The sequence below is a fragment of the Salvia miltiorrhiza genome, chromosome 8 (assembly GCF_028751815.1).
Source record: "Salvia miltiorrhiza cultivar Shanhuang (shh) chromosome 8, IMPLAD_Smil_shh, whole genome shotgun sequence".
NCBI lineage: Eukaryota > Viridiplantae > Streptophyta > Magnoliopsida > Lamiales > Lamiaceae > Salvia > Salvia miltiorrhiza.
Window position 1 is genome coordinate 1,589,315 of NC_080394.1, and position 514,934 is coordinate 2,104,248.

At 36.4% G+C, this 514,934-nt stretch overlaps 61 protein-coding genes and 6 long non-coding RNA genes across 111 annotated transcripts; 23 read left to right on the forward strand and 44 right to left on the reverse strand.

Annotated features, from left to right (window-relative positions):
- Positions 1-1,610: 1,610 nt before the first annotated feature.
- Positions 1,611-5,053, reverse strand: LOC130999820 (putative disease resistance protein RGA3). The gene has a single exon (XM_057925482.1). The coding sequence runs from the start codon at positions 4,682-4,684 to the stop codon at positions 2,252-2,254; it is 2,433 nt and encodes an 810-aa protein (XP_057781465.1). The 5' UTR covers positions 4,685-5,053; the 3' UTR covers positions 1,611-2,251.
- Positions 5,054-5,083: 30 nt separating this feature from the next.
- Positions 5,084-5,631, reverse strand: LOC130997034 (uncharacterized). The gene is made up of 2 exons (XM_057922313.1): positions 5,141-5,631; positions 5,084-5,087 (listed from the first exon to the last, which is right to left on the reverse strand). The coding sequence occupies exons 1-2, from the start codon at positions 5,629-5,631 to the stop codon at positions 5,084-5,086; spliced, it is 495 nt and encodes a 164-aa protein (XP_057778296.1).
- A 5,905-nt stretch (positions 5,632-11,536) lies between these two features.
- LOC130997035 (putative disease resistance protein RGA3) lies at positions 11,537-76,947 on the reverse strand. The gene is made up of 4 exons (XM_057922314.1): positions 76,315-76,947; positions 19,670-19,706; positions 15,233-15,276; positions 11,537-14,578 (listed from the first exon to the last, which is right to left on the reverse strand). The coding sequence occupies exon 4, from the start codon at positions 14,561-14,563 to the stop codon at positions 11,537-11,539; it is 3,027 nt and encodes a 1,008-aa protein (XP_057778297.1). The 5' UTR covers positions 14,564-14,578; positions 15,233-15,276; positions 19,670-19,706; positions 76,315-76,947.
- Positions 23,874-28,540, reverse strand: LOC130997036 (uncharacterized). The gene is made up of 3 exons (XM_057922315.1): positions 28,532-28,540; positions 24,523-24,871; positions 23,874-23,983 (listed from the first exon to the last, which is right to left on the reverse strand). The coding sequence occupies exons 1-3, from the start codon at positions 28,538-28,540 to the stop codon at positions 23,946-23,948; spliced, it is 396 nt and encodes a 131-aa protein (XP_057778298.1). The 3' UTR covers positions 23,874-23,945.
- Positions 25,027-35,024, reverse strand: LOC130999831 (uncharacterized). Of its 8 annotated transcripts, none has more exons than XR_009093592.1 (6): positions 34,171-34,996; positions 32,004-32,068; positions 30,772-31,308; positions 28,120-30,244; positions 25,954-26,018; positions 25,027-25,258 (listed from the first exon to the last, which is right to left on the reverse strand). XR_009093592.1 is itself a non-coding variant. In XM_057925505.1 (4 exons), exon 4 carries the CDS (start codon positions 30,241-30,243, stop codon positions 29,179-29,181), a length of 1,065 nt encoding a protein of 354 aa, XP_057781488.1. In that variant the 5' UTR covers position 30,244; positions 30,772-31,308; positions 32,004-32,068; positions 34,171-34,996; the 3' UTR covers positions 26,826-29,178. The 8 variants fall into 8 exon arrangements, 1 of the variants encoding a protein (XP_057781488.1); XR_009093594.1 differs by lacking the exon at positions 34,171-34,996 and adding an exon at positions 33,953-34,164; XR_009093593.1 differs by lacking the exon at positions 34,171-34,996 and adding an exon at positions 33,880-34,164.
- Positions 37,571-47,774, reverse strand: LOC130999808 (putative disease resistance protein RGA3). 4 transcript variants are annotated; one of them, XM_057925458.1, is made up of 4 exons: positions 47,534-47,770; positions 39,094-42,468; positions 38,414-38,500; positions 37,571-37,824 (listed from the first exon to the last, which is right to left on the reverse strand). In XM_057925458.1, the coding sequence occupies exons 2-3, from the start codon at positions 42,449-42,451 to the stop codon at positions 38,496-38,498; spliced, it is 3,363 nt and encodes a 1,120-aa protein (XP_057781441.1). In that variant the 5' UTR covers positions 42,452-42,468; positions 47,534-47,770; the 3' UTR covers positions 37,571-37,824; positions 38,414-38,495. The 4 variants fall into 4 exon arrangements, with proteins under 4 accessions (XP_057781441.1, XP_057781440.1, XP_057781439.1 ...); XM_057925457.1 differs by lacking the exons at positions 37,571-37,824; positions 38,414-38,500 and having other exon boundaries at positions 38,937-42,461; positions 47,534-47,774; XM_057925456.1 differs by lacking the exons at positions 37,571-37,824; positions 38,414-38,500 and having other exon boundaries at positions 38,937-42,468; positions 47,534-47,774.
- LOC130997037 (uncharacterized) lies at positions 37,571-109,516 on the reverse strand. The gene is made up of 11 exons (XM_057922316.1): positions 109,336-109,516; positions 109,111-109,176; positions 88,108-88,194; positions 87,322-87,486; positions 76,958-77,864; positions 76,088-76,153; positions 58,015-61,265; positions 55,813-56,418; positions 50,207-53,375; positions 49,641-49,727; positions 37,571-37,853 (listed from the first exon to the last, which is right to left on the reverse strand). The coding sequence occupies exons 7-9, from the start codon at positions 61,248-61,250 to the stop codon at positions 50,315-50,317; spliced, it is 6,903 nt and encodes a 2,300-aa protein (XP_057778299.1). The 5' UTR covers positions 61,251-61,265; positions 76,088-76,153; positions 76,958-77,864; positions 87,322-87,486; positions 88,108-88,194; positions 109,111-109,176; positions 109,336-109,516; the 3' UTR covers positions 37,571-37,853; positions 49,641-49,727; positions 50,207-50,314.
- On the forward strand, positions 62,722-65,793 carry LOC130997038 (long-chain-alcohol oxidase FAO1-like). Its single transcript, XM_057922318.1, has 2 exons — positions 62,722-62,733; positions 63,800-65,793. Exons 1-2 carry the CDS (start codon positions 62,722-62,724, stop codon positions 65,651-65,653), a joined length of 1,866 nt encoding a protein of 621 aa, XP_057778301.1. The 3' UTR covers positions 65,654-65,793.
- On the reverse strand, positions 67,826-70,783 carry LOC130997039 (putative disease resistance RPP13-like protein 1). The gene has a single exon (XM_057922319.1). The coding sequence runs from the start codon at positions 70,781-70,783 to the stop codon at positions 67,826-67,828; it is 2,958 nt and encodes a 985-aa protein (XP_057778302.1).
- On the reverse strand, positions 78,340-85,979 carry LOC130999815 (putative disease resistance protein RGA3). 3 transcript variants are annotated; one of them, XM_057925475.1, is made up of 7 exons: positions 85,267-85,979; positions 85,042-85,107; positions 84,430-84,465; positions 80,229-83,209; positions 79,707-79,843; positions 78,999-79,219; positions 78,340-78,720 (listed from the first exon to the last, which is right to left on the reverse strand). In XM_057925475.1, exon 4 carries the CDS (start codon positions 83,188-83,190, stop codon positions 80,263-80,265), a length of 2,928 nt encoding a protein of 975 aa, XP_057781458.1. In that variant the 5' UTR covers positions 83,191-83,209; positions 84,430-84,465; positions 85,042-85,107; positions 85,267-85,979; the 3' UTR covers positions 78,340-78,720; positions 78,999-79,219; positions 79,707-79,843; positions 80,229-80,262. The 3 variants fall into 3 exon arrangements, with proteins under 3 accessions (XP_057781458.1, XP_057781460.1, XP_057781459.1); XM_057925477.1 differs by lacking the exon at positions 84,430-84,465 and having other exon boundaries at positions 85,042-85,078; XM_057925476.1 differs by lacking the exon at positions 84,430-84,465.
- LOC130999813 (putative disease resistance protein RGA3) lies at positions 88,846-110,538 on the reverse strand. Its single transcript, XM_057925468.1, has 2 exons — positions 110,433-110,538; positions 88,846-92,010 (listed from the first exon to the last, which is right to left on the reverse strand). Exon 2 carries the CDS (start codon positions 91,989-91,991, stop codon positions 88,896-88,898), a length of 3,096 nt encoding a protein of 1,031 aa, XP_057781451.1. The 5' UTR covers positions 91,992-92,010; positions 110,433-110,538; the 3' UTR covers positions 88,846-88,895.
- On the reverse strand, positions 98,896-102,081 carry LOC130997040 (putative disease resistance protein RGA4). Its single transcript, XM_057922320.1, has one exon. The coding sequence runs from the start codon at positions 102,079-102,081 to the stop codon at positions 98,896-98,898; it is 3,186 nt and encodes a 1,061-aa protein (XP_057778303.1).
- LOC130997041 (putative disease resistance protein RGA3) lies at positions 106,380-108,500 on the reverse strand. Its single transcript, XM_057922321.1, has one exon. The coding sequence runs from the start codon at positions 108,498-108,500 to the stop codon at positions 106,380-106,382; it is 2,121 nt and encodes a 706-aa protein (XP_057778304.1).
- Positions 110,539-115,974: 5,436 nt separating the features above from the next.
- Positions 115,975-130,197, reverse strand: LOC130999809 (putative disease resistance protein RGA4). Its single transcript, XM_057925460.1, has 3 exons — positions 130,058-130,197; positions 125,823-129,148; positions 115,975-116,235 (listed from the first exon to the last, which is right to left on the reverse strand). Exon 2 carries the CDS (start codon positions 129,131-129,133, stop codon positions 125,825-125,827), a length of 3,309 nt encoding a protein of 1,102 aa, XP_057781443.1. The 5' UTR covers positions 129,134-129,148; positions 130,058-130,197; the 3' UTR covers positions 115,975-116,235; positions 125,823-125,824.
- On the reverse strand, positions 117,734-124,234 carry LOC130997042 (putative disease resistance protein RGA3). Its single transcript, XM_057922322.1, has 4 exons — positions 122,526-124,234; positions 122,301-122,366; positions 117,877-120,876; positions 117,734-117,765 (listed from the first exon to the last, which is right to left on the reverse strand). Exons 3-4 carry the CDS (start codon positions 120,866-120,868, stop codon positions 117,734-117,736), a joined length of 3,024 nt encoding a protein of 1,007 aa, XP_057778305.1. The 5' UTR covers positions 120,869-120,876; positions 122,301-122,366; positions 122,526-124,234.
- A 5,257-nt stretch (positions 130,198-135,454) lies between the features above and the next one.
- Positions 135,455-137,449, reverse strand: LOC130997043 (putative disease resistance RPP13-like protein 1). The gene has a single exon (XM_057922323.1). It carries the CDS (start codon positions 137,447-137,449, stop codon positions 135,455-135,457), a length of 1,995 nt encoding a protein of 664 aa, XP_057778306.1.
- Positions 137,450-137,618: 169 nt separating this feature from the next.
- On the reverse strand, positions 137,619-138,191 carry LOC130997044 (putative disease resistance protein RGA4). The gene has a single exon (XM_057922324.1). The coding sequence runs from the start codon at positions 138,189-138,191 to the stop codon at positions 137,619-137,621; it is 573 nt and encodes a 190-aa protein (XP_057778307.1).
- Positions 138,192-139,243: 1,052 nt separating this feature from the next.
- Positions 139,244-170,871, reverse strand: LOC130999825 (tubulin gamma-1 chain). Of its 6 annotated transcripts, none has more exons than XM_057925492.1 (12): positions 170,472-170,871; positions 169,827-170,027; positions 169,350-169,461; positions 168,645-169,045; positions 168,200-168,253; positions 168,029-168,133; positions 167,802-167,876; positions 167,677-167,721; positions 167,459-167,587; positions 167,034-167,138; positions 166,862-166,946; positions 139,244-139,417 (listed from the first exon to the last, which is right to left on the reverse strand). In XM_057925492.1, exons 1-11 carry the CDS (start codon positions 170,598-170,600, stop codon positions 166,878-166,880), a joined length of 1,425 nt encoding a protein of 474 aa, XP_057781475.1. In that variant the 5' UTR covers positions 170,601-170,871; the 3' UTR covers positions 139,244-139,417; positions 166,862-166,877. The 6 variants fall into 6 exon arrangements, with proteins under 6 accessions (XP_057781475.1, XP_057781476.1, XP_057781474.1 ...); XM_057925493.1 differs by lacking the exon at positions 139,244-139,417 and adding an exon at positions 166,281-166,509; XM_057925491.1 differs by lacking the exon at positions 139,244-139,417 and adding an exon at positions 166,281-166,527.
- Positions 144,912-147,881, reverse strand: LOC130997045 (putative disease resistance protein RGA3). Its single transcript, XM_057922325.1, has one exon. It carries the CDS (start codon positions 147,813-147,815, stop codon positions 144,912-144,914), a length of 2,904 nt encoding a protein of 967 aa, XP_057778308.1. The 5' UTR covers positions 147,816-147,881.
- On the reverse strand, positions 158,962-165,389 carry LOC130999818 (putative disease resistance protein RGA3). 2 transcript variants are annotated; one of them, XM_057925480.1, is made up of 5 exons: positions 162,860-165,389; positions 161,437-161,566; positions 160,087-160,139; positions 159,327-159,491; positions 158,962-159,215 (listed from the first exon to the last, which is right to left on the reverse strand). In XM_057925480.1, exons 1-2 carry the CDS (start codon positions 165,284-165,286, stop codon positions 161,492-161,494), a joined length of 2,502 nt encoding a protein of 833 aa, XP_057781463.1. In that variant the 5' UTR covers positions 165,287-165,389; the 3' UTR covers positions 158,962-159,215; positions 159,327-159,491; positions 160,087-160,139; positions 161,437-161,491. The 2 variants fall into 2 exon arrangements, with proteins under 2 accessions (XP_057781463.1, XP_057781462.1); XM_057925479.1 differs by having other exon boundaries at positions 159,151-159,491; positions 161,446-161,566.
- A 486-nt stretch (positions 170,872-171,357) lies between the features above and the next one.
- On the reverse strand, positions 171,358-175,041 carry LOC130999848 (protein farnesyltransferase/geranylgeranyltransferase type-1 subunit alpha). Its single transcript, XM_057925522.1, has 5 exons — positions 174,657-175,041; positions 173,447-173,556; positions 172,757-172,877; positions 172,560-172,655; positions 171,358-171,968 (listed from the first exon to the last, which is right to left on the reverse strand). Exons 1-5 carry the CDS (start codon positions 174,897-174,899, stop codon positions 171,540-171,542), a joined length of 999 nt encoding a protein of 332 aa, XP_057781505.1. The 5' UTR covers positions 174,900-175,041; the 3' UTR covers positions 171,358-171,539.
- Positions 175,042-175,845: 804 nt separating this feature from the next.
- LOC130999846 (protein NPGR2-like) lies at positions 175,846-181,352 on the reverse strand. Of its 4 annotated transcripts, none has more exons than XM_057925516.1 (6): positions 180,971-181,352; positions 179,656-179,962; positions 179,313-179,565; positions 177,593-178,809; positions 176,886-177,036; positions 175,846-176,332 (listed from the first exon to the last, which is right to left on the reverse strand). In XM_057925516.1, exons 2-6 carry the CDS (start codon positions 179,908-179,910, stop codon positions 176,022-176,024), a joined length of 2,187 nt encoding a protein of 728 aa, XP_057781499.1. In that variant the 5' UTR covers positions 179,911-179,962; positions 180,971-181,352; the 3' UTR covers positions 175,846-176,021. The 4 variants fall into 4 exon arrangements, with proteins under 4 accessions (XP_057781499.1, XP_057781502.1, XP_057781498.1 ...); XM_057925519.1 differs by lacking the exon at positions 180,971-181,352 and adding an exon at positions 180,767-180,924; XM_057925515.1 differs by lacking the exon at positions 180,971-181,352 and adding an exon at positions 180,751-180,891.
- LOC130999849 (uncharacterized) lies at positions 180,883-181,502 on the forward strand. The gene is made up of 2 exons (XR_009093605.1): positions 180,883-181,009; positions 181,163-181,502. It is a non-coding gene; the product is annotated as an uncharacterized LOC130999849 (long non-coding RNA).
- A 659-nt stretch (positions 181,503-182,161) lies between these two features.
- Positions 182,162-186,907, reverse strand: LOC130999847 (casein kinase 1-like protein 10). 2 transcript variants are annotated; one of them, XM_057925520.1, is made up of 14 exons: positions 186,162-186,907; positions 186,036-186,076; positions 185,491-185,560; positions 185,259-185,407; positions 185,080-185,175; positions 184,726-184,796; positions 184,355-184,416; positions 184,162-184,225; positions 183,991-184,075; positions 183,780-183,906; positions 183,373-183,446; positions 183,222-183,282; positions 182,875-182,990; positions 182,162-182,779 (listed from the first exon to the last, which is right to left on the reverse strand). In XM_057925520.1, the coding sequence occupies exons 1-14, from the start codon at positions 186,235-186,237 to the stop codon at positions 182,528-182,530; spliced, it is 1,344 nt and encodes a 447-aa protein (XP_057781503.1). In that variant the 5' UTR covers positions 186,238-186,907; the 3' UTR covers positions 182,162-182,527. The 2 variants fall into 2 exon arrangements, with proteins under 2 accessions (XP_057781503.1, XP_057781504.1); XM_057925521.1 differs by lacking the exon at positions 186,162-186,907 and having other exon boundaries at positions 185,259-185,421; positions 186,036-186,082.
- A 1,318-nt stretch (positions 186,908-188,225) lies between these two features.
- On the reverse strand, positions 188,226-194,203 carry LOC130999850 (uncharacterized). Its single transcript, XM_057925523.1, has 15 exons — positions 193,902-194,203; positions 193,214-193,325; positions 192,831-193,096; positions 192,423-192,597; positions 191,911-191,994; positions 191,570-191,811; positions 191,268-191,487; positions 191,035-191,114; positions 190,855-190,939; positions 190,521-190,652; positions 190,325-190,438; positions 190,204-190,251; positions 189,710-189,794; positions 188,886-188,942; positions 188,226-188,709 (listed from the first exon to the last, which is right to left on the reverse strand). The coding sequence occupies exons 3-15, from the start codon at positions 193,049-193,051 to the stop codon at positions 188,612-188,614; spliced, it is 1,641 nt and encodes a 546-aa protein (XP_057781506.1). The 5' UTR covers positions 193,052-193,096; positions 193,214-193,325; positions 193,902-194,203; the 3' UTR covers positions 188,226-188,611.
- Positions 194,204-195,521: 1,318 nt separating this feature from the next.
- Positions 195,522-196,684, forward strand: LOC130999851 (uncharacterized protein At2g29880-like). Its single transcript, XM_057925524.1, has 2 exons — positions 195,522-195,879; positions 195,964-196,684. Exons 1-2 carry the CDS (start codon positions 195,532-195,534, stop codon positions 196,585-196,587), a joined length of 972 nt encoding a protein of 323 aa, XP_057781507.1. The 5' UTR covers positions 195,522-195,531; the 3' UTR covers positions 196,588-196,684.
- Positions 196,685-196,770: 86 nt separating this feature from the next.
- On the forward strand, positions 196,771-198,151 carry LOC130997046 (uncharacterized). The gene is made up of 2 exons (XM_057922326.1): positions 196,771-197,343; positions 197,417-198,151. The coding sequence occupies exons 1-2, from the start codon at positions 196,771-196,773 to the stop codon at positions 198,149-198,151; spliced, it is 1,308 nt and encodes a 435-aa protein (XP_057778309.1).
- Positions 198,152-201,402: 3,251 nt separating this feature from the next.
- On the reverse strand, positions 201,403-207,429 carry LOC130999853 (uncharacterized). 4 transcript variants are annotated; one of them, XM_057925526.1, is made up of 10 exons: positions 207,122-207,429; positions 205,277-206,886; positions 205,044-205,181; positions 204,117-204,188; positions 203,350-203,391; positions 203,172-203,261; positions 202,865-202,969; positions 202,671-202,763; positions 202,506-202,585; positions 201,403-202,419 (listed from the first exon to the last, which is right to left on the reverse strand). In XM_057925526.1, the coding sequence occupies exons 2-10, from the start codon at positions 206,864-206,866 to the stop codon at positions 201,645-201,647; spliced, it is 2,985 nt and encodes a 994-aa protein (XP_057781509.1). In that variant the 5' UTR covers positions 206,867-206,886; positions 207,122-207,429; the 3' UTR covers positions 201,403-201,644. The 4 variants fall into 4 exon arrangements, with proteins under 4 accessions (XP_057781509.1, XP_057781508.1, XP_057781511.1 ...); XM_057925525.1 differs by having other exon boundaries at positions 202,859-202,969; XM_057925528.1 differs by having other exon boundaries at positions 202,865-202,942; positions 207,122-207,380.
- A 1,407-nt stretch (positions 207,430-208,836) lies between these two features.
- On the forward strand, positions 208,837-213,533 carry LOC130999856 (putative inactive disease susceptibility protein LOV1). Its single transcript, XM_057925535.1, has 4 exons — positions 208,837-210,010; positions 210,599-210,781; positions 211,195-213,015; positions 213,119-213,533. The coding sequence occupies exons 1-4, from the start codon at positions 208,978-208,980 to the stop codon at positions 213,187-213,189; spliced, it is 3,108 nt and encodes a 1,035-aa protein (XP_057781518.1). The 5' UTR covers positions 208,837-208,977; the 3' UTR covers positions 213,190-213,533.
- A 588-nt stretch (positions 213,534-214,121) lies between these two features.
- LOC130999859 (cyanate hydratase) lies at positions 214,122-216,267 on the forward strand. Its single transcript, XM_057925539.1, has 4 exons — positions 214,122-214,531; positions 214,801-214,872; positions 215,553-215,661; positions 215,874-216,267. The coding sequence occupies exons 1-4, from the start codon at positions 214,257-214,259 to the stop codon at positions 215,940-215,942; spliced, it is 525 nt and encodes a 174-aa protein (XP_057781522.1). The 5' UTR covers positions 214,122-214,256; the 3' UTR covers positions 215,943-216,267.
- A 319-nt stretch (positions 216,268-216,586) lies between these two features.
- LOC130999857 (protein unc-13 homolog) lies at positions 216,587-223,080 on the reverse strand. The gene is made up of 5 exons (XM_057925536.1): positions 222,360-223,080; positions 220,744-221,616; positions 219,485-219,934; positions 218,531-218,717; positions 216,587-217,859 (listed from the first exon to the last, which is right to left on the reverse strand). The coding sequence occupies exons 1-5, from the start codon at positions 222,831-222,833 to the stop codon at positions 216,862-216,864; spliced, it is 2,982 nt and encodes a 993-aa protein (XP_057781519.1). The 5' UTR covers positions 222,834-223,080; the 3' UTR covers positions 216,587-216,861.
- A 1,171-nt stretch (positions 223,081-224,251) lies between these two features.
- Positions 224,252-226,096, forward strand: LOC130999858 (uncharacterized). The gene is made up of 3 exons (XM_057925537.1): positions 224,252-224,373; positions 224,491-224,537; positions 225,240-226,096. Exons 1-3 carry the CDS (start codon positions 224,290-224,292, stop codon positions 225,844-225,846), a joined length of 738 nt encoding a protein of 245 aa, XP_057781520.1. The 5' UTR covers positions 224,252-224,289; the 3' UTR covers positions 225,847-226,096.
- A 2,114-nt stretch (positions 226,097-228,210) lies between these two features.
- On the forward strand, positions 228,211-232,909 carry LOC130999855 (putative disease resistance protein RGA3). Of its 4 annotated transcripts, none has more exons than XM_057925532.1 (3): positions 228,211-231,764; positions 232,097-232,189; positions 232,595-232,909. In XM_057925532.1, the coding sequence occupies exons 1-2, from the start codon at positions 228,377-228,379 to the stop codon at positions 232,102-232,104; spliced, it is 3,396 nt and encodes a 1,131-aa protein (XP_057781515.1). In that variant the 5' UTR covers positions 228,211-228,376; the 3' UTR covers positions 232,105-232,189; positions 232,595-232,909. The 4 variants fall into 4 exon arrangements, with proteins under 4 accessions (XP_057781515.1, XP_057781514.1, XP_057781516.1 ...); XM_057925531.1 differs by having other exon boundaries at positions 232,598-232,909; XM_057925533.1 differs by having other exon boundaries at positions 228,212-231,764; positions 232,037-232,189.
- A 1,171-nt stretch (positions 232,910-234,080) lies between these two features.
- On the reverse strand, positions 234,081-236,462 carry LOC130999860 (uncharacterized). The gene is made up of 4 exons (XR_009093606.1): positions 236,188-236,462; positions 235,021-235,216; positions 234,803-234,938; positions 234,081-234,162 (listed from the first exon to the last, which is right to left on the reverse strand). It is a non-coding gene; the product is annotated as an uncharacterized LOC130999860 (long non-coding RNA).
- A 1,314-nt stretch (positions 236,463-237,776) lies between these two features.
- LOC130999854 (putative disease resistance protein RGA3) lies at positions 237,777-242,594 on the forward strand. The gene is made up of 2 exons (XM_057925530.1): positions 237,777-241,588; positions 242,275-242,594. Exons 1-2 carry the CDS (start codon positions 237,862-237,864, stop codon positions 242,280-242,282), a joined length of 3,735 nt encoding a protein of 1,244 aa, XP_057781513.1. The 5' UTR covers positions 237,777-237,861; the 3' UTR covers positions 242,283-242,594.
- Positions 242,595-245,028: 2,434 nt separating this feature from the next.
- On the forward strand, positions 245,029-245,889 carry LOC130997047 (putative disease resistance protein RGA4). Its single transcript, XM_057922327.1, has one exon. The coding sequence runs from the start codon at positions 245,029-245,031 to the stop codon at positions 245,887-245,889; it is 861 nt and encodes a 286-aa protein (XP_057778310.1).
- A 4,859-nt stretch (positions 245,890-250,748) lies between these two features.
- On the forward strand, positions 250,749-252,743 carry LOC130997049 (putative disease resistance RPP13-like protein 1). Its single transcript, XM_057922328.1, has one exon. It carries the CDS (start codon positions 250,749-250,751, stop codon positions 252,741-252,743), a length of 1,995 nt encoding a protein of 664 aa, XP_057778311.1.
- A 7,342-nt stretch (positions 252,744-260,085) lies between these two features.
- LOC130999861 (uncharacterized) lies at positions 260,086-261,154 on the forward strand. Its single transcript, XR_009093607.1, has 2 exons — positions 260,086-260,712; positions 260,872-261,154. It is a non-coding gene; the product is annotated as an uncharacterized LOC130999861 (long non-coding RNA).
- A 2,432-nt stretch (positions 261,155-263,586) lies between these two features.
- LOC130997050 (putative disease resistance protein RGA4) lies at positions 263,587-266,643 on the forward strand. The gene has a single exon (XM_057922329.1). It carries the CDS (start codon positions 263,587-263,589, stop codon positions 266,641-266,643), a length of 3,057 nt encoding a protein of 1,018 aa, XP_057778312.1.
- A 2,306-nt stretch (positions 266,644-268,949) lies between these two features.
- LOC130999862 (F-box protein SKIP16-like) lies at positions 268,950-272,200 on the reverse strand. The gene is made up of 5 exons (XM_057925540.1): positions 272,185-272,200; positions 270,863-271,585; positions 270,489-270,707; positions 270,192-270,298; positions 268,950-269,288 (listed from the first exon to the last, which is right to left on the reverse strand). The coding sequence occupies exons 2-5, from the start codon at positions 271,550-271,552 to the stop codon at positions 269,210-269,212; spliced, it is 1,095 nt and encodes a 364-aa protein (XP_057781523.1). The 5' UTR covers positions 271,553-271,585; positions 272,185-272,200; the 3' UTR covers positions 268,950-269,209.
- A 130-nt stretch (positions 272,201-272,330) lies between these two features.
- On the forward strand, positions 272,331-274,461 carry LOC130997051 (pheromone-processing carboxypeptidase KEX1-like). The gene is made up of 3 exons (XM_057922330.1): positions 272,331-272,368; positions 273,856-274,030; positions 274,075-274,461. The coding sequence occupies exons 1-3, from the start codon at positions 272,331-272,333 to the stop codon at positions 274,459-274,461; spliced, it is 600 nt and encodes a 199-aa protein (XP_057778313.1).
- A 5,494-nt stretch (positions 274,462-279,955) lies between these two features.
- LOC130999863 (putative disease resistance protein RGA3) lies at positions 279,956-286,409 on the forward strand. Of its 3 annotated transcripts, XM_057925542.1 has the most exons (4): positions 279,956-280,536; positions 280,696-280,761; positions 281,349-281,384; positions 283,113-286,409. In XM_057925542.1, exon 4 carries the CDS (start codon positions 283,132-283,134, stop codon positions 286,318-286,320), a length of 3,189 nt encoding a protein of 1,062 aa, XP_057781525.1. In that variant the 5' UTR covers positions 279,956-280,536; positions 280,696-280,761; positions 281,349-281,384; positions 283,113-283,131; the 3' UTR covers positions 286,321-286,409. The 3 variants fall into 3 exon arrangements, with proteins under 3 accessions (XP_057781525.1, XP_057781524.1, XP_057781526.1); XM_057925541.1 differs by lacking the exon at positions 281,349-281,384; XM_057925543.1 differs by lacking the exon at positions 281,349-281,384 and having other exon boundaries at positions 280,725-280,761.
- Positions 286,410-287,837: 1,428 nt separating this feature from the next.
- LOC130999865 (uncharacterized) lies at positions 287,838-289,509 on the reverse strand. Its single transcript, XR_009093608.1, has 3 exons — positions 289,408-289,509; positions 289,111-289,217; positions 287,838-288,185 (listed from the first exon to the last, which is right to left on the reverse strand). It is a non-coding gene; the product is annotated as an uncharacterized LOC130999865 (long non-coding RNA).
- A 4,415-nt stretch (positions 289,510-293,924) lies between these two features.
- LOC130999864 (putative disease resistance protein RGA3) lies at positions 293,925-300,224 on the forward strand. 3 transcript variants are annotated; one of them, XM_057925546.1, is made up of 3 exons: positions 293,925-294,362; positions 294,457-294,522; positions 297,163-300,224. In XM_057925546.1, exon 3 carries the CDS (start codon positions 297,178-297,180, stop codon positions 300,100-300,102), a length of 2,925 nt encoding a protein of 974 aa, XP_057781529.1. In that variant the 5' UTR covers positions 293,925-294,362; positions 294,457-294,522; positions 297,163-297,177; the 3' UTR covers positions 300,103-300,224. The 3 variants fall into 3 exon arrangements, with proteins under 3 accessions (XP_057781529.1, XP_057781527.1, XP_057781530.1); XM_057925544.1 differs by having other exon boundaries at positions 297,170-300,224; XM_057925547.1 differs by having other exon boundaries at positions 294,486-294,522; positions 297,170-300,224.
- A 1,767-nt stretch (positions 300,225-301,991) lies between these two features.
- On the reverse strand, positions 301,992-305,631 carry LOC130999867 (F-box protein SKIP16-like). The gene is made up of 5 exons (XM_057925549.1): positions 305,215-305,631; positions 303,910-304,632; positions 303,536-303,754; positions 303,239-303,345; positions 301,992-302,330 (listed from the first exon to the last, which is right to left on the reverse strand). Exons 1-5 carry the CDS (start codon positions 305,416-305,418, stop codon positions 302,252-302,254), a joined length of 1,332 nt encoding a protein of 443 aa, XP_057781532.1. The 5' UTR covers positions 305,419-305,631; the 3' UTR covers positions 301,992-302,251.
- A 1,198-nt stretch (positions 305,632-306,829) lies between these two features.
- LOC130999866 (flowering time control protein FPA) lies at positions 306,830-316,448 on the reverse strand. The gene is made up of 6 exons (XM_057925548.1): positions 315,933-316,448; positions 313,564-313,809; positions 313,214-313,327; positions 312,069-312,961; positions 310,201-311,517; positions 306,830-307,051 (listed from the first exon to the last, which is right to left on the reverse strand). Exons 1-5 carry the CDS (start codon positions 316,221-316,223, stop codon positions 310,218-310,220), a joined length of 2,844 nt encoding a protein of 947 aa, XP_057781531.1. The 5' UTR covers positions 316,224-316,448; the 3' UTR covers positions 306,830-307,051; positions 310,201-310,217.
- Positions 316,449-317,186: 738 nt separating this feature from the next.
- LOC130999868 (3beta-hydroxysteroid-dehydrogenase/decarboxylase) lies at positions 317,187-322,627 on the reverse strand. Its single transcript, XM_057925550.1, has 12 exons — positions 322,227-322,627; positions 321,535-321,624; positions 321,309-321,442; positions 321,056-321,226; positions 320,671-320,787; positions 320,505-320,584; positions 320,003-320,192; positions 318,843-318,960; positions 318,194-318,368; positions 317,937-318,093; positions 317,687-317,753; positions 317,187-317,596 (listed from the first exon to the last, which is right to left on the reverse strand). The coding sequence occupies exons 1-12, from the start codon at positions 322,474-322,476 to the stop codon at positions 317,400-317,402; spliced, it is 1,746 nt and encodes a 581-aa protein (XP_057781533.1). The 5' UTR covers positions 322,477-322,627; the 3' UTR covers positions 317,187-317,399.
- Positions 322,628-325,223: 2,596 nt separating this feature from the next.
- Positions 325,224-330,524, reverse strand: LOC130999872 (uncharacterized). Of its 2 annotated transcripts, none has more exons than XM_057925554.1 (5): positions 330,478-330,524; positions 329,270-329,362; positions 327,683-327,796; positions 325,973-326,115; positions 325,224-325,668 (listed from the first exon to the last, which is right to left on the reverse strand). In XM_057925554.1, the coding sequence occupies exons 2-4, from the start codon at positions 329,282-329,284 to the stop codon at positions 325,984-325,986; spliced, it is 261 nt and encodes an 86-aa protein (XP_057781537.1). In that variant the 5' UTR covers positions 329,285-329,362; positions 330,478-330,524; the 3' UTR covers positions 325,224-325,668; positions 325,973-325,983. The 2 variants fall into 2 exon arrangements, with proteins under 2 accessions (XP_057781537.1, XP_057781538.1); XM_057925555.1 differs by lacking the exon at positions 325,224-325,668 and adding an exon at positions 325,726-325,884.
- On the reverse strand, positions 328,223-329,260 carry LOC130999873 (uncharacterized). The gene is made up of 2 exons (XR_009093609.1): positions 328,843-329,260; positions 328,223-328,739 (listed from the first exon to the last, which is right to left on the reverse strand). It is a non-coding gene; the product is annotated as an uncharacterized LOC130999873 (long non-coding RNA).
- Positions 330,525-332,151: 1,627 nt separating the features above from the next.
- LOC130999870 (probable hydroxyacylglutathione hydrolase 2, chloroplastic) lies at positions 332,152-337,651 on the reverse strand. Of its 2 annotated transcripts, none has more exons than XM_057925553.1 (8): positions 336,166-337,651; positions 335,214-335,390; positions 334,809-335,012; positions 334,182-334,305; positions 333,692-333,792; positions 333,293-333,367; positions 332,932-333,030; positions 332,152-332,653 (listed from the first exon to the last, which is right to left on the reverse strand). In XM_057925553.1, exons 1-8 carry the CDS (start codon positions 336,229-336,231, stop codon positions 332,507-332,509), a joined length of 993 nt encoding a protein of 330 aa, XP_057781536.1. In that variant the 5' UTR covers positions 336,232-337,651; the 3' UTR covers positions 332,152-332,506. The 2 variants fall into 2 exon arrangements, with proteins under 2 accessions (XP_057781536.1, XP_057781535.1); XM_057925552.1 differs by having other exon boundaries at positions 335,214-335,393.
- Positions 337,652-338,906: 1,255 nt separating this feature from the next.
- LOC130999869 (calreticulin-3) lies at positions 338,907-343,985 on the reverse strand. Its single transcript, XM_057925551.1, has 14 exons — positions 343,729-343,985; positions 343,277-343,384; positions 342,384-342,576; positions 341,711-341,969; positions 341,431-341,487; positions 341,293-341,340; positions 340,960-341,046; positions 340,815-340,872; positions 340,599-340,666; positions 340,207-340,299; positions 340,069-340,125; positions 339,866-339,934; positions 339,197-339,229; positions 338,907-339,077 (listed from the first exon to the last, which is right to left on the reverse strand). The coding sequence occupies exons 1-14, from the start codon at positions 343,826-343,828 to the stop codon at positions 339,066-339,068; spliced, it is 1,242 nt and encodes a 413-aa protein (XP_057781534.1). The 5' UTR covers positions 343,829-343,985; the 3' UTR covers positions 338,907-339,065.
- A 2,838-nt stretch (positions 343,986-346,823) lies between these two features.
- LOC130999874 (transcription termination factor MTERF6, chloroplastic/mitochondrial-like) lies at positions 346,824-349,175 on the forward strand. 4 transcript variants are annotated; one of them, XM_057925556.1, is made up of 2 exons: positions 346,824-346,985; positions 347,949-349,175. In XM_057925556.1, exon 2 carries the CDS (start codon positions 347,971-347,973, stop codon positions 348,946-348,948), a length of 978 nt encoding a protein of 325 aa, XP_057781539.1. In that variant the 5' UTR covers positions 346,824-346,985; positions 347,949-347,970; the 3' UTR covers positions 348,949-349,175. The 4 variants fall into 4 exon arrangements, with proteins under 4 accessions (XP_057781539.1, XP_057781542.1, XP_057781540.1 ...); XM_057925559.1 differs by having other exon boundaries at positions 346,836-346,985; positions 347,967-349,175; XM_057925557.1 differs by having other exon boundaries at positions 346,855-346,985; positions 347,912-349,175.
- Positions 349,176-353,686: 4,511 nt separating this feature from the next.
- On the forward strand, positions 353,687-357,326 carry LOC130999876 (probable transcription factor PosF21). Of its 4 annotated transcripts, none has more exons than XM_057925563.1 (5): positions 353,687-353,976; positions 354,296-355,133; positions 355,711-355,843; positions 356,154-356,238; positions 356,707-357,326. In XM_057925563.1, the coding sequence occupies exons 2-5, from the start codon at positions 354,454-354,456 to the stop codon at positions 357,075-357,077; spliced, it is 1,269 nt and encodes a 422-aa protein (XP_057781546.1). In that variant the 5' UTR covers positions 353,687-353,976; positions 354,296-354,453; the 3' UTR covers positions 357,078-357,326. The 4 variants fall into 4 exon arrangements, with proteins under 4 accessions (XP_057781546.1, XP_057781547.1, XP_057781544.1 ...); XM_057925564.1 differs by having other exon boundaries at positions 354,429-355,133; XM_057925561.1 differs by having other exon boundaries at positions 353,732-353,976; positions 356,151-356,238.
- Positions 357,327-358,077: 751 nt separating this feature from the next.
- LOC130999875 (electron transfer flavoprotein-ubiquinone oxidoreductase, mitochondrial) lies at positions 358,078-363,865 on the reverse strand. The gene is made up of 18 exons (XM_057925560.1): positions 363,396-363,865; positions 362,992-363,068; positions 362,732-362,838; positions 362,407-362,488; positions 362,225-362,333; positions 362,020-362,066; positions 361,842-361,916; positions 361,369-361,485; positions 360,957-361,025; positions 360,710-360,802; positions 360,381-360,483; positions 360,112-360,236; positions 359,664-359,713; positions 359,483-359,549; positions 358,986-359,065; positions 358,750-358,878; positions 358,601-358,667; positions 358,078-358,378 (listed from the first exon to the last, which is right to left on the reverse strand). Exons 1-18 carry the CDS (start codon positions 363,799-363,801, stop codon positions 358,295-358,297), a joined length of 1,887 nt encoding a protein of 628 aa, XP_057781543.1. The 5' UTR covers positions 363,802-363,865; the 3' UTR covers positions 358,078-358,294.
- Positions 363,866-364,827: 962 nt separating this feature from the next.
- Positions 364,828-367,118, reverse strand: LOC130999878 (protein STRICTOSIDINE SYNTHASE-LIKE 13). Its single transcript, XM_057925565.1, has 4 exons — positions 366,560-367,118; positions 365,998-366,282; positions 365,722-365,889; positions 364,828-365,386 (listed from the first exon to the last, which is right to left on the reverse strand). Exons 1-4 carry the CDS (start codon positions 366,931-366,933, stop codon positions 364,984-364,986), a joined length of 1,230 nt encoding a protein of 409 aa, XP_057781548.1. The 5' UTR covers positions 366,934-367,118; the 3' UTR covers positions 364,828-364,983.
- A 5,195-nt stretch (positions 367,119-372,313) lies between these two features.
- Positions 372,314-377,162, reverse strand: LOC130999879 (disease resistance protein RGA2-like). Its single transcript, XM_057925566.1, has 2 exons — positions 373,421-377,162; positions 372,314-372,535 (listed from the first exon to the last, which is right to left on the reverse strand). The coding sequence occupies exons 1-2, from the start codon at positions 375,669-375,671 to the stop codon at positions 372,477-372,479; spliced, it is 2,310 nt and encodes a 769-aa protein (XP_057781549.1). The 5' UTR covers positions 375,672-377,162; the 3' UTR covers positions 372,314-372,476.
- LOC130997052 (putative disease resistance protein RGA3) lies at positions 375,683-377,014 on the reverse strand. The gene has a single exon (XM_057922331.1). The coding sequence runs from the start codon at positions 377,012-377,014 to the stop codon at positions 375,683-375,685; it is 1,332 nt and encodes a 443-aa protein (XP_057778314.1).
- Positions 377,163-400,276: 23,114 nt separating the features above from the next.
- On the reverse strand, positions 400,277-403,471 carry LOC130999880 (probable disease resistance protein At1g58602). Of its 2 annotated transcripts, none has more exons than XM_057925567.1 (3): positions 402,065-403,467; positions 401,031-401,347; positions 400,277-400,894 (listed from the first exon to the last, which is right to left on the reverse strand). In XM_057925567.1, exons 1-3 carry the CDS (start codon positions 403,384-403,386, stop codon positions 400,479-400,481), a joined length of 2,055 nt encoding a protein of 684 aa, XP_057781550.1. In that variant the 5' UTR covers positions 403,387-403,467; the 3' UTR covers positions 400,277-400,478. The 2 variants fall into 2 exon arrangements, with proteins under 2 accessions (XP_057781550.1, XP_057781552.1); XM_057925569.1 differs by having other exon boundaries at positions 400,739-400,889; positions 402,065-403,471.
- A 605-nt stretch (positions 403,472-404,076) lies between these two features.
- LOC130999881 (putative disease resistance RPP13-like protein 3) lies at positions 404,077-408,496 on the forward strand. Its single transcript, XM_057925570.1, has 2 exons — positions 404,077-404,643; positions 406,068-408,496. The coding sequence occupies exons 1-2, from the start codon at positions 404,200-404,202 to the stop codon at positions 408,228-408,230; spliced, it is 2,607 nt and encodes an 868-aa protein (XP_057781553.1). The 5' UTR covers positions 404,077-404,199; the 3' UTR covers positions 408,231-408,496.
- Positions 408,497-409,630: 1,134 nt separating this feature from the next.
- On the reverse strand, positions 409,631-412,770 carry LOC130999882 (uncharacterized). 2 transcript variants are annotated; one of them, XM_057925572.1, is made up of 3 exons: positions 412,008-412,770; positions 409,988-411,161; positions 409,631-409,916 (listed from the first exon to the last, which is right to left on the reverse strand). In XM_057925572.1, the coding sequence occupies exons 1-3, from the start codon at positions 412,752-412,754 to the stop codon at positions 409,834-409,836; spliced, it is 2,004 nt and encodes a 667-aa protein (XP_057781555.1). In that variant the 5' UTR covers positions 412,755-412,770; the 3' UTR covers positions 409,631-409,833. The 2 variants fall into 2 exon arrangements, with proteins under 2 accessions (XP_057781555.1, XP_057781554.1); XM_057925571.1 differs by having other exon boundaries at positions 409,631-411,161.
- A 6,921-nt stretch (positions 412,771-419,691) lies between these two features.
- On the reverse strand, positions 419,692-422,905 carry LOC130999883 (probable disease resistance protein At1g58602). 2 transcript variants are annotated; one of them, XM_057925573.1, is made up of 3 exons: positions 421,480-422,905; positions 420,446-420,762; positions 419,692-420,309 (listed from the first exon to the last, which is right to left on the reverse strand). In XM_057925573.1, the coding sequence occupies exons 1-3, from the start codon at positions 422,799-422,801 to the stop codon at positions 419,894-419,896; spliced, it is 2,055 nt and encodes a 684-aa protein (XP_057781556.1). In that variant the 5' UTR covers positions 422,802-422,905; the 3' UTR covers positions 419,692-419,893. The 2 variants fall into 2 exon arrangements, with proteins under 2 accessions (XP_057781556.1, XP_057781557.1); XM_057925574.1 differs by having other exon boundaries at positions 420,151-420,304.
- Positions 422,906-425,834: 2,929 nt separating this feature from the next.
- On the forward strand, positions 425,835-430,227 carry LOC130999884 (putative disease resistance RPP13-like protein 3). The gene is made up of 2 exons (XM_057925575.1): positions 425,835-426,377; positions 427,814-430,227. The coding sequence occupies exons 1-2, from the start codon at positions 425,934-425,936 to the stop codon at positions 429,959-429,961; spliced, it is 2,592 nt and encodes an 863-aa protein (XP_057781558.1). The 5' UTR covers positions 425,835-425,933; the 3' UTR covers positions 429,962-430,227.
- A 15,430-nt stretch (positions 430,228-445,657) lies between these two features.
- On the reverse strand, positions 445,658-448,711 carry LOC130999886 (disease resistance protein RPM1-like). The gene is made up of 2 exons (XM_057925576.1): positions 447,381-448,711; positions 445,658-446,534 (listed from the first exon to the last, which is right to left on the reverse strand). Exons 1-2 carry the CDS (start codon positions 448,652-448,654, stop codon positions 445,886-445,888), a joined length of 1,923 nt encoding a protein of 640 aa, XP_057781559.1. The 5' UTR covers positions 448,655-448,711; the 3' UTR covers positions 445,658-445,885.
- Positions 448,712-449,130: 419 nt separating this feature from the next.
- LOC130999887 (putative late blight resistance protein homolog R1A-10) lies at positions 449,131-453,122 on the forward strand. The gene is made up of 2 exons (XM_057925577.1): positions 449,131-449,589; positions 450,622-453,122. Exons 1-2 carry the CDS (start codon positions 449,134-449,136, stop codon positions 452,872-452,874), a joined length of 2,709 nt encoding a protein of 902 aa, XP_057781560.1. The 5' UTR covers positions 449,131-449,133; the 3' UTR covers positions 452,875-453,122.
- Positions 453,123-453,853: 731 nt separating this feature from the next.
- Positions 453,854-460,002, forward strand: LOC130999888 (putative late blight resistance protein homolog R1A-10). The gene is made up of 2 exons (XM_057925578.1): positions 453,854-454,385; positions 457,604-460,002. The coding sequence occupies exons 1-2, from the start codon at positions 453,996-453,998 to the stop codon at positions 459,827-459,829; spliced, it is 2,616 nt and encodes an 871-aa protein (XP_057781561.1). The 5' UTR covers positions 453,854-453,995; the 3' UTR covers positions 459,830-460,002.
- A 5,545-nt stretch (positions 460,003-465,547) lies between these two features.
- On the forward strand, positions 465,548-472,386 carry LOC130999889 (putative disease resistance protein RGA4). 2 transcript variants are annotated; one of them, XM_057925581.1, is made up of 3 exons: positions 465,548-469,245; positions 471,187-471,634; positions 471,713-472,386. In XM_057925581.1, exons 1-2 carry the CDS (start codon positions 465,642-465,644, stop codon positions 471,237-471,239), a joined length of 3,657 nt encoding a protein of 1,218 aa, XP_057781564.1. In that variant the 5' UTR covers positions 465,548-465,641; the 3' UTR covers positions 471,240-471,634; positions 471,713-472,386. The 2 variants fall into 2 exon arrangements, with proteins under 2 accessions (XP_057781564.1, XP_057781563.1); XM_057925580.1 differs by having other exon boundaries at positions 471,187-471,332; positions 471,928-472,386.
- A 14,609-nt stretch (positions 472,387-486,995) lies between these two features.
- On the reverse strand, positions 486,996-488,519 carry LOC130999890 (uncharacterized). Its single transcript, XR_009093612.1, has 2 exons — positions 488,436-488,519; positions 486,996-487,656 (listed from the first exon to the last, which is right to left on the reverse strand). It is a non-coding gene; the product is annotated as an uncharacterized LOC130999890 (long non-coding RNA).
- Positions 488,520-514,934: the final 26,415 nt, after the last annotated feature.

Genomic DNA, 514,934 nt, shown 5'->3' on the forward strand with positions numbered 1-514,934 from the left:
GTTAACGGTGTTAAGTTGCCGTTAGGGCAGAGGGCCTGATTGTTCGAAATTAAGGACTTCAGGGGTTTAGTTGGCCCAACTTCGACTATAGGGAACTAAACGTGAAAAGGGCCACTATGGTAGGGGCTTATTTGATACTTAACCCTTTTTTAATTTACACATTAATTTTCGCCGGAAACTCTGTCAGCCTCGCCTTGAACCCCCAATTCCCCACCCCCACCCCCACCCTTAACCTAGCCGATGGCCTCCGCCGACGAGCCCGCCTCCGCCGCCGCTCCGGCACAGTTCCTCTTCCTGGAGCGCGGAGTTTTGGCATTTTTATCAATGACGTTTGGGTTGGGGCTCTGGCGATCGACGAAATTATTGAAATTAGGGTTGTTGATGCCGTCCTCGTCCTCATCGATCGGCACGGGAGGCGCGCGGTAGGCGGCGGCGCCATTGACGGCGGCGTTGCCCCAAATTTTGGAGGAGATTTCGAGCTTGTTGAGCTTCTTCTCCAGCTCGGACATGGAGTACTTGAGCTTCGAAGCATCGAGAACGGCCTCGTCGCCGCGCCGGCTCGCCTGTATCAGCTTGTTGGAGAGCTCCGCCACCACGATCTTCCAGTGCTCCTCCCGCGACGACGACGAGGCGGCGGACTCCGACGACTTCGGGCTCCTCTTGAGCGCGAGAGAGGCTAGAACCTCTCCCTATTGCTAGGCCTGCACTTATTGCACGACACGCCGCTCGCCTCCTCCTTTTCCTGCCGCTTCTTCGTCGTCTTGCTGCTCCGCCGGCTCTTCTCGGAATTCAGCGGCGTCGGAAAGTGCGTGTAATCGCTGTCTCTCTTCTCCGTGTAGTCGCTCGTCGGAGTTGCTCTGAAACTCATCCTCCCCTGAGAGATTTCCTCCTCCTCGTTCCCCTCTTCTATCTGCCAAAACAAAATCAAAAAATCGATTCCCCTGTTTCCGGCGGAGGAAACCACCGCTCCGCCCAAATTAAAAATAAAAATAAAAATGAGACGGACGGCGTTTATCAGCCGTTCGGGCTAGGGGCCCAATTATTCAATTTTTTGGACTATAGGGGTTTAGTTGGCCCAACTTCGACTATAGGGAGCCCAACGTGAAAAGGGCCACTATGATAGGGGCTTATTTGATACTTAACCCATTAAAAAATAAAAAGTTAACGGTGTTAAGTTGCCGTTAGGGCAGATGGCCTGATTGTTCGAAATTAAGGACTTCAGGGGTTTAGTTGGCCCAACTTCGACTATAGGGAGCTAAACGTGAAAAGGGCCACTATGGTAGGGGCTTATTTGATACTTAACCCTTGGATTATTAAAAAGATATTTCACTTGAATTCGAATTAAAGATCACTCTCCTATCATAATTTATTCATAAAACAAAATTAATTTATTCAACCCAGCCCAACATGAGATGAGATTAACAAACATTGCATACGTCTTGTTTTTTTGTTTCTTTTTGGTTTATTTTGTTTTGCTTTCCTAATTCGCATTTGCAACCTTAGAGCTAGTAAAAACTACAACTTTTTATAAGTAGGTTAATTAAAATTAACATAAAATAGGTTGAGCAAGTCATGATGGAGAAAATGGATATTCACTTATTCCTTCTTCACTGGATCGCTTCCTTCACCTCCTAATTCTTTGGAGGCACCTCAAACACAATGTTTGCTTCTTTCACTTTATTCTGTATCAATACGAAAAAGAATTATTTAATGGAAAAAAAAGCTAAGATGATAAGTCGCTGTAAAAATATAGTAAACAAACTCAGAATAATTTATCCCCTATTGTTTAAGCAACAAACTAAGGGATGAGATCAATTGTCCCACAATTTTATATACTATATATGTCTCATACTTATATCTATTAGTTTAATAATATTTTTTATAAAAATAAAATTATAATACTATGAATTATTCTTAATATTTATTTCAAAAAAAATAATTTTATATAAAATTATATACCATAATTTTGAAATTTTCAACCTATTATTAACTAATGAAAGAGAAATTAAATGATTAAAAATAATTATACACCCTAATTAGATGGAATGAAGCCCAATTAATAATAACAAAATTAAACTAAAGCATTCATTGTTGAAATTAGAGAAAAATATATAAAATTATAAATAAATCTCAATCCCCAAATTAATAGCAACTGAATTAGAAACTCCATAGAATAAGATAGTAGATTTTACAGGGCTACTTCAGATAATTAGAAGAAAAAAATTCAAATAAAATACACATACAACTGTTTCTAGAAAAGATATTGATACTCAACGTCACCGTATTTGGAGCCATCAATGTAGATGCTGGGGATATGGGAAAGCTTGGGCCATTCAGAATCAGTTGCCTCACTTTCAATCACTAATTCCGGGCAATCTTCAATAAATAGTACTTTTAATGTTGTGAGGCGCCGCATTGCATCCATGGATGGTAGACGCCTTAGCCTTTTGCAGTTATCTAAATTCAATTCCTTTAGAGATGAGAGGTTCCCCAACCATTCAGGTAACTCTTCCATTCCAAAATCCTCTAAGGATAACTCATAAAGAGATGTAAGATGTTGAACTGATTCCGGCATACATTCCCAACTTTCCATTCCCTTCAAATATAACTTATGAAGAGAGTGGCAGCATCCTTGCAATATGGCATCCACAGTCTCCAAACTTAACTTAGGAACGCCTTCAATATGCACAAATGCTAGACGAGGGAATTTAGGGAGGGATGTGATTGTGAAGCTTCTTCCTTCTGATTCTTCTTCTCCCCACCTATCTGATATTTCTCTCAAATTCCGGCAGTCCTCTATATACAACTTCGAGAGAGTCTCGCTGTTACTCAATAACCAATCAGCTGGCAGACATTCTACACCGATCTCCTCAATCCTCAATTCTTCAAGGCATGACGAGACATGACTTGGAACACTCGTCAATTGCTTACACCACATAATTTGCAAATGTTGGAGGCGAGGAAATAGCTTCACTTCACTTCCATCCGAAATTTCTATTTCTGCCCACTCTGCCAGCTTAGGCATAAAATACAATTCCAACCTCTCGAGAGCTGGAAAAACAATGCGCGTGTCCTTGTTCACAGTTCCATAGAGTGATGAATTTATACACTTCAAATTGATCAACCATCTCAACTCAAGGGACTTGAGATTGGGCAAGTGTCCCAACATTGGGATCTCTTCACATTCATTGCAGTTCCAGAGTGTTAACGACATCAACTTGTTAAGTAGCACCCAAGAGCCTTGAGGCGCATCTCGAACTGACATCTTCTCAGTCCATAATGGAAATCTTTTGCCTTTGTAATTGTAAATCTCTAACTCCCTCAGATCTGAGTGAGGTTGAAGGCCTTCCAATACATCCTCATCATATGTTCCACCTTCTCTTCTGCCATATCTATCCCATTCCAAACGCAACTTCAATAGTTCTGACTTTTTGAATAAATTCGCTTTCCAAGCCTCTTCCTTGTCATGAACCGTTTTGAGATTGAGAATCCGTAACTCTCCTTTAAGATTATTCAAACTTCCAAGCTCTTCAATCTTGCAGCCATTCTGGTCGCCCACTGGAAAGTGCGTTAGCGTTTGGAGAGAAGTTAATCTCCCAATTCCCATAGGCAACTCTGTATACTCATTAATATAAAGATGCCTCAAGTTAATCAAGTACTTAATGGTACTTGGCAGTTTTCTCAACCATCTTAACTCTACTCTCAACGTCTGCAAGTGTAAGAATTCACCAATCCAATCCGGCAAAACTTCAATACTTGTCTTTGAAATGTCAAAATCTCTCAAATGTATCAACTTCCGAATCGAACTTGGCAGCTTTTTAACTTCAGAGTGAAGATGTAAAACATGCAAACTTTCCAAGTCTGAGAAGTTGATATCAGAAATATCACCTTTGGATGTCACCAAGTCTGAGAAGTTAATATCAGAAATATCACCTTTGGATGTTACCAAGTCTGAGAAGTTGACAGAAATATCAGCTTTGGATGCTATTAGTAATGTACGCAAAGACTTTGCCATTTCTTTTGGGATACGATTTGATTCGTCTCCACAATAGTTGTCTCCGAGAATTATGTATCGAACTCGGCTGCTACCACCTGTACTGTTAGACGAACTCGAAACAGAACAAGCGAGATCGTGCACAAGATCGTGCATGCCACACTTCTTTACATTTCCATAAATATCTCTCTTTGAAACTTGCAGTAAAGAGTTGTGCAGAAGAAGGTTGATAAATTTTTCGCCCACGGACTCCATGTCATCCCTACCATCAGCTTGAAGAAAACCTTCTGCCATCCACATCTCAATCAGTTCTTGTTTGATGATTTGGTAGCCTTTAGGAAACATCGCACAGTAAGCGAAGCACTTCTTAAGTAATAGCAAAGACAAATTATCGAAGCTCAGTCTCAATATTTTTCTGATATTATCTCCTCCTTCATCGGCTGAAAGCCATTTCTCCTCGACTGAAAGCCATTTTTCCTCAGATTTAATGCGCAGCACTCCCCCAACTACGTTGGCCGCTAATGGCAAACCTTGACACCTTATTGCTATCTTTGTCCCAATTGCCTCAAATTCTGACGGAACATCTTCTTTTCCGAATGTTTTTTCTTTGATTATTGACCAACACTCTTCCTCCGATAAGCCTTTCAACTCATATGTATGAAGTGGATTCACAATTGAAGTAACCGTCATACTTCTGGTGGTAACAACAATTGCATTTCCCTTAACAAAACTAACTCCCAACAAGGAATTGATAAAATCTTCCCATTTGGAAGTATCTTCATTCCATACATCATCAAGTACAAGAAGATACGTTTTATCTTCCAAAGCTTCTTTAAGCTTTGCAAGAATATCTTCCTTGCTCGCATTTTCAACTTGACAAGGAGTTAAGTTCTTGAGAATTGTCTTCAAAAGAGTTATTGCATCAAAATTTCGGGAAACATGCACCCAAATATGTAATCCAAACTGATTCTCATCCTTCAGATGATTGAAAACTTTCCTAGTCAATGTCGTCTTCCCCAATCCCCCATCCCGACAATGGAAATGATGGAAACTGCGCGTTCATCAGTTGTGATGCTATTGGTAAGCATCTCAACTATTTCCGACACAGCATCATCTCTTCCAATAAAAATTGGATCAAGAGTGTACGAATCAGTTTCCAAAGAAGCATCAACCAAAGTGGGCTCATTGGCAATGGCAAGCCTCACTACGAGGCCAAGGTCGGTGGCCTCTTTCTTAATGGACTTCAAATTCTTATTGATTTTCTTGATTCTAACAGCCATATTTCTCGGACGCGCAATAGAATTGACGGATGATGAGAAGCCTGATAATATCTTCGCCTTCATGGGTTTGGTGGCCTTAATTTGTTTGGAGAGAATATGATAGTTGATTTCATCCAAAACATTGTCAGCATCGAACGCCACGTCTTCAAGCTTCTTCAACCAGCTCTTGACAGCAGCATCGCTGGTGATGGCACGCATCTCAGCATTGTGCAAGAATTTCTGGATCATGTCGAGACTTCCAGCTAGCTTTTCTGCATTTTTGCGGAAACCTCGGATTTGAGAGATCTCTTTCATGGGGAGGTCGATGAGTTTTTCAACTAGAACTTTAAGGACCGCGGTAGCAGCTGCTGCTTCCATGCTTTGTGCGCTGATAACTTAAAGAGAGAAAGAGAATTTGAGTGAGAGAGAGAGAGATAAGGAATAGAATTGGATGAGGGATCAAACTCCTTTCATTCTAGATATGGTTTTCCTTTTTCTTTTTATATATTTCAATTCTTGCCGACACTTTTTTTAATACTTTGACTTTGAATAGTCAGCTCGTGAATGATTTGATGTTAATATAAAAAATTGTTGAATATACTGTAGTATTTAGTTAATATTTTAGTGTAGAGAAGAAAATGTTAAATAAAAAATAAAATATTAAATAAAAATATAATGTAAAAATGTTAAATAAAAATATAATGTAAAATGTTAAATAAAAATACAAAAAAAGTCTAAGGATGTTGTAGTCTTTTAAACCTAAAATGATTATATAATTTATCTATTATAAATTAGGGCTATAAAACTTATGTTTTTAATAAAAAAGACTATATGTGATAATTCCCACACAAAAAAATGTGCATAAATATATGAGAAAAACTCAAAGTATCAAATCTCATAAGAGCAAATCTAAACTTTCACTACTTGTTTCAAAGTGTGTTGAATTATTCCCCACACTGCTGCTGGCACACACAATTGAATAGAGTAATATATCACGCGAAGAAAATGATTGATTTCCATAGGCAAACATGATAATTAGTACAAAAGGAAACACCAAAAAACAGAAGAAAAAAAATCTCAAATTTCACTGCACACAAACAACAAGCAGAATCGAAATTCAACTTCACCTTCCCTATTGCGCTTTAAGGACTGCTGCTTCCTTGCTTTGTGGTAGCTGATAACTTAGAGAGAGAAACAGAGAAATTTAGTGAGAGAGAGAGAGGATTAAGAAGCAGAATTGGATGAGTGATGCAAGCTATGGTTTTCCTTTTTCATTTTTTATATTTCAAACTTTGACTTTGTCAAATAAATTCCCCCTCATTATTTCTCAACTACTCCGGAGACGAAAAGTCAAAATTATAGGGCAGCAACTCTGACCATTTCTCAACCGACGACGAAAACTCAATAATAAGGCATAATGAAATGTTCAAAGTAAGTTCTCTCAAAAAAAAAAAAAAAATGTTCAAAGTAAGGGGCTTTAAACCAATAAGATTTCATTAATGTTCATTTTTTATATTTTAATCTTCGCACACACGTTTTCTAATACTTTGACTTTGACCAGTTAGCTGATGAACGTTTTGGTGGGGGATTTGTAGAAGGGCTTTCGAAGAGTTTCTTCGTTCTTGCTTTGTTCTTTCCTGTTGTTTTCTTTCAACGATGAGTTGTCCTTTTGGACCCTTGTTAGGAAAGGAAAGGATAGTATTAATATAATCCCTCCCATCTATCCTTATAAAAAATGTTCTCTCCGTTCGTCAAGAGTATGTCATTTTGGTTGTGCACGGGATTTAATGAAACAATTATTGATTTTTATATAATGGAGAAAGGGTCATACCGTTATTTGAAATCAATGGTTGAAATTGAATAAGAGTTGAGTATTTTTTTTCTTCTTGTAAATAAGGAGTATTTATAAAGATGAATTATAAGTAAAAGATATGGGACCATGTCTTTAAAAAAAATGACATACTTTTTGCAGACGCTCAAAATGACAATTGTGTTGGCGGATGAAGGAAGTGCTTATTTATAAATGGTACGAATTTTAATAAAATAACTAAATATGTTGTGAATGAAGTAATAGTCTCATAAGATCTCATTTTATTATGAGTGAAAAACTTATCAAAAATAAATTAAATTGGTTTTATAAAAACAGACAAAAATGACAAATTGAATATATTTTATAAGGATGAAGGTAGTAAAAAACTGTAAATATAATATTTAGTTAATATTTTAACAACAAGGTAAACGTATTAAAATATATAAATATTGTATCTTTATAAATTGGTTACGTAGAAATTTATATATACTGACTCTGTATAATGCGTTTTTTTCCAATTAAAAGACAAGAAAATTGTATGTTCTTCCTTTTCACGTTATGCATAATACTTCAAGGTGTGCAAAAAAAGATAAAAAAAACTGGGATTCTCGATGGAATATTCTGTCGACAACATGAACGAAGCCATCGTTAATCTTCTTCTCGACGGATTCTCAACGAAAAACTGGGATCACTAAATAAAGCGTGGGGAAAAAGATTGACGACAAAGAATTACGTCGAGAAACTTGTATTCTCGACGGGAGAATCCCGTCGAGAAATTAACGACACTAAATATCCCATTGTTAATAATTTAAAATCATCACGTCCCTGCACAAAGTGGTTGCTGATGATGGTAGTGTAAGGGCCATCATAGAGTCCCCGATCCTCGGGCCAGGGACGATCGCGGCCCTGTGCCCGTGGGAGTCGGGGGCGGAGGTGAAGAAGAGGTTGACGAGATACTCCCGGACGGCTCACCTGTTCTCGATGATCAGAGACAGGGGAGCCGGGGAGGTCATGAGGCGGGGCCGGATCAAGTACGACGTTTCTGACGATTACGATAGGGAGAACATGAGGGCGGGGCTGCGCCGGGCGCTGAGGATACTGGTGGCGGCCGGGGCGGTCGAGGTGGGCACGCATCAGAGCGACGGGCAGAGGCTGAGGTGCGAGGGGGTCGGGGAGAGGGAGGTGGAGGAGTTTCTCGACACCGTGGTGGCGGGGGAGGGGCCGAGGGCGATGTCGAGGGCGTGGACGACGTATTGCTCGGCGCATCAGATGGGGAGCTGCAGAATGGGGGTGGATGAAGAGGAAGGAGCAGTTGATGAGAATGGGGAGAGTTGGGAGGCGAAGGGGCTGTTTGTGTGTGATGCGAGTGTGCTGCCGGGAGCTGTTGGTGTTAATCCAATGGTCACGATTCAATCAACGGCATATTGTTTGTCTAATAAGATTGCTCAAAGATTGAAGATGGAGAAGATGTGAATCTTCATTCCTTCTTCATCAACACATGCTTGATGATTCAACCATGTTTGTTTATTGTCTTCACCATTTGCCTTCTTTAATAGTTGCACCATGAAAAAATATATATTGAGGGTATACTACCTTCGTCCACGAAGACATTAGTTTATTACTACCTTTGTCCGTCCATGAAAATTGTAATCTTTCTTTTTAAAAAAAATTATTCCTTATATTTTAAATCTCATTCAATTCAATATTTACAAAGAAATCTACCATTTAACACATCAAATTTGGACCTTCTTTTTTCACTTCATACACATAGTCTAACTTTTTATTAAATTTCATACCCTTCAAATCACACTATAATTTTCATGGACATGAGAAGTAGCATGGGGTGTAATTCAAATGGAAATTTCTTTTTGTAAGAATTGTGAAAATTCTTGTATTAATTGCACCAAACTATATTCTAAGCAAATATAGCGAATTACTAAGGATCATGCCTCCAACAATTTTAGCTTTTAAAGTGCAACATTAACGTTGGGAATTCACCTATTTTTTTCTATATCTGCTTCAACAATAAATCAATTTCTAACTTTCCGAGGATACCACTATAATACACATTCCCTTTATATGTCTATATATATTGTTCCCAATTAATTTTATTTGTATTATTACTTATACATTATTTACATATTTTGGTTATATATTCAATTCAAAATTCTATATTTTAATAATCTAATATAATAAAACAAAATGACTTTATAATTATAAATAATAATTAAAATTACATTTCATGGTATAAAATGGAACTAGAAACACACCAAAAATAGGAAAAGAAAAGCAAGAAAGAAAAAGTTCTCCGCCCTGAAAATTCAAATTGTAGTTTTATTACCCCCTCCATGAAAATCGAAGTCTTATTACTACTCTCGTCTGTTTATAAAAACTAGGATAAACATGGAGTTGATAAAGTAAAACAAACATCCTGCCCTGCCAGGTGAGTTCGAACTTGTAAGATTTGTAAAATAAACATGGTGATGCAAATTGAAAACTTTGTTATAATGTTGTATGATATGCTCAACATTCTTTCATCGGTGTGCCTTTTTCCTTTTTATTTGTAAAGAATGTGTAGTTTCCTATATGATATGATTCTCTCTCCTTGTTTGTTGGAATAATGGTGTAATTGCTTTGTACATGAGAAATAATTTGGGAATGAATTCTTTTGGCAAAAGCCCCTTTTTTTTATCCATTGTTGTGTGGATATTTTAGCTCACTCAAAATGAATCGTGTTAGGGGTGTAATCAAGTCAAGCTGAGTTGAGTATTGACATGCTCAAATTTTAGTTAAACAACACTTGAGTATCACAAGTCATTTGTTAGGGTGTGATCAAATCGAGCAGAACTAGTACTGACTTACTCAGAAATTTGAGCTTTTCTTCTCATACATTCCTTTTCCCTTGTTGCTGGGATTCGGTTCAACTTCCACAACTGCTGATTCCTTTGTTTCACTATCTTCATCTTCAACATTATTGATTGAATCATCCTTCTCTTCAGAGTCAACAACTACATTGCCGTCGTCCTTTCACCACGAGCAAGCTCATTTGCACCCTCAAGTTGACGCCGCCTCGCCTCCATGCTCTTCGAAAGCTCCCCTATCTCTGCCATATGGCTTTAGAATCATACTCACTGCAATCAAGGATTAATGTTTGGAGTTAAAACAATAACAGATAGTTCAAGTTTGATGGGGCGTAGCTAACAATAATGAAATAAAATTAAATAGCTTTTGAAGAAAAAAATCATAAAAACAGAAGAATAGACACATGCTTGAGAGATTGACATTTAGTCCTATAGAAAATTATATTAATGGATCTCATATATCTTCATGTCATCTTGAAATTTATTTGATTCTATTAGAAACTCTTTTTCTTAAACAGAATGAGACCTCTATTCAATTAGCCATTCATTTGAGGAAAAAATCATATAACCAGAACCATAAACAGAACAATAGACACATGCCTGAGAGATTTACATTTAGTCCTACAGAAATTATATAATTAATGGATCTCATATATCCTCATGTCATCTTGAAATTTATTTGATTCTATTAGAAAATGTATAACAAAACTCAAAATGGCTCAATAGGAGCTTTATGGTTTTACTCCAGTAGGCCAATCTAAGCTCAAGCTCGGATTCAAGCTCAACACATGTTTCATTCTTGTCTTCTTTAATAATTACACCATGAAAACATATATATTGATACAACTGATACAACCCCCAACACCATTTCATCAAATTCAAGCTAGCATGACTCAACATTCAAAACATAAGAAATAGGCATTCATTCATCAAGAAATAGAAATTTCATTCATTCATTCAAAACACATGAGATGAAATTTACAAACATTGCATACAGCTTGTTTTTTCGTTTTGTTTTTGGTTTGTTTTGTCTTGTTTTCCTAATTCACATTTGCAACCTTACAATGATTAATAAAGTTAATTTGAGTCTTTGAGAATCATATCAATTGTGAAACAAATTGGTATCCAAACATGCATCTCCTTTAACCCTCGACATAATAATCCTAATTCTTTAGAGGCACCTCAAAATCAAACACAACTGTTTGCTTCTTTCACTTTATTCTGTGTCAATATAAAATAGAATTAATTAATGGAAAAAAAAGCTAAGATGATAAGTCGCTGAAAAAATATAAAGAAACTCAAAATAATTTATCTCCTATTGTTTAAGCACCAAACTAAGAGATGAGATCCATTGTCCCACAATTTTATATATGTCATTATGTCTCATTCTTATATCTATTATTTTAATAATATTTTTTATGAAATAAATTATAATACTATGAATTATTGTTAATATTTATTTCAAAAAATTAATTTTTAAAAAAATTATATACCATAATTTTGAATTTTTAACCTATTATTAATTAATAAAAGTGAAATTAAATGATAATTTTTTTTTTTCAAATAAAATACACATACACCTGTTTCTAGCAAAAGATATAGATACTCACCGTCACGGGTCAATGTTTTTGTTGCCAACAATTTGGAGGTGCCGCATTGCATCCACAGTCTCCAAACTTAACTTAGGAACGCCTCGAATAAACAAATATGTGAGACGAGGGAATATAGGGAGGGATGTGATTGTGAAGCTTCTTCCTTCTGATTCTTCTTCTCCCCACCTATCTGATATTTCTCTCAAATTCCGGCACTCACTTATTCTCAACCAATTGAGAGTCTCGCTGTTACTCAATAACCAATCAGCTGGCAGACATTCCACACCGCTTCCATAAATCCACAATTTTTCCAGGCAAGACGAGACATGACTTGGAACACTCTTCAATCGGAAGCAATTATAAATTGTCAAATGTTGGAGGCGAGGAAATAGCTTCACTTCACTTCCATCCGAAATTTCTATTTCTGCCCACTTTGCCAGCTCAGGCATGAAGACCAATTCAAACTTCTCGAGAACTGGAAAAACAATGTGTGTGTCCTTGTTCACCATTCCATAGAATGATGAATTTATACACTTCAATTTCAACAATCCATCCAACCTAAGGGACTTGAGATTGGGCAAGTGCCCTAACATTGGGATCTCTTCACATTCGAAGCACTTAAAGAGTGTTAACGACATTAAGTTGTTAAGTAGCACCCAAGAGCCTCGAGGCGCATCTGGAACTGACATCTTCTGAGTCCATGATGGAAACCTACTGCCTTTGAATTCCCGGATCTCTAACTTCCTCAGACGTGAGTGAGGTTGAAGGCCTTCCAATACATCCTCATCATTTCTTTCACCTTCTCTTCTGTCTTCACCCCAATTCAAACACAAGTTCAATATTTTAGACTTTTTGAATAAATTGGCTTTCCCAGCCTCTTCCTTGTCATGAACCCTTTCCAGATGGCCAATCCATAGCTCTCCTTTAAGATTAATCAAACTTCCGAGCTCTTCAATTTTGCAGCCATTCTTGTCGCCCACTCGAAAGTGGGTTAGCGTTTGGAGAGAAGTTAATCTCCCAATTCCCATAGGCAACTCTACCTTCTCATTAATATAAAGATGCCTCAAGTTAATCAAGTACTTAATCGTACTTGGCACTTTTCTCAAATGTTCTGAGTTTGCTCTCAACGTTTGCAAGTGAAAGAATTCACCAATCCAATCTGGCAAAACTTCAATACTTGTATTCGAAATGTCAAAATCTCTCAAATGTATCAACTTCCGAATCGAACTTGGCAGCTTTTTAACTTCAGACTGAAGATGTAAAACATGCAAACTTTCCAAGTCTGAGAAGTTGATATCAGAAATATCACCTTCGAATAGTAATGTACGCAAAGACTTTGCCATTTCTTTTGGGATACGCCTTGATTCGTCTCGACAATAGTTGTCCCCGAGAATCATGTATCGAACTCGGCTGCTACCACCTGTACTGTTAGAGGAACTTGAAACAGAACAAGCAAGATCGTGCACAAGATCGTGCACAAGATCGTGCATGCCACAACTTTCTACATTTCCGTAATAATCTCTTTCTGAAACTTGCAGTAAAGAGTTGTGCAGAAGCACGTCGATAAATTTTTCGCCCACGGACTCCATGTCATCCCTTCCATCAGCTTGAAGAAAACCTTCTGCCATCCACAACTCAATCAGTTCCTGTTTCCTGATTTTGGAGCCTTTAGGAATAATCGCACAGTACGCAAAGCACTTCTTAATTAATGGCGGAGACAAATTATCAAAGCTCAATCTTAATATTTTTGTCATATTATCTCCACCTTCATTTGGCGAAAGCCATTTCTCCTCGATTGAACGCCATTTTTCCTCAGATTTATTGTGATTGTGCAGCACTCCCCCAACTATATTGGCAGCTAATGGCAAACCTTGACACCTTCTTGCGATCTTTCTCCCAATGGCCTCAAATTCTGACGGAACATCTTTTTTACCGAAGGCTTTTGCTCTGATTATTGACCAACAGTCTTCCTCCGATAAGCCTTTCAACTCATGTATATGCAGTGTATTCACAATTGAAGCCACCTCCATATTTCTGGTACTAACAACAATGGCATTTCCCTTGACACAATCACTAACTCCCAACAAGGAATTCATAAAACCTTCCCATATCAAAACATCTTGATTCCATACATCATCAAGAATAAGAAGATAAGTCTTATCTTTCAAAGCCTTTTGAAGCTCTGAAAGAATGTCTTGCTTACTCTCAATTTCAACTTGATCAGGCTTTGAAAGAATATCCTGTTTACTAGAACTTTCAACTTGATTAGAAGGCAACTGTTTGTTTTGTTGGGAAACCTCTTTGAGAATTTTCTTGAAAAGAATGATTGGATCAAAATATGGAGAAACATGCACCCAAATATGTGACCCAAACCGATTCTCATTCTTCAGACGATGGAAGACTTTCCTAGTCAATGTTGTCTTTCCCAATCCTCCCATCCCGACAATGGCAAGGATTGAAACTGATCCATCATCAGTTGTGATGCTATTGGTAAGCATCCCAACTATTTCTGATGCAATATCATCTCTTCCAATGAAAATAGGATCAAGAGTGAATGAATCAGTTTCAAAAGTAGCAGCATTAACCAAGGTGGGCTCATTTTCAAGCCTCGCTACGAGGCCAAGCTCGGTGGCCTCTTTGTTAATGGATTCCAAATTCTCATTGATTTCTTTGATTCTAAGAGCCATATTTCTTGATTGCGCAATAGAATCGTAGCGTGATGAGCAGCATGATAATACCTTCTCCATCATCGTCATTTCGGTGTGCTCAATTTGTTTGGAGAGAAGATGGTATTTGAGCTCATCCAAAACGTTGGCGGCGTCGAACGCCACGTCTTCAAGCTTCTTCAGCCGGCTCTTGACGGCGTCGCTGGGGATGGTTCGCGCCTCCGCGTCGTTCAATAATTTCTGGATGGTGTCGAGACTCGCAGTTAGCTTTGTTGCATCTTTGTCGAGACTTTGGATTTGAGAGAACTCTTTGTAGCAAAAGCCGAAGATGTATTGAATTGGAGCTAGAAGGACGGAGGCAGCAGTTTTGATCAAATCCATTCCGTGTGCTGATAACTTAGAGAGAGAAAGAGAGAAATTGAGTGAGAGAGGGACAGAGTAAGAGCAAAGGAATAGAATTGGATGAGTGTTCAAGCAGAAGAGTTTACTTCCTTTCATGCATTCAAGATATTGTTTTCTTTTTTCATTTTATATATTTCAATTCAATCTTTGCCGGCACTTTTTTTAAACTATGACTTTGACTAAGTGGTAAACGTATTAAAATATAAAAAGATGATACCTTTAGAAATCGGTTACATAGAAATTTCTATGCATTACCTCTTTGTATAATGCAATTTTTTCCACTTAAAAAGACAAGAAAATTGAACATCCTTCTTGCCACCTCTATTTCCATTTTATCCTTCTAAATAAAATAATACTCCCTCCATCTGTCAAAAGTGGGGCACAATTACTATATCGGGCGTTCGCAAAGAGTGTAACAGTTTTGATGCTTAGGCTGAAAAAAGTAAAAAAAAATATAGGCCTGCAACTGACCATTTCTCAACCATTCCGACAACGAAAACTCAACCATAAGGTTTACAAAACGATAAGGTGATTCATCATTAGCTAGGCTTTAGGAGATAATACAGTCTATGATATGAATACATTATTGTACAAGACAGCTTAATATATATGTGTTGAATTAAGCATCATAAGATAGTATAATTATACCTGCAACTCCTTTATCTTGTCTGATTTTCCAAGAAGATCTGTTTCTGCAACACAATGTATCATACACCTTGTAAACTCTGTTATACGCCAAGGCAATTAATAATTATATAATGTCCTAATTTCCTGACTGTCTTCATGCTATTCATGATTCTAATTGATAATCTTAAAATTAAATTAAAGTAGAAGAAATTAAAATTAGAAAAAAAAACTAAAACAATTTAGTAAAATACGAAATGAACACCAAAAATGCAGAACCCAAGATAAAACAAACAATGTGCAGTAACTTAGCCGGGGCATACTTACAAGCAATTCATCAAACATATAACTGTAGGGTGCATTATCTTTGGTAGTTGTAAATTTATTATGAGAAAAAATGAAAAAAAAAATTATCATTACTTTTTTTTTTTATCTCATATTCTCTAAGGAGGAAAACATGCGGAAATTTGGAACGAGAGAGAGGCATTCTCTATTCTTTTGTTGAGCTTGTCAAGTTTGATAAGATGCATGCTTAAGATGCATAATTCATAAGATGCATGCTTAAGTATTTTTTTAATTAAAAGTATGATTTTTCCAATTCCACCCCTTCAATAGATAATAATAAAACAAAATTAACTCATGAGTCATTTACTTTGCATGATTGAGTCGTTTTATCCTCGATAATAGGATTACTTCAATCCCACCCTTTTAATAGGAGAAGAATCAAATAAAATTAGCTTCAGTGATAAGAAATCAAGCCCCTTGGGATATTCTAAAGTTTCAATCTATCAAAGCAAACAAGGGATTAGCCTTACTATTTTTATGTATTAAAACTAAACATTCAAAGTAAAATCCCCCTTAAAGGATGGAAATAATCAAGGGCTTCGGGATATCCCAAAATTTCAATCTACCATATTAAACAAAAAATTAGTTTTACTATTTTTATCGATCAAAACTAATTCGTCAAAGTAAATGCCCCCATAGAGTAATATTTGAGTGATCAATCCAAGCTTTAAAATGTCATTAAAATCCAATTATTTTGAAAGTATATGTTGACTTAATTAGTAATAGAATTATTAATGTTTGATATCAAATATCTCAAATTGAAACCCACCGTTACGCCGTATTTAAAATCATTTGTTTCTTCTATTAAAAAATCACGAATACAACTAATTCATACGTGCATTAGATTATTTCATGTATTTATTTTTGGGTTACGTATCAATTTCACCCATAACGTGGATGCCCTTATTACGTTTAGCATCCTATAGCCTATAGGTAGGGGTGTATCAACTAGACCCCTGAAGTACATAATTATCTTTAATTTCACCCCTCACCCTAACTGACACTTAATTCCGTTAGTTTTTTAATTTTTTTTTTAACTCCATGCCGGATCGTTCCTCGCCGATTGAACCAGCGTCTGCGACACGCGTTCAATATCCACGAGCTGCAGGCTCTCCTTCCCCACCGCACACGGGATCTCCTCAAGCCTCTCGCAGTTCTCGAGTATCAGATTCTTCAGCTTCGGAAACGGCTCAGCCGCAGCCGCGCTCCATATCTCCAGCTCGGTGCGCTCAATGTGCAGCGTCTCCAGCTGCGGGAAGTCGCCGCCCAGCGCCTCCCACAGCGTCCCCTTGAACGCCATTTCCTTGAGCTTCAGCACCTGCAGGTTGAACAGCCCCCGCAGCGCCGCCATGTGGGCCCACCCCAGGTAGGTGGAGGAGAGCGTCAGCGTCCTCAGGTTCTGCGGGAAGCTGTGAGAGTGCGATGCGCAGCGCAGCGCGTTGTCCGCCGTCGAGGGGAAAACGTCGTGGTGTCAGTTTTTTTTTTTAATTATAGGGTTGCAGCCCTTCTCTGGAGGCGAGGAACGGATGGAGTCGGAGCTGAGGCTGACGAAGGCGCCGCTGCTTAGTGTGAAGCAAACGGATGTGTATTGGAGAGATTTTTTGCCGGAGGCCGCGGACAGGAATCACCCTGCGGCGCACGTGTTTGGCGGAGGCGGAGTGAAGAATGTTGAATATCCGGCGTGTTTGGTGGTGGCGGGAGGGAATGATCCGGCATGGAGTTATAATAATAATAATAAAAAATAAAAAAAAAAACTAACTGAGTTAAGTGTTCGTTAGGGTGTGGGGTGAAATTGAAGACAATTATGTACTTCATGGTCTTAGTTGACACACCCCTATCCATAGGGTGCTAAACGTAATAAAGACCTCCACGTTAGGGGTGAAATTGATACTTAACCCTTTATTTTTTATAAAATTAAATTTCAATTATGCCTTTACTTTTTAAAGCTTTTGTGTTTATTTTGTTATTATTTTTAAGAAGTAAACATGCACTATTAGTAATGTAAGAGGAAAAAAAAAATAGTTGTTTACAGTATTATAATTATTTGCAGTTACATTATTAAAAAAATACTCTCTCCGTCCCATGAATCTTGCGTCACTTCTTTTCGGCACGGGAATTAAGGAATTAAAGATTAATGTTTTAAGTGTGTATGTAATAAAATAGTAGAAAAGTGATTAGGTAAGTGTATAGGTAATAAAGTCGAAAAGTACATAATTAATTAAGATAAGTTTAATTAGAATCCTTTATTTTTTTTCCCTAATTCTTTCTTGCTATACATAGCAATGACTCAAGATTCGTGGGACGATTGAAAAAGGAAATTGACTCAAGATTCGTGGTAGGGAGAGTAATTATTTGCAATTATGGCGTGAGTTTAGTGAATGAAATAAAATCCAGTAATATTCTATTTGAACCCACTGGATTAACATTTTTAACTAATATTATTGCTCAAAAAGATGAGGCCTAAAAAGACCCACTAATTCCCTTAATATTTAATCTCATCGTGGTGGATCATTACATAGAAATTTTAATGGGCTTGAGGCCCATCTCAACTCAGTTTCCACATAAGCCCAACAAGCTAATTGAAGCTTTGAAGAATAGGTTGAAGAATGAGTTCTACTTATAGAAAGAGAAAGAAGACTAAGGAATAGAATTGGATGAAATGAGTGGTGCTAGCTGAAGAGTTTACACTTTACAGCCTTTCATTCTAGACGTGGTTTTCGTTTTCATTTTATACTAGTATATTTCAATCTTTGCCAACACGTTTTTTAATACTCCCTTCGTCCCACCGAAAGTGGTGCGTATTTCTTTTAGGGCTGTTCCACCGAAAGTGGTGCATTTCCTTTTTTGGTAATAATTTAACACTACAAACAATGTGGCTCCACACACATTTACACACCTTTACACTACAATCTTATTCTCCTTAAATCGCGTGCCCAAAAGAAGTGCACCATTTTCGGTGAGATGGAGGGAGTACTTTAGTTAGCTCATTATTGATTTGGTGGGTAGGATTAGTATAAAAAACTGTAAATATAATATTTAGTTAATACTAGGATTAGGTTTAAGAGAGAATCACATCTTTTCGTGAGAACTTGAAATCATGAATAGATATATAAAATACATGAATAAGAGATGATCGGATCTTATATATGTGTTATATTTAATGTTCATGATTTAACTATCTTTTGTTTATATATTTTATTTGTTTGTTCATGGTTCTCAGTTATCATGAAAGATGTGGTAAGCTGTTTTGAGGAGCTTATAAGCTCTGCCAAACACCTTCTGTATAACATAGGGCGTAATTCAAATAAAAATTTCTTATTGTAAAAATTGCGAAAATTCTTGCATCAACTGCATGCACTCATCAACAAATATACTAAATTATTTACAGATTCAGTTCAAAAATTCTCACGATACACTACAAGAATTAAGCACATAGACAACATATATTTACTGTTGTCTATGTGAGAAATGTCTGTTGTTGAGGCCGGTGTTGTCTATTTTGGGGTGCGCATAGACAACAGTTATTATATGTTGTCTATTTAAACATAGACAACAAACGAAGGTAATAGACAACGTAATTAGTAAGTTGTCTATTTAAACATAGACGACCTGGTGGTTATAGACAGCAAATAATATCTGTTGTCTATTTTATGACAAAATTTAAAAAAAAATATACAATATATTTAGATCCCTATTTTATAATACCAATATATATGACAAAATTAAAATACTTAAACATTAAATAACCAAACAATACTCATAAACCATTAATAAAAACTAGATTAATACCATAAAAGTCAAACATTTTGTTTGATATTTCATCAAAATATTTTGAGAAGTTTTTATCTGAACAAACCTCAAAGTATCAAATATTATTCAAGTCGCAATGGTCTCATGCATAAGATCACCAAATCTAAACTTTCACTACTTGTTTTAAAAGTGTGTTGAAGTTTTCCCCACGATTGAATATAGTATATATCACACGAGGAAATGATTGATTTCTATAGGCAAACATGTCAATTAGTACAAAAGGAAACACCAAAAAAAGAGGAAAAAAAGAAAAATCTCAAATTTCACTACACACGATCAACAAGCAGAATCGAAATTCATCCTCACCTTCCCCACTCGGCTTTAACTTCAATAACACAGTTCCCTGTCAAAAACAAAACTCCAGAGACTAAACTGCACATCCACAGGCAATATACAAAAGAATGATTAGAGTTCATTAATGTTATTAATATAGATAATATAGTCTATGATATGAATTCATTATTGCACAAGACAGTTTAATATGTGTTGAATTAAGAATCATAAGATAGTAATTAGCGGCAACTCCTTTACCTTGCTGCTTTTCCAAGAAGATCTGTTTCTGCAAACACTTCCTTAATAAAAGTTTGCAAAATTTGCTATGTGGATGTGTGTGAGAGAGAGAATTGATGAAAACTGAACAAGAGTTCACAAAATTGGCTGTGTGTGTGTGTGTGAGAGAGAGAGAGAGAAAATTGGTGCAAACTGAACAAAAGTTTACTAAATTTTCTGTGTGTGTGTGAGAGAGTGAGAATTGCTGCAAACTTATAACAAGGCTTTACAAAAGTTGCTATGTGTGTGAGATTATGTGTGCGTGAGAGAGAAAGAGAGAGAGAGAGAGAGAGAGAGAGAATTAATTGGTGCAAATTGAACAAGAGTTGACAAAATTTATCTGTAGATCTAACTTCTAAGTCTTTGTTTTTCAATTTTTAAATAGAATTCAATCTCATCGAGGCATCTTTACGCGTGAACATATGGTAGCTTGCATGAACAAGACAATTTTTAAATACTAATATGTTTTCTATCACACGAATTGTTTTATTATCAACAAGGCAGCATATTATCTTGTCTTCTTTCTTCTTCATTCAATAATTCTCCCTCATTATTCTACTGTATGCATTAAACACTTAATCTATGTGAGGGCAACAACTCTGTGTCCATTTCTCAACCACTCCGACGACGAAAACTCAATAATAAGGTTTAAAAAATGATAAGCTGATTCATCATTAGCTGGCATAATGAAATGTTCAAATTAAGGGGCCTTAAGCCGATAAGAGTTCATTAATTTTATTAATAGAGATAATACAGTCTATGATATGAATGCATTATTGTACAAGGCAGTTTATATGTGTTAAGAAATGATATCATCATGGTGGAGAGATAAACACTGAAAATTGTTTCTCTCTTTTGTTATTATTTCTGAAGTATGCAATGGTCTATTTATAATACATTACATATCTTAAAGTCATACCAGGATCCCTATTATTAAGGGATCCTTGGTAAATATTTCTCATGTAAAATAAATGCAGCTTCTCTTTATGACTAATGCAGCTCCTCTTTACGACTAATGCAGCTCTTTATGACTTTTGTTTGTGTTATTTTCAACACTCCCCCTCAAGTTGAGTAACGGGATTCCCGATATTCAACTTGCCAAGAACTTCTGAAAAACTTTTGGAGTTCACAGCTTTGGTTAAGATGTCAGCGAGTTGATCTTCGGATCTGACAAAGGGTAGGGTCACGATCCCTCCTTCGATCTTCTCTTTGATGAAGTGCCTATCAACTTCAACATGTTTGGTTCTATCATGTTGCACCGGATTTTCAGATATGCTGATGGCGGCTTTGTTGTCACAGAACATTTGGCATGTTTTTGTTGGATGAAGACCTAACTCCATTAGCAGCCTTCTCAACCAGAGAATTTCAGTCAGCCCACTCTTGATTCCCCTGAATTCTGCTTCTGCACTTGAGAGTGCCACTACTTTTTGTTTCTTACTCCTCCATGAGACAAGATTTCCTCCGGTGAATGCAAAGTATCCCGCTGTTGATTTCCTGTCCACTGGGTTTCCAGCCCAGTCAGCATCTGTGTAAGCTTGTACCTCGAGGTGTTCAGTCTTCTTGAATAGCACACCATAATCGAAGGTTCCTTTCAAGTATCTTACGATTCTCAGTGCAGCCTCCATGTGATCCATTTGTGGTTGGTGCATGAATTGACTCACAACCCCAACAGCATATGCAATATCCGGTCGAGTATGGGAAAGATAGATGAGTTTCCCTACTAGACGCTGATATTGTCCACGATTGGCTAACTGAGCTCCTTCCACAATCTGTAGCCCATGATTGACAGTCATAGGCGTCTCAGCTGGCTTGCAATCTAGCATTCCAGTTTCTGCAAGAAGATCAAGAGTATACTTCTTCTGATTGATAAAAATCCCTTTCCTTGATCTGAGTACTTCGATCCCGAGGAAGTACTTTAGTCTCCCAAGGTCCTTCATTTCAAATTCTTTGAAAAGATTCGCTTTCAACTTCTGGATTTCTTCTAAGTCATCCCCTGTTATGATCATGTCATCAACGTAAATGACTAAGCAAGAAATAAGATCACCTCGTTTCTTCAAGAATAAGGTGTGGTCTGAATTGCTTTGCTGGTACCCGAATTTCTTCATAGCTGCTGTGAATCTCCCAAACCAGGCTCTGGGAGACTGTTTGAGTCCATATAAGGTTTTCCTCAACCTGCATACTTCACCGCTTTCAAACTCGTCAGAAAAACCTTGGGGAATCTCCATATAAACTTCTCTATCTTCTTCTAGTTCCCCATGTAGAAAAGCATTGGTGACATCGAACTGATGAAGATCCCAATCCTTGTTTGCTGCGATGGAAAGAAGGACTCTGACAGTATTCATCTTGGCAACAGGTGAGAAGGTTTCTTCATAGTCGATTCCATACATCTGTGTGTATCCTTTTGCGACCAATCGAGCTTTGTATCGCTCAATGGATCCATCAGGTTTTCTTTTTATTGTGAAGACCCACCTACATCCCACAGTCTTCTTTCCTTTTGGCAGTCTGCATTTCTCCCATGTATGATTTCTGTTTAAAGCATTTATCTCCTTTTTCATGGCATTTCTCCAGTGTTCACTTTTCAGAGCCTGTTCTGCTGTTTGTGGTATTTCTTCATCATACAGGGCTGCCTCATAAGTTGCAGCTGTTTTGGATATGTTTCCTTTAGCGACATTCCCAATTGCATATCGAGAATTCTTTCCAGACTTTTCCGGAGTATACCTCTTGGGAGGGATACCCCGAGTACTCCTGGGTGGTAGGATATATCCCTTTGTACCTTCATTTGTTATATTCTCCTCCTGATCATTTTCAACATCTTGATTCTCTCCCTGATTTCTTTCAACATCTTGAGACATATGATCAGTGAAACCGTAAATCTCAGTTGTAAGTTCAGGGATTATTACCTCAGATATCAGCGGCGGAGGAGATATTGACTGAGGAGGCGGACTTTGTACAGGAGTGGATGGAGTTTGCTCTGTGGCAAGGTTAACTTTTTCTGTTGGATCTGCTTCCGGGCTATTTGGCATTGGTAACCAACTTAACAAGTCAATCTCTTTCTCACTCTCCCCCTGACTGCTTAAGGTGGTTATTGTAAAAATATTCAGTTTCAAGGAAATCACAATTCATGGTGGTGATGATTTGACGGGTTTTGGAATTATAACACCTATATCCTTTTTGATTAATCCCATATCCTACAAACACACACTTGATTGCACAAGGAGAGAGTTTGGTGCGTTCATGTTTAGGAATATGAACGAAAACAGAGCACCCAAAGACCCGTGGTTGAAGTGTAAGGGCAAGAGGTATGAAGGCCAGGGTAGACAATTTTTGTAATGGGGTTTTAAGTTGAAGAGTCCTAGTAGGGAGACGGTTGACAAGGTAAACCGAGGTTGCCACGGCCTCAGGCCAAAACGAGGAGGGAACATGAGACTCAATCATCATAGAACGAGTCATTTCAAGTAAAATTCGATTTTTTCTTTCGGCAACTCCATTTTGTTCAGGAGTGTGGGGACAAGTAGTTTGATGAATAATCCCTTTTTTGTGACAAAATGTTTTCATGGAATTATTAACAAATTCCCCCCCATTATCAGTTCTAAGGGTTTGAATATTTTTCTGAAACTGAGTTTGAACCATAGTATGAAAATGAGTAAATTTTTCAAAAACTTCAGATTTGTGTTTTAAAAAATATACCCATGTCATCCTAGTGCAATCATCAATAAATAACAGAAAATATTTAAAACCTTGTCCCCCGACCACGGGTGAAGGACCCCAAACGTCAGAATGTACTAAAGAAAAAATAGAGTTCATTTGTGTATCATTTGATTTGAAAGATTGTCTATGACTCTTAGCTAAGATACAAGTCTCACAAGAAAGAGTATCATTTTGGATTAACTTTGGAAATAAAAGTTTAAGGTATCCCGTGGAAGGATGTCCTAACCGACGATGCCAAAGCCAAGCATCCCGGTTTGCAGTTCCGTGAGCCAGCATCACATTGCCTTTTTGAGAAATCTCATCCACATAGTACAGTCCATTTTTCTCAGTACCACGCCCAATAATCTCCCCCGTCCTGATATCCTGAAGAAAACAGAAGTGAGGATGCATCAGCATGGTACAATTGAGTTCTTTAGTAACATGACTAATTGACAACAACTTATGAGATAGGGACGGAACATATAGACAATTGGATAATCGCAAGGTTGGGGAGATTTCTATAGTTCCGGCTCCGACTACTTGAGTTAAGTCACCATTAGCAGTTTGTACATGAGTTCTAAAGGATTTTGATGACTCAAGTATATCTGATTTGTCAAAAGTCATAGTGTCTGTAGCCCCACAATCAAAAATCCAATTTGTTTTTCTACTGACTTGTTTATTTGACACTTGACATGCAGTAGGGGTTATTTTCGAATTTTCAGATAGTTTAGGGTCAAAAATTGAGTTGGGCATAACTGTTGGGCTGTTTTTAATAACATGGGGTTCATTTTGGGATTTCCATAAACTTGAGGGACTAGACTCAAAAGAATGGGGTTTCTTTTGTAATTTACTGAAAATAGGGGACTTAAAATGAGATAAGGTAAAAATGGGAGGGTTTGATGAAAAATCATCAAACCCTATACCTAAATCATGCGCCTCTTGCCTCCCTTTGACCGATTCCCACTCCTTTTCCTCCATTTGACCGATTCCCCACGCCACTTTCTCTCCCTTGGTTCCGCCTTCATGAAAATTCTCGGTTGTTCGGCCATTAACGCCGGCAAAGGCGCCGGTAACAGCCGAATTGTTGTATCTTCGGCCATCTCTGCCATCTACGCTGACGGAGCCGCCGGCAGTCGGGTAACCGGTCGCATTTTCTTCCCCTCCTCTCTCGGAATTCTCGCCACTACCCACTGCTACCGCCGATCCGGCGGTTCCTCGGCCATCACCGCCGGCCGTTGCCTTCCCTTTTGCTTCCCACCTGTCACGACCGGCCTTAATTAAGGATAATTAATCCGGGAAAACCATGACTGGGGAAGGGAAATTAAGAAGCGGGTTTAGAAAGGGGCGCATAAAAGAATACTCAAAGGACTTGAATACGCGTGAAATATTCCTTAAAAAGGAAAAAGGCATAGGTCGCATAAAAAGGGTACTCAAAGAACTTGTATACGCGTTATATTCCTTAAAAGGAAAAAGGCATCATTAGGGGCTTGGCTAAAACATTATCAGAGTTTGCAACGGAAGGCGTAACTGAAATAATCAGTGTTTACAGCGGAAAGCATAACTGTGATACATGTATGAAGACATGTATCCTTTCTGAGCCTACTTTAAGTTCGACAAAAACTCCACTCAGCAACACTTCATCGCCCATCACAGCTCAACCTGCACAATCATAAACATCGAAGGGCTAAGTACAAAAGTACTTAGTGGGCAGTGCCAAGCATATAACATAACATCATTAACAATTTCACAATATCGCATAAGAGGCATGAGTTTCTTTCAAATCCTTTGCTCATTAAACATTTCCATATTCATAAACAGGATGAGCGCATTCTTCATCATTAACAATCATCAACACGCATCGTGTCGTGGAGAAGGCCTTCCCCAACGAACACGGGCATCGCACCGTGAAGGGGAGCCTCCCTCAGCGGTCACGGCATCGTACTATTGAGGGAGGCCTCCCCCAATAGACGCTGTAACACTGGCATACTGGCATACTGGCATCGCGCCGCGAGAGAGGCCTCTCTCAGCGGACACGGGCATCGCGCCGTGAGGAAGGCCCTCCTCAACGGACACGGCATCGTACTGTTGAGGGAGGCCTCCCCCAACAGACGCAAGCATCAAACATAAGCATAAACTTATCAGCGTAAAGCATTCAAGCGTAAATAAGTGTAATCAAGCGTAAATTACATAGGGCGTAAATAGTATAAACAGCATAGCGTAAATCATTTAACGTGCAGCATAATAAAGCTTAACTCATTTAAGCGTAATAAAGCATACCATACTTGAAGATCCAATTTGCATTTTAAAGCATAACACATGCATAGCATTTTATTTACGCGTAAGGAATTGCCCACCTCAATTGTTCTTAAAGCTGGCGTGGAGTCGTTTCTTCTTCGGCTTCACTTTCTGTCGCCCGGACCTTCATTGATGAAGAGTCGATAAGTTCGTGAAGTAATTGTCATAAGACAAAGTCTAATTCTACGTGCCTAGGGTATCTTTTAGTGTTTTAGGGTTCTAGCATCCATAATTCGTTACATCATTACTAGCGTAACCTCAAATAATTAATAGGCTCAAAAGAGAGTAGCCAATTAATTAAATAAACCAGTGGCTTTAAAGAAATAAATGATAATAGTTCGCTTTAAAGTCCGAAGTCCAAAAACATCATTAAAACATGCTCTATTTTTACACTGACTCAACTTCAAAATTTAATCTGTTCTGACTCCGACATCTCCTGGACTCGAGACTCATACCGAAAGAAAGATCTTCGAATCTAGTTTCATATAAAAAAACGTAGAGTCGAAAACTCCAAGTGGTTTGAGAGATATGACGTTTTTACCACGATCTACCATGTTCGGCAGTTTTGAACAATCGAAAACTTGGATTTTTGAAAAATAGTAAACGTTGTCAAACTGGGCTCAACTTTGGTGGATATCTAGCTAACACAATAAGGTTAATACCATAAAAATTTGGAAAGCTAGATCACACAGGAAGCTACTGAAATAAATGACTCTTTCATCTGTTCTCTGAAATTCTCGGTAGTTATGTGCAGTTTAGGTTTTGCATTTTAAAGAAGTATCAAACGAAGTTGGAATGGCTTGAAATTTTACCAGGGTACTCAAGACTCATGTAGGGACTTGCTATAAAGTTTTCAAAGCTATTAGACATCGACAAACCGTCGATCACAGTAGGTCAGTAGGCCTACGAAATTCATATTTATAAGTCCTTAAAAAAATAATTTATATAAATCCAGAAATAAGAGTTTAATCCCAAAAATATTCATTAAAAGTCCATCATAATTTAAATAAAGAACGGACCTCATTTAAAATAAATATTCCCAAACTTGTTACGCACATATACTAAATCTTTCATGAAACATCCTTTAAAATAAACTTTGATACATAGAAAATAATTCAACAACTTGAGCTCTTAAGAGGTTGTTTTGCAACAGACACCAAATCTGCCTCGGATCTCCAAATGAGGCTCCAAAAGACATTCTGGAAACTAGACATTTCAAGGATCATTCTCCAATTTGAATCGAATGAAAAACAATTCAAACGAGCAAGATATGCCCTCTCAAAGATGGGTATTTAACTAGCAAAAATCTGAAAATTTCAGATTTCCAGATTACAACCAAGTCAGTGGGCTTTCTTTAAAAATTCATATCTCCCTTTACAAAACTCCACTGGGAACCCCAAGGGTCAATCTGGAAACTAGGGAGAGATCATAACACTCTCCAGTTGGATTTACTCTAAGAACATTCATGGTTTAGAAGATATGACTATCTAAAGTTCAGTGCACAAAAAGAGTTCAAGTTTGGCAGATTCAGAACATAAATCGGAAAAACCACTTTAGGCTTCACCAAAAATTCTAAAACTGAACAAGTAAGTTCCCAACATGTCAGTGAATATTCAGTAGAAAGATAGGCTTGAGAATCAAAGATTTAAGTCGGTATTTGCCACCTCAAAGTCGTAGGTTTGTAAAATCTACTGGATGGTACAAGGAATAAGAACTAGATTTCAAGAATTTATACCGGTTGTTTCCCTTATTCAAAAATGGTGAGGCCGATGTCAAAAGAAAGATACGGGAGTCTAGAGTGACATATTCAAGTTTCAAAGGTTTTCACCGATTGAAACTTTACTTATGGCCTCCCAAAGATTGTTTACCAAAAATGTATTCCAGATGGGCAGTGATGTTTACAAATTCATAAATAAATCATAAGAGCTTCAAACCTTCTGAAATTTTGCCAAAGTATAGAAAACATATGAAAGATGATACACAATTAATTTGGGAATTTTTGGGAACCTTTTGGATGGCTGGAATCGCCTTGCAAAACACTGTCGGAGCAGTGTGCTTATGGCAGATTCGCTGCCTTACCTCATGCACGGTTTTTCACCCAATAAACTCTACCAAAATAATCATCCAAAATCATAAAACATATCCTCACATAATTTAGCACACATATGTGTAAAAATCCATGGCCATAAAGCATTTTCAGTTGAGAAAAAGCAAAGAAAACTCACCCTCGAAGCACAACCTTCACTCTAACTTTACGCCCTAGTTTTTCCACGCTCTCCCTTGCTTTGCTACTTCTCTTGGGGCATCAAGGGCTTCTATGGAGTGTGATAATGGTGGGAGAATAGTTGTGAGAGTGGAGGAAAGGAGGAGGGACGAAAATGGAGGGAATATGGAGGGGAAGTGAGGCTTTTACTCTTCTTAGTGGGGCTAAAGGTTGTGTGAGGATATGTTTCAGCCAAATGACTTAAGTGGAGGGAGTAGGTGGGTGTGGGAGTGTAGTGGTGGAGTGGAGTTGGTGGAGTGGAGTTGGTGATTGAAGAGCTTTTGCTTTTGCTAATTGATTTGGTTGTCTTCTTGATTGATTATGCTATGTATGAAAGAGGCTTATGATGTTACTCATGTGGTCAACGTATATACATGCTTCATGCTTGAGGTCTAAATTATGCTATGGTATGTTGATAGTGTAGGAGACATTAGGGAGTGGAAAGAATAATGATGATGGTAAAGTAAATAGAATTGAGGTTACTAATAAAAAAAATCATCTAGCTTGATTAATATTAATTAATCAAGTATTTGTAAAACTAATATTGGGTTCTACTAAATAACGACGCTTCGTTATAACTCTCTACGAATTAAATATCTAATTTAACTCGTTCTTATGATTCGGAATTAGATCACGACTTCCAAGTAAATAATAGAAATAATATTTCTATTAATAACTTGACTTTGCTAAGTCAGTTATTAAACTGGATAATAAATTATTGAATGGCTCAATAATCCTCGTCGCGTTTTTCTCATACGTTATAAAAGTATAAAGCTAAAATAATAACTCCGTTTCTGATAAAAAAAAAAATCAGGACCATAAACTGGATTCATTTATAAAAATTGCATTTACTAGTTTTACTCATAATTAAAAGAGCGGGCTACTACATACTACCCTTCTTAACAAAAATTTCGTCCCGAAATTTGCATATCTCTGCTAAAACAGTTCGGGGTATTTTTCCTTCATCTTGTCTTCAAGTTCCCGCGTAGCTTCTCTTGTCTGCGGTGTCTCCATAAGATTTTCACTGATGTGATTGAGACTGATTTCGCAAGTGTCCACGTATTGCTGGCAAGGGGGTGCAGGTGTTCCCAATTACTGAACCTCGTTGTTTGTTGGGGCATTGCGTGGAGTAGTGACCTTTTTGGCCACAATTGTAACAACCGTTAGTTCCAGCTCGACAGATACCCCTATGCATCTTACCACAATTTGGGCAAGGTGAAATTCCTCTCTGACTTTGGCTACCCCCAGTTGACTCGAGGTTAGTTCGTGCCTCGTACCTTGGTTGAATAAATTGTTCGGCCCGTTCCTTTTCTTGCCACACTTTCTTACTAGTCTGATTGATATTGTCTTCGTTGTTGTCCCACTTGCGCTTCCCTTTGAGAGTATGTGAGGCTACTGGTGGATCATTTGGCGTTGAGATCAATGGTGGGGCAGACTTGTCTGACGGCATTGCAGCTTCAATGTCAAGTGCCCTGTTCAGAGACTCCGTGTATGAGAGTCCTCCGTGGCTTGCTAGAGCCATCTTAATTTCGTACCGTAGACCGGCACAAAATTTTTCTGCCATCTTCTCATCTGTGTCCACTTGTTGTGGAGCAAACCTCGACAGGTTGCAGAATTCCTTGTCGTATTCAACCACAGATTTCTTTCCTTGCTTTAACTCGTAGAACTCAGCTTCTTTCTTCTTCCTATAGCTTTTCGGGATATATTTATCATATAATCCCGTCTTAAAATCTTCCCAAGTATAGATTGCCCATTGTTCCGGTGTCAGAATTTTTCGACGTGCTTCCCACCAGAAGTCAGCTGATCCTGTTAGTTGGAAAGAGACGCAAGATAGGCGCTCCTCATCAGTACAACGTAGAAAGTTGAAAATGCGTTCCATTGCACGCACCCAAATCTCAGCTTCAGCCGGTTCACTCGTTCCGTCAAACGTAGGTGGATTTTGCCTTAAAAAGAGTTCTTCGACTCTCCTAGTCGGAGGCGGAGGGGATGGGTTATGTCCTCGAGCATCTTGTGGTTCTTCGGGTACAGCGTTACGGTTTCTGCGATTGTTATTGTTTTTCGCAGGGCGTCCTCTCTTAGGCGGCATTCTGATAGTAAAGATTTGTCAATTAGTACACTCTAGCATAATCTAATACAAGCCTCAAAAGAATTCTTGTAAAGGTCAACTTATTATAACTTGTAAACAAGTCATAACTCCAATGACAGCAGCATCTCAAATCCATAAGTCATATCAATTCTCAAGCATATAATATCACATCAACTAAACTGGATACTTAAGCATAAGTCATGGAGATTTATAGTGGCTATAATATCATCAGCTTAAGAAAATTTTTTTTTCTATACGTATCACTTATCTTGCTTCCTTCACTATAGCCACCAAAAGATACAATCTAATTTTTTTTCTATGTTTGCTTCTATGTTCTGTCGTAGTGGTGATCTCATATCTTAATAGCTCTATGTTCATAGGGATTCATTCCATAGGCATACTTAATCGCGCTTGCGTAAATCATTTCATTCAATAACAACATAACATAGTTATTAACAGTTACTCACTTTGCTATTACGAAAATTTTCACTTTTTGTAAACATTAACTCAAAACTTGGAAGAGCATACCATTCTGCTTCGTTGAGTGTGATACGATGAAGTGCTGAGCTTTGTCGATTGAACTCTAGACACTTTAGTGATCCATTCTAAGTTTGGCTTAAATAAACTCTTAGGCTCAGAGCAAACGATCTGCTCTGATACCACTCTGTCACGACCGGCCTTAATTAAGGATAATTAATCCGGGAAAACCATGACTGGGGAAGGGAAATTAAGAAGCGGGTTTAGAAAGGGGCGCATAAAAGAATACTCAAAGGACTTGAATACGCGTGAAATATTCCTTAAAAAGGAAAAAGGCATAGGTCGCATAAAAAGGGTACTCAAAGAACTTGTATACGCGTTATATTCCTTAAAAGGAAAAAGGCATCATTAGGGGCTTGGCTAAAACATTATCAGAGTTTGCAACGGAAGGCGTAACTGAAATAATCAGTGTTTACAGCGGAAAGCATAACTGTGATACATGTATGAAGACATGTATCCTTTCTGAGCCTACTTTAAGTTCGACAAAAACTCCACTCAGCAACACTTCATCGCCCATCACAGCTCAACCTGCACAATCATAAACATCGAAGGGCTAAGTACAAAAGTACTTAGTGGGCAGTGCCAAGCATATAACATAACATCATTAACAATTTCACAATATCGCATAAGAGGCATGAGTTTCTTTCAAATCCTTTGCTCATTAAACATTTCCATATTCATAAACAGGATGAGCGCATTCTTCATCATTAACAATCATCAACACGCATCGTGTCGTGGAGAAGGCCTTCCCCAACGAACACGGGCATCGCACCGTGAAGGGGAGCCTCCCTCAGCGGTCACGGCATCGTACTATTGAGGGAGGCCTCCCCCAATAGACGCTGTAACACTGGCATACTGGCATACTGGCATCGCGCCGCGAGAGAGGCCTCTCTCAGCGGACACGGGCATCGCGCCGTGAGGAAGGCCCTCCTCAACGGACACGGCATCGTACTGTTGAGGGAGGCCTCCCCCAACAGACGCAAGCATCAAACATAAGCATAAACTTATCAGCGTAAAGCATTCAAGCGTAAATAAGTGTAATCAAGCGTAAATTACATAGGGCGTAAATAGTATAAACAGCATAGCGTAAATCATTTAACGTGCAGCATAATAAAGCTTAACTCATTTAAGCGTAATAAAGCATACCATACTTGAAGATCCAATTTGCATTTTAAAGCATAACACATGCATAGCATTTTATTTACGCGTAAGGAATTGCCCACCTCAATTGTTCTTAAAGCTGGCGTGGAGTCGTTTCTTCTTCGGCTTCACTTTCTGTCGCCCGGACCTTCATTGATGAAGAGTCGATAAGTTCGTGAAGTAATTGTCATAAGACAAAGTCTAATTCTACGTGCCTAGGGTATCTTTTAGTGTTTTAGGGTTCTAGCATCCATAATTCGTTACATCATTACTAGCGTAACCTCAAATAATTAATAGGCTCAAAAGAGAGTAGCCAATTAATTAAATAAACCAGTGGCTTTAAAGAAATAAATGATAATAGTTCGCTTTAAAGTCCGAAGTCCAAAAACATCATTAAAACATGCTCTATTTTTACACTGACTCAACTTCAAAATTTAATCTGTTCTGACTCCGACATCTCCTGGACTCGAGACTCATACCGAAAGAAAGATCTTCGAATCTAGTTTCATATAAAAAAACGTAGAGTCGAAAACTCCAAGTGGTTTGAGAGATATGACGTTTTTACCACGATCTACCATGTTCGGCAGTTTTGAACAATCGAAAACTTGGATTTTTGAAAAATAGTAAACGTTGTCAAACTGGGCTCAACTTTGGTGGATATCTAGCTAACACAATAAGGTTAATACCATAAAAATTTGGAAAGCTAGATCACACAGGAAGCTACTGAAATAAATGACTCTTTCATCTGTTCTCTGAAATTCTCGGTAGTTATGTGCAGTTTAGGTTTTGCATTTTAAAGAAGTATCAAACGAAGTTGGAATGGCTTGAAATTTTACCAGGGTACTCAAGACTCATGTAGGGACTTGCTATAAAGTTTTCAAAGCTATTAGACATCGACAAACCGTCGATCACAGTAGGTCAGTAGGCCTACGAAATTCATATTTATAAGTCCTTAAAAAAAATAATTTATATAAATCCAGAAATAAGAGTTTAATCCCAAAAATATTCATTAAAAGTCCATCATAATTTAAATAAAGAACGGACCTCATTTAAAATAAATATTCCCAAACTTGTTACGCACATATACTAAATCTTTCATGAAACATCCTTTAAAATAAACTTTGATACATAGAAAATAATTCAACAACTTGAGCTCTTAAGAGGTTGTTTTGCAACAGACACCAAATCTGCCTCGGATCTCCAAATGAGGCTCCAAAAGACATTCTGGAAACTAGACATTTCAAGGATCATTCTCCAATTTGAATCGAATGAAAAACAATTCAAACGAGCAAGATATGCCCTCTCAAAGATGGGTATTTAACTAGCAAAAATCTGAAAATTTCAGATTTCCAGATTACAACCAAGTCAGTGGGCTTTCTTTAAAAATTCATATCTCCCTTTACAAAACTCCACTGGGAACCCCAAGGGTCAATCTGGAAACTAGGGAGAGATCATAACACTCTCCAGTTGGATTTACTCTAAGAACATTCATGGTTTAGAAGATATGACTATCTAAAGTTCAGTGCACAAAAAGAGTTCAAGTTTGGCAGATTCAGAACATAAATCGGAAAAACCACTTTAGGCTTCACCAAAAATTCTAAAACTGAACAAGTAAGTTCCCAACATGTCAGTGAATATTCAGTAGAAAGATAGGCTTGAGAATCAAAGATTTAAGTCGGTATTTGCCACCTCAAAGTCGTAGGTTTGTAAAATCTACTGGATGGTACAAGGAATAAGAACTAGATTTCAAGAATTTATACCGGTTGTTTCCCTTATTCAAAAATGGTGAGGCCGATGTCAAAAGAAAGATACGGGAGTCTAGAGTGACATATTCAAGTTTCAAAGGTTTTCACCGATTGAAACTTTACTTATGGCCTCCCAAAGATTGTTTACCAAAAATGTATTCCAGATGGGCAGTGATGTTTACAAATTCATAAATAAATCATAAGAGCTTCAAACCTTCTGAAATTTTGCCAAAGTATAGAAAACATATGAAAGATGATACACAATTAATTTGGGAATTTTTGGGAACCTTTTGGATGGCTGGAATCGCCTTGCAAAACACTGTCGGAGCAGTGTGCTTATGGCAGATTCGCTGCCTTACCTCATGCACGGTTTTTCACCCAATAAACTCTACCAAAATAATCATCCAAAATCATAAAACATATCCTCACATAATTTAGCACACATATGTGTAAAAATCCATGGCCATAAAGCATTTTCAGTTGAGAAAAAGCAAAGAAAACTCACCCTCGAAGCACAACCTTCACTCTAACTTTACGCCCTAGTTTTTCCACGCTCTCCCTTGCTTTGCTACTTCTCTTGGGGCATCAAGGGCTTCTATGGAGTGTGATAATGGTGGGAGAATAGTTGTGAGAGTGGAGGAAAGGAGGAGGGACGAAAATGGAGGGAATATGGAGGGGAAGTGAGGCTTTTACTCTTCTTAGTGGGGCTAAAGGTTGTGTGAGGATATGTTTCAGCCAAATGACTTAAGTGGAGGGAGTAGGTGGGTGTGGGAGTGTAGTGGTGGAGTGGAGTTGGTGGAGTGGAGTTGGTGATTGAAGAGCTTTTGCTTTTGCTAATTGATTTGGTTGTCTTCTTGATTGATTATGCTATGTATGAAAGAGGCTTATGATGTTACTCATGTGGTCAACGTATATACATGCTTCATGCTTGAGGTCTAAATTATGCTATGGTATGTTGATAGTGTAGGAGACATTAGGGAGTGGAAAGAATAATGATGATGGTAAAGTAAATAGAATTGAGGTTACTAATAAAAAAAAATCATCTAGCTTGATTAATATTAATTAATCAAGTATTTGTAAAACTAATATTGGGTTCTACTAAATAACGACGCTTCGTTATAACTCTCTACGAATTAAATATCTAATTTAACTCGTTCTTATGATTCGGAATTAGATCACGACTTCCAAGTAAATAATAGAAATAATATTTCTATTAATAACTTGACTTTGCTAAGTCAGTTATTAAACTGGATAATAAATTATTGAATGGCTCAATAATCCTCGTCGCGTTTTTCTCATACGTTATAAAAGTATAAAGCTAAAATAATAACTCCGTTTCTGATAAAAAAAAAAATCAGGACCATAAACTGGATTCATTTATAAAAATTGCATTTACTAGTTTTACTCATAATTAAAAGAGCGGGCTACTACACCACCATTCGGGATAGCCTATGAGGCGAAAACATCCCTCCTTGGTGTGCCTCGTCAGTCCACAGTGAGTGCAAACAAGCTTGGATTTGTCTTTTGTTTTTGATGATGATATGACGGGACCTCTGCCGCCGGTGGTGCCGGCAGCGTGTGGTGGTCGGCCTTGTGTTCCAGATTGGTAGCGGGAGAAAGCGAGTCCAGCCCCTATTTCTCCCGATGATGAGCCGGTATTTTCGGTGGAGTTGGTTGCCGGTTGTAAGATCTGTAGCCGGGCGGCCTCTCGTCTAACTTTTGAGAACGCCGATTCGGCTGAGGGAATGGGCGTCTCTTTGAGGATGTCTCTTCTAATTGCAGCATATTTGGTATCCAATCCGGAGAGGAATTGGTACAGGCGGCGATTGGCGATAAGTTCCCTATATTTGTTGATTCCTTTCTCACAGCAGCCGAGAGGATTCGGTTCCCTCCGGTCGATGGTGAGCCAAATTCTTTGAAGCTCATTCCAGTAATCCTCCAAAGTAAGTTGACCCTGGTTTACTTTGTTGGCTTTTACTTCTAAGTCGTAGAGCTGAAACGGATCGGCTCCACTCCCGTAAGTCACCGATAGGCTGTCCCATACAGCCTTCGCTGTTTGATGTTGTGCGAAATTAGTAACTAATTTTCCTTCCATGTTTTGTATGAGCCATGAGAAAACTGACAAATCTGATTCTTCCCACTTGTAGTAGTCAGAATCGGTTTCTTGTGGTGGTGGTGGTTGCCAAGTAATATGGCTGGATTTTCCCCTGCTCCCGATGGCTACTTTCATAAGACGAGACCATAAGGGATAATTGTTCCCATCTAGTTTGAATCCCAGAATGACATTTTCTGAATTTCGAACTAGATTTGCAATTTGAAGAGTTAACTCTTCTGAAGAATTTTTGGTTTCTGTAATTGGGATTTCCCCTGACATTCTGTTTGATTTTTTTTTTTCAGGCTAAGAATGAAAAGGATTTGGCTACTGTTTTGGTGAAGAAAAGGTTAGAGAAAAGGTTGGAACAATGATGATATATTTCTGAGTTCCTAAGATCGAATTCTGCTCTGATACCATGTTAAGAAATGATATCATCATGGTGGAGAGATAAACACTGAAAATTGTTTCTCTCTTTTGTTATTATTTCTGAAGTATGCAATGGTCTATTTATAATACATTACATATCTTAAAGTCATACCAGGATCCCTATTATTAAGGGATCCTTGGTAAATATTTCTCATGTAAAATAAATGCAGCTTCTCTTTATGACTAATGCAGCTCCTCTTTACGACTAATGCAGCTCTTTATGACTTTTGTTTGTGTTATTTTCAACAATATGTGTTGAATTAAGCATCATAATTAAGATAGTATAATTACCTGCAACTCCTCTATCTTGTCTGTTTTTATAAGAAGATCTTGTTCAAGCTTGTAACTCATCATCTCCTCAATAAAAAAATAATAATACTAATTATAATAATACTAATAATAATAATATAATAATAATAATAATGATAATCATCTCCTCCGCAGCACCAAGCTACCTTGGAAATTTGGAATGAGAGAGAGGCCTTCTCTATTCTTGGGTTGGGCTTGTCAAGTTTGATTCAGGTAGAGAGAGAAATTGGGCCTCTATTAGGAGTGCAATGGATGTTGAAATGGAGTATATATTTAGAGTTGGGCCAGAATTGGATTGGGCAAGTTAAATTGATAGATTGGAATTTTCTTTGCATAATTGATAAGATGCATGTCCTGAGTGTTTACACTATTATAATTATTTGCAGTTACGGCGTGAGTTTAGTGAATGAAATAAAAACCAGTAATATTCTATTTGGACCCACTAGATTAACATTTTAAACTAATATTATTGCTCGAAAAGATGCGGCCTAAAAAGACCCTCTACTTCCCTTAATATTTAATCCCATTTTGGTGGATCAATACATAGAAATTTTAATGGGCTTGAATCATCAAGCCCATCTCAACTCAGTTTCCACATAAGCCCAACAAGCTAGCTAATTCATGCTTTGAAGAATAGGTTGAAGCCGACCCCAAGTTCTGATCTAGCGTTATGGGCCGCCACAGGTCGTCTGCGGTTGTATGGGCCGCCGTGGAGGAGTTTCTCGACACCGGGGTGGCGGGCGAGGGGCCGAGGGCGATGTCGAGGGCGTGGACGACGTATTGCTCGGCGCATCAGATGGGGAGCTGCAGAATGGGGGTGGATGAAGAGGAAGGTGCAGTTGATGAGCTGTTTGTGTGTGATGCGAGTGTGCTGCCGGGAGCTGTTGGTGTTAATCCAATGGTCACGATTCAATCAACGGCATATTGTTTGTCTAATAAGATTGCTCAAAGATTGAAGATGGAGAAGATGTGAATCTTCATCCTTTTCTTTATCAACACATGCTTCATGATTCAACCATGTTTCTTTCTTGTATTCATCATTTTTCTTCTTTAATACTTGCACCATGAAAACATATATTGATATAACTGATACAACCCCCAACACCATTTCATCAAATTCAAGCTAGCATGCCTCAATATTCAAACATAAGAAATAGGCATTCATTCATCAAGAAATGGAAAAAGCTGGCTACCTCCCTTTTTGCTGGGACTGGATTCAACTTCCACAGCTGCTGAATCCTCTATTTCTCTATCTTCATCTTCAACAATGCTGTCTGAATTTTTGTCATCATCCTTCTCTTCAGACTCAACAACTACATTGTCGTCGTTCTTCCCCACGAGCAAGCTCGTTAGCGCCTCTGAATTTAGATTATTAAAAAGATATTTCACTTGAATTCGAATTAAAAATCACTCTCCTATCATAATTTATTCATAAAACAGAATTAATGTATTCAACCCAGCTCAGCATGAGATGAGATTAACAAACATTGCATACGTCTTGTTTTTTTTGTTTCTTTTGGGTTTATTTTGTTTTGCTTTCCTAATTCGCATTTGTGTAAATTAAAATAGGAAATGGAGCTAAATGATTTGATCTCCTTTGCATAAACTTGGTTGTGAATTCTTACCACTTTTGTGTGTATGGGCATAAATAGTGATGTGAATCCTTAGTTTAGGCACAACTGTTTCTATAGATATAGAAGTGATCTACTCAAAATAATTCCTTATAATGATCAATGAAGTTTGAGTCTTTGAGAATCATATCAATTGTGAAACAAATTGGTATCGAAACATGCATTTTCTTCAACCCTAGACATAATAATCCTATCAAATAAAGTTAAAACAAAGAATATATAGGGAATTACAAAAAAAATTATGAAAAGATGTTGAGCAAGTCATGATGGAGAAAATGGATACTCACTTATTCCTTCTTCACTGGATCGCTTCCTTCACCTCCTAATTCTTTGGAGGCACCTCAAACACAACTGTTTGCTTCTTTCACTTTATTCTGTATCAATACGAAAAAGAATTATTTAATGGAAAAAAAAGTAAGATGATAAGTCGCTGTAAAAATATAGTAAACAAACTCAAAATAATGTATCCCCTATTGTTTAAGCAAAAAACTAAGGGATGAGATCAATTGTCCCACAATTTTATATATGTAACTATGTCTCATACTTATATCTATTAGTTTAATAATATTTTTTATAAAAATAAAATTATAATACTATGAATTATTCTTAATATTTATTTCAACAAAAATTAAATTTTTATAAAATTATATACCATAATTTTGAATTTTTCAACCTATTATTAACTAATGAAAGAGAAATTAAATGATTAAAAATAATTATACACCCTAATTAGATGGAATGAAGCCCAATTAATAATAACAAAATTAAACTAAAGCATTCATTGTTGAAATTAGAGAAAAATATATAAAATTATAAATAAATCTCAATCCCCAAATTAATAGCAACTGAATTAGAAACTCCATAGAATAAGATAGTAGATTTTACAGGGCTACTTCAGATAATTAGAAGAAAAAAATTCAAATAAAATACACATACAACTGTTTCTAGAAAAGATATTGATACTCACCGTCACCGTATTTGGAGCCATCAATGTAGATGCTGGGGATATGGGAAAGCTTGGGCCATTCAGAATCAGTTGCCTCACTTTCAATCACTAATTCCGGGCAATCTTCAATAAATAGTACTTTTAATGTTGTGAGGCACCGCATTGCATCCATGGATGGTAGACGCCTTAGCCTTTTGCAGTTAAATAAATTCAATTCCTTTAGAGATGAGAGGTTCCCCAACCATTCAGGTAACTCTTCCATTCCAAAATCCCTTAAGCATAAGAAATAAAGAGATGTAAGATGTTGAATTGATTCCGGCATGCATTCCCAACTTTCCATTCCCTTCAAATATAACTTATGAAGAGAGTGGCGGCATCCTTGCAATATGGCATCCACAGTCTCCAAACTTAACTTAGGAACGCCTTCAATATGCACAAATGTTAGACGAGGGAATTTAGGGAGGGATGTGATTGTGAAGCTTCTTCCTTCTGATTCTTCTTCTCCCCACCTATCTGATATTTCTCTCAAATTGGGGCAGTCCTCTATATACAACTTCGAGAGAGTCTCGCTGTTACTCAATAACCAATCAGCTGGCAGACATTCTACACCGATCTCCTCAATCCTCAATTCTTCAAGGCATGACGAGACATGACTTGGAACACTCGTCAATTGCTTACACCACATAATTTGCAAATGTTGGAGGCGAGGAAATAGCTTCACTTCACTTCCATCCGAAATTTCTATTTCTGCCCACTCTGCCAGCTTAGGCATAAAATACAATTCCAACCTCTCGAGAGCTGGAAAAACAATGCGCGTGTCCTTGTTCACAGTTCCATAGAGTGATGAATTTATACACTTCAAATTGATCAACCATCTCAACTCAAGGGACTTGAGATTGGGCAAGTGTCCCAACATTGGGATCTCTTCACATTCATTGCAGTTCCAGAGTGTTAACGACATCAACTTGTTAAGTAGCACCCAAGAGCCTTGAGGCGCATCTCGAACTGACATCTTCTCAGTCCATAATGGAAATCTTTTGCCTTTGTAATTGAAAATCTCTAACTCCCTCAGATCTGAATGAGGTTGAAGGCCTTCCAATACATCCTCATCATATGTTCCACCTTCTCTTCTGCCATATCTATCCCATTCCAAACGCAACTTCAATATTTTTGACTTTTTGAATAAATTCGCTTTCCAAGCCTCTTCCTTGTCATGAACCGTTTTGAGATTGAGAATCCGTAACTCTCCTTTAAGATTATTCAAACTTCCAAGCTCTTCAATCTTGCAGCCATTCTGGTCGCCCACTGGAAAGTGCGTTAGCGTTTGGAGAGAAGTTAATCTCCCAATTCCCATAGGCAACTCTACATCCTCAGTAATATAAAGATGCCTCAAGTTAATCAAGTACTTAATGGTACTTGGCAGTTTTCTCAACCATCTTAACTCTACTCTCAACGTCTGCAAGTGTAAGAATTCACCAATCCAATCCGGCAAAACTTCAATACTTGTCTTTGAAATGTCAAAATCTCTCAAATGTATCAACTTCCGAATCGAACTTGGCAGCTTTTTAACTTCAGAGTGAAGATGTAAAACATGCAAACTTTCCAAGTCTGAGAAGTTGATATCAGAAATATCACCTTTGGATGTCACCAAGTCTGAGAAGTTAATATCAGAAATATCACCTTTGGATGTTACCAAGTCTGAGAAGTTGACAGAAATATCAGCTTTGGATGCTATTAGTAATGTACGCAAAGACTTTGCCATTTCTTTTGGGATACGATTTGATTCGTCTCCACAATAGTTGTCTCCGAGAATTATGTATCGAACTCGGCTGCTACCACCTGTACTGTTAGACGAACTCGAAACAGAACAAGCGAGATCGTGCACAAGATCATGCATGCCACACTTCTTTACATTTCCATAAATATCTCTCTTTGAAACTTGCAGTAAAGAGTTGTGCAGAAGAAGGTTGATAAATTTTTCGCCCACGGACTCCATGTCATCCCTACCATCAGCTTGAAGAAAACCTTCTGCCATCCACATCTCAATCAGTTCTTGTTTGATGATTTGGTAGCCTTTAGGAAACATCGCACAGTAAGCGAAGCACTTCTTAAGTAATGGCAAAGACAAATTATCGAAGCTCAGTCTCAATATTTTTCTGATATTATCTCCTCCTTCATCGGCTGAAAGCCATTTCTCCTCGACTGAAAGCCATTTTTCCTCAGATTTAATGCGCAGCACTCCCCCAACTACGTTGGCCGCTAATGGCAAACCTTGACACCTTATTGCTATCTTTCTCCCAATTGCCTCAAATTCTGACGGAACATCTTCTTTTCCGAATGTTTTTTCTTTGATTATTGACCAACACTCTTCCTCCGATAAGCCTTTCAACTCATATGTATGAAGTGGATTCACAATTGAAGTAACCGTCATACTTCTGGTGGTAACAACAATTGCATTTCCCTTAACAAAACTAACTCCCAACAAGGAATTGATAAAATCTTCCCATTTGGAAGTATCTTCATTCCATACATCATCAAGTACAAGAAGATACGTTTTATCTTCCAAAGCTTCTTTAAGCTTTGCAAGAATATCTTCCTTGCTCGCATTTTCAACTTGACAAGGAGTTAAGTTCTTGAGAATTGTCTTCAAAAGAGTTATTGCATCAAAATTTCGGGAAACATGCACCCAAATATGTAATCCAAACTGATTCTCATCCTTCAGATGATTGAAAACTTTCCTAGTCAATGTCGTCTTCCCCAATCCCCCCATCCCGACAATGGAAATGATGGAAACTGCGCGTTCATCAGTTGTGATGGTATTGGTAAGCATCTCAACTATTTCCGACACAGCATCATCTCTTCCAATAAAAATTGGATCAAGAGTGTACGAATCAGTTTCCAAAGAAGCATCAACCAAAGTGGGCTCATTGGCAATGGCAAGCCTCACTACGAGGCCAAGGTCGGTGGCCTCTTTCTTAATGGACTCCAAATTCTCATTGATTTCTTGGATTTTAACAGCCATATTTCTCGGACGCGCAATAGAATTGACGGATGATGAGAAGCCTGATAATATCTTCGCCTTCATGGGTTTGGTGGCCTTAATTTGTTTGGAGAGAATATGATAGTTGATTTCATCCAAAACATTGTCAGCATCGAACGCCACGTCTTCAAGCTTCTTCAACCAGCTCTTGACAGCAGCATCGCTGGTGATGGCACGCATCTCAGCATTGTGCAAGAATTTCTGGATCATGTCGAGACTTCCAGCTAGCTTTTCTGCATTTTTGCGGAAACCTCGGATTTGAGAGATCTCTTTCATGGAGAGGTCGATGAGTTTTTCGACTAGAACTTTAAGGACGGCGGTAGCAGCTGCTGCTTCCATGCTTTGTGCGCTGATAACTTAAAGATAGAAAGAGAGAATTTGAGAGAGAGAGAGAGAGAGAGCTAAGGAATAGAATTGGATGAGTGATCAAACTGAAGAGTATACAGCCTTTCATTCTAGATATGGTTTTCATTTTTCTTTTTATATATTTCAATTCTTGCCGTCACTTTTTTTAATACTTTGACTTTGAATAGTCAGCTCGTGAATGATTTGATGTTAATATAAAAAATTGTTGAATATACTGTAGTATTTAGTTAATACTTTAACAATGTGGTAAACGTATTAAAATATAGAAATATGGTCTCTTTATAAATTGGTTACATAGAAATTTATATACATTAATTAACTCTTTATAATGTGTTTTTTCCAATTAGACTGCGTTTACTTTTATGGATAAATTTATCCATGAAAAAGAATGGATAACAAAAAATTTATGTCTTTCAATGTCTCATTCTTTTAATATTTGACACAATATATGATCCATCTTGAAGTGAAAATAAGGAAGAAAACATAGTGAACTTCTCATTTATGTCAAATGTTGGAAAAGAAAAGAGATATTTAAAGACATAAATTTTTGTTATCCATTATTTTCCATAGATAAATTTATCTATTAAAGTAAACGCAACCTTAAAAGACAAGAATATTGTACATTCTTCCTTTTCCCGTTTTCACATAACACTTCAACGTGTGGAAAAAAAAAATTAAAAAACAATATCTCATTCTTTGGTCATCGTTAATGGCCACAAAATCCTCTCCAATTATAAGCCGAGAGTAGGGAGGAAGATAATTACTACATATTTAGAAGTTGACATTGATGAAATTTTAAAAATAGAGATAAATGGATAAGTTGAAAACAATATCATTTTGATGTTTAAGTTGAAAAAGAAAGTTCAAAAACACAGTTCATGTTCAGGGGCGGAGCCGGGCTTTCATTTCAGGGGGGTCCAATTTTTTTTAAAATAAAAATAAAAATTAAATTTAAAAATAGTAATAAATTAATTAAAAATAAATACTCCCTCCGTCCCGTTATTAATGGCACGTTTTCCTTTTTGGATTGTCCCGTTATTGATGGCACGTTTCCTTTTTTAGAAAAAATAAGGGAGTGTTTAATGTTAATGAAATCCCTAATTAAAAGCCTAATAAATTAAACACGCAATTTCTATCTCTCCCTCTCTCTCTCTCCCACTTCGGTCTCTCCCTCTCGCCGCCTCCACCCTCCCGCCGCTTCCACCCTCCAGCCTCGCCTCCGGCCTCCGCGCTCCCAGCCTCGCCGTCGCCGCTACCTTAGCCCCTCTCTTTACTCGAAGTCCGGCGACTGCATATATCTCATAGCCTCCGTCCCTCTCTTTACTCGAAGTCCGGTGACCTCCGTCCTCTCCCTCGTCCGTCGGCTCTGCTCCAGAATCCGGAGGCGGAGATGACAATAGCGGATCCTCCGCTGGCGGAGAGAGAGACGGAGTCGGAGGCGGAGGCGCCGGCGGAGTGGGAGAGCAGGAAGATCGGGAAGCACCACTCGTCGGACAAGTCGGAGACGTCCTCTCCCTCGCCCGTCTCCACCTCGCCAGAAATTAGGGCTCGTCTATCTCTCGCAGCCTTTCTTCCCATGGTCGCTTTTTGCGAGGTATGTTGAATTTGTGGGATCTGGAGTTTTTGAAGTTTGTTGGCCATGGAAGTTTGAGATTTTGAATATTGTTCGCAGATCTGGGTTTCCTATTGTTTGTGTTGAGTTTGTAGAAGCGGTGGGAGATGGTTTGGATGGTGGAGGGATCTAAGTGGCGGTGGCGGTCGACGGAGGAAAGGTGGGATTTGAGTTTTCGACGGAGGAAGTGTTTGTGCCGCCGGAGTTCTGTAAAGGGGAGGGCTGGTGTGGGCATTTCTGAGTCGGCCACACCCAGTAGAATGCCGGCGAGGCTTGAGTTGAGATCTGACGAGGCGAAGGGGCGGCGGCGGCGGCCTCGCCGGTGTTGATGAAGAGGGGTGTTGATGAAGAAGAAAGTTAAAATTAATTAGTAGTAACATTAAACATGTGGTCCCTACAACTTTTCTCCTAATACAATTCTCCTTAATACCCGTGCCGAAAAGAAACGTGCCGTTACTAACGGGACGGAGGGAGTAATAATCATTAACACAATTATAAATATCTTTTAAATTACAAAAATACATTTCGTTCATACAAAACAACCGAAAATCAAAATGGATAAAACTTGGGATTTTGGAAAATATAATCATATCTATTTCGAATTAACAATTTTAACGTGACTTTTTAAATATGGTGAATTAAATCACCATCTTTTCGCTTTTGCAATTTCGTCTCTTGCAATTTTTTATGATCGTCGGATTGTTGACTTGGAAATTTTGTGGATTAATTATCCACATAGTATTCATGTTACAAAAATAGTTTGCAATAAAATTACTAAATATTGAAATTATGGTACAAATACAGGATACATCCCTTACTTATTTAAAGAATTTTTTAATTAAAACTGAACAACGTCGTTTAGGCCTCACAAAAACTATATGAAGATAAAATCATTTTTTTTATTTTTAATACTAAAATTACGAAAATATACCTCCTATTTTTGAAAATCCCGGGGGGGAGGGGGGGTGACCCCCCTGCCCTACCCCTAGCTCCGTCATGTTAGACTCTGTTGAGATGAATCATCTTTTCGTCATCAAATTTTATATAACAAACTATTTTATGAAAAATGCTAACTATTTAAAAAGTTTTTAAGAGAAAACAAAATTTAGAGACACAAAACACTTATGACCTTTATTTTTATATATAAAAAGTGATCGTTAACCGAACTGTACTTGTACTCAGTAAATTGATAGTACTTCAATAGTTATATATTTATGTTTACAAGGTTTATTCTATTGGTGTTATACTTATAGGTTAAAGTATCATTTTGACTTTAAAGGTGTGAAGAATGTTCATGCATGTTTCAATCCATATACCGATATGAAAATGTAAACACTAAATACAAATTACTGATCCTCACAATCAAATATTTATAGCTTCAAATTAAATTTGTGCCAAAATATATAAAAAAAGTCGAACATGAATGATATTGTTAAATACATTGTGAGTAAATGGTATAAGCTACAAATAAAATTATGAAAATTCTGTGTAAGATTGTGTCAAAAATTATGGTGCATATATTTGGAAGATGTATTAAAAAAAGAAGAGAAATCTTATTATATAGCTCTCTTTCATAAAAACATAAGTTTTATAGCCCTAGTTTATAATAGGGTTAATAGCCGCTAAATACACCAGAAATTTTCATTTTCTGATATTTCCCATGACCCCTAATTTTGGCTGCTAAATACACCAATTTTTAATTTGTCTAATTTTTCCCCCGGCGAGAAGCTCCGGTGAAATTGAAGCTGACGTGGCTCCTATGTGGCAAAATCGGTTCTGATGTGTATTTATGTTAGTATTGTTTTACATTATTTTTTTTTGCTGACTACCCCCACCCACGTGGCTTTCCCCTTCCCCCTTCCCCTAGACCACCCCCCAGACCACCCCTTTTCCCCTTCGACCAGACCACCCCCGTCCTCCTTGAGCGAGAGAGAGAGAGGCGGAGGCTACCTTCCGCCGTTGGACCCTCCCCCTTGCCCCACCTCGGCGCCCCCACTTCCCCCTCCCCAGACCCCTATCAGCCCTTCCCCACCTCCACACACCCGAAATTTCAAGGCAGGGCGGCGGCGAATTTAGGGCTCGTCTCAAGGCGGCGAATTTAGGGCTCAACAACGAAGGTGGCGGCAGATCTTTGCTTCAACTCTAAAATTTCACGCCTTTTCTGGAAAAATTGATGAATGAATTTGGTGTTGTTGAAAAAATTTCATGGCAGGTATGAGCGAGAGAGAGATAGAGGCGGAGGTTCTCTGTATGAACGAGAGAGAGAGAGGCGGATTAAGTGGTGGAGGGCGGCGAAGGGGGAGGTCGCCGGAGGGGGGAGAGAGGCGGAGGTGGAGGTGCAGAGGAGATGAGCGAGAGAGAGAGGCAGAGGCGGAAGCTCAGGCTCGATCTGTTTGAGGCGGAGGAGATGAGCGAGAGAGAGAAGAGGCAGAGGCTCTGGGCCGGCGAAGCTACCGGCCGGAGCTGTGGCGGCGGAACCGAGAGTTGAGAGATAGTTTTGAATGCGGTCGGAGAAAGTGGTGACGTGGTGAGAGAGAGAGGGTGGGGTGTGTGAGAGAGATAGAGTGTGGAGTGTGTGTGACGTGGTGCCGGCTAATACACGCTGGCACTTCCGGCGTCCACGTCAGTTTTAATTTGGGGAAACTTTGAATTTATGGGAAAAATTAGACAAATTATAAATTGGTGTATTTAGCAGCCAAAATTATGGGTCATGAGAAATATCAGAAAATGAAAATTTCTGGTGTATTTAGCGGCTATTAACCCTTTATAATATATAAATTATATAGTCATTTTAAGTTTAAAAGACTATTACACTCTTTGATGTATTTTCATTTACTCGATGATGTATTCGATGGCACTATTGTGTACAACATCGACTACTCGATGGTGCCATGGAGTACACCATCGAGTATGGCGACGGCAACTGGAACGGCGCTGCGACGATGACCCGTCGGAGGCAATTTTAGTGTAGAGAGAGAATATGTAGAGAAGAAAATGTTAAATATAAAAAATAAAATGTTAAATAAAAATACAAAAAAGTCTAAGGATGTTGTAGACTTTTAAGTCTAAAATGATTATATAACTTATATGAGTATCTATTATAAATTAGGGCTATAAAACTTATGTTTTTAATAAAAATGGCTATATGTGATAATTCTCACCAAAGAAAATGTGCATAAATATATGAGAAAAACTCAAAGTATCAAATCTCATAAGAGCAAATCTAAACTTTCACTACTTGTTTCAAAGTGTGTTGAATTATTCCCCACACTGCTGCTGGCACACACAATTGAATAGAGTAATATATCACGCGAAGAAAATGATTGATTTCCATAGGCAAACATGATAATTAGTACAAAAGGAAACACCAAAAAACAGAAGAAAAAAAAAATCTCAAATTTCACTGCACACAAACAACAAGCAGAATCGAAATTCAACTTCACCTTCCCTACTGCGCTTTAAGGACTGCTGCTTCCTTGCTTTGTGGTAGCTGATAACTTAGAGAGAGAAACAGAGAAATTTAGTGAGAGAGAGAGAGGATTAAGGAGCAGAATTGGATGAGTTATGCAAGATATGGTTTTCCTTTTTCATTTTTTATATTTCAAACTTTGACTTTGTCAAATAAATTCCCCCTCATTATTTCTCAACTACTCCGGAGACGAAAAGTCAATAATTATAGGGCAGCAACTCTGACCATTTCTCAACCGACGACGAAAACTCAATAATAAGGTTTGAAAAATGACATACTTTTTGCAAACGCCCAAAATGACAATTGTGTCATATTCTTAACGGATGAAGGAAGTGATTATTTATAAATGGTACGAATTTTAATAAAATAACTAAATATGTTGTGAATGAAGTAATAGTCTCATAAGTCATAAGATCTCATTTTATTATGAGTGGAAAACTTACCAAAAATAAATTAAATTGGTTTTACAAAAATGACAAATTGAATATATTTTATAAGGACGAAAGTAGTAAAAAACTGTAAATATAATATTTAGTTAATATTTTAACAATAAGGTAAACGTATTAAAATATATAAATATGGTATCTTTATAAATTGGTTACGTAGAAATTTATATATACTGACTCTGTATAATGCGTTTTTTTCCAATTAAAAGACAAGAAAATTTTATGTTCTTCCTTTTCAAGTTATGCATAATACTTCAAGGTGTGCAAAAAAAGAAAAAAAACTGGGATTCTCGATGGAATATTCTGTCGACAACATGAACGAAGCCATCGTTAATCTTCTTCTCGACGGATTCTCAACGAAAAACTGGGATCACTAAATAAAGCGTGGGGAAAAAGATTGACGACAAAGAATTACGTGGAGAAACTTGTATTCTCGACGGGAGAATCCCGTCGAGAAATTAGCGACAGTAAATATCCCATTGTTAATAATTTAAAATTATCGACGGATTATCGACAGAAATCTGAATTTTTAATTAAATTTAAAAATTCACGATGGGTTTGCAACGATCGTATATTAAATAAAAATAATCGCTGACTGAAAAATATGAATAACTCTGAAAGATCGTTGTCCTGAACATGTTTCTTTCCCGTATTCTCTGTAAACTATCATGAACCTGTTTTACGATAAATAAAGTCAGTGATACAGATAGAATGTGCATGCAACATTAAAAGAAAATGTTCAAACCAGAGCATGGTTTGTTGAGCATTTAGAATAAATACCTGAGTAGGATCCACTTCTCCTTGAATAATGTTGCTGCATCGTCACGTCCCTGCACAAAGTGGTTGCTGATGATGGTAGTGTAAGAGCCATCATAGAGTCCCCGATCCTCGGGCCAGGGTCGTTCGCGGCCCTGTGCCCGTGGGAGTCGGGGGCGGAGGTGAAGAAGAGGTTGACGAGATACTCCCGGACGGCTCACCTGTTCTCGATGATCAGAGACAGGGGAGCCGGGGAGGTCATGAGGCGGGGCCGGATCAAGTACGATGTTTCTGACGATTACGACAGGGAGAACATAAGGGCGGGGCTGCGCCGGGCGCTGAGGATACTGGTGGCGGCTGGGGCGGTCGAGGTGGGCACGCATCAGAGCGACGGGCAGAGGTTGAGGTGCGAGGGGGTTGGGGAGAGGGAGGTGGAGGAGTTTCTCGACACCGTGGTGGCGGGGGAGGGGCCGAGGGCGATGTCGAGGGCGTGGACGACGTATTGCTCAGCGCATCAGATGGGGAGCTGCAGAATGGGGGTGGATGAAGAGGAAGGAGCAGTTGATGAGAATGGGGAGAGTTGGGAAGCAAAGGGGCTGTTTGTGTGTGATGCGAGTGTGCTGCCGGGAGCTGTTGGTGTTAATCCAATGGTCACGATTCAATCAACGGCATATTGTTTGTCTAATAAGATTGCTCAAAGATTGAAGATGGAGAAGATGTGAATCTTCATTCCTTCTTTATCAACACATGCTTGATGATTCAACCATGTTTCTTTCTTGTATTCATCATTTTTCTTCTTTATACTTGCACCATGAAAACTACAACTTTTTATAAGTAGGTTGAGCAAGTCATGATGGAGAAAATGGATACTCACTTTACTTATTCCTTCTTCACTAGAACGCTTCCTTCACCTCCTAATTCTTTGGAGGCACCTCAAACACAACTGTTTGCTTCTTTCACTTTATTCTGTATCAATACGAAAAAGAATTATTTAATGGAAAAAAAAGCTAAGCTGATAAGTCGCTGTAAAAATATAGTAAACAAACTCAAAATAATTTATCCCCTATTGTTTAAGCAACAAACTAAGGGATGAGATCAATTGTCCCACAATTTTATATATGTAACTATGTCTCATACTTATATCTATTAGTTTAACTAATGAAAGAGAAATTAAATGATTAAAAATAATTATACACCCTAATTAGATGGAATGAAGCCTAATTAATAATCACAAAATTAAACTAAAGCATTCATTGTTGAAATTAGAGAAAAATATATAAAATTATAAATAAATCTCAATCCCCAAATTAATAGCAACTGAATTAGAAACTCCATAGAATAAGATAGTAGATTTTACAGGGCTACTTCAGTTTATGATAATTAGAAGAAAAAAATTCAAATAAAATACACATAAAACTGTTTCTAGAAAAGATATTGATACTCACCGTCACCGTATTTGGAGCCATCAATGTAGATGCTGGGGATATGGGAAAGCTTGGGCCATGCATTCAGAATCAGTTGCCTCACTTTTAATCACTAATTCTGGGCAATCCTTAATATCTAGAAATCTCAATGTTGTGAGGCGCCGCATTGCATCCATGGATGGTAGACGCCGCATTGTGGCCATCAACTTCGAGGCGCCGCATTGCATCCAGAGTCTCCAAACTTAACTTAGGAAGGCGTGCAATTATCAATTCTCTTAGACGAGGGAATATAGGGAGGGATGTGATTGTGAAGCTTCTTCCTTCTGATTCTTCTTCTCCCCACGAACCCCACCACCTATCTGATATTTCTCTCAAATTCGGGCACTCCTCTATTCTCACATAAGAGAGAGTCTCGCTATTACTCAATAACCAATCAGCTGGCAGACATTCCACACCGATCCCACCAATTTCCAAATGTTGAAGGCAGGACGAGACATGACTTGGAACACTCATCAATTGCTCACACATGTAAATTTCCAAATGTTGGAGGCGAGGAAATAGCTTCACTTCACTTCCATCCGAAATTTCTATTTCTGCCCACTCTGCCAGCTTAGGCATGTGTTCCAATGTGAACTTCTCGAGAGCTGGAAAAACAATGCGTGTGTCCTTGTTCACCATTCCGTAGAATGATGAATTTATACACTTCAAATTCCTCAATCCCCACAACCAAAGGGACTTGAGATTGGGCAAGTGCCCCAACATTGGGATCTCTTCACATTTATCGCAGTTCGAGAGTGTTAACGACATCAACTTGTTAAGTAGCACCCAAGAGCCTTGAGGCGCATCTCGAACTGACATCTTCTCAGTCCATAATGGAAATCTTTTGCCTTTGTAATTGTAAATCTCTAACTCCCTCAGATCTGAGTGAGGTTGAAGGCCTTCCAATACATCCTCATCATATGTTCCACCTTCTCTTCTGCCATATCTATCCCATTCCAAACGCAACTTCAATAGTTCTGACTTTTTGAATAAATTCGCTTTCCAAGCCTCTTCCTTGTCATGAACCGTTTTGAGATTGAGAATCCGTAACTCTCCTTTAAGATTATTCAAACTTCCAAGCTCTTCAATCTTGCAGCCATTCTGGTCGCCCACTGGAAAGTGCGTTAGCGTTTGGAGAGAAGTTAATCTCCCAATTCCCATAGGCAAGTACTCTACATTCTCATTAATATAAAGATGCCTCAAGTTAATCAAGTACTTAATGGTACTTGGCAGATTTCTCATCTCATATGAGTCTACTCTCAACGTTTGCAAGTGAAAGAATTCACCAATCCAATCCGGCAAATATCTAATTCTTGTCTTTGAAATGTCAAAATCTCTCAAATGTATCAACTTCCGAATCGAACTTGGCAGCTTTTTAACTTCAGAGTGAAGATGTAAAACACGCAAACTTTCCAAGTCTGAGAAGTTGATATCAGAAATATCACCTTTGGATGCTACCAAGTCTGAGAAGTTGACAGACATATCAGCTTTGGATGCTATTAGTAATGTGCGCAAAGTCTTTGCCATTTCTTTTGGGATACGACTTGATTCGTCTCCACAATAGTCGTCTCCGAGAATTATGTATCGAACTCGGCTGCTACCACCTGTACTGTTAGACGAACTCGAAACAGAACAAGCGAGATCGTGCACAAGATCGTGCATGCCGCAACTTGAAGAACCTCTCCATGAAACTTGCAGTAAAGAGTTGTGTAGAAGAGTGTTGATAAATTTTTCGCCCACGGACTCCATGTCATCCCTACCATCAGCTTGAAGAAAACCTTCTGCCATCCACATCTCAATCAGTTCTTGTTTGATGATTTGGTAGCCTTTAGGAAACATCGCACAGTAAGCGAAGCACTTCTTAAGTAATGGCAAAGACAAATTATCGAAGCTCAGTCTCAATATTTTTCTGATATTATCTCCTCCTTCATCGGCTGAAAGCCATTTCTCCTCGACTGAAAGCCATTTTTCCTCAGATTTAATGCGCAGCACTCCCCCAACTACGTTGGCCGCTAATGGCAAACCTTGACACCTTATTGCTATCTTTCTCCCAATTGCCTCAAATTCTGACGGAAGATCTTCTTTTCCGAATGTTTTTTCTTTGATTATTGACCAACACTCTTCCTCCGATAAGCCTTTCAACTCATATGTATGAAGTGGATTCACAATTGAAGTAACCTTCATACTTCTGGTGGTAACAACAATTGCATTTCCCTTAACAGAACTAACTCCCAACAAGGCATTGATAAAATCTTCCCATTTGGAAGTATCTTCATTCCATACATCATCAAGTACAAGAAGATACGTTTTATCTTTCAAAGCTTCTTTAAGCTTTGCAAGAATATCTTCCTTGCTCGCATTTTCAACTTGACAAGAAGTCAAGTTCTTGAGAATTGTCTTCAAAAGAGTTTTTGCATCAAAATTTCGGGAAACATGCACCCAAATATGTGATCCAAACTGATTCTCATCCTTCAGATGATTGAAAACTTTCCTAGTCAATGTCGTCTTCCCCAATCCCCCCATCCCGACAATGGAAATGATGGAAACTGCGCATTCATCACTTGTGATGCTATTGGTAAGCATCTCAACTATTTCCGACACAGCATCATCTCTTCCAATAAAAATTGGATCAAGAGTGTACGAATCAGTTTCCAAAGAAGCATCAACCAAAGTGGGCTCATTGGCAATGGCAAGCCTCACTACGAGGCCAAGGTCGGTGGCCTCTTTCTTAATGGACTTCAAATTCTTATTGATTTTCTTGATTCTAACAGCCATATTTCTCGGACGCGCAATAGAATTGACGGATGATGAGAAGCCTGATAATATCTTCGCCTTCATGGGTTTGGTGGCCTTAATTTGTTTGGAGAGAATATGATAGTTGATTTCATCCAAAACATTGTCAGCATCGAACGCCACGTCTTCAAGCTTCTTCAACCAGCTCTTGACAGCAGCATCGCTGGTGATGGCACGCATCTCAGCATTGTGCAAGAATTTCTGGATCATGTCGAGACTTCCAGCTAGCTTTTCTGCATTTTTGCGGAAACCTCGGATTTGAGAGATCTCTTTCATGGGGAGGTCGATGAGTTTTTCGACTAGAACTTTAAGGACGGCGGTAGCAGCTGCTGCTTCCATGCTTTGTGCTAGCTGATAACTTAAAGAGAGAAAGAGAGAATTTGAGTGAGAGGGAGAGAGCTAAGGAATAGAATTGGATGATGATCAAACTGAAGAGTACACAGCCTTTCATTCTAGATATGGTTTTCCTTTTTCTTTTTATATATTTCAATTCTTGCCGACACTTTTTTTAATACTTTGACTTTGAATAGTCAGCTCGTGAATGATTTGATGTTAATATAAAAAATTGTTGAATATACTGTAGTATTTAGTTAATATTTTAGTGTAGAGAAGAAAATGTTAAATAAAAAATGTTAAATAAAAAATAAAATATTAAATAAAAATATAATGTAAAATGTTAAATAAAAATACAAAAAAAGTCTAAGGATGTTGTAGTCTTTTAAGCCTAAAATGATTATATAATTTATCTATTATAAATTAGGGCTATAAAACTTATGTTTTTAATAAAAAGGGCTCTATGTGATAATTCCCACACAAAAAAATGTGCATAAATATATGAGAAAAACTCAAAGTATCAAATCTCATAAGAGCAAATCTAAACTTTCACTACTTGTTTCAAAGTGTGTTGAATTATTCCCCACACTGCTGCTGGCACACACAATTGAATAGAGTAATATATCACGCGAAGAAAATGATTGATTTCCATAGGCAAACATGATAATTAGTACAAAAGGAAACACCAAAAAACAGAAGAAAAAAAAATCTCAAATTTCACTGCACACAAACAACAAGCAGAATCGAAATTCAACTTCACCTTCCCTACTGCGCTTTAAGGACTGCTGCTTCCTTGCTTTGTGGTAGCTGATAACTTAGAGAGAGAAACAGAGAAATTTAGTGAGAGAGAGAGAGGATTAAGGAGCAGAATTGGATGAGTGATGCAAGATATGGTTTTCCTTTTTCATTTTTTATATTTCAAACTTTGACTTTGTCAAATAAATTCCCCCTCATTATTTCTCAACTACTCCGGAGACGAAAAGTCAATAATTATAGGGCAGCAACTCTGACCATTTCTCAACCGACGACGAAAACTCAATAATAAGGTTTGAAAAATGACAAGGTGATATTGATTCATCATTAGCTGGCATAATGAAATGTTCAAAGTAAGGGGCTTTAAACCAATAAGATTTCATTAATGTTCATTTTTTATATTTTAATCTTCGCACACACGTTTTCTAAAACTTTGACTTTGACCAGTTAGCTGGTGAACGTTTTGGTGGGGGATTTGTAGAAGGGCTTTCGAAGAGTTTCTTCGTTCTTGCTTTGTTCTTTCCTGTTGTTTTCTTTGAACGATGAGTTGTCCTTTTGGACCCTTATTAGGAAAGGAAAGGGTAGTATTAATATAATCCCTCCCATCTATCCTTATAAAAAATGTTCTCTCCGTTCGTCAAGAGTATGTCATTTTGGTTGTGCACGGGATTTAATGAAACAATTATTGATTTTTATATAATGGAGAAAGGGTCATACCGTTATTTGAAATCAATGGTTGAAATTGAATAAGAGTTGAGTATTTTTTTTCTTCTTGTAAATAAGGAGTATTTATAAAGATGAATTATAAGTAAAAGATATGGGATCATGTCTTTAAAAAAAATGACATACTTTTTACAGACGCTCAAAATGACAATTGTGTTGGCGGATAAAGGAAGTGCTTATTTATAAATGGTACGAATTTTAATAAAATAACTAAATATGTTGTGAATGAAGTAATAGTCTCATAAGATCTCATTTTATTATGAGTGAAAAACTTATCAAAAATAAATTAAATTGGTTTTATAAAAACAGACAAAAATGACAAATTGAATATATTTTATAAGGATGAAGGTAGTAAAAAACTGTAAATATAATATTTAGTTAATATTTTAACAACAAGGTAAACGTATTAAAATATATAAATATTGTATCTTTATAAATTGGTTACGTAGAAATTTATATATACTGACTCTGTATAATGCGTTTTTTTCCAATTAAAAGACAAGAAAATTGTATGTTCTTCCTTTTCACGTTATGCATAATACTTCAAGGTGTGCAAAAAAAGATAAAAAAACTGGGATTCTCGATGGAATATTCTGTCGACAACATGAACGAAGCCATCGTTAATCTTCTTCTCGACGGATTCTCAACGAAAAACTGGGATCACTAAATAAAGCGTGGGGAAAAAGATTGACGACAAAGAATTACGTCGAGAAACTTGTATTCTCCCGTCGAGAAATTAACGACAGTAAATATCCCATTGTTAATAATTTAAAATTATCGACGGATTGTCGAGAGAAATCTGAATTTTTAATTAAATTTAAAAATTTACAGATAATAACTTGATCTGATAACCCAAATTGAAAGGGAAACTATCATGAACCTGTTTTACGATAAATAAAGTCAGTGATACAGATAGAATGTGCATGCAACATTAAAAGAAAATGTTTAAACCAGAGCATGGTTTGTTGAGCATTTAGAATAAATACCTGAGTAGGATCCACTTCTCCTTGAATAATGTTACTGCATCATCACGTCTCTGCACAAAGTGGTTGCTGATGATGGTAGTGTAAGAGCCATCATAGAGTCCCCGATCCTCGGGCCAGGGTCGATCGCGGCCCTGTGCCCGTGGGAGTTGGGGGCGGAGGTGAAGAAGAGGTTGACGAGATACTCCCGGACGGCTCACCTGTTCTCGATGATCAGAGACAGGGGAGCCGGGGAGGTCATGAGGCGGGGCCGGATCAAGTACGATGTTTCTGACGATCACGACAGGGAGAACATGAGGGCGGGGCTGCGCCGGGCGCTGAGGATACTGGTGGCGGCCGGGGCGGTCGAGGTGAGCACGCATCAGAGCGACGGGCAGAGGTTGAGGTGCGAGGGGGTCGGGGAGAGGGAGGTGGAGGAGTTTCTCGACACCGTGGTGGCGGGGGAGGGGCCGAGGGCGATGTCGAGGGAGTGGACGACGTATTGCTCGGCGCATCAGATGGGGAGCTGCAGAATGGGGGTGGATGAAGAGGAAGGAGCAGTTGATGAGAATGGGGAGAGTTGGGAGGCAAAGGGGCTGTTTGTGTGTGATGCGAGTGTGCTGCCGGGAGCTGTTGGTGTTAATCCAATGATCACCATTCAATCAACGGCATATTGCTTGTCTAATAAGATTGCTCAAAGATTGAAGATGAAGAAGATGTGAATCTCCATTCTTTTCTTTATCAACACATGCTTCATGATTCAATCATGTTTTCTTTTTTACTACTTGCACCATGAAAACATATATATTGAGGATATATTACTACCTCCATGAAAATTGAAATCTTATTACTACTTTCGTCTGATTATTAAAAATAGGACATGCAGTTGATAAAGTAAAATGAAACATCCTGCCACATGAGTTAGAACTTACTTGTAAGATTCTAATGTGATGCAACTTTGTTATGTTGTGTGATAAGGGTTTTGACAAATAAAATTACGAATTATTTTGAAATTATAATTTAAACATGATTTTTGAAATGTGACAAATTGAATCGCCAGTCTTTTCACTTTTTGCGATTCCATCTCCCCAAATTTTTTTCGATCATCGCGGTGCTGCATTGGAGCTAACGAATTAGTAAAGACAATGCCGTTTTTATGAGGCCTAAACGAAATCGTTTAGTAGAATTTCAATTAATTTCTTTATCTTTTCAAATTATAAAGGGATGATATCCTATACCTGCACTATAGGTTTCAGTATTCAACAATTCTATTGCAAACGACATCGTAACATGAATATTATATGGGTTAATTAATCCACACAGACTCCAACTCAACAATCCGGGGACCGAAAGAAATTGGGGGGATAAAATTTCAAACTGAGTATTGACATATTCAGAAATTGAGTGTTTCTTCTCATACATTTCTTTTCCCTTATTGCTGGGATTGGGTTCAAATTCCACAGCTGCTGAATCCTCTGTTTCACTATCTTTATCTTCAACATTCAGTTCTAATTAACTCAACATTCAAACACAAGAAATAGGCATTCATTTATCAAGAAGTGGAAAATGGATACTCACTTATTCCTTCTTCACTAGATCGCTTGCTTCACTGAGCACACGACTGACGTCTTCTTTCACCATCCTCATAACCGCTGTATAAATATAGTAAACAAACTAAAAATAATTAATCTCCTTATGTTTAAGCATATTGATATGAATTGAAACATCACACTAAGGGGTGAGATCCATTGTCCCTCAATTTTATGTATGTCACTATATTTCATTCTTATATCTATTATTTTAATACTAATATTTTTTATAAAATAAAATTATAATATTATGAATTATTCTTAATATTTATTTCAAAAAATTAATTTTTTATAAAATTATACACCGTAATTTTGAATTTTTCAACCTATTATTAATTAATAAAAGTAAAATTAAATAATGAAAAATAACTATATACCCTAATTATATGGACTGAAGCCCAATTAATAATCACAAAATTAAATTAAAGTATTCAAAGTTTAAATTAGAGAAAAATATATAAAAATATAAATAATTAGATTTTTTTTTCAAATAAAATACACATGCAACTGTTTCTAGAAAACATATTGATACTGACCGTCACCGTCACGGGTCAAAAGATATTGATAATTAGAATTTTTTTCAAATAAAATACACATACAACTGTTTCTAGCAAAAGATATTGATACTCACCGTCACGGGTTAATGTGTTTGTAGCCATCAATTCGGAGGCGCCGCATTGCATCCACAGTCTCCACACTTAACTTAGGAACACCAAAAATTTGCAATTCTGTTAGACGAGGGAATATAGGGAGGAATGTGATTGTGAAGCTTCTTCCTTCTGATTCTTCTTCTCCCCACCTATCTGATATTTCTCTCAAATTCCGGCACCAACCTATCCACAAACGAGAGAGAGTCTCGCTGTTACTCAATAACCAATCAGCTGGCAGACATTCCACACCGATATCCTCAATCCACAGACGTTTAAGGCATGACGAGACATGACTTGGAACACTCATCAATTGCGGGCAATTCTCAATGTGCAAATGTTGGAGGCGAGGAAATAGCTTCACTTCACTTCCATCCCAAATTTCTAATTCTGCCCACTCTGCCAGCTTAGGCATTGAAGACAATTTGAAGCTCTCGAGAGCTGGAAAAACAATGCGTGTGTCCTTGTTCACCATTCCGTAGAATGATGAATTTATACACTTCAAATTGCTCAATCTTCCCAATACAAGGGACTTGAGATTGGGCAACTGCCCCAAACTTGGAACACTCATCAATTGCGGGCAATCATAAATTAACAAATGTTGGAGGCGAGGAAATAGCTTCACTTCACTTCCATCCGAAATTTCTATTTCTGCCCACTCTGCCAGCTTAGGCATGTGTTCCAATGTGAACTTCTCGAGAGCTGGAAAAACAATGCGTGTGTCCTTGTTCACCATTCCGTAGAATGATGAATTTATACACTTCAAATTGCTCAATCCTCCCAACACAAGGGACTTGAGATTGGGCAACTGCCCCAAACTTGGGATCTCTTCACATTCTTCGCAGTAATGGAGTGATAACGACATTAAGTTGTTAAGTAGCACCCAAGAGCCTTGAGGCGCATCTCGAACTGACATCTTCTCAGTCCATAATGGAAATCTTTTGCCTTTGTATTGCTGGATAGTTAACTCCCTCAGATCTGAGTGAGGCTGGAGGCCTTCCAATACATCCTCATCATTTGTTCCACCTTCTCTTCTCCAATTCCATTTCAAACGCAAGTTCAATATTTTTGACTTTTTGAATAAATTGGCTTTCCCAGCCTCTTCCTTGTCATGAATGCTATCGACATTCAGAATCCGCAACTCTCCTTTAAGATTATTCAAACTTCCCAGCTCTTCAATCTTGCAGCCATTCTCTTTGCCCAGTGGAAAGTACTTTAGCGTTTGGAGAGAAGTTAATCTCCCAATTCCCATAGGCAACTCTACATTCTCATTAATATAAAGATGCCTCAAGTTAATCAAGTACTTAATCGTACTTGGCAGTTTCTCCAAACATCCTGTGTCTACTCTCAACGTCTGCAAGTGAAAGAATTCACCAATCCAATCCGGCAAATATCTAATTCTTGTCTTTGAAATGTCAAAATCTCTCAAATGTATCAACTTCCGAATCGAACTTGGCAGCTTTTTAACTTCAGAGTGAAGATGTAAAACATGTAAACTTTCCAAGTCTGAGAAGTTGATATCAGAAATATCACCTTTGAATAGTAATGTACGCAAAGACTTTGCCATTTCTTTTGGGATACGACTTGATTCGTCTCCACAATAGTTGTCTCCGAGAATCATGTATCGAACTCGGCTGCTACCACCTGTACTGTTAGAGGAACTTGAAACAGAACAAGCCAGATCGTGCACAAGATCGTGCATGCCACAACTTTCTACATTTCCATCATCATCTCTCTCTGAAACTTGCAGTAAAGAGTTGTGCAGAAGAACGTTGATAAATTTTTCGCCCACGGACTCCATCTCATCCCTTTCATCAGCTTGAAGAAAACCTTCTGCCATCCACATCTCAATCAGTTCTTGTTTCTTGATGTAGTAGCCTTTAGGAAACATCGCATACTCAATCAGTTCTTGTTTGATGATTTTGGAGCCTTTAGGAAACATCGCACAGTATGCGAAGCACTTCTTAAGTGATGGCAAAGATAAATTATCGAAGCTCAGTCTCAATATATTTGTGATATTATCTCCTCCTTCATCGGCTGAAAGCCATTTCTCTTCGATTGAACGCCATTTCTCCTCGGATTTATTGCGTAGCACTCCCCCAACTATGTTGGCAGCTAATGGCAAACCTTGACACCTTCTTGCTATCTTTCTCCCAATGGCCTCAAATTCTGATGGAACATCTTTTTTTCCGAAGGCTTTTGCTCTGATTATCGACCAACACTCTTCCTCCGATAAGCCTTTCAACTCATGTATTTGAAGTGTATTCACAATTGAAGCCACCTCCATATTTCTGGTAGTAACAACGATGGCATTTCCCTTGACACAACTAACTCCCAAAAAAGAATTCAGAAAATCTTCCCATTTCAAACCATCTTGGTTCCATACATCATCAAGCACAAGAAGATAAGTTTTATCTTTCAAAGCTTCTTTAAGCTTTGCAAGAATATCTTCCCTGCTCGCAATTTCAACTTGACAAGATGTCAAGTTATTGAGAATTTTCTTGAAAAGAGTTATTGCATCAAAATTTGGGGAAACATGCACCCACAAATGCGATCCAAACCGACTCTCATCCTTGAGACGATTGAAGACTTTCCTAGTCAATGTCGTCTTCCCCAATCCCCCCATCCCCACAATTGGAAGGATGGAAACTGCACGTTCATCAGTTGTGATGCCATTTATAAGCATCTCAACTATTTCCGACTCAACATCATCTCTTCCAATAAAAATTGGATCGAGAGTGAATGAATCAGTTTCAAAAATAGAAGTATTAACCAAGGTGGGCTCATTTTCAAGCTTCGCTACGAGGCCAAGCTCGGTGGCCTCTTTCTTAAAAGACTCCAAATTCTCATTGATTTCTTGGATTTTAACGGCCATTTTTCTTGGACGCGCAATAGAATTGAAGGGTGATGAGAAGCATGATAGTACCTTCGCCTTCATGGATTTGGTGGCCTTAATTTGTTTGGAGAGAATATGATAGTTGAGTTCATCCAAAACATTGTCAGCATCGAACGCCTCGTTTTCAAGTTTCTTCAGCCAGCTCTTGACAGCATCACTGGTGATCTCACGCGTCTCGGCATCCTTCAAGAAATTTTTGATCACGTCGAGACTCCCAGCTAGCTTTGCTGCATCTTTGTCGAGACCTCGGATTTGAGAGATCTCTTTCTTGGAAAGGTCGATGAAGTTTTGAAGTAGAACTTCAACGGCAGCAGCAGCTCCTCCTTCCATTCTTTGTGCTGATAACTTAGAGAGAGAAAGACAGAAATTGAGTGAGAGAGAGAGAGCTAAGGAATTGAATTCGATGAGTGGCGCAAGCTGAAGAGTTTACAGCCTTTAATTCTGATTCTTTCCTTTCACAACACATCTTCTTCTTCACTCCTTCCTATCCCTTTCTTTGGCTTGTTTTTATTCTTTCTTATTCAGAAAGGAAAGAATAATGATGCCAAACGTATAAGATACAAAAGAAAAATAAAATGAAAGCAAATAAATGAATAAATACAATGCAGAAAGATAAATATGAAAACGACACTGTTTGATGATTAAGTGGAAATAAAATTTTAAAAAATCCATCACCGAATTTTGCATTTTATGAAACATACTGAAAATTGATTACATAGAAATTTATATACATTAACTCTTTTCCCCCGTTTCACATAATACTTCAAGGTTTGGGAAGTAAAATTATAAAACAATCTCTCTATATATCTTTGGTCATCGTTAATCACCACAAACACTCCTCTCTAAATAAGCCGATTTAGAAGTTGACATGGGTGAGAATCTAGCGATAGAGATAAATGAAAGACAAAGAAGATCATTGACGTAAAATTTATGTTTATTTGTTAAGTTTCATCTTTACATAATTAATTTAAATAATCCTTTGTAATTAAAGAATAGTAATTTATGTGAATGAATAGTTCTGATAGATACTATTGTTTAAATAATTATTAAAATATAAAACATAAACTATAATATATTTTTATATTTATTATGTACTATATATATATTAAATTACACAATTTGACCTTAAATTAAATATATACAAGAGATATAATACATTAATTAGAAAAATGAATTATCTTTTTGGGACATCCCAAAATAGAATAAATGACTAATTTCATGGGACGAATGGAGTAATAATTAAATAGATAATAATATATTTTACCTATAATTACATCATTAAATTTTGCATGGAGAAATATCTTTGTTAAGGAGCATATTTTAATTGATAGTACTATAATTGTTGACTTTGCCATAGGATGACTTAGCCCTTTCATTAGATTGATTAATGCTAATTAAAATACTAAGTAGCAACAATAATACATCTGATAGGATCATATAATAAGATCAACTTGTGTGGTTAAGTAAAAAAGACGCGTTGCCCCTAATTAAAAAGTAAAAATTATAGTTTTCACACTTTTCTTAACTTAATTACTATGATTATTGTGACTCTCCTAATAAAATTATGCTAGATTAATCATATGATTAATCTAGCATAATTTTATTAGGCGCCGGCCTATTAATATTTTTTTTTCTTCTTTTTATACAATTTCCCATGAGAAGAAATGCACCTATCTAGAAAATGAAAATAAAAAATTGCAGTTAGTATACTTGATCAGATATGTCCCTTTAGTGTAATACATATATTAATTACCTAATTAATTAATTAGTAGTAAACATAGAAAAGACAGATTACCTAACTATGTGCAGTCAGGTCATGTTTACTTGTTTTGGATTTTACATACTCTTAGCTAAGCCAGTAATATTTAACAATACCATACAAAGTGAAATTTTACTGTTTTTTTTTGTAAAGGCTTACTATTTAAGATTTGACGGCTAATATGCTGTGCAATGGATTAATTTGAAAATTAATAGAAATAATTCCCACTTCGAGTTAATTCTTTCCGACACCATTATTAATTAGGAAAGTAAAATTATATAATGTAAATGTGTGTGAACCAAAAAAGAAACCAATAAATCGAATGGCACAACCCAAAAAGAAATATACGGAGTATATAATATAATCAATTTTAATTAATACTCCCTCTGTCTCACGAAGCTTGATCCCTTTCTTTTTGACATGGGTTTTAAGAAACTGATATTTAATTTGTTAATTAAGTGTAAGAGCATCCGCAATGGGCTTACTTGATAGCCTACTTGATAGTGGTTGTGTTATTGAGTAAGTAGTGCTGCATTGGGGTTACTTGATAGCCTACTTGATAATATTAGTTTTGATTTTTATGTTTTTCATTTAAATTTAATTGCTCAAATTTAAATAAAATAATTTACTAATAATTAAAATTGCATTAAAATAAAGATCCTAAAAATTACATTAAAAAACACCTAAAGACATACATTAAAAATTATTTAAATCCTAAAAAATATATTTAAAACTAACACTAAAATATCTAATTTCAAAGAAAAGAAAAAAAAAAAAGAGAAACTCTCGTGCATACTCGAAGGCTCGAGTAAGCCTTCCCTGCAACGCTCTACTCGAGTAGGCGCTCGAGTAGGAGCGTTGCAGATGCTCTAATAGATGAAAAAATGGGATATTAAAGGATTTTTTTTTGTCATATAATAAAAGTGATCAAGTTACCTCAAAAAAGAATATTAATCAAGATTCGCGGGATGTATTGGAGGAGTATTTAACTAACAATCAAAGTTAAAAAAATTAGTAAATCCTAATCAACCCTCTAATCTTTTATTAAATTTTAGAAATTAAATTAAAAACGAATAAACTTTGGAAGCACCCCCAATCAATTTTTCAAAATTTTATTTAGCACCTCTTGTCTTCATTAGAAAATTTCGATCATACCTCTTATTTTTTTGCAAATTTTAAAAAATATTTTGTAGCAATAATATTATATTATAAAGAATTTGAGTCTAACCAGCTAGCTATTATACAGGTAGGTGAAGATTCAAGAAATCCAGTGTGGAAAGCCATAGGTTACGAGGTTGACAAAGATTCGCCGCCGCCGCCGTCGAGTTGTTCTCCTAAAGAGAGGCGGCGGCGGCCTCTAGAGAAGGGAATAGTGGAAATAAGAAACGAGACGGATTCCTCACTCCCCAAATCTCTCGCAGCGAAAGGCCTCAAGGTGTTAGAAACAGACAACAACGTGTGCACGGTGGAATGCGACGTAGTCATCGTGGGCTCGGGCTGCGGCGGCGGCGTCGCCGCCGCAACCCTCGCCGGCCACGGCCTGAAAGTGGTTGTTCTCGAAAAAGGCAACTACTACACAAACAGCGACTACTCCGCCCTCGAGGGGCCGTCGATGAACGAGCTCTACGAGTCGGGAGGGATTCTGGCGAGCTTGGACGGCAACGTGATGCTCATGGCGGGATCCACCGTCGGCGGCGGATCCGCCATCAACTGGTCCGCCGCCATCAAGCCGCCGCCCTCCCTACTCGAGGAGTGGGGCAGGAAACTGCCCCTCTTCTCGAGCGCGGAGTATGCGGAGGCATTGGAGAAAGTGTGTTTTCGACTGGGCGTCACCGACGGATGCGACAGAGAGGGTTTCCAGAATCGGATTCTGCGTACAGGGTGTGACAGACTCGACTTAAAAGCAGAGCGGGTCCCACGGAATTCGTCTAGCGACCATTTCTGTGGGACCTGTTGCTACGGATGTGTCAGAGGAGACAAAAAGGGCACCGACACTACTTGGCTTGTCGACGCCGTCAATGCCGGCGCGGTCGTCGTCTCCGGCTGCGAAGCCGAGAGGTTTCTGGTGACGAGGCGACGCTGCGTTGGAGTGACGGCGAGATCCGCGGCGGAGGAGGTTCGAATGAGGATACAGATTAGGGCTAGGGCTACGATCTCCGCATGCGGCGCGCTTTTAACGCCGCCTCTCTTGATCGTGAGCGGCTTGCGTAACCCTAACATCGGCCGGAACCTCCACCTGCATCCGGTGCTGATGGCGTGGGGGTATTTTCCGGAGGAAGGTTCGGAGATTCCGGGAAAGATCTACGATGGAGGCATCATCACGTCCCTGCACAAAGTGGTTGCTGATGATGGTAGTGTAAGGGCCATCATAGAGTCCCCGATCCTCGGGCCAGGGTCGTTCGCGGCCCTGTGCCCGTGGGAGTCGGGGGCGGAGGTGAAGAAGAGATTGATGAGATACTCCCGGACGGCTCACCTGTTCTCGATGATCAGAGACAGGGGAGCCGGGGAGGTCATGAGGCGGGGCCGGATCAAGTACGACGTTTCCGACGATCACGACAGGGAGAACATGAGGGCGGGGCTGCGCCGGGCGCTGAGGATACTGGTGGCGGCCGGGGCGGTCGAGGTGGGCACGCATCAGAGCGACGGGCAGAGGCTGAGGTGCGAGGGGGTCGGGGAGAGGGAGGTGGAGGAGTTTCTCGACACCGTGGTGGCGGGGGAGGGGCCGAGGGCGATGTCGAGGGCGTGGACGACGTATTGCTCGGCGCATCAGATGGGGAGCTGCAGAATGGGGGTGGATAAAGAGGAAGGAGCAGTTGATGAGAATGGGGAGAGTTGGGAGGCGAAGGGGCTGTTTGTGTGTGATGCGAGTGTGCTGCCGGGAGCTGTTGGTGTTAATCCAATGGTCACGATTCAATCAACGGCATATTGCTTGTCTAATAAGATTGCTCAAAGATTGAAGATGGAGAAGATGTGAATCTTCATTCTTTTCTTTATCAGCACATGCTTCATGATTCAACCATGTTTTCTTTCTTGTATTCATCATTTTTCTTCTTTAATACTTGCACCATGAGAGCATATATATTGAGGATATATTACCTTCTTATTCTAAAAATATATATATATATTACATTCGTCCATGAAAATTGAAGTCTTATTACTACTTCCGTTTGATTATAAAAACTATATATGATAAACATGCAGTTGATAAAGTAAATTAAACCAAACATTCTGCCTGTAAGATTCTAATGATGCAAATTGAAACTTGGTTATGTTATATGACAGGTGTTTTGACAAACAAAATCACAAATTATTTTGAAATTACAATTTAAACGCGACTTTTGAAATGTGGTAAATTAATTAAACCATCATCTTTTCAATTTTTGCAATTTCATTCCCCAATTTTTTTTTCAATCATCGGAGTGCTAAATTAGAGTTTACGTGGATTAAAAAAGATGATATTGTTTTTGTGAGGCCTAAACGAAGTCGTTTAGTAGAATTTCAATTAATTTTTCTTTTCAAATTATGAAAGGATGGTATCCTATATCTGCACTATAATTTTCAATATTCAACAATTTTATTGCAAACAATTTCGTAACATGAATATTGTATGGCGTAATAATCCACGTAATTAAACTCCAATTCAACAATCCGGCGACCGGAAAAAATTGGGGGGATGAAATTGCGAAAATTGAAAAGATGATGATTCAATTTGTCACACTTCAGAAGTCACGTTAAAATTGCAATTTCAAAATAATTCGTGATTTGATTTACCGAAACCCCTATATGATACTAACTGCAACCAAGGATTAATGTTTGGAAGTTAAAACAATAACAGATAGTTCAATTTGATGGGATGTAACTAACAATAATTAATGAAATAAAATTAATAGCTTTTGAAGAAAAAAATCATAAAAACAGAACCATAAACAGAAGATAGACATGCTTGAGAGATTGATATTTAGTCCACAGAAATTATATTAATGAATCTCATCGATACTCATGTAATCTTGAAATTTATTTGATTCTATTAGAAAATGTATAACAAAACTCAAAATGGCTCAATCTAAGCTCAAGCTTGGATTCAACTCAGCTATTCGATTAGCCATTCATTTATGAAGCTTATATGCCCCTCCAAATCCACCTGAAAAGTAGACAATCTTCATCAACACATGTTTCTTTCTTGTCTTCATCATTTGTCTTCTTTAATAATTACACCATCAAAACATATATATTGACACAACTGATTTATTTATAAAACAGAATTTATTCAACCAAGCCCAACATGAGATGAGATTAACAAACATTGCATAGTCTTGCTTTTTCGGTTGTGAATTCACATTTTAGCATTAAGTAATACACTTTGTGTCTATGGGCATAAATAGTGATGTCAATCCTTAGTTTAGATACAACTGTTTCTATAGATATACAAGTGATCTACTCAAAATAATTCCTTACAATGATCAATGAAGTTTGAGCCTTTGAGAATCATATCAATTGTGAAACAAATTGTTATCCAAACATGCATTTTCTTCAACCCTAGACATAATAATCCTATTAACTAAGTTCAAACAAAGAATATATATGGAATCACAAAAAAAAAAAATATATGAAAAGAGGTTGAGCAAGTCATGATGGAGAAAATGGATACTCACTTATTCCTTCTTCACTAGATCGCTTACTTCACTTCCTAATTCTTTAGAGGCACCTCAAAGTCAAACACAATTGTTTGCTTCTTTCACTTTATTCTGTATCAATACAAAAAAGAATTAATTAATGGGGAAAAAAAAAGCTAAGATGATAAGTCACTGTAAAAATATAAAGAAACTCAAAATAATTAATCTCCTATTGTTTAAGCACCAAACTAAGAAATGAGATCCATTGTCCCACAATTTTATGTATGTCATTATGTCCCATTCTTATATCTATTATTTTAATAATATTTTTTATAAAATAAATTATAATACTATGAATTATTGTTAATATTTATTTCAAAAAATTATTTTTTTTATAAAATTATATACCATAATTTTGAATTTTTAATCTATTAAGTATTAATTAATAAAAGTGAAATTAAATGACAGTAATTTTTTTTTTCAAATAAAATACACATACAACTGTTTCTAGCAAAAGATATTGATACTCACCGTCACGGGAAAATGTATTTGAGTCCATCAACTTCGAGGTTCCGCATTGCATACACAACATTGTCTAAACATAACTTAGGAACGTGTAGAATCATCAATTTTGTTAGACGAGGGAATTTAGGGAGGGATGTGATTGTGAAGCTTCTTCCTTGTGATTCTTTTTCTCCGCACCTATCTGATATTTCTCTCAAATTGAGGCAATCACCTATTTCCAAATAAGAGAGAGTCTCGCTGTTACTCAATAACCAATCAGCTGGCAGACATTTCACACCGATACTACTAATCTCCAAATGTTGAAGGCATGACGAGACATGACTTGGAACACTCATCAATTGCTCACACTCACTAATTATCAAATGTTGGAGGCGAGGAAATAGCTTCACTTCACTTCCATCCGAAATTTCTATTTCTGCCCACACTGCCAGCTTAGGCAAGTCTTTCAATTCCAACCTCTCGAGAGCTGGAAAAACAATGCGTGTGTCCTTGTTCACCATTCCGTAGAATGATGAATTTATACACTTCACATTGCTCAATCCTTTCAACTCAAGGGACTTGAGATTGGGCAACTGCCCCAACATTGGGATCTCTTCACATTCATCGCAGTACCAGAGTTCTAACGACATTAACTTGTTAAGTACCACCCAAGAGCCATGAGGCGCATCTCGAACTGCCATCTTTAGAGTCCATGATGGAAATCTTTTTCCACTGAATCTTTCAATCTTTAACTCCCTCAAATCTGAGTGAGGTTGAAGGCCTTCCAATACATCCTCATCATTTCTTTCACCTTCTCTGTTCCAATCTCTGTTCCAATCCCATTCCAAACACAAGTTCAATATTTTTGAGTTTTTGAATAAATTGGCTTTCCCAGCCTCTTCCTTGTCATGAACCCTATCGAGATTGCGAATCTTTAAATCCCCTGAAAGATTATTCAAACTTCCGAGTTCTTCGATTTTGCAGCCATTCTCGTCACCCACTGGAAAGTGGGTTAGCGTTTGGAGACAAGTTAATCTCCCAATTCCCATAGGCAACTCTACCTCCTCATTAATATAAAGATGCCTCAAGTTAATCAAGTACTTAATCGTACTTGGCAGTTTTTTCAAATACTCCGAGTTTGCTCTCAACGTCTGCAAGTGAAAGAATTCACCAATCCAATCCGGCAAATATTCAATCATTGTATCTGAAATGTCAAAATCTCTCAAATGTATCAACTTTTGAATCGAACTTGGCAGCTCTTTAACTATATAGTCATCAAGACGTAAAACATGCAAACTTTCCAAGTCTGAGAAGTTGATATCAGAAATATCAGCTTTGGATGTTATTAGTAATGTACGCAAAGATTTTGCCATTTCTTTTGGGATACGACTTGATTCCTCTCCACAGTTGTTGTCTCCGAGAATCATGTATCGAACTCGGCTGCTACCACCTGTACTGTTAGAGGAATTTGAAACAGAACAAGCGAGATCGTGCACAAGATCATGCATGCCGCAACTTTCTACATTTCCATAACGATCTCTCGTTGAAACTTGCAGTAAAGAGTTGTGCAGAAGGACGTTGATAAATTTTTCGCCCACAGACTCCATGTTATTAGCTTGAAGAAAACCTTCTGCCATCCACATCTCAATCAGTTCCTGTTTCATGATTTCAGAGCCTTTAGGAAACATCGCACAGTATGCGAAGCACTTCTTAAGTGATGGCAAAGACAAATTGTCGAAGCTCAGCCTCAATATATTTGTGATATTATCTCCTCCTTCATCGGCTGAAAGCCATTTCTCCTCGACTGAACGCCATTTTTCCTCAGATTTAATGCTCAGCACTCCCCCAACTACGTTGGCAGCTAATGGCAAACCTTGACATTTTCTTGCAATCTTTTTTCCAATGGCCGCAAATTCTGATGGAACGTTTCCTTCTCCAAAGGTTTTAACTTTGATTATCGACCAACACTCTTCGTCTGATAAGCCTTCCAACTCATGTGTATGAATTGGATTCACAATTGTAGCAACCTTCATACTTCTGGTGGTAACAACAATTGCATTTCCCTTAACAGAACTAACTCCCAACAAGGAATTCATAAACTCTTCCCATTTGGAACGATCTTCATTCCATACATCATCAAGTACAAGAAGATAAGTTTTATCTTTCAAAGCTTGTTGAAGCTTTGAAAGAATATCTTGCTTATTCTCACCTTCAACTTGATCATTCAACTCTTTGAGAATTTTCTTGAAAAGAGTTAATGCATCAAAATTTGGGGAAACATGCACCCAAATATGTGATCCAAACCGAGTCTCATCCTTCATATGATTGAAGACTTTTCTAGTCAATGTCGTCTTCCCCAATCCTCCCATCCCGACAATGGAAATGATGGAAACTGCGCGTTCATCATCAGTTGTGATGCTATTGGTAAGCATCTCAACTATTTTCGACGCAACATCATCTCTTCCAATAAAAATTGGATCAAGAGTGTATGAATCAGTTTCCAATGCAGCAATAACCAAAGTGGGCTCATCGGCAAGCCTCCCTACCAGGCCAAACTCGGTGGCCTCTTTGTTAATGGACTCCAAATTCTCATTGATTTCTTTGATTTTAAGAGCCATATTTCGAGAACGTGAAAGATTCTTGCAGCATGAGAAGCATGAGAGGCGTGAGAAGCATGATGGTACCTTTTCCTCCTCAGGCTCGGCGGGCTTGATTTGTTTGGAGAGAATATGATAGTTGAATTCATCCAAAACATTGTCAGCATCGAAAGCCACGTCTTCAAGATTCTTCAGCCACTCCTTGACAGCTTCGCTGGTGATGTCACGCGTCTCCGCGTCGTTCAAGAATTTCTGGATGGTTTTGAGACTCTTAGTTAGCTTTGCGGCATCTTTTTTGAGATCTCGGATCTGAGAGATCTCTTTCTTGCAGAGGTCGATGAGGTTTTGAACTAGAACTTCAACGGCAGCAGCAGCTCCTCCTCCTTCCATTCTTTAATTGTGATGATAACTTAGAGAAATAGAGAAATTGAGTGAGAGAGAGAGCCAAGGAATAAAATCGGATGAGTGATGATATGGATTTCTTTTTCATTTTTTGTATTTCAATCTTTGTCGAAACTCTTTTTAAAACTTTGACTTTGACTAGCTAGCTCATGAAAGATTTGGTGGGTAGTATTAATATAAGGGCAAATAGCGTTAAAATACCCAAAGTTTCGCCGAATTCGCGAATTTCCCCTGACTTTCAAAACATGGTATTAAAATTCATGAAGTTAATGCCGAGACGTGATTTTCCCCAGTTTTTGATCGGCGTCAAAACTTATGATGACATGGCAGCCGGGAATCCACGTAGGATTAAAATTCCGGCTGCTCAAACGACATAGTTTAGCCTATCACCCTAAAACGACGTAGTTTTATATTGAATTGAAGGATTTAAAGTAAATCAAGTACTAATTTCTTCTTCATTCCAATTTTAGGGTTCATGAGTTAATAGCCATCAATCAAATTCGATGTCTTCGTGGTGGTGGTGGTTCGCTGTGCAGCGGTGGCCGGCGACTGTGGAGCGGCGGCAAGGATGAGAGAGAGAGGCAGAGCCGGAGAGGGAGAGGGAGAGAGAGAGAGAAGAGAGGATCCGTTGCCGCTGTGCGTCGCGGTGGTCGTGGTTCGCTGTGCAGCGGTGGCCGGCGACTGTGAAGCGGCGGCAAGGACGAGAAAGAGAGGGAGAGAAGAGAGGATCCGCTGCCCTCTGTGCGTCGCGGTGGCCACCGCTGCACAGCGAACCACCACCACCGCGATGCACAGCCATGTTATTTTATTTATTGGTTAAACGACGACGTATGGCTCCAGTGGGCTCTTGTTTTATGACTCAACATTAGTCATTCCACGTGTGTGCCACGTCGAAACCATTAGTGGTCGGAAAACGTAATTAGGGGAAAATTAAGCATCGGAACCACGATCAAGAATTTTAATACCATGTTTTGAAAGTCAGGGGAAATTCGCGAATTCGGCGAAACTTTGGGTATTTTAACGCTATTTGCCCTTAATATAAATTAGTTACATAGAAATTTATATACATTAACTCTTTATAATGCGTTTTTTCCAATTAACAGACAAGAAAATTGTACATTCTTTCTTTTCCCGTTTTCACATAACACTTCAAGGTGTGGAAAAAAAAAATTAAAACAATCACCGCAAAATCCTCCTCGCCAAATAAGCCGAGAGTTGGGAGGAAGAAAATTACATATTTAGAAGTTGACATTGATGAAATTTTAAAAATAGAGATAAATGAGAGAGGTTTTTTTTTTTTAAATTACATTTAAGCATCAGAACGATTTCATTTTGATGTTTAAGTTGAAAAAATAATTTCAAAAAAACAGTTCATGTTAGACTCTGATGAGATGAATCATTCGTCATCAAATTTTGTATAGCAAACTATTTCATGAAAAACGCTAAATAGTTAAAGAATTTTTAAGAGAAAACAAAATTTAGAGATACAAAACACTTTTAACCCTTATTTTTATAGGGTTAATAGGAGTTCAAAATTTTTATAGGCCACTAACTTATGACGCTTTGCAAAAGTAGGCCACATTTTTTCGGGCTTGCAAATTTGGGCCATTTATTATTAATTTCGGCGTAAATGAGCCACATTTGGACCCGGTCGGGCTATAATGTGACTCACTTACGCCGAAATTAATAATAAATGACCCAAATTTGAAAGCCCGAAAAAATGTGGCCTAATTTTGCAAAGTGGCCTACAAAAAATATTGAACTCAATTAAATTGGTGGCTAACATTTGATTTTCACTATCCATTTCGCATATTTCGCACCATTAACACATTTGAGAATGTATATATATAATGAGAATAAGTGTAAATAAAAGAAATTTGAGAAAAATTCAAATAGTGAGATTTTAGATTGTTATGTAGAAGAGAAAATTAATATTTTCCTATTATATAGTATAAGATGTATTTTTATAAATATATAAATAATTATTGATATATTGAGGAACATATATATTTTTTTACACGGTGCAATTAGGATATCTTGATGAACATATATATTCCTACAATTTAATTTCGACCCTTCCACGTGTCGTCGAGCAAAGGCAATTATTTGTATATTTTAATGTATTTTTAAAATATTTTTAATTCATTTTTTATTTGTGTTTTTTTAATTATGATTATTTTATGATTTATTTTTACATGTGTATAAATATACCAAATAAAAGAATGAAATAAAATTCTACATCAGCGTTCGGGCTCCGACTATGAAATCACGCACGTCTCATGCGCAAAATAGCTCGATCAGGCCCAAATGTGGCTCATTTACGTCAAAATTAATTATAAATGACCCAAATTTACAAGCCCAAAAATATATGGCCTAATTTTGCAAAGCACTATAAGTTAGTGGCCTACAAAAATTTTGAACTCGGGTTAATAGTGTTTTATGTCCCGAACTTTCAGCATTTTCCATAAAATGTCCCGAACTTTCATTTTCTCCTAAAAAGTCTTAAACTTTCAACTTTTTCCATAAAATGCCCCGTTATACAAAATTTGGTGACAGAAAGATAATTTATCTCGCGCGGATGAAATATTTTGAAAATCTCAAGTGTTGAAATACCATATTATGAACTACTATTGGTGGAAAATGTTGAAAGTTCGGGATGTTTTGTCATCTTTCCATCATCGAATTTTGTATAGGAGGACATTTTATGGAAAAAGTTGAAAGTTCGGGACTTTTTAAGAGAAAATGAAAGTTCGGGACATTTTATAGAAAATGATGAAAGTTCGGGACATAAAACACTATTAACCCATTTTTATATATAAAAAGTGACTGTTAACCGAGTTGTACTTGTACTCATTAAATTTATAACGTTAATAGTTATATAGTACTCCCTCCGTCCCGCTATTCAAGTCCCATTTTCCTTTTTGGGTTGTCCCACCGATAATGTCCCGTTTCCTAAAAAGGAAATAATAAGGGGATGCTTAACATTAATTAAAACACTAATTATTCAACTAATAAACCCTTAATTAATTGATTTCCCCTCTATTCTCTATCTCTCTCTCTATCTCTCTTTCTCTCGTCTCTCTCTTTCTCTCGTCTCTCTCTCTCTGCGCCTGAGATCTCCACCGCCGTCGTCTGCTCGTCGCCGGAGGAAGCCTTCTCCTCCACCTTCACCGCCCTAGCCGTCTTCTCCTCCACTTGCCTTTCCCCTGCTCGTCGTCGGAGGAAGCCGCCCCCGCCGGATCTGTCCTTCTCCCTTCGCCGGATCTGTCCTTCGCCCCCGCCGGATCTGTCAAGGGAGGAAGCCGCCCTTCGCCGGATCTGTCCTTCGCCCTCGCCGGATCTGTCAAGGGAGGAAGCCGCCCTTCGCCTGCCGGATCTGTCCCTTGGCTGAGTGACAGCAATTCTCGTCGCCGCCCTTTTCCTCCCTCTGATCTCCTCCGCCTCTCACCTCTGATCTCCCCTAACCCTCTGCAAAACCATAACCCCGAATTTGGGTTGCAGATTTGGTTGGGGGAAATCGTTTGATTTCTAAGTTCGATTTGGGTGGGGTTGTGGTGCAGGCGGTGGTGTTGTGGTGGTGCAGGCGGTGGTGCTGTGGTGGTGCAGGCGATGTTGTGGCGGTGCTGTGGTGGTGGTGCAGGCGGTGGTGCTATGGTGGTGCAGGCGGTGCTGTGGTGGTGCAGGCGGTGGTGTTGTGGTGGTGCTGTGGTGGTTAATTAAACTAACATTAAGTTTTTTGAAGACACAATTTAACTCTTAATTTTAGTCTCCTTAATCTCCGTGCCGAAAAGAAACGGGACTTGAATAGCGGGACGGAGGGAGTAATATTTATGTTTACAAAGTATCATTTTGAATTTAAAGGTGTGAAGAATATTCATGCATGTCTCAATCCATATACCGCGAATGAAAATGTAAACACTAAACACAAATACCTGATCCTCACCACCAAATATTTATAGCTTGAAAATCTGTACCAAAAGCAATATAAAAAAAAGTCGAACATGAAGGATATTATTGTTAAGTAAATGGTGTAAACTATAAATAAAATTATGAAAATTATGTGTGAGCTAGATAGTGTCAAAAAATATGGCGCATAAACTCTTTAAGAGCTTATTTTGCCAAACACTTTAAAGGAGCTTATAAGCTCCTCATAAAATTTCCTATTGTAAAAATTGCGAAAATTCTTGCATCAACTGCACTCATCAATAAATATACTAAATTATTTACAGATTCAGTGCAAAAATTCTCACGATAAGAAGTTTTTATCTGAACAAACCTCAAAGTATCAAATATTATTCAAGTCGCAATGGTCTCATGCACAGGGCCGGCCCTTCTTCAATTCAAATGGGGCAAAGGCCTAGGGCCCCCAAATTTAAAAATAGTTCTATTAGTAGTATTTTCCTTAAAAAAATTATAAGTTGGTAATACTTATTAATTTTAAATGTATTAAATAAATATTATTTGATATTGATATTAAAGATTTATTTTAAAATTATAAGTGATACAAATGTGTTATACTTATCATAAGAAAATAAAGTTAATTGTAGAAGTTTGAGTTTGTCAAAACATCATATTGTTAATTTAATGTTTCAAATGCATATATTGTTAGTATACCAGTTATTGTAGCGTGAATAGAAATATTTTTTGTAAATTAAAATTGATAAAATCACATTTGCCGATTACTATGTCTGAAGAAAGATATATTAAATGTGCTAACAATTTTGTGCATTGAAAATGGGATATTGAAAACACATTATTTAGGGTAGGTAAACTTGATCTTAAAGATGTTATTGATGATTTAGCTTTTCAAAAGCTAGAAGATCTAAATTATTTAATTATTATTATTTAGTTTATTATACTTAATAATTAATAATAAAGTTAATGCCTAAGGTCTTGGGTACAAGTCCCTTATGGAGCGGCCTTTAAATCTCTTTATTTAATAATGTTTGTTTATAAAATAAGAAAAAAAATAATATATAAAAAAAAAAAACTCAAAATTTTATTTTAATAAGGGCCCATTTTTTCGTTTTCGCCTAGGGCCCCCGGAATGTCAGGGCCGGCCCTGCTCATGCATAAGATCACCAAATCTAAACTTTCACTACTTGTTTTAAAAGTGTGTTGAATTTTTCCCCACGATTGAATATAGTACATATCACACGAGGAAATGATTGATTTCGATAGGCAAACATGTCAATTAGTACAAAAGGAAACACCAAAAAAAAAGGAATATAAGAAAAGTGTAGAGTATGAGAGAATTTGTAGTAGTGAAGCAGAATCGAAATTCATCCTCACCTTCCCTACTCGGCTTTAACTTCAAAAACACAGTTACCTGTCAAAAACAAAACTCCAGAGACTAAGCTGCACATCCACAGACAATATACAAAAGAATGATTAGAGTTCATTAATGTTATTAATATAGATAATATAGTCTATGATATGAATTCATTATTGCACAAGAGAGTTTAATATGTGTTGAATTAAGCATCTTAAGATAGTATAATTAGCTGCAACTCCTTTACCTTGTCTGCTTTTCCAAGAATATCTGTTTCTGCAAACACTTTCTTAATAAGAGTTTGCAAAATTTGCTATGTGGATGTGTGTGAGAGAGAGAACTGATGCAAACTGAACAAGAGTTCACAAAATTGGCTATGTGTGTGTGTGTGTGTGAGAGAGAGAGAGAGAGAATTGGTGCAAACTGAACAAAAGTTTACTAAATTTTCTGTGTGTGTGAGAGAGAGTGAGAATTGCTGCAAACTTAACAAGGCTTTACAAAAGTTGCTATGTGTGTGAGATTATGTGTGCGTGAGAGAGAAAGAGAGAGAGAGAGAGAATTAATTGGTGCAAATTGAACAAGAGTTGACAAAATTTATCTGTAGATCTAACTTCGAAGTCTTTGTTTTTCAATTTTTAAATAGAATTCAATCTCATCGAGGCATCTTTACGCGTGAACATATGGTAGCTTGCATGAACAAGACAATTTATTCATAAACAATATTTGAAATACTAATATGTTTTCTATCACACGAATTGTTTTATTATCAACAAGGCAGCACATTATCTTGTCTTCTTCTTCTTCTTCTTCATTCAATAATTATCCCTCATTATTTCTCAACCACTCCGACAACGAAAACTCAATAATAAGGTTTAAGAAATGATAATTACCTGCAACTCCTCTATCTTGTTTGCTTTTCTAAGAAGATCTGTTTCTGCAAACACATACTTGTTCAAGCTTGTAACTCATCATCTCCTCAAAAAAAAAAAAAATTAATATAATAATAATGATAATCATCTCCTCCGCAGCACCAAGCTATACCTTGGAAATTTTGAATAAGAGAGAGGCCTTCTCTATTCTTGGGTTGGGCTTGTCAAGTTTAATTCAGGTAGAGAGAGAAATTGGGCCTCTATTAGAAGTCCAATGTATGTTGAAATGGAGTATATATATAGAGTGGCCAGAATTGGATTGGGCAAGTTAAATTGATATATTGAAATTTACTTTGCATAATTGATAAGATACATGCCCGAGTGTTTACACTATTATAATTATTTGCAGTTACGGCGTGAGTTTAGTGAATGAAATAAAAACCAGTAATATTCTATTTGGACCCACTAGATTAACATTTTTAACTAATATTATTGCTCGAAAAGATGCGGCCTAAAAAGACCCTCTACTTCCCTTAATATTTAATCCCATTTGGTGGATCAATACATAGAAATTTTAATGGGCTTGAATCATCAAGGCCCATCTCAACTCAGTTTCCACATAAGCCCAACAAGCTAATTCATGCTTTGAAGAATAGGTTGAAGCCAACCCCATGCTCTGATCCAGCGTTATGGGCCGCCCCAGGTCGTCTGCGGTTGTATGGGCAGCCGTGGAGGAGTTTCTCGACACCGTGGTGGCGGGGGAGGGGCCGAGGGCGATGTCGAGGGCGTGGACGACGTATTGCTCAGGCGCATCAGATGGGGAGCCGCAGAATGGGGGTGGATGAAGAGGAAGGTGCAGTTGATGAGAATGGGGAGAGTTGGGAGGCAAAGGGGCTGTTTGTGTGTGATGCGAGTGTGCTGCCGGGAGCTGTTGGTGTTAATCCAATGGTCACGATTCAATCAACGCCATATTGTTTGTCTTATTACTACTTTATTCTGATTATTAAAAATAGGATAAACATGCAGTTGATAAAGTAAAACGAAACATCCTGCCACATGAGTTAGAACTTACTTGTAAGATTCTAATGTGATGCAACTTTGTTATGTTGTATGACAGGGGTTCTGACAAATAAAATTACGAATTATTTTGAAATTATAATTTAAACGTGATTTTTGAAATGTGATAAATTGAATCACCGTCTTTTCAATTTTTGCGATTCCATCTCCCCAAATTTTTTTCGATCATCGCGGTGCTGAATTGGAGCTTACGAATTAGTAAAGACAACGCCATTTTTATGAGGCCGAATTTCAATTAATTTCTTTATCTTTTCAAATTATAAAGGGATGATATCCTATATCTGCACTATAGGTTTCAGTATTCAACAATTCTATTGCAAACGATATCGTAACATGAATATTATATGGGTTAATTAATCCACACAGACTCCAACTCAACAATCCGGCGACCGAAAGAAATTGGGGGATGAAATTTCAAACTGAGTATTGACATATTCAGAAATTGAGTTTTTCTTCTCATACATTTCTTTTCCCTTATTGCTGGGATTGGGTTCAACTTCCACAACTGCTGAATCCTCTATTTCACTATCTTCATCTTCAACATTGCTGTCTGAATTTTTGTCATCATCCTTCACTTCACAGTCAACAACTACACTGTCGTCGTTCTTCCCCACGAGCAAGCTCAGTAGCGCCTCTAGTTGAGGCCGCCTCGCCTCCATGCTCTTCAATGCTCCCCTATCTCTGCCATGGCTTTAGAATCATACTCACTGCAACCAAGGATTAATCTTTGGAGTTAAAACAATAAACAACCTGCAATAAAGCTGGACTCTGGAGTGTTGGATATAATGAAATAAAATTAATAGCTTTTGAAGAAAAAAATCATAAAAACAGAACAATAGACACATGCTTGAGAGATTGACATTTAGTCCTACACAAATTATATTAATGGATCTCATATATCCTCATGTCATCTTGGAATTTATTTGATTCTATTAGAAAATGTTTAACAAAACTCAAAATGGCTCAATAGGAGCTTTACAGTTACCCCCAGTAGGCCAATCTAAGCTCAAGCTTGGATTCAACTTAGCTAAAAATAAGCCTTGTGAGCCAATTGATTGAAGTATAAGCTGAGCTCAAGCTCGACTCGACAATCAGTTGAGACACTCAACTGATTTCGAGATGCGTTCAAATACTAAATCATCGGCTAAGCGGCTGACATCAAATGGAAACTCTTTTTCTTAAACAGAATGAGACCTCCAAATCCACCTGAAAAGTAGACAATCTTCATCAACACATGTTTCTTTCTTGTCTTCATCATTTGTCTTCTTTAATATTTACACCATGAAAACATATATATTGATACAACTGATGCAAACCCCAACACCATTTCATCAAATTCAAGCTAGCATACCTCAACATTCAAACACAAGAAATAGGCATCCATTCATGAAGAAATGGAAAAAGCTGGCTACCTATTTGTCTTACCCTCTTTCCCTTTCTTTGGCTTGTTTTTATTCTTATTATTCTTTCCTTCTCCCTTTTTGTTGGGATTGGATTCAACAATGCTATCTGAATTTTTGTCAGAATCATATCAATTGTGAAACAAATTGGTATCCAAACACGCATCTTCTTCAACCCTAGCTAGACATAATAATCCTATCAACTAAAGTTCAAACAAAGATTATATATGGAAATTACAAAAAAATTATGAAACGAGGTTGAGCAAGTCATGATGGAGAAAATGGATACTCACTTTACTTATTCCTTCTTCACTAGATCGCTTGCTTCACCTCCTAATTCTTTAGAGGCACCTCAAAGTCAAACACAACCATTTCCTCGTTTCACTTTCTTCTGTTTCACTTTTTTCTCTTTGAGTTTCTTCAGAACCAACTGTATCAACACAAAGAAGAATTAATGGAAAGAAGAATTAATAAAATTATACAATACTATGAATTATTGTTAATTTATTTCAAAAAATTTAATTTTTATAAAATTATATAGCATAATTTAAAAAATTTCAACCTATTATTAACTAATAAAGAGAAATTAAATGATAAAAAATAATTATATACCCTAATTAGATGGAATGAATCCTAATTCAGAATTATAAAATCTAACTAAAGCATTTAAAGTTGAAATTAGAGAGAAATATATAAAAATATAAATAAAATTGAAAGTGGAACAACAATCCCCAAACTAAGAAGAGCAAGTGAATTAGAAACTCCATAGAATAAGATAAAAATTAGAATTTCATTTTCAAATAAAATACACATACAACTGTTTCTAGGAAAAGATATTGATACTCAACGTCACGGGTAAATGAATTTGTTGCCATGAATTTGGAGGCGCCACATTGCATCCATAGTCTCCAAACTTAACTTAGGAACGCCTTCAATATGCACAAATGTTAGACGAGGGAATATAGGGAGGGATGTGATTGTGAAGCTTCTTCCTTCTGATTCTTCTTCTCCCCACCTATCTGATATTTCTCTCAAATTCGGGCACTCACTTATAGCCAAAGTAGAGAGAGTCTCGCTGTTACTCAATAACCAATCAGCTGGCAGACATTCCACACCGATCCCTCCAATCTCCAAATGTTGAAGGCATGAGGAGACATGACTTGGAACACTCATCAATTGCTGGCAATCATAAATTTTCAAATGTTGGAGGCGAGGAAATAGCTTGACTTCACTTCCATCCGAAATTTCTATTTCTGCCCACTCTGCCAGGTTAGGCATGGACCACAATTCCAACCTCTCGAGAGATGGAAAAACAATGCGTGTGTCCTTGTTCACCATTCCGTAGAATGAAGAATTTATACACTTCAAATTCCTCCATTCTCTCAACTCAAGGGACTTGAGATTGGGCAACTGCCCCAACATTGGGATCTCTTCACATTCATCGCAGTACCAGAGTTCTAACGACATTAACTTGTTAAGTACCACCCAAGAGCCATGAGGCGCATCTCGAACTGCCATCTTTAGAGTCCATGATGGAAATCTTTTTCCATTGAATCTTTTAATCTTTAAGTCCCTCAAATCTGAGTGAGGTTGAAGGCCTTCCAATACATCCTCATCATTTCTTTCACCTTCTCTGTTCCAACCCCACATCAAACACAAGTTCAATATTTTAGACTTTTTGAATAAATTGGCTTTCCCAGCCTCTTCCTTGTCATGAACCCTTTCCAGATGCAGAATCAGTAACTCTCCTTTAAGATTATTCAAATTTCCGAGCTCTTCAATTTTGCAGCCATTCTCGTCACCCACTGGAAAGTACTTTAGCGTTTGGAGAGAAGTTAAACTCCCAATTCCCATAGGCAACTCTACCCTCGAGTCAATATAAAGATGCCTCAAGTTAATCAAGTACTTAATCGTACTTGGCAGTTTTCTCAAATATTCTGAGTTTGCTCTCAACGTCTGCAAGTGAAAGAATTCACCAATCCAATCCGGAAAAACTTCAATTTCTGTCTTTGAAATGTCAAAATCTCTCAAATGTATCAACTTTTGAATCGAACTTGGCAGCTCTTTAACTTCAGAGTCCAGTAGACTTAAAACATGCAAACTTTCGAAGTCTGAGAAGTTGATATCAGAAATATCACCTTCCGATGTTAGTAGTAATGTACGCAAAGATTTTGCCATTTCTTTTGGGATACGACTTGATTCGTCTTCTTCGAGAGTCTTGTATCGAACTCGGCTGCTATTAGAGGAACTTAAAACAGAACAAGCCAGATCGTGCACAAGATCGTGCATGCCACACTTGTTTACATTTCTGTTAGCATATCTCCATGAAACTTGCAGTAAAGAGTTGTGCAGAAGAACGTTGATAAATTTTTCGTCCACGGACTCCATGTCATCCCTTTCATCAGCTTGAAGAAAACCTTCTGCCATCCACATCTCAATCAATTCTTGTTTCATGATTTGGGAGCCTTTAGGAAACATTGCACAGTATGCGAAGCACTTCTTAAGTGATGGCAAAGACAAATTATCGAAGCTCAGCCTCAATATATTTGTGATATTATCTCCTCCTTCATCGGCAGAAAGCCATTTCTCCTCGACTGAGCGCCATTTTTCCTCAGATTTATTGCGCAGCACTCCCCCAACTACGTTGGCAGCTAATGGCAAACCTTGACATTTTCTTGCAATCTTTTTTCCAATGGCCGCAAATTCTGATGGAACGTTTCCTTCTCCAAAGGTTTTAACTTCGATTATCGACCAACACTCGTCTTCTGATAAGCCTTCCAACTCATGTGTATGAATTGGATTCACAATTGTAGCAACCTTCATACTTCTGGTGGTAACAACAATTGCATTTCCCTTAACAGAACTAACTCCCAACAAGGAATTCATAAACTCTTCCCATTTGGAACGATCTTCATTCCATACATCATCAAGTACAAGAAGATATGTTTTATCTTTCAAAGCTTGTTGAAGCTTTGAAAGAATATCTTGCTTGTTCTCACCTTCAACTTGATCAGTCAACTCTTTGAGAATTTTCTTGAAAAGAGTTAATGCATCAAAATTTGGGGAAACATGCACCCAAATATGTGATCCAAACCGAGTCTCATCCTTCAGATGATTGAAGACTTTTCTAGTCAATGTCGTCTTCCCCAATCCTCCCATCCCGACAATGGAAATGATGGAAACTGCGCGTTCATCATCAGTTGTGATGCTATTGGTAAGCATCTCAACTATTTTCGACGCAACATCATCTCTTCCAATAAAAATTGGATCAAGAGTGTATGAATCAGTTTCCAATGCAGCAATAACCAAAGTGGGCTCATCGGCAAGCCTCCCTACAAGGCCAAGATCGGTGGCCTCCTTGTTAATGGATTCCAAATTCTCATTGATTTCTTTGATTTTAAGAGCCACATTTCGAGAACGTGAAAGATTCTTGCAGCATGAGAAGCATGAGAGGCGTGAGAAGCATGATGGTATCTTTTCCTCCTCAGGCTCGGCAGGCTTGATTTGTTTGGAGAGAATATGATAGTTGAGTTCATCCAAAACATTGTCAGCATCGAAAGCCACGTCTTCAAGATTCTTCAGCCACTCCTTGACAGCTTCGCTGGTGATGTCACGCGTCTCCGCGTCGTTCAAGAATTTCTGGATGGTTTTGAGACTCTTAGTTAGCTTTGCGGCATCTTTTTTGAGATCTCGGATCTGAGAGATCTCTTTCTTGCAGAGGTCGATGAGGTTTTGAACTAGAGTTTGAAGGATGGCGGCAGCAGCTTCCCCTTCCATTCTTTAATTGTGATGATAACTTAGAGAGAGAAATAGAGAAATTGAGTGAGAGAGAGAGCCAAGGAATAAAATCGGATGAGTGATGATATGGATTTCTTTTTCATTTTTTGTATTTCAATCTTTGCCGAAACTCTTTTTAAAACTTTGACTTTGACTAGCTAGCTCATGAAAGATTTTGTGGGTAGTATTAATATAAATTAGTTACATAGAAATTTATATACATTAACTCTTTATAATGCGTTTTTTCCAATTAATAGACAAGAAAATTGTACATTCTTTCTTTTCCCGTTTTCACATAACACTTTAACGTGCATGTGGAAAAGAAAAATTAAAACAATCACCACAAAATCCTCCTCTCCAAATAAGCCGAGAGTTGGGAGGAAGAAAATTACATATTTAGAAGTTGACATTGATGAAATTCTAAAAATAGAGATAAATGAGAGAGATTTTTTTTTTTAATTACATTTAAGCATCAGAACGATTTCATTTTGATGTTTGAGTTGAAAAAATAATTTCAGAAAAACAGTTCATGTTAGACTCTGATGAGATGAATCATTCCTCATCAAATTTTATATAGCAAACTATTTCATGAAAAACGCTAAATAGTTAAAGAATTTTTAAGAGAAAACAAAATTTAGAGATACAAAACACTTATAACCCTTATTTTTATAGGGTTAATAGTGTTTTATGTCCCGAACTTTCAGCATTTTCTATAAAATGTCCCGAACTTTCATTTTCTCCTAAAAAGTCTCAAACTTTCAACTTTTTCCATAAAATGCCCCGTTATACAAAATTTGGTGACAGAAAGATAACTTATTTCGCGCGGATGAAATATTTTGAAAATCTCAATTGTTGAAATACCATATTATGAACTACTATTGGTGGAAAATGTTGAAAGTTCGGGATATTTTGTCATCTTTCCATCATCGAATTTTGTATAGGAGGATATTTTATGGAAAAAGTTTTCGGGACTTTTTAAGAGAAAATGAAAGTTCAAGACATTTTATAAAAAATGATGAAAGTTCGGGGCATAAAACAGTGTTAACTCATTTTTATATATAAAAAGTGACTGTTAACCGAGTTGTACTTGTACTCATTAAATTTATAACGTTAATAGTTATATAGTAAGTAATATTTATGTTTACAAAGTATCATTTTGACTTTAAAGGTGTGAAGAATATTCATGCATGTCTCAATCCATATACCGCGAATGAAAATGTAAACACTAAACACAAATACCTGATCCTCACCACCAAATATTTATAGCTTGAAAATCTGTACCAAAAGCAATATAAAAAAAAGTCGAACATGAAGGATATTATTGTTAAGTAAATGGTGTAAACTATAAATAAAATTATGAAAATTATGTGTGAGCTAGATAGTGTCAAAAAATATGGTGCATAAACTCTTTAAGAGCTTATTTTGTCAAACACTTTAAAGGAGCTTATAAGCTCCTCAAAAAATTCTCTATTGTAAAAATTGCGAAAATTCTTGCATCAACTGCACTCATCAACAAATATACTAAATTATTTACTGATTCAGTGCAAAAATTCTCGCGATAAGAAGTTTTTATCTGAACAAACCTCAAAGTATCAAATATTATTCAAGTCGCAATGGTCTCATGCATAAGATCACCAAATCTAAACTTTCACTACTTGTTTTAAAAGTGTGTTGAATTTTTCCCCACGATTGAATATAGTACATATCTGATATCGCACGAGGAAATGATTGATTTCTATAGGCAAACATGTCAATTAGTACAAAAGGAAACACCAAAAAAAAGAGGAAAAAAAGAAAAATCTCAAATTTCACTACACACGATCAACAAGCAGAATCGAAATTCATCCTCACCTTCGCTGCTCGGCTTTAACTTCAATAACACAGTTCCCTGTCAAAAACAAAACTCCAGAGACTAAACTGCACATCCACAGGCAATATACAAAAGAATGATTAGAGTTCATTAATGTTATTAATATAGATAATATAGTCTATGATATGAATTCATTATTGCACAAGACAGTTTAATATGTGTTGAATTAAGCATCATAAGATAGTAATTAGCTGCAACTCCTTTACCTTGTCTGCTTTTCCAAGAAGATCTGTTTCTGCAAACACTTTCTTAATAAGAGTTCGCAAAATTTGCTATGTGGATGTGTGTGAGAGAGAGAACTGATGCAAACTGAACTAGAGTTTACAAAATTTGATGTGGGTGTGTGTGTGTGTGAAAGAGAGAATTGATGCAAACTGAGCAAGAGCTTACAAAATTTGCTATGTGGATGTGTGTGTGAGAGAGAGAGAATTGAGGCAAACTAAACAAGAGTTCACAAAATTGGCTATGTATGTGTGTGTGTGAGAGAGAGAGAGAATTGGTGCAAACTGAACAAAAGTTTACTAAATTTTCTGTGTTTGTGTGAGAGAGTGAGAATTGCTGCAAACTTAACAAGGCTTTACAAAAGTTGCTATGTGTGTGAGATTATGTGTGCGTGAGAGAGAGAGAGAGAGAGAGAGAGAGAATTAATTGGTGCAAATTGAACAAGAGTTGACAAAATTTATCTGTAGATCTAACTTCTAAGTCTTTGTTTTTCAATTTTTAAATAGAATTCAATCTCATCGAGGCATCTTTACGCGTGAACATATGGTAGCTTGCATGAACAAGACAATTTATTCATAAACAATATTTGAAATACTAATATGTTTTCTATCACACGAATTGTTTTATTATCAACAAGGCAGCATATTATCTTGTCTTCTTCCTTCTTCATTCAATAATTCTCCCTCATTATTCTACTGTATGCATTAAACACTTATTCTATGTGAGGGCAACAACTCTGTGACCATTTCTCAACCACTCCGACGACGAAAACTCAATAATAAGGTTTAAAAAATGATAAGCTGATTCATCATTAGCTGGCATAATGAAATGTTCAAATTAAGGGGCCTTAAGCCGATAAGAGTTCATTAATTTTATTAATAGAGATAATACAGTCTATGATATGAATGCATTATTGTACAAGGCAGTTTATATGTGTTGAATTAAGCATCATAATTAAGATAGTATAATTACCTGCAACTCCTCTATCTTGTCTGTTTTTATAAGAAGATCTTGTTCAAGCTTGTAACTCATCATCTCCTCAATAAAAAAATAATAATAATAATTATAATAATACTAATAATAATAATATAATAATAATAATGATAATCATCTCCTCCGCAGCACCAAGCTACCTTGGAAATTTTGAATGAGAGAGAGGCCTTCTCTATTCTTGGGTTGGGCTTGTCAAGTTTGATTCAGGTAGACAGAGAAATTGGGCCTCTATTAGGAGTGCAATGGATGTTGAAATGGAGTATATATTTAGAGTTGGGCTAGAATTGGACTGGGTAAGTTAAATTGATATATTGGAATTTACTTTGCATAATTGATAAGATGTATTTACACTATTATAATTATTTGCAGTTACGGCGTGAGTTTAGTGAATGAAATAAAAACCAGTAATATTCTATTTGGACCCACTAGATTAACATTTTTAACTAATATTATTGCTCGAAAAGATGCGGCCTAAAAAGACCCTCTACTTCCCTTAATATTTAATCCCATCGTGGTGGATCAATACATAGAAATTTTAATGGGCTTGAATCATCAAGGCCCATCTCAACTCAGTTTCCACGTAAGCCCAACAAGCTAATTCATGCTTTCAAGAATAGGTTGAAGCCCACCCCATGTTCTGATCCAGCGTTATGGGCCGCCACAGGTCGTCTGCGGTTGTATGGGCCGCCGTGGAGGCGATGTTTGTGTGTGATGCGAGTATGCTGCCGGGAGCTGTTGGTGTTAATCCAATGGTCACGATTCAATCAACGGCATATTGTTTGTCTAATAAGATTGCTCAAAGATTGAAGTTGGAGAAGATGTGAATGTCCATTCTTTTCTTTATCAACACATGCTTCATGATTCAACCATGTTGCTTTCTTGTATTCATCATTTTTCTTCTTTAATACTTGCACCATGAAAACATATATATTGATATAACTGATACAAACCCCAACACCATTTCATCAAATTCAAGCTAGCATGCCTCAATATTCAAACATAAGAAATAGGCATTCATTCATCAAGAAATGGAAAAAGCTGGCTACCTCCCTTTTTGCTGGGACTGGATTCAACTTCCACAGCTGCTGAATCCTCTGTTTCTCTATCTTCATCTTCAACAATGCTGTCTGAATTTTTGTCATCATCCTTCTCTTCAGACTCAACAACTACACAGTCGTCGTTCTTCCCCACGAGCAACCTCGTTAGCGCCTCTGAATTTAGATTATTAAAGAGATATTTCACTTGAATTCGAATTAAAGATCACTCTCCTATCATAATTTATTCATATAACAAAATTAATTTATTCAACCCAGCCCAACATGAGATAGATTAACAAACATTAATTGCATACGTCTTGTTTTTTTGTTTCTTTTTTTGGTTTATTTTGTTTTGCTTTCCTAATTCGCATTTGCAACCTTAGAGCTAGTAAACACTACAACTTTTTATAATTAGGTAAATTAAAATTAACATAAAATAGGAAATGGCAAGTGAGCTAAATGATTTGATCTCCTTTGCATAAACTTGGTTGTGAATTCTTACCACTTTTGTGTGTATGGGCATAAATAGTGATGTGAATCCTTAGTTTAGGCACAACTGTTTCTATAGATATAGAAGTGATCTACTCAAAATAATTCCTTATAATGATCAATGAAGTTTGAGTCTTTGAGAATCATATCAATTGTGAAACAAATTGGTATCGAAACATGCATTTTCTTCAACCCTAGACATAATAATCCTATCAAATAAAGTTAAAACAAAGAATATATAGGGAATTACAAAAAAAATTATGAAAAGATGTTGAGCAAGTCATGATGGAGAAAATGGATACTCACTTATTCCTTCTTCACTGGATCGCTTCCTTCACCTCCTAATTCTTTGGAGGCACCTCAAACACAACTGTTTGCTTCTTTCACTTTATTCTGTATCAATACGAAAAAGAATTATTTAATGGAAAAAAAAGTAAGATGATAAGTCGCTGTAAAAATATAGTAAACAAACTCAAAATAATGTATCCCCTATTGTTTAAGCAAAAAACTAAGGGATGAGATCAATTGTCCCACAATTTTATATATGTAACTATGTCTCTTACTTATATCTATTAGTTTAATAATATTTTTTATAAAAATAAAATTATAATACTATGAATTATTCTTAATATTTATTTCAACAAAAATTAAATTTTTATAAAATTATATACCATAATTTTGAATTTTTCAACCTATTATTAACTAATGAAAGAGAAATTAAATGATTAAAAATAATTATACACCCTAATTAGATGGAATGAAGCCCAATTAATAATAACAAAATTAAACTAAAGCATTCATTGTTGAAATTAGAGAAAAATATATAAAATTATAAATAAATCTCAATCCCCAAATTAATAGCAACTGAATTAGAAACTCCATAGAATAAGATAGTAGATTTTACAGGGCTACTTCAGATAATTAGAAGAAAAAAATTCAAATAAAATACACATACAACTGTTTCTAGAAAAGATATTGATACTCACCGTCACCGTATTTGGAGCCATCAATGTAGATGCTGGGGATATGGGAAAGCTTGGGCCATGCATTCAGAATCAGTTGCCTCACTTTTAATCACTAATTCTGGGCAATCCTTAATATCTAGAAATCTCAATGTTGTGAGGCGCCGCATTGCATCCATGGATGGTAGACGCCGCATTGTGGCCATCAACTTCGAGGCGCCGCATTGCATCCAGAGTCTCCAAACTTAACTTAGGAAGGCGTGCAATTATCAATTCTCTTAGACGAGGGAATATAGGGAGGGATGTGATTGTGAAGCTTCTTCCTTCTGATTCTTCTTCTCCCCACGAACCCCACCACCTATCTGATATTTCTCTCAAATTCGGGCACTCCTCTATTCTCACATAAGAGAGAGTCTCGCTATTACTCAATAACCAATCAGCTGGCAGACATTCCACACCGATCCCACCAATTTCCAAATGTTGAAGGCAGGACGAGACATGACTTGGAACACTCATCAATTGCTCACACATGTAAATTTCCAAATGTTGGAGGCGAGGAAATAGCTTCACTTCACTTCCATCCGAAATTTCTATTTCTGCCCACTCTGCCAGCTTAGGCATGTGTTCCAATGTGAACTTCTCGAGAGCTGGAAAAACAATGCGTGTGTCCTTGTTCACCATTCCGTAGAATGATGAATTTATACACTTCAAATTCCTCAATCCCCACAACCAAAGGGACTTGAGATTGGGCAAGTGCCCCAACATTGGGATCTCTTCACATTTATCGCAGTTCGAGAGTGTTAACGACATCAACTTGTTAAGTAGCACCCAAGAGCCTTGAGGCGCATCTCGAACTGACATCTTCTCAGTCCATAATGGAAATCTTTTGCCTTTGTAATTGTAAATCTCTAACTCCCTCAGATCTGAGTGAGGTTGAAGGCCTTCCAATACATCCTCATCATATGTTCCACCTTCTCTTCTGCCATATCTATCCCATTCCAAACGCAACTTCAATAGTTCTGACTTTTTGAATAAATTCGCTTTCCAAGCCTCTTCCTTGTCATGAACCGTTTTGAGATTGAGAATCCGTAACTCTCCTTTAAGATTATTCAAACTTCCAAGCTCTTCAATCTTGCAGCCATTCTCGTCGCCCACTGGAAAGTGCGTTAGCGTTTGGAGAGAAGTTAATCTCCCAATTCCCATAGGCAACTCTGTATACTCATTAATATAAAGATGCCTCAAGTTAATCAAGTACTTAATGGTACTTGGCAGTTTTCTCAACCATCTTAACTCTACTCTCAACGTCTGCAAGTGTAAGAATTCACCAATCCAATCCGGCAAAACTTCAATACTTGTCTTTGAAATGTCAAAATCTCTCAAATGTATCAACTTCCGAATCGAACTTGGCAGCTTTTTAACTTCAGAGTGAAGATGTAAAACATGCAAACTTTCCAAGTCTGAGAAGTTGATATCAGAAATATCACCTTTGGATGTCACCAAGTCTGAGAAGTTAATATCAGAAATATCACCTTTGGATGTTACCAAGTCTGAGAAGTTGACAGAAATATCAGCTTTGGATGCTATTAGTAATGTACGCAAAGACTTTGCCATTTCTTTTGGGATACGATTTGATTCGTCTCCACAATAGTTGTCTCCGAGAATTATGTATCGAACTCGGCTGCTACCACCTGTACTGTTAGACGAACTCGAAACAGAACAAGCGAGATCGTGCACAAGATCGTGCATGCCACACTTCTTTACATTTCCATAAATATCTCTCTTTGAAACTTGCAGTAAAGAGTTGTGCAGAAGAAGGTTGATAAATTTTTCGCCCACGGACTCCATGTCATCCCTACCATCAGCTTGAAGAAAACCTTCTGCCATCCACATCTCAATCAGTTCTTGTTTGATGATTTGGTAGCCTTTAGGAAACATCACACAGTAAGCGAAGCACTTCTTAAGTAATGGCAAAGACAAATTATCGAAGCTCAGTCTCAATATTTTTCTGATGTTATCTCCTCCTTCATCGGCTGAAAGCCATTTCTCCTCGACTGAAAGCCATTTTTCCTCAGATTTAATGCGCAGCACTCCCCCAACTACGTTGGCCGCTAATGGCAAACCTTGACACCTTATTGCTATCTTTCTCCCAATTGCCTCAAATTCTGACGGAACATCTTCTTTTCCGAATGTTTTTTCTTTGATTATTGACCAACACTCTTCCTCCGATAAGCCTTTCAACTCATATGTATGAAGTGGATTCACAATTGAAGTAACCGTCATACTTCTGGTGGTAACAACAATTGCATTTCCCTTAACAAAACTAACTCCCAACAAGGAATTGATAAAATCTTCCCATTTGGAAGTATCTTCATTCCATACATGATCAAGTACAAGAAGATACGTTTTATCTTCCAAAGCTTCTTTAAGCTTTGCAAGAATATCTTCCTTGCTCGCATTTTCAACTTGACAAGGAGTTAAGTTCTTGAGAATTGTCTTCAAAAGAGTTATTGCATCAAAATTTCGGGAAACATGCACCCAAATATGTAATCCAAACTGATTCTCATCCTTCAGATGATTGAAAACTTTCCTAGTCAATGTCGTCTTCCCCAATCCCCCCATCCCGACAATGGAAATGATGGAAACTGCGCGTTCATCAGTTGTGATGCTATTGGTAAGCATCTCAACTATTTCCGACACAGCATCATCTCTTCCAATAAAAATTGGATCAAGAGTGTACGAATCAGTTTCCAAAGAAGCATCAACCAAAGTGGGCTCATTGGCAATGGCAAGCCTCACTACGAGGCCAAGGTCGGTGGCCTCTTTCTTAATGGACTCCAAATTCTCATTGATTTCTTGGATTTTAACAGCCATATTTCTCGGATGCGCAATAGAATTGACGGACGATGAGAAGCCTGTTAATATCTTCGCCTTCATGGGTTTAGTGGCCTTAATTTGTTTGGAGAGAATATGATAGTTGATTTCATCCAAAACATTGTCAGCATCGAACGCCACGTCTTCAAGCTTCTTCAACCAGCTCTTGACAGCAGCATCGGTGGTGATGGCACGCATCTCAGCATCGTTCAAGAAATTTTTGATCATGTCGAGACTTCCAGCTAGCTTTTCTGCATTTTTGCGGAAACCTCGGATTTGAGAGATCTCTTTCATGGGGAGGTCGATGAGTTTTTCAACTAGAACTTTAAGGACGGCGGTAGCAGCTGCTGCTTCCATGCTTTGTGCTAGCTGATAACTTAAAGAGAGAAAGAGAGAATTTGAGTGAGAGAGAGAGATAAGTCAATAATTATAGGGCATCAACTCTGACCATTTCTCAACTACTCCGAGACGAAAAGTCAATAATTATAGGGCATCAACTCTGACCATTTCTCAACCGACGACGAAAACTCAATAATAAGGTTTGAAAAATGACATACTTTTTGCAAACACCCAAAATGACAATTGTGTCATACTCTTAACGGATGAAGGAAGTGATTATTTATAAATTGTACGAATTTTAATAAAATAACTAAATATGTTGTGAATGAAGTAATAGTCTCATAAGATCTCATTTTATTATGAGTGAAAAACTTATCAAAAATAAATTAAATTGGTTTTATAAAGACAGACAAAAATGACAAATTGAATATATTTTATAAGGATGAAGGTAGTAAAAAACTGTAAATATAATATTTAGTTAATATTTTAACAATAAGGTAAACGTATTAAAATATATAAATATGGTATCTTTATAAATTGGTTACGTAGAAATTTATATATACTGACTCTGTATAATGCGTTTTTTTCCAATTAAAAGACAAGAAAATTGTATGTTCTTCCTTTTCACGTTATGCATAATACTTCAAGGTGTGCAAAAAAAGAAAAAAAACTGGGATTCTCGATGGAATATTCTGTCGACAACATGAACGAAGCCATCGTTAATCTTCTTCTCGACGGATTCTCAACGAAAAACTGGGATCACTAAATAAAGCGTGGGGAAAAAGATTGACGACAAAGAATTACGTGGAGAAACTTGTATTCTCGACGGGAGAATCCCGTCGAGAAATTAACGACAGTAAATATCCCATTGTTAATAATTTAAAATTATCGACGGATTGTCGACAGAAAGTGGTTGCTGATGATGGTAGTCTAAGAGCCATCATAGAGTCCCCGATCCTCGGGCCAGGGTCGTTCGCGGCCCTGTGCCCGTGGGAGTCGGGGGCGGAGGTGAAGAAGAGGTTGACGAGATACTCCCGGCCGGCTCACCTGTTCTCGATGATCAGAGACAGGGGAGCCGGGGAGGTCATGAGACGGGGCCGGATCAAGTACGACGTTTCCGACGATCACGACAGGGAGAACATGAGGGCGGGGCTGCGCCGGGCGCTGAGGATACTGGTGGCGGCCGGGGCGGTCGAGGTGGGCACGCATCAGAGCGACGGGCAGAGTCTGAGGTGCGAGGGGGTCGGGCAGAGGGAGGTGGAGGAGTTCCTCGGCCACCACGTGGTGGCCGAGGGCGATGTCGAGGGAGTGGACGACGTATTGCTCGGCGCATCAGATGGGGAGCTGCAGAATGGGGGTGGATGAAGAGGAAGGAGCAGTCGATGAGAATGGGGAGAGTTGGGAGGCAAAGGGGCTGTTTGTGTGTGATGTCAGTGTGCTGCCGGGAGTTGTTGGTGTTAATCCAATGATCACGATTCAATCAATGGCATATTGTTTGTCTAATAAGATTGCTCAAAGATTGAAGATAGAGAAGATGTGAATCTCCATTCTTTTCTTTATCAACACATGCATCATTTTTCTTCTTTATACTTGCACCATGAAAACATATATATTGAGGATATATTACCTTCTTATTCTCAAAAAAAAAAAAAGATATATTGCATTCGTCCATGAAAATTGAAGTCTTATTACTACTTCCGTTTGATTATAAAAACTATGATAAACATGCAGTTGATAAAGTAAATTAAACCAAACATTCTGCCTGTAAGATTCTAATGATGCAAATTGAAACTTGGTTATGTTATATGACAGGTGTTTTGACAAACAAAATCACAAATTATTTTGAAATTACAATTAAAACGCGACTTTTGAAATGTGGTAAATTAATTAAACCATCATCTTTTCAATTTTTGCAATTTCATTCCCCAATTTTTTTTCAATCATCGGAGTTCTAAATTAGAGTTTACGTGGATTGAAAAAGATGATATTGTTTTTGTGAGGCCTAAACGAAGTCGTTTAGTAGAATTTCAATTAATTTTTCTTTTCAAATTATGAAAGGATGGTATCCTATGTCTGCACTATAATTTTCAATATTCAACAATTTTATTGCAAACAATGTCGTAACATGAATATTGTATGGCGTAATAATCCACATAATTAAACTTCAATTCAACAATCCGGCGACCGGAAAAAATTGGGGGGATGAAATTGCGAAAATTGAAAAAATGATGATTCAATTTGTCACACTTCAGAAGTCACGTTAAAATTGCAATTTCAAAATAATTCGTGATTTGATTTGCCAAAACCCCTATATGATACTAACTGCAACCAAGGATTGATTTAATAATTACACCATGAAAACATATATATTGGTACAACTGATTTATTTATAAAACAGAATTTATTCAACCAAGCCCAACATGAGATGAGATTAACAAACATTGCATACGTCTTGCTTTTTCGTTTTGTTTTTGTTTTGTTTTGTCTTGTTTCCTAATTCACATTTGCAACCTTAGAGCTGGTAATTAAACTCTACAACTTGTTAACATGAAATAGGAAATGATTTGATCTCCTTACATAAGCTTGGTTGTGAATTCACATTTTAGCATTATAAGTAATACACTTTTGTGTCTATGGGCATAAATAGTGATGTCAATCCTTAGTTTAGATACAACTGTTTCTATAGATATACAAGTGATCTACTCAAAATAATTCCTTACAATGATCAATAAAGTTTGAGCCTTTGAGAATCATATCAATTGTGAAGCAAATTGTTATCCAAACATGCATTTTCTTCAACCCTAGACATAATAATCCTATTAACTAAGTTCAAACAAAGAATATATATGGAATCACAAAAAAAAAATATATGAAAAGAGGTTGAGCAAGTCATGATGGAGAAAATGGATACTCACTTATTCCTTCTTCACTAGATCGCTTACTTCACTTCCTAATTCTTTAGAGGCACCTCAAAGTCAAACACAATTGTTTGCTTCTTTCACTTTATTCTGTATCAATACAAAAAAGAAAAAAAAAAGCTAAGATGATAAGTCACTGTAAAAATATAAAGAAACTCAAAATAATTAATCTCCTATTGTTTAAGCACCAAACTAAGAAATGAGATCCATTGTTCCACAATTTTATGTATGTCATTATGTTCCATTCTTATATCTATTATTTTAATAATATTTTTTATAAAATAAATTATAATACTATGAATTATTGTTAATATTTATTTCAAAAAATTATTTTTTTTATAAAATTATATACCATAATTTTGAATTTTTAATCTATTAAGTATTAATTAATAAAAGTGAAATTAAATGATAGTAATTTTTTTTTTCAAATAAAATACACATACAACTGTTTCTAGCAAAAGATATAGATACCACTACAACAAAAATGGCCTATAACTACACCCTTTTTATGACACTATTGGAAATATGTCATGATAAATGCTCTGTTACGACAACATGCTTTATATATTGATAAATGATAACACTATTATGACATAAAAAAGTTTGTGTGGAAATAGTTAGTCAATTAAGACATTGCAGCACGTCCCATGAATAATAGTAGGAGTATAAGATATGCACCCTTCATTCTTTTAAATTAATCAACGAAAAATAATGATGAAAAAGAAAAATGTAGTAAAACATATTGAACGAAAGTTCCAAGGCGCGAACTCTCCCACCAAAATTTAGCATCTTAATTTCTTTTCTTTTTTTTTTTTATAGAAAAAACTGCTCATGCTATGCCTCTATTTTCCCAAAACAACGAGTTATAGGTTTTCTTGACTCTTCCATTTCACTACCAACACAATGAAAATTTCCCCAATTTTTTGTGAAATCGATTATCTCCACACCGATAAATTCTGTAATTTCGGCCCCTCCATTACATAACTAGATATAGAAACTAGTGAAAGGGTAAAGGGTTTCTGCTTTGAACAAGGCAAGGGGATCAAAGGGCGGAGTGGTTCAGATCGAAACTCATTCGACGATCAGCGATTCAGTTGCCGACGATGATGAGCAAACGGTAGGCGGTGGAGGTAATCAGTTTTACCGCCGGTGTTGGCTATGAAGGGGCAGAACAACTATAGGTGTTCGACAACTTTAGTCGCAATAGATTCGATTGACTTCGCGTTCGCTACATTCTAAGTGGTATCGATGGAATTATTCATTTTAATTTCATTTTCTCCTGATAATTTTTTTGCTTGTACTCTGCTGATAATCTTTCATGCCATGACGACTAAGATCTAAATAGAATTGAATTATTAATGTATCGTGCATTCGTTTTGTCCTTTTAATTTTTGTAAGTTTCTATATGTTCTTGTTGTGATTATTGTCATACTTTGTATCTATAGCTATGAAAAGATAAATCAGCAATTTTACTTTTCATCAGAGTATATGTTATATTGTTCTGTAGAATTTCTAGGAAGTACTTGTAAGGGTAAGGGGTGATTTAGAACAATTCTCTTATTTTGCTTTTCATCTCTTTGTTGCTAATATGTGGATGCTCTTTTCTGTTATTTGTGATGTAAATGGTACACATATACTTATTCTTAGATGTATTATTGATTTTATGACTTTAGTTTGTCTATATTATTTTGAATATGCAGGAGATGACATGAAAGAAACTATTTAGAGAGCACTCAGAGCAGGCAGACTAAGCAAACTTGAGAATTTTAGAGCACACCAACAGTATTGGCTAGCACAATGCCACACACGGTATTCATTGTGTTATAGGAGATTGCCATTTGCAAAATATGTGTAAGCACCATCATAATTAAATAGATAGTATTTGCTAACCATATAAAGTGCAGCCTCATTTGTTTCAACATAGTCCACAAGAAAATTTTCACCATGACTTAAATTCATTGCATGGTGACACTCTAGATTTTTACTGCTTATTTTATGAATGGTGTGGATCGTGTTGTTTTATGAATGGGAGAGGGATTGCATGTTATCATACTAAATCTTATGGATTTTTGGAGATGATTTGTGTGCATAATCTTGTTGTTTTATTGCAAATGGCTGTAAAATTTGATTGCTTAGCAAATGCCCTGAGATAATATGATTTTTACCGAAAATGATATAATTTCAACGACATGGGGAAAAGGAACCATTGAGCTATAAATGGTCCTAGAGTGGCTTCTTTTGCTATTTCCTAATCTTCTACTGATAGTCTCCAATGAAAGCTGGGCTTTTGTTTGAGTGAGATGTTGTATTGTATTCGGCTGCTGTTTATAATTGTGATTTGTGAATGAGGTCTTCCCTCAGAAAAAATCACACTACATGTAATAATCTGCTAATTCACCTAAGATTGCATAATCATATTGTTTTGACCTGTGTATTCTCTAATTTCATTACTCTGATACTTGTCTTGTGACCTCTTCACATGTTCTTAATTGTAAGTCTGGAATTTCAGCTGATGTTTGTAAAATTTCATCATGTGTATGTGCCGTGATTAGACGTGATAATAGTTTTCTTTATGCTTTGTAGGCCTTGTTCCTTTTGCTTTTCTTTTACTTATTGTTGGGTGCTCTGCTAGAGCTCTTTACCCACTCCCAAGCAGGAGAAATGATAGAAACAGGCAACTATTACAAACATTTCGTGCATATAACATTGCACACCACGGTTCAAATGGAGAAATTCCTGAAGAAACTTATGCCGCCTACATGGTATGATATTCAGTGCTATCCACATATTGCTAACTAACATTTCGGTCTTGCAAAATTTTATTCTCATTACTATGATCATTGGTATTAAATGTGTTACTTGAATGACAGTAGTCATATATCCTTTACAATTCTTGAGTGTTGATTGTTGGACTGGATTTGAAGTAGGCACGTTTCGGTGTACCTCCTTTCTTAATTAATAATCTATGTGCTAAATATACTTTGCAGATAGCTATTAAAGAAACAAGGGATGATTAGGTATATGAACCATCAAAGAATTGTTAAGATACTTCAAGATGTTAGTAGTAGTGTGGAAACTATCAAGGTATGCTTACATATGGTGCAATATTTTATTTTCTTAATAATAGAATGCATCTATCTCTTTATACATTGATCCAATTTCTAACAATAATTGATATTAGTCTTGGTTTTGAAATGTTTTCATATTATTTTTTGTTTTCAGGATGTCAATTATTATTGGTCGATCAAATTCAGGAAAATCGGTCATTTTTAAAGTTGTAGGAAGAAGAAGGTGCTTGTCATATTAACTAAAGACATGGGTTGGAGATTTAATGCATAACTTGAGGTGATCAGCTACTCATGGTTTCAGAAGGAGAGTGCAAGTGTGCAGCATGTCATCACTTTTAGCACTTTACTTATTTTTTCTTTTAAATTTAGATATTCTTATAAATAGTTGTTCGATTAGTGCTACTATAAAAGTCAATGAAGTGGTGTACACCTTGTTTCTAAATTTTGGGATTCATTGATCATTCTTTTTATTGATATATAACTTTTTTTTTGTATTGGATGTGTTTAATTGTTATTATTTTTATATTTCCAATTGTATAGCTCTTCCATAGAAATTGAAATTATATAATGTAAAATATAAATAACTTAAATTTCCGTGAAATGGCCTTTTCAAATTGATGTCATTAATAATATTATATTATATTATATTATATTCAGAAATACAAAAAAATTGTCACAAATGATTCGAATATCTTTTCCAGGCAAATAAAGATGTTGTAATTGATGGGCTATCATGGCATTTATTCAAATGATAATTGACTTTCTGGAACTTATCTCAACACTTGCTCTTGTCATTATAGCTTTTTAAGCTTTAGCTACATTGGAACACACGACATTTAAAATCCATGTCGTCATAAGTTAAATGCAGTTATAGATAATCTATTATAACATGTTTTGATGTCCTTTAAAGTGATTTTTCTTGTAGTGTACTCACCGTCACGGGTTAATGTATTTGCGGCGATCAACTTCGAGGCGCCGCATTGCATCCACAGTCTCCAAACTTAATTTAGGAACGCCTTTGATTATCAAAAGTGTTAGACGAGGGAATTTAGGGAGGGATGTGATTGTGAAGCTTCTTCCTTGTGATTCTTCTTCTCCGCACCTATATGACATTTCTCTCAAATTCGGGCACTCCTCTATTCTCAAATGAGAGAGAGTCTCGCTGTTACTCAATAACCAATCAGCTGGCAGACATTCCACACCGATCCCACTAATTGACAAATGTTGAAGGCATGACGAGACATGACTTGGAACACACTTCAATTGCGGGCAATCATGAATTCCCAAAAATGTTAGACGAGGGAATTTAGGGAGGTATGTGATTGTGAAGCTTCTTCCTTCTGATTCTTCTTCTCCCCACCTATCTGATATTTCTCTCAAATTCGGGCACAAACCTATCGACAAAGAAGAGAGAGTCTCGCTGTTACTCAATAACCAATCAGCTGGCAGACATTCCACACCGATCCCCCAAATGGTCAGATGTTGAAGGCATGACGAGACATGACTTGGAACACTCTTCAATTGCGAGCAATTATAAATTGTCAAATGTTGGAGGCGAGGAAATAGCTTCACTTCACTTCCATCCGAAATTTCTATTTCTGCCCACTCTGCCAGCTTAGGCATATGCCACAATTCGAGCTTTTCTAGAGCTGGAAAAACAAAGCGTGTGTCCTTGTTCAGCATTCGGTAGAATGATGAATTTATACACTTCAAATTGCTCCATCCATTCAACTCAAGGGACTTGAGATTGGGCAAGTGCCCCAACATTGGGATCTCTTCACATTCTCGGCTGTACTTGAGTGATAACGACATTAAGTTGTTAAGTATCACCCAAGAGCCTTGAGGCGCATCTCGAACTGCCATCTTCTCAGTCCATGATGGAAACCTACTGCCACTGAATCCCACAATATGTAACTTCCTCAGATGTGAGTGAGGTTGAAGGCCTTCCAATACATCCTCATCATTTCTTTCACCTTCTCTGTCTTGATCCCATATCAACCACAAGTTCAATATTTTTGACTTTTTGAATAAATTGGCTTTCCCAGCCTCTTCCTTGTCATGAACCCTTTGAAGATGACAAATCCGTAACTCTCCTTTAAGATTATTCAAACTTCCGAGCTCTTCAATTTTGCAGCCATTCTCGTCGCCCACTGGAAAGTACTTTAGCGTTTGGAGAGAAGTTAATCTCCCAATTCCCATAGGCAACTCTACCCACTTAGTAATATAAAGATGCCTCAAGTAAATCAAGTACTTAATCGTACTTGGCAGTTTTCTCAAATATTCTGAGTTTGCTCTCAACGTCTGCAAGTGAAAGAATTCACCAATCCAATCCGGCAAAACTTCAATACTTGTCTTTGAAATGTCAAAATCTCTCAAATGTATCAACTTCCGAATCGAACTTGGCAGCTTTTCAGAGTGAAGATGTAAAACATGCAAACTTTCCAAGTCTGAGAAGTTGACATCAGAAATATCAGCTTTGGATGTTATTAGTAATGTACGCAAAGACTTTGCCATTTCTTTTGGGATACGACTTGATTCGTCTCCACGATTGTGGGCTCTGAGAATCATGTATCGAACTCGGCTGCTACCACCTGTACTGTTAGAGGAATTTGAAACAGAAACAGCGAGATCGTGCACAAGATCGTGCATACCACAACTTTTTACATTTCCTTCATCATCTCTCTCTGAAACTTGCAGTAAAGAGTTGTGCAGAAGAACGTTGATAAATTCTTCGCCCAAGGACTCCATGTCATCCCTGCCATCAGCTTGAAGGAAACCTTCTGCCATCCACATCTCAATCAATTCTTGTTTGATGATTTCAGAGCCTTTAGGAAACATCGCACAGTAAGCAAAGCACTTCTTAAGTAATGGTGGAGACAAATTATCAAAGCTCAATCTTAATATTTTTGTGATATTATCTCCACCTTCATTTGGTGAAAGCCATTTCTCCTCGATTGAACGCCATTTTTCCTCAGATTTATTGTGTAGCACTCCTCCAACTATGTTGGCAGCTAATGGCAAACCTTGACACCTTCTTGCTATCTTTCTCCCAATGGCCTCAAATTCTGATGGAACATCTTTTTTTCCGAAGGCTTTTGCTCTGATTATCGACCAACACTCTTCCTCCGATAAGCCTTTCAACTCATGTATATGAAGTGTATTCACAATTGAAGCCACCTCCATATTTCTGGTAGTAACAACGATGGCATTTCCCTTGACACAACTAACTCCCAAAAAAGAATTCAGAAAATCTTCCCATTTCAAACCATCTTGGTTCCATACATCATCAAGCACAAGAAGATAAGTTTTATCTTTCAAAGCTTCTTTAAGCTTTGCAAGAATATCTTCCCTGCTCGCAATTTCAACTTGACAAGATGTCAAGTTATTGAGAATTTTCTTGAAAAGAGTTATTGCATCAAAATTTGGGGAAACATGCACCCACAAATGCGATCCAAACCGACTCTCATCCTTCAGACGATTGAAGACTTTCCTAGTCAAGGTCGTCTTCCCCAATCCCCCCATCCCGACAATTGGAAGGATGGAAACTGCACGTTCATCAGTTGTGATGCCATTTATAAGCATCTCAACTATTTCCGACTCAACATCATCTCTTCCAATAAAAATTGGATCGAGAGTGAATGAATCAGTTTCAAAAATAGAAGTATTAACCAAGGTGGGCTCATTTTCAAGCTTCGCTACGAGGCCAAGCTCGGTGGCCTCTTTCTTAAAAGACTCCAAATTCTCATTGATTTCTTGGATTTTAACAGCCATTTTTCTTGGACGCGCAATAGAATTGAAGGGTGATGAGAAGCATGATAGTACCTTCGCCTTCATGGAGTTGGTGGCTTTAATTTTTTTGGAGAGAATATGATAGTTGAGTTCATCCAAAACATTGTCAGCATCGAACGCCTCGTTTTCAAGCTTCTTCAGCCAGCTCTTGACAGCATCGCTGGTGATGTCACGCGTCTCGGCATCCTTCAAGAAATTTTTGATCACGTCGAGACTCCCAGCTAGCTTTGCTGCATCTTTGTGGAGACCTCGGATTTGAGAGATCTCTTTCTTGGAAAGGTCGATGAGGTTTTGAACTAGAACTTCAACGGCAGCAGCAGCTCCTCCTTCCATTCTTTGCGCTGATAACTTAGAGAGAGAAAGACAGAAATTGAGTGAGAGAGAGAGAGAGCTAAGGAATTGAATTCGATGAGTGGTGCAAGCTGAAGAGTTTACAGCCTTTAATTCTGATTCTTTCCTTTCACAACACATCTTCTTCTTCATACTCCTTCCTATCCCTTTCTTTGGCTTGTTTTTATTCTTTCTTATTCAGAAAGGAATGAATAATGATGCCAAACGTATAAGATAAAAAAGAAAAATGAAATGAAAGCAAACAAATGAATAAATAAAATGGAGAAAGATAAATATGAAAACGACACTGTTTGATGATTAAGTGGAAATAAAATTTTAAAAAATCCATCATCGAATTTTGCATAATCAGACATTTATAATAGAAATTTATATACATTAACTCTTTTCCCCCGTTTCACATAATACTTCAAGTTTGGGAAGTAAAATTAAAAAACAATCTCTCTATCTTTGGTCATCGTTAATCACCACAAACACTCCTCACTAAATAAGCCGATTTAGAAGTTGACATGGGTGAGAATCTAGCGATAGAGATAAATGAAAGAGAAAGAAGATTGACGTAAAATTTATGTTTATTTGTTAAGTTTCATCTTTACATAATTAATTTAAATAATCCTTTGTAATTAAAGAATAGTAATTTGTGTGAATGAATAGTTCTGATAGATACTATTGTTTAAATAATTATTAAAATATAAACATAAACTATAATATAGTTTTATATTTATTATGTACTATATAATATATTAAATTACACAATTTGACCTTAAATTAAATATATACAAGAGATATAGTAGGTAAATCAAAACATGTAAAACCAGGCTCCTTTATAATATGTATATAAATGACTTATCTCTTGTATTTTAAATCTCATTCATATTCAATATTTACAAAAAAAAAAAATCCAACTATTTAAAAATCAAATTTGGTAGATCTCTTTCACCGCTCAATTTTAATATAAGATCCTTTCTTCATTTTATACACATCTTATGACAATTTGTTAAACCCAATGCTCCCAAACAACAGTACAATTTTCATGGACATAATGACTATAACATAGGTCATAATTCAAATAAAAATTTCTTAGTGTAAGAATTGTGAAAATTCTTGCATCAACTGCACTAAACTCTATCATCAACAAATATAGTGAATTATTTGCAGATTCAGTGCAAAAATCCTCACGATAAGAATTTTTTATCTGAACAAAATGGGTCCTGACCTCAAAATGTATGAGCAAAACTCAAAGTATCAAATATTCAACTTGCGATGGTCTCATAAGAGCAAATCTCATCATCACGTCCCTGCACAAAGTGGTTGCTGATGATGGTAGTCCAAGAGCCATCATAGAGTCCCCGATCCTCGGGCCAGGGTTGTTCGCGGCCCTGTACCCGTGGGAGTCGGGGGCGGAGGTGAAGAAGAGATTGACGAGAAACTCCCGGCCGGCTCACCTGTTCTCGATGATCAGAGACAGGGGAGGTCATGAGGCAGGGCTGTGCCGGGCGCTGAGTTTTTCTTCTCATACATTCCTTTTCCCTTGTTGCTGGGATTGGGTTCAACTTACACAGCGGCTGAATCCTCTGTTTCACTATCTTCATCTTCTACATTGCTGTCTGAAATTTTGTCATCATTCTTCTCTTCAGAGTCGACAACTACACTGTCATCGTTCTTCGCCATGAGCAAGCTTGTTAGCGCTCCAGTTGAGGCCGCCTCGCCTCCATGCTCTTCAAAAGCTCCCCTGTCTCTGCCATGGCTTTAGAATCATACTCACTGCAATCAAGGATTAATGTTTGGAGTTAAACAATAACAGAGAGTTCAAGTTTGATGGTACGTAACTAACAATAATGAAGTAAAATTAATAGCTTTTGAAGAAAAAATCATATAAACTGAACAATAGACACATGTTTTTTTCGAAAAAAGAAACAATAGACACATGCTTGAGAGATTGAAATTTAGTCCTACAGAAATTATATTAATGGATCTCACATGTCCTCATGTCATCTTGAAAATTGAAATTTATTTGATTCTAATAGAAAATCTATAACAAAACTCAAAATGGCTCAATAGGAGCTTTACAGTTACTCCAGTAGGCCAATCTAAGCTCAAACTTGGATTCAACTTAGTTATTCAATTAGCCATTCATTTATTAAGCTTATATGCCCCTGCAAATCCACCTAAAAAGTAGACAATCTTCATCAAAACATGTTTCTTTCTTGTCTTCATCATTTGTCTTCTTTAATAATTACACCATGAAAACATATATATTGATACAACTTATACAACCCCCAACACCATTTCATCAAATTCAAGCTAGCATGCCTCTACATTCAAACACAAGAAATAAGCATTCATTCATCAAGAAATGGAAAAAGTTGTCTACCTCTTTTTCTTACCCCCCTTTCCCTTTCTTCGGCTTTTTCTTTTTTATTCTTATTATTCTTTCCTTCTCCCTTTTTGCTAGGATTGTGTTCAACTTCCACAGCTACTGAATCCTCTGTTTTGTGATGGGCATAAATAGTGATGTGAATCCTTAGTTTAGACAACTGTTTCTATAGATATAGAAGTGATCTACTCAAAATAATTCCTTATAATGATGAATGAAGTTTGAGTCTTTGAGATTCATATCAATTGTGAAACAAATTGGTATCCAAATATGCATCTTCTTCAACCCTCGACATATTAATCCTAACAACTAAAGTTCAAACAAAGAATATATATGGAATTACAAAAAAAAAAAAAATTATGAACAGAGGTTGAGCAAGTCATGATGGAGAAAATGGATACTCACTTATTCCTTCTTCACTAGATCGCTTGCTTTACTTCCTAATTCTTTAGAGGCACCTCAAAGTCAAACACAATTGTTTGCTTCTTTCACTTTATTCTGTATCAATACAAAAAAGAATCAGTGGAAGAAAAGCTAAGATGATGAGTCGTTGTAAAAATATACTTAGTAAACAAACTCAAAATAATTAATCTACTATTGCATGTTTAAGCATATTGAGATAAGTGGAACACCAAACTAAGGCATGATATCCATTGCCCCACAATTTTATGTATGTTACTATATTCCATTATTATATCTATTATTTTACTAATTTTTTTATAAAAAATAAAATTATAATACTATGAATTATTGCTAATATATATTTCAAAAAAATAAATTTTTATAAAATTATATAGCATAATTAAAAAAAATTCAACCTATTATTAACTAATAAAAAATTAAATGATACTCCCTCCGTCCACAAAGTATTGCCCCATTTACTGTTCGGCACAGGTTTTAAGAAAGCTGTTAAAGTGGTTGTGAGTGAAATATAAGGGTAGTTGACTAAAGTGATAAAGTAGTTGACTAAAGTGTTAAAGGTGTTGTATGGTGGGTCCACTAGTAATAAAGTGTAATAAAGTAGAATATAAAAATGAAATAAGTTGTTGTATGGTGGATCCATTAGTGGCAATTGATGGTAAATAAATGAAAGAAAAAAGGGTGTAATGGTACAAAAAGCAGAGTAGGGCATTACTTTGTGGACAAGGAAAAATGGGTAAGTAGGGCAATATTTCGTGGACGGAGGGAGTAAAAAATACTCCCTCCGTCCCACGAATCTTGACACGTTTTCCTTTTTGGGCCGTCCCACGAATCTTGACACGTTTCCTTTTTTGGCAATAATTATTACCTTCTCTCTCCTACTTTATCACCTTTATTACCTTCTCTCTCCTACTTTATCACTTTTGTTACCTTCTCTCTCCTACTTTATCAATTTTATACTTTATTAATTACACACTTAAAACACTAATCTACAACTCCTTAATTCCCGTGCCGAACCCAAACGTGTCAAGACTCGCGGGACGGAGGGAGTACTCCCTTTGTCCCAAACGAAATGTCCTATTTCTTTTCGGCACGGAGATTAAGAAATGTGTATAAAGTAGATAAAGTGGGTTGATAGAAATCATTTAAATATTAAGTATAGAGAGTGTATTGCCAAAAAAGGAAAAAGGACATTTCGTTTGGGACAGCCCAAAAAGGAAAACAGTACATTTCGTTTGGGACGGAGGGAGTACTAATTATACACCCTCATTAGAAGGAATGAATCCTAATTAATAATTTCAAAATTAAACTAAATATAAATAAAATTGCAAGTGGGACATCAAGTGGGGTCGCTGAATCTCAATCCCCAAACTAAGAAGAGCAATTGAATTAGAAACTCCATAGAATAAGATAAAAATTAGAATTTCTTTTTCAAATAAAATACACATACAACTGTTTAGCAAGCAAAAGATATTGATGCTCACCGTCACGGGTCAATGTGTTTGTAGCCATCTATTTGGAGGCGCCGCATTGCATTCACAGTCTCCAAACTTAACTCAGGAACGTCTTCAATTGTCAAAGTTGTTAGACGAGGGAAATTAGGGAGGGATGTGATTGGGAAGCTTCTTCCTTCTGATTCTTCTTCTCCACACCTATCTGATATTTCTCTCAAATTCAGGCAGCCCTCTATTCGCAAATAAGAGAGAGTCTCGCTGTTACTCAATAACCAATCAGCTGGCAGACATTCCACACCGATCTTCCCAATCGTCAGACTTTCAAGGCATGATGACGAGACATGACTTGGAACACTCATCAATTGCTCACACCACTTAATTTCCAAATATCGGAGGCGAGGAAATAGCTTCACTTCACTTCCATCCGAAATTTCTATTTCTGCCCACTCTTCCAGCTTAGGCATGTCTTTCAATTCCAACCTCTCGAGAGCTGGAAAAACAATGCGTGTGTCCTTGTTCACCATTCCGTAGAATGATGAATTTATACACTTCAAATTTCTCAATCCTATCAGCCCAAGGGACTTTAGATTGGGCAAGTGCCCCAACATTGGGATCTCTTCAGATTTTCTGCAGTACCAGAGTCTTAATGACATTAAGTTGTTAAGTAGGACCCAAGAGCCTTGAAGCGCATCTCGAACTGACATCTTCTCAGTCCATAATGGAAATCTTTTGCCTTTGTAATTGAAAATCTTCTCAATCAATTCTTGTTTCATGATTTCAGAGCCTTTAGGAAACATCGCACAGTATGCGAAGCACTTCTTAAGGAATGGCGGAGACAAATTATCAAAGCTCAATCTTAATATTTTTGTGATATTATCTCCGCCTTCTTTTGGTGAAAGCCATTTCTCCTCGATTGAACGCCATTTATCCTCAGATTTATCGTGCAGCACTCCCCCAACTATGTTGGCAGCTAATGGCAAACCTTGACACCTTCTTGCAATCTTTCTCCCAATGGCCTCAAATTCTGATGGAACATCTTTTTTTCCAAAGGCTTTTGCTCTGATTATTGACCAACACTCTTCCTCCGATAAGCCTTTCAACTCATGTATATGAATTGTATTTACAATTGAAGCCACCTCCATATTTCTGGTGGTAACAATGATGGCATTTCCCTTGACACAACCACTAACTCCCAACAAGGAATTCATAAAACCTTCCCATTTTGAAACATCTTGATTCCATACATCATCAAGAATAAGAAGATAAGTCTTATCTTTCAAAGCCTTTTGAAGCTCTGAAAGAATGTCTTGCTTACTCTCAATTTCAACTTGATCAGGCTTTGAAAGAATATCCTGTTTACTAGAACTTTCAACTTGATTAGAAGGCAACTGTTTGTTTTGTTGGGAAACCTCTTTGAGAATTTTCTTGAAAAGAATGATTGGATCAAAATTTGGAGAAACATGCACCCAAATATGTAATCCAAACCGAGTCTCATTCTTTAGACAATTGAAGACTTTCCTAGTCAATGTTGTCTTTCCCAATCCTCCCATCCCGACAATGGCAAGGATTGAAACTGATCCATCATCAGTTGTGATGCTATTGGTAAGCATCCCAACTATTTCTGATGCAATATCATCTCTTCCAATGAAAATAGGATCAAGAGTGAATGAATCAGTTTCAAAAATAGCAGCGTCAACCAAAGTGGGCTCAATGGCAAGCCTTGCTACGAGGCCAAGATCGGTGGCCTCTTTCTTAATGGACTCCAAATTCTCATTGATTTCTTGGATTCTAACAGCCATTTTTCTTGGACGCGCAATGGAATTGAAGGGTGATGAGAAGCGTGATAGTACCTTCGCCTTCATGGGTTTGGAGGCCTTAATTTTTTTGGAGAGAATATGATAGTTGAGCTCATCCAAAACATTGTCAGCATCGAACGCCTCGTTTTCAAGCTTCTTCAGCCAGCACTTGACAGCTTCGTTGGTGATGTTACGCGTCTCGGCATCGTTCAGGAAATTTTTGATCATGTCGAGACTCCCAGCTAGCTTTGCTGCATCTTTGTCGAGACCTCGGATCTGAGAGATCTCTTTCTTGGAGAGGTCGATGAGGTTTTGAACTAGAACTTGAAGGACGTCGGTAGCAGCTCCTCCTTCCATTGTTTTTGCTGATAACTTAGAGAGAGAAAGAGAGAAATTGAGTGAGAGAGATAGCAAAGCAGTAGAATTGGATGAGTGATGCAAGCTCAAGAGTTCAGCCTTTCAATCTAGATATGGTTTTTCTTTTTTCATTTTTTATATTTCAATCTTTGCCGACACTTTTGACTTTGACTAGTTAGCTCATGAAAGATTTTGGTGGATAGTATTCATATACTAAAATATTGTTGAATGTAGTATTTAGTAAATATTCTAACAATGTCTCTTCAAAAAAATATTCTAACAATGTGGTAAACATATAAATACTATCCTAGACAAGTTTCAACAATTAAAGATGCCTTTTGGCTATCAGCCTCCTAAGTTTCAACAATTCGATGGAAATGGTAATCCTAGACAACATGTGGCTCATTTTGTTGAAACATGCAATAACGCTGACACCTATGGAGATCATTTGGTCAAGCAGTTTGTTCGCTCACTCAAGGAAAATGCTTTTGATTTCTATAGGCAAACATGTCAATTAGTACAAAAGGAAACACCAAAAAAAGAGGAAAAAAAGAAAAATCTCAAATTTCACTACACACGATCAACAAGCAGAATCGAAATTCATCTTCACCTTCCCTACTCGGCTTTAACTTCAATAACACAGTTCCCTGTCAAAAACAAAACTCCAGAGACTAAGCTGCACATCCACAGACAATATACAAAAGAATGACTAGAGTTCATTAATGTTATTAATATAGATAATATAGTCTATGATATGAATTCATTATTGCACAAGACAGCTTAATATGTGTTGAATTAAGCATCATAAGATAGTAGTTAGCTGCACCTCCTTTACCTTGTCTGCTTTTCCAAGAAGATCTGTTTCTGCAAACACTTTCTTAATAAGAGTTTGCAAAATTTGCTATGTGGATGTGTGTGAGAGAGAGAACTGATGCAAACTGAACAAGAGTTTGCAAAATTTGATGTGGGTGTGTGTGTGAAAGAGAGAATTGATGCAAACTGAGCAAGAGCTTACAAAATTGAGGCAAACTAAACAAGAGTTCACAAAATTGGCTATGTGAATGTGTGTGTGTGAGAGGGAGAGAATTGATGCAAACTGAACAAGAGTTCACAAAATTTATTCATAAACAATATTTGAAATACTAATATGTTTTCTATCACACGAATTGCTTTATTATCAACAAGGCAGCACATTATCTTGTCTTCTTCTTCTTCTTCATTCAATAATTATCCCTCATTATTTCTCAACCACTCCGACAACGAAAACGACCTTGATGAAATTCTAAAAATAGCTAGAGATAAATTAGAGAGAGAATTTTTTCTTACACTTGAGCATCAAAACGATATCATTTTGATGTTTAAGTTGAAAAAAAAAAGTTCAAAAGAACATTTCATGTTAGACTCTGATGAGATGAATCATCTTTTCGTCACCAAATTTTATATATCGACCTGTTTTATGAAAAATGCTAAATATTTAAAGAATTTTGAAGAGAAAACAAACTTTAGAGACACAAAGCACTTATAACCCTTATTTTTATATATAAAAAGTGACTGTTAACCGAACTGTACTTGTACTCATTAAATTTATAACTTTAATAGTTATATAATTTATGTTTACAAGGTTTATTCTATTGGTGTTACAGGTTAAAGTATCATTTTGACTTTAAAGGTGTGAAGAATATTCATGCATGTCTCAATCCATATATATACGGCCATATGAAAATGTAAACACTAAACACAAATTATTGATCCTCACCAGCAAATATATATAGCTTGAAAATCTGTGCAAAAGCGATATAAAAAAAAGTCGAACATGAAGATATTGAAGATATTGCTAAGTAAATTGTGAGTAAATGGTATAAACTATAAATAAAATAATGAAAATTATGTGTGAACACACAATCAACAAGCAGAATCGAAATTCATCTTCACCTTCCCTACTGCGCTTTAATGACGGTTGCTTCCTTGCTTTGTGTTAGCTGATAACTTAGAGAGAGAAAGAGAGAGAGAGAGGATTAAGGAGCAGAATTGGATGAGTGATGCAAGCTCAAGATCAGTTTATAGCCTTTCATTCATTCAAGATATGGTTTTCCTTTTTCATTTCTTATATTTCAATCTTCGCCCACGCGTTTTTTAATACTTTGACTTTGACGAGTTAGTTGATGAATGTTTTGGTGGGTAGTATGAATATCGTCCGTCTCTCATCCCTCCTTATAAAAAATACTCCAATTATTTATAAATAATACAAATTTTAATAAAATAGCTAAATATGTTGTGGATGAAATAATAGTAGAGGTGTAATCGAACCGAGCCGAACCGAATAATAGTGTATTCAAGCTTGGTTTATTTAATATCAAGTCGAATCTCAAACATTGTTTATTGAATATTTTGTGGCTCGTGAACTTAATCGAGCGTGTACAAACTTTCTAAATTTATATTTATATTCAAAATATTGATTATTTTCTTTGAAAAATAAATTATATTAATTCAAAATAATAAAATTTAACAGACATCTCTCACTACAACAAGAAAAAAAAAAAAAACCCATCATTCTCAACGGAAAATCCCGTCGACAACATGAATGAAGCCGTAGTTAATCTTCTTCTCCACGGACTCTCGACAAAAAACTGAGATCACTAAATAAATTGTGGGGAAAAAGATTGACGATGAAGAATTACGTTGAGAAACTTATCGACGAATTCTCGACGGGCTACGGCCATTGTTAGTACTTTGAAATTAACACATTAACGATGGAACGTCCCGTCGAGAAATTAACGACAGTAAATGTCCCCTTGTTAATAATTTAAAATTATCAATGGATTGTCGACATAAATCTGAATTTTTAATTAAATTTAAAAATTTATGATGGGTTAATCACCACAAAACGATATTATTTTGATGCTTAGGTTGAAAAAAAAATGTTAGACTTCAATGGGATAAATCATCTTTCCATCACCAAAATTTACATAATAAATATTTTATAAAAAATATACTACTTAAGGGATTTTTAAGGATTTTTAAGGGAAAACGAAATTTAGAGACACAAAATGGAAGAAGTTTTTATATGAAGAAAATGGACCGGACCTCAAAATGTTTGAGCAAAACTCAAAATATCAAATATTCAACTCGCAATGATCTCATGAGACCATATTTAAACTCACTTCTTGTTTTAGAGTGTGTTGAATTTTTCCCTTAAAAATCCCTTAAGTACGATTGAAATCCCAATGATTAATGTATGATGTCAAATATCTCATATTGAAATCCACCGTTACGCCGTATTTAAACTAATTCATACTCCCTCCGTCCCAAAGGAAATGTCCTCCTTCTTTTGGGCACGTAGATTAAGAAATGTGTATAAAGTAGATAAAGTGGGTTGGTGGAAATTAATAAAATATTAAGTATAGAGAGAGAGTGTATTGCCAAAAAAGGAAAGTGGACATTTCGTTTGGGACAACCCAAAAAGGAAAGGAGGACATTTCGTTTGGGACGGAGGGAGTACTTGTATTAGATTATTTCATGAATTTCTCTTTTATAAAATTAAATTTCAATTTTGCCTTTACTTTTTAAAGCTTTCGTGTTTATTTTATTATTATTTTTTAGAAGTAAACACGCACTATAGTAATGTAAGAGAACTTTTTTTTAGCTGTTTACACTATTATAATTATTTGCAGTTACGGCATGAGTTTAGTGAATGAAATAAAATCCAATAATATTCATGGGACCCACTAGATTAACATTTTTAACTAATATTATTGCTCGAAAAATGCGGCCTAAAAAGGCCCACTACCCATCGCGGTGGATCAATACATAGAAATTTTAATGGGCTTGAATCATCAAGGCCCATCTCAACTCAGTTTCCAGATAAGCCCAACAAGCCTTCTGTCTGTATTAAAAGAGGAACAACAGATTATTTGAACAAATCAACTCAACAACGCAAAAGCATTCACAACTTCTAATTGACCTTCATCAAGATTCAAGATTCACCAAAATAAAAAAAAAAGTCAGAATCTATGATACATAATGTGTACCCAAAGTAGATAGTGATTTTCTTGGAAAAAGACGATAACTTTGGATACGAACACTTGGTTTCTTCATGTGTCCTTCTGCAATGGGATCCTTGACATCTTCTAAAATTTTTATTAAGAACCAGCAATATATGCACATTAAATTGCAAGAAGAAGGGGGATTTCTAGGCTTTGTCAAAGAATATCTTCCTATTATGAGGCAATGAGGGTAAGCCTGACATTCTCAATATACATAGATATCATTCCCCTGCAAGTAGAGGGCATACATTTCTTTAGGTTAATAGTATTTTTATATCCCGAGCTTTTAGCGTTTTCCATAAAATGTCTCGAACTTTCATTTTTTCCTAGAAAACCCTGAACTTTCAATTTTTTCCACAAAATGTCCCGGTATACAAAATCTAGTGACAAAAAGATGACAAAAATTCCAAAACTTTCAACGTTTTTCAACAATAGTTGTTCCTAATATGGTTTTCTAACAATGACGGTCTTAAAAATATTTCATTCGGCAAGATAAGTCATCTTTTCGTCACCAGATTTTATATAACAGGACATTTTGTGAAAAAAATTGAAAATTCTGGGTTTTTTAGAAGAAAATGAAAGTTCGGGACATTTTATGATAAACGCTGAATTTTCGGGACATAAAACACTATTAACCTCATTTCTTTATTACTAAGGTAATCGACAATTTTCAACGAATTGGTGGTCCTAGGCCTGAAATTTGGACTATTATCACCCACTGAATCTTAATATAACAGCTAGCCAAAGTCAAATAATCTGCTCCCCATTATCCTTGTCGTCGTCGTGGACTGGAGATGGCACATTCATTTCTAAGAAAACAAACACATCAACTTCAATCACAATCACAAAAGCGAAGGTTCGGAGATTCCGGGCAAGATCTACGATGGAGGCATCATCACGTCCCTGCACAAAGTGGTTGCTGATGATGGTAGTGTAAGGGCCATCATAGAGTCCCCGATCCTCGGGCCAGGGTCGTTCGCGGCCCTGTGCCCGTGGGAGTCGGGGGCGGAGGTGAAGAAGAGGTTGACGAGATACTCCCGGACGGCTCACCTGTTCTCGATGATCAGAGACAGGGGAGCCGGGGAGGTCATGAGGCGGGGCCGGATCAAGTACGACGTTTCTGACGATTACGATAGGGAGAACATGAGGGCGGGGCTGTGCCGGGCGCTGAGGATACTGGTGGCGGCCGGGGCGGTCGAGGTGGGCACGCATCAGAGCGACGGGCAGAGGCTGAGGTGCGAGGGGGTCGGGGAGAGGGAGGTGGAGGAGTTTCTCGACACCGTGGTGGCGGGGGAGGGGCCGAGGGCGAGGGCGAGGGAGTGGACGACGTATTGCTCGGCGCATCAGATGGGGAGCTGCAGAATGGGGGTGGATGAAGAGGAAGGAGCAGTTGATGAGAATGGGGAGAGTTGGGAGGCAAAGGGGCTGTTTGTGTGTGATGCGAGTGTGCTGCCGGGAGCTGTTGGTGTTAATCCAATGGTCACCATTCAATCAATGGCATATTGTTTGTCTAATAAGATTGCTCAAACATTGAAGATGGAGAAGATGTGAATCTTCATTCTTTCTTTTATCAACACATGCTTCATGATTCAACCATGTTTCTTTCTTTAATACTTGCACAATGAAAACATATATATTGAGGATATATTACCTTCGTCCATGAAAATTGAAGTCTTATTACTACTTTCGTCTGTTTATAAAAACTAGGATAAACATGCAGTCAGGGGCGGATCCAGGATTTGAAGTTAGGGGGGGTTGAATTTATTGATCTACTACGTCTGAAGACATTTACAAGCCCGCCCCCGGTTTTTTTTTTTTTAGCATTCCGTACACTTCATTTTCATGCATTTTTTTAAGTTTTAACAATCACTTAATATAATAGATAATTATTTGCAATTTAATTAATTCAACATTAAGTAGATTGAAAGCATACAAAGACATACTTTTATGCATTCTTTTAAAAAATTATATTTCATTTTCTAAACAAATAAACTAACTTTCATTGTTAATAATTAGTAATTTTACTTTTAACTTTAGAATGGACTCAAATTCAACATTAAAAATTAAATATGAAAGAAAATTAGGATAAAAATAACATAAATGTAACAAATCAATGTCAAATAATTAATATGGATAGTTGGATATACTATAAATAATGTATTATATTTTTTTCTTCTATTTCTTATTTATATACACATATACATATATATAGATATATAAAATAAAATATATATCTATATTTAAAAAAAAAAAACTCAAAAATTGGGAGCGGGCTTCAGCCCCCCTAGCCCCCCCCCCCCCTCCCGAATTCGCCACTGCAGGCAGTTGATAAAGTAAAACCAAACATAAAGTCGTGTTGTGTGGATATATATTTTAGCTAACTCAAAATAAATCGTGTCAAGGGTGTAATAAAGTCGAGCCGAGCTGAGTATTGACATGCTCAAATTTAATTCATTCATTATAGAATCATGCTCGAATTTTAATTAAACGACAGTGTGATCAAATCGAGTCGAACTTAGGGGGGTGTATTAGTTCAAGACTTTAATAGATTTCTGCAGACTTTTAAAGTCTGGGTGTATTAGTTCAAGACTTTTAAAAGTCTGTGAAAATATTGGTGTATTCGTTCAAGAATTTTAAAAGTCTATATAAATCTGGGTGTATTCGTTCAAGACTTTTAAAAGTCCATGAAAATCTAGGTGTATTTAAAAATCTACGGAATTTATCATTGGACTGATTTCCATGGATTTCATTCAAAAAATACACATGAACAAATCTGAGCTCAGACCATGAGAATTCACAAATCCGATAAAACCCCGCGCTCGCTGGGTGCCAGCGTCCGCGGCCAAGAAGCCAGCGGCCGCTGGACCCCAGCGCCCGTTGCAACGATTCCAGCGATTGCTGGAGCACCACGGCCGCTGCATCAACCAAACAACAGCTCCATTAATTAAACCAACGGCCGCCAAAATGGACTAGAGAATGTATGTAATTGATTGTGATGAGCCGCCAAAATGGACTGGAGAATTTGCATGCGTGTATAGTAAAGATGAGATGGCAGAAAAGTTATCAACACATTTACTGACTTCCCTTTTCCTTCTTAAATAATCATAATAATTTGACGGTAGAACGTAGAGTATAAGAGCAGCGGCCGTTGGACCCTAGCGGTCGCTGGGTCTCCCGCGCTCGCTGGAACCCAGCGGTCGTTGGGTATCCAGCGCTCGTTCAATTCCCGCGCTCGCTGGGTTTGTGGATTTCAAGTCCGAAAATATCACGCCAAATTCTTGTGAATTCATTAAAAATCCGATCAAGAATTCATTCAAAATCATGAAGATTCCGTGAGAATTCTATAGACTTTTAAAATCCACAGACTTTTAAAATCTACATAAATCTTGAACTAATACACCCCCCTTAGTATTGCATACCCACAAATTTGAGTTTTTCTTCTCATACATTCCTTTTCCCTTGTTTTTGGGATTGAGTTCAACTTCCACAGCTGCTGAATCCTTTGTTTCACTATCTTCATCTTCGACATTGTTGTCTGAATTTTTGCATCATCCTTCTCTTCAGAGTCGACAACTACACTGTCGTCGTTCTTCGCCACGAGCAAGCTCGTTAGCGCCTCTAGTTGAGGCCGCCTCGCCTCCATGCTCTTCAGAAGCTCCCCTATCTCTGCCATGGCTTTAGAATCATACTCACTGCAAAGGATTAATGTTTGGAGTTAAAACAATAACAGAGAGTTCAAGTTTGATGGTACGTAACTAACAATAATGAAATAAAATTAATAGCTTTTGAAGAAAAAATCATATAAACAGAACAATAGACACGTGCTTTTTTCAAAAATAAAAAATAAAACAATAGACACATGCTTGAGAGATTGAAATTTAGTCCTACAGAAATTATATTAATGGATCTCACATATCCTCATGTCATCTTGTAAATTGAAATTTATTTGATTCTAAAAAGTAGACAATCTTATATATTCAATTAGCCATTCATTTATTAAGCTTATATGCCCCTGCAAATCCACCTAAAAAGTAGATAGACATGTTTCTTTCTTGTCTTCATCATTTGTCTTCTTCAATATTTACACCATGAAAACATATACATATTGATACAACTGATACAACCCCCAACACCATTTCATCAAATTCAAGCTAGCATGCCTCTACATTTAAACACAAGAAATAAGCATTCATTCATCAAGAAATGGAAAAAGTTGTCTACCTCTTTTTCTTACCCCCGTTTCCCTTTCTTCGGCTTTTTCTTTTTTATTCTTATTATTCTTTCCTTCTCCCTTTTTGCTAGGATTGTGTTCAACTTCCACAGCTACTGAATCCTCTGTTTTGTGATGGGCATAAATAGTGATGTGAATCCTTAGTTTAGACAACTGTTTCTATAGATATAGAAGTGATCTACTCAAAATAATTCCTTATAATGATGAATGAAGTTTGAGTCTTTGAGAATCATAGCAATTGTGAAACAAATTGGTATCCAAATATGCATCTTCTTCAACCCTCGACATATTAATCCTAACAACTAAAGTTCAAACAAAGAATATATATGGAATTACAAAAAAAAAATTATGAACAGAGGTTGAGCAAGTCTTGATGGAGAAAATGGATACTCACTTATTCCTTCTTCACTAGATCGCTTGCTTTACTTCCTAATTCTTTAGAGGCACCTCAAAGTCAAACACAATTGTTTGCTTCTTTCACTTTATTCTGTATCAATGTAAAAAAGAATCAGTGGAAGAAAAGCTAAGTTGATGAGTCGTTGTAAAAATATACTTAGTAAACAAACTCAAAATAATTAATCTACTATTGCATGTTTAAGCATATTGAGATAAAGTGGAACACCAAACTAAGGCATGATATCCATTGCCCCACAATTTTATGTATGTTACTGTATTCCATTCTTATATCTATTATTTTACTAATTGTTTTTATAAAAAATAAAATTATAATACTATGAATTATTGCTAATATATATTTCAAAAAAAATAAATTTTTATAAAATTATATAGCATAATTAAAAAAATTTCAACCTATTATTAACTAATAAAAAATTAAATGATAAAAAATAATTATATACCCTCATTAGTAGGAATGAACCCTAATTAATAATTTCAAAATTAAAGTAAAGCATTCATAGTTGAAATTAGAGAAAAATATAAATAAAATTGCAAGTGGGACATCAAGTGGGGTCGCTGAATCTCAATCCCCAAACTAAGAAGAGCAAGTGAATTAGAAACTCCATAGAATAAAATAAAAATTAGAATTTCATTTTCAAATAAAATACACATACAACTGTTTCTAGGAAAAGATATTGATACTCACCGTTACTGCGTTTGTATCCATGAATTTGGAGGCGCCGCATTGCATCCACAGTCTCCACACTTAACTTAGGAACGCGTGTGATTTCCAAATGTGTAAGACGAGGGAATTTAGGGAGGGATGTGATTGTGAAGCTTCTTCCTTCTGATTCTTCTTCTCCCCACCTATCTGATATTTCTCTCAAATTCCGGCAGAAACTTATCCACAAATAAGAGAGAGTCTCGCTGTTACTCAATAACCAATCAGCTGGCAGACATTCCACACCGATCCTACTAATTGACAAATATTCAAGGCATGATGACGACACATGACTTGGAACACTCTTCAATTGCTCGCAACCATGGATTTTCAAATATCGGAGGCGAGGAAATAGCTTCACTTCACTTCCATCCGAAATTTCTATTTCTGCCCACTCTGCCAGCTTATGCATAAAAAACAATTCGAACCTCTCGAGAGCTGGAAAAACAATACGCGTGTCCTTGTTCACCATTCCGTAGAATGATGAATTTATACACTTCACATTCTCCAATCCCCTCAACTTAAGGGACTTGAGATTGGGCAAGTGTCCCAACATTGGGATCTCTTCACATTCATCGCACCAAGCGAGTTTTAAGGACATTAAGTTGTTAAGTAGCACCCAAGAGCCTTGAGGCGCATCTCGAACTGACATCTTCTCAGTCCATAATGGAAATCTTTTTCCATTAAATCCATAAATCTTTAACACCCTCAGATCTGAGTGAGGCTGGAGGCCTTCCAATACATCCTCATCATTTCTTTCACCTTCTCTAAATAGATCCCAATCCAAACACAACTTCAATATTTTTGACTTTTTGAATAAATTGGCTTTCCCAGCCTCTTCCTTGTCATGAACCCTCTGAAGATGACGAATCTGTAACTCTCGTTTAAGATTAATCAAACTTCCGAGCTCTTCAATTTTGCAGCCATTCTCGTCGCCCACTGGAAAGTGCTTTAGCGTTTGGAGACAAGTTAATCTCCCAATTCCCATAGGCAACTCTACCCTCCAGTCAATATAAAGATGCCTCAAGTTAATCAAGTACTTAATCGTACTTGGCAGTTTTCTCAAATATTCTGAGTTTGCTCTCAACGTCTGCAAGTGAAAGAATTCACCAATCCAATCCGGCAAAACTTCAATACTTGTCTTTGAAATGTCAAAATCTCTCAAATGTATCAACTTCCGAATCGAACTTGGCAGCTTTTTAACTTCAGAGTGAAGATGTAAAACATGTAAACTTTCCAAGTCTGAGAAGTTGATATCAGAAATATCAGCTTTGGATGTTATTAGTAATGTACGCAAAGACTTTGCCATTTCTTTTGGGATACGATTTGATTCGTCTCCGAGAATCATGTATGGAACTCGGCTGCTACCACCTGTACTATTAGAGGAACTTGAAACAGAACAAGCCAGATCGTGCACAAGATCGTGCATGCCACAACTTTCTACATTTCCGTAATAATCTCTTTCTGAAACTTGCAGTAAAGAGTTGTGCAGAAGAACGTTGACAAATTTTTCGCCCACGGACTCCATGTCATCCCTTCCATCAGCTTGAAGAAAACCTTCTGCCATCCACAACTCAATCAGTTCTTGTTTGATGATTTTGGAGCCTTTAGGCAACATCGCACAGTACGCAAAGCACTTCTTAATTAATGGCGGAGACAAATTATCGAAGCTCAATCTTAATATTTTTGTCATATTATCTCCACCTTCATTTGGCGAAAGCCATTTCTCCTCGATTGAACGCCATTTTTCCTCAGACTTATTGTGATTGTGCAGCACTCCCCCAACTATGTTGGCAGCTAATGGCAAACCTTGACACCTTCTTGCGATCTTTCTCCCAATGGCCTCAAATTCTGAAGGAACATCTTCTTTTCCAAAGGCTTTTACTCTAATTATTGACCAACACTCTTCCTCCGATAAGCCTTTCAACTCATGTATATGAAGTGTATTCACAATTGAAGCCACCTCCATATTTCTGGTAGTAACAACAATGGCATTTCCCTTGACACAATCACTAACTCCCAACAAGGAATTCGTAAAACCTTCCCATTTTGAAACATCTTGATTCCATACATCATCAAGAATAAGAAGATAAGTTTTATCTTTCAAAGCCTTTTGAAGCTCTGAAAGAATGTCTTGCTTACTCTCAATTTCAACTTGATCAGGCTTTGAAAGAATATCCTGTTTACTAGAACTTTCAACTTGATTAGAAGGCAACTGTTTGTTTTTTTGGGAAACCTCTTTGAGAATTTTCTTGAAAAGAATGATTGGATCAAAATTTGGAGAAACATGCACCCAAATATGTAATCCAAACCGAGTCTCATTCTTTAGACAATTGAAGACTTTCCTAGTCAATGTTGTCTTTCCCAATCCTCCCATCCCGACAATGGCAAGGATTGAAACTGATCCATCATCAGTTGTGATGCTATTGGTAAGCATCCCAACTATTTCTGATGCAATATCATCTCTTCCAATAAAAATAGGATCAACAGTGAATGAATCAGTTTCAAAAATAGCAGTATTAACCAAGGTGGACTCATTTTCAAGCTTCACTACGAGGCCAAGCTCGGTGGCCTCTTTCTTAATAGACTCCAAATTCTCATTGATTTCTTGGATTTTAACAGCCATTTTTCTTGGACGCGCAATGGAATTGAAGGGTGATGAGAAGCGTGATAGTACCTTCGCCTTCATGGGTTTGGAGGCCATAATTGTTTTTGAGAGAATATGATAGTTGAGTTCATCCAAAACATTGTCAGCATCGAACGCCTCGTTTTCAAGCTTCTTCAGCCAGCTCTTGACAGCATCGCTGGTGATCTCACGCGTCTCGGCATCCTTCAAGAAATTTTTGATCACGTCGAGACTCCCAGCTAGCTTTGCTGCATCTTTGTCGAGACCTCGGATTTGAGAGATCTCTTTCTTGGAGAGGTCGATGAGGTTTTGAACTAGAACTTCAACGGCAGCAGCAGCTCCTCCTTCCATTCTTTGTGCTGATAACTTAGAGAGAGAAAGAAAGAAATTGGGTGAGAAAGAGAAAGAAGACTAAGGAATAGAATTGGATGAAATGAGTGGCGCTAGCTGAAGAGTTTACACTGTACAGCCTTTCATTCTAGACGTGGTTTTCTTTTTCATTTTATACTAGTATATTTCAATCTTTGCCGACACGTTTTTTAATACTCCCTCCGTCTTACTGAAAGTGGTGCGTATTTTTTTTGGGTTGTCCCACCGAAAGTGGTGCATTTCCTTTTTTGGTATTAATTTTACACTACAAACAATGTGGCCCCACACACATTTACACACCTTTACACTACAATCTTATTCTCCTTAAATCACGTGCCCAAAAGAAGTGCACCACTTTCGATGAGACGGAGGGAGTACTTTAGTTAGCTCATTATTGATTTGGTGGGTAGGATTAGTATAAAAAACTGTAAATATAATATTTAGTTAATACTAGGATTAGGTTTAAGAGAGAACCACATCTTTTCGTGAGAACTTGAAATCATGAATAGATATATAAAATACATGAATAAGAGATGATCAGATCTTATATATGTGTTATATTTAATGTTCATGATTTAACTACCTTTTGTTTATATATTTTATTTGTTTGTTCATGGTTCTCAGGAGTTCGAGGATTTTTTAGGACAGTAACTTAGGTTGATTTGGAAATTAGGACAAAAACTTTTGAACTTGTAAAAATAGGACACTAATTAATAAGTGTTGCACCCGCAGGACATTTCTCGGTCAATGATCGGCAGAGAAATGTCTTATTTTTACGACACTTATTAATTAGTGTCATATTTTACTCTAAAAAAAATTAGTGTCCTATTTTTACAAGTCTGAAAGTTTTTGTCCTAATTTCCAAATCAGCATAAGTTACTGTCCTAAAAAATCCTTTGACTCTGGTTCTCAGTTATCATGAAAGATGTGGTTTTTACTTGATCATGAAAGATGTGGTAAGCTGTTTTGAGGAGCTTATAAGCTCAGCCAAACACCTTCTGTATAACATAGGGCGTAATTCAAATAAAAATTTCTTATTGTAAAAATTGCGAAAATTCTTGCATCAACTGCATGCACTCATCAACAAATATACTAAATTATTTACAGATTCAGTGCAAAAATTCTCACAATAAGAAGTTTTTATCTAAACAAACCTCAAAGTATCAAATATTATTCAAGTCGCAATGGTCTCATGCATAAGATCACCAAATCTAAACTTTCACTACTTGTTTTAAAAGTGTGTTGAATTTTTCCCCACGATTGAATATAGTATATATCACTCGAGCAAATGATTGATTTCCATAGGCAAACATGTCAATTAGTACAAAAGGAAACACCAAAAAAAGAGGAAAAAAAGAAAAATCTCAAATTTCACTACACACGATCAACAAGCAGAATCGAAATTCATCCTCACCTTCCCCACTCGGCTTTAACTTCAAAAACACAGTTCCCTGTCAAAAACAAAACTCAAGAGACTAAGCTGCACATCCACAGACAATATACAACAGAATGATTAGAGTTCATTAATGTTATTAATATAGATAATATAGTCTATGATATGAATTCATTATTGCACAAGATAGTTTAATATGTGTTGAATTAAGCATCATAAGATAGTAATTAGCTGCAACTCCTTTACCTTGTCTGCTTTTCCAAGAATATCTGTTTCTGCAAACACTTTCTTAATAAGAGTTTGCAAAATTTGCTATGTGGATGTGTGTGAGAGAGAGAATTGATGCAAACTGAACAAGAGTTCACAAAATTGGCTGTGTGTGTGTGTGTGAGAGAGAGAGAGAGAATTAATTGGTGCAAACTGAAGAAAAGTTTACTAAATTTTCTGTGTGTGTGAGAGAGAGTGAGAATTGCTGCAAACTTAACAAGGCTTTACAAAAGTTGCTATGTGTGTGAGATTATGTGTGCGTGAGAGAGAGAGAGAGAGAGAGAATTAATTGGTGCAAATTGAACAAGAGTTGACAAAATTTATCTGTAGATCTAACTTCTAAGTCTTTGTTTTTCAATTTTTAAATAGAATTCAATCTCATCGAGGCATCTTTACGCGTGAACATATGGTAGCTTGCATGAACAAGACAATTTATTCATAAACAATATTTGAAATACTAATATGTTTTCTATCACACGAATTGTTTTATTATCAACAAGGCAGCATATTATCTTGTCTTCTTCCTTCTTCATTCAATAATTCTCCCTCATTATTCTACTGTATGCATTAAACACTTATTCTATGTGAGGGCAACAACTCTGTGACCATTTCTCAACCACTCCGACGACGAAAACTCAATAATAAGGTTTAAAAAATGATAAGCTGATTCATCATTAGCTGGCATAATGAAATGTTCAAATTAAGGGGCCTTAAGCCGATAAGAGTTCATTAATTTTATTAATAGAGATAATACAGTCTATGATATGAATGCATTATTGTACAAGGCAGTTTATATGTGTTGAATTAAGCATCATAATTAAGATAGTATAATTACCTGCAACTCCTCTATCTTGTCTGTTTTTATAAGAAGATCTTGTTCAAGCTTGTAACTCATCATCTCCTCAATAAAAAAATAATAATAATAATTATAATAATACTAATAATAATAATATAATAATAATAATGATAATCATCTCCTCCGCAGCACCAAGCTACCTTGGAAAATTTGAATGAGAGAGAGGCCTTCTCTATTCTTGGGTTGGGCTTGTCAAGTTTGATTCAGGTAGAGAGAGAAATTGGGCCTCTATTAGGAGTGCAATGTATATTGAAATGGAGTATATATTTAGAGTTGGGCCAGAATTGAATTGGGCAAGTTAAATTGATATATTGGAATTTATTTTGCATAATTGATAAGATGCATGTCCTGAGTGTTTACACTATTATAATTATTTGCAGTTACAGCGTGAGTTTAGTGAATGAAATAAAATCCAGTAATATTCTATTTGGACCCACTAGATTAACATTTTTTAACTAATATCATTGCTCGAAAAGATGCGGCCTAAAAAGACCCTCTACTTCCCTTAATATTTAATCCCATCGTGGTGGATCAATACATAGAAATTTTAATGGGCTTGAATCATCAAGGCCCATTTCAACTCAGTTTCCACATAAGCCCAACAAGCTAATTCATGCTTTGAAGAGTAGGTTGAAGCCAACCCCATGCTCTGATCCAGCGTTATGGGCCGCCACAGGTCGTCTGCGGTTGTATGGGCCGCCGTGGAGGAGTTTCTCGACACCGTGGTGGCGGGCGAGGGGCCGAGGGCGATGTCGAGGGCGTGGACGACGTATTGCTCGGCGCATCAGATGGGGAGCTGCAGAATGGGGGTGGATGAAGAGGAAGGAGCAGTTGATGATTCAACACATGCTTGATGATTCAGAATGGGCAACCGTGTTTCTTTCTTGTATTCATCATTTTTCTTCTTTAATACTTGCACCATGAAAACATATATATTGATATAACTGATACAAACCCCAACACCATTTCATCAAATTCAAGCTAGCATGCCTCAATATTCAAACATAAGAAATAGGCATTCATTCATCAAGAAATGGAAAAAGCTGGCTACCTCCCTTTTTGCTGGGCTGGATTCAACTTCCACAGCTGCTGAATCCTCTGTTTCTCTATCTTCATCTTCAACAATGCTGTCTGAATTTTTGTCATCATCCTTCTCTTCAGACTCAACAACTACACGGTCGTCGTTCTTCCCCACGAGCAAGCTCGTTAGCGTCTCTGAATTTAGAATATATTAAAAAGATATTTCACTTCAATTCGAATTAAAAATCACTCTCCTATCATAATTTATTTATAAAACAGAATTTATTCAACCAAGCCCAACATGAGATGAGATTAACAAACATTGCATACGTCTTGCTTTTTCGTTTCATTTTTGTTTTGTTTTGCTTTCCTAATTCGCATTTGCAACCTTGGAGCTAGTAAACACTACAACTTTTTATAATTAGGTAAATAAAAATTAACATAAAATAGGAAATGGCAAGTGAGCTAAATGATTTGATCTCCTTTGCATAAACTTGGTTGTGAATTCTTACCACTTTTGTGTGTATGGGCATAAATAGTGATGTGAATCCTTAGTTTAGGCACAACTGTTTCTATAGATATAGAAGTGATCTACTCAAAATAATTCCTTATAATGATCAATGAAGTTTGAGTCTTTGAGAATCATATCAATTGTGAAACAAATTGGTATCGAAACATGCATTTTCTTCAACCCTAGACATAATAATCCTATCAATTAAAGTTCAAACAAAAAATATATATGGAATTACAAAAAAAATTACGAAAAGAGGTTGAGCATGTCATGATGGAGAAAATGGATACTCACTTATATATTCCTTCTTCACTAGATCGCTTCCTTCACCTCCTAATTCTTTGGAGGCACCTCAAACACAACTGTTTGCTTCTTTCACTTTATTCTGTATCAATACGAAAAAAGAATTATTTAATGGAAAAAAAAGCTAAGATGATAAGTCGCTGTAAAAATAAAATTATACTTATATCTATTAGTTTAATAATATTTTTTTATAAAAATAAAATTATAATACTATGAATTATTCTTAATATTTATTTCAAAAAAATTAATTTTTTATAAAATTATACCATAATTTTGAATATTTCAACCTATTATTAACTAATGAAAGAGAAATTAAATGATTAAAAATGATTATACACCCTAATTAGATGGAATGAAGCCCAATTAATAATCACAAAATTAAACAAAAGCATTCATTGTTGAAATTAGAGAAAAATATATAAAATTATAAATAAATCTCAATCCCCAAATTAATAGCAACTGAATTAGAAACTCCCTAGAATAAGATAGTAGATTTTGCAGGGCTACTTCGTTTTCTGATAATTAGAAAAAAAAATTCAAATAAAATACACATACAACTGTTTCTAGAAAAGATATTGATACTCACCGTCACCGTATTTTGGAGCCATCAATGTAGATGTAGGGGATATGGGAAACCTTGGGCCATTCAGAATCAGTTGCCTCACTTTTAATCACTAATTCTGGGCAACCCTTAATATCTAGAAATCTCAATGTTGTGAGGCGCCGCATTGCATCCATAGATGGTAGACGCCTTAGCCTTTTGCAGTAACATAAAGATAAGTGCTCTAGAGATGAGAGGTTTGCAAACCATTCAGGTAACTCTTCCATTCCAAAATTATCTAACTTTAACTTAGAAAGAGCGGTGAGATGTTGAATTGATTCCGGCAGCCATTCCCAACTTTCCATCCCCATCAAAGATAAATCATTCAGTGAGTGGCAGCATCCTTGCAATATGCCATCCACAGTCTCCAAACTTAACTTAGGAACGCGGTCGAGTGTCAAATCTTTTAGACGAGGGAATATAGGGAGGGATGTGATTGTGAAGCTTCTTCCTTCTGATTCTTCTTCTCCGCACCTATTTGATATTTCTCTCAATTTCCGGCAGTAACTTATTTCCAAATAAGAGAGAGTCTCGCTGTTACTCAATAACCAATCAGCTGGCAGACATTCCACATCGATCTTATAAATTGACAAATGTTGAAGGCATGACGAGACATGACTTGGAACACTCATCAATTTCTCGCAACCAATAATTCTCAAATGTTGGAGGCGAGGAAATAGCTTCACTTCACTTCCATCCGAAATTTCTATTTCTGCCCACTCTGCCAGCTTAGGCATGCGATACAATTCCAACCTCTCGAGAGCTGGAAAAACAATGCGTGTGTCCTTGTTCACCATTCCGTAGAATGATGAATTTATACACTTCACATTGCTCAATCCTTCCAACCCAAGGGACTTGAGATTGGGCAACTGCCCCAAACTTGGGATCTCTTCACATTCATCGCAGTTCCAGAGTGTTAACGACATCAACTTGTTAAGTAGCACCCAAGAGCCTTGAGGCGCATCTCGAACTGACATCTTCTGACTCCATAATGGAAACCTACTGCCTTTGAATCCATCAATCTTTAACACCCTCAGATCTGAGTGAGGTTGAAGGCCTTCCAATACATCCTCATCATTTGTTCCACCTTCTCTGTTTATATTCCATTTCAAACCCAAGTTCAATATTTTTGACTTTTCGAATAAATTCGCTTTCCCAGCCTCTTCCTTCTCACGAATCCTTTCGAGATTGCGAATCTGTAACTCTCCTTTAAGATTAATCAAACTTCCGAGCTCTTCAATTTTGCAGCCATTCTTGTCGCCCACTGAAAAGTGGGTTAGCGTTTGGAGACAAGTTAATCTCCCAATTCCCATAGGCAACTCTACATCCTTACTAATATAAAGATGCCTTAAGTTAATCAAGTACTTAATCGAACTTGGCAGTTTTCTCAAATAATATTTGTTTGCTCTCAACGTCTGCAAGTGAAAGAATTCACCAATCCAATCCGGCAAAACTTCAATACTTGTCTTTGAAATGTCAAAATCTCTCAAATGTATCAACTTTTTAATCGAACTTGGCAGCTTTTTAACTTTAGAGTGAAGATGTAAAACATGCAAACTTTCCAAGTCTGAGAAGTTGATATCAGAAATATCACCTTTGCATGTTACCAAGTCTGAGAAGTTGACATCAGAAATATCACCTTTGGATGTTATTAGTAATGTACGCAAAGACTTTGCCATTTCTTTTGGGATACGATTTGATTCGTCTCCGAGAATCATGTATAGAACTCGGCTGCTACCACCTGTACTATTAGAGGAACTTGAAACAGAACAAGCCAGATCGTGCACAAGATCGTGCATGCCACAACTTTCTACATTTCCGTAATAATCTCTTTCTGAAACTTGCAGTAAAGAGTTGTGCAGAAGAACGTTGATAAATTTTTTGCCCACGGACTCCATCTCATCCCTTTCATCAGCTTGAAGAAAACCTTCTGCCATCCACATCTCAATCAGTTCCCTTTTCATGATTTTGGAGCCTTTAGGAAACATCGCACAATAAGCAAAGCACTTCTTGAGTAATGGCGGAGACAAATTATCAAAGCTCAATCTTAATATTTTTGTGATATTATCTCCACCTTCATTTGGTGAAAGCCATTTCTCCTCGATTGAACGCCATTTTTCCTCAGATTTATTGTGTAGCAGTCCTCCAACTATGTTGGCAGCTAATGGCAAACCTTGACACCTTCTTGCAATCTTTATCCCAATGGCCTCAAATTCTGATGGAACATCTTTTTTTCCGAAGGCTTTTGCTCTTATTATTGACCAACACTCTTGCTCCGATAAGCCTTTCAACTCATGTATATGAAGTGTATTCACAATTGAAGCCACCTCCATATTTCTGGTACTAACAACAATGGCATTTCCCTTGACACAATCACTAACTCCCAACAAGGAATTCATAAAACCTTCCCATTTTGAAACATCTTGATTCCATAGATCATCAAGAATAAGAAGATAAGTCTTATCTTTCAAAGCCTTTTGAAGCTCTGAAAGAATGTCTTGCTTACTCTCAATTTCAACTTGATTAGAAGGCAACTGTTTGTTTTGTTGGGAAACCTCTTTGAGAATTTTCTTCAAAAGAATGATTGGATCAAAATTTGGAGAAACATGCACCCAAATATGTAATCCAAACCGAGTCTCATCCTTCAGACGATTGAAGACTTTCCTAGTCAATGTTGTCTTTCCCAATCCTCCCATCCCGACAATGGCAAGGATTGAAACTGATCCATCATCAGTTGTGATGCTATTGGTAAGCATCCCAACTATTTCTGATGCAATATCATCTCTTCCAATGAAAATAGGATCAAGAGTGAATGAATCAGTTTCAAAAGTAGCAGCGTCAACCAAAGTGGGCTCAATGGCAAGCCTTGCTACGAGGCCAAGATCGGTGGCCTCTTTCTTAATGGACTCCAAATTCTCATTGATTTCTTGGATTCTAACAGCCATTTTTCTTGGACGCGCAATGGAATTGAAGGGTGATGAGAAGCGTGATAGTACCTTCGCCTTCATGGGTTTGGAGGCCTTAATTTTTTTGGAGAGAATATGATAGTTGAGTTCATCCAAAACATTGTCAGCATCGAACGCCTCGTTTTCAAGCTTCTTCAACCAGCTCTTGACAGCATCGCTGGTGATCTCACGCGTCTCGGCATCCTTCAAGAAATTTTTGACCACGTCGAGACTCCCAGCTAGCTTTGCTGCATCTTTGTCGAGACCTCGGATTTGAGAGATCTCTTTCTTGGAAAGGTCGATGAGGTTTTGAACTAGAACTTCAACGGCAGCAGCAGCTCCTGCTTCCATTCTTTGTGCTGATAACTTAGAGAGAGAAAGAGAGAAATATTTGAGTGAGAGAGATAGCAAAGCAGTAGAATTAATTGGATGAGTGATGAAAGATTTGACGAGTTAGCTCATGAAAGATTTGGTGGGTAGTATTAATATAAAAAAATGTTGAATATTTATAGTATTTAGTTAATATTTTAATAATGTGGTAAAGGTATTAAAATATATATAAAATTCTAAAAATAGAGATTGGGAGGAAGATAATTACATATTTAGAAGTTGATATTGATGAAATTCTAAAAATAGCTAGAGATAAATTGGAGAGAATTTTTCTTACACTTGAGCATCAAAACGATATCATTTTGATGTTTAAGTTGAAAAAAAATAAAAATTCAAAAGAACATTTCATGTTAGACTCTAATGAGATGAATCATCTTTTCGTCACCAAATTTTATATATCGACCTGTTTTATGAAAAATGCTAAATATTTAAAGAATTTTGAAGAGAAAACAAACTTTAGAGACACAAAGCACTTATAACCCTTATTTTTATATATAAAAAGTGTCTGTTAACCGAACTCTACTTGTACTCATTAAATTTAGAACTTTAATAGTTATATAATTTATGTTTACAAGGTTTATTCTATAATCTATTGGTGTTATAGGTTAAAGTATCATTTTGACTTTAAAGGTGTGAAGAATATTCATGCATGTCTCAATCCATATATATACCGCCATATGAAAATGTAAACACTAAACACAAATTATTGATCCTCACCAGCAAATATATATAGCTTGAAAATCTGTGCAAAAGCGTTGTAAAAAGAAGTCGAACAGGAAGGATATTGCTAAGTAAATTGTGAGTAAATGGCATAAACTATAAATAAAATAATGAAAATTATGTGTGAACACGCAATCAACAAGCAGAATCGAAATTCATCTTCACCTTCCCTACTGCGCTTTAATGACGGCTGCTTCCTTGCTTTGTGTTAGCTGATAACTTAGAGAGAGAAAGAGCGAAATTGAGTGAGAGAGAGAGAGAGAGGATTAAGGAACAGAATTGGATGAGTGATGCAAGCTCAAGATCAGTTTATAGCCTTTCATTTCTTATATTTCAATCTTCGCCGACGCGTTTTTTAATACTTTGACTTTGACGAGTTAGTTGATGAATGTTTTGGTGGGTAGTAGGAGTGAGCAAAATCCGGTTAAATCCGAAAATCCGAACCGAACCTAACCGAAATACTAATTCGGTTCGGTTAATTTGGTTTTCGGTTCGGGTTTGGTTTTGAATTTAGAAATTTTCAATTTTTCGGTTCGGTTATGGTTTTTATGAAAAAATATTTGGTTAACCGAAAACCGAACCGAAATAATAATTAATTTAATAATTTATATATATTATTTAAAAATTAAAATGATTATTATTACTACTATATAAAATAGTCAATAATTACTCTAAATCTCGGTCAATTTTAAAAAAAATAAAGTTTTCAATAATTACTCTTAATTCATACTCTTAATCTTTGGTTAATATGTTTTGAAATTTTGGATTATTTAAGGATTTCGAATCTTGTATATTGAATGTTAATTAGTTATTTAAACTTTAAAAAATATATTGTGTATTTATTTCGGTTATTTGGTTTTAACCGAAACCGAACCGAAATATTTCGGTTCGGTTTTGTTCGGTTTTAAGCATGTTCGGTTCGGATTTGGATATTAATTATATAATTCGGTTTTAATTTGGTTTTTGTTATTCGGTTCGGTTCGGTGACCGAATAACCGAATGCTCACCCCTAGTGGGTAGTATATGAATATCGTCCGTCTCTCATCCCTCCTTATAAAAAATACTCCAATTATTTATAAATAATACAAATTTTAATAAAATAGCTAAATATGTTGTGAATGAAATAATACTAGAGGTGTATAATCAAACAGAGCCGAACCGAATAATAGTGTATTCAAGCTTGGTTTGTTTAATATCAAGTCGAATCTCAAACTTTGTTTATTGAATATTTTGTGGCTCGTGAACTTAATCGAGCCTGTACGAACTTTCTAAATTTATATTTATATTCAAAATATTGATTATTTTCTTTGAAAAATAAATTATATTCATTCAAAGTAATAAAATTTAACAGACATCTCTCACTACAACAAGAAAAAAAAAAAACCATCATTCTCAACGGAAAATCCCATCGACAACATGAATGAAGCCGTCGTTAATATCTTCTTCTCCACGGATTCTCGACAAAAAACTAAGATCACTAAATAAATCGTGGGGAAAAAGATTGACGACGAAGAATTACGTTGAGAAACTTATCGACGGATTCTCGACGGGCTACGGCCATTGTTAATACTTTGAAATTAACACATTAACGATGGAACGTTCCGTCGAGAAATTAACGACAATAAATGTCCCCTTGTTAAGAATTTAAAATTATCAATGGATTGTCGACAGAAATCTGAATTTTTAATTAAATTTAAAAATTTATGATGGGTTAATCACCACAAAACGATATTATTTTGATGCTTAGGTTGAAAAAAAAAATGTTAGACTTCAATGGGATAAATCATCTTTCCATCACCAAATTTTACATAATAAATATTTTATAAAAAATATACTCCTACTTAAGGGATTTTTAAGGGAAAACGAAATTTAGAGACACAAAATGGAAGAAGTTTTTATATGAAGAAAATGGACCGGACCTCAAAATGTTTGAGCAAAACTCAAAATATCAAATATTCAACTCGCAATGGTCTCATGAGACCAAATTTAAACTCACTTCTTGTTTTAGAGTGTGTTGAATTTTTCCCTTAAAAATCCCTTAAGTACGATTGAAATCCCAATGATTAATGTATGATGTCAAATATCTCATATTGAAATCCACCGTTACGCCGTATTTAAAATAATTTGTTTCTTCTATTAAAAAAATTCGAATACAACTAATTCATACTTGTATTAGATTATTTCATGAATTTATCTTTAATAAAATTAAATTTCAATTTTGCCTTTACTTTTTAAAGCTTTTGTGTTTATTTTATTATTATTTTTTAGAAGTAAACACACACAATAGTAATGTAAGAGAACTTTTTTTTAGCTGTTTACACTATTATAATTATTTGCAGTTACGGCATGAGTTTAGTGAATGAAATAAAATACAATAATATTCTATTGGGACCCACTAGATTAACATTTTTAACTAATATTATTGCTCGAAAAGATGCGGCCTAAAAAGGCCCACTACCCATCGTGGTGGATCAATACATAGAAATTTTAATGGGCTTAAATCATCAAGGCCCATCTCAACTCAGTTTCCAGATAAGCCCAACAAGCCTTATGTCTGTATTAAAAGAGGAACAACAGATTATTTGAACAAATCAACTCAACAACGCAAAAGCATTCACAACTTCTAATTGACCTTCATCAAGATTCACCAAGTAAAAAAGAAAAGTCAGAATCTATGATACATCATGTGTACCCAAAGTAGATAGTGATTTTCTTGGAAAAAGATGATAACTTTGGATACGAACACTTGGTTTCTTCATGTGTCCTTCTACAATGGGATCCTTGACATCTTCTAAAATTTTTATTAAGAACCAGCAATATATGCACATTAAATTGCAAGAAGAAGGGGGATTTCTAGGCTTTGTCAAAGAATATCTTCCTATTATGAGGCAATGAGGGTAAGCCTGACATTCTCAATATACATAAATATCATTCCCCTGCAAGTAGAGGGCATACATTTCTTTAGGCTAATAGTATTTTTATATCCCGAGCTTTCAGCGTTTTCCATAAAATGTCTCGAACTTTCATTTTTTTCCGAGAAAACCCTGAACTTTCAATTTTTTCCACAAAATGTCCCGGTATACAAAATCTAGTGACAGAAAGATGACAAAAATCCCAAAACTTTCAACGTTTTCCAACAACAGTTGTTCCTAATATGGTTTTCTAACAATGACTGGTCTTAAAAATATTTCATTCGGCAAGATAAGTCATCTTTTCATCACCAGATTTTATATAACAGGACATTTTGTGAAAAAAATTGAAAGTTCTGGGTTTTTTAGAAGAAAATGAAAGTTCGGGACATTTTATGATAAACGCTGAATTTTCGGGACATAAAACACTATTAACCTCATTTCTTTATCACTAAGGTAATCGACAATTTTCAACGAAATGGTGGTCCTAGGCCTGAAATTTGAACTATATCACCCACTGAATCTTAATATAACAGTTAGCCAAAGTCAAATAATCTGCTCCCCATTATCCTTGTCGTCGTCGTGGACTGGAGATGGCACATTCATTTCTAAGAAAACAAACACATCAACTTCAATCACAATCACAAAAGCGAAGGTTCGGAGATTCCGGGCAAGATCTACGATGGAGGCATCATCACGTCCCTGCACAAAGTGGTTGCCGATGATGGTAGTGTACGGGCCATCATAGAGTCCCCGATCCTCGGGCCAGGGTCGTTCGCGACCCTGTGCCCGTGGGAGTCGGGGGCTGAGGTGAAGAAGAGATTGATGAGATACTTCCGGACGGCTCACCTGTTCTCGATGATCAGAGACAGGGGAGCCGGGGAGGTCATGAGGCGGGGCCGGATCAAGTACGACGTTTCTGACGATTTCGATAGGGAGAACATGAGGGCGGGGCTGCGCCGGGCGCTGAGGATACTGGTGGCGGCCGGGGCGGTCGAGGTGGGCACGCATCAGAGCGACGGGCAGAGGCTGAGGTGCGAGGGGGTAGGGGAGAGGGAGGTTGAGGAGTTCCTCGACATGGTGGTGGCGGGGGAGGGACCGAGGGCGATGTCGAGGGCGTGGACGACGTATTGCTCGGCGCATCAGATGTGAATCTTCATTCTTTTCTTTATCAACACATGCTTCATGATTCAACCATGTTTTCTTTCTTTAATACTTGCACCATGAAAACATATATATTGAGGATATATTACCTACGTCCATGAAAATTGAAGTCTTATTACTACTTTCGTCTGATTATTAAAAATAGGATAAACATGCAGTTGATAAAGTAAAACGAAACATCCTGCCACATGAGTTAGAACTTACTTGTAAGATTCTAATGTGATGCAACTTTGTTATGTTGTATGACAGGGGTTTTGACAAATAAAATTACGAATTATTTTGAAATTATAATTTAAACGTGATTTTTGAAATGTGACAAATTGAATCACCGTCTTCTCAATTTTTGCGATTTCATCTCCCCAAATTTTTTTCGATCATCGCGGTGCTGAATTGGAGCTTACAAATTAGTAAAGACAACGCCGTTTTTATGAGGCCTAAACGAAATCGTTTAGTAGAATTTCAATTAATTTCTTTATCTTTTCAAATTATAAAGGGATGATATCCTGTACCTGCACTATAGGTTTCAGTATTCAACAATTCTATTGCAAACGACATCGTAACATGAATATTATATGGGTTAATTAATCCACACAAACTCCAACTCAACAATCCGGCGACCGAAAGAAATTGGGGGATGAAATTTCAAACTGAGTATTGACATATTCAGAAATTGAGTGTTTCTTCTCATACATTTCTTTTCCCTTATTGCTGGGATTGGGTTCAAATTCCACAGCTGCTGAATCCTCTGTTTCACTATCTTTATCTTCAACATTCAGTTCTAACTCAACATTCAAACACAAGAAATAGGCATTCATTTATCAAGAAGTGGAAAATGGATACTCACTTATTCCTTCTTCACTAGATCGCTTGCTTCACTGAGCACACGACTGACGTCTTCTTTCACCATCCTCATAACCGCTGTGTAAATATAGTAAACAAACTAAAAATAATTAATCTCCTTATGTTTAAGCATATTGAGATGAATTGAAACATCACACTAAGGGGTGAGATACATTGTCCCTCAATTTTATGTATGTCACTATATTTCATTTTTATATCTATTATTTTAATACTGATATTTTTTATAAAATAAAATTATAATACTATGAATTATTCTTAATATTTATTTCAAAAAATTAATTTCTTATAAAATTATACACCGTAATTTTGAATTTTTCAACCTATTATTAATTAATAAAAGTAAAATTAAATGATGAAAAATAACTATATACCCTAATTATATGGACTGAAGCCCAATTAATAATCACAAAATTAAATTAAAGTATTCAAAGTTTAAATTAGAGAAAAATATATAAAAATATAAATAATTAGATTTTTTTTTTCAAATAAAATACACATGCAACTGTTTCTAGAAAACATATTGATACTGACCGTCACCGTCACGGGTCAAAAGATATTGATAATTAGAATTTTTTTCAAATAAAATACACATACAACTGTTTCTAGCAAAAGATATAGATACTCACCGTCACGGGTTAATGTCTTTGTATCCATCAATTCGGAGGCGCCGCATTGCATCCACAGTCTCCACACTTAACTTAGGAACATCATAAATTTGCAAAGCTTTTAGACGAGGGAATATAGGGAGGGATGTGATTGTGAAGCTTCTTCCTTCTGATTCTTCTTCTCCCCACCTATCTGATATTTCTCTCAAATTCGGGCACTCCTCTATATACAACTCCAATAGAGTCTCGCTGTTACTCAATAACCAATCAGCTGGCAGACATTCCACACCGATCCCATCAATCCACAGAAATTCAAGGCATGACGAGACATGACTTGGAACACTCATCAATTGTTTACACCACTTGATTTCCAAATGTTGGAGGCGAGGAAATAGCTTCACTTCACTTCCATCCGAAATTTCTATTTCTGCCCACTCTGCCAGCTGAGGAATTCCATGCAATCCGAAGGTCTCGAGAGCTGGAAAAACAATGCGTGTGTCCTTGTTCACCATTCCGTAGAATGATGAATTTATACACTTCAAATTGCTCAATCCTTCCAACTCAAGGGACTTGAGATTGGGCAAGTGCCCCAACATTGGGATCTCTTCACATTCGAAGCAGTATGAGAGTTTTAAGGCAATTAAGTAGTTAAGTAGCACCCAAGAGCCTTGAGGCGCATCTCGAACTGACATCTTCTGAGTCCATAATGGAAACCTACTGCCTTTGAATCCATCAATCTGTAACTCCCTCAGATCTGAGTGAGGCTGGAGGCCTTCCAATACATCCTCATCATTTCTTTCACCTTCTCTAAATCGATCCCATTTCAAACCCAAGTTCAATATTTTTGACTTTTCGAATAAATTCGCTTTCCCAGCCTCTTCCTTGTCATGAACTCTTTCCAGATTCCAAATCTGTAACTCTCCTTTAAGATTAATCAAACTTCCGAGCTCTTCAATTTTGCAGCCATTCTTGTCGCCCACTGGAAAGTACTCTAGCGTTTGGAGAGAAGTTAATCTCCCAATTCCCATAGGCAACTCTACCCACTTGTTAATATAAAGATGCCTCAAGTTAATCAAGTACTTAATCGTACTTGGCAGTTTCTTCAACCATAGTGAGTCCACTCTCAACGTCTGCAAGTGAAAGAATTCACCAATCCAATCCGGCAAAACTTCAATTCTTGTCTTTGAAATGTCTAAATCTCTCAAATGTATCAACTTTTGAATCGAACTTGGCAGCTCTTTAACTTCAGAGTCAAGACGTAAAACATGCAAACTTTCCAAGTCTGAGAAGTTGATATCAGAAATATCACCTTCCGATGTTATTAGTAATGTACGCAAAGACTTTGCCATTTCTTTTGGGATACGACTTGATTCGTCTCCACAATAGTTGTCTTCGAGAAGCATGTATCGAACTCGGCTGCTACCACCTGTACTGTTAGACGAACTTGAAACAGAACAAGCCAGATCGTGCACAAGATCATGCATCCCACAACTTACTACATTTCCATTAAGATCTCTCCTTGAAACTTGCAATAAAGAGTTGTGCAGAAGAACGTTGATAAATTCTTCGCCCACGGACTCCATGTCATCCCTGCCATCAGCTTGAAGGAAACCTTCTGCCATCCACATCTCAATCAATTCTTGTTTGATGATTTCAGAGCCTTTAGGAAACATCGCACAGTAAGCAAAGCACTTCTTAAGTAATGGTGGAGACAAATTATCAAAGCTCAATCTTAATATTTTTGTGATATTATCTCCACCTTCATTTGGTGAAAGCCATTTCTCCTCGATTAAACGCCATTTCTCCTCGGATTTATTGTGTAGCACTCCTCCAACTATGTTGGCAGCTAATGGCAAACCTTGACACCTTCTTGCTATCTTTCTACCAATGGCCTCAAATTCTGATGGAACATCTTTTTTTCCGAAGGCTTTTGCTCTGATTATCGACCAACACTCTTCCTCCGATAAGCCTTTCAACTCATGTATATGAAGTGTATTCACAATTGAAGCCACCTCCATATTTCTGGTAGTAACAACGATGGCATTTCCCTTGACACAACTAACTCCCAAAAAAGAATTCATAAAATCTTCCCATTTCAAACCATCTTGGTTCCATACATCATCAAGCACAAGAAGATAAGTTTTATCTTTCAAAGCTTCTTTAAGCTTCGCAAGAATATCTTCCCTGCTAGCAATTTCCACTTGACAAGATGTCAAGCATCTCAACTATTTTCGACGTAACATCTTCTCTTCCAATAAAAATAGGATCAAGAGTGAATGAATCAGTTTCAAAAATAGCAGTATTAACCAAGGTGGGCTCATTTTCAAGCTTCGCTACGAGGCCAAGCTCGGTGGCCTCTTTCTTAATAGACTCCAAATTCTCATTGATTTCTTGGATTCTAACAGCCATTTTTCTCCGACGCGCAATAGAATTGAAGGATGATGAGAAGCATGATAGTACCTTCGCCTTCATGGGTTCGGCGGGCTTGATTTGTTTGGAGAGAATATGATAGTTGATTTCATCCAAAACATTGTCAGCATCGAACGCCTCGTTTTCAAGCTTCTTCAGCCAGCTCTTGACAGCATCGCTGGTGATCTCACGCGTCTCGGCATCCTTCAAGAAATTTTTGATCACGTCGAGACTCCCAGCTAGCTTTGCTGCATCTTTGTCGAGACCTCGGATTTGAGAGATCTCTTTCTTGGAAAGGTCGATGAGGTTTTGAACTAGAACTTCAACGGCAGCAGCAGCTCCTCCTTCCATTCTTTAATTGTGATGATAACTTAGAGAGAGAAATAGTGAAATTGAGTGAGAGAGATAGCAAAGCAGTAGAAGAATTGGATGAGTGATGCAAGCTCAAGAGTTCAGCCTTTCATTCTAGATATGGTTTTTCTTTTTTCATTTTTTATATTTCAATCTTTGCCGACACTTTTGACTTTGACTAGTTAGCTCATGAAAGATTTGGTGGATAGTATTCATATACTAAAATATTGTTGAATATAGTATTTAGTAAATATTCTAACAATGTGGTAAACATATAAATATGGTATCTTTATAAATTGGTTGCATAGAAATTTATATACATTAACTCTTTATAATGCGTTTTTTCAAATTAAAAGACAAAAAATTATACATTCATCCTTTTCCCGTTTCACATAATACTTCAAGGTGTGTTATATTTGTAAAAAAAAACTCTCTTATCTTTGGTCATTGTTAATCACCACAAGATCCTCCTCTCCAAATAAGGCGAGTGTTGCGAGTAAGATAATTACATATTTAGAAGTTGATATTTATAAGATTCTAGAGATAGAGATAAATGAGTGAATCTTTAATTAATTTTTCTACGTAAGCATCAAAATGATATCATTTTGATAATTAGGTTAAAAATGAAAAATAATAATAATAATAATAATGTTAGACTCTTATGAAATGGATCATCTTTCCGTCACCAACTTTTATATAGCAAAATATTATATGAAAAAAACTTAAAATTATGGTACCCTTTCTGACAATTTATTAAACCAGTGCTCCCAAACAACACTATAATATAGTGAATTATATATATTTTCACTTCATGGGTTTGGTGGCCTTAAAAATTTCTTATTATAAAAATTGTGAAAATTCTTGCATAAACTGCACTGAAATCTACAATCAACAAATATAGTGAATTATATATAGATTCAGTGCAAAAATCCTCACGATAAGAAGTTTTTATCTGAACAATATGAACACCTCAAAATATATGAGCAAAACTCAATGGTTTCATAAGGCCAATTTCACCACTTGTTTTAAATGTAAAGATTGAATAGAGTATATATCACACGAGGAAATGATTGATTTCCATAGGCAAACATGTTAGTTAGTACAAAAGGAAACACCAAAAAAAAGTGAAAAAGAAAATCTCATATTTCACTACACACGATCAACAAGCAGAATCGATATTCATCTTCACCTTCCCTACTCCGCTTTAACTGCAAGAGCACAATTCCCTGTCAAAAACAAAACTCCAGAGACTAAGTTGCACATCCACAGACAATATACAACAGAAATGATAAGAATATCAAAAATCCTAGAACTCGAAAGCTCCAAATGTCGGTAGCTGTGTGACAAATGGGTTTTTTCCTGTTGATGGACTCCAATGGACTTCTTTCATACTGCTTAATACAAACACTAGAATGATGCATGGACTACAAACATAAAAGTCATTCTTAAGCTGTAAAATGGAGCTCTATTTTTGGTCTAAAAGTATCGATTGACACAATGCACAGTTGACTAATATTCCACCCAAAAACTGAATGAAGAACCAGACACTTCTGCAGCAACAAATAAATAAGCAGGATAGTTTTGCATAAGTATATGGATGAGAAATAGGAAACCAACCAGAAAGGTTAGAGAGTCAAACTGTTAGCTTTGGATCCACTGTTCCAGTAGCATTTCCTTCTCCTGACATTAGATGGTCCGGATCCTGCGACCAATAATAGTGACGGTATTAGTTTCGCCGACTCAGAGTACAGAAGACACATACAAATAGATCAGTCAAGCAGATGGTCACCTCCATTCCCCACTTGATGTAATCTGGGGACTCACAAGCCTTGTACTCATCGACAAGACTCTCAATCATATCTCTCGATTCATCAAATTCTGAAAGATCGTTGTCCTGAACATGTATCAACATTCTGGTGTCAGTCAGGCAATGCTGATAATTTAGAACTGTGGGAAACCTAATTAGATGCCCGCCCTCAATCAAAAGAGAGCAGCAGACAAGCATGCTTCTGTTATCCAATGAAATCTATACAAGTCATCAACTGGTTCTGCTTACACAGAGGAGAAAAATCAACATTACACTGACCCTCTGGGAACAATTGTCATGCAACAGATTCTCTTGTCGTGGTGATAAAATAGTCTTATAAATCAACATAAGTTCCAAAAACATGGATTAAATACGACAATCAACACAGAGCAAATGAGGGAGAACTTACAGCAAACATTGGGTGATTCCTGTAATTATCAAGAAAAGCTTGCCTCTGTCTCAGCTTGTCATATTGGCTCAAGCACTTGGAGAATAAGCACTTGGGTGATATATGATTAGGATCCTTCAAATTTCAAATAATGCATGTCGATCTACAACACTAAACAAGTAAAATCTTACACGGTGAGCTGTTTGCACATAAGGAGACTTCCTGGACAGAGCAACCTGTCAAAATAGCAAAATAGCATCAGATAATAACTTGATCTGATAACTCAAATCAAAGGGAAATAAGCTATAAACATACCTGGATGCTAGCAGGGCCCCATTCAATAAAGTTAACAAGTTTTCTTTCCCGTATTCTCTGTAAACTATCACGAATGAAGTTAAAAAAAATGTTCAAAGCAGAGAATGTTTTAGACAACTGTTTCTATAGATATAGAAGTGCTACTCTAAAACAAGTTAACGCCGCCTCTCTTGATCGTGAGCTGCTTGCGTAACCCTAACATCGGCCGGAATCTCCACCTGCATCCGGTGCTGATGGCGTGGGGGTATTTTTTTGGAGGAAGGTTTGGAGATTCCGAGCAAGATCTACGATGGAGGCATCATCACGTCCCTGCACAAAGTGGTTGCTGATGATGGTAGTTATTGAAATAATATCTGACAGTTAGAAAGTTTCAATATCTGATAGTTAGAAAGTTAGATTAGTTAGTCTTGTATAACAGATTAGTTAAGCAGTTATAAGAGTAATTATCGTGTGCATGCAAGTGCATGCAACCATGGATGTATCCTCTTCAATGTATAAATACACGAGTAAAGATCTATGGAAGTTTTGATCTTCCTTTTACAGAATTTGAGAGTGTTAGTGTCTTCCTTCAATCCAGATGTGAAGAGTTGACACTACATGAACTTCAGTTTGTATTGCAGACACATGAAATCCGTATCCACAACCAAGCTATTACTAGTGGAAATATACCTCCTACTGCTTTCAATACTCAACCTACTAATGTCTACTCTGCAAATTATGTCCAGAATCAAAGCTTCCATAGATCTTTACTCATGTATTTATACATTGAAGAGGATACATCCATGGTTGCATGCACTTGCATGCACACGATAATTACTCCTATAACTGCTTAACTAATCTGATAGTTAGAAAGTTTCAATAGTAGTGTAAGGGCCATCATAGAGTCCCCGATCCTCGGGCCAGGGTCGTTCGCGGCCCTGTGCCGGTGGGAGTCGGGGGCGGAGGTGAAGAAGAGGTTGACGAGATACTCCCGGACGGCTCACCTGTTCTCGATGATCAGAGACAGGGGAGCCGGGGAGGTAATGAGGCGGGGCCGGATCAAGTACGACGTTTCTGGCGATTACGACAGGGAGAACATGAGGGCGGGGCTGCGCCGGGCGCTGAGGATACTGGTGGCGGCCGGGGCGGTCGAGGTGGGCACGCATCAGAGCGACGGGCAGAGGTTGAGGTGCGAGGGGGTCGGGGAGAGGGAGGTGGAGGAGTTTCTCGACACCGTGGTGGCGGGGGAGGGGCCGAGGGCGATGTCGAGGGAGTGGACGACGTATTGCTCGGCGCATCAGATGGGGAGCTGCAGAATGGAGGTGGATGAAGAGGAAGGTGCAGTTGATGAGAATGGGGAAAGTTGGGAGGCAAAGGGGCTGTTTGTGTGTGATGCGAGTGTGCTGCCGGGAGCTGTTGGTGTTAATCCAATGATCATGATTCAATCAACGGCATATTGTTTGTCTAATAAGATTGCTCAAACATTGAAGATGGAGAAGATGTGAATCTTCATTCCTTCTTTATCAACACATGCTTGATGATTCAACCATGTTTCGTTCTTCAATACTTGCACAATGAAAACACATATATTGAGAATATATATATTACCTTCGTCCATGAAAATTGAAGTCTTATTACTACTTTCGTCTGATTATTAAAACTAAGATAAACATGCAGTTGATAAAGTAAAACCAAACATCCTGCCCTGCCACATGAGTTAGAACTTACTTGTAAGGTTCTAATGTGATGCAACTTTGTTATGTTATACGACGGGGGTTTTGATAAATAAAATCACGAACTATTTTGAAATTGCAATTTAAACGTGATTTTTGAAATGTGACAAATTGAATTACTGTCTTTTCAATTTTTGCAATTCCATCTCCCCAATTTTTTTTTCAATCATCGCAGTGCTGAATTGGAACTTAAGAATTAGTAAAGACAACGCCGTTTTTATGAGGCCTAAACGAAGTTGTTTCGTAGAATTTCAATTAATTTTTTTATCTTTTCAAATTATAAAGGGATGATATCCTATATCTACACTATCGTTTTCAGTATTCGGCAATTCTATTACAAACAACATCGTAACATGAATATTATATGGGTTAATTAATCCACACAGACTCCAACTCAACAATCCGGCGACCGAAAGAAATTGGGGGATGAAATTTCAATTTGAGTATTGACATATTCAGAAATTGAGTTTTTCTTCTCATACATTTCTTTTCCCTTATTGCTGGGATTGGGTTCAACTTTCCACAACTGCTGAATCCTCTATTTCACTATCTTCATCTTCAACATTGCTGTCTGAATTTTTGTCATCATCCTTCTCTTCACAGTCAGCAACTACACTGTCGTCGTTCTTCCCCACGAGCAAGCTCGTTAGCGCCTCTAGTTGAGGCCGCCTCGCCTCCATGCTCTTCAAATGCTCCCCTATCTTTGCCATGGCTTTAGAATCATACTCACTGCAGCCAATGATTAATCTATGGAGTTAAAACAATAAACAACCTGCAATAAAGCTGGACTCTGGAGTGTTGGATATAATTAATGAAATAAAATTAATAGCTTTTGAAGAAAAAAAATCATAAAAAACAGAACAATAGACACATGCTTGAGAGATTGACATTTAGTCCTACACAAATTATATTAATGGATCTCATATATCCTCATGTCATCTTGAAATTTATTTGATTCTATTAGAAAATGTTTAACAAAACTCAAAATGGCTCAATAGGAGCTTTACAGTTATTACCCCTAGTAGGCCAATCTAAGCTCAAGCTTGGATTCAACTTAGCTGAAAATAAGCCTTGTAAGCCAATTGATTGAAGTATAAGCTGAGCTCAAGCTCGACTCGACAATCAGTTGAGACACTCAACTGATTTCGAGATGCGTTCAAATACTAAATCATCGACTAAGCGGCTGACATCAAATGGAAACTCTTTTATCTTAAACAGAATGAGACTTCCAAATCCACCTGAAAAGTAGACAATCTTCATCAACACATGTTTCTTTCTTGTCTTCATCATTTGTCTTCTTTAATAATTACACCATGAAACCATATATATTGATACAACTGATACAACCCCCAACACCATTTCATCAAATTCAAGCTAGCATACCTCAACATTCAAACACAAGAAATAGGCATTCATTCATCAAGAAATGGAAAAAGCTGGCTACCTATTTGTCTTACCCTCTTTCCCTTTCTTTGGCTTGTTTTTATTCTTATTATTCTTTCCTTCTCCCTTTTTGCTGGGATTGGATTGAACAATGCTATCTGAATTTTTGTCAGAATCATATCAATTGTGAAACAAATTGGTATCCAAACATGCATCTTCTTCAACCCTAGCTAGACATAATAATCCTATTAACTAAAGTTCAAACAAAGATTATATATGGAAATTACAAAAAAATTATGAAACGAGGTTGAGCAAGTCATCATGGAGAAAATGGATACTCACTTTACTTATTCCTTCTTCACTAGATGGCTTGCTTCACCTCCTAATTCTTTAGAGGCACCTCAAAGTTAAACACAACTATTTCCTCGTTTCACTTTCTTCTGTTTCACTTTGTTCCCTTTCACTTTTTTCTCTTTCAGTCTCTTCAGAATCAACTGTATCAACAGCACAAAGAAGAATTAATGGAAAAAAACTGAATTGACGATTTGCTGTAAAAAAGTAGTAAAAAAACTCAAAATAATTAATCTACTATTGCATGTTTAAGCATATTGAGATGAAGTGGAACACCAAACTAAGCCCCACAATTTTATGCATGTCACCATATTCCATTCTTATATCTATTATTTTAATAATACTTTTTATAAAAATAAAATTACACAATACTATGAATTATTGTTAATTTATTTCAAAAAAGTAAATTTTTATAAAATTATATAGCATAATTTAAAAAATTTCAACCTATTATTAACTAATAAAGAGAAATTAAATTATAAAAAATAATTATATACCCTGATTAGATGGAATGAACCCTAATTCAGAATTACAAAATCTAACTAAAGCATTCAAAGTTGAAATTAGAGAAAAATATATAAAAATATAAATAAAATTGAAAGTGGAACAACAATCCCCAAACTAAGAAGAGCAACTGAATTAGAAACTCCATAAAATAAGATAATAGATTTTAGTAGGCTACTTCAATTTCTAATAATTAGAATTTCATTTTCAAATAAAATACACATACAACTGTTTCTAGCAAAAGATATTGATACTCACCGTCACGGGTGAATGAATTTGTGGCCATCAACTTCGAGGCGCCGCATTGCATCCACAGTCTCCAAACTTAACTTAGGAACGTTGTGGATGCTCAAATCTGTTAGACGAGGGAATTTAGGGAGGGATGTGATTGTGAAGCTTCTTCCTTCTGATTCTTCTTCTCTCAAATTCGGGCAGTTAAATATAACCAATTTAGAGAGAGTCTCGCTGTTACTCAATAACCAATCAGCTGGCAGACATTCCACACCGATTCCATCAATCTCCAAATGTTGAAGGCATGACGAGACAAGACTTGGAACACTCTTCAATTGTTCACAAAAAGTAATTTCCAAATGTTGGAGGCGAGGAAATAGCTTCACTTCACTTCCATCTGAAATTTCTATTTCTACCCACTCTGCCAGCTTAGGCATTTTATCCAATATGAGGTCTTCGAGAGCTGGAAAAACAATGCGTGTGTCGTTGTTCACCATTCCGTAGAATGATGAATTTATACACTTCACATTGCTCAATCCTATCAGCTTAAGGGACTTGAGATTGGGCAAGTGCCCCAACATTGGGATCTCTTCACATTCTCCGCACCAAGAGAGTTCTAACGACATTAACTTGTTAAGTAGCAGCCAAGAGCCTTGAGGCGCATCTCGAACTGACATCTTCTCAGTCCATGATGGAAATCTTTTCCCATTGAATCTGTGCATCTTTAACACCTTCAGATCCGAGTGAGGTTGAAGGCCTTCCAATACATCCTCATCATTTCTTTCACCTTCTCTTCTGCCTCTATTCCATGTCAAACACAACTTCAATATTTTTGACTTTTTGAATAAATTGGCTTTTCCAGCCTCTTCCTTGTCATGAACCCTTTCCAGATTCTGAATCTCTAACTCTCCTTTAAGATTAATCAAACTTCCGAGCTCTTCAATTTTGCAGCCATTCTTGTCGCCCACTGGAAAGTACTTCAGCGTTTGGAGAGAAGTTAATCTCCCAATTCCCATAGGCAACTCTACATCCTCATTAATATAAAGATGCCTCAAGTTAATCAAGTACTTAATCGTACTTGGCAGTTTCTCCAAACATCCCGTGTCTACTCTCAACGTCTGCAAGTGAAAGAATTCACCAATCCAATCCGGCAAATATTCAATTTCTGTCTTTGAAATGTCAAAATCTCTCAAATGTATCAACTTCCGAATCGAACTTGGCAGCTCTTTATCTTCAGAGTGAAGATGTAAAACATGCAAACTTTCCAAGTCTGAGAAGTTGATATCAGAAATATCACCTTCCGATGTTATTAGTAATGTACGCAAAGACTTTGCCATTTCTTTTGGGATACGATTTGATTCGTCTCCGAGAATCATGTATCGAACTCGGCTGCTACCACCTGTACTGTTAGAGGAACTTGAAACAGAACAAGCCAGATCGTGCACAAGATCATGCATGCCACACTTTTTTACATTTCCGTCATCATCTCTCTCTGAAACTTGCAATAAAGAGTTGTGCAGAAGAACGTTGATAAATTCTTCGCCCACGGACTCCATGTCATCCCTGCCATCAGCTTGAAGGAAACCTTCTGCCATCCACATCTCAATCAATTCTTGTTTCATGATTTCAGAGCCTTTAGGAAACATCGCACAGTAAGCAAAGCACTTCTTAAGTAATGGTGGAGACAAATTATCAAAGCTCAATCTTAATATTTTTGTGATATTATCTCCACCTTCATTTGGTGAAAGCCATCTCTCCTGGATTAAACGCCATTTTCCCTCAGATTTATTGTGTAGCACTCCTCCAACTATGTTGGCAGCTAATGGCAAACCTTGACACCTTCTTGCTATCTTTCTCCCAATGGCCTCAAATTCTGATGGAACATCTTTTTTTCCGAAGGCTTTTGCTCTGATTATCGACCAGCACTCTTCCTCCGATAAGCCTTTCAACTCATGTATATGAAGTGTATTCACAATTGAAGCCACCTCCATATTTCTGGTAGTAACAACGATGGCATTTCCCTTGACACAACTAACTCCCAAAAAAGAATTCATAAAATCTTGCCATTTCAAACAATCTTGGTTCCATACATCATCAAGCACAAGAAGATAAGTTTTATCTTTCAAAGCTTCTTTAAGCTTTGCAAGAATATCTTCCCTGCTCGCAATTTCAACTTGATAAGATGTCAAGTTATTGAGAATTTTCTTGAAAAGAGTTATTGCATCAAAATTTGGGGAAACATGCACCCACAAATGCGATCCAAACCGACTCTCATCCTTCAGACGATTGAAGACTTTCCTAGTCAATGTCGTCTTCCCCAATCCCCCCATCCCCACAATTGGAAGGATGGAAACTGCACGTTCATCAGTTGTGATGCCATTTATAAGCATCTCAACTATTTTCGACGTAACATCTTCTCTTCCAATGAAAATAGGATCATCAGTGAATGAATCAGTTTCAAAAATAGCAGTATTAACCAAGATGGGCTCATTTTCAAGCCTCGCTACGAGGCCAAGCTCGGTGGCCTCTTTCTTAATAGACTCCAAATTCTCATTGATTTCTTGGATTCTAACAGCCATTTTTCTCCGACGCGCAATAGAATTGAAGGATGATGAGAAGGATGATAGTACCTTCGCCTTCATGGGTTTGGTGGCCTTAATTTTTTTGGAGAGAATATGATAGTTGAGTTCATCCAAAACATTGTCAGCATCGAACGCCTCGTTTTCAAGCTTCTTCAGCCAGCTCTTGACAGCATCGCTGATGATGTCACGCGTCTCGGCATCCTTCAAGAAATTTTTGATCACGTCGAGACTCTCAGCTAGCTTTGCTGCATCTTTGTCGAGACCTCGGATCTGAGAGATCTCTTTCTTGGAGAGGTCGATGAGGTTTTGAACTAGAACTTGAAGGACGTCGGAAGCAGCTCCTCCTTCCATTGTTTGTGCTGATAACTTAGAGAGAGAAAGAGAGAAATTGAGTGAGAGAGATAGCAAAGCAGTAGAATTGGATGAGTCAGAGTGATGCAAGCTCAAGAGTTTACAGCCTTTCATTCTAGATATGGATTTCTTTTTTCAATTTTTATATTTCAATCTTTGCTGACACTTTTTTTTAATACTTTGACTTTGACTAGGTGCCTCAGGAAAGATTTAGTGGGTAGTATTTATATAAAAAATTGCTGAATATAGTATTTTTTTTATTTTTTTTTTTATGAAGAGGAGTAGTATTTAGATATTTGAACAATGTGGTAAACGTATTAAAATATATAAATATAATATCTTTATAAATTAGTTACATAGAAATCATATACATTAACTCTTTATAATGAGTTTTTTCCAATTAAAAGACAAGAAAATTGTACATTCTTTCTTTTCCCGTTTTCACATAACACTTTCACTTGTAGAAAAAAAAATTAAAAAACAATCTCTCTATCTTTGGTCATCATTTTTTTTTTACTTGAGGGAGTTGGGGAGGGGGAGCAATAAGGTTTGAACTCGAGGTCTCACTATTCACACACAGGAGGTCGCACCACTTGGTGTCCTCTTGGAGACATCTTTGGTCATCGTTAAACACCACAAAATCCTCCTCTCCAAATAAGCGGAGAGTTGGGAGGAAGATAATAACATTTAAGCATCAAAACGATATCATTCTGATGAGAGAGAATATTATTATTATTATTATTATTTTATTTTTTTTACATTTAAACATAATAATGATATCATTTTAATGTTTAAGTTAAAATTTTTTTTAAAAAAATAGTTCATGTTAGACTCTGGTGAGATGAATCGTTTTTTCTTCATCAAATTTTATATATCAAAATATTTTATTAAAAACACCAAATATTTTAAAGAATTTTTAAGAGAAAAAAAAAATTAGAGACATAAAACACTTATAACCCTTATTTTTATATATAAAAAGTGATTGTTAACCGAACTGTACTTGTACTCATTAAATTTAGAGTGGATTTTAAAAATAATCATTTTGAAATCGTAAATTTAAAAACCGTCCACTAAGATAAAAACTTAAAAAATTAGCCACACTTACCATTTTACCCTTGCATATAAAAATTAAAACATTACTCCTTTAAAAAATTCGCACATTTCACAATCAGAATTTATTTTGATTGTGAATTCAAATAGTTGTGAATTTGAGTTTTAAAGTTTGAATTCACAACTAAAAATAGTGTTAGTCGTGAATTTGCGTAAATTCACAAATAGAAATATTGTTAGTCGTGAAATTCAAGTTTTAAAGCTTGAATTCACAACTACGAATATTGTTAGTCGTGAATTCAAGCTTTAAAACTCAAACTCACGACTACTTGAATTCACAGATTTAAAACTCGAGATTTAAAACTCGAATTCACAACTAACACTAGTAATTCAGTCGTGAATTCATCAAGCTGGTTATGAATTCTATTTTTAAAACTCGAATTCATAACCAAAATAATTAGTTGTGAATTCGAGTTTCACTAACGATTCAGTTGTGAATTCATCGAGTTGATTGTGAATTCTAATTTTAGTTGTGAATTCAAGAATATTAAGTTGTGAATTCATAAATGTAGTCGTGATTTCAAAAACATTAAGTTGTGAATTCATAGATCTGATCGTAAATTCATAGATGTGATTGTGAATTCAAAAATATTAAGTTGTGAATTCATAGATGTGATCGTGAATTCAAGAACATTAAGTTGTGAATTTATAGATCTGATTGTGAATTAAAGAATATTAAGTTGTGAATTTATAAATCTAGTTGTGAATTTAAAAACATTAAGTCGTGAAATTCATAAATTTGGTTGTGAATTCAAGAACATTAATCAATTATCCAAAATTCCTTTCTCTTTTAATCGATCAAATCTCTCCAATAAAATTCACAAATCATTACTGACAAAAGAAAAAAAAAACAAAAGAAATGGAGAAATCAACGTTAGAGGAATGGAGCAGATTTGCTCCGTCATCGCAACGATTCGTAGTCGGAAGAGACAACGCGAGGGACGACGAAGAATAAGCATACAACCAAAAGTTTGAGGTGAGATATGAAAGGAAACAACAAAGCAAAAAAAAAAAAGGAAGAACAATAATTCGAGAATTTGTTTGAGACTCTTGTAGCCACACAAGCAAAAGTGAAGCATTGCAGGAGATGATGTGTAGAAGACAATTTTCCAATGAAAGAGAGAGTTTGAAGAAAATGTTACGTCATTGTTTATAGATTTTTTTATGAATGCAATTGCCATCGTGACTCTTTGGTGTGAAGAAATATGGAGAGAGAAGAAAATATCTAGAGAGAAGATGGTGGAAAGAGAGAACAGAGTGCTAGTCACGCATTGAGAGAAAGAAAGAGGTGTCTGGCCAATTTTTTAATTTTTATGTTAAGGGTAAATTAGTATTTTTATATAAAAATTGGTTACATTTTAAAGTTTTTATTAGATAAACTAGTTTTTAAATTTAATATAGAATAGATAGTGGCCAATTTCATATATTACCTCTTAAATTTATAACTTTAGTAGAAGTTATATATTTATGTTCAGAAGGTTTATTCTATTGGTGTTATACTTATAGGTTAAAGTATCATTTTGACTTTAAAGGTGTGAAGAATATTCATGCATGTTTCAATCCATATACCGCGATATGAAAATATAAACACTAAATACAAATTACTAATCCTCACCGGCAAATATTTATAGCTTGAAAATCTGTGTCAAAAGCGATATAAAAAAAAGTTGAACATGAAGTATATTATTAAGTAGATTGTGAGTAAATGATGTAAGTTACAAGTAAAATTATGTGAGATAATGTCCAAAAATATGGTGCATAAATTTGGAAGATGTACCAAAAAAAAAGGTGCATAAATATGGGAGGACAGATGATAATGTCCTATTACAAGTCAAACAATGAATTTTCTGAGATAAAACCCTAACTCCAGAAAAACTTAACTATTTAAAGAACAGAACCCTACTACTGGAACGAGGCCCAAGGCCTTATAAACCTAACTACTCCCTCCGTCCATGAAAGAACTTCCTAGGAGGGAGTGACACGGGTTTTAATAAAATGTTGTATAGTGTATTGAGAGTGGAGAAAAAGTTGTAAAGTGTATTGGGAATTGTGAAAAAGTATTAATAATTTATTGTGTTGTTTTAATTAATGTTATTTGAGTGGTGGGAATTGTCTTAAAAGGGGAGTATTTTTTAAGTGGTGGGGTATTGTCCCAAAATAGGAAAAAGTAGGAAGTTCTTTCGTGGACGTCCCGAAATAGAAAAATAGGAAGTTCTTTCGTGGACGAAGGGAGTATTAAATAAAGAATACGCAACAATCCTAAGAAATAAATAAAATTAGCAACTAATAATTAATAAAACCCAATAGGCGACCATCATCTCTATCAACATATGAAATACTATAAAATGAAATGATTATACTCATAAAAAATTATTTAATAAAATAATTTACCTTTACGCGCGGATACACGTCATCTCTGAGTCTGCGTTTACTTTGATAGATAAATTTATCCATGGAAAAAGATGTATAACAAAAATTTATGTCTTAAAATGTTTCCTTTTTTTTTCCAACATTTGACACAAAAGAGATGTTCACAATTTTTTCTTCTTTATTTTCACTTCAAGGATAGATAATGTTATCCATCCATTTTTGAGTGAATAATATTATCTATCATTGAAGTGAAAATAAGGAAGAAAAAATGATGATTATCTCTTTTGTGTCAAATGTTGGAAATGAAATGAGAGATTTCAAGGCATAAATTTATGTTATCCATCATTTTCCATGGATAAATTTATCCATCAAAGTAAACGCAGCCTGATAGTATTTATAAAAAAAAGGCAATTATTTAACACATCAAATATAATAGATCTCTTTCACAACTCAATTTTAATGGGACTCTTTCCCCACTTTATACATATCTGTGACAATCTATTAAACCCATTGCTCACAAACAACACTATAATTTCATGGACATGATGAGTATTTAGAATGTGAGCTATAGGATTTGAACTCTTAACCTTTGGAAAATGGACATAATGAGTATATAACATAGGCATAATCCAAATAAAAATTTGTTATTGTAAGAATTGTGAAAACTCTATCATCAAAATATATGTAGCATACCTCAAAATATACGAGCAAAACTCAAAGTATCAAATCTCATAAGAGCAAAATCTAAACTTTCACTACTTGTTTCAAAATGTGTTGAATTTTTGGCACACACAATTGAATAGAGTAATATATCACACGAGGAAATGATTGATTTCCATAGGCAAACATGCATGTTAATTAATACAAAAGGAAACACCAAAAAAAAGAAGAAAAAAAATCTCAAAATTCACTACACACAATCAACAAGCAGAATCGAAATTCATCTTCACCTTCGCTTCAAGGACGGCCGTAGCAGCTGCTGCTTCCTTGCTTTGTGGTAGCTGATAACTTAGAGAGAGAAACAGTAAAATTCAGTGAGAGAGAGAGAATTGGATGAGTGATGCAAGCTGAAGAGTTTACAGCCTTTAATTCATTCAAAATGTTGTTGTTTTTTTTTTTTTCATTTTTTATATTTCAATCTTTGCCGACACTTTTTTTGTACTATGACTTTGACCAGTTAGGCTGCGTTTACTTTGATGGATAAATTTATCCATAGAAAATGATGGATAACACAAATTTATGCGCTTAAGTATTTCATTCATTTTCCAACTTTTGACACAAAAGAGATGCTCATAATTTTTTCTTCTTTATTTTCACTTTAAGGATGAATAATATTATCACACTAAAAATATAGAGATAATATTATTCATCTTTGAAGTGAAAATAAGGAAAAAAATATGGTGAGCATCTCTTTTGTATCAAATGTTGGAAAATGAAGGAGACATTTAAAGCCATAAATTTATGTTATCCATCATTTTCCATGGATAAATTTATCTATCAAAGTAAATGCAGCCTTAATTGATAAATGTTTTGGTGGGTAGTATCCTTATAAAAAGTAATTATTTATAAATGGTACTAAATTTTAATAAAATAATTAAATATGTTGTGAATGAAATAATAGTTTCTTAGGATCTCATTTTATTGTGAGTGGAAAACTCACCAAAAATAAATTAGATTGATTTTATGAAGAGGAACAAAAATAACAAATTGAATACATTTTATGAGGGCGGAGGGAGTAAAAAAATGTTGAATGTAGTATTTAGTTAATATTTTAACAATGTGGTAAACGTATTAAAATATATAAATATGCTATCTTTATAAATTGGTTACGTAGAAATTTATATACTAACTCTATATAATGCGTTTTTTTCCAATTAAAGACAAGAAAATTGTACATTCTTCCTTTTCACGTTTTACATAATACTACTTCTAGGTGTAAAAATAAAATAAAATTAAATGACACTCTTTCTATCTTTGGTCATTGTTAATCACCACAAAACGATATTATTTTGATGCCTAGGTTGAAAAAACATAAAAAAATAAAATAAAAATATTTTTCGTTAGACTCCGATGCGATGAATCATCTTTCCATCACCAAATTTTACATAATAAATATTTTTTGAAAAATACTAAAAATCAAGGAGTTTTTAAGAGAAAACAGAATTTAGAGACACAAAATGGAAGAAGTTTTTATCTGAACAAAATGGGCCCGGACCTCAAAATGTATGAGCAAGACTCACAGAGTCACAGTAACAAATAATTCTCCCTCATTATTTCTCAACCACTCCGAAAACGAAAACTCAATAATTATAGGCAAGCAACTCTGACGATGAAAACTCAACAATAAGGTTCAAAAAGTGATACGCTGATTCATCATTAGCTAATGAATGTTCAAATTAAGGGGCTTTAAGCCAATAAGAGTTCATTAATTTTATTAGTAGAGATAATACAGACTATGATATGAATACATTAATTATGTGTTGAATTAATTAGCTGCAACTCCTTTTTCTTGTCTGCTTTTCTAAGAAGATCTGTTTCCCAAAACCCATGTCATAAACGCGCACACTTTCATTCATAGAGTAATAAAATTTCCAGCAGATTCCCACAAGATTGATCTTCACTAATGCGAACAAAAAGCTTGCTGAAGATTTCTCTGATTAACTGTTTAATTAGATTTAAAAATCATCTCTACAGTCTACACACATGTTTTTTTTAGGGTACTATGTTTTTGTGTGAGCACGTGCTGTCTTAACCTTCTGAGTTTATTATTTGTTAATTTATACTCAGTTCGTACTTTATCACTTTTATTATCGTCTTTTTCCTATTTTATCACTTTTATACTGTATTATCTACATATTTAAAACACTAATCTACATTTCCTTAATTCTCGTACCAAAACCAAACGTGTCAAGATTCGTGGGATTGAGGGAGTCGATAATAGTGATATGTTTAAATGAAACGAATTGTTTTTATGAACAAGGCAGCAATACCAAAACTATCTTGTCATTAATTAATCAAAATAGTACAAAAGCTAGCGAGTAGCGGCGCATACTCTATAGCAGAACATAAGGACTACTAAAAACTGATTATTTAAGTAAAAAGTAAGAAAAAATGGCACATACTTGTTCAAAAAAAAAAAAAAAATCAATGTGCTTGGAAATTTGGAATGAGAGAGAGGCCTTCTCTATTCTTGAGTTGGACTTGTCAAGTTTGATTCAGGTAGAGAGAGAAATTGGGTCTCTATTAGGAGTGCAATCAATGTATATAGTAAATGGAGTATATATATTAGAGTTTGGCCAGAATTTGATTGGGCAAGTTAAATTGATATATGGATATTACTTTACATAAATGATAAAATATATTATTAAATATTATTTTTATTTAAGAGTATAATTTCTTCAATTCCACCGCTTCAATAGATAAGAATAAAGCAAAATTAACTTAAGAACCGTTTACTTTACATGATTGAGTATTTTTATCCTCGATAATAAGATTACTTCAATCTCACCATTTGAATGCGAGAAGAATCAAGTGAAATTAGCTTCAATGATAAGAAATCAAGGCCCTTGGGTTCGGCGGACTTGATTTGTTTGGAGAGATTATGATAGTTAATTTCATCCAAAACATTGTCGGCGTCGAACGCCACGTCTTCAAGGACGGCGGCAGCAGCTTCTCCTTCCATTCTTTTGTGCTGATAACTTAGAGAGAGAAAGACAGAAATTGAGTGAGAGAGATAGCAAAGCAGTAGAATTGGATGAGTGATGCAAGCTCAAGAATTTACAGCCTTTCATTCTATTTCTAGATATGGATTTCTTTTTCCACTTTTTATATTTCAATCTTTGCCTTGACACTTTTTTTTAATACTTTGACTTTGACTAGTTAGCTCATGAAAGATTTGGTGGGTATATTATTAATATAAAAAATTGTTGAATATAGGAATAGTATTTAGTTAATATTTGAACAATGTGGTAAACGTATTAAAATATATAAATATGGTATCTTTATAAATTAGTTCAATAGAAATTTATATACATTAACTCTTTATAATGCGTTTTTTCCAATTAAAAGACAAGAAAATTGTACATTCTTTCTTTTCCCGTTTTCACATAAGCCGAGAGTTGGGAGGAAGATAATTACATTTAACCATCAAAACGATATCATTTTGATGAGAGAGAATATTATTATTATTATTATTATTATTATTATTATTATTATTATTATTATTATTATATTTTTTTACATTTAAGCATCAAAACGATACCATTTTGATGTTTAAGTTAAATTAGAAAAAAAAAAAAAAAACAGTTCATGTTAGACTCTGATGAGATGAATCGTCTTTTTGTCATCAAATTTTATATAGCAAAATATTTTATGAAAGACTAAATATTTTAAAGATTTTTTAAGAGAAAACAAAATTTAGAGACACAAAACACTTATAACCCTTATTTTTATATATAAAAAGTGATTGTTGACCGAACTGTACTTGTACTCATTAAATTTAGAGTGGATTTTAAAAATAGCCACTTTGGACTAGTAAATTTAAAAATTGTCAACTAAGATAAAAATTTAAAAAATTTGCCACACTTATCATTTTACCCTAGCATATAAAAATTAAAACATTACCCTTTAAAAAATTCGTGCATTTCGCAACTAGTCGAATTCACAACCAGGATTTATTTTGGTTGTGAATTCAAGTAGTGGTGAATTTGAGTTTTAAAATTTCAATTCACAACTAAAACTAGTGTTAGTCGTGAATTCGTGTGAAAATAAAATAAAATTAAAAGACAGTCTCTTTATCTTTGGTCTTTGTTAATCACCACAAAACAATATTATTTTGATGGCTAGGTTGAAAAAACAAAAAATATTTTATGTTAGACTCCGATGCGATGAATCATCTTTCCATCACCAAATAATTTTACGAAAAATACTAAAAATTAAGGGATTTTTAAGAGAAAACGAAATTTAGAGACACAAAATGGAAGAAGTTTTTATCTGAAGAAAATGGGCCCGGACCTCAAAATGCATGAGCAAAACTCAAAGTATCAAACAATTCTCCCTCATTATTTCTCAACCACTCCGAAAACGAAAACTCAATAATTATAGGCAAGCAACTCTGACGATGAAAATTCAACAATAAGGTTTAAAAAGTGATAAGCTGATTCATCATTAGCTGGCATAATTAATGTTCAAATAAAGGGGCTTTATTTAAGCCAATAAGAGTTCATTAATTTTATTAGTAGAGATAATATAGACTATGATATGAATACATTATGTGTTGAATTAAGCATCATAAGATAGTATAATTAGCTGCAACTCCTTTTTCTTGTCTGCTTTTCTAAGAAGATCTGTTTCCCAAAACCCATGTCATAAACGCGCACACATTCATTCATAGAGTAATAAAATTTCCAGCAGATTCCCACAAGATTGATCTTCACTAATTCGAATCAAACGCTCGCTGAAGATTTCTCCGATTAACTGTTTAATTAGATTTAAAAATAATCTCAACAGTCTACGGACATGTTTTTGTGTGAGCACGTGGCCGGTGTCTTAACCTTTTGAGTTGATTATTGTTACTAATTCATACTCCCTCTGTCCACGAAATGAGTTCTCAATTGATGGCGGCACATGTTTTAAGAAATTGATTAAGTGTGTGTTAGTGGATTGTGTGGGTACATTTACCAAAAAAGAAACGAGCACTCATTTGGTGGACAAATCAAAAAGGAAATATGAATACTTATTTCGTGGACGGAAGGGGTAGATAATAGTAATATGTTTGAATGAAACGAATTGTTTTTATGAACAAGGCAGCAATACCAAAACTAAGTCTTGTCATTAATTAATCAAAAATAGTACAAGAGCGACACATACTCTATAGCAGAACATAAGGACTACTAAAAACTGATTATTTAAGTAAAAAATAAGAAAAAATGGCACATACTTGTTCAAAAATATATATATATATATATATATATATATATATATATAGAAGGGATCAATAGAGAAGCTAAATATTCGAGAAAAATAGAGAAGATGAATAAGTCAATAATTGTACTGAATACGCCAACAATTTTACTGAACGGAATAAATGTGCGTGTTTATTGACTTATTCCGCACATTTATTCCGTTCAGTAAAATTGTTGGCATATTCAGTACAATTATTGACTTATTCATCTTCTCTGTTTCTCTCGAATATTTAGCTTCTCTATTGAACCTAACCCTATATATATATATATATATATATATATATATATATATATATATATGTGTGTGTGTGTGTGCGCGCGCGCTTGGAAATTTAGAATGAGAAAGAGAGGCCTTCTCTATTCTTCAGTTGGGCTTGTCAAGTTTGATTCAGGTAGAGAGAGAAATTGGGTCTCTATTAGGAGTTCAATCAATGTGTATTGTCAATGGAGTATACATTAGAGTTGGGCCAGAATTGGATTGGGCAAGTTAAATTTATATATGGACATTTACTTTGCATAAATGATAAAATGCATGATTAAATATTATTTTTATTTAAGAGTATAATTTTTTTTAATTCCACCACTTCAATAGATAAGAATAAAGCAAAATTAACTTAAGAGCCATTTACTTTACATGATTGAATATTTTTTATCATCGATAATAGGATTACTTCGATCCCACCCTTTTAATGGGAGAAGAATCAAATAAAATTAGCTTCAGTGATAAGAAATCAAGGCCCTTGGAATTATAATCAAGGGCATCGGGCATCAGAATATCCCAAAATTTTAATCTACCAATACTAACAAGAGATTAGTCTTACTGTTTTATCGATCAAAGCTAATCCATCAAAGTAAACATCTTCATGGAGTATTATTTGAGTGATCAATCCAAGCTTAATAATATCATTAAAATCCAATTTATTTTGTGCGTATGTATTGGCTTAGTAATAGAATGATTAATGTATGATGTCAAATATCTCAGATTGAAGTCCCCCATTACACCGTATTTAAACATTTGTATCTTCTATTAAAAAATTACGAATACAACTAATTCATACTTGTATTAGATTATTTCATGAATTTATTTTTTATAAAATTAAATTTCAATTATGCCTTTACGTTTTAAAGCTTTTGTGTTTATTTTGTTATTATTTTTTAGAAGTAAACATGCACTATTAGTAATGTAAGAGAAAAAAAAAATAGTTGTTTACACTATTATAATTATTTGCAGTTACGGCGTCAGTTTAGTGAATGAAATAAAAACCAGTAATATTTTATTTGGACCCACTAGATTAACATTTTTAACTAATATTATTGCTTGAAAATATGCAGCCTAAAAAGACCGTCTACTTCCCTTAATATTTAATCCCATCGTGGTGGATCAATACATAAAAATTTTAATGGGCTTGAATCATCAAGGCCCATCTCAACTCAGTTTCCACATAAGCCCAACAAGCTAATTCATGCTTTGAAGAATAGGTTGAAGCCAACCCCATGCTCTGATCCAGCGTTATGGGCCGCCACGGGTCGTCTGTGGTTGTATGGGCCGCCGTGGAGGAGTTTCTCGACACCGTGGTGGCGGGGGAGGGGCCGAGGGCGATGTCGAGGGCGTGGACGACGTATTGCTCGGCGCATCAGATGGGGAGCTGCAGAATGGGGGTGGATGAAGAGGAAGGAGCAGTTGATGAGAATGGGGAGAGTTGGGAAGCAAAGGGGCTGTTTGTGTGTGATGCGAGTGTGCTGCCGGGAGCTGTTGGTGTTAATCCAATGGTCACCATTCAATCAACGGCATATTGTTTGTCTAATAAGATTGCTCAAACATTGAAGATGGAGAAGATGTGATTCTTCATTCTTTTCTTTATCAACACATGCTTCATGTTCCAACCATGTTTCTTTCTTGTATTCATCATTTTTCTTCTTTAATACTTGCACCATGAAAACATATATATTGATATAACTGATACAAACCCCAACACCATTTCATCAAATTCAAGCTAGCATGCCTCCATATTCAAACATAAGAAGTAGGCATTCATTCATTCATCAAGAAATGGAAAAAGCTGGGTACCTCCCTTTTTGCTGGGACTGGATTCAACTTCCACAGCTGCTGAATCCTCTGTTTCTCTATCTTCATCTTCAACAATGCTGTCTGAATTTTTGTCATCATCCTTCTCTTCAGACTCAACAACTACACGGTCGTCGTTCTTCCCCACGAGCAAGCTCGTTAGCGCCTCTGAATTTAGATTATTAAAAATATATTTCACTTGAATTCGAATTAAAAATCACTCTCCTATCATAATTTATTTATAAAACAGAATTTATTCAACCAAGCCCAACATGAGATGAGATTAACAAACATTGCATACGTCTTGTTTTTTTGTTTCTTTTTGGTTTATTTTGTTTTGCTTTCCTAATTCGCATTTGCAACCTTAGAGCTAGTAAACACTACAACTTTTTATAATTAGGTAAATTAAAATTAACATAAAATAGGAAATGGCAAGTGAGCTAAATGATTTGATCTCCTTTGCATAAACTTGGTTGTGAATTCTTACCACTTTTGTGTGTATGGGCATAAATAGTGATGTGAATCCTTAGTTTAGGCACAACTGTTTCTATACTCAAAATAATTCCTTATAATGATCAATGAAGTTCGAGTCTTTGAGAATCATATCAATTGTGAAACAAATTGGTATCGAAACATGCATTTTCTTCAACCCTAGACATAATAATCCTATCAATTAAAGTTCAAACAAAGAATATATAGGGAATTACAAAAAAAATTATGAAAAGAGGTTGAGCAAGTCATGATGGAGAAAATGGATACTCACTTATTCCTTCTTCACTGGATCGCTTCCTTCACCTCCTAATTCTTTGGAGGCACCTCCAGGGCCGGTCCTGACAAAAATAAGGCCCGGGGCGAACTAGAAAAAATGGGCCCTTTATTTATTATAATAAAAATACAATATGACAATTATATATAAATAAATAAATTATTTTTTTATTGTACAAAATGATTTCTTCAAAATTTTTTACTTGCAAAGTCATTTATAATCTCATTTGTTTCTAGCATTTCTAAAACATCTTTTTCAATAGACAAAATTGCTAAACATCTTTCTACTCCCACTAGCCACTGCAATTGAACAGAATTTCTGTTACATAAAAAAAAACTTAATATATTAAAATACTCACTTCCATAATATGTCTATGAAAAATACTCACCCCCTAGTAATAGGGTGGGTATTTTTCATAGACATATTGTGGGGGTGGGTACTTTTAGTGGACTAAAAAAATATAATTTATTAATTTACTAAATAGAATCAACAATCATTCATACAAAATAAATAGTGCAATTAGAAATGAATAGAAAGCTTTTTTTATATATATACAGTTCACATACACATATCAAATATATGGCCTATTATAATAGCCTATGCTAAACGCCTAAGAATCATTAGCCATTTATCTATTACGGAGTATATTTTAAACTTTACCGCAAAGAATCATTCAAATGCAATTAGTGATTTTAATTCTCACATTTAGAATCATTCAGTTTCGAAAATCAAATATTTCAACAGAAAATTAAATTGTACTAAACTGAAAAAGTGGAAATCAAAATTGATGATTGCCTTCAGCCTTCCTTTCAATTTGATCTCAATTTTCCAATACAGATGATCACTCTCTTGATTGTAGAATGTAGATGAAGATTTTCAGTATGTAGATTGCAAGGAATTGATAAAATTGTCGTTTGTAGATTGAAGAATATTATGAATATATAGTTCATTGTTAACGGTAGAAAATATTTGGGAAAAGATTTCTGGGATTAATTTGGGCGGCTGACTGTTTGCAGAAAAGAGGAGAAGATGAAAAGATTAGGGGTGAACGGTACAATCCCATAATTATAACTACTGAATCTGATATGCTAAATAATCTTTAAAGTTGTTTTATTTATTTTAAAAGAGTATTAATAATTATGATATTTTGAGCCCTAATTAATTAAATGAATACAATATTCTTGGGCCCAATTAAAAACATATCAATATACAATTATATTTTTATTTAAATCGGGCCTAAAATATAACATATATATTAAAGGTATATAATTTTTTTGGGGCCCCCAAAAATCATGGGCCCTGGGCGGTCGCCTATGCTCGCCCATGCCCAGGGCCGGCCCTGGGCACCTCAAACACAACTGTTTGCTTCTTTCACTTTATTCTGTATCAATACGAAAAAGAATTATTTAATGGAAAAAAATGTAAGATGATAAGTCGCTGTAAAAATATAGTAAACAAACTCAAAATAATTTATCCTCTATTGTTTAAGCAACGAACTAAGGGATGAGATCAATTGTCCCACAATTTTATATAGTACTATATATGTCTCATACTTATATCTATTAGTTTCATAATATTTTTTATAAAAATAAAATTATAATACTATGAATTATTCTTAATATTTATTTCAAAAAAATTAATTTTTTATAAAATTATATACCATAATTTTGAATTTTTCAACCTATTATTAACTAATGAAAGAGAAATTAAATGATTAAAAATAATTATACACCCTAATTAGATGGAATGAAGCCCAATTAATAATCACAAAATTAAACTAAAGCATTCCAAGTTGAAATTAGAGAAAAATATATAAAAATATAAATAAAATTGAAAGTGGAACATCAATCCCCAAACTAAGAGCAACTGAATTAGAAACTCCATAAAATAAGAATTTTTTTTTTCAAATTCTAATAATTAGAATTTCATTTTCAAATAAAATACACATACAAATACAACTGTTTCTAACAAAAGATATTGATACTCACCGTCACGGGCTAATGTATTTGATTCCATGAATTTGGAGGCGCCGCATTGCATCCAGAGTCTCCACACTTAACTTAGGAACGTTGTCGATTTCCAAATGTGTTAGACGAGGGAATATAGGGAGGGATGTGATTGTGAAGCTTCTTCCTTCTGATTCTTCTTCTCCCCACCTATCTGATATTTCTCTCAAATTCCAACACGAACTTATTCTCAAATAAGAGAGAGTCTCGCAGTTACTCAATAACCAATCAGCTGGCAGACATTCCACACCGATCTTCTCAATCCACAGAAATTCAAGGCATGACGAGACATGACTTGGAACACTCATCAATTGCTCGCACCACATAATTTGCAAATGTTGGAGGCGAGGAAATAGCTTCACTTCACTTCCATCCGAAATTTCTATTTCTGCCCACTCTGCCAGCTTAGGCATCTGATACAAGTGGAAGGTCTCGAGAGCTGGAAAAACAATGCGTGTGTCCTTGTTCACCATTCCGTAGAATGATGAATTTATACACTTCACATTGCTCAATTCTTCCAACTCAAGGGACTTGAGATTGGGCAACTGCCCCAAACTTGGAACACTCATCAATTGCTTGCAGAACTTAATTTCCAAATGTTGGAGGCGAGGAAATAGCTTCACTTCACTTCCATCCGAAATTTCTATTTCTGCCCACTCTGCCAGCTTAAGCATTGAAAACAAGTAGAACCTTTCGAGAGATGGAAAAGCAATGCGTGTGTCCTTGTTCACCATTCCGTAGAATGATGAATTTATACACTTCACATTCTCCAATCCACTCAACACAAGGGACTTGAGATTGGGCAACTGCCCCAACATTGGGATCTCTTCACATTCTTTGCAGTTCCAGAGTGTTAACGACATCAACTTGTTAAGTAGCACCCAAGAGCCTTGAGGCGCATCTCCAACTGACATCTTCATAGTCCATAATGGAAACCTACTGCCTTTGAATCCATCAATCTGTAACACCCTCAGATCTGAGTGAGGCTGGAGGCCTTCCAATACATCCTCATCATTTCTTTCACCTTCTCTAAATAGATTCCATTTCAAAACCAAGTTCAATATTTTTGACTTTTCGAATAAATTCGCTTTCCAAGCCTCTTCCTTGTCATGAACCCTTTCGAGATTGCAAATCCGTAACTCTCCTTTAAGATTATTCAAACTTCCGAGCTCTTCAATTTTGCACCCATTCTCGTCGCCCACTGGAAAGTACTTTAGCGTTTGGAGACAAGTTAATCTCCCAATTCCCATCGGCAACTCTGCACGCTCGTTAATATAAAGATGCCTCAAGTTAATCAAGTACTTAATCGTACTTGGCAGTTTTCTCCTAATTCTGAAATCTGATGAGTCTACTCTCAACGTCTGCAAGTGAAAGAATTCACCAATCCAATTCGGCAAAACTTCAATTCTTGTCTTTGAAATGTCAAAATCTCTCAAATGTATCAACTTCCGAATCGATGGCAGCTTTTTAACTTCAGAGTGAAGCTGTAAAACATGCAAACTTTCCAAGTCTGAGAAGTTGACATCAGAAATATCAGCTTTGGATGTTATTAGTAATGTACGCAAAGACTTTGCCATTTCTTTTGGGATACGACTTGATTCGTCTCCACAATAGTTGTCTCCGAGAATCATGTATCGAACTCGGCTGCTACCACCTGTACTGTTAGAGGATCTTGAGACAGAACAAGCCAGATCGTGCACAAGATCGTGCATACCACAACTTTCTACATTTCCGTCATCATCTCTTTCTGAAACTTGCAGTAAAGAGTTGTGCAGAAGAACGTTGACAAATTTTTCGCCCACGGACTCCATGTCATCCCTTCCATCAGCTTGAAGAAAACCTTCTGCCATCCAAAACTCAATGAGTTCCCTTTCCATGATTTTGGAGCCTTTAGGAAACATCGCACAGTATGCAAAGCACTTCTTAATTAATGGCGGAGACAAATTATCAAAGCTCAATCTTAATATTTTTGTCATATTATCTCCACCTTCATTTGGCGAAAGCCATTTCTCCTCGATTGAACGCCATTTTTCCTCAGACTTATTGTGATTGTGCAGCACTCCCCCAACTATGTTGGCAGCTAATGGCAAACCTTGACACCTTCTTGCGATCTTTCTCCCAATGGCCTCAAATTCTGACGGAACATCTTCTTTTCCAAAGGCTTTTGCTCTGATTATCAACCAACACTCTTCCTCCGATAAGCCTTTCAACTCATGTATATGAAGTGAATTCACAATTGAAGCCACCTCCATATTTCTGGTAGTAACAACGATGGCATTTCCCTTGACACAACTAACTCCCAAAAAAGAATTCATAAAATCTTCCCATTTCAAACCATCTTGGTTCCATACATCATCAAGCACAAGAAGATAAGTTTTATCTTTCAAAGCTTCTTTAAGCTTTGCAAGAATATCTTCCCTGCTCGCAATTTCAACTTGACAAGATGTCAAGTTATTGAGAATTTTCTTGAAAAGAGTTATTGCATCAAAATTTGGGGAAACATGCACCCACAAATGCGATCCAAACCGACTCTCATCCTTCAGACGATTGAAGACTTTCCTAGTCAATGTCGTCTTCCCCAATCCCCCCATCCCCACAATTGGAAGGATGGAAACTGCTTGTTCATCAGTTGTGATGCTATTGGTAAGCATCTCAACTATTTCGGACGCAACATCATCTCTTCCAATAAAAATAGGATCAAGAGTGAATGAATCAGTTTCAAAAGTAGCAGCATTAACCAAGGTGGGCTCATTTTCAAGCCTCGCTACGAGGCCAAGCTCGGTGGCCTCTTTCTTAATAGACTCGAAATTCTCATTGATTTCTTTGATTCTAACAGCCATTTTTCTCGGACGCGCAATAGAATTGAAGGATGATGAGAAGCATGATAGTACCTTCGCCTTCATGGGTTTGGTGGCCTTAATTTTTTTGGAGAGAATATGATAGTTGAGTTCATCCAAAACATTGTCAGCATCGAACGCCTCGTTTTCAAGCTTCTTCAGCCAGCTCTTGACAGCGTCACTGGTGATCTCACGCGTCTCGGCATCCTTCAAGAAATTTTTGATCACGTCGAGACTCCCAGCTAGCTTTGCTGCATCTTTGTCGAGACCTCGGATTTGAGAGATCTCTTTCTTGCAGAGGTCGATGAGGTTTTGAACTAGAACTTCAACGGCAGCAGCAGCTCCTCCTTCCATTCTTTGTGCTGATAACTTAGAGAGAGAAAGAGAGAAATTGAGTGAGAGAGATAGCAAAGCAGTAGAATTGGATGAGTGATGCAAGCTCAAGATTTTACAGCCTTTCATTCTAGATATGGTTTTTCTTTTTTCATTTTTTATATTTCAATCTTTGCCGACACTTTTGACTTTGACTAGTTAGCTCATGAAAGATTTGGTGGGTAGTATTCATATACTTAAATATTGTTGAATGTAGTATTTACTAGTAAATATTCTAACGATGTCTCTTCAAAAAAAAAATTCTAACAATGTGGTAAACATATAAATATGGTATCTTTATAAATTGGTTACATAGAAATTTATATACATTAACTCTTTATAATGCGCTTTTTCAAATTAAAAGAAAAAATTATACATTCATCCTTTTCCCGTTTCACATAATACTTCAAGGTGTGTTAAAAGAAACAGTCTCTCTATCTTTGGTCATTGTTAATCACCACAAGATCCTCCTCTCCAAATAAGGCGAGAGTTGCGAGTAAGATAATTACATATTTAGAAGTTGATATTGATAAGATTCTAGAGATAGAGATAAATGAGTGAATCTTTAATTAATTTTTCTACGTAAGCATCAAAATGATACATTTTGATAATTAGGTTAATAATAATAATAATAATAATAATAATGTTAGACTCCTATAAAATGGATCATCTTTCCGTCACCAACTTTTATATAGCAAAATATTTTATGAAAAAAGCTTAAAATTAACAAACCCTTTCTGACAATTTATTAAACCCAGAGCTCCCAAACAACACTATAATATAGTGAATTATATATATTTTCACTTCATGGGTTTGGTGGCCTTAAAAATTTCTTATTATAAAAATTGTGAAAATTCTTGCATAAACTGCACTGAAATCTATAATCAATAAATATAGTGAATTATATATAGATTCAGTGCAAAAATCCTCACGATAAGAAGTTTTTATCTGAACAATATGAACACCTCAAAATATATGAGCAAAACTCAATGGTTTCATAAGACCAATTTCACGACTTGTTTTAAACGTAAAGATTGAATAGAGTATATATCACACGAGGAAATGATTGATTTCCATAGGCAAGCATGTTAGTTAGTACAAAAGGAAACACCAAAAAAAAAGTGAAAAAGAAAATCTCATATTTCACTACACACGATCAACAAGCAGAATCGATATTCATCTTCACCTTCCCTACTCCGCTTTAACTGCAAGAGCACAATTCCCTGTCAAAAACAAAACTCCAGAGACTAAGTTGCACATCTACAGACAATATACAACAGAATGATAAGAATATCGAAAATCCAGAGAACTCGAAAGCTCCAAATGTCGGTAGCTGTGTGACAAACACTAGAATGATGCATGGACTACAAACATTAAAGTCATTCTTAAGCTGTAAAATGGAGCTCTATTTTTGGTCTAAAAGTATCGATTGACACAATGCACAGTTGACTAATATTCCACCCAAAAACTGAATGAAGAACCAGACACTTCTGCAGCAACAAATAAATAAGCAGGATAGTTTTGCATAAGTATATGCTTGAGAAATAGGAAACCAACCAGAAAGGTTAGAGAATCAAACTGATAGCTTTGGATCCACTGTTCCAGTAGCATTTCCTTCTCCTGACATTAGATGGTCCGGATCCTGCGACCAATAATAGTGACGGTATTAGTTTCGCCGACTCAGAGTACAGAAGACACATACAAATAGATCTGTCAAGCAGATGGTCACCTCCATTCCCCACTTGATGTAATCTGGGGACTCACAAGCCTTGTACTCATCGACAAGACTCTCAATCATATCTCTGGATTCATCAAATTCTGAAAGATCGTTGTCCTGAACATGTATCAACATTCTGGTGTCAGTCAGGCAGTGCTGATAATTTAGAACTGTGGGAAACCTAATTAGAGGCACGCCCTCAATCAAAAGAGAGCAGCAGACGAGCATGCTTCTGTTAACCAATGAAATCTATACTAGTCATCAACTGGTTCTGCTTACACAGGAGAAAAATCAACATTACACTGACCCTCTGGGAACAATTGTCATGCAACAGATTCTCTTGTCGTAGTGATAAAATAGTCTTATAAATCAACATAAGTTCCAAAAACATGGATTAAATACGACAATCAACACAGAGCAAATGAGGGAGAACTTACAGCAAACATTGGGTGATTCCTGTAGTTATCAAGAAAAGCTTGCCTCTTTCTCAGCTTGTCATATTGGCTCAAGCACTTGGAGAATAAGTGGCGGATGCCAGTATGACTGGCTAACATGAGTCCACTCACCTAACAAATACAGAGAAATATATGATTAGGATCCTTCAAATTTCAAATAATGCATGTCTATCTACAACACTAAACAAGTAAAATCTTACACGGTGAGCTGTTTGCACATAAGGAGACTTCCTGGACAGAGCAACCTGTCAAAATAGCAAAATAGCATCAGGTAATAACTTGATCTGATAACCCAAATCAAAAAGGAAATAAGATCTAGATATACCTGGATGCTAGCAGGGCCCCATTCAATAAAGTTAACAAGTTTTCTTTCCCGTATTCTCTGTAAACTATCATGAACCTGGTTTTAACAAAAATAAAGTCAGTATTACAGATAGAACGCACATGCAAGATTAAAAAGAAATGTTCAAACCAGAGCATGGTAGCAACTGCCAAGTAAGAACCAGTACCAAGGAACCCCGTCCAAATTTGTTGAGCATTTAGAATAAATACCTGAGTAGGATCCACTTCTCCTTGAATAATGTTCAAAATTGATATATATTTTGCCTGACTAGCCTCTTTCGTTCGGGCACAAGATGAAACCATGATATTTTTTGTCTGCAAACAAGAATACCATGAGAATTTTTTGAAAGTGCATGAGAAAAATGAAGAAATTTCTCTTGCCTGAAGAAGTCTTCTCATCACATCAAGTACAGTCGTTTTCCTAATTACATTAGCCTGCCAACAGGAGCATCTGCATTAGATTTCTAACTTACACTTTCGAAGAACTACACTTGATCACTAAGCCACAATAAACACAGAACTAGGCTGCCTTTATATTCACAAAATAATACTAATGCATATTGTGAATATACTACTTGAGTACTACTCAGTTAATATCAAAAGTCTTCTTACATACTGGGATTATTTTCCCAATTAGGGCATAGTTGTCAAATACTAATAAATTTCATAAGAAGCTCAATTCCTAACATGTACAACTCTTTCTGTTAAGAATGATAATCTGTGCTCCCAAGTCTCAATCATAACCTTGTTTAGAGCAGAAAATCAAACTATGATCCAGAAACAATAAAAATTAGAGTTCTCAGCACCACAGTTAATGATATCTAACCTGGCGCTCCACAGTAAGAGGTGTATATCCTGTCATTAGAAAGTGGCACCGAGGTGTAGGGATCAAAGAAGCAAGGAGGCCAACCAAGTCATTATTCATATATCCAGGATACCGTAATGTTGTTGTGCTTGCCGACATGACGGTGGAAACTAGAGAATTTGTTTGAGCAAAAGTGGGAGTTGTGATATGAAGCCGCTCTACAGCGATCCTATTAAGTGCAGTGTTGTCAAGAACAACCACACAATCAGCATTCAAGGTCAAACGCTTGAGCGTTAAAAGGGAATTGTATGGCTGTACCACCACATCACTAGTCTCGTTTTGGTTGGGAAATACACTGTAAGTTTGTACAAGTTTTTTGCTGTATCTGTCATTCAATGTCTCCAACAGATATGAACCCATCCCTGCATCAGAGCAAATCAATTTAGTAGGAGCATGCAATTATCAGCAGGGCCTAGCAACTAAATTGACAGACTTATTTGCCACTCTTTACGATGACGAGAAAACTAAGTCCAGGACAATACTCAAGGCCATCTAATGAAAAGGCTATCAAACTAATTCATCAATAGCCTTATTTATTTTAAGCATGAAATAACTACCAGTGACCATGACCATAAGTTTCTGAATCTATACCAACTGAATTCCAAGCATTAATAGAGTGTTGCCACTCATAAAGCAAGACCACCTGCAATTTCACAATGAAGTTACCTGACCCTGTTCCACCAGCAATTGAATGGCATAGCACAAAACCTTCAAGACTGTCACTGCCATCTGCCTCTCTATCAATCATGTCCATCAAATCCTCCTCATATTGCTTGCCCTAATCAAAAGGATCAAAAGCTGCATTCATCAAATGGGTTCATCTAGCAAATGAACTACACAATCGAAGCTAGATGTGTAATTTAACAGATCAAAGCCCAACCAAATCACTCTGTATAGATAATCCTTTCTGACAAATTAAAATTTTAATTTTTGTAAAGATGATACCGAGTGCAATGTGCCAATGCATTGCATGCAAGCGGAATCAGTTAAAACACAGTGGCCTACAGTCAAGATGTAATGATTAAGTATTTAGTTTTGATAGCAAGAAAAATAAAATGGGGCAACCCTACTACTTTCACTAAGAAATCCCACGAACTTGAGTACTGAATCAAGACATTGAGTAGTTAAAGAAGCAGCCCTTACCTGATGGTATCCACTTGCCCAGTTATTCCCAGCACCTCCTCCATGATCAGCAATAAATACATTCTCATGATTGTAGAGATTCCTGTATTCACCATTTTGTATGCCATTAATCACTCTAGGCTCCAAATCCATAAGCAACGCACGTGGTATATAATGCTGGTCATCTGCTTGATAGAAAAACACATCCTTACGATCACCTCCCTGTACCATGTGCATTCAACAAACTATTAAATAGATTACCAAAAAATTACATTAGACAATTTCAAGCACTTTGAACTGAGATAATATTAAACAGTCACATATCTTTTTTGGCATTTTAATGATTGTGCACGCATCAAGTTCATGAATGACCTATGGCCATCAGTCATTGCCGCACAATATCCATGTAATTTCATATTCTCGCACAAATTTTATCTGTAAACACATATACACACCAAAACAGTAACACAACAGTAGGATTAAGTGTGGCATCGGCTTCGATTCTCAGCCAGTAACGATACACTAAAAGAAATCTCCTCACACGGTCAAACACCCAACGAAACAAGCATTAACAACTTCAAAAATCCAAGACCCCAAGAGACAGAAAATTCGGCATTTATGCGAAAACAAAGCTGAGGTACAAACAGAAAAGCAGGGAGTACAAACCTGAGTGGCGAAATCTTCGAGAATGCCGTCTTTGCTGATGCCGTGCTCGAGGCAGAGCTGCTTCCAGAACTCCATCCCGATCTGGTTGCCGCATTGGCCCACCTGCAGCGTGATTATTTCGCGAGGCATTTCTGCTTCTCACTCAGAAATTGAAGCTGCAATCGGAGTAGGGTTTTAGCGAATTTTGACAAGAGTGAAGTGAAGTGAAGTGAAGAAACAGGTGAAAGAAAAATTGGGGGTTTTGGTTTTGGAATTGGATTATGGTGAAATGGCGGGGGAATAAAACACAGGCATTTATGCTTCAAACGCAGAAGTTTTGGCCCAATTTCTCTCTTTTTCTTTTTATTTTTCTTTTTTGTTGGACATTTTAATTCCTCTTGCCCAATAGAAGATCAAAGATATTCTAGAAAAACAATAAAAATGTGAAACCAAAAAAGAAAAAAGAAATTGATTTTTTCCCAATTTCTTTCTCTTCTTTTTTGTTAATGTACTCTATTTTTTTTGTAATACAAATTTATAAAATATTTTATGTTTCATAACATATATTCCCTGCATCCAATTTTTTTTATCACATTGCGAATGGCGCGAGTCTTAATAAAATGTAGATAGAGTTGTTAATGATGCAAGGCTTCCACTTCAAATGTGAATGAAGTAGTGTGGACTCCATTATTATAAATGAAAGTGACAATTTTTTAGTGAACAGACTGAAAAGAAAATTGTGATAAAATTTTCGTGGAGGAAATACTTTCTTTTTCAAATTTTAGCTATGATCATCTTCATTTTTTATTTAACTATAAGTTTTTATGGAGTATTTGTAATGAAGAGAGCATTATAGTGCACACTAGTCGGAGAGGAATCACCTTACCAACTAAGCTGCACTTCGTCGTCTCGAAAAAAGTTTTAAAATTTTTATTTCACTTTAGCAGCATAAAAGGATGAGCAAGTTTCCTATTTTCCTCATGCCAAACTGCAGTAAATCTTGTTAAGATACATGACACAAATAAATTAGGAAGAGGGAAAAAAAAATATTCTACTTAAACAAGCAATCTCTTTCTACTATCAATAGCGTTAATCTTGAGCAGGAACAGTGCTCTTTCGCCACTCCCAGTAACTTGCTCTCATGGGATCGACCAACTTCAAGATACAACACACATTCTCAGCTATGCCAACATCCGACGGATTCGGGTCCGGAGACACAGCATCAACGGCGTCTTTCAACTCTTTGGTCGGTTGATGGCGATGACAAAGAAGGTCGAGAATCATGTTCAAAGCATGAATATAACCTGATTTTCTAGCCAAAACGTCCAAGCAGACTGATGCCACTCGAGGATCGTTGGCCAGAGAGTTACCGTCGTTCTTGTGAAGACCACGGAGGTACCTCCAAGGGCTCTCGTTCTCAGGTTTGGTCAAAATGGCTTCGATTGCATAAGCAACTTCAGAGTCCCTCATAACCTCTAGCCCCCCTAGGAGAGGAGATTTACTTGCAACAAAATATCTCTGCAGAAATAGGATGCAAAATGAGATACTAAATAAACAAATCAAAACCCAATTTTAGAGGTAAGAGAAGCCAGATTTCATTAGTCAAATGGGTAGTTAGAAAATAAATGATCCAGAAAGACACACCAAAACATTTGGAATTGGTCATTACAATCCACAGGGTATAAATTTATCAACCCAATCGGTAAACAAGGGCTAGAATTTGAGGCCTTAATCAGTTGGCTGGATTTTGACTAGGCTATGAACTGAACGATGAGGATCAGTACGGGCTATATTTGTAATAATTATAAATAGGCTAAAAAGTCACCATGTGATGTGATCAAAGTTCTGGCTATTTTTTAAGAATAACCCTTATACGAAAAACCTACCATACTTGCTTTTTCTTTGTATTTATCCATTTCAAAGGCCTAGCTATAGGGTCTACAATTCCTTTCGACATCGCTAATAAACTCTGTAGGTTATCAAGATCAAGATGCAAGTGCGTACAAATATATGGTTATAGAAACCACAAGCTGTGTTCACCACTCGATGCAAATCTGAAGTGAAATATATTTAACAGGATGCAAATGCCAGTAAAATAAATCTTGATACCTGATTCCAAGCAGAATTGTTGAAAATATCATCTTCAATGAGTTCGCTGCAGTACGCAAGCTCATCTTCCCATCCTCCAAGAGCCTGAAGAACCCACTGCATACAATTTTTTTATTATAATTAGCAAATCAGAATCAAAGATGAGTTATATGCATGAGACTCTTTGCTACGTTCAAAGAAACATGAATCCAACCCACCTGCCTATGGGACCAGGCATGATAGTTCTTTGCATCATTACAGAATATTTCCCGGGTAAAATCAAGCTCCTTACTTGCAACCTGTGCCCCGAGCTTCTCAGCAAGCCACCGTCTGTGATGCCTAAGTTCCGCGATTAACAATATCAGCCAACATGAGTAAATCAAGAAACAATTGAAACTCTTCATCAATCAGGATTCAACAGTACCATTATCATTCACAACTCTTTTTTCTATATAAGCCTTTTGTTATAACCCCAGAACAGTCTTGGTGTATCAAGCACAATAACATTGGACGGAAGGTCTTAGCCAGAGAATTTTGAAAAATAATTAAAAAAGGAATTTCAAATTAACTTTTCAAGTAACAAGGCAGGGAATTGACAGCATACAACCAGGCATAGCATGATCACATAGCATGGGCTGCTTGAAGGATTCATTATGAACAATAAATTGGATAGTGGAGGGGTGTCTCTATGCCTACAGAACAGAAAATAGCAAATAACTTTCTCAAGTTATTATTACATCTAGTTTCAGGGAGTCATATAAGCAATATCTCCGCCTAATATAAAATAAGAGAAGCTCGAGAACATCCATCAGTTTGTCATGGAAATTTGACAATAAAAGCATCCATCAAATTATAAAAATCAATTTGACATCCAAGAGAAAGATGAGCAGTAGAATAAAATTGTTTACCAAATCTGATAGTTTTTGCCATTTTCTCTTGTAATCTGGTCAAGAAACTGCAGTTCTTCGTGTAAGTCAGCATTAAGCGCCTCAAGTATCAGACGTCTGAACTGCCAGACCTAGCAAAGTAGAAAAGAAAGCACAAAGTTGTATGGGGCATTCAAGAAACACATTCTAGTCAATGCTAGTCAGCCCACAGTAAATAAAGCATAAAAACTCACTCATCTATGCCCTAATAAGATTTGTGTCTTTTGTGTAATTCAGTGTATAGAATGCAGAATCTTGAACCAAAGAGGAACAACAATAATGAAGGCAGATATCTACTCATCTCACAATTATGCACTACGCATACAGATCAACTCAACTTGGACATTAACAACTAGCAATATGGGAGCCTAGAAGCTGTTTAGCAACTTATAAGCTCTTGAGAAGTGTTTGGCAAAAATAAGTTCCTAAACAACTTATAAGTTGTAAGTAAGCTCCAACACCTTATAAGCTCCTAAAAAAATAAGTTCTTGAGACATTAACAACTAGCAATATGGGAGCCTAGAAGCTGTTTAGCAACTTATAAGCTCTTGAAAAGTGTTTGGCAAAAATAAGTTCCTAAACAACTTATAAGTTGTAAGTAAGCTCCAACACCTTATAAGCTCCTAAAAAAATAAGTTCTTTAATCCCAACTTATCTTTTCATAATCTTATAAGCAACAATCATTTTACAAAAAAACAACTCTACTATGATTTGTTATTTCCATCATATACCCATCCAATTTCATCCTTCTTCAATTTCCACACTCTAACTCGCAATTCTCTCAGTAGCTTATAAGCTCAATTATCCAAACACTTTGACAACATATAAGCTCTTAAACCATTACATCTTATAAGCTCTTGGAGCTTATAAGCTCTCTAAAATAAGCTATACCAAACACCTCTGTCTGCAACATAATACCTTAAGCAGAGCCTTCCTTCCATTTATTTCCGCATTATATAAATGTCCAAAATAATCTAAATAGTGATGTATGCTTACAGATGTTCCACTAAACAAGTTAACAAGTATTAACAGCCATAGGTCAATAAACCCTACACACACTGACAAAGAATATACATAGTATATAAAGCGATTGAATCAGTACTAAACATAGAATCAGTACTTCAATCACATCCTTCCGTTTCCAGTTGCAGTCAATTCGAAACAAAATTAGAATGAGAATAGAGAAAATTACGGTGTAATTGCCTGAGTTAAGAAGAATCGCCTCTTCAGTGAGCTGAAGTGCGCGCGGGGATCGCTCATCGGCTAGGTATACTGCTCTGAAGTAATCCATGGTTTCACTGAACTCATCGGTGTAGGCAATCGGCACCACCGGATTCGGGCCGTCGTCCTGCGGAACAGGCCGGACGTCAGCCCATTCGGGCCGCTCCTTTATAGGAATTCGCTCTTTCTCTTCTTCTTCCGCTTCTCGGTTCATTTTCGATCTGAAATTTCGAGCAATTCACGAGTTGCAGAAGGTAGAAAATGAGAATGTATAAGTGAAGCTGGAGAATATAAATGTGCAGAGAGAGAGAGACGTTGACGTGTGAAATAGATTTCCCAAAGCTATAATTGGGATTGAATTAATTCTTTAATCTGATTTAATTATGTAAATAAAAATCAACCAAGCGAAGAAGTCGAGTATTAAATTCTTAATCGTGAAACTATTTAAATATTAGATTCGATATTCAAATAGAAAATTGGATACATATTATATTAATAATAAGGGTTAACTACACATAAATTATTAAACTTTCCATCAATTTTTATTTTGGACATGATTTTTAAAAAATTTATTAGACTTATTTAACTATTAGTACTTTTTTTCATTTTACATAGTATTTATCTATTTTCTGACCAAATCTTGCGTATAAAATGGTGTTATTTTTATCCAATTATAAAATATGATGTCATCTTCGATTATTAAAAATAGTATTTAAGTATTTGATTCGAAATTAGTCATATTTTGACTTTTCAATTTAAAATTGTCTTATTTGTTTTACTTTGTAGTTGCTTAACTTTATTTCCTTTTTCTTTTAGCTTTATTTATTTTTGCTTTTTCCATAATTTATTTCTATTTTTTTAAATGTAGAATTTATATATAATATAAATATATCTTATATCACTTATTTAGATATTGTTTGTGTATTTATAAATAATCAGCTCTTTAAATATTGTTTAATTTTTATGATGGATAAGATATATAATTAAATATTTTTATCCCTATTATCAGAATATCTCCAATCTCACCATTTCAATAAGATAAATAAAATTAGCTCAAATAATAGAAATTATCAAAAGCTTTGAGACATCCAAAAATTTCAATACATTTAAATAAACAATGAATTAATTTTTTTTTTATTTTTATCTATCATCTATCCATATTAATCCTAAAAAATAAATGCTCCCTTAATAATCACTTTGGATGATATTTTCTCAAGCTACAACCCAAACATACAAGCAATGTTTTCACTTCAAAGGATTATATTATACATGCTTCTTCTTCATACATAACTAACACAAGTTTATCTCCGCTCTATACACATCTCCCAATCATCGATCATCTGAAAGGCTCGATCGGTTCGGATTCTTGGAGCACGGCCGCAGCCTCGAAGCACTCCGCTGCCTCGACGCTGCTGCTCTCGCTCTTGTAGATCAGGCCAAGATTGTACCAGGCCGCATGGCTAGTTCTGTCGAGCCGCAGCGCATCAGTGAGAAAGCTCTTCGCCACGGCCACCGATTGTTGGCCGAGTCGTCTCAGAATGATCGCGGTCGATATCAAGCTAGGGATGTGGTTCGGGTCAATGTCGAGCGCCTTCTCGAAACACCTCAGAGCTTCCTTCTGCATGCCTTTAGCTTCGCAGAGTAAACCTGCAAATGCAACCGAGACGTAGGAAGATCAACCACAAAGGTCGGAGGTTCATCCCAAACACGAGGGACGAGAAAATACCCTTAGAAGTAGGGGCGGATGCAAGCCTCGACATGACTTGTATCACACTCGATGTCACACTTTCAATTTTGTGATTATTAATTAGAATTTATTCCATCCGATTAGGATATATAATTATTTTTATCATTTAGTTTCACTTTTATTAGCTACTAATACGATAATAAATTCATAGTTAGGATACATAATTTTTTTTAAAATAAAATATAATTGTAAGACACTGGATCGCATCACTCACCATCACTAAGTTTCCTATTTTTCAGGAAAGCTCTTATTTTACTACTTTTAATCTATATTGTGTATATTTCGAAACTCAACTCGATCTTTACTTTTACTCGAAAAAAATCTATCAAATTTTTCGATGAAATCTCGCCCGTCCAATTGTAAAATCCTAGCTCCGCCCCTGCCTAGAAGCTTCTAGCTAGGAAATGAGCCACATAGTTGGAAACTCTAGGAACATAGAAAACATGATCTTACCTGCAGAATGTAGTCTCGAGGCGGAATGAGGATTGATCGCTTCGGATTTCGAAAGGCATATCTCGGCATCTCGCCACTGCGATAAGTTGGCGTAGACGTTCGCAAGATCGTGCCACGTCTCCAGTTCTAAACTCGCAACGTTCTGCTTGTCCTGTGAGCATAAATAGTTCAGTTGATAAGACGTTTCTCCTCCAATCTTAAGGGTTCGAGTCACTACAGAGTGGAAACGAAAAATACCCACTTTTATAAAAACATCCAAAAAATACCCCAACTTTAAGTGAAAGAAACGAAAAAAAACCCTTAGACGCGACAAAATTTGCATAGAAATCAGGAACACTCTGACACTGACGGGTTGAAATATATTTTGTCCACTAGCCGGTTGACCGGCTAGTCCATTAGCCGGTCGACGGTCGATTGGATAATGGATTTGTCGGCCAACAAAATAAACATTCCGAGCACTTTGTCGCTGATTTTCACGCAAATTTTGTCACATCCAAGGGCTTTTTTGTCCTTTCGTTTAAATTTGAGTTAATTCTTTTCGACACGTTTTTATGAAAGTGGGTAGTTTTACCTCATAACTTATGACATAAAGTGATTTCCCGTCGAAACTCGACAGATTAAACTAGCTAACACAAGAAATATCATAGGAGCTAACTGCTTGTATATATATAGATATGTATAGCATCAAAATGAAAAGAAACACATACTTGCAAGAGCCTTTGCTGGACTTGGAAGCTCTTCCTCTGCACTTGAAGAACAGCAAGAAGCCTCGTATACGTGTCGACCGCGTCAGTGAAACGGCCCTGCACGATCTGCAGCTTGGCCTTGGTCCGTAGCAGCCCTGCGTGATCCCACTTCCCCGCCTCGTCCAGAGCAGCGTCGAGCATGCTCTCCGCGTCCACGTACCTCTTCTGAGCCGACAAAATCCGAACGAGAAGAATCCAACTCTTTATACTCGCCCCGCCTTCCAGCGCCAGCAACTGCTTCGTGTGATAGAGAGCAGCGTTGAGCTTCCTCTGCTCAGCGTTTTCGAGACTGAGGGAGAAAAGCATGCTCGGATTCGTCCCTCTCGTCATCCTCTGAGCCGTCTCGAGCGCCTCCAGCGCCTCTGACTGCCGTGACAGCCTCTGTGCATCGGACCCTACGCCACCTTTGGATCGGGCGGAGAGGGAGAGGCCTAACAAGTGGTTAGCAACGCTAGCTCTCTCGTTGCATCTGTCAGATGCAACGAGGAGTTTATGGATGTATCCCGTCCCTTCTTCGAGGAAACCGGGGTTCTCTGCACAGATCTTCGAGGCCAGCAGCAGCTCGAATTCGCAGCCACGATTCTCTCGATTGTTCAAGAGATTACGCAACAAGTTTAGCGCGATGGAATCATCGCCTTCCGCGTGGTAACATAGGGCTAAAGAAGTGTACTTTTCTTTCCTCTCGATGCTCCCCGGATGCAGATCCTCGATCTGGCAGGCGAGCGACCTGCACTCGCCTGCTACGGACAAGGCGAAGCCGAGGTGGTATATGATGGACGGGTCCCACCCGATCCTCTTCAGACCGAGCTTCTTGAGGATCAGAAGCAGCAACAGGACAGCTTCTTCAACGTTGTTTCTCGGTATGAAGGAGTCCTCCATCTGTGAACGAAGATTCGGAGAGCTTGCATCGTGGCCGCTGTAAAGAAGAAATACAGCGAAATCCTTCTCTATTCTCGTCCTCGTCTCCACGTCGAGATCCCACTGGTAAAGCAGGGCTCTTCTGTAGGATAAAATCGCCTCTTGTGGGGCGAAGGCGAGCTTCCACAGCTCGGGAAGCAACTCGACAGCCTTGTTTAGTATCTCCAGCAGTTTACAATCGGAGGCGAACTTCTCTGGCAAGCCTTCCGGTATTGCAGATTCGAAGGTGTCTAATATTGCGCTGCACGACTGAGCCGCTTCTGCAAAATCCGAGACACAGATGCAACACGAACGCATGTTTAACTCGACAAGAAATAGAAACATGCTCAGTTCAACACATGAAACACAGAGAATAAGATTGGATGCTATTTAAGATTGCACACAAACACATTCATGTTTGCTTCAACAATACAATATGGGAGTTTATGAAAAAGGCAATTATCAGATTAAATCCTAAACTATCTGTATAGCCTCAAAAATGGCCTAAACATTCAATAATATCAATAAAAGAACAGAACTATTGACTTTGCACCAAAATATTTCAACAAAATGCTTACTTATAACATCTAAATTGTGCAAGAACATCATGAAAAAGCTAGGAAGGAGTATAAGTAAGCATTTTGCAACCAATTTACGATTTAATCTACGAATTGCCCTTTATAAAATCGCGTTTAGGAATGAGAAAACGGATTTATATGCTCGTATACGTGCACAAACATACACACAACTAAAAGAGATAGAGCAAGAAATCTAAGACAAATACCTTTGTACCTTCCAAGAGCCTGCAGTGATTTTGCTTTGAGGAAAATCGCTTCAACGAGCAAACTCACGGCGTGCATAGACATTGGCGGGGTATTGTCGCTTTGAGAATGACGTCTAGGAAGCTCACATCTCCTAACTAGAGTGGTTTTGATCCTAGGAATCACCGCAGCAACGTCTATCCCTTCAAAAACAGTGAGTGCAGCCTCAACGTTTCCCTTTTGGTATTCGAGTCGTCCCAACAAAGCTCTCGCTTCCTACAAGTTAGCAAAATGATAACAATCATGTCCGGATCCGTAAAATTCACTGCCAAATGAGATAACAGAGAGCGAGAACGAATGGCTTACCTCATAATTCAAAAAGCCACTCTCTCGGAGCGATGTTTCTGCCTCTTCTATGTTACTGGTGTCAGCTCTCGTATCAGCATCCCCAGCTCGAGAGGAGAATCCGCTTGCTGAATAGTCCCGAGTTGCCAGGGACTCTGACGAAGCAACGGCTTCATCTACTCGTAGTTGCTTGCTGGAGCACATGCATTTCATCATCTCCCTCAATTTCGAAGACAAGTGGTTCTTTTGTTTGTGAAGCCAATATTTAATGCTCATCCCGTCTCATCACAGTTATCGCGTTCTTGATCACCAATAGATCAAAACATAACTAAGAGAAAAAATCCACAGTATTATTCAACACATTAACTCTCAGAGAAATACATTCTTTATTTCGACAAAACGAAAGGAAAACTGCGAAATGAGAACACTTCACACATGTCTTCATTCAAATTTCCATTAAAAATAGCCAAAAAATTCATCATTTTAAAGCAACAAAGCTCTAACTCTCACACCCTTCATTCTTCACTAAACTTTACAAACCATCTCTAACCAAGAAGGCCGTAAAAGAAGAAATGCACCACTTGCATAATCAAACAACCACTGATAGTAAACTATTTATAGAATGAGAAAACTTCAAACATGGCATTGCTAAAGTTATCATATCATGTCTTCATTCAAATTTCCATTAAAAACAGCCCACAAATTCATCCTTTTAAAGCAACAAAACTCTTACTCTCGCACCCTTCAATCTTCAGTAAACATGCTTGATTAATCAAAACAACCATTGATGATTAACTATTAAAAGAATGAGAAAACTTCAAACATGGCATTGCTGACGTTATCATGTCTTTATCCAAATTTCTCAAGAAAACAGCCAAAATTCATCTTTTCAAACCAACAAAACACTTCACTCTTCACTAAACATGCTTGCATAATGAAAACAACCATTGATGGTTGAAAATTGAAATATAACTCCAAAAGCCCAGTTCTATATTACCTCTCAAAGACAAATTCCAGCTCAGAAACCCCCAAAATGGAACTCAGAAAACCCCAAAACAGCATAAAAGCTACAAGAAAAGCATCCAAGAAGAAAGCATAGTTGAGAAGAGTTTTTACTCAAAGAAAAAATCACCAAACATCCAGGTAGATTTAGCACCAGACAAAACCCACAAAAGAAAGTCAAACAATGCAACTTTTGACAGATAAAAAGGGGTGAAGAGATAGCCATCCCCCATCATATCGTCAGTGTGAACACACAGCAAGCAGTTGAAACACTTATAAAAATGCAGAAATATGCACAGCAAATAATTAAAAAGCAAAGCAAAAAAAATCACACCTTTGGCTTGGTGAAAGGCATGGGCAGAGCCCACAACAGGTAAAACTCCATTGCACCCATTTTCCCTCTCCAGCAATAAAAAAGCTTTCTTGATTTTACAGGTTAGAATTAACCAAGAATCCAAAGCTAAACTACTTATTTTTTTCCTTTTCTTTTTTAAAAATAATTTATTTGGGGACTTTTTTGTTGTAGTGCGTCCAAAAAAAGTGGTTCAAAAGTCAGAGGAGGAAATGTTATAGGTGGGTTTATCTGTAAACATTAAATACTAGCATCAGAGCAAACTGAATCTTCCCTTTCAGGACAGAGGGAGCCTTTAATTCGAAAAGATCGTTTTTATTAATGGTGTTTTGTTTATGGACTAACTGTACGGACACAAACTGTTTGTTTAATTGTCACCTTGCAACTATAAGGAAGACGGAAGAAGGAGCTTCCAGTTCCATGGTTTTAATTTTATTTTATTTTTAGGTGAATTAGATTGTGTTTGGGTTTAAATAACAACTTTTATATTAAGTGTATTCATTTTGTATATTAAGGCTGCTGGTTTAATAGGAATAATACTATATTTATAATATTCTAATATTTTACTTTGATACAACAAATATTGTCCTTTATAAATCAAAATCCCAAAAATATTAGTATATAGATTTTGATGATTCTGTTATTTATACTGTTTGTCCACGAAAAATTGTTACAATTTTCTTTTCGATCCTTTTACGAATAATTTACTACTTTTATTTTAGTAGTAGGATTCACACAATTTCACTCAAATTTAAAATGTGACTCTCACTCCACTCACATTTTATTAAGACTCATGTTGTCGTCCACAATGTGGAAAAAAATTATAGACAAAGAAAGTATAAAAAAAAAAAAAAGACTCACTAAAATCAATTTATTAGGCAATTTTTAAATAGTTTATTGGACAAATTTTGGTTAATATTGAGTTTAAATAAAATAAAATTAAAAAATATAAAAACATGTATATCAAAACGGAAACACCATACTTATTATGGATGAACCAAATAATATAAAAATCACACTTTTCATGATTAAAGGGTGTATTTCGAACTTGAACTTTAATCCCATGATGACTTTTTAACTCGAACTTAAAAATATTACAAATATAGTTTGTACTTATTTTCATTGCTCACTTAATAGTCCGAATTATTATAGGAAAAACTCAAGCTCAAGAGATTGCTTAGAAAACACCTTTCACTACAGTTGGAAGATCTTTGCATCTCATGTTATGCCATGTTTTTGGTTAAGCAGAATAAGAAACTGGTCTTAACACACACACACACACACAGTTGATTTTTTATTTTTTTTCAATGAATCTTAGCCACCAAAAACCCATGAGGTTTGTGTTACATATATGAATAGCTCCCATGGCAAAGATACAATCATCTTCGTGTGTTACATGGCAATATATATATGTATGACTAAACAAGGAAAGAAGGAAGGAGAGATGGGTCGGATTGGGACCTCTGTATCGTATTCCGGCGACCCCCATAGCGCGTTTCCGGTCCCCGGACAAAACTGCGTACAGCTACGGCGTCTCGACTATTTCCTCTTCCCCGTGCCAATCGTTAGCAGCTCGAAGCTTCTAAGGGTTTCATCTCGGACGCCTCTTGCAGCGCCACCGGCACGAGCGAACGAGGAGGTCTTGGGCTCATACTGAGTGGTTGATGGGCGGCCTCCAGTTTTGGTCTGACGATTTTCACGTTCAACTGAGGTGCTGGGCCGGCTGCTCGACGCCACTGCCCTCTTTGCGGCACTGGTCCGTGATAACCGCCCTCTCTCAGAATCAGCTTGCTGAGAGCGAGGGATCAACTTATTAGATCATATTAAGGTTGTAAACGAATCAAATCATCAGTAGAATAATACATAAAAAGGATTTCATGAATTACCACATCTTTAGATGATGGAACATCCTCTGAAGATTTGTGCCTCAAGTGATCACCACCATTTCTCCTAGCAAACGCCTCAACGGCGCCCGAAAGCCTCTCTCGAACTTCTTGTTTCACTACGGAAGCAATTCGGAAATTACTCATGAGCCGAGGTAGAATCGAAGGAGATTCGATTGTAAGTCAAAAACAAAGTTTATGCCCTTTAGCCGTTGCATAAACACTAAACCCTAAACCCTTAAACGGTCAACTTGCAAGTTGCGATTTGAACTCATGTTTTAGACCATCGTGTGATCGAAAGCCTTAAGGCAAAGTAACGAAACATCGGGTGATCAAAAGCCGTTACATACCAGGTGTCTTCTCCACTCTTTCTGAAGATGGTCCTGCATTTGTAGGTGGTTTCCCAGTTGGCTGCAGACAGAAATCATTCAAGATTTCGAGCTACTATTGCTATAAACTAGCTTCTCGCGAAAAAAGGTAAATAGCAAAGCGAGTGCTTACTCGTGTTCGAGAGCTGGATCCGATTTGCGGGTACTTCAATATGGTCCAGTCAAACACATAATCAAACTGATAACCTGCTCCATTAGTGGAGTCATCAACAGAAAATCGTTATAACGGATAAAAACCAATACCCTATGCATAAAGGTGTGTTTGGCTAAGCTTATTTTACAGAGCTTATAAGTTAACAAAATATTTGGATAGTTTTGCTCATAAGCTAGAGAGAATTGTTAGTTAGAGAGAAAAAATTGAAGAAAAATGAAACAGAAAGGGTATTATGATGGAAATAACAAACCGTAAAAGGGTTATTTTTCTAAAATTATTGTTGCTTATAAGATTATAAAGCTCAGCCAAACACACGAAAGATAAAAAAAGAGTACAAAATATGTAAGGATGAATAACCTTTTTACCTTCACGAATAAACAGGTCTCGGAAGAGTCTCTTCAAATACGAATAATCAGGCTTGTCTTCGAATCTTAATGATCGACAATAATGAAAATACGAGAGAAACTCAGATGGGTACGATTTACAAAGCACCTGCGAAAAAAATTACACATGATCAGATAATCCGCGTTTAAGGCAAAAGCAGTGTAGTTAGCGAGGTTTAACAAGCTGCAATACTTCCATCGGTGTAAGCATCTTCTTCTCACTGATTCTGTCGTATTTCTGCTTCTTCGTGCCAGCTTTCAGTCCTTGCCAGGGAAGACTACAGTAAATTTCAACGAAAGAAGTTAGGACTACGTTTGCTTGCTAAAGAAGAATGGTCGAAAATCTAAGAGCGATTCTACTCACCTTCCCCGGAGAAAATACATGAGGACATAGCCAAGAGACTCTAAATCATCCCTTCTGCTTTGTTCTGAATCAAGAGATGAGATACAGAAATTAAGTAGAAGTTTCTTCCTAGTTCCAAAAACGAAAAACAAAAAAAAAAAAAAAAACAAAAAAAAACAAAATAAGTAATAAAGCAGGATGGTATGTAACTCACCAACTCCAAGATGAGTGTTAACACTCGCATAACGAGCTGTACCGGTAAGATTTTTGTTTTCCCTGTAAAACACAGAGAGTGAGGAAGTATTCATCGATCTTTACACAATATTAGCTACATAATCAAATAAACTAGCCATGGCAATCAGGGGTCGTTTGGCACGCAATATGGATAAAGCGGGATGTCTTAATCTTATATATCTGTCATAAGTATATTATATACCTTAATCACCCGTGCCAAACGAGCCCTGAGTATGCCACAAGCAGAATTCAACATCAAATACAAAGCTCTAAACAATTATTCAATATTTTCTAGGAAAGTGCAAGAAAAGTCAAATTCGACGAACAAGAAAATGTTGATGTATTAAACACCTGTATGGTATGTGCCTGTGAGAATTAAGATCTCTGTATTTCTTTGCAAGTCCATAATCAATAATGTACACCTGTTACAAAGATAACCAAACGTCGAGTTAAGCAGGCTCAAGGTATGCAAGATCATCCCATGGCTTCTTCAGCTTTTTTTCTCGAAGAATCTTCTAATTCGGCTGACTAAACTTGAACAATCTCATTCAGCTATCCAAAAATTCGAATGACAATGAAATAACTTTTTTACAGGTGAAAAAAAAAAAGCTTCGTAAAAGCAAATGAGACGACCTCACCACTAAACCTATAAAGTAACTGCGCTCTATTAAGAAGATATAAAGTTTCATTGATTTGCGCCATTACCTGATTCGCTTTGCGTCCCAAGCCCATTAAGAAGTTATCCGGCTTTATATCACGGTGAAGAAAGCCTCTCGAGTGCATGAACTCCACTCTATTAATCTACGAATCAAAAGGAGGCGAGCTGCATAAGAATAGCTGCAAGCCGATAAAACATGTTTTGCAATCGAGTCAATCAAACTCACCAATTGATCAGCAAGCATGAGAACTGTTTTCAGTGAGAACTTCCTATTGCAATAGTTAAACAAATCTTCCAAGCTCGGCCCGAGAAGGTCGATAACCATGGCATTGTACTCACCTTCAACTCCGAACCATCTGAGCTCGGGAACCCCAGCTTCACAAAACAAACTACAGATTAATGAGCTTGCTTTGAAGTTTCCACACCACCAAGTACTAAAACCATGGGAAAAAACTCACTTCCGCCTCGAAGAAGCATATACAACTTCGATTCATAGTAAAGCTGAGGATGTTTAGTCTTAACAGATTCCTGAAAGCAGTTTTTTTGTGTTAATTAATCAAAGGTACATCAAATTTCAAGACTTATGCTAGAGGCCATTTGAGCAAAAACAATCTAAACTGAAATATATGCACAAAGGAAAAAAATAGACTACATGAAGCACATCACTCATCATATTCTAAAGGGTTAATTTCCTATAAATGCACCCAAATTTCGATTTTTAACCAACACTATTTTCTTGGCCAATAAATAAACGAACTTTTAATTTTTTGGAATTCGACTCGAAGTAGAATTTCAGCCACACTTAATCCTCCTAGCTAGTATACAAAATTCATAAAATTAAAAATTCATCTTTTTATTAACCAAGATAATAATATTGGTTAAAAATCCAAATTTGGGTGGATTTATATACAATTAACCCTATTTTAAATTAAAAAAGCCTCTCCTTTCAAATTATTTTCCAGATTTTAATATTATTAGAGATTAAAAAACAAAAATTACTTACCAGCTTCACGGCCACTTCTTCACCAGTTTGTACATGTGTTCCTGAATGAAAAAGTAACAATGTTATAAACTTAGCAAAAATACAAAAAAATTATTCAAGATAAAAAATAAAAATAATAGAAAATACCCAAATAAAGCTCCCCAAAGGATCCCCCACCAATCTTCCTCCCCAGCTTAAACTTTCCTCCAATGACGTGATCCATTCTTGATTTCCCAAATGATTATTTGCAAAAATTGAAACTAACAAATTGGGGTAAAATCAAGATATCTCACGCCGCTATAATCAAAAGAAAAAAATCTCCAATTTCAGATCCATTTCAAACCCATTAAACTAAATGATAAAGGAAACCCAACAAAATTCATCCCAAAAATGCACCCACTAGATAGATTTTCCCCAAAATGTAAGAAAAAAAAAAATCGACAGCAGAAAACACGAAAAAAAAACACTAATGGGGCGAAGATGAATGAGCCGCTGGGGTTAAATCAAGAAATTAACGGGATTAAAAGGGATCAGAAAACCCATGAAAAAAGAGACTCTTTTTCTACATATTCAGATAAAGAAAGTCAACATCTGGGACTATGAAGACGCTGGAAACGGGAAAGGCCAGAAATTCGTTTTGCATGGTGGGGCGAAAAAATTTGATGATGGGAAAATTGTTTTTATTTTTCGAGGCAGCTAAAAAATTGTTGGATGGAAATGGGGTGTGCCGTGTGTAAATTTTGAATTGATATACTATTAAAAGGGGACTCGGAAATGGAAGGTGGGAAATGAGAGAGAGAGAGAGAGGGAGTTGCAGAGGAAATATGGGCATACAGAGGAGCAAAGGGAGAAGGTGAAGTGGCTGAAAATATACGTTCTTCACGTCTTTAATTTTACACAATTAATTAATTAAGTTTAATTTCTCATTCATAATATACTTCACAAATAAATTAAATGAATCTTTCACGCATCAATTTGAAAATGAGTTAATTATGCTTAAATATACAAACCTTTTTCCAATTCGAGTTTTGTACATGAATTCAAAATTCTATCATTTATTCTGATTCTATGCACGATCTGTCATTTAAATTAATATTGGACGTTTGAAATGCTTATATAATTTAAATGGCTCAACGATTTAGCTGGATGTCTACGACACTTCAGTTAGTCATTATGACGTTAATTTACTCCTACTTGCCACAACGGTATTAGCTCATTCAAAAATTGACAATCATGTGAAAAAATAAAATAATTGAAAATTTATGTATTTAAAAGTCTATATTCAATGCCAGAATTGAATGAAAATTCTTGTATCAAAAACTACATGATTGTAATTCATTTAATATCCAAAACATAAAAATCAAATAAATTGATTTTGCAAAAAGCTTCTAGTAAAATTCTTTTTGTTAGAATTAGGAGGAAATTCTATTCTTCACTTAGAATTTAAAGTTCTAATTTCCTTAAAAAAAATTATAGGAGTACTAAAGATTGAGTCATTACATTTAGTTATTATTCTATTTATGAAGTTTGGACCAACCAAATTGATTGTATTAAACAAACGCACAAGCCCGACAAGTGTTTTCCTAACTATACCTATATATTTTTGAGTTAGCTTAAAACGAGTATAAACATCTAAATTTGTAACTTACCAAAATATTTTCACACACAAGGCTAGTTTAGATAGATATCCAACTAATAAGTTTATCTTAATCTATCAATTAGGGAGTAAGTATAGAACCAAAGTATATGAAGTAATTGTCAATTACATGTAAATTTTTAGCGCGAATTTTTATAAAAAATTATTAAGTGTATTAATATAGAAAAAATTCCATATTGGAAGTATTGATAATTTTATTATGGTGAGTATAGTTATAAAAAGTTTCACATTAAAGGTAAAATTGTCCAATTATACGTAATAAACCAAAAAATGAAAATAGTACATAATTTTAAGGGAGAAAAAGAATACGTACAACTGTTCAAAAATTACGTTTCATTTCAATGGCAAACATGTGCTACAATAGCGTGAATACATGGCTTATTAGTAAAATGGTTAAGATCTAAGACTAAATATCTCAAGTTCGAATCCATCGTCACATAATTTTATAAATTTATTTATCCAACCAAAAGTAAAAGTAACGAGTCTAACGTCACGCAATTTTTAAAAAATTATTTAAACTAACCAAAAATAAATAAAAAAATGTGCGACGATGCTTGCAGACTGCAGAACTCAAGTACTGTATTTCAATGTGGAAAATTCAAACTGATAATTCAACACAGAGATCACCATTGTTCCCATTCTCATTTGTTCAACTAAATCGACATTGAAGATAACAAATTACACGATCAACGACAAAGAAAATAGAAATTACAAATATCATCTATGAAAAAAGAGAAAAAAGAGAGACTTATATACAATCAGGGCATAATTTACACAACCTCACATATACATGGGAAAACCTGCCTTCACCGAAACCTTTTAAGCACAAACCAGATGAAAACAGCCCCACAAAAAATTCTAAACATTTGAAACGAATTGTAAACCTCGTTTATAAAAGCTTCACTACGGCCGTCAGATGTTATCGACATTTGGTGAAATATTACGAATCACCTGGTTTCGAGACTTCTATGTTCTCAGGTAGTAAACTTAGAAAGCTTCCCAGTGAAGATTGATTGGATTCTGAATTCGACTCCTCATCTGTCATAGGTGGGGTAATAAGATTATGATGAAATACATATTCTGTCGCGTCTTCTGGTTAGGCGTGTACAAAATACACGAAGGGGGTGTTTACTTTGAGTAAATCATGAATTAGCTTGTATTATTTTTATCTATATATCCTAACAGTAACTGAGAGAGCATGAAAAGAATCATACTGAAGAGGGATTTGACGGTAGGTCGCTTGGGTTTGGTGCTCTTCTTCTTCAGTTCGGCTGACGAAAGAAAGAACAAAACTAGTACATTAGTCTACAATTGTTAATTCCATATTCAAGGAAACCAACACGAGGTAATGGACGTGTAGTGATAATTCACCATAATAACAAGAGTGAAATGGCATACGAATTCTATCATACCAACCCACTCGGTTCTGGAACAATCCTATCGGGATAGGATTGTTTTGCCCAGACCCTGAACCTTCATTTTTCAGGCTAACCCGTCAGGCTGAAAATATAGGACATTATTTGTATTTGTTTGTGTAAAATGCCTATTATTTTCTAGAATAAATAAGTACACAAAAAAAGAGATTAAAATAAAAGATAATGGTCCTCACTTCTAGCTTTTGAAGCTTCAAATTCAACTTCATTTAAATTTGATAAAAAAAAAAAGTAACATAATTTTATTATAAAATTCAACTCCCAAGTAAGAAAAAGGTGATGGACATTTATTTGAGTTAGCTTTCTAATGCCTCTTGAGTCTTGACTGTTCATAAATTGGAGTATTCTAGAAAAAGTTATGAACAAAACACTGAAGGCTGCCACAGGCCAGCCAGATGGGCCAATTGGGCTAGCCGGAAAAGCCCACCAGCCCGATCAAATCAGCCCGAATTCCTTTCGGTTTATAACATTTTTTGCCCTACCCCTCTTTTTCTTTCTAGGTCTATTCGGGTCAACCTTCCTCTTTTAGTAATAACAGCCATGCAGAATATATCACGATAGATGTACATAGTCATTTTGATCAAAGTAATAGAAAAACATCATACCTATACCAGGAACCTCGTGTTCATTCACAATTTCAAAGTTCTTGTAAGTGTAGCCCATGAAGTTTACATCCTTAGATGGCAGCATCTGCATCATGAAAGAGAGTGCGAGCACCACTTAGTAATCAAAGGCTTGAACGGGCTCTAGATTTAAGCGTTTCTTAGAGACAACCATGCGAACAAACTTAGATCCATGTTCCCACCAAAGAGGAGAAATTGCAACATTTTCATGTTAATATTGTTTCTATACCACTGTAAGAAAAATACTAGCTGATAACCAGAAACGCCCCTAATTTCTAAGGTTGTGATAGTCTTATATCTAGAGTAAGTAACACATATAACTTCATAACACCAACTATAGAACATGCCCAAATTGAGTTCTCGATTTCAGTAGCAAAAAGGAGATTCTCAGTGCAAAGAGTTGATGGAGAAAATAAACATTGCAGAAATTCAAATCGAACTGCTAGAAACAGATGTTCCTAATAGCATTCACTAACCTTCCTCCAAGGACCTGATTTTGCACTTGACGGGACTTGATTATCAGACTGCAAAAGACAGTATTACAACACAGAAAAAATAACAAAATCTTAATTACTGCACAAGAAGTGAATAATAAACCTCGTCAAACTTCTCAAAGTTTTGAGTATCCAGTTCACCATTAACTTCCGGAATGAATGCAGCTTTCATTTGATATAACTTGTCCCACTCAATGCCCTTGAACCATCGGTGAGACTGGGAAGACAATGAAGAAGTTAATTTTGATAGTTTGTGATATTATTAAGTCTGATATGAAATTAGACATATCATAAAGCACCTTTATTTCGTCAGCTCCCCTTGTTCCAAGCCTTTTCTCTACATTACACAACAGCTTACATATCAGATCCTTTGCTTCTGGTGATATCTTTGCCTCCTCAGGGAACTTCAGATGAGTTCTCCAGTTCACAATCTACATCGGAAATAAAAAGAGATACCATTGAGGTCAAGACATTGATCAAACAGATAAAACAGTATTCAATTGAAGAATTACATGAGGTATGATGCTGTATGCTCTATGCAGCTAAAAATGGCAGAAATTGGTTTCAGATGTGATATTTCGATTCCACAAAGTAATTAAAAGACAGAATGGCAAGTGCTCAGACATTAGTTACCTTTCTGCATGTTGACATTGGCTCGTCCGAATAAAATGGTGGATATCCGACGAGCATCTCATACATGATAGCACCAAGGGACCACCTACCACATACACATTTTCCAGATAGAATCAACTTGAACTACAAATGTACCTTGTTGCGAGAAGAGAAAAGAACAATATAGATAAGCACACATACCAATCACATTCCATTCCATATCCTTTCTTAAGCAGAACTTCTGGAGCAATATAATCAGGTGTGCCAACAGTTGAATAAGCCTACAGCAAAATACATATGGAGATTCAAGCACAACTGCATGCAGGCCGCATAGTAAGTAACTATTGGTAAAGTGCCATGTTATGAGCGGAAGAAGAAGAGAGGAAGAGGACGCGTTGGGTAGGGAGGAAATCATATCGTGATAGGATTCTTACAAGCATCCTCCTATTCCTCTGCCAGTGTTGTAGTTGCTCTTGTTGAGTGCGCTTTGGTGCTGCAGGGCGGCCATCACTTTGAAGAGTTCCACTGTAGTTATTTCCTGCTGTAAAATCCTTTTCTTGAATATTACTGCAATCTAGAGGCTTACATAATCCAAAATCTGACAGCTTCATGTGCCCATTTCGGTCAAGAAGCAAGTTATCAGGCTTGATATCTCTGCAATTATAAATAAGTAACAATAAGTATCACAATAAGTAGCCATAGAAGTTCACTCAACCATCCAAAAACTACCACAAACCTATGAACATAATTATGCTTGTGAATAGACTCAATTGCAAGAACTGTTTCCCCAACATAAAATCTGGCTTCATCTTCTGTTAATGTGTCTTTGCGCATCAGCAGAGTCATCATATCACCACCAGGCAGATATTCCATTATTAGATATAGATACTCTTCATCTTGGAACGAACAATAAAGCTTGACAATGCAATTGCTGTCAACTTCTGCAAGTAGGTTCCTTTCTGCTTTAACATGTTCCACCTAAACAAACAAACGAATTAGCTATAGAATTATAGAAGTAAGGCTACCAAGCATCTCAGAAAATTGAAAATTGCCCCACTGATTAATGGTGATTACTACCTGACCCCTACGAAGCATTTCTGACTTCTTAAGCTTTTTCATGGCATATACATGGCCAGTTGATTTCTCCCGGCATACTCTAACCTGCATCAAGACATATTTCAAGTTAGCCATCATGCAAATACAAATACTAAAACTATTGCTATCAATAATAGCATCATAGTTGAACATATATGACATCCTATTTCTTCCTATTGAAGAATCTACATAATTGATCAAGTTTGACATGCCAAAACTGGAGGGTGCATTTTCATTCAAGCAGGACTGCAGGAGCGACTTCTGATGACAAAGAATGTATACACTCATACTTCTTTTATGTGACATCTGGAGTAATCAAGCAAAAAACTGTTCCAAGGGGGATCTAAAAACTCAGTCTACAGAGTCTATTTCAAGAGACATATGTCATCCTTGTGAATGAACTAATCAACAAAACATATGATGAAATAAAGATTTCACCAAATTTCATGAACACTTGTACAAAAAGAAGCTCAGAGAGAGAGAGAGAGAGAGACCTCCCCAAATGCACCCTTTCCTATCATTGTTAATGGCTCAAAATCATCAGCACCCATTTTATGTCTTTGAAGGCGCATGTATTCTGTTTCTTTTTTCTCAAGATATTTCAAAAGGTTGTTTTGCTCTTCTTCAGATACCTCAGCATCAGCCAGCTTCCTCTCCAGCACATTACGCCTGCAATACATAAAATTATTAATTAAATGTTAGAATACACCAAAAAGAAGAAAACCCACAACCGTTCACTCTAGTATTCTGTCAATGCCCTAGCAAGAGGAAGCTTGACTGCAGAAAAGGAATTGTGGTTGAACAATAGACAATCAATTCCACAAAGAGGAATGGATGGAAACCAAAAATAATTACAAGATACACCATATAAAGACAGGCTGTAATGAGAAGAAAAATCATACCGCTCCCTCCGTTCCTCCAGGCTCTTCATCTGCTCCTTGTAGTGCTTCTCGATATATTGCTTTGCAGCAGCTACTTTCTGCTTAGTAGCATTTGAAGGAGTTTCATCATTCAATGGTGTTTTTGAACCTTCTTTCCCATATGGTGTGGGTTCCTTCTTGTTTGAAGTCTTATGTTTCTCTTTCGGTCGCAATTTCCCAAACCAACGCTTAGCAGTTTCCATCTACCTTAACCCTCTTTTTGTCAGAATCGAGTACCAGCTACAAATCTACTGCGTCAAATGGTTTTATTTAGTCGACAGCAATTGTCAGAATCGAGTACCAGCTACAAATCCACTGCGTCAAATGGTTTTATTTAGTCGACAGCAATTGTCAGAATCGAGTACCAGCTACAAATTTACTGCGCCAAATGGTTTTATTTAGTCGACAGCAAGCTTCCAAATCATCAGTTATGGAATCAAATCCTCAGAGCATAGACAGAAACCATAACCATTGGCGCTGGATGGAGAAACAAATAAAACATAATCAGTCAAAAAGGTTATCAAAATAATGAATAAAAGGCATATAAAATTCAGCTGATTACAAATCACTCATTTATTAACTAACCCATATTTCTGGAAAACTTTCCTATTTAACATTTAAGCAAAAATCTCCAAAAGTAGAGTGAAATCCAACTAGTAAATGAGCTAAATGAACATAAGAACAACAAAATTGATCCAAAGAAAAAATCAAAAAACAAAAACAATTCAAAAGAGTTGCAAATAGATAATTTCACTCGCCTCAAACAGGAAGAGAAGTAAGAGTTGAATATCTTATTGCGTATCACATAAAAACCGAAAGTGACCAAAGCAACAGCCCCCATTACTCTGCAAACTACCGAAATGGAAAAAGGATCTTCAACAATCCACACAAACAACTAAAATTTCAAAATCTAAATAGTTATATATCACTGAACTAGAACTAGTACTCATCCAGGCAAGTTGAATCACTAGCATCATAATCAAACGCATCAAACCGATCCTACAGCACGATTTCCCCCTAAAATCACCCAGCAACAGAATCACGGACTCGTACCAGCAAAATTCAATCCGGAAAACCGAGCACCGCGTGAATCAGTCGTCAATTGCGGCGAAACAAGCAAGTTGAAATTGGCTCTATGCGGACCACAAATTGCTTGAAAAACTGGCAAAAGGACACCACCAACAGAAAAGTGAAGTTGAAACCCTAACTTTCTAGTTGGTTGAAGAACAAGTATAAGACTGTAATGGAAACTTTAAGCTGTGTGGTGGTGGCATCATTCGCCATTAAAAAGTTCGATTGAGAGAGAGAGAGCTGTATTCTTTCTTTCCCCTTTTCCTTTTTTCCTTTGTTTTAATGCTTTTTAAGACCTCATTTAATTATTTTATTGAGTTGGAAGACGAATTCACATTTGAATAAATAAATTGCTTTTGGGATAAAATCAAGATCCTCTTTTTTTTTAGCAAAAATTAAAATTCTTTTTTATTTCATTATATTTTACTTTTAAGATAAATGAATTTTAATGTTATAATAATGGCTCGTTGTAGAACTATGATAAACTACGATTTTGGGTCTTTTTCTTTTTTTGAAATTACAAGATAATATAATCAATTATGCAACTCGTACGCAGTCGAGAAACGACCTGCGTATAAGATCTCAATATCAAACAATACAACATTGCACGCAAGTAGGAATACAATACCCCTCTAAAATGGAAAAAACATCACCGCATACAGACGAGATTGAACCCAATACCTCTCATCAAAAAGAGTATTTGAGTATCTCAACTTTGTCGCTAGAGCAAGACATCATTTGCCACTACAATTTTTGGTCTCAAGAATACTAAATTGAATTTGTGAGTTTTAATTTTAAAAGATGTAGACTAAGGGGGGTGTATTAGTTGTGGAGTTTAATAGATTTCCACGGATTTTAAAAGTCTGGGTGTATTCGTTCCAGACTTTTAAAAGTCTGCAGAAATCTGGGTGTATTCGTTCCAGACTTTTAAAAGTCCATATAAATCTGGGTGTATTCGTTTCAGACTTTTTAAAATCCATACAAATCTAGGTGTATTCGTTATTCCATTGACTTCAAATCCGGAATGACTTTCATGGATTTCATCCAAAAAATACACACGACGAAATCCGGCCAAGAACCACGAGAATTGAAATCCATGGAATTTTGAGCGTGCGCTGAGTTCCAGCGCCCGCGGCCAAGAAGCCAGCGAGCGCTTGAACTCAGCATACGTTGAGAAGGCCAGCGCTCGCTGGGTTTGAGCATGCGCTGGGTTCCCAGCGGCCGCTGGGTTGCAGCGGTCGTTGGGCCCAGGCAGCCCAGCCCAGCAACGCCTTTAAATACCCCTCTTCGATTTTTTTAGCCTCTCACATTCGGACGCCTACCACCCCTTCAAAACTATCACATTCGGACGCCTACCAACCCTTCAAAAAAGAAGACAAGATCAGGGTTCTACTTTAGCTTTTAGCCAGGTATTTTTTCAATAATTTTATATCTTCATAGTATTTTAATTATGCAATTTTTCTATAGCATGACTATTGTACCTTTATAAATTATTAGCAACTGTATGCTGTGTTTCTATTGCATGTGAGTTGATTTTTGTTTTTTGTTGATGTTTTTTATTTTTTATTTTTATTCATTCATATAGTACTGTTCCGTGTCTAGTAATATTATTATGGGAGACTCTCAACCACAAGAATCCAAAAAAAGGGCAGTGTATGAAGCATGGACACAGGAACAAAGTGATGCCTTGTTACGAATTCTGGCTGAATCTGCAATTAGGGGATGGCGCGATAATAGTGGTATATTTAGCAAAGCAACAGTAGAGGAAAGAATATTGCCTGTTCTGAATGACAAACTTAAGTGCAATAAAAATTATAATCACTACCAAAGTCGTATCAAATGGTTTAAGAGCCGTTGGACTGCGTATTCAAACCTCATGAAGTCTAACTCTGGTTTTGGTTATGACAACGACACCAAAAAATTCACGGCCCCAGATGAAGTATGGGATGCGTATATAGAGGTAAATCTGTTATAAATTATTTTTTAAACACAATTTAATTTAAATAATATAGTTAATTAATAATTTTGTTATTTATGTTTTTAGGCTCACCCAAAAGATGCATACTTACGCACTGGGAGTTTTTCGGACTATGATGAATTGAGACTTGCTGTTGGAAACGGTGTGGCTGTAGGAAGAAACGCAATTGGAGTTGGCAGTGCTACTGATGCTAGGACAATAGGAGTTGATGAAAGTAGAGGTCCAACCATAGAGGAGTTGAATTACGATACTGCTACTGAGGCGTTTGTAGTACTGGGTGAAGATGATCCACCGTTATCCGGCTCCAAATCACATTTGGAGCCCACTGAAGTGCCTGTGGAGTCCACTCAGAGAAGAGCTCCCGCCAAGAGAAGCAGAGGCCAGTTTGAGACAAATTCAGGCCACACTGAAAATAGTCCGCATCAGGAGCTCCTGGTACAAATTAAAAAAGTCACTAGCACAATGGATCGAGTTGAAAGCCTCTTCGTGAAACGAGATACTATGATGGAGAAAAGAGAAAATGAAAAAAGTTTTACAACTTGGGATGCTATTGAAGAAATACCTGATTTGAGTGAAGAGGACCGCTACACAGCATTTGACTTGCTTGTTACAAAGTCACAAAAAGATGGATTTATGAAAATGACTGTTCCTCAACGTAAAAGATGGATAGAATTGAAGACTAGGAAATAGATGATATTTTAGTCATGTTTTTTGAACTATGTTTTATGAGTACATTGTTTTGTTGGTTTTATGTTTTAATACTTTATTTTGTTGATTAATGAATGGTTTTTTATGAGTATTTTTAAAAGGCTATTTTTTGTGAGTCCCTTTTATTCTTATTTCAATTATTGTTTCATTGTTTTAAATGGCAGCATGAATTATGAAGATAAAATTAACATTGCAATTGAAGAAGACATAGATGAAGAACTTGATGATGAAATCGAAACAGAGATGGAGATTGAACTTTCTGTTCATGCTAGGCAACTGATGGAAGCAGCTAAGGTAGTTATCACTCTAGTGGGAAATATTATGACGCATCATCCGACTGCTGACAATGCTCTGATGCGACGACCAAAGACTAGGGAAGGATTCCGTTTTATTACGGGAATGATGGATGGAGATCCGAGCCAATTTCGACAGTTGTATAGAATGTATCCTGACGTCTTCATCAAATTATGCCAGATAATTAGGGAGAAAGCCCATGTGGATGATACACGATACACAACTGTTGAAGAAATGTTGGCAACATTCCTCATCATTGTAGGGCACAACGATCGTTATTGTAACGTTCGTGAAAGGTTTGGTCGTTCGCATTTTGCTGCTAGTCGGAACTTCAACAAAATCTTGAGAGCATTGAACACCATAGCACCAGACATGATGTTTAAGCCGACTGGCGCAATACCCGCTAAAATTCGGGAAAGTACCAGATTTTATCCTTACTTCAAGGTATAATATTTCTGCTCTTGTATTATATTAAATATTTATGATTTTTGTATAACACATTCACCTATTATTTTAGGATTGTATCGGGGCTATAGATGGCACTCATATCCCGGCCACGATAATAGGTAAAGACGTGAGTTGTTATCGTAACCGTCATGGGGTGAATTCGCAAAATGTTTTGGCAGCTTGCAACTTTGATTTGCAATTCATCTATGTGCTTAGTGGATGGGAAGGCTCAGCCCATGATTCCAAAATTTTAAGTGATGCGTTGTCTAGACCGAATGGACTCCACGTGCCTCAAGGTAAATATTTTCTAGTAGATTGTGGATTTGCTAATCGTCGACAGTTTTTGGCTCCATTACGTGGCGTTCGATATCATCTCAAAGATTTCGGTGGTGATGGTCGTAATCCAAGAAATGCAGATGAGTTGTTCAATCTTCGACACGCATCATTGCGAAACGTGATTGAACGCATTTTTGGAATCTTCAAATCACGTTTCACAATTTTCAAAACAGCTCCTCCGTTCCCTTTTCAGACACAAGCAGAGTTAGTTTTGGCTTGTGCTGGATTGCATAACTTTCTCCGAAAGGAGTGTCGTTCTGATGAATTTCCAGTCGATGTTGAAGAAGGAAATGTTGCAGCAGATGTTGAGAACGATGCGGACATTTTGGATTATCTTTCTCAAAGCCAGCTGTCTCAGAGGAATGCAGCTAATGCATGGAGAACAAGTATTGCTAATGCTATGTGGGAAGATAGACACATAACTGAAACCGATCAAGGCACACAGGCGGAGACCGAAGATAATAGTTAGGGAGGTGTTTTGATGGATGTCGTTGAATTGGATCTTTTTTTTTCAATTTGGAGTTTTTATGGATGTTGACGTTATTTTGTTTTTTTTTTAATGGATATTGGTTGATTTTATTGAGCGTGAATTATATAATTAGGGGTGTATTAGTTGGGGATTTGATGAATTCCACGAAATTGAGCATGAATTAGGGGGTATTTGTTTGGGATTTGAGTAAAATCAGAGAATTCGAGCATTCTGCATTAGGGGTCCAGCGGCCGCTGGAAGGCAGAGCTCGCTGGGTTCCCAGCGCTCGCTGGGTTTCCAGCGCTCGCTGGGTTCCCAGCGAGTTCTGCCTTCCAGCGGCCGCTGGACCCCTAATGCAGAATGCTCGAATTGGATGGATTTTAATCAAATCCCAAACAAATACCCCCTAATTCATGCTCAATTCCGTGGAATTCATATTTTTTTGGGTGCTTATGTTAAGAATTTTTGTATATTTTTTTATTTTCAGTTCATCATACATTATATTCATGTAAATTTGTATGATCATACTATAATTCTTTGACATGATCAAAATGTAATGAAAACATGAAAATCATGAATCAAATGCAAACAGAATTCATGAAAACAAACATTAATCATTGTTCAAAAGATAAAATTATCCAAACTCATAAAACAATGTCAACATTAATATAAAAACTCAAAAACGTGGTCTCCAAGAATCCCACTGGCGCTGCAGCTCGGCAATTTGCTGGTCTTGTGCATCAAAGCGAGCATTCATATCATTCCTCATTGATGTCATCGATGAGTCAAAATGAGCTCGGAATGCTCCCATGGATGAATCAAAGTGTGCACGGAATGATGTGAGATCATTCTGAACCTGCTGATGGTAGTCTCTCGGGATTGAACCACCAGCTGCTCGCTCTCCATTCCCCTCGTCTTCTTCCTCTGCATCTTCGGCTTCCTCTTCAGCTTCTTCTTCGTTCTCCTCTTCTTCATCATCACCGGCGGTCCCAGATGGACCGGCACCAGGATCAATGCGGGGACGACGGCCTGCTGCAATCTCGGAGTGTATGTAGTTAACTACACAAGTCCTCTTCTCATGAGGAACCAACGTGTATTGGTCAGAAATCAATTGAGCTGCTCTGAGCTCAGTATAATTAATGTACTCAGCATCCAGCTCATCATGACCATGGATAGGCCCTTCTGTCGCAGCAAGAACTCCATTCTTGTGTGCCAAACCAGTGATAATAGCAGCGAAAGAAGCATGAGCAGTAGGGCGCTTCTTCGCCCGAATCATAGCAGCCCAAATAAACTTTGAGATGCACACTTTTGTGCCATCTAAAGCACACTCCAGCAAAAATACCTCAGTTGCATTAACCTTATTCGCCTGCTCCTTTCCAGACACATTATATGCAAGAAATTTATGAACAATAGCTAATGCCGGATCCTTAATGTACCCACTAGGCATACCCGAACTATCCCAATTATCACAGTCAGTCAATCGATTCCACGCTTGATTAACATTCCATCCCTGAGTTTTATCAGATAATCCACCAATACTGAAACCAAAAACAGCTTTCATTCTAGCCAAACTAATGCGATACTCTCGCTCATACATCCTAGCTTTAATCCATTTCATATCACCAGCCATTTCCACAGTAGTCATGAACTCATAACATAAAGGATCATACCCAGAAAAATCAATATTTTTAGCATATTCTTTCATCCCTAGATTTTGCAAATACAACTCAACTTGCTCCTCAAGATTCAAATCAGTAATCAACTCCCAATCCAAGTAATGCGGAGGAGTAATATAGTTCTCGTTAAATTTCTTATATATTTCTCCTTCTAATTCGCTTTGCAATTCAAATGGACATTCATACCTTTGGCTCAAAGTAAGCTCCCCTCTACCGACGTTTACGTTCTTCGTTCGGACCATTGTAGTGTTGAAGGTGATTTTAGAGGGTAGTGGTATGGAAAAAATGGAGTTGAAGGTGATTTTTTGGGAGGGCGAGTGTTCTGGAGCGGCGCTGGAGAATTAGACTGAAATTAGGGCACCAGCGCTCGCTGGCCCTTTATGTAGCATTTATTTGGTCCCAGCGCTCGCTGGAACCCAGCGCTCGCTGGGTTTCCAGCGCTCGCTGGAACCCAGCGCTCGCTGGGTTTCCAGCGCTCGCTGGATTCCCAGCGCTCGCTGGGTTTCCAGCGGTGCTGGGTTCCAGCGTGCGTTGGCATCCTGGATTTCAATTCAAGAATTATCCCCCAAATTCTTCGAAAATCTGTGAGAATCGGGCTGAAATCCAACCACGAATTCTTCGAAAGTCGTCTGGAATCTATGTGAATTCCATGGAATTTAAAATCCATGGACTTTTTAAAATCCGTGAAAATCCACAACGAATCCATGGACTTTTTAAAATTATGATAGGCTGCAATTTTTGGCTTCGAGAATACTCATTTTTGAATAATTTTTTTTTATGTTCTAATTTTCCATAGTATTTTGTTGAATTTAATTGAAAGTGTGACGCGTTTTCGCGAGAAGAAGTCGTGCGTGCTGTTATTTTCATTTATTACTTCTAGTATTTCCTTTCAATTATTTATTTCCATTCATTAAAATAAGTCATCATGAGTTCATAACACGTCAATTAATCGGCGATAGGAAAATTTGAAAGAATCTAATTGACTACAAATTAAAAAGTTACTACATCTTAATTATTTTTTTTGGAAATGCCTACTACATCTTAATTATAATATTTTAAAATTAAAACAAATTTACGATGATGCCCAGTTTAAATTTTAATTATCTTTAATGCAATATTAACGTGATCTGCTTCGATTGATTTTGCAACAATGTTCTATGTTGGTAAAACTTATGATATGACAATATTACAATTGATTTTTGAATCAGGGAATTATTGATGGAAAATATTCAAAGTTTGCCAAATTTTTAATTTATATAATGATCCATTTTTTTGTAAAAAAATACATGAATTTAAAATTAATTTTGAATCGTTCCACAATCGACAATTTTGCTTAAATCTAATCCGAACAATCCACTACTGAGGGGGTTCAGGGCTGAATATGACAATTTTGCTCAAATTTAGGCAAAATTACCCACTGTGAGACGATGCAGAATCAATCTTAAATTCATATATTTTTTTGACAAAAAATAAGGTCATAATATAACCAAAAAATTGACAATCTTTAACTATTTTCGACAATAACCCCTTAAATAAACTGGCATATGAGAAATTAAATTACACATACAACGATAATGCCCTCAATTTCTGGTAGTAAAAACTACTAGTAAAGGTAAAATGTAGTGTTTTACATGACTCACAATTTCAGGTGTCAACCAATTCTACTTAGCAATGGAAATGGCTATACTGAGTGATGAGCAAAATCAAGAGTTAAGCAGAGCCCCAATGGGACTCAACGCAAAAGCTGCTTCTCACCATCAGTTCTGCACCCTCCTCAACGAGCAACGCCCGTATCGTTTCACGACGTCGGGCTTCTCTCACCTGCGGAACCTCATCTGGTACAAATCGTGGCCAACGTATTCCACGGTCACAACACGACCATCAAATGTTCGTCGGTGTAGACAATGCGCTGCCACACAAGCAGCTTCCGGTCTTCTATATTCAACAATTACAGAGCCCGGCTCAAAGATAAGCCCGAGATCCACAAATACATCGTTTCCATCGCCTTCCCCTGCAGCATCTAATTGCTTTCTGTCCAACTCAACGTTTGCCGATTCGTTTCTCTCTTCTATTTGCAACGCTTCCTTAGAACTCGGTAGTTTTGCATTCTGGTCCTCTGATATCAAGTGTTCGGTAGAAGGCTTGTTTTCAAGTTCATGGTTCATCACAGAAGTCGAACCAGGATTATCGCAATTGCTTATCAGCTCAGCATCTGATTGGCTCGGGGGTTCTTCGAAAGAAGCATCTTCACCATTGAGTGGTAGTTCACAAACTTCATCTCTTGCAACATTCTCGGGTTCAAGTGATCCACTTGACACATCAGATAAACCAGCAATATTATCGCAACCACTTTTTTCTTCCAAAGTCCGACTATTATTCTCAAGTTCATTCGGGGCCTCGAGAGGTTCTGATTTCTCAACCTCTCTAAGCCCAGAAGTACTCTCACTGAGTTGTTCGACTCTATGGCTCCTATTTGCAAAGTCAAAGTCATATGCATCAGTACAAGCACTTGTGTTACTTACCTCATTACATTCCACGGTGTCGAAAGCATCTGTTTTCTTGACAACATTAATAGATCTCACCATACCAAACCTACAGTATCAAGGAAAGGTAAGAAAAGTATTTGAGCAACAACAAAAGGTACACTGAAATCACTAAACCATTTTAGTTATGTCAACCTGGAACACTCCAGTCTTATATCTTCCAATATTTCTTCTAGCTCCGATTCGGGCAATGAAATGAGGTATTCGGGATTGAACTGCAAATTGTAAGGGAATTGGAAATTTGATGTTACTTCATTAGAATGAAAGAAGGAAAACTGAAACGTAAATAAGATACAATACCACATTCTTCAGCTTTAAAACTGTTGTAGGCTTCTTGATAAGTGGCTTTGCATGCTCAGGGATCTCATAAGTTGGCAGTCTTCCAACATTTTCCTAACAAAACAATGGCGACTGAGTGTTTGGGAGAAACTTCTAAGCGAAAATAAAACCTCCGGTCAAATGAGAACAAGTCGAGAGAGATACTATACCCCTACCAAATCAGGTTCCGGAGTAGCAAGTACTGCAGTTAGGACTTGTCCACCCAACATCATACCATTAAGACCAGCGCATGCCTTTGAAGTAACTAAATGATCAACATACTGAGGTAATAAATAATTAGTTTCTCACCACACACAAGAGAGAGAGAGAGAGAGAGAGAGAGATCTGAAAGGACATAAAGAAAGAACTTAAGCTTAAGATGCAGCACGCCCTAGAAAACTGAAAGAGGGCAAACACTGTAAAGACAGGCCTGCTTAGTTTTTCTCTATGCATTGCAACTCTCTTCAACCTTAAAATTTGTACCTCGAGAAATGCACATGGTTCATTTGTATCAGCAATAAACTCAAAGTGGAATGCTTTCACGGGTCCAAAGGCTCTAGCGACCTCCAAAAGCTGAAGAGAGAATTCAAAAATTAGCAAGACACGACATAATAAAGCAAAAAAGAATTATAATGTAAAACTAGATTACATGTTACATTACCATTCTAGAAGTAAAAAGTTTTGATATGCCACCAATAAAGATCTGAAAAGTGAAGCAAAAGCTTGTCAAGAAAAGGGAAATAATCACTGTTAACTAATAGCAGGAAAATAATTAAAAGTAAGACTATAAAATACCACTATTATCAATTTAACACTAAAAAACACTTCCTATTGCCTTTTACAAATAGTATAGATTGATACTGCATAATAACTAATAAGCAAATCAAAAAACAACCTTATCCAGCTATGTCTAGAGAGGAATCCAGAAGACATAGCATCCAAATATGAGTGTCATAGATGAAAGTAAGCTCTGAAATATATCTATGATTAAATGGTTCCTATCTAATGTGATCAACAAAGGATCCAACTCATTCTTGTCAGTAACTAGTTACATCTAAACTTCACGAGATAGTCTCCTTTGTCAAAATAAAAACAAGAATGAATTCCAACACATAAATGAAATATGAGACAAGGAGCAGGGATTCCAGTGCTACCAACTTAGCAGCTCATCTTTACAGTTCAGAGCTTCACCCTGACTCTGTTTTATCACTTAAGAACATGCTTCAGGCTCATGCTAGTGTTTATCTAGTCTCGGTTACAGATCTTTAACGCAAAGCCCAAGCAGCGTTTATAGTAGAACACTTACATTTGATGCCAGAATGAATATTTAACTTATATGAAAAATTATGAACAATACTTGTTGTGCATGAAGCAACATTTCAAAACACCTCCTATAATAGTAGAAAGTTATGAAGTTTCAGAGCATACCTTGTTGGGTGAATCTTCTACAATGTCACTGATTGAATCAACACCACCCACAGATTTGTCAGAAAGACCAGTCTGCATGAAAATAGGAACTGTCTGAAAACCTGCTACATGGAATAATAACGACAATGTACCTCAGAAACTAAGAGAATATGAAATAGAATATACTGTCTCAATGGGCAAGTAGTTTTCTCAGCACAAATACCCTCCTACAAAGCTCAAGAAGATGATGTTTGTGTGCAAGCAAGGAAGTAGCACGAAAAAGAGGAAAATGAAGATTCATACTGATCCAGAACAACTTATACACAGAGAGATGTATGATACCGAGCATATTTCCTGATTTGATGCTTCATCTACAAATGATTCAGAAAAGAAATATATGTATATCCCATGGAAAAAACAGGAAAAATTTGCTAAATCTTATCACTGTATCAGTGACGAAGAACTAAAGCAAAGAAATGAAGTATTACATTGAGAGAAGTCAAAACCTACATTTTTCTTCATATATAGTTCCAAATATCTTAGTAACAGGAACTGCTGTGTTGGGTAGCAGAATTCCTATTTCCATTATTCCGTACCATCCAATTCCAAGCGAACAAATCAATAGATTAAAATAATAGGGTAACTTCTTGTGTGAAAGTAAAATTGATATGACTTAAGGAGGCAAATAAGAAAGGGAAAAGAAGTATGCCAATAAGAGGATAGGAATGGGATGCAAGTAAAGCCAATTACATAAAGTGAAGCAAAATTACTTTCCACCATATCAAGTAATAATATTAAGTTTGTGATCTACTCATCAAAATCAAACATTAGTCATTAAAAAGGAACATCTACCATATCAAAGATCAATGAAGATTCATACAGTTACATTAGCATAGTAAGAACATTGCTCATAGTAAGAACGGAGAACAGCATGGTAATGATTCTTACAGTTACATTAGCATAGTCCTTGGGGCGCCTGAGTTTAAGATTGGAACCAGAAAAGAACATTCCATCTAAAGAAAGAGCAGCAGAAGCATCCTCAGGGGTCAGAAACTCCAAAAGTGCTTGGCTCTTCTCCTTATTTATCTGCAGTTCAAAAAGAGCAAGTGCTTGCTGAATGCTTGGCTAAAGATGCACATGCAGTATAGATGAACAGATCAACAAAACAAATGGACACATACTATACAGCTGATACAGGGATGGGTCCCCTGAACATAGTTAACACCAGATGACAGCAAACGCTTGTTAATGCATTCTATTAAATCTTTCTCAGATGCTGAAACAGGCAAGTTTTCTATGTAAAGCCTCCTCTTAGGTCTTGTCGCTTGAGTTAGCTGAATCGACTCAACAGCATGCAGCTGTGAAGATATGGCATGAAGAGAAATTCCAATAGGCTTCACCACTGTAGGAGCCACGGGAGTTATACTGGGGTACTCCATATTATACAATGGTAATTTGTGGCTCGCAGCATTCAAATTGAAAAGAGTTGATGTAGCCATCACACTCTCTTTTTCAGCAGGTTGTAAATCCCATCCGGCAGCTCTTTTCTCTGGAGAACGACGAGTTGGTGAAGGAGTTTTAGCAGCAGCCTCTGTTTTCCTCTTTCTAGGTGAATAGCCTCCGAGACCACTCGAATTGTTAGTATTACGCCTGTAGTGACTATTAGATCCATTACTGGGTATCCTCTTGTTATCAACATTAGAATGCTCTCTTCCTGATTTGTCTTTTGTAGAATGAGATGGTAGTTCTGCAAGCTCCCTTTTATCTTTCGATGTGTGCTTGTAAGCCTTTGGTGATTGTGAAAGAGATCTTCGACCTCTGTCTTTCTCACGATCTTTGCTCCGTGACCGTCTTCTTTTTGACCTGGATTCTTCAAGATGGGCCCGTGTTGGTTCTGGTCCTTTTCTTACAGAATCATTCCTTTTAACATTATCCCTGCCTCTAGATTTATCTTCTTCGGGATGATGTTTGTGTTTCTTTTCCTTTACAGATTTCTCTCTGACTCTGGCAGTTAAGTTATCTGTTTGCCTCGCATCTCTCACATTTCTTTTCTTATGCTCATTATCAGAATCACTGTCTATCTCAGTTTTCCTCTTTCTGTAAACCTGTCTCTCCTTATTATCTGGTTGTGCTTTTACTATTTCAGATTTGACTCTGCTTCTTTCAGAAACTCTATCCTGTTTATATGATTCACCATCTTTCCTCTTGTCAAGTCCTCTATCCTGTTTATACGGTTCACTATCTTTCCTCTTGTCAAGTCCATTATCAGAATTAACACTTAAGAGGTCATCTTTCCTTCTGCTGGCATGATTTCTTCCCTCAAACTTTTCTTCTGACACTCTATTGCGCCTCGGAATCCTGTCTCCTTTCTCCTTTGACTTGACATCTGGATATAGAGATCGGTCATCATTATCCTGGACCGAATTCTCATTCTTTCTAGAAGCATTAGTATCCGCTTTTCTCCCAGACCTTACCTTCACAGGATCATTTATGGTTGTGCTCTCAACCAGTGGTTTTGAATCGTCACTTATCCGCGGATGACATTCAGGAATATCAGATGCCCTCTCCACGTTGTCTTGTGCTACTTCTTTATCAGCTGCTCCAGAGCTGCTGGATACTACTTGTGCTGCATCTGCCTTGTTTTTCCTTCTAAGCATTATGTCATCATAACTCAGCGGTCTCGTCCTCGCTGAAGTGCCATCCAAGAAATCCTCCAGCGGCATTTCATTAGTATTTCCGAGTATCTCTTTTTGTGAATCAGATCTAACCATCTCGCTCGCACACTTCCAGACTGGTACAATAGCAACATATTCAAGAACGATAATGGAAAAAGAATTAGTTCACTGATTTTCTACACACGGAAGAATTTGAGGTAACGATTAAAACAGGTGTTTATCATCTATTAGCATTACACATATCTTCCAATAAAACAGCTCTGCTCTCATAAATTCATACATATTCAAATAATCTAGCAGCTAACAGAAAATGTAAAGGCAGTGGACAAGTCAGGGTAAACGGAAATTTACCTCAATTAAGTAGCAGGAGGGGTGCAATAGCCCCCTGTCGCGGCGGAAGAAGAGTGCCGCGCGGCCTGCGCCTGCAAATATTTGACAGTGGTTACGGAAAGAAGAAATTGAAGTCGCGGCGGAGGACGGCGGAGCGCAGAAAGGGGGTGGTTTGCGGTGAGTGATTCTTTGTTGTGGAAGAGTGAAGAGAAGAGGAAGACGAGTAATTAAATTTAGGGTTGCAAAGCATTAGTCCAAAAAAAAAAAACGATTTTATTAAGAACCTTGAAAAGAAATTACTACAGTTTGAGCGAAATTATATCTGGTCAGTCACCTTCCAAATTCCAACAAGGGAAAACTCTTGTTTTAATTTTTGGTCATTTTCACCCTTCGAGTTAGGGAGGGTAAACATTGAAAAAATATCTAATTTGTTAAGTTATATATATGTGAAAATATTTATTTTAATATGTATAAAATGCACATTTTTAAGTGGAGAAATAAAAAAAGTTTTTTGAATGTGACAAAATTTATGTGGAAATTGATGACGCTCCGACATTGATCGCTCAAAATGGATTTATCGATCAATAAATTCATTAGCTATTTGATTGGTGACTCGCTAATGGACGAACCAATCAACCTGTTAACTGATTTGCAATTTTGGTCGGGTCATAATGTGCCAAATCAGTTATGCAAAACTTTTAACAATTACGGCCTTGCAACTTTAGGTGGATCATAAGCGTGTCAAACTATTTTCATTAGTTTGTCATCTGGCTAATGAATTTGTCAGTCGACAAGTTCACCTTAAGCAGTTAGTGTCAGAGTGTCACTGATTTTCACGCAAATTTTGTCACGGCTAAAAACTTTTTTGTCGATTAACTTAATTGGTGATACTTTCTATATACATTTATAAAAGTTGATAGTTTCTACATATGCGTTATTAAAAATTTATTGTCAACACTTTATGAAATTTAGATCAAACGGTAAATTGATAGTTGATGTTCTTACTTCTAACGCGATTGAGTATTGATAGCTCATAGTTTGGAGCTTTAAGACAACTCTAGATTAATTCTTCATTTGTGTTTCTGGTTCGTGCTAAGTGATGCTAATATGCAGCATATAGATTAGTTAGATTGTTAAAGAATTATCATTCTATACTTGTGGAATGAACCTCCGAATATTATGAAAGGTCTTCTCATTTATCAATATATTTGTGATTGATAAATTATTACCGCTAAGTTTTCTTAAAAAAGTTGATTATTCCACAAATATTGTTTATTGTATTTTAGAGATAAATTACATACCAATAATTTTGAACATTTATTTTCTAAGTAATAAATTAACTCGTACTCTTAGGATAAATTTGATATGTAATATGAAATAAAATATGATATTAATATCATATCTGATAGAATGCACTAAAATTATATAAAATTAGTAATTGTCATAATTATAATTTGCATTACATGGCATACAGAATTACTCAATTTTATATAACTTTTTTGGATTTTAAATTTATAAAAGACCATATGCTTTATAGTACCAAATAAAATATTAAGGTGGAGTATATTACTTAGAAAAGTTACAACTTAAATTACACATAAATCCATAAAATTTGCAGAAAAAAGTTATGTCCGCGGCAAAGAACACCCTCCCGATTCGGGAATAAATCAAAAAGTTTTTTCCCCAAATGTAATCCAATTTTATTAAATGCTTAAATACATATAACTAACTGTTAAATAATCTAAAAAAAAAAGGAAAGTAAAATATCGTCCCAAAAATTCAACGCGGCTTTGCATCAACTCAAAGTCAGCGCTCACGCAACCACCATTGCCTCAATCCGCAGAAGAGTTTGAATCTCTGCAATCTCCAAAGCAACAATGGCGGAATACGTCGTGTTCTGCGTGATACGCAGCCTGAGCGAGCTGCTGGTCTACGAAGCGAGGCACATCCCGGAGCTCCGCGGCCGAATCGAAGTGATTCAGATGAAGCTCAGGCAGCTGCAATCCATCCTAGAGATCGCCGACGCCAGGCAGGAAGTCGACGAAGGGATTCGCAACTGGATCGCCGAGACAAGAGAAGTCGCCTACGACATCGAAGATCTCCTCCTAGTAGTCCTCTCCTCTTCCTCTCCTTCCTCCTCCACCAGCCGCAGAAAATACAGTCTGTTCAGAGAAGCCACGAGCCTCCACAGTCTGGAGCCGAAAATCCAGCTCATCGAAGCTAAGGTTTCCGCTCTCGAATCAGATTTGCGCGTCAGGAATATTAGGCCGCGCCACAGAGGAAGCCCTAACCCGATCGCGCGGAGACGGCAGCAGCAGAGGAGAACCTACTCGCATTTCGTGGAGGACGATTTGGTAGGGTTAGACGACCACGTCGAGCAATTAGTTTCTCGATTGGTGAACGAGGATTCCGATCAGGTCGTGTCCATCACAGGAATGGGAGGTATAGGCAAAACCACCCTCGCGAAGCGAATTTACCACCACCACGACGTCCGGGAGCATTTCCACGCCTTCGCGTGGGCGTGCGTGTCGCAGCAGGGGCAGCCGGACGACGTGCTGCAGAGGATCCTCAACAAGCTCGAACCGGAGAAGAGGAAGGCAATCAGCAATATGAGGATTGATGATCTCGTTGAGGAGCTTATTCATGTGCAGAGGAGGAAGAGATGCCTCATCGTGCTTGATGATGTTTGGGACATGGACGCCTGGGATGTAGTGTTCAAACCTGTCTTCGGCAACAGGCAAGCGAGCAGGCAAGTGAACATTAAAGTGTTGCTCACGACGCGGAACAAAGAAATCGCGCGTTACATAGATTTGGATGCTCCATGTTATCTGTATGAGCAGAGGCATTTGGATCAAGAGGAGAGCTGGGAACTGCTTAAGAAGAAAGTCTCCCGCAATCTGAGTTTTGCAGGTACACAATTGTCTCAGAAACACCACTGTTTTCATCTACTAATAACTTTTATTGGAAACCACAAATTTAAAGCATCATCCATATCAATTCTACTTATGGGTACCATACCTAGGGCACTAGAATAATAAGACATCCAAATAATGAATTATGTGGAGGTGTTTATTATGTATTGATTTTCTAATTTAAGAACTGACCTATTAAAACGAGACATCCAAATAAGGAAATGTGGATGTGGCCTATTGAATTGAGATGGAGGAAGTATCTATATTTCATGCCTTTTTCCGGCCCTTTTAGTTTTTGGTTGATCGATTTATTTTTGCTTTAGGATTTTAATTTATTTAGGAGATACTCATTCGCGTATTTGGAGTTTTAAATAAATCTCGTATTTTCATTAAAGAACGTTTGTCTTCTATGTATTCATATCATGTCACCCCTTGATCTTACAATGATGTTTAGTAATTTTCACTTATTTCACTCGAGGGAGGTAAAACTAGCAACTCGTACAATGATGCTTCAAATCTTGAGGTATTCCACTTTACAGGAAGTCGAGCTAGTAGTTCTTACAATGATGCATCAAATTCTTTTCAGGTATTTCACTTGATAGAAAGCCTAGCAGCAGCAGGTCTGTAGAAGAGCACGAGTACTCGTCTGGCTTCGAGGACGAGGATGCAATATTATCACGAGCAGAAAGCTTTCACTCGTGCTTCAGTGACGAGGAGGATGAACTCGTGAGTCGGATTCACAGTTTAAGTTCTGAAGATACACTTCAAGGTATGAGAATTTGATGTTACATCTTAAGTTATTGTTACATCACTGTAGTCACTTATGAGTTATGAGAGCCCCATTATTGATTATGTTGTTGCATGATACTATACCTTGTCGATCGCTACACATACAACTACAAGCATGTAAATCGGCAATAATTTGATGTTCATTGGTCTCGTTGTCGTATTTATGAACAGGATGCTTCAACATATAGCAGATAAAACTTAGTTTTTCTTATGTGATTGACCAATTTTATCTTGCTGAAAATCTCTCAATTTTCATGATTAAGTTGCACAGACATTGTTTGTTTGACTCGTTTACAATTGAGCAGCTAAAATTAAGCTCTCAGCATTAGAGATTCATTTCACTTTCTGTATTCATTGATTATGTGTCTTAACTTTGCCTATCATTGTATCAAGATCTCAGAAATCAAATGGACATCGAAAGACTAGGAAAGGAGATGGTTGCACAGTGTGGAGGATTGCCACTAGCAATAGTTGTGCTTGGAGGACTCCTCATGACAAAGTCCACCATAAGCGAGTGGAGAACAGTGCATCAAAATTTCAATTCCTATTTACGGAGAGGAAGAACTTATCGAGAGAATGGAAGAGTTCATGAGGTATTAGCTCTAAGTTACCACGATCTGCCTTATCAGCTCAAACCGTGTTTTCTGCATTTAGGCAACTTCCCGGAGGATTCCAAAATTCCCACCCGGAAGCTGTACCAGTTGTGGTTGGCTGAAGGCTTCATATCACATGAATCTGAGGAAGAGGAATCCATCATGGACGTAGCAGAAAGATTTCTAGGAGAACTCGTGCAAAGGTGCATGGTCCAAGTGAGAGTAGATGAAGCTACTGGTAGGTTCAAGTCTTGTCGACTTCATGACCTTACCCGAGAATTATGCCTTGTCAAGGGTAAGGAGGAAAACTTCCTAAAAAAAATTCCTCTACGGTATGAACCTGAACCACTAAGCACACCCTCCCCATCATCTATAGCACCATCAATCAGTAAAACACGCAGGCTTTCCATTGCTGTTGATTGTGATTTTGACACTTATTTTCCTCCTAGAAAGGAGATGCTTGAGTACAGAAAGGAGAACCTTGAACATGTTAGATCAGCATTGTTCTTTTCCAGGCTCAGCAACCGAAAAAATCTTCAGCTGGCACTGGACTTTGTTTGCAGTGAGCTCAAACTTTTAAGAGTGTTGGATCTCGAAAGGTTCGACTTTGGAGATAAGCTATGTAAGGGTATAGGAGATTTGCTTCACCTCAGGTACCTTAGTTTAAGAGGCTGTCAGCTAAACAAATTGCCATCGTCCATCGGCAATTTGAAGTACTTGCAAACACTTGACCTTAGGGTACCTTTCCTTGTATGCATGACCATCCCCAACGTCATATGGAAGCTGACTCATTTGAAACATCTCTATCTCCCTCCATCACACGAGTGCACCAGCAAACTGCAGCTAAACAGCTTGAGCAAGTTGGAAATCATGAAGAACTTTGATACCAGGGTTTCGGATTATAGAGATCTCACCAAGTTAACTAAGCTTCAGAAACTTGCTGCAATCTTAACTTTGGAAATAGACCATCTGGCAGCACTATTCAATCACCTCAAGATGGATTCTTTGCATATCAGAGAGTCCTCTTTCCGTATCCGCTATGATTTTCAGTCGGATAAAGAGCTGACTGTTTTGAGAGAGCTAGTAGGATCAGCCCATCTTCAGAAACTGGATCTGATTGGCATTATAAACAGGCTACCAGAGCATTGCCATTTTGGTCGAGGCCTCACGAAGTTAACTCTGAGGAGCAGCAAACTGAAGGAAGATCCTATGACTACTCTAGAAAAGCTCCCTAATCTGCATACATTGACACTACGCAAGAACGCATTTGTGGGGAATGCGATGTGCTGTTCTTCTCAGGGTTTCCCTTGTCTCACTATTCTGGAGCTCCAGGGGCTTACTGACTTGGAGATATGGAGAATAGAGGAAGGAGCTATGCCTAACCTTTATTGTTTAAAGATCGATGAATGCATAAAGTTGAGGATGGTTCCGGAAGGAATCAGATTCATCGCTTCACTTAGGGAATTAGTGATTGTCAACATGCTCGATGCCTTCAAGAGCAGGGTTCAAAAGGTGCAGGAGGAAGGGGGAGAGGACACTCATATAGTCGGGCACATTCCATCGATCACCATTGCTGACACAAACAGATCTTACATGAAAAAACTTGAGACTCAGCTATCAGGTACTGTATCTTTTGTCACTTCACCTGTATTATCTAGGCAATTAACGAGTAGGCATGGCGTCGTGTGACAGTGTTCATTCTGACATTTTTCTTTCATTGGCAGGAAAATCCTACTATGGACTTTTCCAAAGTTTTTCTCCATTGCTGGTACCTAAGGATTGGCAGAAGTCATGAAGATCGCACGAGCAGATCACGCTACATCGCTATGCCAGTCCACAGAATGTCACCAAAGGTTCATTCAATATGTTCCAGAATAAGCTGTTATTAACAGAGGATGATCAACTGAGTAGGAACTCAACAGGGTAAGGCAACAATATAAGTTAAATATTTAATTTGAAAAAATTAAAGTTCTTAGATGTTTCAGTGTATAGGACTGTTGTTTGAAGCATTTTCTTGTATAATTTCTTCTCTCCTAAATATTATAGGTAGATTCACTCTCTTTTGTTCATTAATTGTCAAATAAAGGTTGTTTCTTCCCCTTGCAAGTATCCTAATGAACTGCTTTTGATTCTTGTTTATGGAGATTCTATTTCTGATAGCATGGCAAAGAAACAGATTTAGCTGTGAGAGTGAGGTGCCTTTTCATGAGGATTGGATTCTTGTCTATGGTGACTCTATTTCTGATTATTAATCCTCGTAAAAATTACTAAAATATATGCTTCGAAAATCACGATTAGTTTTGAGTTTAGACGTTGGATAAATATTTAAGTCTCATTTTTGAACTTGCACAAATAGTAAAGGGTCAAATTTGTAACAAATCGATAATTCGTTCTTTTAGAGATGCAAGATATATGTATATTACAATTGAATTAATCAAATAACAATCATGCTATTATAAATTAGACTAAATATTCAAATTCGTTTTTTTAGAAATGCAAGATATATGTGTATTATAATTGAATTAATCAAATAACAATCATGTTATTATAAATTAGACTAAATATTCAAACAAATACAACCAAATATTCATACAAATTACAACTCATACGCTGTCGATGAGACTTGAACCAATACTCTTGCAAAAGAGAGTCTTTTGATGTCTTCAAACATTATTGAAATGCTCTAAAGATTTAATCTAATTTGCAATGAGTTACAAAAATTAGAATTTAAAAATTTCAATCATGTCTTTACTTACCTAATAAAGAAGATATTTTAGACGATAAAGTTAAAAGGCTCAAAGACTAAGCTCTCATTATCCAAAAATAACAGTTGCAAACCAGAAAGGTCCAAATAAAGCAACAATGGAAGCCGTGAGCATGAAAGCGAGGATGGTGGCAGAGCTCCAAGCCGTGAAGCGGATATCGGGGAAGACGTACGGGCAGATTGCGGATGAGACCGGCTTGACCAACGTCTACGTGGCTCAGCTCCTCCGCCGCCAAGCTCAGCTCAAGCCCTCCACCGCCCCTCTCCTCCGCGCCGCCCTCCCCGCCCTCACCGAAGACCTCCTCCGCGAAATGATGCAACCGCCCCTCCGCTCCTACGATCCCAACTTAATTCAGGATCCCACCGTTTATAGGTCACTCCTTTTTCACACTTGAAAGATTTTTAGTTTAAATTTTTAGCATCAAATTATTCAATCCACGATCGATCTCGACCTAGTTTGCAGTATAATTATGGAAGGTCCGTTTATCTCTATGAGTCATTAATTGTCCGATTCAGCTTGGATCTCTAGGATATGCTTCCTCTCAATAAAGTGAAAATAGTTGGTGATTCGATTCTAGCTCCTCTGAAATCTGATTGATGTGATCGTTTGTGTGCTTATATTTGTGATTTTCTTGTTTCCAGATTGAATGAAGCAATCATGCATTTCGGAGAGAGCATTAAAGAGATCATCAATGAAGATTTTGGCGACGGCATGTAAGATTTCGCTCGCCCCCAATTTTTATACTCTGTTAGCGTAATTTTTGAACTTCGCTAGATGATTTGTTTAAGATATGGTGTTAATTATCCTTAGCTCTAAATTGAATTGGTTTAAACTTATGCAGTAGGTTAGAATCTAATCAATCTAGTTAGTGATTGTGTTGCAAGTGCAACAATCAAGCAATATATTAGACCTTTTCTTTGTTTGATAAAGACTTGACAAACAATATATCTGCAACGGCATTGGATAAGTGAATTAGAGGAGAATTAGATCGTGTCGAAATATTGAAGCTCGTGGGAAGGGTGTCGAGGCATGAGTTGACATAAAATTACAGAATTTTTATGGAGTAAGCCGTTTACCTTTCGTTCAACCGCTATCATTTTAGGGGAAAAAAAGAATCGATATTGAAAAGTTCTCCATCTTGTTTTGCTCTCAAGAGTGCTGTCAAAACATACTGTGATCACTTGCTTATTCAAATTTGATTATACTTTACACCATGTTGCTTAGTTTAATCTAGTTTTGCTGCGTTCGTGTAATATTTATGATTACACTAGCAAACCAGACACGGGTTGATTTTGGTTCACGAGAGGAGTTCATGTACACATGATGGCTAGTTACAGTAGTTGTTCAATTAGACTGACCAGTTTTTCTTCTATCGCCCTCTTCTGCTGGTTAGCATGTCCGCCATCGACTTCTACTGCTCAGTCGACAAAGTGAAAGGTGTAGATGGAAAGGATCGCGTTGTTTTGACCTTTGACGGGAAGTATCTTCCACACACTGAGCAGGTTAGTAATCAATCTTGCTGCACAACTCGTGCATAACTCGCTATTTGAGTAATTGAATGCCTATTGCTTCGAAACATAACTTGAAGTAGCCACACCACAATATATTTGCAATTTAAATAATCTCTTACTTGAATTGGTAAATCCTAATTTCTTTCATCAATAGGGTTATGAAATATTTTCTATCTTCTTGATATCTCTCTTTCCTTTTTCAGACTACTGAGCATATGGTATCAAGAGTGAAAAAGCAAGAACAACAAGATGGCAAACCAAAGTTATCGTAGTTGTTTTATGTCAATATTCATTCCTACTTATAATCTATGTTGTATTTTGTCGAACTCAAGTCGCGCATCGGAAGGAAACTCGGACACTGGAGGCACCAGCCTCTTGGCCCGTCCCTGCTCCTCCTCACGTAAGGCCTCCTCCTCTCCCTTCCTCTTTCCTCCCAACGCCGCCCCCGCCATATCTGAGCCGCTCAGTCGCGTTTTCTATTTTGTATATTGTGTGTACTCTTTATTTTGCTACTATTTTGTATGTTGTTTATACTCTTTATTTTGCTAAGACTTCAGAATTCTTGACATATAGCTATATTATCAATTTCTTCTGCAACTTGTCAAATCTTGATACAGAATCGATCACCTATCCACCGTGGGCAAGCATAACGTGTCCACCACTGATGTGACAATTTTAATTAGGAAAGAGAATTAATATATATCACATACAAGAATCAACAACCAATGAAATTTTAACAAATGCTAGATAGGCTCACCTGGGGCCTTGCGATAAGGGTGAGCATTCGGTTTTCGATTAGATTTACGGATATTCTATTGAGGCCGAAACCCTAGATTAGTCCAAGATGAGAATTTTAACAAATTTCAGATCAATTAAGTTGCGCTTCGATCTGTAAAATTCTTAAAAATACAAGAGGTGAACAACCTTTAGATCTATCGGTAAGTTATACTCCAAGTTGTACATCGGAAAACGAGAGTGGAATTCTCTTCATACCATATACGCAAATAGTGTTGAGATCCAGTGAGAATTACACATGAATATATAAATTCACAAATCTGACATGAACAGTTCTTCATATATTACATTAATCTGTTCATGTCAGATTCATCGATTTATTCATGTATTCTCATTTCTCATTGGATCCATTCTCTATGCAGATATATATATGTACATTTACAAAAATGAATATTTTCAAAGGGAGCCATTCCTCTTTGCTAGATGGAAAGTTCTCTTGAGAAAGCTATTCGCAGCTCGATCATTCCTATGGCAAAGAACCCTCAATATGGTGTTCGGATCCGTCCTACTCCATTTCCCCGTCGTCGGCGGCATCGGCAGCTTCGCCCCCGCCCCCGCCCCCGTCCCTGCCCCCGTCGTTGCCCCGGCCTCGCACACCAAGATGCTGAAATCCTCCACCAGCTGCTCCGTCGTCTCCCCCATGAGCGCCACCACCCCCTCCACCGCCTCCGCCTCGGCCTCCACCTCCTCCCCCTCACCGAAGAGCCGCTTCAGCCCCTCGAAATCCTCCTCGATCATGGCGTGATCCGCCCTCGCGAAGATCCTCGAGCTGCCCCCGGCCAGCAGCACCATGATGTAGGCCTCGAAGCACGCCGCCATCACGTGCCTCAGCGCCGCCGCCTGCACGTGCTCGGTGACGATGGCGCAGAGGAGGGTGAGGTTCTGCTTCATCACCCTCAGCGCCGCCTTGACTCGGGCGCCCGCCACGTCGGGGCTGTAGAGGCCGCCGTACATGACGGAGCTCGAGTCGAGGAACACGAGGCGGTAGGCCGCCACCTCGGCCACGTGCTGGGACGCGGCCTCGATGGCGGACCGGCTGTGGTCGAAGTAGGAGCCGCCGAGCTGGCGGCGGCTGCCACCGAAGCGGCGGCTCTTCGACGGCGTGACCTTCGGCGAGAGCGAGAGCGTCTTCTCGAGGGAGTGGAGGTGCTTGAGGAGGTAGTGGAGGGTGTTGAGGCGGATGTAGAGGCGCTGCGTGCCGCGGCTCGTCGACGGGCGAGGAGGGTGGTTGTTTCCTTCCTCCGCCGTGCTGGTCTGGCTCGCCGCGGCGGCGGCGGCGTCTTGCTGCTCGGTTCCGACGCTGCACGCGGCTTTCTTCCACAGCTTGATGAACTTGGAATCTTTGCTGCATCGCGTTAGAGGTGGAAGCGTTGGGAGATAACTCTGCTTCGATCCTGAAATATTTTTATCTATAAATACAATTTTTTGCTAGAGTAAAATGATAAAATAGTTATTTTTAGATAGTAAAGATAAGGTGTAATAAACATATTTCTAGTTTTGCACATAAATTTAAAATACTATCCTTAAATAAATAAATTTTCATTTTTTTCTCTTCTGATATCACAAATGATGAACAATTATAATGTCAAGCTACTTCGTTTAGGAAGACTTTCGTTTTAGCTACATAGACAATTCAAACTTTCAACTCAACATTCATTCACTGAAAATGATTGCCGTGTGCATAATAAAAAAAGAAAAGAAAAAAGTTTGATTATTTAGAAACATGATTTAAAGTTCATGTTCAAAACCAAAAATAAGTTCGTGTATTTATTAACATAACAAGATAAAAAATACTAGTCACTTTAACCACAATTACAAAGCTCCTAAAAATTTGATTTTATTTTGTCTCCAATTTATAATCACGGGACTTTTTAGTTATGAATTACCTATATTTTGTTTATAACTCACAATTACGAAATTTTTTTGTCGTGAATTATGGCCAATGTACAGAGCAATACTTTAAGTTAAAAATGTTTTATTTATCTTTACAATATAAAAGTAACTATTTTAATATATTAAGTAATTTTTGCTATATATGATCTATTAAGAAAAAGAAATAATTTACCACATGATGCAACAAATGTGATATACTCTCCCAATAGATGCTCCAAGCCGTCGGTCAGCTCATAGACTAAACTCTCCGATACGTTAATTGGAATTTCGAAGAAATTCTCAATAGTCTCCTTGCAAAATTTGACTATTTCCTCAGCTGAATGAGAATATGGTTCTGATTTTGATTTCGGATTCCATGTCTGCAAAGAGAAACATAAGTGAAGCACAAATTTTCACTTATTTTGCAAATTTTAACACCATTTTTGTAATAGACTGAAAGATCGTACTATAATTGCAAAATAAGTGACACTACGTAACCCTAATAATAAGGGTTATTATTACATTATAGTTCCAACTTCTATTCCGAATTTACAAATATAACACGTGTTATTCATGTTGTTCACTTAATAGTTAGAGTCAAAATTTTCGACCAACTAAAATTGACATGTATTGTCGGAAGCTGATTTGACAACATTGTCATTCTTTTCAAATACACCACCACATTCAGTCATTCAATGTCAAATCAGCTTCCAACTTATACACGTCAACTTCACTTGGCCGAATATTTTGACTTGAGCTATTAAGTGAACAATATAAATAAATACAAAATATATTTGTATAAATTCAGGCTAAACGGTTATCATTGGGATCAAAGTTCTAGCTATTATTCAAGAATATACATATGGTCTGAATTGAGTAAGAATAACTATATTTTGTGAAAAATGAGAATAACAAATAAATTTATAAATACATCAGTATAAGACATGAATAGCCATATTCGTGGATATAACGAATTCGACTATTCATATGTTACAATGATTTATGCATAAATTATATTGATTTATTCATTATTATCATTTATCACAAAACAGAGCCATTCTCACAAGATCTTTCTAAAATATAACCTTAATAATAATAATAATAATAATAATAATAATAAGAAGAAGAAGAAGGTTAGGTAAATTACTTCAGTTTCTTTTGCTCTTTGGAGTTTATCCTTCCCAACCTTGAGCTTCTCCTGCATCCACTGCTTCAACAGCCTGACTATAATGGTGTCGGCTTCGTAAGGAACCATTTCTCTGACAATAGCCTTGCCGCCGTCTTCGCACTCGACGGAATCCTCCACCACCATCTGCACCAGCGCCTTCTCGAGCTTCCCGGCCCTCTGCAGCACCAAGATGGCCTCGCTCATGTGCGCCGCCGCGCCGCCGTTGATATACTGCCGCAGCAGCACCCCGTAGCAAGTGTGCAGCGTCACGGCGGAAACTCCGGCGGCGATGGGGTGCCATTTCTTCATCACGGGGCTGAAAATGGCCTTCTCCTTGGATGCTAGCTGCTCCGTTTCTCTTGCTAGTTTGATCATCATTTCACTCACTCTGTCTCTGTCCATATTCGCCGCATTCTGCTCCTCCACCATCTTCAAAACCGCACACAGCGCACGTTTTATTTCACTCGTATATACAGACAGGGGGCGTTTATTTTACATGATTGATGATATATATGATTGATTATTTTTATTTTCAAGAGTAGAATTTCTCCAATTCCACCATTTTCATGGGATATGAATCAAACAAAACTAGTCTGGTCTTGAAATATCCCAAAGTTTCAATCCATATAAGTAAATAAAGGATTAGTCTTGCAATTTTTATCTATCAATACATGCAAATAGTCTGAAGTGTATAAGATAATAATATCATGAGTACATGATTGAGTTATAGTAAAAACCATTATTTTTTCAAAAACCATGAACCTTGCCCCTTTATGGCGGGATTTCTATTTTTGAACACTATCTCATATATAATTTGGACAATTTTTTCCTTATAACTTACCATTTTTTACATATAGAAAAGATTAGGTGCGAATGCTATCTTTTGTGAGATAGAGCAGTAAAATCTATAACTAAGCTGATTATAATGCACGAACAACTATTCTAAACCTGAGTTCGAATTCCGAAGGGAGTGAAAATGTCACCAATACTATCTGAATATGTTATTCATGCATTACAAATAGTTAATTCACGAATTTGTACTGATTTATTCATTACTCTCATTTTTCACGAAAAATAGCATTATCACTATAACCTAACCATATTTACACGTAATCAACTTTTTCTAATATCAATATTTCAAATAACATTTTTTTTTAAATGTGTGTCGCGATTAATTATACATATTTATGTGGGACGGACGGAATATATAGCAAAGAGAGAGAGAGAGACGAACCTACCTTGGCAAAAGCATTCTTGGAAGAGGAGCGAATGTAGCAATCAACCTTATTCCCAGTTGAATCATAATCCATCTCTCCCTTATCATGATGCGGCGTGATATAGCTCGGCACATCCTCCTCCAAGATCTTCGCCGCCGAGAAAACCAACGGCAGAATGCTCTCCATCAGCCCCACCGATCCCACATCGAAATTCCCATGATAATCCACCAGCCTTATCTCACACCACTTCTTCATCGCCGTCAGCAGCTCCGCCAGCATCCTCATGTAGCCCGCCTCCCTCTCCGCCTTCTTCGCGTCGTTCGCCACCTCCGTCAGCATCGTCAGGCTCGCCGCCAGCAGGTCCCCCTCCGCCTGCCCCGTCGCCACGTACTGCTCGAAGAGCACCCACGTGAACAGCACGTTGTGCGTCGCCTTGTCGATCCCGAGGGTCGACCATGTCTTCTTCATCAGCTCGAGCAGCTCGTCCACCTCGTCGAGGACGAGCGTCTCGTCCCTGATGTCGAAGATGGACTCGAGGAGGGTCTTGTAGATCTCAGCGTTGAGCGGGTAGCCGTCGGCCCAGTGGCACACGTCGTCCGAGCTCCGCCACGCGAGGGACACGACGGAGCTGCACAGGGCCCGCATGGTCTCGGAGTTCTTGCCCGTGTCGATCGGCCTGCCCTCCTCGGCCGAGCGGATGATGGCGCTCAGCTTCTCGGCCGAGGGATCGGATTTGTCGAGTGGGATCGAGGGGAAGAGGAGGAGCCCCGCCTCGAGGACCTTGAGCTGCCGCTTCTGCCACTGGTGGTACTCCTCCGCGTCCGCGAATTCCGACGGCTTCAAGTGCCGGAGCAGCTCCAGCGGAAGGATGATCGTCTCCGCCCGCCTCCCCATCTAGTCAATTATAAATTGAAAGATTGTGACATTATTCTTTTCGTCTCATTAAAATTGGCTCATTTTTTATTTTGAAATGTATGCTTATCACGGTGAGTAGGTGATCGGTTCAACCACTCTATAATAGCCAACAACATATAATAATAGAAAATTATATCTATTTAAATATAAGTAAAGACATAATAGTAAGTTTTTACTTTAATTCCTTACCTAGAAAATTAGACGATAAAATAAAATTTTCATATAAATTCGTGTAACAGTATTATTGTTACACAAATTTTGCATTTACGAAAAATTTGTGTGAACATGTAAAGGCATCACAGTCAAAAATAGCTACTCTATCCGTCCCTGAAAGACTTTATTGTCAAAAATTACAATTTTTCTCACTAATTTTGATATTTCTTTATTTGAAAATGACCCCACAATTTTTCTCACTAATTTACAAAAAGGTATAAGACATAATCTCCATTCAAACACAACTACCACATTTTTTCTTAAAATATGCGCCACTTCCGTTTGTATCACAATTTTTTAAAACTGAGGGAGTATTATATTTTTATATTTTTATTATGTAGATAAAAAAAATTCTATATAAAAAAAGTCATCTATATGTGGGAAAATTGAAACATTAATAATTTATGGATTTACCAAACAATTAACCCTTAAAAATAATTATGAAGGGAATTTACAAGCTATCAACAACATATATACAAAATAAGGTTATATAGTATATGGTAACGTACTTGGCCCACAAGAGTTCTCATGAGAGTTTTCCGCAGCCTATTGTCGCTCTGCTCCGTCACCCACATCTGCTGCCTCATGATCTCCGCCGACGTCATGGGCCGCCTCCTCACCCCCGCCGCCGACGGCGACACCCTCGGGCTCCCCGCCGAGCCCGGCGACGACGGGTTCGACCCGCACGAGTTGCTCCTCCTCGACGTCGACCGCCTCAGCATCTTCAGCCCCAATGCCCTCTTCACCCGGCTCGTCACCGCCATCCCGACCCCGGGCCGCCTCGGCGACCCGGGCCCGTCCCCCGCCTCCTCGTAGCCGTTGTTGTGATACGCGATCGCGCTCCGCCCCCCGAACCCCGGGGAGGCGCGGCACGCCGTGAAGAACACCTCGTACGCCGCCTCCCGGAAGTCGCCGCGGTCGAGGCCGTCGATCTTGCCGAACGGCGAGACCCCGTCGAGCGAGGGGAGAGGGTGGTGGGCCATCGCCGACAAGAGAAAAACGACGTCGTCGGATGTGTGTAATGGGGCGGTGGAGGGTGGTGGAAAAGAAGCTGCTGATGCTCAAATTTTTGTCATCTGAATTTATTTTTTGATTTTATCGTTTCAAGCGAAGCAAGATTGCGTAGACGACAGAGACGAAGGAGAGAGAAAGTGTTGATTTAGTTAGTGCAAAAGAAGAGGAGAGAGAGAGGGGAGGGGGCGAGGGGGAGAGAGAAAGCGAAGAGGATTTTGATGGTTGGTTTTGAGTCATGGCGTTGAGGTACCAACGCGAAGAACACGTTGAGGGAAAGGCTTGGAGCTTTCCAAATCATCTTATAGCTAAGTATACAAAATATGTATTAATTTCTCTTTTAATCCTTGTACTAAAAAACCATGGTCACATTTTTATTGTTACTATTATTGAATAATTATAAAAAGGAGTCATTTTGTTATAGTCAAGATAATACATTCTAGACATGATTATAAAAATATATAGACAAGAAAGAAGAGCCACTATTTGCATTGCATGGGGTATGGCCTTTTAAAAATTTTATTTTGTTCCTCATTTTTCATTAATAATAGGGGTGGATCCTATTAATTACGTGAATTTTGCACAATTCCATTTTGCACATGATAAATTTATGCCTATAATTAAATACACAAATTTTCAATTATTATGATTTTTTATACTGTTAGCGAATTAATATCAGCGTAGTTGACAAATTAATGTCATTATAACTACTTAAAATAACATAGACATATAACTATAATATTTAGCACATTTGCCGTTTAAGCCATATAGACATTTCAGGTGTCCATCTCCGCATTAATTTGAGGGCAATTAATAATCATATGGAAATTCTAACAATTCAAAATTTGTGTATTTGGGATAATTTTAGTTGATTTTAGTTTATGCGCAAAATTAGAATTCGGTGAAAAAATATATATTTAAGCGCAATTATCTTTTTTTAAATCATAAAAACTTATGTTAGACCATCTCACGAGACGGGTAAATATCTGGCTCTCTCACATTTCAATTATACATAATTTTGTTGCTATTCGTAGTTATAAATATATATAATCGAAAATATCAATTTGAATTCAAATCTAAATCCCATGCCCAGATGAAACAACTATAGGAGTATAAAATATGTTCCCTATTTTGATTAGTTGAGATTGATCCATAACTTTCAAGCCAGGACACCAATATAATATTCCTACTTTAATTATTCTAATTCATAAAATTTAATAAGAGAGAGAAGAGAAAGCAGTTGTGTGTCGTATTTATTTTGCTTAGCTCATGTGTACCCACCTATCATTATTACATTATCCCCTTTTTCTCAACGTTATTATTTTCAAAATCCATTGGAGGGACAATCTCACAATGCATAAAAATCAAATTTGTCTCACATTCTCTCCACACACACACACACATTAACACACTCACATTAGATTAGATATGGGATGCTTTCTTGCATGCTTTGGATTCAAAGAGAAGAAGAAGAAGAAACTCTGCAACAAAAACTCCTCTTTTGTGGAACAAGTAAGACACAACAACCTTTGAAATTCTTATTACATTCAAACATCAAACTTCATTTTTTTTTAATGTTAGATTTATAGCTCTTGCATTTATTCTTTCGTATTTAATTTTTGTTAATAGCACAACCAAGGCTACGTGCCTCTTGATTCAGATACATCTCAGCTCAAGTAAGCCATCCTATCTCCATCTTTAAAGATTGAATAAAGGTGTTTTACTAAGCTTATTTAAGAGTTTCGAGCTTATAAGATGTAATTTTTCAGAGTTTATAAGTTGTCAACGTGTTTGAATAATTAAACTTAACTTATTTAAACTTAATTATAAATTAGAGAGAAAGAAAATGAAGAGAAATGAAGAGAGATAAATTAGTGAGTCCTAGTTAGACAAAGAAAATGAAGAGAGATGAAATTATTGAGGTATATAATAGAAATAACAAATTATAATAGGGTTATTTTTGTAAAATGACTATTGTTTATAAAAATTTGAAAAAAAAAAATAGTTGGAGCTTATAAACTAGTGTAGCTTATTTTTATGGCTTATACGTTTATTTTGCTTCTCAAGAGCTTATAAACTCGGTCAAACACACACTACACAAAAAAACTGTTTATTAATGGCGGAAATTAACGAGGGAAAGAAACCCGTCGTTAAAAAAGGCGGGCTTAACAACATATTTAACGACGGAATTTCATGTCGTTAACCTTGTTTGCCACGATAAATTTAACAACGCCCATAATCCGTCGTTAAGAAATTTAACGAAGGAAATATGAGTTTTGACGATGGTTTTTTCTGTCGTTAACGCTGCATTTTTTTGTAGTGACCTCGAAATATACATAGATTCATGGGTTGTGAATTCATGCTTGACATTTCTGTAGGGAGAAGCCATCATCAATATCGAAACTCAAAAAGAAAGTGAGGTTTAACCTAAATGTGAAGGCTTACGAAGCGATTTCACATGAAGTCGCCTCGTATCTTTCAGAGGAAGAAGAAGAAGAAGAAGAAGAAGCGAACAACACCGCAGGTAGCTTGCACTACGAAGAGGACGCAATCGCATCCTACCCCGCAAGCTATAGATACCAAAATTGCAGGTACAGCGATGATGAAGAAGATGAAGATGAATACATAGAACTTGATGAAAGTGAAAACGAACTGGATGAAGATGATGTTAGTAGCATTTATGACGATGATGATGATGTTACCAAGAATATTGAAGTTCAGACAACTGAATCGAGATCGAATCCTCAACGGTACGATTCTTCCGTGCTTACTCCAATTGAGAATTTATCTCAATGGAGGGAAATTAAAGCCAAGGCCAAAACAGAAGATCTGAAGATGCATAAGGAGAATTCAAACATCTCAACCATGGATTCTCATCAGTTTGAATCGAAACTGAGGGTTAATAATGTAATTTCAGTGGATACGAGTTTAGCAAACTGGTTGAGCTCGTTGGAGAAGAATCCACTCATCAATTCAGGCCTATAATTATGAAGCTGCATTTCATCAAACACTTCATGTGCAGTGTTGCAGGAGAGTTTCTATACGTTGCTGCTTGTTTGATTTGAGTTATGGCAGCTCTGTTTTTTTTTTTCTTTCTTTTTTTTTTTATCGGTTTTGGCATAGATTTTTCAGGCTATATATATTTGCTGGTGAGAATCAGTAATTTTTCTTTACATTTCTGTATCTGTATATGAATTGAATATTATATTTACAATATTTATGTTATTCCTACCCACCAAATCATCATTGAGCTAAGAAAAGTGTCGGCAAAGATTGAAATATATAAAATGAAGAAAAAAATCATAGGTAGAATGAAAAGGCTGTATACTCTTCAGCTGTTAGCACTCATCAAAGTAAAAACCTTTGGAGAAGAAAATGTTCCATCAGAATTTGAGACTATTGGAAGAAACATTGCAAGAAGATGTCAAGGTTTCGAGGGTTTTTTAGGACAATAACTTAGATTGATTTGGAAATTAGGACAATAACTTAGATTGATTTGAAAATTAGGACATTAATAAGTGTTGCATCCGCAGGACATTTTTCGGTCGAGAAATGTCCTATTTTTGTGACACTTATTAATTATTGTCCTATTTTACTCTAAAAAAAAATTAATGTCCTATTTTTACAAGTCCGAAAGGTATTGTCCTAATTTTCAAATCAATCTAAGTTATTGTCCTAAAAAATCATCTGACTCGGTTTATCTCTAAGTTGAGATGGGCCTTAATGATTAAAGCCCATTAAGATTTGTATGCATTGATCCACCACCAAAGTCATGGGAGGATGGATATAGGGGCTCCACATTAAGCTCGAAATTAGCTAGTCTAAGATATTAAAAGTTTATAAAAAACAAAAGTTTAACCCAACCAAATTGAAACGAACCAAAATATTTCGATTTGGTTTGATTTGACATGTTAATTCGATTTGGTTTGATTTGAAATCTAAAATATATGTTATCACCGTCCCAATTCAATATGTTACATTTCTTTATTTGGACATCTCATTTTAATAAATCGCTTCCTAAATTGAAAAATTAATACATAATAAATACCTTACGTAACTCATTATGTATATTAAACTAGTATATGTCCATTCGTGCAATGCACGACGGACATTGAAATTTAACAATAAATTTAAATAAATAATAAAAAAAATTCAAAATATAAAAAAATAAAAAATATGTTTTAATAAAATATAATAATTCACATCAATTACTCAATAAAATCCTGAATTTAAAAATGTAAATTTTCAATTTATAAAAAGTGTAATGATAATTATAGTTATTATATAAATTTAAAAATTGTTCGATAATGAAAATTTGCATTATGCATAAATTATTCATCATAATAGTAGTAATTTTATACACAAACATAAATAAAAAGTTATAGATTTTTAATAAAGAGAAAGCAAATAAAATATTTAAAATTTTCATAACTTATTCATTTTAAATTCATTTTTGATGATTTTTATACTATACTGCATATTGATTATTTTTTTCATGATCAAATTTGATGACGTTTAAAAAATAGCTATTCAATATAAAAAAGTAAAAAGAAAAAAAAAGTGAAAATTTTGGTGGAAGAAGAGAGAGAAAAAAAAGGAAAAAAACTCCTCTTTTATATATTATATATATATATAGATGTCATTAGGACTTAAACATAATTTATAATTTTTTTTATATTAATCCAACCCACCAAATCATTCATGGTCTAACTAGTCAAAGTATTAAAAGAAGTGTGGACAAACACTGAAATATATAAAATGAAAAAGGAATGTGAAAGGCTGTAAAGTGTAAAGTGCTTGCACCACTCATCCAATTCTATTCCTTAAACTATGTATTATCAATAATTTCCACTAAAACGCACTAAACCCAATCTTTTAATAAAAGAATAATTTCTCTTTCATCTATATACATAATCCGTAATTTTATGACTTGTATATTTTTTTGATAATTCACTTCAACTTAAATATATTTTCCTTTTCTATTATTTATTATTATATTTTTTAATAATAAAATGTTAAATTAAATGGCATTTTTCCATTTGATAAAGAAGGTTGTTTAGTGGATTGTGTCCATCTCATTTTGACAACCGATTTATCAAACTAAATCATTTCATCTTCTTATTTTATTATTATTAGATTCTTTATCTTACTCTATGATCATTGTCTGAGCTCTTTCTCACTCAATTTCTCTCTTTTTGTTTCTAAGTTATAATCATCACAAAGAATGGTATCGCTGCTTTGTTGATAAAAGGAATTCGTTTAATTTAAACAATTCGTTTCATACAAACATATTATTATTTCAAATATTGTTTATGAATAAACAAATGATGACCAACTCGAGAAAGGCAAGCTACCACTTCCCCTTGCCAAAAAAGATGACTCCATGAGATTACAATCTATTGAAAAAATGAAAAACAAAAACTAGATCTAAAAAGAAACTGTAACTCTGGTTCAGTTTGCTCCATCTCTCTCTCTCTCACAGACATAGAAGAAAGAATCTCTCTAATCAGAAACAATGGAAGGAGAAGCTGCTGCAGCCGTCCTTCAAGTTCTGGTTCAAAACCTCATCGATCATTCAAAGAAAGAGATCTCACTAATCAGAGGTCTCGACAAAGACGCAGCAAAGCTAACTGGGAGTCTCGACACCATCCAGAAATTCCTCAACGACGCTGAGCAGCGCGCCATCCCCGGCGAGGCTGTCAAGAGCTGGCTGAAGAGGCTTGAAGACGTGGCGTTTGATGCTGACAATGTTTTGGATGAACTCAACTATCGTATTCTCTCCAAAGAAATTAATTATAAGGCCACCAAATCCATGAAGGAAAAGGTACTATCATGCTTCTCATCCTTCAGTCATATTGCACGTCCCCGAAATATGGCTCTTAGAATCAAAGAAATCTATGAGAGTTTGGATTCCATCAACAAAGAGGCCACCGAGCTAGGCCTTGTTGGGAGGCTTGCCAATGAGCCCACTTTGGTTATTACTGCTTTGGAAACTGATTCATACACTCTTGATCCAATTTTTATTGGAAGAGATGATGTTGAGTCGGAAATAGTTGAGATGCTTACCAATAGCATCACAACTGATGAAGGATCAGTTTCCATCCTTGCCATTGTCGGGATGGGGGGACTGGGGAAGACAACATTGACTAGGAAAGTCTTCAATCGCCTAAAGAATGAGACTCGATTTGGATCACATATTTGGGTGCATGTTTCCCCAAGTTTTGATCCAATCATTCTTTTCAAGAAAATTCTCAAAGAGTTGACTTCTACTGATGGAGTTGGAGTTGAAGTTGAGAGTAAGCAAGATATTCTTTCAAAGCTTCAAAAAGCTTTCAAAGATAAAACATATCTTCTTATTCTTGATGATATATGGAATGAAGATCTTTCGAAATGGGAATATTTTATCAATTCCTTGTTGGGAGTTACTTCTATTAAGGGAAATGCAATTGTTGTTACCACCAGAAGTATGAAGGTTGCTTCAATTGTGAATCCCCTCCATACACATGAGTTGGAAGGCTTATCAGCGGAACATTGTTGGTCGATAATGAAAGAGAAAACATTCGGGAAAAAAGATGTTCCGTCAGAATTTGAGGCCATTGGGAGAAAGATAGCAAGAAGGTGTCAAGGTTTGCCATTAGCTGCCAACGTAGTTGGGGGAATACTGAGCAATCAATCTGAGGAAAAATGGCGTTCAATCGAGGAGAAATGGCTTTCACCCGATGAAGGAGGAGATAATATCACAAAAATATTAAGATTGAGCTATGATAATTTGTCTCCGTCATTACTTAAGAAGTGCTTTGCTTACTGTGCCATGTTTCCTAAAGGCTCCGAAATCAGGAAACGGGAATTGATTGAGATGTGGATGGCAGAAGGTTTTCTTCAAGTTGATGAAAGGGATGACATGGAGTCCGTGGGCGAAAAATTTATCAACGTTCTTCTGCACAACTCTTTACTGCAAGTTTCAAAGAGAGATCATGACGGAAATGTAAAAAAGTGTGGCATGCACGATCTTGTGCACGATCTCGCTTGTTCTGTTTCAACTTCCTCTAGCAATACATGTGGTAGCAGCCGAGTTCGATACATGTCTCTCAAAGAAAAATCAAGTGAGGGCAAATCAAAAGAAATGGCAAAATATTTGCGAACATTATTAATATCATTCTATGGTGGTAGATCTCTTATCAACTTCTCAGACTTGGAAAGTCTGCATGTTTTACGTCTTGATGAAGGAGTTGAAGAGTTGTCAAGATCGATTCGAAAGTTGATACATTTGAGATATTTTGACATTTCACACACAAGAATTGTATATTTGCCGGATTGGATTGGTAAATTCTTTCACTTGCAGACATTCAGAGTAGATGCACCATATTTGACAGAACTGCCAAGTACGATTAAGTACTTGATTAACTTGAGGCATCTTTATATTAACGAGCGTGCAGAGTTGCCTATAGGAATTGGGAGATTAACTTCTCTCCAAACGCTAAAGTACTTTCCAGTGGGCGACGAGAATGGCTGCAAGATTGAAGAGCTTGGGAGTTTGAATAATCTTAAAGGAGAGTTAAATATTCGCAATCTCGAAAGGGTTCATGACAAGGAAGAGGCTGGAAAAGCGAATTTATTCAAGAAGTCAAAAATATGGAAGTTGTGTTTGAAATGGGATGAAGACAGAGAAGGTGAAACAAATGATGAGAATGTATTGGAAGGCCTTCAACCTCACCCAAATCTGAAGGTGTTGGAAATTTTCGGATTCAATGGCAAAAGATTTCCATTATGGACTCAGAAGATGGCAGTTCGAGATCAAGACTCTTGGGTGGTACTTAACAAGTTAACGACGTTAACACTCTGCTACTGCTTTGAATTTGAAGAGATGCCAATGTTGGGGCACTTGCCCAGTCTCAAGTACCTTGTGTTGGCAGGATTGTACAATTTGAAGTGTATGAATTCTTCATTCTACGGAATGGTGAACAAGGACACACGCGTTGTTTTCCCAGCTCTCGAACTCCTCATCTTGCAACGAATGCCTAAGCTGGCAAAGTGGGCAGAAATTGAAATTCCGGGTGGAAGTGAAGTGAAGGTATTTCCTCGCCTCCAACATTTGCAAATTGAGAGTTGCGTGCAATTGGTGAGTGTCCCAACTGATTTGTTATTCAACCAAGCTCTCTCTGATTTGGAAATACGTGAGTGCCCAAATTTGAGAGAATTATCAGATAGCCGCGGAGAACAATCACAAGGAAGAAGCTTCACATCCCTTCGCAATCTCTGGATTCGTGAATGCGAAGCATTGGAGTATTTGCCATGTGAAATGCTAGGATTCTCTCTTGAGGAGCTGTCATTGAAGAATCTAAGTAGCCTAAAGAATCTACCAAGGGTAATTGCCTGCCTCCCAAATTTGCCTCGTCTGACACATTTGACAATCGAAGGTGTTCCTAATTTTATGACCACTTGTCGTCTTGAGATTTCGCCTTTTCCCAGCTTGAGAGGCATGAGTATCGATGCCAGTACGGGGGATTCAAGCTCGATGGAGACCGTGGATGCCATATTGCAAGGATGCTGCCACTCACTGAATGATTTATCTTTGAAGGGGATGGAAAGTTGGGAATGCCTGCCGGAATCAATTCAACATCTCACTGCTCTTTCTAAGTTAAAGTTAGATAATTTTGGAATGGAAGAGTTACCTGAATGGTTTGCAAGCCTCTCATCTCTAGAGCACTTATCTTTATGTAACTGCAAAAGGCTAAGGCGTCTACCATCTATGGATGCAATGCGGCGCCTCACAACATTGAGATTTCTAGAAATTAAGGGTTGCCCAGAATTAGTGATTAAAAGTGAGGCAACTGATTCTGAATGGCCCAAGGTTTCCTATATTCACAGCATTGGAATTGATGGCTCATACATTACCCGTGACGGTATGTATCAATATCTTTTTTATTTGAAAAACAGTTGCATGCATATTTATTTGAAAAAATTCCAATGATCAGAAATTAAGGTGTATCCAAGTAAAATCTATTATGTTTTTTTTTGTTAAGAAGTTTCTAATTCAGTTGCTATTAGTTTGGTGCTCCACTTCATCTTAATATGCTTAAACAATAAGGGGCATTTGCTTTGCATTAGTATTTTTATCTATCAAAACTAATCCTCTTATGTGAATCTTGTAGCTGATTTGTTGTCTACTTTTCAGGTTGATTTGAAGTGGCATATAAGCTTGATAAGTGATGCTATTGAATGCCTAATTGAACAGAGGTCTGATTCTGGTGAAGAAAAAAGAGTTTCCATTTGATGCCAGCAGCTTGGTCGATGATTTACGTACTCTTATGTCTTTGTTACACACAAGGTCAGTTTTAACATATTTAGTATTTGCACGTATCTCGACATCAGTTGAGTCGAGCTACTCAACTGATTGTCGAGTCGAGCTTGAGCTCAGCATATACTTCAATCAATTGGCTTACAAGGCTTATTTTTAGTTAAGTTGAATCCAAGCTTGAGTTTAGAGCCTACCTTGAGTAACTGTCAAGCTAGCTCTCCTATTGAGCCATTTTGAGTTTTGTTATAGAATCAAACCTCAATTAGCCCCTACTTCCCATGATCAAGATGACATGAGGATATATGAGATCCATTAATATGATTTCTGTAGGACTAAATGTCAATATCTCAGGCATGTTTCTATTGTTCTGTTTATATGATTTTTTCTTTAATTTAAAACTATTAATTTTATTTCATTATATCCAAATTCTGACAGCAGTGTTGAAGATGAAGATAGTGAAACAGAGGATTCAACAGCTGTGGAAGTTGAACCCAATCCCAGCTAGCAAAAAGGGAAAAAAGGAAAGAATAAGAATAAAAACATGCCAAAGAAAGGGAAGGGGGTAAGAAGAAGAGGTAGCTAGCTATTTCCATTTCTTGATGAATGCCTAATATTGAGGCTTGCTAGCTTGAATTTGATGAAATAGTTTTGAGGCTTGCATGAGTTGTTTAACAAGATTTAGGATTTATGATGATTCGAGCTGTAAACTGGTGGAGCACAATTTGATGTAAATGCATTGAATTTGTTGTACATATTGGTATCTTTCGTTGCTTTGTTACCAAATTCTAAAATATATTATGAAACGGGCAAAAAAGAATATTCAATATTATATAACCGATTATAGAGGTATCATATTTATATACTCCCTCCGTCCCCTATAAATATGTATAGTTGACCACGGCACGAATTTTAACAAAAAGTTGGTTGAAGTATTAATAGTGGAGAAAGGGTCCCACGTTGAGGGTAAATAATATAAGTTAGAAGGGTAAAATTGTAAAAATTATGCGTATGATAGTGTCCAAAAATAGAGTATGCATAAATTTGGGAACGTACCAAAGATGAAAGTTATGCATAAATATGGGGGACGGAGGGAGTATTTTGTTTTGTACACGAGAATGAAACATATTCTAGATACATGTGTTTTGTATCATAAATGGTATACATGAATGATCAGATTCGACCCCAAGTCAAAAATTAAAAATTTTAAAAATCGTTCATATGATCAGATGCATCCAAAATATAACCAAACACACCACGATATTACAGCTTTTCAAGGTCTGCTACAATCTTAGACATCCTTGGTCTCAACCTTGGATATGAACTTACACATCGCAAAGCTATCTTGCCAACTCCATATGCTTGTCTGTGACGATATTGACCTTCTAATCTGCTATCCATGAATCGAGAGAGATTTCTTTTGCCTCTCAAATGAGGCTTTGCCCAATCCAACAGATTATGCTTTCCCTCAGACCGCACTGAGTGGAAAACTCGAAGTCCCGATATTAGTTCTAGCAAAACTACTCCAAAGCCGAAGACATCAGATCTCGTGGTCCAGCGACCTGTTCATGAACAACGATGACCTCAAAAAAGATGTCCAGCCCAGTAACTAGCTAGGCTTAGGGATGTAAATGAGACGAGCTATTTTGGATCTTTTATATTGACAAACGCATTTTATCCTCATTTTGAAGCTCGGAGTTGAGCTTCAGCTCAAGGCTGCAGAACTACAGTTTCAAATCGTAGACTGTGTGCGTTCAACACTGTAAACAAAAGTGGCGTTGAGAAAGACCACCATTTTCCTCTATAACAGACATAGACTACAGTTTATCACAGGCATAATCTACTATTTTATTGTCGTCAATAGACTATATTTTGTAACTGTAGTGTATGTATACTTTTGTGACTTGTCTACGATGTCAATGGATAACCGTGCAGGAAAGCGAGAGCTCTAGCTGCACCTATAGCCACTTTGATTCTTGTTGCCCAAGGGAGAGGTTGATGCCCTCCTACGGAAACAAGGCAATTACTTCATTCGTCCGCCAAGAGTATGTCACAATTGTCATTTTGAGCGTTCGCAAAGAGTATGTCACTTTTTCCTTTTTAAGGACGTGGTCTCACATCTTTTCCTTATTATTTATCCTTATAAATACTCTCTCCGTCCACTAATTCAAGACTTAGGAGGCAAAACACAAGTTTTAAGAAAAAGTATACTTTTATTAGCTGGGTGGAGAAAGGGACTCACAAAATGTATTGTTTATTGGTTGAGTGGAGAAAGGGACCCACAAAGTATATTGTTTATTAGTTGAGTGGTGAAAAAATGTATTGTTTATTGGGACCCACCAATTAAAATATGAATAAAAACTTACTAAAAATAGATAGGCCTTGAGTTGGTGAACGGACCAAAAAGGAAATTAGGTCTTGAATTAGTAAACGGAGGGAGTACTCATTATTTACAAAAAAACCACCTGTTATTCAATTTCAACCACTCATTTCAAACAATTGTGGGACCATTTCTCCACTACATAAAAATCACCAACCATTTTATTAAATCTCGCGCCCAGCCAAAGTGACATACTCTTGATGGACGGAGGGAGTAACATTTATAAAGAGTCCAAATATTTATTCAAGTCAGTCGATCAAGCTTACTTGTGAACAAGTGATGGTCCAAGCTTCCTCCGGCCATGAACTCGTATACCACAATCCTGTCGTCTGTGCCAAAGCCATATCCAATAAGCTTCGCCAAGTTTGGGTGGCGAAGCCGACTCAAGTAATTTATTTCACGCTGCAAAAGCAGTATACGGTTTGGTGAAAACATCAGAGTGTGGAACAAAGCTTTGGAGAAAAGTATGGGAAGAAAGACCCACCATCCACTCCTCGTCTCCTTGAGATCCTTCGTCGTTCATCTTCTTGAAAGCAACTGCAGTTCCACGTCCCGTACACGACCAAATCCTCCTTCGCTCAACAACATGTCTGGATGAAAGTTTTTGGTAGCCTCTTCTATCTCTTTATAATCTACGGCCATCAGATCACGGGAAGAGAAAATCCTCTGTTTAGAGACTCCTGAAGATTGCAGGATATAAGTGGGTGATCAAACACAGAAGCATATAAACTTTGAAGTTGCTAAAAATTTGCTCATGGCTCGAAATGACCAATAAATTTGGTAGATGCTTATGTAGAAGAAAGTATTTACAGAACTCTACTTGAGAAAATTGAAGGAAGATTTGAGGGATTGTGTTGGAGAATAAGACTCTAATTCAATGTAGACATACGAAATCTTTTCCCAACTCTTGCTTTCTATCTTTCTCTGCAATTATTTCTTGTATTTTCTCTGTTTTCTATGCATTTTAAGAATCAAGTGAGAGTTTAAATGAATCGTTAACTACCTCATAGCGGCACATTTAGGGGTGTTGGGGGAGCTTTAGCACCCCCAACTTTTTTGTTTTGTTTTGTTTATGCCTATACTTAATATTTTGCTCGACTTTTTTTTAGCAGCTTCCCCAAACTATCATTACCAAGAAAACAAAACGAGCTCCTAAACTCACCAGTCACCACTAGGGGTGGACCAAAATACCGAAAAATCGGTATACCGCACTTATCGTATTTAAAAAATACCGAATTTTTATATTCCGTAAATTTCGATACGGCATGTATATATATAATTAGTGATAATTATATTTATTTGATGTAATTAGTTTTGATATGTATAGATATTATTCAGTATACGGTATAACAAAAAAAAATTGACATACCGTACTCATCCACCCCTAACCACCACCACCCAAATAAACAAAACACGCACTAACACACATAGAGAAAGTTGTTCAATTCAAGAAATTTGTTCCATTAAACGACACAAATATATACTCACTGTTAACAGCAAACCATTTAGAATTGCAGTCAAGATTAAGATCACGGAAAGACGAACAAACACGAGAATAATTAAAAAAAAATAATAATAATAATAATAATAATAATAATAATTGCTTCATCACCATTTCTGACATTACAAAAAAACAAAATAAAAGAAATACCAGGAGGCACATGAACATCACCGACGAAGGGATTAAAACTGAAACTGAAACGAGAACTGAGATCAGCTGAACTTGAGCTACTGAAGCTTTCACAAAGAGCAAGTTGGCGGTCTTCCTCTCTCCTCAAAACAGCTCCGACTAACTTCTCCCAGCTATCATAAATCCTCGACATTATGAAACAATGTGAAAAAAGAGAAGAACAAAAGGAATTGTCAGCATTTTTCTTTAAAACATTAGGCCATGGGTCGTCGCCTGGGTCAACATGTTTAATAAAAAGATATGGATTAAAATTGAATTTATGAATTAATTTTATTAAAAAAAAAATAGTGTGCGTGTGTTGACCAAACGATAAGGGGTTAATGCCTAACCCTAAGGCCAAAAGCCAATTAGAGAGTTTTACCAAATAGCGGCGGAGAACATTCACAAGAAAGCTTCACATCCCTTCGGAGTCTCGGGATTAGTGAATGTGAAACATTGGAGTATTTGCCATGTGAAATGTATTCTCATCGTCCCACTTATTTTGGCACACTTTTTTTTTTTAATTTATCTCATCGAAATTTACTGTCGTTTTGATGCTTAAGCAGAAAACAAAAATAAAAATTCTCTCTCATTCATCTCTATCTCTAAAATCTCATCAATGTCTACTTTAAAAATTATCTTCCTCCCAACTCTTGGCATATTTGAGGATGAGAGTTTTGTGGGGAATGAGATCCAATATCCCATAATTTTATGTGTGTCATTAAAATTTATTATAATACTATTAATTATACTTAATTTTTTTATTAAAAAATGAATTTATCAACCTATTATTAGCTAGTAAAAGGGAAACTAAATGATAAAATTAAAAATAATTATATATCCTAATTGGATGGAATAAATCCTAGTAATATTCACGAAATTAAATTAAATCATACAAAGTTGAAATTGAAGAAAAAAAATATATATAAAAAAATAAAAAAAGTGAAACACAAAGTGGGACATTGAATGTGGTAAAATGAATTTAATCCGTTTTATAGTGAATACAAATGATGGGAGATAGAGAGATTATTTATTTAAATTCCTTTCCCATAGTATAATACGTTTCCCATAGTATAATACGGTTACCACATTGTTAAAATATTAACTAAATACTCTATTTGTTTCAGTTAGATCGCAAGAGTTGAGCACAAATGTTAAGAAGTAAATAGTTTATATATAATAAAATAGAAGAAAAAATATTTTTTTTAAAGATATATTTGTTCAAAAAGTAAGAGAGAGAAACAAAGAAATAATTATATACAAATTACAATAATATTTTGTATAATAATGAATTATGTATAGATATTTGTCATATGTTAAGTTTTCATTTATGAAATTTTAAAATGAAAAAAAATATGGCCTAATGAATTGGCATATAGAGTACTCCAATCATTCATGAGCTAAGTAGTCAAAGTCAAAGTCAAAGTCACTATTTATTAAAAGCGTATACCACCAATCATTCACTATTTTTTAATCATTCATGAGCTAAGTAGTCAAAGTCAAAGTATTAAAAAAAGTGTCTGCAAAGGCTGAAATATAAAAAATGAAAAAAGAAATCCATATCTAGAATGAAAGGCTGTAAACTCTTTCACACCACTCATCCATTTCTATTGCTTAGCTCTCTCTCTCTCTCTCTCTAAGTTATCAGCACAAAGAATGGAAGGAGGAGCTGCTGCCGCCGTTGAAGTTCTAGTTCAAAACCTCATCGATCTCTGCAAGAAAGAGATCTCTCAGATCCGAGATCTCAAAAAAGATGCGGCAAAGCTAGCTGCGAGTCTCAAAACCATCCAGAAATTCTTGAACGATGCCGAGAAGCGTGACATCACCGGCGAAGCTGTCAAGGGTTGGCTGGAGAAGCTTGAAGACGTAGCTTTTGATGCTGACAATGTTTTGGATGAAATCAACTATCATATTCTCTCCAAACAATTCAAGCCCGCCGAGCCTGAGGAGGAAAAGGTACCATCATGCTTCTCACGCCTCTCATGCTGCAAGAATCTTTCACGTTCTCGAAATATGGCACTTAAAATCAAAGAAATCAATGAGAATTTGGAGTCCATTAACAAAGAGGCCACCGATCTTGGCCTTGTAGGGAGGCTTGCCGATGAGCCTGCTTTGGATATTGCTACTTTGGAAACTAATTCATTCACTCTTGACCCAATTTTTATTGGAAGAGATGATGTTGTGTCGGAAACAGTTGATATACTTACGAATAGCATCACAACTGATGAAAAATCAGTTTCCATACTTGCCATTGTCGGGATGGGGGGATTGGGGAAGACGACATTGACGAGAAAAGTCTTCAATCGTCTACAGAATGAGACTCGGTTTGGCTCACATATTTGGGTTCATGTTTCCTCAAATTTTGATGCATTAACTCTTTTCAAAAAAATTCTCAAAGAGTTGACTCGTGATCAAGTCGAAGGTGAGAGTCAGCAAGAAATTCTTTCGAAGCTTAAAGAAGCTTTGAAAGATAAAACTTATCTTCTTATTCTCGATGATGTATGGAATGAAGATCTTTCCGAATGGGATGATTTTGTCAATTCCTTGTTGGGAGTTAGTTGTGTAAAGGGAAATGCCGTTGTTGTTACCACCAGAAAAATGGAGGTGGCTTCAATTGTGAATCCACTTCATACACATGAGTTGAAAGGCTTATCAGAGGAAGATTGTTGGTCGATAATCAAAGTTAAAACCTTTGGAGAAGGAAACATTCCGTCAGATTTTGAGGCTATTGGGAAAAACATTGCAAGAAGATGTCAAGGTTTGCCATTAGCTGCCAACGTAGCTGGGGGAGTGCTGCGCAATAAATCTGAGGAAAAATGGCGTTCAATCGAGGAGAAATGGCTCTCACCCGATGAAGGAGGAGATAATATCACAAAAATATTGAGATTGAGCTTTGATAATTTATCTCTGCCATCACTTAAGAAGTGCTTTGCATACTGTGCAATGTTTCCTAAAGGCTCCCAAATCATGAAACAAGAATTGATTGAGATGTGGATGGCAGAAGGTTTTCTTCAAGCTGATGAAAGGGATGACATGGAGTCCGTGGGCGAAAAATTTATCAACGTTCTTCTGCACAACTCTTTACTGCAGGTTTCAGAAAGAGATGATGACGGAAACGTAGAAAGTTGTGGCATGCATGATCTTGTGCACGATCTCGCTTGTTCTGTTTCATGTTCCTCTAACTGTGGTAACAGTCGAGATCGATACATGACTCACAATTGTGGAGACAAATCAAGTCCTATCCCAAAAGAAATAGCAAAATCTTTGCGTACATTATTAATTTCAATCTATGGTGATAGTTCTGATATCAGCTTCTCAGACTTGGAAAGTCTGCATGTTTTACGTCTTCAAGGTTATGGAGTTAAGGAGCTGCCAAGTTCGATTCAAAAGTTGATACATTTGAGAGATTTTGACATTTCAAAGACAGAAATTGAAGTCTTTCCGGATTGGATTGGTGAATTCTTTCACTTGCAGACGTTGAGAGTAGACTCATATAGGTTGAGAATTGTGAGAAAACTGCCAAGTACGATTAAGTACTTGATTAACTTGAGGCATCTTTATATTGACTCGAGGGTAGAGTTGCCTATGGGAATTGGGAGTTTAACTTCTCTCCAAACGCTAAAGTACTTTCCAGTGGGTGACGAGAATGGCTGCAAAATTGAAGAGCTCGGAAATTTGAATAATCTTAAAGGAGAGTTACTGATTCTGAAACTGGAAAGGGTTCATGGCAAGGAAGAGGCTGGGAAAGCCAATTTATTCAAAAAGTCTAAAATATTGAACTTGTGTTTGATGTGGGGTGAAGACAGAGAAGGTGAAATAAATGATGAGGATGTATTGGAAGGCCTTCAACCTCACTCACATCTGAGGGAGTTAGAGATCCGGGGATTCAATGGAAAAAGATTTCCATCATGGACTCAGAAGATGGCAGTTCGAGATGTGCCTGGAGGCTCTTGGGTGGTGCTTAACAAGTTAACGTCGTTAACACTCTGGGACTGCAGAGAATGTGAAGAGATCCCAATGTTGTGGCAGTTGCCCAATCTCAAGTCCCTTAAGTTGGATGGATTGGTAAATTTGAAGTGTATAAATTCTTCATTCTACGGACTGGTGAACAAGGACACACGCGTTGCTTTTCCATCTCTTGAAAGGCTCATCTTGTCTCGAATGCCTAAGCTGGCAGAGTGGGCAGAAATAGAAATTTCGGATGGAAGTGAAGTGAAGCTATTTCCTCGCCTCCAACATTTGAAAATTAAGCATTGCAAGCAATTGAAAAGTGTTCCAAGTTTGGGGCAGTTGCCCAATCTCAAGTCCCTTCAGTTGTCGGGATTGGACAATGTGAAGTGTATAAATTCATCATTCTACGGAATGGTGAACAACGACACACGCATTGTTTTTCCAGCTCTCGAGAAGTTTCAATTGATTTCAATGCCGAAGCTGGCAGAGTGGGCAGAAATAGAAATTTTGGATAGAAGTGAAGTGAAGCTATTTCCTCGCCTCCAACATCTGTACATTTATGATTGCAAGCAATTGATGAGTATTCCAAGTCATGTCTCGTCTTGCCTTGAATTTTTGTCGATTGATAAGATCGGTGTGGAACGTCTCCCAGCTGATTGGTTATTCAGTAACAACCAGACTCTCTCTTATTTGGCTATATTCAACTCCCCCAATTTGAGAGAAATATCAGATAGCGGAGGACAACAATCACAAGGAAGAAGCTTCACATCCCTTCGCCGTCTCTGGATTCGTGAATGCGAAGCATTGGAGTATTTTCCATGTGAATTTCTAGGATTCTCTCTTGAGGAGCTGTCATTGAAGGATCTAAGCAGCCTGAAGAATCTACCAAGGGTAATTGACTGCCTCACAAATTTGCCTCGTCTAACACATTTGACAGTTGAAGGTGTTCCTAATTTTATGACCACTTGTCGTCTTGAGATTTCGCATTTTCCCAGCTTGAGAGAGATGAGTATCGACGCTAGTACGGGGGATTCAAGCTCGACGGAGACTGTGGATGCCATATTGCAAGGATGCAGCTGCCACTCACTCAATGAGTTAGATTTGAAGGGGATGGAAAGTTGGGAATGGCTGCCGGAATCAATTCAACATCTTACATCTCTTTCTAAGTTATGCTTAGAGGATTTTGGAATGGAAGAGTTGCCTGAATGGTTAGGGAATCTCTCATCTCTACAGTCATTGAATTTAGATAACTGCAAAAGGCTAAGGTGTTTACCATCTATGGATGCAATGCTGCGCCTCACCACATTAAAAGTATTAGTCATTAAGCGTTGCCCAGAATTAGTGATTCAAAGTGAGGCAGCTGATTCTGAATGGCCCAAGGTTTCCCATATCCCACGCATCCAAATTGATGGCTCATACATTATCTGTGATGGTAAGTATCAATATCTTCTTTTTATTTGAGAAAAAAAAATCCAATGATCCAGAAATTAAGGTATCCTAGTAAAATCTACTCCCTCCGTCCACTAATTGTTGGTCTACTTGCCTTTTTGGTTCGTCCACCAATTTATGTCCTATCTATTTTGGGTAAGTTTATATTCATATTTTTATCAAAATTATGGGCCCCTTTAATAAATTGTGGCCTAATTGCATTGGCTTTAATAAATTATGAGTCCCTTTCTCCACTCAACTAATAAAAATACATTTTTTCTTAAAATTTGTGTTTTGCCTCCTAAGCCAACAATTAGTGGGCGGAGGGAGTATTATCTTTTTTTTTTTTTTTTTATGGAGTTTCTACTTCAGTTGCTATTAGTTTGGTGCTCCACTTCATCTCAATTTACTTTGATAAGATGCATGATTGAGTATTTTTATTCTAAAGAGTATGTTTTCTCCAATCTCACGCTTTTAATGGCAAGAATCAAGCGAAACTAGCTTAAATGATAAAAATAATCAAGGGCCTTAGATATCTCAAAGTTTCAATTAATCAAAGTAAATATCTTACTAATCTATCAAAGCTAATCCTTCAAAGTAACGTCCCTTAAATAGATTAATTATTTTGAATTTGTGTACTACATTTTTATAGTCCATTAATTCTTCTTTTCTTTTTCTTTTTTGATACAGTTGATTAAAGTGAAACGGATTAAAGTACTGAATCGAAGAAACAGTCATGTTTGAAGTGCCTCCAAAGAATTAGGATGTGAAGCAAGGGATCAATGAAGAAGGAATGTGTGAGTCCATGATGACTTGCTCAACAACCTCTTTTCATAATTATCTTTTGCTAATTCCTTTTTTTTCATGTATATTCTTTATTTGAACTTTTGTTGATAAGATTATTATTTCGACGGTTGATGCATCTTTGGATAGCCAATTTGTTTCAGACAGAAAGAAATCTCCAATTCTACTCATGTTTTTACATTTATATTATATGTGGTTTTGTGCTATGTGTTCCTCTACCTTTTGATTGAGACAGTAAATTGCAAAATAATTTCTCCATTTTGGTTTTAGCATAAAGTGTTGAAAGATTGAAATAACTTTTCATATGCATGAACTATCATTTTGAACAATTAATACAACTTTGAAAATACTTTAAGGGAAATGTTTGGCTTGGTTAATGAGATTAGATCAAATTGATAGGAGGAAAGAATGATTAAATAATTTATTCAAATTTAGGGTGGTAAATAATCAATTAATTGGATTATTAAAGTGCAAGCTTAATTATTCATCAATAGCCGAATTATACAAATTAAATATTTGATTAAATCAAATTATTTTATCAATAATGTATTATCATTCCAACCAAATATAGAATTATATAATGGGCCTTTTCTCTCAAACTATCTATACTTATAGTATCATTCATTTCTCTCAAACTATCTATCTATACCTAATGATTGAAGCCCATACATTTTGAGGTCCGGACCCATTTTGTTCAGATAAAAAATTCTTATCGTGAGGATTTTTGCACCGAATCTGAAAATAATTCACTATATTTGTTGGGGTATTTCTATTCATAGCCTTCTTTTTACTCTTCATAGCCTCTTTCTAAAAATTATAATTAAAAAAATAATAAATATATTATTTCACCCCTAATTTCTCCATTAAATTTATGATAAATCATTATGATCTCATAGCCACCATATTCTCAAAACTATGAACGAAAAACTTCAAACTCGTAGCCATCAAATATAAAAACTACGAACTCTAAAATCTGAAAGAAGAAAAATGCAGAATTCATTGAACAATGTTCCTATTGCCTTAATATATTATTCCTCACAAAAAAAAAATCTAAGAAGCAAAAAAAAAATCAAAAATCACTGAAGCAGTAGAGATAAAGAGAGACGATGTTCATATTTTTAAGTTTCTTGATTTGTTCAGGTGGCCGCCATCTTTTGCTTTGCTTCCTTGTGAAACCAATGGCGTGGGGGTGAGAGGGCTTCACTTTCTAGAATTTTTTATTTTGTGAGGAAGAGCTATTGGAACATATTTCAACGAATTTTATGTTTTTTTTCTTCTTTCAAATTTTAGGGCTCATACATTTGGGAATACGATGGCTATAGGATTTTGAGGATTTATTGAGAATGTAATTTGAAGGTTAGAATAAAATGATGTGTTTATTATTTTTTTAATTTCAATTATTAAAATGGGGCTATGAGGAGTAAAAAGGAGGCTATGAATAGAATCACCCTATTTGTTGATGATAGAGTTTAGTGCAGTTGATGCAAGAATTTTCACAATTCTTACACTAAGAAATTTTTATTTGAATTATGACCTATGTTATAGTCATTATGTCCATGAAAATTGTAGTGTTGTTTGGGAGCATTGGCTTTAACAAATTGTCATAAGATGTGTATAAAATGAAGAAAGGGTCTTATATTAAAATTGAGCGGTGAAAGAGATCTACTAAATTTGATGTGTTAAATAGCTGGATTTTTTTTGTAAATATTGAATATGAATGAGATTTAAAATACAAGAGATAAGTCATTTATATACATATTATAAAGGAGCCTCGTTTTACATGTTTTGATTTACCTACTATATCTCTTGTATATATTTAATTTAAGGTCAAATTGTGTAATTAATTTAATATATTATATAGTACATAATAAATATAAAAATATATTATTGTTTATGTTTTATATTTTAATAATTATTTAAACAATAGTATCTATCAGAACTATTCATTCACATAAATTACTATTCTTTAATTACAAAGTATTATTTAAATTAATTATGTAAAGATGAAACTTAACAAATAAACATAAATTTTACGTCAATCTTCTTTCTCTTTCATTTATCTCTATCGCTAGATTCTCACCCATGTCAACTTCTAAATCGGCTTATTTAGAGAGGAGTGTTTGTGGTGATCATTAACGATGACCAAAGATAGAGAGATTGTTTTTTAATTTTACTTCCCAAACCTTGAAGTATTATGTGAAACGGGGGAAAAGAGTTAATGTATATAAATTTCTATGTAATCAATTTTCAGTATCTTTCATAAAACGTCAGATTATGCAAAATTCGGTGATGGATTTTTTAAAATTTTATTTCGACTTAATCATCAAACAGTGTCGTTTTCATATTTGTCTTTCTCCATTTTATCTATTCATTTGTTTGCTTTCATTTTATTTTTCTTTTTTTATCTTATACGTTTGGCCTCATTATTCTTTCCTTTCTGAATAAGAAAGAATAAAAACAAGCCAAAGAAAGGGATAGGAAGGAGTATGAAGAAGAAGATGTGTTGTGAAAGGAAAGAATCAGAATTAAAGGCTGTAAACTCTTCAGCTTGCACCACTCATCAAATTCAATTCCTTAGCTCTCTCTCTCTCTCTTTCACTCAATTTCTGTCTTTCTCTCTCTAAGTTATCAGCACAAAGAATGGAAGGAGGAGCTGCTGCTGCCGTTGAAGTTCTAGTTCAAAACCTCATCGACCTTTCCAAGAAAGAGATCTCTCAAATCCGAGGTCTTGACAAAGATGCAGCAAAGCTAGCTGGGAGTCTCGACACAATCAAAAGTTACTTGAAGGATGCCGAGACGCGTAACATCACCAACGATGCTGTCAAGAGCTGGCTGAAGAGGCTTGAAGACGTGGCGTTCGACGCTGACAATGTTTTGGATGAAATTAACTATCATAATCTCTCCAAACAAATCAAGTCCGCCGAACCCAAGAAGGAAAAGGTACCATCATGCTTCTCATGCTGCAAGAATCTTTCACGTTCTCGAAATATGGCACTGAAAATCACAAAAATCAAGGAGAATTTGGAATCCATTAACAAAGAAGCCACCGAGCTTGGCCTCGTAAGGAGGCTTGACAATGAGCCTGCTTTGGTTATTACTACAGTGGAAACTGATTCATACACTCATGATCCAATTTTTATTGGAAGAGATGATGTTGAGTCGGAAATAGTTGAGATGCTTACCAATAGCATCACAACTGATGAACGCGCAGTTTCCATCATTTCCATTGTAGGGTTGGGGGGATTAGGGAAGACCACATTGACAAGGAAAGTCTTCAATCATCTGAAGGATGAGACTCAGTTTGGATCACATATTTGGGTGCATGTTTCCCCAAATTTTGATGCATTAACTCTTTTCAAGAAAATTCTCAATAACTTGACTTCTTGTCAAGCTGAAAATGAGAGCAGGGAAGATATTCTTGCAAAGCTTAAAGAAGCTTTGAAAGATAAAACTTATCTTCTTGTTCTTGATGATGTCTGGAATGAAGATCATTCCTGTTAAAACATGGTATTATCATAATGCAGAGAAAAATAAAGAGAAGCAAAATAATTGTTATTGTATTGCTTGATTTATCTCATTACAATCATCCTCTGATTTATAGTATAAGTGCACGTTTTGAAGAGCTACAAAGTCATACAAGGTAGCCGATCTTCAGGGATTTTGGTTAACTTTTGACTGAATTTGCTGCTATTTCTGACTTTGTTTTTCTGCTATTTTTGACTTTGTTTATATTTTCAACACTCCCCCTCAAGTTGAGTGACGGGATTTCCGATGCTCAACTTGTCGAGAACTTCTGTAAAACTCTTGGAATTGACGGCTTTGGTAAGAATGTCTGCAAGTTGGTCCTCGGATCGTACAAAGGGTAAAGCCACAACACCACTTTCGATCTTCTCTTTGATGAAGTGTCTATCAACCTCCACATGCTTCGTCCTGTCATGTTGCACAGGATTTTCTGATATACTGATAGCAGCTTTGTTGTCGCAGAACATCTGGCATGTCTTTGTTGGAAGGAGACCCAGTTCTGAGAGTAGTCTTCTTAACCAAAGAACTTCGGTCAGACCACTTTTGATTCCTCTGAACTCTGCTTCGGCACTGGAGAGTGCCACCACCTTCTGTTTTTTACTCCTCCAAGAGACAAGATTCCCTCCAATGAAGGCAAAGTACCCTGCTGTTGATTTTCTGTCAACTGGGTTTCCAGCCCAGTCAGCATCAGTGTAGGCTTGTATCTCGAGATGTCCAGTCTTCCTGAACAGTACACCATAATCAAAGGTTCCTTTCAAGTATCTCACAATTCTGAGTGCTGCTTCCATATGGTCAGCTTGTGGTTGGTGCATAAACTGACTCACAACTCCAACAGCATATGCAATATCAGGCCGAGTATGGGAAAGATATATAAGTTTCCCTACCAAACGTTGATATTTTCCTCGATCCGCCAATTCAGCTCCCTTCACAATCTGTAGCCCATGATTGATAGCCATAGGCGTCTCAGCTGGCTTGCAATCTAGCATCCCAGTTTCTGCAAGAAGGTCAAGAGTATACTTCTTCTGATTGATAAAAATTCCTTTCCTCGATCTGAGTACTTCGATCCCGAGGAAGTACTTTAGTCTCCCAAGATCCTTCATTTCGAACTCCTTGAAAAGATTTGTTTTCAACTTCTGGATTTCTTCTAAGTCATCCCCTGTTATGATCATGTCATCAACGTAAATGACTAAGCAAGAAATAAGATCACCTCGTTTCTTCAAGAATAAGGTGTGGTCTGAATTGCTTTGCTGGTACCCGAACTTCTTCATAGCTGTGGTGAATCTTCCAAACCAAGCTCTGGGAGACTGTTTGAGCCCATATAAAGTCTTTTTCAATCTGCATACCTTCCCTTCCTCGAACTCATCTGAAAAACCTTGGGGTGCATCCATGTATACCTCCCGTTCTTCTTCAAGCTCACCATGAAGGAAGGCATTTGTAACATCAAATTGATGAAGATCCCAATCCTTGTTTGCAGCAATGGAGAGGAGCACCCTGACAGTGTTCATCTTTGCCACAGGCGAGAAAGTTTCTGCATAGTCGATCCCATATGTTTGTGTGTAGCCTTTTGCAACCAGCCGAGCTTTGTATCGCTCAATAGATCCATCGGGTTTTCGTTTGATTGTGAAAACCCATCTGCATCCCACAGTTTTCTTCCCTTTCGGCAACCGACACTTTTCCCATGTATGATTCCGGTTTAGGGCCCCTATCTCTTTCTTCATAGCATTTCTCCAATGCTCGATCTTCAGGGCTTGCTCCGCTGTTTGTGGAATCTCCTCATCATATAAGGCTGCTTCATAGGCTGTTGCATTTTTGGACAAGTTTCCCTTGGCGATATTCCCAACCGAGTATCGGGAATTCCTCACAACTTTCTCTGGGGTATACCGTTTAGGAGGTACACCTCGATTACTCCTGGGTGGTAGCACATATCTCCCAGTATCTCCATCTACTGTATTATCTTCCTGTTCTTCTTCAATGACTTGAGAAATATTATCAGCAGAATCAGAAGCCACAATAGTAGGTTCAGAAGCTCTTACCTCAGATATCAGTGGCGGAGAAGATATAGGCTCATGCATCGGACTAGATTGTTCTGGAGTGGATGAAACATGCTCGGTGGCAAGGCTAACTTTTTCTGTTGGGTCTGCTTCCGGGCCTGGCATTGGTAACCAACTTAACAGGTCGATCTCACTCTCCCCCTGACTGTTAAGTTGGGTACTGTAAAAATACTCAGTTTCAAGAAAGTCGCAGTTCATGGTAGTTATGATTTGACGGGTTTTAGGATTGTAACATCTATACCCTTTTTGGTTAACACCATACCCGACAAACACACACTTAATGGCACAAGGAGAGAGTTTAGTCCGTTCATGCTTGGGAATATGAACGAATACGGAACTACCGAAAACTCGAGTTTGAAGAGTAAGAGCGAGAGGTATATCAGAAAGAGTGGATAATTTCTGTAAAGGAGTTTGAAGCTGGAGGGTTCTGGTGGGAAGGCGATTTATAAGGTAAGCAGAGGTGGCGACAGCTTCAGGCCAGAAGTGGGTGGGTACCTTAGACTCAAGCATCATAGCACGGGTCATTTCAAGGAGAATTCTATTTTTTCGTTCAGCAACACCGTTTTGTTCGGGAGTATGGGAACAAGTGGTTTGATGAATTATCCCTCTTTGTTGACAGAAGTCTTGCATGGATCGATTGACAAACTCCCCCCCATTATCAGTTCTAAGTGTCTGGATATGTTTTTGAAATTGAATTTGAATCATTTTAAAGAAATGAGTGAACTTTTCAAAAACTTGAGATTTATTTTTGAGAAAATACACCCATGTCATCCTAGTGCAATCATCAATAAAGAGTAGAAAATATCTAAAACCTTGACCCCCCACAACAGGTGAAGGACCCCAAACATCAGAATGAACAAGAGAAAATATGGAGTTTACTTGTGTGTCATTAGGCTTAAAAGATTTTCGGTGGCTTTTAGCTAAAACACAAGTTTCACAAGATAAAGTCTCATCATTTTTTATTAATTTAGGAAATAAAAGCTTAAGATACCCCATGGATGGATGCCCTAACCGACGGTGCCAAAGCCAGGCTTCCCGGTCAGCAGTTCCGTGAGCCAGCATCACCTTGCCTTGTTGAGCTATCTCATCCACATAGTACAATCCATCCCGCTCAGTGCCACGTCCAATAATCTCCCCCGTCCTGATATCCTGAAGAAAACAAAAATGGGGATGCATTATCATGCTACAATTGAGCTCTTTTGTAACATGGCTAATAGACAACAGTTTATGGGAAAGAGATGGAACATATAGACAATTTGAGAGACGTAGTGTAGGGGAAATTTCTATAGTTCCGGCTCCTTCAACACGAGTCAAATCACCACTTGCAGTTTGAACATGTGTTCGGTGGGATATTGATGACTTAATAATATCAGTTTTATCAAAGGTCATCGAATCGGTAGCTCCACAATCAAAAATCCACCCTTTATCTCTATCTCTATTATTACCCGACATCTGGTACGCAGCGGAAAAGTTTGAAGGCCTTTTAGGGTCAATATCATGATTATGCATTTTTGGGGGGTGGTTTTGCAAAAAATGGGGTATACTATATAAATCCCTAAATTTCGAGGGACTAGGCTGCAAATGGAGGCTATTCTGATATTTAATAAGAGTAGGTGGGTCTTTTTGCATAAGATGGGGTCTCTTATGACATTTAGCAAAAGTTGGGGGGTTTTGTTTTAAAAAATGCAGATACCCTATACATGTTTCTCCCTTTTCTTTTCCTCCCTGCGCCGCTTTCACCTTATTCTCGGCTCTCCCCCTCTCGTCGGCTTTGGCACCGTAGGATCCTCCTCCGCCGGCGGCAATATTCAGAAGAGGACGTGCTTGTGCTCGCCGACGAGTCATCCAGGTTCGTTTCGATGTGCTTTGTACAAAAACAGCTTCGGTGGCGGCGGTGGGAATCAATCGATTTCCTACTCGCCGAACCGGTTGAACATGAGGAGATCTGCGATGACGAATTCTCTGGTGCGGATCGGAACCGTGGAGGGAGATCTGGTGAAGCGAGCTCTCGCGGCTTTGATCCGTCCGTCGTTGCACCAGCAGCGTCGCCGAGCTGACTTCCGACCTCGGCCGAGCCGTCTCTCGGTCATGTCCAACGCCGAAGCCTTTCTGATCGTTGAACCATTTCACAGACCCCTTTTTCAGATCCTCGCTCCCGATGGCTCCCGATGATGAAGGGTCCGGGTTGGTTGCCGGCTGTAGCCGGGCGGCCTCCCATCTCACTCTTGAGAATGCCGACTCGGCTGAGGGATTTGGGTAAGTTCGATCCATTCTGGGGATTTGTTGAATTGATTCATTTGAATCTGTGTGGTTTATGGTTTCTTCGATCCATTCTGTGGATTTGTTGAATTGGTTCATTATGAAGAATTGGCTAGGAATGTTTTTGGTTTTTTTTTTTTGGATTATGAACGATGATGATTTGTTTCTGAGTTCCTATGGTTGAACCTGCTCTGATACCATGTTAAAACATGGTATTATCATAATGCAGAGAAAAATAAAGAGAAGCAAAATAATTGTTATTGTATTGCTTGATTTATCTCATTACAATCATCCTCTGATTTATAGTATAAGTGCACGTTTTGAAGAGCTACAAAGTCATACAAGGTAGCCGATCTTCAGGGATTTTGGTTAACTTTTGACTGAATTTGCTGCTATTTCTGACTTTGTTTTTCTGCTATTTTTGACTTTGTTTATATTTTCAACAATTCCAAATGGCAAGATTTTATGAATTCCTTGTTGGGAGTTAGTTATATCAAGGGAAATGCCATTGTTTTTACCACCAGAAGTATGAAGGTTGCTTCAATTGTGAATCCACATCATACACATGAGTTGGAAGGCTTATCAGGAGAAGATTGTTGGTCAATAATTAAAGAAAAAACATTTGGGAAAAAAGATGTTCCATCAGAATTTGAGACTATTGGGAGAAAAATTGCAAGAAGGTGTCAAGGTTTGCCATTAGCTGCCAACGTAGTTGGGGGAGTTCTGTGCAATGAACTTGAGGAAAAATGGCGTTCGATCGAGGAGAAATGGCTTTCAGCCGATGAAGGAGGAGAAAATATCACAAAATTATTGAGACTGAGCTTCGATAATTTGTCATTGCCGTCACTTAAGAAGTGCTTCGCATACTGTGCGATGTTTCCTAAAGGCTCCGGAATCATCAAACAAGAACTGATTGAGATGTGGATGGCAGAAGGTTTTCTTCAAGCTGATGAAAGGGATGACATGGAGTCCGTGGGCGAAAAATTTATCAACGTTCTTCTGCACAACTCTTTAATGCAAGTTTCAAAGAGAGATGATGACGGAAATGTAGAAAGTTGTGGCATGCATGATCTTGTGCACGATCTCGCTTGTTCTGTTTCAAGTTCGTCTAACAGTACAGGTGGTAGCAGCCGAGTTCGATACATGATTCTCGAAGAAGACGGATCAAGTCATATCTCAAAAGAAACGGCAAAATCTTTGCGTACATTACTAATAAAATCCAAAGGTGATATTTCTGGTATCAACTTCTCAGACTACGAAAGTCTACATGTTTTACGTCTTGATAATGGAGTGGAAGAGTTGTCAAGTTCGATTCGAAAGTTGATACATTTGAGAGATTTTGACATTTCAAAGACAGAAATTGAAGTTTTGCCGGATTGGATTGGTGAATTCTTTCACTTGCAGACGTTGAGAGTAGACTCGTCAGATTACAGAATTAGGATAAAACTGCCAAGTACGATTAAGTACTTGATTAACTTGAGGCATCTTTATATTAATGAGGAGGTAGAGTTGCCTATGGGAATTGGGAGATTAACTTCTCTCCAAACGCTAACCCACTTTCCAGTGGGCGACGAGAATGGCTGCAAAATTGAAGAGCTCGGAAGTTTGGTTAATCTTAAAGGAGAGGTAAGGATTCACAATCTGGAAAGGGTTGATGACAAGGAAAAGGCTAGGAAAGCCAATTTATTCAAAAAGTCAAAAATATTGAAGTTGTGTTTGACATGGAATAGAGGCAGAAGAGAAGGTGAAAGAAATGATGAGGATGTATTGGAAGGCCTTCAACCTCACTCACATCTGAGGGAGTTACAGATTAGGCGATTCAAAGGCAAAAGATTTCCATTATGGACTGAGAAGATGGCAGTTCGAGATGCGCCTCAAGGCTCTTGGGTGCTACTTAACAACTTAACGGCGTTATATCTCTTTGAGTGCAAAAAATGTGAAGAGATCCCAATGTTGGGGCACTTGCCCAATCTCAAGTCCCTTGGGTTGTGGGGATTGAGCAATGTGAAGTGTATAAATTCATCATTCTATGGAATGGTGAACAAGGACACACGCATTGTTTTTCCAGCTCTCGAGAGGTTTGAATTGCGGGAAATGCCTAAGCTGGCAGAGTGGGCAGAAATAGAAATTTCGGATGGAAGTGAAGTGAAGCTATTTCCTCGCCTCCAACATTTGGGAATTATGCATTGCGAGGAATTGATGAGTGTTCCAAGTCATGTCTCGTCATGCCTTCAATGTCTGGAAATTGAGAACATCGGTGTGGAATGTCTGCCAGCTGATTGGTTATTGAGTAACAGCGAGACTCTATTGGAGTTGGAAATAAGGGACTGCCCGAATTTGAGAGAAATATCAGATAGGTGGGGAGAAGAAGAATCAGAAGGAAGAAGCTTCACAATCACATCCCTCCCTAAATTCCCTCGTCTAACATATTTGGTAATCGAAGGTGTTCCTAAGTTGAGTTTGGAGACTGTGGATGCAATGCGGCGCCTCCAAATTCATGGATTCAAACGCATTAACCCGTGACGGTCACGGTGTCGGTGAGTATCAATATCTTTTGCTAAACAGTTGTATGTGTATTTTATTTGAAAAAAAAATTCTAATTATTAGAATTTGAAAAAAAAAAAATCTTATTTTATGGAGTTTCTAATTCAGTTGCTCTTAGTTTGGGGATTGATCTTCCACTTTCAATTTTATTTATATTTTTATATATTTTTCTCTAATTTCAACTTGGAATGCTTTAGTTTAATTTTGTGATTATTAATTAGGGTTCATTCCATCTTATTAGAGTATATAATTTTTTTTATCATTTAATTTCTCTTTTATTAGTTAATAATAGGTTGAAAAATTCAAAATTATGGTATATAATTATATAAAAAATTAATTTTTTTGAAATAAATATTAAGAGCTACATATTAAGAGTTGCCCAGAATTAGTGACAGTAAGTATCAATATCTTTTTTATTTGAAAAACAGTTGCATGCATATTTATTTGAAAAAAAAAATCCAATGATCAGAAATTAAGGTATCCTAGTAAAATCTATTATCTTATTTGTTTTATGGAGTTTCTAATTCAGTTGCTGTTAGTTTGATGCTCCACTTCATCTCAATATGCTTAAACAATGACGGGACGTTTACTTTGATAAGATGCATGATTGAGTATTTTTATTCTCAAGAGTATGATTTCTCCAATCTCACCCTTTTAATGGTATAAAAATAAAGCAAAATTAGCTTAGATGATAAAAATAATCAAGGGTTTTGGGTATCTCAAAGTTTCAATTAATCAAAGTAAATACCTTACTATTTTTATCTATTAAGGCTAATCCTTCAAAGTAGACGCCCCCTAAATAGATTAATTATTTTGAATTTGTGTACTACATTTTTACAGCCCATTAATTCTTCTTTTCTTTTTCTTTTTTGATACAGATGATTCTGAAGAAAGTGAAACGGATTAAAGTGAATCGAAGAAACAGTCATGTTTGAAGTGCCTCCAAAGAATTAGGATGTGAAGCAAGGGATCAATGAAGAAGGAATGAGTGAGTCCATGATGGCTTGCTCAACAACCTCTTTTCATAATTATTTTTGCTAAGAATCGACACATTGTAATTCCCTATATATATGTATATATATTCTTTATTTGAACTTTTGTTGATAGGATTATTATTTCGACGGTTGATGCATCTTTGGATACAAATTTGTTTCAGACAGAAAGCAATCTCCACTTCTACTCATGTTTTTACATTTATGTTATATGTGGTTTTGTGCTATGTCTTCCTCTACCTTTTGATTGAGACTGTAAATTGCAAAATAATTTCTCCATTTTGGTTTTAGCATAAAGTGTTGAAAGTTTGAAATAACTTTTCATATGCATGAACTATCACTTTGAACAATTAATACAACTTTGAAAATACTTTAAGCGAAATGTTTGATTTGGTGAATGAGATTAGATGAAATTGATAGGAGCAGAGAATGATTAAATAATCTACCCAAATTTAGGGTGATAAATAATCAATTAATTGGATTATTAAAGTGCAAGCTTAATTTCATCAATAGCCGAATCATGTAAATTAAATTTTTGATTAAATTGAATTATTTTATGAATTATGTGTTATCATTCAAACCAAATATAGAATTATACAATGGGCCTTATTGATTCAAGCCCATTAAGATTTGTAAGCATTGATCCACCACGAAGTAGTAATGGGGATCCACATTAAGCTCGAAACTAGCTTAGTCTAATATATTTAAAAAATTATAGAAAACAAAAGTTTAACCCAACCAAATTGAATCGAACCAAAATATTTCGATTTGGTTCGATTTGAGATCTAAAATATATGTTCTCTCGCCGTCTCAATTCATTATGTCACATTTCTTTATTTGGATACCTTATTTCAATAAATCACTTCCTAAAATAAAAAATTAATAGTACATAATAAATACCCTACATAACTCATTATTTACTCCAAATATCATACTATCATTATGACTTACACATAATTATCTCTTTTTTATTTTAAAAAAAATTCTTAAATTTTCTCTCCATTTTTTTTTTGACAAATATAACCTAAAAAGGTTATTTTTTCTCTCACAGTATTTTATTATAAGTTTTTTTTTTAACATTTGTATTCATGCCCTATGGCCTATTGAATTAGGACCGATGGAATATATATTAAATCTCAATTTATCATATAAAAAAATAAATCTTACAAAAAACAACATAATTTCGTTAGTTATTGTTTTTAAATGGATGATGAATATTTATATATAAATTTAAATTTATTTATTTTAGCACAATTAAGCTCGACTAGGCTTGTAACTCATTATTTATATTACGTAACTCATTATTTATATTAAACTAGTATACATCCATTTGTGCGATGCACGATGGACATCTAAATTTAACAATAAATTTAAATAAATAATAAAAAAATTCAAAATATAAACAAATAAAAAATATGTTTTAATAAAATATAATAATTCACATCAATTACTCAATAAAATCCTGAGTTTAAAAATGTAAATTTTCAATTTATAAAAAGTTTAATGATAATTATAGTTATTATATAAATTTAAAAATTGTTCGATAATGAAAATTTGCATTATGCATATATTATTCATCATAATAAATAGTAATTTATACACAAACATAAATAAAAAGTTATAGATTTTTAATAAAGAGAAAGCAAATAAAATATTTAAATTTTTCATAACTTATTCATTTTAAATTCATTTTTGATGATTTTTATACTATACTGCATATTGATTATTTTTTCATGATCAAATTTGATGACGTTTAAAAAATAACTATTCAATATAAAAAAGTAAAATGAAAAAAAAAGTGAAATTTTTGGTGGAAGAAGAGAGAGAAAAAGAAAGAGAAAAAACTCATCTTTTAACTCCCTCCGTCCACTAATTTATGACCTAGGAGACAAAACACAGGTTTTAAGAAAAAATGTATTTTTATTAGTTGAGTGGAGAAAGAGACCCACAATTTATTAAAGGGACCCACAATTTTGATTAAAATATGAATATAAACTTACCCAAAATAGATAGGACATAAATTGGTGGATGGACCAAAAAGGCAAGTAGGCCATAAATTAGTGGACGGTATATTATATAGATGTCATTAGGACTTAAACATAATTTATAGTTTTTTTTTATATTAATCCAACCCACCAAATCATTCATGGTCTAATTAGTCAAAGTATTAAAAGAAGTGTGGACAAACACTGAAATATATAAAATGAAAAAGAAATGTGAAAGGCTGTAAAGTGCTTGCACCACTCATTCAATTCTATTCCTTAAACTATGTATTATCAATATTTTCCACTAAAACGCACTAAACCCAATCTTTTAATAAAAGAATAATTTCTCTCTCGTCTATATACATAATCCGTAATTTTATGACTTGTATATTTTTTTTGATAAGTCACTTCAACTTAAATATATTTTCTTTTTCTATTATTTAATATTATATTTTTTTAATAATAAAATGTTAAATTAAATGGCATTTTTCCATTTGATAAAGAAGGTTGTTTAGTGGATTGTGTCCATCTCTTTTTGACATGACAACCTATTAATCAAACTAAATCATTTCATCTTGTTATTTTATTTTATTATTATTAGATTCTTTATCTTACTCTATGATGATTGTCTGAGCTCTTTCTCACTCAATTTCTCTCTCTAAGTTATCATCACAAAGAATGGTATCGCTGCTTTGTTGATAAAAGGAATTTGTTTCATTTAAACAATTCGCTTCATAAAAACATATTATTATTTCAAATATTGTTTATGAATAAACAAATGATGACCAACTCGAGAAAGGCAAGCTACCACTTCCCCTATACACAATAATCAGATTCAACAATCACTAAGCTATTTCAGGACTTAGCTAACAGAAGAAAATAAAGAACGAGCCGACAAATATATGCATTTCGTGGTATGTTCAGATGACATCTATCATTTATGTATGTGTAAAAAACTATGAGATTTAAAAAAATATAGAAAACAAAAGTTTAACCCAACCAAATTGAATCGAACCAAAATATTTCTATTTGGTTCGATAGGAGATCTAAAATATATGTTCTCACCGTCTCAATTCAATATGTCACATTTCTTTATTTGGACATCTCATTTCAATAAATCACTTCCTAAAATAAAAAATTAATAGTACATAATAAATATCCTATATAAATCATTATTTACAATAAATATCATACTATCATTATGACTTACACATAATTATCTCTTTTTTATTTTTAAAAAAAATCTTAAATTTTCTCTCCATTTTTTTTTACAAATATAACCTAAAAAGGTAATTTTTTCTCTCATAGTATTTTATTATAAGTTTTTTGTTTTTTAACATCTGTATTCATGCCATGTGGCCTATTGAATTAGGACAGAGGGAGTATATATTAAATCTCAATTTATTATATAAAAAATAAATCTTACAAAAAACATCATAATTTCGTTCGTTATTATTGTTAAATGGATGATGAATATTTATATCTAAATTTAAATTTATTTATTTTAGCACAATTAAGCTCGAGTAGGCTTGTAAGACTCAAATGTTGTTTAAATAAAACTCAAGAGCATGATTCTATAATAAACGAATTAAATTTGAGCATGTCAATACTCAATTCTACTCGATTAATTTGATCTCACCCTAGTATGACTTATGAGACACAAATGTTGTTCGAATAAAGCTCGAGCAAGATTCTATAATAAACGAATTAAATTTGAGCATGTCGAGCTACTTCGACAGCGAAGGGGCTACCTTTTGCATCAACTAACCTGAAGACAGTCAAGTATATGCTTTCAATATGCATATCCGATCCAAATGCAATTTATTGACAAGAGTTTATAATAATTGGGATGTTGGCAACCTATAATATCATTTAGGCATGACAGGGGCAGAGTGGTTCGAGCTGTGGCCAAAGATAGAGGACCCTCCTCCAATGCAATGATCTCGGAAGTCATGGCGGTGGTGGATGGTATTGTGGAAAGTGTCAGAGGTGAGCTGCAACCTGTTGAGATTCATACAGATTCGTTGCTTGCAGCACGAATCATGGCTTCCCCTGACGATGATAGAGATTTCCTCCCGGACGACATTCTTGAAATTCTCAGTGGAGCGCGAGAGAGCTTGCTCATTGGAGTGTTCCATTCACGCCGCTCAGCCAACAGAGCAGCGCATTTGCTTGCCCAACATGCCGGTAGAACTAGGAAGTATGAGTGCTGGGATTATTGCTATCCTGAGTGGCTCCATGATGTAATTCTTGATGACTTTGCTTAATCTTTGATTACATCCTTTTCAAAAATAATACATTTAGGCATGCAAATATACAATGTCATACAAGTATTCTGATGACTTCTTATATCGAATTGTACAAATATTTTCTTCAGTAGTAAAATAAAGGGGCAAACAGTAATGATAAATTGATAACTGCGATAATAAAATACGAAATTCTCTAGCATTGTTTTGAAGATCAAAGGATGTTTATAGCTCTAGCATTATTAGACATAACTTTTATATCCTTGTTTTCCTCTTTCTATTATCTTTTTCTCCTTTTCTTTTAGGTGTGCGTTGTCTTTGATGGAAAATTGGTGGAAAACATATATTTCAACATTTTTCCACTCTTTTCACATGTTTTATCGGGTGGACCTTTTTCCCTCCTTCTCACTCCAATTCATGATAATATTATTATGAGGCATTGGTATGATAATATTTTCTCATGTTTTACACTTATTTTCCAACATTTGACAAAAAAAGAAGTTCACCATTTTATATAAATAATGAATTATGTATAGATATTTTTCATATGTTAAGTTTTCATTTATGAAATTTTAAAATGAAAAAAAAATATGGCCTAATGCATTGGGCATATAGAGTATTATATTCACTATTTTTTACTCCCTCCGTCCGTCAAGAGTGGACCACTTTGGCTGGGCACGAGATTTAATAAAATTGATGATAATTTTGATATAGTGGAGAAAGGGTCCCACCACTTTATGATATGTGTGGTTGAAATTAAATTTGGAGTGGTTTTTTTCTAAATAAAGAGTGTTTGTAAGGATAAAAGATTAAAAGAGATGGTGGAACCATTTCTATAAAATAAAAGTGGTATACTCCTTGCGGACGCCCGATATAGTAAAAGTGGTTCACTTTTGACGAACAGATGGAGTACTAGATTAAAAACGTATACCACCAAATCATTCATGAGCTAAGTAGTCAAAGCCAAAGTATTAAAAAAAGTGTCGGCAAAGATTGAAATATAAAAAATGAAAAAAGTTGAGATGGGCCTTATGATTCAAGACCATTAAAATTTTTATGTATTGATCCACCACGGTGAGATTAAATAAATACTAAAGGAAGTAGTGGGTCTTTTTAGGCCGCATCTTTTCGAGCAATAATATTAGTTAAAAATGTTAATCTAGTGGGTCCAAATAAAATTTTACTGGTTTTTATTTCATTCACTAAACTGACGCCGTAACTGCAAATAATTATAATAGTGTAAACAACTAATTTTTTTTTCTTACATTACTAATAGTGCATGTTTACTTCTAAAAAATAACAACAAAATAAACACAAAAGCTTTAAAACATAAAGGCATAATTGAAATTTAATTTTATAAAAAATAAATTCATGAAATAATCTAATACAAGTATGAATTAGTTGTATTCGTAATTTTTTAATAGAAGATACAAATGTTTAAATACGGTGTAACGGTGGACTTCAATCTGAGATATTTGACATCAAACATTAATCGTTCTATTACTAAGCCAATACATACACACAAAATAATTATATTTTAATGATATTATTAAGCTTGGATTGATCACTCAAATATTACTCCATCGAGACGTTTACTTTGACGGATTAGCTTTGATCGATAAAAATAGCAACACTAATCTCTTGTTTAATATGGTAGATTGAAATTTTGGGATATCCCGATGCTCTTGATTAATTATTTCCATCCTTTAAGGTGACGTTTACTTTGAATGATTAGTCTTGATAGATAAAAATAGTAACGTTAATCCCTTGTTTGCTTTGATGGATTGGAATTTTAGAATATCCCAATACACTTGATTATTCTTATCACTAAAGCTAATTTTACTTGATTCTTCTCCTATTGAAAAGGTGGGATTGGAGCAATGTTATTCTTGAGGATAAAAATACTCAAGCATGTATTTAATCAATCATGCAAAGTAAACAACACCTAAGTTAATTTTGCTTTATTCTTATCTATTGAATGGATGGGATTGGAAAAATTCTTGAGGATAAAAATACTCAAATATTGTTTATGAATAAATTGTCTTGTTACCACATGTTCACGCGTAAAGATGCCTCGATGAGATTGAATTCTATTTAAAAATTGAAAAACAAAGACTTAGAAGTCTTGTTCAATTTGCACCAATTAACTCTCTCTCTCTCTCTTTCTCTCTCACGCACACATAATCTCACACACATAGCAACTTTTGTAAAGTCTTGTTAAGTTTGCAGCAATTCTCACTCTCTCACACACATACAGAAAATTTAGTAAACTTTTGTTCAGTTTGCACCAATTCTCTCTCTCTCTCTCTCTCTCTCTCTCTCACACACACACACACACACACACATAGCTAATTTTGTGAACTCTTGTTCAGTTTGCATCAATTCTCTCCCTCTCACACACACAAATCCACATAGCCAATTTTGTGAACTCTTGTTTAGTTTGCCTCAATTCTCTCTCTCTCACACACACATCCACATAGCAAATTTTGTAAGCTCTTGCTCAGTTTGCATCAATTCTCTCTTTCACACACACACCCACAGCAAATTTTGTAAACTCTATTTCAGTTTGCACCAATTCTCTATCTCACACACGCCGAGAAAATTTTGTGAACTCTTGTTCAGTTTGCATCAGTTCTCTCTCTCACACACATCCACATAGCAAATTTTGCAAACTCTTGTTAAGAAAGTGTTTGCAGAAACAGATCTTCTTGGAAAAGCAGACAAGGTAAAGGAGTTGCAGCTAATTACTATCTTATGATGCTTAATTCAACACATATTAAACTGTCTTGTGCAATAATGAATTCATATCATAGACTATATTATCTATATTAATAACATTAATGAACTCTAATCATTCTTTTGTATATTGTCTGTGGATGTGCAGCTTAGTCTCTGGAGTTTTGTTTTTGACAGGGAACTGTGTTATTGAAGTTAAAGCCGAGTAGGGAAGGTGAGGATGAATTTCGATTCTGCTTGTTGATCGTGTGTAGTGAAATTTGAGATTTTTCTTTTTTTCCTCTTTTTTTGGTGTTTCCTTTTGTACTAATTGACATGTTTGCCTATAGAAATCAATCATTTCCTGGTGTGATATGTACTATATTCAATCGTGGGGAAAAATTCAACACACTTTTAAAACAAGTAGTGAAAGTTTAGATTTGGTGATCTTATGCATGAGACCATTGCGACTTGAATAATATTTGATACTTTGAGGTTTGTTCAGATAAAAACTTCTTATCGTGAGAATTTTTGCACTGAATCTGTAAATAATTTAGTATATTTGTTGATGAGTGCAGTTGATCGAAGAATTTTCGCAATTTTTACAATAAGAAATTTTTATTTGAATTACGCCCTGGTATACATAGGGTGTTTGGCTGAGCTTATAAGCTCCTCAAAACAACTTATAAGTTGTTTAGGATGTTTTGAGGAGTTTATAAGCTCCTTTAAAGTGTTTGGCAAAATAAACTGCTAAAGAGTTTATGCACCATATTTTTTGACACGCTCACACATAATTTTCATAATTTTATTTATAGTTTACACCATTTACGTAACAATAATATCCTTCATGTTCGACTTTTTTTTATATTGCTTTTGGTACAGATTTTCAAGCTATAAATATTTGGTGGTGAGGATCAGGTATTTGTGTAGTGTTTACATTTTCATTCGCGGTATATGGATTGAGACATGCATGAATATTCTTCACACCTTTAAAGTCAAAATGATACTTTGTAAACATAAATATTACTATATAACTATTAACGTTATAAATTTAATAAGTACAAGTACAACTCGGTTAACAGTCACTTTTTATATATAAAAATAAGGGTTATAAGTGTTTTGTATCTCTAAATTTTGTTTTGTCTTAAAAATTCTTTAACTATTTAGCATTTTTCATGAAATAGTTTGCTATACAAAATTTGATGACGAATGATTCATCTCATCAGAGTCTAACATGAACTGTTTTTTTGAAATTATTTTTTCAACTCAAACATCAAAATGAAATCGTTCTGATGCTTAAATGTAATATAAAAAAAAAACTCTCTCATTTATCTCTATTTTTAGAATTTCATCAATGTCAACTTCTAAATATGTAATTTTCTTCCTCCCAACTCTCGGCTTATTTGGCGAGGAGGATTTTGCGGTGATTGTTTTAATTTTTTTTTTCCACACCTTGAAGTGTTATGTGAAAACGGGAAAAGAAAGAATGTACAATTTTCTTGTCTGTTAATTGGAAAAAACGCATTATAAAGAGTTAACGTATATAAATTTCTATGTAACTAATTTATATTAAGAGTAAAAATTTAAAGTGCCCACTTCCTTATCTTTTTTTGTAAAAATGCTCTCTCTTATTATACAAAGCATTCTATGCCCTATTCTTTAAGTATCCTTTGATTTGATGGGTTTGCTTGGTTTTTTGTGAAAGTCTTACACATTTGACCGATTTGACAGCCATCGGTCACAATTTGACAACTATCAGTCAAGAGTACATATAACCGAGGGTGGCTAGATTATGTGTCCGGCCGGCCGGACACATGATTTTACCGGTCGGACACATGATCCGACTGACAAAATCATGTGTCCGGCCGGTAAATTATGTGTCCACCCGACCGGACACATGTTTTCACCGGCCGAACACATGATTTTATCTGTCGGACACATGTCCGATCGACAAAATCATGTGTCCGGCCGGTAAAATCATGTGTCCGGCCGGGCGGACACATAAGTTAAATGGAGTTTCTTCATTTTCATCTCCAACAAATCAACTCTACATTTCACTCAATAGAATATTCCATTTTTATGTTTTTTTATCAATAAATAATTTTGTCATTTAATTATTCTAGTATCATATATATTTATAAATAATTATATTTATGCTCAATCATATTTAATTATAATCTAATTTAAATATTTTTTGATAAAAATTAGTTAATAAAGCATAATGATTAATTTATTTTAACAACATACTAAAATAAATGATAACAGTTATATTCAGAAACAAAACATAAAACATTACAATAAATCATAAAATTGAGGAAAGAAATAAGAGAGGAAAAAAAAAGTCAAGTAACGGATGAACAATACCTACTACATCTGAGTTTTGTTCACATTGCTCCAAGTATTAGTTGTAGTGGAGGCACCGTTGGAGAAGGGCTACATTGCATTCAAACATAAAATTTGATAAATTTATACTTTATTATTATTATTTAATTTAGAGGGATAAAAAGCAATTACACTTTGAAGTATCATGTATCATGTGAAACGGGAAAAAAGAAGAATGTTCAATTTTCTTGTCTTAAAAAAAAACTTGTCTTTTAATTGGAAAAAATTGCATTATAAAGAGGTAATGTATAGAAATTTCTATGTAACCGATTTATAAAGGTATCATATTTATATATTTTAATACGTTTACCATATAGTCAAAGTCATAGTTTAAAAAAAGTGTCGGCAAAGATTGAAATATATAAAATGAAAAAAGAAAACAATATCTTGAAAGACTTGAATGAAACTCTTCTCCTTGAACACTCATCCAATTCTATTCCTTTGCTCTTACTCTCTCTCACTCAATTTCTCTCTTTCTCTCTCTAAGTTATCAGAACACAGAATGGATGCGAAAACTGCTGCCTCCGTCCTTCAAGCTCCAATTCAAAGCCTCATCGACTTTTGCAAGAAAGAGTTCTCTCAAATCCGAGGTCTCAACAAAGAAGCAGCAAAGCTAGCTGCGAGTCTCGACACCATCCAGAAATTCTTGAACGACGCGGAGGCGCGAACCATCCCCGGCGATGCCGTCAAGAGCTGGCTGAAGAAGCTTGAAGACGTGGCGTTCGACTCCGACAACGTTTTGGATGAGCTCAACTATCATCTCCTCTCCAAACAAATTGAGCACACCGAAATGACGATGATGGAGAAGGTATTATCATGCTGCTCATCATCCTTCAATTCTATTGCGCGAACAAGAAATATGGCACTTAAAATCAAAGAAATCAATGAGAATTTGGAGTCCATTAACAAAGAGGCCACCGATCTTGGCCTTGTAGGGAGGCTTGCCGATCAGCCTGCTTTGGATATTGCTACTTTGGAAACTAATTCATACACTCATGATCCAATTTTTATTGGAAGAGATGATGTTGTGAAGGAAATAGTTGAGAAGCTTACCAAGAGCATCACAACTGATGAACGCGTTTCCATCATTTCCATTGTCGGGATGGGGGGATTGGGGAAGACGACATTGACTAGGAAAGTCTTCAATCGTATGAAGGATGAGAATCGGTTTGGATCACATATTTGGGTTCATGTTTCCTCAAATTTTGATGCATTAACTCTTTTCAAAAAAATTCTCAAAGAGTTGACTCGTGATCAAGTCGAAGGTGAGAGTCAGCAAGAAATTCTTTCGAAGCTTAAAGAAGCTTTGAAAGATAAAACTTATCTTCTTATTCTCGATGATGTATGGAATGAAGATCTTTCTAAATGGGAAGATTTTAAGAATTCCTTGTTGGGAGTTAGTTGTGTAAAGGGAAATGCCATTGTTGTTACCACCAGAAAAATGGCGGTGGCTTCAATTGTGAATCCACTTCATACACATGAGTTGAAAGGCTTATCAAAGGAAGATTGTTGGTCCATAATCAGAGCTAAAACCTTTGGAGAAGGAAACGTTCCGTCAGACTTTGAGGCTATTGGGAAAAACATTGCAAGAAGATGTCAAGGTTTGCCATTAGCTGCCAACGTAGCTGGGGGAGTTCTGCGCAATAAACCTGAGGAAAAATGGCGTTCAATCGAGGAGAAATGGCTTTCACCCGATGAAGGAGGAGATAATATCACAAAAATATTGAGATTGAGCTTTGATAATTTATCTCTGCCATCACTTAAGAAGTGCTTTGCATACTGTGCGATGTTTCCTAAAGGCTCCAAAATCATGAAAAGGGAACTGATTGAGTTTTGGATGGCAGAAGGTTTTCTTCAAGCTGATGGAAGGGATGACATGGAGTCCGTGGGCGAAAAATTTATCAACCTTCTTCTTCACAACTCTTTACTGCAAGTTTCAGAAAGAGATTATTACGGAAATGTAAAAAGTTGTGGTATGCACGATCTTGTGCACGATCTCGCTTGTTCTGTTTCAAGTTCCTCTAACTGTGGTAACAGTCGAGATCGATACATGACTCTCGGAGAGCACAATTGTGGAGACAAATCAAGTCCTATCTCAAAAGAAATGGCAAAATCTTTGCGTACATTATTAATTTCAATCGATGGTGAGAGTTCTGATATCAACTTCTCAGACTTCGAAAGTCTACATGTTTTACGTCTTCAAGGTTATGGAGTTAAGGAGCTGCCAAGTTCGATTCAAAAGTTGATACATTTGAGAGATTTTGACATTTCAAAGACAGAAATTGAAGTCTTTTCGGATTGGATTGGTGAATTCTTTCACTTGCAGACGTTGAGAGTAGACTCATCAGATTTCAGAATTAGGAGAAAACTGCCAAGTACGATTAAGTACTTGATTAACTTGAGGCATCTTTATATTAATGAGAGGGTAGAGTTGCCTATGGGAATTGGGAGATTAACTTCTCTCCAAACGCTAAACTGCTTTCCAGTGGGTGATGAGAATGGCTGCAAAATTGAAGAGCTCGGAAGTTTGAATAATCTTAAAGGAGAGTTACGTATTTGCAATCTCGAAAGGGTTCATGACAAGGAAGAGGCTGGGAAAGCCAATTTATTCAAAAAGTCAAAAATATTGAAGTTGCTTTTGGAATGGGATGAAGACCGAGAAGGTGAAAGAAATGATGAGGATGTATTGAAAGGCCTTCAACCTCACTCAGATCTGAGGAAGTTAAAGATTGATGGATTCAATGGCAAAAGATTTCCATCATGGACTCAAAAGATGGCAGTTCGAGATTCGCCTAGAGGCTCTTGGGTGGTACTTAACAAGTTAATGTCGTTGACACTCTGGGACTGCGATGAATGTGAAGAGATCCCAACGTTGGGGCAGTTGCCCAATCTCAAGTCCCTTGAGTTGAATGGATTGAGGAATGTGAAGTGTATAAATTCATCATTCTACGGAATGGTGAACAAGGACACACGCATTGTTTTTCCAGCTCTCGAAGAGCTCATCTTGTCTCGAATGCCTAAGCTGGCAGAGTGGGCAGAAATAGAAATTTCGGATGGAAGTGAAGTGAAGCTATTTCCTCGCCTCCAACATTTGGAAATTAAGTGGTGCAAGCAATTGATGAGTGTTCCAAGTCATGTCTCATCGTGCCTTGAAGATTTGGAGATTCATAAGATCGGTGTGGAATGTCTGCCAGCTGATTGGTTATTGAGTAACAGCGAGACTCTCTCGAAGTTGTATATAAGTTGGTGCCCGAATTTGAGAGAAATATCAGATAGGTGGGGAGAAGAAGAATCAGAAGGAAGAAGCTTCACAATCACATCCCTCCCTATATTCCCTCGTCTAACAAATGTGGATATTCAAGGCGTTCCTAAGTTAAGTGTGGAGACTGTGGCTGCAATGTGGCGCCTCCAAATTGGAGGATTGAGGATTGAGGAGATCGGTGTGGAATGTCTGCCAGCTGATTGGTTATTGAGTAACAGCGAGACTCTCTCTCATTTGGGTATAAATTACCGCTGGAATTTGAGAGAAATATCAGATAGGTGGGGAGAAGAAGAATGAGAAGGAAGAAGCTTCACAATCACATCCCTCCCTATATTCCCTCGTCTAACAAATGTGGATATTCAAGGCGTTCCTAAGTTAAGTGTGGAGACTGTGGCTGCAATGTGGCGCCTCCAAATTGATGGCAACAAATTGCCTCACGATCAATTTCTATATTCTTTGCCAAGCGATCTAGTGAAGAAGGAATTGTGGATTAAGGAGATCGGTGTGGAATGTCTGCCAGCTGATTGGTTATTCAGTAACAGCGAGACTCTCTTCTTTGGGAATAAGAGAGTGCCCGAATTTGAGAGAAATATCAGATAGGTGGGGAGAAGAAGAATCAGAAGGAAGAAGCTTCACAATCACATCCCTCCCTAAATTCCCTCCTCTAACAAGATTGCACATCTACAGCGTTCCTAAGTTAAGTTTGGAGACTGTGGATGCAATGCGGCGCCTCCAAATTGATGGCTACAAACACATTGACCCGTGACGGTGAGCATCAATATCTTTTGCTTGCTAAACAGTTGTATGTGTATTTTATTTGAAAAAGAAATTCTAATTATTAGAAATTGAAGTAGCCTACTAAAATCTATTATCTTATTTTATGGAGTTTCTAAGAATTGCAAAATAATTTCTCCATTTTGGTTTTAGCATAAAGTGTTGAAAGTTTGAAATAACTTTTCATATGCATGAACTATCATTTTGAACAATTAATGCAACTTTGAAAATACTTTAAGCGAAATGTTTGATTTGATGAATGAGATTAGACCAAATTGATAGGAGCAAAGAATGATTAAATAATCTACCCAAATTTAGGGTGAAAATAATCAATTAATTGGATTATTAAAGTGCAAAGCTTAATTATTCATCAATAGCCGAATCATACAAATTAAATATTTGATTAAATCGAATTATTTTATCAATCATGTGTTAATCATTCAAACCAAGTATAGAATTATAATGGGCCTTTTTCTCGCAAATTATCTGTACTTATAGTAGTACCATTCATCTAAGCTTACGTTTCAATTAGCTCTAGTGGGCTTTTCTCGAAACTAAGTTGAGATGGGCCTTAATGATTCAAGCCCATTAAGATTTGTATGCATTGATCCACCACGAAGTAGTCATGGCCATGGGAGGATGGAATTGGATATAGAGGATCCACATTAAGCTCGAAACTAGCGTAGTCTAATATATTTAAAAAATTATAGAAAACAAAAGTTTCACCCAACCAAATTGAATCGAACCAAAATATTTCGATTTGGTTCGATTTGAGATCTAAAATATACTCCCTCCGTCCCGCCCAAGATGCTACATATTCCTTTTTGGGCCGTCCCAACGAAGATGCTACATTTCTATATTTGGCAAAAATAAGGAATTTTAAACACTTAATTAACACTAATTAAGTATTTCTTTATTACATTCTCTCTTCTACTTTATCACTTTATTATCTTCTCTTTCTTACTTTATCACTTTCTCTCTCCTACTTTATCACTTTATTATTACACACTTAAAACATTAATCTACAACTCCTTAAATCCCGTGCCGAAAGGTAAATGTAGCGTCTTGGCCGGGACGGAGGGAGTATGTTTTTACCGTCTCAATTCAATATGTCACATTTCTTTACTTTGACATCTTATTTCAATAAATCACTTTCTAATATAAAAAATTAATAGTACATAATAAATACCATATATAACTCATTATTTACACCAAATATCATACTATTCATTATGACTTACACATAATTACATCTTTTTTATTTTAAAAAAAATTCTTAAATTTTCTCTTCATTTTTTTGACAAATATAACCTAAAAAGGTTTTTTTTTCTCTCATTTTATTATAAGTTTTTTATTTTTTAACATCTGTATTCATGCCATGTGGCCTATTGAATTAGGACCGATGGAGTATATATTAAATCTCAATTTATTATATAAAAAAATAAATCTTACAAAAAACATCATAATTTCGTTAGTTATTATTGTTAAATGGCTGATGAATATTTATATCTAAATTTAAATTTATTTATTCTAGTACAATTAAGCTCGTAGCCTTGTAAGACTCAAATGTTGTTTAAATAAAGCTCAAGAGCATGATTCTATAATAAACGAATTAAATTTGAGCATGTCAATACTCAATTCTACTCGACTTGATCACACCCTAACATGACTCGTGAGACACAAATGTTGTTCGAATAAAGCTCAAGAGAGATTCTATAATAAACGAATTAAATTTGAGCATGTTAATATTCAGTTCAGCTCGACTTGATTACACCCCTAACACGATTAATTTTGAGTAAGCTAAAATATCCCACAAGGGATAAACAAACTTTTGCCAAAAGAATTCATTCCCAAATTATTTCTCATCTTCTATAGTAGTACAAAGCAATTACACCATTATTCCAACCAACAAACAAGCAGAGAGCATCATATCATATAGGAAACTACACATTCTTTACAAATAGAAAGGAATAAAACACACTAATGAAAGAATGCTGAGGATATCATATAACATAACAAAGTTTCAATTTGCATCACCATTAGAACCTTGCAAGTAAGTTCTAACTCACCTAGCAGGGCACGATGTTTATCAGAAGATGTAGTCCGGCAGCGCAAGGGGAAATCGAGCTACTTCGACAGCGAAGGGGCTACCTTTTGCATCAACTAACCTGAAGACAGTCAAGCATATGCTTTCAATATGCATATCCAAATGCAATTTATTGACAAGAGTTTATAATAATTAGGATGCTGGCAACCTATAATATCATTTAGGCATGCAAATATACAATCTCATACAAGTATTCTGATGACTTCTTATATCGAATTGTACAAATATTTTCTTCAGTAGTAAAATAAAGGGGCAGACAGTAATGATAAATTGATAACTGCGATAATAAAATACGAAATTATCTAGCATTGTTTTGAAGATCAAAGGATGTTTGTAGCTCTAGCATTATTAGGCATAACTTTTATATCCTTGTTTTCCTCTTTCTATTATCTTTTTCTCCTTTTCTTTTAGGTGTGTGTTGTCTTTGATGGAAAATTGGTGGAAAACATATATTTCAACATTTTTCCACGCTTTTCACATGTTTTATCGGATGAACCTTTTTCCCTCATCCTCACTCCAATTCATGATAATATTATCATCGGGCATTGAAGTGATATTTTTCACATGTTTTCCACCTAGGATATGAGATGAAAAAAGGAAGTGATAAATTTTTTCCATTTCTCCTCATAAAAAATTTGCAACTACCAAAGAGAACGCACCCTATTAAGAAAGCAAATGCAGAAATTCTTTCATAGTGGCAAAGATCAAATTATGCTTGTAGCTACTAGAACTTTTAGGGCATATTTCTTCATTCTTGTTTGTTATTCTCTCTTTTTTGAGGTTTCCTAGCAAAGCTACCCTTTTTCTCCCCACTCTAGTTAGAATCTTTTGAGAATTGCAGAAAGAAAATATAACTGGTGCATCTTAGACTCCAAGAACACAAATGAAATGAGATGCAATCATGCAGAAGAAACATAACTTCCCTATAATGTACAAAATGCAACTCAATAGTTATTTCGTGTACCTTCCAGGAACAAAAGTAAAAGAGCCTTCAACCGATCCTTTGGAAGCAGGTAGAGACGTACAGCTCTCATAAACAAACTCCGCCTCACCAGGACGAAGTAGTGGAAACTGAAAAAATACAATATGTAGAGCTCAAATATTGCATGATCCAGGCCAAAAAATCGAAGATATAAGAGCACTGGACGACAATACCAAACAATATAGTAGCATGTACATTATCGTTTCTGTGATCATAGACAGTAGAAGCACATTTTTATTTGGCATTGGAAGGATCCAGAAAGTAAATGAGAAACCAAACCTGTCCAATCACAGCTTCCCCATTTACGTCAGAAACGATAGCATCATTGGCACGTATAATCCACTGCCTCCAATACAATTGACAAGAGCTGAAGGTTAGCCCATTGATGACACAGCCATCAGGTGAAAGAGACATGCGAATCGAATAAGCAAACAAAAACTTCTCCGATTCATCTTGAAGGTTGCTGAACTCGGGCAGAAACACAGCAGAAGCACGAACCTTCATCAAAATAGCAAAACTCATCACATGCTTCTCTAGTTCAGTCATGAATTTTTTAACAAATGAATAGATTCAAAATGATCAAATTATCGAAGTTAAGACATCCACATGCGCTTAAATTAGGGAATTTAACTATAATGTATTTGATCAGCTACCTTAACACCATTTGTTATGGCAGACGTGCATAAGGGTGGCTCCTCCGGGAACAAATTGATGCTTCGCATTTTCCCTTGTTGGCGAACTTTAATAAGGCCTTCTTGCAATCTACGGCCATGTTCTTCAAGCCACAACAGCATGGCATCCTGCTGTTCACTTCCCAATCGATCATGCACTGAACTGATCAATGTGTCGGGCACACAGGGCAGCATCTCTCCATCTGTCACAAGATTCCTCGTGCCAACGAAAAGCTGGCCACTGCCACAGTTCAAAAAGAAAACCTTTTCACTATAAGTAGCAGAAGCTGCCACTACTACATAGTTGGATCTACTGCTCAACCCGATTTGATGCATAATACTCTTCGTGTCGACTACAATTTGGCTCAAGGGTAACAAGAACACATTCACCAAGTGATCGTATAGAGTGTAGCCACCAATTATACCCAACAAACTTGACGGCATGCCTCCACTGAAACCTTCATCCGGCAGCACTTGACCATCACAGAATCGGTAGAGTACCCTCGTAGGAAGCGGCAGTTTTACCTTCAAAGTTTTCTCAAAATCCTCAATCTCCTCTTCTGACGCGCCTTTGCGCAGAGTTGGCGAAGCCTCTGGAAAGTTTACTGCCAACCATGCCCTAATCTTGCTCCAACACCTTTTAACCCGTAAGACTAGTGGCCATGGATACATGGAAAAGCTTTCTCGCCATGCTTGATAAGCTGCCTACACACAAAAGGCACAATTAGCTCACCTTACAAAATTAAAAATGACACCAATATTGATATGGCAAGACCGAACAATCAACAAATTCAAAATTCGAGCTAAACAGTAAACAGATTCAAGATAAACCCGAAAACGCTTCCATTGAAAAAATTCAAGATAGACATTTTTTTCTTAATTAAGATAACAGAGGTATATCTCTTGGGTCCATCAAAAAAAGCACAATTAGCTCCACTTGAAAACTTAAAACCGAACAAGCAACAAATTCAAAATTCAAGCTAAACAGTAAACAGTTTCAAGATAAACCAAAAAAAACTTTCACCGAAAAAATCAATGAAAACATTTTCTTTATATATATAATTTAAGATAATAGAGGGATATATCCCCTGCTCCATCAATATAAAAACTCACATTCATCTACACCTAATCAGAACTCAGGAGCAAGTAAACAAGCATCTTTATCAACTCAGCAACTCAAATTCACACAAAGCGGGAAATCCAAATTACAACTAAACTAAAAAACCTTATAAACCCAGCTCAAATATTGTCCTAGAAGAAAAATTAAATAAAACCCACACACACACACACACACACAAAAGGACCTTGAACGAAGGGGCGTTAGTCAAATATTAGAATATTTGGTTTTATTGTTTGACTTTATTCTTTTATTTGTTCCCTTGAATTATCACTAATATTAATGATGTGAGACATTAATGGTTTGAGTGTAATTCTAAAGATGCCCTAACCAATGGTCATCAAGAATGGGATATTGATGACATGCGATAGGTTAGTACGTGGTCTGCATCATATTCTTAGAGAATGTAGTTGATCTCACAACTACGAGTAATTTGATTCTCGTGATGGACACATGGATATTTTGGAGAATATTGGTATACCCTGCTATTAAATCATTTGTTCTAGTGTCTATGATTTAATAGTGTATGGAGTATGTAATAGTCCTTTGACTTGAGGTCAATACTCATTTTGTTTGTTGAGTGGTGTGCTTTGACCAAGTACAATGCTTGCACTCCATCAAAGGGGTAGATACGGCTTGTGTTGGGTACATCATGAGGCAAATGGAAATGGTAGTTGAGCCAAGAATAGGATTCATTCCTCGATTTGAATTTCGAGAGAACACTTCAAATTCTCTATATTATTTGACCGTTAGTCATTGGCCAATGCAAAGATATATTCAATTAGAATAATTGAATATGATCGGAAGGGTCATTTAATAAAGATGAGATAAAATGATCGAGCTATTGGGATAGACACATGGCAGATCCTAGGCTCAATCGAGTGGTTCGTGAATGAAGGGATATTGCATAAACTTCATATAAAGGTTTGTTTACAGAATCCACGTAAACGTTCTTCATATATCGAGTTCGCTACACAACGCAGTCTAGGAGTTTTGTGTAGACTTTAATTTGATTATCGTCGATAATGGAGGCCTAAAGGGTCACACTTTATGTGTATTGTTGATTCGCTCAAGGGTGCAAAGATAGTGCTTGGTGTTTAATCTAATGCTAGTCCAAGTGGGAGATTGAAAGATATTATGGACTAGATTATGATATATTTGATATATTCTAATAACACTTAATTAATTGGGAACTAGTTGGACTATTGGACCTATTAATTGGAGAGGATTGACTTCCTTAGTAAGACAACCCTTTGGCTTATAAGAGAAGCCAAGTCTTTGGCTTACAAGGTAAGCCAATGCTTTTGGCTTATAAGTAGAGGTCTTGGTCTTACAAAGGTAGAAGAGCTTTTGCTTGCAAACACTAAGAGAGCACTATAGTTTCAATCGGAGATTTCCTAGCTGTCGATGATTGAATCGTGCACTTGGAATAGTTCCTGCATCGAGTCGACATACACGTGGATACCTTAGTAGTGGATTCACGGCAAGAATCGAGACGCACGTTTACCACATAACAAGTAAGTTATTCTTATTGTTGTGTGCTTATCTCTACACATGATGCATTTGTAAATCTAGATCTAATCCTTGAATGTATATTTCGCTGCGTATCATTAGATGATGTCAAGGATAACCAACATTAACAGCATATTTAACGACGGAATTTCATGTCGTTAACCTTGTTTGCCACGATAAATTTAACAACGCCCATAATCCGTCGTTAAGAAATTTAACGAAGGAAATATGAGTTTTGACGATGGTTTTTTCCATCGTTAACGGTGCATTTTTTTTGTAGTGACCTCGAAATATATATATATATATATTCATGGGTTGTGAAAATTCATGCTTGACATTTCTGTAGGGAGAAGCCATCATCAATATCGAAACTCAAAAAGAAAGTGAGGTTTAACCTAAATGTGAAGGCTTACGAAGCGATTTCACATGAAGTCGCCTCGTATCTTTCAGAGGAAGAAAAAGAAGAAGAAGAAGAAGAAGGAGCAAATAACACCGCAGGCAGCTTGCACTACGAAGAGGACGCAATCGCATCCTACCCCGCAAGCTATAGATACCAAAATTGCAGGTACAGTACGAAGACGAAGACGTAGCACTTGATGAAAGTGATCACGAACTGGATGATGATGATGTTAGTAGCATTTATGATGATGATGATGATGATAATGTGGCCAAGAATATTCAATTTCAAACAACTGAATCGAGATCGAATCCTCAACGGTACGATTCTTCTGTGCTTACTCCAATTGAGAATTTATCTCAATGGAGGGAAATTAAAGCCAAGGCCAAAACAGCAGATCTGAAGATGCAGAAGGAGAATTCAATCATCTCAACCATGGATTCTCATCACTCTGATTCGAAACTGAGGGTTAGTAATGTAATTTCAGTGGATGCGAGTTTATCAAACTGGTTGAGCTCGTTGGAGAAGAATCCACTCATCAATTCAGGCCCATAATTAAGAAGCTGCATTTCGTCAAACACTTCATGTGCAATGTTGCAGGAGAGTTTCTATGCCTTGCTGCTTGTTTGATTTGAGTTATGGCAGCTCGTTTTTTTTTTTCTTTTTCTTTTTTTTTATCGGTTTTGGCATAGATTTTTCAGGCTATATATATTTGCTGGTGAGAATCAGTAATTTTTCTTTACATTTCTGTATCTGTATATGAATTGAATATTATGTTTACAATATTTATGTTATTCCTACCCACCAAATCATCATTGAGCTAAGAAAAGTGTCGGCAAAGATTGAAATATATAAAATGAAGAAAAAAATCATAGGTAGAATGAAAGGCTGTATACTCTTCAGCTGTCAGCACTCATCAAAGTTAAAACCTTTGGAGAAGAAAATGTTCCATCAGAATTTGAAACTATTGGAAGAAACATTGCAAGAAGATGTCAAGGTTTATCTCTAAGTTGAGATGGGCCTTAATGATTAAAGCCCATTAAGATTTGTATGCATTGATCCACCACCAAAGTCATGGGAGGATGGATATAGGGGCTTCACATTAAGCTCGAAATTAGCTAGTCTAAGATATTTAAAAGTTTATAGAAAACAAAAGTTTAACCCAACCAAATTGAATCGAACCAAAATATTTCCGATTCGATTTGGTTTGATTTGACATGTTAATTCGATTTGGTTTGATTTGAAATCTAAAATATATGTTATCACCATCCCAGTTCAATATGTTATATTTCTTTACTTGGACATCTCATTTTAATAAATCACTTCTAAATTGAAAAATTAATACATAATAAATACCTTACATAACTCATTATTTATATTAAACTAGTATACGTCCATTCGTGCGATGCACGATGGACATCTAAATTTAACAATAAATTTAAATAAATAATAAAAAAAATTCAAAATATAAACAAATAAAAAATATGTTTTAATAAAATATAATAATTCACATCAATTACTCAATAAAATCCTGAGTTTAAAAATGTAAATTTTCAATTTATAAAAAGTTTAATGATAATTATAGTTATTATATAAATTTAAAAATTGTTCGATAATGAAAATTTGCATTATGCATATATTATTCATCATAATAAATAGTAATTTTATACACAAACATAAATAAAAAGTTATAGATTTTTAATAAATAGAAAGCAAATAAAATATTTAAATTTTTCATAACTTATTCATTTTAAATTCATTTTTGATGATTTTTATACTATACTGCATATTGATTATTTTTTCATGATCAAATTTGATGACGTTTAAAAAATAACTATTCAATATAAAAAAGTAAAAAGAAAAAAAAAAGTGAAAATTTTGGTGGAAGAAGAGAGAGAAAAAGAAAGAGAAAAAACTCATCTTTTATACTCCCTCCGTCCACTAATTTATGACCTAGGAGACAAAACACATGTTTTAAGAAAAAAATTTAAGAAAAAAATGTATTTTTATTAGTTGAGTGGAGAAAGAGACCCACAATTTATTAAAGTCAATGCAATTAGGCCACAATTTATTAAAGGGACCCACAATTTTGATTAAAATATGAATATAAACTTACCCAAAATAGATAGGACATAAATTGGTGGATGGACCAAAAAGGCAAGTAGGCCATAAATTAGTGGACGGAGGGAGTATATTATATAGATGTCATTAGGACTTAAACATAATTTATAGTTTTTTTATATTAATCCAACCCACCAAATCATTCATGCTCTAATTAGTCAAAGTATTAAAAGAAGTGTGGACAAACACTGAAATATATAAAATGAAAAAGGAATGTGAAAGGCTGTAAAGTGCTTGCACCACTCATTCAATTCTATTCCTTAAACTATGTATTATCAATATTTTCCACTAAAACGCACTAAACCCAATCTTTTAATAAAAGAATAATTTCTCTCTCGTCTATATACATAATCCGTAATTTTATGACTTGTATATTTTTTTTGATAAGTCACTTCAACTTAAATATATTTTCTTTTTCTATTATTTATTATTATATTTTTTTAATAATAAAATGTTAAATTAAATGGCATTTTTCCATTTGATAAAGAAGGTTGTTTAGTGGATTGTGTCCATCTCTTTTTGACATGACAACCTATTAATCAAACTAAATCATTTCATCTTCTTATTTTATTTTATTATTATTAGATTCTTTATCTTACTCTATGATGATTGTCAGAGCTCTTTCTCACTCAATTTCTCTCTCTAAGTTATCATCACAAAGAATGGTATCGCTGCTTTGTTGATAAAAGGAATTTGTTTCATTTAAACAATTCGCTTCATAAAAACATATTATTATTTCAAATATTGTTTATGAATAAACAAATGATGACCAACTCGAGAAAGGCAAGCTACCACTTCCCCTATACACAATAATCAGATTCAACAATCACTAAGCTATTTCAGGACTTAGCTAACAGAAGAAAATAAAGAACGAGCCGACAAATATATGCATTTCGTGGTATGTTCAGATGACATCTATCATTTATGTATGTGTAAAAAACTATGAGATTTAAAAAAATATAGAAAACAAAAGTTTAACCCAACCAAATTGAATCGAAACCAAATATTTCGATTTGGTTAGATTTGAGATCTAAAATACATGTTCTCACCGTCTCAATTCAATATGTCACATTTCTTTATTTGGACATCTAATTTCAATAAATCACTTCCTAAAATAAAAAATTAATAGTACATAATAAATGCCCTATATAACTCATTATTTACACCAAATATCATACCATCATTATGACTTACACATAATTATCTCTTTTTTATTTTTAAAAAAAATCTTAAATTTTCTCTCCATTTTTTTTACAAATATAACCTAAAAAGGTTATTTTTTTCTCTCATAGTATTTTATTATAAGTTTTTTGTTTTTTAACATCTGTATTCATGCCATGTGGCCTATTGAATTAGGACAGAGGGAGTATATATTAAATCTCAATTTATTATATAAAAAATAAATCTTACAAAAAACATCATAATTTCGTTCGTTATTATTGTTAAATGGATGATGAATATTTATATCTAAATTTAAATTTATTTATTTTAGCACAATTAAGCTCGAGTAGGCTTGTAAGACTCAAATGTTGTTTAAATAAAGCTCAAGAGCATGATTCTATAATAAACGAATTAAATTTGAGCATGTCAATACTCAATTCTACTCGATTAATTTGATCTCACCCTAGTATGACTTATGAGACACAAATGTTGTTCGAATAAAGCTCGAGCAAGATTATATAATAAACGAATTAAATTTGAGCATGTCGAGCTACTTCGACAGCGAAGGGGCTACCTTTTGCATCAACTAACCTGAAGACAGTCAAGTATATGCTTTCAATATGCATATCCGATCCAAATGCAATTTATTGACAAGAGTTTATAATAATTGGGATGTTGGCAACCTATAATATCATTTAGGCATGCAAATATACAATGTCATACAAGTATTCTGATGACTTCTTATATCGAATTGTACAAATATTTTCTTCAGTAGTAAAATAAAGGCGCAAACAGTAATGATAAATTGATAACTGCGATAATAAAATACGAAATTCTCTAGCATTGTTTTGAAGATCAAAGGATGTTTATAGCTCTAGCATTATTAGACATAACTTTTATATCCTTGTTTTCCTCTTTCTATTATCGTTTTCTCCTTTTCTTTTAGGTGTGCGTTGTCTTTGATGGAAAATTGGTGGAAAACATATATTTCAACATTTTTCCACTCTTTTCACATGTTTTATCGGGTGGACCTTTTTCCCTCCTTCTCACTCCAATTCATGATAATATTATTATGAGGCATTGGTATGATAATATTTTCTCATGTTTTACACTTATTTTCCAACATTTGACAAAAAAAGAAGTTCACCATTTTATATAAATAATGAATTATGTATAGATATTTTTCATATGTTAAGTTTTCATTTATGAAATTTTAAAATGAAAAAAAAATATGGCCTAATGCATTGGGCATATAGAGTATTATATTCACTATTTTTTACTCCCTCCGTCCGCCAAAAGTGGACCACTTTGGCTGGGCACGAGATTTAATAAAATTGATGATAATTTTGATATAGTGGAGAAAGGGTCCCACCACTTTATGATATGTGTGGTTGAAATTGAATTTGGAGTGGTTTTTTTCTAAATAAAGAGTGTTTGTAAGGATAAAAGATTAAAAGAGATGGTGGAACCATTTCTATAAAATAAAAGTGGTATACTCCTTGCGGACGCCCGATATAGTAAAAGTTGTTCACTTTTGACGAACAGATGGAGTACTAGATTAAAAACGTATACCACCAAATCATTCATGAGCTAAGTAGTCAAAGCCAAAGTATTAAAAAAAGTGTCGCCAAATATTGAAATATAAAAAATGAAAAAAGTTGAGATGGGCCTTATGATTCAAGACCATTAAAATTTTTATGTATTGATCCACCACGATGAGATTAAATAAATACTAAAGGAAGTAGTGGGTCTTTTTAGGCCGCATCTTTTCGAGCAATAATATTAGTTAAAAATGTTAATCTAGTGGGTCCAAATAAAATTTTACTGGTTTTTATTTCATTCACTAAACTGACGTCGTAACTGCAAATAATTATAATAGTGTAAACAACTAATTTTTTTTTCTTACATTACTAATAGTGCATGTTTACTTCTAAAAAATAACAACAAAATAAACACAAAAGCTTTAAAACATAAAGGCATAATTGAAATTTAATTTTATAAAAAATAAATTCATGAAATAATCTAATACAAGTATGAATTAGTTGTATTCGTAATTTTTTAATAGAAGATACAAATGTTTAAATACGGTGTAACGGTGGACATCAATCTGAGATATTTGACATCAAACATTAATCGTTCTATTACTAAGCCAATACATACACATGAAATAATTATATTTTAATGATATTATTAAGCTTGGATTGATCACTCAAATATTACTCCATCGAGACGTTTACTTTGACGGATTAGCTTTGATCGATAAAAATAGTAACACTAATCTCTTGTTTAATATGGTAGATTGAAATTTTGGGATATCCCGATGCTCTTGATTAATTATTTCCATCCTTTAAGGTGACGTTTACTTTGAAGGATTAGTCTTGATAGGTAAAAATAGTAACGTTAATCCCTTGTTTGCTTTGATGGATTGGAATTTTAGAATATCCCAATACACTTGATTATTCTTATCACTAAAGCTAATTTTACTTGATTCTTCTCCTATTGAAAAGGTGGGATTGGAGCAATGTTATTCTTGAGGATAAAAATACTCAAGCATGTATTTAATCAATCATGCAAAGTAAACAACACCTAAGTTAATTTTGCTTTATTCTTATCTATTGAATGGATGGGATTGGAAAAATTATTGAGGATAAAAATACTCAAATATTGTTTATGAATAAATTGTCTTGTTACCACATGTTCACGCGTAAAGATGCCTCGATGAGATTGAATTCTATTTAAAAATTGAAAAACAAAGACTTAGAAGTCTTGTTCAATTTGCACCAATTAATTCTCTCTCTCTCTTTCTCTCTCACGCACACATAATCTCACACACATAGCAACTTTTGTAAAGTCTTGTTAAGTTTGCAGCAATTCTCACTCTCTCACACACATACAGAAAATTTAGTAAACTTTTGTTCAGTTTGCACCAATTCTCTCTCTCTCTCTCACACACACACACACACATAGCTAATTTTGTGAACTCTTGTTCAGTTTGCATCAATTCTCTCCCTCTCACACACACAAATCCACATAGCCAATTTTGTGAACTCTTGTTTAGTTTGCCTCAATTCTCTCTCTCTCACACACACATCCATGCACATAGCAAATTTTGTAAGCTCTTGCTCAGTTTGCATCAATTCTCTCTTTCACACACACACCCACAGCAAATTTTGTAAACTCTATTTCAGTTTGCACCAATTCTCTATCTCACACACGCCGAGAAAATTTTGCAAACTCTTGTTCAGTTTGCATCAGTTCTCTCTCTCACACACATCCACATAGCAAATTTTGCAAACTCTTGTTAAGAAAGTGTTTGCAGAAACAGATCTTCTTGGAAAAGCAGACAAGGTAAAGGAGTTGCAGCTAATTACTATCTTATGATGCTTAATTCAACACATATTAAACTGTCTTGTGCAATAATGAATTCATATCATAGACTATATTATCTATATTAATAACATTAATGAACTCTAATCATTCTTTTGTATATTGTCTGTGGATGTGCAGCTTAGTCTCTGGAGTTTTGTTTTTGACAGGGAACTGTGTTTTTGAAGTTAAAGCCGAGTAGGGAAGGTGAGGATGAATTTCGATTCTGCTTGTTGATCGTGTGTAGTGAAATTTGAGATTTTTCTTTTTTTCCTCTTTTTTTGGTGTTTCCTTTTGTACTAATTGACATGTTTGCCTATGGAAATCAATCATTTGCTCGAGTGATATATACTATATTCAATTGTGTGTGCTAGCAGCATGGGGAAAAATTCAATACACTTTTAAAACAAGTAGTGAAAGTTTAGATTTGGTCTTATGCATGAGACCATTGCGACTTGAATAATATTTGATACTTTGAGGTTTGTTCAGATAAAAACTTCTTATCGTGAGAATTTTTGCACTGAATCTGTAAATAATTTAGTATATTTGTTGATGAGTGCAGTTGATGCAAGAATTTTCGCAATTTTTCCAATAGGAAATTTTTTGAGGAGCTTATAAGATCCTTTAAAGTGTTTGGCAAAATAAGCTCTTAAAGAGTTTATGCGCCATATTTTTTGACACTATCTAGTATCTAGCTCACACATAATTTTCATAATTTTATTTATAGTTTACACCATTTACTTAACAATAATATCCTTCATGTTCGACTTTTTTTTATAGTGCTTTTGGTACAGATTTTCAAGCTATAAATATTTGGTGGTGAGGATCAGGTATTTGTGTTTAGTGTTTACATTTTCATTCGCGGTATATGGATTGAGACATGCATGAATATTCTTCACACCTTTAAAGTCAAAATGATACTTTGTAAACATAAATATTACTATATAACTATTAACGTTATAAATTTAATGAGTACAAGTACAACTCGGTTAACAGTCACTTTTTATATATAACCAGTACATTCGCCCGTGCGATGCACGGCGAACATAGTTTTGCATCAAAATTAAACGATGTAGTGTGTGTATCGGTTAAGCGATTAGGGGTTAATGTCTAAAATCGAAGGTCTTAGGTTCGAGCCCCCTGTAGTGCAGCCTTTAAATTTCTTTATTTAATCATGTTAATTTATCAAAAATAAATAAATTAAATGATGTATCAAATAAATAAAAAATAAATATTAAATATAATTAGAATATAAGTAAATGTAAATTATTTTTCTTAAAAAATAAAATAATCTACATCAATTACTCAGTAAAGATCCTAAATTTTATTTTATAATTTTGAAAAATATCGTTTTTAATTTTCCATCTATTTGATGGAAAACTTTATTTTCTTCCCTAAAATTATAGAATAAACACATCATTCAAATTAAAAGAAACGAAGAAATAATAAAAAAAAGAGTTTTCACATCACAATATATATTTTTAAAACATGAGCTAATCATGCATAAAATTATTTTTTCTAAGTTAGCTCATTACCTATGTCATCTTATTAGAAAAGCTTCAATTGATAAGTAGGAAAATAAATTATATTATTAGAATTTATTAGAATACTAATAAAAGAGTTGAATAATTATTTGATATCAAATCAAAGATCTTGCATTTATCTTTAATTTAAGATATATATAGAATATTTTTTATAAATAAAATTTGATTTTTAAAAAAAATCATCAAAATGTGAAAAAGATAATATGAGAGAGAGAGAGTATAGAAAATTGAAGAATGCTTATGATGAAAAAGACGAGGGATGATAGACAAAATATATGAGATTTGTTGAGTTTTATAAATACCCTTTGATTGATTCTTTAATTACAATTTTGCCACAAACTGTGTTTTCATATAATAAATAGATTAAAAATAAGGGTTATAAGTGTTTTGTATCTCTAAATTTTGTTTTCTCTTAAAAATTCTTTAACTATTTAGCGTTTTTCATGAAATAGTTTGCTATACAAAATTTGATGACGAATGATTCATCTCATCAGAGTCTAACATGAACTGTTTTTTTGAAATTATTTTTTCAACTTAAACATCAAAATGAAATCGTTCTGATGCTTAAATGTAATTAAAAAAAAAAAAAAAATCTCTCTCATTTATCTCTATTTTTAGAATTTCATCAATGTCAACTTCTAAATATGTAATTTTCTTCCTCCCAACTCTCGGCTTATTTGGCGAGGAGGATTTTGTGGTCATTGTTTTAATTTTTTTTTCCACACGTTGAAGTGTTATGTGAAAACGGGAAAAGAAAGAATGTACAATTTTCTTGTCTGTTAATTGGAAAAAACGCATTATAAAGAGTTAATGTATATAAATTTCTATGTAACTAATTTATATTAATACTACCCACCAAATCTTTCATGAGCTAGCTAGTCAAAGTCAAAGTTTTAAAAAGAGTTTCGGCAAAGATTGAAATACAAAAAATGAAAAATAAATCCATATCATCACTCATCCGATTTTATTCCTTGGCTCTCTCTCTCACTCAATTTCTCTATTTCTCTCTCTAAGTTATCATCACAATTAAAGAATGGAAGGAGAAGCTGCTGCCGCCGTCCTTCAAACTCTAGTTCAAAACCTCATCGACCTTTGCAAGAAAGAGATCTCTCAGATCCGAGATCTCAAAAAAGATGCGGCAAAGCTAACTAAGAGTCTCAAAACCATCCAGAAATTCTTGAACGACGCGGAGAAGCGTGACATCACCAGCGAAGCTGTCAAGGACTGGCTGAAGAATCTTGAAGACGTGGCTTTCGATGCTGACAATGTTTTGGATGAAATCAACTATCATATTCTCTCTGACCAGATCAAGCCCGCCGAGCCTGAGGAGGAAAATATACCATCATGCTTCTCACGCCCCTCATGCTTCTCATGCTGCAAGAATCTTTCACGTTCTCGAAATGTGGCTCTTAAAATCAAAGAAATCAATGAGAATTTGGAGTCCATTAACAAAGAGGCCATCGATCTTGGCCTTGTAGGGAGGCTTGCCAATGAGCCCACTTTGGTTATTGCTTCTTCGGAAACTGATTCATTCAGTGATGATCCAGTTTTTATTGGAAGAGATGATGTTAAGTTGGAAATAGTTGAGATGCTTACCAATAGCATCACAACTGATAAACGCAAAGTTTCCATCATTTCCATTGTCGGGATGGGGGGATTGGGGAAGACGACATTGACTAGAAAAGTCTTCAATCATCTGAAGGATGAGACTCGGTTTGGATCACATATTTGGGTGCATGTTTCCCCAAATTTTGATGCATTAACTCTTTTCAAGAAAATTCTCAAAGAGTTGACTGATCAAGTTGAAGGTGAGAATAAGCAAGATATTCTTTCAAAGCTTCAACAAGCTTTAAAAGATAAAACATATCTTCTTGTACTTGATGATGTATGGAATGAAGATCGTTCCAAATGGGAAGAGTTTATGAATTCCTTGTTGGGAGTTAGTTCTGTTAAGGGAAATGCAATTGTTGTTACCACCAGAAGTATGAAGGTTGCTACAATTGTGAATCCAATTCATACACATGAGTTGGAAGGCTTATCAGAAGAAGAGTGTTGGTCGATAATCAAAGTTAAAACCTTTGGAGAAGGAAACGTTCCATCAGAATATGCGGCCATTGGAAAAAAAATTGCAAGAAAATGTCAAGGTTTGCCATTAGCTGCCAACGTAGTTGGGGGAGTGCTGCGCATTAAATCTGAGGAAAAATGGCGTTCAGTCGAGGAGAAATGGCTTTCAGCCGATGAAGGAGGAGATAATATCACAAATATATTGAGGCTGAGCTTCGATAATTTGTCTTTGCCATCACTTAAGAAGTGCTTCGCATACTGTGCGATGTTTCCTAAAGGCTCTGAAATCGTGAAACAGGAACTGATTGAGATGTGGATGGCAGAAGGTTTTCTTCAAGCTGATGAAAGGGATGACATGGAGTCCGTGGGAGAAAATTTTATCAACGTTCTTCTGCACAACTCTTTACTGCAAGTTTCAAAGAGAGATTATTTCGGGAATGTGGAAAGTTGTGGCATGCATGATCTTGTGCACGATCTGGCTTGTTCTGTTTCAAGTTCCTCTAATAGCAGCCGAGTTCGATACAAGACTCTCGAAGAAGACGAATCAAGTCGTATCCCAAAAGAAATGGCAAAATCTTTGCGTACATTACTACTAACATCGGAAGGTGATATTTCTGATATCAACTTCTCAGACTTGGAAAGTTTGCATGTTTTAAGTCTACTTGACTCTGAAGTTGAAAATCTGCCAAGTTCGATTCGGAAGTTGATACATTTGAGAGATTTTGACATTTCAGAGACAGAAATTGAAGTTTTGCCGGATTGGATTGGTGAATTCTTTCACTTGCAGACGTTGAGAGTAGACACAGGATGTTTGGAGAAAATGCCAAGTACGATTAAGTACTTGATTAACTTGAGGCATCTTTATATTGATGAGGATGTAGAGCTGCCGATGGGAATTGGGAGATTAACTTCTCTCCAAACGCTAACCCACTTTCCAGTGGGTGACGAGAATGGCTGCAAAATTGAAGAACTCGGAAGTTTGAATAATCTTAAAGGAGAGTTACGGATTTGCAATCTGGAAAGGGTTCATGACAAGGAAGAGGCTGGGAAAGCCAATTTATTCAAAAAGTCAAAAATATTGAAGTTGCATTTGGAATGGAGATATGGCAGAATTGAAGGTGGAACATATGATGACGATGTATTGAAAGGCCTTCAACCTCACTCACATCTGAGGGAGTTAAAGATCCGGGGATTCAATGGAAAAAGATTTCCATCATGGACTCAGAAGATGGCAGTTCGAGATGTGCCTGGAGGCTCTTGGGTGCTACTTAACAAGTTAACGTCGTTAACACTCTGGGACTGCAGAGAATGTGAAGAGATCCCAAAGTTGGGGCACTTGCCCAATCTCAAGTCCCTTGTGTTGTTTGGATTGAGCAATGTGAAGTGTATAAATTCATCATTCTACGGAATGGTGAACAAGGACACACGCATTGTTTTTCCAGCTCTCGAGAGGTTGGAATTGTATCACATGGCTAATCTGGCAGAGTGGGCAGAAATAGAAATTTCGGATGGAAGTGAAGTGAAGCTATTTCCTCGCCTCCAACATTTGGAAATCAAGTGGTGTAAACAATTGACGAGTGTTCCAAGTTTGGGGCAGTTGCCCAATCTCAAGTCCCTTGTGTTGTGGAGATTGGACAATGTGAAGTGTATAAATTCATCATTCTACGGAATGGTGAACAAGGACACACGCATTGTTTTTCCAGCTCTCGAGAGGTTCCAATTGAAATACATGCCTAAGCTGGCAGAGTGGGCAGAAATAGAAATTTCGGATGGAAGTGAAGTGAAGCTATTTCCTCGCCTCCAACATTTGTCATTTTATGATTGCCCGCAATTGATGAGTGTTCCAAGTCATGTCTCGTCATGCCTTCAACATTTGGAAATTTGTGGGATCGGTGTGAAATGTCTCCCAATTGATTGGTTATTGAGTAATAGCGAGACTCTCTCTTATTTGAGAATAAGGGACTGCCCGAACTTGAGAGAAATATCAGATAGGTGGGGAGAAGAAGAATCAGAAGGAAGAAGCTTCACAATCACATCCCTCCCTATATTCCCTCGTCTAACAGAATTGACAATCTTAAGCGTTCCTAAGTTAAGTTTGGAGACTCTGGATGCAATGCGGAGCCTCCAAATTGATGGATACAAAGAAATTGACCCGTGACGGTGAGTATCAATATCTTTTGTCTAAACAGTTGTATGTGTATTTTATTTGAAAAAGAAATTCTAATTATTAGAAATTGAAGTAGCCTACTAAAATCTATTATTATCTTATTTTATGGAGTTTCTAAGAATTGCAAAATAATTTCTCCATTTTGGTTTTAGCATAAAGTGTTGAAAGTTTGAAATAACTTTTCATATGCATGAACTATCATTTTGAACAATTAATACAACTTTGAAAATACTTTAAGCGAAATGTTTGATTTGGTGAATGAGATTAGACCAAATTGATAGGAGCAAAGAATGAATAAATAATCTACCCAAATTTAGGGTGAAAATAATCAATTAATTGGATTATTAAAGTGCAAGCTTAATTATTCATCAATAGCCGAATCATACAAATTAAATATTTGATTAAATCGAATTATTTTATCAATCATGTGTTAAATCATTGAAACCAAATATAGAATTATATAATGGGCCTTTTTCTCGCAAATTATCTGTACTTATAGTAGTACCATTCATCAAAGCTAGTAGTATTACGTTTCAATTAGCTCTAGTGGGCTTTTCTCGAAACTAAGTTGAGATGGGCCTTAATGATTCAAGCCCATTAAGATTTGTATGCATTGATCCACCACGAAGTAGTCATGGCCAATTGGCCATGGGAGGATGGAATTGGATATAGAGGATCCACATTAAGCTCGAAACTAGCCTAGTCTAATATATTTAAAAAATTATAGAAAACAAAAGTTTCACCCAACCAAATTGAATCGAACCAAAATATTTCGATTTGGTTCGATTTGAGATCTAAAATATATGTTTTCACCGTCTCAATTCAATATGCCACATTTCTTTATTTGGACATCTTATTTCAATAAATCACTTCCTAATATAAAAAATTAATAGTACATAATAAATACCCTACATAACTCATTATTTAATTACATCTTTTTTATTTTAAAAAAAATTCTTAAATTTTCTCTCCATTTTTTTGACAAATATAACCTAAAAAGGTTATTTTTTTTCTCTCATATTTTATTATAAGTTTTTTATTTTTTAACATCTGTATTCATGCCATGTGGCCTATTGAATTAGGACCGAGGGAGTATATATTAAATCTCAATTTATTATATAAAAAAATAAATCTTACAAAAAACATCATAATTTCGTTAGTTATTATTGTTAAATGGCTGATGAATATTTATATCTAAATTTAAATTTATTTATTCTAGCACAATTAAGCTCGTAGGCTTGTAAGACTCAAATGTTGTTTAAATAAAGCTCAAGAGCATGATTCTATAATAAACGAATTAAATTTGAGCATGTCAATACTCAATTCTACTCGACTTGATCACACCCTAACATGACTCGTGAGACACAAATGTTGTTCGAATAAAGCTCAAGAGAGATTCTATAATAAACGAATTAAATTTGAGCATGTTAAAATTCAGTTCAGCTCGACTTGATTACACCCCTAACACGATTAATTTTGAGTAAGCTAAAATATCCCACAACAAGGGATAAACAAACTTTTGCCAAAAGAATTCATTCCCAAATTATTTCTCATCTTCTATAGTAGTACAAAGCAATTACACCATTATTCCAACCAACAAACAAGCAGAGAGCATCATATCATATAGGAAACTACACATTCTTTACAAATAGAAAGGAATAAAACACACTAATGAAAGAATGCTGAGGATATCATATAACATAACAAAGTTTCAATTTGCATCACCATTAGAACCTTGCAAGTAAGTTCTAACTCACCTAGCAGGGCAGGATGTTTATCAGAAGATGTAGTCCGGCAGCGCAAGGGGAAATCGAGCTACTTCGACAGCGAAGGGGCTACCTTTTGCATCAACTAACCTGAAGACAGTCAAGCATATGCTTTCAATATGCATATCCAAATGCAATTTATTGACAAGAGTTTATAATAATTAGGATGCTGGCAACCTATAATATTATTTAGGCATGCAAATATACAATCTCATACAAGTATTCTGATGACTTCTTATATCGAATTGTACAAATATTTTCTTCAGTAGTAAAATAAAGGGGCAGACAGTAATGATAAATTGATAACTGCGATAATAAAATACGAAATTATCTAGCATTGTTTTGAAGATCAAAGGATGTTTGTAGCTCTAGCATTATTAGGCATAACTTTTATATCCTTGTTTTCCTCTTTCTATTATCTTTTTCTCCTTTTCTTTTAGGTGTGCGTTGTCTTTGATGGAAAATTGGTGGAAAACATATATTTCAACATTTTTCCACGCTTTTCACATGTTTTATCGGGTGAACCTTTTTCCCTCATCCTCACTCCAATTCATGATAATATTATCATGGGGCATTGGAGTGATATTTTTCACATGTTTTCCATAGGATATGAGATGAAAAAAGGAAGTGATAAATTTTTTCCATTTCTCATAATAAATTTGCAACTACCAAAGAGAACGCACCCTATTAAGAAAGCAAATGCAGAAATTCTTCCATAGTGGCAAAGATCAAATTATGCTTGTAGCTACTAGAACTTTTAGGGCATATTTCTTCATTCTTGTTTGTTATTCTCTCTTGTTTGAGGTTACCTAGTAAAGCTACCCTTTGTCTCCCCACTCTAGATAGAATCTTTAGAGGATCTAAAGGCCAGAACAATTAGCATATTTTGAAAAAGATTGCAGAAAGAAGATATAACTGCTGCATCTTAGACTCTATGAACACAAACGAAATGAGATGCAGAAGAAACTATTTCTCTATAATGTACAAAATGCAACTCAATAGTTATTTCGTGTACCTTCCAGGAACAAAAGTAAAAGAGCCTTCAACCGATCCTTTGGAAGCAGGTAGAGACGTACAGCTCTCATAAACAAACTCCGCCTCACCAGGACGAAGTAGTGGAAACTGAAAAAATACAATATGTAGAGCTCAAATATTGCATGATCCAGGCCAAAAAATCGAAGATATAAGAGCACTGGATGACAATACCAAACAATATAGTAGCATGTACATTATCGTTTCTGTGATCATAGACAGTAGAAGCACATTTTTATTTGGCATTGGAAGGATCCAGAAAGTAAATGAGAAACCAAACCTGTCCAATCACAGCTTCCCCATTTACGTCAGAAACGATAGCATCATTGGCACGTATAATCCACTGCCTCCAATACAATTGGCAAGAGCTCAGGGCCGGCCCTGGGCATGGGCGAGCATAGGCGACCGCCCAGGGCCCATGATTCTAAGGGGCCCTAAAATATTATACTCTTTTGATTATGGGTGATTTTAAACACAGCCCCCAATTTTATCACTATAGCCCCTTAATTAAAATAATAATAAAATAATTATGATTATACTATTATACCCTTATAGCCATCATTTAAATTTTATAATGAATTATAAATTTATAAAATAAACAATCTGAAAGAGGCGCAAAACTGCAAAACTCATGTTTTCTTCCGGCATCTCTGAAACCGCAAAACTCATTAGAAGCAGGCGCTCCGCCTCATCCTTAGCGACTTTATCAACTCCTCCGCCTCTTCCAAGCACTCGTTATTCTGCAAATATTCTATACAAGTTATCAAGGATTGCTTCTGCGACACAAATTTAGGGGGGCAAGCTGAGATGGCCTTCCTCAACGATCGCAGTGCCTCAACTACTTGATTCTTCTTCATATAGCCTCCTGCTAGATGGCACCACGCCGTTACAAGTGGACAGCCACCTTTTGATACTAATCGAGCTATTAGAGCTTCGGCCTTGTCCACACGACCGTCTGTAGAGTAAGCATCGATCAAGAAGTTAGGCGCCCGGAAATCAAACAACCTTCCTACCCTTGTAAGCCATCCAGATTCTGTACAATTCTTCTTTCTTCCCTGCTTCAGCACATAGATTGAGGAGAAGAACTAACAAAATATTTCTCTGAGAGCATCTCCTCAACTGCTTTATAAGTTTCTTGAGTAGTTGCATAGATTCGTCAAATGAACCAAATCGCTGAAACCTGACTTAACAACATATTAGACTACAACAAGCTAAGGCATACCAAAAACAACATACGCATCATATAACTGAATGAGATGATGATACCTGCTGGTTAAGAACACAAATTTTCATCTCCATAAGAGGGATTATATGATTAGATGAGAAATCGTGCATGGTATTTCTCAACTGTCAGATATAAGAAGATTGATCAGTCATGTTAAAGATAATATCCCTAATTCCCCATATGGCTGCAAATATACCTCTGCTATATCATCCTTATTGAGAAAGAAACCAAACTACTTTTCATTTGATGCACTCCCTCAGCATGTGTCCACAAGTTAGAGCATTTTCCTTGTTATCATAGCTGCCACAATGCATATTGTCAAACAACACTGACATAACAAGACATGACCAAAATGTATCCACAGGAAAGCAATTTTTGTATAATAGCTAAAAATAGGATAAAGGAAGACAAACTCAAGAATAACACCACAAGTGTTCTTGCCCCAATTTGTACCTGAACCATTTTGAGAAGATTGCTCTCTACGACAGATGGTTCTCTAGAATTAGTTTCAGCAGTAATACTCAAGGAAAGTTTGTTAATAGGAATACAAATTTATTGAAAGAAAAGTGATTAGATATAGTGCTCTAGTGTTATTTCAGAAGTGCTTAGCTAGATTGAGTTTCCCTTAGAATGAATAATTAATTAGTTGTCTGCTTATATGTAAAAGTGTTGCTAAAAGCAAATAATTTGAATTGCACTGTCTGACTTCTTAGCTGATTGTATCTGATATTTTAGATGTGGATATTCAGTTCTGGAAGGCATGAGATTTGGAAGAAATGGTTCTCAACTTTGTTGTGCTAACCATGATCAATGCTGAAAAGGCAAAATTAATAGAAGATTAACTAAGTCGATGATCTCAGTTTCATCATATTAAAAATTTATGATATTTCAAAAACGTTCATCAGCAGGCTCAGAATCTTTTGCTGTGGACCTGTATCAAAATCCATGATTTTCCAGCTCACTCGGACGGGAACTTATCTTCTTCCTTTTTTGGCTTTCACGGGAAAAGGTTTAAATTCCGAAACTAATATCTGAACTGAATAGCCTGAACTCATTCTACAGATCAACTCATCCTTTTAACTAAAAATTAGAATCTATATAAGAAATCAATCACCTCTTCACTGTTAAAAATTGTGATTTTACTTGCATCTACACACCCATTTCGAAAAGTTAATTTGACTACTTTATAATATCTTCTAAGTAAAACAAATCACAATTTCCTCAAGAATATCGATACAGTAAATCAAAAAAGGAAAAAAAAATGTAGTAGAAGAAGATGAAGAAGTTCGTGTTGGTCCAAAATTAACTAAATTGACTGTTAATGCTCAAATTACCTTCAATAGAAGACAAAAATTATGACAAACCAATAACAACAGAAGAATTAGAACCAGCTAATCACAAATTATAATCACATTTTCCACTGGAAATGTTGCGGAACTTGAAGCTTATAGCTGTAACAGAATTCTACATTTTCTAGGGATTTGGCTTCAGCTGCAGTAATGGAATCGGTCACCATGAGACTATCCTTTATCGCCTTCGCCAATTCCTGTGGTGTCTTAGGCCTCGACTGCTTGAAGAAGGAGAACGACATTACAATGATTCAGGAAATCACGAAATAGTACTTCGATAATCGAAGAGAAAAACGACATTATGATGATTCAGTCGTTGGCGATGGCGACGACATCTGTAACATCTGACGAGGCTCTGCATGTGAAGAGAGAAAGAGATAGAGAGATCGAGAGAGATAGAGACAAAGGGGCTATACAAATTTGAGTTGGGCTATATAAATAAATTAAGAAATATTTTGGAATGAGGCTATATGAATTTGAGATTGAACGTAAATGTTTTTTTAACTTTTATGACTTATAATTCATTATAAATTCTAAATGGTGACTATAAGGGTATAATAGTATAATCATACTTATTTTTATTATTATTTTAATTAAGGGGCTATAGTGATAAAATTGGGGGCTATGTTTAAAATTACCCTTTGATTATATATGTTATTATTTGAGTCGAAAGAAATTATATTTGCTTATTTTTAAGTATTATTTGGGCCCAAAATATTATATCCAATTAATTAATTAAAATAATTTTTTAAATGGCCCAATATTTTAAAAATAAAAATATTGGGGCATGCTAGCTTGAATTTGATGAAATGGTGTTGGGGTTTGTATCAGTTATATCAATATATATGTTTTCATGGTGCAAGTATTAAAGAAGAAAAATGATGAATACAAGAAAGCAACATGGTTGAATCATCAAGCATGTGTTGATAAAGAAAAGAATGAAGATTCACATCTTCTCCATCTTCAATCTTTGAGCAATCTTATTAGACAAACAATACATCGTCCACGCCCTCGACATCGCCCTCGGCCCCTCGCCCGCCACCACGGTGTCGAGAAACTCCTCCACGGCTGCCCATACAATCGCAGACGACCTGGGGCGGCCCATAACGCTGGATCAGAACATGGGACCTATTCTTGAAAGCATGAATTAGCTTGTTGGGCTTATGTGGAAACTGAGTTGAGATGGGCCTTGATGATTCAAGCCCATTAAAATTTCTATGTATTGATCCACCACGATGGGATTAAATATTAGGGAAGTAGAGGGTCTTTTTAGGCCCCATCTTTTCGAGCAATGATATTAGTTAAAAATGTTAATCTAGTGGGTCCAAATAGAATATTACTGGTTTTTATTTCATTCACTAAACTCACGCCGTAACTGCAAATAATTATAATAGTGTAAACACTCAGAACATGCATCTTATCAATTATGCAAAGTAAATTCCAATATATCAATTTAACTTGCCCAATTCAATTCTGGCCCAACTCTAAATATATACTCCATTTCAATATACATTGCACTCCTAATAGAGGCCCAATTTCTCTCTCTACCTGAATCAAACTTTGACAAGCCCAACCCAAGAATAGAGAAGGCCTCTCTCTCATTCCAAATTTCCAAGGTAGCTTGGTGCTGCGGAGGAGATGATTATCATTATTATTATTATTATTTTTTTTTTTTTTTTTTTTTTGAGGAGATGATGAGTTACAAGCTTGAACAAGTATGTGTTTACAGAAACAGATCTTCTTAGAAAAGCAGACAAGATAGAGGAGTTGCAGGTAATTATACTATCTTAATTATGATGCTTAATTCAACACATATAAACTGCCGTGTACAATAATGCATTCATATCATAGACTGTATTATCTCTATTAAATTATTAATAACACTAATGAACTCTTATTGGCTTAAATCCTCTTACGTTGAACATTTCATTATGCCAGCTAATGACGAATTAATCAGCTTATCATTTCTTAAACCTTATTATTGAGTTTTCGTTGTCGGAGTGGTTGAGAAATAATGAGGGATAATTATTGAATGAAGAAGAAGAATAAGACAAGATAATGTGCTGCCTTGTTGATAATAAAACAATTCGTGTGATAGAAAACATATTAGTATTTCAAATATTGTTTATGAATAAATTGTCTTGTTCATGCAAGCTACCACATGTTGTTCACGCGTAAAGATGCCTCGATGAGATTGAATTCTATTTAAAAATTGAAAAACAAAGACTTAGAAGTTAGATCTAAAGATAAATTTTGTCAACTCTTGTTCAATTTGCACCAATTAATTCTCTCTCTCTCTCTCTCTCTCTCTCACACATAATCTCACACACATAGCAACTTTTGTAAAGCCTTGTTAAGTTTGCACCAATTCTCATCACTCTCTCTCACACACACACACACAGAAAAGTTAGTAAACTTCTGTTCAGTTTGCACCAATTCTCTCACTCTCTCTCTCTCACACACACACACACACTCATAGCCAATTTTGTGAACCCTTGTTCAGTTTGCATCAATTCTCTCCCTCTCTCACACACACATCACATAGCCAATTTTGTGAACTCTTGTTTAGTTTGCATCAGTTCTCTCTCTCACACACATCCACATAGCAAATTTTGCAAACTCGTATTTGCAGAAACAGATATTCTTGGAAAAGCAGACAAGGTAAAGGAGTTGCAGCTAATTACTATCTTATGATGCTTAATTCAACACATTACTATATTAATCATTCTTTTGTATATTGTCTGTGGATGTGCAGCTTAGTCTCTGGAGTTTTGTTTTTGACAGGGAACTGTGTTTTTGAAGTTAAAGCCGAGTAGGGAAGGTCAGGATGAATTTCGATTCTGCTTGTTGATCGTGTGTAGTGAAATTTGAGATTTTTCTTTTTTTCCTCTTTTTTTGGTGTTTCCTTTTGTACTAATTGACATGTTTGCCTATAGAAATCAATCACTTCCTCGTGTGATATGTACTATATTCAATCGTGGGGAAAAATTCAACACACTTTTAAAACAAGTAGTGAAAGTTTAGATTTGGTGATCTTATGCATGAGACCATTGCGACTTGAATAATATTTGATACTTTGGGGTTTGTTCAGATAAAAACTTCTTATCGTGAGAATTTTTTGCACTGAATCTGTAAATAATTTAGTATATTTGTTGATGAGTGCAGTTGATGCAAGAATTTTCGCAATTTTTACAATAAGAAATTTTTATTTGAATTACGCCCTGGTATACATAGGGTGTTTGGCTGGTATACATAGGGTGTTTGGCTGAGCTTATAAGCTCCTCAAAACAACTTATAAGTTGTTTAGGATGTTTTGAGGAGTTTATAAGCTCCTTTAAAGTGTTTGGCAAAATAAATTCCTAAAGAGTTTATGCACCATATTTTTTGACACGCTCACACATAATTTTCATAATTTTATTTATAGTTTACACCATTTACTACTTAACAATAATATCCTTCATGTTCGACTTTTTTTTATATTGCTTTTGGTACAGATTTTCAAGCTATAAATATTTGGTGGTGAGTATATAACTATTAACGTTATAAATTTAATGAGTACAAGTACAACTCGGTTAACAGTAACTTTTTATATATAAAAATAAGGGTTATAAGTGTTTTGTATCTCTAAATTTTGTTTTGTCTTAAAAATTCTTTAACTATTTTGCATTTTTCATGAAATAGTTTGCTATACAAAATTTGATGACGAATGATTCATCTCATCAGAGTCTAACATGAACTGTTTTTTTTTTAAATTATTTTTTCAACTCAAACATCAAAATGGTATCGTTCTGATGCTTAAATGTAATATAAAAAAAAATCTCTCTCATTTATCTCTATTTTTAGAATTTCATCAATGTCAACTTCTAAATATGTAATTTTCTTCCTCCCAACTCTCGGCTTATTTGGCGAGGAGGATTTTGCGGTGATTGTTTTAATTTTTTTTTTCCACACCTTGAAGTGTTATGTGAAAACGGGAAAAGAAAGAATGTACAATTTTCTTGTCTGTTAATTGGAAAAAACGCATTATAAAGAGTTAACGTATATAAATTTCTATGTAACTAATTTATATTAAGAGAAAAAATTTAAAGTGCCCACTTCCTTATCTTTTTTTGTAAAAATGCTCTCTCTTATTATACAAAGCATTCTATGCCATATTCTTTAAGTACCCTTTGATTTGATGGGTTTGCTTGGTTTTTTGTGAAAGTCTTACACATTTGACCGATTTGACAGCCATCGGTCACAATTTGACAACTATCAGTCAAGAGTACATATAACCGGGGGTGGCTCCGGCCGGCCGGACACATGATTTTATCGGTCGGACACATGATCCGACTGACAAAATCATGTGTCCGGCCGGTAAATTATGTGTCCACCCGACCGGACACATGATTTTACCGGCCGGACACATGATTTTATCGGTCGGACACATGATCCGACTGACAAAATCATGTGTCCGGCCGGTAAATTATGTGTCCACCAGACCGGACACATGTTTTCACCGGTCGGACACATGATTTTATCTGTCGGACGCATGTCCGATCGACAAAATCATGTGTCCGGCCGGTAAAAACATGTGTCCGGCCGGGCGGACACAGAAGTTAAATGGAGTTTCTTCATTTTCATCTCCAACAAATCAACTCTACATTTCACTCAATAGAATATTCCATTTTTATGTTTTTTTATCAATAAATAATTTTGTCATTTAATTATTCTAGTATCATATATATTTATAAATAATTATATTTATGCTCAATCATATTTAATTATAATCTAATTTAAATATTTTTTGATAAAAATTAGTTAATAAAGCATAATGATTAATTTATTTTAACAACATACTAAAATAAATGATGACAGTTATATTCAGAAACAAAACATAAAACATTACAATAAATCATAAAATTGAGGAAAGAAATAAGAGAGGAAAAAAAAAGTCAAGTAACGGATGAACAATACCTACTACATCTGAGTTTTGTTCACATTGCTCCAAGTATTAGTTGTAGTGGAGGCACCGTTGGAGAAGGGCTACATTGCATTCAAACATAAAATTTGATAAATTTATACTTTATTATTATTATTTAATTTAGAGGGATAAAAAGCAATTACACTTTGAAGTATCATGTATCATGTGAAACGGGAAAAAAGAAGAATGTTCAATTTTCTTGTCTTAAAAAAAAACTTGTCTTTTAATTGGAAAAATTTGCATTATAAAGAGGTAATGTATAGAAATTTCTATGTAACCGATTTATAAAGGTATCATATTTATATATTTTAATACGTTTACCATATAGTCAAAGTCATAGTTTAAAAAAAGTGTCGGCAAAGATTGAAATATATAAAATGAAAAAAGAAAACAATATCTTGAAAGACTTGAATGAAACTCTTCTCCTTGAACACTCATCCAATTCTATTCCTTTGCTCTTACTCTCTCTCACTCAATTTCTCTCTTTCTCTCTCTAAGTTATCAGAACACAGAATGGATGCGAAAACTGCTGCCTCCGTCCTTCAAGCTCCAATTCAAAGCCTCATCGACTTTTGCAAGAAAGAGTTCTCTCAAATCCGAGGTCTCAACAAAGAAGCAGCAAAGCTAGCTGCGAGTCTCGACACCATCCAGAAATTCTTGAACGACGCGGAGGCGCGAACCATCCCTGGCGATGCCGTCAAGAGCTGGCTGAAGAAGCTTGAAGACGTGGCGTTCGACGCGGACAACGTTTTGGATGAGCTCAACTATCATCTCCTCTCCAAACAAATTGAGCACACCGAAACGATGATGGAAAAGGTATTATCATGCTGCTCATCATCCTTCAATTCTATTGCGCGAACAAGAAATATGGCACTTAAAATCAAAGAAATCAATGAGAATTTGGAGTCCATTAACAAAGAGGCCACCGATCTTGGCCTTGTAGGGAGGCTTGCCGATCAGCCTGCTTTGGATATTGCTACTTTGGAAACTAATTCATACACTCATGATCCAATTTTTATTGGAAGAGATGATGTTGTGTCGGAAACAGTTGATATGCTTACAAATAGCATCACAACTGATGAAAAATCAGTTTCCATACTTGCCATTGTCGGGATGGGGGGATTGGGGAAGACGACATTGACGAGAAAAGTCTTCAATCGTCTAAAGAATGGGACTCGGTTTGGATCACATATTTGGGTTCATGTTTCCTCAAATTTTGATGCATTAACTCTTTTCAAAAAAATTCTCAAAGAGTTGACTCGTGATCAAGTCGAAGGTGAGAGTCAGCAAGAAATTCTTTCAAAGCTTGAAAAAGCTTTGAAAGATAAAACTTATCTTCTTATTCTTGATGATGTATGGAATGAAGATCTTTCCGAATGGGATGATTTTATCAATTCCTTGTTGGGAGTTAGTTGTGTAAAGGGAAATGCCATTGTTGTTACCACCAGAAAAATGGCGGTGGCTTCAATTGTGAATCCACTTCATACACATGAGTTGAAAGGCTTATCAAAGGAAGATTGTTGGTCCATAATCAGAGCTAAAACCTTTGGAGAAGGAAACGTTCCGTCAGACTTTGAGGCTATTGGGAAAAGCATTGCAAGAAGATGTCAAGGTTTGCCATTAGCTGCCAACGTAGCTGGGGGAGTGCTGCGCAATAAACCTGAGGAAAAATGGCGTTCAATCGAGGAGAAATGGCTTTCACCCGATGAAGGAGGAGATAATATCACAAATATATTGAGGCTGAGCTTCGATAATTTGTCTTTGCCATCACTTAAGAAGTGCTTCGCATACTGTGCGATGTTTCCTAAAGGCTCCCAAATCATGAAACAAGAATTGATTGAGATGTGGATGGCAGAAGGTTTTCTTCAAGCTGATGGAAGGGATGACATGGAGTCCGTGGGCGAAAAATTTATCAACGTTCTTCTGCACAACTCTTTACTGCAAGTTTCAAATAGAGATTATTTCGGGAATGTGGAAAGTTGTGGCATGCATGATCTTGTGCACGATCTTGCTTGTTCTGTTTCAAGTTCCTCTAATAGCAGCCGAGTTCGATACAAGACTCTCGAAGAAGACGAATCAAGTCGTATCCCAAAAGAAATGGCAAAATCTTTGCGTACATTACTACTAACATCGGAAGGTGATATTTCTGATATCAACTTCTCAGACTTCGAAAGTTTGCATGTTTTACGTGTTGACTCTCAAGTTATAAAAGAGCTGCCAAGTTCGATTCAAAAGTTGATACATTTGAGAGATTTTGACATTTCAAAGACAGAAATTGAAGTTTTGCCGGATTGGATTGGTGAATTCTTTCACTTGCAGACGTTGAGAGTAGACTCAAGATGGTTGAGAATTGGGAGAAAACTGCCAAGTACGATTAAGTACTTGATTAACTTGAGGCATCTTTATATTGACTCGAGGGTAGAGTTGCCTATGGGAATTGGGAGATTAACTTCTCTCCAAACGCTAAAGTACTTTCCAGTGGGCGACCAGAATGGCTGCAAGATTGAAGAGCTTGGAAGTTTGAATAATCTTAAAGGAGAGTTAAAGATTCGCAATCTCGAAAGGGTTCATGACAAGGAAGAGGCTGGGAAAGCGAATTTATTCAAAAAGTCAAAAATATTGAAGTTGGGTTTGAAATGGGGTGATGACAGAGAAGGTGAAAGAAATGATGAGGATGTATTGGAAAGCCTTCAACCTCACTCAGATCTCAGGGAGTTAGAGATTGATGGATTCAATGGAAAAAGATTTCCATTATGGACTCAGAAGATGTCAGTTGGAGATGCGCCTCAAGGCTCTTGGGTGATACTTAACAATTTAATGTCGTTAACACTCATTAACTGCAGAGAATGTGAAGAGATCCCAATGTTGGGGCAGTTGCCCAATCTCAAGTCCCTTGTGTTGTGGGGATTGAGGAATGTGAAGTGTATAAATTCATCATTCTACGGAAGGGTGAACAAGGACACACGCATTGTTTTTCCAGCTCTCGAGAGGTTCGAATTGAAATGGATGGCTAAGCTGGCAGAGTGGGCAGAAATAGAAATTTCGGATGGAAGTGAAGTGAAGCTATTTCCTCGCCTCCAACATTTGTCAATTGATAATTGCGGGCAATTGATGAGTGTTCCAAGTCATGTGTCGTCATCATGCCTTGAATGTTTGTCAATTTTTGGAATCGGTGTGGAATGTCTGCCAGCTGATTGGTTATTGAGTAACAGCGAGACTCTCTCTTCTTTGAGAATAACTAACTGCCCGAATTTGAGAGAAATATCAGATAGGTGGGGAGAAGAAGAATCAGAAGGAAGAAGCTTCACAATCACATCCCTCCCTATATTCCCTCGTCTAACATATTTGATGATTCTACACGTTCCTAAGTTAAGTTTGGAGACTGTGGATGCAATGCGGCGCCTCCAAGTTGATGGCTACAAAGACATTGACCCGTGACGGTGAGCATCAATATATTTTGCTTGCTAAACAGTTGTATGTGTATTTTATTTGAAAATGAAATTCTAATTATTAGAAATTGAAGTAGCCTACTAAAATCTATTATCTTATTTTATGGAGTTTCTAAGAATTGCAAAATAATTTCTCCATTTTGGTTTTAGCATAAAGTGTTGAAAGTTTGAAATAACTTTTCATATGCATGAACTATCATTTTGAACAATTAATACAACTTTGAAAATACTTTAAGCGAAATGTTTGATTTGGTGAATGAGATTAGACCAAATTGATAGGAGCAAAGAATGAATAAATAATCTACCCAAATTTAGGGTGAAAATAATCAATTAATTGGATTATTAAAGTGCAAGCTTAATTATTCATCAATAGCCGAATCATACAAATTAAATATTTGATTAAATCGAATTATTTTATCAATCATGTGTTAATCATTGAAACCAAATATAGAATTATATAATGGGCCTTTTTCTCGCAAATTATCTGTACTTATAGTAGTACCATTCATCAAAGCTACTCCTTCCGTCCATGATTTAATGCCCTATTTGGGTGTGGGCACGGAGATTAAGAAAGCTGAAAAAGGTGATGTGGATGAAATATAAGGGTAGTTGACTAAAGTGATAAAGATAGTTGACTAAAGTGATAAAGGTGTTGTGAGTGGGTCCACTAGTGATAAAGTCTAGTAAATATATAATATAAAAATGATAAAGGTATTTTAAGGTGGATCCATTAGTAACAAAGGGTAGTAAATATAGGAAAAGAAGAAGAGTAAAAGGGTACAAAAAGCAGAATGGGACATTAAATTGTGGACAAATTTTTAAAGACAAGTAGGGCATTAAATTGTGGACGGAGGGAGTATTACGTTTCAATTAGCTCTAGTGGGCTTTTCTCGAAGCTAAGTTGAGATGGGCCTTAATGATTCAAGCCCATTAAGATTTGTATGCATTGATCCACCACGAAGTAGTCATGGCCATGGGAGGATGGAATTGGATATAGAGGATCCACATTAAGCTCGAAACTAGCCTAGTCTAATATATTTAAAAAATTATAGAAAACAAAAGTTTCACCCAACCAAATTGAATCGAACAAAATATTTCGATTTGGTTCGATTTGAGATCTAAAATATATGTTTTCACCGTCTCAATTCAATATGTCACATTTTTTTATTTGGACATCTTATTTCAATAAATCACTTCCTAATATAAAAAATTAATAGTGCATAATAAATACCCTACATAACTCATTATTTACACCAAATATCATACTGTTCATTATGACTTACACATAATTACATCTTTTTTATTTTAAAAAAATTTCTTAAATTTTCTCTTCATTTTTTTGACAAATATAACCTAAAAAGGTTATTTTTTTCTCTCATATTTTATTATAAGTTTTTTATTTTTTAACATCTGTATTCATGCCCTGTGGCCTATTGAATTAGGACCGAGGGAGTATATATTAAATCTCAATTTATTATATAAAAAAATAAATCTTACAAAAAACATCATAATTTCGTTAGTTATTATTGTTAAATGGATGATGAATATTTATATATAAATTTAAATTTATCTATTTTAGCACAATTAAGCTCGAGTAGGCTTGTAAGACTCAAATGTTGTTTAAATAAAGATCAAAAGCATGATTCTATAATAAACGAATTAAATTTGAGCATGTCAATGCTCAATTCTACTCGACTTGATCACACCCTAACATGACTCGTGAGACAAATGTTGTTCGAATAAAGCTCAAGAGAGATTCTATAATAAACGAATTAAATTTGAGCATGTCAATATTCAGTTCAGCTCGACTTGATTACACTCCTAACACCGATTCATTTTGAGTAAGCCAAAATATCCCACAACAAGGGATAAACAAACTTTTGCCAAAAGAATTCATTCCCAAATTATTTCTCATCTTCTATAGTAGTACAAAGCAATTACACCATTATTCCAACCAACAAACAAGCAGAGAGCATCATATCATATACGAAACTACACATTCTTTACAAATAAAAAGGAATAAAACACACTAATGAAAGAATGCTGAGGATATCACATAACATAACAAAGTTTCAATTTGCACCACCATTAGAACCTTGCAAGTAAGTTCTAACAAACCTAGCAGGGCAGGATGTTTATCAGAAGATGTAGTCCGGCAGCGCAAGGGGAAATCGAGCTACTTCGACAGCGAAGGGGCTACCTTTTGCATCAACTAACCTGAAGACAGTCAAGCATATGCTTTCAATATGCATATCTTAATGCAATTTATTGACAAGAGTTTATAATAATTGGGATGCTAGCAACCTATATTGCTTTCATTTAGGCATGCAAATGGTACAATGTCATACATGTGTTTTGATGACTTCTTATATGGAATTGTACAAATATTTCTTCAGTAGTAAAATAAAGGGGCAGACAGTAATTATAAATTGATAACTGTGATAATAAAATACGAAATTCTCTAGCATTGTTTTGAAGATCAAAGGATGTTTGTAGCTCTAGCATTATTAGGCATAACTTTTATATACTTGTTTTCCTCTTTCTATTATCTTTTTCTCCTTTTCTTTTAGGTGTGCGTTGTCTTTGATGGAAAATTGGTGGAAAACATATATTTCAACATTTTTCCACTCTTTTCACATGTTTTATCGGGTGAACCTTTTTCCCTCATCCTCATTCCAATTCATGATAATATTATCATGGGGCATTGGAGTGATATTTTTCACATGTTTTCCACCTAGGATATGAGATGAAAAAAGGAAGTGATAAATTTTTTCCATTTCTCCTCGTAATAAATTTGCAACTACCAAAGAGAACGCACCCTATTAAGAAAGCAAATGCAGAAATTCTTTCATAGTGTAAAAGATCAAATTATGCTTGTAGCTACTAGAACTTTTAGGGCATATTTCTTCATTCTTGTTTGTTATTCTCTCTTGTTTGAGGTTACCTAGCAAAGCTACCCTTTTTCTCCCCACTCTAGTTAGAATCTTTTGAGAATTGCAGATAGAAGATATAACTGGTGCATCTTAGACTCCAAGAACACAAATGAAATGAGATGCAATCATGCAGAAGAAACTTAACTTCCCTATAATGTACAAAATGCAACTCAATAGTTATTTCGTGTATACCTTCCAGGAACAAAAGTAAAAGAGCCTTCAACCGATCCTTTGGAAGCAGGTAGAGACGTACAGCTCTCATAAACAAACTCCGCCTCACCAGGACGAAGTAGTGGAAACTGAAAAAAGACAATATGTAGAGCTCAAATATTGCACGATCCAGGCCAAAAAATCGAAGATATATGAGCACTGGACGGCAATACCAAACAATATAGTATCATGTACATTATCGTTTCTGTGATCATAGACAGTAGAAGCACATTTTTATTTGGCATTGGAAGGATCCAGAAAGTAAATGAGAAACCAAACCTGTCCAATCACAGCTTCCCCATTTACGTCAGAAACGATAGCATCATTGGCACGTATAATCCACTGCCTCCAATACAATTGGCAAGAGCTGAAGGTCAGCCCATTGATGACACAGCCATCGGGTGAAAGAGACATGCGAATCGAATAAGCAAACAAAAACTTCTCCGATTCATCTTGAAGGTTGCTGAACTCGGGCAGAAACACAGCAGAAGCACGAACCTTCATCAAAATAGCAAAACTCATCACATGCTTCTCTAGTTCAGTCATGAATTTTTTAACAAATGAATAGATTCAAAATGATCAAATTATCGAAGTTAAGACATCCACATGCGCTTAAATTAGGGAATTTAACTATAATGTATTTGATCAGCTACCTTAACACCATTTGTTATGGCAGACGTGCATAAGGGTGGCTCCTCCGGGAACAAATTGATGCTTCGCATTTTCCCTTGTTGGCGAACTTTAATAAGGCCTTCTTGCAATCTACGGCCATGTTCTTCAAGCCACAACAGCATGGCATCCTGCTGTTCACTTCCCAATCGATCATGCACTGAACTGATCAATGTGTCGGGCACACAGGGCAGCATCTCTCCATCTGTCACAAGATTCCTCGTGCCAACGAAAAGCTGGCCACTGCCACAGTTCAAAAAGAAAACCTTTTCACTATAAGTAGCAGAAGCTGCCACTACAACATAGTTGGATCTACTGCTCAACCCGATTTGATGCATAATACTCTTCGTGTCAACTACAATTTGGCTCAAGGGTAACAAGAACACATTCACCAAGTGATCGTATAGAGTGTAGCCACCAATTATACCCAACAAACTTGACGGCATGCCTCCACTAAAACCTTCATCCGGCAGCACTTGACCATCACAGAATCGGTAGAGTACCCTTGTAGGAAGCGGCAGTTTTACCTTCAAAGTTTTCTCAAAATCCTCAATCTCCTCTTCTGACGCGCCTTTGCGCAGAGTTGGCGAAGCCTCTGGAAAGTTTACTACCAACCATGCCCTAATCTTGCTCCAACACCTTTTAACCCGTAAGACTAGTGGCCATGGATACATGGAAAAGCTTTCTCGCCATGCTTGATAAGCTGCCTACACACAAAAGGCACAATTAGCTCACCTTACAAAATTAAAAATGACACCAATATTGATATGGCAAGACTGAACAATCAACAAATTCAAAATTCGAGCTAAACAGTAAACAGATTTAAGATAAACCCAAAAAAACTCCCATTGAAAAATTCAAGATAGACATTTTTTTCTTAATTAAAACAGTATATCCCTTGGTTCCATCAAAAAATGAGCAATTAGCTCCACTTGAAAAATTAAAACCGAACAAGCAACAAATTCGAAATTCAAGCTAAACAGTAAACAGTTTCAAGATAAACTAAGAAAAGCTTTCATCGAAAAAATCAATCAAGACATTTTCTATAATTTTAGATAATAGAGGTATATATCTCCCCTACTCCATCAATATAAAAATTCACATTCATCTACACCTAATCAGGACTCGGGAGCAAGCAAGCAAGCATCTTTATCAACTCAGCAACTCAAATTCACACAAAGCGGGAAATCCAAATTACAACTAAACTAAAAAACCTTATAAACCCAGCTCAAATATTGGCCGGGAAGAAAATTAAACAACCCCCCCCACACACACACACAGAAAAGGACCTTGAACGAAGGGGCGGGACTCCCATCGGGATCAAGAGGGGAGGTGAGATCGAGCTCGTGCGAGCAGAATTGAGCCCATAGCATGTCATCGGAGGCCCAGGCCCGAAATCGCCTGCCGAGGCAGGCGACGGAGGCGGCTTCGCCGGGGCCCGATTTGGAGAGGATAACGTGCATCGCCAGCCCGCCCACGCTCTCCAAACCCATAGCTTTCGGCTGCAGTGGTTCTGAGCTATCGATTGTTCGAATTTGCAGCAAATTGTTGTGAGATTTTGAGAGAGAAAGGAAATGGGGTTTAATTGGGGGAGAGAAGCGGTGAGTGTGACTTGTCCTTGTTTGTATGGTTGTTTTCGCTGTCGAGATTTTTGTTCATAAAAAATGAGAAAATTTGAAGACGTCGATATCGTTTATATTCGGGAGACATGAAAGCGTAATGTCACAAAATAGACATTTTATATTTTTATTTGTGTATTTTTACTACTTCATTCGACCCACGCAGTTTGAGCAACTTCTTTTCGACACTAATTTTAAAAAAATTGATATTTTATGTATTACTTGTGGTAGATGAAAAAATAAAAAGGTGAATAAATGATAATTTTTTTGTCATATAAGAAAACTACTGAAGCTTCGCAGGACAACCCGAAAAGAAAAACTGTTCAAGTTTCGCGAGACGGAAAGAATATTTGATTTTATTTATAAGGTGCTCTAAATAATCATTTGATATTGTGGTTTCTATTTTATTTGTTTTTATTTTAATTTAATTATAAGCTGCACTAAATAAATACATTTGATATTTTGGTTTCTACCCCCTCATAGTGTGGGAAGATGCGAGTAGGTCTCTAAATTTAACTTTTTAATCATAGTGTAGTGGGGTTATGCTAAATTTAATTACTAATAAATTATAGTAATATATTATATTTTTGGTTACTAGTTTAATTTTTTATATCATGTTGTACAATGATATTTCTAGCACTTGAAATTTCATATCGCATGTTGATATTTAATTTGCCATATTTGCATATCTATCTAGATAACGATTTTATCTCGAGGCTAGATTTTTTAAAAGAAGAACCTCTATTAGTCTATTAGGGGACGTTTATTTTGCATGATTGATAAAATAGATGATTGAGTATTTTTATTCTCAAGAGTAGGATTATTTCAATCACACCCTTTTGATGGGATAAGAATCAAACAAAACTAGCTTAAATGATAAAAATAATCAAGAGCCTTGAGATACCCCAAAATTTCAATCCAACAAAGTAAACAAAAGATTAGCCTTATTATTTTCATCTATTAAGACTAATCCTTCAAAGTAAACGCCCCCTTACTGTAATAACCAAATTCGGTACGACTTATGAAAACTTGCGATAATGAAATGTGAAGTTTATAAGTGGTAGAATAGATGACGTTGTGCAGATCATACATTCCCTCACGAAACGACGACATTCTGTTGTGCGATATGTACGCCGTCGTTTGTTAAATCAGTCATTTCATCCACGTTGATTTCCTATTTTTTTCAGCTTATGCATTTTTACTTTTATTTTGGTATTAATTTTCAGCATCGGAACAACATTTATACTGAGCTAACGTGACACAAAAAAACTGCGACTTCAAGCAGTGAAACAAAACTGTAGCAACCTTCACATAAAGAAAAGTTGGTCCCATAAAATCCCAAATTTGCCTACAAAAGCCAGATACTGGGCATATATGGCCCAGCTATATTATACAACTAAAAAAAAAAGATGGGAAAACTAACAAACAAAAAACGAGATGGGAAAAAAAAAATCGAAAATAGCGTCGATGATAATTGCCTTGGCTGCTTCGAGCGATTCCTCGTATCCTACACACACATCGCAATTTAACCAGTTTAGATTTTCTGTTATAGTCTTGTTCTTTACTATGAATAAAATTGCCCCAAACTATTGAAACCACAAATTTGACAAGCCTTTTGTTGCAACAGAGAGAGAGACCAGACAAATTAATTCTTGTGTAAATGAAGATTTTATGAAACTAAATTTACTTTTAAGCGAGATAGAAATAATCTAAAACTTCATTTGTTTTCCCTCAATTGTCCTTCAAGAGAAAGAAAAAGAAAATAACACACAGTGTTTTGACTGTACCTAACCAAAGTTGACCACGTAGACTGTTATTAATTGCACAACGCTTTCATTATAAAGTCATTGTATACACTTTATTACACAAAAATCAACATGTAACATTAATAATAACTTCGAACGATGTGACGCTTTGAATGCTTTTATGAAAATATTAATCTCTTTTTACTCCGATTGTGGATATGTAGTTGCTAGGTCTATCACGCTTATATAATCCAAATAAGAAACCAATTCTTATCCCCTTCATCCCGCGAAACTTGATCACTTTCTTCTCAGCATGAACTTTAAGAAATTAGTATTTATTATGTTAAGTGTGATTGAAAAGGTGAAAAAATGAATAAAGAAAAAAATATTTGTCATATAAAAAAAGTGATCAAGTTACATGGGATAATCTGAAAATGAATGTTGGTCAAACTTCGCAAAACGTGTATTTTCAAAAATTTCATCTAGTTATTGTACGTACATGCGTGTCCCTCCACCAGCAATCAATCTATAGTTTGAAGTTTGGCGATGTCCATAGTTACAATCTTATGCATATAATATATATTATCATACCAATAGCATATTTAATTAAGGGTAAATATGAAAAATTGAGAAGTTTTTTCGGATTGTACGAGTTGATACAGTTGTCTAATGTCCTATAGATCAAGAGGATCGTCTATAATTGTATGTGTTGACCTAACGGTAAAATATTAATGCCTAAACTCTGAAGTCTTGGGTTCGAATTCTCCATCGCGCGGTATTTGAATTTCTTTATTTACTTATGTAATATATCAAAAAAAAAAAAAAAGGATTGTCCATAATTGACAAAAATAATGGAGATCAAGATCGCAGAATTTTGCAAGGGAATAGTTGGGTGTCAAATTTTCTTTATAAGAAAAAACTTAATATCCTTCCTAATTGAAGATGAAAACTAATAAATAATAAAAATAGAAAAGAAAGGTAAGGTTTTTTTTAGTTTGATCTTTCCATAAAGAATCATATCAGACTTTAATCAATTAATGATTAGAATAGTTGTACTAAATCATTGGTTTAGACTTGAAAGACCTTAGTTATTTTCCCTAATGGAGAAAATCGTGCACACATTTTTCTTGAATAATACTACTTCCACTGCTCAAATTTTCAATATTACTAAGCAATTTTTCTTGTTTATAATATTTTTTGCTTTTCTTCGATTGATATTCACAATTTACTTGTGTGAGGCAAATAATTGGGAGGTTGTGTATAGGTATCTTTTAAATGTCTAGAGGAGAAAACACATAATTGAAATCATGTCAGATTTAGTGAAAGTAGGTTTACAACTTCAACATACAAATTACTATAGCTATTAAATCAGTAGCTGAGAAATAAAAGAAAGAAAAAAAGAGGGAGGGGGGCAAAACTTGCATGACCTAAATGATCTCTGATTAATAGTAACTATTCAAATGCATATGACCTAAGGTGAGCATATAGTGAAAAGGCATTTAACATAAATATATTGTATGTAGTAAATGCATATATGTGAAGATATACAAAGATGATAATGGAAATCAGAATTCTAATAACCTAAAAATAAAATCATCTTGAAAAAAGCATGAAAGGGGGAATTCAATAAGAGAAGATGTAGAAGATCAATGAAAAGAGAGTAGCAAAATTAGAACAAGAACTCCACTACCCCCCCCCCCCCCCCCCCCCCCCAAGCTCTAAAGAAATCTCCACCTTGTAATTGGCACAAAATGTTACTCAAAATCCACTCAACAGACACATAACCTGACTCTTTTTTTGAAGCGCACATAACCCGACTCTTGAAAGCATATTACCTTTCTTAAAACTCTGCACCTTCAGAGCTCTTAGCAATTTAGCCTAAAACTCTACAAAAGATCTCCAACATATAGTACCTATTCAGCTAAATGAGGCCTGCATAACCTATGAATCGATATTTCACATCCTTTATAGTCCATCCATCATTATCTTGGAACTTTAAATGGCACTTTTTGCTAGCCCCAGAAAACAGATGCGGAGAAATCAAATGCTATTACAGATAGACTCTCCATTTTTTTTACTTCATACATCTCTTTAGATAGTACGATCATGAAAAGGCCCCTTATGTCCCAAGTGGAGAACAAACATCTTATATATGAACGAACTAAATAATATCAAAGATTTGTTCACCCAACGCCAGGCACTAATGCAAGAAGATCAGAACAAATGAGTAAATAAATAAACTACAGCATCTTTTATGACCACACCCTTATGGCGATATTTGTGTTCAAACATCAAGTTAGCATGCAAAAGCTAAAACAACTCTTGCACGTCCATCACTAGGCCAATCTCAAGTGTTGGTACTGCTATTACAGATAGCTAGGGCGGACATAACCTATAAACCATAGACATGAACACACAGCAAAAGATATGACCACATAAGCTAGTCATATCAGACCACCACCCTACCCCAGATTAGATGGCAAAAATATATCTGTAGGACCTATGAATTTTTTCACTAAACCCAACTAATAGTTCAAAATGTTGAACGTCTAATAAAAACACCAGCCTGTAACTTCTGGAGATAAACGTCCTAACTCATTAAACAAACAGGGTGAAAAATAAAGCTCAATCCCAGTTCCACATTCTGCATACCTTATAACTTCTTGCTAAAGATGACTACTGCAAAAAATGGGTACATTGACTACATGATCATAGACTTCTTCAGACCACAATTTTGTGACCAGCAATTTACTCTCAGAACCTTACCCTACTATTAGGCTACTGAATGTAAAATGTAAGAGGCAGCACATGAAAGAATATCACCACAAGCATGGTTGAAATAACTGATTGAAGAAGGATGCACTTAATAAAGAAAGTAAAAGAAAGGCACAAAAATGAAGGTGAATATTACCTGATGAAGAAAGGTAATCAATGACTCCCTGCACCCTGCCCTGGTTGATTACCCGGCGGTTGGTGTATTCGGGAGAGGAGATTAGCTGCAAATAATAGTGTAGTCTTGTAACGTTCATTTTTGTCGGCCTCTGTTTCAGCACTTTCCTGGGTAGCCCCAAATGGAGGAGCAGCCTGAGGTGGCTGACTTTGATGTGCTGCCTCTACTTCAGAAGAAGGCAATGGCATATACGGCTGGGGAACACCACTATGCTGATTTGATGAAGCCATGGGATATGCTGATTGCTGGATAATAGATGGGTTATACAACCTCTGAGAATTGTTACCATTATCCATCCCCTGACTCCTCAAGGCATCCTGAGAACCCCCTTGTAGATAGTACTGGTTGATATCCTGTCCACTTTGCGAGGAAAAAGCAGGTGCCATAGGTTTAGATGAAGCAGCACCCTGAGCCGACATATTGTTTGGGTGATCATTCATCTGGCTGTTTGGATTGTACATTTGGTGGAACTGGTTAGTTGCATGAGCAGTTTGAGCTGCCTGTGGATGTTGCAACTGTGGGTTGAACTGGCTACTTAGCTGTTGCAGGAGCTGACTGTTTAGCTGACTGTTTTGACCTACCGCCTGCTGTTCATGTTTCCAGTTAGCCACATTGTCATGACCACTAGCAACATGGGATGTTGCACCCAATGTAGAGGTGGTCTGCAGTAATGGTGCAGTTTGTAAACCAGGAGAAGCATTATTTGGAGGAAGTAGTGATGACAGAGTAGCAATGAGTTCAGGTGTCAAAGCTAAGCCAGCTTGTGTTGCTACTGTAGCTGGGGGAACAGAGTGTGCAGGGAAAGAGCCAGTTACAGGAGTAGGAGCTTTTGGAGGCATATTAGGATCCTCAGGCAAAACTCTAGAGTTATCCAAGGGCCTTTTCTCTGGTTGATTAGGAGCGTATCCAGTATGCGGCACAGTCAACTTGTGTGGATCTGCATATTGAGGATGACTTAATCGTGGATTGGGGGCAGCACTACTAGGAGCTACTTGAGAAAATTTGAGAACCACTCCATAAAGGCGTTCTGGCCCTGAAACTTTTAGAACTTTAGTCAAGAAATCAGATGGAGGCACTAAAAATAAGGTTGTCCCATCATCAAACTTGGCGACTCCTGCCCGGTCTTTTGAACCTAGGTATCTCAAGAACTCTGTATATGAAGCAAAATCCTCCTCACTATCCGGCAAAAAGAACACAATATCAAACCCAGTAGCATCCTCATAATGTTTGCTCAGCAAGTCCAATCCAGTTCGTGCAGAGCAATTTACCACATCAGGGCTACAACAAACGAACATCCAAAAACAGTTTTGTAAGGGAACAAAGAAGATCTCACAAAAATCCATCATTTCAAACCTTACTCTATTTACCGTGCAATAGAATGTTGTAAATGAAAAACACAAGCATCAAGCCAAATAACACTAGATGCATAGAAGGCGCCATGCCGGGGGCGAGGATATTATATATGGAGAGAGAGAGAGAAAGAGAGAGAGAAAGAGAGAGAGAGAGAGGGTTGTTATTCTTAGCATAAATACTTACTCGCATAATGTACTAGATCACAAATGATAAAACTATATGAAATTATCAGATTGTCTAGTAGCTTCTTTAACTATATGATGCTGCATGCCAACAAGATCATAAATCTAGTTGAACTTCTAATGGAGGTTATAAAGCATACACTAGCCAAGCTATACTTATACACTAATTAAGATTTTATTAATCATAGATCTATGCAAGTAGATTCAAGATTCAAGAAGCACCATGCCAACCATGAAGATATATTCTTACGAACTTTAGTAAACAAGTGGTAGAACTGTTCATAGGTCACTTACATATCAGCAGCAAGGCCTTCTCCTACAGCAACACATCGAGCATTACAAACAGGTGTGCCACCCTTCGCAATAAGACCACGCCATATGCAATCATTTTCAGCATAACGGTGACCAGGCCCACCAGTCATGCCCCTTGTTAGAGAACCAGAAGCTCCACCAGTTCTTGCTACAGGCAGCCCATACGGCTCATCCAATTCAGCTCTTTCGGAAGGTAAAGCTGTTTCATATCTTGACCTTTTGGAGTCCCTTTGAAACTGGTTAGCATCAAAAACGTCCCATGTACCAGACCCAGACCTGTTTTGTACATTAAAACCTGCTGACGGAGAAGAAACTATTCCAGATGGGGGAGATAACCTATTCCAAGATGGCCCTCCCATCAGAGGTTTGGGACTAGGGTTCTGTAATTTATGACCAGCAGCCAAGTCCATAAATTCTGGACCATGTCCTGGATGTTCAAACGTGCTATGAGGACCTAAGGGTGGCCTCACATATAACTCAGGTCCTCGAATTCCAAGGGATGGTGGATGTCCAGGATTATTGCCTAGTAAAGCAGGATGGTTAAGACCAAGAATGTCCATCTGACCTGGTTGAAGTACATATTCACTTCCTCTACCTCCTGGAAATTCTCCATTGAAGTACTCAATTAGTATCCTAGGATCATTGAAGAGTTTGCCCTGTAATCCTTCTTTGGCTCGCCTTGCTTCTTCGACACTTCTGAACTCGACGAAAGCATAGTTCTTGTCACTGAATGTCTTAATCCTCTCTATCTCCCCAAACAAAATCAAGGCATTATGGAGCATATCTTCTTCGATAACAGCAGCAGGAGGATATCTTATCCATAGAACTTTACTAAGCGGTGCATCTCCATATTGTGATCCGGTTGGAAGGAATTGCTGCAATGCCAACATTAAAGCAAATAACTGAATCAATTGTGAGAAGGCAACCACAATTGCACATACCACAAATTTAACACGGGAAACATGTTCTTAGAAACTGATAATACTAACAAATTATAAGACCAAAAGAATGAACTTATTGTACACATGCAGAGACGATGAGTACAGATTACGGATTACTCAGTATCATCGACATTATTCAGTTGCATGCATTAATGCACTGCCAAGATTGTCTAAGTTAGCACTTACATTTTTCCTTTTGGACCCAGCAAAACTAGGATCAGAATAATTGCTCATGGGATCATGTCCCATCCACATATTCCTACCAGGAAACTGTCCTTCCTTTCCATCTGGACCCAGCTCCTGTAAAGATAGAAACCATGTTTCGGTCAGGGAAGGAGAACACATAACTAAGATCTAGTCCAGCCATCCCCTAAGCATGGGTAACTGAAGTATGAACTGAATTAACATTACACCAAGAGATCAAAGATTATTCAATTTCCAAATGAGAAAAGCAGATAATATAGGAAGTACTTTTGTAGTCAGTATGAAAACTTCATAGAGAATCAGAGGAACAACTCATGGCAAAATTAACTTACTCTTCTGGAAGACTGTGACCTGAGATAATCCACACGTATATGAGCACCGCCAATTCGTTTCCCATTCATTGTTTTCAGTGCTTGAGTAGCATCTTCCAATGCAACATAATCAACATAAGCAGTGTTCCGATCTCTAAGGAACCTGAATTCCTGGATTTTACCAAAGTTGAGGAACTCGTTCTCCAGTTCTTCTTTGGAAACAGATTGACTTATTCCAGCTACCCACAAGCTTTTACAAGGTTTAGCCTGCAGAGAGACGAGATTTAACAAGTATCCAAAAACGAATCAAGTGTTATTATTTGCAGCAAAGAAAGAAGTGGACGACGATACACAATGCATAGCAAAAACTTCTAGAAACTTCTTACACAATAAGTTGGTAAAGAAGAGAATGACCTAGACATGGTTCTTTCAACATTTACACAATCAATAACCTACATTAGTCTATAGCGCATGTGTTCTACACAATACAGGTTAACTCAACAACACCATTAACCTGTCCACAACACCATTTCAAATTTCATATTAGGCCATGCAAAACACACCTTACACAGTTAAAACTTGCAAGCTTTCTGAATATATCACAAGACAATTGGATATAAAGAGATGGGTAAATGAGCAATCTATTTAATGTATTCAGGAATTTTGAACCATTAGATTTGGAATGAAGAGTAAGGCCCTTATATGTGGCTCATATGAAGGCCAAAATTAAAACTGAAGGTTGAAAACAAAACACTATCCTAGCCAAGCCAATTGCAACACATGACCATCAACTCATTAGTAGCATAAAAGGCCTCTATTGATCAATGAAATGGTCACTATATTTTCCTCAGCTCATGTTTTGGTGACTTGTACCAATTGGATACTTGCCAACGAATGCTTTATGTTCAAAGAGCAGCAGAAGAACTTTTCAATTTTATGACTCTTTCATCATATTTATCAAATTACAGAGCCTAACAATTTGTTGAACCAATACATCTTTTTTCATGATGGGAGACTATTTTTCCATAAGTCAACATTGTCAAACTACATTTACAAGGATCCATGTATAGTTTGTGGTTTATGCATATCATGTAGTTTTCCAAATTTCTCTCAGAATTCACAAACTCAAGATCCTTTCAGCAGCTAAACCACGTTTCCGATGTTGTCATTATATTATCAAATAAGCCATTTTACTCATGTTGGAAGTGAAAGACTGCCAGAGCAGTATGGTGTATAATTTTACAAAAAAATATCTTAATGAAGAAGTGGAGACTGCTAGAGGTCTTTAGACTTCTATTTCACATATGAATGATCAGGTTAAGACGGCTCGTAGGGCCTGCTGGATGGTGGTATCAGAACCTCTTCGAAGAAACCATGTATACATTCGTTATTTTCATTGGAAAAGCCCGATTATTAGATAATAGCCCGGGCATACAACCTGTAAACGTTTAATTTGAGTTTTGTTGGTAAGAGAAAAGGTCTCTTTATATCACATTGAAATATAAAGATGCCAAAACTCTTAACTGTATTGTTTTCATTATCAGACGTTTTCGAGGAGGAAAAATAAAATGGTACAGATGAACAAGACAATGTACTAGTAGGGAATAAACGAATTTAAGGTAGGCATTTGTTTGCAAAAAGTATTTCTTCCATTTGGATGTCAATGGACAAGTAAATGTTTAGTTTGGAAGCAACAGTTAGGAACTTTGAGTAGTATTTTAGATAGACGTGAAGTGACATATTCTCTTCCCATAGAAATTAATCAGTGTAATGTTATCTTCCTGAGTTCTGATATTTGATAGTTACATGCGGTAGGTCAGCTTGATATTCGATTGCTAAGTAGTAACCTATGGCAATTTTCATAAAGGAGGAAGGTGTTTGATAATTTGACATCTAATCATGTAACAATCAGGAAATTGTTATCCAATTTATTTATTTTTTCTTTAGTTCTTCATGAATTTAAAAATTTCTAATAATGAAAGGATTCCTAGTTCAAATCCAACGTTTGCATATAAGATAATGTAGGGAGATGTATCAATAATTCAGCTCAATTAGATTGCATATTTTGCATCCGAAACTACAATTGTAAACATTTCACCAGAAAACATCACCAATTTGAGAGGTTGCAGGAAAATCAATTTTCGAAAGCGTTGTCGAATTCTAGGATATAACTCTAGTTATGAATTAGCATCACCAATTTGTTGTAACGTAGTTATATATTGAAACCCTAATCCTGCACGGTTATGAATTAGCATCCAATCCAGTTCGATGAAGCTCAAATACAGAAACAGATTAAGGAAACCAGCTAATTCGAAATTCGAATAATAATTTACACATAACAATGTCTCAAACCAGGGGAAACCAGGATTAATCAATAGAGATTCACCAACCGGTTTCGCAAACTCGATTTTTAAGGAACTTCCATGGAAGTAGAAGCCCTGGAGGGCCAATTTCGCAGATCTTGCCTCCTCCATTTCCTTGAACTGCACGAATGCGTAGTTGCGAGCTGAGTACGTCGTCACGCTATCGACTTTGCCGTATTTCTCGAACAGCGCTTTCAGCTCGGCCTCACTAACGTCCTGCGACACGTTACCGATCCATAGATTGTTCGAGGGAGGATTCTCCCGCTGCATATCCCCGCCGCCGCCGTAGCCCTGGGTTGGATTCCCGGCTGGCCTCATTAGAATTGAATCCAATCGAAATTCACGCAGCAGAAACGGAAAGAAGAAATCGACGGAGCTCGATTGCGAGACAGAGAGAGAGAGAGAGGAAAAGGGGGGAATCGAGGTGAATTAGGGTTTTCGAAGCTGCGATGGGAAATATTCGATTTAAAAGCGCTGTCTGTTGCAACTCGGACTCTCAGTCGGATAATTGTAAATATTCCATTTTAAAATTGTGAATTTGATTCTTCAAAATTTTGTGACGTCAAAATTTGCCCTTTATTTTGAAATTTTGGTTGATTTAAAATTGTCACATGGTTTTTTAAATATATATTGCAATGACAACGCAATCTAAATTTATTTTATTTTTATAATTACAACAGTTTTATTTTTTCAACAAAGTATATCCGATATGTAATGCTGAAAATTTTGTTTTTGTATCTAAAACAACTTTAGTTTTACCGCTGAGAAAATTACTATGATTGTTTTGATTGCAAAAAAATTAAATAAAAAACATGGTGTTGTAAAATCTAATATAGCTCTTTATTACATCACGTAAGATTCTAAACTTATGGTAGGATACTAATTGTAACTTGGTAGCATACATTTAATAAGCACCTTGACATACTTTATTTAAAAAATTTAAATTGTTGCAAAATATTTCCAATTTGCGTTTCATCTTCTATTTTTACTCTTAAATTATAGGTGCAGACCTTAAGATCTCATAACAATGAACTCTTTTGCGAAAATTCCTAAAAAAATCGATTTATCTGAAAGAAAGTTTGAATTTGCAATACTCCCAAAAACTTGAAAATTAATTGCAAAATTCGACTGTACAAAATATAGTCACAAGAGGGAATTCGAGAATTCAAGAACTCAAAATCAAATAAAACTCTGCAAACATAGCTATAATCAAACTCATTATCTCATGAATTTGAAATCCATACATTCAAACCGATCAATTCAAATAGAGGCCAAGCGAAATTATAAAATGACCATTTCACTATATTATTTGAGATTGTACCAATACTTTTGCAACACATTCTAAAGAAATATACCACTAGCACCTCAAATTCGAGCAAGAGCTGCAAATCTTAGTATATCCTTGTAAACTAAAGAAGCTACACTACATATCTACAAAAGTGGTTACAGAGTTACAAGCGTAAGGTTACAAAAAGACGGGGACGACGAAAGATCTTATTGCCTGCTGTCTAACAAACTACGGCTAGATCCCTTCTCCGTCAACAGATTATAGCTAGACGAAGGTTTTGGCAATTTGCTAGCCAGCAAGATAGTTAACTTACTGGCAATATTGTATACGATGACTGCTATCTCGTCAATTTTCTCCTCGTATTGTTCATACACGAAACACAAACTGAACACAAGGATCCAAGCTGCAATTGATTGACCACGAAGAGAGATTACTAAAGGGTATCAAAATTCAAAATCAAAAGCAATATTCAGCATTGCTATGTAGAACGTACCGACACCGATGGCCTGGACCAAGTACTGGGAAACAATCCACTTGAAAACATACATGAAAGACGCAACCTGTAATAGTCGAAAAAGGCTGTTACCAAATACTTATTCAAGAAGGCATATCAATTTCAAAACTCTCATCTACCATTCAATCTTCAGATACGTAACCATACTATTTGCAAAGGAGTGTAGTTTCACCATCTTGGACCAAAATGTAAACCATTTTAATTTAGAACTAGTTCAGTAATTACAAACCTTAAGAAAGATGGACCAATCTTCGCCTTGAGCCAATGACTTGATTAGGTACGCCACCTTATCCCACATGCTTTTCATCACGAAGAAAAAGCTTCTCAGATCAACTTCTGAGATCTCAAAACATGATGATGGTAATCTAGGAGCTGCAGGCCCCAATCTGTAGTATGTGTTGTAAATATTCCGACATGATATCAATAAAAAAGGACAAAGAAATGATATCTAACAAGGAAAGAAAAGGATAGTTACATCAAACTTACCCAGTAAATGGTAGAAGATGGTGCCCACAAAGCAACACGATAGTTAGCAGTAGCAGTTGGGCAAGAGATGATATAAAAGTATTCCCAGACAGGAAAAACCAGTGATACATAAAACCAAGCAATACGAAACAAATAAAGGTCTTCTTCTCATCACGCCATAGCAAAATATCAGCAACTGCAGCAAAATAGCACAGCATCACCAACGTGAAAAAAAAAAAAAAAAAAAAAAAAAAAAAAAAAAAAACATTACGCAATAAGCAATTACTCTTTCCATAATACCTGAGTGCATCCCACAAAGAGGATATGCCATATGTTAGAAAAAAATATTGACGCAAAAGTGTGTGGGTGTAAGGGTGGTGGGGGGGTTGCATTATATGCGAAGCTCAACCAAAGCACATACTGATACAGTTGAGATACTTCAGCCTATAGAATGAAAGGAAGGGCTTATGCTAGCCATTAAAATATATTCAACTAGTTAATACTATTTTAAATGACGAGAGACAGTGCAGTTGATTAGAAAGGTGGTTGTCTAACAGGGATTTTTAATTTTATGTTCCCAACATCATCTAACTGAATAGACAAATTGAAATCTATAAGTCCAGAACAAAACACATGACCACAATACCATGGACGAGAATATATAACCAACCTTGTCCACCGCCTAACAGCTTTTCTATTTTTGATGGTTCATCGTTGCATCTGAATCTCATAAAAGCTGGCTCTACAGCCAAATCGGAGAATGAATCAACAGTTAGTCTCATTGCTTCCTGTGACAAACAGGAAATCTTCATTCATCAAACCATAATCTTGAAGCAAGAAAACTTATACACAATAGCTTACAAAGCTCTATCTTCTGAAATATAAAGCACCTAACCTTCAGTTTATATAAGATGCAATGACAAAGAAAAAGAGTTGACAAAAATTGAGTGACTTGAAGAACTTTTAGTTATTCAACGTGTTCGATCTGACTCTAGTTCTGTACTTCGGTAAAGGAAAAATACCAACCCATCCCAAATCCTCACAACTTGCTTAGCAAAAACCCAATGGACTTAGTCTATCTCTCTAAATACATATATATGTAATAACTTTTCATTAATAAGGTCAGCAGGACTTATTAAAGCTAGTACCACTTGCAACCAAATGTTTTATTCTTACTATGAAAAGGAAGGTTTCCATGTTCATTTTCTAAGTGTATTGAGATATAGGATCAACATACACCCTCAGAGTCTTGTATGGGGCCATTTCTTAGGACCACTGGAAGAGCCCAACATAACTCGCATGAGTAATCTAAGATGACCAAACAATGACTCAACACCTGTGTTGGTATCCATATATCTATCTCGACACACTTCTTGCAAAACACTGAAGGCACTCATATGCTATTCACAGCCAAGTCATCGGTCATCATTATAGAGAGGAGTTGACAACAGCTGAACATGGAATAACTTGACTATCCTGTCGACGATATTAATAGGGGGACTTGGTGACCAGTAGAAGTCATCTTGCCAACCAACAATTATTCTTTGAGCAAGTTTAAAATTCATGCTACTTTCCATACTTTAATTGGGATTATTTTTTCGTCTAATGGTTTTACATACAAACTTGTTGAGGTTTCCAATTCATCTAGATAAGACAAGTCATGGTTCACAAGTTTAACCATTAAAACTTTCAACGCGATTTGAGCAGTGAAGCAAATATATAGCTTGCACTTAGCTTTTCGAGGTACTTCGAAAGAGTATGAAAAGAGAACTCCTTCCTATTAAAATTGTTGTAGGAGAGAGTTTTTAAAAAGGGAATGAAAAAAATTACCTTCAGGGAAACAACTGGTGAGTACTTAATATGTTTCTGAGCAGCAAGACAACTAAATGTCCTTGTGCATGAAGCCAACTTGTAAATAGAGACAGATGGATCAAGCTTTTTGAAGTCTGACTTCCGATGAAGCATCTTTATAAAAGAAAATATATGTTCAGCTACGTGAGTGGGAATATTAAAGAAAGGCCTGCAACCAAATATGTACAAAATGCAATAGATCAAACAATAAGAACATAAAGCCCAACTGCAGGCCAAGAGGGCCGACAAATTGGATACTTAGTGTAAATCAAAATTGCAACACAAGCAATTAAATGAAACCATCAGTAAAAGAGGTTGTCCACATATATCACTTGAAGCAACTGCCTATAGTTCAGATTTCTCATTATGAAAAGAAGGGGATGGGAATAGGGGGTAAATATTAGGTGGAGGCTAGAGGAATTTCCATTTCTGACAGTTAGCAGAGGTAAGTTTGTAGCATATAACATTCAATGAGAAATACCTTGGGTGGCCTAAGCGCTCTAGGAAAAGAAATGCAAATTCCCGAACATTCATTGGCTCCAGATTCGTTATAAAGAAGGCCTGCAATATATTTCAGCACAACATACTCTTTCAGAACAAGTGAGAGTGATCGACAGGACAAAGAATAGCTCAGATTTTGAAGATACCTTTCCAGGCACAGTATCCCTCTGAGCACTTAGAGATTCTTCAGCACAGATGTGAGCATGAGCAACATTATCAACATATGTGAAGTCCGACAGATTGTTTCCACTTCCTATAATAAACTGAAATGAGAAAGCCTATTACTAATTCCAAAAAATACATGCCTAACTCAATTAAAAATATAGAACATGCAACAAAGGAATTACAGAGAAGGATCTTATGATTTGTAACTTTTCCAATATAATAAGAAGAAGCATGCATTCGATTACTGCTAGTCAATCAGCAAGAGAAACACATGGCATCTAACTTAATGAAGAACTAAACAACATTTAGAAGATAAATGATAATCGTTTGTAATGTCTTTGCGAGATAGCAATGTAGCTTCCGCACCTTATCCCAATTGGATTTTGCCATATTCACCAGCAAGGGTATGAGTTGTGGATCTCCAGGTCCAAATACATTGCAAGGACGGAGTGCACAAGTTAAGAGATCGTCGGTACCATTTGCAGCCAAGATCAGTGCCTCGGCTTGAGTCCTAAGGTCAGCAACCATATCCCAGAACTGCAGAATAGGGTTCATGACACATGAGAGAGAGAGAGAGAGAGAGAGAGAGAGAGCCTCAGAGTTTCAGTAAGACACATACTTGCCCAGAATATGGCAAAGACTCATCTCCACCACGTATGTCATGGACATCATCAAAAACTACATCAGCAGAACTATTGTAGATTAGCCTTTTAACACCGCATTCTCGACAAGCATTCACTACATTTTTTGCACCTGAGGAATTGTGGCAAATAAGGACATCAGTACAAGATGAAATGCCAGTAGACCACATCAATTATTTTATTACCTGCTAAATGAGAAATTACCTTGAACGATTACTTTGTAGCAAAGATAAAAATCTTGGGGAAATAAATCCATAGAGTCAGTAAAAAATACAACCGATACTCCTCTAATAGCTGCACAAATATAACAGACTGTTACTAAGCAATAGAAGAGCAATCGAAGTTCTGGATTTTCAAATTACAAAGAGGACTTAGCATAATAAAATGTCTAATGAGAACAAAGGTGAAGAAAAAAAGCAACCAAAATTCAGAAGAACTAAAAGAATATATAAGGAACCAGACGATCACAGTCAAGGCAGAACTGCATCTAAAATTAGTTTCTGAACTCACTGTAAAAAATGAATAAAAGCAATAATTACTGCTTCAGCTATGGAAGCTTTCTATGAACACATGGCTTTCTGTTCAAAATTTTGAATCCACTTTATTTAATCCATACTAAGCTATTACTAGTAAGTACACTGAATCCCGAACCATCCTATGCTCGATTATGAAACCTTCAACACATATCCATTCAAATTCCATACATAATCACTAAGTTCAAACGTTCCACGAGCATTACGAGTCATTCATATTCCACAACCATGCAACTTAAATCAACAATCAAAACTAATCACTTCAAATAATAACTCCACACTCCATTAAAGTTTTCCACGTCTCCAACATTGCACATCATAAACAGTTATCTCAAATTCACAATTCAAGCACTGAGTGAGTACCTTCCACGATTTGAGATTTATCACGCACGTCGACCTGGAAATAAGCGGCGCGGCCGGAGGCGATCGCATCTGTTAGGAGCGGCTCCGACGGCTTGAGCTCCGGAGACTTGTAAGAATCGGCGACTCGGACGTTCCAATTGCCGAGTCCGAGCAGCCGCTCCACCAATGCCCGGCCGATAAATCCCCGGCCGCCCAATACGACACAGGTTTTCGAGTGTTTGTGCGTCGAATCACCATTGTCCTTCCCCATTCTAGACGAATCGGCCGCGGAGGAATCGAGAATCGGAGTGAATAGAATGAGAGAGAGAGAGAGAGAGAGAGAGAGAGAATAATGGCGAGGGAAATGAAGGAGGGGGGCGTGGGGGGAGGGATGGATCGTGTGTTGTAGGCTCCACCGGAATCAGGTGTGTCGGTTGACTGAACCTCTTCTTTTTATCTCTATTGGAATTTTCCTTTTTGTATTATATGCAAAATTGGATGGAATTATTTTGTTTTTTTCCTTTTCATTTTAGCAATATTATTATTGCTATCACTTTAATTTAATTTGAATATTCACCATTGTTGTCCGACGCTTTCTTTGGGTTATATTTATGGGTTACAAAATTGTTAAATTAATAAAATAAAATAAAATAAAATAAAATAAAATAAGAAGAGATTTGCGCAACGTATGAAATGACTCGAATTTCTGAATTAATAATTGAACGAAAAAATTTTTATTAATTTGCGCTTCGTTGTCACTCATGGAAGAAGAGTTGCGCTTCATAATCAATCAATAAATTTAAGAGAAAATAGCGAAATAAGCTTAATAAGCATTTTGCCAAAGTTTAAAGTTTGTAAATAAGAAATCACGTAGGGGAAAAGATTCAAGTTTGGTGAACCAATTCATCAAAATCAAATACTTCCTAACTAAAAATATTTCAAATTGAGAGCATTTTATTTTACCTACTTTCGAAGTTACTCAATGTTTTTTGCCTTTTTCAGAATATTCCTTTGCTATTAAGATTTCAGTAACAGTTGGTTTTAAAAAAATGGATTGCATTTTCTTTTTCCTCTGGCAGGAAAAAGCGGATATTCTTTCCACCTTTTTTTATTTTTTAACTATAAAATTTATCAGCATTAATTACTCAAGTTACAAGGAGATAAATATATTTTTAACCTCTGAATCATCACGTTTTCGTTACTTAATTTATTTATTAAAATGAGCTTTTTAGACAAACATCTAGTGTCGATTCGAAGTCGAAACAATTAATATATTCCCCGATCTATATTAAAAACATAATAATCATTTTTAAACCATCTACTTAAATAAAATAATCCATCAGTCCACGAAAAATGATCTCTTTCTATCATTTTAGAACGTCTAAAAAAATTAATCTCTTCTTATTTTTGAAAACTTTCTATAACATAGCGAATCATTTTTTCCACTCACGATACAATTATTATTATTATTAACACTAGCTATCTACTTTTTAAAATCAATTATTATTATTATTAACTCACGAAAAATTCGACTCGAGGCATTTTTGGTAGTGTGTTTTATTTGCTAATTCACAACCACCATCTAAAATGTACACACTTTATATTATATTTATTGTTCCAAGCTAGCTATAAATCAACATCAAAATAGTTAGCTTTCTTTCCCAAAGTTACACACCAAACTCAGATATTTCATCATTTGATCAAAACAAAGAAATCTTGCCTTCAAAAGGAAGCAAAGTTCTATGAAGATTGGGATCCAACACACTGAACCAACTTATGGAAAAAAAAAAAGTTGCGCTTCATAATCAGTCAATAAAATTAAGAGAAAATAGTGAAATAAGCTTAATAAGCATTTTGCAAAAGTTTAAAGTTTGTAAATAAGAAATCACGTAGGGGAAAAGATTCAAGTTTGGTGAACCAATTCATCAAAATCAAACTACTTTCTAACTAAAAATATTTCAAATTGAGAGCATTTTATTTTACCTACTTTCGAAGTTACTCAATGCTTTTTGCCTTTTTTAGAATATTCCTTTGCTATACAGTTGGTTTAAAAAATGGATTCCATTTTCTTTTTCCTCTGGCAGGAAAAAGCGGATATTCTTTTCACCTTCTTTTTATTTTTTAACTATAAAATTTAGCAGCATTAATTACTCAAGTTACAAGGAGATAAATATATTTTTAACCTCTGAATCATCACGTTTTCGTTACTTAATTTATTTATTAAAATGAGCTTTTTAGACAAACATCTAGTGTCGATTCGAAGTCGAAACAATTAATATATTCCCCGATCTATATTAAAAACATAATCATTTTTAAACCATCTACTTAAATTTTCGAATCAATTAATATATTCCCCGATCTATATTAAAAACATAATCATTTTTAAACCATCTACTTAAATAAAATAATCCATCGATTCACGAAAAATAGTCTCTTTCTATCATTTTAGAACGTTTACAAAAATTAATCTCTTCTTATTTTTGAAAACTTTCTATAACATAACGAATCATTTTTTCCACTCACGATACAATTATTATTATTATTAACACTAGACTATCTACTTTTTTAAGTCCCTATATTTTTGTGCCTAACCTTTAAACAGTGTAACAAAAGGGTTGGAAAACATTGTGAAATTCTCATTTAGTGTTAAAAATATTGTTGATTTGTGCTTTTGTGAATTTAGAGTTTGGAGCCCGAAAAAACCAGGGGCTTAGCCAGCCACCGAGTCCTCACTTAAGTGAAGTGACCCGGGTTCGTCCCTCTTGGGAGCGAATTGGAGATTGGAGATATAAGGTGGATTTTGGTGAATGGAGAGATAAGGTGGTTCTTAGAGTGGATGGGGAACTAATTACTAACATCTAACATGACTTCGCCCGATCAAAAAAAAAAAGTTTGGAGCCCGAAAAATTCGACTCGAGGCAATTTTTGGTAAAGTGTTTAATTTGCTAATTCACAACCACCATCTAAAATGTACACACTTTAATACTTTATATTATATTTATTGTTGCAAGCTAGCTATAAATCAACATCAAAATAGTTAGCTTTCTTTCCCAAAGTTACACACCAAACTCAGATATTTCATCATTTGATCAAAACAAAGAAATCTTGCCTTCAAAAGGAAGCAAAGTTCTATGAAAGATTGGGATCCAACACACTGCAATGGGCCTACCTTATGCATAGAACTCTTCATGAGATCACTTTCTTTCTCCAATGGTATGATTCATCCCAATCGTCTTCACTCCACGGGTCGAGTTTAGCAGACTTCTAGAAGAGTCTACGTGGCTGGTAATACATATTTCCGGTCTTGTTATCGACCCTAAAAATTGTCCTTGGCTTGACGGATGGCGCCTAGCGCCTCTGCATCATCTGCAGACTCGGGTATTTTGAGTGACTTCCGAATTTCCACACTTGATGTACGAAGAAACGGGTTACACAGCTTCTCATTCCCTAATGAGGTTGGTATCTGGGGCACATACCAAATTCAGATAGATTCTTGAAAAATATAAAGAGAAGCAAAGCGGCAATGAAAAACCTTTGTAGATTTGCAGGAAAATAGGAAGGGAAGTTCAGACAATTTATATGAGAGAAACTATTGGAGATTCCTCAAAAGTTGATATGAAAAACTCAACAGAGAAAAAAATGCAACTAACTAAATGCACTCCCACAATCCTTTAATCATCTGCATTTGAGTTCCAAGGTTACAAGTTACAACATTATATTTTACATATTCACTTAAGACGATGAGGGCAGAGTAGGAGTAAGCCAACCTCATAATATCTCAGAGTGCTCTAAAACTATCTGCCTTGTCAAGTCTTGCAGTGCCTGTGCCAGACGATTCTCCCATAACATCAGGAGAAGCAGCTGTGTGAGATGGCGCCTTTTTCAGTGAAGTCGGCAAACCAGAAATCTCCTGTATGTCACAAGCAAGAGAATGAGATGAACTCGTTTTCTTATTTCTTTGGGCAGTTCAACATCCAGTGACATGGCTTAGCTAGAGTTTGCTTTTCCCACGTTAAGTTTTTAAAACCAGTGAAAACATAGGATTGTTTATCAAAGAGGTATTTCTTTCTTCACAAATTTTTTACATCAGTTTATAGAGGGATCTGCTGAAGTAAAACGCTCCTTAGATGTCGACATGGCTAAATATAGTTTGCACCAAGCAACCTACCATTCCAATTTTGGCTTCGTATTTATAGTACAGCTTAGTCCTAAATTATCAACATGCTCTCCAAGCAAATTAAAAATGTGTCCTAGAGTCGCTCAACAGACTGGAACGCTTAGAGGAGCTCCCGTATCAACCACTTCCATTCCTCTTGTAAGACCATCTGTAGCACTCACACTACAACTCTAACTCGATTATTTCGTAATAATTGTTGTTTCTCATAAAATTCAAATGGAGAAAATCCAAAGATATTTGCAGCTAAAGAGATCTCAACAACACGACTTCCTATATCCACTTATATTTTAGGAGTATATTTATGTGTTTGCTCATAATCATGCTTTGAATAGATCTATTTTGTCTCGGAAAATCCAAGTTATGACAATAAATCTAGTTTACGGATTGTGAAAGGGTAAATTACTCGAATGTATCAAAATAATCATTTTGTTATTGCTTCTAATGATTCTTAATAAAAATCCATTTTTGGTGCGAAAGACGAATTTGTATTCTCAAATAATATCAGAAGGGTTTGCTTTTATTGTCGAAATTCCATTTTTTTTCTTCAATTAATATCTTGTCTAGGGGGAAAAAGAACAAGATAGTAAAAACTCATAATTTACAATCAATTCATTCAATATTTCCATTTTTAGAGGACAATTTTTCACATTTAAATTTTGTATTACATATACTAATACCTCCACGTTGAAGTAATCAATAGTTTCAACATTCATGCTTGCTGTTATCTAACAAAAATTATCAGTTATTTGTAAATTTATGACTAGAACTGATATTTTATTATTTGATTTAATTCTTCTCTACATGGAAACTTAAAGATATACGCACACCGGCACACGCGCGAGCACACACACACACAGCGCAACCAAAGAAAGACAATGGACATGGTGGAAAGAAAAGGCTGCATAGCTCAGATTTTGAAACTCATTTCTCTGTATTTTGTAGTAGAAATTTTATTTTAGTGTAGTTCTGCTATCAGAATATATGACTAGGAGAAAGAAATCCACTTTTAGTACAAGATTTTATGTAACATCTTATTTAAGAACCAACTGATTATGTTGCTAATGATATATAGTAAGATTCTTTGCTACCTAGTTACAAATCCCTCTGCCTGATGACATAAATCAAGGCAAAGTGCCTAAAAAACGCATATTCCCACTGACGGTCCTATAAAAAGGTACTCTTCTAAAGACAAAGCAAAATCTAGAAAAATATTATTGAAACAGAAACTAAATAGTCCTAGACTAGAAGAAAAAGCATTAGCAATATGCAAAGTTACAGAAACGAATAGATAAGAAAATACCTTCATCAGATGCAACCTTAAGTCGCATGGCCGAGCCTGGTTTCCAAGACATGCAAGAGCAAATTTTGAATATTGAAACATGACGTCTGAAGCAGCTTGCTTCTTTTCTTCAATCTACAACATAGTTCATAGAGAATTAATTCAAATACGATAAATCCAACAAGAGATAAATATTTCCCCGCACTAACTTTACTATGTTCCATTCTATGTTTCTGACTTGTCAAAGGAAGCATAAATTTAGAAAGTTGAGATCTTGGGCAAATGATCTAATTTGTTGTTCAAAATAGGTGAGTACAACTACAAAATGGTTCTTTACCATCATTAGGATATTCTTCCCAATCAGGATGACAAAATATTAGGGTATTATTTGTTATTCGGTCTTCGTCAAGGTTCACATTCACTGCAGTAGAATTCTTGTGAGGCTTCAGCTTGTTTACCAAATTAAGGTTTTTAACAATTTTGTATTCAGGTTATTAACAGAAAACCATATCCTAATTTTGACCTCACCCTTATGTTTTCCAGTATACTATGACCATCGTATGGGTGAAATTTAGCATAGCCTTTGATTTAGAGTATCATCTACAATTACTTGTTGAGGCTACAATTACAAGATAATTCTCATAAATAATACACAAACTGCAAACTACACATATCATCTCAGAGCTACAGACATGCTGTCAAGAATATTTGATGCTACAATACTGCATGAAATTCCTCAGGAAATACTATGTTATCAATTCTTGATCTAAAATGTTAAAACCTCAAAAAGCAGAATCTTCAAGAAATTAACTTTTCCATCAGGACGTTTCTAGCTTATCCGATATAGACAAGACCTATATCCCTCATACCAATATGATGACTCTAAACCGGCTGTGCAACAATCAATTCATTACAGCTAGAAGAGATTGCTGATACATGATGGCATGATACGGAGACATCAGGCACATAGAGTGACAAAAAATGCAGTCATTGAGCCTACAATACCAACACTTCCCTCAACTTGATGAGTATCATTATCTTCACGCCCACGAGATAAACAATCACCAAGTCCATATCACTAAATCATTACATTAACCACAAAATCTACATTAAGAAAAAATATTAGGTTCATAATCAATCTCAACTCTCTACTAGAGTCATGAAAAGGTGTACATCCTAACCAGTCAATAACTGGGCACATGAGTTCTTGCTCTCGGCCGATTTTTTTTTTCTTTTTCTTTATTTAGAATTTCTCTTTGTTGAACCTAAAAATCGTATAGATTTTAGATTCAGAATACTAGTACACAAAAGTGATTACAGAACTTTATGAGCAAATTAATCATACAGAAAATTTTCCCCCACTTAACAATAATGGAAATTAAGATATGGGATTTTGTTGCCCTGAGTCCAAATGAAGTTTCCAAACAACATAATAAGATAAAACAACTGCAAAAACGCGGTTAAACACAGAATTAACAGAGCGAAAACATGAACAAGCTCCAAAAAGTTGGAGAAATAAATTAAACCAAAAACCCATACAATTGGTAGTATCGAAATAATAATTTCTGCTAAACATAGCTATCGGCGTAATTACTAATAAGAATTTACCTCGTAATCTTTCATGGCTGAAATTATGAATCCCTCGGAATTCCTTTTCTCAACGATTATTTTCTCATCTGATCGACCACATTTGGCAGTTTGCTTGAATAAATAATAATAACAAAACAATACTTAGTTAATAAAGTAGTATATCGAAATAAAAATAAGATAGAAAATCAGTATCCGAACAACATAAACAGCATCAAATAAAAATAAGATAAAAAATGTGAGCACGACAGAGTCACAAAAACAAGCAAAATATCGAAATATATCTTAAAATTTACATCTCCATCTGGTCCTAATTCACAATTTGAAAGACAATATTGCTAAACATCCCCCTTATCTCGCCCGTAGCAGTGCCGCATTCCTAACCGTAGCATGATTTCCAGTAGCTAAAACCCAAGCAGCCCCCCATATTTGGTTAGGGAAAGATTGAAGCAGGAACCTTTATGTTTTATGTAAAATAAATAATTTAGGGGTTCGAGTAAGCATAAGCAGCTTGAGCCTCTTTCGTTGACCCGACTTTCGTCGCATCATACAACGCTGAATTCTTATAAAATCGAGTATCTTCTCCAGACCTTTCTGATGCAACCTTCAGATCTGAGATTCTTAGCCGGGTTGAGGACCCCTCTCGATCCACCAATAGTGGGCGTGAGGGGAAAGAAGAGATAAGCAAGGCAGAGGGCTACTTCTTCTATTTTAGTTCCAGGTTGGTTGAGAACCTGGTGTCGATAAGCTAGAATTGTAGTGAGAATAGGGCAACTCAGAAGCAAGGTGCGAAGCGAAACAAACACAGAAGCCATACATAAGCCAAAAAGAAGAATAGAAAAATCGACAAACAGCAAGCAATTACATGTCAAATATCTGGTGTCGTTCTACAACAACAGCAAATCGATACAAGCTGAAGGATTCAATTCTATAAAATCTTGAATTTTGCAGATTGATACACATCTACCACAAAGCAAATGCGCTACCCATAATCAATCAGCCTACAAATAACTTCGCCCAGGAACGAAATAAAAGCTGAAGGATTCAATTCTATAAAATCAAAAATATTTGAAAATGATGGTACCCCCAAACAATTTGTATAATACGAAAACCATAGAGACAATAAATTTCTGAGTGAACAAGACGCAAAAAAACAAATACGAATTTTCGAAAATAGAAAGGGAACAAGGATTAGCCGATTCAAAATGGGATTCAGATATTCGTACCCACCTTGCGTGGATTCTGCGCAGGCTGTTGTTCTTCGTTAGGTTAGTACTGAAATTAACAAGGGGTCCTCGCTTAAGTGAAGTGATCCGGGTTCGAATTGGAGATTGGAGATATAAGGTGGATTTTGGTGAATGTAGAGATAAGGTGGTTCTTGGAGTGGATGGAGAACTAATTATTAACATCTAACATGACTTTGCCCGATAAAAAAAAAAATACTGAAATTTTTCGTTTGATTAATTTTGGAGACAAAAATAAATGACTCAAATTTATGAAGTAATGATTGAACGGAAAACGTTTATCAATATGCGCTTCATTGTCAGTAAACTTATCGAAAATGAATTACGCTTCATAATCAATTAATAAGATTAAAAGAAATAGTGAAATAAGTTGTTAATGTTCTCCTACTTTGAATAAGCATTTTGCCAAATTCTAAAGTTTGTAAATAAACGTTCTAAACTATCTCATTTTGGTTACTTGTGTCTTTCTCCCTAAAAAAAGATATCACGTTGGAAAAAGATTTAAGTTTGGTGAACCAATTCATCAAAATCAAACTATACTTTCTAACTAAAAATATTTCAAATTGAGAGAATTTTATTTTACTTATTTCTAAGCATTTTGCCTTTTTCAGAATATTCCTTTGCTATTACGATTTCAGTAACAATTCCCAGCATCGATTCCATTTTCTTTTTCCTCTGATAGGAAAAAGAGGATATTCTTTTCACCTTTTTATATTCTCTCTTTTTAAAAAAGAGATGGTCTCTCGTGAAACCTATTTTACGGTGAAATTGATTTCCGAATAACACTACTTAACATATCTTCAAGTGTCATTTGTATGTTAAAATAGTGTTATTCGAAAATTTTTAAGTATCATTTTCCAAATGAAGTAGTGTCATTCGAAAAACCGATTTCGCGGAAGATTTTTGTGTTTAAAAAAAAATATTTTCCAAATGAAGTAGTGTCATTCGAAAAATCGATTTCGCGGAAGATTTTTGTGTTTAAAAAAAAATCTGTCGTACTTACAAGTTACAATGAGATTAATATATTTTTAACCTCTAAATCATCACGTGTCGTCCCTTAATTTATTTATTAAAATGAGCTTTTTAGAGAAACAATTGTCTAAGTGTTGAAAGGGTCTCACCATTATATAATGGACAAAGAGTCCCACCATTATATAAAATGAGTGGTTGAAATTGAACACGAGGTGTTTTTTTTTATATATAAATAATGAGATCATATAAAAATAACATACTCTTTGCGGACGCCTAAAATAGTAATTGTAACGTAACGGAAGGAAAGAGTAATATACCATCTATATTAGAACCATAATTTCCAGTCCAAACAACATCTCTGATATTGTTCCATTAGTCAGTATTTTGTCTACCTAAGTAATAAGAACATAAAATAGTTGGTTAACCATATAGTGTCTTATAATTATTTTAAGGAAAAATATATGAAAACATCACAAATTTAAATATTTTTCTCAAAAATATCATACTAGTATTTAAATCGCTACACTTTTTTGCCTAACCTTTAAACAGTGTAACAAAAGCATTGTAAAACATGGTGAAATGCTCATTGAGTGGTAAAAAATACTGTTGATTTGTGCTTTGTGTATTTATAGTTAGAAATCAACATTTTTGTTAAAGTGTTTAATTTGCTAATCCACAACCACCATCTAAAATGTACACACTTCATATTATATTTATTGTTCCAACTTCCAAGCTAGCTATAAATCAACATCAAAATAGTTAGCTTTCTTTCCCAAAGTTACACACCAAACTCAGATATTTCATCATTTGATCAAAACAGAGAAATCTTGCCTTCAAAGGAAGCAAAGTTCTATGAAAGATTGGGATCCAATACACTGCAAAGGAATGGGCCTACCTTATACACATAACTCTTCATGAGATCACTTTCTTTCTCCAATGGTATGATTCATCCCAATCGTCTTCACTCCACAGGTCGAGTTTAGCAGACTTCTAGAAGAGTCTACGTGGCCGGTAATACATATTTCCGGTCTTGTTATCGACCCTAAAAATTGTCCTTGGCTTGACGGATGGCGCCTAGCGCCTCTGCATCATCTGCAGACTCGGGTATTTTGAGTGACTTTCGAATTTCCACACTTGATGTACGAAGAAACGGGTTACACAGCTTCTCATTCCCTAATGAGGTTGGGATCTGGGACACATAACAAAATCAGATAGATTCTTGAAAAAAAGAAAGAGAAGCAAAATCAGGTAGATTCTTGAAAAGAAAACATAGAAAGAGAGAAGCAAAGCGGCAATGAAAAATGTTTGCAGATTTGCAGGAAAATAGGAAGGGAAGTTCAGACAATTTACACATATATGAAGGTCAAAATTATGACATTAATACATAAAAAATCCGAAAAAGCTAGCAAAGTATCTCCCAGTAATTTAACAAAAAAATTCATGTAAATAATGGGCCACGGGAAATACCGTTGGGAGGCCTTTATTGCGGAGGTGAGCTATGTGGGAAGCATAAGACTTCAACTCCTCATTTCTTGGTTCTATAGATAGGGCAAACTTTGAATTACTCTGTTCAACATGACGCACCATATAGCCACAAGAAGCAATTAGTTTGAGAAAATCATTGGGCACTGAGAAATAAGGAGAATACTAAAGCCTAAAAGGCTAAGGTCCAAAAACACCAATAATGCTAAAATTGAGAAATAAGAAAAATAAATCCAAGTGTTTTTTACTTTAAAAAAATTTAAGTGATCCACTCCTTGGCGGCTTGGCCTAAAAATTATGAGTATGTTTGTACCTTATCCCAATGATAAAAGATGAAGTAACTTACCAAGGTGTATTCATGACCGCAATAAATACTAGTATCATCTGGCAGCGCCACAATCTTCCGCAAGGACGAGAGCATCTATTTAAAAAACAAATAAACAATGCATAACCAGGATGCCATTCAGAATTCTTTGTTGGGACTTAAGACATAAGTTGATGCAAGCAACTAAATATTAACAGTAGATGACACATAAGAATCAACATAGTCACAGGCCCACAGAATCTATGATAATTGTATTGTAATTCTAGCTGATAAAGCACACTCAATGAAGAAAGTAACTAAAACTTGGGAGATCAATTTTAAGGAGCACAATGATGGGAATCTAAAACATCATACTGAAAACATGTTCAATTTGTGAATCTGAATATTGAAACCTTACAAAAGAGAAGTCATAATAATTACCTGCTCCGGAGTCCCTTCAAAAAGTTTACCACATGACAAACTGAACAAAGTGTCTCCAGTGAAAATTGACTTCGATCCAGGAAAGTAAAAACTAATATGACCTGATTGGAGAGAACAATAATAGGTAAGGCAACATTGTGACAATAATGCCTGTTTTTACTAGAGAACATAAAAATAGAAAGATATGTCAGCATCTCCTTTTAATTCCCACCGGCCACCATAACCGGTGAGGCGGTGATTAAAAAGAAAATAGTACCTAGGTGGCCTAAATACAGGAGTGAAAAGATAAAAGAGAGATTTTGAAGCACAATACCCACTAGGAAGAAAAACTTCAAATGATTTCAATCCAACATAATAAGGCAATATTAGCTTTCTAATAATTTTACATCACTAATTCAACCAAAAGGGAAAGCAAACTCAGACACAAAGCTTTACAGCTGATATATTTCAACTAAGGAAAAATGGTGCTAATGAAGTATATAAGTACGACCTTTTGTATGGCCAGGGGTCTCCATCACAAGCACCTCATGGCTTGCAAACTTCCATTTGTCACCATCATTCAAAGCTATGTCAATGCCAGGAATTCTCTCCTTGTCTACACCAGAACCAATAACCTACATAAAATAAATAGAGGTGATGCTCTGATAACTTCAAAGGTAGATATTCTATATAAATAGATTATAATCAGCAGGACTCACAATTCCCTATCAACCCGCCAGAAAAAGCGGCAGACTAGACAATTGTAATATCCACAATCCGTCCAGTTATGAAGATCTGAAGATTCTTGTGCTGGATAGGGTATATTTACGTACAAATTCTACTCAACATGCCTCCACCTACCCCACCCCTAAAGTCACCTCTCACCAAGAATCGGGATCATTTCTAAGACATACAAGCTGCTGTAATAGGATCACTTTAACAGAATATGTTTCTATCTTGACAGTCCCCCAGTAGCAAGTTAATATCAAAATCCATTCACCAGTGTAAAACAACATACATGTGAGAGAGGAGAGCTCAAACAATATTTATGCTTACCAAAACCTAGAAAGAGCTTTTTATTTGATAGGCATTCATCTTACTATTTTATCAAACACTAAAAAGGTGAAGTATATCATACCTTTGCACCATACCTTTCTTTTAAGTCCAAGTTGCCACCAGTATGATCATAATGATGATGAGTGTTGAGTATGTAATTCAAGTTCCAATTTTTCCTGTTCAATGCATCTATGATAGGAATGGCTTCAGAAGGATCAACTACTCCAACAGTTCCAGTGTCCATATCATGTAAAAGATATGCATAATTGTCTCGAAGGCATGGTACCTATGAGAAATGAATAGCAAGACATTTACAATTCTTATAAACTTTACCAGTTAAATAAAAACACATCACACTTGGGTGCCAAAAATCACATGTTCCACTATACACTGGGCACAACATCATCTCGTTCCTTGATCCATAGTGAAATGAACCAATGATATTATTTAACTATAGATAGTATTGAAACTTTACTCCATGACTCACCAGTTCAATTTGCAAACTGTTTGACATATTTGTGATACTGCAAAAATGTGAGACCCCTCCAACTGTCCGGCTAACACTGCGTAGGGTTTTGAATGGCATTGAAAAAAGCCTCATAAACCCATACAAAAGATTCTTTCTTAGGCAAAGCTGTCCCATTCCGGGCCATACACATAGCTCCTTCTAAAATGACAATAAGACAAAGAGATATAGGTAAATCAAAAGGAAGTACCATTTAGTTATATTCTTAAGCAATAAGATCAGAAAAGTTGATTCATAAACCAAAATTAGAGTACAAAACCTAGTACAGTTGCATTTCATTACAGGCTGAATTGAGAACTTGTTTCACTTTAAAAAATGACAGAAATGTACGAACGGGATATTCTAACACAAACACATCACAGTAGCTCCCGAAAACCCAATTGAAAATAGAATAGCAAACAGAAATTGGTAAAACTGATAAATGAATTATGAATTTTGAATTTTATAGACATGACCCCAACCAACAATTTCTACAAGAGGAACAATCACACTAGCTCAGATTAAGTCCTCACTTCACTTCAAATGAACAGAAATATGTAAGCGGAATATTTTAACACTTAACTAAAAGCCAAAAACAACAATTAATTAAACACATAATAAAATATTAAAAGAAATCGGTATCATAGATTATTAGAGAAACTTCCAGTAAAACTCCCAACCGACAATCTTCTCACAAATATGAAAACGCGAACACTACTCACATTCACAAATCTCCATCCACTAAAAGATACCTAAATAGAATTACATCAAATTGATACTAACAATAAAAAAAAGAACAAGATCACCGCGGTTCCTTCGATTCAAATCCCATAAAAAAAATAATAAGGTAACATAAATACTAGAAACTCATGGCTCAAAAAGTCCCAATTATGACATTAAAATGTAAAAAAAATGAGAATAAAAAGGAGGATACCCTAGGCCTGGAGCGGGGGAAGGAAGCCATGGCCTTTGGCGCAGCTCTACAGAGGATCATCTGCATCTTCTAGTCATGGCACAGTCGCTTTTTCAACCTTTTTTTTTGGTGAGTGGCAGGAGAGAGAAACGACGCGGATACCACACTCACACACACACGCACCGCACAACCAACAATAATTACTCTACTTTGTTTTAAACGCTAAATAAAATTTAGGAGAGAGAGAGAGAGACGTGAATCTGAAAGACTGAAACTGTGAGAGGGAGAGAGATACAGACTGCATGTATCTATATATACATATACTCCTTTTTTTTTTTTTGCGGTCTAATTCTAATTTTCCTATATCTAATTTCCAACTTTTTTTTTATTTGCGGTCTAATTTTCCTTTTGTGATTATCACTAAAATATTAAGATTCCTCTTTTTTCTTTTCTTTTTCTAAAGTCTCGAAAATCCATAAAAAAAAATATTTTTAAAATATTTTTCGAAGTGCCTATATTAGTTAGTCTTTCTATTTTTAGTCCACGTTTTCTTCACATATAATTAAGAAAATATAATTAATATTTAATAATATATAATTTATATATAATTATTTGATTTTATCTTTATTTATTTCACATATATTAAGAAAATATAATTAATATTTAAAAAATATATAATTTATATATAATTATTTGATTTTATCTTTATTCATTTCACATATTATCTTCACAAATACTAAATAAAGTTATTTTAAGAAAAAAAATTAATACTACAATTTAAATTTAAAAAGTAGCTATATCTGGAGCATTTTTTTAGGTAACCAATATTTATTTTTACTGCAAGAAATAATTGAGGTCATAAAACAAACACTTCAATTGAAAACCTTACTTACACTGGCTAGATTGATGTCGAAATTACTGAAAAATGTGGATGATAATTGATATATATAAGAAAATAAGGTAGCAAATTCCGAGTGAAATTAATAATTAACCCTCTATTTTTGATAATATTCATATACTTTCTATACATATCTCCAACTAAAAAGATATACTATTATATATACACTTCTCAATGGGTGATCATTATTCTTTAATGCCATGAGATATTTCTTAAAGAAAAAGTTACATGCATATATTAGACGCATGATGAATATTAAGTGATATGATTAATATGCAAATATTCTTCTTAATTCAACATATAAATCTACGAATAAAATACTATATTTTATTTTTTGAGAGGGATGAAAAAGAAAATACGTGCAAATGAATTTCAATATGCATCGAATAACACGATAGTGTGGGGTTTCTTTATTAACTTTGACAGCTGTGGGACTTTGTTGTCCACCTACTTACTACAACTGTATTTTAAAATTTTGGTCTCCTCTTATTTAATTAATTTCTTTGGAATTTTATAAGTCTAAAAAATGCAAAAGAAGTAAATAAGCATGAGACTTAACAAAATTTAAAAATGCTTATATGTTTTAGAAAGTTGAAAATAGAATACTTATATACTCCCTATGTCCGCCAAGATTATGTAAAAATTACTATATTTGGCGTCCGCCAAGATTATGTCACTTTCCTTTTATGGAAATGGTCCCACAATCCTCTTTAATATTTTATCCTTACTAACACTCTTTATTTACAAAAAAACTCACTCAAAATTCAATCTCAACCACACATTTCATAAAGTGGTGGGACCATTTCTCCACTACATCAAAATCATCACCAATTTTATTAAATCTCGTGCCCAAGCATTTTTACATAATCTTATATGTTTTAGAAAGTTGAAAATAGAATACTTATATACACATTAATAGAGTAATATTTTATATGTAAGAGAACTTATAATATATTTTTCTTCTAATCAATTATCAAAATCTAGGTGTTAGGATCATTTCATTTGGGTTGACAAAGAGCTTTAAATTAGAGTTCAATTTTTTGTATATATTTATTGTCATTCTACTAAAGTCTAATCAGCAATTATAGTATATAGTTGTAATATTAGTTGAGAATGATAATTCCGTGAAATCACCGTCCCTACAAAAACGAATTGTGTGAATATGTCAATTTAGATCAATTTATAAAAATATAGTCACGAAAATATAAATACTTATATTATATGTGTATGCAACGTCTTAGTCAAAATTAATTGTTGGTATTGGCGAATAGACACTCAACTCCAAAATCCTATCTTAACCAGATAAAATGCTTATATATTCAAAAAAAATTATATACGATTATGCATTTTTATTTTCCATTCAACTAATTTTTTTTACTTATAATAATAATATACAGATCGCGACTGAGTGATTTCATACTAAGAGCTCGTAAAATTATAAATAAAACACAGGGACATATTTAAAGGTTGAAAATAAATTGTTGAAAAGTAGATATTCATTCATCTACATATTGTCGTTTCAATTTCTTACTATTATATTTGATGTGCTTGTCTTGACTTAGCAGTAAAGTGCATTAATATTTAAATCCAAAGATTTTGAATTGAGTTCACCATAATGCAATTTTTAAACTTTTTATTTAATTGTTAATTTATCAATTTCTTATTATATTTATATACATGCTACTATGCTAGTATGTCTTGAGCCTTAGTAGACTTTTAATATATTGACTTCTTTGGTAGGCTTTTACTACGTAAGACTTGAAAAATCAGCTAGTGATACTAATATTCAAGAGAATAATTTACTAGTATTAAAAATTTTACAAGATGATTGATTGATTTTTTTTTCTTGTTTCCTAAACTTAGAGATGTTCAAAGATAGTTTACTTATAATCTTGATGTGAAAATTCATGACAATTTTTTAAAGTACAAAATTTTATTTATGTTAATTAATTATGATCCGAAATTCTAGAAGATGAACTGCCTTCCCATAAGCCAAAGGAAAAGTGTTTTGTGGAAGCATAACTCAGAGCTCATCCTGAAACCAATAAAGATGATGTTTTCCCTCAAAAATAATAAAATAATAAATAAATAAATAAATAAAAAATAAAGATGATGTTAATAGAATTGACATAAACTGCATGAGAGAGAGCTTACATGGTAGTCATCCAAGTAATCTTCAGGATCATGCTGCAAGAAAATGATGCAAAGAATACTTACAACTTAATTAATATGCAACTTAAAACTTGTTATACTAAACCAATTACTTTATTACTAATTAATAACAAAGACCAATAATGAAATTTGACTTTTTAAAATTCAAAAAACTTTAAAATGTCTAGAAAAACCTAAACTTTTACCCTATGGTGAGGTCTTAGCTCGAATTTACTAATATTACCAATATGTTTATACTTATTTTCGTTGTTCACTTAATAGTCCAAGTTAAAACTTTAGGCCAATTATAGATGACGTGTAACGCCAAAAGCTGATTTGCATTGAAAGATTGAATGTGAATGAAGTTGGTGTATATGTTGAAAAGAATGGCAGTGTTTCCAATTCAGCTTATGGCCATACACACCAACTTAGCTGGCCGAATTTTTTTGGCTCGAACTATCAAGTGAACAACGAATATATGGACTAAGTAGGTTATTGTATGCTGACTAGAGGTGTCAAACTGTCGGCCTGTCCGAGACCTTCCGACCGGATTGGGACTTCGGGTCGGACAGGTCTTGTTTTGACACCTCTAAGCTGGCTAACAGTAAGCAGAAATAATAAAGCCTGGTGATCGCAGGCAGAGAAAATAGTGAAGGTGAGAGGACAGCATACCCTTCGACGGTATGGGCGATTCCTGTCTTTCCTTCGGCTGCCGCCTTCCTCTTTTTCTCTTCTAGCATCCTGTACGAACAGTTAGGATCAGAAGTAGGAGGGTTGGTTATCAGAAATACCAGTACTTTTATCTAATATGCAATGTTTTATAAGTTGTGTTGCAGATTCAAGTAAAAGTTGAGTTGTTTCCAGTAATTAATTACCGCCTCTTCTTTTGCTACTCTCACTTTTTCTGCCTCCTCGAATGCCTCCTTTTCGATCTGAGATTGTTAAGCCGAACAACCAGTCATGCTATGCAATCGAGTCAGCTGCAGACACTAACAATCTAACAGCACACTTACCTCTCTATTTGCCAGTATCTCGTTAACAACGTCTTTTGCATACTGTGGTTCATCACACACCAATATGTTATCAAATACTGAACCAGCTTTCACCTGCACCAAGACGATGTAAGAGTCTTTTTCAAGAAAGACGAACAAGAGACCAGAAACGGCTAGAAGGTCTTCTTAACTATTTGATGTTTATGGCATGAGAACAGTTATGTCAATTTTTTATTGTTAATATGAAACTTTTTGTAAATTATGATGAGCCCTGAACTCCAGGCTCTTCAACATACTAAGATACTTAGTTGCGCCTTGCATGATAAGATACGAAATTACTCATGTTTCTCGTACATAAATAAACTGAAAACGTAAAATAAGAAAGTTTAGAAGATTAAGTCATAGCAATATACCTGCCAAACTTCAATACCAACATATTTTATCGGTTTTAACACATAAAGGTCGGGGTCATCTTCAAACTCTGCAGCAAGAAATTAAGAAGATTAAAAGTGCAATTGATTGTATTGTAGATATTTCCACTCTGAGTTCTGTAATGACACTGAGTAGAAAGGGATGTTGCAGCATCTAGCTATCGGCTTATTAGATTCTTTGGTATAGTCAAGACCTACCAGGGTTGTCAATCCAAGGAATTTTCCACTTCCCTTTGTAGTTTGGGTTCTTGATTTTCTGAAGCAACAGGTAAAGAAAGTTAGGATTTTAAATGCTTAAAAATAATCAGAGTAACTTTGGTTGTGAAGTAAGATCTGATAGTACCTTTGGCTTCCAAGGGCCTTTATACCGTGGGTTGGGTACTTTTTTTGGTCTCCATATTCCATCCTCATCTTCATCCCAGTCAGCAGGCTACCACAGAAAATGGAGTAGACTAGCAGTTAATATCACCAACCTTTCGAGAGAGTTTTAGAAGGATAACATTATTGTAAGAATGCTTGTTACAAGATACGAGAATCTTCAGTAGCGAAGAAGAATTCATGCTTAAGCTATAATAATAAAAGTTGGTGAAAACCATTGCAAAAGAACTATTTCACCTGAAACCTTCAAGCTTGAACTAAAAAATAAAATTTAATTTTTTCTAAGTGCTCAACAAACCTTTTTAGATTTTGGATCAGGTATCTCTGCTGGTACAGAATCATAACCCTGCAATTGTCAGAATGCATCATGATTTGGGAATTAAAAGTATAAGCTGAAGGACACAGAGTCTAACTAGAACTATAAGCGATGCTGCACCTCTGGTTTAACATCATCAGGATCGTCAATATATTCTCTATCGTCCCAATCTGCTGGCTGCAATGACCAAAGAGTAGATGAAATGTCCAAAACAAAAGGAGGTGGTTGCAACATCATAAACAAATGTACAACTATGCCCCATCCAGACACTAACTCTCTGGTATAGTACGAAACAATTAATATTAGAGTGCCCCTAATTGTGGTATTGCATAATAAGATGTGCGGTCGCAAAGCAAAGGGATAAGTAATAAACAGATGAGAGATTGTGGTCTTTTGGTACCTTTTTTGCATGGACATCTTTAATTTTGGGGGGTGGCAAGATATCCCAGTCTGTGTACATACTTCCAGACTCTCTTTCACGATTATCAACCAAGACACTGTATGTTGCATCAGGTCTCAAGATGAATGTATAAAAATGAGTCAACTTGTCAGTTTCACATTGTAAATCCTTTTTTATTGGATAATTCTGCCCCTGATATGAAAGTATGACATGAAGCTTCTTGGTCTGAGGGCCGCATAAATCGGGTCCAAACATCAAACTGCACACGGATAGTGGCAACCACAGGGATCAATAGGTATAAAAGAAAAAGATTCAGAGAAGAGGCACAGATTGACAGTGTAAAAAGAAAATGAATATGGAATAATTAATTTATACTAAAATTTAACTTTGTCTAAAAGACGATGAGGCACAGTTTCCCAATCAGTATACGTAAAGATTCGTATCTTTGGCGTAATTTTTCATTCCAAAGTATCCACATCCTATGACTATGCTAATTATAATAAAGGATACAAATATATGAGAAGCAAAAATACAAAAGCTAAACTAGTATTTATGCTGAATAAATTCTAAGACTAACATAGAGGCATGTCTCTATAACTGTTAAATCTTTTCAAAACTATCATTCCCAATAAATCATCAAAAAAAATATAAAAGAATAATAATAATATTAGACCTGTATGGAGTGTCACCACCAAATTTCTTTTGGTTGACATAGCCAGAGAGAAGCTTAATGTAACCGCCACCACATTCAATGTCCTGCTCGAACTTTATGGAGTACTGTAACACAAGGGTTCTATTTTTATTGCTGAACTCAGGTATCTTCGCGGAAATGGCATAGTGTTTTGCATCCGGATATGTTTGGATACCTGCTCATTTTGTTTAATATGAATATATGATAATGAGATAACTATATCATATCAGATGAATCTAGAAATTTCTCGTAGTTAAGCATTGACTCATTCCTCCACTACATGGATGCAAAAAAGCCACCCCAATACTAGAATAGAAGTGTTTACACAAACTAATGGCCTCTACCAAATCTGCCTCTGTAAGTTGACAAATGCAAATGGACTATCCTGCGACACGTATTATGGGCCTAATCAACAGAGCCTCTTCTCAGATCTCTCACGGTTTTAATGGCGAAAATCTGCAGACTCTAAGTTAGCCTCATAGTCTTGTTATCATCACATGGAAACTGATGTTTACTTTAAGGTTCAGGGCATAATTGGTATAAGTTCTACCCAGTTAGTTGCATCAAACCAATCTTTCCACACCAGCTACGTCGTCTTCTTCACTATAAAAGAGAGAGAGAGAGAGAGAGAGAGATTGTGAATGCAATTCTTTCTTTTCTTTTCTTTTTTATTTCTAAGTCATTACATGATAGAATGATATCGTTATGCATTTCCTCTCGTTTTGTGCTGTTTTAAATGAAGAAGTGTTCCATTTGCAGGGGAGCAATTACTCAAACATGTTTCTTCCTGGGAAAATTAGTTCATTCCCCCAGAAAATAACCATACATACCTATTCAATATCTCATAATCTCAACTAAACAGAAAGAAACTATACCTCTGTCATCTGGATCAGAATTCCATTTCCCAGCTGTGTGTTTGAATGTACCAGCTTTTCCTTCACTCCTTTTCCAATCAGACAGCACCCACCTACTCTTCCACTCATCTTCCAATTATCAAATACCAACATCAAAACAAAAAATTTTAAAAAATAAAAAAATCACAAAATCAGTGACACCAAAGGTCTCACAAATACTACACCCGAACTGAATCGACGAAAAATTTCATTTCAACATGGTTTTGTGTTCATGACTTACAAACAGTGGAAAATGCATATGGTCTAGTTCATCGGTGATAAAAACCTATTAGCAATATGCAGCAACCATTCAAATAAATGCACATAATTCTATGCTACTAAGACGAAAACCTTATGGTTTGTTCCGATTCTATAAATTTTATGAATGACAGAGGAATTGAGAGAGCTCGGAGCTGAAATCATAGCTTGCTTGCCTTCGAAACGTTCTTCAAAAATTATTTCTGAGACGGCGAATTCGACAGCGAATTGGAGAGTTAGCAGCAAAAGGAGAAGCTGATTCAGATGAATTTCCATATTTAATCAGCAAAACGAAGAAATTCAGAACACTCTCATCAATTCTATGCCTCAGTGTGTGTGTTTGTATGTGTGTGTGTGTGAGAGAGAGAGAATTCAATTAGTACTATGTAATTATTGAAGTGAAGTCAACTCGTTAGTAGACCGTGTTTCACAGAGTCAAGTGACTTTTCTTCATATAAATAAATCTTTTGATTTAACTTCAAATAATTTATGCTTAGAGAAAACTTAATTATCAAATTTCTCCCCTCAAAAAATTTATCAAATTTCTAAAATTTCCAACAGTAAAAAAAAAAAAAAAAAACCACTTGGATACATATACTCAGCTGCATGGTGTAATTTTTAATTAAATTTTAATTTAATGATAACTACAAAATTTTAATTATATATTCATATATTATAATGAAAAATTGTAAATTCTAATTATATTTAATCTATATCTATATATATATAAAAGCTCATCCAACTTCACAATTTTTTTCCCGTCCAAAATTAAAGTGTAATTTCTATACCAATCACTATTTAGTCCTATCTTAAATTTGGTAATTAATAATTAATTAAAGCATTAAATATGATAATTAGTTGATAATGATATCATAAATATGTCAATATTGACAAATTCATTCACATATTAATTAATAGTCGGTTATATATACACACGTATATAATGTAATACATAACATATGTATGTACATATCAATGTACTTATTTTTTGTGATTTATTACATATACTATATTAATATAGATAGTTTATTAATACATAACATATGTAGATTTATGATTTATGTATATATTTTGTTTATGGTAATTAGTTCACACCTACAAATATTATAGTATAGTAATTAATGATTCATCCAAATATATTCATTGTCCATTATATATAATGTAAGAATAATGAATTACATTATAACATGAAATATGATAAATTTCAATTAGTTAATTTTGTGTCTCTAAAATATATTATACTATATGATAGTTATATAGATATAAACTATGAATCAAAGATTGACTAAAATAAATTAAAAGTCACTTTAAGACATAAACTATGAAGCATTTTTTGTGTTTAGATCATAAAGTCTACAGTGAATTCATCATTCTATTGGATGGTCCTGGGTTCCAACCCCCCCGCTAAGTCATCACTTCTACTGCAAATGAACTATTATTGCACCCCGTGCAATACACATGAAATATTTTCGTATTTTCCTTATCTCTCTCTCTATATATATATATATATAAAAGCACAACCACTTTCAAAAATAGTAAATTATATTTTCCTGCCAAAAATCACTTTACTATTTTTATAAATAATTATATTTTTAAAATTTAAATGGCATATCATATTTATGTATTGATAATTTTGGATAAACAATTAATAATTAATGTTACAATGGCATAACTCATGACAACAAATTAATTTTAATATTTTAATTGAATGTTATTTCTGTAGTGGCATGTAATAAACTAAAGAAGATTTACTTATATACAATTAATAATATATTATGTTATATAAATGATATATTCCATACAATATATGTGTATATATATATATTTATTGATTTTAATCTATAATAGATAAGATATTATAGTCTATGAATGTTCATTAATTTTTAATCTAATATATATCTATAAAATAATAGTATAGAAGGGGCAAAAACATCCAAATATTATAATTATAATTGTTTAAACAAAATAACTCATAATATCAATATTATATATATGTAATCAATAGTTCATTAAAATATTCTAATTATAATTGTTTAAACAAAATAACTCATAATATCAATATTATATATATGTAATCAATAGTTCATTAAAAGTAATTTGTCACTCACATATACAAACATAAAAGGAATAAATTTTCACCTTTAAAAATTTGAGGACATTATAGAGCAGTAGCTCTTAATCAAGACAAGTGATTTGCTACATTTGTTACCAACTTTATAATTTTTCAATGAAAAATACTAACTAAGTTGTGAATAGGATTAAAAAAATTAGAATAAAATCAAATTCATTATTACAATTTAAACATATGAAAATGATCAATTTTTTTTTTCATGAAGCGTCTATTTCTATATAATAAGAAAGTAAGAATGTGAAAATGTCAATTCAAAATAATTTCACTTCATTGAATTAAAAAAAAACATTTACTTTCGTAAAAAAAATCTTAAACTTTTATGTTATCTTATGTCATTTTTTTCTCATTCAATTTATATATTCCATTAAAAAAATTAATTCATTTTAGCTTCAAATTTATCTTTAAAAAAAATCATAAATTCACACGACAAAAGAGTATAAATTTTAGTGTGCTCAAAACAATCATCAAACTTTTTCTCATCTTTGTTGTCCTGATACGCGTTAATTTGATTCTTTGATTCACTCTAATGTATTGTCAAATAATAAATCTGGACATATTAGGAATATACTTGTATAATTTTCTTTTACAATGATTTTCTTAATCATTGTGTAAAATTCAATCAGCCTATATAACTGGGACGAATAAAGTCTTTTGAAAAAATTCAGAGTTGTATATTATGCATCAAATAATAAAAATTATAGAAAATCTTTTTTTACTAATATACATAAATAAAGTTTTAGAAAATTTTATTTCTTAATAGAAACCTAAAATAAAAACAGATGAATATTTTGATGAACATTTTAACTAGCTAATAATGATAGTTGATAAAAATATATTGTTAATTGATTTAACTTACATACAACTATCAAAAGTCACCTTTATTTAAACGATTATAGTATTAGTGAGATCTCTCTTATATATAAGTTAAAAAAAATTATTAATATTATCTTTTAAGTTACAAAAATATAAGTATAATATAAAAAGACATTCAACATTAAAAAAGTATAGATTACTTATAGAGTATGTGCTAATTTCCAATCCAATAATTTACATTTAATGAAGTAGTATTTGATATTTATATTGTTTTCTTTTTCTTTATATTGGCAACATTTGATAAAAATACTGTTTTTAAAATGTATATATTGTTGGTGGTGGATAAAGGGAAAGGATAAAATAAGGTAATCGTCCAGAATAGGGATAATCGTCGAGACTAGGGAAAGGAGGAGAACCTTACTCTCACTCCCACCGCGCACATCCACAACCATTACTTTCGGCTTGGCGTCGCCGCTTCCGCCACCTCCGGTAATGTTTCTCTCGGTCTTCTCTCTTTTCTTTCCTATCTCTTATCTCCTTATGCTTTCCAGTTTCGTTCCCTATTTGTTCAATTTTTCTCTTGGGAATTCAACTCGTTTTTTGTTTTTCTGAAAACTACTGGAGTTTCTCGATGCTTTCGTGAAATGAGATTGATTCTGAATTCAATTTTATTTATTTTATAAGTATATGAGATTAAGTGCTCGAGATTCGTTGGTATTACAACCTGCTGTATTCGGAAACTTTTGCTTAATCTATTTCAAAATGTATAAAAAATATACTGGAAATTATTGATGTGCTTGCTGAAAATCGCTGGAATTTGATTTCGTATTGCTCCAAACTTAGTAAAGTGTAATTGCTGATGTCTGTTTTATGATGAACCGGAGTTTGCTCCATGTATATAGCATACACGGTGTTTATTGGTGTGTTTATAATTATGAGGAACCAAACTGTGCTGCAAATGCCTACAGCTTTTAGAATTTGCGGTGTTGATTGAATTTATTGCACGAACTACATTTTGTGCTTTGCTTCCTTCTTTCTCCTCTTTCTTTTAATATCATTAATGTAGGATTCTGCAGTTCTTGCTTCTTAAAATTTGGTAGAATGCATACTGAAATCATGAAAAACCTATAGTAACTCGGAATTGGATAAGCCGTGAGTAAGTAGTAACCAAGCCTAAATTGACCTGTTCGCAGGAGCAGTCTACATATCATTGACCTGGTATATTGTTTTTATTATGTGTATGGTATAACGGAGAGCACGAGTGTTGACATTGTTCTGTTTTTGTCTTCAAGAGGCCACATAAATGTTATATAGTCAAAGCATTTTACTATGGTGTGAGCAAGATCATATATGAAGAAGAACATGCTTGCCGTGGTTTAATGCTTTTGTGTTCTATCTGCATTTTTGCTGTTAAGTTGTTTTGCAGCTGATTTTAGAGTGTTTTCTCTGAAGCTTTAGAAAATCCGATAGGAATATGGACACAGGGTTCCAGGCTAGTGGCATTATGTGGTTCTTCAAAGACAGAGGTTTTGATGATAAAAGTATTCATGATATGACCAAGAAGTGCAAGCGACTTGATGATGTTGATAGGGAAAGGGCCTCAGAAACTTGGGAGTACTTGAAAAGCATAGGCATACCAGAGAGGAAACTTCCCGTGGTTATTGGAAAGTGTCCGAAGATTCTTACTCTTGACTTGCACGACAAACTTGTACCGATGATCCAGTGCCTTGCAACATTGCAGACAAAACCAAAGGAGGTAGCTTCTGCCATAACAAAATTTCCACATATACTCGTGCACAGTTTGGAAGAGAAGCTCTGCCCCCTTCTTGCATTTTTCGAAGGTCTTGGTGCTCCTGAAAAACAACTTGGTAAAATGATCCTGTTGAACCCTAGGATCATAAGTTACAGCATTGAATCCAAACTTTCTCAGATGGTGGATTTCCTTGCTGGCCTTGGTCTGTCCAAAGATGGGATGATCGGTAAGGTTCTGGTCAAACATCCATTTATCATGGGTTATAGTGTCGAGAAACGGCTAGGACCAACTTGTGAGTTTATGAGATCACTAGGTCTAACAGAGTCTCAGCTCCAAAGAACAGCAATAAATTTCCCAGAAATTCTATGCCGGGATGTGAACAAAACCCTGAGACCTAATGTTATGTACCTTGAATCGCGTGGGTTCAGTCCAAGCCAGATAGCGGCAGTGGTAGGCGGCTATCCTCCCGTCCTGATCAAGAGCGCAAGTAACTCCTTGGGACCAAGAATCAAGTTCTTGGAACAGGTAATGGGAAGACAAATTGACGAGGTTGCTGAGTACCCAGAGTTCTTTAGGCATGGTTTGAAGGAAAAATTAGAGTCGAGGCAAAAGCTACTAACACGAAAGGGCGTGGAATGTAGCTTGAGTGAGATGTTGGAATGCAACCACAAGAAATTTCTATTGAAATTTGGCGTGTAAATTCTGAGTGATTTGTTTCCTTTCTTCTTAGTTCTTAGGCGGCGTTTATTTTGTTCTCTTAGATCCCAAGGAGAGATGAATTGGTGGGGATAGGCGCGTTAAGTTTTGAGTTGAGGGTTTAGGAAATGATTCATGTTTTACAGCACTGTAAACTCAATCAGCATGTGTTATAACTAATACTTTAAATTCTCATTTCATGTATATGATAATTCGCCGTTGTTCTGTAATTTATGATTATGTGTATACTTTTGCTCTTCTTAATCGTGTTAAGGAAAATTGTCCTGTTACAGCCGTTGATTTAAATTTCAATCGAGCCGCTGAAATTCAGTCGGTTCAATTTGGTTTTCAGGATTTTTGGTTTTGAATTTAGGGGGTTTTGCAAAATTACACAAGTTTGAAAAGTTATCTACCAAATATACTTATTCTCTAAATCCTCTACATTTTGCATCCATATACTTTATTTATTAGTATTCTCTAAATCCTCTACATTTTGCATCCATATACTAACCAAATGAAAGTCCTTACTCCGCCCAATTTCTTACCCCCTCCAAATGAGGGCCTTTTGACATATAGTGGTCTGGGCTATGATGCTAAATCTGGAGACTTAAAGGTGATAAGACAATATGTTCAACATTATATACGTAAAATTGATGAAACAGATGGAGGAAATGGTTATCATGGTTGCAAGTCTCACACTGAGTTGTATTCGTCGAAAGATGATCAGTGGAAGAAGATTAAGCATGCTGTTGGTTGTGTCACCGCTGGTGTTGGTGTTTTTGTTGAGGAGACTGGGAGTTGTTATTGGGTAGTAATCGTCGACCCCTCGAAACAAAAGATAAAAGAGTACCTTGAAAGGCACTCGATTACTGACGAGTTGGCTCCTCATGTTCTGTCATTTGATTTTGCTACTGATAGCTTTACCAGCCACAACCATCAGAGCTTACTTTTTACTTTGTAAGGTTCGTGGAAGTCTTCTTCTTCTGAGTTGTGTATTAAGGCTTTTGTACTGGAAGGAACATCGTGGGTTTAAAAGATGATCGCTGGTTGTTTGTTGAAGCAAAAGCGAGTGATAGTGGGCAGCTTATGGTTTATGATTTGTCTGAAAAAGAGTCCAAGAAACTGAATATCTACGACTATCCCGGACGCATGCACGGTATTTCTTATGACGCCGAGAGCACAGATCCACCAATAAGTGACTATTATCTGTCCAAGGTGAGGAGCGGTAAGGGGAAGGTGAAGAAGATGATGAAAGGGAAGGAGAAGAAGATGAGCCGCGGGATGAAAGTAGTTAATATTTAAGTAGTTTGTGCTAGCTTGTTGTTGGATTTCCAATATGGAAAGTAGTAGATGCATGTTTATGCTTGCACAATGGAAATGATACATTGCAAGAAATTCCGTTCCAGGTTGATTTGTGTTTGTTAGACTGAATATATTCTGCTTTTTTTTTTTTTTGATCGGGCAAAGTAGTTAGTTCCCCCCATCCACTCCAAGAACCACCTTATCTCTCCATTCACCAAACTCCACCTTATATCTCCAATATCCAATTCGCTCCCAAGAGGGATCGAACCCGGGTCACTTCACTTAAGTGAGGACCCGGTGGCCAGTGGGCTAAGCCCCCTGGTTATGTTTTTACTATAATTCGTTAATGCTAGTCATATGTACCACAACAATGGCTGTTGAAATGGACTAGGCTAGCTGTTCTTAGAGGCGCAATTCTCTCTTTATTTGGATCGAAATAATGTTTTATTATTTCATTCTTGTATGATTTTGTTTCTTATCCTGCACCTCAATGTTTCTGGTCGACTCCCGTCCAATAGCACATTTATATTTAAGGAAAGGTTGTAACCTAAATCCTTTTCCCATTCTTTTAATCCATGTATCTGCATGATTTTAAAAAGTATTATTATTATTATTATGAGGTTTTTGCAAATAAAATCACGAACAATTTTAACGTGACTTTTGAAGTGTGGCAAATTAAATCATAACCTTTTCAATTTTTGCAATTTCGTCCCCTCAATTTTTTCCGGCCACCGGAGTGATGAGTTGGAGCTTATGTGGATTATTTTTTTTCTACGTAATTAATTTCTAACTAAGATTAAATTGCTGGCTAAGATTAAAACAAAATCAAAACCTAATTCTTTTATTTTACTTCTTTTTCGTCTTTTATAAAAATATATTTGATGTGTATCTTAAGTTAAAGATCATGACAAGATCTTCAATTTGATTTAAAATTCATTAAATATGAATTTGAAATAAATAATTTATTATAATTTAAAATTTTAAAGTGATTATTTTTCTCTCTCCTATCTCTTTTGCAATATTCTTTATTTTTTTCTCTTTCTCCTTATTTTGTTAATATATTATTTCTATTTGTATCTCTTTCTCCTACAAAATTTATATATCGTATCTTCTCTTTTGATTAAAAAAACATCATATTTATTTGTTGAATTATTTTATCAAAGCATACATAAAAATATTAAATAAAAAATATAATGCACAATTATCAATAAATATCGAGACAATATTATAAAAGTATTTTTTAATTTTAATTTTAATAGAAAATAATAATCAATAACAAAAAACTTTCAGTAAATTTAATTATTATTATACAGTACTCATTGAACTTAATATTATACTCCTACTCATTAAGTTGATAAACTTATTACTATACACTATTTTAAATCAAATACTAATATTTAAATTAATATATTTTTTGTTATTAATTAATTTGATTCATAAATAATAATATTTTTACATAATTTCAAATTTTAAAAATAAATAAATATATCATGGCCGTGCATCGCACGGGAGGGCGTACTAGTTATAATAAATATACCGGATGTTAATATACTATACGATTTCGTGCAATGGGCCTTCTCTAGAGATACGCAAGATTTTAATTCATCCAAACTTTAGCCCACAAATTAAAGATGGGATCCTCCAACTGGATTTAAAAATTGTCACTCACCATTGTCATCAATATATCTCAAATTTGTCTTTTTCCTAAACTATTTTGATACTATAAGGGCTCGTTTTAAATAATAAAAATGGAAAATGAAATTTAGATAAATTATGATAGGAGGATAGAATTATGATAATTGAATCTATTAATAATTAATATTTATAATTATTTTTATATTTTATTCTTCAAACTATTAATTAATAATCTATTATTATTATAAGCAATTAATACAAAGTTACGATATATACTTTTTGAAGTTTCACTTTTTAATGATAGATATCAATTGGAGTTTTTTATATAATCAATATTTTTTTATTTTAATAATATATTATAAAGTAGTAAAATTAACCGTGAGACACAATGAAATGATACACCAAAAACTATGGAACATAAGTCAATGTATAGTCGCTTCTATAGCGATATTAATTGAAATGTTATAAATACTAGTTTGCTTACCTTTAATGTTATAAATACAATAATTGATACTGATCTGTCGTCAATTAATTATATATAGAATCAAAGTAAAACGTTTTCCCAAATTGGTCATCGAATAAAATATTATTTATCAAATACGTGCTACATTTTTTACATGAATAAATGTGCTAATTATTCAAAACTTTTGTAAGCAATATACGTATGTTCGAATCACCTAAAAGGGTTCATGTAATTATATATTCCTCCACTATAAAAATGTATTTATAGTGTTGAAATTACAATTGTGAGTGTGAGACTTCATGAACATTATTACTACAATTTTCTTATTCTTTATGAGAAATATAAAATAAATAATCTAAATGTTTATCTTACCTATTAGTCTCATTTCAGACAGCTACTTATGCAAAATTTTCCATCTATAAAATTTATAAACATATTTATTGGGACAGTCTACTCGATAAAGTTACTAAATTTGTAAACAAAATAATATGAATTTGATTTTTTATTTAGAAAAACAGATTGACATTCTTTTCCAACAAGTTACTAATCTAACTTTTAAATACTCAAAATTAGATAAATAGGAAACGAGTATGTCTTAAAACACTAATGACTAACCTACTTAAAATAGATAATTTATTTTCAAAAAAATAATGCTGTAAAATAGTTATTATGCATTAATATTCCTTCCTGTTCTCATTGGATTCACCCCCTTGAAATTATTTAAGCACAATCCTATTTTACAACTCATATTAATAAACATACCTTCTCACTCTATTCAACAATTAAAAAAAATGGAAACTCACTATTTATTAACTAGTTTTAAAATGAACGTTGCTTTGACCTTATCTTGATTTTCAACAAACTTTATAAATAATTGCAATAACAACACCATTTTTTTTTATTAAAAAAAAACACCATTTTGTTAATTTATAACAAAATAGACATGCATAATTAATTTCGACAAAGCAATCTCGTTCTCAATATCTACATAACATAATTTAACGAGTGATATGTATTTAACACACATCAAATCGTTATGCGAGAGTTGAAAAAATCACGTCGCGTCAATTTTTTGATTGTCGTAAAAGTTTCATGTTGATATTTTGCTATAGTTTGAAAGTAATTTAATATTGCAATAATCTATAAAATATAGTATCAAAAATCAAACTCAAGTCAATTTTTTTCCATCTAACCCTAATTATTATTATTGTCTTTTTCGAGGGACTAACTATTAAGTCTATTATTGACTTAAAAAACACATTCTTTGAAAAATTTTACTAAGTTTTTTAATATATATAATTATTTTTATTTATATATTGGGCCCATAGTCCATACCCCAGTGGTTGAATCCTGCCCATATCAGCACGTCACTTCTATTAAATAATCGACCCCTTTTTATTATACACACACTGATAGACACATCTTTGTGTGTCTGTCTGTGTGTGTATATATGTGTATGTATATATTCATCGTCTCTTTGAAGCTTCCTAATCTTCTGACCATGTGAGATGTGATTTGTCTTCTCTATCTCTCATGTGAGAAAGCTGTTTTGGATTCCCCTCTTTTAGAGATCTAATCTCGACGGAGAAAAAACACGGAGCGAGAAAAAAGAATTAGATAATTATTCTGTTGTAAGCACTTTCCTGTGTTTTGTTCCTTTTTGGGGTTTTTTTAATTTCCGGATTTCTTGCTGTTCACGAACTTTTTTAAATATTTGTATCAGCTTTCTGTGATTTATGTACACATTCCATGTATTAATGCTGTGTGTGTGTGTTTCTATTTAATTGTTGAAGTGTAAAAGTTTGTTCCTCAATTTGAAGCTCATTTTAGTAAGCAGATCTTTGTTGAGCTCTTGTGATTGCTGTATTTGTGCTTAGGGTTTGGGCCTCAGCTGCTTTTGATGGTTTTCTGCAAGTGTTTATTGTTAACATAGAAATCTTACTTGTTTAGGGTTTTAATTAGCTACTGCCAGTTTAGGAGATGTACGAGAATTGGGGGGGTTTTTTCCGAGAAATTTGAAGAGTTGTAGTTGACTAGTTGCTAGTTGTTTGGCATTTTCTGAGTAAAGTTCATTTGGGTTTAGAGATTATACATATTGGAGGGTGTGGATGATGGATAAGGATAAGTCTCACCATGGGAACATACTTCCGCCGTCGGGGAGGTACGCTGCTTTCTCGCCTCCGGGGAGTAGTTACAATGCGAAGTCGGAGCAAGCTGGTTTGTCGAGCTTGCCTCCGTTGGGGCCGGGCAGTTCATCGGAACAGGGTCATTTTGGTCATGGCTTGCCGTCGGATTCTAGACAGTTTAGTCATGATATAAGCCGCATGCCCGACAATCCACCGAAGAATATGGGTCACCGACGTGCTCACTCTGAGATTCTCACCCTTCCGGATGATATTAGCTTTGATAGTGATTTGGGTGTTGTTGGCGGTTTGGATGGGCCATCTTTTTCGGATGATACGGAGGATGACTTGCTCTCGATGTATCTTGACATGGATAAGTTCAATTCGACGTCTGCAACTTCATCATTCCAAGTTGGTGAGTCGTCCAATGCAATGGCAGCAGAGCAAGGTCTTTCGTCTGGTCCTTTGGGAGCAGCTAATCAATCTTTAAGTGATAAACCAAGGATTAGGCATCAGCATAGCCAGTCCATGGATGGGTCGACCACTATCAAACCAGAGATGCTCATGTCTGGGCCAGAAGATCCAGCTTCTGCTGATGCTAAGAAGGCCATGTCTGCTGCTAAGCTCGCTGAGCTTGCTCTTATCGATCCAAAGCGTGCTAAGAGGTACCATTTTCATTCTGGCCGAATAGTATGTACTATGTTTCCATAACTTTGTTCCATGGTAGATTTGCTAGTTCATAACATCTCAGGTTTAGTCAATTTATTGCAGTAATGTGCATTTAATACTATTTAATCAAGATTAGGATCTTCACTTTTTCTGCATCTAGCTTGATTGTTTTCTACCCTTTCATAATCATTTCTTAGTCCACCATTATAGAGTTTCTATTTCGATAAATTTGTATCACATTCTGAATGCTGATATAAGTTTTGCCTATTTTGTAAGTACAATAACCGGAATGAAGAGTTTTCAGCCTTCACTTGATTGTTATCATTGTTTGGATTTAGTTGAAGATAACATCAACATTAAGCATGTGAAGAAGTGTTCCAATTCATATACATAGTTTATCTGAATTCCCAGTAGCCTTTTATAATTTTTTTACTATTCTGTAATACAATTAGTTTATCAGTTATATATGCATGTTAGTTTTGTAAGAATGTCAATATGAGGAGATTTTCTTAATGCATTTTGTTCCTTGTGCTATTTTAACTCACTGGCTTGTCTCATACTTTCTTGTAACAGGATTTGGGCAAATAGGCAGTCAGCAGCAAGATCAAAGGAGCGTAAGATGAGGTATATAGCTGAACTTGAAAGGAAAGTACAGACTCTGCAAACAGAAGCAACTTCGTTGTCTGCACAGTTAACTCTACTGCAGGTGATTTTACTCCTCTTTCCTATATCGACTACTATTTTATATGCTGGCTGCTGGCTCCAATAAAAAATTGGTTATGTTTTTATGTGTGGGTGTATTGCATGTAATCTGGAAATGAATGTGATTTGGCTTGGCTGATATGGCAGAATTGCGCTGTTTTCACTTTGTTTATTATTTTTATTGTCCGTGTAGTCATGCCTGTTTCTCTGTTTGTTTTTTCTTTCTTACATTTTTGATCTAATTCCTTCTGTAGCTAGCTTTAACCCATGAGTATCTCTATAGAATGTTAATTGTTTCTTGCATTCTTAAGCAGAGAGATACAAATGGTCTTACAGCTGAAAATAGTGAACTCAAACTACGCTTGCAGACGATGGAACAACAAGTGCACTTACAAGATGGTAAAATATCTATACTTAACTGTATCTACTAGAAGATTTCTATCTTTAGTTTCGTGGACACACTGTGCTATCTATGTTGAATTATGATAACATCTAGAGACCAAATCATTGCTGAATTCAATCTTTTTAAGGATTTTTTTTCCCTGATTGCTTGCTCTAGAGAAATATGAGACCGTCCAAAGAATAAAATGTCTATTCGGGTTTCTGTTTCGTTGATACCACTGATGCTATAGAAATAAAGAGGAATATTAATAAAAATAAAATGAAAACTGAATGTGGATTAGATTGATATAAAGTAGGATTCTGTGATGTGAACTGCCATAGGATTGATGAGGAAAAAAGAGAATTTTGGGTTCAGTTTTTCACCTTAATGATAAAAAAAGGGATCGGTGGGCGACTCTTAAAGATTATTGAATAAACAATGATTACACTCATGCTAACAAATATTCTCCTCTGCTCGAACTGCAGCTTTGAATGACGCATTGAAAGAAGAGATTCAGCATCTCAAGGTTCTGACTGGTCAACCAATGGCCAACGGTGGAGCTATGATGAACTTTCCTGCATCCTACGGAGCCAATCAGCAATATTTCTCCAACAACCACACGATGAACACGTTGTTAACGGCTCAACAACTGCAGCAGCTCCAGCTGCATTCTCAGAAGCAGCAGCAGCAACAGCAGCACCAGTTTCAGCAGCATCAACTCCACCAGTTTCAGCAGCAACAGATGCAGCACCAGCAGGAACAGCAGCTATCGCAGACTGCCGATATGAAGCTTAGGAATTCTATGCAATCTTCTATGGAAAAGGAACGTGCCCCCGACTCATCATCGAAGGATTAGACATGGAAACAGGCACACTTTTTGGGCGTTGAAGGCCGTGTATGTCGCCAATCTTGGTTGTGATCTCTTAGCTCAGTTACTTTTGGCTAGTCTGGTTTAGGTAAAAAAAAATACACAGTATTGTTGGTTTCAGTAGGCAGTCTATTCAATTTGAGTCACTCGATATTTGTTTCATTATTCTCACCTAGAGTATTCAGGTTATTTTTCTGACTGTTGTGTTTAGTAGTAAAACTTATTTACTTCACTCAACTCTCTCTCTCTCTCTGTCTCTCTGTGTAGTTTTGAGGTTATGGAATTTTATGGGAAATTTAATTTAATTACAAGAATCTTGAAACACCTTTGGTGATTAGTCTTTTGAAATATTTACTATGTTTCAAAACTGTGTTTTATCGTATGATTTTCTGTCTGAATTCGTTTTGAGATGCATGGAGTAAATTATTTGTAACACTTAATCAAAATATGTCATGTTATCTTCGTAAAATAATTAATTTATGAGGGACATTTCTTAAATAGTACTAGTACATAAAATACTTATTAAATTATTGATTATATATAATGTGTAAATAAAACTAAAATTTTAGATAACTCATATATTAATAATTAAGTGATATAACATAATTCTAGTAATTTACTGAAAGGATCATATTGAGTCAACACACCTCAAAAAATTCTCTGATGTGTCTATATATATGTAATAAATATATATAAAATTATCTTTGTTTTTCTTTTAAAGTTAGTAGTTTAATGTAGGGTGGTGGAACAGTAATTAAATGATTGTATTATATACTCTATATATGATGATGATGATAATAGCAATAAAATATAGCAACCTTTTATTTTATTTTTTATAGCAAGTAAAAAAGAATGTGTTGCTTGACCCACAATATGCCTAACTATATTCTTGCATCAATGCGCTGCACATGTATCATTCTTGTGTTTTGAAAAAGAGATGCACAGTTTACACATGATAATAACTCATGTGCATATGTTGTCACGTAAATATTAATTCAGATATTTCACATTCCATACTTTATATTACCAAAATGCATAGCAAATTATGCAACACATGTGTAACATAAAATTCAAAAATTGGAACAAAAATCTCACATGGGAAACCAGATGATGTTAATTTCACTTCACTGATCAACTCAAAAGAAACAGTTTATTACAGCATGTTTTAAGGATTGATTGTACCATAAAATACAGCAGCAAACTGCCTACATGATTGTATATCCCGGTCCACCACCGCCTTCTGGTACTGTCCACTCGATATTCTGTTTCGGGTCCTTAATATCACAGGCCTGCAGAAAGTAGAGAAAAAACGAATTCATCAACTAGAACGACGTTCTCAAAGAACCAACAACACTATGTTAGCATCAATGATTCATCATATGTAGGAGATCATGCAAAACGCCATCTTTTTGGTGGTGGCAGCTTCGTGTTTTGTTGTTTCTGTAAGATTCTTGATACATGCATTTTGTGTCAATTGGTGCATGAAACATACGAAGTAGCAACGGCTGTACCTTGCAATGCAGGCAGTTTTGAGCATTGATCTGTAGCTTTTGGTGACCATTTTCATCTGCGTTGTACCTATAATTCGTGCAAGGATCATAAAAGAGAACTGGCGATGAATGAATTGGATTTGGATGTTTTTGTTATGAAGTGTACTCACTCATAAACACGAGCTGGGCAATATCTTGATTCGGGTGCAGCATACACGGGTAAGTTTACAAGTTCAGGAATTTTCGGGTCCCTCAGGCGAAGGTGAGCTGGTTGGTCGTGGTCGTGATTTGTACTGCTCCTGAAAGAAAATGAAAATTGAAATTGAAAAGCATGTCATAGTCAGATTAACAGAGTTCAACTACGGGTTTACTCCATTAATATCAGAGAGAGAGAGAGAGAGAGTACCGGTACAAAGATGTTGGTACGTCAAAAGATATAACGCCATCAGGCTTTGGGTATTCAATCGGGCTCCACTTTTGTGCTTCCTGCAGATTTCACACATCAAGAAAGAAGTTGAGTACGTATATTCGCCTCTTTTAATAAGGAATGGTATTCTGATTCATGCTTATTAGAAGAGAGATCATTATAAAACAATTCAAACTAAATCAAGAATTATTATTAGCAAAGAGCTATGGACAAGCCACAGACAGCGTGATACATTTTTAGGTGCATCTAGTCCAATTATGATTCACATAGACCAACTCCCCTTTTCCCAATCAATTTCACCATATTATCTTGGACTTCTCCAAGTTATATTGAACAGTCTCGGGTTGCGTGTTTGATTCTCATAGTTCTCAAGTCTTCCTAGTCCATAACAACTATAACACCTTTGCATTAGAGATAGAGCATCTAAAATTAGATATTGCAATCTATAGTTTTTTAATTCGTCACAAAAATCTTACATCGGTTGCCTCATGATCAGGTTTTCCATGCTTCAGCGTCCACGGAGATCTTCCCTTCATTAAATAACTGGAAAAGGCAGCACCAGACAGATGGTAATGTACAAGCTAAAATACGAAGATAAGCCTAGAACAAAGTTATATGGAGATGCTTTTACTGTAATCAAGGATTAATTGATCTTACTGTTCTAAAGCACTTAGTGCCAAACCGGGATACAGACCATAATCAAATGCCTGCAATATAGTAAGAGATATATTAGTAGGGGAATGTCACAGTGTTGAATTTCACGAAGATAATAATGATAACTGTTAAAGAGAATCGTAGAATTTTAGTCCCTCAAATAAAATAAAAAAGAGTTGGTCTTGCATACACCCGGTCGCATAGTATGCGACCGGATTTTAAAGCTTACATTTCTTCACGATCGATAATGTTTACTTTTATTTATGAGAACTTTCACTTTTAGCATAAGTATACAATTGTGCGAACAAATGTATAACTTATGCTAAAAGTAAAAGTTCTCATGAATAAAAGTAAACACTATCGTGAATAAATGTAAACTTTGAAACCGGTCGCATAGTATGCGACCGGGTGTATGCAATAATGTGCGAATAAAAAATTAACAAACACTCACCGGACGATAATTTCTCGCACTGTGAAGCTCTTTCCATATCCAAGAACTTCTTAAACTGTCCCAGAAGGCTTCTAGTGATGAGCCTTCACGAAGTGCTCGGAATGCAGATTCCGCAGCTAGCATTCCTGAGAAAGAAGAGAGAGATTTAGATTGACGAATATGGTTGTGCTTTAAGAATTTAACTAATGATATGACGAATTTTTTGTTATGATTTCTTTTCCAGCAATGCCCATCAGATGAATCGTTCATATAAATTTATAGACTAATACCTGATTTCATGGCAGTGTGGGATCCTTTTATTTTGGGTACATTTAGGAACCCGGCCGAACATCCAATGATTGCTCCACCAGGGAAAACTGGATATGGTATGGACTGCAATATAACTAACATCATATTTTAATTGAATTAGATTTAAACACATAATGATTTTTGAAAGATTGTTATAATTAGAACAACTTTTCTTGTAATGGCCATATAAAGCTACATTTAATTGTTTTCATCTGTTGCTCTATATATTATTCAGTTATTTGTTATTTCTTTCGTTTTCCATGTCCAATTACATTGAAAAGAGTATGATAAAATGAACGGCTTGATTCACCTGGTAGCCACCTTCATTCAACGTTCGAGCACCGTACTCAAGGACAGTACCTCCTTCAAGCAGAGGCTGGATTGCAGGGTGATGCTTAAATTTCTGGAGAGAGAGAGAGTAAAAAAAACAATAGATTGATATCATATTCAGAACTCTCATGAAAAATCAGTGAACATGCTTTAAGCAAATTCGTCAGTTTGAAGATGAATGCAGTGAAGCATTATAAAGAAAAATGAACGAGTGGATCAAGATTTACCTGAAACTCTTCATAGGGATTCAAGTAAGGATTGCTATAGTTCAAGGCAACCACAAATCCAAGAGCAACCTATGGAGAGGAAAGATAATAGAGAAACACCCAAAGTTAAATTAATTGTTCTAAACCATCATAACATCAGTTATCTGCCACAGAGACAGAACATAAATCAGCAAAAAGTTTAAGAGACGTCATATGAAAGTAATCTCTATGAACCAAGATAACAGCCTTCTATCTCCAAACAATACAATTGAAAGAAAAATGTTATTAGATACATTTTGAAATTCTTAGTTGACCTCAACAGCCAGATTGCTAGGATTGAATGAAACTAAATGAAACACTAGTAAATGAAAGTTGTTGATATATGGGAGATAACAGAATTTTTGTCTCGGAAACACAGATGCTTAACACATACCTGTTTATCTTTCATATGATACAAGAAAGATCCCCCATAGGTCTTGGGATCCAAGGGCCAACCAATGGTGTGAAGCACAGAACCAGGATGATGCTTGTCTTCACTAATCTCCCAAACCTGACAAATAAATCATCTGAGGAACAAGGTTCATTTCATGGATGCGATAGCAGAAAAATTCTTGGTTCACAGCTCTTAAATTAGAATATGTTTTAGTCTCATATTAGAGGATTACTAGTAAGAAACTTCAAAAGCCAATGGTTGGACCATCCATGGACTTTTGGTACTTGGTAAAAATATATAAAAGATCATGATGAAAGAACACTTGCAATAGTACACGTTATTGGGACAAACATAGAAAAATGAAGTGTGTGTAAGAAGATAATAAGAAGCTTGCAACAAGAAAACAATAGACCTTCTAATGTGCAAAATTCAGCAGGAAAATGGAGCTCTCGAGTAGAATGCTGCATATATACCTCTTTAATTCCTAATGCATAAGTCTGATGCTGCCCGTTCCCTTTTTCTCGCAAGTTGTATTTTCTTATCACTTTCTGCATAATTTATAGAATCTCAAATCAATTCACAGTCCCAGAACCAAGTGGCCAGCCAAGATGTTCTTGGTAAAGTTATGGACAACAGCTCATTTAGAATTACCTCAGATAGAGATCCTCGACAGCCTTCTGCAAATAGAGTCACATGTCCTGCATCAAGCACAACATAACGAGTTACTTAGTCCCAGAGAGACAACCGTTTACTAGTTCATTTTGAAACGCAGCAAATAGTGATATGATTTGTCTGTTTATTTTTCTATAAGAACCAGGCTTATGTCTAATGCTATATCTTATGCGAAAAAACTTGCCTTTTAATTCCACACCAGGCTGAAAAATGTCTTTTTTAGAGCCATCTTTAGCCACTCCCATATCATTGGTAGCAATGCCAACTACCTTATCAGTTGAGTCATAAAGGATCTGAAAAGTAAATTGATACAGTGAGAACATAAACTCACGAACACACATTGATGAGCCCCAAACCAATAAGTACCTCGCTAGCTGCAAAGCCTGGGTATATCTCAACTCCTAACTCTTCAGCCTTCACACCCAACCAACGTACCAACTGACTCAAACTGCAGAACTAGCTTCACATTAATATAATGTGTCACAAGCAACAGTTCCTAAATTAGCTTACACATATTGCAAAATAAATTCAGCTTGATCACCATCTCCCTGATTGAAGAGCTGATGATCATTAATTTTTACTTGCTCAATGGAGGGTCATGTTTATATGGAATCATATTACCATAAACAAGATCATGAGAAGAGACAGTAAAAAAGACACTGTTTAAGGGAGGCTTAAAAGGTAATATTACCTTATGACATAATTCCCTTTGTTATTGAATGGAGACGGTAAGGAAAAAGCCCGAGTCTTGGAAAGCAACCAAAATTTATCAGACGAGACGGGGACGTAGATGGGTGCCTGGAAGTTTGTGTTTATAATTAGAATTAAAACATTGCAATGAAGAATGAAATGGAATCATTAGATTGGAGAGCATTAACATGTAGCAATAGCATCCACAAAACCAAAAGTTTCTCTATTCTAAAATGGAAAAAGAAAACTGGAGACACAAACCTCTTCTTGTTTCCATTTTGGCAGAAGCTCATCCAGTGCTCGAGGCTCGAAAACATTCCCTGATAATATATGAGCACCTAGCGTGCAAAATAGGGAGGGGGAAAAAAAACAGAAAAAACAGAAGCTGCTTGTGCTTAGAATTCTATAAGAAGAAGCACTAAACATATCCATAACAAATCATTAGTTAAAAGCAGCTAAATAGGTGGTGGTTTTTCTAAAACACATAGCTTCATCTTTATAGCCTCCATTTAATCAGATTGCTTATTTTTACAAATCTCCATTTTGAATTTGTTATATGTCTCTACCTTTTTCAAATTACAACGAATATTTATAGCTGAAAAAGAAGATAACTGCAATGATCAGATGACTAATTCCACATACAATCGAAAACATTTTCTTCATACCTACTTCAGCTCCCTTCTCCACAACACACACTGACAAATCAACATCATTTTCCTTGCACAATTGCTTCAATCTTATTGCAGCGGACAACCCAGCAGGCCCCGCCCCAACAATCACCACATCATAATTCAAACACTCTCTCCTCACCGATTCACTGCTGCAAAAATTCCTCACTCTACCAACCGAATTCGGACTAAAATACGCAAAATTTGACGAAAAGCCAATATAATTTCGACTAAAAGGTGCAGCCTTTGGTGAATTTGTGGAGTGCAGCAATGAGCTGTGGCTCTTCGCGCTCAACTGCGAGCGAGCGGAGGTGTCGGAGAGATGGTGAAACAGAGAGATTTGAATTCCAATTAGGGATTTTGATGGCTTAGATTTGGCAGAAGAGGAAATGAGCCTGAGCATGATTCAGGTAGCTGTTGTTTTAGCTCTGCTTCGAACGTCAGTTTTAAAGCTATTTATATGGATTTTTCGAAGAGGGAAATAAAATTTTCCATTGCTTTGTGATACCATCAAAATTGAGAATGTCAATTAAATATTTATTTATATATTAATTTAATAAGTATACATTATATTTATAGGATGTACTATAATCTATTGGTTATGCATTAAAGTTTTATAATTTTCTAAATTATATTTTCGAGTATATGTTCTAAGATATTTATATTCTTATAAAATTTTATTAACATCGAATTAAGTTGGATAAATGGAATGGGACGTGGAGACACGTGGAGTTCGAAGCTTTTGATAAGATTGTTTTATTTAATTTTTTTTGGATAAATTTTGGGGGAACGTATCGATTTCATTTTGTGAACGACACTTAGCTTTAAGAAAGTAATGAATAATAATTGATAATAGTGATATTATTATTAGTGGAGTTTGGATCTCACTATGGTTGTAAGTGAAAATTTGTGGACTCTACTGCTATATAAATGAAAATGGAAACAATATTGTGAATGGATCAAAATAATAAAAATGAAAACGATATTGTAGATATCGTGGACGGAGTAAGTTTTTGGGTTCGAATAATTTGTCACTCTTTATATTTTTTTAGTCTCAGTTTTTAACTTCTTTAATTTCTTATTTTTTTTCCATCATTAATTTACTAATTCATCTTAGTTGATGTCTTCCATTTTCAATTCTTTCATACATTAGAGTTTATTATTCCATAATTATCCATTACTATTATTTCTTAATTTGTCCTAGCTATTTAAAATAATCAATCCAAATAATTATTTTTTAAAACATACAAATTAAATATAAAAATAACTATAAAACCTCATTGATTAGTGAACTACAAGTCAATAATTATAAAATCAAATTAAATAAAATCACAACATATTAAAATTTAAAAATAACAAATTAATTTAAAAATTAATAATGAGATACGAAGTGAAACAAAAATTGGTATAGAAGATCCAGCTGAGAAGAAAGATGCAAGGCCCATGACTATTATAATATGAATATATGATACATGCTTTAAAATCATGCAGCCATTTAGCTATATAACTAGGCAAAAAATCTAGTATTAATATATGAAACAACACAAAATGATCAAACATTTGTCTCCAAACAAAAGCATTAATTCTACAAAGGGTAAGGTATAGTAGCAATGTGGTTATGAGCCACAGTCCCAATCCACAATTTCCCCTCTCTCTCCCTCACCTCACTCACTAGCTTCATCACTTCCCCTTTCCTATCATCAAGAACGTCCAAGATCTCTCCCTCACCATTCAATCTTGCAACCATCGTGTACATCTTCGTTCCGGCCGATTCCGCTAGGTATTTCATTGGAATCGGCAGCCGGAAATAGAGGGTCCGCATCCACGGATTGTGGATCAGAATCTCCTGCACCGCCGTCCTACAACAGTCAATCGCCACCCAAAAATCGCCTCTCTCGTTCATCCGCACGTTGTCCGGGAATCCGGGAAGGTCCGCCAACACCTCCACCGTGCCGGATTTTGAACCCTCCAAGAAGTATTTCATGATCCTATAGTAAAAGTTGCCATCATGATCAATATATTAGTGATCAACTATTAACTAAAATCCGGCTTGGCTTCTTGATATTGTTCACACATATTTAATAGAATGAGTTACCTTTCATCTAAAAAAATTATCAACTAAAAATGAAAAACAAACAACTAAGAAAAATCCTTTATAAAATGAAACTATTAAATGTAACCAAAAATAATAATAAACTAGAATTAAAGAGAAACTTAAGTAATCAATTAAAAAATGAACAATTATTAAGATATGGCGCTTTCCCTCCAATCATTAGATAGAGATTTCATTAGATAGAGATTTCGAATTAGCACGAAGCATTACCTGCAATTCGTAGTTTCTGTGTAGAGAAGGAAAGATTGGTCCTTCGACAACTGCACTCCATTTGGAAACGCCATTCCTTTATAAACTACGTGTGTGGTTTTCGTATGAGGATCGTATCTCAAGAGCCGCCCTGTCGATTCCCCTTCCAAAAGTATGAAAAAATGATTCCTACATTATTGATCCATAAATTAATTAAACTTCTTCAAAATCACAAAAAAAAAAAAAAACTTTTGTGTATGCATGAGTGTGGGATGATATATATTTTCAAGAACTCACACTCTATTATATCTTGTGCTCGAATCCGTGAAGAAAATGGATCCATTTTCATGAATATCAAGATCATTTGCAAATAGAATGGGTTGCCCATCAACATGTGTAGCTAGTGGAGTTGCTAGCCCACCTTCGGCTCCCACCACCATTAGCCCAAAATAAGCATCGGCAATATACAAGTTTCCGCTTTTCACGTCGAATCGCAGCCCGAGAGGCCGGCCGCACTCGGCCTCCACCTTCCACTGCTTCTTCGTCGTCGAGTTCACTCCTTTCGCGCATACATTCTCCGACCTAAAAAAAAAAGCATGTGCAACGTTAGAGGTGTCGAACATGGCCCGACGAACCCGGTTAGGTTTCACCATCTTTTAAGATTTGAAGAAACCGGGCCGGGCCGGGTTAGGCCGACACGTCTATGATGTTGCATGTCGGCCTAACTGGCGAACTTAATAAGAGCTGAAGGGGGCTTAAGCCCCCGCCACTTTTTTTTTTTTTTTTTTTTTTTTTAATATTATTATCTTTTCAAAATCTCAAACTCAAAATATAGAAAATATAAACTATATGGCCTTACCACTTAGGTGACACGAGGGCGAACGTCTCCCATCCCACGTCCTCGCCCATCCACCGCACGACGCGCCCGTCGGCCAGGCCCGCATACGGGCCCCGGCCCGAGGCATCGAACTCGAGGGACTCGGGCCCGAACGTCTCGTTCTTGAAGAGCAGAGTGCCCTGCCCCAAGCGGCTCCGGTCGTCCCAAGGCCAGCTCTCCATCACTCTCCTATAAGGAGCGATGTCGTTTCTCACGGGCCGGAAGTCCCGGCCTGCGACCGGGCTCAGCCCGAAAGGGTCCATCGCGATGAAACTCAATGCCAAGATGAAGAGAAGAATGAAGGGATGCTGCAAGAGAAGCCCATTTCGAAGGTGACGAAGTATTCTCTTCTCCATGAATTGATGATGATGATCAAGAAAAGTTTTTCGTTAATGTGGGATTAATTGGAGCGTTATTATAAGAGAGAGATGATGAAATTGCTCATGATATTTTTGTGATGGGCTTTGTGTGGTTTGGGAGTAGCTAGGTTTTATACTAAAATCACTACATGTAATATATATGTCATACTTATTGTGTTTGTGTCATTTAGTTGAGAAATGGATAGATGAAATCTTCTTGCAATTGGGGTTGTTTTTGATCTTAGTAGCAATGTATGTAAGATTTGTTGGTGGCTGATGATGACTGATAACAAATTGTATAATTGATGTGTATACCTCCAAACAAGAACAACAGATAGTGAAGTCATGATATGAGATATACCTTTCAATATCAAAAAATCACGTGTTAGGTTTCATCTGGGATAGGCCCTTATGGTTATTATTTTGTTGCTTCGAATTATTTTTGCAGTATCAGTTGTATCCTGAATTATCGAACTATTAATCTTGTATCAATTGTATTCGCCTGACTGTCACATAGTATTTACAAAAACGACACCGTTTGTGCCTTACAAATTAGGTCTGACGTAGCAGATGAACATATCATCTCAGGCGAATAGATCGATTTTGGAAATGATGTCATATGTGCGATGCAAGTTCTTTTAAGAAAAATGTTACGTACCTGTGGCAATCCGGCTAGGGACATAACTGATACAAAATTGATAGTTTATACTTAAAAAATATTTTCGATCGTTTAAAATATGATTGATAGTGCGAAACAAGTTTGGGGTTTAACCCGTTATTTACCCTTATTTATAAAATACTAAATTAATTGTTGAATAAACTAACTTGGCTAGTCTAATGGATCTTAATTTGTTTTATTCAAATGCTTGTATCCTCCTAGTCAATGAGTCAGATCCTTATTTTGTGTTGTTAGCCGTTGATTAGAGACTTTGCTAAGCAAACACAAAATTAGGAACTAATTGAAATTTGTTGCATGTAAATAGGTTATTAATTAATAATAAAAAAATCCTCAAAAAACAAAAAATTAATAAAAAAAAATAATCAACATCTCGGCCCGTTTTGGGTCGGGTTTGGGTCAACAAATATTTCTAGTGGGCCGGGCTTAGAGTTGCTAACGCCTGGGCCTCTGTGAAAATTGACACCCTTTATATTATGCATCAATATCTATATACAAGTAATTTGTAAAATTATCCTATGAATATTTTAAAGTTTAATGGTAAATGATACCCATCTATATTATATATAAAGCAGCAGTTTCAACGGTAATATTTTCCCACTAATTTTTTTACAGTTTTTTCTTCCAATATTTTAGGTGATATTTAAATAAACGTGTGTTTCCCTATGATGAAGGAACAATTTCATCTTTCTTCCAAATCTTCTTGGCCAAGAGACATAATTTCTCCAGAAATCAACCAACAAAATTTTTTGAACTGAAAGAGGAAGAATGATAATTTATCCAGGAGTCAATCAACAAAAAAATCTGAAAAAAAAAATCTTAACTGAAATAGGAAGAGATATAATTTCTGCAGAAATCAATCCACAAAGAATCTGAAATCAGCAAAATTTAGAAGGGAAGGATCAGAGATGAACTGCGAGGCTAGGTTTGGGAGCAACGCATTTGGTGTAGGGTAGTAATCTGAATTTTTCGAAAGGGATTTTGGTGAATCGAGTAGAGAGAGAACAAGAATTAGAAAGATGGATAAATAAGGAGGTGGGGGCTGGACGGCTTTGCTGTTCGGCCAAGAAATGGAAGCACGGCGAAGGCAGCGATCCAATTGGCTGTCATTGGCGGATAGAGATCTTGGCGGCGTTGGTACAGCGGCGCCACGTATTATGTGCAGTCAGCCGGATTTTCGAGAAAAGGTGTAGAGATTTTGAGAGAGAAGATGGAGAGCAACAATGGCAGCTGAGTCGCGGCGGCGAGTGGTCGCCGGATTTGAAGGGGGAGGAAATAGATGGAGCAGGGTTTAGGGATCTAGCGTGACTTGGGAGAGACGACTGAATTGTTTAAGCATTAAGCATTAATAAATGGAGTTTTGCATATGGGCTGAAAGTGAAATTGTTGGGCTCATTTTAGGCCTTAATTTAAATATGAAAATGAATATTTTTATAGTTGTGAATATAGATTTTGATCATTTCATTATTTTTTAATGCAACTAAAGTGGGGATGAGATTTATTTTAGAATATTTTAATTTTAGTAATATAATTTGTAAAAGTTGAATTTTTATTACTTTTAATATAAATTTGGAGACAAATTGTTATTAATATATCTAGAAAATAGAATTTGTTATATAATTTAATTTGTAGTTATGTTTGCTTACAAATTTTTTTTTTAATTATTTAAACATATTTGCTATTATATTATCTCAATTAAATTTAATATTAGATTGATATATATACGTGTATATATATATGAGATAATAGGGTCAAATGGCCCTATTCAACATACAACATCAAATTTTGTCCACCATTCGAAAAAACATAAATTTTGGTCATTTTTTGTATGTCATGACTATTCTACCCTTCTCTCTCTTTCTCCTCTCGGCTGCCGCTCTCTCCTCTCTCTTTCTCTCTCCAGCGGCGCTGATCTTGAAGAATTCGTCGGAGCTCTCGCGGCTTGGGCAGACTTCGTCGGAATAGAGGATGAAGCGGCGGCGGTGGAGGAGATCCGGTCCTCTGAAATCGGCGGCGTGGAGGAGGTCGGTCAGGTGGCGGAGGATGAGGCGGCGGCGAAGGCAGATCTGAACTGATAAGGCGGCGGTGGATCTGATGAGGCGGCGACGGTGGATCTGATCTGATCGTTGCGCCGCCTCCTCCATCGACAGATCTGATCTTCGCCTCCTTCGATTTCAGCCATCGACAGATCTGATCTGATCTGATCTGTGCTGCACGTATGACACTTATGGCACTATTAGTGCCATAAGTGTCATAAGTGCCATAAGTACTGCACACTTCCCCCTAGGGTTTAGATATTCCATTTAGGGTTTAGATTATCCATTTGGGGTTTAGATGTTCCATTTAGGGTTTAGATTATCCATTTAGGGTTTAGATGTTCCATTTAGGACCTGTTTGATATGGGTTTATAGGTAGGATAAATTAAATTAATACAGATTAGTGTGATGTTTGATATCATGTGCAGTTAATATATATGGTCAACTCCTACTTAATCCTACTTCTCCATGCTATTTTGTGGGATTAACCCATACTAATAATCCGCCCACCCCCCTCGGATAAATTTAATACTGAGAAGTTGGATTAAAATTCTGCTACCCTTCTTCACGCATATCGATGCAAATGCCCAAGTAATGGTGGACACACATGATATTTTTAAAATTATGTGATGATAGTTTTGGTATTAAATAATATAATCCAACATAATCCTATGGATATCAAACATAATATAGGATTAAGTAGCCATGATATCAAACACCCATGAAATAATATAAATCCACACTAATTTCTCAAGATAATTTTAATCCTAATCAATCCTAAACTGCAAATCAAACAGCCCCTTAGGGTTTAAATGATGTTGTTTCTGTATTTGTGCTGCACGTATGGCACTTATGGCACTATTAGTGCCATAAGTGCCCAAATGATAATTTTACTTGGTTTTATTTTGAATTTCCGTTGGCACTTATGGAACTATTAGTGCCATAAGTGCCAAGATGACTATTTTACTTGGTTTTATTTTGGATTTTCGATGGCACTTATGGCACTATTAGTGCCATAAGTACCATCGGAAATCCAAAATAAAATCAAAGTAAAATCTTGGCACTTATGACACTAATAGTGCCATAAGTGCCTAACCTGACCCGGCACGCGACCCACGTGCCTGATCCTACCCGGTCCGCCTCATTAAGGGTAAAAACGTCCAAATCAATAAAAATGACCAAAATTTGTGTTTTTTCAATGTGTGGCCATAAATTGTGTTTTATGTTTCATTTTGGCTACTTCAAAATTTTACTCTATATATATATAAAGTTAAATATGTATATACATATATATTAAAAATGAAACTTTAAATATGCTTTACATTTATAATTTTTGTTCAAAAATTTCACTGGAATAATAAATTTTGATATAAAGTTGGAGAACATATATAATATAATAGCTATTTTATGATTAGTTACGTACATATGAAATAAAATAGATAACTATTGTAGAATGTCATATTGAAATTAAATAGATTACTATTATATGGCAATAATTGATTTATACATATAAAAAATCTCATCGTCATCGTTATTTTATTTTTTCTTTATAACTTAATTGTTACCACATGACACTCATTGAGTTCATAACATTGTTACTATACACTACTTTAAATAAAATAATATTTAAATTAGCATAAATAATTTTTTATTATCAATCAATTTAACGGATAAATGATATTCCCTTTGTTCCACTATTTAGTATTTATATTTCCATTTTAAAAGTTCCTCAATTAGTATCCCTTTCTATATTTAGTACTCCATACAACCCTATAAAATGTGGGCATCTTACTCTACTTTAATCACTTTAACACTCTCATAAAAAATGAGATTCTTAGTCCATTCACAACACACTCAACCACTTTATTGAAATTCATGTTGAAAATAATGAATATTAAATTAGGGGACATAGAGAATAACACATTGACACTAATTTTTTTTTCACAATATAAAATATTTTTCGGACCGTGCATCGCACGGGAGGATGTACTAGTTTTAACTTGAAAGCTAGTATCATATTTTAATTTCTTCATCTACATTATTTTTCTGAACTTCTACTTTACGTTCTCACTTTATTATTCTGGTTATTAAATAATGAAATATATATATATATATATATATATATATATATATAAATAATTAACTAATTATTTATCATTTATGCGCACCAAACACAAACTGGCCTCCTAAATGGTCATATAATTTAATCACATTGAGGATGATGCTCAATATTGTGTCGCTTAAAATTATACTAATATTATTTGATTTTTGCTGGTTATTGTAATATATAATATTGTGTTTTTAGTTTTGATTAGTGTCAAACATATAACTAGTTTAAAAAGTATTATACTATTATATACTCCTTCTGTCCCGTCTCACTTGGCCTAATTTTTTCCGACACGGTTATTTATAAGAGTAAGGTTATATTGTAAAATAGTGTAAAGATATATTGACCCATATTTATTGTAGTAAAAATTGATTACTTAAAAAGAAAATAAGCGAAGTCGAACGAGACAGTCCAACAAGGAAATAGGGCAAATAGAATGAGACAGCCAAAAATCAGAGATTATAATGAGAATTATTTCAATTTTAGTGTCCTATCCATATTAATCAACTAGGGAATGTAACAATTAAACTATTATTAAAATACTTAAATAACTCTCTTATCACATTGTTAATGCAAACAATAAATTTTATATCACATTTAATTCCTAGCCAACAAAACGTGCCTTATCAACCAGTAATTATATATGAAGTTGATGAAGAAAGGTTGAGAAAATCATCAACTTGAAGCAAATGGACAGTCACACTTATTCCTTCTTCATCTTCTAATTCTTGAGGCAGCTCAAACACAATTGTTTTCTCGTTTTACTTTCTTGAGGGTTAACTGTGTAAAACACAAACATGAAATTAAGGAGAAAAAATAAAATCAATGATTCACAAAATAAAAAAAGAGCCAAACTAACTAACATAATCTTGATGAAGCATTTTGAGATGAAGTGTACGTATTTTATAATTTCAATTTTCATGTACTAAAAAGGACAAGCACCTAACGAAATAGCAATTAAATTGAAACAAACAAAAGAAAACACAACTTCATATTTTCTTTCAAACAGACTCAGTTATAAACTCCACAACAAAATATTGATAATTAAAAAATTGTGAAATATAGCCATTTTAACTTAGTTAAGATAAACACTAGCCACTAATATAAATATATTAAAATATATATATTCTTCACAACCAAAATAAATTTAGTTATGAGTCTCTCTATAAATAGGGAAATTCACGACCAAGAATACCAATTCCCAACCAAACTTATTCTTGGTTTTGAATTGTACTGGGACAATTCATAATCAATAATAGACTTGGTCGTGAATTTAGTCTGAAATATTTAAGGCAAAATTGTACTTTCAGACAAAAAATTATCTTAAAAACATGCCGGGGTGTGGATGTTTGGGTGACACAGGTTTTAAGAAATTTTAGATTAAAATGTATTGTGATTTTGAGAGTGAAAAAAGGGGGTCACAATTTATGAAAAGTATGGATACAAGTCAATGGATTATGGTGTGGTAGTGTTTGTCTTTGTGAGACGACCCAAAATGACAAATGCATGGTTTTAATAGACGGACAAAGAATTTCTTTAATCTTTTTTATCTTTATGACTAATTTTTATCTTTGCAATATGAAAATGACTATTTTCCTACGTTAACTCAACAGGAATAGGATATGCAATGGTTTCCATAAACAAGCAAGAAAAAATGATAGTTACCAGCATTGCAATTGGAGCCATCAATGGTGATGTTGGGAATATGAGAAATCTTAGGCCATTGAGAGTCATCAGCATCACTTTGCTGTTGAAGATGCAGCTCCGGGCAGCCATTGATGATCAACCTCTGTAAACCCGAGAGTGCACTCATCGACGAGGGCAGACGCCTCAACTTTTTGCAGTTATATATAAACAACGACTTAAGAGATGAGAAATTTCCAAACCATTCAGGCAACTCTTCCATTCCAAAATTATCCAAGAACAGAAAAGTGCAAGTAGAGAGATGCTGCATCGATTCCGGCAGAGATTCCCAGCTCTCCATCCCTATTAGAGTTAAATTATGAAGCGAGTCGGAGCATCCTTGCAGGATCCCATCGATGGTCTCCATCGAGCCCGAGCCAGAGCCAGAGCTAGCATCGATGGCTAGCTCTTGCAAGCTGCGAAAAGGCCAGTTCTCGTGTTCAGAACTGGCCTTAAACTGAGGAACGCCTTCTATTCTCAGTTCTGTTAGACGAGGTGATTTTGCAAGGCTGTCGATCACACTGGGGAGATTTTCTAAGCTTTTTAAGCTCACCAACTTCACCTGCTCGAGCGATGATCCAACTAACTCACAGGGAAAATGCGCCAACGCATCACATTTGCGAATCTCCAAGTGGCGGAGGGATCCTTCTGATTGATCTCCTCCGCCACCAATCAGTATCAGATTTGGACATTCGCGTATGGTTAGCTTTGCCAGTAAAATAAGGCTGCTCAGACCCTTTGGTAATTCTCTCAAATCTTTGCATTTACTTATCTCCACCTCTAACAGATTGGGATTGTTGCAGAACAACCAATCTGGGAGAGATTCCAAATCATGCAGCTCTGTGAGACAGAGGTTTCTGAGAAATGCTAGTTTGGTAGGGAATATGTTTGCCAACGGCGTGCATCTCCCGGCCCTCGTGATTCTCAAGTTCTTGAGACGAGACGAGAAATGAATCGGAAAACTCATCAACTTCTGGCAGTCATAGATATGAAAATGCTCAAGGAGAGGAAATACATTCACTTCACTTGAACCTGCATCTTCCACTTCTGCCCACTCTGTCAGCTTAGGCATTGCAAACATTTTGAGGTGCTCGAGCGCTGGAAAAGCAATACGCGTCTCATTTTTCACCAATCCAATCCCCAATCCGTAGAATGAAGAAGTTATGGACTTAACATTGCTTAATCTTTGCAACCAAAGAGACTTGAGATTTGGCAAGTGCCCAAACATCGGAATCTCTTCACATTCTTGGCAATCAGAGAGTGTTACTGACATCAACTTGCTAAGCTCTATCCAAGAGCCTCGAGGCACGTCTTGCACTGCCATCTTCAGAGTCCATGATGCAAATCTCTTCCCTTTGAATCCGACAATCGACAGCTTCTTCAGATTGGAGTGAGGCTGGAGGCCTTCCAACACATTCTCATCATTTATCACACCTTCTTCTCTGCTTGCATAAATATCCCATCTCAAGCACAAGTCAATTAGTTTCGCCTTTCTAAACAGATTCGCTCTCTCTGCATCTTCCTTGTCGCGAACCATTTCAAGGCCATCAATCTGTATCTCTCCTTTGAGATTATTCAAACTCCCGAGTTCTTCAATCGTGCAGCCATTCTGGTCACCAACTCTGAAATGAGTTAGTGTCTGAAGAGAAGTTAATCTCCCAATCTCAGCAGGCAAATCCACATCACTGAAGATGTGAAGATGCCTCAAGTTAATCAAGTACTTCGTCGTGCTTGGCATTTTCTTCAAGAATCCCTTCTCTGCTGTGAATGTTTGCAGGTGACACAGTTCACCAATCCAATCTGGCAAATATTCAATTCTTGTGTATGAGATATCAAGATTCCTCAAATGTATCAACTCCCTAATTTGGCTTGGCAACTCTTTAAGCCCAAAGCTATCGAGAGTTAAAACGTGCAGACACTCGTAGTCTGAGAACATGTTGCGAGAAATGTTGCCCTTGAAAATTAGTGTACGTAAATATTTTGCAACTCCCTTTGGCACAGAGCTTGATTCTTCGGAGATCAAGTAACGAACTCGTTCCATGTCGCCTTCGTTACCTAAAACAGAGCATGCTAGATCATGCACGAGATCATGCATCACACAACCTTCCACATTTCCATAATCATCTCTCAGTGAAGCTTGCAGTAAAGAGTTGTGTAGAAGAACGTTGATGAATTTGTCGCCCACGGACTCCATGTCTTCGTCTCCATCAGGTCGAAGAAATCCTTCTGCCATCCACTGCTCAATCAGCCCCTGCTTCTTGATCTGACTGCCTTTAGGAAAAATGGAACAGTATGCAAAGCACTTCTTAAGTGAAGTGGTGATGGAGACAAGTTATCGAAGCTCAGCCTCAATATCTTTGTGATGTTATCTCCTTCCTCATGTGACAGCCATTTCTCTTCGATTGAGAGCCACTTTTCCTCAGATTTATTGCGCAGAACTCCCCCAACTACGTTGGCAGCTAATGGTAGACCTCGACATCTTCTTGCAATCTTTCTCCCAATAGTCTCAAATTCTGATGGAACATTTGCTTCTCCGAAGGTTTTAGCTTTGATTATCGACCAACAATCTTCCTCTGATAAGCCTTTCAACTCATGTGTATGAAGTGGATTCACAATTGAAGCCACTTCCATATTTCTGGTGGTAACAACAATTGCATTTCCTTTGACAGAAGTAACTCCCAACAAGGAATTGATAAAATCTTCCCATTTCGAAAGATTTTCATTCCACACATCATCAAGGACAAGAAGATAAGTTTTATCTTTTAGAGCTTTTTGAAGCTTTGAAAGAATTTCTTGCTTACTCTCAACTTCAGCTTGATCAGAAGTCAACTCTTTCAGAATTTTCTTGAAAAGAGTTGTTGGATCAAAATTTGGAGAAACATGCACCCAAATATGAGATTCAAACACACGAGTCTCCGTCTTCAGATGATCCAAGACTTTCCTAGTCAACGTCGTCTTCCCCAATCCACCCATTCCCACGATGGGAACGATGGAAATCACACGTTCATCAGCTTTCATTCCCGTAGTAACCATCTCAACTATTTCCGACACCACATCATCTCTTCCAATGAAAATCGGAATAAAAGTGAATGAATCAGTTTCAAAATCAGCAGCATCACGCAAAGTGGGCTCATCGGAAAGCCTCTCTTTGAGGCCAAGCCCAGCTCCCTCTTTGTGAAGGGAGTCCAAATTCTCATTGATTTCTTGGATTCTAACAGCCATATTTCTTGGTCGTGCAATAGAATTGAAGGATGATGAGAAGCATGATAGTACCTTCGCCTTCATGGGTTTGATGGGCTTGTTTTGTTTGGAGAGGAGATGGTAGTTGAGCTCATCCAAGACGTTGTCGGCGTCGAACGCCGCGTCTTCGAGCCGCCTCAGCCAGCTCTTGACGGCGTCGCCGGGGACGGTGCGCGCCTCGGCGTCGTTGAGGAATTTCTGGATGGTGTCGAGACTGTCGGTAAGCTTTGCTGCTTCTTTGTCGAGACCTCGGATTAGTGAGATTTCTTTCTTGGAATGGTCGATGAGGTTTTGAACAAGAACTTGAAGGATGGCTGCAGCAGCTTCTCCTTCCATTGTTTCTGCTCTTTGTGTGTGTGTGTGTGTGTGTGAGAGAGAGAGAGAGAGAGAGAGGGAAGGAGAGAGGGAGTTGGTGCAAATTCTTTCTGCTATGTGTGTATGCAAATGAGATGAGAGAGAGAAGACTTGGTGCAAACCGGAGAAGAGTGTTTATTTTAGATTTTATGTATTTTCATTTTTTTAAATATATTTCAGTTATCTTTTTTGATACTATATTTTTTAAAATTTGTATTAAAACGTTAAATCTGTATAAGTAAGGTTTCCAATAGAATATATTATGTGTTTGTAAGAATAAGTCAAATGAAGATGACTTTCAAGCAAGTGATATTTCAACAAACTTTGGCACATTATAATTGAATATTTGAATATCATCTAAAGAAGACTTTTTTTATCACGACAAGATAATGTTTGAAAAATACTTTTTATATATATATATATATAAATTAACAGTATGAAATAAAAAAAATTAAAGATCTCGTCGTAGAGAATTCGAATCCAAGGCCTTTGGTCTCAGACATTAAGGCCTTAGCGCTTGGCCAACACACGCACACTAAAGAAGACTTTTTAGTTCGCAATAAGATTATGTTGAGTTTGTTTGGCGCATTTTTTATTTTTTTTTTGAATTATCTACTGAACTTTCCCCCATTAATTTTATATCTGATTCGTCTGCGAAATGAGTATCTATTTAGTGACACCAGCTTTAAAAAATTGACTAAAATCAAAATACTTCAATTGGTACGCGCAAGAAATAGACCAATTCTGCGGCTTTTTGTTCAATTTCTCGTGGAGTCAAATTCTCATCAGTACGAGTCAACGGAATAGCCCCCGGCCTCTGATATCCATATAAAGGACAGGACGAGCAAAAATACCCTCTTTAACTTCTATTCGAACGGATTGAATATCTTTTATAAGGAATCGTAGGAATATGCGACGATTTTTTTTCAAGAAATCCCCAACGAAAAATACACACTATTCCTTCCTTTCTATCAAATCGATCGTGTGTGAGTGGAATAATGGACCCACTTTTATTGTAAGTGAATTGTGTGGGGTACACTTACTAAAAAATAAAATGGGCAATGATTTGATGGATGGATAAAAAAAATATGGATACTAATTTCGTGGAAAGTATATGTGTTTTATATAGTTAATCGTCACGAAACCCCTCAAGAAAGCAGAACGAGAAAACAATTATATTTGAATTGCCTCTAAAGAATTAGGAGGTGAAGAAGCACTGAGTTTCAATTTGCTACAATTTGTGGGTTGGGCTTTATTGTATAATGTGGGTTTTGGGCCAACCGTGATTAGTGGATTATTATGTGCATGGGCCAATAGACTTGTTGATTGCTCAAAATACTTTTTTTTTTCTTTTTTTTTTTGGGAGAGAGTGAAAGTTGCTAAAAACATAATTACTTTTGTATTGTAAACGAGATTGTAAGGGCTAAAACTTTTTGAAAGATTACAAATTATATATAAATATCATTAATAACATTAATCAACACATTTTTTTTGTTAAAATGTGTTGATTTTTGCAAAACAATAAAATAATTTCCTATAATATATTTAGAAATCAGTGAAAGATATATGGATTATATTAACATATATTTGATATATTGGTTTTGGGCTTTAGTAAAGTGATTAATAATTGGACTATCAGATTAATTAATTAATTAATTAATTAGAGATAAAAAGAAGAATAAACTCAATGCTAAGATGAACGTTGTGTAGAAGAACGTTGATGAACTTGTGGCCCACGGACTCCATGTCTTCGTCTCCATCAGGTCGAAGAAATCCTTCTGCCATCCACTGCTCAATCAGCCCCTGCTTCTTGATCTGGCTGCCTTTAGGAAAAATCGAATCGAAGCTCAGCCTCAATATCTTTGTGATGTTATCTCCTTCTTCATGTGACAGCCATTTCTCTTCGATTGAGAGCCATTTTTCCTCAGATTTATTGCGCAGAACTCCCCCAACTACGTTGGCAGCTAATGGCAAACTTCCACATCTTCTTGCAATCTTTCTCCCCCGATAGTCTCAAATTCTGATGGAATTTGCTTCTCTGAAGGTTTTAACTTTGATTATCGACCAACAATCTTCCTCTGATATAAGCCTTTCAACTCATGTGTATGAAGTGGATTCACAATTGAAGCCACCTCCATATTTCTGGTGGTAACAACAATTGCATTTCCTTTGACAGAAGTAACTCCCACCAAGTTTCATTCCACACATCATCAAGAACAAGAAGATAAGTTTTATCTTTCAGAGCTTTTTGAAGCTTGGAAAGAATTTCTTGCTTACTCTCAACTTCAACTTAATCAGAAGTCAACTCTTTCAGAATTTTTTTGAAAAAAGTTGTTGGATCAAAAGTTGGAGAAACATGCACCCAAATATGAGATGCAAACAGACGAGTCTCCATCTTCAGATGATCGAAGACTTTCCTAGTCAACGTTGTCTTCCCTAATCCACCCATTCCCACGATGGGAAGGATGGAAATCACACGTTCATTAGCTTTCATTTCAATTGTAACCATCTCAACTATTTTCGACACCACATCATCTCTTCCAATGAAAATTGAAATAAAAGTGAATGAATCAGTTGGCTCATCAGAGAATTGAAGGATGATGAGAAGCATTATAGTACCTTCGCCCTCATCTAACAAAATTGATAATGTTGGTGTTCCTAATTGATAATGTTGGTGTTCCTAATTTTATGGCCACTTTACATGGCCTTTTCGCAGCTTACAAGAGTTATATGTGGATGCTAGCTAGTAGGCTCAATAGAGATTGTTGATTGGTTTTTGAATGAATTAATTGTTAATCATTCATTATTTATGTATGAATTAATTGTTAGCCCCTTCGTATTTTGCTTATGAATTGTGTGTTTGTGCTTTTTGCTGTTTATTTTGATGGGTGATTGTGTTATATAAAATAATTATAATCAATATAGTATCATTAAAATGAAGATAGACTTCATTTTATAGTTGGAGAGCTATCAAATCAATGATGAACACCTTGACAACATGCTTTTTTTTTTTAATCTAATGAACATTATTTTCTTGTTAAAATTTCTATAAAAGTATCTAGATATTTGTATTTCAAAGTGTATAACACCTTGACAACATGCCTTTTTTTTTAATCTAATGAACATTATTTTCTTGTTAAAATTTCTATAAAAGTATCTAGATATTTGTATTTCAAAGTGTATATTAATTAATCTAGAAATAATTTTTAGAACTTTTTTATTACGTTTTTTTTTATATATACTCCTAAACAAATTGCTTTTTAATTATAATTTACTTATGAAACTCAAATATTTTATTTTGTACAAAATATCCGATTTTTCAAAAGTCAAAAGTCTGAAAATATTATATATAATTTTAATACATCGTACCAAACACCGAATTACATATTACAATATTTTAATACGGAGTATATTCTACCAATATAATAAGATATCTCAATCAAATATTCAAAGAATTAATTAATTTCGACGACAACAAAAGTCACACCACGTTATTTTTCATTTCTTTAATTAAGTCACATTAGATGAGTTAATTTCATAAGATACATATAATAGTACTATTTGGCTCAACTATATGGAATATTAAAGAATCGAATTAATAACTATGATTAAACCCTTTGAAGAAATTGGTTTTATATATGAAGTAGAGATATATGGTTGCAACCAAAACTACCTACCTATGTTAACAAAATATTTGAAAAAGAATAATATTTGTTTTCAAAATGGTTCAACCACCTGAATAGTTAATAATAAATTAACCTTGGATATAAAATCACAAATCATATATTACACACGTATGCATAGCGAGCACTTTCTTTTTTTCAAAGCAATCACTACTCTTTGGATAACTTGACCCAATGTTGGAAAATTTTAAAATCATGATCATTTCATTAATAATGTGCTTTAAATATGAATAATACATAATTAAATTAAATATAATTCCTTCTTTCTAGTAGAGACTCTTAGCTCAAACGACTATTTTAGGTAAATATCGCTATCATGTAATAATCCCCCAAAAAAAACAAATTAAATTACATTTGCAAAGCCTCATGCAATTGGTTAGTTTAAATTTGATAGTTTTTGATAATGAAGCGCAACTCAATCAGTAATTAAAACTCTTTTTTTTAAAATTAATAAATTTTCGAGTTTGAATCACCACATAAGTAAAATAAGTAACTATATATTATTAATACTCTTTTAAAAAAATATATTAGATGATATTTTAGTAAATATAACAAACCGAAAATTCCAATTACTACTTACCTTTAAATTAAATAAATTCTACATATTCAAGTATGTATAAATATCGCTAAATCTTCATGCAGATTGCATATGTTTGCATGGTGCGTACCACTCACAAATTTTAACAGGACATTTATAAGTATTTTATTAGAGTATATAATATATATACCACTTGTGAGCATCTTATTAAAATGTGTGTGTTCGAGCAATACGAACGTCTGCATGAGAGACCTCCTCTATAAATATACACAAGTCTCCCTAATAATTCTCCTACAACAATGTCTAAGGCAAAGGCAAGAATTCTCAAATATCTATTGCCTCTTTCCACAAAACTCCCAAACATCAAATCACTGCCGATCTTGAGGAAGAACAAAGTCGGCCCAATCATCTCCACCGCCACAAAGCAGGATGAAATTCTGCTAGAGAGAGAGAGCAGCCTGAGCTTCGATCGCCGCGACGGCGAATATTTGCAGGCGAGGAGAGCAGTTCTGAGCAGCTACCATCTCGTCAATGGCGGCGGCGGCGACGGCTTGAAGCAGAAGATGAAGAGCTCTTTGAAGGGGCTGTGCCGCCACGCCGGAGCTGCGGTTCGGACTAGGGTCGGAGTTAGGGTTTACAGGTTCACGGTGGCTTGCCCGTGGAGGAGTGGTAGTGGTGAAGTGCTTGCTTTTAGGTGCTTTCTTCCACACCTTAAATCAACGAAGAAGCCATGCATTGAATATTGCATATTTTGATGTGTAGCACACATGATAGAGATGTATGTGTGATGTGTGTGTTAAATTATCATCAATAGACTTGCTCGTTGTAACGTTTATAAAAATATATAAACGAATCAAATTTAATTATAAAATATGCTACTATAAAATACTACGAAATATTATGAATTTACTGTGAAAAATGATAATTGATAAATTTTAAAAAATAAAAATAAAAATTTGCCATGCCGGCCACCTATAGAATTTTGTCTAACAAGACCAATTCATTTAACACAAATAATTCCTATTTTATACTATATATACTTAGAATAATTTGAATTCCTCCTTAATTATGTGTGTGTTTATATATATGTATATATGGATTATTTTATCGACTTGGAGTTTAATTATACTGGACACATATATGTCATATATTTATGCCACACTTACGAAAAAGTGTGTATTAATTAAGTTATTTAAGCATGAGACGATATTTAGTTTGACTTATTACAAGCCTAATTCAGTCTCATTTACATTTATATGTGGTACAACATATATAAGATACGTAGACGTTTTAATAAATATTTAGATTTTAACAATAAAGTCTAAGATCATAATGTGAATAAAACATCACAAAAACTTGGGTACAATAAGGTTGATCCGCATAATAGTATTATTTATACGAAGCGGGTCAGGGTCTAAGTGCGAATGCAACCTGATTGTACGATACACTCGGTTGTATCAAAGATCACCTCATAAAACATACTACAAAACTCCTTGGGTAAAAACCCATGACATACAAAAATGTGAAGGTAATTATAATACTATGAATACTTCAAAAAGTACATGAAAAGGAGTATAAAATTATATGAGAAGATAGACTATCAATACATAAGCAGTTACATCTAATTTATATAATTTTTTTTTTACTACTAATTAGGCCCACTAAAGACTTGGGTTGGCGTAGTCCTCAAATATTCCGAATTAGCTGATTTTTAATGGGGTGATTCTATTTATAGTCCCTATTTTATTCTTTATAATCCTATATTTAAATATAGAGTAAAATACAGAATAAATTTCTAATTATTATTTTAAATAATGACTATAAAGAGTAAAATAGAGACTATAAATAGAATCACCCTATTTAATGGGTAGAGGCTTATGATCTGTGTGGGCTCTCTCTAATGGATTCTACAAACTGGGCCTTGACGATATCTTTGTTATAGTAGGTTGGGCCTTACTCGTTGTTGGGGTCAATCCCAGTGGGATTTTTTGATGATTCTTTTCTCTTTGTATCTACAAAAATAGATCTGCAGCATGTCGAATTTTTTCCTATTCAAAACATAAAATGTTTAAATTTAATTTAGAGATATTTACACATAAATACACGAACTTTCATTCCTTGACGCTGCATGCCAATTTTGAAGCTTAATTCTCCCTTGTGAAATAGGTTTCTTTAGCGAAATCAGCAGTTGGAGTTTGTAGAAATCTGCCCAAACTGCAGAAAGTGAATAGTTTTACTTTAATATGTGTTTGGTATTACTATATTTAAGCAAGATTGTTAAATAATTTTAGTTTATATGGGCATTTGATAACCTATATTATTTAACATATATATAGGTTATCTTGATGAGTAATAACTCCTCAACCTTCATATTAATTATTTATCTAGGCTAGATAGATAACCAATCTCATCTTTTTATATTATTTATCTTGGTTTTATTAATCATATATACCATTTCTAAGCATGGCTACCAAATAAATCCCATATTTGACAGACAACCATGTCAACTTTAGAAGTTCGTATTTATATGCTCATGTCCTATAATTTATTTTTGAGTTGGAAGCAAAAGGTGTTTGGTTAAATTTATTTATTTTAAAGTTGTTATAACCTTCAACAACTTATATAATGTTTTAAGAATTTTATAAAATGTATTTAATGTTAGTAAGTGAGTTTGGATAACTGAAGTTAAGTTAGAGAGATAATTATGAGTTCAAGAGTACCAATAGTATTAGTTAAAGAGAGAAAATTGAAGAGACATAAATTTAAAAGTTTACACCGCGTAAATCATTTATTACTAGAAGTTATTTTGATAAAATGATTATTACATAGAAAATTTTCTTTTTATTTGAAAAAAGTGAATATATTTTTTGAAGAGTTTTATAAGTAAAGAAGCTTACTTTTACGACTTATAAGGTATTTAGAAAAAAACAATTACTTCCTCTCTTTGGGAACGACACGGGTTTTAAGGAAAAATGGTAAAGTATATTGATAGTGGAAAAAATGTGTTATAATTAATATTGAGAGTGGTGAAAAGGTGAAAAAGTGTTATAATTAGTATTGAGAGTGATGAAAAAGTGAAAACTAAGAATAAATAAAGTATTATTAGTGGTGGGGTAGTTGTCCAAAAATGAAAAGAAAGAAATATGAACTTATTTGGGGACGTCCCAAAAAGGAAAAAGATGAACTTATTTCAGGGATGGAGGGAGTATTAAATTAATATTTCTCCAAAACTTATATTTCCTCCGTCTCACAAAACCATGTATGGAGTACATTTTATCATTTTGGGTCATCTCACGAAAAGCATGAATATTTCTATTTTCGTACACTACTCCATTACAATCTTTTTACTTTTGATTTCTACTTTTTATAAAGATAGACCCCTTTTTCACTCACAATACACTTTTAACATTTTTTAAAACCCGTATCACTTACAAATGTTCATGTTTTTGTGAGATGTAACGAGCATAGACTCGGTAAAATGACACGTTGGCCGATTCCTTTAAATGCAAGAGTTACAGATCGCTGTTATGAGCAAGAAACACGCTACTTGTGCTTGGACATCGCTACCAATTAGTTGTCAACTTTGCATCCATCACACTCATCCATTTCTTCGACTTCACCACAACCATAGATGCTGTTGGACCATCTTGCCCACGATATCGATTGTTTGGTACCACCTTCATCCATGATTGAGACGAGATGAATCGCTAATTAATTGTTTAGAGTGGACTTCAAAATCAACCACCCATTGCGGAGTTCATTCCGGCACACTAATTGATGAATATCATTATAGTTGATAAATACAATCGGGGAGCGTTAATTACTTTGCAAGACAGATTATATATATCGATCGAGTATTTTTATCCTTAAGAGTAAGATTTTTCCGATTCCACCATTTTATTCAAAGTTTTAATCCATTTAAGTGAACAAAAGATTTTTCTCTTTGATTGTAAATTTATCATGAAGAAAAAGAAGATAAAAAATTTAGAAAATACTCTAAAAAGACAAATTTTCAAAATATTAAAGCCAGTTTCTACAGCCAATTTCTTTCATTGGAGGCTGACATGTTATATATACATCGGCCCAAACTTTCTACAGTCAATTTTTGTCCGCTCCCTGCAATCAAACAAAAGAGATATTCGATGACAAAGTAAAAGAGTTGAAAAGTATATATATAGGAAAGAGATCGGTAGAGAAGGATTGAGAAGGATTGAGAGATGGAGAAAAAATCTCGGATCGGTCTGAATAAGTTAATAATTTTATTGAATACTCCAACAATTTACTGAACAAACATTCCACCTTGGTTCAAATCTAAAGGTAGTGTGTTTTATGAATATATGTCTATTCATGCGGTCCCTTGATTTATTCGGTAAAATTATTGACTTATTCAGAACGATCAATGGAGAATTCTCCATAGATCCCAACCCTATAAAATATGGAGTATATATATAAGTAAAGGATTACGTGAGAATTATCTCACAAAAAGATGAGTTCTCACAGGATCCTAACCCTATATATATATAGCGAGAGAGAGAGAGAGAGAGAGAAAGGTTCAGCAGAAAATGCTAAATATTTAGATAATAGAGAATTTGTGAAACAAAAACGAATATATCTATAATTTTGATGAACAAATCAATGTACCGCACGAACAACATTTTGCCTTGGGTTTGAATCCTGCTGATGGTGGCGAGTTTTTCCCTATTTTTACTAAATACGTATGTTTATTAGTTATGTTGATCTGTTCGTAAAATATATATATAGATTTGTTCATTCTATCGAAAAAGATAACATTTTCTATTGAACTGATCTCCCATATATATATATATATATATATATATATATATATATATATATATATATATATAGGGTGTGGTTCTAGAGAGAACTACATTATTTGTGAGAACGGGAGAACCATCAAATCTAATGCATCCACTGTAAAAATTAATGCATTCGTTGTTAAAATTAATGCACTAAAAAATTTAAAAAAAATGCTCTCTTCAGGATTCGAACTCAGGATCTGCATTCATCCAACAAAATGATGCATCCACCGTAGATCTTGATGATCGAATGACTGAAAATGGTTCTCCGGTCTTCTTTTATTTATGGTTCTTTCTTGAACCTCTCCGGCTCTCCCTATATATATATATATGGGTTGGTCTTGCATGCACCCGGTCGCATACTATATGCGACCAATTACTTTTATAAGCATAAGATATACATTTGTTCGCACAATGTATACTTATGTAATAGTACACGTTCTCATGAATAAAAGTAACACTTACCGTAAATAAATGTAATACTTTATAAATATTACATTTCATTGTAATAATAATTATTTTTTGTTACGATAATGATTACTTGACCGAATAGTTAAAAATATAAGTATTAATGAGTGAAAATAATTAAAAGTAAAAGTTCAAAAGTAAATATTATTGTGAAGAAATGTAAACTTTCAAACCGGCCGCATAGTATGCGACCGGGTGTACCCATTAATAATTTCTAAGGTATTAACTTTAAATTCGAAATATATACAAACTAAGTCTTTTTATATACAGTTGTGCTCAATTAAACTCGTGAATTAATGTTGACCTATTCATTTCTCAATTTGAATTAGAAATAATAATAAACCAATCAAATTTCAATTTGTTCACACTCAACCTTTTTAGATTTACTAGCAGAGATAGCGAAAGCGTGCATTTGCACAAAATTTAACCAAATTATATAAATAAATTATTTAATTGAATAACTATCATATTAGTCAACAAAAATTTCACATCTCAATATATATATATATATATATATATATAGAAATGGGATCATATAGATCCCAATGCTTATAATAGATCCCTAGATCCAAATCTTGACCACACATTTATGACATGTGGCGCATCAAGACGGTGACACGTGGCAAGGATTCCAAGGCAAAATCTGGAGGGGTAAAATTGGAATGTAATTTTTGGATTTAATAATTAAAAAAAAATATATATTTTTTTAGATTTTCTCAAAATAGATATATTTTAGATGCATATAGTTTCACACAAAGATGCATAAAGTTTTCACATGAAATGCATAACTTTGAACAGAAAAATGCATTTAATTTTTCCAATTTTGGTATTTTCACCACCCCACCCCATACCACCCCCCAATCCAGCCCACACCACCCCCCAACCCTCCCCATTACCACCCCCCAAAAATATGCATGTTTCACATGCATATAAAATCAAACAAAAATGCATAAAGTTTTCACATAAAAATGCATTAAATTATACAAAAAATGCATTTCATTTTAATAAATCTGGTAGTTTCGCCACCCCACCCCTGCCCCCGCCCCCTGCCCCCCACCCCACCCACCCCCCACCCCCACCCCCCCCCCCAATTTTTTTTTTTCAAAAACTGATTTTCTAATTGCTGGCCCACCCCCACCCCCCACCGACCCACCCCCCCAAAAAAAAAATTTATTTTCTTATTTTTTTAAAAACTGATTTTCAAAAAAAAAAATTTTTGGGGGGGGGGGTGGGGGGGTCAGCGGTCAGAAAATCAGTTTTTGAGAAAATAAAAAAATAATAATAAAAAAAAATTTTGGTGGGTGGGGGTGGGGGTGGGTCAGTGGTCAGAAAATCAGTTTTTTTAAAAAAAAAAAAAAAATTTTTTTTTGGGGGGTGGGGGGTGGGTGGGGGGTGGGGGGTAGGGGGTGGGTGGGGGTGGGGTTCTGGGGTGGGGTGGGTTCAGGGGTGTGGGGGGTGAGGGGTTGGGGTGGGGTGAAATCTTATGCATATTTATATGAAACTTTATGCATTTTTATATGAAAGTTCATGCATTCTCGTATGAAACTTTATGCATCTAAAATATACATATTTTGAGAAAATATAATTTTTTTTTGAATTTCGAAAATTACATTCCAATTTTACCCCTCTCCAGATTTTGCCTTGAAATGCCTTGCCACGTGTCACCATTTTGATGCGCCACATGTCATAAATGTGTGGTCTAGATTTGGATCTACGGATCTATTATAAGCATAGGGATCCACCGGAACCCAACCCTATATATATATATATATATATATATATAGGGGAATATATATATATATATATATACCTATCACTTTGTAAAGGTATAGTGTAGTATAATATTATAAAATGATATATAAGAAAAATACAAGCGCAATTTTACGATCAACAAAATGTTTCTGATGACTTCTCAAGACATCTAAAACTCTTAAGATAAAATATTAAAAAGCTAAAATTCAAGTGACTTTATTAATTAATTCGATATTTTTATTATTTTCACAAAAGCAAATCAATAATAATTGCTTTAGCTAGTGATACACTATGTTATGAAAATTAGGGATAATTGCATATAATATCACCAACTTTGAAGAAAATCCAAATTCCCCACCATCTTTAAAAAATCCACATAATATCAAATACTTTCAAGGTTGTCCAATCTCCCCACATTCTTCTTCATGATAATTACAAATCTACCCAACATTCATACAAATTAAAAAAAAGACCCCACCTAAACAAAACATCAACCAGGAACCCCCACATGCTTCCATTTAAGGCAAAATTACCCATAATTATAATGCAATTTTAAAAAAGGGTCCAACATGCTTCCGTACCACTTCAAAAATTAATCTTAACATAAACCAACATTATACCTTTAGTCGACTGGTCTTCTTCAGGAGTCAGTGCTTGTTGCGTTTTACGGACCGTCTGCCCCCAAGGCTCCGTCCAACCACACGCTCGCAAGGGATGGTTGCAACCTTCCTCCTTCACTAAGTGCCGACGTAAAATACTTTGTTGGAAAATGAAAGAAAAAATTTTCTACTAAACCGGAAAGTTGGAAAAAGACAAAGCTTTAAAAGAGGAATTATAAAATATTAATTTTATTTCATAATATCTCCCAAAAGGAGGAGACTAACTTGTTTAGCTACTCATAGTAGCTAATACTTGTGTACATAAAAAAAAAAAAAACTAAAATTAAAACGAAAACTTTTAAAAAATAAAAATTACAAAGATAATTTCTAGAGAGAGGAAGTGGTGTGTGAAAATGTTGTGAATTTTCGGATCCCTTTCTTCTCTCCAGCACTTGTGTTTATATAGAGGTTTGAACCCCTCTATAATTGCTCGGTTGGTGGCCTTGGATTCCATCCTCGTGGCCAGCTTGCTTGAATATGACATCCACCTTCTTTTGTCGGTCTTGATTGCCGACACTTGTTAGTGGCTTCACATGGTGCTGGACCCTTGCTTTATCGTCTTGTGATAATGCTGGTAGGGGCCGGCTACTTTCTCCACTCACTTTTTGTCCTGAAGCTTTTGGTGAGTGGTCCTCCTGTCCTTCCACCCACTTTTGTCGTTTCTTTTGTGGGTGCGATCCTTGCTGTGAATCACATGATTCACTCTGCTTTGTCGGCCACCTTACTTTTTTGGTGCCCGCGGAGTTCTTCCCTTTGGGGTCTGACGCTCGTCATGCTCATCAGACCGGAACCTCCTTCTGTCAGGTTTCGGAAGGAAACCTTTGCCGAATTCTGGCTCCTTCTGCGACGAACATTGATCGCAGATCCTTTCGATCCAATGGCTTACATGAGCCATATTGCAGAATTTGCGACGAGTCTCCTTGCTCCCCGCTATCCTGTTTCCCCATATCGTTTGCCTTTTGTTTTCGAAAGAAGTTTCGGCAAACTGGGTTGTGGTTCCTGTCATTGTATTAACCAGGAACGTTCCCAGATCTGAGCTCTGAAAGAACTTGAATCTGGACTTCATTTTGTCCATCTCTGTAAGACAGACCCAAAGACCCCGTGCTCGTCTCGTGGAGATTTGATCTTCCGTAAATGTTGAGACGATTGCGGCATTAAACTCAGGAACTTTGATTCGGTTCAAGGCTCCCGTATCTGGTCTCCGAAGCTTAATGAAATGGAAGGCTTCGTAGATTCCTTTACCCACTGGCTCTGGAGCTGCACTGAAGAAGTACAATTCCAGAACATCTCCCCTTTTGAGGGACTCGTTGTTCTCCCATACGTCGAACACCGTTTTCTGAATCCATTTGGGTAGACCCTTGATCTCGGTGAAGGCCGGAGAAGTGGTATAAACTGAAGCTAATGCCCCAAATTCATACCATTCTTTAACATCGTTTGGATTGGCTCCTGGAGTCATCCAAACCCTTGGATATTTTCCTGCTACATCAACCCGGCAATTTCCCGGATTAATGCCTCTTCTCGTGAGAAGTTTCTCCCACCTATCTTGATACATCTGCCAAGAAGGAGAAGAAATAATAAGATTAGTATCAACCTTATCTTGGCCTGTCATGGGCCTAAGGCTGATCTCTCCCTCTTTTACCCCAGAGGTGGAGGGTTGACATGTTGATTCAGGGATTGATCCCTTAACAACATCTTTTCCTCGAGCGTCCGGCTGTGAAGCCATTCTCTCAGGACTTGGGCTAGGGGTACTTGAATCCCCTGCTACAGGTAATCCGCCCTGTACGGAAAGCATTGCTTTAGCCCGATTTTCACGGACTGCGCGCAAGAGCGGCTTTTCAGTTGCTTCCTGAAGATTGAACATCTTCATGAAACAGACATCAATTTGGCTAGATACTTTGGCTTCATCAGCCGCTTGTATCTTTCCTGCTTGTTTAGTGTGTAGTACACACTTCTGCCATTCTTGTTGTAGCAGCTCTAGGCTTTCAAAGAGCTGCCCCTGTATTGCCTCGATGGCCTCCGCTTCAGGGAGCTCCATCCCTTGTAAGGAAATCTGCAAGAACGTTTTGATCAGATTTCAAAATGACAATATCATAATCATAATATTGGCATTCTGCTTGCCACCTAATCAATCTAGCCTTTTCAGGTTTAGATTCAAACTTTTTTGTTAAGAAAGCTTTAACGTTAGTGTTATCAACTTTCAAAACGAATTTTTTAGCCAGTAAGAAAAGCGGCCATTTTTTAAACGCCTTCCGCACTGCAAAGAATTCTTTCTCGTTGATGTGCCATCGCACAGCCTCGTCGTCGGAGAAAAGACCGCTACAGTATCTGCAAGGTTCTTCTCCATATGGGGTGATCTTTGTGAGCACTGCTGCCCACCAGAAATCACTTGCGTCCGTGTAGAGGACCAAATCATCCTCGTCTTGTGGTATTGAAAGCTTTGGGAGATTCTTGCAAATCTCTTTTAACTTCTTCATACCCTCTCGATGTTCTTCTTTCCAAATGAATGGAACATCTTTCTTTAGTAATGGACTAAAGATTTTCCTATACTCTGCAAGATTTTTGATGAACATTCCTGCAAAGTTAACAACTCCGAGAAAACTTTGGAGCTGCTTCTTTTCCTTGAGATCTTCTGGAAAATTCTGGACCTTTTCCACAATGTGTTCTTGTAGAATGATCCCTGATTCATCGATCTCGATCCCCAGAAACTCCATCTTCTGGGTAGCTATGACTGCCTTCTTTTCTGACAGCACTAGTCCTTCTTGTTGACAAACATCCGCAAAGATCTCCAGATGCCTGACATGTTCATGACTGTTTTTTGATGCAATGAGGATGTCATCAATATAAACAAACATGAACGAGGAATAATCTTTGAAGAGATTATCCATTTTCCTTTGGAATATCTGAGGCGCGTTGGCTAACCCCATTGGCATGACATTCCAGACATAATGTCCTTGTGGAGTTGAGAAGGCCGTGAACTTCTTACTCCCTTCATCCATGCGAATCTGGTAGAATCCTGATTTGCAGTCGAACTTTGAGAATACCCTTGCACTTCTGATACAGTTGATAAGGTGTTCTCTGCTTGGAATAAAGTATCCATCAAACTCAAGAATGTCATTAATCCCTTTATAATTAATGACCAATCTTGGTTTTCCTCGCTTGATCTCCCCATGATTTCTTACCAGAAATCCAGGACTGCTGTAGGGTGATCTTCCATCTTCGATAAGTTTTAAATCAAGATGCTCCTTGATTATACTCATCATATCCTGTTGATCTTGAGGGTTCATCAGGATAGGCTTGTATCTTACGAACTCATGCTCCTTTCCAGTTTTGACTTTCAAGGTTGCTTTGAGCTGGTTCTTGTCCCACCATGCCAAAGGATTCTCATGGTAACACTTCTGAATCCTCCTTTTGACGTCGGCCATGGACACCTGTTCTTCTTCCCTGATATCTTTGTGTGATATCAGGGATACTTTGAGGATTTGAATTTCCTCCTCGGAGAGGTCTGGGAATCCCTCAGTTCTACATTTGAGCAAAACTTCTCCGAATCTCCGTTGATCCTTCATTTGGGGTCGTCGGAGTCTGCCATCATCACCACGCTTGCTGCGGAACTTGATTGGCATTGAACGATGGAAAGCTCCTTGGAGCCTTTGCACAATGATTTTGTGGTCACAATTGGTTGTGAACACCAGCCTCCTGGCCTCATTGTCTTGTATAAATCTCTTGAAGCTTTGCAGAAAATTATTTCCCAATAATATATCTGCTCCGGTATCATGGAAATAAATTGGTGGAGTCTTGACCTTGTACCAAGGTGTCTGTCCTGCTCCGCCGATTAATATTTCCGTCTGTTTTACTCCTTTTGATAGAAGTAAAATCTTCTTGGAGAAATCCCTTCCTGCAATTCGAGGTAGATCTTCTTCCACTTCTGTTGGAAAGACTCCTCGTTTTGCTGTACAGATTCCTGCTCCTGAATCCACATAAGCAGCAAAATATTCTGCTTTGTATTTCTCGTATAACATCCCCACCGAGATGTATATCGAGAATGGGCTGGTCATTGGATCATCACTCTTTGGCGTCCAATGGTGATCTCCATTCCTCCTGATTTCCATGACCATGGTTTGTATTTGTCAAGGAAATCTCGTCCTAAGATCAGGACGTCCGCTTCTTGTCCAGCTTGGCCTTCAGTCTGGATTTCAAAACCTCCAACCTCCAGAGTTCCGATATATCGGTTGTCTCCTGGATTCGCCAGATAATACAACGAGCTGCAAGGAAATTGGTTTTCTTTGTTGGTTGTATTAATTCTTGTGGAAACCTGTCTCCATCCTTCGGGACATTTGAGCTTAACCCTTATGTCCGGTACTGGGGTTTCCTGGATTGCAATTCTCTCGTATGACTGAGAGAAACTTCTTGTAATAGGCCCTGAAGTTAGCCTATTTCCTTGGAATGATAGCCTTGGTGCTCCTAGTCTGAGACTTTGAGTATGGCTAAGCACCGTCTTGTCTCCAATATCGATGTCGATTTCTCCGATCTGAGGAATCTCCACTCGGTTTGGTTTGACTGCCTTGGCTACCTCCTTGAATATTTCTGGAATATCAATGAACTCTTTTCCCAGAAATAATTCTGTGTGATGGGAATTTGATAAGGCATACGAGACTTGATAAGTCAGTGAGTATGGCCTATTCCCGTCTGTCATAAGCTCCTTCTTTTTGTAGTCCTGATAGAGGGTCAGGGCTCGGCTGAAGGATGAATCCTGTAGATTATAAGCGATCTGTGGATAGAACTCGGTTATAATCCTCTTGGCATAGAGATTGCCTGAAAAGGCTCCCAGAACTGATGCTCTAGTATCTCTGATTCTTTTGTCGCAAAGTGCGACATCAATTGGTTGGTCTGTCCCTGGGGAGAGGGATGATTTGATTACCAACTGAATTGCTCCAATATGAATCCATTTCATCGTGCTTGCGACTTCTGGCTTCATTTTCTTAAGATCCTGCCTAATATCTTCAGCAGGAACCAGCTGGATCTCCACCTGATTACTTGTAGTCTCCATTGGGAAGTGCCATTTCTCGGTTTGTGACGCCAAAATAGACATGATGCTTCCTCTTGGATGGAATCAAGCTATTAAAAACTCGATTCAATCTCCCGTTGGAAAACCCTTGGTATGTTTGTACCTCTTCGGTTTCCCTATTGAGTTTCTTTACGAGCTTTTTCACCACTTCTTCCTGTGGAATCAGAAAATGGCTAGTGAATCCATTCTGATCCTCCTTCTGGATGTGGTGAACTTCGTGCTCCTCTTTAGTCTGACTCGTCTCCGGTTGATCCATAGGTCATCTCCGAATCTTCAGAACTAAAGACTTCTTCTTGTTCATATATACTCTCGTCAGAGGATATATCTTCGAACTGATACACGGGTATCAATTTCTGGTAGAAGATAGCGTCTTCGATATCCGGTGTGGATTCGAATCTTCTTATCTCCCTTTTCTCGTTGTCTGGGCAATTGGTCGAAATATGCCCTTTTGCTCCGCATGTCCAGCAGTTGCAATCTTTGAAGCTTTCATTTGCTTTGGTCTGGGTGCGCCTGAAAGTCTTCTTCGCCGGGATTCTCTTTTGATTTGAGAATCGGTTTCTTGATGGTCCGCTCCGTTGGCCTGACTTGTAAGGGCGTGCCTTCTGTCTGGTCCACATAGTTCTTGGCTTCCAAGAACTTCTTCTGGACTTTCTTTCATAGGGTTGATACCTATGTTTCTTTCGGCTCCTCCTTTGATACAGCAACTCGGCACCAATCTCTGTTGGAAGATCAATGTTGTCGCACATCAATGGGGATTTCTTGTTGAGTCTTCTCAATTTCTTGAGATTCCTTAAGTCCGCCGCCTTCTGGCACCATTCGGACAGCTTCTTGTGTACATAGGACATCCTTCTTGAGGCACTATCAAGAGGATATTCTCCCGGTGAAACATATTCGTTGATGAGCATCTCCCTCCATGGACTTGGAAACTTTGTGAAAAAGAGGTCCTTGGCGGTTTGAGCATCAACTACCCCCATATGAACATATAGGGTATAAAGACGTAGAAATTCATCAAGAGCTTTTGGCTCTAGCACCATTAATCTTAGATTGTAGAGTGCCTGATGATATTTCTTGCGCTTCTCCTCTGCAGATCCCTCGAAAAAACCCATTCCCAAGAAATGGATCTTAATCTGTTTAGTAGCCTCCTTAATGATATCATAAGGTTTTGTGCTAGTGAACAGTTCTTCCCTTGCTGAGATGTCAATTTTATCCCAGTATTGTTTTGCCATTCCTGCCAGACTTGCTTCGAAGATTTTGGCAAACTCCTTTTTATCGTACTCTATTGTGGTGACTACGATGTTCAATGATGAAGCCCACTCGTCGATCAGATCCTCCCAATCTTTGAAACTGGCTTCGTCGATATTGAGAATCAATCCATAGGGATGGATTGGTTCGAGTGTGGCCTTTCCTACAGGAGTATCCCGCATCTGTGGCCTGCGTCTTTTGGTTCGTTGGAAGTGGCTTGCATCATCTGAAGCCCCACCCCTTTTTGACGAACTTTCTTTTTGGTGCTCGGGTTTGGGCACCTCATCTCCTTGGTTCATCTTTAGATCAACCATGTTGAGATTAGCAAAGGATTCTGCTAACTCCTGTAGATCATCTAATCCGATTCTGTCAAGGCTATTCATGATATTTGCCTTTCATGATTCGGATTATATCCTTTGGCTGCAACTCCTTGGGTGCTGCATCAAATATAGGGGGATTCGTCGGGTCGTTGGACCATTGCTTCCGAATTTTTCCGGAACATGGTTTTCGCCTCTCGATCTCCTTCATTCTTTTCTGGATATCACACAAGAGGGTTAATATTTCCTCTTATTTGAGTGATATTCTGCTCAGCTCCATCGGTAGATCGTACAGCTTGACGCCATAATATTCCACCGTCTTTTGGATCTCCCGCAAATTGACGTTGTCGGAAGAGCTTGGCTCGATCTTTTGGTAGCCTGGAAAAGCTACACTCGCCTTGTCTTTTGGTTCCATCAGTTGTGTGACTGATGTGCCTCGTCTCTGGTTCTTTCAATCGCCGTTCTTATTCCGACGATTCCCATGAGAGTCTCATGGTAAGATTGAATACCCGTGATGATATCACGAATAATTTCCGCATCTTCTCCCCGTCGAATGTTTGTTACGAGGGCTCGATTATTCCAGTTGAGATCGTCAATAAGACGAGTAGTTTCTCTCTCCAAATCTTGAAGAAATTTCCTGTAAACAATACATCTCGGACATTCGTCCGGATCCATACTTTCTAATGGAGTCTCCTCCCACATAGGTTAATTATGAAATAAAATATAAAAAATATAATTCCTCAATTATAACCCGCTCTGATACCATTTTAAGGATCGCGGGGATGCATTTGTTATAATTAGGGTAATTTGAAAAGAAAGTATGAAAAGTGGGGTTGTTGTGTTATTTATTTTGTGATGGGGTCAATTTCAGAGTTTCAAGAAAACCAGGGGTATGATTTTAAATAGTCAAGAATCAAACCATGGGCAATTTGGACACATATCAAAGTATTTGATATAATTTGGATTTTTAGAAGTTCATGGGAAAAATGGATTTTGAGCATAGTTGGTGATATTCTAGGCAATTATCCCTGAAAATTATTAATAGATTTGTCGTAGAACAAATTAAATTTTGCATTGACGGTAATAGTTGAAAATTATTTCACATAATTATTTATTGCAAATTCTTGTGTGCTCCATGGAGCACCGTGTTCCATAATACTAACACTTGCATTAAATAACACTAACACTAATACTATCTTGAAATGACACTAACACTATTTTGTTTTACAAATGACACTGTCATGTTATAGTGTTAGTGTCATTTCGCGACAGTGTTATTTATATAACATGATAGTGTCATTTGTAAAACAGAATAGTGTTAGTGTCATTTCGCGACAGTGTTATTTATATAACATGATAGTGTCATTTGTAAAACAGAATAGTGTTAGTATCATTTTAAGATAGTGTTAATGTTAGTGTAATTTGTAAAACAAAATAGTGTTAGTGTCATTTCAAGATAGTGTTAGTGTTAGTGTCATTTAATGCAATAGTGTCATTTATAAAACAAAATAGTGTTAGTGTCATTTCAAAATAGTGTTAGTGTTAGTGTCATTTAATTCAAGTGTTAGTGACATTCAGCATGGTGCTCCATGGAGCACACAAGAATGCCTCATTATTTATTAATATTGAATGGTATATATAGTGTTTATTCAGATTCGTTTGGTAGGTATGTTAGGATATGAAAGAATCGTTTAAGTCAAGATATATATTATAGATAAAAGAATATTGATGTCGTATATATATTTGTGCTTAGTAGTTAATAAATGAAATGTAGATACCATGAATTAGTTATTTGATACTCTAAATTAAAATCTAGATTAAATAAATAAATGGCAATTTTATTCATATACATATAAGTAGGCAAACTCACATACAATGCTTTTTATCATTGTGATCGACGAGTACTCATTTTCCTCATGAACTAGTACGCTCTCTCGTGCGATGCACGGGCTACGATTACACTAAAGCATCAATATAACTTAATTAATAACCGTCATTTAATATACTCCCTCCGTCCCACGAATCTTGAATCACTTTTCTTATATGTGCCAAGTAATTTGAATAAATATGACAATATTTATCTTTATATGTATTTAAATTTTAATTTGTGTTGCTTTATTACAAATATTTTTTTTATCAATCGATTAGTGGAAAAACAGGGGTTGAACATGATATAATTGTCATTCAATTTCAAATAATATACATGATCTTTTTAAATTTAAATAGACGTGCTACTATAAAATTAAGCAGTTCAATTTTTTTTTTTAAATAGGATCAATATTGATTCCCCAATTAATAATTTTTCAATGAGCCATTTTGATGCTTAATATACAGTAAATGTAAATCTAATATATTTAATTAGAAATAGTAATAGTAATAGTAGATATGTTAATATAAATAAATATAAAAAACAATACAAACATAATTAAAGATTTAATAAATTTAAAGCTTATCTGAAATATAATTTTTAAGATGATATAATTAATTATTCATCTATAAATTTATATTAAATTAATTTAAATTCTACTTTAAAAACAATACTTTTAAATTGAAGAGCTTTGAAATGAGCTAATATGATATAAAAACACTATAAAAATAAAATTAATACTCTAAAAGAAAAAATGAAAGATAAAACAACGTGACTTCAACATTAAAAAAAAAAGAGTGGAGAGTGGAGAGAGGAAAGAGGAGAGAGGAATAAATTAAAGATATTGTCATCAGTGGCGGATCCAGGAATTTTAAATTAGGGGTACGAAAAAATAATCTCATAAACACAAATGTAAAAGATACTTAATTTAATGTTAAAAATAATATGTTCTAAAACATCGTTCGAACAAAAAAATAAACTTGCTGGCTCTAATTCTTTTTTGTTTTTTGTTTTTGTTTTTTGCCAGCTATCTCTAATACACGTTTATTAAATTTTAGTTGGGTCGTTTGAGCCCAAAGCTCAAAGTAAGAATATTTACCTAAAGTTCTTAAGTCGGTTGGGATGTTGGGGGTACAAAACTAAAGCAAATAGTAACATTTAAACCCATAATTATGTATAATACTAGTATTAATTTTTTTTTTGGGGGTACAGCCGTACCCCCATCGCCCATCATTGGATCCGCCTCTGATTGTCATCATCTTTAATTTAATATTCATATTGAATATTTTTCACGATTCAAATTTGATGATTTTTAGAATATAATCAAAAGAAAAAAGACAAGTGAGAGAAAATTTGGTAAAAATCATATAATCAAGATAGTGAGAGAACGGTGTGAGATGAGAGAGTTAGGAGAGAGAAAGTGTGATAGAATAAGTGATAGAAGGAGTGAGAAAATCTAACGGTAAAAAGTTACCGTTAAAAACTGATGTTTCATATATATATATATATATTTGATACTATGAATCAGTTGTTTAATACTCTTTTTGGCATTTGTACTGGTTCGTTGCGCTTTATTTTATTTATTATTATTATTATTATTATTATTTTTTATATCGTTGTAATTGACAAGTACTTTTTTTCTTCATATATAATTTTTTCCGAAGGATTTCTTTTATGAGGTTTTAACGACGCTCGGCCCTGCCCTTTAAACATCTCCTTTTCTCTTCAAGGGTTGATAGATATCACACACTCACGCAATGCTTCAAGTGTTCACACCACTTGGAACCAGTGAATCATGCGTAGCTGTACAAACTCACCCACCATCTGTTTGTCAAAATGCCAAGCCCTGCCTTTTACTGCATTTGAAGAAAGTAATCAGACATGCAACGCCACTTAAATATATATCACAGAAAAACTCTTAGTTAGAAGATTCCATTAGGAATCAATGTACAAAAGAACTTGACGAATAAATCCTTTCGTGTATTGCACAGAAGGACATTAACTATGCTACATATGTGATGTAACCTTATGGTTTATTCACTAATGTTCTACTACAAGAATTGGGTACATAAACAACATAAAATAGACAACAGAGAACGTCATCGAAGATGCATGCAAGAAAGATACACTAAAAATAGAAACGTGCTGGGGCAGCTTATACATTATCATCCCCATGGAAGGATCAGAGTTAGGATTTTAAAAATAAGAAAAAAATAATAAAAAATACAACATATATAACATCTGTACTAATAAAAAAAAAGCCTAAGGCATCCTAAGGCACAACTTGTAGATTGCCTATTTTACCCCTATTACATATTTTATTTTAAGATTATTTTACATATGATATATTTATAAGAATATATTAATTCATTATATATTACACTTAATCTATGTGATATTTATCTATACGCGATATATATCTATAGCTATTGATAAGGCTTATAGATAAATATCAATTCAATAAATTACCTAATAAAATAACATTAATTACACGTACAACGTACGTTCTTTCTGCTAGTAATTATAAAAAGTCGCCCGCATCGGATGATCGCCAAGTCGGCCTCTATCTCTGATCAATGCATACCAGAGAAAGGGTGGAAATAAAAAATGGAGATCAAGTGGTAGTAGAATTTTTCCTTTCAAAATTGAACTTGTTTTCCCTTTTCTTCCGCGGTGAGCCTCTTCGGTTTAATCCCACCTTCTATAATAGATCTATGTATGGATGTAATAGTTATAAATAATTGATAACAATTTCGCTGTGAAAAATAGCCTTGATCCAGAAATTAAGAAGAGAAGCAGGAAGAAGATAAGGGAGAATTAGGAGAAAAGGGAGGCGAGGTGAGAGTGAGGATAATTCATATTACTTAGGGTTATCCTTCATGCACGTACACTAAATACCAAGGCCTACAAGGTGGGGACCAAGGCAAAAGCAACAAAATTACATAGCATAACAAATACTGAAATAAAGTAAAGATAGGTAGGGCACGTAGGATCCTCTCTTGCCTCCACGTGTCCTGAAGTAATACTTTCCTCCTGTTGACTCAGCCACTAGCTCGATACCTATTCTCCCCTTCCTTCACAAACTCTTCTACAATCTCCATTGTATCAACCAAGGGATTCCCCATATTTTCACCCATAGCCTGTAAATCATTCTCTCCGCCGGTGTCCCCGTCCACGTTCGTAACATCTTCGTTCTGAGCATTTTCGCCTTCGCTTTCGCGCATGAATTCCGGTGGCACACTCGGCCGTTCGACCTCAGGATTGTGAACTCGTCGCAGTGGATCGGGAACAGTTTTCAATCCGTCACATTCTCTGATGTCCCTTACTTCCAAACAAGGCAGTGATCCTTCCTCTTCTTCATAAACCTCAAGATTTTCAATCTTCCAAATCCGAAGAACTTTAAGCCGACGGAAACCTTTTCTAGAGCAATACATCGTGCTACACACCACAGACTGACCTAGATAAATTAACAGTATTAAATAAAAAAATTAAAGACCACATCACAGGGAACTCGAACTCAAAACCTTTGGCCTTAGACATTAATTAACCCCTTACCGCTTGGCCAACACACGCACACAATACCACAAACTAACCTAGAAGTCCAAGAATCACGAGATTCGGAAGCTTCCCCAGAACTTCAAACGGGTCTAAATCCAACTTCGAACCCGAGAGCGTGATATTAGTGAGACTAGTAGGGAGGTTCCGGAGGATGGTGCTGTGCACTTTCCCGAGCAAATACACCGATGAAAGTTTAGGGTTCCCTTCCAACGAAGTTAACTTCAGATCGGCAGCTTCATTATCCTCATCCCGTGATTTCAGCCTCAAAGACTCGAGAAGTTTCAGGTTCGAGATCCACTCCTTGATAGCCTCTAACTGTCTTGACATCTCATCTTCTTTTGATGCCCTCGACCTGCATGAGAGCTAATTGTTAAAACAGGATCGTAACTTTTACTCCCTCTGACTCACTCTAATAGGCTCACTTTTTTTGAAGATTAAAAAAACTTAGTTTTTAGGAAGAAAGTGGTGTGATCCACACTGATTAAGTACATTTTTTTTACTCAAAATAGAAAACAAGCCTATTATACTGGGACGTCCCAAAAAAGAAAACGAGCTTATTAGAGTAGGATGGATAGAGTAGTATTTTTCAGAAAGAGGGCTATATGTTACTCCCTCCGTCCGCCAAGATTATGTCACAATTACTATATCGGGCGTCCGCCAAGATTATGTCACTTTCCTTTTAAGGCAATGGTCCCACCATCCTCTTTAATATTTTATCCTTACTAACACCCTTTATTTACAAAAAACCCACCTCAAATTCAATCTCAACCACACATCTCATAAAGTGGTGGGTCCCTTTCTCCACTACATCAAAATCATCACCAATTTTATTAAAACTTGTGCCCAAGCAATTTGCCATAATCTTGGCGGACGGAGGGAGTACAAAATTTGAAAATGAGAACAATAGCTTCCATTTTTCACATTTACGTACACTCCTATTTCGGGCCGTGGTGAAAACTATAGTCTTCATTTTGATGTGTTAAATAGTAATGTAAATGTAAAAAATAGAAGCTATAGTCCTTATTTTTAATTTCTAAAAGTTACCGTCTTGTTTTAACAATTAGCTCACCTGCACGACAATGCCAGCTTCCGAATGTTGAGCAATTTATCTAGTCCTCCGACGACCGGGGTGTCCTCGTCCACGAAGGCCCCCCAGAGCGTCTGAAGGGCTGTTAGAGTGACCTGAGATGGCGGATCGGGAAACCTCGTGCGGTACGCCTCGCTCAGATACAAATGCCGCAGATACTGCATGCGCCATATCGATCGAGGAAGGAAACTTATGTATGTATGCTTCACGTCCAGCACATGGAGGTTGAACAATTTGTTGACGGAATCCGGGAGCTTCTCGAGGTATGTCAGCCTCAACCCGAGATACTTGATGGCGATGAGTTTGCCGAGCGCCTCGGTCAGCTTCGGCCGGAAAACCCGCTCGAGATCGAGCACCCTCAACCAGATGAAGCAGCCGGCCGAGATGCATCTGCGGAGGAAATCGCCGATATCCTCTCCCGGTTTGGTTCCTTCTTGAGAGTTGAACGACAAGAACGATATGACATCTCGATAATCCTGCACCGAGCTGGAAATCGTCGGGTTGCCGTGAATATGAATGAAGGAATCGCCGTTGGATTCCGCGGCTTCGTTGTGGTCGTCCACCAGCCGCAGAATCTTACCATTTCTGTCCTTGAGAAAATTAGACTTCTCAGCCTCCTGCAGCATAGCCTCCCGTCTACCGGCGTCGATCTTGCATACCTTCACTTTCCCGTTGCGTTTTCTGCTGGTGGGAAGCAGCACCCGCAGCGCTATGAGCTCGTTTAGATAATTCTCGGCAGTCTGCTCAACAAATTCCTCACCAACCAGACCCTCTGCAACCCACAACGCAATCAATCTCCTCGTGCGCACCAGAAATCCGGGAGGAAACAGTATGAGATAGCGCATACAGCGCCTCAAGTAAGAAGGAATGCTCTGCTCCTCCGCTGCTGCTGCTGCGAAGCCGGGCATTCGCGACTCGCGATGGAGCTGCCGGGACAGCTGAATTCTGTATCTGCTGATATCTTCATCGACACCGTGCAGCTGCTTGGAGATCCTCAAGATCTTGAGCTCGTAAATTAGAGCCTTGAAGGTGGCGGCATCCCTCTGTATCTCCCTCTTGGTGTGAATCTCTGTCAGGTCTTCTGCTTTGCGGATCACGTCTCTGATAATTGCAATCAACTCCTCGGTTTCTATGGAGAGCCCAGGCCCGGCTTCGATCCTTTCCAACTGGGGTATAAGCGTCTCCAATTCGTATTGGATTCGCCCTACTACATAGTGTCCTTGGGTCAGTTGTTTTATGTAGCCGCAAACTGAGTCTGAAAATTGTTCAATCAATACGGAGGAAACCACCACTGCATCCGCCATTGCTGAGTTACCTCAAGTTTTTCTTCCTTTCTCTCTCCCCTCTCTCTCTCTCTTGCCTGATAGGTAGGACTTGTTTCTTATTTTCTTATTGGTTGACCGAACAATTTTAAAATAACAAAAATATAAAAATTCAGGTTCATAAATAAATATATAGCTATTATAATATAGTTTTATTTTACAATATTTGGTTTAATATAATTTTGTAAATGATACTCTCCCATCCACAATAAATAGTTATTTTAGGAACATCCACAAAAATAATGGGACATCTCATTTTCACCATTCACAATACAATTCATTATCAATATTAACATTATTAGTTAAGTGTGACTATTTTTTCACTCACAATATACCAATCATTTTTATTAAAATTCGTGTCATCTCTTTCTAAGAATATTTTTTCTGTACTAAAAGAGTATAATATAGTTGTATGTTTATCTATTAGTACTATTACTATTTTCGTACGTCCACAAAAATTATAGTGTGGCTTGGGGGCACGTGTAAAACTTTGCAGGGTGAGTAGGTTTTCAATATGATCAAGATTTTCAATATTAATAAACTAGGTATTAATAAACTAATAGATGCATGACTTTTAACATACTACACACTTATGAAAGACTCTTAATCTAACAAAGCACTAAATATAGATTAGTATGCAAAAGTTAAAGAGGTAAATTATGTATAAATATGCATTTTTATAAGGAAAACCGCGGCATTTTGCGTCCACTACTTCTCTGAAACATCTATCTCTCAACACTGCAACCATTCTCCAAGATTCATCCATTCATCTCTCCAATCTAAATCCAACCCAAGATGGCCGACGAAAAGGCCGATCAGGCGGTCAGATTTTGGCTGCAAGACATGACGCGGGTGATATCGGGTTGTGAGGATGAAATTCATGGGGTGATAGAAGAGCTCACGAAGCTGATGGGTGAAGTCGAAATCGTGAAGCAGTTCCTTGATAAGGAGGCCAAGATGCTGCAGAAGGAGCAGCTGAGAGAAATGGATTTGAAGAGGCTTATGAAGAAGGTGCGGTATGATGTGGAAGACGCCATTGAATCTTCATCGACAACGATGGCCGGCGCCATGGCCAGGAGTAAATGCTTTCGCCGGTTCCTCATTAGAGGGCTTGGTCGCGCGCTCAAGACAAGGATTGGCTTCATTAAATCTCGTCGTTTACAGCCCATCACTCACAGAATCCGAGCATATAGATATATGGGAATCCGACAACCAGTATGCTCTGTAGAAACGAATCAGGTAAACTCGAATTTAGTTCATTTCATCGCATTTGCTTGCTTCGAATATCCATTACTTGTTATTTGATTTGAGTAACTATTATCCTTATTTTAGGGTAATCCAATCATTCAATTTGATATCCCTCAAAAGAAAGGGTATATCTTACTCAGTAAAAGTAATAGTTATTGTTACAATTCCATCGTTTTATTTTATTTCATTTTCTTTCTATTTCTCTACTTCAACCAAACGAGTACTTAAATTCTTTCATTCCACAGTTCTAGCAGAAAAAAATTGAGAGGTTCAAATTTTGGTAATAGCTTGAAACATATTTGTGCAGCTCTTGATAACCCAATCATGCATGCCAATTAGAAATGTAAAACACCAGATTTCCCTATTTTATTTTTTAATTGAAGATTTCAAGGATTAGAAAAAAATCTGCAGAGAATTAAGGAATTAAGGAGCAGATGAGAGTAGCAGAGAAAAAAATCTGCAGAAAACGTGTTGAAGTAGAAGACACGTGGTTGACACACAAAAGTAATTGATCAAAAAGTCAACAATATTATTTAAGAGTAAATATTGGTTGGGAAATAAAGGTGCAAGTTGAGAATACTCTTTAATTCAATCTATCTAATGATATTAATTTACCCTATTATGATAATATTTTTAATATTAAAAAGATATTGCATTCAATCTATCTAATGATAATAAGTTTGTCTATTTCGTGTTTAAATTTTGTTAATCATTAGTTTATATTTATATATTATTGTGAAAATATTTTTTGTATGTTTGAAAAAATATTATCAACAGTCTGTTTGGACATTAATAAAGCAATTAATTAACCTCGTCTTTTATATACGTCTTTTGCCCCAACAAACTCATTTATTTTTTCTTTCAATTTTGATTGGGTTTTTTCCCAGTGAAAGTATTTTACGTTTAATTATACCTAAGTAAAAAAGTGAAATGTGTTTAGAAAACAATAAGTTAATTAAGTCCCTGCACTTTTCTTCTAGCGCCACGGGTGAAAGTTTATTGAGGGTGTTTGGCTAAGCTTATTTTAAAGAGCCTATAAGATCTTTCAAGTTGTCAAAATGTTTAGATAATTGAACTTATAAGTTATAGAGAGAAGTTTTAATTAGTGAGAGAAAATCTTTATTAGAGTGAGAAAATTGAAGAAAAATAAAATTAGAATGATATATAACGAAAATAAAAAAACATAAAAATGAAATTAGAATGATATATAACTCAAATATTATTAGTTAGCCTTTTACTAACTAAAGTGGTTATTTAAAGCTATTAACACTTTATTTTTTGGGGAGTTTATAAACTCTTAGAACTTATTTTTACAGCTTATAAACTCTTAATTTTGACAAACACTTTGAAGGAGCTTATAAGCTCACTAAACACTCTCTTAGTTTACAACAATAAGCATTTTCATTCTTCTACAGGTTCCTCCACAGAAGCTGAACGAGGCACCAGAGAAGTTTGTTGGTCTCGAAGATGAGACAGAGAATTTAATCAGCTCTCTCATGGAAGAAACGGAGGAAGTCGGTGTCATCGCTATCACGGGCATGGCCGGCATAGGGAAGACGACGCTGGCGTCCAAGATCTTTCATGACAACAGAATCATGAAGGAATTCCCCACTCGGATTTGGCTTGACGAAAAATCTAGAGAATTCCGCATCTATGATTCCTCAAATGAGATTATCAACGATGCTGTTTCTCCAATCGACATACTCAAATTCATAGCCCAACTTCAGGGGAGGAGAAGACATTTAATAGTTTTGGATGATATTTGGGATCCTGGGTTCTTGAACAGTGTCGTCAAAAATATGTTACCGCAGATGGGCAAAGTCTTGATAACCAGCTGCAGCAAATGCATCACTAAGAAGCCTCACCTGCTGCGTTTCCTGAATGAGAAGGAGAGTTGGGATTTACTCCAGCTGGAAGTATTCGGGGAGCTCGACGCGTGCCCTGAGACGTTGAAGTCTACCGGGCAGCGTATAGCCCAGAACTGTGATGGATTGCCACTTGCGATAGTAGCAGTTGGAAACAGTCTAGTGGCCGCGTCTTCGACAAAAGCAGCCGAGGATTTCACCAAGATGTGGTGGGAGGCCGTGTCCGAGAACATGAGACTGTATGTTGCGTACCAGAAAGATGTTTTCGAACGTCTAGAGTCGAGTTACGTTAATCTGCCACAAGATATGCAGGAATGTTTCCTTTATTTGGGAGTGTTCCCCGAAGATCACGAGATCCCTGTTCGGACATTGACTCGTCTGTGGATTGCTGAAGGATTCGTACCTGATGAGCGGGGAACGATCCTCGGAAAATCTGCGGGGCAGAATTTGGATGAAGCTGATGAGAGTGCGGAGGAAACTGCGGATAAGTATTTGGATGATCTTATCGACAGAAACTTGGTCATGGTTGTGAAAACGTATCCCAACGGCCAAATCAGAACATGCCGTCTTCATAAGCTGATATATGGGTTCTGCAAATTCAAAGCTTCTGAGCAAGAGATCATCGAAATCAATGGAGATCGTCCAGCTTCTCTCACGTTAAACTCTCGTCGTCTCTGTGTCTACTCCGATCTCTCCAAGTTCCTCGCTAGCAGGCCAAAGGGACGACGCGTGCGTTCCATTCTATATTTCAAGGAGAAAGAGGAAAAGGAAGAGGAAGTTGTCCTGCATGGTAAAGACAGTTCCAGAATCCATGAGTGCTTCAAGTTGCTCAGGGTTCTGGATTGCAGGCACGCCAAATTCACTACATTTCCCAAAAGCTTGAGCAAACTTATCCATTTGAGGTACATCTCTGTATCTTGTGACGAGGTTCGCGTCATACCTGAAGCAGTCTCTTCGCTGCGATACCTAGAAACTCTGGTGGTGCATACAAAGTCAGCTTCTGTTCAACTCAAGGCTAACATATGGAGTATGTATCAGCTGCGGCATTTGGTGACAAAGGCAGCCATTGTTCTTGCCGTACGAGGAAAAGGCGAAGCGGGCAAGAATCTTCAGACTCTGAGTAGACTGGCACCCAGATGTTGCACGGAGGATGTGTTCACACGGACCCCTAACCTAAAGAGGTTGGGGGTTCGAGGGAACTTAGCCGATCATTCAGAAGCCGAGTCCTTTAAAAAATTGGAGCGTCTTGAAAAGCTGAAGCTGATAAATGAAGGCGCAGAAGAGATTCGGTTGGATCTACACTGTTTCCCTCCGAATCTCAAGAGCCTCACACTGTCAAGTACATACTTGAAATGGGAGTGTATGTCTACATTGGGAAAGATTGAAAGCCTTGAGATACTCAAGTTGAAAGACAATGCATTCGTGGGAGGATCCTGGAGTTGTACAAAAGCCGATGGCTTTGGTCGTCTTGGATTCCTTCTGATTCGAATCACAGATTTAGTGTCTTGGGAGGCCTCAGATGATTCGTTTCCTAGTCTAAAGTGTCTCGTGCTTAAGGAGTGTGCAGAGCTCTGCAAAATTCCATTGACTCTGGCGAAAAGCCTCGACACATTGGATGTAGGGAGCGTATCCGGATCTGCAGGCGAGTATGCCGGGGAAATCAAGCAAGAAATAGCGAGGAGGCAAGAGAAAAACAAAAGGAAAGTTATCTGAATTCAAACCTTTGCATTGATTTAGCCGTTAAGCGTGAATGTGAATTAGTTTGTTTTTCTTTTCTACTTGCCGAGCACTCTTTTTCCTCCTCTTGTGTTATTCGTCACTAGGATTTCACCGGGAAGGTTTTTTGATGAGGCTCGGTTCTTGAGTTTGATCTGTTACATTTGAAAGTGTTGTAAATATGTTAGAACTTTTCATTACTTCAAAATTGTATATATTGTGTTCAAACCGACTCGTAATAGAATTTTTAGCATTGAACAATACTTTATTTTGCATGCAATTCATAAATTCACATTCAATCAAAATTATGATAAATTTTACAATGACTATGTTAAAAATTGATTAACTATACAATGACTATTCTTTTGATGGTTTCTATAAAATGGAAGATAGGTTTTTAATTACACAAATTCTCCTGTCAGATGCATGCATGTATAGGTGAAACGGGTAAGTTCGGGCCGGGGCTGGGGAACCGGTCTGGGCGGATCTGATTTAGCCTAGTGAGGTTGTGTTTACATCATCTTCACAACATCTCGTTGTTTCTATATTAGAGAATCAGATTCTCTATTTCAGATTACTATAATTAATTTGAGAGATTAGTGAGTGAGTGATCCTTTTCATATATATATTATATTGCTTACTCGATTATGCTTAGAGGGTGTTTGGCTAAGCTTATTTCAAAGAGCTTATAAGCTCTTGGAGCTTATAAGATGTTTCAAGAGCTTATAAGATGTAATTTTTAAGAGCTTATAAGTTGTCAAAGTGTTTGAATAATTGAGCTTATAAGCTCGAGAGAGAATTTTTTTTGGTAGAGAGAGAAAATATTTTTTTAGAGAGAGAAAATCGAAGAAAAATAAACTTGAATGATATATGATGAAAATAATAAATTATAGTTAAAAAATATTTGTAAAAAGATTGTTGCATACGAGATTATAAAAAAATAAGTTGGGGTAGAGGAACTTATTTTTTGGGGAGCTTATAAGCTGTTTAGGAGCTTATTTTGCCAAACACTTTGAATGAGCTTATAAGCTCCTAAACAGGTTATAAGCTGTTTTGATAAGCTTATAAGCTCAGCCAAACACCCTCTTAGTCGTCCGGTGCATAGAGTTAGGATTGATTGTATCTGTATTTGGTTCTTTTGGTAGTTCACAAATAAATCCTTGAATTCTTTCACCTTGACATATACTTTTAGAAAATTCACATTGCCATTTCAAATCCTCTATTGTCTTTTAACGTGACATCTCATATTGCATTCATGGATAATTGATGTGTGACAGTACTAAAGGTATAGGGTTTATGTAAGAAAAACATACACAATCTTAAAAACTTTAGGATTGTCACATGTCATGTATTTATGTATGCAATAGATAATGTCACACAAATTGCAATTAAATGCGTCGTCTTAACTAGTATTTTACTGTTTGCACATTATTGGCAATATTGTTCAGACCATATCATATTACCACCCAACAACACTTCGAAATTCAACAAATGGAAAACATGATCATTGAACTACAATAGCATGATTTATTTGGGAAACAACTGGAGCAATGCCAAGACAGTAATCGTAAATGCAAATTCTCACCATTTTAATTTTCATTCACTCGTGTTGATGATCATTCGACTTGCACTCATCTAGTGTTTCTCTCTCTAGTTCAACTCCAGTTTGGCTCTGATATAGCCCTGCGCAATTTGGAATTGATCTGTCATACCAAAGTGAGCCATCAAGAGCCAAACATGAGTGAGGAGCTCACCTCCTTGGCTTAGCTTCTCGGCATGATCACTCCATCTGCATTGCACTGCCGCAAATGTCAGTATATCAAGCCACACTTGTGTGATATTCTCCCATCTTATGTCGTCTTCTATCTTACTCAAAGCATTGGCAAGTCTTTGAGCATCGAAAAAGAGCGACTTGCTTCTGTCCCCTTTCACCTCAGACGGTTTGAACTCAACATCCACTTTGGATAACATAGTGAACACCTTCTCCCTGCTCAACACCTCCTCGTACTTCATGAACTCAACAGCCTCAGCACACGTGTCTTGGGAACGTATTTGTCCTATCCCACCCGGAAGCATAAAAGGATACATGATCAACAAGTGCACCATGTATTCGGACAGCAACTTGCATATCTCCACCTTCTCTCGCAACTCTGTCGTACCAACTGTGGTGTGATGAGAACAGATATCTGTAGCCATGTGCCACACAAGAAGACTCTGATCGAACTCAACCTCATCATTCTCATTGAAACATTCCATTTCTTTATCAATGAGAACCTTGTCCTCCCAGTAACTTTTCAACTTCTTCTTATCACCATCTTTTGATCTTTCCTTCAACTCATCAAAAACCCGTTTCTTTAAGCAGTCTGGGACAGGCTTGTTCGTCCCAAATAAGTACTTCTCGAGAAATTGAGTCAAATTCACCTGCCATTCATCCAACGTCTCTACGACAGGATGCAACTTCTTAGGATACCAACGGGCTTCAGGGCGCTTTGGCATATATTTAAGACAATGATTCAAGACGTTGTATTGTCCCATAGAATTCGCCCACCTCTTTCTCCCCGGCACAATCCCAAGGTATTGAAGTAGTGATAAGAACATACAGTCCCTTGCCAACAAGATCTTCATTCTATCCGACACGAAAAGTGTCAAAACTGCATACAGTTCGAGAAAAACAGCACCCACTAACAAGATATAAGTGATAATCACCTCCGTTTGGGGATAGACCTTTTCCCTGATTACGTGGAAGGTTACGAGGGCGACGACGGTCGACGAGCAGCTGAAGATTCGGAGAGCGACCCCAGCTGGCGAGAAGAGAAAGGACGATTTTGTATAGAACAAGTCGAATACCAATCCCAGTTCAATCTCAACTATGCTGAAAGCATCCTTCCATTCCAACCTTTTAAAGAAATCAACGCTGATTTTTCTGTCCTGAAAATAGTGTTGTATACATGAATCAGATCATTTTACTCTATTCGTATCACAACATTTTGTAGGTTTGGAGCATCCCACGTCCCACAAAATCATGTACATTTATATTTTTGTACAGTGTCTCACCACAATCCTTTACTTTTTATCTCTATTTTTTATAAAGTGAGACCATTTTTCTACTAACAATACAATTTTATCTGACATTTCTTAAAACTCGTAACACCTACAAATATTCGTGTTTTTGTGAGACGGAGGAGTATAATTTTTTTATTTGATATAAAAATAAAATTATGATGTTCAATTCTTATACTCCCTCTATCCCGCCCAAGATGCTACATATTCATTTTTGGGTCGTTCCAACGAAGATGCTACATTTCTATATTTGGCAAAAATAAGGAATCTTAAACACTTAATTAACACCAATTAAGTATTTCTTAATTTATTACATTCTCTCTCCTACTTTATCACTTTATTACATTCTCTCTCCTACTTTATCACTTTATTATTAGACACTTAAAACATTAATCTACAACTCCTTAAATCCATTTACAAGAATTTTATTTAAGCATAAATGCTTAAATCACTTTATCTATAATCACTTTATTAGTCTTGGCCGGGACGAAGGGAGTAATATGTAAGCATAAATATATATATTTATATTTATATTATAGTATAATGTATTTACTAGTTAGTGTATTAAGTATTTGAATATTATTATTTAGAATATATTAAAAAAGGAATTGCTATTGTTTAAAATATATTGAAAAAAGAATTTGAATGTTCGATTCATTTACAACACTATCTTTTTTCTTTTCTTGAGCATTGCATAATAGTTTACGAACCTACCTGAAAGGTGAGAATCAAGTCCGCGAAAAGCTTCTTGAATGTTCCGAAGAAAGAATACGCCTTGTTCAAGAGGAAAGTCTCGTCAGCGCCTGCTTCATCCGGATAAATCGGAGACGAGGAGAAGATTTGGTCGACGGCTTTCCCAAGAGAGACTCTGTAGCCTTCCTTTTCCTTCGAAACCTTTTCGTCCATGAATTTAGGATAGTTGGGCCCCGGATCCGGCTGCGACACCAGCGAGCCGCGGTAGCGGTCCTTGCTCGACGAGAAGAGCACCCAGCTCCTCTCCCCGTACTTAACAACACCGGCCACGAAAATCAGCATCCACAAGAAATTCAAGTGCGCGCGCGTGAAAGACCGGTAGAAGACGTAGACGGCCACGGAGGCCTGCACGAGCAGCCCGAGGAAATGGCGGAGCCAGAGCTCGTTGTCGGCCATGGCGTAGGCGGTGATGGTGTCCGGGCCGCCGAGGTGCATCAGGAGGAATGGCGCCCACAGCGCGGTTATTGTGTAGAGGTTTTTAGAGTCTCCTTTGGCGTGGGAGAGGACGCCGAGGGCGAGGGTGCCGACGGAGTCGGCGGAGAGGTAGGAGAGCCAGATGATTGCGGCGACCCATTTTTTTTTTGTGTATTTTCTCCGGCTTCCGACGGCGACGAGGACGACTTGGAGGAAAAGGCTGACGAGAACCAGCGCCCGGAGTTCTAGAATCTTCCATTTGTTGTGCTCTTTGGTTGGGGCATCCGCGTCCATGAATTTGTTGAGCTCGATTAATAGGCCCTGAAGTTAGCCTATTTCCTTGGAATGATAGCCTTGGTGCTCCTAGTCTGAGACTTTGAGTATGGCTAAGCACCGTCTTGTCTCCAATATCGATGTCGATTTCTCCGATCTGAGGAATCTCCACTCGGTTTGGTTTGACTGCCTTGGCTACCTCCTTGAATATTTCTGGAATATCAATGAACTCTTTTCCCAGAAATAATTCTGTGTGATGGGAATTTGATAAGGCATACGAGACTTGATAAGTCAGTGAGTATGGCCTATTCCCGTCTGTCATAAGCTCCTTCTTTTTGTAGTCCTGATAGAGGGTCAGGGCTCGGCTGAAGGATGAATCCTGTAGATTATAAGCGATCTGTGGATAGAACTCGGTTATAATCCTCTTGGCATAGAGATTGCCTGAAAAGGCTCCCAGAACTGATGCTCTAGTATCTCTGATTCTTTTGTCGCAAAGTGCGACATCAATTGGTTGGTCTGTCCCTGGGGAGAGGGATGATTTGATTACCAACTGAATTGCTCCAATATGAATCCATTTCATCGTGCTTGCGACTTCTGGCTTCATTTTCTTAAGATCCTGCCTAATATCTTCAGCAGGAACCAGCTGGATCTCCACCTGATTACTTGTAGTCTCCATTGGGAAGTGCCATTTCTCGGTTTGTGACGCCAAAATAGACATGATGCTTCCTCTTGGATGGAATCAAGCTATTAAAAACTCGATTCAATCTCCCGTTGGAAAACCCTTGGTATGTTTGTACCTCTTCGGTTTCCCTATTGAGTTTCTTTACGAGCTTTTTCACCACTTCTTCCTGTGGAATCAGAAAATGGCTAGTGAATCCATTCTGATCCTCCTTCTGGATGTGGTGAACTTCGTGCTCCTCTTTAGTCTGACTCGTCTCCGGTTGATCCATAGGTCATCTCCGAATCTTCAGAACTAAAGACTTCTTCTTGTTCATATATACTCTCGTCAGAGGATATATCTTCGAACTGATACACGGGTATCAATTTCTGGTAGAAGATAGCGTCTTCGATATCCGGTGTGGATTCGAATCTTCTTATCTCCCTTTTCTCGTTGTCTGGGCAATTGGTCGAAATATGCCCTTTTGCTCCGCATGTCCAGCAGTTGCAATCTTTGAAGCTTTCATTTGCTTTGGTCTGGGTGCGCCTGAAAGTCTTCTTCGCCGGGATTCTCTTTTGATTTGAGAATCGGTTTCTTGATGGTCCGCTCCGTTGGCCTGACTTGTAAGGGCGTGCCTTCTGTCTGGTCCACATAGTTCTTGGCTTCCAAGAACTTCTTCTGGACTTTCTTTCATAGGGTTGATACCTATGTTTCTTTCGGCTCCTCCTTTGATACAGCAACTCGGCACCAATCTCTGTTGGAAGATCAATGTTGTCGCACATCAATGGGGATTTCTTGTTGAGTCTTCTCAATTTCTTGAGATTCCTTAAGTCCGCCGCCTTCTGGCACCATTCGGACAGCTTCTTGTGTACATAGGACATCCTTCTTGAGGCACTATCAAGAGGATATTCTCCCGGTGAAACATATTCGTTGATGAGCATCTCCCTCCATGGACTTGGAAACTTTGTGAAAAAGAGGTCCTTGGCGGTTTGAGCATCAACTACCCCCATATGAACATATAGGGTATAAAGACGTAGAAATTCATCAAGAGCTTTTGGCTCTAGCACCATTAATCTTAGATTGTAGAGTGCCTGATGATATTTCTTGCGCTTCTCCTCTGCAGATCCCTCGAAAAAACCCATTCCCAAGAAATGGATCTTAATCTGTTTAGTAGCCTCCTTAATGATATCATAAGGTTTTGTGCTAGTGAACAGTTCTTCCCTTGCTGAGATGTCAATTTTATCCCAGTATTGTTTTGCCATTCCTGCCAGACTTGCTTCGAAGATTTTGGCAAACTCCTTTTTATCGTACTCTATTGTGGTGACTACGATGTTCAATGATGAAGCCCACTCGTCGATCAGATCCTCCCAATCTTTGAAACTGGCTTCGTCGATATTGAGAATCAATCCATAGGGATGGATTGGTTCGAGTGTGGCCTTTCCTACAGGAGTATCCCGCATCTGTGGCCTGCGTCTTTTGGTTCGTTGGAAGTGGCTTGCATCATCTGAAGCCCCACCCCTTTTTGACGAACTTTCTTTTTGGTGCTCGGGTTTGGGCACCTCATCTCCTTGGTTCATCTTTAGATCAACCATGTTGAGATTAGCAAAGGATTCTGCTAACTCCTGTAGATCATCTAATCCGATTCTGTCAAGGCTATTCATGATATTTGCCTTTCATGATTCGGATTATATCCTTTGGCTGCAACTCCTTGGGTGCTGCATCAAATATAGGGGGATTCGTCGGGTCGTTGGACCATTGCTTCCGAATTTTTCCGGAACATGGTTTTCGCCTCTCGATCTCCTTCATTCTTTTCTGGATATCACACAAGAGGGTTAATATTTCCTCTTATTTGAGTGATATTCTGCTCAGCTCCATCGGTAGATCGTACAGCTTGACGCCATAATATTCCACCGTCTTTTGGATCTCCCGCAAATTGACGTTGTCGGAAGAGCTTGGCTCGATCTTTTGGTAGCCTGGAAAAGCTACACTCGCCTTGTCTTTTGGTTCCATCAGTTGTGTGACTGATGTGCCTCGTCTCTGGTTCTTTCAATCGCCGTTCTTATTCCGACGATTCCCATGAGAGTCTCATGGTAAGATTGAATACCCGTGATGATATCACGAATAATTTCCGCATCTTCTCCCCGTCGAATGTTTGTTACGAGGGCTCGATTATTCCAGTTGAGATCGTCAATAAGACGAGTAGTTTCTCTCTCCAAATCTTGAAGAAATTTCCTGTAAACAATACATCTCGGACATTCGTCCGGATCCATACTTTCTAATGGAGTCTCCTCCCACATAGGTTAATTATGAAATAAAATATAAAAAATATAATTCCTCAATTATAACCCGCTCTGATACCATTTTAAGGATCGCGGGGATGCATTTGTTATAATTAGGGTAATTTGAAAAGAAAGTATGAAAAGTGGGGTTGTTGTGTTATTTATTTTGTGATGGGGTCAATTTCAGAGTTTCAAGAAAACCAGGGGTATGATTTTAAATAGTCAAGAATCAAACCATGGGCAATTTGGACACATATCAAAGTATTTGATATAATTTGGATTTTTAGAAGTTCATGGGAAAAATGGATTTTGAGCATAGTTGGTGATATTCTAGGCAATTATCCCTGAAAATTATTAATAGATTTGTCGTAGAACAAATTAAATTTTGCATTGACGGTAATAGTTGAAAATTATTTCACATAATTATTTATTGCAAATTCTTGTGTGCTCCATGGAGCACCGTGTTCCATAATACTAACACTTGCATTAAATAACACTAACACTAATACTATCTTGAAATGACACTAACACTATTTTGTTTTACAAATGACACTGTCATGTTATAGTGTTAGTGTCATTTCGCGACAGTGTTATTTATATAACATGATAGTGTCATTTGTAAAACAGAATAGTGTTAGTGTCATTTCGCGACAGTGTTATTTATATAACATGATAGTGTCATTTGTAAAACAGAATAGTGTTAGTATCATTTTAAGATAGTGTTAATGTTAGTGTAATTTGTAAAACAAAATAGTGTTAGTGTCATTTCAAGATAGTGTTAGTGTTAGTGTCATTTAATGCAATAGTGTCATTTATAAAACAAAATAGTGTTAGTGTCATTTCAAAATAGTGTTAGTGTTAGTGTCATTTAATTCAAGTGTTAGTGACATTCAGCATGGTGCTCCATGGAGCACACAAGAATGCCTCATTATTTATTAATATTGAATGGTATATATAGTGTTTATTCAGATTCGTTTGGTAGGTATGTTAGGATATGAAAGAATCGTTTAAGTCAAGATATATATTATAGATAAAAGAATATTGATGTCGTATATATATTTGTGCTTAGTAGTTAATAAATGAAATGTAGATACCATGAATTAGTTATTTGATACTCTAAATTAAAATCTAGATTAAATAAATAAATGGCAATTTTATTCATATACATATAAGTAGGCAAACTCACATACAATGCTTTTTATCATTGTGATCGACGAGTACTCATTTTCCTCATGAACTAGTACGCTCTCTCGTGCGATGCACGGGCTACGATTACACTAAAGCATCAATATAACTTAATTAATAACCGTCATTTAATATACTCCCTCCGTCCCACGAATCTTGAATCACTTTTCTTATATGTGCCAAGTAATTTGAATAAATATGACAATATTTATCTTTATATGTATTTAAATTTTAATTTGTGTTGCTTTATTACAAATATTTTTTTTATCAATCGATTAGTGGAAAAACAGGGGTTGAACATGATATAATTGTCATTCAATTTCAAATAATATACATGATCTTTTTAAATTTAAATAGACGTGCTACTATAAAATTAAGCAGTTCAATTTTTTTTTTTTAAATAGGATCAATATTGATTCCCCAATTAATAATTTTTCAATGAGCCATTTTGATGCTTAATATACAGTAAATGTAAATCTAATATATTTAATTAGAAATAGTAATAGTAATAGTAGATATGTTAATATAAATAAATATAAAAAACAATACAAACATAATTAAAGATTTAATAAATTTAAAGCTTATCTGAAATATAATTTTTAAGATGATATAATTAATTATTCATCTATAAATTTATATTAAATTAATTTAAATTCTACTTTAAAAACAATACTTTTAAATTGAAGAGCTTTGAAATGAGCTAATATGATATAAAAACACTATAAAAATAAAATTAATACTCTAAAAGAAAAAATGAAAGATAAAACAACGTGACTTCAACATTAAAAAAAAAAGAGTGGAGAGTGGAGAGAGGAAAGAGGAGAGAGGAATAAATTAAAGATATTGTCATCAGTGGCGGATCCAGGAATTTTAAATTAGGGGTACGAAAAAATAATCTCATAAACACAAATGTAAAAGATACTTAATTTAATGTTAAAAATAATATGTTCTAAAACATCGTTCGAACAAAAAAATAAACTTGCTGGCTCTAATTCTTTTTTGTTTTTTGTTTTTGTTTTTTGCCAGCTATCTCTAATACACGTTTATTAAATTTTAGTTGGGTCGTTTGAGCCCAAAGCTCAAAGTAAGAATATTTACCTAAAGTTCTTAAGTCGGTTGGGATGTTGGGGGTACAAAACTAAAGCAAATAGTAACATTTAAACCCATAATTATGTATAATACTAGTATTAATTTTTTTTTTGGGGGTACAGCCGTACCCCCATCGCCCATCATTGGATCCGCCTCTGATTGTCATCATCTTTAATTTAATATTCATATTGAATATTTTTCACGATTCAAATTTGATGATTTTTAGAATATAATCAAAAGAAAAAAGACAAGTGAGAGAAAATTTGGTAAAAATCATATAATCAAGATAGTGAGAGAACGGTGTGAGATGAGAGAGTTAGGAGAGAGAAAGTGTGATAGAATAAGTGATAGAAGGAGTGAGAAAATCTAACGGTAAAAAGTTACCGTTAAAAACTGATGTTTCATATATATATATATATTTGATACTATGAATCAGTTGTTTAATACTCTTTTTGGCATTTGTACTGGTTCGTTGCGCTTTATTTTATTTATTATTATTATTATTATTATTATTTTTTATATCGTTGTAATTGACAAGTACTTTTTTTCTTCATATATAATTTTTTCCGAAGGATTTCTTTTATGAGGTTTTAACGACGCTCGGCCCTGCCCTTTAAACATCTCCTTTTCTCTTCAAGGGTTGATAGATATCACACACTCACGCAATGCTTCAAGTGTTCACACCACTTGGAACCAGTGAATCATGCGTAGCTGTACAAACTCACCCACCATCTGTTTGTCAAAATGCCAAGCCCTGCCTTTTACTGCATTTGAAGAAAGTAATCAGACATGCAACGCCACTTAAATATATATCACAGAAAAACTCTTAGTTAGAAGATTCCATTAGGAATCAATGTACAAAAGAACTTGACGAATAAATCCTTTCGTGTATTGCACAGAAGGACATTAACTATGCTACATATGTGATGTAACCTTATGGTTTATTCACTAATGTTCTACTACAAGAATTGGGTACATAAACAACATAAAATAGACAACAGAGAACGTCATCGAAGATGCATGCAAGAAAGATACACTAAAAATAGAAACGTGCTGGGGCAGCTTATACATTATCATCCCCATGGAAGGATCAGAGTTAGGATTTTAAAAATAAGAAAAAAATAATAAAAAATACAACATATATAACATCTGTACTAATAAAAAAAAAGCCTAAGGCATCCTAAGGCACAACTTGTAGATTGCCTATTTTACCCCTATTACATATTTTATTTTAAGATTATTTTACATATGATATATTTATAAGAATATATTAATTCATTATATATTACACTTAATCTATGTGATATTTATCTATACGCGATATATATCTATAGCTATTGATAAGGCTTATAGATAAATATCAATTCAATAAATTACCTAATAAAATAACATTAATTACACGTACAACGTACGTTCTTTCTGCTAGTAATTATAAAAAGTCGCCCGCATCGGATGATCGCCAAGTCGGCCTCTATCTCTGATCAATGCATACCAGAGAAAGGGTGGAAATAAAAAATGGAGATCAAGTGGTAGTAGAATTTTTCCTTTCAAAATTGAACTTGTTTTCCCTTTTCTTCCGCGGTGAGCCTCTTCGGTTTAATCCCACCTTCTATAATAGATCTATGTATGGATGTAATAGTTATAAATAATTGATAACAATTTCGCTGTGAAAAATAGCCTTGATCCAGAAATTAAGAAGAGAAGCAGGAAGAAGATAAGGGAGAATTAGGAGAAAAGGGAGGCGAGGTGAGAGTGAGGATAATTCATATTACTTAGGGTTATCCTTCATGCACGTACACTAAATACCAAGGCCTACAAGGTGGGGACCAAGGCAAAAGCAACAAAATTACATAGCATAACAAATACTGAAATAAAGTAAAGATAGGTAGGGCACGTAGGATCCTCTCTTGCCTCCACGTGTCCTGAAGTAATACTTTCCTCCTGTTGACTCAGCCACTAGCTCGATACCTATTCTCCCCTTCCTTCACAAACTCTTCTACAATCTCCATTGTATCAACCAAGGGATTCCCCATATTTTCACCCATAGCCTGTAAATCATTCTCTCCGCCGGTGTCCCCGTCCACGTTCGTAACATCTTCGTTCTGAGCATTTTCGCCTTCGCTTTCGCGCATGAATTCCGGTGGCACACTCGGCCGTTCGACCTCAGGATTGTGAACTCGTCGCAGTGGATCGGGAACAGTTTTCAATCCGTCACATTCTCTGATGTCCCTTACTTCCAAACAAGGCAGTGATCCTTCCTCTTCTTCATAAACCTCAAGATTTTCAATCTTCCAAATCCGAAGAACTTTAAGCCGACGGAAACCTTTTCTAGAGCAATACATCGTGCTACACACCACAGACTGACCTAGATAAATTAACAGTATTAAATAAAAAAATTAAAGACCACATCACAGGGAACTCGAACTCAAAACCTTTGGCCTTAGACATTAATTAACCCCTTACCGCTTGGCCAACACACGCACACAATACCACAAACTAACCTAGAAGTCCAAGAATCACGAGATTCGGAAGCTTCCCCAGAACTTCAAACGGGTCTAAATCCAACTTCGAACCCGAGAGCGTGATATTAGTGAGACTAGTAGGGAGGTTCCGGAGGATGGTGCTGTGCACTTTCCCGAGCAAATACACCGATGAAAGTTTAGGGTTCCCTTCCAACGAAGTTAACTTCAGATCGGCAGCTTCATTATCCTCATCCCGTGATTTCAGCCTCAAAGACTCGAGAAGTTTCAGGTTCGAGATCCACTCCTTGATAGCCTCTAACTGTCTTGACATCTCATCTTCTTTTGATGCCCTCGACCTGCATGAGAGCTAATTGTTAAAACAGGATCGTAACTTTTACTCCCTCTGACTCACTCTAATAGGCTCACTTTTTTTGAAGATTAAAAAAACTTAGTTTTTAGGAAGAAAGTGGTGTGATCCACACTGATTAAGTACATTTTTTTTACTCAAAATAGAAAACAAGCCTATTATACTGGGACGTCCCAAAAAAGAAAACGAGCTTATTAGAGTAGGATGGATAGAGTAGTATTTTTCAGAAAGAGGGCTATATGTTACTCCCTCCGTCCGCCAAGATTATGTCACAATTACTATATCGGGCGTCCGCCAAGATTATGTCACTTTCCTTTTAAGGCAATGGTCCCACCATCCTCTTTAATATTTTATCCTTACTAACACCCTTTATTTACAAAAAACCCACCTCAAATTCAATCTCAACCACACATCTCATAAAGTGGTGGGTCCCTTTCTCCACTACATCAAAATCATCACCAATTTTATTAAAACTTGTGCCCAAGCAATTTGCCATAATCTTGGCGGACGGAGGGAGTACAAAATTTGAAAATGAGAACAATAGCTTCCATTTTTCACATTTACGTACACTCCTATTTCGGGCCGTGGTGAAAACTATAGTCTTCATTTTGATGTGTTAAATAGTAATGTAAATGTAAAAAATAGAAGCTATAGTCCTTATTTTTAATTTCTAAAAGTTACCGTCTTGTTTTAACAATTAGCTCACCTGCACGACAATGCCAGCTTCCGAATGTTGAGCAATTTATCTAGTCCTCCGACGACCGGGGTGTCCTCGTCCACGAAGGCCCCCCAGAGCGTCTGAAGGGCTGTTAGAGTGACCTGAGATGGCGGATCGGGAAACCTCGTGCGGTACGCCTCGCTCAGATACAAATGCCGCAGATACTGCATGCGCCATATCGATCGAGGAAGGAAACTTATGTATGTATGCTTCACGTCCAGCACATGGAGGTTGAACAATTTGTTGACGGAATCCGGGAGCTTCTCGAGGTATGTCAGCCTCAACCCGAGATACTTGATGGCGATGAGTTTGCCGAGCGCCTCGGTCAGCTTCGGCCGGAAAACCCGCTCGAGATCGAGCACCCTCAACCAGATGAAGCAGCCGGCCGAGATGCATCTGCGGAGGAAATCGCCGATATCCTCTCCCGGTTTGGTTCCTTCTTGAGAGTTGAACGACAAGAACGATATGACATCTCGATAATCCTGCACCGAGCTGGAAATCGTCGGGTTGCCGTGAATATGAATGAAGGAATCGCCGTTGGATTCCGCGGCTTCGTTGTGGTCGTCCACCAGCCGCAGAATCTTACCATTTCTGTCCTTGAGAAAATTAGACTTCTCAGCCTCCTGCAGCATAGCCTCCCGTCTACCGGCGTCGATCTTGCATACCTTCACTTTCCCGTTGCGTTTTCTGCTGGTGGGAAGCAGCACCCGCAGCGCTATGAGCTCGTTTAGATAATTCTCGGCAGTCTGCTCAACAAATTCCTCACCAACCAGACCCTCTGCAACCCACAACGCAATCAATCTCCTCGTGCGCACCAGAAATCCGGGAGGAAACAGTATGAGATAGCGCATACAGCGCCTCAAGTAAGAAGGAATACTCTGCTCCTCCGCTGCTGCTGCTGCCAAGCCGGGCACTAGCAACTCGCGACGGAGCTGCTCGGACAGCTGATTTCTGTATCTGCTGATATCTTCATTGACGCCGTGCAGCTGCTTGGAGATCCTCAAGATCTTGAGCTCGTAAATTGGAGCCTTGAAGGTGGCGGCATCCCTCTGTATCTCCCTCTTGGTGTGAGTCTCTGTCAGGTCTTCTGCTTTGCGGATCACGTCTCTGATAGTTGCAATCAACTCCTCGGTTTCTATGGAGAGCCCAGGCTCGGCTTCGATCCTTTCCAACTGGGGTATAAGCGTCTCCAATTCGTATCGGATTCGCGTTACTACATAGTGTCCTTGGGTCAGTTGGTTTATGTAGCCGCAAACTGAGTCTGAAAACTGTTCAATCAATACGGAGGAAACCACCGCTGCATCCGCCATTGCTGAGTTACCTCAAGTTTTTCTTCCTTTCTCTCTCCCCTCTCTCTCTCTCTCTTACCTGATAGGTAAGGACTTGTTTCTTATTTTCTTTTTGGTTGACCGAACAATTTTAAAATAACAAAAATATAAAAAAATTCAGGTTCACAAATAATATATAGCTATTATAATATATTTTTATTTTAAAATATTTAGTTTAATATAATTTTGTAAATGATATTCTACCGTCCACAATAAGTAGTTATTTTAGGAACATCCACAAAAATAATGGGACATCTCATTTTCTCCATTCACAATACAATTCATTATCATTATTAACATTATTTTTTAAGTGTGATCATTTTTCCACTCACAATATACCAATCATTTTTATTAAAATTCGTGTCATCTCTTTCTAAGAATATTTTTTCTGTACGAAAAGAGTATAATATAGTTGTATGTTTATCTATTAGTACTATTATTACCTTCGTACGTCCACAAAAATTATAGTGTGGCTTGGGGGCACGTATAAAACTTTGCAGGGTGAGTAGGTTTTCAATATGATCAAATCTAGAAAATGAATTTTCTAACATCTAAGCATGGCATACATAAAATTAATTTTTGGTTCACCTTATTAAACATTAATTCAACTCTAAAGCTTATATATGAGTTCGATAATGGCGAAGATAAAATTCATATTTTTTTCTTTTCTTATATTCCCCCGTCCCGCGAATCTTGAGTCAATTCTTTTTGGCACGAGAATCAAGAAAATAGTATTTAATGTGTTAAGTGTGGTAGGTGAAAAAGTAAAAAGGTGAATAAAGGGAAAAAAAATTGTCATATAAAGAAATGACTCAAGATTCGTGGGACGACCAAAAAAGGAAAGTGACTCAAAATTCGTGGGACGGAGCGAATATATAAATACAATAATGATAAATGCACATAATATGTGCACACGTAATTGGATTTTTTTTTGGCATTTTACATATTTCCATAAATTAAGAAATTAAATTTATTTTAGTTGAAATTATAATTTACATAATTACCCATGATGATTATTAAGGAAAAGATTATCTATAATCTTCCCTTAATAATTAAATTTTTGTTTCCTTCAACTAACACCTTAAGCAACGCTCATGTAGTTAAGAATTAAATATATAAGAGTACTTCTTTGTTCTAATTACTTTTTACGTAATTAAGAAAGCCATGGTTGAATGAAATTTATTTCATTCAAAAATTGTGCCAAATTTTTCGTACCATTTTTTTCATAAGATTTTATCTATTGGAATATTTTTATTATTATTATAAGTGATAATCATATTTTCCCTCAATTATATGTATAAAAAATTCAAAATTCAAATATATTACTAGTATTATGAGGCGCTGGCAAACATCCTCCTAACATCAGATATATAGATTCATAGAATCTCTTAAGAAAAAAAAAACATTAATAAAACAATAACAAGACAAAAATCAAACATATCAATATTGATGATTTTTTTTTTCGCAATAAATTAAAATAAAATAGAAAAGATAAAAAAATTAATAATATTTTCAAAAAAAAAAATTAATACTCAACCTTCTAAAATTTTAAAATAGTCATTTGCCAATCGCCAACTCATATAAATATGCATTTTTATAAGGAAAACTGGCATTTTGAATCCACGTGATCTATCTCTCTTATTTTCAATTATTTTTATTTTAATTTTATTTTTAAACTTATTTTTTGTACCTCTTCATAATATCAATTTTTATCATTGTGAATTATTCTTTATTTCTTTACTTTTTCAATATTCAACTCAAATATATTAATTTAAAATTATTTTTTTAGTATATTATAAATATGATAAATGAGTTGGTATATAGTAATATAAAAACATTTCTCGTGCGTTGCACGGGGTGCCAATGCTAGTTCTTATGAAATAATCAAACAATGTGGTGGATTTGGAACATTATTCTCACAATTATAGGATTTGTTTTAATATTAATATTTTATTTCAAATTCACTAATACATTATACATTTTTTTACACAATATCATAGTTTTAAAAAATAATCGAACAATATGGTCACTGTGTGACACTATTCTCGCCGTTATATGAATTTCTATTGTTTTCTGATCTTTATTTCCAACTAATATCTTAAAAAAAATATTGCATTGTACTGTCGCTTTTTGAAATAATTGAAGAATAATGTTAATATGTGCACCATTAACAATATTATATCCATTTTTATTCTTTACTTTCAACTAATGTAATATCTTGTATTTTTTTGCACTACATTATATTCTTTACTGTATTTTTTCAAGGACGGAAGGAGTATTTATTTATTTATATTTTTTATTGCATGTATATTTTTTTAATAAATGACTCACATAATCATTATTATTAAAATGCGTTCACCCTTTATATATAAAAAAAATACAAATTATCAAATTACTTAAGACTACGTACATAAGATTAAAATATATTCCTTAGAAATAAAAGCAAAAAAATCTAAGTAATGCACCTTTTGATAAAGAGAGAGATATATATAATGAAACAAGCTATTTACCTGAGGGGAAAAAAAGCTATTCGAAAAACATATTATACACTTAATTACAGTTTATTTCACTTAATTACTTACTATAATTATATATGAATTTTTAATCTTAATTTTTACATAAAATCATATAAAAAAAGATATCTATTACAAAAAATGTAATGTATATATTATTTTATTTTATTTATATATATCCTGCGTGCATATGGAAAATAGATTTATGCACTTGTGTGATCACTTAGATTAAAATTGGAAGGTTTTAGATGTTGTAAAATAGTATAAATATTAGATTTAGATTAAATATATATAGACTTACCATAAATGATGAATGGGGATAGAAAAGGAATGCTATAAGAGTAGAAATTTATAGGGGTATTATGTATATACATATTATAAATGTATATATAGATTAATTGATTTAATAATACAAATAATTTAAATTAGATAATAAAGTTTCTAAGGCATTATGTGCGCACATTAGCAACTCATATAAATATGCATTTTTATAAGGAAAACCGGCATTTTAAGTCCACTACTTCTCTGGAACATCTATCTCCAAACATTGATACATTCTCCGATTCATCCATTCATCTCTCCAATCTAAATCCAACCCAAGATGGCCGAGGAAAAGGCCGATCAGGCGGTCAGATTTTGGCTGCAAGACATGACGCGGGTGATATTGGGTTGTGAGGATGAAATTCATGGGGTGATAGAAGAGCTCACGAAGCTGATGGGTGAAGTCGAAATCGTGAAGCAGTTCCTTGATAAGGAGGCCAAGATGCTGCAGAAGGAGCAGCTGAGAGAAATGGATTTGAAGAGGCTTATGAAGAAGGTGCGGTATGATGTGGAAGACGCCATTGAATCTTCATCGACAACGATGGCCGGCGCCATGGCCAGGAGTAAATGCTTTCGCCGGTTCCTCATTAGAGGGCTTGGTCGCGCGCTCAAGACAAGGATTGGCTTCATTAAATCTCGTCGTTTACAGCCCATCACTCACAGAATCCAAGCATATAGATATATGGGAATCCGACAACCAGTATGCTCTGTAGAAACGAATCAGGTAAACTCGAATTTAGTTCGTTTCATCGCATTTGCTTGCTTCGAATATCCATTACTTGTTACTTGATTTGAGTAACTATTATCTTTATTTGAGGTAATCCAATCATTCAATTTATTATCCTCAAAATAGAGGGGAAACAAAAGAAATAGTTATTGTTATAATTCCATCGTTTATTTAATTTCATTTCCTTTCCATTTCTCTACTTGAACCAAACGAGTATTTAAATTCTTTCATTCCATAGTTCTAGCAGAAAAAAATTGAGATGTTCAAATTTTGGTAATAGCTCGAAACATATTTAACCCAATCATGCATGTCAATTAGAAATGTAGAACACCAGATTTCCCTATTTTATTTTTTAATTGAAGATTTCAAGGATTAGAAAAAAATCTGCAGAGAATTAAGGAATTAAGGAGCACATGAGAGTAGCAGAGAAAAAAATCTGCAGAAAACGTGTTGAAGTAGAAGACACGTGGTTGACACACAAAAGTAATTGATCAAAAAGTCAACAATATTATTTAAGAGTAAATATTGGTTGGGAAATAAAGGTGCAAGTTGAGAATACTCTTTAATTCAATCTATCTAATGATATTAATTTTCCCTACTAGGATAATATTTTTAATATTAAAAAGATATTGCATTCAATCTATCTAATGATAATAAGTTTGTCTATTTCGTGTTTAAATTTTGTTAATCATTAGTTTATATTTATATATTATTGTGAAAATATTTTTTGTATGTTTGAAAAAATATTATCAACAGTCTGTTTGGACATTAATAAAGCAATTAATTAAATAAGTCTTTTATATACGTCTTTTGAAAAAATATTATCAACAGTCTTTTATATACGTCTTTTGCCCCAACAAACTCATTTTTTTTTCTTTCAATTTTGATTGGGTTTTTTTCCCAGTGAAAGTATTTTACGTTTAATTATACCTAAGTAAAAAAGTGAAATGTGTTTAGAAAACAATAAGTTAATTAAGTCCCTGCACTTCTCTTCTAGCGCCACGGGTGAAAGTTTATTGAGGGTGTTTGGCTAAGCTTATTTTAAAGAGCCTATAAGATCTTTCAAGTTGTCAAAATATTTAGATAATTGAGCTTATAAGCTATAGAGAGAAGTTTTAATTAGTGAGAGAAAATCTTTATTAGAGTGAGAAAATTGAAGAATAATAAAATTAGAATGATATATAACGAAAATAAAAAAACATAAAAATGAAATTAGAATGATATATAACTCAAATATTATTAGTTAACCTTTTACTAACTAAAGTGGTTATTTAAAGCTATTAACACTTTATTTTTTTGGGAGTTTATAAACTCTTAGAACTTATTTTTACAGCTTATAAACTCTTAATTTTGACAAACACTTTAAAGGAGCTTATAAGCTCAGCTAAACACTCTCTTAGTTTACAACAATAAGCGTTTTCATTCTTCTACAGGTTCCTCCACAGAAGCTGAACGAGGCACCAGAGAAGTTTGTTGGTCTCGAAGATGAGACAGAGAATTTAATCAGCTCTCTCATGGAAGAAACGGAGGAAGTCGGCGTCATCGCTATCACGGGCATGGCCGGCATAGGGAAGACGACGCTGGCGTCCAAGATCTTTCATGACAACAGAATCATGAAGGAATTCCCCACTCGGATTTGGCTTGACGAAAAATCTACAGAATTCCGCAGCTATGATTCCTCAAATGAGATTATCAACGATGCTGTTTCTCCGATCGACAGACTCAAATTCAAAGCCCAACTTCAGGGGAGAAGATATTTATTAGTTTTGGATGATATTTGGAATCCTGGGTTCTTGAACAGGGTCGTCACAAATATGTTACCGGAGATGGGCAAAGTCTTGATAACCAGCTGCAGCAATCGCATCACTAAGAAGCCTCACGTGCTGCGTTTCCTGAATGAGAAGGAGAGTTGGGATTTACTCCAGCTGGAAGTATTCGGGGAGCTCGACGCGTGCCCTGAGACGTTGAAGTCTACCGGACAGCGTATAGCCCAGAACTGTGATGGATTGCCACTTGCGATAGTAGCAGTTGGAAACAGTCTAGTGGCCGCGTCTTCGACAAAAGCAGCCGAGGATTTCACCAATATGTGGTGGGAGGCCGTGTCCAAGAACATGAGACTGTATGTTGCGTACCAGAAAGATGTTTTCGAACGTCTAGAGTCGAGTTACGTTAATCTGCCACAAGATATGCAGGAATGTTTCCTTTATTTGGGAGTGTTCCCCGAAGATCACGAGATCCCTGTTCGGACATTGACTCGTCTGTGGATTGCTGAAGGATTCGTACCTGATGAGCGGGGAACGATCCTCGGAAAATCTGCGGGGCAGAATTTGGATGAAGCTGATGAGAGTGCGGAGGAAACTGCGGATAAGTATTTGGATGATCTTATCGACAGAAACTTGGTCATGGTTGTGAAAACGTATCCCAACGGCCAAATCAGAACATGCCGTCTTCATAAGCTGATATATGGGTTCTGCAAATTCAAAGCTTCTGAGCAAGAGATCATCGAAATCAATGGAGATCGTCCAGCTTCTCTCACGTTAAACTGTCGTCGTCTCTGTGTCTACTCCGATCTCTCCAAGTTCCTCGCTAGCAGGCCAAAGGGACGACGCGTGCGTTCCATTCTAAGTTTCAAGGAGAAAGAGGAAGTTGTCCTGCATGGTAAAGACAGTTCCAGAATCCATGAGTGCCTCAAGTTGCTCAGGGTTCTGGATTGCGGGCACGCCAAATTCACTACATTTCCCAAAAGCTTGAGCAAACTTATCCATTTGAGGTACATCTCTGTATCTTGTGACGAGGTTCGCGTCATACCTGAAGCAGTCTCTTCGCTGCGATACCTAGAAACTCTGGTGGTGCATACAAAGTCAGCTTCTGTTCAACTCAAGGCTAACATATGGAGTATGTATCAGCTGCGGCATTTGGTGACAAAGGCAGCCATTGTTCTTGCCGTACGAGGAAAAGGCGAAGCGGGCAAGAATCTTCAGACTCTGAGTAGACTGGCACCCAGATGTTGCACGGAGGATGTGTTCACACGGACCCCTAACCTAAAGAGGTTGGGGGTTCGAGGGAACTTAGCCGATCATTCAGAAGCCGAGTCCTTTAAAAAATTGGAGCGTCTTGAAAAGCTGAAGCTGATAAACGAAGGCGCAGAAGAGATTCGGTTGGATCTACACTGTTTCCCTCCGAATCTCAAGAGCCTCACACTGTCAAGTACATACTTGAAATGGGAGTGTATGTCTACATTGGGAAAGATTGAAAGCCTTGAGATACTCAAGTTGAAAGACAATGCATTCGTGGGAGGATCCTGGAGTTGTACAAAAGCCGATGGCTTTGGTCGTCTTGGATTCCTTCTGATTCGAACCACAGATTTAGTGTCTTGGGAGGCCTCAGATGATTCGTTTCCTAGTCTAAAGTGTCTCGTGCTTAAGGAGTGTGCAGAGCTCTGCAAAATTCCATTGACTCTGGCGAAAAGCCTCGACACATTGGATGTAGGGAGCGTATCCGGATCTGCAGGCGAGTATGCCGGGGAAATCAAGCAAGAAATAGCGAGGAGGCAAGAGAAAAACAAAAGGAAAGTTATCTGAATTCAAACCTTTGCATTGATTTAGCCGTTAAGCGTGAATGTGAATTAGTTTGTTTTTCTTTTCTACTTGCCGAGCACTCTTTTTCCTCCTCTTGTGTTATTCGTCACTAGGATTTCACCGGGAAGGTTTTTTGATGAGGCTCGGTTCTTGAGTTTGATCTGTTACATTTGAAAGTGTTGTAAATATGTTAGAACTTTTCATTACTTCAAAATTGTATATATTGTGTTCAAACCGACTCGTAATAGAATTTTTAGTATTGAACAATACTTTATTTTGCATGCAATTCATAAATTCACATTCAATCAATTGTTAAAAATTGATTAATTATGATAAATTTTACAATATGACTATGTTAAAAATTGATTAACTATACAATGACTATTCTTTTGATGGTTTCTATAAAATGGAAGATAGGTTTTTAATTACACAAATTCTCCTGTCAGATGCATGCATGTATAGGTGAAACGGGTAAGTTCGGGCCGGGGCTGGGGAACCGGTCTGGGCGGATCTGATTTAGCCTAGTGAGGTTGTGTTTACATCATCTTCACAACATCTCGTTGTTTCTATATTAGAGAATCAGATTCTCTATTTCAGATTACTATAATTAATTTGAGAGATTAGTGAGTGAGTGATCCTTTTCATATATATATTATATTGCTTACTCGATTATGCTTAATCTAAGAGGGTGTTTGGCTAAGCTTATTTCAAAGAGCTTATAAGCTCTTGGAGCTTATAAGATGTTTCAAGAGCTTATAAGATGTAATTTTTAAGAGCTTATAAGTTGTCAAAGTGTTTGAATAATTGAGCTTATAAGCTCGAGAGAGAATTTTTTTGGTAGAGAGAGAAAATATTTTTTTAGAGAGAGAAAATCGAAGAAAAATAAACTTGAATGATATATGATGAAAATAATAAATTATAGTTAAAAAATATTTGTAAAAAGATTGTTGCATACGAGATTATAAAAAAATAAGTTGGGGTAGAGGAACTTATTTTTTGGGGAGCTTATAAGCTGTTTAGGAGCTTATTTTGCCAAACACTTTGAATGAGCTTATAAGCTCCTAAACAGGTTATAAGCTGTTTTGATAAGCTTATAAGCTCAGCCAAACACCCTCTTAGTCGTCCGGTGCATAGAGTTAGGATTGATTGTATCTGTATTTGGTTCTTTTGGTAGTTCACAAATAAATCCTTGAATTCTTTCACCTTGACATATACTTTTAGAAAATTCACATTGCCATTTCAAATCCTCTATTGTCTTTTAACGTGACATCTCATATTGCATTCATGGATAATTGATGTGTGACAGTACTAAAGGTATAGGGTTTATGTAAGAAAAACATACACAATCTTAAAAACTTTAGGATTGTCACATGTCATGTATTTATGTATGCAATAGATAATGTCACACAAATTGCAATTAAATGCGTCGTCTTAACTAGTATTTTACTGTTTGCACATTATTGGCAATATTGTTCAGACCATATCATATTACCACCCAACAACACTTCGAAATTCAACAAATGGAAAACATGATCATTGAACTACAATAGCATAATTTATTTGGGAAACAACTAGAGCAATGCCAAGACAGTAATCGTAAATGCAAATTCTCACCATTTTAATTTTCATTCACTCGTGTTGATGATCATTCGACTTGCACTCATCTAGTATTTCTCTCTCTAGTTCAACTCCAGTTTGGCTCTGATATAGCCCTGCGCAATTTGGAATTGATCTGTCATACCAAAGTGAGCCATCAAGAGCCAAACATGAGTGAGGAGCTCACCTCCTTGGCTGAGCTTCTCGGCATGATCACTCCATCTGCATTGCACTGCCGCAAATGTCAGTATATCAAGCCACACTTGTGTGATATTCTCCCATCTTATGTCGTCTTCTATCTTACTCAAAGCATTGGCAAGTCTTTGAGCATCGAAAAAGAGCGACTTGCTTCTGTCCCCTTTCACCTCAGACGGTTTGAACTCAACATCCACTTTGGATAACATAGTGAACACCTTCTCCCTGCTCAACACCTCCTCGTACTTCATGAACTCAACAGCCTCAGCACACGTGTCTTGGAAACGTATTTGTCCTATCCCACCCGGAAGCATAAAAGGATACATGATCAACAAGTGCACCATGTATTCGGACAGCAACTTGCATATCTCCACCTTCTCTCGCAACTCTGTCGTACCAACTGTGGTGTGATGAGAACAGATATCTGTAGCCATGTGCCACACAAGAAGACTCTGATCGAACTCAACCTCATCATTCTCATTGAAACATTCCATTTCTTTATCAATGAGAACCTTGTCCTCCCAGTAACTTTTCAACTTCTTCTTATCACCATCTTTTGATCTTTCCTTCAACTCATCAAAAACCCGTTTCTTTAAGCAGTCTGGGACAGGCTTGTTCGTCCCAAATAAGTACTTCTCGAGAAATTGAGTCAAATTCACCTGCCATTCATCCAACGTCTCTACGACAGGATGCAACTTCTTAGGATACCAACGGGCTTCAGGGCGCTTTGGCATATATTTAAGACAATGATTCAAGACGTTGTATTGTCCCATAGAATTCGCCCACCTCTTTCTCCCCGGCACAATCCCAAGGTATTGAAGTAGTGATAAGAACATACAGTCCCTTGCCAACAAGATCTTCATTCTATCCGACACGAAAAGTGTCAAAACTGCATACAGTTCGAGAAAAACAGCACCCCCTAACAAGATATAAGTGATAATCACCTCCGTTCGGGGATAGACCTTTTCCCTGATTACGTGGAAGGTTACGAGGGCGACGACGGTCGACGAGCAGCTGAAGATTCGGAGAGCGACCCCAGCTGGAGAGAAGAGAAAGGATGATTTTGTATAGAACAAGTCTGTTGTGACAGAATAGGATTATAGAACACAAACAAGAATAAAACGTAAAGAAGACACAAATTTACGTGGTTCACCAAAATGGCTACGTCCACGGGCAGAAAAGAGAACGGATATATATATGTGGAGATATACAGATACTGATTTATGGAGAAGAAACAGATTTACAGATAAGCTATGAAGCAATGTCTTGCTTAAGCTTGTGTTGGGATTGTTCTGGTGGTTTTTCTTTCCCTCGGCACTAATGCCTTATATAGGCAGAAAAACTAATTAAACAAATCCACAATTGCATGCCACCAACCATTTCAACAATTGCATGCCACCAACCATTTCAACAATTGCATGCCACCGAAAGCAATTGTGGATCACCAACCATTTCCTTTTTCCACAAAGGCTGCCAAGGAATAAATCAAGACAAATCAACAAATCTCCACCTTGACTTGAAGTTTCCTTGCAGCTGCATCATTACAATGCCAGATTAACAAATTCCCCCCTTTTCTGCCTCAGAATTGCCCTCCTTGGGCAACTAACATCTAGTGATGTTTAGCAAGTCCAAACAATGTCGAAACTTGCTATGTGGGACCGGCTTGGTGAACATGTCAGCAGGATTATCAGCGGTACCTACTTTCATCACCTTAATTCTCTGCTCATTTCTCAGAAAATGAAACCTCACATCAATATGCTTGGTTCTCTCATGATGGACTTGATCCTTGGTCAAACATATTGCACTCTGACTGTCACAAAACACAGTAACGTGATCATGATGTAGACCAAGGTCACCCATAAGTCCTTTCAACCAGATTCCCTCTTTAGTAGCTTCTGTCAACGCCATGTACTCTGCTTCAGTTGTAGAGAGAGTAACTGTAGCCTGCAAAGTTGCCTTCCAACTAACAACAGAACCACCAAGAGTGAAAACATAACCAGTCATAGATCTCCGACTATCAACATCTCCAGCATAGTCAGAATCAGAATAACCAGTTACATAACAGTTAGCATCACCTCCATAAGTGAGACCAACGTCAGACGTACCTTTGAGATACCGGAAAATCCTCTTCACAGCTTGCCAGTGTTCCTTTCCAGGTTTTCCCATGAACCTGCTGACAACACTAACAGCATGTGCAAGATCTGGTCTAGTGCAGACCATAGCGTACATCAGACTCCCTACTGCATTAGCATATGGAACTCGGGACATGTACTCCTGCTCAGCTTCAGATTTCGGTGCATGATTAGCGGATAAATGAATATTTGCAGCACTTGGAGTATCAATGGGCTTTGCGGTAGACATGCCAAATCTTGACAAGATCTTCTGAATGTAGCTCTTCTGTGACAAGAAAAGCTTATTCTTTTCCCTTTCCCTTTGTATCTCCATGCCCAGAATTTTCTTGGCAGCACCCAAATCCTTCATATCGAACTCAGCACTGAGTAGATCTTTCAACTTCTGAATATCAGATTTGGACTTCGCAGCTATAAGCATATCGTCCACATACAGGACGAGGTAGATCATGGAACCGTCATCAGCTTTGTTGTTATACACACAACAGTCATATGGACTCCTGTTGTATCCCAACTGGATCATGTAGCTATCAAACCTCTTATACCATTGCCTTGGAGATTGTTTTAGCCCATATAAGGACTTCTTCAACTTGCAAACAAAATCTTCCTTCCCCGGAACATGAAACCCCTCTGGCTGAGTCATGTAGATATCATCTTCGAGTATTCCATGTAGGAAAGCTGTCTTCACGTCCAGTTGCTCAAGTTCAAGATCCTGATGTGCTACTATTTCTAGTAACACTCTGATGGAAGTGTGTCTGACTACTGGTGAGAATATCTCATTATAGTCAACCCCCTCCTTTTGTGTGAACCCTCTTGCAACTAGCCGAGCTTTGTATCTCACACCCTCACCAGGTGTAGTCTCGTCCTTCCTCTTGAATATCCATTTGCAAGTAACTATTTTCCTCCCCTTAGGCCGTTTGACCAGCTCCCAAGTTAGATTCTTGGCAAGTGATTCCATTTCTTCTTTCATTGCAGCAAGCCATTGAGCCGACTCGCTGTCTGAAACAGCTTCTTTGTATGTCGATGGTTCACCTGCGTCTGGATTTTCCTCTTCAACCTCGTCAGCGACTTGTAATGCATAAGTCACCATATCCTCAAAACCGTACCTCTCAGGAGGTTTCACGCCTGTTCTCCTAGCTCTATCAAGAGCTATGCTTGTCTGGCGAGCTTCTGGATGAACATCTGAATTTGAGGTTTCAGATATTTCAGACGTAGTATGTTGATCTTCTCCACCTTGGAGTTGTGATTTACTCTTATCGAGAAAATCTTGCAGCTCCACCTGTTTATCAACACTACTACAATTTTCTACACCAATGGATTTTACAGTGGGGTTAAGCATAGAATTCTCAACAAAGACCACGTTCCTGCTTAAAATAACTCTATTTTCTACAGGTGACCAGATTCTATATCCCTTAACTCCATCCCCGAAACCAACAAATATACCCTTCTTAGCTCTTGGCTCTAATTTACCCTCACTAACATGATAGTAAACATTACAACCAAAAACCTTTAACAGCGAATAATCTGCAGGTTTATTAGACCATACCTCATAAGGTGTCTTGCAATCAATGCCAGTGTGAGGACCACGATTGATCAGATAGCATGCCGTGTTTACGGCTTCTGCCCAGAATCTTCTAGGCAAACCAGCATTCGAAAGCATGCATCTCGCTCTCTCCAGCAATGTCTGATTCATGCGTTCTGCCACACCATTCTGCTGCGGTGTATGTCGAATAGTGTGGTGTCGAGCAATCCCTGCATCTTTGCAGAACTCATTGTATTCAGACGAACAGAATTCCATACCATTATCAGTTCGCAACCGCTTTATCTTCTTCCCAGTCTGATTTTCCACCAACGCCTTCCACTGCTTGAACCTCTTGAAGGCTTCACTTTTGTGTTTCATGATAATTACCCAAGTCATTCTTGAGTAGTCATCAATCATAGACATAAAATATCTGTGGCCTCCAATAGACTCTACACGTGACGGACCCCAACAATCCAAATGAATGTAGTCGAGAGTCCCCTTGGTTTGATGAACGGCCTTCTTTGGAAACTTGCTGCGATGAAGCTTTCCAAACACACAATGTTCGCAGAATTCAAGATTCTGCACTTTGTGCCCAGAAAGAAGATCCCGTTTGGACAAAATTTGCATCCCTCTTTCTCCCATATGACCGAGCCTCATATGCCACAGCCTGGTCATGTCCTTGGTCTGAACTTCGGATGATGCAACATCAGCAGAACCTGTCACAGTGGAACCTTGTAGATAATACAAGGTACCACGTTTCAAGCCTTTCAGAACCACCTTTGAACCTTTACAAACATGCAAAACTCCACCTCGACCTTCGAAACTGAAACCCTTTTCGGCAAGGAGACTTAATGATATCAGTTTCTTCGTCATCTGTGGAACATGCCTGACTTCCTTCAAGGTGCAGAATTCCCCATCATTTGTCCGTATCCTGACTGAGCCCATTCCAACCACCTTGCAGACAGCACTGTTGGCCATGGAAACATTGCCTCCATCTATTTGCTCATAGGTCGAGAAGAGCTCCCTCGTAGGACAAATATGGTATGATGCCCCAGTATCAAGAACCCACACATCATTACGATGTGAGTGTTCTGCTGCAACTAAGGCCAGATCTTCTTCAGAATTTGTGTCATTTTCTGCTACAGCTGCAGAACCGCCGGCACCGTCTTGTTTCGTCTGCTTCCTCTTCTTAGGACAAGTATTTTTCCAGTGCCCTGGTTCTTTACAGTAGTTGCATAAGTCTTCAGGTTTAGGACCTTTTGAACCTTTATGGTTCGGCATCCCAGATTTCTTCCCAAATTTCTTCTGTCCTTTACCCTTGACAAACAGTCCGGATGCCTGGTTTTCTGTGATCGAGCCAGTTGCCTGGTGACGGTCCTCTCTGCTGTGGAGTGCAGATCGAACATCTTCCAGAGACAGACTATCTTTCCCAGTAATAAAAGATTCAACAAAATTCTCATACGACTCGGGTAAAGATACTAACAGTATTAAAGCAGCGTCCTCATCTTCTACTTTAACATCAATATTACGCAAATCTAGCAAAATTTTGTTTAATTTGTCTAGATGATCCCGAAGGGGTGTACCTTCCTGCATGCGTAATCGGAACAGGCGTTGCTTCAGGAGCAACTTGTTGGTTAGAGATTTCGTCATGTAGAGACTCTCTAACTTCATCCAGAGACCAGCGGCAGTTTCTTCATCAGCAACCTCGATGATAACATCGTCAGACAGACATAGCATGATCGTCGAGTGGGCCTTTTCTTCTCGGGTGTTCCACTCTTCTTTGTCATCAGAATTTGATTTATCTGATTTTGATTTTTCTGATAGAGGCGCCCACAATCCCTGTTGCTTTAGCAGAGATCGCATCTTGATCTGCCATAAGCCAAAACTATTTCTCCCGTCGAATTTGTCAACTTTTACGTTGAAAGCAGACATTCTTGATTTGCTCAAAAAAAAAATCCTAACAGAGCGGAAATGAACCTTGGTTCAAAAAACAAGGCTCCGATAAATTTTCACTATTCACGTGAATAGTAACAGCGAAAAATATCAGAAAAATATCTGCCACCAACGTGGCTCTGATACCAGTTTGTTGTGACAGAATAGGATTATAGAACACAAACAAGAATAAAACGTAAAGAAGACACAAATTTACGTGGTTCACCAAAATGGCTACGTCCACGGGCAGAGAAGAGAACGGATATATATATGTGGAGATATACAGATACTGATTTATGGAGAAGAAACAGATTTACAGATAAGCTATGAAGCAATGTCTTGCTTAAGCTTGTGTTGGGATTGTTCTGGTGGTTTTTCTTTCCCTCGGCACTAATGCCTTATATAGGCAGAAAAACTAATTAAACAAATCCACAATTGCATGCCACCAACCATTTCAACAATTGCATGCCACCAACCATTTCAACAATTGCATGCCACCGAAAGCAATTGTGGATCACCAACCATTTCCTTTTTCCACAAAGGCTGCCAAGGAATAAATCAAGACAAATCAACAAAGTCGAATACCAATCCCAGTTCAATCTCAACTATGCTGAAAGCATCCTTCCATTCCAACCTTTTAAAGAAATCAACGCTGATTTTTCTGTCCTGAAAATAGTGTTGTATACATGAATCAGATAATTTTACTCTATTCGTATCACAACATTTTGTAGGTTTGGAGCATCCCACGTCCCACAAAATCATGTACATTTATATTTTTGTACAGTGTCTCACCACAATCCTTTACTTTTTATCTCTATTTTTTATAAAGTGAAATCATATTTCCACTCACAATACAATTTTATCTAACATTTCTTAAAATTCGTGACACCTACAAATGTTCGTGTTTTTGTGAGACGGGGGAGTATAATTTTTCTATTTGATATAAAAATAAAATTATGATGTTCAATTCTTATACTCCCTCCGTCCAGTCCAAGATGTTACATATTTCTTTTTGGGTCGTTCCAACGAAGATGCTACATTTCTATATTTGGCAAAAATAAGGAATTTTAAACACTTAATTAACACTAATTAAGTATTTCTTAATTTATTATCTTCTCTTTCCTATTTTATCACTTTATTACATTATCTTTCTTACTTTATCACTTTATTACATTTTCTCCCCTACTTTATCACTTTATTATTACACACTTAAAACATTAATCTACAACTCCTTAAATCCCGTGTCGAAAAGCAAATATAGCGTCTTGGCCGGGACAGAGGGAGTAATATTTAAGCATAAATATATATTTATATTTATATTATAGTATAATGTATTTACTAGTTAGTGTATTAAGTATTTGAATATTATTATTTAGAATATATTAAAAAAAGGAATTACTATTGTTTAAAATATATTGAAAAAAGAATTTGAATGTTCGATTCATTTACAACACTATCTTTTTTCTTTTCTTGAGCATTGCATAATAGTTTACAAACCTACCTGAAAGGTGAGAATCAAGTCCGCGAAAAGCTTCTTGAATGTTCCGAAGAAAGAAGACGCCTTGTTCAAGAGGAAAGTCTCGTCAGCGCCTGCTTCATTCGGATAAATCGGAGACGAGGAGAAGATGTAGTCGACGGCTTTCCCAAGAGAGACTCTGTAGCCTTCCTTTTCCTTCGAAACCTTTTCGTCCATGAATTTAGGATAGTTGGGCCCTGGATCCGGCTGCGACACCAGCGAGCCGCGGTAGCGGTCCTTGCTCGACGAGAAGAGCACCCAGCTCCTCTCCCCGTACTTAACAACACCGGCCACGAAAATCAGCATCCACAAGAAATTCAAGTGCGCGCGCGTGAAAGACCGGTAGAAGACGTAGACGGCCACGGAGGCCTGCACGAGCAGCCCGAGGAAATGGCGGAGCCAGAGCTCGTTGTCGGCCATGGCGTAGGCGGTGATGGTGTCCGGGCCGCCGAGGTGCATCAGGAGGAATGGCGCCCACAGCGCGGTTATTGTGTAGAGGTTTTTAGAGTCGCCTTTGGCCTGGGAGAGGACGCCGAGGGCGAGGGTGCCGACGGAGTCGGCGGAGAGGTAGGAGAGCCAGATGATTGCGGCGACCCATTTTTTTTTTGTGTATTTTCTCCGGCTTCCGACGGCGACGAGGACGAGTTGGAGGAAAAGGCTGACGAGAACCAGCGCCCGGAGTTCTAGAATCTTCCATTTGTTGTGCTCTTTGGTTGGGGCATCCACGTCCATGAATTTGTTGAGCTCGATTAATGGAGATGCGGGGTTGGTGTTTGATGAAATGATTCATTGAGGATTGGAAGGAAAGAAATGGATTTCGACAGGAGTTGATTCATGCAAGCCAATTGGCTTTGGAGCTTGGGTCTTCTTTGAACATGGTGGGGGCGCTATGAATGTAGGAAAAAGAGTGTTTTGTCTTTTATTTGGTTTTCATTTTTGAGTTAATATATACTAAAATACTCCCTCCGTCCCGCGAGTCTTGACACGTTTGGGTTCCGCACGGGAATTAAGGTGTTGTAAATTAGTGTATTAAGTGTGTAATTAATAAAGTATAAAATTGATAAAGTAGGAGAGAGAAGGTAATAAAAGTGATAAAGTAGGAGAGAGAATATAATAAAGGTGATAAAGTAGGAGAGAGAATGTAATAATTATTACCCAAAAAGGAAACGTGTCAAGACTCGTGGGACGGCCCAAAAAGGAAAACGTGTCAAGATTCGTGGGACGGAGGGAGTATACATTTTCTTGTGAAAATAAAAAATAAGCTTCAAAGATTAAAAATAAAGTAGTGTTTGGCTTATACTCTCTAGAGTAGGGCTGAAATTGTGTTCAAAATTTCTAATTATAACTCAGAACACAAAGATGTGAATATTTGGACAAGAGTGTTAAGGTAAGGTTTGATGATCTCAATGATCTTCTTTATATTTGGATAATTTATTGGGTGTTTACATTACATGATTGATAAGATGTATGGTTGAATATTTTTATATTTAATGATATAGGATTTCTCCAATCTCACTCTTTCAATTGGATAAAAATCAAAACCAAAACTAACTATTTTTATTGATCAAGGCTAATCCTCCAAATTAAAGGCTCTTTAAAGTTTACGTCCCTTGACATTTTGATCTCATGGTCTTGACCTGTAGTTTTATATTTGCAAAATCCTAAACGAACAATTTAATCGTGTTTCTCTTTAATGAAAAACGATAGAAATAAATATTTTTATTATTTTTCACTCTTTTCATATATACTAATATAAACTTTCTCGGACAATATGAAAAAATAAAATAAAAAATTAGGCAGTTAATTTTCCCTTCCTTTCTTTTGAATTGTTCTTTTTTCTTTCAATTCATAATAGTATATTAGTATTATTATTGGTAAATGTGATAATAGTACTTTTTTATGATTTATATTTTTCTCCACTTTAAATAACTTGTGATAAAAAATAAAAATAAAAGGAGTACCACTAAAATATAATAGAAAATTTCCATATTTTGTTATTCCTTATTGTTACGATATATTTGCAAAAAAAGAAAATAAACCCTAAATAAAAATGAAAAATAAATATTCATCCATAAATCACCCTTGGCCCAGGCCTCGACAAGACTCTGAACCTAACCCATTACAAGAAATTGGCTGAGGCGGGCTTATTTTATATACCTAAATCAGCCCATAGCTCACTATTGGGCTTCTACGGGCTAGTGACAGTTAAACTGCCAGAATCAGAATGTTAGCCCAAAATTCAAAAAAAACATGAAATTTCTCTCAAAACAAATAAAAATCGAAATGAAATGAAAGCAAACGCCAAACGGCCCAAACTTACTGCGGATATTATTTTGCAATTTAAGTCTCGAAAGCAACTGTAAAGTGCTAATCTGAAAATTGACAAGAAAGATTAACCAATTTAGCTGATTCTTAAACACTAATAAAATAATTATCTTTTATTAGAGATTAATATAAATTTCATCTATTTTTATTTATTTATCATTTTTTACTTTGTTAAGATGTCTAAAGTTGGGCTTCTTCGTAATTCATACATATCAGATCATAAACTACAAATAATCCCCTTTTTTGTCATATATGAATACACTATCATTTAATTTATGGGTTAATTGCATATAAATTATTAAATTTTCAATAAATTTTCATTTTGCACATAAATTTTAAATTTTTTATTAAAATTATTCAACTATTAATTTTTGTCATTTTGCATATTCATCTATTTTTCATCGTGGTGACATGGTATAAATATATTCGCTTGACATGAATATGTTTGACCTTGTGAAAAAATAGAACTGACATCGTATTGTATAGTCGGATGGAAATGACGTTGTTTCATACCTAAAATTTGGTTGAAAAATGGACGAATATGCAAAATGAGAAAAAATAATAATTAAGTAATTTTAATAAAAATTTTAAAATTTATATACAAAATGATAATTTATTGAAAGTTTAGTAATTTATACGTAAATAACCATTAATTTAATGTCTAAAAAGGTTCACAACCTTGGATTCTAAAACAAATTATAACTGATGGGCTGGACTGGGCTGGCGCAAGATTGGGCCTATGTAATACTCATACAATGATTTATTTTGAGTTTCTGAACATTAGATTTTTATCATCAACTTTATAGCTAAGTCATTGAAATTAAACTTACTTTATTTTTTAGGTAAAACTTACTTACGTCATTCATTCATGTAATGGCTTTCACGTCACCCATAAAAGAAAGTCTAAATTATGCAGATTATAGTCTTAATAATGCAATATATTATATGATACATATTATAGATATTACTGAATATTTTTATATTATGTGTCAGGAACGGTGTGAAAGGAAAGCAACTCTCGAAGATTCCCATGAGTTTAAAATAGTAATTGCATAAAACTAATCTTATAGTTGTTTAACTTTAGACATCAAGCAGAAAAGTTGACAAAAAATAATTAAATTGATAAGTTAAAATACTCCATATTTGCATTCATGTCATTGGAATATCAAATGCCAGCCTGTGAGATGATTAATTTTGATTAGTTTTTAATATCAACATCAAGCACAAGTTGAGTATAGTATAATTGATTAATTACATATTATATATTTTCATTTATATAATGCACCTCTGGAATGTTAAAACCCAGCATGTGAGATGATTAATTAGTTTTTTGTTTTTGTTTTCTTTTTCTTTTTCTTTTTCTTTTATTGGGAAACATAAATTTTTAATGATAGCGTGACAATGGATTTGAATATGAGACATCAAACAGAAAAGTTTTTGTTTTTCTTTTGTCATTTGGAAGATATAATTAATTGATAAGTTATATATTCTCATTCATGTGATGTACCTTTGGAATATTTTTTATAAAACACGGATAATTGGTGGTTTTTACTAACATTTCTAATCATTTGAGACATTTTTAATAAAATAGGTATAGTTTGAAATTCAAAATGATATACCATTTTTAATATTTACCATTTCTAAAATAAGACTTCATTTTTATGTGAAACATCAGAAATTTAACATCACAACTAAGACAGTTGAAATCACTACTTACTTATATATATTCATGTATTGTGTTGGCTTTGAGAAAGTTATGCTGTGAAATATAAAACGAAATCAGCGGTGGACACATTATATTTGCCCACGGTGGATAGCTGATCGGTTTTGATAAAATAATACTTGTCATAAATGCTATATGAAACATATTAAGTTTATTTAAAATTGTATTTATTATATTATGGTTGTTAGGAACGACATGAAGAAAAACAACTCCCGACGATTCCCATGACTTTTAAGTCTTTAAATGAAATATTTTATAAACTAATCGTAGTGGTTGGGTTTAACGTCATGCTAAAGTGTTGATTAATTATAATTAATTGACAATATTCTAGATTATCACATTCAAATATCCAAAGCCGGCCTGTATTAAGAATCTATGATATCTAATATTGTTCTTATAATTAAAGAAAGACCTATTTTTGTTGACTTTCGTATGAAACTGAAATTTGAACCAGAAAACCTTTTGAATTAATTAAATTAACTCCTCACATAGTATGCAAATATTCTACGAACTATTACAAATCGAGGCACTAATACAATTTTGAACTCCATTGGTCCAACCAAAAAAAGTATACGATGCTATCAAGGGGGTATTTGGGTAAATCTATTTTGGAGAGTTTTATAAAATTTATAGCTTATAAAATATATTAAGAGCTAATAAGATATAAGGTCTCAAGAGTTAAAAATTGTCAAAATATTTGGCATATTGAGCTTATAATTTAGAAAGAAAAAATTATAGTTAGTGAATTAAAATCCTAATTAAAGAAATAAGTTGGTATTGCTTGAAAAACTTATTTTTTTGGAAATTTATAAACTGTTAGGGCATCCCCAATTGTTGGAGCTAAACAACATTTCCTCAAAATGTATTATAGTTAATATTGAGAGTTGTGAAAAAAATGAAAGTAAGAGTAATTATAAATGGTGGAGTATAGTTCAAAAATAGGTAGAAAGTTTTTTTGTGGACGTCCCAAAAAGGAAAGATAAGAAGTTCTTTCGTGCACGAAGGGAACACTATTTTTGAAATTCCGTCAACTCTTTCTGATCACACCTTAACAACCATAACCACCCACGCGCAGCAGCTGTGGGGACGCCGTCCACTTAGAATTTTTTTTCCGTCACTTATAATTTCAAATAGTTCACACTTAATATTTATAAATTATTTATTAATTTCAAATAAATTAATTTTAGAGTTATTTGCATGTAATACATAAACTTTCGGTATTTTTTGATTTTTTTCACAAGATTTTTTTAAATTTAAATATACAAATTTAGTGCTCGCCTGATTTTTCTCATGACGAGCAATTTTCATCAAATTTTGACTTCTGCGAGGTGGTGTACACATATCAATTTTAAGTTATGGGCTAGGCTGTTTGCAAGCTTGGGCTTCTTGTACATTTTATTTCGAAGTTTCTAAACATGATAACTTTATCATCAACTTGAAGTTAAGTCATTTGTGGACACAGATATATGCAATGTGATACAAATTAAAATAATGGAAATTTAAGGTAGGCAAATCATAGTCATGATAATGGAATATTATATGGTACATTATTTATAAAATTACTGAAATATTTATGTTGTGTGTGTCAGGAAAACAACTCTGGAAGATTCCCTTTAGTTCAAATAATTATTGCATAAAACTAACCTAGTAACTTTACACATCAAGCTGAAAAACTGTCTGATTATTATTCGCACGAGAAGAATTAAAGGTTCATAAATTAATAATTAACTGACAAGTTGCATATTCTATATTTTCAACCATGTGATATACCTTTCAAATAGATGGGATCCTCCGTCCCAAAATATAGTGTGTACCACGTATACCACTCTTCATTTCTTTATTTTATAAATTATGTTTTATAAAAATAAAAATTAATATTATATTATAAATTCTAATTAATATTTATCATTGAAAAATTAAAATTTAAAAAGTTATATACTCTAACTTTGAATTAATGAACCCAAATAATTTATTATAGCCTGTAACATGATTTATTTTACATGGTCTATATGTGATTGATTTTTTTTTTTAATATTTTTCTTATAAAGAAATATCTATGTTTGTTTGACCTTTTGTTAATTGAAATATCCCAAGCCAGCCTGTACTATGATTTGTGCTAATATAAGCCAACAACATCATTGTTTTGTTATTCCAAGAAGATTCCCATTAGTTTAAAATAGTTGTTGGATTAATTGTGAACATGAATAAGTTGGAAACTTGACATCTACATTAAAATATTAAACTCCCTCAATTCACGATGTAATTTTTACTTTTGTCATTTTGATCCGTCCACAATATCATTTTCACTTTTATTTATAGCAGTAGAATTCATATAACACTTTATTTTCCTTCACACATTTAATTATAATGGAACCCAAACTCCACTCATACTACTATCCACTATTATCAACTACTATTCACATTTTTCTTAAAACTCATGTCGTCCACAATGTGAAAACAATATCGTAGAAGAAGGAAGTATCTCTTAATTAATTTATGGGCAGAAAAAATGGTTTGTTTATGAATAATTACGTGGCAAGTGTATTTCAACATATTCATTCATGTGTTTCACTATTTGGATCCACTTTCTTTTTTTGGACGTTCCATATTTTGATATCCAATTCTATTTTTAGTAAAAATAAGTGCGACTCTTGTTTTATTTTAATTATTTTAACATTCACATAAAAAGTGAGACATTTTTTCCACTTATAACACATTCAATCACTTTATTAAAACCTGTGTCACTCTCAGATACTAAAAGTTGGGACGAATGGAGTATATAAAATGTTTATTGATATATAAAGGGACCTTATAGTCCAGCCAGTCCTGGGTATTTCTGAGTACTAATAGTTCACGAACATAACCTCAATAACAAAACAAACAACTAAAATCATTCAAAAATGAAAATGCAGATCAAACGTTACCGTAGTTTTCTGACTAATAGCAAAAAACAAACAACTGAAATCATTCAAAAGAAGATGGAGATCGATCAAGCGGCAGTTCGCGTATTTCTGAGTATGCATTGATCATATTTAAGAACATAAGCAACATCAGCATATTTGATCTCCTCTCTCTGCACGAAATCCGCCGGCATACCTGTCAACCTCACGACCTTGAGATTTCTGAGTTGTTGAAGTCGATCAGGAAGCTTTATCAAATTCTTACAGGATCTGATCTCCAGTTCCTCCAAGCAAGGCAGTGACTCTTCCTCTGCTTCGAACTTCTTGAGGCTCTCCAGCTGCCAGATCCAAAGAACCTTAAGCTTGCGGAATCCTCTTCTCAGGCAACAAAAATTCTCATTTTGCACCACGGAGCGATCCAGCAGTCGAAGAATCATGAGATTCGGAAGACTCCCCAGAAATCGCATGGGGTCCAGATTCAGCTCTGAACCCGAAAGCGTAATATCAATGAGGCAAGCAGGGAGTTCACAGAGGATGGAAGAGATTTTCAACTTCCCCAGCAAGTAAACCGTGGAGAGATTCTGGTTCCTCTCCAACGAGGTTAAATGCAGATCCGCAGCTTCGTTGTTCTCGTCCCGTGATTTCAGCCTTAAAGTCTCCAGATGCTTGAGACGCGAGATCCATTTGTCGATAGCCTCCAACTGGGCCGCCATTTGGGTATCTCCGGATGCCCTCGACCTGCACCACAATCCCTCCTTGTTAGCAAATGTGGAAGTGGTTAGAGGTGTTTTGGATGTGGCTATTGATGCAGTGAAGTGATGTAGATGAATATTGTGAGTGTAGTGTGTAGAAACAGAAAGAATGATTTTAGAGTGGAGCTCTTGTCTGCAAAGAACTTAGAATGTATCAGAGAATGCCCTCGACCTGCACGACAATCTCAGTTTCCGAATGTTAAGCAATCTATCCAATCCCTCCTTGTTATCAAATGTGGAAGTGGTTAGAGGTGTTTTGGATGTGGCTATTTGATGCAGTGAAGTGATGTAGATGAATATTGTGAGTGTAGTGTGTAGAAACAGAGAGAATGATTTTAGAGTGGAGATCTTGTCTGCAAAGAACTTAGAATGTATCAGAGAATGCCCTCGACCTGCACGACAATCCCAGCTTCCGAATGTTAAGCAATCTATCCAATCCCTCCTTGTTATCAAATGTGGAAGTGGTTAGAGGTGTTTTGGATGTGGCTATTTGATGCAGTGAAGTGATGTAGATGAATATTGTGAGTGTAGTGTGTAGAAACAGAGAGAATGATTTTAGAGTGGAGATCTTGTCTGCAAAGAACTTAGAATGTATCAGAGAATGCCCTCGACCTGCACGACAATCCCAGCTTCCGAATGTTAAGCAATCTATCCAATCCCTCCTTGTTATCAAATGTGGAAGTGGTTAGAGGTGTTTTGGATGTGGCTATTGATGCAGTGAAGTGATGTAGATGAATATTGTGAGTGTAGTGTGTAGAAACAGAGAGAATGATTTTAGAGTGGAGCTCTCGTCTGCAAAGAACTTAGAATGTATCAGAGAAATGCCCTCGACCTGCACGACAATCCCAGCTTCCGAATGTTTAGCAGTCTATCCAATCCCTCCTTCACGCGGGTGTCCTTGTCAACGAAGGCGCCCCAAAGCGTTTGAAGAGCTGTCAGAGTCACCTTTGATGTCGGATTGGGAAACCTGGTGCGGTAAGCCTCGCTCAGGTACAGATGGCGCAGATACTCCATCCGCCACAGCGAACTGGGCAGAACGCTTATGTACGTGTGCTTCACGTCCAGCACTTGCAGGTTGAGCAATCTGTCGACGGTGCCCGGGAGCTTCTCCAGATACGTCCACCTCAGCCCTAGATACTTCAACGCGATGAGCGCACCGAGCGTGTCGGGTAGCCTTGGCCGGAACACGCGCTCCAAATCGAGCACATTCAGCCAGATGAAGCAGCGGGCCGAGATGCATTTGCGGAGGAAATCGCCTATGTCCTTCCCCGGTTTGCTTCCCTCTTGAGTATTGAACGAAAGCAAGGTGGTGACGTCTCGGTAAACTCGCGATAAAAGTTTTTTTTTCGGTTTCCCATCGATTTGAAGGGCGGTGGCGGCGTCGTTGCCGTTGCGATCCACGACCAGCTGCCGCCGTATCTCACCATCCCTGTCTTGGAGTGCTTTAGTAGCTTCCTCCAACACCGCGTCTCGTCTGGCGGCGGCGATCGCACAGGTCTTCACCTTCCCGATGGGGTTGGGTTTGATGACAATGATACCCAGATTTATGAGCTCATCAAGATACCGCTGCGCGATATGCTCTTCGGATTCGTTGTCGTGCTTCTTGGAATGAACAAAGCCTTCCGCAATCCACAGGGCCACCAGTCTTCTCGCGGGGACTTCGACGTCGCGGAGAAAGAGAACGAAGTAATGGATGCAACGCCTCAGGTAAAAGGGTATCCGTTGCTGGTTTTCCGGCGCCGAGAGGGGCGATACCAGGCGCGCGTGTTTGGCAGATTTCAAGAATTTTTGCCTGGCTTGGGTGATCTCGTCGCGGATTTTGTGCAGCTTCCTTGAGTCAGTACCTATTATGATGATATTGAATGGGTTCCTGAAATTTTCAGCCTTTCCCTGCATCACCCTCTTGTTGTAAGTCTCGGCGAGGACCTGCGCTTTGCGGATGATATTTGTCAAGTCGTTTTGGTCGGAATCGGAATCGGTGATTTCCAACTGAGGTATAAGCGTCTCCAATTCGTACTCGATCCACTTTACTACCTCATGTCCTTGCGTCAGTTGAATTAATTCTTCACCGAACCATTGCTGCATAAATACGACAAAGGATTCCATGTTTGTCTCCGCCGCCCTTGCTCGTTGCCTGTAGATTATGAAGCTGCTCTCTCTCTCATCCGGGAGTACTATGGTTTGAGCTGTTTATTTAACTAGCAGAATGAACATACTCTACGTGTAATTAATGTTATTTTATTTGATCATCTATTATTTAATATCTCACCATATATGAGGGATCTCATTGGAACAATTTCCTAGATTTCATAGAGAATTATATTTTTCGAGAAAATGGAGAATAACGAATAAATCTATAAATTTTATGAACAAACGTATTTTAGTAAATATACTGAAAATTTTGCCCCTCAGGATTCAAACCTAGACCAAAATGTTTGTCCATACAGTACATTAATTGATTTGTTCATTGAAATTATAGACTTATTTGCTATTAATTTTTGACGTATTCTTCATTCTCTAAATATTTAACATTCTCTATGTAACCTTTCTCTCTATATTAATATATGGTTGAAAAGAGAAGTACAATGTACAAATTGAAACCAAGAAGGGCAATATCGTCACTAGCTAGGACAAATTTTCTCTTCTCCAGAGCTTTTCCTTTCATGGGTGCAGCCTTTGTTTCCTTCTTCGTTCATCGACTTAGTGCGGCAGGCGATGAGGTCGAGAGGCTGGACAATGATCTCATGCTCTTAAATGCCGCCCTTCACGAAATGGACGGGGATCAGGTGGCCGAGTGTCGGGAAGAAATACATCTCAAGAGGCAGATCAAGGAGCTTCTTTATGATGCCCAAGACATCAGAGAATCATGGTTGATCCACCTGGCGGCCAACGATACTACCTACGGCGGCCTACGGCTAGGTACCGAACTGGTAGAAGAGATCAACTCCATTCGGCAGCATAGGCTACGGCCCATGCGTCGCATGATCGGGGTATATAGAGATCTGCAACTCCAACCAAAGCAGCCCACCAAAGCCAATCGGGTATCACCTACTACAACCTACAACTGAGCTTCTCTCTCTTAATTGAAGTTATTTGCTTCATTTTTTTCTTTCCCTTTCTAGCTGATGTATCTGTGTTTTTGAAGGCCAGTGTTAATAATAAGAATACTTTTAAATCTCATAATAATGACTCTTGGGAATTTCTACATGTGTATAATTATGATTACTTGTGATTTGTGAATATACATAATTAGTGTTTATATACTTCAAATATCAGAATTAATCCATGTATATATACATGACATGTTTTTTTTAATAGAAATATTCACATTTATATATCGAACTTATTTACTAAAACTAATTACATATTACATGAAGTAATTAAATTTGATCGAGCTATAAGCACTTAAAAAAAACTGAACCCGAGGAATGGTGGTTGTAACCTACACTTGAGTTTAGCTATTTAATTACCGATGAGGTTTCAGTGTTAGCAGCAAAAATATGATTTAAATTTTCAGATAAAAAAGTAGTACTCCCTCCGTCCGCGATATCGTATCCACATTTGCCATTTTGATCCGTCCGCAATATCGTTTCCACTTTCATTTATAGAGAAGTAGGAACCACAAACTTACACTCACAACAATAGAGGGACCCAAACTCCACTCACTACAATATTCATTATTATCTATTACTATTCACTACTTTTATTAAAACTCGTGTAATTCATAATATGAAAACGATATCGCGGATGTAGGGAGTATGATTTATTTAATATTGCTTTCTTATTGTGTGTTAAGATATAGGGATAAGAGTCAGATACGCCTTTCTTGCCTATTTGTTCCAATTGGCTCCTCGATTTCTGAAAGGCTTAATTGAGAACTTGTGTTTGTTTAGATTTGTAAAAAATATCAAACAAAAGTTTAAGTCGTTCTAGTAATTTGATGTTGGCATTAGTTCATTTCACAACAGACTTCTAAGTCCTTTAATTAACTTGTCTTATGTAATTGTTGGAATTCTTTTTTTGTGTTGATATGAATGCTTTCGTTGGATATGGATGCTATTATATGTTTACAGGTTCCTTCAGTGCAGCTAAACAATGAGGTTCTGCCCATCAGACAAACCAAGATTGATTGTTTTGCAAAAGAGGAAGAAGCTTTACGAAAAAATCTCATGAAAAAAACGGAGGAAGTTGATGTTATCTCCATCACCGGCATGCCTGGCATAGGGAAGACGACGCTGGCGTGGAAGATTTATCAAAATGAGGAAATTAAGGGAGAATTCCCCACTCGCATTTGGGTTGATATTCCTATCCACTTCAGCCGCAGGGATTTGTATCTCAACATCATTAAAGAATATATCAAACAGGGCGTGGCTGGTTATGAGGATGTAAGGACCCAGCTATCTATGCCTTCAGTGACCTGCAGCGTGGAATCATATCTTCATTTTCTCGATGCATTTGCTGAAAGTGGCAAGATTAGCGATGATCAGTTAATCGATGGAGTTCGAGCCTGTCTGAAGATGAGCAAATTCTTGTTAGTCCTGGATGACGTATGGACCGACGTGTCCTTGAGCAATATCATGCTCTTGTTGCCAAAGTGTGGCAAAGTCCTGATCACCACTTGCAATGCTTATGTTATGAGGGAGCCTCATGTGATGAGGCTGAGATTCCGAAATGATGAGGAAAGTTGGGAGTTACTCCAGCGGGAAGTATTTGGCAGGCTCGGCGTGTGCCCTGAGACATTGAGATCCGCGGGCAGAGCTATAGCCCAAAACTGTGGTGGATTGCCACTTGCAATTGCTGCAGTTGGGGCGAGGCTTGGGGTCGCGTCCTCAGCAGCAGCAGCAGCAGCCGAGTATCTCAACGAGCAGTGGTGGAAGAAGGTGTCTGAGAATGTGATGGTGCATGTCACAGATCATGACCAGCGACGTATATTCACGAGCACAGAGCTGAAGTACACTGCGTTAACTCAACAATTGCAAGATTGCTTCCTGTATTTGGGAGTGTTTCCTCAAGATTACGAGATCCCTGCCTCGACAGTGACTCGCTTGTGGATTGCCGAGAGATTGATACAAGATAATCGGAGTGCCACCCCGGAGGAAGCCGCGGAGCAGACTTTGTCTGATCTTGTAAACAGAAACTTGGTCATTGCTGGTAAGATTTATCCCAACGGCGAAATCAAAACGTGCCGTCTTCACAAGTTCATGTATGCATTCTGCAAATATAAAGCTGCAGAGCTAGAGTTTTACCATGAGATCAAAAGTTCTGGAGGAGGGGCCATTGATGGTCTAATTTCTCTCGCACCATATCATCGTCGTCTCTGTATCAACTCCCATCTCCCCGAATTCCTTTCCACTGCGCGAAAGGAACGACACGTTCGTTCCCTTCTATGTCTCAACGAGGAAGACAAAGCCGTCCTTCATCCAAAGCACATTTCCACCATCCATAAATCCTTCAAGTGGCTCAAGATTTTCGAGTGCAAGGTGGCTAAATTCACTAAATTTCCCACCATGTTGTACAATCTAATGAATCTGAGGTACATCTCTCTGTCTTGTGATAATCTTGATGTTATCCCTGAAACCATCTCGTCGCTGTGCTACCTAGAAACTCTGGTAGTGCATACTGAGTCGGCTTCTGTTAAAGTGAAGGCTAATATATGGAGGATGTCAAAGCTGCGGCATTTGGTGACAAAAGCAGCCATTTTCCTAGCCATGAAAGGAGAAGGTGAAGCAGGCAAAGATCTTCATACACTAACTAGATTTGCTCCCGTGAGTTGCACGAAAGATGTGTTCACTAGGGCCCCTAACCTAAAGAGGTTGGGGATTCGAGGCAACTTAGCTGATCTTTCAGATGCCGACTCCTTGAAGAAATTGGAGCGCCTTGAAAATTTGAAGATGGTGAATGAACCCGCAAGAGAAATTCAGCTTGATCCATACCGTTTCCCACCAACTATAAAGTGGCTCACACTGTCAGGCACATACTTGAAATGGGCGAGTATGTCGACATTGGGAAAGATTGAAAGCCTCGAGATCCTGAAGTTGAAAAACAATGCATTCCTTGGGGAATCTTGGAGCAGTAGAGCTGAGGATGGCTTTGGCCGTCTCAGATTCCTGTTGATTAGAACCACAGATTTAGTTTCTTGGGAGGCATCGGATGATTGTTTTCCTAGTCTCGAGCACCTTGTGCTTAACGATTGCGAAAACCTCCAACAAATTCCATCAACTCCGCCGAGAAACCTCTACAAGTTGGATGTAGACGAGACCGTATCTGAAGCTGTAGCTGAGTTTGCCGGGAAAATTAATCAGGCAAGGGCTGAATCAAATGAGTGATCTGATTCCAAGTTGAACAGGATACAAAGTTATTGGGATGTGTTTGTCTCGATCAAATCCACCTAAATATTAGATTTGAATTGATCCTCGACATTTGCAAGAAGAGTGCCCCTTTTCTGCATGTAGAAAGTGGTTTCGTGTGTTGAAGTTGTAACATTCTCGTCACTTCAAATTTCTATTTTGTTCAGACTGTCAGTAGATTTTTAAATACTCTCTCTCCGTACAGGAAAATAAGACCTAATTTATCATATTCGCCTGGCAACAAAAATATGTCGATGCACTCTCCCGTGCAACTGGTTTTTGAATGACACTATTTTAACATACAAATGACACTTGAAGATGTGTCATTTGTATGTTAAAGTAGTGTCATTCTGGAAACCAGTTGCACGGTGCAAACGGTTGCACAAGAGTATTTGTGAAATATGTTCCAACCAATTTTTAACAATGATTTAATTAATTTGTGGATCTCTTTCTCCACTTACTAACTTAATTTTCTTTTTACTTTTTTAATTTATAAGTCTCTTTCTCCACTCACTAAATAAACAACTTAAGTTTTCTTAAAATCCATGCCACCTCCTTAGATCATATTTTCGTGGACGGAGAGAGTAACTAATTATTACTCCCTTTGTACATGGACGAAAATTATGACACTTTTGTTATTTTTAGTGTTCATACTTACATTTTTAAAATATGACTCCACATCTTTTTCTTATGTTTTATATTTATAAATAATTTTTATTTACGCAAAAGAAAATTATTATTAATTCAATCTCAATCACTCATTTAAAACAATGATAAATGTCTTTCTTTACTACATAAAAAATCACCATCAATCCACCATTGTATGCATTTTTGGTGGACACAAAGAGTATAATAATTTATATTTAATTATTTAAATATATTATAAATTAATTTGAGACCAATTAGTGGGTGTTACTATTACTTATTATATTATATAATCTAAAGGAATATTATATTTATATTTTCCTTCATTGAAAGAAAAGCTTTAATTCGATTCCCCCTGTTCATCTCTGTCCCAAACTCACACTCGTATTCCTAGCAAGAAATTTCAAACAGCGGTCGATCTTCCTTTCCATTCGCTAAACTTTTCAATCCCAAATATGGCGGAGGCTGTGGTTACAATTCTGCTTGACAATTTAGGATCTGATGTGACATTGCACGTGCGTAGGATCAGTGAAGCAAAAGATGAACTCCAGAGGCTGGAGAATGACCTGAGGCTCTTAAACTGCTTCCTTCACGACGTGGGCGGGAATCGGGATCTGGAGAGGCAGATCAAGGAGCTCGCTCACGATATCCAAGATATCCGTGATTCTTGGTTGATCCACCGCGCCGCCAACAGACATCTGACGCCGAACAAGATTAGGGGTATGTACGAACTCGCGGAACAGATCAGCTCCGCTAGGGTTGGTAGAATAGACCCCTTGTTTCGCAGGATCGAGGCATATAGAGATCTGCGAGAACTGCAACAGCACCCTACAAAACTCAATCAGGTACTCTCTTCTTGTTCTTTTTTTCTTATGATTTTTATCGGTCGGACACATGATCTAGCTGGTCGGACACATAAAATTATCAGACATGTGTCCGACCGATAAAATCATGTGTTCGGCCGGTAAAATCGTGTGTTCGGCCGGCCGAACACATGATCTAGCTACTTACCGATCATATGTACTCTTGACTGATAGCTGTCAAATCGTTGACTTTTATGACCGATGGCTGTCAAATCGGTCAAATGTGTAAGACTTTCATAAAAAACCAAGCAAACTCATCAACATCAAAGGGTAAATCAGGCCATTCACATATTTAGGACATATAATGCTTTTTATGATAAGAGAGGGCATTTTTCAAAAAACACATAATTTTTGCCCATTAACACTTTTTTTTTATGTAGTTATATGGGAAGATTCATATTTTGTCATGATGTAAATTGATTTACCTCGTTTCAATATTTAATCAATTTATGTTACATAAACTTAAATTTCGGTGTCGTTGTTGACAAAAGTTTTGTAAATTAATTTGCCAACAATTACAAAGGGAAGAAAAAGTCATAAATTGTGATGATGAAAAATTTGACTATGTCAATTAGATATACACCCTTCGTTCCAATTAAGTTGATCAACTTCTTTTTTAAAAAATAGTGTTTTAAGTGTGTTTAGTAATAAAGTGAATAAGTGATGTTTCATTGCTTATATTTATTCCATGTAAAGAAATTTAGTTGGGACGATCCAAAAAAATATTGATCTAAGTTAGTTGGTATGGAGGAAGTATAAAGATGTATACTGTGATTATAACTGTGATATAAGATGGATTTACAGGAATTGCACTAAGGTAGGAAGAGCATGGGATTTTCTATGCATAACGTAATGGGGCCGAACATCACGGGCTTCTTTAAAGACAGGATTTGAATCTTATATGAAATTTATTAAGCTATAGGCAAAACATTAAATGTGAGGGTGCCTCCAACCATGATCCAGTTTCTAGTTTTTAAAATTGCCACATCATTGTTACGTCAGCTTTAAAAACCTACTCATTTTTTCTTTCACATCTCCTCCAACAATAAATCAGTTTCTTACTTTCTCAGGATCCCACCATAATACATACACCCTTTATATATATATATATATATATAGAGGAGAGATCAAATGAAAACTGTAACTTATGTGTTAACTAGAAACCAATATGAGCCCTTCATTTTTAAATATCTACGAACAAGATTAATTGTTGATTTTTAACGTCCATAAGTTAATAATCAATTAAATATTGTGAAACCAATTAACCGTACCCCTTATTTAGTGGGATCCATCATATCTTAATATTAATTTAATAATATTAATTATGTTAAATATATTCTCTCTCTAATTTGTTTCATATTTACGTTATTTTTGTTAGTTTAAATCTCATTACTTTCATTTGATTATGCTTTTGGCAATGTGAACTTAAAAATAAATACTATCTAGAGAATTAGAAAGTATTTAGCACTGAATTGTGTCGTAATTAGCAATTAAAAATCAAATAACTAGCATTTAGTTTTAAAATAATTATTCATTGCTCCAAAGTATCGATTAGTTTAAAAGTAATTTCTTTTTCGTCGGATTTTGGTGGTGGAGCTCGTATAGTACTGGCCTTCTTGGACTCAGATGACGTTTTTTCTTTGGTTTTGGTTGGGCACGATCTATTTCCATTTCCATCGGGTAGCCTCGACACTTCAGAGAAATGAATAATTACTTTTAAATTAATTGCTAATTATCTATTTTTTAATTGCTAATTACATTACAATTTAGTGCTAAATATTTTCTAATTCTTATTAACAATTTTAAATTATATAGTAAGGTTTTAATATTGTATTGATGGAAATATAAAATGCTATACTATGGTTGAACAAGCATTTCAGCTCTCTCTCCCAAGTGCTTACAGAAATTTTTTAATTCATTAAATTGAGAAAATAATAATGATATTTATAACTCCATCCTAATTTCTTGTATTTTCCGATGTAGATGTTGACGCTTATTCAATTCGAGACTAATTACCAAAGCTGGACTACAATATTTACGCAGTTGGGAATTTCAATTACTAATGAATTTCCATCATTGAATTCGTGTCTAATTTCCATCACTAATGAATGTAACTTCACATTGAATGAACTCATCCAAACTAATTTTTTAATCCTCTAATTAGATAAAATTTTACTCTAAGATCTTAAGTTGGTTATTGCTAGCAGCTTGATATTTATATATTAATCTAAATGCTTATTACCTGATTTTTAATTGCTAATTACATATATATTAGTCTAAATGCTAACTACCTGATTTTTAATTGCTAATTATATATTAATCCAAATGCTAATTACCTGATTTTTAATTGCTAATTACATCCCAATTTAGTGCTAAATATTTTCAACCTCTTTTAATTTAATTATTTTCATTCGTAAATTATATGGGGATAGTATATGAAATCCCGTGGTAATTGGAAGATTTGATTTGCTAAAATCAAATAGTTATTCCTTTATTGGTAGATGTCCTTTTCTCCCGATTTTTAGCAATTTAAAAGGGTATAATTCATGAAAATCACTTCTTAATCTGATCCGTCCAATTAAAATAAATCAAGGATCTAAAATGGTTCCTAGTTAACACATAAGAGTTGGTTTCTATTATAACCCCTCCCTATATATATATATATATATATATATTCCAATTAATTTTAAAATTATAAATAATAATTAAAATTACATTAATAAAATTCAAATTACATTGTTAAAATTCAAATTACATTACAAAAATTAAAATTACATTAATTGAAAGTACGTAAATAAATGAAAGCGTAAAACTTAAAAAAAAAAAAATAATATGTATTTGAAGGGAAATAGCAGCTCCCAAGGGAAAAAGCAATAAATGGGCCCCATGAGTAGAAACTAGTTTAGAGTTGCCAACTAGTTTCTCAAAAAAAATTTAGAAACTAGTTTCTTCATTGCCCAATGGTAGTTTTTGAAATTGGAAACTAGAAAAATTTCCCATTGGAGGCACCCTAAGTTTTAAAAAAATACTCATTGATTCGGTAATTAATTTGTTGAATCATGCCTTGAAATACTTTTGTATTAATGCCTACATGGATGATTTGAAGCCCTTAACTTTACTTGGAACTAATGGTTACTGAATTTCGTTCCTCAAAAGGATTGAGTAATTCCATTGCATGATAACAAGTTCCTTGAATGCAGCTGAAAAAAACAGAGGAACCATGGATCGCACCAAATAAGTTTGTTGGCTTTGAAAAGGAGGAAGAGACTTTCATCAGCATTCTTATGGAAGAAACAGAGGAAGTTGATGTTATCTCCATCACGGGCATGCCCGGCATAGGGAAGACAACTCTGGCGTACAAGATTTATCATGACAAAAGAATCATTGACGAGTTCCCCACTCGGATTTGGGTTGATATTCCTCTCGACTTCAACAGCAGGGATTTGAATCATTGTATCTTAATAGAACTCATGAGACAAGGCATGTTTAATATGCCTGGTCAAGCATCCAGTAGTAGAGCATCGCCTCTTGATATTCTTAATGAATCTATCGAGAGTGGCAGGATTAGTGATCATCAATTAATCTATGAGGTCCATGCCTGTCTAAAGAAGAGAAGATTCTTGTTAGTCATGGATAATGTATGGACTGCCGATACCTTGCAGAGCATAAGGTGTTTCCTGCCAAACGCAGGTAAAATTCTAACAACCAGTCGCAACAATCACGTCGCTGGGAAGCCTCGTGTGCTGCGTTTCCTGGATGAAGATGAAAGCTGGAAATTGCTCCAACTGGAAGTGTTCGGGAATCTCGTTGAGTGCCCTGAATGGTTGAGACCTGTGGGCAAACGTATTGTCGAGAACTGTGATGGCTCGCCACTTGCAATTTCTGTAGTTGCAAGTAGTCTCATGGTCCCACCCTCGACAGACGAAGCCATGGTCGAGCCCCCGACAGACACAGCCAGTGCTCTGACTTTGAAGTGGTGGGAGAAGGTGGCTGAGAATGTGACCAACTACATCACACAGTACTGCACCCAGCACAATGTGATCGAACGTGTCGAGCCGAGTTACACAGAATTGCCTCAACATTTGCAAGATTGCTTCCTGTATATGGGAGTCTTCCCTCAAGGTTATGACATCCCCGTCTGGACATTGATTCGTCTCTGGATTGCGGAAGGACTCGTGCAAGATAGCTGGGGGCTGTCTCTGGAGGAAACTGCAGAGAGGAATCTGTATGATCTCGTCAGCAGAAACTTGGTCGTGGTTGGTGAAGTTAAACCCGACGGCCAAATCAAAACATGCCGCCTTCATATAGCGATATACGGATTCTGTAAATTTAGAGCTGCAGAGCAGGAGTTTTACCACGAGATCACAATGTCCGAAGGGGTTCTTGATAGTCCAGCGTCTCTCACTCCAAATCATCGTCGTCTCTGCATCGACTCCTGTCTCTCAGAATTCCTATCTAGTCGACCACGGGGACCGTGTATCCGTTCCATTCTATGTCTCAACAATGGAGGCAAGGACCTGAGTCACGAAGACGTTTCCACCATCCATAAATCCTTCAAGTTGCTCAAGATTTTCGAGTGCAAGGGGGCCAAATTCACTAGATTTCCCACTATGCTGTCCAAACTAATGAATCTGAGGTACATTTCTTTGTCGTGTGATGATGTCATTCCTAAAACGATCTCGTCGCTATGCTACCTAGAAACTCTGGTAGTGCACACCAAGTCGGCTTCCATGATAAAACTGGAAGCTAATATATGGAGGATGCCAAAGCTGCGGCATTTGGTGACAAAAGCAGCCATTCTTCTAGCCATAAAAGGAAAAGGTAAAACAGGCAAAGATCTTCATACACTGACTAGATTTGCTCCCGTGAGTTGCACGAAAGATGTGTTCACTAGGGCCCCTAACCTACAGAGGTTCGGGATTCGAGGCCACTTAGCTGATCTTTCAGACGCCGACTCCTTGAAAAAATTGGAGCGCCTTGAAAATTTGAAGATGGTAAATGAACCTGCAAGAGAAATTCAGCTTGATCTATGCTGTTTCCCACCAACTCTCAAGTGGCTCACACTGTCAGGTACATACTTGAAATGGGCGAGTATGTCGACATTGGGAAAGATTGATAGCCTCGAGATCCTGAAGTTGAAAAACAATGCATTTATAGGAGAGTCTTGGAGTAGTACAGCTGAGGATGGCTTTGGTCGTCTCAGATTCCTGTTGATTAGAACCACGGATTTAGTTTCTTGGGAGGCCTCGGCTGATTGTTTTCCTAGTCTCAAGCAACTTGTGCTTAACGATTGTGAAAACCTCCAACAAATTCCATCAACTCCGCCCAGAAACCTTGACAAGTTGGATGTAGATGGAACAGTATCTGAATCTGCAGCTGAGTTTGCCAGGAAAATTAATCAGGCAAGGACTGAATCAAATGAGTGATTCGATTCCAAGTTGAAAAGGCTATAAAGTTATCGTGTTGGGATGTATTACTTTGTCTCTGTCGAATCCACAAAACATCATCTTCGACATTTGTAAGAAGAGTTGTTTCGTGTGTTGCAACTTCCACATGACTTCAAATTTCTGTTTGTGTTCAAGCATTCCGAAGTTTTTTTAATTCTTTTATAGGTAAATGTGTGAAGACCGGATGGAATCCTCTGTCCCATAATTTACTATGTAACACGGGTTTAATCCTCAGCAAATCCTCCTCTCTGCATCTTCTCTTCGTCGATAATCATTAAAATTCTAAGAACTATAAACATCGCCTCGTGAGTGCTAATTGCAGGACTGCACACTTTCCAGAAGCATCCTTCCCAACATTCAGATTATACCGTTGAACTACATCGTTTTCACGACATTGCTGAACTACAAATCTTACAAAAATTTGATGGTTGAAGTGGTTGCTGATCTGGAAATCTTACATAGCCAGGCCATATCTAAACATTTGTTTACACAAGTACATAGACGGTATGGTATTCTCATCTAATTCAAAACTAGCTTTGGTCTGATGAAGCCGCGGGAGATCTGGAATTGATCCGTCATACCAAAGTGTGCCATCAGAAGCCAGACATGAGTGAGGAGCTCGCCTCCTTGGCTTAACTTCTCGGCATGATCACTCCAACCACATTGTGCTGCTGCAAATGTCAATATATCCACCCAAGCTTGGGTGATTTTATCCCATCTCTCACTGACATCTTCTATCCTATTCAAAGCCTTGGCAACTCTTTGCGCATCAAAAAAGAGTGACTTGCTCTTGTCCCCTTTCACATCCGACGGTATGTACCTGTCGTCCACCTTGGATAACGTCTCCCATGCACTTCTTATATCCAATTCCTCCTCGTACTTGAAGAACTCAGTAACCTCTGCAGTGGTATCCTGAAAACGTATATGCCCGATCCCACTGGGAAGCATGAAGGGCGACATGATCAACAGATGCACCATGTAGTCCGACAACAACTTGCATCTCTCCCGTTTCCTCTTCTCGTCTCCTTCCAACCCCGGCTGCTCGTCGTTGGTGTAGCAGATATCTGTAGCCATGTGCCAGATGACAAGACTCTGATCGAACTCAACCTCGTCATTGTAGTTGAAACACTTGATTTCTTCAAGCAGGATCTTGTCCTTCCAATATTTTTCGCTATGACCACTTTTCGCTCTTGCTTTCAGCTGATCAAAAAGCAGTTGCTTTAGGTCGTCAGGGACGGGCTTGTTCCTCGAACGCAAGTGCTTCTCGATTAACTGATCGAGCTTCTTAGGAAGGCGACAGACACCGGGGCGGTTTGGCATGTATTTGAAGCAATGTTTGAAGACGTTGTATTGTCCGACTGAATTCGACCACCTCTTCCTCGCCGGCACCGCACGGAGGCGGTAAAGCAGTGATATGTGTTTGGGGAGCTTCTCTTGAGGCCTTGTTGTCAAGTCACTTTCCCTCCTAACCATCATCCTATCTGACAGAGAAATGATCAAAATTGCATATAATTCGAGCAAAAATGCACCTCCCAACAAGATGTAAGTGATGATCACTTCAACTTCAGGGTACGCGACGTTTTTCTTCACGACCCCGTCGATTTCAGCGCGATCGTTTTTGCCGATGATCGGGAAGGCCACGAGTGCAGCGGTGGTGGATAAGCAGCTGAGAATTCGGAGATAGAAACCAACTTTGGAGAAGACCAACGGCGACTTGGTGTAGAACAAGTCAAATATCAATCCCAGCTCAATCTCAACTGTGGTGAAGGCATCCTCCCACTGCAAGTCTTCGAAGAAAGAAACGCTCATTTCGCGGTCTTGATAGCTCAGGATCAAGTCCGCGAAGAGCTTCTTGAATGTCTCATACAAAGAAAATGCCTTCTGCAAGAGGAAGGCGTCTCCGATCCCCCGATCGCCGCCGTTCGCTTCGGTATCAACGAGAGACGAGGAGGAGATGTTGTCGACGGCTTTGTCAAGAGAGACTATAAACCCCTCTTTCTCTCTAGAAACCAGCTCGTCCATGAATTTGGCGTAGTTGGGCCCCGGATCCGGCTCCGAAACCAGTGAATCGCGGTACTGATCTTTACTCGAGCGGAAAAGGACCCAACTCCTCTCCCCATACTTCACAACTCCGGCCAGGATGATCACCAGCGATAAGTAATTCAGACGCGCGCGCGTGAACGACCGGTAGAAGACGTAGCCGACGACGGCGGCTTGGCCTAGCAGCCCCAGGAAGTGGCGGAGCCAGAGCTCGTTGTCGGCCATGGCGTAGGCGGTGATGGTGTCCGGGCCGCCCAGATGCATCAGCAGGAAAGGCGCCCAAAATGCGGTTATTGTGTATTTGGGTTTGGAATCGGCTTCCGCCCTCGAGAGCACGCCGAGGGCGAGGGTGGCAATGTAGTCGGCGGAGAGGTACGAGACCCATAAAATCAAGCGGATTTGTTTGTTTTTGATGTATTTTCTTCGGTTTCCGGCGACGATGAGGACGAATTGGAAAAAGAGGCTCGCGAGAACCAGCACCCGGGGATCCATGATCTTCATGGACTCTTCTTCTTGCCCTTTGGATGGGGATGCAGGCGGCGGCGCGGCGGCGGCCATGATCTTCTTGAGCTCAGTTATTTGGTGATGCGAGGTTGGTGTTCGAACTGAGAGTTAGAGGTGGATTTGTGTGCGTTCGTGGGAAGGGCTAAAATAAGAGCATTTTTTAAGATATAAAATAAGAATTATTTTCAGCCATTTATGGTCCCGAGTTCGAATTCCAAAGGTAGCAAAAGTTTATTTTTCACAATTCATACCTTTATACAACGAATTCATACGTGTTCTACATAAAATTCATACATTAAAAATTGCTCTTATTTCTTATTTTAAGATGTGCTCTCACGGTAGCCCACCCCGTGCGTTTGTTATATAAATGCACCAATCTTTAAATTTATTTATATAAATGAAAAAAATAAAATAAAATTCCGACGAGAGTCAACTCCTCCAAAGTAGTGTAGCCAGTATTTTCATGATGGAAACAAGCTGGATATCTTATTTTATTTTTATTTGGAAGAAACATGATGGGTAGGGTAGTGGGTACCTTTTTTTTGGGGTGGAGAAACAAGTTGGGTATTTTCTTTTTCTTCTTTTTTTTATACTTTTTTTTCTTATTTTTTTTCCTTGAGTCTCTACTCATTAGGTTGATGGGGAAGCACAGTGAAGGCGGACGCTGCTGAAGATTGATTGAACCTTCAATAATTTGTTGAAATCATTGAAAATGTATCTTCAACTTTCATAGGATAGTTAGACTTATTTAAACTACTTGGCGAGGAGATCTAGTTCAATCGGTAAAACTAAAGCACTAAATGCTCATTGTGTGTATGTGTGTATATTAGAAGATAATATTAGTCTATTTAAGTATAGAAAATTATAAAATTACGCACATTTCATCTTCAAATGTTTAAAGAAGACTTTTTTATCACGACAAGATAATGTTTGAGAAAGACTTTTTTTTTGATAAATTAACACTATCAAATAAAGAAATTTAAAGATTGCGTCATAGAGAATTCGAACCCAAGGCCTTTGATCTTAGACATTAAGGCCTTAGCGTTTGGCCAACACACGTACACTAAAGAAGACTTTTTAGTTCGCAATAAGATTATGTTGAGTTTGTTTGGCACATTTTTTTTTTTTTGAATTATCTATTGAACTTTTCCCCATTAATTTTATATCTCATTCATCTACGAAATGAACATCTATTTAGTGAAACGAGCTTTAAAAAATTGATTAAGTGTATGTGAGTGGAATAATGGATCCACTTTATTGTAAGTGTAGGATACACTTGCCAAAAAGTGAAATCGGTAATGATTTGATGGACTGATCAAAAAAATTATGGATACTCATTTCGTGGATATAGTAAGTATATGTGTTTTATATAGTTAATCGTCAAGAAATCCCTGAAGAAAGCATAACCAGAAAACAATTATATTTGAATTGCCTCTAAAGAATTAGGAGGTGAAGAAGCAATGAGTGTCAATTTGCTCCAATTTGTTGACTTGCTCAACCTTTCTTCATCAACTTCACAGTTTTCGGTGAGAATCGTCAAGCTCATACCATGAAATCTGCAATTGTTATTTTCAGCGAGTTATCTCTGCTTGATAACCTGCAAACCACAAGAAAGAGACAAATCACACTTAAAAAATCTAATGTCTTGACATAGACCTAAAGAGGCCTCATGAAATTTAAACCCAGAGCCTTTGGGTTGACATAAAGGGAATATGGATATCATTGTTTTTGTGCTTTACGGTTGTATGCTCTAAATTTGTCTACCATTTTAGTGTTGTTGGTTGGGCTTTAGTGTATAATGGGTTTTGGGCTAATTGTGATTAGTGGATTATTATGTGCATGGCCAATAGACTTGTTGATTGCTCAAAATACTTTTTTTAGAGAAGAGAATTTGTCTACCTTGTTGATTGCTTAAAATACTTTTAGAAAGTGAAAGTTGCTAAAAATCATAATTGCTTTTGTATTGTAAACGATTACAAATTATATAAATATCATTAATAACATTAATCAACACATTTTTACACATTTTTTGTGAAAATGTGTTGATTTTGGCAAAACAATAGTTTAAGTTTCGGCCAAATAATTTCCTATATTATATTTAGAAGTTAGTGAAAGATATATGGATTATATTAACATATATTTGAAATATTGATTTTGGGCTTTAGTAAATTGATTAATGATTGGACTATCAAATTAATTAGTTAGAGATAAAAGAAGAGTCCGTGTAGCAACTATATACGGTTTTTATTTATTTATTATTATTTAGTTAACAATTAAAACAAAAACTGCAGAAGGTTAAGAGTTAAAAATTACTTTCTCATAGAATAATTCATCGGTCAAATGAAGGTGGCTCTCAAGCAAGTGGTATTTCAACAACCTTGACACATTTTAATTGAATATCATATAAAACCTGACTCTAGGAAATATAAGGACAAGCCAATGAGAATAACTTCACATTCAAATACAACAATTGGAAATTTTAAAATGAAATAAATTAAGAATGAAATAAACAAACGAAACCTACCCAAATGAAGACAAAACACAACAAACATATTCAATTGATCCAATGGGAAAAAAGAAAGAAAATGCCGAATTGGGCCAGCAAATTTTAATTAAAATATATTAGCCCAATTGCTTGGTTGGGTCCCAAAATCAGCCGCCCTAACTAACTTCAAGCTGACGTGTGGGTGTGTTGGGCACTTGGGCTCTTGATAAAATCATACTCCCTCCGTAATGTGGAGTACAATTTTCGCAAACGGATTAAAAATATAATAAGACTTCAATTTTCATAGACAGAGAAACTAATAATTAAGACGCGGAAGGGAGTATGGTGGGAGTTTTCTATTATTTTTTGAGGTGGTGTCATGTGAAATCAATTTTTTAAATGATACTATTTCAATATACAAATAACACTTTAACATTTTTAATTACACTATTTCAACATACAAATAACACTTTAAATGTTACAGTGTCATTTGTATAATGAAGTATTGTAAAACAAGTTTCACCATAAAACTGATTTCCCAAGAGTTTTTGTATATTATTTTCAGTTTAATTAATTAATGAATTAATAATAATAATTTATTTTGAATATTTGTGCATTATTCCATATTCTCGTTTATATAGATTTTTTCTTCACTTTACATCAAATTTGCACCAACTCTCCCCCTCTCTCTCTCTGTCAATCTCATCTACACACAGAGCATTGAGAATTATCAGCAACTCCCTCTCTCAAAGCACCGAAAGAATGGAAGGAGATGCTGTTGCCGCCGTTCTTCAAGTTCTAGTTCAAAACCTCATCGACCACTCCAAAAACGAGATCGCTCTCATCCGAGGTCTCGACAAAGAAGCAGCAAAGCTAGCTGAGAGACTGGATGCCCTCCAGCAATACTTGAACGACGCAGAGGCGGGTAACATCACCGGCAATGCAGTCAAAAACTGGCTGAGCAGGCTTGAAAACGTGGCGTTCGATGCTGACAATGTTTTGGATGAGCTCAACTATCATCATCTCTCCAAAGACATTAAGCACAACAAACCCATGAAGGAGAAGGTATTATCATTCTTCTCATCCTTCAATTCTGTTGTACGCCCGCGAAATATGGCTTTTAGAATCCAAGAAATCAATGTGAGTTTGGACTCACTTGACAACGAGGCAGCCAGGCTTGGCCTCATGAAGAGGCCTGCCTCCGGTGAGCCCACTTTGGATGATACTGTTAATTTTGAAACCGATGCATTCACTTCTATTCCAATTTTTATTGGAAGAGAAGTTGTGATGTCGGAAATAGTTGAGATGCTTGCAACTAGTATCAAAACTGATCAACGTCCCATTTCCATCCTTACCATTGTTGGAATGGGCGGGTTGGGGAAGACGACGTTGACTAGGAAAGTCTTCGATCATATGAAGACAGAGAAGCGTCTATTTGGATCTCATATTTGGGTGCATGTCTCCCAAAAGTTTGATCTAATCACTCTTTTGAAGAAAATCCTCAAAGAGTTGACTACTGAGGTAGCTGAGACTAAGCAAGATATTTTAAAAAAGATTCAAGAAGCATTGAAAGATAAAACTTATCTGCTTGTTCTGGATGATGTCTGGAATGATCGTCTTCCCGTTTGGGAAGATTTTATCAATTCATTGTCCGGAGTTACTTCTATGAAGGGAAATGCGATTGTTGTCACCACCAGAAATATGGAGGTAGCTTCAATTGTGAATTCACTTCATACACATGAGTTGAAAGGATTATCAGATTATGATTGTTGGTCAATAATCAAGGCGAAGAGGCTCGAAGATGTTGAGGCTGCGTCGGAACTTGAGACCATCGGCAAAAAGATTGCAACGAAGTGTCAAGGTTCGCCGTTAGCTGCCAACATAGTTGGGGGACTTCTGCGTGATAAATCGGAAGAAGAATGGGTCTCAATTGAAGAGAATTGGCTTTCACGTGATCAAGCAGATAGCATCACAAAAATTTTGAGGTTGAGCTTCAACAACTTGTCTTCACCGTCGCTTAAGAAGTGCTTTGCATACCTTTCATTGATTCCGAAAGGTTATGCAATCATGAAACAACAAGTGATTGAGTTTTGGATGGCCGAAGGATTTCTTCAAGCTGATGGGAGCAATGAGATGGAGTCCGTGGGCGACAAATTTATCAACATTCTTCTACAAAGCTCTTTGCTGCAAGTTTGTGGTAGAGATGAGTTGGGAAATGTTGACACTTGCATAATTCACGACCTTGTCCACGATCTCGCCTCTTCTATTTTAGATTCATCCAACAATACAAATAGCAGCAGCCGAGTTCGATATATGCTTGTCGACGACGATAGATGGAGAGAGGAATCACGTCGTGTAAATATCCCAAAAGAAAAGGCAAGACATTTGCGTACATTATTGTTCGCAGGTGAAGTTTCGAGTAACATGTTTTCAGACTTCGAGTGTCTGCACGTCTTATGTCTCAAAGGTTTTGTAATGAAAGAGCTGTCAAGTTCAATTAAGAAGTTGATTCATTTGAGACATCTTGATATCTCGGATACAAAAATCCAATATTTGCCGGACTGGATTGGTGAACTCCTTCACTTGCTAACGCTGAGAGCATTCATAAGTGAGTTGAAGAAGCTCCCAAGTACAATTAAGTACTTGATGAAGTTGAGGCATGTTTGTATTGACTTCAATACGGATTTGCCAGCTGAGATTGGAAAATTGACTTCGCTCCAAACCCTAAATAGTTTTAGAGTAAGCGATGATAAAAATGGCTGCAAAATTGAAGAGCTCGGGAGTTTGAATAGTCTCACAGGAAATCTATTTATTTGGAACCTCGAAATGGTTCGTGACAAGGAAGAGGCTGAGAGAGCAAAACTATGTCAAAAATCAAAGCTATCAGACTTGAGTTTGGAATGGACTAAAGGTGAAATAAACCATGAGAATGTGTTGGAAGGCCTTCAACCTCACTCAAATCTGAAGAAGTTGTCGATTGTGGGATATAATGCCAAAAGATTTCCATTATGGACACTGAAAATGGCAGTGAGATATGGGCCTCAAGGCTCTTGGATAGGACTTAACAAGTTGATATCAGTAGAACTCAGTGCTTGCCAAGAATGTGAAGATATCCCGATGCTGGGCCACTTGCCAAATCTCAAGTCTCTTCAGCTGCAGGTCTTGATCAATGTCAAGTCTATAAATTCTTCATTCTACGGGATTGAGAAGGAAACGCGCATTGTTTTTCCAGCACTTGAAAAACTCAAATTTTTTGATATGCGCAAGCTGACAGAGTGGGCAGAAGCAGAATTTGAGGGTACAATTGAAGTAAAGGTATTTCCCAACCTCCGACTTCTGGATATCTTTCATTGCGATCAATTGATGGGTACTCCAACTCATTTGTCGTCATCATGCCTTATGGATTTGAGTATTATAAGATGCAGTTGCACGGTTTTGGCAAGCATTTTCTGGATCGAATTGACGATGCTTACACGCATATTTCTAGAAGAAATTGATGACCTGGTATGTCTCCCAGATTGGTTGTTCTATAGCAATCCGAATCTGTCGGAGCTGAACATAAAGAAGTGCCCCAATTTGAGAGACTTACCGGGCGGTCTAAGCACCCTCAAATCTCTGGAGAAGTTGATCATATGGAATTGTCCCAATCTGGAAAGAATAGGAGATATTGGCAAAGAACAGTCACCATCACAACTACAAGGATCCCTTCGGCATTTCGAGATTTATGAATGCCAATCACTGGTGTATTTCCCGTTTGAAATAATAGGATATGCGCTGGAGGAACTGCAGTTGGAGACCTTAGACAGCCTAGGAAATCTCCCCAGTGTGATCGACAGCCTTGTAAAATCACCTCGTCTAACAAAATTGACAATTCTTCGTGTTCCTAATTTTATGGCCACTTGTCGTGTTGAGACTTGGCCCTTTCGCAGCTTACAAGAGTTACATGTGGATGCTAGTAAGGGGGGCTCAGGCTCAATGGAGACTGTTGATGGGTTTCTGCAAGCATGCTGCAACTCACTTATTCATACGTTAACTTTGTGTGGGATGGAAAGCTGGGAATGTTTGCCGGAATCAATGAAACATCTCTCTACTTGCACTTCATTAGCTTTGATCAATTTCGGAATGGAAGAGTTACCTGAATGGTTTGGGAACTTTTCATCTCTGCGGTCGTTGTCTTTATACAACTGCAATCGTTTAAGGCGTCTACCCTCCTTTATGCCGCGCCTCTTCAGATTAGAGCAGTTGACCATTGAAGGCTGCCCAGAATTACGTTTTCAACAGCAAGTTGATGCAGCTGATCCTGCATGGCGCAGGAGCATTTCCCGTATCGGAGACATCACCGTTGATGGCTCCAAATACAATCCCGGTAAGCATCCTATTGTTAATCTCTTGTTTTTTTATAGAAACCATTACATATTTTAATTTCACAATTTTCTAATCATCACTGAATTCATTCCCTGTTTGAAAGAAAACATGATTTTATTTCAATTTTAATTACTATGGCTTTGGTTGGTGGTAGTCGTTTTTAGTATAATAGCACAAAAAACATACGTGGTACATATAATCAATGTTAATAAAACGAAAAAAAAATATAAATATAATATTTGTTATACTTAAATTTTTAGCAATTTGTTCTGTAAACAAAAACACAAGATTCGAAACCAGAAATCAAAGGAAGAAGAATGAGACACGCAGTTTACGTGGTTCGGCTATAAAGCCTACGTCCACGGAGGGTGAGATGATTTCTTATTCCAGTTGCCGGAAACTACCGCCGGAGATACAATACAAACACGCCGGATCTCAAGAAACACGACTAGAGATCAAAGTATAGTATTCTCTCAATACAAAGATATTTCACTCAGCTAATCAAAATGAATCAGCTGAAAACTAACTCTCTATCGAAGAAGGAGTAAAAGCCCTAATTAAAAACAGTATTAAACTCACTGGCCACCGGGTCCTCACTTAAGTGAAGTGACCCGGGTTCGATCCCTCTTGGGAACGAATTGGTGATTGGAGATATAAGGTGGAGTTTGGTGAATGGAGAGATAAGGTGGTTCTTGGAGTGGATGAGGGAACTAACTACTAACATCTAACATGACTTTGCCCGATAAAAAAAAAAAAAAAAAAAAAAAAAACAGTATTAAACTAACTCAACTAACTCATTAAGCAAAAACTACACCGTTTCAGCTAAACCTTCAACGGCTCTTTCCGAATATTGCATAAGAGTCCCTGAGCTTCTGAATCTGTTCAAATCAGACCTTCTTCAATAGAAATCTTCGAAGTCATGATACTTCACATGTTCTATTCAATTCTATAACTATAGTAAAACATCCGTAAAATAGCAGATGGGATCCTCTGTCCCAGAATATTGTGTCTACCACGTGTACCACTATTTATTTTTTTATATATAATTTTTTTTATAAAAATAAATATTATTATTATATTATAAACTCTAATTAGTATTTATCATTGAAAAATTAAAATTTAAAAACTTATATACCCTAACTTTGAATTAATGAACCCAAATAATCTATTATTAATTCAAATAAATATAAAAAAATAATTATAAACCCGAAATGGATGAGTGAACCCTTGTTAATTATCTTTATATTATATAAAAGCATAATAAATTAAAATTGAATAAAAAATAATTTAAAAATATAAAGAAATGAAGAGTGGTACACGTGGTACACACTATATTTTGGGACAGAGGATCTCATTTGGTAAAACAGTACTCAAATATATTAATAAACTCTATAAATAAATTTCTTTGGTCCCCAACTTAGGATAGTTTAAAAAACCATCAATTTTTTAATAAAGTAATATTTTTTTTAGAAAATCTCTTTATATATATATATATATAATATTATAAAATAATAATTATTAAAATATAACAATTGTGAATATTATGGTGACTTGTTAAAATATAAACTTATTGTTAGATTAATATATATATATATATATATATATATATAATAAATTTTGGATAAGGTAATGTAATTAATTAACATATTTTTATAAGTAGTAATTTAATTTCCAATGAATTAATATATTTTTCTAAATATTTAATATTATGATTTAATCAAATACCCTTGAAATTAAATATGTAATTGGGATATAATAGACAATCTACATTTCGTTGGCAAGGTGCTTTTTCTATTTGTATTGTATGTATATACATTAAATTATAAAATCACGCACACTTCTTCTCAACATGCTTAAACGAGTTTTTTTCCTTCACAACAAGATTAATATGTTTAGTTTGTTTGGCTTTTTTCCATTAATTTTATGTATACGTTTTATACAGTTATCCCTCAAGAAAGTAGAACGAGGAAACAGTTGTGTTTGGGATGCCTCTAATGAATTAGGAGGTGAAGAAGGGAGGAAAGCACTATCCATTTGCAGCAAGTTGATGACTTGCTCAACCTTTCTTCATCAACTTCACAATTAATGGTAAGAAACGTGATGTTGGTGAACCAATTTTGCTGTCCCATTTTTCACTCGTATGGTACAATAGATGATTTTGTTTTTCCTTTGGGTCAGGTGTTTGTTGACAGAATGTTCTATGTTCTTTGGTCTTGTGGGTTCTTTTTCTTTTTCGTATTTATAATTATACGAGTACTCTTTCTTATTCTCTCTCGGTGTTTTTCCCAATGGGTTTTCGTCTTGTGAAGTTTAGTGATGCTCGGCCCATGAGTGATTGATTTTCTGATCTTGTGTGTTTCCTTTTCTCTTCCGTCTATGTATTTAGATGAGTACTCTTTTTTCTCTTGGTGTTCTTCCATTGAGTTTCCGTCTTGAGAGGTTTTAATGTCTTCCGTCTATGTATTTAGACGAGTACTCTTTTTTCTCTTGGTGTTCTTCCATTGAGTTTCCGTCTTGAGAGGTTTTAATGAGGCTCGGCTTTTGAGTGATCGAGTTGTGATCTCCTCGAGTTTATGTTAGGTTTATGTTCTCTCTGTCTTAATTTTTTTTTTCAATAAAATAACCATAATTCATTCATTCATGTTTTAACATATGAGTTATGGTTTTGTGCTATGTTTTTCAGTAGTAGGTGAGCTAGTAGCTGAGATTTGGGGGTATCGTCTCGTTGGTTGCTCCGCGGTGGGTCTTCTTGGCTCCCTGTCATGACCGCCGGCGTTGAGTTGATTGTTCGTTCACTGCTTGGCTGTTCCAGCGATGTTTCTTTGTTCGTTTGGTTTTCTTGCGCCGGGGGTGTCGGGGCTTGCAACGGGGGCGATGGTCATGCCGGAGTTCTGTTTGCAGTTGCTGTTATTTTTCTGTTTCTTTCTAGATAGACACTTTTTTCATTCTCGTAATTTTTCCCTACGAGTTTTATTTGGGAAGATTTTAATGAGGTCTGGCCCTCAGTCAACGTTTTTGTGCTCTCGATGGGTTTGGTTTAGGTTTTTTTGCTTTTCGTTCTAATAAATTTTAATTCAGCTATGTTTTCAAGTAGCTTTCGAGATAATAAATTGCAAAATAATAGGTTTGGGGTTTGTTTTCATTCCATGTTTTTTTTTGGTAAACCATGAAATGTTAATCATAAAATTGAGTTTTGGGCTAACATAATGATTCTGCCATTTTTAACTGCGACCCGAAGAAGTCCAATAGCAGAGTGTTGCTAAGGTCTGGGTCAAGAGTGACTTATGGATGAATTTATATTTTCTTTTCAATTTAGGGTTTATTTTCTTCTCGTTACAAATCTATCATAGTTATTTAAGATGGAGAAAAACAAAATCTAAATAATTATCACATTGACGTTGAAAAGAAAAGAAACGAAGGTAAATTGAGTTGTGCTCATACATTATTGTTGAAGACAATGAATGGATAGAGGAATCAAGTCCTATTAAGAGTTGCCAAGTTCGATTAGGAAGTTTATACATTAGAGACATCTTGATATCTCGGATGAACTACTTCATTTGGTAACGCTGACATACACAGGAAAATTGAAACTCACAAGTACAATTTGATTAGCTAACGCTGAGACATACACAGGAAAATTGAAACTCACAAGTACAATTTGATTAACTTTGAGGTAAGAATAGTAGGAATAAATATTTGGAAGCTCAAAATGGTTCGTGACAAGGAAGAGGCTGAGAGAACAAAACTATGTAAAAAGTCAAAGCTATCAGAGTTGTGTTAGTAATGGACTATAAGTACAGAAGGTCAAAGATCTGGGATTGCCATCGATTGATGAGTACTACAGCTAGCTCATTTTTTGCCATGCCTTACGCATTTGAGAATTATAAAAGACAATTGCACTCTTTTGGCAAGCATTTCCAGATCAAATTGACAATCCTCACAAATCTTTCTAGAAAAAATCGATGACCTATGTCTCCCAGATGGGTTGTTCTATAGACTATAACAAATCCGAATCAATCTGTCCTAGCTGGACATAAAGAATTGTCCCAATTTGAGAGAATTACTAGGCGGTCTAAGCACGCTAATAATAGGAGATATCAACCTTAATATGAATTAATTGTTAATCATTCATTATTTTCGTATGAATTAATTGTTAGTTCGTATTTTATTATGAATTGTGTGTATGTGCCTTTTTGTTGTTTATTTTGATGAGTGATTTGTGTTATATAAAATAATTATAATCAATATAGTATTATCAAAATAAAGAGGACTTCATTTTATAGTTGGAGAGTTATGAAATCAATGATGAATACATTGACAACAGGGTTTTTTTTTAAATATTATTTTCTTGTTAAAATTTCTATAAAAATATCTAGATATTTTTATTTCAAATTAAGTGTATATTAATCTAGAAATAATTTTTTAGAAATTTTTTATTATTTTTTTATATATACTCCTAAACAAATTGCTTTTTATAATTTACTTATGACACTCAAATATTTATTTTGTACAAAATATCCAATTTTTCAGAAGTCAAAAGTCTGAAAATATTATATAGATTTGTGTGACTGTATATCATCCTGATGTGTAGTATAAATTATAATTATAATAATTATTAACTATATACAATTTAAATACATCATACCAAATAATGGATTACATATTACAATATTTTATTACAGAGTATATTCTACATATTGTAAAAGATATCTCAACTATAGTAAAAGTCCCACCACGTTATTTTTCATATTAGATGAGTTAATAACTATGCTTAAACCCTTTGAAGAAATTGGTTTTGTATATGAAGTAGAGATATATGGTTGCAACCAAAACTACCTACCTATGTTAATGATGAGGAGTGATATGTGCATAGTAGGGAAATGGTGTAAACCAGAGAAGTCATCCTCGCCAGAGGAGTCGCATCTGACAGAGAAGTCATCCTCCCCAGAGGAGGCGTATTTGCCAGAGAGGTCATCCTCGCCAGAGGAGTCGTATTTGCCAGAGAGGTCATCCTCGCCAGAGGAGTCGTATTTACCAGAGGAGTCACCTCCGCCAGAGACATCAACATCGCCAGAGAAGACGCCCTCGCCAGAGAAGACATTTTCACCAGAGGAGTCATTAAAAGCGCGGGGAGGTCTCCCGCGTAAAACCGAAGTTACTATCTTACCCTTCAATGTATTAAAGGGGCTTAAGCCCAATTATCTTAGGGAATGAGCTTGAGGCCCTAAGGATTGTTTACATGCTTATAAATAGAGACTTAGGAGTAGGTTAGGGGGGGATCATCTCATTATTATTCATTCATCTCTTGTAAAATGTAACTCTCTCGATTATAGTGGAAAAACCCCCAAAACACCCCGTGGACGTAGGTCTTCTCGACCGAACCACGTAAATCCGGTGTCGTTTACTGCTTTCTAGGTTAGGTGTTGGTAGTTGAAACACCAACTGGCGCCGTCTGTGGGAAAATCGAGCTAAGGCGTGAGATTCATTGTTTTTCCGGTCACTGTTCGTCACTGTTCATAGACACTGTTCATCACTGTTCGGGCATTGTTCATCATTGTTCATCGAAACAAAAAAAATCCTCCAATTTTCCAGTTTCCGGTAACAGAGTTCTTCACTTTTCTTGGCCAAAAAGTTCCCGGCGAGAATCAGCCCACCTCCAAGCCCCAAAAACTGAAAATCCCACAATTACTCATGAGTTTTATCAAAAAACCCCAATCCTCCACGATTTCCCAAATCTGATTACCGCACAATCTCGGCTAGATCTACCGCCCACTGCCAATGTCCGGCAACCAATCCGGTCAAATCACCGATAACTTTGGCGATGGGATTCTAGCAAGCATCGCCGCCATTTCAGAGCTCCCAGCGCGAGAAACCCCAAATTCTTTCAATTCTCGCCGGGATCGTGCTTTCTCTATCCCAGCCCCCATTCCACTCTTGAGATCCGAAATCGTAAAAGAAAATTCCTAAAAATCAAAACCCCGGGACAGATCGTCCCTCTCTCTCGAAGAAATCCACAGAATCACACCCCAAAAATCCAAAAACTCCTCATCTGATCTTCGGTGGGGAAAAATCTGGTTCCAAATCCCATGGCTACAGCTCCAGTCGGAGTTGCCAGATCCCGGCGAGAGGGAGGGCTCCCAATCGAGCTACACCACCGCAGAGCAGAAACCGCACGCCACCACCTCGCAGGGAACACTACCGCGCGAGAACCGCGCGCCGCCGCGTACCACCGCCGGGTCTCGTCTCCGCTCCTGATTTACGGCTGGGAAAGGGCCAAATTTCCACCGAATCTTGTCGTCGTTCGTCCCCAACGCAGAACTCAGAGGAGAAGCTCTGCCAATATTGTCTCTCTCCATCCCCTGAATTGGCTTTAGCGAGCACTCGTCCGACGAAATCATCTCCGCCGTAGCTATCGCCGGCTCTTTTTGTCTCAGCACCACCCTGATATCTCTCACGACAGAGCAACAAGGGCTTGGATCAGAGTTAAACGTTATCAAAGCTAAGTTATCTCGCTTTTTTCTTTATATTGAATCCGGTTTGGAATTAATTAGGAAAAAATGGGCTGAATTATATCTGACTTTGGGAGGTTCAATTGAGGTTGATGTTGCCGAGATTTTGGGGGTTAATTTCGTTATGATTGTTTGATGTTCAAATCAACTCTTCCGGAAATCACAACTGTATTCTTGTATGAAAATTGCTGAGATTATTTGTCTGACCATGCATTTGAATTTTGGTGACATAATATGGGCCTGGTTAACTCTGAATATGAGATTATAGTGCTGAGGGATTTCTTGCACTCATTTTTCTGCAACTTACACCCTTTTATCTTTTAGCATGGTTGCAATAGTATGAAAGTCAGATTGGGGCGAGCACCCATATCTTGGTGAAATATGTGAGTTGGTTAGTTGTCAATCCAAGAAAAATGATGCAGAGCATGTGGCCTGTTTCGTTGTCTAATTGATCCCTTTAATTGATCTCCATTCTTGTTATGTTGATCCTTTCAATTGGCATAAGACCGTTTTTGAGCCAAGAAGTTTTGGAAGGGGAGTGAATGATTTTCTATTAGCTTATGTATTGTTTGCTTTTCTAAGTCAACTGTGAGGTGTTGATCGAATCTGGCATGAACGATTCTTGATTGGCTTGATGTCCATTTATGCTTAATCATTTTGATAGCTTTAATGAAAACATAAATTCTTCATTGTGTGTAAGTGAGTACAAATATGTAATCAAGTAGAGGCCTAGAATCAGCCATTCATACTAAACTGGAGCAGTGTTTCACAGTTCATAAATCCGGTTCTGAAATTGTGTTGTAGATATTTTATTTGCAATAAATCTCCCTGCTCGCAGACTAAATTGGTCTTATATTATATCTGCTGTGGTTTTTCTTCCTAAACATTAGATATGTGAACTTATTTAATTCCTTGAAGCAACGCCGCGTCGTCGGCTAACTCTTTCTCTGTTTTTGATGGTGCCTTGACAGGGGGAACAATATTTGGCCATCCTTAGATGTTGTCGAGGTTTCACAGCCAGCTGAAATCGCGCTGGCGAGGGATCTTGTGGGATTTTGTGGACTATATTGCGGGATTGTCTTTGTTTCCATTCGACTGATTATTTGTTAATTGATAATTCAACCTCAGGGTTTTGAGGAGTTGCTTAGGGTGTCATCTTCTGGGCATATTTTGTTGAGATTTAACAGAGCTTAAGTCAATTTTCACACTTGTTTTAGCTTTTGTGGGGCAAAAATTATGTGAACATGTTAATTCATTTTGAATCAGCTTTGTTTATCGGCATAACATTTGTTTTGTTGGTTTAATGGGCTGGGGTGTTGACAATGTGGTTTATTCGAAGTTTACGCAGATCTATCAGTTTGGGGGACGAATTATGTTGGTTCTAATTGCTATTGAACTTGTGAATCATGTTTTAAACATTGTTGAAAATGCTATATGGACTATTTGCAAATGATTAGGCTGTGATTTTATAAAGTTGCCTGAGTTTGGAATTGGTTTTCAGCCCTATCCCTAAGGGCCCTCATATTTTACTAATATATGTGCTTAAGAATTCTTGTAGCACAGGATAAGCAAATTTGGGGAATGATTTGAACAGGGTAACCCACTAGTAAGTGGTAATTCAGGTATTTCGCTGAACTCTATCAATGGGAGGAGCATGATTAGGATATGTGATATTTTATTACTTGGGCAAAATCATGATTTATATGATCTGAAAATTTGAATGAATTCAGCGGGATATGAATATGGGAATCAAGCTGTGGCAATGGATTATATAATCTAGGGTTCGAATTCTCTTTGCAGCCCTGTCTTAAAGGGGCTTTCATATTTGTACTAATACCTGTGCTTAAGAGATCTTGTAGCACAGGGCAATTAAATTTGGGAAAGCTTTGAACAAAATATGGGAACCGCCATAACATGAAAACGGTAAACCACTTGTAAGTGGTAATTCAGGTACTTCGCCGAACTTTATCTCATGGAAGCATGTGAGCATGATGGGGGAGTATTATGCTTTATTACTAGGCAAAATTATGTTTTTAGGGTATTTTTATGGGAACATGTAAGCATGACAGGGATTTGGGAAATATTCTACTTCTTTACTGGGGCAAAACCATGACTTATATGATCTGTGCTGGGATTTATGCAATAATAATTATGTCTTCGAAGCTGCACACCTTCTGCATATGTGCTAGGGCTTGAACTGCAACTTGAATTATGTTACTTGGGAACTGTAGTTGTGCTAATTCTCTCACAATCATCACAAGCATGAGTACCAAACACACACACACTTAACATGTTCATAACAGAGTATTGCACATGTCACCAGAGGGGGGAGTAGGGTGTATACCCGTAGGTCCCAATTTTCAAATTCAAAATTGCTTCTCAGCAAGACTAGGGCAAAGCAGAGGAATTACGCTCCACCAGAGCAGAGGGGTCACGCTCAACCAGAACAGAGGGGTTCCTGACAATCGTAAGCCGCGAAAGTTGGTTGTGCCACCCGGGCCCTCCATGCTCCGCGCAGAGGTTGCTGACAATCGTAAGCCGCGAAAGTTGGTTGTGCCACCCGGGCCCTCCATGCTCCGCGCAGAGGTTGCTGACAATCGTAAGCCGCGAAAGTTGGTTGTGCCACCCGGGCCCTCCATGCTCCGCGCAGAGGTTGCTGACAATCGTAAGCCGCGAAAGTTGGTTGTGCCACCCGGGCCCTCCATGCTCCGCGCAGAGGTTGCTGACAATCGTAAGCCGCGAAAGTTGGTTGTGCCACCCGGGCCCTCCATGCTCCGCGCAGAGGTTGCTGACAATCGTAAGCCGCGAAAGTTGGTTGTGCCACCCGGGCCTTCCATGCTCCGCGCAGAGGTTGCTGACAATCGTAAGCCGCGAAAGTTGGTTGTGCCACCCGGGCCCTCCATGCTCCGCGCAGAGATAGCACTTAATCATAAGCCGCGAAAGTTGGTTGCACCCCCCGGGTTTTCCATGCTCCGCGCAGAGGTTGCTTTAACCGTAAGCCACGAAAGTTGGTGGCACCCCCCGGGTCCTCCATGCTCCGTGCAGGGTGTTCCTGTCAATCGTAAGCCGCGAAAGTTGGTTGCGCCACCCGGGCCCTCCATGCTCCGCGCAGAGATAGCACTTAATCATAAGCCGCGAAAGTTGGTTGCACCCCCCGGGTTTTCCATGCTCCGCGCAGAGGTTGCTTTAACCGTAAGCCACGAAAGTTGGTGGCACCCCCCGGGTCCTCCATGCTCCGTGCAGGGTGTTCCTGTCAATCGTAAGCCGCGAAAGTTGGTTGCGCCACCCGGGCCCTCCATGCTCCGCGCAGAGATAGCACTTAATCATAAGCCGCGAAAGTTGGTTGCACCCCCCGGGTTTTCCATGCTCCGCGCAGAGGTTGCTTTAACCGTAAGCCACGAAAGTTGGTGGCACCCCCCGGGTCCTCCATGCTCCGTGCAGGGTGTTCTTGTCAATCGTAAGCCGCGAAAGTTGGTTGCGCCACCCGGGCCCTCCATGCTCCGCGCAGAGATAGCACTTAATCATAAGCCGCGAAAGTTGGTTGCACCCCCCGGGTTTTCCATGCTCCGCGCAGAGGTTGCTTTAACCGTAAGCCACGAAAGTTGGTGGCACCCCCCGGGTCCTCCATGCTCCGTGCAGGGTGTTCCTGTCAATCGTAAGCCGCGAAAGTTGGTTGCGCCACCCGGGCCCTCCATGCTCCGCGCAGAGATAGCACTTAATCATAAGCCGCGAAAGTTGGTTGCACCCCCCGGGTTTTCCATGCTCCGCGCAGAGGTTGCTTTAACCGTAAGCCACGAAAGTTGGTGGCACCCCCCGGGTCCTCCATGCTCCGTGCAGGGTGTTCTTGTCAATCGTAAGCCGCGAAAGTTGGTTGCGCCACCCGGGCCCTCCATGCTCCGCGCAGAGATAGCACTTAATCATAAGCCGCGAAAGTTGGTTGCACCCCCCGGGTTTTCCATGCTCCGCGCAGAGGTTGCTTTAACCGTAAGCCACGAAAGTTGGTCACACCCCCCGGGTTTTCCATGCTCCGTGCAGGGTGTTCTTTCAATCGTAAGCCGCGAAAGTTGGTTGCACCCCCCCGGGTCTTCCATGCTCCGCGCAGAGTGTTCAAGCTTGGATGGGAAGCAGCAAAGGAGGGAAGCAGCAAAGGAATGCATACAAAGGAGGGAAACAGCTGAGGAATACTCCACCGTGATTTCACTGCTCTGCCGTGATTTCACTGCTCTACTGTGATTTCACCGCTCTGCCGTGATTTCACTGCTCTACCATGATTTCACTGCTTTGCCGTGATTTCACTGCCCTACTGTGATTTCACTGCTCTGCAGTGATCCCAATGCTCAGCCACCGTCCGTGATCTCAATGCTCAGCCACCGTCCGTGATCCCAATGCTCAGCCACCGTCCGTGATCCCAATGCTCAGCCACCATCCGTGATCTCAATGCTCAGCCACCGTTCGGGATTTCAATGCTCTACCGGGATCTCAATCCTTTGTCGGGATTTCAATGCTCTTCCGGGATTTCAATCCTCTGTCGGGATTTCAATGCTCTACCGGGATCTCAATCCTCTGTCGGGATTTCAATGCTCTTCCGGGATTTCAATCCTCTGTCGGGATTTCAATGCTCCGCCATGACTTTAATGTTCTGCTCTGAAAGGGCACGTCTATGCTCTGACCGGGCTGCTCTGAGGGACATTTCTCTGCTCTGAAAGGGTATGTCTCTGCTCTAATCGGGCTGGGGTACTTCTCTGCTCCGACCGGGCTGGTGTATTTCTCTGCTCTGACCGGGCTGTTCTGATGGGAATTTCTCTGATCTGATATGTATTTTTCTGCTCTGACCGGGCTGTTCTGACGGGGATTTCTCTGATCTGATATGTATTTCTCTGTTCTGATGGGAATTTCTCTGATCTGATATGTATTTCTCTGCTCTGACCGGGCTGTTCTGATGGGAATTTCTCTGATCTGATATGTATTTCTCTGCTCTGACCGGGCTGTTCTGATGGGGATTTCTCTGATCTGATATGTATTTCTCTGTTCTGACGGGCAGTTCTCTGATCTGATAAACATTTCTCTACTCTGATCGTGCTGGGTATTTCTCTGTTCTACTCTACGGGCTACACTATTTTGCGTCTCTGCTCTATGGGCTGTTTTGATCTATTCTAATCGCTGCTCAGCGAGGAATAAGCCGCCTCTTGGGCGTGCCACTGTTATCTATTGGTCTTCTCACGCGCTGGATTTCTTACGCGCTCAACAACAGGGTATATTGTTCAGACTCGATAAATATTTATGACGGGTTTTCTCACATGATCAGAGTATCATATTTCTCACTTCAACATGGGTTTTCCTATGTTATTCGGGTATTCTTGCAACGGTCTTCTGATTTATCTAACACAAAGCATTCATATTGCTTATCTATGCAAAGTATTCAATATGGGGTATTCTCAGCGCTGGTTTTCTTATGCGCCCAAAGAAATGGAAATTATTTATCTTTGTCAACATTCAACAAACAAGAAGGAAATCTAACTTGGAACTACAATTCCAAAGTCAAGGGGAAAATGCTTATCTTTGCTTTCTTATAATATTAAAACTTTTATGTCTTCATGATTTGCAGGGATTAAGGAAAACAGCACAGCGCTGGCTTTAACGATACTTCGCTGGTTGAACACGAAGAATACCCGGTTCAACCAGACCAGAGGGGGGAGTGGTTGATGAGGAGTGATATGTGCATAGTAGGGAAATGGTGTAAACCAGAGAAGTCATCCTCGCCAGAGGAGTCGCATCTGACAGAGAAGTCATCCTCCCCAGAGGAGGCGTATTTGCCAGAGAGGTCATCCTCGCCAGAGGAGTCGTATTTGCCAGAGAGGTCATCCTCGCCAGAGGAGTCGTATTTACCAGAGGAGTCACCTCCGCCAGAGACATCAACATCGCCAGAGAAGACGCCCTCGCCAGAGAAGACATTTTCACCAGAGGAGTCATTAAAAGCGCGGGGAGGTCTCCCGCGTAAAACCGAAGTTACTATCTTACCCTTCAATGTATTAAAGGGGCTTAAGCCCAATTATCTTAGGGAATGGGCTTGAGGCCCTAAGGATTGTTTACATGCTTATAAATAGAGACTTAGGAGTAGGTTAGGGGGGGATCATCTCATTATTATTCATTCATCTCTTGTAAAATGTAACTCTCTCGATTATAGTGGAAAAACCCCCAAAACACCCCGTGGACGTAGGTCTTCTCGACCGAACCACGTAAATCCGGTGTCGTTTACTGCTTTCTAGGTTAGGTGTTGGTAGTTGAAACACCAGTTAACAAAATATTTGGAAAATAATAGTATTTGTTTTCAAAATGGTTCAACCACCTGAGATAATAAATTAACCTTGGATATAAAATCACAAATCATATATTATATTGCACACGTATGCATAGCTAGCACTTTTTTTTTTAAGCAATCACTACTCTTTGGATAACTTGACCTACAAATGCAATGTTGGAAAATTTTAAAATCATGATCATTTCAATAATGTGCTTTAAATATGAATAATACATAATCAAACTAAATTTATTTCCTTCTTTCTAGGGGAGACTCTCAGCTCAAACGACTATTTTAGGTAAATATCGCTATCATGTAATAATCCCCAAAAAAAAAACAAATTAAATTACATTTGCAAAGCCTCATGCAATTGGTTAGTTTAAATTTGATAGTCTTTGATAATGAAGCGCAACTGAGTCAGTAATTAAAACTCTTTTAATTAATAAATTTTCGAGTTTGAATCACCACATAAGTAAAATAAGTAACTACTCTCTTCATCCCACAAATTTTGACACATTTTTCTTTTTGGATCGTCCTATGAATCTTGGTACATTTCTAAATAAGGTAATAATTATTAATTTCTCTTTCCTACTTTATCATTTTTATTACATTCTATCTCCTACTTTATTACTTTTATTACATTATCTCTCATACTTTATTATTTTTATTACATTATATCTTCTACTTTATCATTTTTATACTTTATTAACTATAGACTTAAAACACTAATCTACAACTCCTTAATTCCCATGTCGAAACCAAACGTGTCAAAATTCGTGGGATGGATGGAGTATATATTATTGATACTCTTTAAAAAAATATTAGATGATATTTTAGTAAAGATAACAAAAGCCGAAAATTCCTACTACTACTTACCTTTAAATTAAATAATTTCTACATGTGCAAGTGTGTATAAATATCGCTAAATCTTCGTACAAATGTTCGTATGGTGCGTACCACACACAAATTTTAATAGACATTTATAAATATTTTATTAGAGTATATTGTTGGGTATCTTCGCCTAGCCGAGGGTTCACCTCTGGAGGAATGTGGGGAGTAAACATAAATTCATATTTCTCTAGGTCAAATGGTCTTATTGTCTCCACCTCACTTGGAGTGTCAGAATGTGAGGATTCAGGTAAGCATGGAAAGACAAGTTCATTAAAAAACACATCCCTGCTAATGCATGTTTTAAAATCAGGTACAGATCTATCCCACAATCTATAACCCTTGACTCCCTCAGGATATCCAAGAAAGACACACTTCCTAGCTCTAGGTTCAAGTTTACACCCATTCTGATGAACATATGCAGCACACCCAAAGACCTTCAGATGGTTCAAGCAAATAGGTTTGTCCCAAAATACAGATTCAGGCAATTTTCCAAGCAAGGGCACAGATGGTGATCTGTTTATCAAGTACATAGCAGTCATAAGGGCTTCACCCCAAAAATGTTTTGACCGACCATATGCAACAAGTAAACTCCTGACTCTTTCAAGAAGTGTCCTATTCATCCTTTCTACTACCCCATTCTATTGGGGAGTATAGGGGACAGACTTGTGCCTAGGAATGCCAGATTCTGAACACCAATTATCCATGGCTTGATTACAGAATTCAAGGCCATTGTCAGTTCTAATGTACTTGATTCTTTTCTTAGTTTGATTTTGAATTTGGGCAGCCCAATTTGAAAGCTTTTCAAAAACATCAGACTTATTTTTCATAAGGAATACCCAAGTTTTCCTTGAAAAATCATCAATCACAGACAAGAAATAAAGTTTTCATCATAATCAACACCTTCCTTTTGTGTGAATCCTTTAGCAACTAGTCTTGCTTTGTACCTAACATGATCCACCTCATTCTTTATCTTAAACAGCCATTTGCACTCAACAAGGGAACAATTTTCAGGTTTTTCAACTAAAATCCAAGTGTTGTTGTTATGCAAAGAGTTCATTTCAGATTCCATAGCAGCATACCATTTTTCAAACTCAGGGCAGTTCATGGCTTCAGTGTAGGAACTAGGTTCAGACACATCTATATTGCTAAACACATTGAAAGCATACATAGACAGATTGAAATCATCAAACCTAGCAGGAGTCCTAATATGCCTTCTCTCTCTATCCCTAGAGAGCAAATAATCATTCTGAACATGGTTGTCATCTGGGGTAGGTTCAGGGACTGAGTTATGCGAAGGTTCAGGTTCTAGTTCAGGGTGGGGATCAAGCTCAGTGATAGTGTTATCAGTATGATCATGCACATGCCCAGGCTCAGTGTTGGGATCTGGATCCGATCTGTCCCTCCTGTTCACTGTGTCGTGATCATTAAAGCTGCCGGAAGAGCCGAGTCTCCAGTGGGAAAATCTGAGCCAAAGTGTCCTAGAGGACACACTTTTCCCACTTTGAATCTACTCTGATTTCTCGCGTTCCCTTTCTTCCTTTCTTTCATTTTGTATCTGTTACTTGTTGTTTTTTCGTGTGTTCTGCAGGTACAGAGGGGTGAAGACGAAGAAGAAGAAACGTGAAGAGGAGTTTGGCACTAGAGTGTCGAGTGAAGGCGGCAGGACAGTCGGGAACCAAGAGGTGAACCCTCGGCTAGGCGAAGATACCCAACATATATAATATAACACTTGTGAGCGTCTTATTAAAATGTGTGTGTTCGAACCATGTGGACGTCTGCATGAGAGACCTCCTTTATAAATATACACAACTCTCCCTAATAATTCTCCTACAACAATGTCTAGGGCAAAAGCAATAATTCTCAAATATCTATTACCTCTTTCCACAAAATTCCCAAACATCAAATCACTGCCGATCTTGAGGAATAACAAAGTCGGCCCAATTATCTTCGCCGCCACAAAGCAGAATGAAATTCTTCTAGACAGAGAAAGCAGCCTGAGCTTCGATCGTCGCGACGGCGAATATTTGCAGGCAAGGAGAGCAGTTATGAGCAGCTACCATCTCGTCAATGGCGGCGGCGGCGGCGGCGGCGATGGCTTGAACCAGAAGATGAAGAGCTCTTTGAAGGGGCTGTGCCGCCACGCCGGAGCTGCGGTTCAGACTAGGGTCGGAGTTAGGGTTTACAGGTTCACGGTGGCTTGCCCGTGGAGGAGTGGTAGTGGTGAAATGCTTGCTTTTAGGTGCTTTCTTCCACACCTTAAATCAATGAAGAAGCCATGCATTGAATATTGCATATTTTGATGTGTAGCACACATACATATATGTGTGATGTGTATGTTAAATTATCATCAATACACTTGCTCCTTGGTTTACAAAAATATATACGAATCAATCACTCCCTCCGTCCCACTGTATCTGACACTCTTTCTATTTTAGGCGTCCCACTGTAAGTGAGACTCTTTCTTTTTTGGGTAAATTTTTTTCCCTTTAAACACATTTTCACTTTTTCACCTACACACAAAATACACATTTCTTAATTCTTGTGCCCAAAAAAAAGGTCTCACTTACAGTGGGACGGAGGGAGTATAAAATATGCTAAAATAAAACACTACGAAATATTATGAATTTACCGTGAAAAACGATAGTAATTGATAAATTAAAAAAAATAAAAACAAAAATTTGCCATGCCGGCTAATATATGACAGGCGAAACCTGTCATCTATTAACAAATCGTCTTTCATAAATAAAGATATAGTCTATTTAGGGGAGCTGAGCTGATAGACGACGGACGGCCGTCTGTCGTCTATTTGGAGAACAGACGACGGACGGTCGCGTGTCGTCTAGCTTTTGAAAACTGTTGTCTATTCTCTAATAGATGACTGTTTTTAGGCGTGTCGTCTATGACTGCTCTATATAGATAACATGTTTTTGGAAACCGTTGTCTATAAGTATATTAGACAACGTTCATCTATGTAGTGTTGTCTATAGCCTGAATTCTTGTAGTGCAGCTATAGAATTTTGTCTAACAAATCATTTAACAAAAATAATTCCTATTTTATAGGATATAAACTTAGAATAATTCGAATTCCTCCGCATCAGACAGTCTTCCATTTTCGCCGCTGGCGCCGCGAGCTCCCATCGGCAGCGACGGCATGACGTCGGCGGCTTTACCGAGGGAGACTATGTACCCTTCCTCCTCCCTCGAAGCCGCCTCGTCCACGAATTTGGCATAGATCGGCTCCGGATCGAGTCGCGGTACCGATCCCTGCTTGCGGCGTAGAGAACCCAGCTCCTCTAGCCGTACTTGACAACTCCGGTGAAGAAAACCAGGATCCACAAAAAATTCAGAGACGCGCGGGAGAAGGATCGGATGTAGACGTAGACTGTGACGACGACTTGGCCCGCCAGCCCGAGCAGGTGGCGAGACCAGAGCTCGTTATCGGCGAGGGCGTAGGCAGTGATGGTGTCGGGGCCGCCGAGGTGCATCAGGAGGAAAGGCGCCCAGAAGACTGAGATCGTGTACTTGGCGTCGACGGCGTCGCTCGAGTCGCCTTCGGCTTGGGAGAGGACGCCGAGGGCGAGGGTGGCGACGGAGTCGGCGGAGAGGTAGAAGTGTAACACCCTAATCTAATTAAGGAGTTAAATATAAAATTTAAATAAATATTTAATGCGGAAGTCTTAAAATAATTTAAAACTCACTTTTAAAATAAATATTTTCGAAAATAATTTTAAGAAAAAGAAATCTTTAAATAAAATTGGTTTTTAAAGCACTTTTAAAACGATTTATAAGATATCAAAATTTTCAATAATGTATTCAAATATAAAACTTGATTTTGAATTCATAAATTTAAACAACTTTATTTTCAAAGCACGACATGAAGATGTCAGAAAAATAATTAACTAATTAATAAAACTTGTACTAAGGAAAAAAAAACTCTAAATATAAAATCATATCTTTTTAGCAGCGGAAAATATAACAAAATAAAATCTTTATATAATTAAAAATTATGTATGTATCCATGTATATATACTCGTAAAGATATAAATTCTTAAATAAATATTTGAAATGAATTTAAATATAGATTAAACAAGTCATGACATTAAAATAATATAACAACATTTATTTAAATAAATCACACACAAATCTCAAATAATATAGAATTTCAGAGTTTACATAACCAAAAATATCACATGAAATAACACAATATGTTTTAAGAAACATTTATTTTTAAATAGATGTGACGCGCTCATTCGACTCTCCACGCGCCTCCGATATCAATCACCTGAAACTGTTGAATATGGGATGAGCATACAGGGTACACTCAGTGTGGGAACATGCAATAATTGTCCATGTTAATAAAATGGTAACACATATTGTCATAACGTAACATAACTTCCATACGCACTGTGGCAACTCCAAGGACTTTAATGTCCCGGACCCTATATATGGATCCCTGGCGACAATATAATGGTTGCAACCTTGTAACATGAAATCGCATTGTGGCATACCAAGGACGGTGAAGTCCTGGACCAATTATGCTGGCCCCTAGCGATAAATATTTTTACAACACATACGGTAAACACATAATATTAAAATGGACAAATATTAACCACGTGCATGTACTGAAATAAATCCCACACCTGTATTTTGAACTTGAACTTGAAGGCTAACTTTAAGAAATTCAATCAAAAGTTACGTCCTAATCGCGCCGCACCTAGTCAGATAAATTCAAATAATAAACATAAGGGTCTAAATGTACTAAAAAAATAATTAAAAATAAGAAAATTTCATAAAACCTTTAAAATCATTAATCTTATTAATAAAATATTTAAAGGCATGGTTTTATAGTTCAAATCTCAATTTAAAATCAAACTCAATTTAATCAATAAAATTAGCCCAATTATTAGAAGTCAAATTTTAGCTCATTAATGAATTTAAACTTAAGCTCATACTTAAAGCCCAACATCTCTCTATCTCCCTCTTAAATCCCTCTCTGCACTCACTATTCAACATACACACGCACACTCTCACACACATACTCACACACCAGCGCACCCTCTCTCTCTCCCTCGTCTTCCGCCGCCGCCGCCCGACAGCGGCGCCGCCCGACGTCTCCCTCTCCTTCCCAGCATCCTTTTCCCTCTCCCTGACCCCTTTCTTCCCAGCCTTCCTCTCTCCCCCAACCTCTCTCTCCGTCGTGGCCAGACATCCATCTGACGCCGGCCCCCTGCTCCGGCGAGCAGCCAGCCGCTGCCGCCTCTACTCCCGCCGTCAACAGCGCAGCTGTAGCGCCGCTGGGACAGCAGCACCGCAGCAGCCACCAGACGCCCTCTCTTCCTCTTCTATTTCTATTTCCCCTTTTTCATGTAATTTATAAGATTTATTCTATTTGATTATGCATATGCTGTGTAAAACGAAAGATTTGTGAAAGTTTTGTTTTTGCATAAAATAATTGATGTACTAAAATGAAATTACAGAAGAAATTAAAGTTACCAGCTGAAAGTGGCAAAGTTGAAATTTGTAGTGAGAGTGGCAGATTTGAGTTATTTTGTGAAAAGAGCAAATGGAGAATTCAGTTGATGGTTTATGATTCGAAGCTGATGGAATGAGGATGATGCAATGAGGTTTAAATAGATTGAATTTACTCGTTCGTCGTCAAAGATTTGAATGTGAAAGAGATCAAAAATTTGCTGCTTGTGAAGAAAAAATCAAATCTTACGTGAAATCAAATTTGGTTAGCTGAAAGAAAGATACACGTTAATCTCATTTTCATTTCAATAAAAAGTTAATTACACAATAATTATATATATATATATATATATGGGCTTGGAATGTATGATAAGTAAATGGGCCGGTATAATGTATATAAGCTTAGATTAAAAATTAAACAAGGTCCAACATATATTAAATTGCAAATAATAGTATTTAAGCCCAAATTAAAGTAAAATTAATTGAATATAATCTTCCATTTCCATAGATATAATCTATAGTTCGAAATCATATATCTAACTAGGGGCGCGATTAGATAATTCATGACATAGACTAAAATTTGAATAACCTCACAATTTAAATATAAAATGCTTCAAAATAATTTAAATATGAAATAATTTAAAACAAAAATTTAAATGAATTATTTGGTTTCGGGCTGTCACAACCCTACCCACTTAAATAAAATTTCGTCCTCGAAATTTAACTTACTTGGTTCTAACTGGGGATATCGAGCTAGAATTTCTTCTTCACGTTCCCAAGTAGCTTCATCAGGTCCGTGCCTAGTCCATTGAATTTTGACTAAGGGTATTTCTTTACCTCGCAAGACCTTTACTTTTCGATCTAATATAACACTTGGCTCTTCTTCGTATGTAAGGTCCTTGTTGATTTGGAGATTTTCATAATGGACGATGTGACTAGGATCGTGCAGATACTTTCGCAACATGGAAACGTGAAACACATTGTGCACTGCTGACAATTCTGGTGTTAAAGCTAGACGATAGGCAACATCACCTATGCGTTCTAGGATTTCAAACGGTCCAATAAATCGAGGTCTCAATTTTCCTTTCTTTCCGAATCGTAGAACTCCTTTCATTGGTGCTACTTTGATAAATACTTTTTCACCAACCTCGAAATATAACTCCTTTCTTCTGCGATCTGCATAAGATTTCTGTCGATCCTGCGCCATTTTAATCCTCTCCTTTATCTTCTCAATGACCTCAACCGTCTTCTCAATGATTTCCGGACCTAACACTTTTCGTTCACCAACTTCGTCCCAATATAATGGCGATCTACACTTTCTCCCATATAATGCCTCATACGGAGCCATTCTAAGAGTTGTTTGAAAACTGTTGTTGTATGCAAACTCGATTAATGGTAGATGAGTTTCCCAAGTGCCTCCAATATCCATGATACTAGTCCGCAACATATCTTCCAAAATTTGTATAGTCCTTTCGGATTGTCCGTCTGTTTGAGGATGATATGCTGTTGAAAAGTTAAGTTTAGTTCCCATAGCTGCGTGTAAGCTTTTCCAGAATCTGGATGTAAATCTTGGATCTCGATCAGAGACAATAGATACTGGCACTCCATGTAGTCTAACCACCTCTTGAACATACAGTCTCGCCAATTGGTCCATTGAGTATGTCATTTTTACTGGAATGAAGTGTGCGGACTTAGTGAGTCGATCTACAACTACCCAAACTGCATCGTGTCCACGTATTGTTCTTGGAAGTCTCACCACGAAGTCCATCGTAATGTGTTCCCATTTCCATTCGGGTATCTCCAATGGATTTAGCAATCCCGATGGTCGTTGATGTTCAGCTTTCACTTGTTGACATGTCATACATCTTCCAACATACTCAGCTATTGACCTCTTCATTCCTCTCCACCAAAATATATTTCGAAGATCTTTGTACATCTTGGTGCTTCCTGGGTGTGCTGTGTAAGTCGTGCAGTGCGCCTCATCCAAAATTTCTCTTATCAATTCTTTATCCTTAGGGACGCAAATTCTCCCTGCATATGTAAGTGTTCCATCACTTGCCAATGAGAAACTTGTATTATTGTCTTTTAACCCCTTACTTTTCATTTTCTGGAGGAAGCTGTTGGTCTCCTGCGCTTTTCTAATACGATCACGCAATGTAGGTTTAACAACTAGTGCTGCAAGCGTAGCCTCTGGGGTATTTGGACTAACCACCTCGAGATTCATCCTTTCAAATTCTTTTATCAAGGTTTCTTGTTGAGTTATCATTGAGGCTGGTTGTCCTTCTCCTTTTCTGCTAAGTGCATCGGCCACCACATTAGCCTTTCCAGGGTGATACTGTATGGTACAATCATAATCCTTCACGAGTTCTAGCCACCTTCTTTGCCTCATATTCAACTCCTTTTGCGTGAAGAAATATTTCAAACTCTTATGATCTGTGAAGATCTCACATTTTCCCCCATACAAGTAATGTCTCCAAATCTTTAGCGCGTGCACTACGGCTGCTAGCTCCAAATCATGCGTAGGGTAGTTATGTTCGTGCGTCTTCAACTGCCTTGACGCGTAAGCGATAACCTTTCCTTTCTGCATTAAAACACATCCCAGACCTTGCTTCGAGGCGTCGGTATAGATGACGAAATTTCCTGATTCATCGGGTATGGTTAACACTGGTGCTGTTGTTAACCTTCTTTTCAATTCCTGAAAACTCTGCTCGCATTGATCAGTCCACTTGAACACGACTCCTTTTCTGGTTAATTGTGTCATTGAGCCTGCTATCTTTGAAAATCCCTCGATGAATCTTCTATAATAACCAGCGAGTCCTAAGAAACTTCTCACTTCACTGGCGTTGGTAGGTGCCTTCCAGTTATTTACAGCTTCCACCTTCGCTGGGTCCACCTTAATTCCTTTAGCACTCACCACATGACCGAGAAAGACAACTTGATCTAGCCAAAATTCACACTTCTTAAATTTGGCGTAAAGTTTCTCATTTCGTAAGGTTTCCAAAGTGATTCTGAGATGTTCTTCGTGTTGCGCTTTGTCCTTAGAATATATCAGTATGTCATCAATGAATACTATGACAAACTTATCCAAATAAGGGTGGAAAACGCGGTTCATCAAATCCATAAATACCGCAGGGGCGTTTGTTAAACCAAAAGGCATGACTACGAATTCGTAATGGCCATATCTCGTTCGAAAAGCCGTCTTTGGTATATCACCTTCCTTTATTTTGAGTTGGTGATAACCCGACCTCAAATCGATTTTTGAAAACACTCCTGCTCCTTTCAACTGATCGAATAAATCCTCTATCCTTGGCAGATGATACTTGTTCTTGATGGTGAGTTGATTGAGTTCTCGATAGTCGATACACATCCGCATTGTTCCGTCTTTCTTCTTGACAAACAAGACTGGCGCTCCCCAGGGTGATACACTTGGTCGAATAAACCCTAGGTCCAAAAGTTCTTGCAATTGTGTCTTCAATTCTTCCAATTCCTTTGGTGCCATTCTATACGGTGCTTTCGAAACAGGTGCTACTCCAGGTAACAAATCGATCGTAAACTCTACTTGCCTATCAGGTGGTATTCCAGGTAGATTTTCGGGGAAAACATCGGGGAATTCGCATACTACTGGAACATTTTCAAGGGTGAGTTCATCATTTTCCTTGCCTACTATGCTCACCAAATAAGCGTTGCAGCCTCCTTTATTCAATATCTTCATCGCCTTCATAGCAGATATCACCATGGGCATTTTCCTTAACTTTGATCCTTGAATAGCAACTTCTTTCTCCCCTGGTATTTTGAACACGACTTCTCTTTCGCGGCACTTAATTGTTGCATGGTTTCGACTTAACCAATCCATCCCCAGAATCACATCGAAATCGTGCATTTCGATAAGGTATAAGTCAGCTTCAAGCTTTCTATTCCTAAAATTCAAGGAAATTTTTCTAGCAATCCTATTAGTCTTAATGGATTCTCCAGAGGGAATACTTATGTTCAAGTCTAAGTTCTCTACCTCCCAAATGATCTTATTCTTTTGACAAAACTTAAGGGAAATAAATGAGTGTGAAGCTCCAGAATCAAATAGAACAACAGCAGGTGTTCCTGATATAATTAGCGTACCCGTCATTGTGTTGTCATCCTCAACTTCTTCTTGTTGTTTTAAGGAAAAGAAACGAGCATTTCCTTTTCTTTCTGGCTCTTTGCCACTTCCTTTGTTTAGCCCAACGTTCATTCTCCCTTCTAGCACATTCCGCTTGTTCTTAGGACAAGTACTCGATGTATGTCCCGGTTCATGGCAAAAGAAGCAAACTCCTTTTCCCCACAGACACTCTCCATTGTGGAACTTTCCACACTTCTGACATTGTGGTTTGGTTACTTGTGTGTTTGCACTGGTGTTACCTCCAAATTTCGACCTCTTATCTTGGAAGTTTCCTCCACTTTGGTTAGGATTTTCCCATTTCCTCTTCATTGGTTGATTTGTCGATTTTGATGTAGGATGGTTTGTTCCAAGAGCCGTGCCCACTTCTTCCGCTCGCTTAACCAGGTCGCTGAAATCGTCAATCACATGTGCAGCCATAATTCCTTTGATGTCAATTCTTAACCCTTTTCTGAACCTAGCGATCATCTTATCTTCTGTATCAACTAGGTGTGGAGCAAAACGGGCCAACTCATTGAATTTCCTTTCATACTCCTCTATAGTCATATTCCCTTGTTTCAACTCAAAGAACTCGGTCTCCTTCTTTTCTCTGAATGAGAGGGGAAAGTATTTATTCATTACCACATCCTTGAAATTTTTCCAATTTAGAACATTGCGATCTTCCTCTCCCAACAAGCGATAGAAATGTTTCCACCATTGTCGAGCGTCCTCTTTGAGTTGAAAAACAGCGCATGAAACTTTCTGCTCATCACTACAGTTGATGTGAGTGAAGATACGTTCGAGCTCTTCCAACCACTCTTCGGCTGCTAGTGGTCCATCACGTCCATTGAATCGTGGTGGATTATAGTTCCGAAATCGCTCTACAGCTTGATCTATCGTGTTAGAGGTTCGGTTTAGGTCGGTTTGGGTAGCCTGAGTTTGGGCCTGCTGTTGGACAAAACCCTGTAAAGCGCTCAAGAATTGACTCATGAAGTCTCCTCCATTTGTTGGATGAGTTCGTCCTGCTTCTGCTTCGTGATTAGTATTTGAACTCTCGGCGTTGTGGGACTGTGCGCGTGTATTCCTCATTGTTCTATATTCAAAGGCACTATCAGTTTCTATTCTACACTCGCTTGAGAGAATGATACTAAAAGAAAATTCTAGGTTATTCGTAATTCGAGGACTATGTTCAAAAAAAAAAAAAAAAAAAATTTTTCGTGAATCATACTTTAACATCATGAACTGAAATAATTTCTGAAATAAATTCATTGCTGCAATTAATCTTCAACATAATAACTTGTATACTGAACTTTCTCATAATAACTTGCATAATGAACTTGAACTTTCTGATAATAACTTCAATTTTTGCAGCAAATTTCAACATACTTTCAACGTAAACAATTTATACTCATCCCCATAAAAAAAATACTTTGAAATACATTTACCTTGAAGTCGAAGCACGTAGAGGTCGAATGGATTTCTCACACATGACTTTTAAAAATTTTAAATAAAATATTTTTGCAGAGTCTACAGGAAAGTAGACCTGCTCTGATACCATGCTGTAACACCCTAATCTAATTAAGGAGTTAAATATAAAATTTAAATAAATATTTAATGCGGAAGTCTTAAAATAATTTAAAACTCACTTTTAAAATAAATATTTTCGAAAATAATTTTAAGAAAAAGAAATCTTTAAATAAAATTGGTTTTTAAAGCACTTTTAAAACGATTTATAAGATATCAAAATTTTCAATAATGTATTCAAATATAAAACTTGATTTTGAATTCATAAATTTAAACAACTTTATTTTCAAAGCACGACATGAAGATGTCAGAAAAATAATTAACTAATTAATAAAACTTGTACTAAGGAAAAAAAAAACTCTAAATATAAAATCATATCTTTTTAGCAGCGGAAAATATAACAAAATAAAATCTTTATATAATTAAAAATTATGTATGTATCCATGTATATATACTCGTAAAGATATAAATTCTTAAATAAATATTTGAAATGAATTTAAATATAGATTAAACAAGTCATGACATTAAAATAATATAACAACATTTATTTAAATAAATCACACACAAATCTCAAATAATATAGAATTTCAGAGTTTACATAACCAAAAATATCACATGAAATAACACAATATGTTTTAAGAAACATTTATTTTTAAATAGATGTGACGCGCCCATTCGACTCTCCACGCGCCTCCGATATCAATCACCTGAAACTGTTGAATATGGGATGAGCATACAGGGTACACTCAGTGTGGGAACATGCAATAATTGTCCATGTTAATAAAATGGTAACACATATTGTCATAACGTAACATAACTTCGTTGTGACAGCCCGAAACCAAATAATTCATTTAAATTTTTGTTTTAAATTATTTCATATTTAAATTATTTTGAAGCATTTTATATTTAAATTGTGAGGTTATTCAAATTTTAGTCTATGTCATGAATTATCTAATCGCGCCCCTAGTTAGATATATGATTTCGAACTATAGATTATATCTATGGAAATGGAAGATTATATTCAATTAATTTTACTTTAATTTGGGCTTAAATACTATTATTTGCAATTTAATATATGTTGGACCTTGTTTAATTTTTAATCTAAGCTTATATACATTATACCGGCCCATTTACTTATCATACATTCCAAGCCCATATATATATATATATATATAATTATTGTGTAATTAACTTTTTATTGAAATGAAAATGAGATTAACGTGTATCTTTCTTTCAGCTAACCAAATTTGATTTCACGTAAGATTTGATTTTTTCTTCACAAGCAGCAAATTTTTGATCTCTTTCACATTCAAATCTTTGACGACGAACGAGTAAATTCAATCTATTTAAACCTCATTGCATCATCCTCATTCCATCAGCTTCGAATCATAAACCATCAACTGAATTCTCCATTTGCTCTTTTCACAAAATAACTCAAATCTGCCACTCTCACTACAAATTTCAACTTTGCCACTTTCAGCTGGTAACTTTAATTTCTTCTGTAATTTCATTTTAGTACATCAATTATTTTATGCAAAAACAAAACTTTCACAAATCTTTCGTTTTACACAGCATATGCATAATCAAATAGAATAAATCTTATAAATTACATGAAAAAGGGGAAATAGAAATAGAAGAGGAAGAGAGGGCGTCTGGTGGCTGCTGCGGTGCTGCTGTCCCAGCGGCGCTACAGCTGCGCTGTTGACGGCGGGAGTAGAGGCGGCAGCGGCTGGCTGCTCGCCGGAGCAGGGGGCCGGCGTCAGATGGCTGTCTGGCCACGACGGAGAGAGAGGTTGGGGGAGAGAGGAAGGCTGGGAAGAAAGGGGTCAGGGAGAGGGAAAAGGATGCTGGGAAGGAGAGGGAGACGTCGGGCGGCGCCGCTGTCGGGCGGCGGCGGCGGAAGACGAGGGAGAGAGAGAGGGTGCGCTGGTGTGTGAGTATGTGTGTGAGAGTGTGCGTGTGTATGTTGAATAGTGAGTGCAGAGAGGGATTTAAGAGGGAGATAGAGAGATGTTGGGCTTTAAGTATGAGCTTAAGTTTAAATTCATTAATGAGCTAAAATTTGACTTCTAATAATTGGGCTAATTTTATTGATTAAATTGAGTTTGATTTGATCGCCGGTGCAAAAAGAGGCACGGACAAAGAGCGGCTCCGGTTAAGACTTCCAAGCGGAGGGGCGCAGGGATGAACCGGAACACACCCGAACGAGAGGGATTCCGAGAATATGCAGGTATGGGACTGCATATTCGAGGAGAGCTTAAAGGATTTGATTGGGCTACTCATATCAATAAGATGCATCTTCTTTTCTGGTGCCCACACGGAAGAAACTCCAAGGTTAAGCGTGCTTGGCTTGGAGCAATTCCAGGATGGGTGACCCCCTGGGAAGTTTCTCAGGGAGCGTGCGAGTGAGGACAAAACACGCTAGAAAATACTCGTATTGGTCTGTGGGGACAGCCGTCAACTCTGGAGCCGGGCTGTTACAGGTGGTATCAGAGCCGAACCTCTTCCAGTACGGTGTGGTTCGGGGACGAACCAAGCGGAAGCTGGTGGGCCTGTGACGCCCGGGGACGAAGTGCGGAGTGATCGCCGGTGCAAAAAGAGGCACGGACAAAGAGCGGCTCCGGTTAAGACTTCCAAGCGGAGGGGCGCAGGGATGAACCGGAACACACCCGAACGAGAGGGATTCCGAGAATATGCAGGTATGGGACTGCATATTCGAGGAGAGCTTAAAGGATTTGATTGGGCTACTCATATCAATAAGATGCATCTTCTTTTCTGGTGCCCACACGGAAGAAACTCCAAGGTTAAGCGTGCTTGGCTTGGAGCAATTCCAGGATGGGTGGACCCCCTGGGAAGTTTCTCAGGGAGCGTGCGAGTGAGGACAAAACACGCTAGAAAAGACTCGTATTGGTCTGTGGGGACAGCCGTCAACTCTGGAGCCGGGCTGTTACAAGAAGACCCAGAGAATGGCGGCGACCCATTTGCTTTTGGTGTATTTTCTTCGGTTTCCGACGAAGATGAGGACGACTTGGAGGAAGAGGCTGAGGACGACCAGCAGCCGGAGCTCGATGGCGTTCCAGATTTTCTGCAGGTTCGTTGAGAGTATCGGCGTGACGTCCATGGCGTCTCTCGAGTTCGTCAATGGCGATGCGAGGTTGGTGTTTGATGAAATGTTTCAGTGAGAGTCAGCTCTGCAAATAGGTAGAGCTAGCTAGTCAACTGGTTTTTTTTTTTTTTTCCATTCGATTTAGAGCTTGGATCTTCTAAGGAAAGTAGGTAGTTATGAACATGGTGAATAATTGTTTGAATATGTTTGAGCTCTAACAACTTTTTTTACAATATTATACTCCCTCCGTCCACTAATTCATGACCTAAGGAGCAAAACACGGGTTTTAAGAAAAAATGGGTTTTAAGAAAAAGTGTATTTTTATTAATTGAGTGGAGAAAGGGACCCACAATTAATGTATTGTTTACTAGTTGAGTGAAGAAAAAGTGTATTGTTTTGGGACCCACCAATTAAATATAAATAAAAATTTACTAAAAATGGATAGGCCTTGAGTTGGTGGACGTCCCAAAAAGGAAAGAAGGCATTGAATTAGTGGACGGAGGGAGTAATGAAAAACCTTATGTACTTACTATACAAGGAGGAATTTCTCATGAAGGAGGAAAATTAAAGAGATGGGAAGTTATATGTTATTTGGATTAATTGCTAATTAGAGTATGTGAATTATTACATATTTTACAATTTTAATACGGTATTTAAAACGTTGAAATAGTATCATTATCTTTCAATTTGTTGCAAAATTAACATACTTCTAATTTTTGTATCTAACGAACCCTTGACATGTAATGACCCGACTTTTAATTGAGGATTTAATTCTTCTAATGACTTATTTAAGGATTTATTATGATAATTAGGGTTCGGCATCCATTAATAAAATACGAACTTATATGAATTTGATGATTTATTTTTATTTTTATTTCCAGTGGACGATACACTCAAAATATATTTTGAGTCCATTAATTTATTAATGAGGATTTAACATTGAAGTGTTAAATATGAATTTTTATTAATTACTAAAGTTGATCCATGTGGTTAGTTAATTTATTAAATTGACAAGCCCAAATGGATTTTATACTTCAAATAAGAATTAGTCTTGTATGTGTCAATGTATTTAAATGAGTTTGGAACCATATGATTAATGTATTAATCTCTTAGATATTTTGATGATTAAGTTGGAACCATACTACGCATGCTGAAGAAATTCCCCAGTCATACTCAGCATGCTGAAGAATTTCAGTCATACTAAGCATGCTGAAGAAAGTCCATGTTCATACTTCTCAAGCTGAAGAAGTCCACGATCCTCATCCATCCAAGCCACCCCATTTTTCTTTTATAACCTACACCATTTTTCAGCCAATTCCCACCTCTCACATTCATCTACCATCTCTCTGGCAGCCATTTTCGAACAGGAGATTGTAAGGTAATAACCACAAGGATCGAATTTTCTGTATCTTTCAATTCTCTTCACAATTGGCTTCTAATCTATGCCATATATAAAATCTGCAGAGACTAATACCATACACCTATTCAAGGTATTCCCCTTTTTATTCAATATCAGAGAACCACCAAGTGAATGATCCAAAAGAAAAGTTTACACGTATTAACATATGAACTGTAATTTCATAGAGTTTAATTTGCAAGAAAAGATATTTAGATGTTAAGCAATCGTGTATATGACATTTACAGTTTTTGATATGTGCTAAGAAAAATCCTATGCTATGTGTGAACTGATTTGAGGCTTGAACCCCTGCTGTGTGTGTGAGTCGAGGTCAGGGGACGGCAGCCGCGGTGGCTGCCGGCGGTCAACGGACGGCGACGGAGCCGAGGTGGTCTCCGTTCTGCCAAGAGAGAAAGAGAGGAGGGATTTCAGATTTTAATTTTAAAAAAAAAAGGGAAAAAGATGAGGAAAAAGAAAAAGAAAATGAAAGAAGTTAGGGTTTTACCTGGGCTGTCTCCGGCGACGGCGGTTCCTCAATGGCCGTGGGCCTGTGCTGCCGGCGAGAGGGAGAGCGACGCGGCGGCGCGACTTACGTCGTGTCTGCCGGCGTGTGTCAGTGAGGTTAGAGAGAGAGATCGAGATGTTGTTGAGGGTTAGGGAATGAGGGAAGAGGATGGAGATGGAGATGGCGGCCGTGTGGCCGGAGAGGAGAACCGGGCGGCGGCGCATCGTGGAAGGTGGCTGTCTGCCGCCTTGTTCCAGCGGCCGAGAGCGGCGGAGAGAGGACAGAGCCGAGAGAGAGAGTGAGAAAGAAGAGAGGGAGACGAGAGATGCCGAGGGAGAGCAGGGCGCCGCTCGTCGGCGGCGGAGGCGGCGGCGCCGGGCAGACGTCCGAGGGAGAGAGAGGCGCAGCTTCCTTGTGTGTGTGTTTGTGTGTTTGCGTTTGATGAAGGGAGGAAGAGAAGGGGATAGGGTTGGCTTGTTGGGCTTGTTGTTGGGCCGAGACTTGGGCCAATTTTATTACTTGTTGTTGGGCCGAGACTTGGGCCGATTTTGTTAAGTGTTTGGGCCCTTATTTAATTAATTGATGGGCTTAGATTTAAATGTTTGGGCCTTATTCAAAGAAAAATATGATGGACTTAATTTATCTAATTAATTTGGGCTTATATCCATTTAAAGTATTTGAGCTCTTAATTATTAATTTAAATTGAGCTTGATTAATTTAATTGTATATTAACCTTTAAATTAATTATTTAAATGGAGTTCATTTATTTCAAGTATTTTTATAAGTGGACTTTTAAAATAAAATATTTTGAGTTAAACTCTTATTTAATGAATTCTTTTCAAATGGCTTATTAATATGGATTATTTGAAAAGGATTAAATTGTTTTAAGTATGAGAAAGCATGATCTATGATGATATAAATTGTCTATGTGATATCATATGATTTATTTTTAAATGACGGGATATTTGACTTAATGGCATGAGTAGAACGAGTTATGATTAATGCGCATGTTGATGTTCGAATAAATAGTTTCGAATCTAAATGTTAGTTATGTGATAGATGTTTTGAGTTTAAGGTTTTGACGAGATAAGATTAATATGGATGCTAGAACCCTAAAATCATTAAAGGAGATAGTTTAGTTTAGAGACATATCTTCCTTTCTTACACGACTTTCTTCTCGAACTTATCGACTCTTCGTCAATAAAGGTCCAGACGGGAAGTGAAAGCTAAAGAAGGAGGTAACTCTACGCCCCTAGTGGGAACGGAATGAGGTGGGCTTTCTTAAAACACGTATATAGAGATCCCCTGCATACAGGCCTCTTATACGAAATGAAATGAATGACATGATATAACTGTGATATTTTAAATGGTAAATGGTTCTTATTAAATGAAATGTTTATGGAAATGATTAAATGGTTCTTATGAAAGGAAAGGAAATGTTTATTAAATGATTGTCTGCCAAAAATGTTTATGTTTTATGTATGTATCCTATCTGTGTTGGTTCGCCAACTATAAAGGAAATCGAATTCGGACCCTACGCTAGACGAAGGTTTGCTAGTAAGGGTTAACGTGTACACCCATGGAGACTGTGTGTCGCTTGCGACCGGTCTTAGCGTCCGTGGAAGGAGGCCTCCTTCCCGGCGCGTAAAAGGAACAGATATGGATCATATAGACTGAAAATGGGATGCGCATCCAACTTTATGAAATGAAAGAAAATGTTTAGTAAGCACAGGTCCTTCAAGTAAAACCCTGTGTGTTACTGTTGGCAGTACAATAAATGATATAAAATGTTATATTTCCGGCATATGTTCACTGAGTATTTTTACTCAGCCCTGCATGTTGTTTTCCCTAATGTGCAGGTTGAGCGGGTGATGGAATGGAGTGGAGTTGAGCGGATGTACCCTTGAGACGTAGAACAGTAATGTAACCTTGAGTATACATCTTCATATGTATAACTCACACGTATTTCCGCTGCAAGATACTCTGATTATGCTAATGTTTTATTTTAAGTATGATACTCTTTTGTTGGGTAATCCACTTCGACGGGCCTTCCCGAACAAACGTCTTGTATTTGCCCAAGTGATCAGTTATGATCCTAGTGTTATATAATAAATGTCTCTTTTCGTAAAATGTTTGATTGTTAAGTAAATGCCCCTTTCTTTCCCCGCTTCTTAATCCCCTTCCCGAGTCATAACCCCGGTTAAACCATCCTTAGGGATTGCGGGCTGTGACAGAGTGGTATCAGAGCAGTTCGTTTGCTCTGGCCCAAAAATTTTCCTTCAAAAGCCAAGTCTAGATCGAGTCATTTGACTTAAATGAATCTTATGACACCGCTCAACGCTCCATTGCATCACGCTCAATCAGGAAAAAGGTAACTGTGGTTTCAATCTTTTTAATAAATGTTATGATTTTAAACTGTTGCAAGAACATGATTGTGAAAGATATGCTATGAATGAATGTTGAATGATTTACGATTCGAGGAATGAATGATAATGAACACGTTTTCAAGGAATGTAGATTGTTATAAGTTTTATGATCACATTTGCAAAAGAACATAGATTGATGGATTTATAGGGTATCCTTATAACCTAGATGCTTGAGAATGACGAATCAGAAAATGAATGAACATCACGAATGTTTTGGTTTCCTTCGGGAGACTGTAGTTTCTTTGAAACTCAAAGATAGACTGAAAGGATACGTGCCACGTTGAAAGTAAGTCAACGAAAGGTGACATGAGACAACTTCAAGATGGACGTTACACCACGAAGGTTTTAAGCATAGTCTCTACGTTCGAAAGTTCACACATGACAGAATATCAAATTGACTTCGTTTCATGATGAGTTGTAGAAAGAATATGGTTTGACTGTTACATTACTATGTTGTAATATGTCTATTTATGTAAGAATGTTGAACGTTCAGAATATAAGTCTAGGAGATAGGACCCTAAGTTTGAGCTATTAGCTTACTGTTACGAACTTAAGTTTTGTTATGTATAGTATGATGAGAATTTAGAAGACCCAGAATTACCAAGTTCGGGATGATGTTTCCCGTGTAACTGGGAAGTGATTATGTTGGACCTGGCCAGTCCACATGATCCAAATCTCAGAAGACGTCTTTTGGGTTTATAAACCCCTGTATTTCAACTTCAGTTTAAAAAAAAAATCAGATGGGTTCTCACTCTAGGTCATTTTGTTCGACCTGGTAGTTACTCCTTTCTACCCTCTGGTTATTTATTTGAGTCTCTTGAACAAATTTTCTGCAACACTTTATTTTGATATCATTCGAGATTTGAGCCTTTGCAACTTTTGAGTTGTTCTAGTAGATTCTTTTGATGTATACGACTAAGAAGCGTTAGTATATTGACTTAGTAAGTCACCCAAACTATAGCATGGTTAATTGACCTTCAGTTGTGTTTAAATTAGTTGAGATTAGTATTTCTCCTCTGATTATTATCGACCACTCCATTTGTTAACAATTTATAGTACAAACCGTAAGGTTTGAGAATAAGGACTTGAGTTATTTTGTCTATGCTGATTTCACGATGGAATCATGGAAAAAGTGTTACGCATGTGATATGAGAAAAGGAATGTATTGATGATCATTTTTTTTTTTAAATAGAATGTTTGGTAGATGAGAAGCTAGAAACGAGATGGGGACAAAAATGAACCATTACGAAAGATGGATGAACTTTTTCTCGAGTAAAGCTTGTTATAGCTATGAAACCAAGAATCCAGTTGAGGGTAAACTTTAGATTAAGACAATGAAGAGAACCTTTGCTTTCCTTGTATCGCACAAGAACGACTTCATGTGTTGAATTTCAGTTGACTAGATCTAAATTTTGGTGAAAAGCCAAAAGAAAAGCAATGACTCAAGAATGGTTAGCAAACTTGGCTTAGAAAGACTTTAAGACGGATACATATGACATATATTTTCAATATCTGCGATAGGAGGAGAGAAACGAAAATGTTCAATCTGAAGCAAAACAGGATATCTATGACCCAGTATGACCACATTTGTTGTGGCATGTCCGTTATGCCCCACAATAGGTGGACACCAATGAAAAAAAAAAAAAAAAAAACTCCCGAAGAAGTTTCGCCCTGGCCTAAAGTATGAGATAAGAATGGCACTCGCCAACCACGATGAGTTTACGTACTTTGAATTGTTCAGCAAAACTCTAAACGCTAAGGTAGTTATGCCCGGGGATCACCCGTCACAAATTCAAACTGAACAAAGTGATCAAGACATGAAAAAAACTTTTCACCCATAGAAGGAACGATGATAGTAACATGTAGTTATATGAACCTTTAATTGAATGTAGGATCACTTAAGGTGGTAGCGAATAACTTGATGTTATACCAATATGGAACGTAGATATAATCCTAGGAATGGACTGGTTAACTGAGAACTATGTCACGATTTATGCAAAGAAGGGAAACCTCCTACAAACCCTAAGAATAGACAATTTAGGGTACTTCATGAGATAAGTATAAAGAGTATTATACCAGTTTTTCAAACCTACAAGCCAGGAAGGTTATAGATAAGAAGCATTACCAAGTTTTCCTTTTATACCTAAACGGAAGAGCTAGAACAGAAAGGACAGTCGAGGACGTAAAAGTTATACGTGAATTTCATTATGATTATCCAGAGAATTTACCAAGACTGCCAACCAATAGACAAGTAGAATTTACCATCGACCTAGTACCAAGATCGACACGTGTATCAAAAGCATCGAACAAGATGACTCCAAAGGAGTTGGAGAACCTAAAGATCCAATTGCAGAAAACGACTAGACCTAAGTTTAATCATGTCTAGTGCATTCCCATCAGGAGCGCATATTTTGTATGTTATGAAGAAGTATGGTACTTTAAAAAGGCGCACAGACAATAGAGCGTGGAACAAATTAATACTCAAGAATGAATATCCTTTATTGAGGGTAGATGAATTGTTTGACCAACTCAAAGGTGCAAATGTGTTTTCCAAGATCGATTGAGGATCGGATGTCATCACCCAAGACAACTTTTAGAACGGGTTATGACCACTACAAGTTTGTAGTTGTGCCATTCAGGCTAACAAATGCCCAGATATATTCATGGGCATCATTGATAGAGTATTCTACCTTCACCTGGATAAGTTCGTCTTAGTGACTCCAAGAATGAAGACGAACATAAGGAACATTTAGGGACCATGTACACAAGTACTATTGGGTGAACGAATTTATGCCAAATCAGTAGATGTGAGTTTTGCTCAAGGAAGTGGCATTTTCTGGAACATATTGAATGATTTGAATTTATATATGTGTTTATATTTATTAAATATTGCACGTATAATTTACTTAGATTAATTTGAACACCAAGATTCAAATTTGATGAAGGCCGTGAGTCATAAGGCCAGAGACGAGCGATGCTCAATTTTAATTGAGTTATTTTGAGCATGCCAATGTGTTTAGAATAATTAAAAATATTTGTATTTAAATTTTTGGAATTTATTTCCATTAAATACAAATTTTCTAACTATTCGATGATTTATTAAGTTGAGATATGTGGAGTATGTGAAGTCATGTAAGTGAACTAGCAGTGCATATGAGTTAATGCTATGTTAGTAAGACTATATGAATTATTTGAGTATTTATGAGATGAGCATGATTAGTAAGTTATTGAGTTTTTTTTGAATTGCATGAGAAATGCATATAAAATGGCTAAGTATGAGAAATTAGCATGGATTAGATTTATTAGTTTAAATGAGATAAATAAATTAGAGAAGCATGATAATTAATTATAGTTGGAATTTAGTATTTTATTACAAAGTCCGAGATTTAATCGAGAACTATGAGCATGATAAATGGTTAAGATATAATTTATTATTTGAGTCTGATATCGATTATGTGTCTAAATGGAGTGAGTGTGAGAGTTATGATTAACGCACATAAATGTTGGTATCTGACACTCGAACAATTAGTGTCGAGTATAAATGATAGTTTAATGATAAAGAGTTTTGATGATTTTGAATTGTAGTGCTAGAGATTCTAAAACCTGATAAGGAATTTGTAGTAGCTGATGAGACAAAGAGGATGGGTTGAACCCGTAAAGGATTATGATTTTGGTATTAACCATCGCATGGACAAGACCAATGTAGTAGATGATGCAGTGAGCCTGAAGGTCTCGTCTAAGATAGGATAAGATGATGATAGAAGTGATTAAACCACCCAGCTTGAGGAAAATGGTGGTAGGAGCACGAAGGAAGGATGAAAAGTTACGAGTAAGAATAAGGATAAGAAGTTTCAAGAATTACAACGACGAATAAGATAATGCTATCTTCTTTGAAGGGAATATATGCATCTCCATGATAATGAACTTAAGAATAAGATAAAGCCATGACACCCATATACTGTCACCAGGAAGTACTAAGATGTATTAAGATCTAGAAAAATTCTAGTTAGGAGGAATGAAACGAGATGAAACCTCATTTGTTGAAATATGCCTTGCGTGCTAGCAAGTGAAGGTTTTACAACATACCATATTGTTACTTTGAGTCTTCGAGCTCATAAAGTCAAGCTTAATGTCGTGTTTGGGACAAACCGAGCCCTTAACGAACCAATGAATTTCGTTCTCGTGATGGATTTTTCGAATCCGTCAGACTTAAGCAAAGGCTGTCACGAAAGGGGGCAGTCAATGCCCACATGACTCGAGGTTCCTTTGATGAATGAATAAAAGTTTAAAACAACGTTTTAAGCTGACTGCCTACATGCTCGAAATGGTTGGTCTCCTTACAAACTGTTTAAGTTGCCTTAGGAATGCTTTAGAGATATTAGTCGTTATAGTTCCGCTTCAACGACATAGAAATTACTAATGAGGTATGTTGAGGACGACCGAGCTAAACTGGGGTGAAAGCCGAGAACATGTTTTTGCCACTCATTGTGAGACATATAATACCAGTTATCAATTGACTATCGATAGGTTGGCAAATGAGGCGTTACACGTGAGGAAATATAGATCACCACTTTGTTGAGGTGAAATGACTAGATGATTGAAATCATTCGTCAAAATTTGATAGTGAATAAAAGAGGGTCATGATTGACAGAGTCATATGTTGACAAATGACGAATTGACCTATGATGTGAAAATGGAGAGATAATTTCCATAAAAGTTTCTCCATCAAGAGAAATCATTGGACTCAATGTGAAGGGTAAACCTAAACCCCGTTTTATAGGCTCATACGAGATTGTAGAAAGGATAGGCCCAATAACTTACTGTTTGGCGTTAGTGCTAAAGCTTTGAGAATATGCGTAATGTATCCCATGTGTCGCGAATAAGGAAGTATGTTTACGATTCAAAGTATATGATCCATAAGAACAACATTGTTATTAGTCAATATTTGAGTTACGAAGGAAGATCCGAATCTATCTTAGATCGGGAAGTTCAGGTACTAAGGACTAAGTCGATACCAATAGTAAGGGACCTATGAATACATCATGGTCAAGAATAGACTACGGTCTAACAAGAAAGTGAAGTACTCAGAGTTATTTTCTGAGGTACAAATTTCGGGACGAAATTTCTTTTAAGGGGGATAGTATGTAATGACCCGACTTTTAATTGAGGATTTAATTCTTCTAATGACTTATTTAAGGATTTATTATGATAATTAGGGTTCGGCATCCATTAATAAAATACGAACTTATATGAATTTGATGATTTATATACGTGATGATTTATTTTTATTTTTATTTCCAGTGGACGATACACTGAAAATATATTTTGAGTCCATTAATTTATTAATGAGGATTTAACATTGAAGTGTTAAATATGAATTTTTATTAATTACTAAAGTTGATCCATGTGGTTAGTTAATTTATTAAATTGACAAGCCCAAATGGATTTTATACTTCAAATAAGAATTAGTCTTGTATGTGTCAATGTATTTAAATGAGTTTGGAACCATATGATTAATGTATTAATCTCTTAGATATTTTGATGATTAAGTTGGAACCATATTACGCATGCTGAAGAAATTCCCCAGTCATACTCAGCATGCTGAAGAATTTCAGTCATACTAAGCATGCTGAAGAAAGTCCATGTTCATACTTCTCAAGCTAAAGAAGTCCACGATCCTCATCCATCCAAGCCACCCCATTTTTCTTTTATAACCTACACCATTTTTCAGCCAATTCCCACCTCTCACATTCATCTACCATCTCTCTGGCAGCCATTTTCGAACAGGAGATTGTAAGGTAATAACCTCAAGGATCGAATTTTCTGTATCTTTCAATTCTCTTCACAATTGGCTTCTAATCTATGCCATATATAAAATCTGCAGAGACTAATACCATACACCTATTCAAGGTATTCCCCTTTTTATTCAATATCAGAGAACCACCAAGTGAATGATCCAAAAGAAAAGTTTACACGTATTAACATATGAACTGTAATTTCATAGAGTTTAATTTGCAAGAAAAGATATTTAGATGTTAAGCAATCGTGTATATGATATTTACAGTTTTTGATATGTGCTAAGAAAAATCCTATGCTATGTGTGAACTGATTTGAGGCTTGAACCCCTGCTGTGTGTGTGAGTCGAGGTCAGGGGACGGCAGCCGCGGTGGCTGCCGGCGGTCAACGGACGGCGACGGAGCCGAGGTGGTCTCCGTTCTGCCAAGAGAGAAAGAGAGGAGGGATTTCAGATTTTAATTTTAAAAAAAAAAAGGGAAAAAGATGAGGAAAAAGAAAAAGAAAATGAAAGAAGTTAGGGTTTTACCTGGGCTGTCTCCGGCGACGGCGGTTCCTCAATGGCCGTGGGCCTGTGCTGCCGGCGAGAGGGAGAGCGACGCGGCGGCGCGACTTACGTCGTGTCTGCCGGCGTGTGTCAGTGAGGTTAGAGAGAGAGATCGAGATGTTGTTGAGGGTTAGGGAATGAGGGAAGAGGATGGAGATGGAGATGGCGGCCGTGTGGCCGGAGAGGAGAACCGGGCGGCGGCGCATCGTGGAAGGTGGCTGTCTGCCGCCTTGTTCCAGCGGCGGAGAGAGGACAGAGCCGAGAGAGAGAGTGAGAAAGAAGAGAGGGAGACGAGAGATGCCGAGGGAGAGCAGGGCGCCGCTCGTCGGCGGCGGAGGCGGCGGCGCCGGGCAGACGTCCGAGGGAGAGAGAGGCGCAGCTTCCTTGTGTGTGTGTTTGTGTGTTTGCGTTTGATGAAGGGAGGAAGAGAAGGGGATAGGGTTGGCTTGTTGGGCTTGTTGTTAGGCCGAGACTTGGGCCAATTTTATTACTTGTTGTTGGGCCGAGACTTGGGCCGATTTTGTTAAGTGTTTGGGCCCTTATTTAATTAATTGATGGGCTTAGATTTAAATGTTTGGGCCTTATTCAAAGAAAAATATGATGGACTTAATTTATCTAATTAATTTGGGCTTATATCCATTTAAAGTATTTGAGCTCTTAATTATTAATTTAAATTGAGCTTGATTAATTTAATTGTATATTAACCTTTAAATTAATTATTTAAATGGAGTTCATTTATTTCAAGTATTTTTATAAGTGGACTTTTAAAATAAAATATTTTGAGTTAAACTCTTATTTAATGAATTCTTTTCAAATGGCTTATTAATATGGATTATTTGAAAAGGATTAAATTGTTTTAAGTATGAGAAAGCATGATCTATGATGATATAAATTGTCTATGTGATATCATATGATTTATTTTTAAATGACGGGATATTTGACTTAATGGCATGAGTAGAACGAGTTATGATTAATGCGCATGTTGATGTTCGAATAAATAGTTTCGAATCTAAATGTTAGTTATGTGATAGATGTTTTGAGTTTAAGGTTTTGACGAGATAAGATTAATATGGATGCTAGAACCCTAAAATCATTAAAGGAGATAGTTTAGTTTAGAGACCTATCTTCCTTTCTTACACGACTTTCTTCTCGAACTTATCGACTCTTCGTCAATAAAGGTCCAGACGGGAAGTGAAAGCTAAAGAAGGAGGTAACTCTACGCCCCTAGTGGGAACGGAATGAGGTGGGCTTTCTTAAAACACGTATATAGAGATCCCCTGCATACAGGCCTCTTATACGAAATGAAATGAATGACATGATATAACTGTGATATTTTAAATGGTAAATGGTTCTTATTAAATGAAATGTTTATGGAAATGATTAAATGGTTCTTATGAAAGGAAAGGAAATGTTTATTAAATGATTGTCTGCCAAAAATGTTTATGTTTTATGTATGTATCCTATCTGTGTTGGTTCGCCAACTATAAAGGAAATCGAATTCGGACCCTACGCTAGACGAAGGTTTGCTAGTAAGGGTTAACGTGTACACCCATGGAGACTGTGTGTCGCTTGCGACCGGTCTTAGCGTCCGTGGAAGGAGGCCTCCTTCCCGGCGCGTAAAAGGAACAGATATGGATCATATAGACTGAAAATGGGATGCGCATCCAACTTTATGAAATGAAAGAAAATGTTTAGTAAGCACAGGTCCTTCAAGTAAAACCCTGTGTGTTACTGTTGGCAGTACAATAAATGATATAAAATGTTATATTTCCGGCATATGTTCACTGAGTATTTTTACTCAGCCCTGCATGTTGTTTTCCCTAATGTGCAGGTTGAGCGGGTGATGGAATGGAGTGGAGTTGAGCGGATGTACCCTTGAGACGTAGAACAGTAATGTAACCTTGAGTATACATCTTCATATGTATAACTCACACGTATTTCCGCTGCAAGATACTCTGATTATGCTAATGTTTTATTTTAAGTATGATACTCTTTTGTTGGGTAATCCACTTCGACGGGCCTTCCCGAACAAACGTCTTGTATTTGCCCAAGTGATCAGTTATGATCCTAGTGTTATATAATAAATGTCTCTTTTCGTAAAATGTTTGATTGTTAAGTAAATGCCCCTTTCTTTCCCCGCTTCTTAATCCCCTTCCCGAGTCATAACCCCGGTTAAACCATCCTTAGGGATTGCGGGCTGTGACATGACAGCATGCCTCATTGGACTAGCGATTGCCGTCAGAATGTCAAGAACTTTTTTTGGGCCAAAATTTAATTTATTGTTTTGTCAAAATTAACACATTTTTGTTAAAACGTGTTGATTAATTTTATGTATCTATAATTTGTAATCTTTCAAAAAGTTTTAGCTCTTTCCAATTTCGATTACAATAAGGGGAAAAAGAAAAAAAGAAGAAGCAATTAACTAGTCCACTGGGCCACTATTTTAAAAAACTGATCTATTGGGCCACTATTTAAAAAAGCAAATCTATTGGGCCACCTATCTTCTAACCTTTTTAGTGCGTAGTGGGTTGGGATTTAGAGTGAAATGTGGATTTGGGCCACTGCCTTTTTAGTGAAGTGGGTTGGGACTTAGTGTAAAATGTGGATTTGGGCCAAGTGTAATTAATGGATTATTATGAATTTATGTGAGTGAGATTTAAGTGAAAATAAGTGGCCCAATAGACAATTTAATTGTTTAAAGATCTTTTTTCTTTTTTCTTTTGGGTTGCCATTCGATGCCCTAATCACTCACCACCCTTGTATTTGCATGTTTCAATAAGTAATACAATATCATAGTCTCACTTACCGTGATTTGTTATACGAAAATAATATTTTGTTATATATATTGTACTCCCTCAGTCCCCCAAATATTTTTTTAATAGGGGATGAAATGAATTTTAAGAAAAAATGTTCAGTGTACTGATAGTGGAGAAAAATGTTATAATTAATATTAAAAATGGTAAAAAAATATATGTTATAATCAGTATTAAAAATAGTGAAAAAAAGATGTTATAATTAGTATTGAGGATGGTGAAAGATTGAAAAGTAAGAGTAAATAAAGTATTATTAGTGGTGGAGTAAAGTCCCAAAATAGATAGAAAATTATTTGAAGGACGTCCCAAAAAGGAAATATATATAGGAAGTTATTTGTGGGACGAGGGAGTATCTTTTATACATAAACGTAAACACAATAAGTTTTTTTCTTTTTAGATATAAGATATATATTATGTCATGATATTGTATATTACACTAATAAATTAATATATGAAAATATTATTTGTTTCTATTACTTATATGTTTTTTTTTTAAATATTTGTATGGACTTATAAAAAAAATTTGGGTCAAGACCCATACAAGTTTAGCCCCTAATGCAAATTCCTGGCTCTGCCACGGAGGATAAACACATAACAATTAATTCACATGTGAGATGTTCAACTCCCTAATGAAAATTCCTAGCTCGGCCACTGAAGGCGAACAAACACATCTCCCGTGCATAGGGATGGCAATGGGTCGGATCTGGACCGGATCTTACTTGGTCCTGGTCCAGATCCAGATCCGGATTTTTTGACTTAGGCCCATATCCAGTCCAGATCCATTGGATCCACAAAAATGAGATTCAGGTCCAGATCCATAAGATCCACAAGGTCTCGGGTCCAGACCCGAATCCATATTTTTTGTCTTTTATAATAAATTTATAAATCCTAAATTAATCCAAAATAAAATTATAATTATTGTCTAGAGTTTCAACAATTATTCAAAATAAATGAATTAACCAGATTCTATAAAAATATTATCAAAGTTTAATAACAATAAGAATATAATAATCAAGTACTAAATAACAGTGGAACAATGTGTCTATTTTACATAGAAAAAAAAAATTAATGTTATCAATAATAATAATAATAATAATAATAATAATAATAATAATAATAATAATAATAATAATAATAATAATAATAATAATAATAATAATAATAATAATGACAACTAAAATTTAAATTAAAATAAAAGTAAAATATATCTTTAATTGCATTATATATTATTGGGCAAATTGCATGAAAATACCCCACTTTATACCAAAATTTGGTTTTTTGACAATCTTTTCAATTGTAGCAAAAATTTGAACTACCTTTCAATTTGTTGCAATTGACTTCCGGAGTAATTTTCCGGCCAACTTAATGCTGATGTGGATTCCCGTAAAGTTGATGTGGCACGCCTCGCCAGCTAATCAAACGACAAATTGCATGAAAATACCCCACTTTATATCAAAATCTGGTTTTTTGACAATCTTTTCAATTGTAGCAAAAATTTGATCTACCTTTCAATTTGTTGCAATTGACTTCCGGAGTAATTTTTCGGCCAACTTAATGCTGATGTGGATTCCCGTAAAGTTGATGTGGCATGCCTCGCCGGCTAATCAAACGACAACGTCTCTAATTACCTTAAACGATGTCGTTTTCCACGATTTTAAGCAAATTACAATTTCTAGTTTTATATATTTGTCGATTAGGGCTTCAAATGTCCTCATAAATTTTCTAAAGAAAAAAAAACATATGAATTAAATAAAGAAACAATAGGGCCGGATGGCCCTATTGGTGATTGAAACTTAAATTTTGTCCACAAAATTTGAAATATCAATATTTGGCCATCTTTTATGTGCTCTACCTAATCTACCCTTTAATCCAACAGATCCAACAGCTTCCTTTGACCCGGATCCAGATTTAGGGATTAACCCATGCAGCAGCACATACACATGATTCAGCTTTCATCCCCCCTCTCTCTCTATCTCGCCTGCGACGTAAACTTTCATCCGGCCAATTCTCCTCTCCGCCTGTTTCATAAGTTGTTGTGTCTGTATTTGTGCTGCACGTATGGCACTTATGGCACTATTAGTGTCATAAGTGCCAAAATGACCATTTTACTTGGTTTTATTTTGGATTTCCGTTGGCACTTATGGGACTTATTTTGAATTTCCGTTGGCACTTATGGCACTTATGTGTGGTCATAAATTGTGTTTTATGCTTCATTTTGGCTACTTCAAATTTTTACTTTTAAATAAAAGTATATTTTAAAGAGTACAAGATACTTGATGTGGGTATTTTTGTACATGATGAGAAGTAGCGCCTCTCCGGATTAGTCACACTATTTGAAGCCTGCAAGATGCACGGCTCTGGTTCTTCGCATCTGCAGAATTTTGGAGGTAAGGGGAAATTGTATGAGCTCAGTCGTCCCGTTTGAGAAGAAGAATCCATCAGTTCAAAGATTTTTGCTGCAAATGAGAATTTATGGAACAAGAATTTCAACTGAGATGAGAAAATTTGGGAGAAGAAATGAGGACATTTGAAGCCCTAATCGACAAATATGCAAAACTAGAAATTGTAATTTGCCTAAAATCGTGGAAAACGACATCGTTTAAGGTAATTAGAGACGTTGTCGTTTGATTAGCCGGCGAGGCGTGCCACATCAACTTTACGGGAATCCACATCAGCATTAAGTTGGCCGGAAAATTACTCTAGAAGTCAATTGCAACAAATTGAAAGGTAGTTCAAATTTTTGCTACAATTAAAAAGATTGTAAAAAAACCAGATTTTGGTATAAAGTGGGGTATTTTCATGCAATTTGTCGTCCGGCGAGGCATGCCACATCAACTTTACGGGAATCCACATCAGCATTAAGTTGGCCGGAAAATTACTCCGGAAGTCAATTGCAACAAATTGAAAGGTAGTTCAAATTTTTGCTACAATTGAAAAGATTGTCAAAAAACCAAATTTTGGTATAAAGTGAGGTATTTTCATGCAATTTGCCCTATATTATTTATGAAAAGAGATGTATAGATTAGTCATAGATATTAGGTTAGAGTTAGATAAAAATAAATAACATTATATATATTTTTATATATAAATGGATCCATGGACCGGATCTGGGTCTCAGATTTTTCGCTCCAGATCCAGATCCGAAAATTATAGGAATAACCCAAATTCGGTTCAGATCCATTGGGTCCATTTTTTCTAAGGTCCAGATCCTTAAAAAAATATCTGGATCCGCGGATTTGGACCGGGTCCAGGATCCATTGGCATCCCTACACGTGCAACATTCCGGTGTCAATCGAGAAGGATATAATTCGTCAATCCATACGTCATCTTGATATTTTATTCTCCCACCAGCCCCAACCCTAAAAAAAAAAATTAATACATAATAAATAAAGAGAAAAATGGGTGTCCTAGAACTCTCCGACATGGTGTCCACTAGAAACAGCTGTAATAGATTATGCCAAGCTTGTGATGCATGGAAATGTAATCGCCACCATACACTTTATTATACATCTCATTAAATGCTATGGCCAAAATATTGTTTGATGATGCCGACTCTTCATCACATGAGTGAGAGAGAGTATTAAAAAGAGAAATTGTCACTTAAAGGAAAACTTAAAGAGAATGAAACCATTTTATCTTGAATGATATTTATATATATATATAAGTTCAATAGTTGCAAGTTCACTACAAGAATTAAGATCATAGACAACAAGATATAGACAACAAGCCTCGAAAACCGTCGTCTATATCTCAATAGACGACCGTTTATAGCTTGCACGTCGTCTGTAATCAAGAAAAAAGACGACAATGCTCCGTCATCTAATATAGGTATATAGACACATGAATTTTAATTATATATATATATATATATATATATATATATAATCTTTCATATATTCTATAGAGTTAATAAATAGATACATGAATTTTAATTAATTTTTTTTAAATAAAAATTAAATTAGAGTCAAGTTAAAATTAATTAACGTGGTATCGAAATTTTCAGAAACCCTAGCTCCACGTCTAAAAATTCTCATGCAATGTCAATTTCTATTTAATCAAAATCTTAATTTAAAAAAAATTGAAAATCATGAAAATTTATGTATTTATTTGCCAAATTTAGAGTATGAAAAAAAATATTAAAATTCATCAATAATTTATGAATTTGCAGCAAATTAACACCTATAATATCAGCATTTCTGACCATTCTAAAAGAAAGAAATACTTACAAAATGTGTTGTCATCTTTGTAGAATTATGAATTATATAAATTATTTAAAAAACAGAA

What these genes read in the sequence shown, in the direction of transcription:
- LOC130999820 (XM_057925482.1), bottom strand. Translation starts at nt 4,684, where the DNA reads ATGACGGTTACTTCAATTGTGAATCCACTTCATACATATGAGTTGAAA.
- LOC130997034 (XM_057922313.1), bottom strand. Translation starts at nt 5,631, where the DNA reads ATGGAAGCAGCAGCTGCTACCGCGGTCCTTAAAGTTCTAGTTGAAAAA.
- LOC130997035 (XM_057922314.1), bottom strand. Translation starts at nt 14,563, where the DNA reads ATGGATTTGATCAAAACTGCTGCCTCCGTCCTTCTAGCTCCAATTCAA.
- LOC130997036 (XM_057922315.1), bottom strand. An exon ending in GCAAGAGGCGCATGATTTAG is followed by an intron (nt 23,984 to 24,522) that starts GTATAGGGTTTG and finishes TGTTTTCTTCAG; the next exon opens with GATATCAGGACGGGGGAGAT.
- LOC130999831 (XM_057925505.1), bottom strand. Translation starts at nt 30,243, where the DNA reads ATGCCGCCTAAGAGAGGACGCCCTGCGAAAAACAATAACAATCGCAGA.
- LOC130999808 (XM_057925457.1), bottom strand. Translation starts at nt 42,451, where the DNA reads ATGGAAGCAGCAGCTGCTACCGCCGTCCTTAAAGTTCTAGTCGAAAAA.
- LOC130997037 (XM_057922316.1), bottom strand. Translation starts at nt 61,250, where the DNA reads ATGGAAGGAGGAGCTGCTGCTGCCGTTGAAGTTCTACTTCAAAACTTC. An exon ending in GGCTACAAACACATTAACCC is followed by an intron (nt 56,419 to 58,014) that starts GTGACGGTGAGT and finishes TAACACCAACAG; the next exon opens with CTCCCGGCAGCACACTCGCA. An exon ending in GAGAAGTGGATCCTACTCAG is followed by an intron (nt 53,376 to 55,812) that starts GTATTTATTCTA and finishes TCTCTCTTTAAG; the next exon opens with TTATCAGCTAGCACAAAGCA.
- LOC130997039 (XM_057922319.1), bottom strand. Translation starts at nt 70,783, where the DNA reads ATGGAAGGAGGAGGAGCTGCTGCTGCCGTTGAAGTTCTAGTTCAAAAC.
- LOC130999815 (XM_057925477.1), bottom strand. Translation starts at nt 83,190, where the DNA reads ATGGAAGGGGAAGCTGCTGCCGCCATCCTTCAAACTCTAGTTCAAAAC.
- LOC130999813 (XM_057925468.1), bottom strand. Translation starts at nt 91,991, where the DNA reads ATGGAAGCAGCAGCTGCTACCGCCGTCCTTAAAGTTCTAGTTGAAAAA.
- LOC130997040 (XM_057922320.1), bottom strand. Translation starts at nt 102,081, where the DNA reads ATGGAAGGAGGAGCTGCTGCTGCCGTTGAAGTTCTAGTTCAAAACCTC.
- LOC130997041 (XM_057922321.1), bottom strand. Translation starts at nt 108,500, where the DNA reads ATGGAAGGAGGAGCTGCTACCGACGTCCTTCAAGTTCTAGTTCAAAAC.
- LOC130997042 (XM_057922322.1), bottom strand. Translation starts at nt 120,868, where the DNA reads ATGGAAGGAGGAGCTGCTGCTGCCGTTGAAGTTCTAGTTCAAAACCTC. An exon ending in TGGATACAAACGCAGTAACG is followed by an intron (nt 117,766 to 117,876) that starts GTGAGTATCAAT and finishes TGCTCTTCTTAG; the next exon opens with TTTGGGGATTGAGATTCAGC.
- LOC130999809 (XM_057925460.1), bottom strand. Translation starts at nt 129,133, where the DNA reads ATGGAAGCAGGAGCTGCTGCTGCCGTTGAAGTTCTAGTTCAAAACCTC.
- LOC130997043 (XM_057922323.1), bottom strand. Translation starts at nt 137,449, where the DNA reads ATGGAGGTGGCTTCAATTGTGAATACACTTCATATACATGAGTTGAAA.
- LOC130997044 (XM_057922324.1), bottom strand. Translation starts at nt 138,191, where the DNA reads ATGGAAGGAGGAGCTGCTGCTGCCGTTGAAGTTCTAGTTCAAAACCTC.
- LOC130997045 (XM_057922325.1), bottom strand. Translation starts at nt 147,815, where the DNA reads ATGGAAGGAGGAGCTGCTTCCGACGTCCTTCAAGTTCTAGTTCAAAAC.
- LOC130999818 (XM_057925480.1), bottom strand. Translation starts at nt 165,286, where the DNA reads ATGGAAGGAGGAGCTGCTGCTGCCGTTGAAGTTCTAGTTCAAAACCTC. An exon ending in TGTTGAGTGGATTGGAGAAT is followed by an intron (nt 161,567 to 162,859) that starts GTGAAGTGTATA and finishes CTTAAACAATAG; the next exon opens with AGGATAAATTATTTTGAGTT.
- LOC130999825 (XM_057925489.1), bottom strand. Translation starts at nt 170,600, where the DNA reads ATGCCTCGCGAAATAATCACGCTGCAGGTGGGCCAATGCGGCAACCAG. An exon ending in TGCTGGTGGAACAGGGTCAG is followed by an intron (nt 169,046 to 169,349) that starts GTAACTTCATTG and finishes GCTCTGATGCAG; the next exon opens with GGATGGGTTCATATCTGTTG. An exon ending in ATGTGCAAACAGCTCACCGT is followed by an intron (nt 167,588 to 167,676) that starts GTAAGATTTTAC and finishes TGTATTTGTTAG; the next exon opens with GTGAGTGGACTCATGTTAGC.
- LOC130999848 (XM_057925522.1), bottom strand. Translation starts at nt 174,899, where the DNA reads ATGAACCGAGAAGCGGAAGAAGAAGAGAAAGAGCGAATTCCTATAAAG. An exon ending in ATGCCTGGTCCCATAGGCAG is followed by an intron (nt 172,656 to 172,756) that starts GTGGGTTGGATT and finishes AATTGTATGCAG; the next exon opens with TGGGTTCTTCAGGCTCTTGG. An exon ending in ACAATTCTGCTTGGAATCAG is followed by an intron (nt 171,969 to 172,559) that starts GTATCAAGATTT and finishes CTATTTCTGCAG; the next exon opens with AGATATTTTGTTGCAAGTAA.
- LOC130999846 (XM_057925516.1), bottom strand. Translation starts at nt 179,910, where the DNA reads ATGAGCATTAAATATTGGCTTCACAAACAAAAGAACCACTTGTCTTCG. An exon ending in GTGGCTTTTTGAATTATGAG is followed by an intron (nt 179,566 to 179,655) that starts GTAAGCCATTCG and finishes GCTAACTTGTAG; the next exon opens with GAAGCGAGAGCTTTGTTGGG. An exon ending in GGCTCTTGGAAGGTACAAAG is followed by an intron (nt 178,810 to 179,312) that starts GTATTTGTCTTA and finishes CGGATTTTGCAG; the next exon opens with AAGCGGCTCAGTCGTGCAGC.
- LOC130999847 (XM_057925520.1), bottom strand. Translation starts at nt 186,237, where the DNA reads ATGGATCACGTCATTGGAGGAAAGTTTAAGCTGGGGAGGAAGATTGGT. An exon ending in CACAGGCACATACCATACAG is followed by an intron (nt 184,417 to 184,725) that starts GTGTTTAATACA and finishes TGTGTTTTACAG; the next exon opens with GGAAAACAAAAATCTTACCG. An exon ending in TTCCATCATCTAAAGATGTG is followed by an intron (nt 182,780 to 182,874) that starts GTAATTCATGAA and finishes CCTCGCTCTCAG; the next exon opens with CAAGCTGATTCTGAGAGAGG.
- LOC130999850 (XM_057925523.1), bottom strand. Translation starts at nt 193,051, where the DNA reads ATGGAAACTGCTAAGCGTTGGTTTGGGAAATTGCGACCGAAAGAGAAA. An exon ending in AGAGGAATAGGAGGATGCTT is followed by an intron (nt 191,115 to 191,267) that starts GTAAGAATCCTA and finishes ATTTTGCTGTAG; the next exon opens with GCTTATTCAACTGTTGGCAC. An exon ending in GGGGAGCTGACGAAATAAAG is followed by an intron (nt 190,439 to 190,520) that starts GTGCTTTATGAT and finishes TTGTCTTCCCAG; the next exon opens with TCTCACCGATGGTTCAAGGG.
- LOC130999851 (XM_057925524.1), top strand. Translation starts at nt 195,532, where the DNA reads ATGGGAGACTCTCAACCACAAGAATCCAAAAAAAGGGCAGTGTATGAA. An exon ending in TATGGGATGCGTATATAGAG is followed by an intron (nt 195,880 to 195,963) that starts GTAAATCTGTTA and finishes TTATGTTTTTAG; the next exon opens with GCTCACCCAAAAGATGCATA.
- LOC130997046 (XM_057922326.1), top strand. Translation starts at nt 196,771, where the DNA reads ATGAATTATGAAGATAAAATTAACATTGCAATTGAAGAAGACATAGAT. An exon ending in GATTTTATCCTTACTTCAAG is followed by an intron (nt 197,344 to 197,416) that starts GTATAATATTTC and finishes CTATTATTTTAG; the next exon opens with GATTGTATCGGGGCTATAGA.
- LOC130999853 (XM_057925525.1), bottom strand. Translation starts at nt 206,866, where the DNA reads ATGGTTAGATCTGATTCACAAAAAGAGATACTCGGAAATACTAATGAA. An exon ending in TAGAAGATTCACCCAACAAG is followed by an intron (nt 203,392 to 204,116) that starts GTATGCTCTGAA and finishes TTCACTTTTCAG; the next exon opens with ATCTTTATTGGTGGCATATC. An exon ending in AACTTTTTACTTCTAGAATG is followed by an intron (nt 203,262 to 203,349) that starts GTAATGTAACAT and finishes TTCTCTCTTCAG; the next exon opens with CTTTTGGAGGTCGCTAGAGC.
- LOC130999856 (XM_057925535.1), top strand. Translation starts at nt 208,978, where the DNA reads ATGGCGGAATACGTCGTGTTCTGCGTGATACGCAGCCTGAGCGAGCTG. An exon ending in CCGCAATCTGAGTTTTGCAG is followed by an intron (nt 210,011 to 210,598) that starts GTACACAATTGT and finishes AATTCTTTTCAG; the next exon opens with GTATTTCACTTGATAGAAAG. An exon ending in TTCTGAAGATACACTTCAAG is followed by an intron (nt 210,782 to 211,194) that starts GTATGAGAATTT and finishes CATTGTATCAAG; the next exon opens with ATCTCAGAAATCAAATGGAC.
- LOC130999859 (XM_057925539.1), top strand. Translation starts at nt 214,257, where the DNA reads ATGGAAGCCGTGAGCATGAAAGCGAGGATGGTGGCAGAGCTCCAAGCC. An exon ending in GAAGATTTTGGCGACGGCAT is followed by an intron (nt 214,873 to 215,552) that starts GTAAGATTTCGC and finishes TCTGCTGGTTAG; the next exon opens with CATGTCCGCCATCGACTTCT. An exon ending in ATCTTCCACACACTGAGCAG is followed by an intron (nt 215,662 to 215,873) that starts GTTAGTAATCAA and finishes TTCCTTTTTCAG; the next exon opens with ACTACTGAGCATATGGTATC.
- LOC130999857 (XM_057925536.1), bottom strand. Translation starts at nt 222,833, where the DNA reads ATGGCCCACCACCCTCTCCCCTCGCTCGACGGGGTCTCGCCGTTCGGC. An exon ending in AAAGAGCAAAAGAAACTGAA is followed by an intron (nt 218,718 to 219,484) that starts GTAATTTACCTA and finishes TTCTCTTTGCAG; the next exon opens with ACATGGAATCCGAAATCAAA. An exon ending in CACATTTGTTGCATCATGTG is followed by an intron (nt 217,860 to 218,530) that starts GTAAATTATTTC and finishes AAAATATTTCAG; the next exon opens with GATCGAAGCAGAGTTATCTC.
- LOC130999858 (XM_057925537.1), top strand. Translation starts at nt 224,290, where the DNA reads ATGGGATGCTTTCTTGCATGCTTTGGATTCAAAGAGAAGAAGAAGAAG. An exon ending in ACTCCTCTTTTGTGGAACAA is followed by an intron (nt 224,374 to 224,490) that starts GTAAGACACAAC and finishes TTTTGTTAATAG; the next exon opens with CACAACCAAGGCTACGTGCC. An exon ending in TCAGATACATCTCAGCTCAA is followed by an intron (nt 224,538 to 225,239) that starts GTAAGCCATCCT and finishes ACATTTCTGTAG; the next exon opens with GGAGAAGCCATCATCAATAT.
- LOC130999855 (XM_057925532.1), top strand. Translation starts at nt 228,377, where the DNA reads ATGGAAGGAGAAGCTGCTGCAGCCGTCCTTCAAGTTCTGGTTCAAAAC.
- LOC130999854 (XM_057925530.1), top strand. Translation starts at nt 237,862, where the DNA reads ATGGAAGGAGGAGCTGCTGCCGCCGTTGAAGTTCTAGTTCAAAACCTC.
- LOC130997047 (XM_057922327.1), top strand. Translation starts at nt 245,029, where the DNA reads ATGGAAGGAGGAGCTGCTGCTGCCGTTGAAGTTCTAGTTCAAAACCTC.
- LOC130997049 (XM_057922328.1), top strand. Translation starts at nt 250,749, where the DNA reads ATGAAGGTTGCTTCAATTGTGAATCCACATCATACACATGAGTTGGAA.
- LOC130997050 (XM_057922329.1), top strand. Translation starts at nt 263,587, where the DNA reads ATGGATGCGAAAACTGCTGCCTCCGTCCTTCAAGCTCCAATTCAAAGC.
- LOC130999862 (XM_057925540.1), bottom strand. Translation starts at nt 271,552, where the DNA reads ATGTATCCATGGCCACTAGTCTTACGGGTTAAAAGGTGTTGGAGCAAG. An exon ending in CCATAACAAATGGTGTTAAG is followed by an intron (nt 270,708 to 270,862) that starts GTAGCTGATCAA and finishes ATTTTGATGAAG; the next exon opens with GTTCGTGCTTCTGCTGTGTT. An exon ending in TTTACTTTTGTTCCTGGAAG is followed by an intron (nt 269,289 to 270,191) that starts GTACACGAAATA and finishes GACTGTCTTCAG; the next exon opens with GTTAGTTGATGCAAAAGGTA.
- LOC130997051 (XM_057922330.1), top strand. Translation starts at nt 272,331, where the DNA reads ATGGTCATCAAGAATGGGATATTGATGACATGCGATAG. An exon ending in ATATTGATGACATGCGATAG is followed by an intron (nt 272,369 to 273,855) that starts GTTAGTACGTGG and finishes ACATTTCTGTAG; the next exon opens with GGAGAAGCCATCATCAATAT. An exon ending in GCTTGCACTACGAAGAGGAC is followed by an intron (nt 274,031 to 274,074) that starts GCAATCGCATCC and finishes CCAAAATTGCAG; the next exon opens with GTACAGTACGAAGACGAAGA.
- LOC130999863 (XM_057925542.1), top strand. Translation starts at nt 283,132, where the DNA reads ATGGAAGGAGAAGCTGCTGCCGCCGTCCTTCAAACTCTAGTTCAAAAC.
- LOC130999864 (XM_057925546.1), top strand. Translation starts at nt 297,178, where the DNA reads ATGGATGCGAAAACTGCTGCCTCCGTCCTTCAAGCTCCAATTCAAAGC.
- LOC130999867 (XM_057925549.1), bottom strand. Translation starts at nt 305,418, where the DNA reads ATGGGTTTGGAGAGCGTGGGCGGGCTGGCGATGCACGTTATCCTCTCC. An exon ending in GTCCCGCCCCTTCGTTCAAG is followed by an intron (nt 304,633 to 305,214) that starts GTCCTTTTCTGT and finishes TTTTGTGTGTAG; the next exon opens with GCAGCTTATCAAGCATGGCG. An exon ending in TTTACTTTTGTTCCTGGAAG is followed by an intron (nt 302,331 to 303,238) that starts GTATACACGAAA and finishes GACTGTCTTCAG; the next exon opens with GTTAGTTGATGCAAAAGGTA.
- LOC130999866 (XM_057925548.1), bottom strand. Translation starts at nt 316,223, where the DNA reads ATGAGGCCAGCCGGGAATCCAACCCAGGGCTACGGCGGCGGCGGGGAT. An exon ending in AAATCGAGTTTGCGAAACCG is followed by an intron (nt 313,810 to 315,932) that starts GTTGGTGAATCT and finishes GTCTCTCTGCAG; the next exon opens with GCTAAACCTTGTAAAAGCTT. An exon ending in GAAGGCCTTGCTGCTGATAT is followed by an intron (nt 311,518 to 312,068) that starts GTAAGTGACCTA and finishes CGTTTGTTGTAG; the next exon opens with CCCTGATGTGGTAAATTGCT.
- LOC130999868 (XM_057925550.1), bottom strand. Translation starts at nt 322,476, where the DNA reads ATGGGGAAGGACAATGGTGATTCGACGCACAAACACTCGAAAACCTGT. An exon ending in CAAAATCCAATTGGGATAAG is followed by an intron (nt 320,788 to 321,055) that starts GTGCGGAAGCTA and finishes TTCTCATTTCAG; the next exon opens with TTTATTATAGGAAGTGGAAA. An exon ending in CACCAGTTGTTTCCCTGAAG is followed by an intron (nt 318,961 to 320,002) that starts GTAATTTTTTTC and finishes TGTTTGTCACAG; the next exon opens with GAAGCAATGAGACTAACTGT.
- LOC130999872 (XM_057925554.1), bottom strand. An exon ending in TAAGGTTGCATCTGATGAAG is followed by an intron (nt 326,116 to 327,682) that starts GTATTTTCTTAT and finishes TGTGACATACAG; the next exon opens with GAGATTTCTGGTTTGCCGAC.
- LOC130999870 (XM_057925552.1), bottom strand. Translation starts at nt 336,231, where the DNA reads ATGCAGATGATCCTCTGTAGAGCTGCGCCAAAGGCCATGGCTTCCTTC. An exon ending in TTGAAGGGACTCCGGAGCAG is followed by an intron (nt 333,368 to 333,691) that starts GTAATTATTATG and finishes TTTTTTAAATAG; the next exon opens with ATGCTCTCGTCCTTGCGGAA. An exon ending in GCGGTCATGAATACACCTTG is followed by an intron (nt 333,031 to 333,292) that starts GTAAGTTACTTC and finishes CATGTTGAACAG; the next exon opens with AGTAATTCAAAGTTTGCCCT.
- LOC130999869 (XM_057925551.1), bottom strand. Translation starts at nt 343,828, where the DNA reads ATGGAAATTCATCTGAATCAGCTTCTCCTTTTGCTGCTAACTCTCCAA. An exon ending in TTCTGATCCAGATGACAGAG is followed by an intron (nt 342,577 to 343,276) that starts GTATAGTTTCTT and finishes CAAAATGAGCAG; the next exon opens with GTATCCAAACATATCCGGAT. An exon ending in GGTGGTGACACTCCATACAG is followed by an intron (nt 341,970 to 342,383) that starts GTCTAATATTAT and finishes ATCCGTGTGCAG; the next exon opens with TTTGATGTTTGGACCCGATT.
- LOC130999874 (XM_057925556.1), top strand. Translation starts at nt 347,971, where the DNA reads ATGGACACAGGGTTCCAGGCTAGTGGCATTATGTGGTTCTTCAAAGAC.
- LOC130999876 (XM_057925561.1), top strand. Translation starts at nt 354,454, where the DNA reads ATGATGGATAAGGATAAGTCTCACCATGGGAACATACTTCCGCCGTCG. An exon ending in CACAGTTAACTCTACTGCAG is followed by an intron (nt 355,844 to 356,150) that starts GTGATTTTACTC and finishes TGCATTCTTAAG; the next exon opens with CAGAGAGATACAAATGGTCT. An exon ending in ACAAGTGCACTTACAAGATG is followed by an intron (nt 356,239 to 356,706) that starts GTAAAATATCTA and finishes CTCGAACTGCAG; the next exon opens with CTTTGAATGACGCATTGAAA.
- LOC130999875 (XM_057925560.1), bottom strand. Translation starts at nt 363,801, where the DNA reads ATGCTCAGGCTCATTTCCTCTTCTGCCAAATCTAAGCCATCAAAATCC. An exon ending in CCACACTGCCATGAAATCAG is followed by an intron (nt 360,237 to 360,380) that starts GTATTAGTCTAT and finishes CTTCTTTCTCAG; the next exon opens with GAATGCTAGCTGCGGAATCT. An exon ending in CTGATCATGAGGCAACCGAT is followed by an intron (nt 359,066 to 359,482) that starts GTAAGATTTTTG and finishes TGAAATCTGCAG; the next exon opens with GAAGCACAAAAGTGGAGCCC.
- LOC130999878 (XM_057925565.1), bottom strand. Translation starts at nt 366,933, where the DNA reads ATGGAGAAGAGAATACTTCGTCACCTTCGAAATGGGCTTCTCTTGCAG. An exon ending in GCCCTCGTGTCACCTAAGTG is followed by an intron (nt 366,283 to 366,559) that starts GTAAGGCCATAT and finishes TTTTTTTTTTAG; the next exon opens with GTCGGAGAATGTATGCGCGA. An exon ending in ACAGAAACTACGAATTGCAG is followed by an intron (nt 365,387 to 365,721) that starts GTAATGCTTCGT and finishes CTTTTACTATAG; the next exon opens with GATCATGAAATACTTCTTGG.
- LOC130999879 (XM_057925566.1), bottom strand. Translation starts at nt 375,671, where the DNA reads ATGGCAGAAGGATTTCTTCGACCTGATGGAGACGAAGACATGGAGTCC. An exon ending in TGGCTCCAATTGCAATGCTG is followed by an intron (nt 372,536 to 373,420) that starts GTAACTATCATT and finishes TGTTTTACACAG; the next exon opens with TTAACCCTCAAGAAAGTAAA.
- LOC130997052 (XM_057922331.1), bottom strand. Translation starts at nt 377,014, where the DNA reads ATGGAAGGAGAAGCTGCTGCAGCCATCCTTCAAGTTCTTGTTCAAAAC.
- LOC130999880 (XM_057925567.1), bottom strand. Translation starts at nt 403,386, where the DNA reads ATGGCGGATGCAGTGGTGGTTTCCTCCGTATTGATTGAACAATTTTCA. An exon ending in AAGCTGGCATTGTCGTGCAG is followed by an intron (nt 401,348 to 402,064) that starts GTGAGCTAATTG and finishes GCTCTCATGCAG; the next exon opens with GTCGAGGGCATCAAAAGAAG. An exon ending in CGTGATTCTTGGACTTCTAG is followed by an intron (nt 400,895 to 401,030) that starts GTTAGTTTGTGG and finishes TAATTTATCTAG; the next exon opens with GTCAGTCTGTGGTGTGTAGC.
- LOC130999881 (XM_057925570.1), top strand. Translation starts at nt 404,200, where the DNA reads ATGGCCGACGAAAAGGCCGATCAGGCGGTCAGATTTTGGCTGCAAGAC. An exon ending in GCTCTGTAGAAACGAATCAG is followed by an intron (nt 404,644 to 406,067) that starts GTAAACTCGAAT and finishes ATTCTTCTACAG; the next exon opens with GTTCCTCCACAGAAGCTGAA.
- LOC130999882 (XM_057925571.1), bottom strand. Translation starts at nt 412,754, where the DNA reads ATGGACGCGGATGCCCCAACCAAAGAGCACAACAAATGGAAGATTCTA. An exon ending in ACTTGATTCTCACCTTTCAG is followed by an intron (nt 411,162 to 412,007) that starts GTAGGTTCGTAA and finishes CACTATTTTCAG; the next exon opens with GACAGAAAAATCAGCGTTGA.
- LOC130999883 (XM_057925573.1), bottom strand. Translation starts at nt 422,801, where the DNA reads ATGGCGGATGCAGCGGTGGTTTCCTCCGTATTGATTGAACAGTTTTCA. An exon ending in AAGCTGGCATTGTCGTGCAG is followed by an intron (nt 420,763 to 421,479) that starts GTGAGCTAATTG and finishes GCTCTCATGCAG; the next exon opens with GTCGAGGGCATCAAAAGAAG. An exon ending in CGTGATTCTTGGACTTCTAG is followed by an intron (nt 420,310 to 420,445) that starts GTTAGTTTGTGG and finishes TAATTTATCTAG; the next exon opens with GTCAGTCTGTGGTGTGTAGC.
- LOC130999884 (XM_057925575.1), top strand. Translation starts at nt 425,934, where the DNA reads ATGGCCGAGGAAAAGGCCGATCAGGCGGTCAGATTTTGGCTGCAAGAC. An exon ending in GCTCTGTAGAAACGAATCAG is followed by an intron (nt 426,378 to 427,813) that starts GTAAACTCGAAT and finishes ATTCTTCTACAG; the next exon opens with GTTCCTCCACAGAAGCTGAA.
- LOC130999886 (XM_057925576.1), bottom strand. Translation starts at nt 448,654, where the DNA reads ATGGAATCCTTTGTCGTATTTATGCAGCAATGGTTCGGTGAAGAATTA. An exon ending in AAGCTGGGATTGTCGTGCAG is followed by an intron (nt 446,535 to 447,380) that starts GTCGAGGGCATT and finishes ATTGTGGTGCAG; the next exon opens with GTCGAGGGCATCCGGAGATA.
- LOC130999887 (XM_057925577.1), top strand. Translation starts at nt 449,134, where the DNA reads ATGTACAAATTGAAACCAAGAAGGGCAATATCGTCACTAGCTAGGACA. An exon ending in AGCCCACCAAAGCCAATCGG is followed by an intron (nt 449,590 to 450,621) that starts GTATCACCTACT and finishes ATATGTTTACAG; the next exon opens with GTTCCTTCAGTGCAGCTAAA.
- LOC130999888 (XM_057925578.1), top strand. Translation starts at nt 453,996, where the DNA reads ATGGCGGAGGCTGTGGTTACAATTCTGCTTGACAATTTAGGATCTGAT. An exon ending in ACCCTACAAAACTCAATCAG is followed by an intron (nt 454,386 to 457,603) that starts GTACTCTCTTCT and finishes CCTTGAATGCAG; the next exon opens with CTGAAAAAAACAGAGGAACC.
- LOC130999889 (XM_057925581.1), top strand. Translation starts at nt 465,642, where the DNA reads ATGGAAGGAGATGCTGTTGCCGCCGTTCTTCAAGTTCTAGTTCAAAAC. An exon ending in TGGCTCCAAATACAATCCCG is followed by an intron (nt 469,246 to 471,186) that starts GTAAGCATCCTA and finishes CGTTTTATACAG; the next exon opens with TTATCCCTCAAGAAAGTAGA.